Source organism: Hyperoodon ampullatus (genome assembly GCF_949752795.1).
Source record: "Hyperoodon ampullatus genome assembly, chromosome: 17".
NCBI lineage: Eukaryota > Metazoa > Chordata > Mammalia > Artiodactyla > Ziphiidae > Hyperoodon > Hyperoodon ampullatus.
In genome coordinates, this window is record NC_136930.1 from 29,713,163 (window position 1) to 30,289,878 (window position 576,716).

At 35.0% G+C, this 576,716-nt stretch overlaps 1 protein-coding gene across 1 annotated transcript; it reads right to left on the reverse strand.

Moving 5' to 3' along the window:
* Positions 1–132,204: 132,204 nt before the first annotated feature.
* On the reverse strand, positions 132,205–460,430 carry MMP16 (matrix metallopeptidase 16; the record flags this gene model as incomplete). The annotated part of the gene is made up of 10 exons (XM_079722437.1): positions 132,205–132,539; positions 138,984–139,099; positions 147,912–148,062; positions 185,261–185,399; positions 238,576–238,787; positions 240,724–240,885; positions 283,948–284,252; positions 304,216–304,338; positions 314,235–314,383; positions 460,299–460,430. The coding sequence occupies 10 exons, from the start codon at positions 460,428–460,430 to the stop codon at positions 132,205–132,207; spliced, it is 1,824 nt and encodes a 607-aa protein (XP_079578563.1).
* Between the last annotated feature and the right edge of the window lie 116,286 nt (positions 460,431–576,716).

Sequence of the window (576,716 nt, forward strand, 5' to 3'; positions counted from 1 at the left end):
AATCTCATATATTCTGGTATAATGTATAAGTCATATTTCTAATTATTACTTTAAAATGTATATTTCAGAGAAACTAAATTTCCTTGTCAATTGCATTATTATGAACTTTCATCAAATCTTTAACCATGGTCATTTTTAAGTCTTTTGTCATTTACAGACAGTTCTGGGTGTACTCTGATGCTTTTGCAAAAATATTCCTATAAGAAGTTTGCATCTTCAAGGAATTCATAGAAAAGACTCTGACAAGTACAGGTTTCTGGTAACTGACTAGACTGCTGAACTGAATGAATAAGCATTTTCAGAACTCTAATGGGAAACTGATGAATTCATAAAAGTGTTAACAAAAGATCAAGATAAAAAAAATAATTACATGGCACTGAGTGAACTGATGAAAATGGTCATAATTTTTGTGACTTTCTGTTTGAATTAAAAAAAAATCCCACAAGGACTCAGAGGTAAAATATATACAAATCAATTTTCACTGCAAAGTAAAGGAGCTGTTACAGTGGAGGATTAGTGGACTGAATGTCAATATTATGACATAGTATGAGTGTGTTTCATGTTTGGTAACTGCAGTCGTTGTTGCTTTTGTTGTGGTCATCCATTTACAATGCTTGGTGTCAGTTTACTTATCTCTTATAAAAATAAAATACAGTGTGTGTGTGAAAACACAAAAACATAACAATAACAACAAAAAAAGCAAACCACCCAATCAAAAAATGGGCAGACTTAAATAGACATCTCTCCAAGGAAGACATACAGATGGCCAACAGGCACATGAAAAGACGCTCAACATTGTTAATTATTAGAGAAATGCAAATCAAGATCACAATGGGGTATTGCCTCACACCTGTCAGAATGGCTATCCTCTAAAAGTCTATAAATAATAAATGTTGGAGAGGGTATGGAGAAAAGGAAACCTTCTTACACTGTTGGTGGGAATGTAAATTGGTGCATCCACTATGGAAAATAGTATGGAGGTTCCTTAAAAAACTAAACTAGAGGTACCATATGATCCAGGAAGCCCATCCCTGGGTATATACCCAGAAAAAATGAAAACTCTAATTTAGAAAGATACGCACATCTCAACGTTCATAGCAGCACTATTTACAATAGCCAAGGCATGGAAACAACCCAGGTGCCCATCAACAGACAATTGTTTTAAGAAGATGTAAGATTATATATATATATATATATATATATATATATATATATATATATATATATGCATATATATAAAGGAATATATATAATGGACTATTACTCAGCCATAAAAAGAATGAAATATTGCCATTTATAGAAACATGGATGGACCTAGAGAATATCATACTAAGTGAAGTAAGTTAGGCAGAGAAACACAAATATCATATGATATCACTTATATGTGGAATCTAAAAATTAATACAAATGAATCTATATACAGAAACAGACTCACAGACATGGAAAACAAACTTATGGTTACTGAAGGAGAGGGGGATAAATTAGGAGTGTGGGATTAGAAGACAGAAACTACTGTACATAAAATAGATAAGCAACAAGGATTTACTCTACAGCACAGGGAGCTATAATCAATATCTTATAATAACCTATAATGGAAAATAATTTGAAAAACTATATGTAACTGAATCACTTTGCTGTACACCTAAAGCTAACACAATATTGTAAATCAACTATATGTCAAAAATAAATAAAACATTTAAAAGGTTAAAAAGAAATTTTGTTAGCTCACTACACACTGTAGTCTGTTAAACTAAAGAATTTTGAACTGGACTTTGAAAGCTAAGTAGGAATTTACCAGACACACTATACAGTCTGTGATTGTTACCTGGCAGTTCTATGAAAAGAAAAAATAGCACTCACATTAGATATGTCTTCCACTCATCTTCCAAAAACATTACTTTTCAGGGTTGTTGTTTTTTTTAAAACTTATTTTTAATAGAAAAGAGGAAAATAATATAATTCTGCTTATGTCTTAGAAGGAGTATAGCCTTATGTGGAGGCTGAAATGGAAGAGGATAGTGCACTGGGGCCCCACATTATGACTTAGAAGCCTGATATAGTAGTGAGTTTCCTGATATTGGGATGATTTGCAGCATTAAGTATATTACAGGGGTTCACAGTCCTTTCACTGAAATGATCCTTTCAGCTCTTAAGAGGATACCTTAATTTCCTTTTTAAAGAAACATAGACATGGAAAAATAGTATATAAAATGATCGTGGTAAAAATCACAAGAGAATGCACTTCAATTTTTGTCATTTCTGTGCTGTTTTCTCTGATCAGACAGACTCCATATTTTCCTGCTTTGCTCCCTAATCTAAACTTAAAAAAAAAGTGCATAGAACACTTCCTTGACATCATCTGTTTAAAATGTATATTAGCTTTGTAAGATAAAACACCACAAATAATGTACCCATTTCTGTGCAAAACTGACTACATTCTACTATTGGATAGACATTTTTGTCCTAGCTTTTATCTTCCAGGAAACATCTATGCTTCAACTTTATGAAATTCTAACAGCAAAGAAATCTATAAAATAAAATAAAATCCAGAATCACAACAAGTTGTCATTTCCAAGAGGCTTGTTGAATCAATATTTCGGAATCATACTTGAATTTAAATCCTTGAAAGAATGTGATTTGAATCGAATCAAGCATAACATAGATATTCCAGCTGAAACTCATATTTAGTCAATACTTTAATATTCCTTTGCTTCATGTGAGTTACACTAAAAATCCTAGCAAAACTGCATCAGACAAAAAACACAACCTTCCTTCAACAAACTGCTTCTTCATTTCTCATACTAACAATAAAGAGGATATTCTAATTAGGTTTTTTAAAAAAACAATTAGAATTTCAGTTCCCAGAAATTACTGCCAATTTCTATATTCTACAGTAATGAACATTAATCTCTTGTTTTTTCATCTGTTAGTTTTGTTCACTGAGGATACATAGAAACTATAGCTGACCTTATGATTAACTGTAAAATTCTATTCAACATAGTGAATTCAAGCTTAAAAAGATACCAAAAATATTTTATAGATAAGTTTCTCAGTCAGTGCAACAGTACATTTAATATGGAAGCTCAGACTGCTATTCAGTGTTCACTACATTTTATTTTCAACTTGGGTCTTAGTCTGTGATTTATACCTTTTCAGTCCTGGCATATTTAGGCAATGAAAAATAGTATTCATTTTAGACAACTCTTCCATCCACTCTTCAACACCAATATTTTTTCATGGTGTTTCTCTCTTATTTCTAAGTAGAAAAGGTGAAAATCAATGGAAATGTGCGTGACAACTATTTTCCAAAAATACAGGATGCATCTGCAAAGGGAGGTCTGACTCAGTTCCATATCATGCTCACTCTCTTGAAGATCCCAGCATTGTGATAGTAAAATCCTATGTGGCAAGTTCACTGGAATTTCACATTGCGATTCTGTTCAGTCCGTAAATGTTATTTTGCTTGGTGCTTAATCTAGTTAAATAAAGAAGAAATTTCCACAAGAAATTTCCAAATTTCCACTGCATCCAAAACCAACTTTCTCATGTGAACATAAACATAGATCCAACAGCTCTAAAGGTCCTGAACTTCAGGGTGTGGGATGAAACTACTATGTGTGCTTGTATCTGCAGTTTGCTGTTTTTCAGTGTTTATGAAACAGACTCACCAGCAACCACATGACATGTTAAATAAGCAAAGTGTTAAGTTGAAGTCAAAATTTTAAAATTGTTTGAAAAAAATGTCATTTAAATTAAAAATAAGCTGGGCAAATACACGTGTGATCTCAGGTACATACACAAAGAGACTCCAGTACCAAATAAATGTCTACTACGGAGCTTAGTTTTTCTACTTTATATAAACAGCTTTTATTTCTAAATTCACTATGGTAATGATATGAGGTAACATATGCAGTCTACAAGGTCATGTTCTACCCATAATCCAACTGCTCTGGCGGCTCCATGGTGGCAAGCTGTACATTTTTTCTTTTTTTTAACTTAATGGTCACACATTATGCCATTTTGTGAGACTTGAGGTTCATTAGACCTTCTGTTCAAGTGCCTTAAGGCCACAATTTGTTCTGACTCTGCAATTACTGGTGACAATTTTTATATGCAACCAAATTTTTCAATCACAGTGGGAAGGTTTGCATAATTTGGGGCTTTTTGCTCTTCTCTCTGATAACCTCATGTTGGAAAAATATTAAAGATGCATTCTGAGAAAGCATTAATGCTTCATGTACCATTTTACTATTTTTCAAAATAATAGACTCTGGGGAAAGCAATGTAGGGAAATAAAATATATTAGCACATCTGGTTTTTTGTAAACAGATTGCGTTGGCTTGTGATACAGTATAAACTCCAAGAGGAAGAGATAGCTGGTAAACTTCTTTGTTGGATATATTAGGCAAAAGCATCATTTTTCAAAAATATTTAATCCTTTGAAATCTGTTCATGAGAATTTACACCTTTAGGTGAGTTTTCCTATAGTGCATTTCAAATTAATCTTGAAAACAACAAACAACCATGAGTTAGTGTCACTGAGCCTCTTCTATCAATTTCAAGGGTGCTGAGTGAAAGCCAGTCAGGCAAGAATTTAAATCACTTCTGGCCAAAAACTTGGAGTGAATCCATTACAAACGTGATGGTATGCAGAGACTAATTGGAAGACAAAGACAGACTATTCCTGCAAGATCCTGGGGGTTGATTTGTAGGTTATCAGTACATGCTGACCTAGACCAGATTTTACAAGACAGAAAGAGTCTGTGCCTTTAAGTAAACGAATATGAAATTGTGGCAACTGACCATTATTTTCAAAGATTAAAGGCTGAAACCAATTCATTTCAACACAAAAGCTCAAGAGAGATCATTTCTGCCCAGGAATCTTATTGATGTTTGGGTAGGTTAGAAGTACTTGAAGATCAGAGAAGAGTCTGGAAAAAATATGTTTAAACCAAAAAGACAGAAAGAGAGAGAGACCTAGCAATATGAAAGCAAGAGAGCAACAGTAAAAGCTTTCCTTGTGAACTGAATTTAAGTCTGAGCAAAACACACCCATCCTTTAACCTGGAGAAAGAACTGTGTGTTAATAGTACAGAATTCTCCTGTGTTACTGTGTGGACCTTCAAACCCATAGATAAACAGAACTGATTTATATTGCAAACAACATATTTGTCTTTACTTACAGTAGCAGTTGTGCAGTTGTGTTTCTCTAACACACACCAGAGACCTGGGTTCCAATCTCAGTCAGGCAAGTGACTAGATATAGCACTTAGGGTAAATCATTTTATCTTTGTGAACATCAGCTTCCTCAGCTATAAAATGTGGGTAATAACAGTGTGAAGGAATGATTAAATGGAGTCTGTAATGCCAACAGAACACTAAAATGGAGCCAGGAGGCCACTGGGGAAGTGGGGCCTTGGCACTTCTCCACCTAGATGGAGCATGAACTTTGAACTGGGCCACAACATCCTGAAAGAACACTTACACAGTGAACTTTTGCATAGTAACAACCCTAGCAACCAATCATGTATAGACAAGAATGGTTCTTCTCTGCCAGCACCAATCATAATTCTTGCAAAAGAATTTATGTAAGCTTCCTCCTTTTTCCTTTAAAAATCCTTCAGTTTTCAACCCTCTTCAGAGACCATTTGGGTTGCTACCCAGATCTGTGTCTCCCGAATTGCAATTCTTAAGACCCCAAATAAATGTTTCCGTTGCCTTACAGCACTGGTCTTATTTCTTGGTTGGCATTAGCTATTTAAAAAGTTTGTGAATAGGTTTAAACAGTATAACTTATGTAACTATTCAGGATTTGTAGTATATATTCACTATACATTTGTCAAATTTTTGTTAATTTTGGGTGGAAATGGACTTCTCTGCAGAGAAACAGCACTAACCAAAACTCTAGTAATCTTCAGTTCAATGGAGGAAACAAAATGGAAGAAGTTAGCTCACTAATAACAAACATCACCTGGAAGATAATAATTATCACTCTCTTCCCTGGCTTGGCAGTTTCCCCATCTCAACACTGGCTAGTGCTACAAATTCCTGGAATTGATTTAGTGCAGAAGTCCTTGTTTCCAAGACCCTAAATAATAGGATACCACTGGGACCTTTTAACACTTTATTTTTCTTTTATCAGTATACTATTCAACAGGAAGATCCTTTTATAAATTGGGACATAATATATTTCTTAACTTGACATGTAGCAATCTGTACGATCGAGTTGCATATAACCAGCTATGCTAAATTTAACAATGTTAAGCCTGTTAGATGATCATTGTTGGACACTTTAGACCTGTATTATTTAATAGTTTAACCTCTAATATAGTAGGCATAAAGCATTTCAATCTGTGCTGTAATCATTTCCTCAAACATCATCAATTAGTGAAAAAAAAAATGTGGTACAATAAGAAAATGTCCATGTAAAATCAGCATCATTTTCATGTATGTATGTTCCAAACATTTTAATTATGCTTCAAAAAAGAGATGTAATATTATCCATGTGGATTTATAATAAATACACTTTCCAGTTTTCTCTTGAATAATTATCTATGGGATATCCAGGTGTCACTTTCTGTGAAGGGAGAGAAAGTGGAGTGATCATTTTACTTGGCTGTTGAACAAGTGAGTTGCTCAGCAACAAGAACCACCGTTCAAAAGATTAGGTCAATAATATCCACTTGAATCCAATAACACTCAAAGAACATATCCTTGAGTGCCAGACTACAACCTGCTTCTCAGAGACAACCTGGATTCTAGAATTCAAATATGTGACCTTTATTGTGTGCTTTAAATAATATTAATTTTTTTGAGTTAAAACAAAAAGTCATGTCAAAATTACAAAACTAGAATAACTCATAGTAAATTCATTTCCACAGAACCTCAATGTTATGGACTTTCCTCAGTGTTTGGGCTCAGATTCACTTAGGTCTGGCCTACTTACTATTTTAGGAAAATAGGAGGAGGTGGTTCCAATCCCAACCCCCCATCCCACCCCCCACCCCCCCACAGTGAAAGCACTAATTAAATCTGTGTTCATGTTTGGTTTTACAAGCTATTTTTATGCTGCCACCAGTGGTCCCTTGATGCCTTTCTCTGACAGCCCCTCAGCCTCTGGGTTTCTGTGTGCCAAGTGTTTCAACTTTAGCTCAATTCCTCTGCCCCTCTTATCTAGGAACTCAGAAAGACCAAAGGCAATATAGCCGTATGTTGTGATTCTATATGATCCTAGGGGCAGGGGTGGGATCACACCCATCACTCCAAGAGGAGTTTTAGTACCATTTCTGCAAGAAAAGTCTCAAGTCCTAGAAAATGTGTCAACTGAACAACTTGCTGAAAAAATAAAAATAATAAAGATCTGAGGTTTAATGAACAGCTATTTGCTAAATAGCAAAGCTGAACATGACTTCGTCCTACAGAAAATGAGTCCCAGTGTTTGGGATGACCTTTTTTGGCATTCATTCATGATGTGATTTGAATACAGATTCAAAAAGAAGGAAACTTTTAAAATTAGTACACAGTGGAGATTCTAGTGGAACTTGTGCGCATTGTGTGAGGAAATCATTCAGCTATCTTTAAATTATACCTTTTCCCCTAATTCCACAACCTTCCCAAACTCACACACAAGCAAAAAGTCAATAGTCAACAAAGCAAGTAAGCTCATGAGGTTTTCTTACCTTATGAAGTGTTCAGGAATAAGGGACAGTTGGAAGAAATAGTCAAACCCTCTGATTTAGTAGAGGAGTATTCATTTCAAATAAATAAGATTGAATTGGTTCTAATAGTGAGTGGATTAGGAGATGGCAGGCTGAATTTATTGAAGCTTTTTTCCCCATGCCCTGGTAGTTTGATATTGAGTCCAGGGTGAAAAATTCAGCTATACTTCTCTATTTTTTCTCTTTTTCTCTGATTTAAAGAAAAAAAAAAGAAGGGCAAACCATTTGAAATGACCTTGACAGATAAACCATAATCACAAGTTACAACAGAGTTAAAAGCTCAGGTCCACATTAGCTACTGTACTGGTCACACTCCCCCAGTAGCCTGTCCCTGGGAACTCCGGGCACTGCTCTATGCCCTCTTCTGTTTCTCAGTAGTTCTTCTGCCCACAGCATATCATTTTTCTCCTACCCTCAGAAGCTGGACTAGGTCCCATAGGTCCCTTGAGTATCCACATTATAACCTTACCTCATAAATTGAGGCTAGAGTCAAACTTGAGGAACTGGGTCCTCCTGGATCTTTTCCTTATCTTTTTGCTCAGTCTCTTCAACTAACTTATTTTACTATCTCTCTCGCTTACAGCAGTTTTATATCACAAGTGTCCTAAACTATAATTAACAAGCCAAGCTCCCCAAAACAATTTAATCAAAGCAGCTTTCAGGGAAACACTATATCTAGTTTTCTATAACTCCACAACAATTGATATAAGCAGGGGAAATTAAAGATATGTGATTGATTTTGTATTGTTCTGTTTCTTTTTCTTTTTTTTGCAACAGGGTAGGTCAGACTTTCTATAACAAAATAAGCATTGTCCTTCAAGATGGTTGTATCCAGATGTTCAGTGTTTTTTTCCAACAAAGCTCCTATTATTCAAAATGTTCTTAGGAACTTCTGTTTTAAAATTACCTTGACTGCCAATTTACAAGAAGTATAAGGAATATCTCATTACTTTATGACTGTACCTCATAAAGGTCAGAATTTTCTTTAAGAAAATAAAATGTTGTGCTTTAGACATAGTTAAGGTTACAAGCCTCTGTGAGAGGTGATCCAGTATAACTATTCAAGACAAAGGCTGTGGAAATCTTAGACCAGAACTTCGAGTCAAAACAAAAATAAAGCAAGCTGTGCCTTGTATATATGCCTGAGGCTATGTCTACAAAAAATTTCCATTTAAGAGTAAGATGTTCAGCCAGTTAGTTTGTTATACACTGCCAAAAATCTGATTTGATCTGGTTGTTTATTTTATTTATTTATTTTTTATTTTATGACCAGTTGCTTAAAAGAATTGACCCAGTCAACTAGTTATAGTATCATCTACATGAACTCAGTTTCAGAAAGCTCCTTGCTCCAGGTTCAGGCTATAATTATTAAGCTAGTAACACAATCAAAACCCTTTCAAGCATCTTTTTGACTTAAACAAGATAATTATTCTAAAATAAATCCTTCATAATAATGATGGTTTATATCATCTCCCTACAAAGTTTACAATGAGTAATATGGCTTTAAACTTCAGATATTTCCACACCTAGTATAAGTAGAATTTCCTGCAACAGAGATTTATGTGAAAAAATGTTTTTTTTTTTTTTAATGTTTAATTGTTCAAGTGTTTGGGGTATAACAATATAAGTTATCATGTTCATCAAGAGGAGTTAAGATAAAATACTTTTTGTAGAAAAGCCAGAAGGATACAGAATTGAATGTCAAGGTCTAAGTTTTACATGAATGAAACAGAGCACTGTGTAGTGTAATGCCTTGAGGAATATGGGGCAGTAGTAAAAACGTCTCAATAGAAAAAGTGGCCCATTTGTTATCTGAATTTCAAGGTCATTGTGTTGTTTTATATGGCAAGTGTGAAATTAATTACCCTCTATGTCAGGTTTAACAATAAGAAGACAATAAAGCAGAAGTGGAGATACAGATTTGTAGTTCAGTAAATGAGGCCGTAATAAATTGAAACATGATCATGGGTGACTATAATATTAAAAATACAAGGATATAAATCCATATATACAGAACGTGCACATACAGTGTGTAATTTAGAACCTGTGAAATATATTTGTCATATTTCTTTAATAAATATTAACCAAAAACACCCTTAAAAGGTAAAATAATCCTTCAATATAGAAAAATATTCTTCCAAAATGGAAAGTTGGGATTCAGACATTTAAATAAAAATTAAACATTGAAATTGTAGTTAGGTCATACCAAAGTTTCCTGATGGTGATATATACAAAAATTTATGGGCTTCCCTGGTGGCGCAGTGGTTAAGAGTCTGCCTGCCGATGCAGGGGACACGGGTTCGTGCAACCGTCTGGGAAGATCCCACATGCTGCGGAGTGGCTGGGACCGTGAGCCGTGGCCGCTGAGCCTGCGTGTCCGGAGCCTGTGCTACGCAACGAGAGAGGCCACAACAGTGAGAGGCCTGCATACCACAAAAAAAAAAAAAAAAAAAAAAACAAATTATGGTGAACACTATAATTTTTCTTCTTGGGTAATGCATTATTATTATTAACATCACTGTTTTATCATCATTTATATATAGCATGATAGCAAATATCCTATTAAAATAAATTGAGTTTTAATTATTTACAAAGCATTTGAAAAACTTATTCTTTCAAAAGTGATGCTAATGAAGGTATGCTTTATTTATTTATTTATTTATTATCTTAATAATACTTTATTGACTTACACATTTTCTCCTTTTGTCTGTTTCCTCTTCCTTATACTCCCTGAGATCAAAATTTAAAAAAAAAATTAATATGTTGGTTTATGATAGAATGTATAAAAAATTCTTTACACACTGAAATGCAAATTATCTCTAAAATCATATTAATTTAAGGCTTGTGATACCCTTGCTTAACTTTCTGTGAAAAAGCTGAGTGAGTAGTCTTTCCGTAAATTATTTTTCTTGATAAGTCTCATCTGAAGGAGTCTCTGATTAATATATATATATATATATATATATATATATATATATATATATATAATTTGTGTCCCACCAATTCATATGCTGAAACCCTCACCCTCAATGTGATGGTATTTACAGGTGGGACATTTAGGACATAATTAGATTTAGATGAGGCCATGAAAGTGGAGCCCCCATGATGAGATTAGTGTTTTTATAAGAAGAAGAAGAGACACCAGAGTTTGCTGTCTCTCTCCACCTTGTGAAAACACAGTGAGAAGGTGGCCACCTGCAAGCAAGGAAAGAGTACTCATCTGGGTACCAAATGAGTTGTTATCTTGACCTTGGACTTCTTGGTCTCCGGAAATATGAGGAATAAATTCCTGTTGCTTAAGGCACCCAATCTATGGTATTTTGTTATGGTAACTTGAGCTGACTGAGAATATATATATATATATATATATATATATATATATATATATATATATATAATCTCTTCAGCTTTCATAATGACATGTATAATCCAAATGCCCAGTACAATTTTAGCCTCCTCAATTTAAGTCTTTTTCTACAACCCTTATCTTGCTGTTTAAAGGTTATTATGGTTTGTCCCTTCTTGTCACTGGAAAACTCCCCTTGTGTTAGCCACACAGAAGAGGGAAAGAATTTTGATTTTATTCCACAGTTAATGAGAAATCACTCTATATACTTGGACAGAGATTTTTTTAAAAAAATAAACAATATTAGTTTGGTTACTCTGTGTAGAATACCAAAGACACACCAGAGGTTAGAAACCCAGAGATTTATTAAAAATGTGAAGTTAAAAATGATGATGGCTAAAATAGTGTTGTGCTTATGGAAATACAAATGATTGTGTTGACACATTGGAGTTGAACATATCTTAGTTCTTGCTTCCCATTATCACTAGTGGTGTGGTATTCAGTAAGTCTCTTTACCTCTAAGTCTCAGGACCCTCTTCTTAAGATGGGATTACTAAAACTGACGTATTTCATGGATGGTGTGGGGATTTGAAGAACCAATAGTGACTAGAAATGATATTTGACAGCCAATTCCCAATGGCTGAAATGGATCTGGATCCAAACAGGCATGGAGATTGAATGAGTTGGGTGATGCTGGGTGTGAGCAAAGTGTGTAACACACAGTTCACACTGTAGTTGGTAGTTGTTCTTCATAGAAAAATTGGGGGAAGTAGGCTATCCTAATGTTGAAATTGGTTGGATATAAAGGATACGTGAAAAAAAGTTTAGAATATTTTACTTTTGAGATTTGGGTCCTAAATTTAATTTGAATATGTGGGTACTATTGAGGTTCTAGAATGTGTCAGCAGAAATGTAGAAAGAAGTGTAAAAGCTCATGCAGAGTATGCTTTTCCTTTTTGAGGAAATGTTCTTTATTACATTTATGATCCAGCTGATAATATTAATGTCACAGATAAAATTTAGGAATTTGGGGAAATTGTAATATTATGCCTTCTTGAAATAGAAATTAATAAAATTAGATTTGATATGTTATATTCCAGGTGACCAAGAGTATCAAGTATTAGCAGGACACACATGGAAATATCTAGCAGAAATTTAAAATATAAGAATATATACAAAGAAAAATGTTTAGAGTCTCTAGGCGATTTTTTTTTCTTTTTTCTACAGGAAAGTCTATGGTCGAGATGATTTGAAATTGGAGCAAAAAGGTTAGGGAAAATTTGTGCTTTGTATGAGCAGCTTTCTATTTCTTCTTGGATTAAATAATAGAAAACAGTAATCACACATTAAGTGATGTATCATTAAAAAGCATTATTTTCTCACACATTGCTTCTTAAGTCCCACAGTTAAATAAATTAAAAATTTAATAACAAAAAATTGTTAAAAAATCATAATAATAGTATTAATACATTGTCCCAGATATGTCTATTATAAAGTCATAATGCTTGATATGGGTTTCAAGCATCATTCATTCATTAATTTACTTTTTCTCTTATATTTAAGACATTTTATTAGGCTTTTTTGTGATACTACACAAACATAACGTCGTGCAAGGATCATCAATCTAATAGCACAAATTGAATGAGGAAAGGGAAATAAAACAGTAGACAATGGAAAATAATCTAAAGATGAAATTCACTTTCAGAATTCAAAAGAAATAATTTAACATTAAGTTTAAATATCTGAAAGGATCCGTAGTTTTAAATTAATGAAAGTGAAATATCATTATCTCATGAAAGAGTTGTCTTTCCTATATAGGAAATAAATTAACAAACAAAATTTAATTAGGTGGTAAAATTACAAATATATTTTCAGTTATGTATCATAAAAGAGTGGGTTTGGATATTTTGTATGAAATGAATCCACATTTTCCTTTGGAATATATAAATTCAGAACATTTAATAAATATTTTAAATGCTTGTGATAGAAATGTATTTTCCTTTAGTCTGCCCATGTTAATAATTAAATACTTGCATGTTGCTGATATCTATATTGGATACATGAGACTTGTCCTTTAACAATGGATGTGAAATTCTATAGACTACAGAACTTAATACACTGAGCAGAAGCATTCTAACTGAACAACCATGTTTTCACCAACCCAAGGTGAGGATTGATGTTTAGAAAACTAAAAAAATTCCTTCAAAAATTATTAATTCAGTAACCTCATTGATTTGTCTACCTGATGACCCATATGAAACAGATGCACAAAATAATTAACTTGGTTCACTGAGAAGTGACTTAATTAAATTTGCCAGTTGTTAGCACTCATACCCAACCCACATCTTATCCCATTGGTGAAAGAAGAGAGTCCCACAGCCCCTCAACTATTCATTAACTAGTCAAACAACTCTCCACAGAGGTTAGCCATTCCTGCTTTCCACTGCCCCTGCATCTATTGTAACATTGGTGCATTTTTCTTTGGTGGTTATGAGGAAAAATATTGGTCACAACCCTTCTGAACATTTCAGGTGTTTATAACCTATCCAACAGGAACACAGGCTTTTCATTCCTATTTTTTCATTCCTTATTTCTGTTGAGATGTTCACAATTCCTTTGCTACCTAGTGGCAAAGTTATCAAAGTTATTGACAGCTTTCACTTCCTTAGCTCCCACAGCCAGTTGTGGAATCCTCTCCATTCACCCACCTTATGAAGATGTTCAGATGTTCTCCCTCTGTTCAATTCCTTATTACCTTTCACCTGAGCTCCTGAGAGAATCTTCCATAAATATCCTACACAGAATGGTTTTTTTTTTTTTTTCTGGTTTCCTTTGGTTTTCATTATTTCATAGCATTCTATGATCCACCTGGAATCAATTTCTAAGTATAGTGTAAAGTAGAATTTAAAGTTTACTATTTTCCTTGGGGCTATCAGTTGGTCAGCACAACTGATTGAAAAGACTTTCCTTTTCCAATTAGATTGCTGTGTTATTATTGTAGAGAAATGGAAAGACTGTATAAGCACGAGTGTATTTCCAGAAGCACTCTCCTGTTCCATCAAACTATCTGTTAATCCTTATTTTAATACCAAAAATGTTGACAACAGAAATTTTAGTATTAAATCTTTGTATTCAGTCTTGAAGACAGGAAGTCCACCAACTGTTATTTTTCAAAATTGTTTTAGGTATTTTACGTCCTTGCCTTGTCCATATAACTTTTAAGATCGATTTGTCAATTTAATAGGTGTATATGTCAATAAAAACTGTATGATTTAGGGACTTCCCTGGGAGTCCAGTGGTTAATATTTCACTTTAATGCATAGGATGTGGGTTTGATACCTGGTTGGGGAGCTAAGATCCCACATGCCCTGTGGCCAAAAAACCAAAACATAGAACAGAAGCAAGATTGTAACAAATTCAATAAAGACTTTAAAAATGGTCCACATCAAAAAAATCTTTAAAAAACTGTATGCATTAAACATATGCAGTTTATAGTACACAATGATGTTTTAAAAATATTGTAGGCTTTCACTTCCAGGAAGATGGACTAGATATAGTTTTAAAACAACAGTAAAAGAACAAAAAAACAAAAAACAAATTAGAAAGTATGCAAAAAACGTGAAGAGACATTTCACCATAGAAGAGGATATGCAGATATGCAAACATGCACATGAAAAAATGTTCAGTATCACTAGCTGCTAGGGAAAAGGAAATTATAACCACCATGAGTTATTAGTACATATCTATCAAAATGGCTGAAATAAAAAGCAGTGACAACACCAAATGCTGGAAAGGATGTGGAAAAACAGGGTCACCCATTCATTTCTGGTGGGACTGTTAAATTATACAGCCAGTCTGGAAACCAGCTTGGCAGTTTCTTTAAAAACTAAATCTCTAACTACTATGTAACTTAGCAATTGCAATCCTGGGCATTTATCTCTGAGAATTGAAGATTTATGATCACTCAAAACCTGTACATGAATGATTATTCTAGCTTTATTTGTAATAGACCAAAACTGGAAACAACCCAGATGTCCTGCAGCAGGTGAATGGTTAAATAAACTGTGGTACATCCATGCCACTGACTACTACTTAGCAATAAAAAGGATCAAACTAGTGATACACACAACATTCTGCATGAAACTCCAAAGAATACTGAGTAAAAAAGCCGATCCCTAAAGATTACATACCATATGATTTCACTTGTAAACATTCTTGACATGACAAAATTTGAGAAATGAAGAACAGATTAATTGTTGCCAGGAGTTAAGGAGGGGATGGAGGTGGAGAAGTGGCTATAAAAGGAAAACATAAGGAGCTACCATGCTTATGATAATGCATTGCATTTCTGTTAGATGTTATCTTTGGGAGAAGTGAATAAAGTGTGCATGAAATCTCTCTGAATTATTTCTTAGCAACTGCATGTGAATCTACAAATATCTAAAAATAAAAGTTTGATTTTAATAAGTTAGGAATATCACACACAAAAATATTATAATAATGCATGTGAAATTTAGAAACCTTGCTGCTGGGACTTCCCTGGTTTCACAGTGGTTAAGAATCTGCCTGCCAATGCAGGGGATGCATATTCGAGCCCTGGTTCGGGAAGATCACACATGTCGTGGAGCAACTAAGCCTGTGCACCACAACTACTGAGCCTGTGATCTAGAACTCCACGAACCACAACTACTAAGCCCGCGTGCTACAGCTACTGAAGCCTGCTTGCCTAGAGCATGTGCTCCACAACAAGAGAAGCCACCACAATGAGAAGCCCACACACTGCAATGAAGAGTAGCCGCCACTCGCTGCAACTAGAGAAAGCCCGCACGCAACAACGAAGACATAACACAGCCAAAAACAAATAAATAAATCAATTTATAAAAACAAATAACAATAAAAAAGAAACTTTACTGCTACATAGGTCCTTTACTCTTGAAGCTGTCATATGAATCACATCTATAGACTTTACAAACCCCACAATACAATATTACATTTTTTACTTTAGTCATATATATTTTAAAGAACTTAAGAGGAAAACATTGACTTGTATATGTCCCCATATATTCACCATTTCCATGCTCTTTTTTTACTTCCTAAACATCTGAACATAATAACAGGAACTCACCCAGTCTCTTTCTTTTCTCTAAGAGTCAACAACGGTTCCAGCTTTTATTTATGCTGTATATTTTTTAGTTTGCTTTTCACATGTTGTTCTGAGTTTATATTTGTTATCTTTGGAATGCTTGGTCTGACAGACGTTCACCTGACCAGAAATAGAGCCTAGACCTTAACAAGTTTTAACCTTGAGTAACAACCCCCAGTTTCCTCATCTATAAAATGAAGTTTAGAGATAATGTACAAAACCTGGGAAATCAGGTGCTCAACAAATGTTAGTGTCCATTGTTATGATACATCCATAGAATCCCAGAAAATATGGATGGACCAATGTTTCCCCAAATTCTTCTTTTATCCTCTATTCCCTGTCTTAGGTTGTTTCCTTGCACCTACAATATCTATCCTCCTAACCATACTCCCATTTTTGCCTACTGTTCTTTTATTAAACAACTGTATTTTGAGCACTTCTCTGTTCCAGGGACTTATCATTTGGGTTACAGCAGTGAACAGGACAGACAGGTTCTGCCTTCCACACCCACTTCTCTTTAAATGTCACTTACCAAATGCAAATCTTACCCTTCCAAAAAAGTTTTCTTCAACCAGCTGTAACTGATTCCTCCAAATCTCCTTAAAATGTAATTCCATCTTGTACTACTGTTACTTTTTATACCCGTCATTCCTCCCGGTGCAAGCATGTACACGCACTTGCGTGAATGCACACACACAGAAAAGACTAATCTCCTCGAAGTAAGTGCAACGAGTTCATGATTGGACCTAGCCGAGGAGAACAGTGTCTTACTTATAGTAGACACTATAAATTAAGAAATTAAAATGAAACTGATTAACGTGTTTCATCTTTCTCATTTCCAACTAGATTATATAAATTTTCCCATTTTCCCCAATATATTTTTATTATCTCAGATTCACTCACTTCTTCTTCAAGATCAGAAACATGTGGAGTCTATAATAAAAATTAATACTCTATAATAAAGTCCTGATCTGATCTGAATATGCCAGGAGAGAGATGATTAAACTGTTGTGTATTATTGCTGCCATGCCATACTTCTATGTTCAAGTGCTTAAATATAAAAGCAATATCACATTGTTATGTTCAGTTTCTGGTTTATTCTGATCTTCAGATCTGCAAATCTTAGTCTGCATGGTTCTTGGGTTGCTATGTGTAAAAGGGTCTAAAATGTTGGATTAGCTTAAGTATATTTCTGTTCTGTTCTGTGGATATCCAAGTCAATGTTTGTTATCTAAAATTTAAATAGGTTTTGGTTATGATTTTGTACTTCCTATTATGTGTACTTTGCTGCTATTATTTGAAAATTATGGTGAATTTATGACTTAAAAATTAGCATATAGTCCTATTGAAATAGTACACCATATTAAGAAACTGAATTATAACTGAAGTAGATTGAAAGATGAGGCTTCTGCTGAGTATATATGTTTGTACAAATAAAATATACAAAGTGATTTTTTTTCTGAGTGAAAGGGCATAAATCTATAATCATTATTAATAAAATATGTCTTTATTTTATTATTTAAATGATGTACACTTCTGTGGTAGCAATATTAGGTAGCATTTTCTAGTAGTCAGTGGGTATGCACCCTAGTAATGTGGAAAGGACATTTATTGTGATGAGGAAAAGTGACATAAACATAAGATATATATAAATACATATATATATATATATATATATATATATATATATATATATTACTCTCAATCTTTTAAAACATCCTGAAATATTTAGCTAAGGATTTCTACAGCCTCAGAGGTTAAAATCAAGTGAAAGGAATAAAATATTTATTCCTTGACAAATTAAATTCCATTTAATGGGGCCATCAATAGCAAATATTCTCATTCCATCAAATATCTACCAAATGGAAGGATTAAAATGAAAGACATAAAGGATTCAATCATATGTTTGTATTAGAAATAAGATACTTAAGGGAAACTATATATACTTGTCCCTATGTCCCAGGCCAGTTTCATTACCGAAGATTTTGACCTCAGTAAGAAATATCCCAAAGAGGAAAACCAGATTTTTACATTTAATAGGAACCAGCTATAATAGTATGCACTCGTGCAGGGGTAACCTCAAGATATTTTCTGCCAATAAAAGAGCAACCAAATGAGTGGTACATAAGGAATCTGCTGTGCTTATTGTCATAATATTCCACTTAGCTACAAATCACCAGTGGATGGTGCCCAAGTGTGTCTTCCTTCAACACTGGATAGAGCCAAGCAAGTCAGGTAAATTATTTCTCCAGTTGGATGATAAAGAAACAATTAAAATTTGCAGACTATTGTGAAATTTTGCTGGCAAAGAGATGTCCCTGAAATGTCTGTGGAGATGTCTGTAAATTACATTTAAAAAAGTAACTTCCAACTTTAACTAAAGGAGCAGTCCTATATTTTAAATTACTCTGAGCAAGTAAAATTTAAAGTTTAAAAAATACGTTGGGAAGCTAGTAAACCCCCAGTAATCTGTTTTCCAATGTCTGTTTTAATTACTGTATATGGTTTGAAATGAGGTACACCTATGGTAGAAATTCCTAAAGTTGGAATTAGAAACGTTGTCTTGTCATTTTCCTTTGTGAGTCAGAAATTTAAGATTAACTCTATGAAGTGAAAATAAAACTGAACACAGTAAAATATGCTGAGAAAATCTCCTAAATCTTGAACTTAGTTTTTTAATAAACACGAAGTTTTTATTGAGATAAAATTCACATGATGTAAAATTTACCATTAAAGTGAACAATTCAGTGACATTTAGTACATTTACAATGTCATGCAACTATAAACCCTATCTAGTCCCAAAGCATTTCCATCACTCCAGAATTAAATTCCATACTTATTAAGTAGTTACTCTTACATTCCCTCTGCCCCATCAGATCCTGTTAACCACCCATCTGCTTTCTTTCTCATGGATCTACCTATTTGGGATATTTCATATAAATGGAATCATACAGTATGTGACCTTTCATGTCTGTCTTCCTTCACCTAGCATAATGCTTTTGAAATTCATCCATGTCACATCGTGTATCAGTACTTCATTCATTTTTGCTACTGAAAATATTTCATTGTATGTATATACCAACATTTGTTTATCAAGTCAACTGTCCATGGACATTTGGGCAGTTTCTACCTTCTGGCTATTGTGAATAATGCTGCTATGAACATTTGGTATCCGTTTTTTTCTTGTTAACTCTTTCCAATCCTTTTCAGTATATACCTAGGTGTGAAATTGCTGGATCATAAAGTAATTCTGCGTTTAACTTTTTGAGGAACTGCCAAACTGCATTCCACAATGGCTAAACAATCTACCTTCTCATCAAGAATGTACAAAGATTCCAATTTCTCCCCATGGTCATTGACATTTCTTTTCTATTTTTTTAGTCATACATACAAACTTTTGTTGTTTGAATTCAACAATGTGTAATGAAGAAATAAACTTATAGAATTATCATTGGTCATGTAAAACAGTAGTCTAAAATATTTCTATGTATAGTGATATTTGTTCTTTCTTAAAATAGAAAATAGAATTTAAACTTAAAAAAAAAAAGACAAGTGTTAATGAACTTGGGAAAATTACACAAAGAAGTTTCCTAATCTTCATGATTATCTATGAAGAGGGTTTATGATAGGTTCTCATATCCAGGCATAATGATGACTTGTAAAAATAGTATAAATTAAGGAGAATGCTTCCATCTTACAAAACACTAGAGTATAAAACACAAACAAATTGCCAAAGTTGACCTTTCAGAAGTACTCCTTGGAAACATTTTTACATTAATCAACATTATAATCCTCAATATCTACCATCATCTTTTCCTATACTCTGATTCAAGGTCTTTAAAGCATGTTGAGTACCATTTTCCTCCATGCCTTTGCCATCACAGGAAAATATAAATAATGAAATTATTTCAGCACAGATGATCATATCATAGAGGTAAAAGAATAGGAAATTCAGATTCAGAAATGCAAAGGATAAGAAACATAAAAGTGGAACGATTATCTTGCTTGAAACTGTCAAAGTGGATTTTTAGCATGGCACTATTAGTATTTTGACCTGGGCAGATCCTCTTATTAGTATCTCACTTAGACACTGGACTCATGACCATGTAAAGAATGTCATAAGTCCTATCAAATTATTTCTGATAATTTCTGTAGAGGGACTGTAGATCCTCATCTCCAACTCCAAACAGTACTCTTATAGAAGAATTGGGGTTACAAATTGGAAAGATATTTAGATATTTAGAAAACTATATTGCATTTGGAAAGATACATTATCACTATGCCATGTGGGTCCAGAAACTTTACATTATACATAAAGAAATGCATTTCTAATTAGACTATGTAGGCAATTTTGTAATTTTATTCATTATGATAGCTCTATATCTAAAATAATAGCTATTAAATATTCCTTTCTGTCCTCCCCAACACTCCTGTCTACCTCTTAAAATTGCTCCCTAGGCATTTACAATACTTCCTGACGTGTATTTCACATGCCTTGAGTCATGCATAATACTCAATGGTCACCTCAGGCCCTTCACGAAATCTGTTAAGTGATTCATGACTTCCTAAGAACAGGAGGCTCCCTATTACCTTTTTCTTTTGGTTGGAAAAACAGTAATAGTAAACTGGAGGGAGATTGTAGGTTAAAAGTCATGATAAGAAGATCTTTAGAGAAGCAAGAACTACAATCCTGCAGCCTGTGGAAAAAAAAAACACATTCACAGAAAGATAAACAAGATAAAAAGCCAGAGGGCTATGTACCAGATGAAGGAGCAAGATAAAACCACAAAAAAAAAAAAAAACTAGATAAAGTGGAGATAAGCAACCTTCCAGAAAAAGAATTCAGAATACTGATAGTGAAGATGATACAGGACCGCAGAAAAAAAAAATGAAGGCAAAGATCAAGAAGATGCAAGAACTTTTTAACAAAGACCTAGAATAATTAAAGAACAAACAAACAGAGATGAACAATACAATAACTGAAATGAAAACTATACTAGAAGGAATCAATAGCAGAATCACTGAGGTAGAAAAACGGATAAGTAACCTGGAAGACAAAATGGTGAAATTCACTGCTGCAGAACAGAATAAAGAAAATAGAATGAACAGAAATGAAGACAGCCTAAGAGACCTCTGGGACAATATTAAACACAACAACATTCATATTATAGGGGTCCCAGAAGGAGAAGAGAGAGAAAAATGACCAGAGAAAATATTTGAAGAGATTATAGTGGAAAAACTCCCTAACATGGGAAAGGAAATAGCCACACAAGTCCAGGAAGGCAGTGAGTCCCATACAGGATAAACTCAAAGAGAAACACACCGAGACACATAGTAATCAAATTGGCAAAAATTAAACACAGAGAAAAATTACTGAAAGCAGAAAGGGAAAAACGAAAAATAACACACAAGGGAACTCCCATAAGGTTAACAGCTGATTTCTCAGCAGAAACACTACAAGCCAGAAGGGAATGGCATGATATACTTAAAGTGATGAAATGGAAGAACCTACAACCAAGATTACTCTACCCAGCAAGGATCTCATTCAGATTTGACTGAGAAGTCAAAAGCTTTACCAACAAGCAAAAGCTAAGAGAATTCAGCAACACAAAACCAGCTCTACAACACATGCTAAAGGAACTTCTCTAAGTGGGAAACACAAGAGAAAAAAAGAACCTACAAAAACAAACCCAAAACAATTAAGAAAATGGTCACAGGAACATACATATTGATAATTACCTTAAACGTGAATGGATTAAATGCTCCAACCAAAAGAAACAGGCTTGTTGAATGGATACAAAAACAAGACCCATATATATGCTGTCTACAAGAGACCCACTTCAGACCTAGGGACACATACAGACTGAAAGTGAGGGGATGGAAAAAGATATTCCATGCAAATGGAAATCAAAAGAAAGCTGGAATATCTATACTCATATAAGATAAAATACACTTTAAAATAAAGAATGTTACAAGAGACAAGGAAGGACACTACATAATGATCAAGGAATCAATCCAAGAAGAAGATATAACAATTATAAATATATGTGCACCCAACATAAGAGCACCTCAGTACATAAGGCAACTGCTAACAGCTATAAAAGAGGAAATCGACAGTAACACAATAAGAGTGGGGGACTTTAACACCCCACTAACACTGATGGACAGATCATCCAAAATGAAAATAAATAAGGAAAGCATCTTGGGTCACAAATCAAACCTCAGTAAATTTAAGAAAATTGAAATCATTACAAGCATCTTTTCTGACCACAGCACTATGATATTAGAAATGAATTACAGGGAAAAAAATGTAAAAACCACAAACACATGAAGGTTAAACAATACGTTACTAAATAACCAAGAAATCACAGAAGAAATCAAAGAGGAAATCAAAAAATACCTAGAGACAAATGACAATAAAAACACCATGAAACAAAACCTATGGGATGCAGCAAAAGCAGTTCTAAGAGGGAAGTTTATAGCTATAAAAGCCTACATCAAGAAAAAAGAAAAAGCTCAAGTAAGCAGTCTAACCTTACACCTAAAGGATCTAGAGAAAGAAGAACAAAAAAAAAACCATAGTTAGCAGAAGGAAAGGAATCATAAACATCATAGCAGAAATTAATGAAATAGAAACAAAGAAAACAATAGCAAAGATCTATAAAACTAAAAGCTGGTTCTTTGAGGAGATAAACAAAATTGATAAACCATTAGCCAGACTCATCAAGAAAAAGTGGGAGAGGAGTCAAATCAATAAAATTAAAAATGAAAAAGGAGAAGTCACAAAAGAAACTGCAGAAATAGAAAGCAACCTAAGAGACTACTACAAGAAACACTGCCAATAAAGTGGACAACCTGGAAGAAATGGACAAATTGTAGAAATGTATTACCTTCTAAGACTGAACCAGGAAGAAACAGAAAATATGAACAGACCAATCACATGTAATGAAATTGAAACTGTGATTAAAAATATTCCAACAGACAAAACTCCAGGACCACATGGCTTCACAGGTGAATTCTATCAAACATCAAGAGAAGAGCTAACACCCATCCTTTTCAAACTCTTCCAAAAAATTGCAGAGGGAGTAGCACACCCAAATTCATTCTATGAGGCCCCCATCACCCTGATACCAAAACTAGACACATATACTAGAAAAAAAGAAAATTACAGACCAACATCCCTGATGAGTATGGATGTAAAAATCCTCAACAAAATCCTAGCAAACAGAATCCAACAACACATTAAAAGGACCATACACCATGATCAAGTGGGACTTATCCCAGAGATGCAAACAATCTTCAATATACCCAAATCAGTCAATGTGATACACCATATTAACAAATTGAAGGAGAAAAACCATATGATCATATCAATAGATGCAGAAAAAGCTTGTGAAAAATTTAAACACCCACTTAAAATAAAAACTCTCCAGAAAGTGGGCATAGAGAGACCCTACCTCAACATAATAAAGGCCATATAAGACAAACCCACAGCAAACATCATTCTCAATGGTGAAAAATTGAAAGCATTTCCTCTAACATGAGGAATGAGACAAGGATGTCCACTCTCACCACTACTATTCAACATAGCTTTGGAAGTCCTAGCCATGGCAATCAGAGAAGAAAAAGAAATAAAAGGAATACAAACTGGAAAAGAAGAAGTAAAACTGTCACTGTGCAGATGACATGATACTATACATAGAGAATCCTAAAAATGCCACCAGAAATCTACTAGAGCTAATCAATGAATTTGGTAAGGTTGCAAGATACAAAGTGAATGCACAGAAATATCATGCATTCCTATACACTAATGATGAAAAATCTGAAAGATAAATTATGGAAACACTCCCATTTACTGTTGCAACTAAAAGAATAAAATACCTAGGAATAAACCTACCTAGGGAGACAAAAGACCTGTATGCAGAAAACTATAAGACACTGATGAAAGAAATTAAAGATGATACCAACAGATGGAGAGATATACCATGTTCTTGGATTGGAAGAATCAATATTGTGAAAATGACTATACTACCCAAAGCAATCTACAGATACAATGCAATACCTCTCAAATTACCAATGACCTTTTTTATGGAACTAGAACAAATCATCTTAAAATTTGTATGGAGACACAAAAGATCCCGAATAACCAAAGCAGTCTTGAAGGAAAAAAAAAAAAAAAAATGCTGGAGGAATCAGACTCCCTGACTTCAGACAAACTACAAAGCTACAGTAATCAAGACAATATGGTACTGGCACAAAAACAGAAACATAGATCAATGGAATGAGATAGAAATCCTAGAGTTAAACCCACACACCTATGGTCAACTAATCTATGACAAAGGAGGCAAAGATATACAATGGAGAAAAGATAGTGTCTTCAATAAGTGGTGCAAGGAAAACTGGACAGCTACATGTAAAAGAATGAAATTCAAACCATACACAAAAATAAACTCAAAATTGGTTCGAGACCTAAATGTATGACCGGACACTATAAAACTCTTAGAGGAAAACATAGGAAGAACACTCTTTGACATAAATCACAGCAAGATCTTTTTTGATCCACCTCCAAAGTAATGGAAATAAAAACAAAAATAAACAAATGGGACCTAATGAAACTTCAAAGCTTTTGCCTAGCAAAGGAAACCATAAACAAGTCGAAAAGACAACCCTCAGAATGGGAGAAAATATTTACAAATGAATCAATGGACAAAGGATTAATCTCCAAAATATAAAAACAGCTCATGCAGCTCAATATTAAAGAAACAAACAACTCAATCCAAAAATAGGCAGAAGACCTAAATAGACATTTCTGTAAAGAAGACATACAGATGGCCAAGAAGCACATGAAAAACTGCTCAGTATCACTAATGATTAGAGAAATGCAAATCAAAACTACAATGAGGTATCACCTCACACCAGTTACAGTAGGCATCATCAGAAAATCTACAAACAACAAATGCTGGAGAGGGTGTGAAGAAAAGGGAACCCTGTTGCACTGTTGGTGGGAAGTTAAATTGATACAGCCACTATGGAGAACAGTATGGAGGTTCCTTAAAAAAAACTAAAAATAGAATTATCATACGATCCAGCAATCCCACTACTGGGCATATACCCTGAGAAAACCGTAATTCAAAAGACACATGCACCCCAAAGTTCATTGCAGCACTATTTACAATAGCCAGGTCATGGAAGCAACCTAAATGCCCATCAACAGACAAATGGATAAAGAAATTGTGGTACATACATACAATGGAATATTACTCAGCTATAAAAAAACGAAGTTGAGTCATTTTTTGAGACATGGATGTATCTAGAGGCTGTCATACAGAGTGAAGTAAGTCAGAAAGAGAAAACCAAATATCGTATATTAACACATGTATGTGGAACCTAGAAAAATGGTACAGATGAACCAGTTTGCAGGGCAGAAGTTGAGACAGAGATGTGGAGAACAAACATATGGACACCAACGGGGGAAAACTGTGGTGGGGTGGGGATGGTGGTGTGCTGAATTGGGCGATTGGGATTGACATGTATACACTGATGTGTATAAAATTGATGACTAATAAGAACCTGAACTATAGAAAAAGGAACAAACAAACAAACAGAAACAGCTAATAGTAAACTTTCTTTGGGTTATTTGTATGGAAATATGTTAATATAAATATTTCAGACATTCTATGAAATTTCTTAAAATCTCATATGTTCTGGTATAATGTTATAAGTCATAATTCTAGTTATTACTTTAAAATGTATATCTCAGAAATAACTAAATTTCCTTGTTAATTGCATTATTATGTACTTTCATCAAATCTTTAGCCTTCGTCATTTTTAAGTCCTTTGTCATTTACAGACAGTTCTGTGTGTACTCTGATGCTTTTGCAAAAATGTTCTTATAAAAGGGTTTCATCTTCAAGGAATTCATGGAAAAGACTCTGACAAGTACAGGTTTCTGGTAGCTGACTATACTGCTGAACTGAATGAATAAACATTTTCAGAACTCTAATGGGAAACTGATGAATTCATAAAGGTGCTAACAAAGGATTAAGATAAAAAAATTAATTACATGGTGCTGAGTAAACTGATGAAGATAATTATAATTTTTGTGACTTTCTGTTTGAAGAAAAAGAAATCCCACAAGGACTCAGAGACAAAAAAATATACAAATCAATTTTCACTGCAAAGTAAAGGAGCTGCTACAGTGGAGGATTACTGAACTGAATGTCAATATTATGACATAGTATGAGTGCATTTCGTGTTTGGTAATTGTAATAATTGTTGCTTTTGTTGTGGTCATCTATTTACAATGCTTGGTGTCAGTTTATTTATCTCTTGTAAAAATAAAATACAGTATGTGTGTGTGAAAAAAAAAGAAGATCTTTAGGAGAGGCTGAGTTAGGGGTTTTCACCTTCTTCATATTTTGTTTAAAGCTTTCCATAGCTGGTAGATGACATAATCTGTTTCTGCATGTGTTCTCATGAGGGTATATATCTAAATTATCTAAAAATATGGCAAGATTCTTATGTATGCTCTCTTCCAAACAACTCTGGTGGAGTCACCAGACATATGAGTATTTCTTCTCTCTCCAGTGGATTCAAGTAAGGAATTGAATTCTGAAAATGTCAGGTACCCTCCCAAGTCAACTAAAATCTCATATTGCAAACAGGTGTGAAAGTTAGTCCTGGATGATGGAAGTTACACTTTATTCCTTTTACTTTACTCTTCTCCAGATAGATGGCAATATGACTGTAAATAAAGAGTAAACACAGCATATCAAAAGTCTAAATCTATTTGAGACTTCAGTTATAAGAACTGAATTAAATTTACCTCTGCTATTTGTACAACAAAACCCCCTTTTTTCCCAAAAAAAACTGATACAAGGGAAAATACATGTATACAATCATGAAATAGTTCAAAAACAACATGTGATCAAAGGTTGTATAAATTTGACTTACTCTTTTAAAAGTAATACTTATGAGAAAATGATATATGATTTGAGTTGGCCTGCAGTGGTTCCATCAGCAATTTTTACATCATTTAGTTTGCTTGTTTTTCTATTTGTAGAGTAGAAAAAATTATCCTGTAAACATCTATGAATGTAGGAGGCTAGTGACTGCAAGGTTCATCAGCCATCGTATTTTGATAGTAGTACTGCTAAACCACTCTCATGAGATTTTGAAGGGGAAGAGGAAGGAGAAGAAGAAGGAGAGGAGGAGGAGGAGGAGAAGGAGAATGAGAAGAAGAAGAAGAAGAAGAAGAAGAAGAAGAAGAAGAAGAAGAAGAAGAAGAAGAAGAAGAAGAAGAAGAAGAAGAAGAAGAAGTAGAAGAAGAAGAAGAAGAAGAAGAAGAAGAAGGAGGAGGAGGGAAAGAAGAAGAAGGAAAAGGAGAAGGAGAAGGAGAAGAAGAAGAAGAAGGAAGAGGAGGAAGAGGGGGTAGAGGGGGAGGAGGAGGAGGAGAAGAAGAGGAAGAAGAAGGAGAAGAAGAAGAAGAAGAAGAAGAAGAAGAAGAAAGAAGAAGAAAGAAGAAGAAAAAGAAGGAGAAGAAGTCAATTTCTGAACCTAAAGATCCATGGCTACGTAGATACCTAGAGTACATACGTGGGTAAAACAATATCAAAAAAATCATATATTGACTCAAATTAATATGTCATCAAGTTAGTAAGAAGGACCTTTTAACAAATGAATAAATTATCTCCTGAGACAGTGAGTTCCCAAAACGTCCTTGGAATTTAAAGTACAGAGGTTTTCAATTTACCAACTCCCTAGACTTTTTATTCTGATGTGTTGAACTATGATATCTCAAAGGTTTCCAGCAACTTCAAGAGTCAGTGACTGTAGGCGTACATTACATTTGATGATTCTGGATGCTGGAAATACAATTTTTCCTGTTGAATTTTTCACCACTTTCTTAATCACATGAAGGCTGGATTCCATCCACATAGGTGTAGTGATACTGCTCTCTTGGCTGATACCAATGAACTTGTCTAAAATTCAGTAGTTACTGCTCTACTTCATCCTCCTTTACCTTTCTGCTACATTTGTTACTACTGGTGATCCATTCTTTTGAAACCCAATTCCCTAGACATCCCTATTAATACACTCTCCCTGTTCTCCTTCAATCCTCAACAACTCCTGAGTTTTTTCATTGATTCATTTTCTCATGCATCTCTCCAAGGTGTGTGTAGCCTAACAACATGCTCACCTTATATTAGTTTTTTTTTTCTCATTCATTCACACAGTTTCTACTCTGCTGATGTGTGATTGAATTCCAAAAGTTGTACCCTACCCTGAGTTATCCTATGAGTTCTGTTAATATATTTTGAGCTTCTTACTAAAAAACTCTACCAGGTTTTTCTTCCATGACATCAAATTTTACCTACCCTAATGAATTGTTGGTCAAATCACTTCCTTTTTCCCAACTTCCTTTTTCCAACAGTGGTACCACCACTTATCCAGTGACCTTGGATGTTTTTTGTCTCAAGTTCCTTCATGCCCTTCTGTCATGACTTTTCGTATTTAGTCTCTCAAATATTCTTCTTCCTCTTCATTTCCCACTCCCACAATTTTAATCAGCTCATTGTTTTCCAGAAAAGCCTCTCTGTTTTTTTGTCCACCCCATCACTGAGAGAATTTGTCCCCTTTCTATAGGCCCAATTCTCTTCACTTTTTCTAGCACCATTCCTGGTCTGAGACAGGAGATATATAAGTCTCTGAAGACTCTACTCAGAGATTCTATATATTGCATCATCTTAAGATGCAACTGAACATGGTTGATGACTTGCAGCCATATTGGGGAAGATAATTCTGACTGAGAAGTTTCAAGCTGGTAATTGAGACAGATTTAAAAGTGTGTAGCATTCTCCAGTATCAGATCAGGCAGTAGATAGGAAGCTGGGTATGGGCAGTAGATAAAACACATGAAACTCAAAGACTCCAAATCAGTTACCGTTAGTGTGGCTGAGCACCAGGTATCAGCTGCGTCTTCACAAGTATGATTCAGAGTAGGATTCCAATGTCTTGGTGGAAGAATGATGAACACAAGTCCAAGTCACAGTCCTGGGAAGTGATGCCAGTGAATGTGTGGTTACCAGGAAATAAAAAGTAAATAAGAAAGAAGAAAAATAGCTCAGGACAAAAGAGGGATCCAGAAAAAGGCCAAACGGAGACTTAGGAAATAAGCTGTACTCCAATATTTAGAAATGAGGGTAGAGAGGCTATAGCAGAGACTTGATGCTAAGCCAGTGCCTATTGGTTTGGAGAGGATAATAGCTGATGTTTATTAAACATTTACTCTACACTAGGTATCTTATGTGCATTATTTCATTTTATTTATAATCAAAACCCTATGAGTTAGATACTATTATTATCTCCATTAACAGGTTAGGAAATGAGTCTAGAATGTTTCAGATACTTTGCTTAAAGAGGCAAATAGTGAATTGGGACCATGGTCTTTCTGACTCCAAAGCCCAATCTCTTTTTTTTTTTTTTTAAGTTTTTTTGTTTTGTTTTGTTTTGTTTGTTTGTTCTTGTTTTTGTTTTGCTGTATGTGGGCCTCTCACTGTTGTGGCCTCTCCTGATGCAGAACACAGGCTCCAGACGCACAGGCCCAGCAGCCGTGGCTCACGGGCCCAGCCACTCTGCGGCATGTGGGATCCTCCCAGACCGGGGCACGAACCTGTGTCCCCTGCATCGGCAGGCAGACTCTCAACCCCTGTGCCACCAGAGAAGCCCAAAAGCCCAATCTCTTAACTACCATGCCACAAATGTTAAGGAATCTTCTCTCACAGGAAGTATTTTTGGGGATCCTGATGAATGGATGGGAGTATTTCATCATATCACCTCTTTTAGCAGACAAAGAGGGAACTGGATCTCAGAATTAGCCTGGCCTTGCTGCTCATCTCTCATAAACTTGGAATTCTAAGCCTATGTCTGAGAAGAAATAGGTCACAGATCAGGAAAGAATGTGGTGAATTGATAAGTTTTGTTAAGGCAGTAATACTCAGAGCAGAATTGTGTGGGTTTAATATTTAGATACACTTGCCTGACTCAAAGATTTTATATTTAATTACTGTTGAGGCAAGAATTCAAAGTAGAATAATGTTACATGTGAGCCAAGTCTTTGAAGCTGTTAAGTGGAGTGACCAGTAGTTGGGAAGAAACTGTTTGAAGTTATGCTTAATTTTTCATCAAACTGTATTTAAGCAACTCTTATGTGCAAGGCACTGGATTTCATAGATGAATAAGACACTACTCTCCATTAATATTTAAGAAGACAGACATGAGCATATAAATTGCAATGCAGTAAGGTAAGCATAAAGAATGGGTTGCAAAGTTAAATATGAAGACTTAGAAGGATATTATCTAACCAAAGCTGAGTGGGTATAAGAAATAAGGTACTCCAGCTAATATTTTTTGTGTAACAAACCACATCCAACTTAGTGGCATTAAATTAAATAACTACCATTGAATTATACTGATGGATTCTGCAGGTCAGAGATTTGGACAGTGTAGTGAGATGGTTTAATTTTCTTCCATGATCTCTTGTGCATGGTCTAGGAAGACTTGAACTATTGAGGATTAGAATCACTGAGTGTTCTTCCCTTACATATACACCAAGGATGGGACTGAAGGCTGATCTCAGTTGTGATTATTGACTGGAGCACCTATACTTGGTCTGGAGTTCTCACAGAATGGCTTCTCTGTTCTAAGGAGGTCTCAGTAGCTAGCATCCCAAGAGAACCAGGAGGAAGCTGCTTGGACTTGTATGATCTCACCTCAGAAGTCACGTGCTGTTACTTGCAACACTCTCTGTTGGTTGAAACAATCACAAACCCACATGGATTCAATGAGAAGGACACATACTCCATCTCTAAATAAGAAAAATGTCAGAATCTTTTAAAGCTGCCACAGTCTGTCCTTTGGCAATGTATAAAGTATACTCTTCCCTTCTTAAGCCCCCTAAAAGTCTCATCCCATTAACAACCTTCAGCTCAGGCTCAAGGTCCAGAACTTCGTCATCAGGTCTAGGCATGGGTGAAACTCTTTGGATATAGGTTCCTTTCAGTATGAAGACTAGTGGTATAAGAGACAAGTTATCTCTCACCCCTATTCCCCCCCCCACTCCACCCACAAAATATACAACAGTTGAAGAGTCCTGCAATAAACATTCCAATATGTGACCAGCTGCACAACTTATCAGTTTCAGTGCAAATAAGGCCCCTTATTCAAATATTACTAAGAATTTCATGAAGGTGACAAAAGAGAAGTAAACTAAACCTAGGATCCTCCTAACCAATAGGGCCCTTAGCAAATGCACAGTTCACACATCCATGAGACACCAGTGAGCCCTTCTCCCATTTTAAAAGTAGGAAAGGGAAGAGAAAAAAACAGTTACTGGTCTACAGCAATTCTGACATCCAACAGAGTCCATGTTCTTAATTCTTTATTTTGGGCTCAGAAAAACTGTGGGAGTTGTATTCCATAGCTCTTGGCTCTGCCCTCTGGTCTTCTATTTCTACCCTCTGAATCATTCTTCCTTTTCCATAAATGTATCTCTTGTTTGAGCAGTTTACAAAGTCTGATTATTTTCTGTGGTAAATAGTTTTTTCAGTTTAACTCTTATCTGCAGAAATTTGGGGTTCCAAAAGTCTCATTTCATTTTGTACTGCCTCTGTACCTTTTAGTCCAAGATAATAGAATTCCTTTAAAATCCTGTTTTGTTTTCTTTGTTTAACATATGAAGTTATATTACATTCCATTAAGCAAAAGTCACAACTGCAAATGTTTTTAAAATAAGTCTTTCTCTACTTTGGGTCCTTATGAGGTTGCTGAGGGACAATGCTTTAAGATTCTTAGAAACCTTATTACTCAGTGGAGAGGATATGCAAGGGTTGTCTTTAAGACTCTTAGAATGTGTTTTTTTTTTTTTCCTATCTTAAAGGGTCTATGAGTCACCAATTTAAATCTTTCTTAACTCACAACAAAAGATTTACAATCACACCTTTGACCTCATCCATGACTTTTCCAGCGGCCACATTTCCAGATGGCATCCTGGATTTCATCTTGGCCCTTAGGCCTTTTTTTTAGTGGAATATATTTCACTTGGGAGAGGGAGGATTTGAAGTAATTTTATTATCAAATTCAGCAAGTCTTGGATTCTTATATATTTTCTAATTTCTCTTTAAAAACTGAATATATCCTTCCTTGGCTCACCTTTCTTTACCTGTGGTTTAAGATCTGCAGCTAAAAGAAACTGGTTGACACTTTAAACACTCTGAAGAAAAACTTCCTTAGTCATCTCCATCAGTTCCTTAGGTATATTTACTATTTTCTACATTATAGTAGGTTACAGTTTCACTAAATTTCCTCTCAGTTTATAACAAAGTTATCCTTTGCTCCAATTTCCAGTAACACTTTTCTATTTGCCTTTAAGCCTCACCAACAGTCTCCTGGATATCCATCAGGCTTCTGCTAACCATATCCTCAGTGCCCTTACAGGTCCTCCCATTGCCTAGTCTGAAAGCTAATGCCATATATTTTAGAGTTTTTTTACAGTGACACCTCATTTCTGATAACAACTTCTGTATCAGTCTGGTTTCTACCAGAATCACTGTGAGTGGCATTGAATGAGACATCCAGTACAGGAAATAAACTTTACACAATTCTGGTTGTTGGTTGAAGTCTATACAAGACTTTTACCTCTGTTCTTAGTATCAGGTCTGACCTATTGACTTAGCTACAGTAGGTCAGCTAACTCACAATCTAGGAAAGAAAGATGGACGTCAGATGGGGAGAGCAATGACTAATTGGAACCCACAGAAAAAAAAATAGAATTCATGAGAACATACTGGACCCCATGGGGAGAAGTTGGAACCATTTCCAATCTCAGGGATGCAGGGGATATGCAGAAGAAGCTAGCAACTTTCACCACAGTAATGCACATGCCACGACTTAGAGAAGCTGAAGGAGGAAGGTTGGTGGGAGCTGGTAAAACTGTAGACCCAGGTGCCACCCATACCAACAGTTGAACCTGCAAGTCCATGGCAGGTATGGAGTTATCATGGAGCCTAGCACCACACTGACTTCAGAGCCTAAAAAAAGGCTCCTTCTTCACTTCCACCTTCCAATTCTCATGCAAACTTCTCTGTTCTCAACCCTAACTGGGTTACAGGTACAGGGAAGGGAATTCTGGAACCATAGTCTAGCTAGTTAAATTGACAGAGTTCAGTATCACCACCAAAGGCTTTTTGGAAGATGTGTTGTTTAAGTTGGATCTTTAGAAAATGAGAAGAATTTGGCCAAACGAAGGTGAGAAAGGCAAATAAGTTACCATAATCAAAGATATGGATTCAAGGAACAGGAGGAGATCAGAGAACAAAGGGCACTAGAATGGGGGTTGAACGGGAGCAGAGACTGGGACTGTTTAGCCACATGGTCTAGAGTGATATGATACACTTAGTAGGTGCTCTATAATTATTTTTGAATAAATGTGTTGATTGAACAAAAATGTGTGAGACAGAGAATAGCAGAATTTGACAAATTTGACTGATTCAATCAGGTAGGATTTTGTATGCGACTCAAAAAAAATTAAAATCTTAGACAAAGGAGTGGCCTGCTTATATCTACACTTAAGGGCCCCTCTGGCAGGAGGGTGAATCATGGGCTGACCTAAGAGTGGGTTAAAGCATGAGGTGCCTTTTTTATCAGCACAGACCAAAAAGGAAAAAAAAAAAAAAAAAAAAAAAAAAAAACATTAAACTGAAACAACAGAGGGAGACTTTGAAACTGGCTGGGAAAAGGGTGAGAAAGCTGTGGTTGAAGTGAAGTTTTAACAGAATGTTCCAAAGTGCCTTTAATAAAGAATTTTTCCTAGCAACTGTTCAAACATTTCTTGTCACATTTAATGGAAAAAAACCCAAATCATTTGGATCATTTATGTCTGCGAAAATTTGTTACATATAATGCTGACCACCACCAGTTAATATTAAACTTTTTTGTCCTACTTCTTATGGCTTTTTTTCTTCCAGCTCTCTTATTTGTAAAACAAAACAGATTCCTTTGTCAGTGAAGCATAGTATATAGGTAGTTTTTTCTTACACTTGAAATTCATCATTCCTTATGGGCAATCCAGCTGAATTATATTTCTATGCAGTTAAAGGGAAAAAATGACCAGTCACTGAGAAAGATAAAGACATTTTCCAGTCAACCATTAACATCAGGACACATATAGTTTGTTTTATTTGGCAATTGGCCTTTGCTTTTCAAACTCCAAAGTAATGCTAATTTAATCATACAAAAAACAGTCCAGTGACAAGAAAACTATTCTGCCCCACCAAAGCCCCTGCATAATTTAAAATCTCTTCAATTCTCAGTCAAGAAAGCCAGAAATCCCTTTGGTCACAAGAGGAAATGGTTTCTGGATCTTCCCTGGAAAAATACAGGAATTAAACTCTCTTATCATGTATTCATGAGAGCCCTGCTAAGCTCATTTAATAGGGTGTGTCAAAGGTTATCTTCAGCAGCAGTTTTCTCTGAGAACATGTGCAAAGAAAGATGCTCTCTGCATACTGTCACAGTTTGGGGCAGAAAAAAGTAATTGTGACATGCAATGAAGAGAAAGAAGAAAGAAGAAAAGAATTCCTCTCTTTTCTTGGTTTTCTTTGGTTACCATCAGTGTCTTTCTTCCTTTTATTAGACAAAATCAAGGTTCACATTTTAGGGTTCCTTGCTTCACCAAGCTACAGCAAACCAGCAGGTTTGTACAAGTACTGATCTCAACATTCGCCTTTTAGAAAGTTGGTACTGAATGTGATACCAGATCACAGACACTTAATGAATCAACACACCTTTATCAATGGATTGTTCTCTGGCACATTTTCCTTATTTAATTCCTTCTTTAAAACTGTACTCAAGACTTCCTCCATAAATTTGAATTCATCACTCATCCATTTATCCAATGAGGTCAGCTCTCCACCATTTCCATTCTTCCCCATTATAACCTTTATTTCTCTAAGAGTATCCCTAACCTCCTTTAAAAACATGTGTGTGTGTGTGTTTCTATTTGCAAACATAGACAGCCACTGCTCAGTGAAGTTAACATATATTTATGGACAATTTTTAAAGCACGGATAATGCTCTTATTTATACAGATGTATACATTCGCCATCACTGGAAGCTGCCAAGGAAAAATTGTGAAGATTTGAGAGCGGACAGAAATTGTCAGTGACTTTTTCAGCTCAAGATAAAGTAGAACAGCTAGAAGAGAGGAAGGGCTCTGGATTACAGCTGTTGGGAAACTCAGAATGTATTTTGCAATTGCCTTGCAATCTCACATCTTCAAGCTTCAGGCAGTGATTCATTCCTTAGCTGCTATCTGGATTTCGGCAGAGTATCAGAATGAGAGGATGTTTGGTACAGGCTCCTTTTCTCTAGCTTAAGAAAGCTCAGATATAGGATAGAAACTCATGTCTGCATGCCCCAGGTAATCATATGTGTCAAGGAAGGATTCTTGCAGAAAGTGAGAGAGCTTGGAGTCCTCAGGAAAACCTCTATATAATGAGCAAAGATTAAAAATCCTTATAATGTTCTCATTCATTTTTGTTCCACTTCCATGGGATAGGAAAGAAGCAAAATCAGAAATTAATTCTAAGATTATTTTCCACCAGTATCACTCACCAACCCTTTCAGCATTTAGAACATTCAGCAGTGCTACATAATATGTGTTTCCTATCCTCAGGGATCTCCTAGTATGTAATGAGATATACAAAGTAGAATGAAGATCACAATTAGAGGTGTGCAGTACACTGTAGGAGCGTGTAGGAAGGAGACATGGATTCTAGCTGAATTCTTCACTGAAAGAACAGAGAAGCCATCATGAGGAGGTGACATCTGAATTGAACACTGAAGCGTGGGTAATTGCCTGACTCATGGAGAATGGGAGAAAAGGCACTGGAGGCTGAATCTGAGCAAAAGTAAACGGCAAAAAACACTTGGTCTCCTCCATTAAGTGCAATTATCCTCAAAGTAAATGTCATGTCTTCTAATTACTTTTAACTTTCTTAAATATTCTGTATAGACACACTCAGTATCTTAGGCAAATAAACAGCTGACAGAAACTCATCACAACAGCATTACAGCCTGTCTCCATATCCTGAACTGAGTGATGACCTCTGGCCTCACACAAGATATGAAATTTCCTTGTACGAATGCCACCACACACACTTAAAACAATCATATCTACAGAGAAAACTGGTTCTTTAAATGCTAGAAATTTGGCCCTGTAGACTTCTTATCAAGTCTGATAAATGTTTCTCAGAAAAGTCAAATCTTGCTAACGTATAAACAGGCCCCAGTGAGTGCTCATACAATATCCCAGTGTTTGAAAATCTGGGCATGAAAGGAAGATTCTTTTGAACATTGCAACCAAGAAACATGAGTTTTCCTTTTATTGATTCCATGTTGGATCCTGTTGGAATTTACCATCCCTCAGCCTGACCAGTTGGAGATGGATGTGTTCTTTCACTCCATTCCTCAGTTATTATCATTACAACATTTGACTCATCACACACACATTCAGCTTAGGGAACAGGGCTCAATCTAAATAAGAATACAGTAGGACAATAGCCAGATACAAATGTCCAAATGTGCAATATTTGAAGATAACACATTGCCTAGTATGGATTTCTTTCTTGTAAGGGAAACTTTACCTTGTATTCCTCTATAAAACATGAACACAATGATGTGGGGAAAACAAAACAAAAATTACTTTTGTGTTTTACTTATGTATAAAATTTTCTTTATAATTTTCATTTTTGAAAAGACAAAGGAAAATTCAAGTATATTTTCAGAGTTTTCCTGTTTATCTTTGCTTCTTGATGCTTTAGAGAGATTTCTGCCTTTGCTCGAATACACTAGTGGCCATATCTATTTTTTAAATTACATATAAAGTCACACAAACCTGTTCTATATTAAAACAGGGAACTGATCTAAGAAGGATCTTGAAAACCATTTCCACATTCTACTTAACTGTCCGTTAGCATTGCTGGACAATTAATGCATTCTCCAAATAGAAATCTGAACTACACTGGGAACAGAGAAGGAACTTGAAGAGTTTGTTTTCATGCTTTAAAAAAAAAATACTTTTCAAGTTTAGTTTGGAGTATAAAACAGTCATGGAATATTGTTCATGTAGACAGATTTCTTAAAATAAACCTCAGAAGAAACGGAGCACCTCCCTAAGAATAATTTGAACTATTTTATTTGTTTTAGATGCTGACACCAAAAGGCAAAATGATGACCAGAGATAATAATTATTGCAGTATTTATTTTTAAAATAATTTTATACACAACATGCATTTAAACCATGATCTGTTGCTCCTATCTATTTATTCCTACAACATATTTATAACTTTGTGGTAATATGGGACAAATTTCCCTATCCAATGTGAGCAAAATAAGGCCTCCTCAATGAGAATGTGTTGTTCTTCGTACACTGGTGACAAGCTCTGCATTTCTTGATGGAATGTTCTATTTGACTTTGTTAATCTTTATCCAGTAAAAGAGTAATTTCTTTGAACCGAATTTACAAAACAGTCTGTCTGTTCCCTTCAGGGTCGCTGCATATGGTTGACATGTCGTTCCCTGGACAATAGGACCTGGTGACAGCAATGTAGGAGTGAAAATTTGATCTCCTCAGTGTTCACCAACCTTGCAGTCTAGCTCTGGGCTGGTCCCTCCATAGGAAATGAAGCTGATTTCTAATTCACCACATAGGCTAGAAGCAGCTCTGTGAGTATAAATACCAGTCCTTTTTTTGTTTGGTTTCTATTGACTTAAAAAAAAAACACAACAATTCTAACCAGGCTGTACATGTAGACACGAACAGAAACAATTGAGTTCAAGGATTAGTATTGTTTTCTACAGTTCCTTGAACCTTTTGAATTTTTCCCATCAGTCCAGGAATGTGGAATAATGCACATTTATGACTAGAGCAGGGTATTCTACAACATAGTACAGACAGCTGAGAAACAATTCTTAGCTTTTTAGTGTAGCCATTCTTTTATCAGGATAGCTAGAAATAACTTTACAGAGAAATGACCATAAACCAAACACATATCTTCCATTAAATCCAAATTAAATGTATCTTCAATTCAATCTCCCTTAACAGATTCTGTCTCACACTGCTGATGAGACAATCAATAATCACCAATTATCCAGACAATGTAATAGGAACAAAAAACACAACTCAAAAGCCTATTCCCAGCCTGTCCTCCAACTCATCCTCTGACCATTGCATCTAACCTTTCACCAATTGAACTGTTATTTCTGTCCTCCCCCAGATTATAGAGCCCTCTGACACCTCCCAGGACCTTTAGCCTGGATTTACTTAAGTTCTTCAGGTCCATTTTTTTCTCCTACATCTAAGGCATCTCAGGGTTTGGATCAGTCAATGATAATTTACCATCTGGTAAATAACTCGTTAAAAATTTTTTTTTATTCTTTAAGACCAAGTCCAAATGTCACTGTTTCTTTGAAGCTTTTATTGCAAAACAATTCATTATTTATTTTTATGGTTGATTTTGTTCACAGCATTTTTATTCCCATCACATCGTGAACTCTCCAGACCATTTTTGTTTTCTCTCCTCAGGGGAGATTCGGTTGCAAGGTCGCAAACAGCAGTACACTGAAGACTCTCTCTTTCTTGAATTGTAAATGGCATTAAGTGTAGATCACAAACTCAAATGTCTACATTAGCCTGGCAGGTAACTAAAAGAGTGAAGGAGCATCATTGTAGACTTCTAACTGACAAACATACACCCTAACTAAAGGAGACAACTCTAAACAATGGTTTTCATGTGGGAATGCCATATTTGCCAGACCATTTTTCAAAAGAAGTTAGAAATATGCATTTTAATGGGAAATCTACTGAAGTTTAAATAAAAATTCAATTATATACTGATCAAAACCAAACCTCTAGGCTTGGGTGGGTGAATTGCAGCCCATAATTCACCTATTTATAATCTTTTCCCTAAAGGCCCAGTAGAGAATTATACTAGAAAGAACTGGCCACTGTTAGTAGCAGTCGTGGAGGAACATTTATCTAATCTTAGAAAGAAATATGGATTGGTTACTCAACAGTTGAGATCTCCACTACACTTTCTGGAGTGGGGTGTATCAGGGTCCCAAACTTTTATGTTCCCAACCTTGACAAAATGGCCTGGAACACAAGCTTGGCTTAAAACCTCTATGCATTTCCTATTGCTGCTGTAACATAAAACCATAAACATAGTAGCTTAAAATAACACAAATTCTCTTATAATTCTGGAGGCTAGAAATCAGAAAAATTAGATTCATTGAGTTATAGCTAATGTGTTAGCAGGACTGGTTCTTTATGGAAGCTCTAGGAAAAATCCATTTTCTTGCCTTTCTAGCCTCTGGAGACTACCTGCATATTTCTTGGCTCATGACCTCTTCCCGAAATTACCTCAAAATCTTGCTTCCATTATCACATCTGCTACTTCCTCCTTTGACTTTCTTTCTGCCCTCTTATAAGGACCTTTGTGATTCCATTAAGGCCCATCTGGATAAAAGAGGATAATCTTTCCATCTCAAGATCTATCACTTAATCACATCTGCAAGTAACCTTTGCAATATAAGGTAACACTCACTGGTTCCAGCGATTAGGATGTGGGTACCTTTTGTGGGGCCATTTTTCAGACTGCCACAAACATCTAACTGCCAAATAAAGTATTATATGGGTTGAGACAATGATGAATAATACCTGTCTCATCTTTTTCATGTAACCAACGATCCTATTGAAGTCTTCTGTAAAGCCTAATGAAGGCACAAGCTACCTAACAACAAATGAGATAGGATTTTCCTTCAGTGCAGTGGGAGGAAGGCTTGAGAACATTTACCTTAATTTAAAGTGTGACATTTCTCTGCCTTTGTGGAGTAAGATTCATACCTACCACAGTAACCCTGACTTCCTCACATGGAGTTTTTCTTTCCTCTGTGTTTTTTAGAATTATCTCCATATTCTACATCCTCTACAGTGGAGCTTACTACGTTTACTAAAATTGTGTATTTATTTGTGTGTCTATGTTCTGGAGTAAAAGAGTTATTTACCTTTGTATTAACAACTCTTCCCCAGGGCCAAGCACATTAAATAAATTTTGAACTGAGTGAATAAGTAAATAAATAAGATGCAAGATAAGAATATTCCAAAAATGCTTTAAACATGTTATGTTTTTCTTTTATTGTAGTCCACTAAAGAATTAAGTGAAGAGAAAGATTGAAGCACAGAAAAAATCACTGGGAATCACTTATTTTTCACTTTCAAAACAACCTTCCAGGAGGATTATTTGAACTTTTATCGATAATAAAATTAAGGCTTAGAAACTAGGTAATTTTTCATTTAGAGACTAAGCAGTAAAGCTGTATTTAGAGTAACATTGTCTGATTCTTGAGACCATATTCCTTTGACATTGAAACCTTTCTTATTAATCAAAATATTATATTTATGCATAAGTTTTTCATCAGATTTTTTTCTAGATTCCTATCACTTGGTCAAATCATTGCTCTGTTTGCTGAAAATAATGCATGTTCTTTTTTCCCTTGTATTTTTTTTTTTCTTTACCCCCAACTCCCACTGTCCCTTCAGGCATAAAGCACAGTTACTTCCTGGGGCTGATCAGGATCCTGTGGTGCTTGAACACAGGAAAGAAGCTGTGCTTCTTCCTCTCCCCACTCCCTCCCCTGCATAAATCCCAGCAGCTCCAGAGAGTGTTTATTCAGGCGAGCTTTTCCACCCCACAGGGAAGAAAACCAGGCTCATTAAATCCTGAATAGTACTTATTATTGCTTGGATAAAAAAAATTTAAAAGAGGATTTATTCTTGAATATTAGAAAAAATGATGTATGTACTGGCAGATAAAATGATCTCCTCAGGGAACTGTTGAAATCCCTATAATTTGAGTTACAAATTTTAGGAAGCACACCAAACAAGTAGATGCTGGCTGAAGAATGAAGTACATCTATAAGTAAGGCCCATCTCCATTTCTCATGGTTTCATAATCTATCCCTAAAGTACATATTTCAGTAGTCTTCTCAACCAGACACTCTTGTCACAATTACAAGTACACTCTTGAATTTCCCTGCCTATTTTCCAATGTGAAGAGAGCAAGCTTCCTTGTCTTCACACAGAGATGAGACTGAACTCTCACTGAAATGTTGAATGGATATTGTTATAATTACTCCATTTCAAAATAATATGCTTTTTATTGTCTTGTAAATAACCACCATATCAAATGCAGCCCACTGGCTGTCATAGAGCTACACTGACAGAATAAGTGGACAAAATCAGCCTTGCAAAACTAAGAAATTCTTCACTTTTAAATATTGAAAAGAGTTGGCAGTCAGTAGTAACTATTTCAACTAAATTTTTATTAGATTTCTAATGTTTACAGTTTCAGATCTCTAAGAAATTTTCCTCTTAAAGCTTCCTTTAAAGTCTATATTTTAATTGTTTGTTTCATAAGAAAAAATATATTTTGAGGGGGACATTTCTTTCTCTAATATTTTCTTATTTTCTTTACATTTTATACACATCATTCTACCCAAATTAAAGATAACTTATTGTAGGTATACTCCATATAATTTTGGATTTTTTCTTCTTTGTGTAATATTTTATATGGTTTTAATTCATCTTCACAAGAAGTGAAGAATTATCAAACAGGACTTTTTACTGGAAAGACTTATATCCTAAATGAAATTAAATAACTAAAAATCAAAGACTGTGCTTAAATTTATTTTGTTCAGTATTATGAATGACAGTTATTCAAGGTGTAGTGACACATAGCTTATAAACAAACAATACTATAAATATTAAAATTATAACTTTTCTATTACTTTATCTCAAATTATTATTTAATATTTATAAACATGTGCTGGTTCAAAAATGTTTTTCATACAATTATTGAGCTAATAGACCCTCTTATGATAATTATATTAACTGTGAATGTTTTTCCCTCTTTATTTTGAAGTTTCTGCATAACTTTCTGTATATAAAGTTAAAAATTTTAACAATCTTGCAGTATTAAATATAATTTATATTTCATATGACTGATTGAATTCAACCATGAAAAGCACACACACAAAAGATTTTACTCCATATTACATTCAGAATGCTGACCAATATTTGAAAGTGAGTATTCAGACATTAAAAATGAATGTAAATGACATATATCATTCTTAATAGTAATGTCATTTTGCTTTTAGAAAAGTTGTTATCCTATGTAATCACTGTCAATGATAATACACAAATTCAAGGTTACAAGGAAAATATCATTGAAGTAGGCATTTGGTTACTTGACTTTACAAGACTGAAATTGCACTGGAAAAGCATATTTTGGCCACAGAGTAGATAGCATAATATTGAGCCAAATCAAGAATGTGGTATGTCCTAAGTAATTCTAGTTAGCCAACAAGATGGGGCAGTTAACAAAATTGAAGTTCTAATCTGTAAAACTATTGAAAATTTTAAATACCTCTAGTGCTAAACCTCAGAAATCCCCTTAAGCATGCCGACCACCAAATCAATCTTGGGTCTAATACTTCTTTCTACTTACTGTCCTGTTTAAGCTAGTTACCTCACCTTGATTCATCTTGGTTTTTCTAGCATAAAGTGAAAACAATTATAACCCATGTTGTAGATTTGCCATGAGGAGTTAAGATAAGAAAGTTCCTGACATACAGTATGTGCCCCTCCTCCAAAAAATAGCCAAATTTTGTTTTAGAGTCTAACACTAGAAAATCAATGAGCCAAAATTCATAGAGCCTTAGTTATATGCAGGCACTCTTTTAAACACTGGACATATGTCAAATAGTTCATTCCTAAAAATTGTCTTGTGAAGTACGTCTTATTATCATGATTTTTCAGACAAGGAAGCTGAGGCAGAGAGCTATTTAATTGTCCAAGGCTACTCAGCTATTGAGTGGAAGCACTGGGTTTTGAATACAGGTAGTTTCAGGATTTGTGTTGTTAAACTCTATGCTGTACTATTACACAAATGAAATTAGAACTCCTGCTTCTACCCTTTGCATCAATCATTTACCATCTTCATTTATTTATTGAAGAACTAGCATCAAGGCAAATAAAAGGATTTCATAATAATTTTTATATTTCATATAGTATCAGAAATTTGAATACTGTCACTTAAGATTCACTGAAATCTTTTAGCCTATCATTCTATTGGCTCAACTGACTGAACATCCAGATTGTCAGGATACTTTTCTAATAACATTTGTTTAAAACAAAAACAAAACAAAAACAAAACAAGACAAAAACCTCCATGTGGTAGTTAGCCTCTAAGATGACCCCAGTGATTCTCTACTTCTCATCCTCATACTCTACTGCAGTCTCCTCTCACAGGCTGACCTGTGTAACCACTAGGATGCTATGGAAATTGCAGTGTTTGAATTCCGAGCATAAGTCATTAAGAACACAGCTACTTCTGCCTCACTCTTTCTAGGACTGCTTGTTCTGAAGGAAAGCTATGATGTTGTGAGAACAGTTAGGCAGTCTTTTGAAGAGACCCATGTTCAAGAGGGATATACATGGCCAACTGCCAGCACCAATCACCTAGATATAGAAAAGTCATACTGGAAGTAGACCCTGCAATCCCAGTCAAATCCTTAATGACTGCAGCCCTGGAGGACATCTCGACTAGAACTTCATGAAGGATCCCAAGCAGGAACCATCATGGGAAGCCTCTCCCAAATTTGTGACCCACAGGAACTATGTGAGCTGATAAATGTTAGTTATTATAATAAGATGCTAAATTTTGGAGTTATGTGTTCTGCAACTGATATACTCCATTTGATAAAAAATAGTAATAATAACAAGGTCCAGATAATTTATTGGACCACCAAGAGCTAGCCCCTCAAAAAATAAAATAAATTGAGGATCAGGGCCTTCATAAAGTCCTTGTAAACTGTAACTGATAGCTAACTATTCACAATATCATTGTCTTGTTTTATTAACATTTTTTATTTGATGTCTATAATAATATGGCCTTGATGTAATAAAAACAGTGACTGTTTTTAATTGTAGAATAATAAAATATTTTACTGGCCTTATTAAGGATATGTTGTGGGGTTAGTGATGTCACAAGTTCAAAAAAGCTAAGATGAAATACAAATTATATAGGTCAAGTGGTCCCTCTATTTTGTACCATTTTTTTTATAATCCTCTTCAAATTCAAACTCCTTCCAAACATTTCCGTACCCATATCCCATAATAAACAATAAAGATTTATTAGAAGATTATGGAGAGGAGGAACAATTGGGTAACTATATTACCCAAATGTATATGTTGCCTACATAGAAGATTCTCTAGCAATTAAAAATGGCTGCTCAAGATGAAAGGTAAACTGAGACATCTATGTTTATGTAGTAGAACAAATTGGACTTCATAGCAGCTAGTATAAGAAAGAGTATATGTTATTTCTATCATGGATACAAGTGGTGTTCTGGAGTTGGCTCTTACTGACTAACAGGAGCTAATTCATACATTTCAGGAATTTTGTGAGAAGCTGTTGAACGATTGTTAACTTCAAATTAGCTTGGTGAGAATATTTTCACCATGGAAACTGGCAAATACTACTACAAATGAGGGCTTGTGTTTTGCTGTGGTGGTGATGTATGTTCTGCTTTGTTCTTTTCCTTTCCAGAAAGCCATTTTACCAGCACACTACTAGCTACAACCTGAATATTGAATTCAAACATTTGAAAAACTAGACAGAACCTTGATCTTGGATTCATATATTTTGATAATCTTATAAAAATAGATGACAATTTAGATTCTATGCTTTGTGTTTTTACATTCAAATTTGTTTTCTTTGACCCTCATGAGCAAAAGTCAGTAGCTTTTCTGCTGTCAAGTATGGATTTCATTAGATTGTCCATGGTATAACAGATGTGAAAAGTAATTTTTGATTTTAAAAAAGCACATTTTAATGCTCAATACAACAGATATTTTCAAAGACACCTTTCGAGCAGACATCAGTACTATCTGGATGACCTGTCACCATATGCAGACAGGAAATTTCCACTTAGTAATTTCTCTGAAAAGGGCAGTATAAAATATTATAGTATTTAAAATCAAGTGACCTTTCCATATCCAAAGTAGGAATCATTTTCATATGTTTCTCAATTCACTGATTATTATGATTTATTCCAAAAATTCTTTAAAAGAAAATAAAATTAAACTATTTTCTATAAACTCTCAAAGATTTGTTATTTCGTTGCTGAGATTTGCCATATAGTAACATATAATTTTATCTTTAAAGGAAATATGTAAAATGTGAATATATATGTCCAGAATAAACAGAACAAAAAAACACCCCATTGACACCTCTAATAATATTCTGTTTTTATTTAAACTGCCACGTAGTTTTCACAAAAATCTCCTGATCTGAGCACTGAAAATTGTGAAGAAAAAGATATTATTATTATTCGCAGTGAGAAAATTCTCTATTTCAATGTTCAACAGTCCATCTTACCACTTTTCACTCTTAATTTATTTTTCCTTTTACTGAAAAGTAAATTCCTAATGATGAGAGGAAATTTTAAAAACTGGAACAGCAAAGTATAACAGGATGTGCAGTAACAAATATACATAGGGTTGTCATCTAGATAGGTCTAAACTATGTATGGTACCTATCAATAAATCTATCAATTCTTATGCAACACCAACTCAGAAGGTTAAGAAAAATGAAAAATGGCCAACCTTAATTGTTTATACATGTGACTTATTATCCTAAATAAAGCTATTTTCAGAAAGTAGGCAATTACTTTGTTAGGAGTTTCCAAATAATTCTGAGTGTTCAAAAAAATCTAATCTCTGAATGTTTGTTCTCCTATTATATTAGCACAAGAAATGAAATGTAAGGCAGTTTAAAAGTGAATTTGGATACACTTTATAATATGTAATTAGTATGCAATCAATATGTATGTGTAATATATGTGATATGCAATGAATATGCATGCACATACATACAAAATAACAAAAGCACATACTTAATTTCCCTCTAAAATTTATAAACATTTGAGGGAAGATTCAGGATCTAGTGTACTCTCAAGCTCCTTTCCCCACCGACCCTCCCCAAAGTTTTGCACATAGGAGTCTTTCAATAATCATTCTATGAAAGAACGAAGCAATGAATAAACAGTGAATGAAAAGCTATTCAAGTTTCGATTTTTTTTCCATTAAGACACATACACAAACTATGTATTACAAATTCTCCGTAGTATTTCATGTTTTAAAATCCTTCTCTAACTCAAGGATAGCATCAATGGATGCATTCATAAACCTGAATAATAAAAAAGCAGTCTGTAGAAAGAAAATGATTCATTATGTTGTGCTTCAGTATTTGTACTTTGGACAGTATCTTACCAGGATTAGTTCCATTTACAAGCAAGCCATCTAAACTACAGTCTCTCAGTGCCCTGCCTTCTAACTCTTGTGAGAGGAGATGGGTAAACTTCTCTTTTGCTATAAAGTTTTATCCTCTGTGGGATGAAAGAAACCTTAGTGTTATAACTTGAACAGTGCTTTCTTGTAAAGCCTGTGAAAACACTTTATGTCCTGTAGGAACTGAGTCAAAATCTCCTTTTGAGGCCACAGGATGTCATTTTAGTGAACTACAGTGTCTCTTTCAGTGTATTATACACTATTTAACTAGTCTTCAGATGCACAAAGGAAGCTGTATGAATCAGAAAGTCCTTGTTTTCTCGTAAACAGATCCAACGGACTCTCTTCAACTGATGCTAGAAGGGTTTAAGCTAATCAGTTAGCATGTCAGTCTGTCAAAATATTTTTACCTTATATATAACTGGTGACTCTATTCAGACAAGAAAAATTAATCAAGAGATGCTGACTAATTTCAGAAGACTAAATTTAGGCTAGAGACTTACAAATTATATGAATAAAAAATTAGAGGTATTTGTTTATTTAAATTATATTTCAACAAAACTAATCTGCCTATGTTATTTATCTTCTAAATTCAAAATGCTTTTTCAAGCCTCTGAATGCTTAGGTGGGCTGTCCTCTCAACCTGAGAGGCTTTCTTCCCCTTTGTCTCTCTAGCATTCTGTCTACTAATGCTTCAAACCCCAGTTGAGATGTCATTTACTCTGACAAATCTTCACTGCTCAACTCATCCCTTAAGATATGATTATTTATTTATTCATAATTAATAATATATTATCATTCATATTATTCATAATTATCCAAAATTAATAAACTTTATTTTTTAGAGCAGTTTTAGATTCATGACAAAGTTGAGTGTAAAGTACAGAGAGTTCCCATATACACCCTGCCCTGTCATACACACTCCTTCTTCCACTATCAACATATTGCACCAGAGTGTTACGTTTGTTATAATCAGTAAACCTACATTGACACATCACAATCACCCAAAGTCCATAATTCATATTAGAGTTCACTCTTGGTGTTGTACATTCTAGAGATTTTGACAAATGTATAATGGCATGTATCCACCACTGCAGTTACGTGGAATAGTTTCGGTGTCCTAAAATTCCTTTGTGCTCTGCTTACTCACTACCCTCCTCCTCCTTAACCCCTGGAAACCATTGATATTTTTACTGTCTCCATAGTTTTACCTTTTCCAAAATGTCATATAGTTGGAATCACAATGTATGTAGCCTCTTCAGATTGCCTTCTTTCACTTAGTAATATGTATTTAAAGTTCCTCCCTGTCTTCTCATGGCTTAATAGCTCATTTTCTTTCAGCACTGAATAATATTCCACTATCTGGATGAACCGGTTTATTAATTGATTCACCTATGGAAGGACATCTTTGTGGCTTTGAAATTTTGGAAATTATGAATAAAGCTGCTATAAACATCTGTGTGTGGGTTTTTGTTGAATATTTATGGAATCAACACATATGTAATGAGTGCCTACACTCTGGAGAGCTCTGTGGTAGGTAATGATATACATGTGACATCTGCTATGACAGAGACATGACCTATGGGAAGATTATGAGAGGTATTATTAGGAATATACCTCTGCAGTGGAAGCTCAGAGACCTAACCATTGGACCACTAGGGAATACCCTGGGGACAGATTTTACCTAACCACATTTAGTTTCAATTTCGTCATCTGTCAAATAGGGGTAACAATAACGTTGACATCAGAAGGTCACTGGGTGGACTCATTGAATGTAGGATCTTGAAGTACAGGAACTTTGTTTACTGTTATATAGCCAGAGCCTAGAAGCATGCCGGCACATAGTAGGTGCTCAGTAAATATTTGAATGAATGAATAAGTGCATGTAAAACATTAAGCACAGTGTCTGGCAGTAAGTGCACAATATTATGATGTATTATGTTAATACACTCTACATATAAGGAAACTGAGGCAGAGAAGCAATTTTCTCCAGGGTTCAGAGCCCCTAAGTATCTGCTCTGTTGTGACTACTTGAGTTCCCTGGCTCCCTAGCTTCCAGGGGAGAAGTGAAAGCAAGGATTCTTATCAGCATGAAAGAACCATATATCCTCTTGATCTCTGGTTTGACCTCTGGTTTGATCTCTGGTCAGGGAACTAAGATTCCGCATGCTGCAAGGTGCGGCCAAAGGAAAAAAAAATCTGACCCTAGATCACACATGGTAAGCAGTTGAGCTGTGATTTGAACTTTGTACAGCCCATCCCCGGGCCGTGCAGTGCCCCTGAAAAAAGGAATTAATAGGAACAGCCTAGAGGGCTGTTTCAAGGCTAAAGAATGGAAAGCTGGTAAGGGCCTTAACTGCAGAGAGTCCCCTGGGAATTTGAGAATGTAAATAAAGGAGCTGAGAACACTTTCACCACTTTGTGGCTTGAGAACGGAGCTAAGGTTGGCTTGAAATCGTTGTCACTAATCCAGGGCAGGGGCAGCATGTCATTTCATACAAGTATCTGGTTTTGAGGGTCCCATGGACATATTTGGGGAATTCATGTGTGTAAGGGATACTACCCTTTCCTCCCTTTGGTGTTTTTACAGAATCCTACAATAAGAGGAAAACACTGGTGTTTGTAGAGAACAAGTCTAGAAACTATAAACAATGAAAGGGTGAGGGTCATTAACTTCTGTTTGCTCACAGCCCCCCGCACCCCACCACACACAAGTTGACTAAGGACCCTCCAGGTTGCCTCTGTTATTCTGCTATTCATTCCTTCTAGTGTAGTTTTCATTTCAGTTATTGTATTGTTCATCTCTGTTTGTTTGTTCTTTAATTCTTCTAGGTCTTTGTTAAACATTTCTTGCATCTTCTCGATCTTTGCCTCCATTCTTTTTCCAAGGTCCTGGGTCATCTTCACTATCATTATTCTGAATTCCTTTTCTGGAAGGTTGCTTATCTCCACTTCATTTAGTTGTTTTTCTGGGGTTTTATCTTGTTCCTTCATCTGTTACAAAGTCCTCTGCCTTTTCATTTTGTCTATCTTTCTGTGAATATGGTTTTCCTTCCACAAGCTGCAGAGTTGTAGTTCTTCTTGCTTCTGCTGTCTGCCCTCTGGTCTGGACTTTGTAACTGGAAGTTTATTGGTAAACTTAGGAAGAGTGTTTAAGTGGAGGGCTGGTAACAAAAGGCTGGCTGCAGCGGATTTATGAGTGAAATGAAAATGAAAACTATAGGAGGGTAAATGTCTTAAGAATCTCATAATACTATCATAACAATAAAAATAATAAGAGCAGAAAACATTTGTCAAATGCTTACTGTTTTCCAGGAACTGTTTGTCTGTGTCAGATATTATTCCAACCATTTTACATCTAACAGGTGATTTAATCCACACAATAAAACTATAGAGAAGTATTATCATTATCCCCAATTTACACATGAGAAAACAACACTGAAGTATATAGAGACTCAGTAATTTGCCCTACACTACACAATTAGTACCAGCTGAAACTAGGATATAAACTGACAGTTGGCTAAGAGCCTCACATTCATTTTGCTATACTACCTCTTAGCTTATGGTCACAAGCATTCCTAGTTGAAAATTGCTTATATCATTTCCAGGGCATCCAAGAAATCCAAGGGAGTCTTGATTTGAGCATAATTTTTCAACCCAATATAATACTTTTTCTCATCTTTTCCAGCAATCTCCATCTCCACCCAAGAATTTTCCAAAGCAATTCCATTCTAATTTATTTTAGGCTATTTCTCTGCACCATCTACATACTATGTAATCTGACAATATTGTTTCTAACTAGCACTATTATAATAGGTAGCACCACTTCTACTGAAATTGTAACAGACCTACAGCACAGTCCCTTTGGTGTTTTAAAAACAAATAGTCTATGGAAAGAATTCAAGTGGGCCTACTTTACAGTGAATGTCTCTCCATAACAAATTACTTTTATTTGAAACATGCTTTATAAATATAAAATTACATGGTGTAGTGGTTGGCACAGGCTTTGGAGTCAGAACAGCTCAATGCCACCACCTCCTGACTAGGAGATTTCAGGTAGACCTTAACCAGTTTGACAACTCTTATTTCTATTTTTTAAAATAACCCATACACACTTCATAATGAGGGCTGTAAATATCATAAAATGTAAATCAGCAAGAGCAGGGTTTGCAGCTTTTATACAGTATTCCACATATGTTAAATTGAATTATATTAAAAAGAGTTCTCCTGAGGACATTGTGGCTATTATCTCAATTAATCAATACAACAGACTGATAATTGGAGTCCCATTGTACAGATGAAGATATTGAAGTTCACAGAAAGTTAGGTGACTTGCTACAATTCAGAGAGCTGGTGAGTCAAGGGAGCTAGAGTCTAACCCTGAATGAACTCATATAGGGAACAATGGCAGAGTGGGGTTCAGATGTATTGGAAGTCTCTGAAACACACAGCAAAAAAAAAAAAAAAAGAAGCTATATATAAATAATTTTTCTATATAACTGCATTCTATGTCAACTCTAAAATTCCATTTAAAAATATCTGAATAGGGCTTCCCTGGTGGTGCAATGGTTGAGAGTCCACCTGCTGATGCAGGGGACACGGGTTCATGCCCCAGTCCGGGAAGATCCCACGTGCCACAGAGCGGCTAGGCCTGTGAGCCATGGCCACTGAACCTGCATGTCTGGAGCCTGTGATCCGCAATGGGAGATGTCACAACAGTGAGTACCGCAAAACAAAAAAACAAAACAAAAAAAATCTGAATAATTTAAACATTTTTCTGTAAATTACACTTCCCTAAATTGTACTTATAAAATATTTTGCAGAAGAAATAACCCAATTATTTTTCCCTTTTCTTGAATATTTATATCTTATAGTGTTTCTTACAATGTGTTGATCCTTCCATGTATTTTAAAATTAATATTAATAAAGCAGTCTCACATGTACTTTGCAACTCTACAGCCATAATTGTCAATTTGTCTTCACTTGAATACCCACAGAGGGTTTTTATTTAGCTTTAATGTTCATTACTGGCCACTGAAATAAAATAGATTTTCTTTTATTTAAATAAACAAGAATTCTGTGTTTTGAGGTTTTATATCATTTTATGATGCTCAAATCCTTAGTGGGTAATATATAATGTGTTTTTTGTTGTTTCTCATTATTTAGGAAAAGGGCTTTCATTGCTAAGATAGAGAAAATGTTTATATATATAATAAAAGTAACAATCATAATGCTGCCTTAAAGCAAAACAAACTCCACCCAAATATCTATAAATACTTCATTAATAATACAATTACGTGCAGTTCCAGAAAACCATCTAAATAAAGATGCAGTCATCTTAATTAGCAACACTATCAATTTGCATTAACCACATTAAAGTCTCATAAAGGGAACAAAATCTTTGCCTCATTTCTTGTGTAAATGGTTTAGAAATTACACCACATTTGTAGCAAAATAATAAACCCTGTAGAATTACTCCCTATTTTTTTTCACTTCATACCAACCTTATTTTTAAAGAGCTCTAATTTATTTATTTAATTGTTTGAACATCTTGAATTATCCAAATCACATCTTTTCTGCATTTCTGTTTTTCTGTGTTCTATGCATTTGAGAACTGTTTCATGGTCACTCTTACCAAAAATGTTAACTCAGCCCTGCTCTTTCTTAGCAGTGTTCTCCTCGGGATGGCTTGTTAGTGCTTATGCACGATTCCAAGCAGGACTTCAGGAGAGTACGTACTAGTTTCTTTTCCTAGGAGGGAACCTATTTAATCAGCAGGGTCATGATTAAAGTTTTAAAATTCTGTTTAATTATTAATATCTGGTTGACAGTGTTTGGCTGATTTTCATACTGAGCCTTGTAGCATCACAGTAGCATATAGTTCTGCTTTCAAGAGAGAATTCTGCATCATGGAAAGAATCACTGCTAGCCTTCATAAAAATAGAAAAAAGGAATTTCCTCTGGGAGAAAAAAGAGAAGGGAAGGAAGGAGGGAAGGAAGGAAGGGAGAAAGACCTGTCTCCTGTGGAGGAGAGAGAACAATTTACTGAACTCATAAGCCTGGCAGGTGAGTACATGTTGGACTTTGGTTCCACTCATCCCTCAGAGAGGTACCTTCACACAGTAGTGAAACTGAACAACTGTGCGTGAACTTTCAAAATCATATTACTTTGTTGCAAATGCTTTTCTCAAAACCAGGAGAGTGATAAATGTTGTTGTTCTAGAACACATAATGCTGATCCAGAGTACTTTTTCTCCTTTTTAAAACAGTTTCATTGTGGGCCATCCCTAATATATGATCACACTGTACTTTTAAATGTTACTTGTAAGGACACATTTTCCCACATAAACAATGTTGTGCACCATCATCAGGCTTATGGTTAATTCTGGGTACAATATTGCTCATTGTGCCACCCTGAGAAATTTCCTGTACATCTGTGATCTTCCATCTCCTGTAGGAATGAAATAATATTAACCACACAGGGTTATTGTGAAGGTTAAGTGAACAAGGCTGGTAAACTACCTAGCACAACATCTGATGTGTAAGGTAGAGACAACCAGGTTCTCATATCAGGAGGTTCACCTGAAGAGAGGGATTCCTGGAATCAACTTTCCCTTCACATCTGATGCTGATATCATTTTTTATCATTGTTGCCATAATCCTCATAGCAACTTAGTACAATTCTCCTTAATATGTGTTTTAGTATGTATCTTCTGAAGCTAGACTCTCAACAAATGGTCTTTATTATTAACAAGGAGGTGAAATTAAAAGAAAAAGAAGGAAAATAGGAAAAGAGAAGGCAAGAAAAAAGTGAGAAAATGTCCTCTTTATTTCTGGTAGTGTGGCCTGTTGTAGCCATTTTCGAACTATGTATCTCTGGAAGCCCTGATCTACTACATGCAAGACAAACAAACAAACAAACAAAAATGTAAATAGCATATTTTTCCTCTACTTGTCTTTAGGACCCTTTCTAACTTCCTTTATGCCCTTTTCCCTAACTCTCAAATAATTCAGAGTCCTGAAGCTACTTTACGTTTCCCACTACAGCTTCCCAAAGAAGCTTTACCCCAAATTCTTATCTGTCCCCTAATTCTTCAAAATTATCTCACCCTGATAAAAGCCCTCATTCTTTCAAAAGTTGGTTTCAACTAGGTATTACAAAGGAATTCATTTATTGAATTGATTTATGTGAATATATGAATGGCCATTAGCTCCTTCACCCTACTTGTGATTACACTGTAAAGAGAGGAAAGAGGTACACAAATATGTTTTTGATAGACTTTCAGAGACTTACACTACAACAAAGGGGAAAAACACATACAATGTCAGAGAAAAATCTTGCATGAGGGCAAGAAGCATCATCTTTAATCAGACCAGGAAATCTACCCCACTGCTCCAGGATCAGACCCTCCAATACTTTCCACTTTTCAAAATAAATCATCATCATCTATCTCCAAACCTGTGGCTTTTTTTTTTTTTCTACATCTCTGAGTATTTGGTTGTTTTGTATTTTACACATTGACTCCCACTGAGAAGTCCCAGGAGGCTCCCAAGATAAAAGGAAAGGAGCAAGGTCACAGCCATCTGTGTGCCTGTGTGGTTTGTAAAGTTGATGTTTATTTGCCAAGGAACCTTTCTCTGTTCAGAGGCTGTGTTCAATAGCAGCCTCAGAACTGATTATGCTGCATGAAGCAAAGGCATCATCTAATATCTCTGTGTCCATGGACTGTACGTAGTATTTCTTTAAGCTGCTTACTTATACATTTCTGACCTCTGGAAAACTTCATGATGTTCCTGCCCTCATTCCTAGACTCATGTAAATTGTTCACACAGGATTTTAGCAAGAAAAAAGAAACTAAATATCTTGCATATGATTCTCAATTAGTAGAGATGATTCATGAATTTGGTAAAGATATAAAAAAGAATAATTGACACTATAAAAATATGGTCAGTGGATGATTTTATTAGCCCACACTCAACTGGATTGGTAAACTGGCTTTCAATAGGGATCTCAACTAAAAAGGAAGCTGCCACGATTGAATATCTGCTTAGCAATTGCCTTCTTAATTTCTTTTCCCTGAAGGACAACTATGCCCAGTGAATTGTTGAAGTCCCATTAATTTGCTGGGTTAAATGTGCATTCTCAACCATCTAATCCAAATATAGTAAACTGGAGAAAGTGAAAGGACTTTTCACAGACTGACATTTTGAGCTGGTGTACAAAGGTGGATAGATTGCAGCAATTCATTTAAATTTCTTTGTTGCATGTGCATGTTCATGATGACTCAGAAGCACCCTCTGATACTCACAGTGTGTCAATCACTTTGAGATTCATTCACTCAGTTCCGCGATCAGGGCAGCTTGTCAAGACTGGGCCACTGAAGAGCGGAAGCTTTATGAGTGCCTGGACTCCTCTGCTGCCACTTGCTCTTCCTCTCCTTGGCTTTCACATAAGTTGCTTTGTTCCAGGGATGTTGGCACATGCTCGGTACCACTTAGGACAGGATTAATACTGTGAAGTGACATGTCTTTCCTGGATGTCTTTGTCTTCTCATTTCTCTAACACACTCCACTTACATCCTTTAACATCTAATATCACTGCTCACACAACAGGGAATAAAAGTCTCATATTCTGTCTTTAGGCAACACTTTAGCTGAAAATTCCACAATTACTGAAAATTTCATCACTTTTGAGATACATATAATAACTATGCAAGATGGACCTTAGAGGAAATTTAACAGTAAGATGGAAAGAAAATATCCTGAAGATCATAAGTCTATTTTTCCTGGCCCTGAATACTCACTCTATTTTACCACTCTGTAAAAGGCTAGATCCTTAATTTGGCAGATTGGACTTTTAATAAAATAAATATTTCATTTATGTAAACCTGTGGAAATTCAAGGTGAAATGTTATGCATAATGCAAGTGATTTGTGGGGTTTGACTAGAAATTACTCTTAGTTGGAAGGAACATATATTTCCTGTCTAGTTCTCCTTGGCTTACTACAAGTTCTCACTAGCAGAAGACACAGGTGTACAGATTTGAAAAACATATTTTTATTGATTCTCTACTAAAAAATGATATTTACAAATCAAAGAAACACAAACTGATACAGAGCTGATTGAAAAGAAATGATAAAGGCAAAATCTCTTAGTAATTTTGTCTTCAAATGGAGAAAATGGCAGGCGTTGGGCTCATTTTGGACACAGTCAACACTAACTCGGTTCAGAAGAACATGAAGGAAGAATGACTGCTTCATTGACAAATAACAGTAATTCACCAGCAGCCCTAGCTATTCAGGGGGAGCTTTAAAAAAAAGCTATACTTTGACACTCTCCCAGAAATTCAAATTTAATTGGAATGAGCTATCCTTTGGTGGGACTTACATATAAATAATTTGAAAACTGTCCCATAAGATGCTAATATGCATTTACGGTTGAGAATAAAGCTCTAGTCCATTCTTTGGACCCATATAGTCACTTTCAATATAATTGTTTCAATTGGTAGATACTCATTTGTGCAAAATTTCCCAATCAAACATTGGTGATAGATATGTGTTGAAAGAATGAATGAATGAAGAGGTATATAAAAGCAGTACTCAAGGGCTTCCCTGGTGGCGCAGTGGTTGGGAGTCCTCCTGCCGATGCCGGGGACATGTGTTCGTGCCCCGATCCGGGAAGATCCCACATGCCGCAGAGCGGCTAGGCCCGTGAGCCATGGCCGCTGAGCCTGCGCGTCCGGAGCCTGTGCTCCGCAATGGGAGAGAGGCCACAACAGTGAGAGGCCCGCGTACTGCAAAAAAAAAAAAAAAAAAAAAAAAAAAAGCAGTACTCAAGAAACTATTTTTCTGAGAAAATTAAGAATATATGCCATCCTTCTTAAGTTTGTTGCATAGATATGAGAGTATCCTCTGTGCAGGTGTAAGATAGCCAAGAATTTAGATCATTTGAATTTTCAGACATCTCAAAGATATTTCTCAGTGTTTAAGTCAAAGATAAAAATGAATGTTAGCTGTTGTACTACCCAGGAAATTGCCTTCTCAATCCTGTAATCCTTTTTTTGTTTGTTTTTGGTAAAAGGCCTTGATTACATTATCCTTTCCAAAACACCAGGTTTCCAATGCAATATTTCTAGCAGAATTGCTATTTAGGACAGTAGGTGTTCAATTCTGTCTCTTCCCAAGGGTTGAAATCCACAAGTTTCACTTATAATATAGGTTTCCAAACACCATTTTAACACATTTGTCATTGGACAGAAGTTTATCGGGCGTCAAGAACTAACCCCAAGAGGAAATATGTTCTAATCTATATGCAAGTTCCTAAATGTTACTTGCATTTTTCTGCACACACATCATCCTCACCTACTCTCCAACAGTAAAGTTTAAATTCATATATACTTTAAAACCATTATTTTTTACTAGTGCTGGCTATATATCTATGAACAACATAGACAGAGGTCTTGCCACCTGGAAGCTTACATACAACTGGGAGAGACAGATGATTAACAAGCTAACCACCAATAAATGAATACAAATAATCTAAAAATAACCTAATTTAAGACAATGGTGTCCCTTTCTCATTTGGAATGACAAATTATTGTATTTTCAACCTATACATTCACTTTACCATGATAATATACTACTTTAGTTAGGTAGTTAGGGTTGTTGGTTTGTTTATTTAATTTCAAGGAGCATATGTTATCTCATTACTCAAAGAGACTTTTTTGTTTGTTTGTCTTTGTTTTCTTCCCTCTGAAAAAAGTACAAGTTGAACAAAACTGGAACGTTGGCAAATCATGACAACTCTAAGAACCAACTTTTTTATTCCTCTCAGGATTGCTCACTGTCTATCTGAAATCGTGCACCTCAGACTGGGCCTTGAACCCCCATGCCAGGACTCGAACCCAGCCTAAACCCAGATTGGGACTTGAACCCATGTGGCCGGGACTCAAACCCGGCCAAAACCCACAGTCTTCCAATTGAGATCACACACCTGGTTTCAGGACTTAATGAAGCTCAGGTTCTTGATGTCTCATCACAGAAAGAATTCAGTGAGAGGCAAAGTGATAGGTAAGAAGTTAATTTATTTAGAGAGAAACACACTACACAGACAGCATGCCATCTCAGAAGGTGAGAAAGGCACCAGGGTATGGGGTTGTCAGTTTTTATAAGAGTGGGTAATTTCATAGGCTAGTGAGTGGGAGGAGTATTCCAGCTATTTTAGAAAGGGACAGGGATTTCCAGGAATTGGGCCACCACCCACTTTTTGATCCTTATGGTCTTGGAACTGTCACGGTGCCTATAGCTGTGTCATTTAGCTTGCTGATGTGAGTGTATATTGAGGCTCAAGGTCTAGTGCAAAAAGTGGACTTGTCCACCATCTTGGACCCATTTGGTTCTAATCAGTTTATGTCACGTCTTTGGGATATGTCATTCTTTCAAAGGTTGTGCCCTGCCTCCTTCCTTCCTGTTTCATATCTATCTATCTTTCTTTCTGTCTATCTCCTTTCTCCATGTCTGCCTCCACTCAAGACACCAGTTTATTTGCTTATATTCTAATTAATCCAATATAAATGTATTAGGTACATATTATGTGCAAAGCATTATACAATGCGCTAAACCAAGCAGATAGGGCCCCTGTCCACAGAGACCTGTCAGTTCAGGAGGAGAGACAAAAAATCATAAAAATAAACACATGCTGCCAAAATTTGAAAAATACTATAAAAGTTGCTATAAGGGTATATCAGGGAAAGCTAATTTAGACTGGGTAGTAAAGGAGCAACCATCTAAAGAAATGCCTGTTGAAAACTGAGGGTGGCTGAGTGGGAGGACACTCTGAAAATGGCCTTGACATAGAATGGAGCTTAGTAAATTTGAAGAAAGGAAAATTAGACAGTGAAAGTAAACCCCAGTGAGTGAGGGGGTGGTGGCATGAGGTGAGGTTTCAGTGGGGGCAGGGAAGAGATCAGGCATGCTTTATAGTCTGTGTCAAAGACTTTAGATTTTATTCTAGGCACAGTGGAAAACCTCTGAATCATTTTAGGCAAGCAAGTGATTTGGAACAATTTACATTTATAAAGATCATTCAGTTAACTTTGTGGAAATGGGTAAAAAGGAGGTAAAAGTAGGAATCAGAAACTACTTAGACTGTTGGAGGCTTTTGTTGTCCAGTTGAGAAAAGATGGGGAATTAGGTAAGCAGCTGGCAATAGATACGGAACAAAAGTAGTCAGACTTGAAATATATTTTGGAAGTAGGATTTACAGGGCTTGCTGATAGTTTAGATTCGGGAGTGAAGGAGAGGGAGGCTTCATGAATGACACCCAGGTTTCTCACTTGAGCACTCACACAAGTCTACAGTACAGAGAAGAAAAAGACCTTAAACAAGTCCTTATGATGAATGTAGCAAGGGCAAGTTCATTATGCTACAGGCAAGGAGATTTAACACAGTCTAAAGATAAAGGAAGGCCTCCCTGAGGAAGTCAAGTTTGTGCTGAAATTTGCATGACAAGAGTTTATTAGACATAGAAATGGTCTCTCTCTGCCATGATATTGCTTTTCAAATTCCTGTAGTTAAGTAGTTCATTTACTTCATATTTCTTCCTTCAAATTTTTCAAAGAGGAGACCTGACTGACCCGTTTTATCCTTTCCAACCCAGACCATACATACATCTAGGTCAATGGCCAGCCTATGTTTGGCTTTTCCTACATAATATGCCTACAGAAAGAGCCACAGTCAAGATTTCATTTAGAAAGGAAGATATGTGTTGGTTAGGGTCAGATGGACTGTTCCAGAAAAGGAGCTTTCTGGCTCCTTGTCCTATAACATTACTTAATGTCACAAGATAGCTTATTTCTATATTCTGCTTCTCAGTTGCCCAGATGGAAGGAACACTGATCTTTTTTTCTTTTTTTTCTCATGGTTACTAAGGGCCTGGAGGGAAGGTGTGGTCCTTTTCAAGTTGTTTCACATTTAAACTTCAGAGAGAAAAGAAACCATTAGTCATAGATGCATAGAGACCTCTGAGACTTAGCAAGTTCAGGGTGGTCAGAGAGTAACATTTTGAGTTATCACTCCCTTGAGAAGATGAGTGGATGGGTGGAGGCTCTGGGGCCTCATCGTCCTGTTTGCCAACCCATTTTTAGTATATTTCTTAACATCTGTGAATGGTTTAGTGTTCCAAACAAGGGGTCATTAAATCAGCTTTGTTTATGACTGACTCCAAGAATCTCTGATCCTGTATAAATTCAAAAGGCAACTAGAAATTTTCTCATGCTCTTAGCCCAAGGAGTTATATTAAATCGTTTTGCAACAGATTGCTTATCTACCTCTTGTTAATGTTAATAATATCATCTACTATGCTCTCTGGGCTTATTTTTTACATTAAGCCACTATAATGGAATTGTTCTAAATAATAGTTGCGATTCTAGTCCAGACCACCAGGCTGGTCTCCATGTGTAAGGACAGACAAAAATGACAACCAGAAATTTACTGGGATTAATTTCACATGGGGATTTATAAATTGAGCTAGGAATTTGGGATGACAGCACCAGAAATGAAGCACATGTAATGGAGCCAGTGCATGCAGATCCCTGGTGCTTTCTCTTTCCTACTTAGGCTCACTCCTGCTGGATCCTTTTAGGAACCCAAAGGAATTGAGGAGGATACCAGGTGAATGGAGGCTGGAGCTGCAAGCTGCCTTTACACCTTCTCAGGCTGAGGGCTTAGAGATGAGAGTCCATGTCCAATTACTATAAAAGGCAATTCTACTTGCCATTAGTTGCATAGCCTAGTTACTTCTGTGTTGTATTTCTTAAGGTTATACTATAGGGCATTCTCGAGGATTCAGTGAAGCAGGCTACCCATGACCTAAAACAATAAGACTCTGTATTGTTTAGGGCAGAATTTCCCAGTGTTTCTAAAGTCATGACATACTTAGAAAAGGGTTAAACAAAAAAGACTTTTTGGGAAGATGGTGACAAGTCTAAAAGTTCTAGCAGCTTCAGGTTCTACCCAGTCACCCCAAGGGTTGAGATCAATATCTTGGCAGCATGAAATCCATTTGTGGCACACCAGTATTTTGTGTTGCACTGCCCAATTAAATCATTTCAACAAGATAACAGCTTATTTCCCTTAGGGAACAAAATGATGGTCCAAGTCTTGTATGGCAGCCAGTAACTCAGGCAGTTCTAGCTTGTAGCTTCAGAATCCCCTGTCGATAAAAAATTAATCAGTCGATCTAAGAAAGAATTGGAAAATTTTACCTGAGCCATATTTGAGGATATAACCCAGGAAGAGCATCTCAGAAAGCTCTGAGAACTGTTCTGCCTGTTAGAAATCAAGGTACAGTTATATAAGTTTTTTGAGACAGAGCGCTGTTGACAGTTTACATAATCCAGATCCAGTGTCATCCTGGTGGGTCATGTGACCTCTTATAATATCAGGAAGGAATGTTACCTTTAAGGAGTTGTCTTATTGATGCTAAGAGAATGTTGCTCTTTATGTTTGAGCAGGGGGATGCCGATGGGGGAGGTTTGGTCGATGCATAATATAGGTACACAATGCACAGTAAGGGGTGAGAGGGGGCCAAAGGGAAGAGAAGAATTTTTATGCTTAAAATTTTCTTGTCTTGCCATAAAGCATGAATTTTATTTCACATCCCAAAGTAGTCTCTTTGTCCACATGAATCAAGTTAACTCATCACCAACTTCATGTTTCAGGAAGCTGGATGAGGGCATGGGGGAAGGAAGGTATGCACTTTCCTTTTAAGGGTATAACCTAAAAGTAACACATATCCCTTCTTCACACACCACTGCTAAACTTAGTGAAACAGACAAGCATAATTCAAGGGAACCTGGGGAATGTAGCCTTTGACTGATAAAATAATTTGATTTTTATAAAAAGTGATATTATGGAAGAGTAATTGGGTATTGGAAACTAATAGTCTTTCTACTGTCTGCCCTTTCATCACCTAACTATCTCTATGTGTATTTGGCGGTGGGGGGGAGTCCGGTGACTTCTAAATCAAAATAACAAGTTATTAAAATCTCCCCTCCCCCCACACGCAAATGACTTACATAAAACTTTGGAGTCAGAAAAAGATAATGTCACTACAAATTATATTTAGAAAAAGGGAAAATGGGAAATATACAGCAGCCCCATGTTCACTATAATTATCAAATCCCACTGGATAGAAACTGCAAATATGTTCCTGCCTTGGCAGTGAAGTAAGTTCCTTTCTTATTCCATCCCACAAATCCTGGGTCTCTTCTCTTGGAGGAATAGCCTTACACACTGTCCTTCATTCATCCCAGAGTTTTTCCCTGGAAGGTTCTTTCTGTTCATTATCTTCAGTGACCACATCTGAAGTGAACGATAGAGAATTGGCCCTTCTTGACAGCTGCACAGCTTTTACAGTCCTATTCCTGCGGTTGCACTTCTGAGGGCACAGGTATTGCTTAGGTCACATGCCCTTTGTCATTTCTTTATCAATACAGCCCTCTGGAAACTTATTAGATTTCCAGTATATTTACCTCCAACAAATTCCATGTGCAGGTGACAACTACCAAAAATCCCATTTATTTGTATTTTTTTAAGTCCAAAGACTTTATTGTTTTTATTCACTAGTCTCTCTTCTCACCCCTCTTTCTTAACCTAGTAGATACTACCTTAAAGCAATCTAAAGAATAGGTTTAGGTGATAAAGAGAAGTCCCTTACTATGGTTTCTGCCACCAAGATAGCTACCTTTCTCTGGCCTAAAAATCTTAAATTGGAAGTGTTTGAGAAGTACTTGGGGGTATATCTCTTGCTATCTTCAGAGCCACCTCATATAAATGTTTTAGCTTAAGGTACAAAAGCAGTTTTTGTATTTTGTTTTAACTTTCAGTGTTCCTAGTTACCAGCCACTCAGCCAACTTGGATTGGTGAATGCAGGCAAAGAGAATTCCCCTTATCGTCACTGTATATATTTAAATTTCTCCTTGAAAGATGGTTAGCAATAGCCTGAGTTCATTTTTCCTTTACAGAATTTGTTAAAACGTCACTACACACAAATGTATATTGGCATTAAAGACTTTTTTTTAAACTATTTTTTCTAGAGTTATAGTACTGGTCAGTACGTGGTCTGATGTTCAAGATATCATAAGCAACAATTTTACCAAATTCTTTTTAATAACATTCTAACTTTTCAGCCGGGAATATTTGTATATTGCTTCCCACCTCCTGACAATTTAGTCAATAAATATTACATATTTTAAGATGTGTCGAAACATCTCTTTCAGGTGCCAAATTATGTGGTAGTTAGAATATATTTCAACTGTTTAACAAAGCTGTTTGAGATTCAAAAGTACTTACATAAGACAGAATTTTATGTCTTTCTTAATAGCAATCTGGATATAGGCTATCCCAGGCTAATAAAGCAGATCTACTTTACAAGATCACCCAGAGATCTAGGATCTTTCCAGATTGTTGTTCCATCTTTCCTAGAGGATCTTCCTTAGGTGCCCACATGGTATAAGCTGGCTCAACACTGTATCCACATTTCAGAAAACATGAGGAAAGGAGAAAAAAGGAAGATGCATTCTTTTAAGATCATGACTGAGAAGGCATATTATTTCCTCATATAGACATCATTGGCCAAAATTTAGTAGCAAAGCCAGGACTACAAGGGATTCTGGGAAATGTAGTTTTTGGCTAGGAGCTTACATGCTCACCTTGGAATTCTATCATTATGGAAGAAGAGGAGAATCTAATTTGGATGGAAAGTATGTGTCTCTTTCACGAGTTCCTTTGTTTTTTAAAATTCCCTTACAAAAGAACAGTTAGTTTTGTTTCCTCTAGCTAAAAATTATATATACTTAGAGAATGCATGACCTTTAGAATTAAAATTTCTGAAAATAGAAAAATAAAGTTGAGAAAATTTCAGATTATGCTTTGTTTTGCCAATGATCATTAGTAGATGCTTGTTAGAAGCTTCAGTTACATGAACCATCCTTTGAAAGAAGGTCCTCTTTTATATTGCTTTTTAATATTGATTTATTTTTAATTATTGCTACCAAATATCTATTTGATCTTTTAACTTAATGGAAGTTGCAGGTTTGTTACATTTCTAAGACACACAAAAAAAGCTACCATTATATGTTGAGATTTTCCTAAAATTTTCTCAGAATATGAATTATATCAACTATTTTGGAAGCAGAAGAGAGAGCTTCAGTGAATGAGTTTTTCCAAATCTATACATATTTGTGTAACTTCTGATTTTGAAATCTGAAAAATTCTGCTATTACTCATCACATAGTAACTAACACTTAGATTATTTAACAAGAAAAGAGCAGCTCCTTGTACTGCTTTATAAAATATCATGCCATACTATTAAATGTCCCAGTTAATACTATTTTGTATATTACCAACAATGTTTATCAGCAAGCTAGGATCTAAAAATTGACTCTTCCCCAAAATCAAGCTTTTTTTTCTTTTTTTTTTTTGCGGTATGCTGGCCTCTCACTGTTGTGGCCTCTCCCGTTGCGGAGCACAGGCTCTGGATGCATAGGCTCAGCAGCCATGGCTCACGGGCCCAGCCGCTCTGCGGCATGTGGGATCTTCCCAGACCGGGGCACGAACCCGTATCCTCTGCATCGGCAGGCGGACTCTCAACCACTGCGCCACCAGGGAAGCCCTCCCCTTCCTTTTTCATGGGCTCAGTTGAAAAGATATTCTATTTTATCTATGAATTAAGTTTACATCTTCTAATTTGCCTTCAGTATTTTAAATTCTATGCCATGTGGAAAGAAGTAAGAATCACTTGCTTTAAAAATTGATAAACTCAAGGTAAAGATATATCTTTCAAAGGAAGTCTTTCTTGTTTAGTTGTAAAAATATTTCTCCCGAGACTTAAGAAAACCTGATTATTGTTAAATCAATTAACTATCAACAACAACATAGTTCATGAACTTTAATGAGGTTGCACCTTTGCAATTGCTCTAGAGGCTTTCTGATTCTGTGCTCCATGGAAAAAAATATCTAATGAATATAATATTTAAAATTTGAATCAATTGAGCAATGTAAAAAAAAAAATCTGAACCCACCTTTTTCTTTACTCTATAATGTAGACAAAACAACTGGTTAACTGATTGACTACGATTTTTCACTTTCCAACTGGTTGTTCCAGCTATGCATAGACAGTGCCTGTAACAAATTATATTACTAGTTGATATCCCCTTAGTTTCCTACACCAAAACCTAGGAGCTACAATCTTTTCTCTTAAAGATTTGTCTACTACTTATAAAGGATTGTGGTCATTTTCAGTTTGAATTTCCTTTCTTCTGCCAATGTTAATTACCATTCTCTCTTCTCAAATCTACCAGGTGCTGCCAATACAATGAATAAACAAATCAAATTTATAAGATATTTCAGAGATTTTCTTTAGCAAGATGTCCTCAGAATGCTGAGGCAGCAAATTGAACAAAGATATCCTCTTGCCTAATACAAATATCAGGCTCAAAATTTTAGAAACAAAATTAGGAGTGTTAAAGTAATTAAACAAGGAGGCCACTGGATTGTGGTAGTTCTAATGCCTTGGTAGCCTATGTAAGCAAACAAGGCAACCACTTAAACTAGAGCCAATCAAATAATGTTCTTGTTTTGCTTTCCATCTTCTTTATAAGAATATCTCCCCTTGCTCCTATCAATGCAGCCCGCCTAAGCACTTTACATTTGGTGCTGCCTGACTGCAATTGATCTTTGCTCAGACTCTCATAAGTTTTAATGTGCCTCAGTTTATCTTTTAACAGGGAAAAATGAATAATATTCATTGAGCTATATCAGCTAAAGAATTAATTTCATCATTTTAAAATCTGAAGAGAGAATTGATTTTTAATCCTGAACACTGCTGAAACTGTATCTTATAATAATGAAAATATTACCTAAAATTTGAACAATCATAAATAACTACTCCATCATGATAGGGAAAAATATATATGCCTGAAAATGTTCATTTTTACTTCATTTCATAACATCCTATGCACACATTTAGTACTGTATTTAGGGTGTTACATGTAAGTAACAAATATTAGTAAAAAGGATGAATTTACATTTAATCAAGGGATCTTAAAAGCTTTCTACACTTCATAAATCTAATGGCAACTAAATTAAGTTCTTGGTCTAATTGTAATGAGATATATGTTAATCTGCAGAGTTTTAGGCATAGTTTGTGTGCTTAAAATATTTTAAAGTGACAATAATTTAATTTTGTGTGTGTACCTAATTATTGAAAAGAACTTTGTTCCATATAAGAGTGGTAGACAAAAAGCTATACTTTGATTGTGTTTCAAGAACCTTCTCAAAAAAAACCCTCAAATAATCAATATACACTTATTTTAAAATAAGTTGGGGCTTTACACACATTTTCTCCTCCACTTTTCAGAGTAAAACTGATTAGCCTTCCCTTTCTTATTAACAAGGAAACTGTGAAAATAGAGTCTGGAATCCCTGAAGGGGGGGTGCTCTCAGCAGGTAACTCCTGAAGCCTACTTCACCAGCAGGAAGAAAGAAGATAAGAATTATTCTGAAAAGGGAGAACAGTTTTCACCTGAGAATGTTATCTCCTGCTATTAAGGAAGAAAAAAAACGGGGGGGGGAATCTCTCGCTACAGCAGTGACAATGTTCTAACCCTTATAGCCAATGACAAACAGCCACATCCTTGAGCTCTTACTCTCCAAAACCTTTTGGTCTCAACAACCCTCCCCAATTTCCTCCTGAGACCTAATAAAAAGATCATTCCTTTGTAGGATTTGCCTATAGTTCTCCATAACTGGCTTGATCTGAATTGCAATTCCTCGGCCATTCCCAAATAACTCAATTTTGTTTTTATAATTTGTCGATTATTTTTTTTAAAGTTGACAAAACTAAAACTGAAAACTTAAGTAAGTAGCACAAGATCTAGAACTCTAAAATGAGAGCACCATGGATGGAAGCTAGGGCTTTTTATCTCAGTCCATGCAAGGACTGTTTATCTGTGCCACATAAACTGCTATGGCCTTTTCCTGAGTGCATGACAGACATAACTAATCAATTTCAATACTCTTTTTCTCTTTGCTTCCATGTTGTCCCAGAATCCCTTTCTACCCAGCACTTCAAGAAGCCATTACCAATCAATTGGCATTGGGTACAACTTAAAACCTGCTTTCTTTCTCTGGTCCTTGCATTTTTCACTAGAGCAGGCTGCCTCGAGAAATGATTAAATAGTGGCTACTTCCCAGATGGTCTGAGGTTTAAAATGTAAAATCCCAGATCATCATGTGGTTGTTTAATGTTTTCAAAGTCTTCAGTGAGTGAATATTAAATAGATTCTATTCAGTGCATCAGCTACTCTGTGGAAGCATATTTTCCTCTTTGGAAATCTGCTTTGGGACAGTTCATTAACATGACATGATAAATTAGTAATTTTGCAAACTAAAGAGTCTTTAGTACATTTAAGTGCTCTATATGCAACAAAGGAATTGAAAACGATGTAGGAGCATGATTGCTAACTTATTTTAAGGCTTCAAGCAGGATGAGATTAGAAAACAAACAGTGCCTCTCAGTTTGAGTGTGTTGGTAGGGGCGGGTGAAGTACTGATCACATTCTGGCTTCAATGATTGTACTATGACTCTCTGGTTCTTAATGGTGCCAGTGACAGTGGCACTGATTGGGGGTGAGAGATCAGGTACAGGTGGGACATAGTGGAACACTCTTCTTCATAGGTGGATATGATTTAATTTAATGATTTGAATGCTTTTTGCTTTCACTGAAACATAGTTTTCCTTATAGAGCACAACCATGTTTTAGTTAGAGCTGATGTATGAATTGTTTTCATATTTTTTTTTCTAGGCTCCTAGATATGCTGTTCCTACTTTAGTCATATTGATAGTCGAAAGACTTCAAAAGAGGGAGGCTAAAAATATCCTCAAATAAGTGACTGCATATCCCGTAAGATCCAGATACTCTCTTAGACATATCTATAGAAAGAAATTGACTTAAAAAGTGTTATGAATTCCAAGATTTCTATTTAGATTGAGGTAGAAATAAACATCATTTTCTTATTCTTGTCCAGTTAGGGTGGATAGAGATTCCAGGAATTTCAATTAAAAATTAAAAATAAAAGAAATATCTGGGGTAACAGAAAAAAATTAAATTTTGAGTTCCATCCATCTAACTTTTGTTTCTTTGCATTTTTCCAATTGTGCTCTATTTTGACAGAGAAATTTTGCGGGTGCCCCCAGTTGTCCAAATGAAAAGTAGTCAGGTCTGTGTAAGCTAAGAATACTTTTCCTTTACAAAACGTGTAACAACGCATCTAACTGCCGGTCTCACTTCATACAAATGAACAAACTAGGCAGCTAAACGATTGACAGAACTGACAGCTGTCTCTGATCAAGTTTCATAGTGGAGACTCCTGGTTGTGACTGAATGTTGGGCTATCGCTGCTTGTTTGGCAGTTTCCTCTTTATAATCTTTGACAAAATGTGCCTTGAAGTTTGTGGGAGTTTTCTCTCCTTTTAAAAATTCGCAATACAATGACATGGCAAGAAATACAAAAGCAACGGGGACAAATGAGACAAGCACCACTGCAGAGCAATGTAAAGCAGCATGGAATATTTATAACAGTTGTCTTTGTGACTATCAGGAAACTTCAGCTGGGCATCTTTAGTATATACAAACAGCCCACTATTGATTTAATAAAAACTTAAATCATTTTCGAATGATGATTTTCATGCAAGACAAAAATAAATGGTCTCTTCAACTGTCCTTAACATTGTAAAGCTTAGTCTTTCCTTCAAACCATCAGGAAATGGACTGGTGAGGGGATGCCAGCATTCCACTGAGGAGAGACTAGTTCCTAACAAGTTATTTTGAGGATAGGAAAAACTATATATGACTAAGTACAAATGCTTGCATTTGTTTGATGTCTTATACCCTTTGCTTTCACTGCTTTTCTCTTTCTTCACAGACCTGCCTCTCTGCCTACAGATACCAGAGAAATAGATGTGCTCTCTTCATAGGCAAAGCATACAAGTTCTTTGTAAATTGTGGCCTTACCTAACAGTCAGTCTGTGCTTTTCTACATTCAAATAATCTACCAGTTAGCATTCTCCAGTCTAAATGCAGAATGCTATTCAAACTGAAAAATATTTCTGACTTCTTTTGTCAAACATAGAACTGCAGATATTTGGATCTCTCCTTTTCTTTAATTTGACCACTAAAATGATTTTGTCCTTTTGTTCAGAAAATGAACATAGTTTTAAAGAGGTTTAGATATACACATGTTCACAAAAGCCTGGATAAGGGTCAACTATAAAGAGCCAAACGTATGGGCTTCCCTGGTGGCGCAGTGGTTGAGAGTCCGCCTGCCAATGCAGGGGACACGGGTTCGTGCCCCGGTCCGGGAAGATCCCACATGCCGCGGAGCGGCTGGGCCCATGAGCCATGGCCGCTGAGCCTGTGCGTCCGGAGCCTGTGCTCCACAACGGGAGAGGCCACAAGAGTGAGAGGCCCGTGTACCGCAAAAAAAAAAAAAAAAAAAAAAGAACCAAACGTACACCGGCATGCACTAGTTCATAACTGTACACATTGTCTCAACTCTGCTACAAAAGTAAATCAGGAAGTGGTAAGATGATTTGAGACAATCACAGAAATGCCATTCTTCTCATTTGAATACACTTGCAATCCACAAAATAAGGGACTACTAAGCATTTTATGGTAACAGAAATCAACCACTACTGAATTTGATAGACCCCAGATGACTTTTCCTCCTCTCTAGATAGAGCACAAAGGTCTAGGGTTATTAAGCCCTTGCTCTGTGGCAGGCAATGACCTCAGTAGTTTTTCCCTCATTACATTTCATTCTATCATCACCCAGAGGAGATATGTATTATTATCCTTTCTTTTCCAAATGAGGAAGAGGACTAAAAACACATAGGTCGGGCTTCCCTGGTGGCACAGTGGTTAGGAATCCGCCTGCCAATGCAGGGGACGTGGGTTTGAGCCCTGGTCCAGGAAGATCCCACATGCCATAGAGCAACTGGGCCCGCGGGCCACAGCTACTGAGCCTGCGCTCTAGAGCCCGCATGCCTAGGGCCCGTGCTCCACAACAAGAGAAGACACTGCAATGAGAAGCCCTGGCACCACAAGGAAGAGTGCCCCCCCCGCCACAACTAGAGAAAGCCCGCCCACAGCAATGAAGACCCAACACAGCCAAAAATAAGTAAATAAAATAAAAATAAATTAAGAAAAACAAAACAAAACAAAAAAACCCACATAGGTAGACATATCTGGATTTGGAGACTTGTTTGTCTATTTTCAAAGCATACTCTTGAATATGGCATGGAGGTTGGGGGATGTTGCTCTAATTTATCTGATGTACTCACTCTTCTAAATATCCTAATTAAATCAATGGAGTTTACTCTCAGCTTGTGTTCAGAAATGACAGCTGCTGGGACCTGTTGTTAATATTTCTATTTAAACATATGGCATATTTTGATTTAATATAGTCTAGAAAATCTACATATGAACAAATGCATTTGAACACTAAGTATGTAATGGAAGGCAGACATGGAAGGAAGCAATCAAACTAAAATTGCTGGCCTACTGGTGGCCGTGTTATTAATTCCAATACATCTATCCTAAGATACGTATTCAAAAGAAGAAAAATGGTATAAACTACAAGTTTTTCTTTTTTTCTAAGACCAGGTGAAGGGCAGGGGAGGAGGAAAACAAACTATCAAGCAAAAGAGGATTGATCAAGTAAGTAAATCTCCCTTGACTTAATAAAATATTTCTGAGCTATTAAAATATGAAAGTTGAGAAGACTATGGAAATATGAGGTACTATTTAAAAATATAAATGAATTTGGACAAGGAAGGTATTTAAAATTATGTTGAAACAATAAAACCGTGAATGTATTATAGTGGTATGGAGTGGTAGGGTAAATTTTTTCTTTTTAAATTTAAATTTTTCTTAAAATTTTTAAATTAAATTTTTTTCTTAAAATTTTCCTTTTAAGCATTGTCAAAAAATTTTTAAAGTATTGTTTGAAAAAAAAGTTACTGGCACTGAGCCTTCCATACTGCAAATGCCATATGCAAAATGTAATATGATTTTGCATGTGCTTAAAATGTACATTTATTCCATGTAATCCTGAGTAAATAAGATATTCAAAAAACATGAGAGAATTGGTGGTAATGTCTCTTCTATACCATATTCTATCTACCATCTTGGAAGATGCACTAACCAAAAGCATTGCAAAGGGAGTTAAATGATGAGAGAGATCACTTGCTCACTTACCAACATGATCTACATTTCAGACAAAGAGACAAATATATGTATTCAAATAAACATATTCTCTGTTAAAAAAACTGCATTATGTAAACAATTTTGATATAATAGAGAATATCTAAATCAAATATTTTTCAAAAAACTGTCTTAAGTAAGGCTTATCCCTTGCTCCTATAGATATATAAAATCAGTTATTAACATATTCTACTTGTGATCGATACACAAAATCCCAAGAAACTCACTAAAATATCCACAAATTAAAGATACAACTGAATTCATTATAAAAGGATATTGAATTTTCCAGGGAAATCTAAAAGCCCAAATTCTTCCTCAGCATTCTCTATCAGTATTAAATATGAAAACTTGGAACTTTACAACTGGCCCTCATTTCTGCATTCAAATGTGGCCAACATGCACATATTTCTCCACAGTAGCTCATGCATTTGTGTCATCTGTGCAGGCTTTCTTCTTTTTCTTTCTCTACGTTCTACCCTGGTAGTCAATGATCCTCTAACACATCTCAGTAACCAGAAAGGTTTTAAAAGATAATCACTGGACCCATAGTAGGTTTTCTGAAACCTCAAGAAAACCCATTCTTTCAAATTTCAGAAATGTAAGTCCTGGGGATCTAGTCAAGTCCTTATAACAGCTTCCAGAAACTATTTTGGGTGTTTTCTCCAACTCTGGGTTATCAATACGGCCTATGAATCTGATATCTAGGGAGAAGTCTTCAATCTATATTTTTTTCAGGGATGTTCTGAAATCAAAGAGCCTACTCTTTGAGAGAAACTCCCTGGAGAGATTATGTATTTTCACAGCCTACTTAAAATTGACCACTGAACCTTAGATCCAAAACTTCACAGCCTAACAATTCAGGGACAGACCTGGGAACCTCTAGTGGTGGCCTCCTTCTCTAATTCCCAGTGTTTTTTCATCCATTCACTCTGTCTCATCATACTTAAGAAGTTATCTCTCTGCAACACAAGAGCTACTTCTTTTGCATCTTCCATGTTTCTGCTTAAAAGTCAGCTCCATAAAAAAAAAAAATCCATTCAATAGAGTTTGATGACAGTGACCCAGAAATACCTCTGACTGTCACACCACCTCTCATCAGGTAGATAGTGTGTGAGTTCAAGAACCCAAGAAAGCTTCAATCTATGGTTTCTCATCTAAAATACACTAATTAATAGGCATTAAGGCTGCTTGTAACTATCTCAGTTTATGCCGTTACAATGCATATAAAACCATGGTTGACCATCGAGTCCTCCCTAGCTGACCACCCATAACTGGACTTTGCAAATATTGCTAATTAAAATTTATTGAATGTGAGAGCATAAATAAAACAATTCAAGCTCAATTTAGAACTGATGCTGAGAATATTTAATTAAAAACTATCATTATTCATTAATTTGGACTTTTTCCTTTTATTGTTTGCATGTTCCCTAAAAATAGAAAACTTGCATTCTTGTTGTTTGATTTCATGGATCATAGCATAGTATCATTCTTTTCTCAAAAGTGGAACAAATATTCCTATAACAGTGACCATAACTTTACCGCAAAGACCCTCTAGCTATGCCTTTATTTCATGCCCACGTAAACATAAAAATTTGGATGTAAAAAATCATATGTGAATCAATTGATGAAATATCCTGTAATAGTTTGGGAGTTGAGATCTTTATGACCAAACAGTATCAACTAGGCAATAATATAATGGGCCATTTATATATTATAGCATAAGAATATGAAATGACTTGAAAATGTAAATATATGTGCACAGCATAGATTACATATTAATTTGTGCTTCTTTATGTATCCTTAAGACTCCACCAAGATTGTGATATACAGAAATATTACTAATACTTATGCAAGGAAAATAAGGAGATAGCTCCTGTGCAATAATTTTAAAAAGAGATAACCAATGTATGTGTATATACTGTATATAGTTGATCTTCATTAGTCACATATTCAGCATTTTTGAATTTGCCTATGCACTAAAATTTATTTGTTGCACAACCCTAAAATTAATATTTCTGGTGCTTTTTCAGTCTTTCATGGACATGTGCACAGCAGTGAAATATTTGAGTTGCCCAAAAGCACACATTCCCAGTTGAGGTCAAACAAGGTGAACTCTGCTTCCTTGTTACAGTCCTTATACTGTAAACAAATGTTTTTGCAGACACATTTTTAGCACTTTGTGTGTGTTTTTTTTTTATGATTTTGCTATTTAAGATGGCCCCCAAGTGTAGTGATAAAGTGCTGTCTAGTGCTCCTAAGTGCAAAAGGCTGTGATCTGCCTTTTGGACAAAATAAACGTGTTAGTAGTTTTTTTGTTCAGGCATGAGTTATAGTGCTGCTGGCCATGAGTTCAGTGTTAATGAATCGACGATAAATATTCAATAAGTAGTCTTTAACCAGAAACACACATAAAACAAATTTATATATTGCTCAGTTGATAAAAGTGCGACTGGTGGCTCAGAGGAACCTGACCTTTCATATCCCTTATGTGAAATGATTCAGTATTCACTAACTTAATCTTTTTGGTAACTTTATAGAACATAATTAATAATAATAATAACTGACTGTATATGCATATATGTTTTTAAATGTATATAAATACAGATGTATATGTTTGTATGAATATAAACTAGATTTATGTTTATATCTCTATTTCTATATGTATTAATCTATCTCTTCACTCTTCAAATCCACTTTTTCCTCCTCAATTCACAGAATTTCAGCTGTCTCTATACACTATATTTCTTGTATTGCTTTAAAATCTCTTGCTGTTTATTAGGTATTATTATTTCTTTTATACTTTGATCCCTAAAATTGTATTGGCATCAAGTTATGACAGTTAATCCAATATCACATCCATAAAATACTTAAACACATAGAGTTTTGGAGTCTTGGCAGTAGAACACTTTAAAAATAGGACAAGACCACTGTTATAGAATATCTGAATATTATATGGTGTCCATACAGTGGCTCAAAGGGTTAGTAAAGACAACCAGAGAACATTGGAGCATTATTGCTCTAGAAGCACACTCTTATGTTTCCCTAAGTGTCATATACGACCACAATTTTCTACAAGATTGTTTTGTATACTAGAATGTCAGATCCAGCTGATACAAAAATGAAGAATGCAACACATTTAATTTGTAGTGATATACTGCTCCTAATTATGTATTCTTTGTGATCTTGAAGCTACTTGTCTTCAGAACTTGTCATGTCACGATCACCCTTAATTTTTTAATCAGGTAAACCATTCCTCCTTCACTCTCCTGTCACTTTTATCTTGGTATCAGCCAGTTAGGATCGAGTTGTAGATACACCACGTGCAGATTTTTACCCCCATAATATAAGTCTATAGTCCCATCCTGAAGATAAATAATTAGATACATCTTTTCTTCTTTCTTCAAAGTACATGTTATCTTTGGTTCTCTTTGAGGCATTAATTATTCTGTTTATCTTCACAAGAATATAATGCTTTCAACTGGAATGGCCAAATTAGGATCAATGATCTCATTGCAGTCTCAAAGTAAGCCAACTGAATAAAATGAATTACAAACTAGGCTCTTCCATTCTAAAAGTACTCCATCAGGACACACTGAAATTCTTCTTTTCTTCTAAATAACATGACTATAGAAAATTTTAAAGGTCCACAACATATCTATAAGACTTACTGAAGGTAAATTCCAATACACTCATTGATTTTGGAAAAATCATAAGTCATGAACTAGGAACCTCGTCACAATACCTTGGAAAATTTTCTTTCAGAGTCTAATACATAGCTCACATTTCAAATGAAAAGAGCATAGCCAGGAACCATAAGAGACTATGTAGAAGCACAAAATCAACCCCTTTTTATTGTTTCCATTGTCTGTCCAGAAATAGCATCATCCTCTGGGTGATGGCCCACATGTGCTTGCTGCTGCACCACACTGACCTTCATTTATTTACCTTTGCCTTATGGCCAGACATCCAATAGTAGATGGAAAGTCTGATTTCCCAAGCAAAGCATTTACTTAGCATGACCCAGAAAGGGAGCATGTGATCCCCAGAAGTCTTTTTTTTTTTTTTTCGGTACGCAGGCCTCTCACTGTTGTGGCCTCTCCCATTGCAGAGCACAGGCTCCAGACGCTCAGGCTCAGTAGCCATGGCTCACGGGCCCAGCCGCTCTGCAGCATGTGGGATCCTCCCGGATCGGGGCACGAACCCACGTCCCCTGCATCGACAGGTGGACTCTCAACCACTGTGCTACCAGGGAAGCCCTCCCCAGAAGTCTTGATGGCAGGGACATAGGTAAGTGTTACTACCAGGTCATGTTATGGTTGAAGGATTTCTAGTCTTTGTTCATTCCAGATTAGTTGACATGAAGGGGTGGCTGTGAGGTAAGTGGTAAGGAGCAGTAAGGAATACAAGCCCCACACTATATTTTGAAATATTTTAATTTCTGTCTTATTTTGTGAAAGAAAGATGAACTTGATGACTCTCATACCCATTGCCTTTTCCATTTCTTTAATGAAAAGCTGCTTTTTCACTTATACTTTCACTGTATACTGTTTTTTCCTCACAGAGAGACATAATGCTATAAATGAAATTCAAAACAACTTTATATATTCCTTTTCATCTTTGTAAATCAATCTTCAAAAGAAATATTTAATTTTCCTCTATTTTCTAAAGGATAAAAAAGACCAATAAATGGCAACCTAAAAGGGAAATCACAACTTATACAAAGCCTAAAAATTTGTGAAAAAGAACAGACTTGAAGAAATTACTCCATTTCCTGATGGTGTTATCCATCCATAAGTGAAATGACAGCCAGTTTTGTGAGACACTCCAAGGTCAAGACCAACTTATATTAGCAGATAATTATGTGTCTTTCCTTATATGGGAGATTTTCCAAATGTGATGGTATGGGCTTTCTTTTTTCAGTTAATGATTAGATGCATCTATTAAGGTCTCATACGGAAACATTCAGTATATTAAAAAAAATTAAATACACATGTTTATACATGATAGACAATTATCCTACAGTAGAATGTTGCTAAACACTCTTAAGATCTATCCTTGACCATGAACATCTCATGGTGAATTGAATATAAAATAATTGTCAACGAAAAAATAGATTATGTCATGAGTATATATAAATGATAACTGAGTCCAATGGGAAAATATCATTTTTCCCAACCATAAACAATGTTTTCAAATCTCCTCTTTCCAGAAATAAAGCTCAGCCTTTGTCAAATAACATGCTGTGGGTTGAGCCAACTTTTCTATGTGAAGTGCATATTTAGGGGCACAGCAACATATAGTCACAACCTTTACTTAGTCTTCCTTTTGATTTTGTGTACCTCCACACAACTACACACTTGAAAGGGATGATGAAAAATTATTCCTCAAAATCAAGATAGTTTCACTTAATCCAGCTTAACTGACATATTTGAATTATTTTATGCCTTTCAAACTCAATAAATTCCCTGTTTGGAGCCACCTAATTCTTTTCCCAAATAAAACAAAGAAAGTGCTAATCTACTAACTGCATGTGCCTTGGGCTTCAAAGTTATAATTAAAAAAATAAGGTCCATTGTGGGCAGTACCAAACTTTGAACTTTCTGTGTAGTTATTTGAGATGATGTCTCATTCTATTTGTGCAATTCAAACAAATATATTTTTTTAATTTCAAACTTGTATTATTATAAATAAAGTATCCTGAGTTAGACAAATAAGTTCTCATTTTAGGACAATTTTTTAAGGTTAGATAACTGATTCTAAGCAAGGAATCACAATTTTTATGAAAGGTCTGAATTCATTGTTATAATTAGTGATCTCTAGGTTTTAATAGTAGAAATACATATTTAGATGGACTAACTAAAATGAGGAAATAATAAATATCTTCATAGCCCAGAATCACAATATCTCAGAACTAGAAGATAACGTGGCCCATTTTGAAAACTGTCATTTTACAGATGATGGAAGGCAAGAGACTATAATAGCTAGGAACAAAGATTCTGTGCTCAGACAGAGCTAACATCAAATCAGTTCTACTTTTCTCTTTCTGACTTACTTCAATCTAGAAAAATTGTTCAGATGAACCTATTTGCAGGGCAGGAATAGAGACTCAGAAATAGAGAACGGACTTGTAGACATGGGGAGGAGGGAAGAGGGGTGGGATGAATTGGGAGATTAGGATTGATATGTATACACTACCACGTGTAAAACAGATAGCTAGTGGGAACCAGCTGTATAGCACAGGGAACTCAGCTCGGTGCTCTGTGATGACCTAGATGGGTAGGATAGGAGGGGGTGTCCAAGAGGGAGGGGATACATGTATACATATAGCTGATTCACTTCGTTGTACAGCAGAAACTAACACAACCTTGTAAAGCAACTATACCCCAATTTAAAAAAAAAAATCGGGCTTCCCTGGTGGTGCAGTGGTTGAGAGTCCTCCTGCCGATGCAGGGGACACGGGTTCGTGCCTGGGTCCGGGAGGATCCCACATGCCATGGAGTGGCTGGGCCCATGAGCCATGGCCACTGAGCCTGCACGTCCGGAGCCTGTGCTCAGCAATGGGAGAGGCCACAACAGTGAGAGGCCCGCGTACCACAAAAAAAAAAAAAAAAAAAAAAGAAAAGAAAAATCAGCTCTGCCACTTCTGGGTCTTGGTCATATAAATTATTAAAGTTACTAATAGTATATACCTATATAACTAATATTTATTGAATAGTGACCATGTGCCAAACACCTTATATGCATACCCATTTAATTCTCACAACTATATGAAGTAGGTATTATCACCATGCCCATGTTATAGAAGAGGAAATTAGGCTTGGCAATTTTGAATATATTGCCTAAGTTGGTAGAAGCTCTGGTACTAAAATCATATTGGGTTGATGCTAAAGACTTCTATTATGTGCTACCGTATCCCTATCCTATACTGTTTTTTTTTTTTTTTAATGTTCCGAGCCTCAATTTTCTCAACTGTAATATTGTGCAACAATAACATTTTTGTGATAATTAAATAAATGAATATGTGAAAGTACCTGGAAATAGTAAACTCAAACTCTCAGTGATTAAAATTCCCATTTCTCAATATCTAACCCAGTGATTTATTCTTGCTGTTAAACAGAGTGTGTCATTTGAGCTTCATGTTTATTTCAAGCTAATTGGCATATAATGATAATGAATTTTATCTGTTAAAAGTGTATTGTTTCACTCTTCTACTTTACCTCATTTCTTAGGACACACAAATCTAGTCTAAAAACAATTTCATATTTTTTTAAGAAAATGAGATAATTTGAATTATTTAGAAAGCAAGGAAACAGTCAGCTTCTGTAAAGTGAGCAAGTTGGAGTTTAAGGGAATTACAGTGTTTTGAACAAAATGGGAAGAGTAACTTACTGGATCTGATTTGTCCATCTTATTTTGTGTTCTCAAATTGTAATGTGGAGTTTTTAGTTGGAATTCTCTGATAAAAGCTGGGAAATTAGAGCATACAAATCTTGTTATAGTAAAGGATTAAAGACTCCATAATCATACTCCTCAGTGGTATCCCATATATAACTGCACTTGGACTTGCTCTTCGCCCAGCTTTTCTCTAGATAATGATGCAGGGACTGATGAAGAGGCAATATGGCTCAATGGGTACTGTGGGCACGAAGGAATGAGCACTGCTTAGGGCATGGTTTAGAGTGGTTTAGTACAAGGCATTTAACATCTCTCAGTGAAATAATATATGGGAAAGTTGTAAAGTGCTATTCAGCTGAGACTCATTATGGCTAATGCTAATCCAAATCTATTTCTTCTGCTCTAAACTGAAGAGTAAGATTGGGAAGTACTTTGTAAACATAGTGACTTATGAATATATAATTATAAAGTAATGAATCCTGCATTTAAAATTTTCATTTCATAAATGCATTCAGCAAACATTTATTGAGTGCCTAAATGTATTATGAAATGAATATATTTCATTTACATGTCAAATTAAACATTTTAGAGAGAATAGGAATCACTGAGCATTTACCCAATGTTTTCCCAACTCTGGAATTTTGTCTTAATCTGGCCCTGGCCTCATGCCTCAATTCTCCCTTAGAATTCTCAGAAAGCAAAGAATTATTGCTACACAACTAGTCTCATACTGTGTTCTGCTTTCTACTGCCAATTGTTTCTCACAGACCTATTTTTGATTCATATTTAGAAATGGTTGACTAGATAGAGTTGGGAAAAGTATTTTTAAAATTACTCTCTATGAGATTAAAATATAGGAACCATTCAAATGAAACAGGTTTTGTACTAGAGAATGGACTTGAGGAAACGGGGAGGGGGAAGGTTATGCTGGGACAAAGTGAGAGAGTGGTAGTGTACATATGGACATATATACACTACCAAATGTAAAATAGATAGCTAGTGGGAAGCAGTTGCATAGCACAGGGAGATCAGCTCCGTGCTTTGTGACCAGCTAGAAGGGTGGGATAGGGAAGGTGGGAGGGAGGGAGACGCAAGAGGGAAGACATATAGGGATATATGTATATGTATAACTGATTCACTTTGTTATAAAGCAGAAACTAACACACCATTGTAAAGCAATTATACTCCAATAAAAATGTTAAAACATAAATAAATATATATATATTTTTAAGAAATTAAAAGAAGAACAAATAAAACAGGTTTTGAAATAAATTTTCTGAGCTAGTTAGGACCATTCCCTGATAAGTATCTAAGAATGGAAAGAAATGAAGGGAAAGTCTTCCAGTCTGCCTTGAATTTCATCTTGTTGCTTTCATATATCGAAACAAAAATTTCACGAGAGTTCTTTGACTATCTTTTTAAGTAGGCTATCAAAGTTTCCAAAACTTTTTTTTAAGTTTAGTACTAATCTCAGATACCCACAGTCTTTCCTTTTTGAATTTTCTTTTCATTGTCAGCCTTGAAAAGAATTGAAGTTTTGTTTAACTTCTTTGTGAAGTTATTATTAGCACATCCCATTAAAGCCTGGTGTTTACCTTCTTGGAGAGACTGAAGCAACAGGGTTGCCATGTTCACTTGATTTGAATTGAAAGATTGCAAACCAATTAGGACATAGTGTATTTTGTTGGAGTCTGAAGCATCTGAGCATTCTATATGATGGTCATTTGTAACTGAAATTAGAACCATTTCGCTGCAATGCTTTTTAGGGTCCATTACTGAAACTGTAACACTAATGTCAGTTTGTGAATAAGGCTTTGAAATACAGGATAGGAGAACCTGCTTCCTAACTGGCAGTTTCAGAGAGGAAGAACACCGACACATTCACATCCAGAGATGAAAAGAGCAACTGATTTATAATTTAGCGTTCTGCAATCCAAGAAAGTAATGTTTGCTGATAATGGACTCATTAGAACCTTTCTCCTACTGCCAACAGGCACAGGAAAAAAATGAAAGTTTTCTGGCAGTTCCCAATATTGATGGAAGAATCAAAGTGGCCTTCAATGGGCCTATGGTAAAGGAGAGCTTCGTTTTGTGTTCCAATAGGCCTAAAAAATGGTCACTTTGTAACTCAATAAATGTGTGTGTTCTAGGAAGTCAGAGGAGTTGTTTGTTAATACACTAGGCTCCAACAGAGGAACCTGAGTTAAATATGTCAGTAGAAAATTTATGATGCATGCAGGAGGCTTCCTGACTTTAGGTTCCCGAGAGAATCCATATTAAAAGAGAAAAATCAGAGGCAAAAGCTTTTCGTGTGAGCCACAAAATAGGATAATTCCATGAGCTTTAGAATTAATTTTGGGTGAATTTTCTCAAAATGAAATTTCTTTTTGAGATTGTGTCAGTGATTCAGTCAAGTAGATCTTGAAAAAAATGTGTAGGGGGCTTCCCTGGTGGCGCAGTGGTTGGGAGTCTGCCTGCTGATGCAGGGGACATGGGTTCGTACTCCGGTCTGGGAAAATCCCACATGCCGCAGAGCGGCTGGGCCCGTGAGCCATGGCCGCTAAGCCTGCGCGTCCAGAACCTGTGCTCTGCAACAGGAGAGGCCACAGTAGCGAGAGGCCCACGTACAAAAAAAAAAAAAAAAAAAAAAGTGTATATATACTTGTAAGCAATCTCATTATTAATACTTTCTGATAATTGAACTTGACTCCCTCTGCACTGGAGGAAGCTACATCTTCACTACTGCAGTACATATTTCTTCCATGGTGTCACAAAATATTACCCTGCAGTGTTTTCCAACACCCATCACTGTATATTTTAGTTCTGCTCCTTGTAATTAGAAGAGTTGTTGATGGTTCAAGAAACGTAGAGAAAAATCTATAACATCATAACATAGATGCCTTAGGTTGCTGAGACATACGAACTTTTCCCTCTGGGTAATCATTCACACATCTATATTGTTACAAGAAACATTGAAGGTTGTTTTGAATATTTCAAATAATGGTTAGAAAATTATTTGTTAAGGATTAAATTTATCAGTAGAATGCAAAGTGAAATTATTGCAAAGTCTGAAGATATTCATAAAATTTCAATGACTGTACTAATTTATAATAAGAATTAAAATTATTCATGTATAAATTTCCAGCACTGAAAAGCTGTATAACTGGTATTTTCAAGCACTTACCAGTAGGGGAATAAGAGATAAATTCAGATTAACAGTAATAACTCAAACATTGTCTTAACTGGGCTCACAAAGAACACTCCTGCTAGGTGCTGTCAACGCACTACTGGGTATCTTAAAGGTACAGACATATGTATCAGTCATCTTTGCCATATTTTTAACTCTAGGGTAGTCAAGACACCAAAGCTGCTCCATTTTCTACTGCAAAGTAAAGACTGACCCCTCCCCTTTATATGTTACTAAAATCAAGGGCTCCAAAGGCAGTGCTGCTTCTTACTCTGGATTTCAGTGAAACAGCTTTTTACAAAGATATATGTGACTATACATAGTTTAAAATAAACTTATTTTGTTTTCTCATTATACATCTTAATTCCTAAAATGGAGAATTTAAGGTGGTTTGTTTAAAACATTTTCAATACATTAAAGATTGTTTTTTTCTTCACAAATTTGTTGAAAACAATTTAAATATATTCAAAAACAGCTTCCTAATTTTCTGTTTAAAAACAAACATTATTTTCCCAACTTTTCCCCAGTAAAAGACAACTATACCCTTCTATTTTCTTGGGCCAGATCCTTGGAGTCACCCTTGACTCAAGTTTTTCTCTCATACCACATCCTAAATACCAGCAAATACGGTTGGCTCTATCCTCAGACTGATCTCGGAGAGACAGCAGTGAGCAGTCCTGAAGAGAGATCTTAGTTCCTTGCCCAGGAATTGAACCTGGGCAGCCTGGATGAAAAACCAGGAATCCTAGCCACTAGATCACCAGGCGTCAGAGGTTAGAAGTAAAGTGGCCCTAGCTCTTTCCCCTGTTTGAAAGCAAGAATGCTTCAAGGAGGCAAAAACTGTAAAAATAGGTACAAACTTTATTATTAGAGACACAGAACAATGTCTGGGAGAGCACACAGGGAAGCAGTTTGTTTATTTAAGACAGAAGCAAGGCAGAAATACACACCCAGGGGCTCCCTTGGTGGCACAGTGGTTGAGAGTCCGCCTGCCGATGCAGGGGACACGGGTTCTTGCCCGGTCTGGGAGGATCCCACATGCCTCGGAGTGGCTGGGCCCGTGAGCCATGGCCGCTGAGCCTGCGCGTCCAGAGCCTGTGCTCTGCAACGGGAGAGGCCACACAGTGAGAGGCCCGCGTACCACAAAAAATAAATAAATAAATAAATAAAATAAAATAAAATAAAATAATAAAAAAAATAAAAAAATAAAGAAATACACACCCAGAAAGAAAGGGTGCAGTCATCCTCCCTAATGAGGAGGAGCACAGTAAAAACGTGATTTAAATTGCTTATATAGGATAGTCCTTCAGGGTCTTTGTTTACCTTTGGCCAATTATCTTGTTTCTTTTTTCACACGGAACTGGTCCCAGGACCCTCCCCAACATGTGTGTGCAACCTTTGGCTAAGATGGATCCCACCCTAGAGACCTGTGGGTGCACGTCCACACTTATTATGGGGTGGCGCTCCCTTCTTTTTGACCCTTAAGGAAACTTCCTGAGCATGTGCGGACAGGGAAGTTTCCCTTGACCTCAGGAGTGGTCATCCTATCTCTTTACTTCAGCAGAGCTCAGCTTCTGCCTCTAGTTTTGTCCTTGGAGTGGCTGGGAGAGAACAAAGCTTCAGTTTTAATCCACTTGATAAACACCAGCTGTCCAGCCCAGGGACCCATCTATCTCTGTCTCCACAGCTAACACTCTTTCAAGCCATCATGATCACAGTGTGGATTATTGCAAGTCTCCCTTATGTTGTACTCTTGCTTCCATTCTGTGCCTCTAGAATCAGGAAGAAGGAGCAATCCTCTTAATACAGAAGTCAGACTTTGTCACTCCTTTAAAACTCGTCAATGGATTTGCATCACACTGAGACCAAATGCTAGGGGCTTTATTTACAGGGTCTCATCTCTCCTTTCCTCCTCCACAATGCATCTTCTGCTCCCCTCTTCCTCACTATCTCCACAGCACCCACTCTGGCCCTCTTTCTAGTTCTTGTAGGAGCCAAGGTGTCTGTTCAAATCATGTTGGCATTGAGCCTCTTCCTAACCACTCTACATTAATTAGCACACACACTCCCAAAAAACATTCTCTATCCCATTAACCTGTTTCATTTATTTTATTTGTTTATTATGTCATTCACCGAACACTCACTGTGCACCTGTCATGTTCCAGGAATTATTCTAGGTATCAGGGGCATAGCAGTCAACAAAAGTAGTCAAAAAGGCTGTTCTCATGTAGTTTACATGTTGGTGGCACTTACAATTTCCATAGCAGTTATCAAAATGTGACACACATTTTGGGATTTAGCTATTATTGTGTGTGTTTGTTTTTCCCCCATAAGAATAAATCTCCATGAGATCAAGGAGTTTGCTTTGTTCAATGCTAAGTCTTTAGAGCTTAGGTACTGCTTGTCACATGGTAGGCACTAAATAAATATTTTATGACTGCATAATAAATGAATGAATGGATAGATTTAAGCCAAAAATTAATTCTGCCATCGCTTTTTCTATAGATCAGGATTGGAAAGCAGCACCTTCAACCAACCTGCTTTCCAGATAACAGACAAGCTAGGATTCTCAACAATCATCTGTATTTGGGGATCAGAATTTAGTGCGTTTTCAATGGAAGATCAATATCCAAAATGTAAATTATAACAAAATTTTTATTCACAAAATTAGCTGATATACATATTAACAACCTTAATTAGAAAGAATGCCTTAAATTGGCACTCATGAAAGGTTGTTGGAAGAATGATTTGATATGAGCTTTCCAGAGATCAAGTTTGGCTTTGCACATTTGTTTCCCCAGAAATTCAGCACTTAAGAATATTTCCTAAGTAAATAATATGAGAATTTCACAAGTTATGCACAAAAGTCATTTTCTAGGTATTATTTATAGTAGTGAAAACTTTGAAGTAATATAGACATCCAACAGAAAGGATAATACAACAGAAAGTCTACATAAACTGTGGTCCATTCCTGTTGTTGAATACCATACAAATATTAAAATCATATGTTACAAGAATATTTAGTGATACTGAAAAATATTCATCATCCAAAGAAAGAGAAAAAAAGCACTATATAGAATTGTATAAGCAATATGATTTCAATGTTCTAATTATCTCATAGGACAAACACTAAAATATCATAGGATAGTAATTACATGTGGGTGGTAGAATAATGGATACATTTTATTTGGGATTTTATTTGATGGATCACTTTTAATATTCTTTTATGTTTTTTACACTTCTAAATATTCCTCAATGAGCACACATTATTTTCATAAGAAAAAGTATTATAAAACTACTGAATTCTTGAACAAACTGAGAAAAGTTTAAATGCCACCTCTTCAGATAAGTCATCCCTGACATCCCATAAAAATAGTACATATCCACCATCAGTCATTATGCCTATAACTATGTCTTGTTTCAAACATTTTTACATTTATTTCCTCCTGGAATATTATATGTCATTGTGAATTTGTATTTTGATTCTTTCCCAGCCCGTTCCCACTAAAATGTAAGTTTCCTCAGAGCAAGGATTTTGAATGTAACACCCAAGACACTGTTTGACACATAATAAGTACATAGTAAATATTTGTTGATTAGATACATCAATGAACGAATGACTTAATGAATGAATCACTTTCAGTTATGTGATGTTGGGCAAATCCCTTAAATCTGGGTCTCAATTTCCTTATACATAAAGCAAGGATAATACTAGTATCTATCTGTGAAAAGAAAAGAAATATACATATGCATATATATATATTGGTCTCTGCCTCCGATTTCTGGTACAGAGATCCTAATAAATTCCTAAGTAATCAGAGCACTAGGAGCATCTTTCCTTCTCTTGAGGCAACGCTGGGCGGGTTCCTGGATGGTTCCTGGATAGGTTGTCACCGGAAAAACCAAGTAATGATTGGAAGCTTGGAACTTTCAGCTCCACCCTGCTTCCTCCAGAGAGGGAGAGGAGCTGGAAGTGGAGTTAATAATTGATCACAACTACAAGAAGAAGCCTCCATAAAATCCCAGCAGTATGGGATTTAGAGCTTCTAGGTTGGTGAACAGTTCCACACCAGCACAACTCCATACACCCCAACTTCACAGGGATAAACTCCTGTGCTGGTAAATGTTAGTGTTTCTGTGAGTTCTGTGAGCTGGTCTAGCAAATTAATTGAACCCAAAGAGGGGGGTTATTGGAACCTCTGACATAGATGAAAAACAGGCCTTGAGACTGGCATCTGACATTGAGGGGGAGGGGAGGGCCGTCTTGTGGGTTAGTGTCAGAAGTGAGTTGAATTGTAGGACACCCAGCTGGTGTTGCAGAGAATCACTTGCTCTGGAGAAAAGTCTCCACACATTTGGTAACCAGCAGTGCCCTGTGTGAATGTGGTAGTAGTGCGATAGTAAAGGAGACACACAGGAAAGAAAGACACAGGAGGTGAAAAACTGGGTAGTTTTTTCTAATACTACACTATCTCATAAAAGTGTGAAGAAAAAAATAAACTGACCTAAAATGTAAGCTATGCTATTTATTCACTATGGTTTATTTATTATTATTTTTATGAGCTTATCTCCTGCATCCCCCCCAACCTCTCCTGGATCATGAATATCTTTGATGATCAGATGTTTCAGTTAATTTCACATTTTCTATTGTCCTTTACAGAGCTTTGCACAAAGTAGATACTATAGGCCTATTTATTATCATAAATATAAAATATTAATACATCAATTATCTGAATATTTAATTTCCCAATAATGATTTAGAATCTTACTGGATAATTATCTAAACACTTCAGTGCTTATGGTCACAGTAGTAGACTAAGTGATGGCCATTACAACACACACACACACACACACCTTACACACACATCACTATATAGACCATATTAAATGGTCAATTACTACTGTGGAGAAATGGTGAAAGTCTGCTTTTATAAGTCAGATGAGAGCTTCCAACTGTGATGCACTGTCTAGTCACCTCCCTATTCCAGGATGTCTATATTAGGAACAGATAATTTGGCAAATTTCAGCATGCTGTATAAAGGGATGAGAAAATAAATAAAGTTTGAAATTAAACATGCCAAGAAAAATAATGCAAGTTTTAGGGCTTAAAAGTACTACCTGGTAAGTTTACTTGGAGCCTATAAACGAGCTGAACATATACCTAGCTTTGAGAGTTGGCTGTCTGTATCCTGACTTGTGGATAACCAATGCCCTTGTCTTGCTGAGCTAACAAGAATCTCCAATTCTACACTTTCCAATTCCAGGGCTCTAACTATACACCATTTCCCTTCTTTAATGACAGTGCACTTGATTGTATGATTTGTGTAGGGGATGGTTCAACCTGCTGTTGTAATAAAAAGTAAAGGACTTTAATACCTCTGCTTGCATATAGCATTTAAATCATGGTATAGTTCACAAATGAGCTAGAATTAAGTGTCCTAGAATTAGATGTTTGTTTTACCATTAGTGACAATTTGATGATTCCATGGTTGGTTGCCTCCTCATTTAGAATTCAAAGAACCTGTTCAAAATCTCTTAATTTATGTCTCCTAAAGTAAAAAATGCTGGTTGTTTTCTTTTGTTTACATTTTGAGAGATATTTACAGTGAAGGAGACAAGGAAAGAGCACAAGTATCATATCTTCATTCTGTTGTGATTTTTCTTTCAATAGCTATTTTATTTTGTATAGTATATAGTTCTGTTGACATAACCAATTTTTATTATTTTCATTTACACTTTTGGCAAAGCTCATGAAAACACCAGGCTAAATTCTTTAGATATCATTCAAGTAAGGTTGTTTTTTAGCAGTTCTGTTTTACTTTTTCTTTCACTTTTTCAACTTTGTTGACAAAGTCCATTCCATCAAAACTAAAAATATGCCATTCAGTACCTGGATCTCTTATCTGTTCCTAGCATTATGAGAGAAATTTTAAACTAAATAACATGAAATAGCACTTTATTATATGAGGCCAGCTGTCAAACTAAACTATACATTCTACTGATGAAAAGTAAAATTTTTATCCAAAGCAAGAGCAGCTGGAACTAGTGCTGTTTTCTTTCTAATAAAGATAAAATCCTATTATAAACAACTCTGGAGGACACCTGAGTTGTTCTGTTGCAGAGGAATTTTAGTAAAAGTAATATGAGTCTATAAATCACATTCTAGTCTGCCCTAACAGAATATTAAAGCCACACACAGAACATGCTTCAAATCCATTAAGAAAGAAAGAGCCAACATACACTTACTCTACTCTTTTTTCCCTCTGAATATTTGCTTCTGTGACTTTTTATTTTTGTGGTGGTTTGGGAATTACTTAGACTTTAGTTTGCAGGAATATCTGAGTGAGGAGGAACTAGGTGGAGACAGTTGATACTTGACAGCAGAGGAAATGAAGAACAAAAGGCTTGACTATGAGAGACAGGCTCCCAGTCCTTTCCATTACTGAATGAAGCAATTTGGTTACAACAGGGATTATCATTTAGAGAGGAAATCAGATAAAGTTCAGACTATTCTTTGCAAGGAAACAATGTAATTAGTTTAATAAAATACTACTGTTTTCATGGGCAATCAGCCAGCATATAGGTCTAATTTGGCTGAATAAAAATATTTTGTGCTGACATTGTTGGACTGGTATTTTATCTGTAGTTTTTTTTGTTTTGCCTGAAAAACAATACTTTCTTATCTGCCCAGTGCCTTAAAAACAAAGAATGCAGATTCTTTGTCAAGTATGTTTACTTACCCAGGAAATGGTATCATTTGTGCTGATGCCCAGTTTCTTTTCACCACCTTATTCCACAGATGTCAGGGAGAAGAGGAAAGTAAACACCTGTCTGTCCTTTGCTCCTGAAACCAATGTGTTCATCTCTTTATCATTGTGCTTTTCAGCTTATGTGTAATGATTCGTCTTCTCTGAAATTGCACACCTGGAGAGCTGTGCCTAGCATAGTGCCTGGTGGGATGTTAATATATATTTATTTATTAAGAGAGAAGGTTTTTGTATCTGTATACCTGTCAGTTTTGTTGCCATATATTTCTCACATTGTTAGGCTGAATAGCCTAAAAGTGTTTGCTTAAAATGAAATTTGAGGAATGAATTTCTTGAGAGGAACATATCCCAAGGTTTGGGGATTTATTTCTGTTTTTTACCTACCATTTATTATGTACAAGATGGTCTTCATGCATGATCTCACTTAAACCCCACAAAACTCTATTGAAGTAAGGATTATTGTGCCCATTTTAGAAAGAGGAAAATTGAGGCTCAGAGAATTATGTGGCTTGCTTAAGGTCTCTCTATTGGTAAATGACCAAGTCAGGACTAATAGTATTGATAGAAGCCTCAGTTGGAATGTAGGGATAAAGACAGATAAGGGTATGCTTTCTTTCTGTGGGTACATAGTCCAAAATGGTGACTTCTCAGTATGTTTCAGGTCGTATATCAACAGGAAGTTTCTTAGGCCAGAGGAAAAGGTATATTAGAAGGTAGTATGAAATAAATTTTTGAAGAACTAAGGGCAGGAGATTTGGAGAATTAATGTAAGCTGGATCCTTTTTGTTATTTTGTTTTAATTTTCCTCCTCATTCATTAACTAGAGAATTGACTTGCTTACCCAACCAGTACCATATCAGATTAGAATCCAAATCTTTCTATTACAAAGCTCCCACTCTGATTTACTACATCATATTGCTTCCTTAATTTTCCATTTCAATTGAGATGTGTCCTTGAGGTTTACTTTTTTGTCTCGGTAGCCACTTGTGACCTCAGGATTTCTAATTTGAAGACTGTAATGGGAAGAAAGAGTGGATATCACTTACCTTCCTCCATACATAAGTTTTGAGAGGTACAGTAGGCTGAAAAATGGCCACCTAAAGATACCCTACATCCTGAACCCTGGATCTGTGAATATGTTGTCTTATATAGCAAAAAGATATTTACAAATGTGATCAAGTTAAGGATCTTTAGATGAAGGAGAATATCCTGAATTATCTCACTGCACCAGATAATCACAAGAGTTCTTATAAGAGGGAGGCAGTAGGTTTAGAGTCTGTGAAAGAGACCTGACCATGTTAAGATGCTGACTTTGACGATGGAGGAAGGGACATGAGCCAAAAACTGCAGGTGGCCTCCAGAAACATGCAAAAGCAGAGAAATGGATTCTGCCTTAGAGCCTCCAAAAGGAACTAGCCTTGCTGACACCTTGATTTTCAGACTTCTGACTTCCAGAACTGTAAAAGAAGAAATCTGTGTTTTTTAAGCTACTGTTTGTGGTAATCTGTTACAGTGTCAATAGGAAACTAATATAAGTGATTACTACAAACTAAGCCCTCCCTTCCCTCTCCTGTGAGCTGAGAAAGCGAGCGAGAACTTATCTCTTCACAGGTATCATATAATCCTAACAATTGTCAAAAGATCTGAAGTTTCTTGTGATCAATAGATGGAACATACTAAAAGTGGTTCAAGGACCTAGGTAGAAGTTAAGCTGTATGACTTTCTACTTTTCCCTGTTATTGGGATACTTGAGACCTTGAATTTTCTCTTTTATTTATCTCTCTGTAAATGAGGATAAAGTAATGGTCTTGCCCATCTCATAAAAAGGCTGTTTAGCTTCATTTGTTAAATCTTGTAAAATGCTGTGACGATAATAAACACTAATCTTTATTTAATCAACTAGTCAAGAAGACAATTAAATGAAAGACCAGGAGTATGCCTTGCAGCACAGTATCTGATAGAGTTTTTTAGTTCAAACCAATGGAGACCTCTATTTAAAATACAATTTCCATAATCTGTTCTACCGTAGTGATAAATTAAGGTTTAGAACTCCCATTTTCTTGTTTATCTGTCAGCTGCTTAAATTCAATTGCTTTAATTAAAATTGCACTGAGAATGCATTTTCCAATTTAGACTTTCAAAAGCCATTGGGGGTTTTATTCTATTATATCCATTTCATCTTACAATGTTTTAAGAATCATGACTTATTTTTCTTAACAGTAAAAAGAAATGTTCTTTCTTAAATTAATAGCTATTTTTTCAACTAATAAGTCATAAAGCAGGTCACAAAATTGGCAGTTTCTAGGTTAGTTGTGGGTAGAGACTTTTTATAACCATTTTAGCTCTGAAATATGCCTTTACCTTGCTGTTGAAATATATGGAGACATTATATTGCAACAAAAAGACACATTCCAATTCAATAAAGAAAGTAGCAAATAGTAAGTACACACCAACCAGATCAGTTTAGCACTTCCTTGGTGAACCAAAAAGTAACCTGTATTTTATTGTATTTTGAGGGTCATAAGTGAGGAATAAAACAGTAGCAGAGCACCACTAAATCTGGTAACTGACCCAACAGGAAGAGATTTGGATGATTGGTCATGCAAAAGTCCTGTCCATCCATTGCTTACCCCTTCATTCTAAACAGTGCAAACCACCAAGACAGAGAAAGCCTATTCTACCTCACGGTCATGGTCAACCTCCCTCCCCATCACCCCCGCCTTCCTTCTTTCCTTCCTTCCTTCCTTCCTTCCTCCCTCCCTCCCTCCCTCCCTCCCTTCTTTCATTCCTTCCTTCCTTCCCTTTATATTTTAATATAATTTCAGTAGATAATTTCAAGAATAATATAAGGAACTCTTATATACCCTTTGTCAAGATTCACAATTTTTTACATTTTGCCCCATTTGCTTTACCATCAATTCTTTCTCTGTTTTGCTTCTCTCTCTTTCTCTCTCTCTCTCTCTCTCACCCTTTTGAGAGTTAGGTGTAAGCATCATGCCCCTTTACTTCTAAGTGCTTCATTATATATTTCCTAAGTAAAATAATATTCTCTTGGACAAATTGTCAAAATCAGGAAATTTAATATTGATGCAAAATATTTCTCTAATCCATAGCTCATACTCAAATTTGTCAAATGCCCAAAAAATACTTTATAGCTGTTATTTTCTTAGTCCAGGATCAAGCATTGCAATTAGTTGTCATGTCTATTTAATCTCCTTTCATTGGAAATAATTCCTTAGATTTTGTTTTTATGCACCTCGACATTATTGAAGAGTACAGGTCAATTATTTTGTAAAGAATTCACCAGTTTGGGATTTTTTGGTGTTCCCTCATAATTAGTTTCAGGTTATATATTTCAGGGGACGAATACCATGATCTTCTTCTTCCTTAGTGCATCCTATTAGAAAGCATGTATTATGTTTCTGATTATGTTTCTGATGTTGGTAACTTTAGTACTTAGTTATTGTTGTACCTACCAAGTTTCTTCACACAAAAGTTACTTTTTCCATTTGTAATTAATAAGCAATTTGTGAGGTGATAATTTGAGACTACATAAATATTCTATACCTCATTAAACTTTAATCCACCAAGTTTTGCTCCATTGATGGTTTTCTAATTTCATCTTTCTTTCTATATTTTAGACTAACATCCTGCTATAACGAAGAGTGTTCCTTTCTCTTCCATTTATATTCATTTATATATGTGTAAACACATGGGTTTTTTAATCAGTGAGTTATAATCTATCACTATCATTTTTATATATTCAAATTGTTCCAGATTTGACTACTTTGATGACATGAAGTCCCTTCAAGATGATTCCTGTGTTCTTTTGAATTACTTCATCCCTCTTGAACACTTCCTTACTTTCTGGCATAACAAGATATTTCAGGTACTTCTTATACTTTCTCTTTTTCATCCCTTGAATCAGCCTTTTCTCTAAGAAGCCATGGTTAATTTTAATGGATAAATGTATTTAGAAACCAAGATTTGAGTGATTTACTTTTTCTCATTGCTACTAGTATGTCATTGTTTATAGGACCTCTTAGCTAACAGAGCTAGGGTAACATGTGTATGTATCCATATATACATACACATAGCCATATCTAAACATATTTTCATATCTGCCAATCTCTAAGTATATATTAAAAACCATGAATTCATACTGATGACTTAATCTAACCACCTATAGTACATTCTGCTCTTTCCAAAGTTACCCAGCTATTAAGTAAAATAACTTGAATTTGATCTCAGATTTCTCTGATTCTAAAAGTCCACATTCAAAAACCACTGAGGGGGCTTCCCTGGTGGCACAGTGGTTGAGAGTCCACCTGTCGATGCAGGGGACATGGGTTTGTGCCCAGGTCCAGGAAGATCCCACATACCGCGGAGCGGCTGGGCCCGTGAGCCATGGCCTCTTGAGCCTGTGCATCCGGAGCCTGTGCTCTGCAATGGGAGAGGCCACAACAGTGAGAAGCCCGTGTACCACAAACAACAACAACAACAACAACAACAACAACAACAAAAAAAAACACTGAGGTTAGAACTTATTGTCCAAGCCCCATCTACTCTACAGATACACCCTCTACTCATTACTCCTCAATCAGTTATGTTAATTGAATGCTCCATCACTATTCACTCTTTCTGTAGGTAAAAAAAAATGATTTAGACAAAAGTTACTTTTTGTCATATCTGACAGAAGATTGCAGTTCATGTTGCTTTCTAGGTCTAAAAAAATGGCTTGTGATACTTTTTTAAAATTTTGTTTCTTGGCCTTGATGAGAGGCACAGTGAACAGGTTCAGAAATGAATTTGCTCTCTATTCTACTTCCAGCAACTCTGAAGTGATTTCCAGAGTATCCCTTTCAGATATTAATTTGATAACTTCCCTCAATTTCTGTAAAAAATAAATATATTCTCCTCTAAAAAGTGAACTTTACACATCAGATAAATATATATCATATTGTTTCTCCTGCTTTTATTTCATTTGCAACACACCAGAATTTTTTTCACACCTGTTTCAATAAACTTTCACTGAACTAGTTGAATGAAGCAGCATTTGTGGTTTTCTGTTTCTTTAAATCCTAGAAAGGCTGAAAATCAGGAGTAAGCATAGAACAACATTCATCATAGCTTTTCTCTAATACATGAAAATTATTTTTAGAACTTCCAGAGATTTTCTAAGACTCCTGGAATCCTCCACTTGATATTGCCTTAATCATTCAAATGATAAACACAATTCTGCATTTACATTCAGATTTCTGAAGACTTCTGTGGCTATTAGCCTTACTTGCTTAGGAGCCTGTTACAAGTGTGTATTTGAGTATTTGATTCCAACACTGACAAAGCCTTCTAGGGGGATTCTGGAGAGATAAAGACTATGAGAAAATTCAAGTAGAAATTGATGAAGTTGCTAAAGGAAGAAACCAACAGGTTTTTTTCCCTGTCAGAAGCTAGAGCAATATAGAGAGAACAATTATTCTGATACTTCTAATATCAGATATCAAAAGTATGGACCCTCCTTGTTTTTAGCAAAGTCCATGGGAATGAAATATCAATAGCTTTTATTATTAACATTAATTATACTTACTATATAAAAATGACACTGTGAAAATACAAGCCAAAATAGTTTCTGCTTTACTAGTTTTTGTTTCTATAATTAAAAGTCTGCAAAATAAACCACCCTTTTTAAATACTAATTTGTTTCCTTTTTTCTCTTTTAATTGGTATTTTAAAATTATTTTAAAGAAATCTCATTTTAAAAATAAGAACAGTTTCTGACTGCGAGTAAGAGTTAGAGATCAGTATACTTTTCTTTTCTTTTTTAGAGATCAGTATACTTTTTCCTTAATTAGATGCTGGAAATATTCTGCTCTTCTATAGACTGTATTAATTATTTTTCCTTAAAAAGAAATATTTTTTGCCTTAGGCAGATGATATGTTCAGAGTCTTAAAAAAATTCATTAACATGAAATTAACAGTAGTGTTTAATTCATAAATATAACTCTCCTAAGTGGTCTTGGAATGGTTAAATTGCAAAACTCCAGAAAGAAAGAAGGGGGAAAAACATATGATTTTGAGATACAAAATTTAACAAACAATGATTTTGGCATGGAGGAGAATTTTGGTTGGCAGACAACATAGACATTGTTTTCTTCCAGTCCTAAAGCACTCTTATATAAACGCTTCCCACCACCACAATGAGCAACAGAGAGAAAAATTATTTTGATTGCTGACTTGCAACAAGCATTTTGCAGAGGTTATGAATCTGTATCTCAAGTATTCCATGATACTGTAGCATAGAAAACAGAAAAAGGAATAACTATAAACATATAAGTTATTTATGATTAAACTATAAACATTTGCAAAGAGAAAGAGAGAGATGCTAAAAATTCTAAGACATGGAAAAGACTATTCAGTTACATCCATTGTGGCCAAGGAAAAAACCAAAAAAAAAAAAAAAAAAAAAAAAAGGATCAGCAAACAACATAGAAACATAATAATGAAAGTGTAAGAGCATTCAAGTAGGGATGGAACTGAACAGTCCTTTAGCCCTAGCAGTCTGACTCCTAGACCTGGGCAATTGGGTCCCTCTCCTAAGCCTCTGTTTTTGAGCTCTTCTGGCTGTAGTCTTTTTCACAAGGTGTGGAGTCCATAAGACTGAGCAGATGTGCCCATCTGGAGGTGATGCACACACATGTTCTGGCACCTGAGCACCCGGAGTTCTCTGCTCAAATAACTCTGAAGCTGCTTCCAGAGCTTGTGTGGGTCTGTCTTTTTGAGAGTAGACCATAGCATCAGGATTGTAGGGAGCAACCGTCAGTTGTTGGGCTGGTGGAAGGAGTTTGGAGGTGTGGCTACTTGAGATGCAGGATCAAGCCAGGGATGGAAAGAGAAATGGGGCAGTCTTGGGCCGGGCCTGCATTCACATGTTGGTTCTACTCCACCCCAATCTGGGGCAGAAGTCTGAGATTTCTAATTTAAAGCCTAACTTTCAAGTTGTTAGGAAGGTCTATTTGTAAAGGTAGAAGAGTAGAATGCATTTTATCTTGGCTTGGCTTATAACGATTAATATCAATATTTAGATATTTGGTATGTGGGCCTCATTTTGTACTTTTGGCCTAAGCCCCATAAATGTTGGGTATAGGGCATGATTAGCCAATCTGAGTCTGAGTTTTATTAACTCAGTACAGAGAGGAGATATTTTAGTTAATACAGGGACAAACTAAAAATCATATATAATCCCATATATATATATCTATATATATATATATATATATATATATATATATATCTTTTTGTTTTGCTTTTGAGTATATGTTTGATTTGTATATCACTTAAGTAACTTTTCATTAACTCTATATGCTTTCTGGCAGAAAGTTCACTCTCAACTATTTTTTTTTTCATTTCATTATAAAGTCCTTTACATATTGTTGGATATGGATGCTAGACCCAAAGATATTCAAATGCCATCAAGACATTTCTCCAAAGAAGATATACAGACTGCCAACAAACACATGAAAGAATGCTCAACATCATTAATCATTAGAGAAATGCAAATCAAAACTACAATGAGATATCATCTCACGCCAGTCAGAATGGCCATTATCAAAAAATCTAGAAACAATAAATGCTTCAAAGGGTGTGGAGAAAAGGGAACACTCTTGCACTGCTGGTGGGAATGTGAATTGGTACAGTCACTATGGAGAACAGTATGGAGGTTCCTTAAAAAACTAAAAATAGAACTACCATATGACCCAGCAATCCCACGACTGGGCATATACCCTGAGAAAACAATAATTCAAAAGGAGTCATGTACCAAAATGTTCATTGCAGCTCTATTTACAATAGCCAGGAGATGGAAACAACCTAAGTGTCCATCATCAGATGAATGGATAAAGAAGATGTGACACATATATACAATGGAATATTACTCAGCCATAAAAAGAAACAAAATTGAGCTATTTGTAATGAGGTGGAAGGACCTAGAGTCTGTCATACAGAGTGAAGTAAGCCAGAAAGAGAAAGACAAATACCGTAGGCTAACACATATACGTGGAATTTAAGAAAAAAATAATGTCATGAAGAACCTAGGGGTAAGACAGGAATAAAGACACAGACTTACTAGAGAATGGACTTGAGGATATGGGGAGGGGGAAGAGTAAGCTGTGACAAAGCGAGAGAGTGGCATGGACATATATACACTACCAAACGTAAAATAGATAGCTAGTGGGAAACAGCTGCATAGCACAGGTTGATCAGCTGGGTGCTTTGTGACCACCTAGAGGGATGGGATAGGGAGGGAGATGCAAGAGGGAGGAGATATGGGAACATATGTATATGTATAACTGATTCACTTTGTTATAAAGCAGAAACTAACACACCATTGTAAAACAATTATACTCCAATAAAGATGTAAAAAAAAATGATTCTGATACCAGGTTATACTAAACAGTGCCCACATATGAACTAGAGATGTATAAGACCCAGTCCTGCATGACCATGGCCCATATGAGCCATGAAGAATCAATTTACATTCTTAAGACGCTGAAATTTTGGAGGTGGAAGTGACTTTGAATAATCTAGTTCAATAACTTTATTTTACAGGTTAGAGAACTGAGGCCCAGAAAGACATCATTTAACACCAACTGATAACCTCTCCTACACCAAAAGAAAAGTAATTTACTTGGCCTAAAAGATAGAAATCTCTGAGAGTTTTTAAACAGTGATTTCTAAACATTTTTAACTCCATGAGGTGTCCCAGTTTTGAGGCAGGATGTCTATTGATTTTCAAGGTCACTATCAAAATGTAGATACCTCTAGGAGGCATACAGGCTTATACATTTTAAGCTAAGCTACTTGATAGCTGAGATCTTTGAAACTGAACACAATCTAGAAGCTTACTGTTTGAAAGGCAGAAAATAAGAGTGGGTTAAGGAGGTGTGCTGACAAGTGAGCTGGGGGAGAGGCAAAAAAGCTTTGCCTACTAGTTGGTTTTGCTTAAGGTCAGTCCTAATATGTAGGGAGATGCTGACTAAAGAAAAAGTGATCCAGTTGTTGAAACTGCAGAAGAGAACTTGCTTTGTGGCAAACAGGAAGTGACAAAAATAACTACATTTCCAACACAAGCAGCAGACTTAAATGGTAGGCAATAAATTTTTTATCTATCAATTAGATTACAAACTAGAAAGTCATGGATAACATGGATGCCTCTGTGTGTCACTTCAGAGGACTGTTTAAAAATAGAAGACTGCAGGAAAACAGGAGAACCATAATCAATACTGTGATTAATGGCAGTAATTTCACACAAACATCTGAACAATTAAATATGCTCTTTAGAAGGTGTTTCGCTTCGTGACTAGTGCAGGAATGAATGAGTTTCAAATCGAACATCACTGTCAGTATATTGGATAATTCACAGTTACAAACAAATTCAAGTTGGAACATTTCCATCTGTCAAATATATTAAAAGTCTTTATTCAGCAGGAAATATACTCTGGATTGCCTCTTCAATCTTTGTTCATTAAATTAATTATATAATGACAATTATATACATACATACACAATACTACATCCTCAAACTTGAGCTAGGAATTATGGAAAATGATAGAACTCTGTCACATTCCCAGGAAAGGAAAGATTTCTGTTGGCTAAGCAAAGAATATTCTCAGGAAAGAATTAGCCAGAAATGTCAAATGACTATGTTCCCAAACCATAGCCAAACATCAAAAATATTTGAAGTGTTTGTTAAATTTAATTCAGCAAGGCTGAGATGGAACTCAGCAATCTGTATGGCCACTTAATGCATTAAAAGTTCTTGATAATTAGCCATCTTTGAGAAACACTGCAGTATTATATTAAAGGAAGTATGATATAAAATCAACATCTAAAATATATGATCCAGGAGATGGAACTCATAGCTCCAAAATGAACTATTATATTAACACCTTATCCACATTATCATATAAATGTTTGTTTCTTTAATGAAACCTTGTCATCTTAATAATCCTGTCCTTTCAATCACCTTTAGAATCCTGGAATAGAAAAGGACTAGTAAAACAAGGATGTTAATAGATAGAAAACAAAAACGTTATGGATATGATTTCCTTCATTCTCAAAATTTATTTAGTGATTCATTGGACTCCTATCCAGTTCTACTCACCACATTATACTAGCCCTCCTGGTGAAAGTGATACTATTAGTTAAAATATTTTAGAGGCTTTGCATCTAGTTTAAATACTTGGGTATCAGCTGACAATGTTACATCTCATATCTTTTGGGGAAAAAAAGTATGTTCTTACACCTAAAGTGTTATGATATTTTATAGCCAGGAAACTCAAACCACGAGCAATGCTATCAGTTAAATAGATCATGATTTTGGTTATGAGAAAGCATTGCTGTGAAAAGAGACTACTCTGTTTCTAAAAACTGAAACAATGAAGAAAATCCACTGGCAAATTGGTTACTGTGATTCCAGTCTTGTCCCCTCCAACTCCCAGATCATCCAGTAAAACTATTACCCACTATCTCTGCAGCAGAATAGACAGTTATTTCTGACTATCTCTCCTCCTGTGTAAAGTGAAGATTTATAACTTAAAGAATTTATTTTCCCTGCTTTCCTTCAGAGCCACTCCTGAGTTGAATTCTTGCACTGCAACAGTCCTCTTTGGTTGGTGTCAGCATTTCAAATAATCGATAAAACAGACTGGAAATGTTTCCTCCTCAGGCTATTGCTGTGCCTTGAGGAAGGCGTGACCTTGCAGGAGGTTCAGGTAATTGGTAATGGGTATTACCTTTTCATGCAAATTGTGTAATCAGGACCTGCTTGGGCCTCATCCAGTATATACAATTTCCACTTGATATTGGAGTCCTACTGGCATGCTTAATTTTCATTCAGTTCACAGAAAATGCTAGAATCTCGTGGTTGGTGATTCAATATCTAATAGGGCATAGTAGCAAGTCAAGAATTATTTTTCAAAATGAGAATAGTTACTTGATGTAAAGTGCATGATTCTCATTCCAGAGCTTTGAAAATTTCTCCTATTATGGGTTGTTGTATGTTGAATATGCTAAACGCACTTTGAGCATAAGTAAATACACGGAGTAATGATAGCCAAAAAGTAAATCCTTTAAACTATGGACACATACCTCTTTCTCTGAGTCCACTCAAATCAAGCAGTCTTAGATTACTGAGTGAATGAGTTGAAGAGCATATCCAAAATGGTACATGTAACTCTTTCTTGATAGTAGTGTCTATAAGCTAAAACAACTCATTAATAATTGTTAATTATTACTTTATATTATTAATTCAGAGACTATTCTAGCTTGCCCTAAATAATTAGACACGTAGAAATTTCTTTGGATTGGTCAAACCTCTTTCTTACATCTTTTTTCCATATGTTGACCTGAATGCATCTGCATCTCCTAGCTCATCTTATTCAGATTCTATCATCAGCATGCTGTCATCAGTGTAGATGGCAGAAAAGAATTCTATGTAAGGGTAAGAATGATTTATTTCATTTCAAACTAAATTATAACACAGATTTGACATAACATGGTACAATATGGCAAAGGTGTACTGCTATCCTTGGCAAGTGAGAAAATTCAATAACATATCCTGTACTAATTGGAATAAATTTTAAAAAAATCATTTGTCAGATCAAGCCAAGTGACAGAGAATGAACAATTTATTCCAGTAAGGAGGTCACATCTGAGATACTCATGACAATTTAAATCACCATCTGATTATCACCATGATGATCCATCATCATTCTACAAAACCCATTCATATTCTTAACTGGCTAAAGTGGGGAGTTAAATGGTGATGTAGTAACAATAACAATCTTTGAATTTTTAAAACCTTTTATGATGGCCCTAACTTTTTGTGTGCTTTATTCCAGGGATGTAGTTTTAATTTTTGTATGAAGAAGGAGACCTGGGAGATTCCTTTGGGTCCTACTTATTGCTATCACTCTTCACTTAGATGAATACTGAAGATAAAGACTCTACAAGATGTTAAATGTAATATTCCCAACTCATTAGGGAGATAACACTAGCACTTGTTAGGATCTTGTTGTGGCTGCCTTGAATCAAAAACTCTCTCCATAAAATACCTGCCTAGAAGACCAGAGTAGCTATTTAGGTTCTTAGGAATTAGAGTTAGTGCAAAGTCTGCGTTAAAATATCTCTAGAAATGAGACGGGGGAGTCAAGATGGTGGAGGAGTAGGAGAATGTAGAGTTCACCTTTCCCCTCAAAGGAATCAAGAATACATATACAAATGGAACAATTCCCACAGAGAACTGGATGAACACTAGCAGAGGACCTTGGACACCTAAAAGGACAAGAAAAATCACTGAGTAACCAGGTAGGACAAAAGAAAGAAGAAGGGAAAAGGAAGAGGAGAGGAAGTGGGTTGAGACCTGCACCCCTGGGGGTAACTGAAGGAGAAGAACAGTTCCCACATCCAGGGAAGCCCCTCACCAGTGGAGAGATCAGCTGGAACAGAAGGGGAGCTTCAGGGGCTCAGAGGAGCGTACAACACCAGTTTGCGGCAGGCAGGACAAAGTGAGAACTATACAGAGCGTCCGAGCCACAGCCCTGTGTGTCCCAGCCTGAGACGTGTCTGCTGGTGTGGACGGGGACTGGGTGGTGAAACATGGGGCTTGGAGAGCAGACCTTGCGAGAAGACTGCTGTTGGCTGTGAGGAGACAGACTGAGGGCAACAGGAGAGAGGAGCGATGCAAGCAGGAATGCTCCTGGAGGAAGCCCGAACCACCAGAGAAGTGAAGCACAATTGTTGAGTGACATGTAAAGGGCGGGGCCGCCATTGCAGCCTCTCTCCCCACACACCAGCCCCTTCCTCCCCAGGCACTAGGAAGGGCTCCTGCCAGGGCTGGCTCTCTCACACTGGCAGCCACCAGCTCCGCAGTGAGACTTGTCCCCACTGGGGTGGGCTCATGTGCTCTGGGGCAGTCTTGGGGGCAGACACTTGTGGGTGGAGCTAAAACCACAGCTGAGCCCCAGAGGCCATGCAAGGAAGAGCTGAAATCTCTCCTCACAGCTGGAATCACAGCCCCACAACTGGCTTTGTAAACTCAGTGCCTGCAGAACATCTGAATGGGTAAAAAGTGCTCCTGTAGTCAAGACAGGTCTAAGCTTTAGCAGCTGTGAACTTTATGGACACATACACACAGGTGATGGGCCAGGCGAGAGTCTGAGCTCCCCCATAGTGTCCACAGTGGGTCCAGATCCATGATTACTGCAATTGTAGAACCTGACTTTGGCAGATCTATACTGGTGGCCTGGTGAAAATAATGCCTGAGGACACTAAGGCCAATTGCTGTCAAACCCATGGTTAAGGTGGGGCCAAGAGCAGTGCCAACAACAGAGTAACCTGTGAGCTCACACAATGGGTGAAATGTGACACAACAGAGCATGCTCACAGGTGAACAGATCCAAAGGAGGAATATTCTTTGGCTTCTCTCCCAGTGGGAGTGCTCCAATCCTGCCTACCTCACACCACAGATCAGAAACTCAGCTAAGAAACAGATCTGGAAGCCTCTATTCCAACAGCTAGGGAGGAGATCCTGCCTCTGACAAGGCAGTGACAACCACAGAGCAAAGGGAAGGCCCCACTTAATATCCAGGGCAGGCTCTGGTCACCATAACATAATTCACACCTCCCATAAAGGGAATAACAGCTAGCATACACTGAGGACAGAGGTGGCAAACATCTATACTAAAAACAGCCTTTGTACCAAAAACAGAAAAAAAAAGAATATATATATTCTCTATGTAGCCCATGCAGGTTACATAGAGATATTTCCATATAAAAATAACCCTCCAAGACAGTTTGAGGGTCTGGGGTCAGGAGGAGAAACCCCCAGAGCATTTAGCCTTGAAAGTCAGCAGGACTTTGGGCAGGAGTTCCACAGGGTTGAAGGAAACACAGACTCCATTCTTGGAATGTGTACACAAGACCTCACATGCACTGGGACATAGTACAAAGCAGTACATCCATAAGAACCTGGGCTAGACCCAACTAGGGGTCTTGGAGTGTCTCCTGGGTAGGTGGGGGTTGGCTGTAGCTCACTGTGGAGGCAAGGACACAGATAGCAGAAGCCCCAGGGAATATTGATCAAAGTGAGCTCTCCCAGAGGTCCCCGTTTCATCACCAAGACCCAGCCCCACCAAACAGCCTGCAGGCTCCAGTTCTGGCCAAACAACAAACAAGACAGGAACAAAGCCCCACCAATTAGCAAACAGGATACCTAAAGTCATACTAAGCTCACAGACACTCCAAAACACACCACTTGACATGGGCCTCCCCACCAGAGGGACAAGACACAGTTCCACCCAACAGAGGGCAGGCACCAGCCCCCTCCACCAGGAAGGCTGCACAAGCCCCTGGACCAAACTCACCCATGAGGAGCAGACACCAGAGCAAGAGGAACTATGATTCTTTCAGCCTGTGGAAAGGAGACCACTAACACAGTAAGTTAGACAATATGAGATGATAGAGAATTATGTTGCAGATAAAGGAGCAAGATAAAAACGTCCAAGAACAACAAAATGAAGAGGAGATATGCAATCTACCTGAAAAACAATTCAGAGTAATGATAGCAAAGATGACCCAAAATCTCAGAAAAAGAATGGAGACACAGACCAAGAAGATACAAGAAAACCTCCTCCACAAGGAACTAGAAGATTTAAGAACAAACAAACAGTGATGAGCACCACAGTAACTGAAAGGAAAAATACACTAGAAGGAATCAGTAGAAAAATAATTGAGGCAGAAGAACGAATAAGTGAGCTGGAAGACAGAGTAGTGGAAATTAGTGTTACATAACAGAATAAAGAAAAAATAATGAAAAGAAATGTGGACAGTCTCAAAGACCACTGGGACAACATTAAATGAATAAAAATTTGCATAATAGAGGTCTCAGGAGGAGAAGGGAGAGAGAAAAGCCCTGAGAAAATATTCGAAGAGACAATAGCTGAAAACTTCCCTAACATGGGAAAGGAAACAGTCACCCAAATCCAGGAAATGCGGAGAGTTCCATATAGGATTAACCCAAGGAGGAACATGCCAAGACATATAGTAATCAAATTGATAAAAATTAAAGATAAAGAGAAACTATTAAAAGCAACAAGGGAAAAGAAACAAATAACATACAAGGAAATCCCTAAGTTGATCAGCTGAGTTTTCAGCAGAAACTCTGCAGGCGAGAAGGGAGTATCATGATATATTTAAAGTGATGAAAGGAAAAAAACCTATGATCACAAATACTCTACCAAACAAAGCTCTCATTCAGATTTGATGGAGAAATCAAAAGCTTTACAGACAAGCAAAAGCTAAGAGAATTCAATACCACCAAACCAGCTTTACAACAAATGATAAAGGAAATTCTCTAGGCAGGGGGGAAAAAAAGAGGCCACACTACAAAAAAAGAAAATCACAAATGGGAAAGCTCACTGGTAAAGGCAAATATACAGTAAAACTAGGAAATCATCCCCACACAAATGTGATATCAAAACCAGCAGCCATGAGTAGAAGAAGTACAAATTCAGGAAGTGGGAACTGCCTTTGAAATCAAGAGATCAACAACTTAAAACAAATTTTACATATTCAGAATGCTATATCAAATGTCATGGGAAATGCAAACAAAAAACCTGCAGTAGATACACACACAAAAAAGAAAAAGCAACCAAAACACAACATTAAAGATGGTCATCAAACCACAAGACAAGAGGACAAAAGAGAAAGGGAAGAAAAAAGACCTACAAAGACAAACCCAAAACAATTAAGAAAATGGTAATAGAAATATACATATTGATAATAACCTTGAATGTAAATGGATTAAATGCTCCAAACAAAAGTCACAGACTTGGGCTTCCCTGGTGGCGCAGTGGTTGAGAGTCCACCTGCTGATGCAGGGGACACAGGTTCATGCCCCAGTCTAGGAAGATCCCAAATGCCGCAGAGCAGCTGGGCCTCTGAGCCATGGCCACTGAGCCTGCGTGTCTGGAGCCTGTGCTCCACAACGGGAGAGGCCACAACAGTGAGAGGCCCGTGTACCAAAAGGAAAAAAAAAAGTCACAGTCTTGATGATTGGATACAAAAACAAGACGCATGATTGGATACAAAAACAAGACATATATATGCTGTCTACAAGAGACCCACTTCAGACCTAGGGACACATACAGACTGAAAATGAAGGGATGGAAAAAGATATTCCATGCAAATGGAAATCAAAAGAAAGCTGGACTAGCAATACTCATATTAGACAAAATAGACTTTAAAATAAAGACTGTTGCAAGAGACAAGGAAGGGCACTACATAATGATCAAGGGATCAATCCAGAAGATATAACAGCTGTAAGTATTTATGCACCCAACATAGGAACAACACAATACATAAGGCAAGTGCTAACGGCCATAAAAGGGGAAATTGACAGTAACACAATAATTGTGGGTGACTTTAATACTCCACTTACACCAATAGATAGATCATCCAGACAGAAAAGTAATAAGGAAACAAAAGCCTTAAATGACATATTAGACCAGATAGACTTAAATAATAACAGGACATACCATCTGAAATCAGCAGAAAACACTTTCTTCTCAAGTGAACATGGATCATTTTCCAGGATAGATCACATCTTGGCTCACAAATCAATCCTCAGTAAATTTAAGAAAATTTAAATCATATCAAACATCTTTTCTTTTTTTTTTAGATATTTTAACATTTTTTATTCTAATACAACTCTTACTACACCTCTACAACGTGCAAAATAATGTTACATCCTTTCTTACATGATTCTCATTGCAAAATGTGTCTGTTGCCTTATCATTAAATTTAGACTTAATGAAAACTCTAGAGATAGCCTACTCAGATACATTAGACTTTCTGAGTTCCTACCAACTGTGATATAATTATAGATGAATAATTTGTTCAATATATCAGTTATGAGACATAAGATTCAGCATTTTTCAGAAATTCTACAGGTGTTTCTGTTATATAGACAGACAGTTTAAGTACATTTGTGTAGACTGAAAGTAACACAAAACCAGAGTTGATAAATTGAAACCATATCAAACATCTTTTTTGACCACAACACTGTGAGATGAGAAATCAATTAGAGGAAAAAAATCTGTAAAAATCAGACACACATGGTGACTCAACAATATGTTACTAAACAACAAATGGGTCACTGAAGAAATCAAAGAGGAAAGCAAAAAATACCTAGAGACTAATGAAAATGAAAACATGATGATACAAAAGCTATGGGACACAGCAAAAGCAGATCTAAGAGGAAAGTTTCCAGCAATACAATCTTACCTAAGGAAACAAGAAAAATATCAAATAAACCACCTAACCTTACACCTAAAGCAACTAGAGAAAGAAGAACAAATAAAATCCAAAGTTAGTAGAAGGAAAGAAATCATAAAAATAAGGGCAGAAATTAATGAAATACAGCTGAAGAAAACAATAGCAAAGATCAATGAAACTAAAAGCTGGTTCTTTGGGAAGATAAACTAAATTAATAAACATTTAGCCAGACTCAACAAGAAAAAGAGGGAGATGACTCAAATCAATAAAATTAGAAATGAAAAAGGAGCAGTTACACCTGAAACCACAGAAATACAAAGGATCATGAGACTACTACAAGCAACTATATGCCAATGAAATGGACAACTTCGAGGAAATGTACAAATCCTTAGAAAGGCACAACCTTCCAAGACTGAACCAGGAAGAAATAGAAAATATGAACAGACTAATCACAAGTACTGAAATTGAAACTGTGATTAAAAATTTTCCAATAAACTAAAGTCCAGGACCAGATGGCTTCACAGGTGAATCCTTTCAAACATTTAGAGAAGAGCTAACACCTATCCTTCTCAAACTCTTCCAAAAAATTGCAGAGAAATGAATACTCCCAAGCTCATTCTATGAGGCCACCATCACCCCGCTACCAAAATCAGACAAAGATATCACAATAAAAGAATATTACAGGCCAATATCACTGATGAACATAGACATAGAAATACTCATCAAAATACTAGCAAACGAAATCCAACAACACGTTAAAAAGATCATACACCATGATAAAGTGAGATTTAATCCAGGGATTCAAGAAGTTATCAATATTTGCAAATCTATCAGTGTGATACACCACATGAACAAACTGAGGAATAAAAAGCATATGATCATCTCAATAGATGCAGAAAAGTTTTTGACAAAATTCAACACCCATTTATGATAAAAACTCTACAGAACATGGACATAGAGGGGACCTACAAGAACTTAATAAAGGCCATATACGACAAACTCACAGCAAACATCATTCTCAAAGGTGAAAAACTGAAAGCATCTCCTCTAAGATTGGTAACAAGGATGCACACTCTTGCCACTTCTATTCAACACAGTTTTGGAAGTCCTAGCCATGGCAATCAGAGAAGAAAAGTAAATAAAAGGAATACAAACTGGTAAATAAGAAGTACCAGAAGTGCTACCAGAACACTACCAAGCTCATCCATGAATTTGGTAAACTTGCAGATTACAAAATTAAGACACAGAACCTTTTGCATTCATATACACTAATGATGAAAAATCTGAAAGAGAAATTAAGGAAACACTCCCATTTACCATTGCAACAAAAAGAATAAAATACCTAGGATTAAACCTACTCAAGGAGACAAAAGACCTGTATGCAGATAATTCTAAGATATTGTTGAAAGAAATCAAGTATGACACAAACAGAGGGAGAGATATACTATGTTCTTGGTCTGGAAGAATCAATACTGTCAAAATGACTATACTACCCAAAGCAAACTACACATTCAATGCAATCCCTATCAAATTACCAATGTGATTTTTCACAGAATTTGAACAACAACAACAAAATTCACACTTCGTATGGAAAAACAAAAGACCCCAAATAGCCAAAGCAATCTTGAGAAAGAAAAATGGAGCTGGAGGAATCAGACTCCCTCACTTCAGACCATACCACAAAGCTACAGTAATCAAGACAGGATGGTACTTAGTGGCACAAAAACAGAAATATAGATCAATGGTACAGGATAGAAAGTCCAGAGATGAACCCATGCACCTATGGCCACCTAATCTATGACAAAGGAGGCAAGAATATACAATGGAGAAAAGACAGTCTCTTCAATAAGTGGTGCTGCAAAAACTGGACAGCTACATGTAAAAGAATGAAATTAGAACACTACCTAGCATCAGACACAAAAATAAACTCAAAATGAATTAAAGATCTAAATGTAAGTCCAGACACTATAAAACTCTTAGAGGAAAACATAGGCAGAACACTCTCTGACATAAATCACAGCAAGACCTTTTTTAATCCACCTTCTAAAGTGATGAAAATAAAAAAGAAAATAAACAAATGTGATCTAATTAAACTTAAATGCTTTTGCACAGCAAAGGAAACCATAAACAAGACTAAAATACAACTCACAGAATGGGAGAAAATATTTGCAAGTGAAGTGGCTGACAAGGGATTAATCTCCAAAATATAGAAACAGCTCATGCAGCTCAATATGAAAAAAATAAACAATTCAATCTAAAATGGATAGAAGACCTAAATAGACAGTTCTCCAAAGAAGACATATAGATGGCCAAAAAGCACATGAAAACATGCCCAACATCACTAATTATTAGAGAAATGCAAGTCAAAACTATAATGAGGTATCACCTCACACTGGTCAGATTGGCCATCATCAAAAAATCTACAAACAATAAATGCTGGAGAGGGTGTGAAGAAAAGGGACCCTTCCTACACTGTTAGTGGGAATGTAAATTGGTACAGCCATTATGGAGAATGGCTAAAAATCTAAAAATCTAAAAATAGAACTACCATAGGACCCAGCAATCCCAGTCCTGGGCATATATGTGGAGAAAACGATAATTTGAAAAGATACTTGCACCACAATATTCATTGCAGCTCTATTTACAATAGCCAGGATATGGAAGCACCCTAAATGTCCATTGACAGTGGATGGATGAAGAAGATGTGGTATATATATACTATGGAATATTAGCCATAAAAAAGAATGAAATAATGTCATTTGCAGCAACATGGATGGATGTAGAGATTGTTATACTGAGTGAAATATGTCAGACAGAGAAAAAAAATATCATATGATATCACTTATATGTGGAATCTAAAAAAATGTCATTAATGAACTTATTTACTGAACAGAAATAGAGTCACAGATGTAGAAAACAAACTTATGTTTGCAGAGAGGGAAGGAGGGGGATGGATAATTTGGGAGATTGGGATTTACATATACTATATATATAGTAGATAACTAACAAAAGGACCTAGTGTATAACACAGGGAACTCTTTTCAGTACTCTTTAATGACATATATGGGAAGAGAACCTAAAAAAGAGTGGATATATGTATATGTATAACTGATTCACTTTGCTGTATAGCAGAAACTAATGCAACATTTTAAATTCACTATATTCAAATAAAAATTTTGTTAAAAATCGCTAAAAATGTGGCTAATTACCTTACCCTAGAACATAATTACCCTGGCAATGGCCACAAATACTTTCAGGAAAGATTAGAGGAAAAATTCACTGTCACAACTGTGATAATATCTTCCTCAGATGTAACTAGATGTTTCTTTTATATTTCAGTGGATGCTGAGTCTATGAACTGATTCAGGTCTGAGATCTGATTCAGGTCAACTGACAACGCTCTAACTCTCTTATGAGCTGGCTTGAGTCAGGCCTCTTTTCACTAGATTTATTATTTTTATCAGTTCTGCAATTTAGATAGAACCTTGTGGGATGCTCTTCTATTTTGGTCTCAGTGGCTTTTATGATTAAGTAGTTACTTCCAAAGAACCACTAATTGTAATGGTAACCACACACTCCTTGCCTCTAGTGGTCAATTATTGTTACTTAGGTTTTTGCATTCTTGGAGTCTAACATTTAAATATTAATAGAATTCTCATTGAAACAGTAAGCGCTTTTCATCTGTAGTTTTTCTCACTAGCATCCCTGTTAGCAGAGAAAAACTACTAAAGTATTCTTTCAAAATAAATGATGCTTCTCTCTGCATCACATGGACTGCATTCTGGGACCTCATCTGGGAATCTGGTTGGGTATAGTTGAATGAGTTACGTGTGATACATTCCCTCCAACATTCCCTCTCACTAAGTGTTTGTATCCTTCTTCTTTATTATATCAAGGAATGTTTGGCATCTCATCTTCAATTTATGTGAACCAATGTTGATTCCAGTTTTACAATATTCCTTGCTGTTTCACCTAGCTCATTTGCTGCAGAATCTCTAGTAATTAAAGCTTACTGGTAAATTTGGACAATTAAGAAATATATTATTCCCTTTCTGGCCTAGTACCTTCAGAATCCTTCCTCCTACATATTTCCCAGGACATGGATGACATAAAGTAGCTAAATTTTGGTATGTAAGCTGTTTTCTCCAATATTTGACATTTTAATTAATTCCTCCTCAGGGCATGTTGAAATATGACTCTAGCTTTTATATCTGGAGACAGTTAAATGAGTTAACAATGAGGCAAGAATTTTATTAACTTCTCTCTTGCAAGATAACTCCATTGAAGAAGTTACCATGGGGTCTTCAAACAAAGCGGAAACAGTCTCATTAGTTTGGGGGAAAAGTGATACTTCAGCTCACAATTAATTGGAAATTTTAGAGTACTTTGAATCCTATAATTCCTCTCAAGTTAATGACTGTAGTTCTATTTTTTCCCAACTCAAACCCTATATTTAATGTAAGAGACCTAATGAGACTGTGCACTAATGGACATTGAAATTTGGCAACACACTGGATCAAATGAGGATTTTGTTTCAAGCTTGTTCAAACCTGAGGCTGCAAAAGTTAAGAAATTCTCAGAAAGTCCTAAATTTTCAGTAAATGCCTAAGCCAATAAAATATTCATTTAACTTTTTTCTTTAGGCTTTCATGTGTTATTAAAAATAATGCCTGCAGCCCATAGTTTTTGATGTTCCCATGTCTTTCTTAAAGATATGTAGCAGTAGCAACTGGACCCTTTAAAGTCTTCCTTCAATTGTACCTTATTCCAAGTAGTGAAGGTGATAATCTAATTGTCCTTTTTTTGGCCCCTTTGTGCCATTAGTTATTAAATATAAACCACCTTTAAAATAGACAAATTTTCACCATTCATTGCCTAACCAGGACAGATCATTCCTATTCTTAGTCCTCCTACTCTCCTAAGCTTCTACTGTCCCAAACCGCTTCAGTTGGGAGTCTTAATTACATGACAAAACAAACAACTCCAGAAAAATAGACAGCAATACAATAATAGTAATGGACTTTAATACACCACTTACATCAGTGTATAGATCATCCAGACCAGAAAAAATCAGTAAGGAAACATTGGCCTTAGACAACATGTTAGAACAGATGAATTTAACAGATATTTACAGAACAGTCTAATCAAGAACAACAGAATACACATTTTTCTCAAGTTCACAGGCAACATTTTCCAAGATACATCATATGTTAGGCCACAAAACAAGTCTTAATAAATCTATGAGAATTGAAATCATATCACACATTTTTTTCTGACCACAAAGGTATGAAATTAGAAATTAATTACACTAAGGAAACTGAAAAATTCACAAATATCTGGAGATTTACAACAAGCTACAGAATCATCAATGGATTTAAAAAATTAAAAGAGAGATCAAAAAAATACCTTGAGGGCTTCCCTGGTGGCACAGTGGTGAGAGTCTGCCTGCCGATGCAGGGGACATGGATTCGTGCCCTGGTCTGGGAGGATCCCACATGCCATGGAGCATCTGGGACCATGAGTCATGGCTGCTGGGCCTGCACGTCCAGAACCTGTGCTCCGCAACTGGAGAGGCCACAGCAGTGAGAGGCCCTCATACCGCCAAAAAAAAAAAAAAAAAATACCTTGAGACAAATGGAAATATAGCATACTAAAATTTATAGGATGCAGCAAAAGTAGTTCTAAGTGGGAAGTTCATAGTGATAAATGCCTACCTCAAGGAACAAGAAAAGTCTCAAATAAACAACCTGACTTTATTACTCAAGGAAAAAGAAAAAGAAAAACTAACAGAGGCCAAAATTTAAAAAGGAAGAAAATAACAAATTTTAGAGTAGAAGTGAATGAAATGGAGACTAAAAAGACAATAGAAAAGATCAATGAAACTAAGAGCTGGTTCTTTGAAAAGATAATCAAAATTGGTAAACCTTTAATTAGGTTCACCAAGGAAAAACAGAGGACACAAATAAAGTCAGCAATGAAAGAGAAGATATTACAATTGATACCACATAAATACAAAGGACCAAAAGAAACTGGTATGAACAGTTATACATCAACAAATTGGAGAATCTAAAAGAAATGGATAAACTCCTAAAAACACAGTCTACAAAGCTTGAATCATGATGAAATAGAAAATCTGAACAGACCAAATGCAAGCAAGAAGACTGAATCAGTAATCAAAAACCTCCCAACAAAGAAAAGTCCAGGACCAAACAGTTTCATGGGAGGGTTCTAGTAAATATTCAAAGAAGAATTAATACCAATTCTCAAACCCTTCCAAAAAAAAAGAACAGAAGAGGAAGGGAGTCCTTCCAAACACATTTTATGAGGTCAGCATTACCCTGATAAAAAAACCAAACAAGGATGCCACAAAAAAAAGAAAACTACAGGCTAATATCCCAGATGAACATAAATGCACAAATCCTCAACAAAATATTAGCAAACTGAACTCAGTAATATGTTAAAAAAAAAAGATCATACACAATGATTAAGTGGGATTTATTCCAGGGATGCAAAGGTAGTTCAACATCCACAGTTCAGTCAATGTGATACACCATGTTAACAAAAATGAAGGATAAAAATCATAAGATGACTTCAATAGATATAGAAAAAAGCATCTGACAAAATTCAACAGTGATCTATGATAAAAATTCTTAACAAAGCAGATATAGAGGGAATATAACTCAACATAATAAAGGCTGTATATGACAAGCCCACAGCTAATGTCATTCTCAATGGTGAAAAGTTGAAAGCTTTTCCTCTTAGATCAGGAAAAAGATAAGGATGGTGCACTCTCACAACTTTTATTCAACAAAGTATTGGAAGGCATAGTCAAAACAATTAGGGGAAAAAACAGTATAAAGAAAGAAAGGAAGAAAGAGAGAGAGAAAGGAAAAAGAAGGAGGAAGGAAGGAAGGAAAGAAGGAAGGAAGGAAGGAAAGGAGGGAGGCAAGGAGGGAGGGAGGAAGGAAGGAAGGAAAGAAGGAAGGAAGGGAGGGAGGAAGGAAGGGAGGGAGGAAGGGAGGGAGAAAAGGAAGGAAGAAAAGGAAGGAGGAAAGAAAGAAAAGGCTTCCAAATCAGAAAGGAAGTAGTAAAACTGTCACTATTTTCAGATGGCATGATATTGTATATAGAAAATCCTAAAGACTCCATCAAAAGATTTAAAACTTTTATACAAATTCAGTCAAGTTGCATGATACAAAATTAATATGCAAGAATCTATTGTGTTTCTTTACACTAATCATGAACTATCAGAAAGTGTTTAAGAAAATTCTATTTACAAATACATCAAAAAGAGTAATATACCTAGGAATAAATTTTTAAAAAATGGTTAAAGATTTGCACACTAAAAGCCATAAAACATTGTTGAAAGAAATTGAAGATGGTACAAGTAAATAAATATTCTGTGCTCATGGATTGGAAGGATTAATATTGTTAAAATGACCATACTACCTAAAGCAATATATGAATTCAATGCAATCCCTATTGGGGATTTTTACAGAAATAGAACAAACAATCCCACAATTACTGTGGAACTGAAAAGGTCCCCAGATACCTAGCACAATCTTGAGAAAAAAAGGCAAAGCTGGAGGCCTCATGCCTCTGGATTTCAAACTATATTACAAAGCTATAATAATCAAAACACTTATGATATGACATAAAACAGACATGCAGGTCAATGGAACAGAATGGATCCACGAAATAAATCCATGTGTGTATGGTCAATTAATATGACAAATATACAATGGGGGAAAGGCAGTCTTTTCAATAAATGGTGTTGGGAAAATTGGACAGCTGCTCACTAAAAAATGAAATGTGACCACTATCTTACACCATACACAAAAATTACCTCAAAATGAATTAAAAAGTTGAATGTAAGATCTGAAACCATAAAATTTCTAGAAGAAAGCAGAGGTGATCAACTTCTTGACATAGGTCTCGGTGATGAATTTTGGAATTCGATACCAAAAGAAAAAACAATGAAAGCAAAAATAAACAAGTGGGACTATATCAAACTAAAAGTCTTCTGAACAGGAAAGGAAACCATCAAAAAGATGAAAAGACAATCAATTGAATGAAAGAAAGTGATTGAAAATGATATATTTGATATCAGGCTAATAAACAAAATATACAAAGAATTCAAATGACTCAATAGCAAAAAAAGAAAAAAGTCCAATTAAAAAAATGGCAGATCTGAATAGATGCTTTTTTCCAAATAAGACATAAGAATGGTCAACAGACATATGAAACAATGCTTAACATCAGTAATATCAGGGAAATGCAAATCAAACTCACAGTGAGATATCACCTCACACCTGTTAGAATAGCTTCATCAAGGAGACAAGAAATCACAAGTGCTGGCAAGGATTTGGAGAAAAGAGAGCCCTCTCGTGCACTGTTGGTTGGAATGTAAATTGGTGCAAATACCATGGAAAACAGTATGACGCTTCCTCAACAAATTAAAAATATAACTACTGTATGACCCAGCAAATTCACTTCTGAGTGTTTATCTGAAGAAAATGAAGACACTAATTTTAAATGATATATGCATTTTCATGTTCATTGCAGCAGTATTTACAAGATATAGATACAACCTAGGTGTCTATTGTTGAAAAATGGATAAAGAAATGTTAATCAGCCATGAAAAAGAATAAACTCTTGCCATTTGGGACAAAATGGATGGACCTTGAGAGCATTATGCTAAGTGAAATTAGGCAGGGAAAGATAATTATCCTGTGATCTCTTTTATATTACATAGAATCTAAAACAAAAACAAAACCAAAAAATGAAACACAGGAAACAAGCTTATAGATATAGAGAACAGATTGGTGGTTGCAAGAGACGAGGGGCTGGGGAGAGTGGAAGAAATGGCTGACTTTATTGTTTCAGGTTAAAGAAATAGAATTAAAAAAAAAAAAACTCCACCTGACTTTATCAAAAAAAAAAAAAAAAAAAAACCTTAAAATGGTAAAGAGTACTTTCAGAATGACCAGGTGGGCTGAGCAAAAAAATTTAGAGGAATCAAATCCCTTCATGATCTAGCCCTTGCCAATATCTTTGAACTTGTCATTCACAGCTCTCCTTCCTGTACATTGGGCTTTGGTTGAAGAATAACTCATTTTCTTAAATTATGCTGTCCTCTGTCACACTTATATGTCTTTTTATAAGCTATACCTTTGGCCTAAAATTCTACTTTCCTGATGTTTACCAGTTAACTTTCCACTTAAAAAAAAAATGCATTACCTTCTTTAAAAATCTTCCCTGAAAATCCTAAATAGAGTTTAGCATCTGGATTCTCTCATGATCTGGTTGTACCTGTAATATTATAATATGTTATTTCTCACATTATATATCATTTTTTAATGTTATGTTACATTGTGTTATGCATCTTATATGATGTAATATATTAATTACAATGAGGTATAATAATTTAAGCAAATTTGACTCCACTACTTCAGTTTGAACATCCTATCCCTTGCCCTAGCTAATATTTAAAATGTAACAGAGATTCAATTAATATCAAAAGAACAGACAAATGAATCGATAATCATTTTTTTCAGAAATAATAATTCATAATTTCACTGTAACACCACTAAATTGGCATATAGCGTTAATATTACAAATATTTCTGTAATACACAAAGATTTCTCTGTCAGATCTTAAACCATACCTACTCCTTGAGGATTCTCACTTTCTTGTAGGGCAGATGACCTAGAGTTGGTTGACATCCTGCTCCAATTTAATATTACTGACTATTGCTTTCCCCAGTGACCTTTCCTTTGAAGAACATTTCTCAAACTTAAAAAAACTGAATGACATATCTTTCCTAAGTTGTCATCATCCAAAAACATTTGACCAAGTATCTCCCTAAGGCAAGGGTCAAGTGTCCTTGAAAATCAGTTGCCAAAATTTTCATGACTCCCTTTTCTTTCTGCCAAGTGAGGGACTACAAAGACTGAAAAAGAAGTGTGGAGAATGTAACAGGGATCAAAGACAAAGGAGGGATATGTTAGGAAGTGGGTGAAAAGAAAAAAAAGTGGTCCCTAATGAATATGATTAATGTCCCGTGGCAGAGGCAAAGCATGTGGAGTTATGGTCAGAGCATCCCTATGTTGAAGAAAATTGTGAACAAGCTGACCATAGATTTTCTTTTTGTGCTTTAATGTAAACTTTCTATATCAAATTAATATAGTTACATCATTTAAAACATCATACAATGCTAAAATAATACTATAACAAAATATAACCATTTCAAGCCCTATCCCCCATTCTCATAGTCCTCCCCAGAACCACTTTTGGTATTTTTGGGTGATTGTTTTTATTCCTGGAATTGAATGCTTCAGTATTTCTAAGTAATATACATGTACTTTTATCTTTATATCAATCAATTTTAGACATTATCTCTTGATTTCCTGCTATGTTAAAGATTAAGCTGTCTTCCTATGTCATCTCTGCTTCCCTTCCCCTATCCTCTAAATATATTTTATTACAATTTTTGATTAAAGAAAAAAATCGATTTTTACATTATTATGCCTATAACTATTCAGAACTGAGCACTGAATGGGACCTTTTTAATAATTTAAAATGTCTCTTAAATTAATTGCCTTGTTTTTACACTTGTTTTATCTTTATTTTATCTATTGCTAATTCTCCCTACACATTCCAAAAACCTCTAGGTACAATTTTCCACAAGTTTAATCACATCAAGCAATCTATTGGTTTCAATTTGTGCTTTCATGTGAATATAACTACATATATATATATGTATATATATATATACACATATATATACATATACATATGTATATATACATATATATATACATATATATATATATGTGTGTGTGTGTGTGTGTGTGTGTGTGTGTGTGTGTAGTTATGCTCCTAACCAATTATATACCTACTAGAGTCATCCATTCTCTTTCAGTTTGGATCAGCTGCTCTTTAGGCCTGTTATCCTAGGATTTATCTTTGCTGTTATTGTAGGAAATTTCTTTCTCAAGAAATAGAATCTCTGTTCCTCAGATCTTACATGTAGGTATTCTTCATTTATTTTCTTGTTTTGATAGAGCACATCCCACTTTAGCTTCATAGGTTAAAAAGCCTGGCACAGCAACAAAATTCATGAGCATGAAAGTCTTCAAAGTGCTAGTCTATTGGTCTTGCTGCTCCATTCTGAACTGCTTGTCTTTTATTCCTGGTGCACATTTGTAATCTTGAAAATGCCCATCACCATTGTTTTGGATAATCCCTTTACTTCTTTCTTCCTTTACTTGGAACTCCTGTTTTTCTGAATTTAGTGTCTCTTTCTTGAATTTCTCATAATTGACTGGAGCATATCCTCTAGCTGAGAAATGGAACATGGGAAGACATTTTTTTGAGACTTTGCCTATCCCTATTTTACTCAAAATTTAATTAATATTTGCTTATATATAGAATTCTATATTGAAAAATTTAATGCTGAATTTTGAATACATTACTCTATGATCTTCAAGTTTTCTGTGTTACTTTAGACAAATCTGAGGCCATTCTAATTCTTTGTGCTTTGTAATTTTCCACCTTGTCTCTGAAAGCTTGTAGAGTGTTTTCTTTGTCCCCTGTACTCTGAATTTTCACAGTGATACACCTTTTTGTATGTCTATTTTTATCCATTAAACAGGACATCTCTAGGCACATTCAGTGTGAAAACTCATGTCTCTAAATTCTGGGTAATTTTACTGAATTTTATGATAATCATTTCTCTCCTTTGTTTTTTTCCTCTCTCTCTCTCTCTCTCTTTCTCTTTTGTTTTTTTCCTGGAATTACAATTTTATGAATATTGTGGTTTCTGGACTTGTGGCCGTGTTCTCTAATTTTCTAATATTTCGGCCCAGTAATTTTTTCATATCTTTCTCATTTTGTTATATTCTCGAAAAGACTTAACTTTGTCTTCCAATCTATTGAGTTTTTAATTCTCAAACAAAAGATTAAAACATTTTTTTCTTCTGGTAAAAAAGATGTTTTATTAAGTTTTTTTTTTTTGTCTTTGTCTTTTTTTATTGTCTTCTCTCTTGTACTCCCTTTAAGTCTTTGAAAATAAAAGAAAATCGTTTTCTACAATTTTAATAGGGCTTTGGAGGGAGTGAAAGTATATGCCATCATTTGACCTGAAAGTGCCGAGGTAGCTTTGAGACACACATCACAAGCCAGGTAAAATCTTTAAAGGGTTCAAGGTGAAAGCTATTGAAAATGTAAAGGCCCACTGATAATTGTTCTAAGCAACAAATATATATTTTTTAAACTGTGTCTTTCCCTGCCCTTGAATTATTTATCTGTCCTCTTTTCTGTCCTTGACTGGGCTCTTTCCCTTTTGAATCTGTGTCACCAATCTCTTATTTACCTTGCAGGTTGAACACTATCTTGACATCCTGTTATAGTGACTCAATACTAGCTCCCAATACTAGCAAGAATTTGGACTGCATTTCCCTCTGAATAGGCAAAACGACTCTTGTTTGAAAGTTTTTTTCATGATTTCTCATTTGTAAGGTAATATGCCCTACCAATTCATAGTAAAAAAGCAAATAACTATTTCTTTCATGTTATGCACACATTTGAGAAAGTGAATTTGATTTTTTGAATATTTTAAATCAGATAACTGCTATACACTGGTGCCTCCAAAACACAGGTCTTCCCACTTCACTTAGCTACTGTTGCTAAAGAATTCTCTCTGGTTCAAAAGGTGATCATTTGAAGTAAAGGATGAATATTAAAAAAGATTAGCCTAAACTCGAGGTTTTCTTTATTATTTAATGAGAAATATTTAAAGAGCTTTGAAAAAAGTAAGATCTTGGAAAGAATCAAGGTCAACTGCTTAAAATATTGCATCTTGTAAACAGATGTTTTTAAATATCTTTATTGATAAGACTCAGAAAGTGTGTTCAAGAATATATAACAAAGTATAATAAAGCTTCTCTAATGCCAATTGCATTAAAAAATACAATTTACTTTAGTGCAACAAACATTTCTGGAGTTGATTCAAGGCACTGCATTAGATGCTGCAGTATTAGATGCTGCAATCCTCAGGAGCTTAGATAATGACAAGAAATAATAAAAACAAATTCACATAAAATTATAGGCATTGTCTAAAAAGTTGTACAAGAGTATGACCATTCAACTTATTGAACTGAGAGACCTCTGTAAAGGAAGGGGAACAATATTAACAATATCAATAGGATCATTCGAAACAAAACAAGATGCAAAAGGTAGTATGAGGTTTCAAAGTTGTGGAGTTTTATCTCTTCAGTGAAGTCAGGAAAGATAAAGAAGGGAAAGGTGGAATTCAAAGTGGAGAGAACAGCATGAGCCAAACTATGGGTAAGGGTTGGCAAGTATTTGGATGGTTTCAGCTATAAAAATATATACTGGTGAAAACTTGAAAATCAAGTTAAAAACAGATTTTGGCAGGTTTTCATGTAAAATCTTTGTCTTTATAGAGAAATGATACAATTCAAACTCTAATTTGAGAAGATCATTCTGTCATAGATAGTCTGAGAGAGGTTGCATTAGGAAAGATTGAGAAAGGAAGAACTAATGAACCCTAAATAGGACAAGAATGTTAAGGAAAAATCAGATGCCAGTAATTCTGCAGAAGTAGAACTCATAGACTTGGCAAATGTCTAACGGGGACATGTGAAGCAAAGGGAGAAGGAGAAGTCCAAGAACCCCTGGTGCTTTCTTGGATATGTAATCAAGAAAATTTAGTGCCATTAATAAATTAGATAATTTAGGATGAAGTATGTTTATTTTGATGGGAGAAAAATGATGGTGATGGGTTTTATATTTAGTAGAATGAATCTGGGAAGCTAAAGAAAAATCTAGATTAATTTGTCCAGCAAGTGGCTGGAAATTGTGAATCTGGATTTCATGAGATATCCCATCCACAAAGCCAAAGCCATGCTTATGGATATGGGTCCATGAGAAAGTGTAGAATAAAATAGGTTAAGAACATATAAGGGCTGAATCCAATGTTCATTTCTCAGTTCTCTTTTTTGTGGACCCATTAGTAACTATTACTATAGTTAATTACTTCATTTTGGGGGTTTTGTTTTTAGTCTTTAACAGCAGTTTTCCCTTGAGATAAGATTTACATAGAGTAAAATGCATACATCTTAAGTGTGCAGATCAATAATTTTAGCATATGTCTATACCCATCTAGTCATCACCCATATCATGAATGAGAACATTACTAACAGTACAGAAAGATGTTCAAAATGGGATCCTAATCCCCCCAGACCAGTTCTATTTGCAGGAAACAGCAACTCCATTCTTCCTGGCTCCCTCTTTCCCTCTCACCTCTCAGCTGTTCCACCACAGCCTGTTGGCTGGACCGGCAGAGTCCATCCCTACGGTAACCAGTTTTTGCCATCATCATTGCTTCCATCCTGTCCCAAGTCACCATCTGCTTTGCCTATTATTGACTGCAGTGGCTTCCTTCCTAATTGGTCTCCCTGCTTCCACCCTTGCCCCATTACACTCTTTTGCTTACAACCCTCCAGTGGCTTCCCATCTCATTGTACATCTTCGCTCCTTTCAGTACCCCTAAGGCTCCATAAGACCCGACCCAAATACTGCCTTCATGGACATATCCACCCCTCTCCTCCTTGCTCTTTCCACTGTAGCTGCAATGGCCCCCTTGCTGTTCCTTGAAACACACCATGCTTGTTCCTCCTCCGGGCCTTTGCACTGGCTCTTCCTTCAGATGTGCACATGGCCTACTCCCTCAATTTTTCTTGCCCCCACTCAGATGGCACCTGATTAGAAATACCCTACTGTTCCAAACATCCCTATCTTATCCCTGGACCCTGATTTCCTTCATCAAACCTATGATCTGACATACTATTTGTTGCTCATTGTCCTGAATGACGTTTTAGTCACTGATTCAGCCCTGACACCTACAATGCCTGGGATGTAGTCAGATCTCAATATCATTGAATGAACAAATGAATGGATTGTGGATGCATATATAGATGATGAAGGATATTTCTATCTTTCTACCGACTTTGTCAGTTCCATTAATTTTACACTGCACGAAAAGAAAAGAACATATAGGGGGAATTATATAAGCTCAAAAGAACCAGTTTAAAAAGTTAGATATGGTGGGGGGAAAACCTCTAAACTCTAATGTCTAGAAGCCAACATTTAACTGAGGGCCGACTATGAACTTGGTACTGTATCAGGCTCTGGGTGTGGAAGATAGGTGAGAAATAAATAGGTCCTACCCTCAAGGAGCTGTCTAGGAAAAGTATGAATAGCAGAGTAACTATCAGTATTAAATACTGCTAAGAAGCCAAGTAAGATAGAGAATTAGGAAGACTGGATTAAGTAATAAATATATCATTTACATTGAAGAAATTTTACATCAAGTGCATGGTGAGAAGTGCAAATAAATAATAAGAAGTAAAAAACTGAGTTAGGAAGATATGAAAGGAGTGACTTTATAAATTTTTCTTTCAAGGAATAGAGCAGTTAAAGGAGAGAGACAGACAAAGAGAGAGAGAGAGAGAGAGGAGGGCAGAGGGGGGGAGAAGGAGGAAGAAGTGGGAAGGAAGAGCTAATGATACACCATGTGGTAACTAAATTGAAGAAATGATGGTGTATGAAACTGGGGTTGAAGTTATGCCCATTCAATACTTTTTATAAAAGGTTTAAAGTATGCAAACACTGCTCAATGTAATAAATTATGTTTGTGTTTCTATAGTGTGCTAGGTGTGTTATTAGGTTCTCAATACCCCTATTTGGATTTTTATTTTTCTCCACAATATATTATTCTAATTTGGTCTTTGATTGTAAGATAAGTGATATAATAGTGTATTTTAATATTATATAAATTAATGATTCAGATATAAAAAACAATTCTACTAGGTGAGATTAATTGTTATAGCTTTTTTTCTCTTTGATAATAAAAACAAGGGAGATTCATTCTTGGATTCAACCTGATATTTATGGTCACACATCCTTAATAGCCTTATAAAAATAAAGGCTATCTTTTATTTAAAAGCTTCTACAAATAAAAATAAACTATATTGTTAGTTGACTAAATCTTGTAGGTTTTTGTATGCTGACATGTTCCAAAAGTACAACTCTTATCTGAGTATTTCTTTAAACTCTTTGATAAAGATCTCCAAATTTCCAGAGATTCAGCCTAGATGCAGATTTCAAAGACTCAATACAAACAATCCTCTGTCCTTCTAGTCTGTTTATTGCTTCAGACAATTAAATTTCTGTGATTACCTTAGTTACTCTGCTTCAGAGCTCCTCTTTTCTGTGTGTATTAAAGTTTATAATATTAACTTATTCGTGCACAGATGCACCTTAATTTTTGCGTGAGAGAACACATTTTCTTTTATTCCCAATATGCTTTCCTAATTCTTCTTAAAATTCAGATGACCTTTTAGAACTATTGATACATATTAGATTTGCTTTCTAGGAAACACTTGTTCAAGCACTTGGTTACATGTACCTATTTGATATTCTAAGAAAATAATTTATTAAAAATATTAAGTATGAAAATGTTTATCCTTACTCTTGTTTTCTCTCTGTGAGTCAGTTCTCTATTCATGCCACCCTTTACTATAGTCCTTTCATTTAAAGAAAAATAAGGAGGAAATAAATCCTTAAATAGGATTCTGCCAAAGACTTTTGATATCAATATTAACTCCTTTGATTAAATTTAGGATTTTAATCAATAAATTATACTCACTTATCCAAAATGTAATTTTTATTTCTGTCAAGTGGTAATGAAATCTTAACATATCCTATGTTCATGGGTACTTGCCTGAAATATATTTGATATAGTAATACTTCCTGCTTCTGTCCTTGGTCACAGTCATAGGCATCTAGGTAGCAGTTAAACAATCTCTAGTTGACGTGGCCATTTTAATATACTTACTATTTCAGGCAAACACACAGAGGAGATTTGGGCCTAAATTACTTTAGATATTTTAATTTATGTTTTATATCAATTAGGAAGACATAGATAGCAAAGCCTACTGCTATGTATCCCCATAAATGTATATATATCATCATTGAGTAAACCACAATGTCTATGAACCATTTTTCTGTTCTCTTATTTATTGACAGTTTTTTTTTAATTACAACACAATGAATTGATGGTAAGTACAGAAGATGCAATAGTATAAAAAGCCATTTAACCCTTCCCTAGGTTAAGACACTTACAGCAGAAAAAAACTGCCCCACCCAAATTCCCCTTCTTGAATGAAAATGAAATAAATATAAATTAATAAATATAAAACAAATCACTGCACAGCCCTTAACTCTTTGATTGCCATGGCAAGAACCATGCTGATGATTCTAGCTTGTGACATTTGTGTAGTTAAAGGTTGCCGTAGCAGTCAAAGGGTTATAGCATTGTAAACATAAGTACTTTGTGGAAAAGTTCAGTCATGTTAATGGTCTACAGCGATGAGATTAATATTATGATCCCTTGACCTTTATTGATGAAACATTATAAGGAGTTAAAGAGATAGTAGCTTGGTGAGCTGTTACATATACTAGTCAACCATTTTATTTAACAATGTGCTATGAGGCCTTGATTTACCAATAAAGGACAACTTGTGAATAATAAACACTGTTCAATGCATTGATCAATAAATCAATGAAAAAATTAATTTAAGCACCACAAAATTTTGCCTGATTATATCTGACAGTCATAATACACTTTAGCACCATTTATTTAGCCTTATATTTGTACACAAACAAGCTTTGTGTTTGTCAATAGAAGCTATCTGAAACAAACAAGCAAACAAAATATATAGAGATATATATGTGTGTGTGTATATATATATATATATATATATATATATATATATATATATGCCAGATTTAAGATGGTATAAATGTATAGAATCCTGTGTAGGCAAAAAAATCTCTAACAACTTGCAAACCTTAGAACTCATTCAGCAAATGAATGTGTTATTTTTTTCTTTCCTTGCACACAGAAGACTACATATTATCAAAAACTTAATGAAATAGTGTTGAGTGTAATGTGAACAATCCAGTCACTTAAAGTTAGAATTTAACACTCTCTGCATAACTGAAAATATCAATGGGAATGAAAATAAAGGTAAAGTATTGTCGTAAACCAAAAGATAACAGCCTAAATATTTCATTTCCTAGTGTTTCTCTCTGCTTCATAGTTTAATGCTATTTAAATAAAGTCTGCATTAATTTTATGCATTAAATCCTTTTAATTTCCCATAACTACAATATAGAAAAAAATGATTTTCATAAGAAGCTATAAAATGTGTATTGTTTACCCAAGAGACAACTTTTCTTTGCAATTGCTTGTATCTAATTCTGACTCTGAAAGATAAATGTCTGTGCAATTTTTTAAAATATATATGGTATTTACTTGACAAACTAAATTTATGGGCACTTACCTCCCTTAATCTACCTAGTAAATATATATATACATATATATTTACTAAATATACTATATATTTCCAAATCTATATTACCAGATAGCTCATATGGATGGCATAAATTGCATTCATTATCATACTGATCCACTGTTAGAATCAAGATAATGTTAATATAGGTTACAAGTTTTAAAATATCTTGAAGATAGGTTGCTACACTGACAAAGCAGGCAATTTTCTCTATGTCAATTATTGATTCTTTTAAAAAACCATCAGTAGACTATGGACTGGTTAGATTTTGTTTTATTAAAAAATTAAGCTCATTAAAAGTTATATTAGCACAAAATTGAACTAGTAAACTCCATTTATTTCCTCCTATAATATAAAAACAAGATATATTGGTTTAAAATTATATATCTAAAAAAAATATTTCAAGACTTTTAAGCCTGAAGCAAATTTTTATGGGTGAGTCTCTAAAACCCCTGAAAATAGAGGTCCACAATAGAAATGCTGATGCAGTCAAAACAAAGACAGCAAAAAGCTGCCACTATAACACCCTTTAATATCTTATTCTCTCACTCTTTTTAATATATATGTAATTTACACATAAAGGGAAATAGACCAAAGAATTGAGGTTTTAGGCATTCATGTACTCCTGGTGTACCTTAAACGAAACACTGTATTATGGTATTTACTTTCCAGTATAATTATTTAAGATACTTTCACCAAAAGCAAAGTCCCTTCACTGGCTTATCAATAGACAACAGCCTTCATACTCAGCATTTCACTTTTCTCAGGGGTATAGCTCTAGAAAAGTTAGAATCCAATGTAAGAGATTGTGAGGTGCGTGAAGTTTATTGTAACTAAATCTTTGCATGAAACTTGTTAAGGAAAAAAACTGAAGGACAAACATATTTTCAGGACAACGCATACGATATTCAATTCTGTTCAATTCTGGTTTTCACGAAAGGAAGGGAAAAACAAATCTGTAAAAAAAAAAAAAAAGAAAAGGTGGGGGCAAGGTAGAAATCGAAAGGAATACAAATATAGGCACAGACTGCACAGAACAACACAAAATAATATAACCCTCCCAACCATCTGTATTTTGGGGTGACAAACAGAACACAAACAAATAATTTCAGAACTGAAGGAAGAGAAAAATAAGGCACACAGAGCATACTTGTTTGGAAATCATGTTTGTTTGGAAGTAAAAAAATAACTGAATTGTGAAATTTTGCATTCATGAATATATAAAGGAATAATGGATTCCACTTCAGGTACAAAAGAAGTGACAAAAAGAACTAAAAACCTAATTTTACACAAGCAATAGTATATACTAAAGAGCTGTGAGAAGATAGTAAAAATGTGGCCTCTGTGATATTTCAGTGGTAGCAAAACTATGACATTGAAGGATTGAATCATTCATTTAAGTAGAGTAATTTTACATTTGCAACTGGGTTATCAGTATATAGAGTCGGAAAAAGATCAAATTGGCATTACATAAGAGCAAATGAAACATGTTCTAGTAACTTGTCAAATGGACAGCTCACACCAGGCTTTATTCATCTATATCTTGGCAAGGCAGGCCAACGTAGAAACATACATTCAAATAAAGATGGCAAGTACAAGCAGCACCATATCCTATCCTAGGAAAAAGCATCCTAACATGCAGTCACATCTCACTGAAGCTTCATCATGTATGAGGCATGGATAAAAAGGCCTGTGTCCAAAAGTATTTTTCCTGGGATCCAATCTAGCTACAGACCAAGTGCCATAGAAATGTTTATATTGTGAGTGATATTTGTTCATGGATAAAAACAAGTGGATAAGATACTCAAGAAATGTCTTTGTAAGTCAAAAAGTTAATAATTTCATTCATGTTCACCATTTTCTCTTTCTGGCTTTTCTATAAGATATAAGAGTTAATAACATCTTGCTTTGAATCTAAGTGGCCTAACATAATGCAATTTTCATATTTATATTTAATTGATTTTCTTCCTTCTTAATGGCATATAAATCCAGGTCTATAGCAGAGCACATGACAAAGTTATGTGAATCAGCAAAACATTCTAGTTTATGATGTGTTTTTCCTACACTGTCCAGTGTGATCTTGAACATAAGGATTCGTTGAGTGCAAACTTGAACATTATTCCCAGTCCAATGTTAGTATAAGACACATTTTAAGACATGCTGCTCTTTAAATTGAAAAAGCATAGAATCGTCATAAATCTTCAGAATTATCTCCCATACATTTTAATACTTATTATGCACTAACCATGAGTTACTGGTTATGCCTTCATTTTCCTTAAGAGCTTTAGTTATGAGTGCGTGAGGTGCTGCATTACAGCACTCATGATCTTATACACTTACTTAGTATAAATAATTAGCATTGTTCTAAAAAATAATGCATGACATGTCCAGTTATAAGCTCACAGTAGTGTTTAAAAATTGAAGGCTGATACTTCAGTATTCTACCCGGAAATTGACATATATTTTGCAATATCACATCTGTTTTTCACTCAATTTCTGTGAATTTGTCAAATCAGTGTTCATTTTTAGGCTTTATATACTATTGGTTTAAATTTAAAAGTAGATGTATGTATAAAATGTTGGAAGATATATTTGCAATTGGATGTTATTAATCTGACCTGGAAAATTATCAGAATCATTTCAAAATTACACCAAAGTAAACAAATGAAAAATGATTTGAGTAGTACATGAAAGACAACAGTTACAATTAGGTGAGACTAAAACACTAAGGCAACTTCTTTGCTACTCTGCCAAGTGTTTTGTGTTACATGATTATTGAGGTAAATTTCTATCCTAGTGACATGGCTTTTCTCAGGAGATTCTAACGTTATATAGATCTTTCCAACTGAGGTTACTGAATATCTAACTTTGACATTTTTAGCCTAGAAGGCAATGCATGAGTATCAGATGTGTTTATGCAGGGTAACAGCTAATGACCACTGTCTAATTATATACATTGATATATCACATACTCATCACAAGTGTGAAGAGCCTGAAGTTGCATTGTTCTACTATTTTTATACTTGCTAAAGTAAATTTTCCAATTGTATTAAGGAGTGCTATATGATGTTTTTATATTTTACAAAAGACTCATATTTCCTCTTCTTTAATTTTCATAATATATGATAAATTTAACACTTAACATTCATATTTATCATGTGGTGCTATGCCTGGTTGCTACATTCTTTATTATGAAGTTTTTCTGATATTTAGGAAGTTCTATTTTTTTTAAATATAACTTCTCTGATGTAGCTATGGTTCCCTACTAGGCAACATAGACTCTATAACATAGATACATATGTTCTGGCAGTTATAAACTGTGATCACAATAAATTAATCAGGAAGGTGCATGAGATGCAATGAAATGGTTAGATTTTCTAGTATTATTGACATGAATCCTTTTGTGATATCATAAGATTGTACTCATGACTACTTATAATGGCTTATCTGAATTTAACATTTTTGGTTTAGATGGCATGTTCCGTTTAACATCTGATATTTTGGAAGGCGTTCTTGAGAGAATCAAAAATTCAATGAACTCTCTGTTGTGTTTGCTGAAAAAGATTTCACCACCAGCCATGAGGTTGTTTCAGTATATGTTACAGTCTCACAAACTCAATACTATCAGTAAACCACTGCCTTTATTAGTTTTTGGAAATAATTCCAAAACTTAAAAAGAAAAAGATTATTTTAATGACTTTTGTGTTAACTCAGTCTATTTGATTATAATATCCATTCCTTTTCAGGTAGCACACTGAATTTAGTCAATATGGCCACATTGCTTATTCTACTATAAGATCCACAAAGTGTGAGTGTGTATTTGTAACATACTAGAGATAACAGCATAATATGTAGAAGTATTATATTAGTTTCCCTAGGATCCCATATATACACATCATCCATGTATTGGAAATACCAGTGAAGTTGGGCAATGTTCTCATCTACCACATTGTGTTTTTTAAATCACCCACAGAAAGTGAATAAAAACAAGTTTCTAGTATATGAAACAAACAAATATGCCAATAGAAAAAGATTACAAGCAATCTGAATAGTAAAAGTAACATTTGCTTGTTTCAGTAAATCAGTCTCTATTCTTTATTACTCAGTAATTATTTTTTTGTAAATTATTACTTAGTAATTTATTACATCTGATTCAGAAAAGTCTTGCCCTCTGATTTATAACAGAAGTTGTCTTTGCTAGTATCATATAATGTTCTCTAATTTATGCACGTTACCTTTGCAATTGTAAAGAACATCTGTATTCACCTGTTCTGATGCCATGTCAGAAGACACTTTGTTCTGAAACAAGTCAGTAGTTAAATTCACAACCTCTTCCACAGATCTGATGTGGCTTAACTGCTTTATAGAGAACACAGACTGACTGGCTGTTTAATACTTCATTCGGTCCAGTTAATAATATATAGAAAAATAATATTTGGCTAAAATTATGATATAGTTAATTTATGTAAGAAGCATTACCTTGTTTACATTTATGTTTATATTAAAATAATGAGAAATAATGAAACAGGAGGTGAATTATTTTTTGTCATTGTGAATGCGTTTTCATTTCAATTTAGGAAACCCTAGGTCTGAACTTTCCATGTTATCAGTGATAGAATGTTGAAAAATATTTGATATGTTGTATATCTCTATTGATACTGAATGTGTACATTATATTGTTTTATTTATTATTCACATTGTTTCTGAATCACTATTCTTATGTGCTAGACCAATTAGTCACTCTCCCTTTCACTATTCCTTTAGAATTAACATTTTTTCCCCAAACCCCAAGTGGAAGAGAAGTAGCAACCATACAAAGTGCCTGGCATAAAATAGGCAAATAGAATCCCAATGTTTGTGATTATGCTGTACTTAATATTTTCTTATCTCTTGTAGTCTCACAACCTGAAAATTTAAATGTTCTAATAAACAGAGAAGCCATATATGCCTTTTCTTATCACATAAATCTCATCTCATATTGAGGAAAATATGACCCAATACTTATCTATGACATTTCCATAATTCAAGCATAATGATAGAGTCTTTCCCTTCTTAATGCTATGGTTATTTTCTAGCCCTTATATATTTATAGTCTTCTGATGAGTCAGGATATTGTGACAAATGAGTAAAGAGGCAAAAGATTGCTTCTTTAGTTTCTTTCTCATTTTAGAGGAAAAAAATCAATTTTCAATGCAGGTTGATGGAATTCCTCAATGATTTACATATGTCCCCAAATGACATAGTTACTCATTTCAATCTACAGCAAAATACAATTTCTAGCCTTTTTTTTTTTCTTGGCATCAGGCCCTAAAAAGATTAAACCCTCCCACAGGCAAACATTGTATAAATGAGCTTATGTATATAGTTCTTTCTCCATGCTCAGTAGAAGCGACTCTTTATAATACCAGCATTGTCTAGAATGGAAGCACTGAAATAAAGCTACAGGGCTAATTCTTGTCCTCTCCCCTTTCTTTCTTGGTCTTAACACACATAATCTCCAAGATCTTGTCAAACTACAGTCTGCATTGCATAATGTTTTGCTGTAAAGCCATTAGCCATTACATTTTTTAACTATCCTTTTTTCTTAGCCTTACTTTATGTTCAGGTTGTAAGAAATACCAATCTGCAAGGCTTTGCAACATGCCGTCCATGATTACAAAATATTTTCCCCAACCAAAACATAAACATGTAGTTTAACTGAGAGGCATTCTAATTTTCATGCTATGTTGAGTATAAATACAAATTCAAGGCAGCCAAACCATCCATTTCCAAATAAGAATGTACACCTACACTCATTAAAATCATCTGGAAATGTGTATTATTAGCAAATGAGTAAGAAATTTTCACTAGTATAAAATTCCTGCTTTATATAAAAGCCACATTGGCCTTTCAAGTATTTTGAGTTTTTTTCCCCCCATAGATCTATATTTGTACTAAAATGATGAATTTAGACTTGAAATTATATTAAAGGAAAATTAAAAGTCACTTCTACCTATAGGACATTTTTAAAGTGTGCGTGTAAAGAGCAAAGTGTTCATCTGCAGATCCACCGTCAACACTCCTTCTCTCTCCACTCTAAGGAAACAGCTCATGCCTACTAGGTTTTTAGAGAACAATTAACACTCCAATGGAGAAGCAACACAAGATTTCCTGTTTGTGCCAGTTTGCAAGTTAAAGGTCAAAGGGCAAAGACATAGAACAGGACTCTTCAAGGAAAATTTTCACAGAAGATAATGTTTAAGTTTTTGTTAATGACAGTCAACAGATCAATAATCAACTTCAAGGCAAGCTGTTCATTGTTTCAAAAGCTAATCCCCTCAAAAGCTGGCTTTCACACAAAGCCAATGTCTGACTCATGGGGTGCATTCGTTCTGACCATCTCTAATAAGTTCACAGCCCAGTGGCTGTAAAGCCTTTCACTGCAAGAAGCAGCGCCTAAAAATCAATTAAGAGGTCTGTCAGTTGCTGACTTTTCTCTAGGAAAAAAATATTGATACAAACCTGCTCTGCAGGTCACCTGAAAATGACAATACTGCTGTTAGGACAAATTACACTCAACAATGAAATGCTTTGGTGGTCTCTTGGCTCTGTCAGCTATCAAATGGATGGCTAAATGCCAGAAGCCACACTAACCCTTTGAGAACTATGGTTGACATGCGATAGATAGCTAATACACTGGAGGATATTCATGCAATCTCAGAGTCATCATTTTAATTCATTCTTTAGATGGCGATGCTAACGGCATCTTCCACGGCAAATTGAGTTTTCATGCAATGGATTTTAAAACATAAATTGTGTTGTGTGTTGTGCCTAACAACAACAACAACAAAGACAGGCTGTTATAATCAGTTGTTCAAATAAAATTTCACCCTTACAAGATATTTAATAAGATACCTTTTTATTTGCCTGAAAAACTTTGGCAAGTAACATCATTTCTGTTTGTTATAAATGCATTTATGTAGTAGTGTGAATCACTTAAAAATTACATGGGGTTATAGGATATCTGTTTTAAAAACCTGAACTTCTTGAACCTGTGCCTGTTTTTAACCATTGACCAGTTCAATAATTTACCAGATCCTAAGACTCTGAAAGCTGATTTGATAGTTCTCAAAGGGTTACACCAACGTATTACTAGTGTCACATATCCTTATAATGTAACTGTCACTTTAAACCACTTTAAAGACATACTGCTTTTTGCTCCACTTATAATGAATATTCCTGACAGACCCATGGAAGGCCTGGGGCAGTGGCCTAATACAACTTGGGGAGATTTTCACAATGATGTAGGGGTAAGGTGGCAGGAAGGGGTTTAGAATCCCTTCAAAACAATGAAAAGGTCCCATTTGAAGATAGCTGTGAATATAAATGTGATGAAACATTAAGAACATAGCTGAGAACAGCTGTATAAAAAGAAAAATGGATGTAGTATTAAGGCTGTTACAATATTGCAGATATTTTGGCCCCTTGTTTGTTGGAAAATGGCTGTCCCAACAGTCTAAAGTCCTGCATGTGTATTACAGGTCTCCCACCTGACAAAAACGAAGCATAGGAGACTGTCCATAGCAGTCAGAGAGCTATCTTCTTTGGAGACAAAGCTGTTTTGGGTCTTCACACTTTCCTGAACGTTCAATTGTGAGTATTTTGTTTAACCTTTTCTTTTTTCCTTGCTGTAAAGCAAAAATTTTGGGGTTTTCCCTTTTGCTTTTTTCCCCCAGAAATGGGCTCAGACATCAGAAAAAAAACATATTAGAAACCTTTAAGAAGAATCTTTTCTTCTTTTTTCTCTTTAGATAATCCTGAAAATTTACTGGGCATTGAGCGTGCAGAGGAAAGGCCTAGAACTGAATGACAAAAAAAGACAAAGGACTGAAGAACGGCAGGTACTGTGCATCATGGAAGCTTCCCCATGAGTGCGTTTCCATTCATGTGCAGGACCAGCAACCCTCTGGGTTTGAAAGGACAGCCCCAAATCAGGCTGCCACAAGCCTGCTCCTAGCTAGGAAACAGCATAACAGCTCTTGTCTTGAATCTCAAGTTATCACAAACTCCTAGAAAAGAAAGAAAGGAAAAAACCCTACATCACACCCACTCTTGCATAGAGCGTTTACAGTACAGTATGTGGCGGGGTGTTCCTTTCCTCTTGAACTGGAACACAGTGTAAACCAATACAAGGAGGCATAAGGCCAAGATGCAGGGAATGACAATAGCTATGGCTTTCACAGTGCTGGCTGTGTTGTCCAGTTTGATGACAATGTCTACATCATCTGGTGGGCTGTGTCCTTCTTTATCTCTGTCTGTTGGTCCGTCACAGCCCATAAAATCCTTGAGGATGGATCTGGGATATCCAGGTTCTACCTTGAGTATCTGGTTGTTGAATTTCCAATACTCCTTTCCTTTGTAGAAATACGTAAAGCCTGGTGGGGGGGAAACACACACACAGGAACCACTTATTTGTAAAAGTGTATATGTATAGAAATTTAATTAAATAGGCAACTTAAAAGATGTATGTTAAAGCCACTCAATTTTTGTAGGAAGAAAACACTATTCCCAGATCAGCTGTCTATTGAAATTGATCTGACTCTTGTGCTCCAGAATCTGTGCCCTCAAATGCCTAGGGAAAGCTCAGCTGAAAGAGAGAAATAATATTTGCACAGAGTTGTTGAAAGACCATGCTTTATACATCTACTCTTAGTCTACACTGCAAAGAGAACTTCATCCTGTTGCTCGCTTACAGTATTGTTGGTACAGAATTACACATTAGTGTGAGAGTATCAATCTGTATTGAAAGATGCTGAAACAGCCTTATAAACAGAAGCCCTGTTTGCCCTCATGCAGCTATTGAGGACATTGCACAATACATAATAAGGAAGCGTCTCCATGAAACACCTCAAAGGAAATTTCTAATCATCTTAGCATCAGGAATAGTTGTACTCCTCCTAAGGAACAAGTTTGTTTTTGTCATTTGGAAAAGAAATCACAAGAAATCATAAATCACGAAACTAGATGTGATTTCCTTTGTATGCTAGGAATTTTAATAATTAAATAGGTATTTATTGTATTTTGTGCAGTAACCTTTTTCAGCTCTAGGCCATGCCCATTTTATCTCTTCTTTTGTCCTCATTATTATGTCCTCATAACATTATCTTATGTTAAATTTTTATCATCTAGTTACATTTTACAGAACTTCTAAAGTTATTATTAATCCTTTTAAAGGATGAATAAAGTATAAATAAATCTATAATTCTATCTTTAATACTTCCAACTAACATATATTTCATGGGGGAGGAGGTAGTATGTAGAAGTCTCAAGTAACTTAGCAACACATATGATTTATGTTCTAAAACATTATGGATGCAGATAATAGATTTGTAAACTTGTGACAATTAAACTACAAATATGTGTCTTTCTTAGGACTATTCTCTTAACTTTTGTTTTTTTTCCTGGGAACAAGCCCAGGTTTTTCTTTCTGTCCATATCTCTTTCATGTCAAGTTTCTTTGTGACTTTGAGATAAAATTCAGGAAAATAAGAAATGTTTTAATGTTATAATCACTTAAAAACTATATTTTGGGAGATGTCTAATTTTGAATAATATGCTTACTTTTGAGTTAATAATCAATAATGAGGGTTTTCCCCCTTCATTATTGAGCACTTATTATGGAAGAATCACTGTGTTAAAAACTTAGTAAATGACATCTTTTAATCCTCATAAACACTCTGTCAGGTAGAATTAGCTACCTATATTTTTCAGGCAAAGACACAGAAGCTCAGATAAAATGATATGCCCTAGTCCTGTTGAAAAAAGAATTTAAATCTTGGTCTAGCTTTAGAGCCTGAATCTTAATGATTTTTCTAAAGCTAGGTCCTTTAGAGATTTTTGTCTTTTCACAAATACTCCTTGGTTCAAAATCACAGGTGGTGATAGCACCCCTAAATCAATAACAACAAAAAACTCTGACATCTCTCAAAAATTTTCAGCTAGGATAGACCGTCACTTCAGGTCACTTCATTCTAGAAATGATTCTGTTCAATGCCATGAAAATCAGCCATTGCTTTTAGTTTTGAAGGGCAGTTTTGCAACCAGAACAAATTGCCAAGTGAAAACAGGTGTATGTAGATTCAAATTTTTCTGCAGGGAGCTGGCATTTGATCACGCTAATAAACTCTAACATAATTATTCAACAAGTTTGGATAAAGAAATGTCGAGGGCCTGCCAAATAAAGTGCATTAGATGATTATAGTTGAATAATGACATTGATCTAGAATGAAACAGACCTTCCAGACAGGTGAATGTACTTCTTATATTTGTAAACTGGAAACCAACAGCTGGAAGTGTCCTCATCTTTAATTTTTAGTCAAAGCTAATTACTATGAAACTACTGGGTATCATATAAAAATTCAGAAGTTTCCATTTTCATATTTATCATGTCTGCAGGCCAAGTTTTATACTAACACACTCCATATACAGTAGAATTGTAGTAGGCTGAATACACTTGTTAGAGGTAAGAAGTCTAGTCATCAGGAGTTAAGAGAATAAAAGTAATTGAAAAGAAGTAGCCTAAAATCTTGATAATAGAAATCTGTCAAATGTTGATCCTGAAAAATTCATCTCATTCAATATTTTTTTAACGGATTATGAAATATCAGTGGGTTGAAGAAACGTTTATATACTCTTTTTTTTCTATTGTGAGTAGCTTTGATGTTATAATCTTATAGATGTTATGCTTACTAAGAGTAGAAACTTCAGATGAACTCTTACCTGAAGTATCATTTTTGAGAAATTCTGAGGTAGAAGTCAGTTAGGCTGTAATGAATTATGTGATGACTTTTTTTTTCCTTGTATTTGATTGGTTTTCACTGGTGACTGTTCTATTGTTTAGTCCTAAAATGTAAGGAAAAATTGTCTACCATAGCTGTTGTGTTATAACTTCATAGAAGATCCTACATAGCAGTGCCTGTGTGTTCTCTCTGTTTTCCACTATTGTATATGTATTAGTAAAATGTTAATTAATGTTTAACAAATGTGAATGAATAACCTGGGTCTTGTGAAAATATTTGTTTGAATCCCACGTGTAGATTTTAACACAGCATAAGGGTCGGGGTAGAGAATTAATACACCAACAGAATCAAGAGTCAAACTATTTTAACAGGCTAAAAATGGAGCTATAATCAGTAAAAATAAAATGCAGCAGTGTTAAGCAGAATCTTGTATTAACCTTAAAATTTCATTTTCTAAGGAGAGAATATAGAATACCTAGGAGGCAGGGCCTGACAGCAAGTAACTTAGAGATTTGAAGGCGGGTAAATGCAGCGATTATTTACTACAATTTTAGTATAAGTTAAAAACTCATGTTGTTGCTTAAAACACTGTCAAAATCAAGAAGAAATAATTCATATATATATATATATATATATATGGCATAAGTCATATCATTTGCATTATTGTAGCTATTTTCAGGGGCTAAAAATAAAGAGGAAAATAAGAAAATTGTTAAATTAAGATGGTTACAGGTGAAAACTGGAATGATGATGGATTAGGAAGCTACATTCTGAGAAAGCCTAAGGTATATCTAATATGACAAAATGAAAAATCTGGCCAGACATGACAGATTGTCAATTACCTTAATGATATAATGTAGGAAAAGATGTTTTAATTTTTCCTCTTTGGAGAGAGTGCCTTAGAGCAATTCAGTGGAGCTAGAATGGTCTAGTTTCAAACCGTAGACAAAATATCACCACTTTCATGATCATGAGTAAGTTAATTAAACTAGCTGATGCTGTTTTCCTCATTCATAAATAATTATAAATTAGGTAAAGAGGTATTTGTGTTGGACTATTAAATTAGATAACAGATTTATGTAGCACAACTGATAGATGGTGGGAAGTCAGTAAATCGCACCACACATTCACATTTCATTGGCCAAGGTGACAGAAATAATATCAATAGGTATTATAGGAAGGCATATTCCACCTTAATATGAAAACATCCTTCAAAAATCTATAGCTCAATTTTAAGCTTCTGGGATTTTTTTTTTTTTTGAAAACTATCATAAGGAGAAGATCCCTAAGAAGAAATTCCTACCTTGGTGGAAGGATGAGGAATTAGAGAAAACATTTCATTGCTCTATCATCTCTGATTTTATGACCATCAAGTATCATGTGCATGGACTTTTATCCTTATACGGAATTGCTTTGAGTATATAAATTTATTTATATCTGTATAAATATGTGTGTTTACTCAATAAATTGAACTTGCTCTTCTCTAAAAAAACATAAGGGAAGAGGTTATGTATAATTTGAGTTCAAGGTAAAAAAAAACACAAGCATGAGATTTGAATAGAGAATTAAAAATGGAGAATTTGCTATTGGTAGACTATCTAGACTAAGACGTTCCAGATTGATTAATATCACTTCCCTACAGAACAAGGTTTTCAAACAAATAGGTGATCTTCTTCACTGCAGGGAGTGAAGGTCTAGAGTAATGGAAGGGATAAAATTAATTTCAACAACTAATGTTTATTGAATGGTTACTATGTAACTGCATTTGAAGAGCTTACACTAAAGGGGATAACAAACAGGCATATAAATTGATTGTTGTAATATGAAATTTTGAGTGCAAAATCTTTTGGTGTACCAAAAAGGATATTCAAGGATTCCTGAAAGATCAAAAGTGAGCTCAATGTTGAAGGATATCAAAGAAAGGGCTGGACCAGAAGACATAGATATGTTGAAGTTTCATCTGTAGCTTTTTGTCATTTGTAAGCACTGGTTTTTCCAACATGTTTTGGGTTTTTTTGCCAGCATTTTACAAAGTTATTCTTTGCCATGTGAAAAGAAAATATTAAATTCTGAATGTAAGGAAACCATTTATACTAAACAAATATTATTTTAAGATGGACAAGAATATGAAAAAGCATGGGGCAAGATGCAGCCAGAAGATTTTTTTATCTTTATATAATTATGATTTATTTCCAGAGAACCTGAATCAAATCTCAAATTTTAATGGACTTGCAAATAGAAACACGGAAAAAAAAAAACAGTTAATATGCTAAGGAATTAAGGTTATGTGTACTTTTTCAATCTTTTGAAATAATTATTACTTATTTTAAAAGTTATTTTTATTATAAAAGTTATATTCATTTTAGAATATTAATAAAGGAAAGAAATTGAAAAACATTTTATCAAACTTGCTATATTTAATCACTGGTAAGATCTTGGCTTAATTTTCTTTGCATATATTTGTGTATAGTGTGTGATAACTTTTATTGAGGGCAGTCTAGAGCAGTGGTTGAACTTCTGTAAATGTAAGCTAGAGTTGGTTTTATCTGGGCTGAAACAACCCCCTTTAATCTAACCTCAAGAAATCTCTCCCCCTTAGATTCTTGGTGACAGCTCTAATTTTAGGGGATCATCTCAGTTTTCTACTTTCCATGTGATTACGTTTCACGTTTTTTCACTTCTTTGTCTTCTGCATCTGCATAGTTTGTGTAGTTTTTTGCCATATATTGATATGGTTTTACTGCCTCCAATTTGACTGCATTGTAACTTTATTTTCTTATTGATTTCCTTTTTATCTCAGATAGATATGTTTCATCTTAATCTGTCCTCTCCTGTGGATTTCTGCTTTTGTCACATACAGGCTATATCTTAACTTGGTCCTTTAATTCTCTGAACCAATAGAATACACAAAAAACTAAAATTCCAATAAGTGCTATAATCAGGGCTTCAAGGTTCTTTTTGACTTAGCATACAGTGTTTTACTTGTGGGATATCATTACAAAGAATGTAGTATAAATTACATATAACAATGGTCAAAACACAGTTTGTGTTTGATTTTTCTGATTGGTATCATCCTGTTCCTTCAAGCTTGTACTCAGTGTAAAGCTTTCTTAAACTCTGGAAATTTGCTGATGATCAGCCATTATTTTCAGTGAGTCGTGTCGATTTTTCATTTTCCCCTGTTTCTTCATTAATTTTTTTTGATATTCCTCTCCCAGATGCATTTAATTTTCCTCTTGCAAGTGATGTTATTTTGTTCTTGTTGCATATATGTTATAGACTTTTCATGCTATTTAGGACCCACATAATGTATTATTTTCTTCTCTTTCCTATTATAAATCATCTGAGAGGGTATTTTCTTTTTCTCTGTAGTTCAGTTTGATGTCCCTTTCCTTTGTTCTGGAATATTGTGTATAAATTTTATTTTGAATTATTATTATTATGGTTTATTTCTACTTAGTAATCCCTGAATGCAGAGAGAAATGTTCAAACTTTACCAACAGATACAGGAGTATTGATTACCCATTGCTTGGCTAACTTCCCTTAGGATCTGGTTGAATCCTGAATCCTGAGATGGAGAGCAAAGCAGCTCTGTGATCTGTTTCTGTTATTAAGCAATCATACATCTACTCTAGCCTTACTGTATTGAACTGGGATCTTTCTTGTTTGCTGACACTATAGGCCAAAGGCACACATGAAAAATTATAATCCTCAATATGCTGTAGAATCCTCAGCTCACTTTTATAACATATCTTCTTTGTGACCAGCTCCTGTCCCACATATTTCTGTTATTATTATCTTTACATGAATTTTAGTAGAAAATAAGTGAGGTTACTTCAAAGGAATTAACACTCTTCATTTTTAAAAATTACTTTTTTTTAATAAACTAAAATATGTTGAGGTTAAAAAAACGTCTTGAGCATAATATTAAATATAAATCTATGAAGGAAATTTTATATAAGTATAATATGAGATAGCCCTAGTATGTTACTTTCTAACCATTTAACATAGTGAACAAGTAGGATAGATTATTCAAATACTTAGTAAGCTCATGAAATATATAATGCACATGTTGCATACCATTTTCTTTGTGCACAAAGGCTCCCTGAGGAGATTCGGGGATACCTTTCCAGACTGTGATTGGTTTGGGATAGCCAGGATCCATGGTTTTCATTTCTTCACTATATCTCCAATACCTGAAAAGGATAAATAAACAACAACAACACATGCATAGGAAAGACAATTATGTATACAAACAATAACAGCTAGCTAGCATTCATTAAATCCTTGCTGCATGCTACCTATGTACTTGTTAGTGATTTACAGAACTGATTTAAATCATGCAAGGACAGTGTACACAATTTATTCTGTTTCCTTTTTAGAATATGCTGAAAATGGATATGTTATTTTATATTTCTTCAGTCTGCTAAAAATTAATTTTAAAATTCTAGCTAAGCATAGTTACAATTCAAAAGGGTATCACCAACCTATGTAGAAATCAGAGGTTTTCATGATTTTAAAAAAAATCTTACTTAGGCACCAGAATACGTCATTTGAAATAAGCATAATCTTGATCCATTTACCCATTCGTTTATTTAACAAATATTTATTGAGAACCTACTGTGTTTCTAGAATTATTGTAGGTGCCAGCGATAAAACCTTGGACAAAAGAGACATGCCCAGCTCTTATCAATTTTACATTTTAGGATATGTAGAGATTACAGGCAAAAAATAAAAATTGTAAATAAGTGTATACTATCATAGGAGGTGGTAAGATCTATTAAGAGAACAAAGCAGAAAAAGTTATCTAAGAATATGTGTCAGCCATTTTAAAGTACTGGATAGCAAAGTCTTTGATAAGCTGTTGTTTGAGCAGAGAGCAGAAAGAAGTGAGAAACAACATTCTGTAGTTTTGAGGAGCATAACATTCCAGGTGGAGTAACTAATTATCAAAAGTTTCTGTGGCAGGCATAAGCCTGGAGCACTTGAGCATCCACAGTGAGGCTAGAATGACTAGAATTGAGTTAGCAAAAGGGAGACAAGGTCAGAGTGGGAACCAGCACCTGTGATTAGATAGACCCTTAAGCTATAGCAAAACCTTTTGTTTTCCTCTAAGAGAGATGTGAAGGCACTGAAGAGTTTGAGCAGAAGACCTTCAAGATACGGCTTATTTTTGAAAGGAACACACTGTTGCTATGAGTTAAACAGATTGAAGGAAGTAAAGTAGAAGAGATACCAGTTAAGATGTCATTTCAGTAATCCTTGGGCTAGAATGTGTACTGGAGAACTGATGATAATTCAAGGGATTGGGATGTTATTTTTAAGAAAAATCCCAAAGAGCTTACTAATGGATTGAATGCAGTATGTGAGAGAATGAAGTTGAGCATAACTCAAGAATTTGGGGCCTGAACAACCAGAAGAATAATGTTGCCATTCAGTGAGATATGGAAGCATGGAAAGGTAAGTTAAGGAGGTTTGAGGAATTGTGAGTTTGACTTTAAGCGTGTTAAAATCAGATGTCTGTTAAACATCAAAATAGTTGTTGTTGAAGCAATTGGGTATATGACTGTAGACTTTAGGGCAAGTCTTGACTAGAGTCCTTGGTGTATAGATGGATAAACAGATAAAAGCAAAACTTGCTAAGAGTCAGAACTCTCAGAACTCTCATCCCTTCACAGGGTGGCCATTGGGCCACTTTCACAGACCCACTAGATATCTAAGGAACAAATTGTGAACCTCCCTACTTTAGATCACTCATTATTGCCTATATGTTCTAAGAGTCAAAAATTTTATGTCTGAATGTTCAAAAGGATTGACAATACTGGGGTGAAACCATTGGGAGTTCACAGTGATATTGCCTATTTTAGGGCAGGCATAATGCTCTACACATTATATCAAATGTTTATTCACTATAAACTCATGAGAGAATTGTCATTGTCTCCGTTTGAGAGAGGAGAATTCTTGGAGGACAATGACTTATAACCAGTCTATTCCATTTCAAAAGTCACTATTCTTTCTTCTACACATACCAAATATGTTTGACAACATTTTCTCCCTCACACCACTAAACATCTCTTAACATATGCTAAAGGTAGCATTTCACCAACAGATTTGTGAAGTAACACACAATGCATTATCTTGGGATTAGGCATTTAGCTTAAATCAGAAAAAGAAAAAAAAATCCAGTCTTTTCTGTATATTCTCTTGTTTCAGGTCTATGGAGAATCCTTCATCTACAGAGCTGTGGAATCTTATAAAGAATGTTTTTCTATAGATTCCCAGATACCTCAGATAAGTAACATGTGGAATATTAGCACTTCCTTCATCTTCAGTGTTCACATGGAAAAGAAAAAAAAATTGTTTCAGGATGTATCCCAATAATAAGCCATAAGGCAGATTTTATCCAGACAGGAAAACACACTGTAGAGGTGTTTGTCATAGATTCTTATCACATAGAAGATAAGGGCAGATTTGATAGAGAGATCAGGAAAAGCTTCAGGGAGAAACACTGAGCTGAAATAATGGTAGTCAGGCCTATCTTTCTGAAGAAGACAAGTAGGGAGCGCAAAGTTCTACCAAAACTAATGTATATTTTCTTTCATGGAAACATCTGCTTTTAAGTTATTTTTGAATATTCCTCTATCACAGAACAGGCTGCGATGAATATAGCATGGTTAATGGGGTTGAGATTGCACTCAGAATTTCCAGATCTCTTCTCTCAAGTAAATATTTCAATGGGATTTACAATAGTCATATATATTAACTATTTCCTGAAGTTGATCATAAAAAAAACTTCTCACAGAGAAACCATCAAATACCTTATTTCACGGATTCTAAGATACATATTTTTTCACATTTCACATCTCAATACTATGTCAGAGTATACTGGGCAGAGTTTTCCCCTCAATGATAGATTAAATTATGATGTATCTTACAATAAAAGGCATTTTTAGATGACATAAACCATAACTTAAAGCAAGTTTTAAAATTTTGCTAACCCAGGAATAATTAAAAATCCTAGGGACAATGGGGTCATACTCTACATATGATTGAAGGAAGATTGCTACATATTCAGAAACCAGGTTTGTTCTCCAAGATGTAGTTATAACAATGTTCATGTAACAATACCTATTCTTCATGTAGTGCTTTGTAGCTATAAAGTAAATTTATATATATATAATATTTTAATCTTATTTCACTAAAATCCCTCAAATATCTTTTATATTGCATATTAAAACATACTTATGCTGAGGTCCTAACATAGATATAGTATATATGGTCACGCAATTCAGTCAATGACAAAGCATTGGGCATCATATTATTCAAAAGTAATGTCTTAGTCACATTTGCTCTTCTTGAATGTTACAGAGTTGAAACTCAACTAATGCTCTTTGATTCATAGTTTAGTACAATTTTCTACCACAGTAATGCTAGTGTTTCCCTTGACATAGCATTCTTACATTAATCTCCCTGTCATCTTACCCTCTTGGGGTCCTCACTCAAATTCTTAATGTTCATTGTGTCAATATAATTTTCCTTCATCCCTCGCTCTATTTGCTTATAGATCCATTTGCCTACCAACACTTTTTTGAGCACTTATGTGAAAGAATTATTGAGATCACATTTCAAGAAAATATTTATGGAATGTGAATTTTATTGTACCCTCTAGTAGGAACATAATCCTGGTATGATTTTTTCAGGATAAAAGCAATTTTTCCCTCTTTCTGTTAGTAGATAATGCAAAACTGTAACTTGGCATCATTTCACCATCTTTGAAAAACTCAACATAAGATCGGACCCTCAGATTACCTGCTGTGTCAGCTTTGATATATGTCCAGGAAACTTCAATGTGATTAGAATCATCTAACTATATTCAATCATAATATTATTCAGTCTGTTATATTATTATATATACACATTATATCCAGCTGCCTTATAAAAATGGTGAAGCTTATTCATAAATATAGGTTTGCATTTTAATTTCTAACATATTTGAACATATTTCAACATGAACAAAAAAGCTCATCCCACTGATATTTTCCTCCCTGAAAAATAGGCTTATGGGTTCATTGAGAAGTATATTAGCATATTCACCTGGAACATTATGTAAATAAACCACTTGGAGGGGTTTACGATTTAGATATTATAATGGAAAAAAATTTGGAATTTTGTGCAGTAAGGTCAGCAAATGATAGTAGCTATTATAAATAAAGCTTATAGTTTTTTTCTTCTGATAGATCAATAATCTCTGCAGTAGAATTATGACTTTAAATTGCTGATTCTTTGAGAAAAGCATTGTAAATCAATCCTTTAAAATAAATTATGAATGGAAATGGGCTATATTCATCATTTTTTAGATTTGATCATGAGTCATAACCATAAGACAAAACAGTTGTCTATGTAATAGTATATAACAATTTCTTAAATTCCTTCTGTGTGAACAAATAAATGATATAGAAAATTCTGAAATGACATACTTTAATGTTTCTAGATACTGAACTCAAACTGAACAGAAAGTGACTCCAAGGTTGATTTCATATGAACCGGTCATTTCTTCATCCACTTTGTCTCATTTTCTTACTCTAGAGTCAGACTACTTGCCTCTGTTATCACAAAACCCAGGGCCACTTTTTTTCACACCCAAATAATCATACAAAATCTCTTTCTTCAGAAGCCTTATTAAAAATGCAACAGAATTGAAAATATCAATTTGTACTCTGTTGGATAATTTTAAAAACACAGAAAGGAATTACTTCATAAACACACACCTTAAGCTATAGGAAATAAATGTATTTTTCTGTTTGGCTATTAGTAGTAATAATAATAAAACAAACCAAAATAGATCTAAATTTTGTCTTCTTTCTTTGAAAATGTCTTAAAATCCTCAACGGTTCAGCCTAGAATGAAGTATGACAAGAGAGTCTTGGGTATATTTGTGAGAAGATGCTGAGATGATTTAGGAACATAGCATTTTAGAGCTAAATGCTATGAAGATCAAAATGTATCCGAGTATAAAATTATAGTATATTAAGAAAAGGGCAAGTAGGAGTCTGAGGGACTGAGTTCCATGCTATATGTGAAACAGTGAAATTGGACATTTTAATCTGAATTTACAGATCTGTTTAAAGAACCATCATTTCATCGACACTTCTTTAGCTATCTTTATACTTATGAGATTTCATGTCCGCCCTTACTTTCAATACAATTTATATGAAATTACTCTCAGATCTGTGCCTCCAACCCACCTTTCCTTGTGAACTGTTACTACCTGCTTGATTTCTCCAATTGGTGTGTAAGCAGGTATCTCAAACCGAAAATGAACATTTCAAACTCTTTCTTTGCTACATCTTCAGAAATGGCACCATCTATTCAATTAGTTAGGCAATAAACCTAGATGTTGTCTTTGATTTGCTTTTCTCACCCCTAAAATCCAAGCCATAAGAAAAACTTGTTATGATTACATACAGAATGTAAACTGTACTTTTTGCTCCATCTCCACTGCTACCATTGTGTCCCCCTGTACTATTTCAACAGCCTACCAATTAATCTCCTTGCTTCCACTTTTGAAGTCCATTCTTCACACGGAGGCCATAACGATGTTTTTGAATACACATCAGAACACACACTTTCCTGTTGAAAACCCTCCAATGTTTTCCATTGTACTTAAAATTAAAAAATCCAGTCTTTGCCATGTTCAACAGGGCCTCGTTATCTGGTCCCTGCTTACATGTGTGACCTCCTTGATCACTTACCCACTATGCTGTAGCCACAATATTTTTTTTCCACTTTGAACATTCTAACATTTTTGCTTTTGTACTGCTGTTTCAGGTACTTACAACACACTGTTCTGAATAACTTCGTGTGGTTGAAATTTCTCCCCACTAAAGTCCTTGCATCAGTGTCCCCTTCACAATTTAGGCCTTTCTTGACCTCCACACTAATTTCTCAACCACTTCTTCCCACCCAAGGGCCTCTATCACATCATCACCTATTATATTTCTTGTAGTGTTTCTCAGTGTTAACATATCAGGGTCATTTATTCCTTCTCTGTTTACATCTATCTCCCCTAATAGAATCTAAGGACCATGGGAGCAGAATACTTGTGGTCTTTTTTACTACTATATCTTCATTACCTAGTACATGTCACATAGTATGTGCTCAAAAAATGTTTTAACTAAATGAGTGAGGGATATGTCAAGATGAGTACAGAAATCTTATGCAAGCAAGAATTAGAGCTATTGAGAATGGAATGGGCTGTCTCATATTTATGCTGTCACCACAGATAGTCAGGTACAGAAGGATGAATACCTATGGAATGTAACTGAGGCAGTCTAGACTTTGGTAGGAAGTGAATATGATGTAGGACTGACATATGGCAGCACTTGAACCAAATATAATTTAAAGGTGTGCTTTGTTTGTCTAGCAAATTATATAAATGATTCTGATTTTGAATGCTTTTCTAGAATATTTGTACTTTCCAGCTCATCACAGTACCTATCACTCCCTATTGCCATATATATTACTCCTGTACCCAGCACTGTATACATTATTTGTCTGATCCCTTAAAGCAATTGAGTTTTTTACACCTGAACTAGGTTATCTCTAAAATCCTTTTCTGATCTTAACCTTAGAGAAATAGAAATCTGTTTTACATTTTTTAAAACAGAAAAATGTCAATGAAATAAGAGGAAGAAATAAATAAAGATAAATGTTTTCAATGTTTTCTCTCAAAATATACATGGAAAATATATATATAAAGTTAGAATTGATAAGTATTATAAATATATAATGCTTATAAGGAAGAAAAACTCACTGAATTCTCATATAAAAGTGATAAGCAAATTGTTGTTTTTATGTTTGACTTAGATAGTTTAATGTCTTTTCCATCTACTTTTAATCTAGAATGAATGTATTTATAAATTGTGTGACTTTGGAATTAAGCAATTATACAAATATGAAGTCATCTGTTTATAAAACATCTATGACTCATGAACTAGTATATAAGATCACACACATGAAAATTAATTGGGATCCTGCTTTAAATATCTATAAAACCTATAAAAAGCAGTTATTTAAGCAGAACTTAAAATCAAAGTATTTCTAAATATTTGTTATATTTTGCATGAAGCTTGTTAAGTCAGAAATAAATTAACTAAAACTCCTTTTCTCATTTATTATATCTTTATTCCATTATAAATTTGGTATGTAAATTTCATTGATTTCACTGACTTGAGATGGCCCACATTTAATTTCTAAACTTAATTTTTTCAAGAAGTGCTAAGTTTTTAGAATGGAAACATTTTTAAAAGTATGGCTAACTGATAATAAAATGGCAGTTTTTATTGTCATCTATGAAACCCTCATTAAAGCTGTTATATGAAAGTTAAGCTTTCATGTTTTGTCCTGTAGAAGTTAATTTCTCCATGGTGTCTTCTCAGCCTTTTGTTTCTACCCCTTTCTGGGGGTGGGGGTGGGGTGGGGACAATACAGGATTGTATTGAACCTATTCTTGAAAGAGTACATTCAAGCAATTAAAACCAGCTGAGGAATTAAACTCTAACAACCTGAGGGTTGTTATTTTAAAGAATATAAGTCCATAGATTTATTTTGATTGGGGGACACCATGCTGTGGCAATTTCTTCATTCTTCTCTTTTCATACTCTAACTACACATATCTTACTGAGAGTCATATACTTTTTGTGATGATAAGCAGTATCTTCTACATTAATAGAGTTTTTGTTTGATGAATCTTTTTTGTTTTGTGATTTAGTAAGAAACATTCAACAAAACCTTAGTTTCATGATAGTGAATTTAAAAGCTATGAATATTTTGCCATAGAAATATATACAAATTGAATGTATAAAAAGCTTGTAACAGAATAAAAGTATACATTTTTATCCATGGACACAAATGATAGGATCTTTTTGTTCACAGATAAAGCTCAATGTTCTATGTCACTTGTTATCAAAAATTACAAAGTGTAAAATAAACAAGGTTTATATTCTTATTTTTCTCATGAAGTTGGAGACATTTTATAGGGTTACATTATGCTAAGATTATAAGGCAAACTCAATACTAGCTTGTTGCTCATTAAAACCTGTTGTTTTTATGTGTGTTCATGCATGTGTGTGCTTTAAAATTACTTGTAAAATAACATACTTGAATTTTACCTGACAATGAAGGTTATTTATGGGTGTCACATTTTGACCCAACTAGTAATAGTGTAACTAAAATTTGATTTTTCATCTTTATTTTTACCCTAATATTAATTTAAAATAATAAAAATATAACCTTCATCTTATATTTTATATGTAATATCTGTCAAAAAGTAGGCAGGGGGTGAAGTTAGTATGCCTAGTGGCTACTGTATGTCATAAATTAATAGTTCACTTTGTTTTACAAACCCTGTTAGTAATGTCATAAAAGGAAAAGAAATGACAGAAAATAGCAAGAGATATTATACTTCAAGCTAAAAGTGTTTATTTAGTCCAGTGATAGTTTGGTTAGTTCATCGCACCTATCTGCTGGTACCTAAATAAATAGTGCCCTAAGAAATAGAATTCATGACTAAACTGAAAGTATTTGAAAATGTTCAAAATTAACTGCGTGCAAAGTGTAAAAATTTAACTTTAAATATAAAAGCAAAAAAAAAAAGCCACTCTTAAAAAGTACTTTTTAAGTAAAGTAAGTAAAGTTATAAGAAAATGCATTGTAAGGATAAAATACACTACCTATGCAGCTTTATAGGAATGTTAAGACTATACAGAAGAGAAAGAATATATACTGTATATATACATTCATAAGAAAGTCACATTACTTGGGTATATTAGAGGAAGATTTATCTTAAATATTATTTTAAAATGTATAAAAATGGTTGCAATTCTATTAATTCCTGTGCTTATATCTACACAGATTCTTTCCTCAAATGTACATGCCTATTATAGAATAGATATATTGACTTCTCTAAACATTAGTTAACTGTTTTCCTCATGTTAAGTGTGTACTGACCTGTCCCCCTTGAAGAAATAGGTTTTCCCAACGTCCTCCCACCAAATGGCTGAATCAATACCATGAGGGGGAATTCCGCTTCCAAGAGTAATCAAGTCATGAGGGTAACCAGGTTGAAGAGTCGTGTCCTTGAACACCCAATATTTGTTACCTGTATGAAATAAGTGCAAATGCAGAATACACTAATTTAATGTCAGAAATTAGAATATATCTACTAACACAATGCATTTAAAATTATTTTACATGAAATCCATGAACTAACTTAGTAGCAGTCACACCTGGAATACTGACGTTATTTTTGAAACATGTTATTTTCAAAAGTGGACATAATGAAAACTTACTTAATAATGTAATCAGAAATTGTGTGTTAATTTAAGAAATAAAAAAGATCTACAACTTGCTATATTGAAACAGTTTTGAATCAAGGGTGAAGGATTCTTCCTCTAGGAATTAGAGGCCTTATTTTCATTCAAGACTAAATCATTCCTGTGTTTTGAGCATTCTATATGCCCTCAGATTGCTGTACTGATTACAAACTCTACTCTGTTAAAACACTTCTTCTGGGCTAATCCTTTTCTTTTAATATATAAACATTCACAAGTCCATCTAGTTTAATAAAGGCATCCTCTTTTGACCTGATACTCTCTTCTAGCTGTTACACTATCCTTCTCTGTAAGAATGGTGACTGAAGGTAGCAAAATTTTAACCCTAAACTTGTTCAAAATTGCCAGAGTATGGCAATACTAAAAAAAAAAAGATGAACTTCAGTCAGCTTTATTACTGTTTTGAAATTATCTACAGACAACACACTTCCTCATGCCCTACACCACTGGCAGACTATGTATACCACTCCCCTCTTCAGTATGACTCTCAAGTAGTCTGCAACTATTTCTCACTCCACTGAAAGTTGACTTAATACCCATTGTCTACTGAAACCTTTTGTCCTTGAGTCGCCAATGCCTACAATTTTCCACGCTTATCTATTGACACAGTTGTCCACTTAAAGAAATTTTCTCCCTGAGCTGCTAGAAAACCATTTTGTTGTTGTTATGGCTCTTTCTTCCCTAGCTGCTTCTCTCTGAGATTCATTTATTTTACTCAGTCCTTGAATGTTGACATTTCCCAAGGCTCTGTTCTCTGCTCTCTTCTCTTTTTATTTTAAATTGTACAGGGACAGAGTGGTGTCACAAACTCAAATACTTATAAGGGCCAGCTAGAGATGACAGGAGTGGAGTGACAGAGGTATTCAAATATTGAGACACATCCTGGATCTTTCTATACTCAAGCAACTTCTTGAGTAACTAACTCCTCTTGAGGTTAATATCTGGCAAAGTAAAACAGTATCTTAATATCTGACAAAGTATCCTGTGTCCTTTCTACTAGATGTAAGGCCTTCCTCATTGTTAAAATGTTTCAATACTATCTGTATCTGAGGACTATGATAAACTGTAGCATTCATGTTATACCTAAAGGAATTTAAAAAAAAGTTAAAACCACTTACTAGTCTAAATCAACACAATACAAATGAACCAAAAAAACACATCTTCAGGCTAGATTTAGGTAGGAGTCTCTAGCTTGTAACCAGGGTAATCTTATTTACCCTAAGAGTTTCTACTACCATTTTTTATCATTTTAAATTAAAACAATATTTGTTGAGTACCTCCAGTATCCCAAGTATCATGTTAGGTACCAAGGATACTAAAGAGAACAAGACAGACCTGATCACTACTCTGATCATCCCACATTCAAGTGAATTCAGCAGATGAAAAACAAAAACACAAAAATGTAATTATAGTAATTGAAAAATTATTGAATGATATAAAGGAAACACATCAGGGGTTGAGAAAAAGAAAACATAAGGGGAACATACTTCAAATAAGGAGATCAGGAAAGCATCTCTGAAGAAGTAACACTTAAGCTAAATTTAAAGAAAGAGAAGAAGGTGATACCTATGCAAAGAATGCTGGAAAGAGTGTTCCAAGAAAAGGAGAGTTTTATATGATCAAAATTGAAAGAAGATCAATTGAATGTAATAAGCAAGAGGATAGTAGCACTGAAAACCTATATGATGGGCTTGGATCTTAGTTTGAGTACACTGGTAAGCCATCAAAGAGATTAAATTAACACAGGGATATGGTCTGTTTCCTATTTTCAGAAGATGATCTTTGCTCTTTTGTTGAAAATGGATCTTAGAGAGAAGAGTGGAAATGAGAAGGTCTATCAAAGATCTTTTGCCAGGGAAGAACCCTCAAGATGGAGGAGGAGTAAGACGTGGAGCTCACCTTCTCCCCACAGACACATTATAAATACATTTACACAAGAAATGACTCCCGCAGAACATCTACTGAACGCTGGCAGAAGACCTCAGACTTCCAAAAGGGCAAGAAAATCTCCATGTAACTGGGTAGGGCAAAAGAAAAAAGAAAAAAAAAAAGAAAAGGACAAAGGAATCAGGACAGGACTTGCACCTCTGGGAGGGAGCTGTGAAGGAGGATAAGTTTCCTCACACTAGGAAGCCCCCTCACTGGCAGGGACTGGGGGGAGCTTCAGAGCCTCAGAGGAGAACACAGCAACAGGTGTGTGGAGGGCAAAGCAGAGAGAGTCCTGCACAGAGGGTCCCAGAACTCCGTAGCCTGAGACATTTGTCTGCTCACCCACCAGAGCAGGTGGGGGCTGGGTTCAGAGACTCGGGTTTCAGAGGTCAGACCCTAGGGAGAGGACTGGGTTTGGCTGCATGAAGACAGCCCGAGTGGCTAGTGTTCCACAAATGAGGGAGTCTGGGAAGAAGCCTTGGCCTGCAAGAGAGACAAGGAACCATTGTTGGGGGTGCTTGAGGAGAGGGGCGGGCCCGCCATAGGAGCTTCTTCCGCTCACAGGCAGAGGACACAGTGTACATGAGCTTTAAGGATGGGTGCGAGCTGCAGCTGCTATCTCAGACCCTAGAGGCAGGAGCTGACTGCTACTGCTGCCACCACTGCTGCCAAGGGTCCTGTGAGCAAGCACAGCTCACTGCCCACAACTTCCCAGTGACTTGTGCAGCCTGCCACTGTTGAGGGGCCCATGATCCAGGGACAACTTCCCCAGGAGAGTGAAGATTGTGCCCCAGGCTACTGCAACTTCCTGCTGGCCTCTGCCACCACAGGCACTCCCCTCACATCTCAAGTGTGGCTGCCATATCCATCCCTCTCCCCGGCCTGAGTGAATAAGTGTGCCCTAGTTAGCCACTGCTTCTGCCCCCTCTCACCTGGGCAGGTAAGTGATGGGGCCAAAAGCAAAGCTGAACTGCAGGGGTGGTGTGAGCAAAGAAGAGGAATGGAAATCTCTCCATGCAGCTGCAGGAACCGTAGATTAAATCCTGGCAATTGCCTTGGTAAACCCTACATCTGTGGAATATCAGAATAGATGAGTGTCCCCACAGTTGAGGTTGGTCTAGCTTTAACAACTGTGGACTTTGGGGGCAAGTATATGCAGGAATTGGGCAGGTCAAATTTTGAGCTGGGCTCACAGTGCCCATGTCAGGTCCAGAGACCTACTTAGAGGTATTAGAGGACTTCCTGTGTAGGCAGGGATTGGCTATGGCTCACTGTGGGGTCAAGGACAATGACAGCTGAGGCTACAGGAAAATAATAATTATTATTACTATTTTTTATTGTTTTGCTTATTCTGTTCTTTTTTATTATTCTTTTGTTTTAATTTTTATTTATTTTTTTCTTTTCTTTTTTATGCTTTTATTTTTAATGTTTTTCTTTTTTCTATTTTTACTTTTTTTGTAATACTGTATTTTTTCCTGTTTTTTTCCTTTGTTTTGTTTTGTTCTTATATTTTTAACTATATTTTAAAAAATTTTTAGTTTACTTTTTTGTCGTTCATTTATTCCATTTGTTTTTTCTTTCTTTTTTCATCATTTTTGTGCATTTGTTTTATACTTTCTTTGACTTTTTTAGTTTGCTTTCTGCTTATGATTTGGGGTTTTTTTTTGTTAGTTTAATTTTTATTGTTTGTTTTCAATTTTGGTTTCATTTATTTGTTTGTTTGCTCTCTTCTGTTTTGTTTTCTCTGGTTTTTTTTTTGTTTGTTTGTTTCTGTGTGTATGTGTATTTCTTTGTGTGATTTTCTGTTTGATTTTGCTATAACCATTTGTCTTGGGGTTTTTCTTTGTCAGTTTGTTTTCTTTATTTTTTTTTCTTCCATGTTATGCAGATTGCAAGGTCTTGGTTCTCTGACCAGGGGTTGGCGTGAGCCTCTGAGGTGGGAGAGCTGAGTCCAGGACACTGGATCACCAGAGAACTACTGGGCCCAGGGAATATTAATTGGTGAGAGCTCTCCCAGAAGTCTCCATCTCAACAAGAAGACCTGGCTCCACCCAACAGCCAGCAAGTGCCACTGCTGGACACCTCAAGCCAAATAACTAGTAAGACAGGAATACACTCCCACACATTAGCAGACAGGCTGCCTAAAGTCATATTAAACTCATAGACACCCCAAAATACAACATCTGACATGGTCCTGCTCATCAGAGGGAAAAGATACAGCTCCACCCACCAGAATGCAGGCACCAGTCACCCCCCCACCTCACACACACACCAGGAAGCCTACACAAGCCACTGGACCAACCTCAAACACTGGAGGCAAACACCAAAAGACTGAAGAAATGCAACCTTGCAGCCATTCAGCCTGCAGAAAGAAGACCCCAAACACAGTAAGTTAAACAAAATGAGAAGACAGAGAATATGTTGCAGACAAGGGAGCAAGGTAAAAACACACAAAACCAAATAAGTGAAGAGGAAATAGGCAGTCTACCTGAGAAAGAATTCAGAGTAATGATCATAAAGATGATACAAATCTCAGAAATAGAATCGAGAAAATACAGAAACATTTAACAAGGACCTAGAAGAACTAAAGAACAAACAGTGATAAACAACACAGTAACTGAAATAAAAAAATACTCTAGAAAGAATAGATAGCAGAATAACTGAGGAAGAGGAAAGGATAAATGAGCTGTAAGATAGAATTATGGAAGTAACTGTCATGGAACAGAATAAAAAAAAAGAATGAATAGAATTAAGGACAGTCTCAGAAACCTCTGGGACAATATTAAGTGCACCGACATTCAAATTATAAGGGTCCTAGGAGAAGAAGACAAGGAGAAAAGGTTCTGAGAAAATATTTGAAGACATTATAGTCAAAAACTTCACTAACATGGAAAAGGAAATAGTCAATCAAGTCCAGGAAGTGCAGAGAGTCCCATACAGGGCAAAGCCAAGAAGAAACATGCCAACACACATATTAATCACACTAACAAAAAGTAAATACAAAGAAAAAATATTAAAAACAGCAAGGGAAAAGCAACAAAAAATATACAAGGGAAACCCCATAAGGTTATAAGCTGATTTTTCAGCAGAAACTCTGAAGGCCAGAATGGAGTGGCAGGATATATTTAAAGTGATGAAAGGGGAACCTACTACCAAATTACACTATGCAACAAGGATCTCATTGATAGAGAAATCAAAAGCTTTACAGAAAAACAAAAGTTAAGAGAATTTAGCACCACCAAACTAGCTCTACAAAAAATGCTAAATAAATTCTCTAAGCAGGAGACACAAGAGACAAAAAAGATCTACAAAAACAAATCCAAAACAATTAAGAAAATGGTAGTAGGAACATATATATAAATAATTACCTTAAATGTGAATAGATTAAATGCTCCAAACAAAAGACACAGTCTGGCTGAATGGATACAAAATCAAGACCCATATATATGCTGCCTATAAGAGACCCACTTCAGACCTATGGACACATACAGACTGAAAGTGAGGGGATGGAAAAAGATATTCCATGTAAATGGAAATCAAAAGATAACTGGAGTAGCAATACTCATATCAGATAAAATAGACTTTAAAATAAAGATTGTTACAATAGAAAAGGAAGGACACTATATAATGATAAGGGATCAATCCAAGAAGAAGATATAACAATTATAAATATATATACACTGAACATAGGAGAACCTTAATGCATAAGACAAATGGTAACAGCCCTAAAAGGGGAAGTCGACAGTAACACAATAATAGTAGTGGACTTTTTAACACCCCATTTTCACCAATGGACAGATCATCGAAAATGAAAATAAATAAGGAAACACAAGCTTTAAATGATGGACTTGACTGATATTTATAGGATATTCCATTCAAAAACAACAGAATAGGGACTTCCCTGGTGGTGCAGTGGTTAAGAATCTGCCTGCCAATGCAGGTGACATGGGTTTGATACCTGGACTGAGAAGATCCCACATAATGTGGAGCAACTAAGCCCATGAACCACAACTAGTGAGCCTGCGCTCTAGAGCCCTTGAACCACAACTACTAAGCCTGGGAGCCACAACTACTGAGCACATGTGCCACAACTACTGAAGCCCGCACACTTAGAGCCCATGCTCTGCAACAAGAGAAGCCACAGAAATGAGAAGCCCACACAGTGCAACAAAGAGTAGCCCCCGCTCGCCACAACTAGAGAAAGCCCACACATGGCAATGAAGACTCAAGAAAGCCACAAATAAAATAAATAAATAAATAATTTTTAAAAAAACAAACAGAATACACTTTCTTCTCAAGTTCACATGAAACATTCTCCAGGATAGATCACAACTTGGGTCACAAATCAAGCCTCAGTAAATTTAAGAAAATTGAAATCATATCAAGCATCTTTTCTGAGCACAATGTTATGAGATTAGAAATAAATTACAGGAAAAAAGTGTAAAAAAATCACAAACACATAGAGGCTAAACAATACACTACTAAATAACTGAGACATCACTGAAGAAATCAAAGAGGAAGTCAAAAAATACCTAGAGACAAATGACAAAGAGAACACACTGACCCAAAACCTATGGGATGCAGCAAGAGCAGTTCTAAAAGGGAAGGTTATATCAATAAAATCCTACCACAAGAAACAAAAAAAAACTCAAGTAAACAATCTAACCTTACACCTAAGTAACTAGAGAAAGAAGAACAAGAAACCCACAAAGTTAGTAGAAGAAAAGAAATCATGAAGAAAAGAAATCATAAAGAAAAGAACAGAAATAAATTAAATAGAAACAATGAAAACAATAGCAAAGATCAATAAAACTAAAATCTGATTTTTTGAGAAGATAATCAAAATTGAAAAACTTTTAGCCAGACTCATCAAGAAGAGGAGAGAGTGGACTAAATTAAATAAAATTAGAAATGAAAAAGAAGTTACAAGGGACACCTCAGAAAGACAAAAGATCATAAGAGACTACTACAAGCAATTATTTGCCAATAAAATGGACAACCTGGAGGAAATGGACAAATTCTTAGAAAGGTATAACCTTCCAAGACTGAACCAGGATGAAATAGAAAATATAAACACACCAATCACAGGTAATGAAATTGAAACTGTGATTAAAAATCTTCCAACAAACAAAAGTCCAGGATGAGATGGCTTTACAAGCAAATTCTATCAAACATTTAGGGAAGAACTAAGACCCACAAATTCTATCAAACATTTAGAGAAGAGCTAACACCCATCCTTCTCAAACTCTTCCAAAAATTACAGAGGAAGGAACACTCACAAGCTCACTCAATGAGGTCACCATCACCCTGATACCTAAACCAGACAAAGATATCACAAAAAAGAAAATTAAAGACCAATATCACTGATGAATATAGACTCAAAAATTCTCAACAAAATACTAGCAAACAGAACCCAACAGCACATTAAAAGGATCATACATCATGATCAAGTGGGACTTATCCCAGGGATGCAAGGATTCTTAAATATACACAAATCAGTCAATGTGATAGAGGGAGACCATTAAGATGGCAGAGTAAGAGGTAGAGATCACCATCCTCCCCACAAAAACATCAGAAATACACCTACAACAACTCAAACTGAACACATAATGAAAAATGGCAGAAGAACTCAGACTTCCCAAAAGGCAAGAAACTCCCCACGTACCTGGGTAGGGTCAAAGAAAAAAAGAAAAACAGAGACAAAAGAATAGGGATGGGACCTGCACCGCTGGGAGGGAGCTGTGAAGGAGGAAATGTTTCCACACACAAGGAAGCCACTTCACTGGCAGAGACGGGGGGTGGCAGGCGGAAAACTTCGGAGCCACAGAGGAGAGAACAGCAACAGGGCAGTGGAGGGCAAAGCAGAGAGATTCCCACACAGAGGATCAGTGCCAACCAGCACTCACCTGCCAGAGAGGCTTGTCTGCTCACCTGCCAGGGTGGGTGGGGGCTGGGAACTGAGGCTCAGGCTTCAGAGGTCAGATCCCAGGGAGAGGACTAGGATTGGCTGCGTAAACACAGCCTGAAGGGGGTGAGTGTGCCACAGCTAACCAGAAGGGAGTTTGGGAAAATGTCTGGAACTGCCTAGAGGCAAGAGACAATTGTTTTGAGGTGCGCAAGGAGAGGGGATTCAGAGCACCACCTAAATGAGCTCCAGAGATGGGCACGAGCCACAGCTATCAGCATGGACACCACAGACGGGCATGAAATGCTAAGGCTGCTGCTGCAGCCACCAAAAAACCTGTGTGCAAGCACAGGTCACTATCCACACCTCCCATCCTGGGAACCTGTGCAGCCCACAAGTGCCATGGTCCCGTGATCCAGGGTCAACTTCCCCAGGAGAACAAATGGCATGCCTCAGGCTGTTGCAATATCACGTTGGCCTCTACCACCACAGGCTTGCCCCACATTCCATATCCCTCCCTCCCCAGAGTCTGAGTGAGCCAGAGCCCCCTAATCAGCTGCTACTTTAACTCCATCCTGTCTGAGCAAAGAACAGACACGCTCAGGTGACCTACAGACAGAGGTGGGGCCAAATACAAAGCTGAAACCGAGGAGCTGTGCAAACAAAGAAGATAAAGGGAAATCTCTCCCAGCAGCCTCAGAAGCAGTGGATTAAATCCCCACAATCAAATTGATGTACCCTACATCTGTGGAAAACCTGAATAGACAACAAATCATCCCAAAACTGAGACGGTGGACTTTGGGAGCAACAGTACACTTGGGGTTTGCTTTCTTCATTCAATTTCTTTTCTGGTTTTATGTTTATCTTAGTTTAGTATTTAGAGTTTATTATCATTGGTAAATTTGTTTATTGATTTGGTTGTTCTCTTCCTACTTTTTTCTTTATATATATATATATATATATATATATATATATATGTATATATATATATTCTTTTTCTCTTTGTGTGAGTGTGTATGTGTATGCTTCTTTGTATGACTTTGTCTGTATAGCTTTGTTTTACCATTTGTCCTAGGGTTCTCTCTGTCTGGGTTTTTTCTGCTTGTTTATTTATTTTTTGTTTTTTTCTTTCTTTTAGTATAGCTGTTAGTGTTTGTTATAACTGTTGGATTTGTTTTTTTGGTTTGGTTGCTCTCTTCTTTCTTTCTTCCTTGTTTTTTCCTTTTTCAATTGATTTTGTATTTTTATATTTTTAATAATTATTTTATAGTTTTTATTTTAATAAATTTATTTTATTCTTTCTTTCTACCTTTCCTTCTGAGCCATGTGACTGACAGGATACTGCTGCTCTGGCCGGATATGAGGCCTGTGTCTTGGAGGTGGGAGAGTCAAGTACAGGAATTGGTCCACCAAAAACCTCCCACCTCCACATAATATCAGATGGTGGAAGCTCTCCCAGATATCTCCATCTCAATGCTAAGACACAGCTCCACTCAACAACCAGAAAACTACAGTGCTGGACAACCTATGCAAAACAACTAGCAACACAGGAACATAATGCCACCCATTAGCAGAGAGGTTGCCTAAAATCATAATAAGGTCACGGACACCCTAAAACACACCACAGGATGTGGACCTCCCCACCAGAAAGACAAGATGCAGTCTCATCCACCAGAACAGAGACACTAGTCTCATCCACCAGGAAGCCTACAAAAGCCACTGAACCAACATTATCAACTGGGGGCAGACACCAAAAACAACGGAAAATATGAACCAGCAGCCTGCAAAAAAGGAGACCCCAAACACAATAAGTTAAGCAAAATGAGAAGACAAACACACAACAGATGAAGGAGCAAGGTAAAAACCCACTAGACCTAACAAATGAAGAAGAAATAGGCAGTTTACCTAAAAAAGAATTCAGAGTAGTGATAGTAAAGATGATCCAAAATCTTGGAAATAGAATGCAGAAAATACAAGAAACTTTTAACAAGGACCTAGAAGAAATAAAGAGCAAACAAACAATGATGAACAGCACAATAAATGAAAATAAAAATTCTCTAGAAAGAATCAATAGCAGAATAACTGAAGAAGAATAACGGATAACTGATCTGAAAGATAAAAGAGTGTAAATAACTATTGCCGAGCAGAATAAAGAATAAAAGAATGAAAATAATTGAGGACAGTCTTAGAGACTGCTGGGAAAACATTAAACACACCAACATTTGAATTATAAGGGTCCCAGAAGAAGAAGAGAAAAAGAAAGGGAGTGAGAAAATATTTGAAGAGATTATCGTTGAAAACTTCCCTAATATGGGAAAGGAAATAGTCAATCAGGACCAGAAAGCACAGAGAGTCCCATACAGGATAAATCCAAGGAGAAACACACAAAGACATATATTAATCAAAGTATCAACAATTAAATACAAAGAAAAAAATTTTAAAGCAGCAAGGGAAAAACAACAAATAACAAACAAGGGAATCCCCATAAGGTTAACAGCTGACCTTTCAGCAGAAACACTGAAAGCAAGAAGGGAGTGGCAAGACATATTTAAACTGATGAAAGGGAAAAATTACAACCAAGATTACTCTATCCAGCAAGGATATCATTCAGATTCAATGGATAAATTAAAACCTTTACAGACAAGCAAAAGCTAAGAGAATTCAGCATCACCAAACCAGCTTTACAACAAATGCTAAAGGAACTTCTCTAGGCAAGAAACACAAGAGAAGGAAAAGACCTACAATAACAAACCCAAAACAATTTAAAAAACGGTAATAGGAACATACATATTGTTAATTACCTTAAATGTAAATGGATTAAATGCTCCAACCAAAAGACATAGACTGGCTCAATGGATACAAAAAGGAGACCTGTATATAGGCTGTCTACAAGAGACACACTTCAGAACAAAGGACACATACAAACAAAGTGAGGGGATGGAAAAAGTTATTCCATGCAAATGGAAATCAAAAGAAAGCTGGAGTAGCAATTCTCATCTAAGACAAAATGGACTTTAAAATAAAGACTATTACAAGAGACAAAGAAGAAGACTACATAATGATCAAGGGATCAATCCAAGAAAAAGATATAACAATTGTAAACATTTATGCACTCAACATAGGAGCACTTCAATACATAAGACAAATGGTAACAGTCCTAAAAGGGGAAGTCAACAGTAACACAATCATAGTAGGGGACTATAACACCCCACTTTCACCAATGGACAGATCATCCAAAATGAAAATAAATAAAGAAACACAAGCTGTAAATGATACATTCAACAAGATGGACTTAATTGATATTTATAGGACATTCCATCCAAAAACAACAGAATATACTTTCTTCTCAAGTGCTCATGGAATATTCTCCAGGATAGACCATACCTTGAGTGACAAATCAAGCCTTGGTAAATTTAAGAAAATTGAAATCATATCTAGTATCTTTTCTGACAACAATGTTATGAGACTAGATAAGAATTACAGGAAAAAAACCTGTAAAAAATACAGACACATGGAGGCTAAACAATACACTACTAAATAACCAAGATGTCACTGAAGAAATCAAAGAGGAAATCAAAAAATACCTAGAGACAAATGACAATGAAAGCATAATGACCCAAAGCTATGGTATGCAGTAAAAGCATTCTAAGAGGGAAGATTATTGCAATGCAATCCTACCTCAAGAAACAAGAAGCATCTCAAATAAACAACTTAAAATTACACCTAGAGCAATTAGAGAAAGAAACAAACAAACAAACAAACAAGCCCAAGGTAACCAGAAGGAAAGAAATCATAAAGATCAGATCAGACATAAATGAAAAAGAAATGAAGAAAGCAATAGCAAAAATCAATATAACTAAAAACTGGTTCTTTGAGAAGATAAACAAAATTGATAAACCATTAGCCAGACTGATCAAGAAAAAAGAGAGAAGAATCAAATCAACAGAATTAGAACAGAAAAAGGAGAAGTAACAACTGACACTAAGCAACTATATGCCAATAAAATGGACAACCTGGAAGAAATGGACAAATTCTTAGCAAAGCACAACCTTCTGAGATTGAACCAGGAAGAAATAGAAAATGTAAACAGACCAATCACAGGCACTGAAATTGAAACTGTGATTAAAAATCTTCCAATAAACAAAAGCCCAGGACCAGATGGCTTCACAGGTGAATTCTATCAAACATTTAGAGAAGAGCTAACACCTATGCTTCTCAAACTCTTCCAAAATATATCAGAGAAAAGCACACTCTCAAACTCATTCTACGAGGCCACCATCACTCTTATACCAAAACCAGACAAAAATGTTACAAGGAAAGAAAACTACAGGGCCATATCACTGATGAACAAGGATGCAAAAATCCTCAACAAAATAAACAGAATCCAACAGAACATGAAAATGGTCATACACTGAGATCCAGTGGGGTTTATCCCAGCAATGCAAGGATTCTTCAATACATGCAAATCAATAAATGAGATAAACCATATTAACAAACTGAAGGAGAAAACCATATGATCATCTCAACAGATGCAGAAAAAGCTTTCAACACCCATTTATGATAAAAACTCTCCAGAGAGTAGGCATAGAGGGAACTTACCTCAACATAATAAAGACCATATATGACAAACCCACAGCCAACATCATTCTCCATGGTGAAAAACTGAAGCCATTTCCACTAAGATCAGAAACAAGACAAGGTTGTCCACTTTCACCCTTATTATTCAACATAGATTTGGAAGTTTTAGCCATAGCAATCAGAGAAGAAAAGGAAATAAAATGAATCCAAATTGGAAAAGAAGAAGTAAAAGTGTCACTACTTGCAGGTGACATGACACTATACATAGAGAATCCTAAAGATGCTACCAGAAAACTACTAAAGCTAATCAATGAATTTGGTAAATTAGAATGATACAAAATTAAGGAAGATAGATTTTTTTGCATTCCTATACACTAATGATGAAAAATCTGAAAGAGAAATTAAGGAAACAGTATCTTTTACCATTGCAAAGATAAGAATAAAATACCTAGGAATAAACCTACCTAAGGAGACAAAAGGCCTGTATGCAGAAAATTATAAGACACTGTTGAAAGCAATTAAAGATGATACAAAGAGCTGGAGAGATATACCATGTTCTTGGATTTGAAGAACCAAAACTGTGAAAATGACTATACTGCCCAAAGCAATCTATAGAATCAATGCAATCCCTATCAAATTACCAGTGCCATTTTTCACAGAACTAGAACAAAAAACTTCACAGTTTGTCTGGAAATAAAAAAGACCCTGAATAGTCAAAGCAATCTTGAGAAAGAAAACTGGAACTGGAGGAATCAAGCTCCCAGACTTCACAGATAAATAGAGATCAATGGAACAGGATAGAAAGCCCAGAGATAAAACCATGCACATATAGTCACCTTATTTTTGATAAAGGAGGCAAGAACATACAATGGAGAAAAACAGCCCTTTCAATAAGTGGTGCTGGGGAAACTGGACAGCTACATGTAAAGAATGAAATTAGGACACTCCCTAACACCATATACAAAAAAAACTCAAAATGAAGTGAAGACCTAAACATAAGGCCAGACACCATCAAACTCTTAGAGTAAAACATAGGTAGAACACTCTATGACATAAATCACAGCAAGATCCTTTTTGACCCACCTCCTAGGGAAATGGAAATCAAAACAAAAATAAACAGTTGGGACCTAATGAAACTTAAAAGCATTTGCACAGAAAAGGAAACGAAAAACAAGATGAAAAGAAAACCATCAGAATGGGAGAAAATATTTGCAAATGAAGCAACTGACAAAAGATTTATCTCCAAAATTTATAAGCAGCTCATGCTACTCAATATCAAAAAACAAATAACCCAATCCAAAAATGGACAGAAGACCTAAACAGACATTTCTCCAAAGAAGATATAGAGATTGCCAAGAAACACATGAAAGAATGCTCAACATCGCTAATCATTAGAGAAATCCCAATTGAAATGAGGTATCACCTCACACCAGTCAGAATGGCCATCATCAAAAAATCTACAAACAATAAATGCTGGAAAGCATGTGGAGAAAAGGGAACACTCTTGCCCTGTTGGTGGGAATATAAATTGATACAGCCACTATGGAGAACAGTATGGAGGTTCCTTAAAATCTAAAAATAGAACTACCATATGACCCAACAATCCCACTACTGGGCATATACCCTGAAGATACCATAATTCAAAAGAGTCAAGTACCGCAATGTTCATTGCAGCTGTATTTACAATAGCCAGGACATGGAAGCAACCTAAGTGCCCATCAACAGATGAATGGATAAAGAAGATGTGGCACATATATACAATGAAATATTACTCAGCCTTAAATGGAAAAGAAATTGAGTTATTTGTAGTGAGGTGGATGGACCTAGAGTCTCTCATCCAGAGTGAAGTAAGTCAGAAAGAGAAAAAAATAAAACACTGTATGCCAAGACAAATATATGGAATCTAAAAAAAAAAAAAAAAAAAAAAACCCCAAAACCAAAAAAACAAAAGGCTCTGAAAAACCTAAGAGCAAGACAGGAATAAAGACATTGACGTAGAGAATGGACTTGAGGACACGGGGAGGGGGAAGTGTAGGCTGGGACAAAGTGAGAGGGTGGCATGGACTTATATATACTGCAAATGTAAAATAGATAGCTAGTGGGAAGCAGTCCCATAGCACAGAGAGATCAGCTTGGTGCTTTGTGACCACATAGAGGGGTGGGATAGGGCGGGTGGGAGGGAGACATAAGAGGGAGGAGATATGGGGATATATGTATATGTATAGCAGATTCACTTTGTCCTAAAGCAGAAACTAACACCACATGGTAAAGTAATTATACTCCAATAAAGATGTTAAAAGAAAATCAGTATGATGCACCATATTAACAAATTGAAGAATAAAAATCATATGATCATCTCAGTAGATGCAGAAAAATCTTTTGACATAATTCAACACTCATTTTTGATAAAAACTCTCCAGAATGTGGTCCTAGAGGCAACTTGCCTTAACATAATAAAGGCCATATATGACAAACCCACAACAACCATCATTCTCAGTGCTGAAAAACTGAAACCATTTCCACTAAGCTCAGGAAAAATACAATGATGTCCACTCTTGCCACTATTATTCAACATAGTTTTTGCAAGTGCTAGTCATGATAATCAGAGCAGGAAAAGATATAAAATGAATCCAAATTGGAAAAGAAGTAAAAGTGTCACAGTTGACAGATGACATGCTATTCTGCATAAAAAATCCTAACGATGCCACCTAAAACTACTAGAGCTCATGAATGAATTTGGGAAAGTTGCAGGATACAATATTAATGCATAAAAATCTCTTGCATTCCTATATACTAACAATGAAAGTCAGAAAAAGGATACAATCCCATTTACCATTGCAACAAAAAGAATAAAATACCTAGGAATAAACCTACCTAAGGAGGTAAAAGACCTGCACTTTAAAAGTTATAACACACTGATGAAAGAAATCAAAGATGACACAAATAGATGGAAAGATATACCATGTCCTTGGTTTGGAAAAATCAATATTGTCACAATGACTATACTGCCCAAAGCAATCTACAGATTCAATGCAATCCCTATCAAATTACCAATGACATTTCTCAGAGGACTAGAACAAAAAATCTTAAAATCTGTATGGAGACACAAAAGACTCTGAATAGCCAAAGCAGTCTTGAGGAAGAAAAATGGAGCTAGAGGAATCAGGCTCCCTGGCTTCAGACTATACTACAAAACTACAGTAATTAAGACAGTATGGTACTGGTACTAAAACAGAAATATAGATCAATGGAACAGGATAGAAAGCATAGAGTTAAACCCATGCACATATGGTCACCTTACCTTTTACAAAGGAGGCAAGAATAGACAATGGAGATAAGATAGCCTCTTCAATAAGTGGTGCTGGGAAAACTGGACAGTTACATGTAAAATAATAAAATTAGAACACTCTCTAATACCATACACAAAAAATAACTGAAATGGATTAAAGACCTGAATGTAAGACCAGACAGTGTAATACTCTTAGAGGAAAACATAGGAAGAGCCCTCTTTGACATAAATCACAGCAAGATCTTTTTTGACCCAACTCCTAGAGTAATGAAAGTAAAAAGAAAACTAATCAAATGGACCTAATGAAGCTTAAAACTTTTGCATCGCAAAGAAACCATAAACAAGATGAAAAGACAACACTCCAAATGGGAGAAAATGTTTGCAAATGAAGCAACAGGTAAGGGATTAATCTCCAATATATACAAACAGCTTGTATGCTCAATATCAAAAAACAAAACAAAACAGCCCAATCCAAAAATGGGCGGAAGACCTAAATAGACACTTCTCCATGGAAGACATACAGATGGCCAAGAGGCACATGAAAAGATGCTTAACATCACTAATTATCAGAGACATGCAAATCAAAACTAAAATGAGGTATCATATCACACTGCTCAGAATGGCCATCATAAAAAAATCTACAAACATTAAGTGCTGGAAAGGGTGTACAGAAAAGGTTACTCCCCTACACTGTTGGTGGGAATGTAAATTGATACATCCACTATATAGAACAGTATGGAGGTGCTTTAAAAAGTAAAAATAGAATTACATTATGACTCAGAAATCCCACTACTGGGCATATACCTTGAGAAAACCATAATTTAAAAAGACACATGTACCCCAATGTTCATTGCAGCACTGTTTATAGCAGCCATGTCTTGGAATCAACCTAAATGTCCATCAACAGAGGAATGGATAAAGAAGATGTGGAATATATATACAATGGAATATTACTTAGCCATAAAAAGGAATGAAATTGGGTCTTTTCTAGAGTTGTTGATGGATCTTAAGAGACTGACATACAGAATGAAGTAAGTCAGAAAGAGAAAAACAAATATCGTATAGTAATGCATCTGGAAAAATGGTACAGATGAACCTGTTTGCAGGGGAGAAATAGAAACACAGACCTAGAGAACCAACTTATGGACACCAAGGGGGGAAACGGGGGTTGGGATGAATTGGGAGATTGGTATTGACATATACACTAATATTTATAAAATAGATAACTAATGAGAACCTGCTCTATAGCACAGGGTACTCTACTCAGTGTTCTGTGGTGACCTAAATGGAAGGAAATCCAAAAAAGAGGGGGTATATGTAAACATATAGCTGGTTCACTTTGCTGTACAGCAGAAAGTAACACAACATTGTAAAGCAACTATACCCCAATAAAAAGAAAAATAAACTTGCCATGTAAGAGGCTGTCCATACATCTTAGACAAAGAAAAAAATGATCTTTTGCTAGAATTAATTAATTGAATTATTAATCAACAACTTAGTATGCATACCAGGCAATGCTTTAGGCACTAGAGATATGGGAGTGAACAAGAAGGGCAACATCTTGGGCTTCCCTGGTGGCGCAGTGGTTGAGAGCCTGCCTGCCGATGCAGGGGGCACGGGTTCGTGCCCCGGTCCAGGAAGATCCCACATGCCGCGGAGCGGCTAGGCCCATGAGCCATGGCCGCTGAGCCTGCAGGTCCAGAGCCTGTGTTCCACAACGGGAGAGGCCACAACAGTGAGAGGCCCGTGTACGGAAAAAAAAAAAAAAAAAAGAAGGGCAACATCTCTACTCATGGAGATTAGATCACAGTGAATGGGTATGGGGAAAACTGACCTTAAATAAGAAAAAGAATGAAGATAATTTCAAAAAGAAAAGTGCTATAAAACAGAAAAAAAAAAAACACTGATATAAAAATGTTGTGGTGGATGGGGGGCTTCTTTGTATTGGAGATAGGAAAGATCCCTTTATTTGGGTGACAGATGAATTGTGACTCACATAATTCAAAAGAGCCAACCCATTGAAGATGGTTTGAGGGGGAGGAAATACCAAGAACAAATGTCTCAATGGGAAAAATCTTAGATAGCTAGAACACAACATTGTAGGAGTATATAATAAGGATAGATGTGAGGACCTCTATTTCCATGGCCTTGTCAAAATTTAAACTTTATTGTAAGTGAAATAGGAAGCCATTGAATAATTCAGTTAAAAAGGTTTTTTATTATTTATTTGTTTGTTTGTTTATTTACTTATTTATATGTAGTCTGGAATAAGATGGCAGCAATAGAGTTGGAAAGGAATCATGACATATTTTGGAGATGATATTTATATGCATTGCCGATGGGTTGGCTGTGGGGAATGAGGAAAAGATTGTATTATGGAAAATCCTGACGTTCTGACTTTTGTAAATGAGAGAATAATATTGTTACATAAATAGACAAAGATGACTGGGGTGGATGGGCTGTTGGGAGTTCAATTCAAAAGTTTGAGAAGTCATTTAGATATCTAAATCAAGAAGTCAAATAGACAATTGGATGTGTGTTTGAAGATAATAGATTTTAAGTCACAAGCATAAATATGGCATTTACTAATTTATGATTTCATGAGATAATACAGGGAAATATATAGAGCATGAAGAGAAACCAGGACTGGATTTCTAGAAACATGTGACCCCCAAAAATATCATATAAGGGATGAGGGAAGAGTAGGCAAATAAGAAGGAGTTGGAGGAGACAAGGAAGGAAGACTAAAGTAAAAACAAAAAAACAAAAAATCCCAAGAATCCAAAAAAGAGAGTGGTCGTAAATGGCTGTCTATAGTCCAAATATGTCTTGAAAGCCAAAAATATATGTAGTTACCTACAGGGATTTTCTACAAAGTTGACCCACATGCTCAAATTTGAACTCATCAAAAGACCTTTCTTCTTGTTTTCCCCTGTTTGGCATGCTAGTTACTCAGTGGCTCATATCTGAAACCTCCCTGTTCATAGTTTTTCATATCTATTAGATCATTATATTCAACTGGTTTGATTTTGTAATCTTTCCTTGAACCTGCCCCCTGCAGATCATTCTTCTTGACCCAGGTACTAGGTATGCTTTTCCATCATCCCTTTATAGTCAACTGTCTTGTCCACAAGCTCTAAGGTAGGTCTCATTGTTCTCCATAGCCTCCTTGTATATTACCACTCCAAACCTAGAGCCAGTTAAAATTCTGCAGAGTTATGGAGATATGGGTTAGGCAGATCAGAAGAGATGAGCAGAGCAATTCATGTCTCTTTCTTGTCAATATGACCCAGGGAATATTGAGAGACTTTCCCACCCAGCAGGGAGAACTGAATAGTCATCACGCATTAGGAGGCCTGCGAAGCCATGATTCCCTAGGCAAGCATACATTATGAGGAGGAAGAAATTGAGTAATCAGAGAGGTAGACTGAAAGAGAAAAAATAATGGGGTAAATGCAAAGAACAAATAGAAGAGAAACAAGGAGGCCTATTAGAGAGATGGCATGTGTAGCCACTTTCTGAGTTATGTGACTTCCTGTCACACACACTCCTAAGCTCTATTAACCTGGTTGGGTTTATTTTTCTTTTTACTGAATGAGACTGTTCAGTATAACTTTTTGACCACCCAAACATAACACAGATATTAGGTGTATAAGCCCAAGTCTGTTGGCCAAATTCCTGGCTTTTAGCCACTGTATCATATGCCTTCCAGGCTTGTGACTTAAGAGCAACCCTTTTATTTTATAGCTTGTATTAGTCCAGAAGCCTCCTTCCTTTTTTCCCTGCCTCCAGTCTGCTTCTCTTTTATCTATCTTCTACAAGGTCATTAAAGATATCTCCCTAGAATGTATGCCTGATTTTATCTCTTTTGTTCACATTTTAAAGTGGTTTCCCATTGCATCTACAATAAAACTCAAACCCAACTATAAGTCATTTCAAGATTCTTCTTAGTATGGGTCTCTTATTACACATTACATTACATTTTGTTTAGTTCCCTTTCTGGAAAACTGGTATGGCTCGTTCAAGACTTAGCTTGACATCATGTCTCTGGAAAGCAGTTCCTAGCTGAGTAAGGTGGGCCTCTTACTTTGCCAGAGTGCTCAGTCTTCACTTTTATCATTTTACTTTGTACTCTGCACTTTAATGAATCACAGGCCCACCACCCATTGTAGACTGTGTACAGCTTGAGAACAAACATATCCGATTCCATTTTCCTGTAGCACCTTGTATATAATGCCTGGAAAGTAACAGGTGCTTTATAAATGGTTATTGATTCAAAGAACCATGTTTAATATTACACAAATAATTGAATACAAAATCCAAAAATTTCACATAAAGGGACAATAAAGATTACATAAACAATATCTTAGACTTCAGTCTTGTGTCTTGCTGATAGAAGGAAAATTAATTTTATAACTATCAGTAAGTCTAAGAAAATTTAAATGCATGACCCAGTACTGTGTGATTATATTTAATTGTATGTTGAGAAATATTATCATAAAAATATACACCTCTCCTGAGCCATTGTTTAATCTGAATACTTTATAAAGAAAAGAACTACACCCAAAAGGCCCAGGTCACTTCCTTGCCAGAGTTAGTGAGATGGAAAATCCATAGAGCTGTTTCCCAGCTTGCTCTATATTTTAGTCATCTCTGTGGCATTTAAAATAGAAAGCCTTACAATAATAGAAGAAAGAGAAAAAAAGTCCTGTTCTGTTAGCCTGTATCTCAGTGACTTATTACATCCATTCCTTTCATCTCAGCTTTAATTACGAAACAGTATATAGTTTCAATGCCTCCCATGCTGGCTATGTAAGAGTAAAGCTTTTACCAGCTCAACTCTTTTCTTTCAAGCAGAAGCACTCTAGTATGCTTTAGAGCACTTCTGTTTGCAGTTCCTAAACTCAATCCTTTCCATGAAAATTTCTTCACACTCTTTCTAGGCCTTCTAGTGATGTTGCTAAGCTCAAGGGTACCCAGGATATCCTGGTGCATACAACATGAGAAAATATTCACAGAAGCACAGTTTATGTGTTGTCCAGTGTGTCTCAGGAGAGGACAATGTGTGAAGAAAGACAAAGACTTACAGTTCTTCCTGGAAAGTCTTGTTATTATATAAAAGTATTATTCTGAGGAGAGGGAATTGTAATGTGTTTTGGAAATACTCCCCAATACAGTTGGTCAAAAGTTTTCCATCAATAAAAGAGAAACTATCTGCCCTTCACTTTTAGTGATCAAGGCCTTTGTCTAAAAAGGTCTCAATTAACTTTAATTCTTTTTTCTTTTGGGAACAAACACTAGGGGATTTTTTTAAATGTATTCATTTCTCTTTAAAACACAAAACAAAAAAGAAAACTCATCAGTAAACATTTGCTGTAAGGTTGCATGATGAGATTCCAGCAGTTACGTACAAAACCATTTAAAATGAACAAAATCTTTCCTGCTGAGTATTTGTGGCATGGAACTCAAGAAAATAATGCAACAATGATTGTGAGCCATACAGTTAATTCTCCAAGTGCTTATTAAGGAAATACAATTATACAATTCCTTTTGTATCTTGATGAGGTAAGATTTTCACATGATAAAATTGAAGTGACTTTGTTCCTATTTTTTAGATTTTGAGTAAATATGTAAGATTCATATTCAACTTTTTTTTTTTAATAGGAGAAGTGGATTTTTAAACTACCTTACCATCAGACGGTCTGGTTCTCTAGGAAAATATTGCCTCTTTGGCAGAAAGAAGGTATTTACTGCATTTCATATGAGGTTGATTTCTGGAATAAGTGGAAAAAACTGGTCCTTACTGACATTGTACTTGGCAGAATGCAGAAAAAAATATCAACAAGTCTTAGTTAAAGACAGAGAAGCTTTATAAATAAAACAAATAACCTCAATGAATGTTTGGGGTTTGAAGGGACTTTATAGATCATCTATTCCAATAATTTTTCAATGAGATTCACCAAGCAATGCATCCATCCAGCCATCCAGCCATCCAATGTATATTTGTTAAGAGCCTATTACAGCCAGTCACTGAACTAGGAGCTGTAGATACAATAACAAAGGAAACACACTAGGGTCTTGCTTTTGTGGAGCTGAGAGAACAGCACAAGAAAGAGACACTAAGCAAACAATACCAAAAATAATTTTTAAATTGCATGCTTATTCCTACAAGAAAAAGTATAATGTCTAATTACTTTTAAGAATTTTTATCAAAAGGACAGTGCCTACTCTGGAGGCTGAGACTATTATCTATTCTCCTAACACCCTTGAACTGAGCCACTGTTACTGAGAGGAGTGAGTGCACTGTATTGTTCACGTGTACTGGATCAGAAAAAAACATTGAGAATTCAGCCTAACACATTTATTTTACAAGTCAAAAAAGTTATGTGCTTGAAATCACACAAACAATTGCTAATAGATTTGTACTACAGTCCAGGTCTCTTAATTCAGTGCTTAACTTAATTCCAAATTGACTTTCAAAACAGAACATGTATACACTCTGTCTGGCTTTCAGAATTGCTGATAATTTCCTGCTTCCTTTCCCCTTTATCAACTAATCATTCACACCTTTATTTTTGGAAGTGTTTATTAATTAATCCACTGTATTATGCTCATGCCTTGCTCATTGTATCCCCATGAATTAGATACCCTTTTAAAATTACTAAGTTTTTAAAACAATCAACTGTATTTTTGTCTCCTCAGAGTCTACAAAACTCTACTTATACATTTATATTTTGTATCTTCTATTACAACAGTGGTCAGTAAACTAGGGCCACCAGTTGCTGCCTGTTTTTGTAAATAAAATTTTATCTGACCACAGACACACCAATTAATTCACATATTGTTTAATCTGCTTTCATCATGCAACAAGAGCATTTAGTAATTATGATAGAGACCTTATGATCTGCAAAGTCAAAAGTATTTACTATGTGACCTTTTACATAAAAGATTAGAACATAATTTCATATTGGCTGGTTTTCTTCATATAAAATGAGCCTGTACGTGGATTATCCACTAAATTTTGTTTGGCTAATTACTGTTCAACACTGATACATTCTTTGAGAACACTATAATTTTTTTTAAAAATTATCATAAATAATATATTCTTTATTAGTCTCTGTGGTTTAGTGGAACATTCAACATCTTTGAAATCAGAATTAGGGGATGATTGCTCTACCAATTATTAGCTGTGAGATGTCGGGCAAGTCACTAAATCTGAGGCTTCCTTTCCTAATTTATACATAAAATACTAACACCTCTCATAAAAAGTTCCGGAAATAATTATAGATCAAATGTGTAATATACCCAAACTGTATTTGGCTCATAGTACCCAATAAATGGTACTTCTTATATAACAGAATATTTGGCTGAACAAATTTGCCTTCTACCTACTCAAAAAAATAATGTCAATAATCAATGATTAAGGACACTGACTAACATCAGTGCCCATTATTTGGATTATCTTTTTTATTTTCATTCTTCTTTATTATTTTTTTAAAATATTTTTTTAAATTAAAAAAATTTAACATCTTTACTGGAGTATAATTGCTTTACATTGTTGTGTTAGTTTCTGCTATATAACAAAGTGAATCAGCTATATGTATACTTATATCCCCATATTCTTTCCCTCTACCATCTCTCTCCCACCCTCCATATCCCACCCGTCTAGGTGGTCACAAAGCACCGAGCTGATCACCCTGAGCTATGGGACTAATTCCCACTAGCTATCTATTTTACATTTGGTAGTGTATATATGTCAATGCCACTCTCTCACTTCGTCCCAGCTTACCCTTCCCCCTCCCTGTGTCCTTAAGACGATTCCCTACATCTGTGTCTTATTCCTGTCCCCTAGGTTCTTCTGAACCATTGTTTTTTTTATTAGATTCCATATATATGTGCTAGCATATGGTATTTGTTTTTCTCTTTCTGACTTACTTTACTGTGTAGGACAGTCTCTAGGTCCATCCATCTTACTATAAATAACTCAATTTCATTTCATTTTATGGCTGAGTAATATTCCATTGTATATACGTGCCACATCTTCTTTATCTATTCATCTGTTGATGGACACTTAGGTTGCTTCCATGTCCTGGCTATTGTAAATAGAGCTGCAATGAACATTGTGGTACATGACTCTTTTTGAATTATGGTATTCTCAGGGCATATGCCCAGTGGTGGGATTGCTGGGTAATTTGGTAGTTCTATTTTTAGGTTTTTAAGGAACCTCCATACTGTTCCTCATAGTGGTTGTATCAATTTACATTCCCACCAACAGTGCAGGAGGTTTCCCTTTTCTCCACACCCTCTCTAGCATTTATTGGTTGTAGATTTTTTGATGGTGGCCATTCTGACCAGTGTGAGGTGATACCACATTGTAGTGTTGATTTGCATTTCTCTAATGATTATGATTAGTGATGTTGAGCATCTTTTCATGTGCCTCTTGGCCATCTCTATATCTTCTTTGGAGAAATGTCTATTTAGGTCTTCTGCCCATTTTTGGATTGGGTTGTTTGGTTTTTTTGATATTGAGCTACATGTGCTGCTTGTATACTTTGGAGAGTAATCTTTGTCAGTTGCTTCATTTGCAAATATTTTCTCCCATTCTGAGGGTTTTCTTTTCATCTTGTTTATGGTTTCCTTTGCTGTGCAAAAGCTTTTAAGTTTCATTAGGTCCCATTTGTTTATTTTTGTTTTTATTTCCATTTATCTAGGAGGTGGGTCAAAAAGTATCTTGCTGTGATTTATGTCATAGACTGTTCTGCCTTGTTTCCCTCTAAGAATTTTACAGTGTCTGGCCTTACATCTAGGTCTTTAATCCACTTTGAGTTTATTTTTGTGTATGGTGTTAGGGAGTTTTCTACTTTCATTCTTTTACATATAGCTGTCGAGTTTTCCCAGCATCACTTATAGAAGAGGCTGTCTTTTCTCCATTGTATATTCTTGCCTCCTTTATCAAAGATAAGGTGATCATATGTGCATGGGTTTATTTCTGGGCTTTCTATCCTGTTCCATTGACCTATGTTCCTGTTTTTGTGCCAGTACCATACTGTCTTGATTACTGTAGCTTTGTAGTAGAGTCTGAAGTCAGGGAGCCTGATTCCTCCAGCTCTGTTTTGTTTTGTTTTTTTTTCTCAAGATTGCTTTGGCTATTCAGGGTCTTTTGTGTTTCCATATAAATTGTGAAAATTTTTGTTCTAGTTCTGTGAAAAATGTCATTGGTAGTTTGATAGGGATTGCATTGAACCTGTAGATGGCTTTGGGTAGTATAGTCATTTTCACAATATTGATTCTTCCAATCCAAGAACATAGTATATCCCTCCAACTGTTTGTATCATCTTTAATTTCTTTCATCAGTGTCTTATAGTTTTCTGCATACAAGTCTTTTGTGTCCTTAAGTAGGTTTATTCCTAGGTATTTTATTCTTTTGGTTGCAGTGGTAAATGGGAGTGTTTCCTGACAACCCCACAGTCAACATCATTACCAATGGTGAAAATCTTAAAACATTTCCACTAAGATCAGGAACAAGACAAGGTTGCCCACTCTCACTACTATTATTCAACATAGTTTTGGAAGTTTTAGCCACAACAATCAGAGAAGAAAAAGAGATAAAAGGAATACAAATTGGAAAAGAAGTAAAACTGTCACTGTTTGCAGATTATATAATACCATACATAGAGAATCCTAAAGATGCTACCAGGAAACTACTAGAGCTAATCAATGAATTTTGTAAAGTAGCAGGATACAAAATTAAAGAAAAGAAATCTCCTGCATTCCTATACACTAATGATGAAATATCTGAAAGAGAAATTATGGATTACTTTTTAATTTCTATATTGTTTATAGGTAGGTTACTCAAGAAATTTGAATACATACCCAATTTTGGAGGTCATGTGACTTTTCATTACTAGCATTTATTATCAAGTATGCAGAGAAGTTATCCAGATAATATTTGAATACTTATCCAAATGTGGCAGATACTGAGGTGAGTGGCTTAGATCTCCCTTGAAAAAAGAACTGGCCATTCAGCTGAATGCCTTTGGATCTGTTAGTTAGGCTAAGCAGTCAGCTGCGTACCTTTTGTCAGGCCATGCTCTGTTTGGGCAGCTTCCAGCTTCCTGACTGAGCACAGCAGGTACTAGATTCTGGCTATTTCTGCCCTACCTGGGACTTCTCTAGTGGGCAATCTTTGCCCTGGAGTTCCTTGTTGGGCTTGCCAAGACTCTGTGCCAGTCCTGCTTCTGCCCTCTTTATCTTTCACAAGTTTACTTCCCTCCCTGTAACTTTATCATAGTGTTTGCTTCCTAACGAACTCAAACTCAAACACAAGAAATAAAAGGATGTGACAAAAGTTTTTGAAAATGAGGAACATTTCAACACACAAGTACTATTGATGAAAAAATATTGCAGTTTGAAGTATAAATAAAAACAGCCATAAGAAAAGCATACATTAGATTTTCTGAATAATTATAAATACATAGAGGTAAAATACCAAGCGAGATTTTCAAATATTCAATGTTTGGCCCCTTGGTTTAGATGGTCACTTCATGTCAATATAAAATATAAACATTAATATTAAAATTTTCTGAATACTTTTAATTCAAAAAATAGCACAGTTTACATGTTATAAATCTATTATTGTGTACACCAAGGCCACTGAATGTAAATTTCTTAATTTAATGTAACTTTTTAAGCATCAATTTTCCATTATTTCCTATACAGAAATAAGTAATCCTTATATTCATCTATTTATATTAAAAGGTCTTTTAGATTATCCATTTTACTATGTAAGAAGCAATGTATTTCTACATTAAATGAACTTCATTAGCATTTCCTAAATCTTTCAAAAGCGATGATTTGTAAGCAGCATAAATAAATTGCAGTTTATGAGCATTTGAAATAAAGTAGTAATGCAAGTCACATAAACCATTTCTTAAGCAAAAGTTCTCTTTTTTCTGTCATCTTCTGGTACCACATATTTTAGACAACTTTTCTCTTTTGATATGCATCTTTTGTATACCTTTTTTATTCCCAAATTTTATTACCCTCCTCTATTCTGCCTCAGATATTTTGGTTCCTATTCTATAAGAGATTTTTGCCTCTTGAAATGAAAATGTCAAATAGGTTAAGTCCGGCTTAAAAGTTATTGAGTGATAGCAAAAATACGAGACAACTTTTGAGACAACTTTTCAACTACTTAATTTTGACTACTACTGATTTGGACAACCCTAAAGGTGTTTTTTAAATTTACATCCAACTCTTGAAGGACTTTACACCAGCTCAATTTCTAACATAGATTTTTGATATTATTAACTCATAACCATTCAGCCTGAACATGACTAGTAATCGAGAATATAAACACCTGGCTTGATTGTGCTTATAAAACATTATTATACAGGATTTACCTGAGTGATATTCAGACAGCTGACTAGCACAAAGTGTGTAGTACATTAAGTTGCTGGAGAAAAGCATATTACTTCCCTGAAGTGCAATACATTTTCTGTTTCTGGGGTTTTCTCACTAAATAAACCAACTTTTGAACATAAATAGAAGAGACTGACGCATTTCACTGATAAATATCAAGTAGAGGAATGAGGGGGTCTGTTTAGACATCATTATTCTAAACAATGCCAGGTATACCTTGTGTCACATATACCAAACAAAGAGACTGGCTAGCATGGAGGAGAAAGGCCCGCAGTTTATACAACCAGCCTTACACTCAAATATACACAGCTATACTGAGTAGCATCTTGACCAGTGAAGGGAGATATTAAGAACTGGCTTCTTAAGGAAAAACAAAAACAAAAACTATAGATGTGAGGTTGAAAAGAAAATTCCTTAAGATATTTAACTACTTACTTATACCTTGTTTCATTATGCAAAAATGTGATAAAATGGTAAAATATAAACAAAAATAAGACTAGGGAAATTAGAATAGAGAGCAAGAAATAGAACATAGATAAGTAATATAAAATAACAAATATGGAATTATTCAAAATGTGGGCATCAAAATATGTTATATAGTCATTTCCAATATGAACACTTATTTGAAAATATAATCATTGTAAGTTGTAACACCTAAATTAAATTGAGATTATATAATTTTAAATATGATATCTGCAGTAAATGGGTTAATTCTATATTAATATTTAGTTAATGTCTCATGTTACTGTTCTCAATAGCACAAGAACTTTAACCAAGAAGAGAGGTTGCTGGGGAATGAGGCATCTCTGCTATATGGGGACACCCTGCTTGATTATCACTGGGCTTAAGTAAGTGACTGAACCAGAACAGTATTAATTTGGATGCTCATAATTAATATGCTGTGGAACAATGAAGGAATAAAATTTTACTACCCATGATCACCAATATATTTAAATTTATGAAATACTTAAACTATTCCAACATAAACTGATGTGACAAGCAATAAACAGCACATGTTTACAATATGTAATTGGTTTCAACATATGTATATATCTGCCAGCATATCCAGCGGATCTATATAATCAAAATAATGAACATGTTCATCATCCTGAAATGTTTTCTTATGTCTCTCTGTATTCCATATTGCCCAATCTATCTCACTTGTCCTCAGACAAACACTGAGGTACTTTGTATCACTATAGATTAGTTTGCACTTTCTAGAATTTTATATTAATATAACAGTACAGCATGTACTCGGTTTTTGTCTGAATTTTTTAACTCAGCATAATTATTTAAGCTTCATTCATTTAAAGTTCAAATCAGTACTTCATCCTTTTTATTGCTGAGTAGTATTCCATTATATGAATATTCCATAGTTTGTTTAGCTATTCACCTATTGAGGATATATGAATAGTTTTCAGTTTTTGTTTATCACAAATATGTCTGCTTTGAATATTTGTGTAGATGTCTTTGCACAAGTGTTTTCATTTCACTTGGGGAAATGCCTGAGTGCAATGGTGTCTTAATATTTAACTTTTAAACAAATTGTCATCTTGGCATGGTTGCTTTGGCATGGTCTGTCTTTTTAAATTTAGCCACTCTAACAAATATGCATCTTATAGTGGTTTTAATTTACATTCCCCTAATGACTAATATTGCTTAGTATCTTTTCATGTGCTTACATGGCATCCGTAAATTATCCTTGTTGATATTTCTGTTCAAACCCTTTGCTTACTTACTTTATTTATTTATTTATTTTTTCATGGTACGTGGGCCTTTCACTGTTGTGGCCTCTCCCGTTGCAGAGCACAGGCTCCGGATGGGCAGGCTCAGCAGCCATGGCTCACGGGCCCAGCCACTCCATGGCATGTGGAATCTTCCCGGACCGGGGCACGAACCCGTGTCCCCTGCATCAGCAGGTGGACACTCAACCACTGTGCCACCAGGGAAGACCCCTTTGCTTATTTTTGAGCTGCTTGCTTTCTTTTTATTGAGTTTTGAGTATTCTTTACATATTCTGGTTACAAAACCTTTTTTATACCTGTGTTTGCAAATATTTTCTCTTAGTTAATGGCATGTCTTTTTATTCTCTTAGTGTCTTTGAAGAGTAAATTTAAAAAATTTTGATGTCCAATTTACCATTTTCTTTTATGAATTGTGATTTTGGCATTAAATATAAGAAATTTTGGTTTAAGCCATAGTCTCATATATTTTTATCCTAATTTTTTCTAGCTGTTTTACAGTTATATGTCTTACATTTAGGTTTGGACCACTTAGAATTCATTTTTATAAATGGTGCAAGGTGTGGATTAGAATTTATTTTTTTTGCATATGAACATCCTATATTTTCAGCACCATTTGTTGAAAAATTATCTTTTCTCCACTAAGTTTTCCCTGTATTATTGTCAGAAGTTACTTGTTCATATATATTTTTAGTCTATTTCTGGACTCTCTATTTTGTTTCACTGATCTAGTTTTTCTATCTTTACACCTATGACACACTGTCTTGGTTACTGTCTTGATTAATGTAGCTTTAAAATAAGACTTGAGGTAATCCCCTGGTGGTCCAGTGGTTAGGAATACAAGCTCCCACTGCAGAGAGTCCAGGTTTGATCCCTATTGGAGGAGCTAAGATCCCACAAGCTGCACGGCAAGGCCAAAAAATAAAAAAAAATAAAAAAAATAAATAAGACTTGAAATCAAGTAATGTTTTCAAACAGGTTTTTTCTATACTAGGTCTTTTGAATTTGCATACAAATTTTAGAATCAGCTTAACAGTTACTACAAAAAAGCCTGCTGAGATTTTTATTGGGATTGTACTGAATCTATAGATAAATTTGGCAGGAATTGACACTGTAATAATATCAAGTTCTTGAAGCCATGAATAAGGCATATTTGTCCATTTGTCTTTACTTTCATTTAGCAAATTTTTGTAGTTTTCAGTGTCTAGGTCATACACATTTTATTTGGATTGATCCCTAAATATTTGATATTTTTGATGTCATTTTAAATTTTTTTTAAAAAATTCAATTATTGATTATTCTTTGCTAGTATGTGACAGGAGAAAATTCTCCCTAGGTCACTTGCTTCTCAGCATGTCTCATGAGCAGAGGCACTGATAATGCCTTTCTTTTGGAATTTATTTCCAAAGATGTTTGTATATCAACAATCTTAGGTTATAGAGAAAGCATCTCCCTCCATAATAAAGGGAGGGTTTGTTTACTCTTTAATTAAATAAATAAAAGGCCCCCTCTGGGGAAAAGTTAAGCAGCTTACTGCTTATTGATGAAGTGAGAGAGTGGCATTAACATATATACTCTACCAAGTGTAAAGTTGATAGCTAGTGGGAAACAACTGCATAGCACAGGGAGATCAACTCAGTGCTTTGTGACTACCTAGAGGAGTGGGATAAGGAGGGTGGGAGGGAGACGCAAGAGGGAGGGGATATGGGGATATATGTATACATATAGCTGATTTACTTTGTTATTCATCAGAAACTAACACAACATTGTAAAGCAATTATACTCCAATAAATGTGTTAAAAAAAATTTTAGGTTCTCTAAGCTTGTGGCTCCTCTCCTGCACGTAACTGATTACAAGTATAGGTGTTAACAGGCCCAGTTCATGTCACCATTTGATAACTGGGGCTCAGGGAACTCATACAAATGGCTACTGCTTTTGAGTCTTTCTTTTTCTCTGAGTCAGGAATCTCATGTCTTCTGCTAACATTCACGAAAGTGTGGCAGGCTAACTTGCTAGTTTACAAATAAGGTAAAGTCTTAGACCCTTCACAGTCTTGAAAACATATAGAAATACAATTAATTTTTGTATTATGGTCTTATATCTTGAAATTTTCCTAAACTCACTGATCAATTATAGATAATTAGTTGATGGCATCCAATTTTCTACATAGACAGTCATGTTGTCTGTGAACATATTGACAGTTTTACTTTATGTTTATTACACTAGATAAAACCTCCAGTAAAATGTTGAATTGAATTGATAAGCGTGGACACCCTTGTCTTGTTCCTGATCTTATGGGGAAAGTCAGACATTGTGAATTTTGCCTGGGTGGGTGAATATTTTTATATCCCTATAATTATTCTTGAGCTTTGTTCTAGGACTGTTACTTAGAAACAATTTGATTACTTCAGGTGTTTTAAGATTTGTTAGGTAGGACTGAAACAGTGCTCCTTCTGGGATAATTATTCCCCACTACTGAGGCAAGACTCTTCTCAGTACTCTATCCAGTGCCCATGGACAACCCGTGACTGGTAGGAACAAGTACTGTTAGCCCTATGTGAAGGTCAGGCATTGTTTCTTTTATATCTATCACAAGGTTCTTTCTCCACACTTTAGTTGCATCCTTACACACATATGCTGACCATTTCTCTCTCCCATCCCTTAGGAGTTTTCTTTGCTAATCTCTGGGTCTTCACTCTGTGCAGCTCTTTCCTCTGCATTACTTTGTCTTGTGAACTGTAGTCACCTTATTCTCACTTGACTCTCAGCTCTATCTCCTCAACTAAGAGAATCTTCTGAGCTCTGCTTAGATTTCTGTATGTTGGGGCACAGCCTGGAAATTCTTTCAAGGCAGGAAACTGGGTCAGTTTCTTGGCTTATTTCTCTTTGTTTTTAACTCTCAAGATTCACTGCCTTTATTTCTTGATGTTCAATGTCGTGAAAATCATCACTTTATATAATTTGTCTAATTTTTGGTGGTTTTAGGTGGAAGGATAAATCTGATGCCTATTATTACATCTTGGCTGGAAGCAGAGACCACCCTTATACTACACTTTTACATATCAAAAAGCAAGAGAATTCTATTAAGAATATAAAATTGATCACATCTATAGAAGGCAAGCAATATATGTTTTTATAATTGTGTACGGACAACTCCCACTGCATATAACGTACAAACACATACAATTTTGCCCAAAGTTCAAAAATTATAGAAATTATGCCAAATTATGAAGTTTTAATTGTATCTAGCAGCTTCCTATTGTTAGGATATTTATTAAAGTTCACTTGAATATAACATATGCTTTATTTATATTACTAAGACAGTATTTATATTTTATAACTAAAATTATAATATTAGTTTATAGTTATATTCAAATCCACACCTTCAAATTCTTATGTAAGATGAAAGCAAGGCTAACACTAAGTACATTTAGGAAGTATATGATTAAATAACTTTGTGTACCAACATGGGCATCAGGTAAACAGAAGGAATAAGAGACTAAGCTAGTTAAGTACAAGTACTGCTGTATAGTACAGATTAGAAAAGAAAAACATAAAGGAGAAAGAAATAAAAGGGAAAGAGGGCCAAAGAAAAGAACAACTGGGAGAAGAATAATGCTTAAATACATTGGTAACAGTTATCCAGGATGGCTGGTATAGGCTGAGACCAACGTGTATAGAACTGTGAATACAAATACAGATTGGGACTTGAATTTTATTCTTCATTCATTCAATAATTATTTGTTTAGTGTTTACTACATTCCAGTCATTGTTTAAAACAGAGTTCAGCAAACTAGGACAAACGACCTGTTTTCATACAGCCCATGATCTAAGAAGACTTTTTACATTTTTGGAGGTTAAAAAAAATAAAAGGATATGTAATAGAGATGGTATGGGCTTCAAAGGCTAAAATATTTCCTATTTGGTCATTACAGAAAAAGTCTGTCAACTCCTGGTTTAAGACCTTGGGGATACAACAGTATTTATTTATTTGTTTGCTTGTTTGTTTGTTTGTTTTTTACTTAGAAAATGTTTATTTTATGGTTTAAGAGGCTTGCTTTCCCTGCCCGTCAGTTGAAAGATGTTCAGTGACACTTAATAAGTACTCAATAAGATTTGTTCTAAAGCTCTCAATATGCTATAATTTTATGCCCCCTTTGCCCATTATTTATTTTTTTGTTTGCTTGTTTGTTTATTTTTTAACATCTTTATTGGAGTATAATTTCTTTACAATGGTGTGTTAATTTCTGCTGTATAACAAAGTGAATCAGTTATGCATATACATATATCCCCATATCTTCTCCCTCTTGTGTCTCCCTCCTACCCTCCCTATCCCACCCCTCTAGTTGGACACAAGGCACCGAGCTGATCTCCCTGTGCTATGTGGCTGCTTCCCACTAACTATCTATTTTACATTTGGTAGTGTATATATGTCCATGCCACTCTCTAACTTCGTCCCAGTTTACCCTTCCCCTTCTCCGTGTCCTCAAGTCCATTCTCTACGTCTGTATCTTTATTCCTGTCCTGCCCCTAGGTTCTTCTGAACCATTTTTTTAAATTCCATATATATGTGTTAGCATATAGTATTTGTTTTTCTCTTTCTGACTTACTTCACTCTGTATGACAGTCTCTAAGTCCATCCACCTCATTACAAATAACTCAATTTCATTTCTTTTTATGGCTGAGTAATATTCCATTGTATATATGTGCTACATCTTCTTTATCCATTCATCTGTTGGTGAGCACTTAGGTTGTTTCCATGTCCTGGCTATTGTAAATAGTGCTGCATTGAATATTGTGGTACATGACTCTTTATGAATTATGGTTTTCTCAGGGTATATGCACAGTAGTGGCATTGCTGGGTCATATGGTAGTTCTATTTTTAGATTTTTAAGGAACCTCCACACTGTTGTCCATAGTGGCTGTATCAATTTACATTCCCACCAACAGGGCAAGAGGGTTCCCTTTACTCCACACCCTCTCCAACATTTATTTTTTGTAGATTTTCTGATGATGGCCATTCTGACTGGTGTGAGGTGATACCTCATTATGGTTTTGATTTGCATTTCTCTAATGATTAATGATGTTTAGCGTCCTTTCATGTGTTTGTTGCCAATCTGTATATCTTCTTTGGAGAAATGTCTATTTAGGTCTTCTGTCCATTTTTGGATTGGGTTGTTTGTGTTTTTGATATTGAGCTGCATGAACTGCTTGTATATTTTGGAGATTACTCCTTTGTTAGTGCAACAGTATTAAAAAAAAAAACTAGAGAAAACCTTGACCTTATGAACTGATATTCTAATAAGAGGGATACAGATGAGCAATAAATAAGTGAAACATATAGTTTTCTGGATGATATGTAGAAACTTAAACAGGGAGGGAAATTGGACTGCTAGAGATGAGGTGGTCTCAAGGTCCATAGAGCAAGGTGGGGATGATGGTCTTGGGATGAGAGTTAATCTGATTATCTAGACTTTGAGGTGATAAAGGCCATAAAGATATTGTGGCAAACTGAGACACTCATTTTGATTGTGACTGTTGTGAGATGAGTAGGAAAGGGAGTGGTGTGTCACCCAAATCTCAGGGTTCTAGGACTCTTAACTCTCCTGCCAATAATGAGATAGATACCAGGGAAGGGAGTGGTCTTATTGGAAACACCCAGAGCTTGTGGCTCCCTCTGGATAAGCAATGATGTTTGGAATAAGGGAGCTGATGTTCATAGCTGGGTTTGGAGAAGGTTTATTTGAAGGCAATGTGGAGAGTAAACTGGAGGAAGGAAACATCACAGCAGGGTCCTTGGAGTGACAAAGTTCTAAGATTAGACATTTCCTGATACAGACAATATATTAAGAAGACACCACTAACAAGCTAAACTTTCTAAAAGTTTAATATATATGTGACAAGAGACAGAGTTTTTCCTGCTGTTAACATCATGACATAAGAAATATCTCATTGAGTCAAATCAATATTTAACCATATTGTTTTTATTAAAATGTTTGTTAAGCACCTACTATGCAACCAACACTGTTCTGGGAACTGAAAATACAGTGGTATGCAGGAAAGTATAAACAAGCTCCATGTCTCATGAAATTTACATTTGAATTCTGTAGATAATTTCAAATTTTTACAAGAGCTATGCAAGTTGGAAGATACTGCTTGAAATGGAGTGGGCAGGGTGGGCACTCTGTGGAGGTCCCTTTTATGCCAGCTGTTAAAAGATGAAAATGAGCTAGCCATTCCAGAGAAGTGAGTGAGGAGAGACAACATGAAAAAAGTGAGAAGGCTCTGAGGCAATAAAGAACTGTAGGAACACTGATTTATGACTGTGGCAGGTTCTCCTCAGGCAGTTTTGTCAGAGAGCACTATTGATCCTGTGATGAGACAGGGCCCCATGGGACAGCCCTCAAACCATAGCCTGCCTAGGGTTTATTCTTCACATTTTCTGCTGCTACCGAGCACAGGACCAAAGAAGAGTGTATGGGAGGTAATTTTTCTCCAAATATCATGCCCCTAAGATTCAGAACATTTAGATGTATCCTTTCTTTGTCCACAATGGTACAGTACATGTACATTGTCCACAATGGTACAGTACCTGGGTGGTTTGGACTTCACTTAAAATATCACAAGAGTCTCCCAAACCCTGTGTTTTCATTACTCTCCTCACTACTATGAATTCTTCTAGCTTGATCCTGAGAATAATTGCTTTTTTTTGGTTACTTCCTTTATACACTTATTATAGATTGCAGGAGGGCAGGACTATTAATAGTAATCAGACCAGCGGCAGTAATAGTTGGCATTTATTGAGGGCTCACGTGTACCAAGCACTTCACAAGTAGTCATTAATTTAGTCTTTAAACTAATTTTGAGATGGGGAGCACTACTAATCCCATTTTCCAGGTGGAGAAACTGAGGTAAAGGGAACTGAGTATCTGTTCAGTTCTTACAGCTAGCAAGTGCTCAAAATTGGCAGAATGAATGCAGGATCATCATGTTCTTATAATTAATATACTATACCCCTCTTTCTCAAGTTACAATTTGTAAAGATAAATTCTGAGTATACACTTTCACTTTACATGGGTGGTTTGGGCTTCACTTAAAATATCACAAGTGTCTCTCAAAGCCTCTGTTTTCATTACTCTCATCACTGCTATGAATTCTTCTAGTTTGATCCTGAGAATAATTGCCTTTTTCTTTTTGGTTAAGATCCCTTTTCTTTCCCCTCAATCTCAATCCTTATTTAAGCTTATTCTCAGTCCTTTAGGCTCTTGGCCAATCCATTCAATCATATTCATTCTGCACTCTAGTTTTTCTCAAATCATGTTCTCTTCACAATTCTCTCAGTCCTACAACTCAGTCAGTCTGTGTACCCTGCCCCCCCAATAGACTTAAGATTTATTGTTTCGAATATTAGTAAGTTTAGAAGATGGAGTACCAGTCACTTGACTTAAGTTCACTTTACCAGATAATTTCACTTTTGCATGTTAGACATTAGTATTTGTGCAATTGATTTTTTTCACTCAGATAAATAACAAATAATAAATTTTATTGGGTAAAATGATTGGGTGAATATTTTCTATTCATAAGCTTTCCTTGCCTTTATGAGCAATTTCCTAGTTTATTGAAAACTATTTAACATAAACTGACTAAATCAAGTAAAGTTTAAGAGATTATATATGAAAATAAGAAGTGAAATGGATTTCATTGCATAAAAACAGCAAGCAACTCCAAATGCTCTTAAAAAAAAATCCTTTAGTTAATAGAAAAATGGTGTTTAATTCATTCATTAATCCATTCACTTATTTGTGTATTTATTTTTCTGGTGCTTTTAGGCCAAATCTAAAAATTTTAAGTGATCACAATGCCTCCTAAATTTGACTTACAAATGAGGATACCATATGAGAAAATATGTTAGAGAATTAAAAATTATCTTTGATTTTACTTCATTTATATTTGTAGCAAACATATGTGGTTCATTTTATAAAATGAATTAGCTACCTAACCTCACTCAACAGGTTTTACTTATTCATCTCTATATCTGTAACAAGGCCCTGGGCAAAATGGCCAAGATACAGCAGAGCAATACATGGGAAACATTCCTTACCTTTAAAGAAGACAAAATTCCCATCACTGTTTTCATAAACTGCATCGATACTAGGAGGCAAGCCCCGCCAGAAGTAAGTAATTTGCATGGGGTATCCATCCATCACCCTGTTGTTTCTCACTCGCCAAAACCACTGGTCCTACAAACCAAACACAAGCATCTTTCAACAAAGGTGAGGCCTCCGGGAATTTCCCTGTGCGATGGTTTAATGCTTTCACAGCTAAGCTAGTGCTGTTATCACTGGCCTGTATCAAAACAGTCAAAGAAACAGCTACCTTGCCCAGAATGATCACAAACGTTCTGTAGTAAACTACCCAATGTCTAATCCATATATTGTGGTTAAAAAGATAATGTAAAAATACTTAATATTGACAGTTTACATTATCTCCAGGGCTTTCTAGATTGAAAAACAGAGGTAGCACAGACAAGTCCCTGTCAGATTTGTGGATTAAGTGAGCTTTCCAAAATATAAGAGCAGCATACGAACACATATGAACCTTTGCACTTATAGACATATGCAAGATCTCCACCTGAAGTGTTGGGATGAAATAGGGAGGCCATGACTCCTGGTATGCCCATGTTACAACTACTTTCCCATGTAATTATAAGTAGAGTCCTCTTTCACTTTCAAATGTGTCCTGGTTTGGATGATAAATTATATTGTCACCTTAAATGACCAAAGTAATCTTGAAGGAAGGTCATCAGAGTGGATTCCAATCTGGGTCAATTGCCTCTCCTATTCGCTCTCATAATAACCTGTGCTTCACTCAGTCATAGAACAGGCCGTTTTATATTAAATGTGTTTACTCTTATCTCTAGTGAGTAATATATATGACTTGCTACATAGCAGGTATTCATAAATATTGTTGACTTAATAATTAGACTACACACAATATTTTTCACCATAAATTCTCACTAAGGGCAAAAACTCTCCCCAAAATGTATATCTGATGACATTAAATTGTTTTCTATTGAAACTTTTGGAGTAATTTAGAAACTATCCAAAGTGCTTTAATATTAGAAAAACTAGGTATATTTTAAAAAATTAGTTTCCAGTAAATTAAAATTTACTATTACATTTTATTTCAGTATTTACAAACAGAATTTTACATGCAAGTTTTACATTTGTACTATTTAGATAAGTGCATATCACAAAAATATTTCCATTTCAATTGTTCTCTGCTCTCTTCCCCCAGCATAGATATGAGTAAGTGATTTATTATAGAGCTTTCCCAAGCTTTTGGCTAAGAATAGGTTAGCCTGACTAGATTTCCTAGAATTTGTCAGTTATTCATATATTCACTCATGCACACACACACAATCTACTAAGGATTCTTCGATTTCAGGTGATATGATAAAAAGGAGATTTCTTCCTATCTAAATCAATCCAAAATATTAAAATTTTCTTAGTAATCTTTGAATAATTGGACTTTGCTCTAGTTATAATGGGCTGTCTTCTTTACTTTTTTTGCTATTTATAGGTAAAGGAGGAAGTAGCTTAATTAATGACTGAGTTCACATTCTATTCTTGTTCTGTTCTTTAATAACTGTGTCACCTTGGTTGAGGTGCTAGTCACTGAGTTATTACCAATAACTGACTCAGTATGATTACTATATTAAATGTAAAGGACTTTCTGAGGATCTGGCACATGGTAGCATTAAAACTCTTGGTGGTTACTGTTAAAATTATATTGAAACTAGGTACCCTGGTTTTCCTGTGTATAGTTCTGTTTACAATTTTGTCTTGTTCCTTATTTCTTCTTCAAATTTTAGTCATATTTTGGCTCTAGACATGCATCTCCTTCCCACAACATCTCCTTATGTTATTGACCTTATGTTGATAATTTCAATAGTACCAGGTATCCTGAATTAATATATGTTTTGATCCACGTGCAGGAGATACATTAAGCTGATTTTAAATTACAAAGTTATTTCATGAAAAGATCGATCTAAGAAAATATGTATGAGCATTAAGATCCAAACTTTAATGTCAGTAGTATGTGAGCAGATGATATTCTGATAATTTAAAACAAAAACAGCATCTTGGTCTAGCTGCAGCAGGGGTTTTTAACTGGGTGTTAAAGTCATTCCAATAAATATTTTAAATTATTATAATATATATCCTAAAATAAATAAAAATGGCTAAAAACCTACTGGATTCTGACAAAGAAATAAATGGCCATGATTATTTATGGAACAATTAAGCAAAAAGCTCTCTAAGATGAAGAATAGGAAGAAATTGGATGAAAACCCTGGAAATATATTCCAATTTTTCTCAGAGAAATTCTTCACATTGATAGAATCTCCCCCATACTGAGACAGGGCCAGTGGCTCTTTGGGACAAATAGGCTGCAGTCAGAAGATAGAAGTACAATCCCAAAATGCCACTAATGAAGTAAGAAATGAAATTACTCCCTCAAGATAAGCAGAGTTAATTTGCAAATCTTCTCAAGGTAATGTGGAAGCATAGGTGAATTCATGATTATTTCTCATTGATAGTAGCCTTGGCAGAGAGTCATATAAATTGTAGATGCTCAGGTTGTGATTCTATTCAATTTATTCACAACTCCTCTATTTAGCAGCATTCAATGGTACAAATAATTTAGCAAGTATTCTGTCACAGATGATGTAAACACATACCACAGTCACTATAGATGGCCACTTCAGAAAAAGTGCTTGTGACTAATTTGCAGAGAGAGGATATTTAAAGTAATATTGAGGTCTCAGTGCAAATTATCCTTCCAAATGAAACTTTCTCTGACCACCTTATCTAAAATTGAAGCCCCTCACTCCACCCACCCATACTTGCTTTTACTCTCCCCCTTCCTCTGCTTTTTCACCATCGATTACATTTACCACTGTTTTACACAATACATGTTTTACTTATTTTTTGCCCATTCTCTCTCCACAAGAACATCAGCTCAATGATGGCAAATGGGTCTGTCTTTTGTTTTCTTATGGCTTCCTATTTCCAGGAAAATGCCTTGCACATTGTAGAAGCTCAGTAAGTATTTCTTGAAAGAAAACAAAAGTTAGGAGGAAAGAGCAAAGTTAAAGTAAGTGAGTTTTATTTTTTAGAAGCCAAAAGCTCTATGGGAGTCACAAGAGCACAAAAGTGCTATGAATGGAAAGATGATTAGTACATATTTCATTTTCTGCAAGGGTAAGATATATAAAGGACTTTGAACCATGGGTGGATGAAAAACATAAATGTTTTCACCTTTCCAAACAATGTATGTTTTGTTTCCCTATGATGTAAAGGAAAGAATGAGGAATCACCTCTACAGCCCCCTAAAAATATTGTTTGTATCTTGCCTCTGACCTCTTTTTGGCTACACCTCTTATAGAAAAGGGTGGGAAGGGATAGGATACACTAAAAATAATCACAGCTAGCACATATGCAAAGTCAACTTGTGAAAAAGCATCGTGCTTAAAAATTACCAAATAGGAATTCTTACTTAAACACCAATATTTCACTTCAGATACGAACACTTTGGAGTTTACACATAGATTTTTCTTTCCATGTAGTACGGGACACAGACAGACCATTTTGTTCACAAAGATAACAAATCCATGGTATATATCACAAAGCAGTAACATAAAAGAGAAATACAGTTTGCTTTTCTTCTGTTCCCTTTAAAATTCTGGTTTATAATCTAATCTGCACATTGTTTGCTGACAACTGTACAGAAAAATTGTCCTCCTGCTGTCTGCATATGAAAATGATGATGTTACTGATGTACTTGCAGTAGAGAATACTGTTTTCAGGCCTCTTTATAAAAAACTCATTAGTAGAACTGACTTACTTTTACTTCTCTTCTAAAATATAATATTTGTTTATTTAACCAACAACTTGATGTAAATCTATGAATGGCTCACATGTCTCAACATGAACGTTTCCAGAAGGCATTCACTGTTCTCTCAGCCCCCTCCTGCTGTGCCACCTCAGGCTTCCTCTAGTCTTTCCCACTTCTAAAATAGCATCTCAAATCTCTTGATTTCTCATCATCATCACTGTCACCATGCTACTCAGGCTGCCATTGTATTTCACTCAGATGACTGCAATGCCAACTGAAAGCCACTGGTTTCCCTCCTACTGTATCTGAAGCAGAATTCAAACTCAGCCCTGCCCCCAGCTGCTGTGCAGCCCCTTACGGAGTTCTTCTGTGTTCATGTTCCAGTTACATGGGATTCCTTCTGGTTTCTCAATAGAGTCAAGCTTTTTTCTTCCTCAAGACTTCTCCTATGCAGTTTGCTGCACTTTGAATGTTCTTTCCCTTCCTCATAATTTTCACTGATTGTGAATCATCTATTAGTTCTCAGTTAAATATCCTTTCCACAAAAAGGCCTTAGTTGTTCCCTGATTGAAATTAGGTGACTCTACTATACTGTTTCAGAGTAGTCTGTAATTTTATAGTACTTACACAGTCAGTTGCTATATAATTGTTTTTGTGTCTTGAAGTCTTCCCTCTGTTCCACTGTGTTATGTGCCCCAGAACAGTGGGTTGGCAGGGATACCAAATTACCAGCTTTGAGCACTGTGTCTTGCAAAGTGTAGGAGCCCTAAACATATTTAATGGACATATCTCTTTATTTTTTTAATCAAACCACATATGTTGAATAACAAATATACCCAAGGTTGCTTAAATCAAGGTAACTGCTTAATGTGGGTGCCAAACTATTTATTAAAATGACATTCTAATCAAATCAAGGGAACTCACCAGTTATGAAAAAATTAGAAAAATATTTATGACTATAATACAGATTTATTTATAAGCAATCTTTTTTTTTTTTTTTTTGAGGGCTTAATATATGGCTTGGAGAGTGTTTGGGAATCTGGTGTTCAAAATTAATCTGGTTCTTAAGAAAACAAAATCGGACATGTAATAATAGTGGAAGAAAGCCCAAATCATGGCAGCTATATGCATAATAAGGGGGAAAGCAATCTGAATGAATGCTTAAAATTAGAGGAAGAAATGTTGACCTTCTACTCTGTGGTAGGCCTGTATTTGCTTCTACTGCTTCTTAGGCAGAACGACACCTCTGAGACCCCCAGTTCCACCCTGGAACCACCCTTGGAAGCCAGAATCATCAAGTTATCTCACAGGTAACTGGAGTTAGGGAGCCAGCAGTGCATGGGTAACTACGTAAATCTGGGCAGGAAATGGAGCCAGCAAGGACTTCTAAGCCTAAGAGAAACATCCTTAGAGATGCATCCTAAGAGAGCATCTGTCCCAGGCCACTGTTTTTTTGAAAGATCAAGAGGAATAAAAGGGGAATTTGAAGACAAGATTACCGATGGCCATGTTTGCAGTTAAAAGAAAAAAAAATATGCTTTGGTGCTAACACTTTCCCCATTTAGACTGACTCATGGTCTTACACATTCTTCAAATGCACAGAGTAAAAACAAATGATCAGAATTTCTTATAAAATTTAGTGTTCAAACACTGTTTAATCATACCATATGCTAGGTCCTATATCTCTCAATCATGTGCATAATTACTGAGCCTACTGAAATACAATTGATATTAATGAATAACAATTATTAGGCTAAATCTATTCATTTTAGTAATACGTATTACTAAATCCAACACATATATTACCTACAAGTTTTAAAAAATATTTTTATATTGAAATAACTATAGAGTCACATTATAGTTTTAAGAAAAAAACAGAGATTCCTTTTACTCTCTCCCGTTTCCTCCAGTGATACCTCTTACATAACAAAAGTACAATATCAAGACTAGAAACTTAAGATTGATACACTCCACTGACCTGCTTAAAATTTTACATGCACTTGAGTGTACATGTGTGTGTTTATGTTAATTTTAATATTGAAAGTACACCTTTATGATGCAGAGATATGTCAGTTGCCACCTTAACCTACTGATCAAGCTTTGCATCAGTCACAGTAACTTGATATTATACACCACCTAACGTGATAAAACATAGAATACCTAGACATTTGAAGGTCACAGGATCATCTATGAAGTACAACCATGTAGAAGCCAAACATGTTTAAAGTAGAATTTCGTTGAGCCTTTAGGCTTAACTTCTTCCAGTTTATAGGAAAAAGGAATAAGTTAAATGACACTAACAGTCAAACACATTTCAGAATGTGAGATGGTATATAAGAGAGAACTGGCCTAGTCTCAGCAAGAAAGAAGAAGAAAAGAAAAAGAAAAGAAAAAAAAAGGCAGGGAGAAAAAAGCTGGAGAGAATAATCAGTTAAAAGATCTAAATAGACATAACAGCAATATGCAATGCATGGATAGTCACCAGATCCTGTATTTGGAAGTGGAGTTTCATAATATCCACAGCTTTCTTTCAAATGTTTCACCAAACACGTGGGCATGTGTTTTGCACATGCACACATACGTATGTAAAGAAAATAGAGACCAACACTAACCATTCTTAAATCTATATATTAGATGTGCACATGCTCATTCTTCCAACTGTACTTTTGAAGATCCCGCACGTAGCAACGAAGATCCCGCATGCCACCAACTAAGACCCAGAACAGCCAAATAAATAAATAAGTAAATAGTGAATTGTGAAAGGTACTGGGATATTTAAAGAGAGAAAGACCATTTACATATAATTAGCTATATTTCTTTTTCAACATTGGAAAAGAAAAAGTAAAATCATAACTTTGAGAAAAAAAAAACTATGAAAAGATGCTTAAAAGATGTATCTAGTAAAGGTAATACCATTCTGGGAAGCTTTCATTATCTTATCACAAGAGCTGACACAAACTGGTTTTTGATATATAAACCTTAGGAGAAAACCTGTTCAAAGTAACCATTAAAAGATACTTTCTCATCAAGACAGTCATGAATGTCTGCAATGATCTTGCAGGCACAATTTTCAGGGCTCATCAATCAAAGATTAACCAGATGTCATTCCAGGAGAAATGATACAGCAGTACATCTCAATAGGTCAAATAAGTCTGGATATTGTCTGTAGTTTTTGAAAAATGCTTAAAACACAGACTCACTATAATGGAGGAAGGAAGTAACATATTAACAAGTGATTCTTCTAAATCAATTTCAAAAGTCACAATGATGGAATCTCCCTTAATGTCTTTAACTATTTTCAAGAAAGAATCTATTATAGTTACCATCTGGATTTAGAAATGTAAATTATTTTAAGAAATAAAATGTATATTTTTGTTTCAAAGGAAAGAAGAGTTAGTATTTTCAGAATAATTTGTTTACTGTGTGTGCTAAATTTATGTGATACTTTCTATAGTCTCCAAATGTAAAAAAAAAGAAAAGAATTTTTTTTCAATCAACTTATATTGAAAAATCTACACACTAAAATGTTAAGTGTTATGTCAGATATGGATCACTTGTTAATTAGTATTTATAAAATCTTAACAAAAAATACTAATTTTTAAAACTGAAAAATTAATAATTATCCATACATAATGTAATAACATAAATATTTATTTTTATTCCATTTATATATGCAAGTAATGAATGGTTATGTAGTATTTCTATACGAAGTGTAGTTAAGCCCTGCAATAGAAAGATCTGAGGAACACATGAAAGATGGATGTGTGTTGACACTGTTTTCTTTTTAGGTCCTTATATCATTTTTTTTTTCCTGTTTCTTTTTGCATCTACTCTTGTTCAGAACCACTTTGCAATGATTGTGATGGAGAAAAGAACAGTTTACTAAAAAATGCTTCATCGATACACTGCCTTTAGGGAAAGGAGTCTCAAACGGTAGATATGATTGTGCCACACAGTACTATGACATTTTGCTTTCCCCCCACTCCTATGAGGATCATGAATATTGGCAGGGTGATCTAAGTTTCAATTCACATATCATGTAATTTAGTTGAAAAAAAAAGAAAAGATTTCATTCCTCCCACTGAACTAGCAGTTCTGGATTCCAAAAATATGAACTCTTTAAGAATGTACATTCATTATAGAGGGGAAAAGAGGCAAACAACTAATTTCAAAGTCTGTGTGAAATGCTATTATTGCTGCCTCTGTAAAATGGGGACTACCATTTAGTGAATATAACGAGCTGGGAAACAGCTGTGTCATTAGTACACCTACCAAGAATTACCATCTCTTTATTTTTGACCTGAAGAAAGATGTCTCATTTACAATAAAAAAATATGTTCCTGCTGAATAAAGTATAGGCTATTTTTTACTCATGGTAGTTGAGAGGGCAATGTATTCAATTTAGTTTTTTAGCCACAAAATCTAAAATTGTCTCCTCAATTTTTTCTATCAGCTCATCATGTTTTATTTTCTTCAAAATATCTATCGTTCTCTGAAATTATCTTGTTTATTTGCTCACCTGTCTCTCATCATAGTATACACCTCATCTATCTTATTAAAACACTGCACTTCTCAGTTCTGGAACAATACCCAACACTGTGTGTTAAATAAGTGTCCAAAGACAGAGAAAAACAGACAGTGAAAGTGAGACACATGAGCAAATCTTTTCCTTGGCCTGGATGTAGGGGTCCTGGTTTGTCAATATTTAACTTAAGTGTTCCCACAGAAATTCTTCCCCAGTCTCTCTTTACAGCCCATACAGCACCCCATATCTACAAAAGTACTTAGATCACTATATGAAAATTATCCATTTGCCAGCCTGTTTCTACATGTTCTAAATGAGCATCATTATCATTTGCTTTCTCCCTTCCTCCTTCCGTCCCTTCCTTCCTTCTTTTTTTTTTTTTTTTTTTTTAATGACTCAATTCAGACTTCACAACCTCCAGGGACATTCACTTAAAACTATGCCTATATTCCCCAAGAGCCCTTCCTGCCCTGTAGTTGACCCTTCTGTTTTTCCTATTACATCCTGCCATGGTGCCATGACAAGGTCATGATGTAGAGAAGGGGAAAGAGAGATATTTAATGAGAAAGGGATGTTTCATAATGTGACATCAGAAGAATCAAGGGTTGAGCTAGAGCTATGGAGTATTATTTTTATGGCTTCCTCTTCAACCTGTCATATTCTTTTCCCCCAGTCCTAACCATATTAAATGGAGGAAACTCATTGAGCTGAAAGAATGTGGAAAGCAGAGCAGACAATCAGTGATAAGAAATATATCCTGGACAGAAATAAAGAGTCATCAATAGACTCTATGCAAAATCTCTGAGCAAGTGCAGAAGCCTAAGGGGGAAGGGAGGAAAGCAGGCTAGATGCCCAGAAGGGAATGTGTTGGAGGGAAACTTTTTCTTTCTTTCAAAGGGATACAAAGTTACTTGTCAACAAATTAGGTGTTAAATGTCTATGTTGAATTAGAGGTTTGCTCCTAAGAGATAAGGGTAGATTGAGTGGAAAATTCCCAAGAAATTACAAAGCAAAAAACCGTGAAAGATTCTTAAGGGACTTTGTTCAGAGTTCAGGTGCAGTTGTTGCCATAACAGGAGAGACTAATCCTCACTACCTTTACGTAATTACTTTATGCTAATATACTCTTGAAAACATGCCTTCTGTTGCTACTGTTTTGTTTTGGTTTATTTACTTAACTAGGGAGTTCAAAAGGTAATTGCCCTTCCTTAAGCTCAAAGAAAGTCCTCAACAAACAACTTGATGTGCAATAAAATAGTAATGAACTTCTAAATTTGTCCTGAGGGAAGTCAGATTATCACAATCATTAGCAAATGTAAAGCACTTGTGCTATTGGTTCACAATCTAGTGAAACTAATATGAGTAAGCAATTTTTGCTTATTGTTGAATAAAAAAAAAAAAAGGAGGAACATCTCCAAAATAAATATAAGTTAATAAGTTTCCTAATATTTCAGCTAAATAATGGAGCCTTGGACAATGATTGATGTGATTGAATATTTTTAAAAATTATTCTAAGCAAGAAGGAATCTAATGACAGAAGATTAAATAAAATTGATAGATAAGATTTGATGATTTGTGAAATTATAGAAGCTTAAGATGGTAATATTTTTCAATAAAACAAATGGTATGTCTCTTCCACTTGGCTGAAAGATTCATAAATTAAGAGGAATTTCAGAAGCCTTTGAAGGTGAGGAAGATGATGTTGACTGGACTTTCATAGGTCCTTTCATAGGAGTACTATAGAAAAGGAAGTAACACACATCATACCAAAGGAAGGTACAAAATAATCTATGTTGCACAGGTTGAGAGTAATGGTGGGTAAGAGAACACATATCCTTTATGAAGAAGGGGAAATGAGATTTGAAAACCAGAGGTTTAAGTGGTTTGTGGTGGGGATGAGCTCTAGGGAGGGTGGAGCGGTCACAAGAGATAAATGACAGTTCTAGAAGCAACTGCACACAAATGCTATATGAAATGAAAACAGTATCTTGATGAGATATCCAATGCCAGATCAATAAAATAGAATATATAAGAAAGCAGGTATAGAGATGAAGGATTATAATGAGGAAGAAATAAAATAAAAACAAATGTAGAATTAGAAGGGTCTGACAAAATCTGTGCAGCATTGTGCTCTAGCTATGGGGCAGATGCTTACTTGGGTTTAGAAAAGAAAACATTGGGGATTTCAGGAGGCAAGAACATTACTGTAACGACTGGAAAGAAGAAGACATTTGTTTTAGGTAAAGTATCAATAGTAAAATGCTAAATAATGGAACATACACACACTAGAGTGAGGATGCGAAGTAAATAAAACACCACTGCAGATAATAAACAGTAACCCAAATTAGTCTCCAAGTGTTAAAAAAAAGACAAGGTGAGTTTATGAAAAGCATTTAAATAGGTGGGAATATTCCTCCTTGCTCAATCACATGTATTTCAACTGCTCATTTATGCTATGCTTATTTACAACTTACATGTTGGGGATATAGTTGAAAGTTCAAGTATAATTGAGAATATGTTACCCTACCTGTGTTTCTTCATGAAGATTCAAATTGACATGAAAGTGAACAAAGAAGACCAATTTATTTAGTTGAGCAATTTAATTTTTTTCTCTGTCTTCTGAAGACAAAAATAAATCCTCATTTATTGTTTTTGCAAGATTTCATCGCATTTCAAGTTTTTTTGATTTGTACTGTGTGGTTAAAAAATAATTTGCAAATCTAGCCTTGGTAAATTTAAGAAAATTGAAATTGTATCAAGTATCTTTTCGGACCACAATGCTATGAGACTAGATATCAATTAGGAAAAGATCTGTAAAAAATACAAACACATGGAGGCTAAACAATATACTACTTAATAATGAAGTGATCACTGAAGAAATCAAAGAGGAAATCAAAAAATACCTAGAAAAATATGACAATGGAGACACGACAACCCAAAACCTATGGGATGCAGCAAAAGCAGTTCTAAGAGGGAAGTTTATAGCAATACAATTTACCTTAAGAAACAGGAAACATATCAAATAAACAGCCTAACCTTCAACCTAAAGCAATTAGAGAAAGAAGAACAAAAATAAACAAAATTTAGCGGAAGGAAACAAATAATAAAGATCAGATCAGAAATAAATGAAAAAATAATGAAGGAAATGATAGCAAAGATCAATAAAACTAAAAGCTGATTCTTTGAGAAGGTAAACAAAATTAATACACCATTAGCCAGAGTCATCAAGAAACAGAGAGAGAAACCTCAAATCAATAGAGATAGAAATGAAAAAGGAGAAGTAACAACTGACACTGCAGAAATACAAAGGATCATGAGAGATTACTACAAGCAACCCTATGCCAATAAAACGGACAACCTGGAAGAAATGAATAAATTCTTAGAAATGCACAACCTGCTGAGACTGAACCAGCAAAAAATAGAAAATATGAACAGACAAATCGCAAGTAATGAAATTGAAACTGTGATTAAAAATCTTCCAACAAACAAAAGCCCAGGACCAGATGGCTTCACAGGTGAAATCTATGAAACACTTAGAGAAGAGCTAACACCTATCCTTCTCAAACTCTTCCAAAATATAGCAGAGGGAGGAACACTCCCAAACTCATTCTAAGAGGCCACCATCATCCTGATACCAAAACCAGACAAAGATGTAACAAAGAAAGAAAACTACAGGCCAATATCACTGATGAACATAGATGCAAAAATCCTCAACAAAATACTAGCAAACAGAATCCAACAGCACATTAAAAGGAGCATACACCATGATCAAGTGGGGTTTATTCCATGAATGCAAGGATTCTTCAATATATGCAAATCAATCAACTTGATACACTGTATTTAAAAAATTGAAGAATAAAAACCATATGATCATCTCAATAGATGCAGAGAAAGCTTTCAACAAAATTCAACACCCATTTATGATAAAACACTGCAGAAAGTAGTCATAGAGGGAACTATCCTCAACATAATAAAGGACATATATGACAAACCCGTAGCCACACATTGTCCTCAATGGTGAAAAACTGAAACCATTTCCACTAAGATCAGGAACAAGACAAGGTTGTCCACTCTCACCACTATTATTAAACATAGTTTTGGAAGTTTTAGCCACAGCAATCAGAGAAGAAAAAGAAATAAAAGGAATCCAAATCGGAAAAGAAGAAGTAAAGTTGTCATTGTCTGCACATGACAGGATACAATATATAGAGTATCCTAAAGATGCTACCAGAAAACTACTAGAGCTAATCAATTAATTTGGTAAAGTAGCAGGATACAAAATCAATGCACAGAACTCTCTGGCATTCTTATACACTAGTGATTAAAAATCAGATAGTGAAATTAAGAAAACACACCCATTTACCACTGCAACAAAAACAATAAAATATCTATGAATAATCCTACCTAAGGAGAAAAAAGGCCTGTATGCAGAAAATTATAAGACACTGATGAAACAAATTAAATATGATATACAAATAGATGGAGAGATATACCATGTTCTTGGATTGGAAGAATCAATATTGTGAAAATGACTCTACTACCCAAAGCAATCTATAGATTCAATGCAATCCCTATCAAATTACAAATGTCATTTTTCACATAAGTAGAACAAAAATTTTCACAATTTGTATGGAAACACAAAAACCCCGAATAGCCAAAGCAATCTTGAGAACGAAAAGTGGAGCTGGAGGAATCAGGCTCCTTGACTTCAGACTCTACTACAAAGCTACAGTAATCAAGACAGTATGGTACTGGCACAAAAACAGAAACATAGGTCAATGGAACAGGATAGAAAGCCCAGAGATAAACTCACGCACATATGGTCAACTTATCTTTGATAAAGGAGGCAAGAATATATAGTGGAGGAAAGACAGAGTCCTCATTAAGTGGTGCTGGGAAAACTGGACAGGTGCATAGAACACTCCCTAACACCATACACAAAAATAAACACAAAATGGATTAAAGACCTAAATGTAAGGCCAGCACTATCAAACTCTTTGAGGAAAACATAAGCAGAACACTCTATGGTGTAAATCACAGTATGATCCTTTCTGACCCACATCCTAGAGAAATGGATATAAAAACAAAAATAAACAAATGGGACCTAATGAAACTTCAAAGCTTTTGCACAACAAAGGAAACCATAAACAAGACCAAAAGACAACCCTCAGAATGAGAGAAAATTTTTAAAAATGAAGCAACAGACAAAGGATTAATATCAAAAATTTACAAGCAGCTCATGCAGCTCAATAACATACAACCCAATTGAAAAATGGGCAGAAGACCTGAATAGACATTTCTCCAAAGAAGATAAACATATTGCCAAAAAACACATGAAAGAATGCTCAACACCATTAATCATTAGAGACATGAAAATCAAAACTACAATGAGATATCATCTCACACTGGTCAGAATGGCCATCATCAAAAAATCTAGAAACAATAAATGCTGGAGAGGGTGTGGAGAAAAGGGAACACTTTTGCACTGTTGGGGGGAATGCAAATTGATACAGCCACTATGGACAACAATGTGGAGGTTCCTTTAAAAACTACAAATAGAACTACCATACGACCCAGAAATCCCACTACTGGGCATATACCCTGAGAAAACCATAATTCAAGAAGAGTCATGTATCAAAATGTTCATTTCAACTCTATTTACAACAGCCAGGACATGGAAGCAACCTAAGTGTCCATCAACAGATGAATGAATAAAGAAGATGTGGCACATATAGACAACGGAATATTACTCAATTTTAAAAAGAAACGAAATTGAGTTATTTTTAGTGAGGTGGATGGACCTAGAGTCTGTCATACGGAGTGATGTAAGTCAGAAAGAGAAAAACAAATACCGTATGCTAACACATATATATGGAATCTAAGGAAAAAAAATTAAAAAGGGTCATGAAGAACCTAGGAGTAAGACGGGAATAAAGACACAGGCCTACTAGAGCATGGACTTGAGGATATGGGAGGGGGAAGGGTAATCTGTGCCAAAGTGAGAGAGTGGCATGGAAATATATACACTACCAAACATAAAATAGATAGCTAGTGGGAAGTAGCTGCATAGCACAGGGAGATCAACTTGGTGGTTTTTGACCACCTAGAGGGGTGGGATAGGGAGGGTGGGAAGGAGGGAGATGCATGAGGGAAGAGATATGGGAACATTATATATATATATGTATATATGTATATATGTATTATATATATATATGTATGTATGTATAACTGATTCACTTTGTTATAAAGCAGAAAATAACACACCATTTAAAGCAATTATACTCCAATAAAGATATAAAAAATAGAATTTGCATTTGTAATTCGTTTAATAGACATTATAAATATAGATAAATCTCACTTGATGCCATACATCCATTCCTGAAAAATTGGTTATTGATTATTGTGTGAAGCAAATGCTATTTTAATTGTATGCAAATGAATTAATATTTAAAAGGATGATGTTAAAGAAAATCACTTTACTTGATTTTATAAGTGCTCTTTCTATTCAAGATTAAATAAAAACAATATAAAAATTATTTTGTATTAATATTTCTTATTGTTTGGTATTTATGGTTCAAATTTTTTTGATTCAGTCTACATTTAGACCATTATTTTCTAAAAGGAAAACTGAGTTAGTGAGTTATCTTATGCATATAGTGAGTTGGTAGTATATTGTTTAGCTCAACCATTCTCTGTTGTTCAAACCTATTAGAAAAATGGGCAATTATTTGAAAATTAAAAAAAAATACTTGTATATTACTAGTTATAAGTAAAATTGTGTCTATATCATATTTTAAATAGAACTTTACACATATGCATTGTTCCATTCATTTCCAATCCTGAAGACTAAAAATAAATAAATAAATACATAAATAAAAATTTAAAAAAAGATGGTCTTGCATAATATTGAAATAGTTTTAGTGATTGAAATATGCCTCATGTGATCCAATTTATACAAAACTAACATTGTTACCAAATATTATACTGAAGCAAATATGTTTTATTTCATCTGCCAAGCTAGGCTTACAAAAATAATCAATATTGTGTCTGGAAAATCTTGGAAATTGGAAAGTCTTTTCTTCCTCTTTCCTATTAATCTTCCAAAATTCTTTTTTTTTAAATCTTCCAGTAACTTCTTTCCAGGGCTTAGAGAACATTATGCACTTTCATAACTGATTTCTACAGGTGTGTTTTTTTCTTTAAGATTAACAGCAAGAAATCATCATAATTAAACAAAATAGCCATTTGTATGATTTTAAAAATCACATTTTTTCTATTATCAATGACCAATAAAAAATAGATAAATTATAACTTTGCAATATTTCTATTGCAAATATAGATATTTCTATGTTATCATTCATTCCTGTTAAAATATTTCTTTGGATGGTAGGATACACCACAAAAATAATACCTATTTTTTTCCCTGAAGATCCTTATGGATTTTTTTTTCCTTACTCAGTTTCTGTTACTACTATTTCTTACTAGTCAGAAACACTGGAAATTATGACTGAACACAAAACACATCAAGGGAACAGAGGCTAATTCTCTTCAATTTAATAGCTTCTTGTATACTGTTCTGGTTCAATTCTTCCCTGTGTTGAGTGTTTCACAATTACCTCTAAAACCACAGAAAGGAGAAAACTATATTTCAGTCTGTGTCAGAGAAAAAGCAAGTGAGAAAGTTGTAAAAGCAGCAAGATGACCACATGACTAATTAATTATAAATATACTGTGTTTAAGATATCCTCTTAATCAATGTATTAACCAATGTATTTACATTTAAATTAATTAAATATAACTTCAAAAATCAGCTCCTCTGTTGCACCAGTCACATTTCAGGTGCTCAACAGCCACATGTGACAGGTGGCTGCCTTACTGAACAGCACATATACAGCACATATAGAGCACTTTCATCATCACAAGTTTTATTGAACAGTGCTACCTTAGTCCTTGATGGATGGTAGGATTTTTTTCCCCATCCTGATTTCTTTTAAAACTCCTGTATTTTTAATAAAATAAATTCATAAGTAGTGCAGTAGTGGCAGAAGGCTATGGGAAAATGTTGACTGAGATCATCCTAAACTTTATGTTTTTAGAGCCAGTCTGATCAGAAACTTGGAATATTCCCACAATCCCACTGGTGATGTCAGTTGAAATGCTAATTGTGGTAGCACAGGTGGAGGTCCCATGACCACAACTTTCAGAAATTTTGCTGTTGTTGTTTAGAACCTGAGCAAAAACATAATGTTATTTAGCTGTGGGTATAACTGCAATGTCCTTTCCTCGTATTTTTGCCTTGTTGGCTCCTTTTGCTACTGAAACCTCAGCTAAAATGCCACTTCTTCAGAAAGACTCTTCTTGACCACCCAAACTATAGTAGCTATCTTCCCACCTGTCTCAACCATTAACTCCTATTACATTACTGTGTTTCACTTTAACCACTGCATTTATTGATGCCTTATACACTTATGTATATTTATTTGATTTTTCACGGTTTCTTCCTCTACACAAATACAGTTCATTGTAGGAGAAGGAATTTGGGGTGCTCACTGCAATAACCTCATGTCCAAGAAGCTTCCAGGCAAAGACAGACACCTTATAAATATTTATCACAGGAACATATCAATGAATCTTTTGGGCAAGAAATGGAGACTCAAGTTACTCATGGTGTAAGTATGCTTTGTAGAAATATAAAAGCATTCTTTAAAGTAAAAAATATGTTTATATTTCTATTCCAATTTGATCTTTGCCATTAATATTTTCCAAACTTTATATTGGAAATGTAGTAACTTCAAACTTACATTTTATACACATAATTTACTTCTATGAAAGTTAAATAAGAAGTTAGCCTATAATAAACAGATTGCCGTATGTAGCAATAACTCACTCAAAAGATGATAAGTATCTCTTCAGGAGGCTAGGGATGCATGCAAATCTATTGAATAATGTCAAAGGTATGTAAGTCTCAGATCCTAAATATTCTAAAGAAATCCTGTATAAGTGGAAGTTTTGAAAATGGGCAATTTAGTCGGCACATAGTCAAGAAAAGGGGGTAAAAAGAGACAGGTTTTGGTCAAGGGGACTTCAATACTACCTAGGGGAGTGTGTGTCCTGAAATCTTATCACATAACTGTGTACAATTTCAACCATGTGCTGGCAGTAACACTGGCAGTATCAAGCTATTAAAAAATGATGGCTCCAGGACACCATTAAGGTTGTCCAACTGCTTCAGAAGGAGCTTTCTGATTATAATATGGCTTATAATACAGACTTTTTTTGAGAATAAATAATACACACTTTTCATGGTGATAATTATAATTTTCACTGTAAATAGATAAGTTGTCATTTTAGCTCATACATCAGGCAGTCTTTGGTGTCTTTACTTTGTTAATTGAGTTGTTTACAGCTTGAACCATTGAGGCAGCCTGTCTCAAACCCAAGGACTGGATATTGAAACACTGTGACTTTCACCACTGAATGATATCTGGCCTCCTTCTTGGCCATTTATAACATCTCAAAATACAAGCAATTCGGACTTACACTACCTTATTTTTTTTTTCTGCATCCAGATATTGGTAGTTCTCTGCATTTCTTACAAATTAAATTTTTTTAAAAAGTTTTTAGAAAAGTTAAGATAATAACAACACAAATAATTGATTTTTAAATAATCCCCAAATGACATTTTTAAAAGCAAAAGAGACATCATTTTAGGCTTTACCTGGATACGCAGATTACAAATAATGAAGTGTTATAACTTCTTTTAAGGATGTCTGGGTTACAGCTGAACACAAAACATAATCTTAAGTGGCATTTTCCCTTTAATTTTCATGTTTACACTAGCAATTTCAATGATGCAATAAATGTTTTATGTTTGAAATGCATAATTAAGACCTTTAAGAAAAAAATTTCTACATACTATATCAGAGTTTGCCCAAAACACACAATGAATTCTCACTTTAATATGAAGTACCATAACATTTATTTAGTGATAGCCTCATCCACCAGAGGGCAGAGAGCAGAAGCAAGAAGAACTACAAGCCTGCAGCCTGTGGAACAAAAACCACATTCACAGAAAGATAGACAAGATGAAAAGGCAGAGTGTTATGTACCAGATGAAGGAACAAGATAAAATCCCAGAAAAACAACTAAATGAAGTGGAGATAGGCAAACTTCCAGAAAAATTATTCAGAATAATGATAGTGAAGATGATCCAGGACCTCAGAAAAGAAAGGAGGCAAAGATCGAGAAGATGCAAGAAATGTTTAACAAAGACCTAGAAGAATTAAAGAACAAACAAACAGAGATGAACAATACAAAAACTAAAATGAAAATGAAACTAGAAGGAATCAATAGCAGGATAACTGAGGCAGAAGAATGGATAAGTGACATGGAAGTCAGAATGCTGGAATTCACTGCTGCAGAATAGAATAAAGAAAAAAGAATAAAAAGAAATGAAGACTGCCTAATAAACCTCTGGGAAAACATTAAAGGCACCAACATTTGCATTATAGGGGTCCCAGAAGGAGAAGAGAGACAGAAAGAACCTGAGAAAAATATTTGAAAAGATTATAGTATAAAATTTCCCTAACATGGGAAAGGAAATAGCCACCCAAGTCCAGGAAGCACAGTGAGTCCCATACAGGATAAGCCCAAGGAAAAAAACGACAAGACACATAGTAATCAAATTGGCAAAAATTAAAGACAAAGAAAAATTACTGACACAGCAAGGGAAAAATGAAAAATAACATACAAGGGAACTCCCATAAGGTTAACCACTGATTTCTCAGCAGAAACTCTACAAACTAGAAGGGAGTGGCATGATATACTTAAAGTGATGAAAGGGAAGAAACTACAACCAAGATTACTCTACCCAGCAAGGATCTGATTCAGATTCGACGGAGAAATCAAAAGCTTTACAGACAAGCAAAAGCTAAGAGAATTCAGCACCACCAAACCAGCTCTACAATAAACGCTAAAAGAACTTCTCTAAGTGGGAAACACAAGAGAAGAAAAACACCTACAAAAACAAACCCAAAACAATTATGAAAATTGTCACAAGAACATACATATCAATAATTACTTTAAACATGAATGGATTAAATGCTCCAACCAAAAGACACAGGCTTGCTGAATGGATACAAAAACAAGACCCATATATATGCTGTCTACAAGAGACCCACTTCAGACCTAGGGACACATACAGATTAAAAGTAAGGGGATGGAAAAAGATATTCCATGCAAATGGAAATCAAAAGAAAGCTGGAGTAGCAATACTCATATCAGATAAAGTAGACTTTAAAATAAAGAATGTTACAAGAGACAAGGAAGGACACTACATAATGATCAAAGGATCAATCCAAGAGGAAGATATAACGATTATAAATATATATGGACCCAACTTAGGAGCACCTCAATACATAAGGCAACTGCTAACAGCTATAAAAGAGGAAATCAACAGTAACACAATAATAGTAGGGTACTTTAACACCTCACTTACTTCAATGGACAGATCATCGAAAATGAAAATAAATAAGGAAACAGAAGATTTAAGTGACACAATAGACCAGATAGATTTAATTGATATTTATAGGACATTCCATCCAAAAACAGCAGATTACACTTTCTTCTCAAGTGCACATGAAACATTCTCCAGGATAGATTACATCTTGGGTCACAAAACAATCCTCAGTAAATTTCAGAAAATTGAAATCATATCAAGAATCTTTTCTGACCACAACACTATGGGATTAGAAATGAATTACAGGGAAAAAAATGTAAAAACCCCAAACACATGAAGGCTAAACAATACGTTACTAAATAACCAGGAGATCATGGAAGAAACCAAAGAGGAAATAAAAAAATACCTAGAGACAAATGACAATGAAAACACGATGACCCCAAACCTATGGGATGCAGCAAAAGCAGTTCTAAGAGGGAAGTTTATAGCTATACAAGCCTACCTCAAGAAATAAGAAAAATCTCAAGTAAACAATCTAACCTTACACCTAAAGGAAGAAGAGAAAGAAGAACAAACAAAACCCAAAGTTAGCAGAAGGAAAGAAATCATAAAGACCAGAGCAGAAATACAAAGAAAACAATAGCAAAGATCAATAAAACTAAAAGCTGGTTCTTTGAGAAGATAAACAAAATTAATACACCATTAGCCAGACTCATCAAGAAAAAGAGGGAGAGGACTCAAATCAATAAAATTAGAAATGAAAAAGGTGATGTTACAACAGACATTGCAGAAATACAAAGCATCCTAAGAGACTACTACGAGCAACTCTATGCAAATAAAATAGACAACCTGGAAGAAATGGAAAAATTCTTAGAAAGGTATAACCTTCCAAGACTGAACCAGGAAGAAATAGAAAATATGAACAGACCAATCACAAGTAATGACATTGAAACTGTGATGAAAAATCTTCCAAAAAACAAAAGTCCAGGATCAAATGGCTTCACAGGTGAATTCTATCAAATATTTAGAAAAGAGCTAACACTCATCCTTCACAAACTAATCCAAAAAATTGCAGAGGAAGGAACACTCCCAAACTCATTCTATGAGGCCACCATCACCCTGATACAAAAACCAGACAAAGTTACTACAAAAAAAGAAAACTACAGGCCAATATCAGTGATGAATATAGATGCAAAAATCCTCAACAAAATATTAGCAAACATAATCCAACAACTCATTAAAAGGATCATACACCATGATCAAGTGGGATTTATCCCAGTGATACATGGATTCTTCAATATACGCAAATCAAACAATGTGATACACCATATTAACAATTTGAAGAATAAAAACCGTATGATCATCTCAATAGATGCAGAAAAAGCTTTTCAAAAAATTCAACACCCATTTATAATAAAAACTCTCCAAAAAGTGGGTATAGAGGGAAACTACCTCAACATAATAAAGGCCATATATGACAAACCCACAGCAAACATCATTCTCAATGGTGAAAAACTGAAAGCTTTTCCTCTAAGATGAGGAATGAGACAAGGATATCCAATCTCACCACTATTATTCAACAGAGTTTTGGAAGTCCTAGCCACAGCAATCAGAGAAAAAAAAGAAATAAAAGGAATAAAAATTAGAAAAGAAGAAGTAAAACTGTCACTGTTCACAGATGACATAACACTCTACATAGAGAATCCTAAAAATGCCACCAGAAAACTACTAGAGCTAGTCAATGAATTTGGTAAAGTTGCAGGATACAAAATTAATGCACAGAAATCACTTGCATTCCTATACACTACTGACAAAAATCTGAAAGATAAATTACGGAAACACTCCCATTTACCATTGCAACAAAAATTATAAAATACCTAGGAATAAACCTACCTGGGGAGACAAAAGACCTGTATTCAGAAAACTATAAGACACTGATGAAAGAAATTAAAGATGATACAAACAGATGGAGAGATATATCCTTTTCTTGGATTGGAAGAATCAATATTGTGAAAATGACTATACATCCAAAGCAATCTACAGATTCAATGCAATCCCTATCAAATTACCAATGGCATTTTTAATGGAGCTAGGACAAATCATCTTAAAATTTGTATGGAGGCACAAAAGACCCTGAACAGCCAAAGCAGTCTTCAAGGAAAAAAACGGAGCTGGAGGAATCAGACTCCCTGACTTCAGACTATACTACACAGCTACAGTAATCAAGACAATATGGTACTGGCACAAAAACAGCAATATAGATTAATAGAAAACGATAGAAAACCCAGAGTGAATCCCATGCACCTATGGTCAACTAATCTATGACAATGGAGGCAAAGATATACAATGGAGAAAAGACAGTCTCTTCAATAAGTGGTGCTGGGAAAACTGGACAGCTACACGTAAAAGAATGAAATTCGAACACTCCCTAACACCATACACAAAAATAAACTCAAAATGGATTCAAGACCTAAATGTAAGACTGGACACTATAAAACTCTTTGAGGAAAACATAGGAAGAACACTCTTTGACATAAATCACAGCAATATCTTTTTTGATCCACCTCCTAGAGTAATGGAAATGAAAACAAAAATAAACAAATGGGACCTAATGAAACTTCAAAGCTTTTGCACAGCAAAGGAAACCATAAACAAAACGAAAAGACAACCCTCAGAATGGGAGAAAATATTTGCAAACAAATCAACGGACAAAAGATTAATCTCCAAAATATATAAATAGCTCATGCAGCTCAATATTAAAGAAACAAACAACCCAATCCAAAAATGGGCAGAAAACTAAAATAGACATTTCTCCAAAGAAGACATACAGATATCGAAGACGTACATGAAAAGCTGCTCAACATCACTAATTATTAGAGAAATGCAAATCAAAACTACAATGAAGTATCATCTCACACCGGTCAGAATGGCCATCATTAGAAAATCTACAAAAAATAAATGCTGGAGAGGGTGTGGAGAAAAGGGTACACTCTTGCACTGTTGGGGGTAATGTAAATTGATACAGCCACTATGGAGAACAGTATGGAGGTTCCTTAAAATCTAAAAATAGAACTACCTTGTGATCCAGTAATCCCACTACTGGGCTATACCCAGAGAAATCCATAATTCAAAAAGACACATGGGGGCTTCCCTGGTGACGCAGTGGTTGAGAGTCCGCCTGCTGATGTAGGGTGCACGGGTTCATGCCCTGGTCGGTGAGATCCCACATGCTGTGGAGCGGCTAGTTCCGTTAGCCATGGACGCTGAGCCTGTGCGTCCAGAGCCTGTGCTCCGCAACAGGAGAGGCCACAACAGTGAGAGGCCCACATACCGCAAAAAAAAAAAAAGACACATGCACCCCAATTTTCATTGCAGCACTATTTACAGTAACTAGGTCATGGAAGCAATGTAAATGCCCATTGACTGAAGAATGGATAAAGAAGATATGGTACATACATACAATATAATATTACTCAGCCATAAAATGGAATGAAATTGAGTCATTTGTTGAGACAGGGATGGATCTAAAGACTGTCATACAGAGTGAAGTAAGTCAGAAAGAGAAAAAACAAATATCATATATTAATGCATGTATGTGGAACCTAGAAAAATGGTACAGATGAACCAGTTTGCAGGGCAGAAGTTGAAACACAGATGTAGAGAACAAATGTATGGACACCAAGATGGGAAAACAGCGGTGGGGTGGGGATGATGGTGTGCTGAATTTGATGATTGGGATTGACATGTATATACTGATGTGTATAAAATTGATGACTAATAAGAACCTGTAGTATAAACAAACAAACAAACAAAAACAGCTAATACTAAAAAAAAATAAAAAACCTTTATTTAGTATAAGGCAGGTCTGTCTTGGGCCTGGACCAAGGTGGAGTATATTACTGTAAATAACAGAAAGAACTCTTTATTTCATGTATAACATAACTGCATATTTTGGGGTTTTGTGGCATCACAATAGCATATTTTTCATTTTCATGTAGGATAGTTATATTTATTTCTTTTCCACACACATACTTTAGCTCTTAAATAACTATTCTATGGTGGTTTCTTCTACATAACCCAACAAAGTCCTTGCAAGTAACAGATACATGCTAGACAACTAGATTCTACTGACAAAGAGAATTACTACCAAAATAATTTATTAAGATTAGATTGTGCTATTATTAATTTGTAGACTAATTTAGTAAAAATGAATTATGATTATCTGAAATTATTGATAGTAATCAGAAGGATAAAACATAACAATAACTAATGATATTGTTAACTGCTTTCCTAATTAATATTATTTTATTTTAAGATGGGCCATGGTATTATTTTCAATGTTGTTTATTGACCCAAATTGTAAAACATGAGGTAACCAAAAGGAAAAGTACATTTCTTCCCCTTACTATGTTCTGGCTATTCTTAAGTTTATATAGCACAGATCCAGTGTTTAAAAAGATTACTTCATTTTTGTAATTTATAAAATATCTTTATAATATTTATGACATTGCAATACACAGCTCTCAAGGAAATGAAAGAGGTAGATACTGACCAGCAATACATCCCAAAAGAAGTCATGTGTTTGTTTTTTTATCCAACACTTGAAAAACATAACTTCAAACTGAAATGTCAGCAGTAGGAAAGTTTTTCCATTTTCCTTCCAGGTCTCATGAAAAACGGTTAGTGCCTTGTACTGCAGCAGCAGTTATAGGTTTTACTTGGTGTGTTATGCAAAGCCTCTCTGTGAACCAACATGAAAAAGGCCTTTTAAAGGAATGTCAGCAGCTTCAGAAACTGCTTGTCAAAAGGATTTCAGTTTTCCTTCTTTGGCCTTCCTAACCACTTTCAATGGCTTATTTCATTTCTGGTAGTTTCCATCTTATTAATGCATATAGCTTGCCACTGTAATTCAGGGTGGGGCCACGTGGTTACAAAATTATACACGGGCTTGATTAGGTACAAAAATAAAAGGCAGAGCTCCACAGATTTTACAATAAATTAATATTTTACTACTGGCAATGGTTAGTGGTATGGCAGAAAAGAAGGCAATAATTTGCTGAAAGTCATTAAAAGGGAAAAGCTCTATTAATTATGCCTTGAAAATTGCCTTCATTTTTTTGTAAGTTTATTGCAATTATTATAATTATAAATAGACTGAAACATCCAGAGGATTTTTTTTTCTTTTTGCCTCTAGCAACATAAAACAAAACTGCATGCGAGGGAGAATTGACTAAGAGTCTTGGATTCTTGTTTGACTGTAGCCTCTGACTTTGGTCTTCTGTGCAAGTCTCTTATCTCTGTGGCCTTAGTTCCACATCCATACCACTGAGGAAGGTTATTTGAATGCCTCTTGCAGTTTCAATGTCAAGTTGTAAGGGAAACGGGGGAAGTTTACAAGTTTCCAGCTCTGCTGAAACTTACAAGAAAATTCACAGCAGCAGCTATTCTATTTACAGGTATTTGAAAGGTCAACAACAATGCTCTTGAGTATTATTTGTAAGGTGATTTTCTGCTGTCATAAAAATCACTTCAAAATTGAGTACATTGCTTTATCCTGAATCTATGCTTGATTATCTAATGATTCTATGAAAAAGTAAGGGTGTCCTTAACAGAATCTTTTTGAATGACATTGTCAAGTTAGTAGCTGAGCATTCAATAGACTTCCTAAATCAGTGAGTAAAAGGAAGTCATTTAATAACGATGCATTTTTTCACCTCCAAAAGCTAGGTGCTATGGTAAGCATTGGAAATAGAGTTGTAAATAAGAGAATGGAATAGAAAAGCCAGTTATAACTTGTTAAATTTTAAGCTCACAAAACTTTTTTACTATTTGTACCTTATAAGAATTTGAAACATAAACAATGTTACTCCTAAAATTTTCCTAAAGGAAAAAATAACCAAAATGTTATTTGTTCACATTGTTGGACAACATTCACTGTATAGGTCTCTAATCTCTCATCCACAATCCTAAAATTCAGACAGATTGAAAACTCATTCAGCATAGAATCTGATTTGAACTGATATGAGGATTTTTAGAGATGCTTTACCATGGTTATTGAGATAATTTATGTTTCAGTAAAGAAATATTAATGGGTTTGATTACGGGTTGCTTTCCTAGATTCTCTTGGGGTATTATGGAAGTAATGTTTCTTATGCTGAATTAGTAATGAAAACAATTTAAAAAAATACTTGGCCATATTGTATTAAATGGCATAATGAAAGAAGCACTTCAGTGCTCTTATTTCAAATGCAAATACCATTGGCAATGGTATTTTGAGCAAAACTGAGAATTTAATTTTCTGTTTTCTTCTTTCTACTTTCTTCAGAGGATCACTGCCATTTTTGTTTTTTTGTCTTCTGGTATTTTTAAAATAAACAAGATACATAGAGCTATCACAAAGAAACAGGCAATTTAAGTTCTTGGTCTTTGCATGAGGCCTTAGACATATAATTTACTGCCAGACTGAGACAACTCCTGTCAAAAAGATGATTAGAAACCATCCCATCAGGCAATGTGGAGGCTGATAGAATCCAAAAAATTTGCATCCCTCACATGAAAGTCACACCGTCTTCTAACAAGCACTATCTAAATATAGAGCTGTGTGGAGGGCTGTCCAAAATGGCAGAATAGGAAAACCCAGAGCTTAATCCTTCCCAAAGGCATAACAAAATTACAACTGTTTACAGAGCAACTATCAATGAGAACATGAAGATTACCAGGAAAGATTTTCAACAACTAAAGTGATAAAGAGGAAACCACAAGGTGAGTAAGAGAGCTGGAGATGTGGTATAGTCAAAACCCAAACACCTGGGCAGGTGACTCAAAAACAAGAGGTTAATCGAAATTGCAGAGGTTCTCCTCAAGAAGCAAGGGATACAAGCACCATACCAGGCTCCCCAGTCCAGGGGTGTTGCAGCAGGAGGATGAGCCCTCAGAATGTCTGGTTTTGAAGACCAGTGAGGCTTGTGTACAGGAGAGCTGGAAGGCTGTAGGAAACAGAGACTCTGCTGGCAGAAGCCATTATGGGGAGCTCCTTCTACCATGAAGACACTGGTGTTGGCAAATGAAATTTTGCAGTCCTCTCAAGAAGCATATTAGATCTGGGGGCTTACCTGCCACCAGCTGGGTCAGCATCACTACTAAACTTTCCAGGGTGCACAGCCAGGCATGTACCCAGGCCAATCCACCAGCAAGCTGGAACCAGCTACAGGAAAACACAGGCCCTGCAGCCAGTTGTTCCAGAACCTGGCCTCCCCACCAACAGGCCAACAGTCTCTACAAGAGGTGGGGTCTGGCAGACAACTGGACCATGGGCCATCCCTGCCTACATGTGTGCCCACATTAGTGAGACATACCACAACACAGAGCTTACACAGCCCATATAGAAGCTACCCATAGAGCATGTAACTTTGGTGACCAGAAAAGGGTGTGCTGCTGGTCCCCACAGGATGTCTCCAACACAGGGCCAATTCTTCAAGATTGAGAAATGTAACCCAACTACTTAACACACAGAAATAAAAATAGAGAATTAGACAAAATGATGCAACAGAGAAATATGTTCCAAATGAAGGAACAAGATAAAAATCTAAAAGAACTAAGTGAAGTAGAGATAAACAATGTACTCAATAAAGAGTTTGAGGTAATGACCATAATGATACTCAACAAACTCCAGAGAAAGAAGTTTAACAAATAGTTAGAAAATATAAAGAAGAAAAATAACAGAGTTGAAGAATACAATGATTGAAATAAAAAATAGACTTGAATCAATCAATAGTAGATTAGATGACACAAAAGAACAAATGAGCAAACTGGAAGTCAGATTAGTAGAAATCACTAAAGATAAATAGGAAAAAGACAAAAACAGTTTTAAAAAGTGAGGCTAGTTTAAACGACCTATGGGCAACACCAAGCATGCTGACATTTGCATTATAGGGGTCCCAGAAGGACAAGAGACAGAAAGAGGCAGAGAACTTAGTTGTTGAAATAACAACTGAAAGTATTTCTAATCTGGGAAAGGAAACAGACATTCAGGTCCAGGAATCATGAAGAGTCCAAAAAAGATCAACCCAAAGAGACATGACACACTGTAATGAAAAATGGCAAAAAATAAAGATAAAGAAAGAATTGTAAAAGCAGGAAGGGAAAAGCAACTAGAGTTGAACCTTGAACAAAATGGGCTTGAACTTCACAAACCAACATACATGTGGATTTTTTTCAATAGTAAATACTACAGTGCTGCACAAACTACAATTAGTAGAATCCACAGATGAAGAAACATAGATATGGAAAAATTGTGGTTATGGAGAAACTGTGGATGCAAACAGCCAACTCTAAGTTATACACAGACTTTTGACTGTACAGGTCGGCAACATTAGCTATGTACAAGGAAGCTACCATAAGACTATCAAGTGACAGTTCAGGAGAAACTTTGCAGCCAAAATAAAAGTGGCATAATATATTCACAGTGATGAAAGGAAATAAATGACAAACAAGAATACTCTACCAGACAAGGCTATAATTCAATTTTGAAGGTGAGATAAAATTTTCACAGACAGGCAAAAATTAAATGAGTTCAACAACAATTAACCAGTTTTACAAGATATGTCAGAATGATGTTTCTAAGTAGAAAAGACCACAATGATAAATACAAAAATTATATAAAATGAAAAATCCCATTAGTAAAGGCACATATACAATAAAGGTAGTAGAGCAACCATTAATAAAGATGGTAGGAAGGATAAAAAGCAAAAGTAGTAAAATCCTCTATATCCAGAAAAGGTGGTTAAGGGATACCCAAAACAAAAATATGTGAAATATAATGTCAAAAACATTAAAAATAGTGAGAGGAGTAAAAGAACAAGGTTGTTATATTACATTCAAACATAAAGAGATCATCAACTTAACATATGTGTATGTTGTTATATATACACATAAAGATAACCACAAACCAGAAATCTATAACATATACAAGCATACACAAAAAAAGAGAAAGGAATCCACACATAACACTAAAGAGAGTCATCAAATCAAAGGAAAAAGAGCTAAAGAAGAAAGAAACAAAAAAACTATAAAAACAACCCCCTAACAATTAACAAAATGGCAATAAGTACATATAAATCAATAATTACTTTAAGTGTAAATGGACTTTTGCAGATGACATGATACTATATATAGAAAATCCTAAAGTCACCACTAGGAAATTATTAAAAAGCACAAATGAATTCAGTAAATTTATAGGAACAAAATTAATATACACAAATCTGTGGCATTTCTAAAAACTAACAACAGTCAGTAAGAGAATTTAAGAAAACAGTTTACTTTTACAATTGCATCAAAAATAACAACATGCCTCAGAATAAATCTAGCTAAAGAGGTAAAAGACTTTTACTCAGAAAATTATAAGACACTGATAAAATAAATTGATTTTGACATAAACTCATGGAAAGATATACTGTGTTCATGGATTGAAAGAATTAATGTTGTTAAAATGACCATACCACCCAAGGCAATCTACAGATTCAATACATAACCTACAAACATTCCAATGATATTTTCTACAGAAGTAGAATAAATAATTCCAAAATTTGTATGGAAACACAAAAGATCTTGAGAAAGAAGAACAAAGTTAGAGGTATCTAGTTCCCTGATTTCAAACTACACTACAAAGCTACAGTAATCAAAACAGTATGGTATTGGCACCAAAAAAAACATAGATCAATGAAACAGAATAGAGAGCCCAGAAATAAACACTCATTTACATAGGCAATTAATCTATGACCCAAAAGGCAAGAATATACAATGGGAAAAACACCTTCTTCAATAAATGATGCTGGGAAAACTAGAAAGCTACATGCTACATACAAAATGTAAAACTGGATGACCTTCTCTTACCATATACAAAAGTAAACTCAAAATAGATGACAGACTTAAATGTAACACCCGAAACTATAAAACTCCTAGAAGGAAACATAGGAAGCATCTTCTTTGACATTAGTCTTAGCAATATTTTTATGGATATGTCTCATCATGCAAGGACAAAAAAAAGTGAAAATAAAGAAGTGGACTACATCAAATTCAAAAGCTTTTGCACAGCGAAGAAAACTACTAACAAAATGAAAAGAGAGGGATGGGAGAACATATTTGCAAATGATATATCTGATAAAGAATTAATATCCAAAATAACAAAGAGCTCATACAACTCAACAACAAAAAAGACCAAACAACTTGATTAAAAAATGGGCAGAAGACCTGAATAGATATTTTTCCAAAGAAGAAATGCAGATAACCAACAGACACATGAAAAGATGCTCAACATCACTAAAAATCAGGGAAATGCAAATGAAATCTTCAATGAGATATCAACTCACATCTGTCAGAATATCTATTATCAAAGAGACAACATATAGCAAGTGTTGGTGAGGATATGGAGAAAAGGAAATCCTTGTGCACTGTTGGGAGGAATGTAAATTAGTGAAGCCACTATGGAAAACAGTATGGAAGTTCCTTAAAAAATTAAAAATAGAAATAACATGCAGTTCAGCATTTCCATTCCTGGGTATTTTCCCAAAGAAGACAAAAACACTAATTCAAAAAGATACATGCACCCATATATTCATCACAACATTATTTATAATAGTCAAAATATGGAAGCAACTTATGTGTCCATAAATAGATGAATGAATAAAAAAAAGTTGTATATCTATACAGTGAACTATTACTCATCCATTAGAAAGAATGAAATCTTGCGATTTTTGTCAACATGGGTAGACATAAAACTACTCTAAAGAAATCAAGTTTTAATAAAAAAGATAGATGGCTAAATAAATAGCTATGTGAGTGTATATATTTGTTTTAATTTCCTAGCAGATTCATTCATCATCAGAAAAATGAGGTTAGAAACATCCTAACATTATAAGTTTGAAAAACTGAAAGAGACCATATTTATTGTGTTCAGTAGAGTAAACTTAAATCTCTGAATTTTGAGCATGTCTCTGCAGTGACAATTTCAGTATGAAAGGAGACATCACTGAGGCAAAATCTGCCTTCCTGATGTTTTACCTCTGCACATACACAGAATAGACTCCCTCATATTGCAGTGTTTATGTATTTGAGGTCACCTGACATAACTCTTTTAGTGCTCTCTATTGAGAAGTCAGCTCTTTTAAATTTTCCTAAGGTGAGTTTTGATATCAGGGAAAATGTCTTATAATTTTAGTTTAAATGTTTACTATTTGAAAGGAAGTAATAACTTTTTTTTTTTTTTTTTTTTGTGGTATGTGGGCCTCTCTCACTGTTGTGGCCTCTCTCGTTGCAGAGCACAGGTTCTGGATGTGCAGGCTCAGCAGCCATGGCTCACGGGCCTAGCCACTCCACGGCATGTGGGATCTTCCCAGACCGTGTCCTCTGCATCAGCAGGCAGATTCTCAACCACTGAGCAACGAGGGAAGCCCAAGAAATAAATTTTTAAAAGTTAAATCACAATATGAACTATAATGATCCTCAGTAAATAAGTTGTGAAGGAATTTTTCTATATATGATTAGTGCTACTCAAACTTTCTATTCAAACTATAGGAACAAGAAAAGACTGGGATTTAGGATATGGTAAACCCCATTCTTCCATCCTGAAAGTGAGAATTAATTATAAGGAAATCTACAAATTAGTTTGTTAAAGGATTACAAAACTATGCTCTGATTCAAGGAGGCATTACTAACAGGTGATACACTACAAGTTATTTAATTTTTAAAAATTAATTTTAACTGAAAAATGTGGAGTTATCTCTGAGTTTAAGAAATTTGGGAAATTTAGCTATTGTCAAATTCCTGGAGTTAGCCAAACTGTGAAGTATAGGACACAAGTCCTCCAGATGGTGTAGTCTGCCAAGACTACTGATCCCAACTACCAGGATGTAGCGTCCAACTACAAAATTAGAGGGAAGAGTCCACACAAGATCACTCTCATTTCTGACACCAACTGCAAGTTCAGGGGGTCCCCCAAACCACTCTTAGATTCACAGGACTCAAAGAACTCCACTGAAAACTATTAAACTTAATGGTTATGGTTTATTACTGGGAAAGAATACAGATTAAAAAATGAGCCAAATGAAGAGATTTAGAAAAGAATGTTCCATTGCCCTCAGAATATATTATCATCCTGGTATCAAAGTATGACAGTACCCATGAGGTACTGCCAAGCAGGGAAGCACACCTGAGCTTAAGTGTCCAGAGGTTTTTTTTTTTTTTTTTTATGGCTTCATTTGGAAAGCATGCTTGCTTGCTTGCCTATAGCGTTGGACTCAGTATCTAGGTCAACTGATATTGCACAACCCAAAGTCCCTCCCTAAATCACATGATTGGTCCCAATCCTAACCAAGACACTTCTATTAGGTATGACATAGATTATGTCCACAAAGCAAGGGCAAAGGCCAGACGTCTTTTTGAACTAGGCCAGTTCTTCATAACACAGTAATTATTTGTTTTAAGGGTCAAATATGTAATTATAGCTTAAAAAATAACTGAAACTAAATACTTCAATCAAAATGTTTAACACTACATTGAATTTTAAGAAAAAGAATGCAGAGTAGAAAACAGCTTTAGAGCTCAGTATTAACATGACCCAGCTCTAGTTTGACACATTTAAAAGCAAAACCAAGTAAAATATTATGAAAATTAATCAATATAAAAAGGAAAACTAAAATAAACCAACAAGTATCTAAATTTGTAAAGAAAATTACAGCTAAACTTGGGAAAAATTTTAGATGTTGATGGAATTATATGACCATTATTTTGTTCTCATTCTAATGAGAGCTAATATGTGGATTAAATTAATATTAAATATGTGGATTCTTTAAAATAAATTACTTAACTTAATCACTATAATTAAATAAATTTTTGTATGTTATATTTTTCTTAGAAATGCTCAGGTAAGTAATATATCCATAATTAATTGTTTTCACAAAATCTAACTTATGGAATGGTTCACAATATCAAATCTCTACATACATATTCTGAAAAGAATATAAGAATCAATTTTTTCACTAGGGGGAGACAATTCTTTAATTGAAAGCCAGAGAGGATGAGGAAAATGGGCAGTATTTAACTAAAACTTTACTTCTTAATCTCAATTTAAATTTGTCATGTTTTTCAGGTTTCATATTACTTCTGCTATTAATTTGACTATTCTACTGTCTAGAAATATCTAGTATTTAAGATACCTGAAGCTTCCAATATAACATATACTGACAATAAAATTTTAAACTGTAGAAATGACATTTTGGCATCAATATGAAAAAATCAATCAATAAGAAAAAAATTCATCCTAAAATTTGGTCAATGATTGAAATGTCTCACATTAGTGCAGCTCTTTAAACAGTCAAATTCGTTTTGCATATCTTATCTCATTCTGAGATGAGTTACCCAGCTACTATTATTTGCTTTATTTGACACACATGAAATTTATAGTACAAAAATGGAAATTCTCATCATGTCTATAATACCCGGGCACTAAGATCCATGTCTCTTGACTTTTAATCTAGATTTCTTTTCAACAGAATATGTAGCTCTTCTTACAACAAACAAGGGATAGCTCTGTCAGTTCAATTATCTCTTCCTCAGAAAAGACTTCCCTGATATTACTGATCAAGTTTTAAGAACTAAAACAAAACAATCATGTATATATTTTTATTGCAATATATACCTTCTTTTCTTCGTACTTACTACAGGTATAGTTTTACATGTCTTCTTCTGATTTGGTGATTATTGTCTATTTCCCACTCTGAACTGTAATCTCTTTGAAGGCAGTGGCAATGAGGTAATTGCAAAGACTCTCACCTTATAGAGGAAACTCGGGCTCAGTGGTGGAATCCTGGTCATACAGGTGTTCAAAGCCTGGCTTTTCCACTTTTACCATAACCTAGTATATTTTCTTAAATACAACAGGTATTCAACACATATTCATCAAATAAGTTAATTAAAATATTACTATATATAAGTAACCATTTCTCCTATTTTCCTACATAAACCATTTGCCACTTATATTAATTCAAGGAAAAGAATCTCCCATAAGAGAGGTGTAGGGGAATTGTCCTTACATGTTTTTTTAGTAAACTATAATTTTTTTCAACAGTCTTCAGAATTCTAATCATATATTTTTTTAAATGAAGTATAGTTGATTTACAATATTGTGTTAGTTTCAGGTGTACAGCAACATGATTCAGTCATATAACTTAGTTTTGATCCTCTATTGATCTTCTGTTTATGAGAACAATAAGAAAACTAGGTATACACAATCAATATATTTTAACAAATATTGTGGAAAATTTCAGGAATCAACAAGAAGCTTCAGCATTTCTCCTTCTGATGATAGTAACTGCAAATGCAGTGAACAACTTGGAAAATGTCTCTATTTCGAAGAACTTCAGAATTATGAACAAAGCAGTGTATGTGTCAGCAGTATACAAATGGCCAGCTTTTGACATCAGCTCCTTGGAGCTTCAGATCAAGGATATAAACAGTCTTTTCTTAATGTTCTGACCAGTAGCTGTTACAAATAACTGGACTTTATAAGTAAAGCAGTGCTGAGCAATGAACGCAGAGACTCAGCAACTGTTCTAGGTGAAATGAAAAAAAAACAGTGGTTTAACAATAGACACACTTAGTTCTCAATATAAATGCCTCCTGCCCTGTGATAGGGCATTTTAAGAATATGATGTAAATCATACCAATGTTTTCATAGGTCAATCTCCCTAGGCAATAGAAATAAAAGAGAAAATAAACAAATGGGACCTAATCAAACTTACAAGCTTTTGTACAGCAAAGGAAACCATAAATGAAATGTAAAGACAACTATGGCCTGGGAGAAAATATTTGCAAATTATGCTACGGACAAGGACTTAATTTCCAAAATATACACACAGCTCATACTACTCAACAATGACAACAACAAAGAACCCGAACAACCCAATTGAAAACCGGGCAGAAGACCTAAATAAACATTTCTCAAAAGAAGATGTACAGATGGCCAACAGGCACATGAAAAGATGCTCAACATTGCTAATTATTAGAGAAATGCAAATCAAGACCACAAAGAGGTACCACCTCACACCAGTCAGATGGCCATCATTAACAAATCTACAGGGACTTCCCTGGTAGCACAGTGGGTAAGACTCCAAACTCCCAATGCAGGGGGGCCCAGTTTTGATCCCTGGTCAGGGAACTAGATCCCACACGTGTCTCACAAGTAAGAGTTCGCATGCCACAACTAAGGAGCCGGTGAGCCGCAACTAAGGAGCAGGCGAGCCGCAACTAACAGCCAGTGCAACCAAATAAATAAATAAATAAATAAGAAAAGGCTTTAAAAAAAATCTACAAATAACAAATGCTGGAGAGTGTGTGCAGAAAAGGGGACCCTCCTACACTTTTGGTGGGAATGTAAATTGATGCAGCCACTATAGAAAACGGTATGGAGTTTCCTCAAAAAACTAAAAATTGAGTTGACATATGATCCAGCAATCTTACCCCTGGGCATATATCTGGACAAACCTATAACTCAAAGAGATACATGCACCCCTATGTTCATAGCAGCACTATTCACAATAACCAAGACAAGAAAAAAACCTATACGTCCATCAACAGATGAATGGATAAAGAAGATGTGACACCTATATACAATGGAATACTACTCAGTCATAAAAAAGAATGAAATAATGCCATTTGCAGCAACATGGATGGACCTGGAGATTATCATACTAAGTGATGATTATCATCATCACTTAGTATACTTAGTATGATGATTATCATACTAAGTCAGAAAGAGAAAGGCAAATACCATATGATATCATTTATGTGGACTCAAATGAAATTATCCATGAAACAGACTCACAGACTTGTGGTTGCCAAGGTGGGGGTGGAGGAGGGATGGATTGGGAGTTTGGGATAGCAGATACAAACTATTATATATAGCAGTGGTCCCCAACCTTTTTGGCACCAGGGACTGGTTTCGTGGAAGACAATTTTTCCACAGACCAGGGAGGGGGGATTGTTCAGGTGGTAATGGGAGCAATGGGGAGCAGCAGATGAAGATTTGCCCGCTAGCCCACCACTCAACTCTGACTGTTTGGCCCAGTCCCTAACAGGCCGTGGACCGCTGATACACGGTCCAGAGGTTGGGGACCCCTGGTATATAGAATGGATAGACAACAAGGTCGTTGTTGAATATAGGACAGGCAACTATATTCAATATCCTGATAAACCATAATGCAAAAGAATATGACTAAAAATGTATAACTATGTATAACTGGATCAATTTGCTGTACAGCAGAAATTAACACAACACTGTAAATCAACTATACTTCAATAAAATAAATTTTAAAAAAATTAAAAAGAATATATTCTACCTTTTTAAAAAAATAAAGTTTCAGTAAATAATACTTTTACAGAGAAAGAGAAACATTGTAACTTCTTTTTACAGAAATCTCCATATTCTGGTACTTGAAAGATCTGGTACTTCTCATCCAATTCCAGGTAGGACATCTTGTCGTCTGACATTCTGATTCTCTTCATAATTTCAGCTCCATGACATTTAGAGGCAAGTGGTATCTTTTAAAAAAATTCAGTCCTGGCCCTCTGTGATTCAGTGACCAACCACCTATTCCTAGTTTTGCAATTCTTAAAACTGCTCTTTTGCCCTGGTCATCAAATCCCTGTTTTGCTAGTTATCTTCAATACCACCTATTATTAATGGGGCTCAGTCTTGCTCTTACCAGTTCTTCTCTCAGGAGCTAACATTGGCTTAACATTTCTCATTAGCTCTGTCCCCTACATTATTTTCCTACCTAGTCACTCCTAGTCAATTCTTCTGGGCAGTTAACCTAGCCTGAAGAACAAAGCCTCAAGTTCTCAACATGGCATTAATGACCCTTTAGGAAGTAGTCCCAATTATATCTATCATCAAATTTCATTAGCTGCCCACAGCATCATACACCTTCTTACCTCCAAGCTTGGCTAAGTTTACATTAGTCAAACAGATGCAGATTAGATATCTTCTACAAGAAACCCTTCCTTTTTGTGGCCCTCCTATGTGCTCCCACTGCACTTTGTGCATTAACCTATTAGAGTATATCACAAGGCATTGTGATCATCAAGTTACTGATATCTCCTCTGCTAGACTATTATCTTCCTGAAGGAAAGAAAAGGGAGGGGCTTGGACATCATTTCATTCCCAATGTCTAGCTATTATATGGTAGTCGTTCAAAACTTTAAAAAATAAAAAAATAATGAATAAATGAGTACAATAGTTAGATTTTTAAGAGCAAAGAGTGTTGTCATAGACTCCTATGCAATCTCTTTAAGGTCAACCATAGTGCTTTGCACAACACTAATAGTAATAATAATAATAATAGCAACAACACCATCAACTACTATTGCAACATTAATAGCGGTTGCTGAAATTACTGGAGCATTTGCTATGTACCAGTCTTTGTGGTAAGTGACTTACACAGCTTACAATTCAATTTATCAGTGATGGGCTGACAAACTTGCTATATGACAGCTCTCACATTGCATAAATTAACAACACTCTCTGGATTAAATGCCAAATACCTTGTCACTTTTAATGATTTAAAAGTACTTCTATAGTAAACTGAATCAATTCTCACCATGGTGCCTACAAAATGGCAAAACTGTAAGCAAAATATTTAGTAAGCTTGATTTTCTAGAGACTATTCTTACTCAAAGTTAATGCATACTGGGCAAGATCCTCATCTAATTGTACATCTTTGCTAGCCAGGTTAAATCACTTTATCAAAAGTTATCACTGTAATTTTGAACATACTCATTTTCACAGTCTAAGGAAAAATTCAAATGAATACTTAATTTTTAATTTTTTAACTTAAATAAAATGATAGGTTTGCAGGTAGTATTTTCTTAGTACCCACTCAAACTATTTTTAAATTGAAGTAGAACTCACTGACACTATACTAACTCCAAGCTCAACATAGTGATTCAATATTTCTATACATTACAAAATGATCACCCTGATAAGTCTAGTTATGACCTGTCACCATACAAATATATTATGATATTATTGACTATATTCCCCATGCTGTACATTTTATCCCCATGATTTATTTATTTTGTAGCTAGAAGTTTATACCTCTTAATCTCCCTCACTTATTTCATTCATTCTCCCACCCTCAGCCCATCTGGCAACCACCTGTTTCACCTCTTTTCAACGACTCTGTTTCTGTTTTGTTATGTTTGTTCATTAGTTATGCTTTTTAGATTCCACATATAAGTGAAATCATGCCATATTTGCCTTTCTCAGTATGACCTATTTCACTTGGCAAAATATCCATTAGGTCCACCCATGTTGTCTCAAATGGCAACATCTCATTCTTTTTAACAGCTATGTAATATATTACATCATCTATTATATATATATATATGTATATATATATATATATATATACATATATACATATATGTATATATATGTATATGACATCTTTATCCATTAATCTATTGATGAGCACTTAGGTTGTTTTCATATCTTGACTATTTTAAATAATGCTACAGTGAACATAGGGGTGCATACGTCTTTTTGAATTAGTGTTTTTGTTTTCTTCAGATAAATACCCAGCAGTAAAATGCTGAATCACATGGTAGTTCTATTTTTAATTTTTTAAAGAACCTCTATACTATTTTCCATATTGGCTGCACCAATTTACATTCCTCCAAACAGTGCATAAATATTGCCTTTTCTGCACAACCTCACCAACACTTATTTGTTGTCCTTTTGATAACCGCCATTCTGATAGGTGAGATGTAAGGTGATATCTCACTGAGGTTTTGGTTTGCGTTTCCCTAATGAGTAATGATGTTGAACATACTTCCCTGTGTCTATTGACCATCTGTGTTTCTTCTTTGGAAAAATGTCTATTCTGTCCCTCTGTTCATTTTTTAATCAGCTTGTTTGTTTTCTGATGTTGTATAAGTTCATTGAATATTTGGATATTAACCCCTTACCAGATATATCATTTGCAAATATCTTCTCCCATTCAGTAGGCTGCCTTTTCTTAGTGTTTATAGTATCCTTTGCTCTGGAAAAGCTTTTTAGTTTGATGTAGTTCCATTTGTCTATTTTTGCTTTTGTTGCCCTTGCATGAGGAGATACAATTGGTAGAATTCACTTGTAAAGCTTTCTGGTCCTAAACTTTTTTTTTCAGGTCTGGTTCAGTTTAATTACTTATAATTGGTCTGTTCATATTCTCTATTTCTTCCAGACTTAGTCTTAGGATATTATACATTTCTAGGATTTTATTCATATCAATCAGGTTGTCCATCTTATTGGCATATAACTATTTGTAGTAATCTCTTATGATCCTTTGTATTTCTGTGGTGTCAGCTGAAAATTCTCTTTCATTTCTGATTTCATTTATTTTGGGACCTATCTCACTTTTTCCTTCGACAGGTCTGCCAAAATTTACTAAAATGTTTATCTTTTCAAAGAACCAGTTCTTAGTTTCATTGATTTTTTTTCTGTTGTTGTTTTTTTGTTTGTTTGTTTCTGTTTTATTTATTCCTGCTTTGATGTCTATTATTTCTTTCCTTCTACTAAATTTGAGTTTGTTTGTTCATCTTTTTCTAGTTCTTTGATTAGGTTGTTTATGTGAGATTTTTCTTGTTTCCTGAGATGGGCTTTTATCACTATAAAGTTCCCTTTTAGAAATGATTTTGCTGAGTCCCATAGTTTTTGGATGGTTGTGTTACCATTTTCATTTGTCTCCAGATAATATTTGATATCCCTTGGTTTTTTCAGTGACCCATTGTTTGTTTAGTGGCATATTGTTTAGCCTTCATGTGTTTGTGTTTCTTTGCATTTTTTCCTCTATAGTTGATTTCTAGTCTCATAGCATTGTGGTCAGAAAAGATGCTTGATATCATTTCTATCTTCTAAAATTTATTAAGATTTATTTTGTGGCCTAGCATGTGATCTATCCTGGAGAATATTCCTGGTGCACTTGATAAGAATGTATTCTGCAACTTTGGAATGGAATGTTCTTCATATATCTATTAAGTACATGTATTAAGTACATCTAGTCTAATATGTCACTTAAGGCCCTTGTTTCCTTATTGATTTTCTGTCTACATGACCCATCCATTGATATAAGTGGGGTAGTAAAGTCCTCTACTATTATTGTGTTACTGTAAATTTCTCCATTTATGCTTACTAGTATTTTCTGCATGTATTTATGTGCTCCTATATTGGGTACCTTTATATTTACAATTCTTATATCTTCTGCTTGATCTGTTCATTATTATATAATATTCTTCTTTGTCTCTTGTTACAGAATTTGTTGTAAAGTCTATTTTACCTGATATAAATATTGCTACCCCAGCTTTCTTTTCATTTCCATTTGTACGGTACAGTTTTTTTCCATTCCTTCACTTATGGTCTGTGTTAGAATTGAAGTGAGTCCCTTATAGCAAAATATATTATATAATATATATATATATATATATATATATATATATGTATATATATATGTATATATATGTGTATATATATATATACATACATATATCTATATATATACACACACACATATATATATATACATATATATATGTATATATATATATGGGTGTTGCTTTTTTTTTTAATCCATTCAGCCACTCTTTTGATTGGAACATTCACTTCATTTATATTTACAGTAATTATTTATTGGTATGTTAATCTCTTTCTTGTTGTTTAGCTCTTTTCCCTTTGATTTGATGACTCTCTTTAGTGTTATGTGTGGATTCCTTTCTCTTTTTTTGTGTTTGCATATATTATATAGTTGTGGTTTGTGCTTACTATGAGGTGTGTATATAACAATGTGTACATTACATGATTAAGTTAATGATCTTTTTAAGTTTTAATTCAATGTAACAATCTTTCATTTTCACTCCCTGCAACTGGTTTAATGTTTTTGACCTTATATTTTACAACGTTTTGTTTTGTGTATTCCTTAACTACTTATTGTGAATATAGATTATTTTACTAACTTTTTCTTTTAAACTTCCTACTAGCTTTACAGGTGGGTTTGGTCTACTCCCTTTCCTGAATATTTGCCTTTAGTCATGGGATTTTTCTTTTCTAATTTTCATATTTCTAGTGGTCATCTTTTCTTTTCCACCTTGAGAAGTCCACTTAATATTTCTTGTAAAATCATTTTAGTGGTGCTAAACTCTTTCATTTTCTGTTTGTCTTTAAAACCCTTAATTTCTTCTTCAAATCTGAGTGATAGCATTTCTGAGTAGATAATTCTTGGTTGTAGGCTTTTTCCTCTTATTACTTTAAATATATTGTACCACACTTCCTGGCCTGCAAAGTCTCTGCTGAAATGTCAGCTGATTGTCTTATGGGAGTTCTCTTGTATGTAACTAATTGCTTTTCCTTGTTGCTTTTAAGATTCACTCTTTGTCTGCATTTTTTGCCATTTTTAGTATAATGTGTTTATTGTGGACCTCTTTTGAGTTGATCTTGTTAGGGAATCTCTGTGCTTCCTCAACCTGGATGACTCTGCCCTCTCCCAGGTTAGGGAAGTTTTCAGCTGTTATGTCTTCATATAAGTTTTCTGCTCCTTTTTGTCTCTCTTCTCCTTTTGGGAGCTCTATAATGTGAATATTAGTTACACTTGATATTGTACCCAGGGTCCCTTAAAACATCTTAATTAAATTTTTAATTTATTTTTTTTCTGTTCAACATGGGTGATTTCCACCACTCTGTTTTCCAGTTCACTGATCCATTCCTCTGTATATCATTGAATCTACTTGGCTCCTTCAAGGGTATTTATTTCAGTTATTGTATTCTTCAGCAGTTTGGTTCTTGTATATATTTTCTAACTCTGTTAAGCTTCTGTATGTCTGTGTTCATCCAGTCTTCTCATTCAGCATCTTTATGATCATTATCTTAAACTCCTTATTGGGTAGAATTTTAGCTCCATTTTCCCTAGCTCTTCTTTGTTTTATCTTGTTCTTTTGTTTGGAGCATTTTCTTCTGTTGTCTCATTTTGCCTAATTTTCTGTTTTTATTTCTATGTACTAGGTAGTTTGTTAATATTTCCTGATCTTGGAAAAATAGCCCTATGTTGGAGATGCTATGGGGCCCAACAGTACACTCCTCTCTGGTCACCAGAGCTATATACTCTAGGGGTGCCCCTATGTGGGCTTCATTGGCCCTTCTGTTGTAGTGGGGACAAGTACTGTGGCTCATTAGTAGGTAGAGCTGCCCTCTAACATATTTGGCTATCAGGCTCTGCTTCATACTGAAGCTGTCAGCAACTGGTACCCTGTGCAGCTGGCTGCCTGGCCTGAGGCATCTCAGGGCTGGTGCCTGTCCACTGGTGGGTGGTGTTGTGTCCTGGTAGTGGGGGCCCAGGTGGTGGGGCCCAGGACTGGAGTCAGCCTGCTAGTGGGTGGGGCTGAGTCCTTGGCTCACTATTAGTTAGGGCTTGTTCCTTACACTGTTGTTGCTCAGCTCAGGAGATCCTGGGACTTGTGCCAACTGGCAGGTGGGTAGGTGAGCCCTGAATGCTTATAAGCTACAGGGAGGATTCCAAAATTGTGCTTGTCAGCACCAGTGTGCTCGTGGTAGAATGGGCTCCCTAAATGGTTGCAGCCTGCATCTATATTACCAGCGGGAATCCCAGTTGTCACCTGCCCCTAAGGGAGACTCTCTAAGATCAACACTTGGGTCTGCCCTAGGCTTTTTTCTAATTACTGTCTCTACACTCGTCGTCAGAGTGTGTGAGATTTTGTGGGCATCCTTTAAGTGCATAGCCTCTGTTTCTTACAGCCATTTTCCTCTCTCATACACAAGCCACATTTACCTTTAAAGTCAGATATACTGGGGGCTCATCTTTCCATTGAAGGACCCCCCAGGCTGTGGAGACCAATGTGGGGATCAGACACTGCTCCTTGGTAGAGAACCCTTGAAATTGTGATTATTCTTCCATTTGGGGGTTGCCTACCTGGAGCTGTAGGTCTTGACTCTATTGCATCTCCACCCATTATACCCATCTGGTTGTGGTTTCTTCCTTAAAGCTTTAGTTGCTGAAAATCTTTTCTTCAGGTTTTTCTCATTGATAGTTGCTCTGTAAATAGTTGTAATTTTGGTATGCTCATGGGATAAGGTGAGCTCAGAGTTTTCATACTCTATCATCTTACCAACACCTCCCACTGTATACTTTAATAACTTTTGACTACCTATATATTTTGAAAATAATATGGCTTCCCCATTATTTAATGTACTCCAGCCTTCACAGATATCTAGATTTTGTTGTGCAACGCTATTTTTAACTATTATATGTGTATGCAACATTATCACAATAGTACACATTTAAAAAACCACTCACAATTCCATCATTTAAGATTTGTCTAACATCACTTTTCTATAATTTCTATGGCTTATCAACACACATTTCAAATGCTGCAATTCATGATACATAAAATTTTATGTTTTATAATTTTATTTGTGTTTACATTATAATCATGTCTCATTGTTTCATATATCCTCTTTAATTCACCCTTCAAGTCAGTGCATTACATTCCACTGAGTTGATGTACTATTATTTGCTACACCACTACCATATTACTGAATAATTTTGGTTGCTTCAAACATTTTTTCCTATTGGCAAGAAAACTGTAATAAATACCATTGTTCACTTTAGACTTACTTCATTATTTCAGGATGAATTGCCATGCATGGGATTAATAATTTGAAATCTATAAACATTTCCTATTTATTGTAAGAGATATTAATGTTCTAGCTTAAACCTGAAATCTTTTTTTTCCAATCTTACTCATAATTATGTAAATAAACACAATGCACTGAAACTTTAAAGTATCATAAGAAGCACATATAGAAGAATGAACAAAACAGTCAAGAACCTCCCACATAAAAGTTAAATGCAGACAAGACAGGGTTAAAAGTAAAAGCACTAATCATTTAATAAATATGTGTGGGCCAGATACTGCTAATTAATTTTAATCCTATGAGTTACTTTTTTATGTCAAGAAAATTATTTTTCAATTATATTCTAAGTGGTTATTAGAAAGGTTATATTTCAATTTTTTACTGTGGTTCAGAATATCTTTCTTAACATTGTTAGTAGTTGTAATTTTTTCCTGTTCATTTTCATGTAAGTTTTCAAGTAGATTGTTACATAGTTTACAAATAATGAGAGCTTTGCACTCTACTTTGTTTTAGATATTTATACATCTTAAGACTGTCTTGCAAAAGATAAAATAAACAGGTGTTTTAAGAAATTTTGAAGTGCTGACTCAATGTTTAAATTACTTCACATAACCCACAAAGTAAACTGATAATCACAATACTGCTAACTGAAAGTTTAAAAAGGGAATGGAAAGAATAAAGTTTCATTTTTGCTTTACAGAAATATGAGGTCAAAAGTTGTATAGTCACAAATGCCAAATATGAAGAAAAAAATTGGGAGAAGTGTTGTTTTCATAACTTCTAAAATTAAAAATAAACCCAACCTTCATGTGCAGTATAAATCTTGAACTAAACTTACATTAAGGTTAAAGTGATTTGAACCATGTATGGTGAATATGAGAACTTTCTTTGTAAAACTCTCAATATAAAGATATAGATTATGACAAACATGGAACAAGAAAATATATATCTTTGAAACTGAAAATATTTAGATTAATAATTGTAGAATAGGTAGAGTCATGTTGCTATGGAGTGAAATGGTTTTTCAATTAGCTTACAATATACTTTCAAAAAACATTTTTGCATGACTATATAGGATCCCCCTAATCATACTATAAATTAATAACAAAATAAAATGTACATGATAAAACATATTTTAGTCTCCAAAATATGCACTATATATTTTTTAAGTGTTCTGTTTTATATTATTAATAAAAATAGTTTTATTGAATCTAAAACAAGTATCCATATATGTGCTTAAAATGTTTATGGTTACCCCAAATAAAGTGCCTAGAGAAGAAATGGGAAACTCAGGTGACTATGAATCCATTCTACTGAATTCTTATATGTGTGCTACAACAGTTTAAGCAGTCAGAAATGTCAATAAAAATATTTAAATGTTTCAAGGAGTAAATTTTAAATTATAATTAAATACAGGTATTTTGAAAAAAATAATAATATTGACATTAAAATGCAGTATTAAACATAATTCCAATTGCTGCCTAAAATGTTTACCTAAAATATTTGAAATACTATGATTTTTTGGTGCAAGGAAATTTTACTTAATTCTCTGCCTATACTGTGTTGGCAATTTCTCACTTTGTTCTAATGTGAGTCTAGCCCCAGTTACAAAGTACTATTAATATTATCAGGTAATACTTCCTGGCAGTACAGAATTAAGCTCTGACTCAGAGTAATTTTACATTATTTTGTTCTGTGCAATTTCTCTAAGTATTTTTGTTTCTTTGTTTGTAAAATACTTTTTGAATACTCTGCTAACAAAATATTTTTAATCATTTTATGGAGTCATATGATATAAACAACAACAATAAAAAAATCTTCCATTCCTTTCCCTTATATCTTAAGAATTAGAGCCATTTTTTGTGATCTTTATTCAGCTAAAAGTTACTTTTTAAGATAATTTCAAATAACATGGGAATTTGAGTTAATGAATATAATGAGTAATTCAAAATGCCAAGTCTGTCTTGCTACATAATAGCTACCATTTCCTGAACTTACTACATACCTATGGTGGAATTCATTAGCCATTATAGAATGTAAGTTATTTAACAAATATTTATTGTCTACTATGTTCAGAGCACAGTGCAATTCAGCAGTAAATAGAGGAGTAGATACAGTTCTTCCTTGAAGCCTATGACAAGAAGGATCTGACTCTAAGTTTATCTCTAACGTCTAGAGATAGGAGTTTAAGTATTATCTTATACTGATGTAAACAATGACACACCACTGTGCAGTGGGAATGAGTGAATCATTAAGATGAGAGCTGGGAGAGAATTCATCCAACTGTAAAAGACAAATCAATTATTTGGGGTCACAAAAATGGCACAAAATTTATATAACTCACAATAAACATTTCTGAATTTCTACAAATATTGTTCCCTTTCATATATCTAGCCCCATGTGGACCTATGTAACAACAGACAGTTTGGACAGTACTAGAGGTTGGAGATAGTCTTCTGACTTTTACAAATAGCAGCAAAAATCTAGAAGATAATGTGAATATTTGGTATTTGATAGGCAAAGACCTACAAAGACAAGAAAGCCTGGCAAGTTCAAGGAACAGAGGGGAGACAAGTGTGCCTGGAATTGAGTGAGTAAAAGTGATTGGAGTAAGAAAATGGAGGGATATCAGAGGGGAGAGTGAAAGGGGCTGATCATGGAGCCTTGTGGGCAACTGAAAGAAATTTGTTTTTTTCCCTCAACTTTATTTTGGTACTATTGACAAATAAAATTTGTATATATTTAAAGTGCACAACTTGATGATTTGATATAAGTATACATTATGAAATGATTACCTACAATCAAACTAATACGCATATCCATCACCTCACATAGTTATCAATCTGTGTGTGTGTGTGTGTGTGTTTGTGGTGAGAACACTTGAGATCTACCCTCTTAGCTAATTTCAAGTAAATGATACATTATTAACTATAGTCACCATGCTACTCCATCTTATAACTGAAATACATCTTACAAATGAAAGTTTACCTTTTGACAAACATTCCTCATTTCTCCACCCCATCAGCCCCTGGTAACAACCATTCTACTCTCTGTTACTATGAGTCTAACTTTTTCACATTCTACATATAAGCAAGGTAATGAAATATTTGTCTTTTTGTGTCTGGCTTATTTCCCTAAGCATAATTTTCTCTAGATTCATCCATAGCCTCACAAATGGCAGGACTTCCTTCTTCTTTTAAGGTGAATAATATACCTATATATATATATATATATATATATATATATATATATATATATATATATATGTATATGAATACGTCACAGTTTCTTTATCTACTCATCTTGTTGACATTTAGCTTGTTTCCATACCTTGACTACTGTGAATAATGCTGTAATGAACATGAGAGTGCAGATACATCTTTGAGATAGTGTTCCCCACCCCGTTTGGATATATACCAAGAAGTGGGATTGTTTGATAGGAACCTTAGCAGACATTGAAGGGTTTTAGACAGTGTGGTTATATGATCTGATGCATGATTTTACAGGATCATTCTGCATGCAGAGCTGACAATAGGCTGGAAGGATGGGGAAAGGGAGGAAACAAGGGAATGAATGTGGAGGATATTCCAATATGAAGGTGATATGTGATGGTACCTTTGGCTAGGACTGTAGCAGTTGAAGGGGAGAAAAGTGGGTGCCAACAGGATTTGGCTTTATCCTTAGGTTTTATTTACTAAATAAATGGGACAATGAAGTTGCCCTTATTTTGAATGGAAAATGAGAAGCAGAGGAGTAGGTTCATGAAGGAAGATAAGTAGCTCAAGTTTAAGTATGTTGAATTTGGCATCTGAGTGGAGAGGTGAAGTAGGAACCTTAATATGCAACTCTCAAATGCTTCCTCACCTCACTTCTCTGAGCCTATAGGTCTGTATGTTTGATATTTAAAAGCTGACCAAAGATATTCAGTGATTTTGACATTTGGGTTTTCTTCTTATTCTGGATCACACTGCTTATTGGTAAGTTACCACCTGGACTCCACAGTTATTTCTATTATTCCCAGGCTTAAACCTATATTCTCTTAAATGTAAAGGGCCATTATTGTTCTCTGTTTTGTGGGCTTCAATTTAAAGGAACCATTTCTGATTGGTAATTACATGTTGTCCTTTCCCTGACAAAATTAATCATTTTAAAGGAAAAATCATATTTTCAATTTTTAATTCCCAAAGTTCAATGGCATACATACAGAAAAGGCAAATATACACTTGAAAAATTGAACAAATATTCTGTGTGAGTAATGTGATATAGTTATACAAGTGATGTGAGAAAGGCACAGTTCCAGATTTCAAGGACAATAAAGTTGAAACAGAGGAATATTCAGCAAAGGAAGAAAAATTTTAAAATAAAATAAAAATGAATGAAAGGAGCAAATATTGCTCCATGAGAGATGTGTAGCATAGAATAAGAAACAAATTGACATTAAATACCAAGAGATTATAAGCTACTGAATAGAAGAGTCACAAAGTTCAATTCTGATCAATTAAAAGGAGTTTAGTCAGAAATCAACATTATGGAAATATAATTTATCTCTTTGAACAAGTATCTTTCTTCTCACTCTCTCATATAACATCTCTTCTTTTATGAAACAAAACTATGTTGCAAGTGAAATTGGATCATACTTTGTACTTACTAGACTTGGTTAAATATACTTTCAAGGAAAGTTAACTAGTGTTAATAAATCTGTTTCTATGGAAATAATAATAACTATGATTCATCAATAGGTGGTTGTAAGTGAAGCTGGTCATATTTAAGAACAAATCATTTTGTGACAAATGAACAGACAAAAATTTGACAAAGTAAAAGGAACCAAATGACTTCTGTTTCTTTTTCCTTTCCTTTTCTTTTTTCTTTTTTTTTTTTTTTGAAAAATGATGAAATGCTTTCTTTACTCAGAGCTGTGAGCTTGGCTTTCTATATTAATTGGGAAGACCCTTTACTGTACTTCCTTGAATGCTCTTCCATACAGCTTTCACCTTTGCCTCTTAACACTATCCTTTCTAGCTCTAGTTTAAGGCACTGACCTTTGCTTTTTCCCTTTGATGTAAAGAACTAGTCAGTAGTCCAATGGAATCATCCTTTTTCTTTTTTTTTTTTCTGAGCTCTAAGAACTTTAGGTGTTGTATATAGTTTTTCTTACTGTCCTCAGCTTTAGGAAGAATATATATATATATATATATATATATATATATATATATATATATATACACACACACCACTGCATTCTTCCATATGTAAGAATATACAGTGTACTGAAACATATCCTCTACAAGGTAGACTAATTCTGCTTTCCATTCTCTTTCATACCACAATAACTAAATATTCAATGTTTTTATCTTGTCCAAAGGAACTTTGAGAGTATTCATTTGAACAATCAGATTTTGTTATTGTTGTGAACCTGGTCACAACAGCAGCTTACACTCTTCAGGGAACACTCTTAAAATTCACCTTCTATAAAGTAAGGGCAGAGCTTCTTTTGTTATTGCTAATTTGTTTCTCCGTTCCTTGGCACTTTGTTTTGATTTTCATTTTCTCTCTTTAGGTTTTTACTTTCCACAAAGATTATGAAGCTGCATGGAAAGCTTAACTTTCTCATGCATAAATAAATAATAAATAATATATGAAAATTGTGTTTATAATAATATATTATATTAAAATATACATTTATATATAATATATAAAATATATTGTATATATATATATATAATTTATTTATATTCCCATAGAGAAAGTATATCCAGGTGAACTCACTATAAATAAATGAGTGCCTGGGAAGCTCAATGTATATCAAATCCCCTAAGAAGAAGATTGCTACCCAAAGATTTATGCTGAAACTCCTATTTAAAAAAAAGTCTCCCTCTAATTAGAAAACAAAATTACCTGATGATATTACCTTTTATTTATATCTATAATTTCTTATTTTTTTACTTAAAAATCATACATATAGAATTGAAGTAAATAATACTCATGGAGATCTTGGGCAAGGAATAATGAACTACCAGAATGAAATACTTTCAGTAATGTCCTATCAGTTGATTACTGTTGTATAAACATGGTATAGCTATAGTTTCATTAAATGCATATTACACTGAGATCCATTTTCATTTGCTCGAGCACCACAAAGTCCATACAAACCAATCCCTACTCTGAAGTTTATAATCTAGTGAAGAAGCACATTACAATGAGAAATAGAGAATATAGAAATAAAAAGCATGCTAATTGGATGTAGAGAATAAATATAAAAATCACTAGAAAGAGATTTTGGGTTGAAGAATAGTTAGAGAGTTTGGGACATGTGGAAGATGTTGAGAATGGAAGTTATGGATAAACAGAGGCTGGCAGAGAGGCCTGAGGTAGTAAAACTAATGTGAAATGAGTGCTGGTGGTTAAGGGTTGAGGAGATAAAGAGGTTTCCAATTTGCATAAAGAATTAGCAATGAAGAAAAGTAGAAAATTGTTACATTATTAAAAGTGTGATCAAAGAGTGGGTGATCTTAAAATGTACTTGAAGGGATATTCAAAAAGGAAAAAAAAACTATGAAAACTAATGATGAGCATATTGAAGGAAAATTTAAAAAGTAGGTGTGCACAAGACAGAATGACAGAGAGTAACTTCAGTCAGGAAGATCAGGTATGGGGAAAGTGATGTTAATTTAGAGGTGAAGGTAGTCTAGACCATGTAGGTATAGAGAGAGAAGTTAAAAGGCCAGCGGTCATTAACAGAGAAAAACAAGATTTGGGGGGCTCAATCAATGTGGATGCTCCCCCACATCCTTCCATGGCAGGTGTAGAACCCCTGTGTGAAGCACTCTCACCCACACGTCCACTCTGAAAACTTAGAATGTAAGCTCCAAGAAACTAAGGTCTAGCCTGTAGTTTGTGTGTGTGTGTGTGTGTGTGTGTGTGTGTTAACTGCTACACTGCCAGTGCCTAAAACAGAGAATCACAACATGAGTTTAATAAATATTTCTTGAATATTTACTATTTTAAAATATATCTTAAAGTCCACCTTTCTTTTGAAGCTTTCCCTAACTCTTTCAGTTAGTAAAACTTAAGTTGGAAAACATAGATTTTTGGAATCAAGTAGACCTGTATTCAACTATTGACTACTTAACTTTTCTGATTTTCAATTTTCTCATTTGTAAAACAGAGAATACTATTCATACTGCAGTGTTATTTTAAGGTTTAGAGATTATCAGTGTAAAGTGCCTAGCTTACGTTCAAGTACATATTAGTTACCCAATCCACGTACCTATTAACCAGGAGCAGGTGTCACTCAATCATGCTCTTTTCCCTTTGATCAAATCTTGTATATTTCTGATTTATAACATTTATCACTTTGCACTAGAGTTAATATGTCTATCTTCTCTCCCACAGTACATCAACTTTTTAGTATGTCAAATACCAATCTATTTAATGTGCCTAAGAAGTGTCTCTCTCAAAATTCAGCATAAGCCTTTTCTCAGTCAAGTTGTTTTGACCTACTCAACCGGACTTCAGTTCTTTCTCTTCATATCGTTTCCTCCTGTATCTTAAAAGTACTTAGGTTTATGTTTGTCTTCACTCCTGGAGTATGAGCTCCATAAAGACTGGGGTGTTACTTCCTATTCATACATCCTGGGGACTTGGTAAACTACCCTGGGCATACATACTCATTATATGAAGTAGGAGATGAGTACAAAAATTATAAAGAAGATATCTTCTACAGAACTTATTCTCAGAAAGAGAGGAGGGGCTAGTGAAACAAAGAAATTAAATGCAGACAGAGTTTAGGAACTCTGTCCTGCAGAGAGTTTTGATTAAGGAATCCAAGGTACCATGAGAGTTTGGAGAAGTAGGCCATACTCATGTTTCTTTATACACTTGCTTTGACATTGAAAATAGTGGCCACTCCATTTTATTTGAGAATTGGTCTGTGTGCTTTTTACTCATCCCTGATTCCAAGAACCAGCCATCACAGGATCTCATTTTGTCAATTAGAGCACTCACTAATCTCCCACAATGTGCAGAGCAAAAAGTTGGTAAAAATGATCATTAGACATGAAGATACTGGTCTCTTCTGAGATTGGCAATCTAATTAGACAGACAAGAAGAATGAAATGAATGTACCCAAAGTCAATTTCATATCTTATTCTCAGATAAAGTTGACACCACTTTGGTGATATCAGCATATCAAGCTATAAAGCTTGGATGTGGAAATTCAGCCAAAACAGTGAAAAACAAATCTTTCAGTTTTCATTTGGTGTCTTGTAGAATAAACAAATTAATGCATTTTGTGTTCATTTCAACTAGTTGCTGTGGGCTTAGCCACAATGAGTATGAGTATATGTGTATATCTATATCTATGTATATAGATATAGATATACACATATATAGAGTAAGCTTTTTTTCTTTACTCCTTGAATCTAAACTTATTAATCTACTTAAATTAAAGGGGAGATATCTGGGGCTTCCCTGGTGGCGCAGTGGTTCAGAGTCTGCCTGCCGATGCAGGGGACACGGGTTCGTGCCTTGGTCCAGGAAGGATCCCACATGCCATGGAGCGGCTGGGTCCGTGAGCCATGGCCACTGGGCCTGCGCATCTGGAGCCTGTTCCCCGCAATGGGAGAGGCCACAAAAGTGAGAGGCCCGCATACCAAAAAAAAAAAAAAAAAAAAAAATGGGGGGGCAGATATCTAACAAAGCATTGCAGGGCATTTATAAAATTCAAAAATCTATTCATGTGTTTGAAGAAAATCATTGATTTTTTTCCAGGAAAGTATGATGCTCTTGTGCATATTATATTAAATCCAAATCTTAATTTCCAATATAGGGAATAAAGTACTTTGCCTATTAAAAATTATATAATATCTACATTTTTAAAGTATGGCCTCTGGTAGATAGGATAAGTAGGGCAATATTTCAATATTTATTGATCCATGTCCACTGAAAAAGAGAGCACATTATTTTATTTTTAAATGGATGGTATTGGTAAAATGTAGCTATTTTAGTGCCCTAATACCAACATAAATCTTACAGTTTTCATTAATCTTTAAGCCTGGTTTACAAACATTGAGGGGAAAATATTTTTCAGTATTACATTACATTCACTTTTTAGTATTATGTAATTTATATTGATACACTGTTTTTTAGTGTTATTGCTGCAGAACACAACGTCACTGAAAAGCACATTTAGCAAAATGTAAAATTAGTTTTAGCTTGTAACCTTTTAAAAAACAATGTAAATTAGGTAGCTATAAATGCATGCCTAAAGAAAACGACAACATATATATGTAAAATCAAAGTGATGGTCTCATAGAGGAGATTTAACGTAAATGGCTACCAGTAGACCCTGAACAAAATGATCAATACTCCTCTTAAAAAACAATGCTTTAACTGTCTAGTGAGATTATAAGGATCTCATAAAGATGTGCAAACCAAAGATAGAGTAGCTGCAGTACGCCTGGAAGTGGCTAAGCTCCCAAGCAAATCATCCCTATTAGCTCCTATTCATGATTTAAATTATGCTTTTTTATCTGTTCATAACATGCAGCACTTTTTAGCCTCACATTTCTAGGCATTTTAGCTTTTGCTGACATAAATGCATTCCCCAAATAGAATGTTACAACAATTTTCTGCTAGACATTTAAGCCCATTTGTGCATTTTATTTTAAGATACTTTTTTTGAAACTTCTAACTGTGAGAGGTCTGGGAAGGTGGTGTTAGAATGAATGAGAACTTGTTTTCTAAAGCGACACTGTAGACACTTGATCTACCGTTAAAAAAAAAAAAATCACAGCTTCCTACCTTGAAAACAAACATCTCACGGCGAAGAATAGCTAGAGTGTTAAAGTTCCCATCACAGATGTTGGGTTTGGCTCCAGGATAGGAAGGTCTGCCAGTGGGAGGCCGGGGAGGTTTGGGCCGGTCATTCTTCCTTGGGTCAGCTGGAGGATTAGAGCGGTGTGGGGGCACTGTCGGTAGAGGTCTTGTTGGTGGAGGAATCTTGTCAGGTGGACCTTTTGAAAATATGAGGACAGCACTTGGCTCACTTAAAACTGGAATAGTGCTGGAAAATATGCTACAGAGGACAATCACTCACCAGTGGAGAGTTCAGATTAAGCAAACTAAGAGGTCTTTAAGATTGTTTACTACCTGAAAAAACAAACTATCTTACCCAACAAACCATTGCCAAGTCTATTGGAAACTGTCTTTATTGTGCTGAATTCTGGATCCAAGTAACTAGGCCTTCTTTGTTAATTTTTAATGATTTTTATAATAGCTTCACCACAGCCCTTATTAGAAAGTCTGCTTTCAAATCTTTTTTTGGAAGTAGGTGGTGTATTAATCATAAATAAATTAAAATGAATACTGCAACCATGCATGCAAGCTCCACCAAAGTTAATCCTAGATTTTGATAGACAATTCTATGCAAATATTTCTAATATTGTTAATAGTTCATTAACAAATCAAAGTTTATTCTATCCTTATGTACCTAACTATATTTTATCAACTTTTCCTGACTTTCATTATTTTCTTCTAATGAAATGTTTTGACAAATTGCTAGAAGAGTGTTTCATTTGATTACTGAATCTAAAACACCTATTGATTAAAACACCACTAGTAAAATATTAAAGAAGTATTTCTAAAAGGAGGTTTCTAAATCAAGCCAAAGTTTATAGATGTAATTCGGTACAGATGTAAAGCATCATTCCTCAAGGGATTTATGTTTTTTAAAAAGAAATACAGGGCTGTTTACACTTATTATTTAGATATGGAAAGAATACTCTTTTGCAGACCTTCAGTCTAGACTACTAATTCATGAGGTCATGAGAAAGAGCCTCCTTTCAGTTAACTACTTTGGCAGAATTTCTGATGACACACACATAGGCATTGGCTAGCTCATTCAACATATGAGCTATTTAGTTTTGACTCCCAGATATTTCTCTTTTCTCAGTATCCCCCCAAATAAAGAGCAGCACAAAAGTTGACCTTTTTTCCAAAACTTATTTTAACCTTGAGAAAATGGTCACCACTGAGACATTGAACTTGAAAAATTCATGAATGCAAAACAGATTAGTGAACTTAAACTATGATATTTAAAAATGCAAATGACATCTTCTGAGTACTGAATATTACAGACAGCACACACTTGTTTTTGTATTGTAAAATGAAAGCTTCACTTCATTAATTTAGTAAAGCATATTCTCTATATGTAAATAATAAATGTCAAGTTCTTAACAATTTTGTGTGAAATAAATGTCTTTATAAAAGTCAATGGTCCTATTGAGGGAGTTAGGATTATAGTAAATATGTGTAATAATGTTTCTTCCTTTTGTCTTACCTTGCATTCATTGACTGAACCCCATAAATTAAAATTGTTTTACTCTACTAGAAATTTATTGTGAATTATGTGTTAGTAAACTTAGCCATTTGTTATCTTTTACCTCTTAGTCAATAATTACATGCTTTTGAGTTCATTTTGTTACACCCATCACACAAGAGAATTTTCAGCATTTTCCAAAGTGATTTGTCTAGCATCTATCTACCATCAAATATCATAAACTGAGAATCAATCTGTCAGCTTTCACCAAAGCCTCAGTATGTTATGACTTCTATGACTCATTGTTTTTATTGGTTATATTCATTTATTACATTTTTATCAGAATTTTAAATACTAAATCTTATCTGGCCTTTACTATAATTTCAGGTTTCAATTAAACTCAGTAAGAAAAGTTTATCAGTGCCTAGACTTTCCCATTATCTGCATATTAAGATATCTGGGATTGTTGCCAACCAAATTTGATTGATAGAAGGCTTTTGTTAGTAGACCAGATTTTTTTTTCAGTATTTATCTCTCTAATATACTTAGAGCATCTATCTCAACAAAGAAAACAGAGCAGAAATTCTGCACTTCACTATAGGGTTAACCAAATAGAATCAGTGGTAACCTACCATATATTTTCTGGATGCCCTGCAAATCATCATTAGGTAGTTTGAAGTTGTCAGTTTCCATGTACTGGTAAAATGGAGCCATGATGGCAGTAGGGTCATTGGAATGCTCCAGTCCCAGAGCATGTCCCAGTTCATGAACCGCTACAAGAAATAAGTCATTTCCTGTGCAAATGAGAAGAAAAGACACTATTATAACTAATATCCAAGTATATAATTGACAAGGACAATTGGTGTTATCAAAATTTTACCCAAGAAAAATAAGGGGAACTTTTTATTTCAACTATCTGTGTGATTTTATCATTGGATTACCTATGGGCAAAATCCAATATGTGATTTTAAAAAGGGGGGTTGGTGGTGGGGAGGTGATGATAGTGAAGTCACAGAAATTTAGAAACTGAAAGAAAAGATAAAGAATAAAAGTTGAAGAAAGAACATTAGCATCAGAAATTGCTACTACTGCTGTTGAAATATTCTTCCAATTAGAAAACCTGTAATATACTATATCTCACTTATGTAACCTTCATAGTGAACATAATTCTAACAATTCAGCAAAAAATATAGGGTAGTTACAATCCCTACTTTTACACAGATGAGTAAATTATGGCATAGAAGTGACAAATCTTGTCAAGAATAGCAAATCTTTGTATTTACAGAGCTGTGACAAGAACTTAGGTTATTATAACTCCTAGACTAAGGCTTCTCTTTCTTAGTGGCCTAAAATAATGTAAAATAAAAGTCATAGGCTAGCAGTCATAAAAATTAGGAATCTAGTCTTAGCTCTGTAAATACAAATTCTAATCAATTCATACATAATCTGAGCAAAACATATTTATCTTAGAGGGTCTGTTTCTCACTGAAAAAAAAAAATCTCTTCCACTAGTAGTAAACGTGCACAGTGAATCTATTTAATGCAAACTCTTAGAGATACTTTGTCTGACTTTTCTCAGTCAAAACCCCTGCTAATGGCCTCTACATGTTGTCCACTCCTGGATCATCATAACTCAGCACCTGAGGAAAAGAACCAGTCCTCCATGGATATTTGTAAATTCCAAAAATTTAGTCGAACCATATGAGCATCAGTGAGTTGGGGCTGTTATTCTTCTGTGGTGACAGATACAAACAGAAGAAAGGGCCTAAAATTAAAACTCATGATCCCAAGATATAAAATATAAGAGATTATTATTACCTTAAGAATGCATTTAAAGGAATTAAAGAACATGACTTAAGGACAAAACAGGGAGTGAAATTATAGGGTGCATATAGGGAAAGATGTATAGTGGGAGAAAGGACAACTTCTGGTAACTGTCTTTGCTTAAATTTTTGTTATTTTTCTACTGCCTACAAGATATTTCCACATTTTGCATTGTTGGGAAATGCAGAACAAGTTTGTTTTTAGAGGAGGAATTATAATGATTGGAGGAAGTAAGGACAGAGAGTGGAATTTCACAGCGTCAGACAGTGGAGAATAAAAAGGCACAGGAGGACTTCCCTGCTGACGCAGTGGTTGAGAGTTCCCCTGCCGATGCAGGGGATGCAGGTTCGTGCCCCGGTCTGGGAAGATCCCACGTGCCGCAGAGCGGCTGGGCCCGTGAGCCATGGCTGCTGGGCCTGCGCGTCCGGAGCCTGTGCTCCTCAACGGGAGAGGCCGTGACGGTGCGAGGACCGTGTACCGCAAAAAAAAAAAAAAAAAAAAAAAAAAAAAAAGGTACAGGAGTTCAGAGATACTGGAGAACAGGATTTTTTTTTAAGATGCCACTTTGAGTTAAAAAAAAAAATGCTATCAGGGATCATCTAGTGAGCATGTGCTAGTCACAGGCATAGATAAAAAACAGAAGGAAGGAGAGAGTCATTTAATAAGAGATGTAGGAACTGTGAGAGTGTTTGTGAGTATGTAAAATAGGGAAAAGACTTCAGGTTGTGTCTTATAGGATACTCACAGGTGAGAGGAAGGTAGGGAGAAGATGAGTCACAGACATTTTTATATGTCAGACATCTAACACCAACTCTGGAATGAACACCTCTGTGATTTCATATCAGAGACATCTTTGTTAAGATACAAATTTGATATAGATGAGCCACTGCAACTGCAAATAAGGTGCAAAGTGGTAGGACACATGTATGCTCACCTTCTGGGCATACCCACTCCCAGAAAATACATGTAAAGTTTGGCTGGAATAGACTATCAGTGGGATGAAAGTGAAATACATTTTTTATCAAAAACAGACCTAATGACAAAACAACGATCCATCAAGCAGCCAAAGGACCAACGAAAAACAAGGCAGTGGAACCAACAGCAGAAGACTCAAGGGTTGGCATTCAAGTTTCCCAGGAAGCTATGGTGACACCTAAGCTCAGCAAGACCATAGCGCTGGTTTGTAAAATACCTCTAGACTCTCCTGGCCTTCTTTTATCAAAACAGATACAACTTCTTTGTCAGAAAGTCCCAATGTGGCCTTACAGGGATTATGGCTTGTCTTTATTCTTCAAAAGGAAAAGAGTCCAATCTTCATAACTTCCTCCTGTGTATCACGTCCCCTTCCCTAGGAGAAAAGTATCCTGAACTTTGTTCGTAAACATGTAGGAACTCATTCTCTCACTCTTGGTCAGATAAATATTGCTGTTAATTATCCATCAACATTTTGGACTGTGTTGAATTAACAAGCATTTCAAATCTCTTACAGGAAAATAGTGCTTTAGTCACTTTTTTTTTTTTTTGGCTAGTAAGAGAAATAAAAAAAAAAAGTAAATCAAAATGATAACAGCAAAAGTCATTACATTTCATGTTCACTTCAGATCAGTCAAGTTTTTCTAAGCATGTTTTCCAAGGGTGGAGTGATTCCTCATCTAAGGAATAAAGTAAGGCTTTAGAAGAAAATTAATAGGCTCAGGACATGAACCTATGACCTACTGAGTTTGCCATAACACTTTTAATCAGAAATACTGGCCAAAAGTTCCAAGTAATTACCATTCTTCAGATGATTGGCAATAATATAATTAAACCATACTTGCAGTTTCACAATAGTTTAAAAGGATAAGTTGTTAAATGAAGTATCACCCTGTGATTTGAATGCCACTTGGAACAAAAGTTGTTGGCACATGATAAGTTTTAGACAATTAAAATCCACCAGATCTCTTTCCTAATGGTGAAAATAATAACTGCTCCTGTAACTTATCATTAATTCACATGATTCAAGATTCTCAATTGTAATATGCCTTGATCTTATCATCATGCAGGCAGTAAAGGAGAAATCAGCTTCCTGGTTCTTAATACAGAAATAGTACTTGGTTCTTTTGCAAGATTCTGAGTTTTGAGTTTGTCACTTTCAATTGAATCTCTAATCTTCTTTCATTTGTATACTCCAATATAATTTCAGGATACTGAACTGTATATTATGAAATATAATGCATTATTTATAATTTCCTTGTCATAATTATGTCTTTATATTTTATTCTAAGCTCGTTCACCCCTCCATGCATTTTCATATGCTGTTCCCTCTGCTGACAACATACACTGAATATCAAAAATGACTATACAATATTTCATATGTAAAAATTGTTATACATAATTCTGACATCTATAATCCTATAAACCTATTCAAACACTAGCACTATTGAATCTATCTTTGGTTTCTCCCTTACTTTTGGCTTTCTCAGTCCCTCCAGAGACAATCACTTACCTGAGTTTGAATTTCTCAATTCTTTACTTATATTTAATCAAATATGTGTGTTTAAATAAATTATATCTTTATAAATATAGTATCATTCTGTATGTTATCTTCTGAAACTTGCTGAAACTCTGCATTTGTTTTTCTAATGTTTATCTTCTTGTTTACCTCTTTGTCAGTCTTACAAAATCTTATTAACTTTTTAAAACAAAAATCAGAAACACCTCCTCTGTGAATCGTTCTTCAACTCCCCAGGTAAATTTAGTTCCTCTGTCTCTGTGTATCCTTGGCTTTTTGTACATAACTTGATGGTAACACATATCGTAATTGCCCTGACAGCTTCTGATTCATAGAAACTCTTAATTTTTACTTGTAGGTTAAATGATTGAGAACAAATTTGAGAATATTCATAATTTTAAATACTTAAATATATAAATTTAAAATACTTAAATCCATGTCTAGAAATAAAATTCAGAAATCATCAAAAAATCTTTGATTAGTGATAGTTACCTCATTGAATTCTAAATAGGATGGGCCTAAATAGGATAGGCCTCTTAAACCTCTGTCCTCTCACACTATCCACACATTGGTTTGGGTAGTTGAGAAGTTAAAGAAATATATGTGAGTCAGCCTCCAAGATGGCTCAAATAATTCCCACCTCCTGGTATTTCATTGTTTCTGCTTGCTAGAGCAGAATACTGCAGAAGTGAAGGTACCTGATTTCCAAAGTTAGGTCATAATATACATCATGACTTCCTTCTTGGTTATTTCTCTCTCTCTCTCATTACTCACTCTGGAGAATCCAGCTCCCATGTTGTATAAATAGCTCTATATAGAGGGGAGAGACACATGTGGAAAAGTGAGGCCTCCTGCCAACAGCTGTATGAGTGAGCTTAGAAGTAGATTCTCCAGCCCTTTCAAATAATTGAGCCTCAGCCAATAATTTCACTGCACATTCATGATGTACCTTGAGTCAAAACCACCCAGCTAAGCTGCTCCTGGATTCTTGACCCTCAGAACTGTGTGAGATAATAAATGTTTGTTGTTTTAAGTTGCTAAGTTTTCAGGTGATTTTTTTATGCAGCAACAGATAAGTAATATGGGACGTTTTAGCACTCTAATTCCTCACCATTTGGTTAGGATTAGGAATAGGAAAGAAAAGCTGAAAGAAGAAAAGAACTGAGTAGAAAAGGAAGCTACTCTGAAGCATCTGAGTATTTGTAAAATAATCCTGAGATAAAAAATTGTATTAAATATTGTCCAGTCCAATTATCTCTACATAAACTGAAAGGTTTGGCAAAAATTCTAAGTCTGAGGGAAAGTCTGTGACTAAAAACTTCCAAAGATAAAAATATCAGCTATTTTCCTGTCTCATATGTTCTTTCAAATGTGTAAAACCTTATACCTTGGTTGCACCTTTATTTCTATTCTCTTTGCACTTCATTGAAGAAAGGGTCTCTTTCTTGGTGAACAGTAAAGCCTGTGGTCCCTGCTGGAGAGCCAGAAAAGTCTTGTAGACATGTGAAAAAAGAACAAGAATAAAATACTATGTATTGAACATTTATTATGAACCAGAATTATGTCACTGAATTTTTCATTGAAACTTCATGACCCATACTTTCTCACTCCTTTTCACTTGCTCAGTCAGGCTCTCCATGCAAAGGAGAGTTGGGCTCTAAACCACATCCTGGTTGCCCAGCTCCACACAAGAGTTAGATCACTGCTGTGTTCTGCAAGATAGAAGGGGATAGAAGCTGATCTTGGGTAAGAATTTCTTAAGTCTCTTATTTCCACTTCTACCCTTTCATCAAGGGTCTAGTGCCCTTCTCTTGCCTTCTTCCTGCCCACTCTTCCTTATCTTCAACACATCACCTGATCCCCAAGGGCCTCAAGCTTCAGAATGATTCCTTGGCTCCTCCTCTAGATGCTTCTTCTCAATTGAGTCATAGCTTAACTATGAAAAAAGCTTATTATTACAATAATTTATTAGTTGCTTACCATGTATGAGCTAATATAATGCAATAAAGTTACAATTTTGAATAGCATTTACATGTGTGTCAGATAAATTTTATTGAGTTTTGTTCAATGACAAATCTAATTTTCTTTCACATACGCTCAAACTTTTAAAGGATTTTGTTGTATATAGTACTGTTAATGATGTCCCAAGACTAGAATTAAAGGAAACAAAAAGTTCTTATAAAGTGTTATAAAAGCAACACGAAGAACATTAGTTAATATTCACATGTACTATGTCTTACCATATTAGTTAAATTTTGTTATTATCACCATTTTACAGATCAGGAAATGAAGACTTTCATAGGTTGTGTGATTTGGCCAAAGTTACCTAGTAACAGGTGGAACTGATTTAAGCCCTGTTATAGTCTAGGCCCACAACCAAAAAAATGTCCGCTGAGGAAGTGGATTTCTCTACTTTGTCCTCAGCCCTAAACATCTGCTCAAGGCTTCAGAGTTTGCATCCAGGAGACAAGGGCCACACTATCAAGCCACCTGTTTGAAGCTCACAGCTGCTGCACAGTTGTTGCATAAGAGCTCTTTCTAAAAATCTGTAACAATAGTTTCTATTTTTTTTTCTCCACTAAATAAATGCTGAAATTAATATTTTAAAACATACTTCCTCAGTACAATTCTGGCTGCTCAAAAAGTTTTAATCATTTTCATTGCTTCTAATTTTCAAGTCTTAAAGCCTTGTAACAATGAAAATATTTTCAAAAGAAAAGGAAATAGTACTGCTACAATTAGGATAAGGTTCAGCACAAGGACTTCCATTTTCAAATTATATTTCAAAACATTTCTTCAGCAATTGAGGAGGGTTTCTGGGATTGTTTGCCTGTTTGGATGCAGTTAGGTTTTGAGCATGCCACTAGTCTACAATAATAAGGCATAATTAAAAACCAGGCCATTAAAATATAAGGAAAACAAATAGCTATCTAATAGGTCCTCCAAAAATCAGTAAAGGTATTTTCAAAGATATGCTACCACCAAACATTTATAGCTTTAAATTTAGTAAGGACTTTAGAGTAAATCAATATAATTAAAATAACTGGTCTATTTTAGCCAGGTAAATTGGAACCCTAGGAAAATAGTGAGATAATCAAGTCCATGGTAAATGTTTTATTCATTTAGGCTATAGTTTGGATATGAAGTCTGTTTTTTTTTTTAGTAAATTAGGCATGTCCTCACGACATTCAAAATAGTCCTTCTAAAAAAATAAATCAAGATTGGATGTGGGTAACTGCACTATGATATTAAATAGTTTTTTCCCTCCCTTGTTGAGCCTAATTAGGAGTCTAAGAACATTCTCATTTATGTCCCATGTCATTTATTCATGTGTGGTTTATATGTGCTATACTTTCCCCCTGGACAGTTCAATTTAATGGTCAAGATGATTCTGGAGGTTTACATTCCTCTCTCTGTAGCCAGTGCAAAAGAGGTCAATTTTAGTGACTACCTAAACAAAAGTAATTGTATAATACATGCAAATCCACTTTTCAGCAACTGATTTTAATTATATGCCTTTTTACTGTATGTGAACTGTAAGTACTATTTATTCAGTCATAATTCTAAGTATGCCTAGTATAACAAACCTGGCATTAAGTGCTACAATTTTCCAGATCAACAGCAACTATGTGACATATATTTTTGAATAATTACTAATCATCCACTATGTGCAAGGAACTATTTATAGACTCATTGATAAACAATTTATCCTAACATGCAATTGATTTTTCTACTGTGCGCCAGACAATATGAAGTACCAGGGTCTTAAAAGATAAATCTCCCAAGTCCATTGTTCTTAATTAAGGAACTGCGAGTTTAGCTCAATGATTCCGAGCTTTTGGGGGCTCACAAGCTCCTCAGAGAATCTGAGAAACTATGGAATTTCTCCCAAGAAAAATGAAGGCATTAGCACAATATTGCTTGTGATTTTGAAGTTAGTTTTACTCCACTTAAGTCCTTTAAGACAGATCAGATTTAAAACCCTTACTCAGCTATTGTCTGTAAAATATTAGTCAATTATAAATCTCTCTGTGATTCAGTTTCTTTATTTGTAAAGTAGGTCTAAAATAACCTACTTATAGGCCTGTTGGTGGATTCAATAATGTAGTGTATATAAAATATTTTGTGAAGTACCTAAACATAGGTTACTGCTTAAAGACTGGTAGTTAACAGCTACTACTATGTTACTACTACTATTATTACTCCTATTCTGACTACTGCTATTACTACTACTGCTGCTGTTGCTGCTGCTGCTGCTATTATTATTATTATTACTCCTATTCCTATTATTAGTAGACTTTACAAAGTTTTGATTTAAAAGTTCACCATTTTACATGACAAGAAATTGAAACTTCAGTACATTGGATGACCCAGGGTCAGAAATCTGTTAAGTATCAGAACTAGAATTTAAATATCAGTTTTGACTTTACCAAAACTAGTGCACTAACTGGTTAAACATGGGATTGATACAAAAATATATGAGTGACATGTTGGAAAGTATGCTAAGATCAAGTTTTGAAGAGTTCTGAATGCTAGGTTTAAGAGTTAGATCATTATGTAGGAGGCAACAAATACCATGAAAAATTAATATAAAAATGATATTGCTGTAGGGTAAGTTAGCATCAGTGTGCAGGTATGATTGCAGTGGGAAATGACTGAAGGCAAAGGCAGGAGTTAGAAGACTGATTTAATAGCCATAATTATTAGGTGATGAGGACCTAAACTAAGGCAGTGATGAAGGGAACAGAAAACTAGAAAGGAAAATAATTGAGTGATAGAATGATTGAAATAATTTCTTGAGTTATGGTATTTTCCATCAAGTTAAAGTTGATCATAATCCCTTAAACACCAAAATCCACATAAAAAATTGCTTCATATTTTACTATCATTACTTCTAAAGACAGAAAAATTGAACCTAGAGTTTTATTTTAATTTTCAAAGTATACCATTTAGTATACTAAATGGTTATTATCTTAAAAGTTATCAATTTAAGATCCTTTTATAAATATTTTGCATTATTTTCACATAGCATCTAAAATTGACTCCATGCTGCCATTTTTGAGCTCAACTGGATAATGAATAATTAGCAAGAAATGGTAAAACAAAATTATAAAATGTTTCATTCACTTGCTTGTACCAGCATATCTAGATTGTGATTCCTACATGTGTTTGACTATATCTGTTTCTTCACTGACATAAGCTTATCCTACAGCAGAAGTGCTTGAAAGGTTTACTGTAACAGCATTGATATGCTACTTCTAATAAACAGGACTGGGTCAAAACAAGGAGATAGGTTGGGTCTTTTTGAGTAAAAGCATTGGGCTTACTATGATGCAAAGATGCAGAATTAGAACAAGCAAGCCCTCTGTAAATAGCATACACAGCTGCAAGCTCAAGGTCAGTCTGTGCATGCAGCTTGCCTCTGTTCCTATCAGCCTATCTATCAAAACTTTCATAATGCTGGAATCCAATTCATACTTTCATATGAGAAGATTAATTTGCAAAATAATTAATACTTTTTGTTCATAAAATTCCTGCTTTTTTAGCCTACATGTTTGGACACCAGAAATGCTTTTTTATTTTACTTTGGAGAACCTCCCCTAACACTTATTAAGCCAATCATGAGTATGTACAGAATCCTTAGGAAAATGTTGGGAAAGTAATTTTAGGATGGGGAAAGAAGAAGCCTAAGGAGTTAGGATGGAGGTGGGGCTTATTTGGGCACCTGGATAAACTCAGGTATTTAGCTGGTTTATTTTTACCTCCTAACGGAAAATGAAAATTATAGAACAGTAAGATTAAAATTACCAGCTCTTGAGGTCTATAATACAGTCCCTCACAGAAAGAGCATATAAACTGCAATGTGAGGGATGTAGCAAGGAGGAATTAACAGGAAAGCAAGTGAAAGGATATTACAGAAAGACCTGAATAGATTTAGTCTATCAAATTATAAACAAATTTGTTTTTATAAAACATTAATAAATAAATCAAACAACCATGACTATAGTAAAGAAGCCATAATATATTAATGATTCATTCAGAACTCCTGATTTTTTTCCTTTTTTCCCTAACAGAAGCATTTTCCCAGAGGAACGTATTTTGGCTCAAAAAGGTGAGCCAAAGGTGATTAATATTAATTATTATTAATTATAATTATTAACATAAATTAATTAATATTAATATATTCTAATTTTATACTAATTTATTTTAATTAATAATTGTAATTATTAATATAAATTATTAATATTAATTTTAAAAGGAGGTGTTTCTTTTTTGTTTTTCTCTAAAGCAATCCTCCTTTCTACATTACCTAGCCTGCCTTATTTTTTTTTTTTAGTAAAAGCCAACCGAATGTGAAAAATATAAAAACAATGATAAGCTTAACACCTTAACATAATCATGTATTTTTACAGCAAGCTTCCTATTATATACATATATATTTATTTATTTATTTGTAACTATTTACAGCTATTGATACCAATGGTGAAAGATAAATGTGTTTGACTTCCTTCAATACTCATTTTAGAACAGTGATCTGAATTCATATTTGTGTTCTAAGAGTGATAAGATAAATGTATAAGTTTATTTGAGCAATTATCATTCATATGTGAAGAAAAAATTAAAATGCAGAATCACAAATTTTATACTTATTTGTGTAGTCAACAATAGTGAGGATTAAGTGAACTAGTTCTTCAAAAATATTTTAGTAAAGTAGTGAACTTAAAATATATACATTTAAATGGCACATATGAAGAAACTCAGAAGCTTCATGCTTGGCCTGGTATTCATAGAAAGTTTTGAAAAAATGTTTCTGAATCTTGCAAAAGGATGTGATGTCACCTAAGTGTCTTCCTTATCTAATTTCTTCAAGTTTGCTTTTAAAGTGATGAAACCAAAATAGAAGATGAAAATGAAAGCAAAAATAAAAAAGACATTTCTTTTTTTTTTTTTTTTTTTTTTGTGGTACGCGGGCCTCTCACTGTTGTGGCCTCTCCCGTTGCGGAGCACAGGCTCCGGACGCACAGGCTCAGCGACCATGGCTCACGGGCCCAGCCACTCCGCGGCATGTGGGATCTTCCCAGACTGGGGCACGAACCCGTGTCCCCTGCATCGGCAGGCGGACTCTCAACCACTGCGCCACCAGGGAAGCCCAACATTTCTTTTTTAATAATAGAAATGTTTTTCATCTGGCTGTGATTTATTCAACATATTGTGTAAAAAAAGCTCTCATATTTTAATTACTGCAGCAGAGGTGTAGCAGAAGAGCTTTTCTCAATTTTATTTAGCAAACAAATATTTGAAAGCCTCGGGTTTTAGCTTAGGAATTGGCAGAATATTCTATTGGCAATGTGCTTATGAATTTCACATGTTCTGAAAAATGTTTTCTTTCTAGGATACATGAGTTGGAAGGAAACCATAACCTAAATGTCTTGACAAATTTGTGTGTGTGTCTGTATGTTTTGTAAGTAAAGCAATGAATACGACACCTATGTTTTGTGATTTTTCAGACCCTATGAAAATAAATTCATATAATAACTTCAGTGTAGTCTTGGAAATTTCTTCAGCAAACAGGAAGACTTAAAAATGTATTACAAATATTGACTTAAAAAAAGGCAAGGCACGCAAACTCCTGATGTTGAGATTTCTTTTGCTACTAATTACCTTTTAATTGCAAAAGGCCTAATTAACTGGAAAGTAGTTTCCTCATTTACTAAAAGGGAATGAAAATTTATATCCACAGAGTACCCACAATGGTCCAGAATGTTAATCCTTCAACAACCCCTTCAAGTAGGTATAATTACCCTCAAATCACAGCTGAAGAAAGGAAGATATGGAGTAAATAACTTTAAAGCTGATTAAGTGGCACAGGCAAGTTTGTACTTAGTTCTGTTTGAACCCAAAGTCTTTTCCCTGTGCTGAATATGACTTTCAATTGATTTATTATCACAAACGCACACACACAAAACTTGCCTTGAATAAACGTCATCACCTAAACCAACATAAAAGACATTTATGTAACCTTATGACACAAATGAAAAAGAAGAGAAACAATGCTGACACCAAAAGGAATATCATTTCCTTTAATGTTTGCTCATGAACTGTTAGTTTCCATACACACGGTAAGAATTTATTGTCCACTGTGTGCTGAATCAGGAACAGATGCCATCCATAAGAGATACAAAAGTCTCTGAGGAACTTAACTATACTCCACTAGAGAACACCTACCATCCTGTGCTGTATGAAGGGATGTGTTTATAAAACATCACTATCATCACATTACTCCATTGCTCAAAATCCTAAAATGATGTCTAAGTAACTACAGTTCAAATAACCCATTATAAACTAACCCCCATAATCTGGTTCAACCTTTCTTACCCAGTCCATCTGCCACTGTTCATCAATACATAGCTTAACTTTTAAAAGGCCCCCAATAAACTATATTAATTTTTACCTCTCTCAGTTTCTTCATGCTAATACCCTATGTATAAATCCTATAAATCATTTACTCCTCTTTTAGCATTGTTTAAAGTTTTAGTATCTGCTTTACTGTGATCACACCACCTTAAGCAGTCAATGTTAAGAAATGAGAATTGAACTGTATATTAATGATTCTATTTATTCCATCACTAATGCTGTTTAATTAGTTATCCTAACAAAGTAATATTTACCAAAAGCTATTTTTAGCTGTGTAGAAGAAGATTTTGTATATTCCACTAAATTATTAATATATCCTTAGTAAAAAAAAAAGGAGAAAATTAAAGATTTTGTGTGTAAGTTTTAACACTTGAAAAGTCTTGGGAAAAATCCTTAAAATATGATTTTTCAGTCACTCTTTGTAAATAACTTCAATAATGATAATATTGTTTTAGTTTTTCATTGCTATGTAACAAATGATCAGTTTAAAATAAAAGTCATTTATTATCTCACAAACCCTGTGGCTCAGGAAACTGAGAGTAGTTTAACTGGGTTTTTCTGGCTCAAAATCTCTCATCACAGTTGTAAAAGGAAAGCTGTTGGCTGGGCTGTCAAAAGTCATGACTAGGGGCAGTTCTGTAGGCCATGGCTTCTGTTAGCTCTTGGATAGACATGCTGTTCTCATTGCATGGGCTTTCCATATGTTGCTTAAGTATCCCCGTGATATGTTGTCTGACTTAGTCCTCAGTGACTGTAAGAGAGAGACAGAAGGACTGTCTGAGATGGAACCTGCAGTCATTTACAACGTAATCTTGGAAGTGATTTATCATAATTTCTTCCATATTCTATTCATTAAATGTGAGTCACATTGTCCAGCTCACATATATGAACAGAGGGAGGGTATTACATAAGAGTACAATTACCAAAAAGTGAATCATTGGCAGCCACTTGGAGTCTGGGTCCTCCAACATTAATAATAATAGTGAATGCTACCATTTTGGAGTAATTTCTAGGTTTCAGACATTGTACTAGGTATTTGCATTCATTATAATAATTATGCAAGGGAGATTCTTCTGTCTATGTTTTCCTTATGAGGAAACTGCATAGCTAGTATTGTTAAATAAATAACAAGGAATATTACTGGTAATTGGCAGAATCAGGATTCAAATTCAGGTCGATTTGTCTTCAAGGTCAACAATTTTTCTCCCTTTCAATACTTTGCCTTCTTTATTTTCTACAGTATCAATGATAAATAATCTAGATTATGATGGATTTTATTCCACACAATGTTTTAAGAATTCATGTTGCTTTAGCTTAGAGGAAATAAGAATCTGATCAAATTACCCTGCTGTTAACTTTAATAAATTGGTTTTAGGCAAAAATTACAAACTTCAAAATCTGCTACTTTTCAACATGACTCAAATAGATACAGAAATATTATAGAACAGACCCAACTTGCTAAATTCTGATGAAATGTTTGTGCTCAGAACTGCTCTCCCAAGAATTTTGCAGAAATATAGGAGCTTCTTCATCTTTCGCTGCATACTGGGAGTTTTCATGAGCCTCCTCAGTCACTGTTCTTCCACACTGGCTGGAGAACAGGGAATAAGTGATAAAAAGGAACCAGTGGAGGCTAAAATGAACTTTACTGAACGAGTTATAATATTTGTTGATTAATGAAGAATACACTTTCCATTTAATTCTGCTAAGGTAGTACCATCTCCACATGTTATAATAATGAGTAATCTAGAGTCTTCCCTTTGTATCTTTGGCAAGGAGATTATGTAGATATATTTTCAGATTAGTAACTCAAGTTTCGGTAGCCAAAATTTTGGGCAAACAAAACTAGAGCTGAAAATACAATGCAGAATTAAATGCAACACTTGTAACTTGCATTAACAATGTGACAAATATCATTACAAAAGTTAACATAAAAATTTCAGTATGTTTTTCTCTAATCATCATAGTTCCTATCATGATAACCATCATATCATCATCTATCATGTTAATTATATTCACTTTTTGTCATTTTGTATCCTTCTGGCCTCCATCTTGTGATATCTTCAGGTCAACTATGTAAAAAATAAAGGGAGAGAAGTGGATTGTAATTCATCATCACCATGCAGATCATTAAGCACAGTTGTCTGTTACATACAAAATGGAAAGCAAAAAAAAAAAAAAGGAAAGATAAATCAGAACCTCTTTTAGGATCAAAGGCTTGAAAAAGCAAGACACTACCAAATAGAAATGTAAAACACCTGTGGAAAATGTAGATAAAAATATATAATTTTAAATTATTTTATAACATATGCTTCTTACTCAGCTAATTAGAAATTTCCAACAATATGTTACCAATTCTAAAAAAAATGCTAACCATATACAATTGCTTTCAAAACTCCAGTCTCCTTTGGCTGCTAAGCTATTAAAGACACATAGCACCTAGATTAGTAAAAGCACCTTTCTTCACACTAACACAAGTAAAGAACTTTGGTCTTTATTCTTTTATATTTGAATATTCAATATCCAAACTTCACACTTAAAGCTGTTCACATTTCTCTAAATTATACATCTAGAGCCAATCTTCCCAAAAAGCTTTATTTTTACCCAGAGAAGTACCTGTGTTTTCCACACATCTCATTTTCTGTTTCTAAGACAACTTCCTTTTCAGGATAAAGTGGGTCCATCTACTATCTTAATTTGATAGGAGTCACCTGTTTTATGGTCTTTGCTATTGACTTGTCACATTTTTGAAAATCTAACTAATTTAAATCCACATATTTCTTATAGTTTCTTAAGTATCTTCTCAACACATCCCAATTAATTAGTAGGGATAACTCTTCCTAGAAACAATATTGTTGTTCCCCTAATAACTTATTTAATACAATTGTACTTTGTACCCACAGTTTATTATTTGCAGTTTTTATTAATTTCTACCAAATTGCTTGGCTATATATGTGACCTGCTAGTCTATTTTTCTGCCCACACTATTAAACACCTGGATCTGATACCACTGATACATGTATGCTTATGTGGTGACTTGTCCTGAAATATCAATCTGTTCATTTCTGGAAAATTATGTGAATAGAATTTTCCCCAACAAGGTTTTCTATCATAAAAAGATAACAATATAACTACCTATGATTATTCCATAATAAATTCACTACTTATCTCACAATTATTCCACTGATTCTTTATGCATTATCTTCCTTTCAACAATTGTAAAGCTTTTTTATTTATCTTTTAGTACCTTACAAGTGTCTAATCAAAGTTCATTTCAGCCAAACTTAATTCCATTACATGCATTTATTCATTAAGCAAACAGTTATTGAGGGTCAGATCAAGTGCACAGACCTTACTCTCAACTAGTTTAGCCTGATGGGGGAGACTGATAAATAAACAGAAAAATACAAACAGCTAAAATCACAGAGACATAAATTCATTCAATGACCATATGCTTAGCATCTAAAACATTGCCAGCATAGTGGATTAAGAGACCAATAAGATAAAGTCCCAGTCTCAGTCTATGATTGTCAGATGGACGTTTAAACAAGTACAAGGAAGTTTTGTGAGTGTTCTAGGTGCTAAAATAAAAGTATGTATAGGCTATTGAAATTTAAGATGATAAAATGAACAGTTCCATTATAATTTTGTTGTAGGACTGAGTCTTGGGGTTTGAAACTGGAGTTTGGGCAACCAGTTGTGTTCTAATCAAAATACATATAGAAGAAACAATGAGAATCTGAAACAAGGCAGCAGTGGCATAGATGGCAAGGGTAATATGGCCTAACAGAGTTAAATAACAGAATCAATGTGACCAAGTTAATGTGGAGAGTAGTTGACATAAAGGGCAAAGAAACAAACATAGACAAAAAAATTCAGGATGACATCAAGTTTCTGCTTTAGATGACTAGATAGGTGCTGATACATTAACAAAGGTATAGAATATAAAAACTGCAGCAGATCTGAGGATATAATAAGATAACTTTTAAATGTATTCATTTGAGATTCCTATGGTGCAGTTAAATTTGGGTTTGGAGTGCAGAAGGAAAAGTGACTTAATATTATACTTCTCCAAGTCTTTATTATATAGGTAGTTTAACCCACGGTAGTGAATAAAGAGAAAGACAAAGGGTGTAGAAAGAAAAAAAACCCACTAAAACAAAATAAAATCCATGGTTAGTATTTAGAAGGTAGAAGAGAAGGAAATCATGAAGAAGAGTAACTTAGAGTAGTTCAAACAGAAGAACATAGAGTAAGTAGCCAATAGGAAGTTTAAAAGGGCTGAAAGTTTTACGAGAACATAGATTAAGTACAAGTAGTTACCAAGAGAGGAATGAGCTAAAAGGGTTAATGGATTTGGCAACTAAGAAGTGATAATGATTTCTGAGAGATTGAAGGCGGATTTAAGTGGGAAAAGTGAAGGAGAAATAAAGCAGTAGAGATATTATGCACTCTAGAATGTTGGCTGTAAAGTAGAGATCACTGCCATATTTTGTGGGTTCCCATGTCTTCCTCAGTTCAGTTACATTAAGTTTTTTAGAGTAAACTTTTTCAGTAATGTAAAATATTCATATTAAAAAATTGCACATATCCTAATTGTACAGCTTAATTGATCTTCACAAATTGAAAATCCATGTAATCAACGTTTAGATCAAGAAATAGTACACTACTAGCAATCCATTCTCTTGTGATTCCTTCCTGGTCACTACATCTCCAAACTAACTGTTATTAATATTCTTACAATCAAAGATTAGTTTGGAACTCTACATTAAAGAAACAAAATTGTATAAATCTATTCTGTGAAAGGCTTTTTATAGGTAAGCATATAGTGAGATTCATCCATGGTTTTGCACATTGTTCATTCTCAATACTATAAAATATTCTGGTGAATACATAACACCATATATTATCTATCATGTTGTTGATAAATATTAAAGTTGTTCTAGATTGAGGTTCTTAAAAACTATATGTCTTTTTTGTACACACCACACCATACATGTACATGCACATACAATGAAATGCCCATTCACTGGGCATACATACCTTCAGCTCAAATAGTGAAAAATAGTTTTCCAAAATGTAAGTAGCAATTTTTCACTACCTTCAGCACTGTATGGGGCTCTGATTGTTTCACAGTCTCATGAACAATTGCTAGAGTCAATCTTTCTATTAGCTCTTCTGCAGGATGAGTGCTATATCATTGTGTTTTTAATTTATGCTTCCCAGAAGACTAATGATGTTGAACAATTTTCACATGCTTATTCATATATTCCTTTTTGTGAATTACTCCTTCATGTATTTTGCCTATTTTTATATTAGCTTACCTATTTTTGATTTGTTGACGTTCTTTATGTACATCAAGGGCTGTGAAGGATCTGAGATTTTGTCCTATTTGAGAAGTAAGAAGTTAGCCTGACACCATTTCAGGCTGAAAGAAGACAAAAGATGCCTGGGTCAGAGACAGAGGATCTTATTACTCATGGTAAATCAAGCATCATGAACATCAGTACATTTTTATTAGCTTCCCGTTACCCCAAGTTCTATGGGGGTTATTTTGGCCCATTCAGTGTGATGTATTAAAGAGGAAGAAATCTGAGATTAGAGTACCAAAATCTTTTATAATGGGCACTAAGCATGCCTGCTCTTTATTCTAGAGAAAGATATGCTTATTATACTGGGCAGTAAGCATGACTGCTCTTTGCTTCAGAGTGGTGCACTATCTGTATCTTTCAAGGCTGTCTGCTATACAGTTTGGAAAGATAGCCCAGAAAAATATGTAGTTACTACCTCACATGTAAGATGTACAGAAATGCAAGAAATCTATGAAGAATTCTATTATAAAAATATATTCTGAATATAGGAATTACAAATATCTACTCCAAATAAACACCTTGTCTTTTCATACTCTTAATGGTGTTTTCTCTTAAACGAACAAATGTTCTTAATGATAATGAAGTCTAACTTATGGTCAATGCTTTTTAAATGTGTCTTGCATACAATATTTTCTGGACACAGTTATGAAGATATTTTCCTATGTTATATTTTGGAAACTACATGGTTTTACCTTTCACATTAAAGTATATAGTGTGAGGTTATCTGTCAATGTTCATATTTTTCTATCCATATGGATATCCAGTCAGATTAGAACTATTGATCATAAAGGCCACTTTTCCTTACTATATTGCTATATAATGACTGTCATTAAACAGTGGAATATATATGAATTTATTTCTGGATTTTAGACTGTTTCACTAATAAATTTTTCTTATTTGTGATGTTATATATCACTCTGATCTTTATGCTAGCTTTATTAACAGTCTTGATATCTGGTAGTATAAGTCCTCCATTGAGGCTTTTCCTTCTTTAAGGCTATCCTTAGACTTCTGCATATCCATCTGCCTGAAATCATTTAGGACTTATTCTAGTGTGGATCTGCTTTATCTTGGATTTTATTTGTCTGGAAATCAGAGTTTTAGGTCAGTCATTATTTTCTTTAAACATGTTAAAGAGGTCATCCTATTGTCTTTGACTCTCATATTAATGTTGAGAAGTCAGATGTCATGGCTACTGTTTCCCTCTTAAGTAAATTTGACTCTTCCCCTCTTTCTTCGCCACTTCTCACTGTTTTAAGATTTTCTCCTTAGACTTTAACAGTTTTACTATGATGTATCTCTTTTTTTAAAACATCTTTATTGGAGTATAATTGCTTTACAATGGTGTGTTAGTTTCTGCTGCATAACAAAGTGAATCAGCTATACATATACATATATGCTCATATCTCCTCCCTCTTGCGTCTCCCTCCCACCCTCCCTATCCCACCCCTCTGAGTAGTCACAAAGCACCAATCTGAGCTCCCTGTGCTATGTGGCTGCTTCCTACGAGCTATCTATTTTACATTTGGTAGGGTAAATACGTCCATACCACTCTCTCACTTCATCCTAGCTTACCCTTCCCCCTCCCCATGTCCTAAAGTCCATTCGCTATGTCTGCATCTTTATTCCTGTCCTGCCCCTAGGTTCATCAGAACCTTTTTTTTTTTTTTAGATTTCATATCTATGTGTTAGCATATGGCATTTGTTTTTCTCTTTGTGACTTACTTCACTCTGTATGACAGTCTCTAAGTCCATCCACCTCACTACAAATAACACAATTTCATTTCTTTTTATACCTGACTAATATTCCATTGTATATACGTGCCACATCTTCTTTATCCATTCATCTGTCGATGGACACTTAGGTTGCATCCAGCTATTGGTTGGTCCTAGCTATTGTAAATAGTGCTTCATTGAATATTGTGGTACATGACTCTTTATGAATTATGGTTTTCTCAGGGTATATGCCCATTGCTGGGCATATGGTAATTCTAGTTTTAGTTTTTTAAGGAACCTCCATACTGTTCTCCATAGGGGCTGTATCAATTTACATTCCCAACAACAGTGTAAGAGGGTTCACTTTTCTCCACACCCTCTCCAACATTTATTGTTTGTAGACTTTGTGTTGATGGCCATTCTGATTAGTGTGAGGTGATACCTCATTGTAGTTTTGATTTACATTTCTCTAATGATTAGTGGTGTGAAGCATCCATTCATGTGTTTGTTGGTAATCTGTATATCTTCTTTGAAGAAATGTCTGTTTAGGTTTTCTGCACATTTTTGTGTTGGGTTGTTTGTTTTTTTGATATTGAGCTGCATGAGCTGTTTGTAAATATTGGAGATTAATCCTTTGTCAGTTGCTTTATTTGTAAATATTTTCTTTAATTCTGAGGGTTGTCTTTTCATCTTGTTTATGGTTAACTTTGTTGTGCAAAAGCTTTTAAGTTTCATTAGGTCCTTTTGTTTATTTTTGTTTTGATTTCCATTTCTCTAGGAGGTGGGTCAAAAAGGATCTTGCTGTGATTTATGTCATAGAATGTTCTGCCTATGTTTTCCTCTAAGAGTTTTATAATGTCTGGCCTTACATTTAGGTCTGTAATCCATTTTGAGTTTATTTTTGTGTATGGTGTTAATGAGTGTTCTAATTGCATTCTTTTACGTGTAGCTGTCTGGTTTTCCCAGCACCACTTATTGAAGAGGCTGTCTTTTCTCCATTGTATTTCTTGCCTCCTTTGTCAAAAATAAGATGACCGTATGTGTGTGGGTATATCTCTGGGCTTTCTGTCCTGTTCCATTTATCTATATGTCTGTTTTTGTATATATACCATACTGTCTTGATTACAGGAGCTTTATAGTATATTCTGAAGTCAGGGAACCTGATTTCTCCAGCTCCGTTTTTCTTTCTCAAGATTGCTTTGGCTATTCGGGTCTTTTGTGTTTCCATACAAATTGTGAAAAATTTTGTTCTAGTTCTGTGAAAAATGCCATTGGTAATTTCATAGAGAGTGTACTGAATCTGTAGATTGCTTTGGGTAGTAGAGTCATTTACACAATGTTGATTCTTCTAATCCAAGAGCATGGTATATCTCTCCAACTGTTTGTACCATCTTTCATTTCTTTCATCAGTGTCTTATAGTTTTCTGCATACAGGGCTTTTGTCTCCTTAAGTAGGTTTATTCCTAAGTATTTTATTCTTTCTGTTGCAATGGTAAATGGGAGTGTTTCTTAATTTCTCTTTCAGATTTTCATCATTAGTGTATTGTAATGCAAGAGATTTCTGTGCATTAATTTTGTACACTGTTACTTAACCAAATTCATTGATTAGCTCTAGTAGTTTTCTGGCAGAGTCTTTAGGATTCTCTATGTATACTATCATGTCCTCTGCAGACAGTGACAGCTTTACTTCTTCTTTTTCAATTTGGATTCCTTTTATTTCTTTTTCTTCTCTGATTGCTGTGGCTAAAACTTCCCAAACTATGTTGAATAATAGTGGTGAGAGTGGACAGCCTTGTCTTGTTCCTGATTTTAAGGGAAATGGTTTCAATTTTTCACCATTGAGAACAATGTTGGCTGTGGGTTAGTCATTTATGGCCTTTATTATGCTGAGATAAGTTCCCTCTATGTCTACTTTCTGGAGAGTTTTTATTATAAATGAGCATTGAATTTTGTTGAAAGCTTTTTCTGCATCTGTTGAGATGATCATATGGTTTTTGTCCTTCAGTTGTTAATATGGTTTATCACATGGATTGATTTGTGTATATTGAAGAATCCTTGTGTTCCTGGGATAAACCCCACTTGATCATGGTGTATGATCCTTTTAATGTGCTGTTGGATTCTGTTTGCTAGTATTTTGTTGAGGATTTTTGCATCTATGTTCATCAGTGATATTAACACATAGTTTTGATTTTGTTTATGACATCTTTGTCTGGTTTTTGTATCAAGGTGATGGTGGCCTCTTAGAATGAGTTTGGGAGTGTTCCTCTCTCTGCTATACCTTGGAGGAGTTTGAGAAGGATAGGTGTTGCTTTTCTCTAAATGCTTAATAGAATTTGCCTGTGAAGCCATCGGGTTCTGGGCTTTTGTTTGTTGGAAGATTTTTAGTCACAGTTTCAATTTCACTTCTTGTGATTGGTCTGTTTATATTTTCTATTTCTTCTTGGTTCATTCTTGGAAGGTTGTGCTTTTCTAAGAATTTGTCCATTTCTTCTAGGTTGTCCATTTTATTGTCATATAGTTGTTTGTAGTAATCTCTCATGATCTGTTGTATTTCTGCAGTGTTAGTTGTTACTTCCTTTTTGTTTCTAATTCTATTGATTTGAGTCTTCTCCCTTTTTTTCTTGATGAGTCTGACTAATGGTTTATCAATTTTCTGTATCTTCTCAAAGAACTAGCTTTTAGTTTTATTGATCTTTGATATTGTTTCCTTCATTTCTTTTTCATTTATTTCTGGTTTGATCTTTATGATTTATTTCCTTCTGCTAACTTTGGGGTTTTTTTTTTTGTTGTTGTTGTTGTTCTTCTTCTTCTTTCTCTAATTGCTTTAGGTGTAAAGTTAGGTTTTTTATTTGAGATGTTTCTTGAAGTAGGATTGTATTGCTATAAACTTCCCTCTTAGAACTGCTTTTGCTGCATCCCATAGGTTTTGTGTCATCATGCTTTCATTGTCATTTGTTTCTAGGTACTTTTTGATTTCCTCTTTGATTTCTTCAGTGATCTCTTGGTTATTTAATAGTGTATTGTTTAGCCTCTATGTGTTTGTATTTTTTACAGATTTTAAGATGTATGTTTGGGTAATTTTCTCTGTGTTTAATCTTGCTGAAGTTTAACAGTTCTTTAATCTGTGGTGTGACATTTATATTTGTCTTGGAAATTTTCCTTCCATTTTCTCTTTAAATATTGGTTTTTACTGTTTTTCTCTATTTTCTCCTTTTCCATTATCTGAATTTCCATGTTATATATTTTTCCTTGTGTCTTATTTGCATATCTCAGCTCTTGTCTCTCTTTTTAGATTCTTTGATTTCTGTATACCTCAGCCTGGATATTTTTGTTGATCTATCTTTACATTTGTTAAGCATGTCTTCTACTGTGCCACTCTTCTATTAAATATACCTAAGTTACTCCTTCCACTTGTTTAATTTTTTTCAGTTCAAATGTTTCTATTTGAGTCTTTGTAATGGATTTAATTTAACTGTTGAAACCTCCTCATCTTCTAATCTATTTCTTGGACATATTCACCATATTTATTTTAAAGTCTATGAATGATAATTCCAATATCTGGATCATATGTGTGTGTGGGGTGGGTAGGTATGTTTGAGTGTATGTTCAATTTTTTCTCTATGTCCAGTTCTTTGGGTTACCTAGTAATTTTTTACTGAATGCCAGGCATTGTGTATAAAATAATCAGAGTTCCTAGATGATGATATTTTCATCCAGATAATATTCAGTCCTGAAATTTGGACAGATCACCCTAATCTTGTCAGAGACTGAATGGGATCTGGTTTACATTCCTTTTAAGATCCTGCTCCTTAGGCATAACTCTCTAGATGTCCCAATTGGAACATGTGGTGTTTACCAGAGTCTACCACCACTGACATGTCTTATATTCTAATTTTTGTATCCTTACTGCCATAAGCCAACTGAAAACTCTGTTCTGTGCTTCAGTGGCTTTTTTCTTGTGTCTTAGAATTTTATCCTGTTCATTTTATAAATTTGTCAGAAGCCTGAAGGGTATAAGAAAGTATTGGGGTTTACTTCTTGCTGTTTCCCTGTTCTCAGAAATCTTGGCCTCTCAATCATGGCTTCCTTCATATCCTCAAACTCCAATTTTTTGTTTTTCAATATCTGTAAGATTCATAAAATTTCTCATGATTTCTCTTCAGGCTAACAACAATTCTCTAAAGTTTCAGAATTTTCCAAATGCCCAATTATTACCTAGTATATAGGCTCCCCTTTCTCTTTTTGGTTCTTTTTTCACCAGGATCTTTTCTTCTCAAGTCCTAGATCTCCTGACAGCTTTCTGATATCTTTAAACACACACACACACACACACACACACACACACACACACACACACACATTATTTTATCTGTCCTTTAACTCAATGAGAACATTTGTCTACCAGAATATCAACCATTATAGCCAAGGCCTTTATATTTTTAAATATCTTTTGATTTTTTCCAGTGAGAAATAAAGATATTTTAAAACACTTCTGATAATTTAAATTCTAAGCATACTCTTTTGGGCATAACTGTTTTCCTAAATTAAGTCACGGCTATTCTGACTCCATATAATAAGTTCTTCACTTATAGCTGATTGTTCAGATTCTAACTTTTTGTATATCTCACAAGTTATTTTTCTCTGGATAAATTCCTATACATTCTTTAGTAAGCAAATCTTCCAATTTTATGTCTAGTCATATCTCTGTGAGTTCTTTTATAGCTTTTCAGAATTATCTCAGTATTTTTCTTCTTGATTGGGTTTAGGGCCCTTAAAATGTAACATGCTTCTCAATGCATTTTCTTCTTCAAATAATTTATGAAATCATGGTCATAGAACTTATTCTAGGGTACCCCATTATTAATCATTCCCTTGTCATATGTGTAGCTATTTCTATATATTCTCCATATTTCCTATAGGTCATTCTATTTAAATTCACAGTAGTTCACACTTGTGTATTACACAAAGACTCTAGTAAAATTCTTTAGAAACAAAACTTGCATCTTTATATATTTAGGCATCTTTTCTATTCTTTGTCCACATACTTATTTAATTTCCTTCTAAAAAACATGAGAAAAGCAGGGAATATGGCCAGTTCTCTACCCTCTTCTTTAATTGTTGATGTAAGCAGAAGAATCAAAGTTAATAGCATTCCATTGCTTTATATACTCATCAATTAATGACTGAAAGTAAGGTTAAGACTATTAGACAACTGCCCATATTTCAATTAGTAATTTGTATATGTATATTCCCTTATGTTTCATTTATTTATTATCTACAAAATATTGCTATATTTCTTTGCCTTGAATTTTCTTGGTAATTTTCTAAATATCCTTCTTTGCCTTTGTACACAGCTGTTTCAGTTATTTTATGCCACATTATGGATCTCCTCCAAAAGCAATGTGTTTAAACAACAATAACCCTTTATCATCTCTCATGGACTTTGTGTACCAGACATTTGTAAGAAACTTAGCTCCCAGTTGTGTCAATGTCTCTCATGAGGCTTCAGTTAGATACTGGCTGGATCTGCATTCTTCTGAAAGGTTGACTGGACCTGGAGGTCCACTTCTGAAGTGGCACACTCTCATAACTTGCAAATTGGTGTTGGTTATTGGTGGAGGTCCTTCTCCACCTGGGTCTCTCCACATGGACTGGGTTTCTGTTAAACATGGTGATTGGGCTCTAAAGGCAAATATCTTGAGAAGGAATGAGGGAAGAAAGAGAGAGAGAGAAAGAGATATCTCACTAGCTCCAAGCAGAAGCTATATGCTTTTTAGCACATAGTCTCAGAACACATAATCACATAGCATCACTTTCACCACATTCTATTCATTAGAAGTGATTCACTTAGGGGCCCATATTCATTGGTAGAGAAATGAAACTCCATGTTTCAAAGGGACAAGTGTCAAAGAATTTAAAAGCACCACAACAGCAAAATGTGTTTTAGTTAAAGTCAAATTGTAATTTATTCAATTATGGGAATTTGAAAGATAAAATTAATCTGGTTTCCACTGTTGTTATGAATTCTATGGAATTAAATTTTTGTAAGATACTGAATATATAATTAAGTTCTTTATAATGTTTTTATATTTTTTTCAAAAGTCTTAATAAGACTTACTGTGTGAATTTTGTAACATGTTGATTAGAAAACACTGCTGCCTATGAACTCAGAAAACCAACTATTTCACATCAAAAAATTAAAAAAAGAAAATGGATATAATACTGTCTGTTAAACCACATTCTATACTCGAAGAAATTAAGAAATATATTTTGCATATTATTATAGGGGGAAATTTTAAACAATGAAAATACAAAAGAATATATCATTTGCAAAATCATCAATGTTGAAATATAATTGATATCAAATAGTAATACCAGCCTTTCCCAACTTTTCAATAAAATGTTTGGATGAAACTGAAAAAAATGTAATGCAACACTGGGAAAATAACCTATGCCTGTCAATCTGGTACCCAAATAAAGAAAGGATACTCCCCATAGGCAAGCCAAATAGAGGGAGCCCCTTAATTCTTCCTCATGAAATAAGGTAGTTTTGCTCTCTCCCACTTCCTGAAAATGATGAAGTGGGAGCAAATCAGGTAAACTGCCAATATGCTTTCTATTTAAAGGTTTTTACAAATTAATGAAATAACTCAATAGAATGGTCCAATCAGAACAAAGGTGAGAAATAGCTAATGAACATTCACAAAACACATACAGTTGAATAATATGTACAAAACTATGTGCCACAATAGAATGGTCCAATCTGAACAAAGGTGAGAAATAGCTAATGGACATTCACAAAACACATACAGTTGAATAATATGTACAAAAATATGTGCCATCTAGTATTAACAAAAATTATAAATGAGTGAAATTACACTTTTACCTATTCAACTTGTTCAAGGTGAGAAATTAGGTGTTACTCGAGTTAAACTCAGGTGGGTAGCTTTGGGTGGTTTAAATTGCATGTTGTTCAGCTATTCTATATGGGTAGATGACCTGCATCCCCACTCACAAACTATGACCTTGGACTCAGTACTTAACACTTTGCACTTTACTTTCCTCATCTGTAATTTTTGGATAATAACAGACTATACATAATAGAGTTGCAGTGAAATGAAAATTCATCTATGGCATCTAACAGTGCTTAAAGTCCAGTATATAGTATTATTTTATTTTTATTATCTTTATCATTATATCATATTTATTGTTATGCTCATGGTCAATAAATTGTACACTCTTATATACTGCTGGTAGTAGTGTTAAATGGTTCTTCATTTTTGAAAAATAACATAATAACAGATATAAACTCCCAGGGTCCTGAATAGAAATGGACAGAACAGTCAACTTGAGGGAAGGGTATGATGATAATGATCTCCTTCCTGCTGTCATTGCCCCAACTCCACCAGCTTGAACTGAAGAGATAACATTTGGGAAAGAATATGGTCAGGGTTGAAAATAAATCAGGGTGAGTCAGGTTAGTTTGACGTAAATTATATAAGTTGATAATAAACCCAGGTAGTGGGAACTATTTCCCAATGTTTCTTCAATGATTCTTTTACTTTCTCCTGGTGACTTGCACCAGCTGACCTCAGGCTAAAGTGTGAAGCGTTCTACTTGAAGTTCTCTTATTACCTGATTAAAATGATTATTTTAAATATGTTGAGAAGATAAAAAATATGATCTATTATGTCTGGAAATGCATGTTGTAAGATATCTCTTCTCTGGTTTGGTTTCATTTATTATATAAGAATTCATTATGTTCTTAAGATACTAAAGTAAACGTGCTGTATATATTTGTGGATCACAAAGTTACAAGTAAAAGAGTTAATGATTAAGACAAAGTTTGGTAGTCTGATTAGATAAAGGCAGGGTCTTGAGGGCTGAGTAGATCTTTATGATGGAAGGGGTGATGGGCATAAAACACATGCATTTTTTCCCAAAGGCAGGAATTCATGAGGAAACAATGAGTGAAAGTCAAAGATGAGGCAGAAAAGATCTGTGAATATAATTACATAAACTGATTTCAATTTAAGATGCATGGTTATCTGTTAAGGCCAGGGAATTAGGTTGAAAGTTCAGGTAAATTTAAAAGTTTAAATTGCAACTAATTTATTTTTTCTGGATCTCCTTGCTGAGAAATAAACTGCAAATCAGAAATGAACATTTCCACAGCGTGTTTCTATTAGGTAAAAAACATTAATACCACTCATCCAGCTAAAATTTTTGTAGATTCACTCCTACAAAAAGAGCTCTAAATGAAAAGTTTAATTAGGTAGAAAACTTTTATTTTAAGCCAGGGTTTTTTTTTGTCACTGGTTTAATACGTAAATATAAAAATGTGTCTAATATACCATAAAATATATATTTTATTGTTAGTATTTCCTTCTTTGACACTGCTATAGAATGAGTAAATCTGCTAGAACTAAATTAATATCAGCTTTCTTGATCTTATTTTTTATCCAATATTCATCTTTTAAAAATAAAATTAAAGGGATCAGGTGGCTACAAAAAAATGTAAATCTTGGCAAGTGAAAGGAAAGTTCTAACAAAGCACCAATTTTGCTCTAAGGAAACCTGAATGCACTATACACACATACATATATACATATGTACATTAGGAAAACTTACAATATGAAATAGAAGAAAATGGTAAATTTTGGTTTTGGTTTAAAAAGTGAAGATAAAATCAGAGAAAGGAGAATTTAGATTGAATAATTTGTATATATTACAGATTAATATAATATGGAATAATCTTAGAGTGAAATTCCATTTCATGTATGTAAAAATAAGTTTAAGTAAATAGGAAATAGGTTGTGATTCTGCAAATCATTATATAATAATAATATACTGCTTGAGACAAATTTTCCAACTCTCAAATTGAATACCTTGGTATTCAGAAACTAGTATTTACTTTTATGCATGAGCAAATTTAGAACTAAATATATCCAAAACACAACCTGAGATTCTGATCAGAATTTTTAAAAAAACTGTAAATAGTGGGTTTGATAAATTTAAACTAGAATTGCCACAGAGAAGTAATCAAAGGTTCTTGCTCTTGGGTAGGGTGGATTCACCAGAATGTTCACATTTGAATAAGTCAAATTTTATTGTTAAAAAATAAATTATTTCTTACATATGCTTATATGTTTTATTTTGTACAATAATCTCATTTTAATAAAATCCACTATTGCCTGTAGAGTGTTTTCAAATGCTATTCCTTTTTTATTACTCTGTAATTCTCTAGTATATATTTTGAATTAAATGATGGTATAGGAGATAATATTCAACAGAAGTCACACAATTTAAATAGAGAAATTAGCCCTGAAGAGATTCATACTCAACTCTTCATATTTTCCTCCTTATGAGATAGCTTATATCCTGCAACCTGAATAAAATGTTCTAAACCATAGGTGTGCTCATTTTATTCTCTTGTTAAATCGAGTTTGGTGGATTCCAATAGGCCATAATAGAAATCGACTTCATCAACCTGTCACTAAATAATTTCAACAAATTAAATAAAACTGAACTTCATAGTTTTAGCTTATTACTAATGGTCACTATTAATTATCCCATTTTCTAGACCAGGGGTTTCAACTGAGGAATATTTTGCACACTCCTTCCCCTAGTGGACAGTTGGGAAAGACTGGAGACAGTTTTGGCTGGAAGACAATTTTGGTTATTTACAATTGAGGCTGCTACTAGCATCCCACCCCTCTGGGTGGTCACAAAGCACTGAGCTGATCTCCCTGTGTAATGCAGTTGCTTCCCATTAGCTATCTATTTTACATTTGGTAGGGTATATCTGTCAGTGCTACTCATTAACTTCTTCCCAGCTTAACCTTCCCCCTCCCCATATCCTCAAGTCCATTCTCTAGTTCTGTGCCTTTATTCCTGTTCTACCCCTAGATTCATCAGAAACCTTTTTTTTTTTTTACATTCCATTTATATGTGTTAGCATACGATATTTGTTTCTCTCTTTCTGACTTTCTTCACTCTGTATGACAGACTCTAAGTCCATCCACCTCACTACAAGTAACTCAATTTGTTTCTTTTCATGGCTGAGTAATATTCCATTGTATATATGTGCCACATCTTCTTTATCCATTCATCTGTTGATGGACACTTATGTAGATTCCATGTCCTGGCTATTGTAAATAGTGCTGCAATGAACATTGTGATACATGGCTCTTTTGAATTATGGTTTTCTCAGGGTATATGCCCAGTAGTGGGATTGCTGGGTCATACGGTGGTTCTATTTTTAGTTTTTTAAGGAACCTCCATACTATTCTCCATAGTGGTTGTATGAATTTACATTCCCACCAACAGTGTCAGAGAATTCCCTTTTCTCCACACCCACTCCAGCATTTATTGTTTGTAGATATTCTGATGATGGCCACTCTGACCGGTGTGAGTTGATACCTCATTGTAGTTTTGATTTGCATTTCCCTAATGATTACTGATGTTGAGCATCCTTTCATGTGTTTGATGACAATCTGTATATCTTCTTTGGATAAATGTCTATTTTGGGCTTCTGCCCATTTTTGGATTGGGTTGTTTGTTTTTTTTGATATTGAGCTGCATGAACTGCTTGTAAATTTTGGGGATTAATCCTTTGTCAGTTGCTTCATTTGCAAATATTATCTCCCATTCTGAGGGTTGTCTTTTCATCTGTTTATGTTTCCTTTGTTGTGCAAAATCATTTAAGTTTCATTAGGTCCCTTTTTTTTTTTTCCACTTCTCTAGGAGGTGGTTCAAAAAGAATCTTGCTGTGATTTATTCCATAGACTGTTCTGCCTATGTTTACCTCTAAGACTTTGGTAGTGTCGGGTCTTACATTTAGGTCTTTAATCCATTTTGAGTTTATTTTTGTATACAGTGTTAGGGAGTGTTCTAATTTCATTCTTTTACTTGGAGCTGTCCAGTTTTCCCAGCACCACTTATTGAAGAGGCTGTCTATTCTTCATTGTATATCTTTGCCTCCTTTATCAAAAATAAGGTGACCATATGCACGTGGGTTTATCTCTGTGTTTTCCATCCTGCTCCATTGATCTATATTTCTGTTTTAGTGCCAGTACCATACTGTCTTGATTACTGTAGCTTTGTAGTACAGTCCAAAGCCAGGGATCCTGATCCCTCCAGCTCCATTTTTCTTTCTCAAGATTGCTTTGGGTATTCAGGGTCTTTTGTGTTTCCACACAAATTGTGAAATTTTTTGTTCTAGTTCTGTGAGAAATGCCATTGGAAATTTGATAGGGATTGCATTGAATCTGTAGATTGCTTTTAGTAGTATGATCATTTTCATAATTTTGATTCTTCCAATCCAAAAATATGGTATATCTCTCCATCTGTTTGTATCATCTTTAATTTCTTTCATCAGTATCTTATAGTTTTCTGCATACAGGTCTTTTGTCTCCTTAGGTAGGTTTACTCCTAGGTATTTTATCCTTTTTGTTGCAATGGTAGATGGGAGTGTTTCCTTAATTTCTCTTTCAGATTTTCATCGTTAGTGTATAGGAATGCAAGAGATTTCTGTGCATTAATTTTGTACACTTCCACTTAACCAAATGCATTGATTAGCTCTAGTAATTTTCTGGTAGCATCTTTAGGACTCTCTATGTATAATATCAAGTCACCTGCAAACAGTGACAGTTTTACTTCTTCTTTTCTGATTTTGATTCCTTTTATTTCTTTTTCTTCTCTGATTGCTGTGGCTAAAACTTCCAAATCTATGTTGAATAATAGTGGTGAGAGTGGGCACCCTTGTCTTTTTCCTGATCTTAGAGGAAATTATGTCAGTTTCACACCACTGAGAACAATTTTGGCTCGGGGTGTCATATATCTCCTTTATTATGTTGAGGTAGCTTCCTTCTATGCCTGCTCTCTGAAGAGTTTATCATAAATGGCTGTTGAATTTTGTCAAAAGTTTTTCAGCACCTATCGAGATTATCATATGACTTTTATTCCTTAATGTGTTAATATGGTGTATCACATTGATTGATTTGCATATATTGAAGAATCCTTGCATTCCTGGGTTAAACCCCACTTGATCATGGTATAAGATCCTTTTTATGTGCTGTTGAATTCTGTCTGCTAGTATTTTTTCGAGGATTTCAGCATGTATGTTCATCATTGACATTGGCTTGTAATTTTCTTTCTTTGTGTGACATCTTTGTCTGGTTTTGGTGTCAGGGTGATGGTGGTCTCTTAGAATGAGTTTGGGCATGTTCCTCCCTCTGCTATATTTTGGAAGAGTTTGAGAAGGATAGGTGTTACCTGTTCTCTAAGTATCTGATAGAATTTGCCTGTGAAGCCATCTGGTCCTGGACTTTTGTTTGTTGGAAGATTTTTTTTTTTTTTTTTTTTTTTTTTGCAGTACGCAGGCCTCTCACTGTTGTGGCCTATCCCGTTGCGGAGCACAGGCTCTGGACGCGCAGGCTCAGCGGCCATGGCTCACGGGCCCAGCCGCTCCGTGGCATGTGGGATCTTCCCGGACCGGGGCACGAACCCGTGTCCCCTGCATCGGCAGGCGGACTCTCAACCACTGCGCCACCAGGGAAGCCCTGTTGGAAGATTTTTAATCACAGTTGCAATTTCACTTCTTGTGATTGGTCTGTTTATATTTTCTATTTCTTACTGGTTCAATCTCAGATGGTTGTGCTTTAAGAAGAATTTGTCCATTTCCTCCAGGTTGTCCATTTTATTGGCATATAGTTACTTAGTCTCAGTTGTTACTTCTTTTCATTTCTAATTCTGTTGATTTGAGTCTTCTCCTTTTTTTCCTTGATGAGTCTGGCTAATGGTTTATCAATTTTGTTTATCTTCTCAAAGAACCATCTTTTAGTTTTATTGATCTTTGCTATTGCTTTCTTCATTTCTTTCTGTTCTGATCTTTATGATTTCTTTCCTTCTGATAACTTTTTTGTTTTTGTATGTTTGTTTGTTTGTTTGTTTTTGTTCTTCTTTCTCTAATTGCTTTACCTGTAATATTTGGTTCTTTGAGATTTTTCTTGTTTTTTGAGGTACAATTGTATTGCTATAAACTTCACTTTACTATCTTTACTATCTTTACTGTGAATTTCTTTTTGGGTAGACTGCCTATTTCTTCTTTATTTGCTTGGTCTGGTGGGTTTTTACCTTGCTCCTTCATCTGCTGCATATTTTTCTGTCTTCTCATTTTGTTTAACTTCCTGTTTTGGGGTCTCCTTTTTACCACTGTGTTGGGGTCTCCTTTTGCAGGTTTGTAGCTCCTGTTTTGGTGTCTACGTATATGTTGGAAGTTATGCACTGCTTAAAGTTTTTTTTTTTTTAATTTATATTTAGTTATTTATTTATGTATTTATTTTTTATTGTTTGCTGTTGACAATTTATTATGCTTGTTTACCAGAATATAAAATTAATTCCTTAACCTTATTGTTAAACTATATAAGAATCTTAGAGTATTTCAATATTGATTTCTCCTTGCCTGGTTTTCATGTAGTTATTTTTCAGTAAGCTTCTTCTGTCTCTTTTTAGTTGTACAGATTACACATTACTATTATTTCATACATGTAATATTTATTAATTTCTTTGATCAAAATTATTTCTTTTACCTAAGATTGTTATAGGGTTATTTTGTCAAGTGTTAGAAAGTCTTTTAAAGTTATTAACTGAATTGCAATTTGTCTAAATTTTTATCCTTTTTAAATTTTCTATTTCATCCTAACTTCTGAAAGATAGTTTTTGTTGGATAATTCTAGGCTGATAGTTATTTTTTCTGAGCATTTCAAAAGATTTCATTGTTACTGGAGATCCTTATTGTCTGGGGAATTTCCTGGCTAGTTATAGGTGAAGTGTGCTTCCCATCTATTTGTTCTGAAAATCTTTCCTTTGTCTTTGGTAACTTGCATTTACTCTAAGGTGTGTGTGTGTGTGTGTGTTTGTGTGTGTGAATTTATGCTGTTTTGAATAAATTGGGATTACATCTGTGTATTTATACTTTTATTTCTAGGTAATTATCAATTAGTAATTTTTTTTTTTTTTGTAATTCTCTCTTTCTGGGATTCCAATTATATTTATATTAGATCTTTTGTTCTATTTTCCTTATCTCTTAATCTTTCATATGCTTCATCCTTTTTACCCTCCATACTATTATTTGTGGATTTATTTATATCTATCTTATTATTCACTATCTTCAGCTAATTTTAGTCTGCTCTGTAACCTACCCTACCTTACTATTACTATTACTATTAGTCTGCTCTTTAACCTACCTTACTATTACATTTTTAGGTTTTATTTTTCATCTCTTCTTCAACTTTTCTAATAATATCTTGTTTCCTGTTCATTTCTGTGATTCCATCTCTCCTTTTTAGAGCTATCACACCCTGATATTGTATGTATTTTAAATTTATAATTTCAGTAACTTAAATTCCTGGGGAATAATCTCTTTTTTAAAGCAGACTCTCATTCATTTTTCTTGATTTACTTTTATGTTTAGGGATCTTTACATTTACATTACATCTATCTATGAAAAAATTCTGAGAGCCTAAATCCAGTATGCTTTCTGATAGAGAGAACATGTATTCACTTATACTGGGATCTGAGTATGTATGTAGGTGTGGGTGATATTATGAATCTTGGATCATATTGTCTATATCCAAGTGCTGGTATTTTAATACAGAATCTTCAGATTCACTTTGTCCCTGACCTAAACCTTGGTCTCTGCTTTGCAAATATGCAGGTTACTCAAAACTCTAGTTTCAGTTCATTTTTTTCCTGATATTTTGAAGATACTATTTGCTGAATGTGATGCCATCTACTCAGTTAAAAGTATGCTTCATTGGGCTTCCCTGGTGGTGCAGTGGTTGAGAGTCCGCCTGCCGATGCAGGGGACATGGGTTTGTGCCCCGGTCTGGGAAGATCCCACATGCCGCAGAGCAGCTAAGCCCGTGAGCCATGACCACTGAGCCTGTGCATCCGGAGCCTGTGCTCTGCAACGGGAGAGGCCACAACAGTGAGAGACCCGCATACCACAAAAAAAAAAAACAAAAAAAAAACAACTTCATTGATTAGTTATTTATTAATAAGAAGTATCTTTGAAATATCTACTCATCCAGAAGCAGACATTTCAAGAGTGTTCTTTTAAAACCACTATTATGATACTTGTCACAGTCAATATTATAAATAATTGTATTATGTCTCTATCCTAGATTGTAAAAAATCTTCTTTAAAAATGGTATGTATTATTAATATTTTTATTGGTATTTTATGTAATGTTTAGTCTTTCACTTGGGTTCCTACTATATGAAGTAGAGGTTTCTACCATATTACTAATGTCCTAATGATCAATGAAATGTTTGTTGAAGGGAGATTGTATGGAAAATAGAGTAATATTAGTAGACCTCTATGCTAATGTTATATTTTATATAAATGCTGAATATTTACTCCACAGTTTCCTTCTACCTTTACATTATTACCAAATCATAAGGAACTATCACTCAGAACACATATGATTTCTAAAACAAAGATCATTCATATAGAAATATTTTAAATCCACAGATGAAGTTTAATATTAAAAAGAGCAAGGAAGCTATTAGAATATAAAATAATATTATATATAATTTCTTCCATCATTTTTAGCAATTAGCATAGCAAAGGTTAAAAAACACACTAAATAATTAGCCTTGTATTTTGGCCTCTGAGAAGAACCTGTATTTTTTTTTTCTGCCTTTTGGTTAATGGGATCTTGTTTTTACTTGTACGATGTATTTATTTATGGATCTAATTTGGTAATTTTGCAATGACTCCTTTTGAATTGCATACTACTGTCATACTTTAGAAGACTTTTCTGCTATGCATTTGCTTACTTATTTTGCTTTAATTTTTTACTCTTCCTTCTTTTGGAAAAATCTTACTTCTTACACTGGAGTTATCTATAGGTATTCTAATATCTATCCTTGAATTTCACATCATTTTATCTTATTATGTTTTTCTGAAAATGCTCACCAAGATTTTCTTCCACATGACAGATTAAGTTTTTAAAGCAATAATAGGTTTTATTTTCCTGTTCCATAGAGAGCCTTTATGGATATTTTGAGTTGTTTTCAATACTGATTTTCTGGTTCACTCGATAAAATATTTTCAGCAATCGGCTTTTCTCCTGAGTCTTCCAGTATTTTTTTTCAGTATCATTTTAATGATATAATTTTTTTGTAACTAACTAGGTAAACTTAAGCAAGTTACCAAACTTTCTGTGCCTTGATTTCCTTTCAGAGTGGAAATAATTACACTATCTTCCTTATTAATTTGTGTGAAGAATAAATGAGTTAAATATATAAGCTGAATTTTAAATAATTTCAATTAAATTTGGCTTCTATTAGCATTTATTTTTCACTGTTTTCTTCTTTATGCAACTTTGAATGAGACTGACAATAACCAGCAGAGAGAGTTTTTAAATTATTTCTTGATTTCCCTACCTTTCTTCATATTGGCCAAATAACCATTTCAATTGAAACCTGGAGAAATGCTGATATTCTATAGTCATAGGTCAGTTTCCATTGTTCAAGGTAAATGCATTTAGCATAGCCTTGCCTAACAGAGGTAGAACATTCCCCTCTTGGTCTCTTGTAGACCCACTCTCTTGTTCTCTGATGTATCCAGTCAATGGCAAAGTATAATTTCCACTGTTAATTGCAACATGGGTTATTTCTGCTACTGCTTTGATACCTCATCAACAGAGTGTGGAGGAGGTAAGTCGTGGCAATATTTGATTAAAAACGAAGAAGTGAGTTATAAATTAAATGTGAGAACAATTAGTTGATAGTTTCATTGTGTTTAAACTATTAGGAAATTACTAAAATTGTAGAATGCCAGGTTTTGTAATGGTATGGCTGTAACACTGCAAAAAACAATTACACAAAACTAAGGTAGAAATTCATTAATGGTCTTGATAATTTAGTCAATAAAAAACTATCAAATTATTAACTCCAACCAACTGGATTTTTTTCAAAAACTTAAAGACATTATTTTTCTATTTTGATAAACTAGCTAATGGTTAAATTTGAAAATTGCACTCATTGTGCTTGGTTGTCTACCTAGATTTAAGGATAGATACTCTATAAGAAGATGGATTAGAAAGATAATTCCTACACATGCTATATAAGAAGAGGAATGACAGAAGCTAAATAATGATGAATAGGTTAAAATCTGCATTAAGGCAAATTATGGTTAAGCAGCTTACTCACAGATGCAGAGTAGTATATCTAATATCAATCTAGCATTGTTTTTATCTCAGAACTTATTGGTGTGGCAGACACTGACTAGTTGCTCATCAAACCTGGGCATATATCTGGAGAAAACCATAATTCAAAAAGATACATGCACCCCAAATTTCATTGCAGCTCTATTTACAATAGCCAGGTCATGGAAGCAACCTAAATGTCCATCGAAAGAGGAATGGATAAAGAAGATGTGGTACATATATACAAGGGAGTATTGCTCAGCCATAAAAAGAAGCAAAATTTTGTGATTTGCAGAGACGTGGATGGACCTAGAGACTGTCATAGAGAGTGAAGTCAGAAAGAGAAAAATAAATATCGTATATTAACATATACTTGTGGAATCTAGAAAAATAGTATAGATGAACTTATTTGCAAGGCAGAAATACAAACATAGATGTAGAAAATAAATGTATGGATACCAAGGGGGAAGAAGGGGTGGGATGAACTGGGAGATTGGGATTGACATAAATACACTACTATGTACAAAACAGATGACTAATGAGAACCTACTGTATAGCACAGGGAACTCTACTTGGTGCTCTGTGGTGACCTAAAAGGGAAGAAAATCCAAAAAAGAGGGAATATATATATGTGTATGTGTATATATATATATGGCTGATTCACTTTGCTGTACAACAGAAACTAACACAACAGTGTAAAGAAACTAAATTCCAATAAAATAAATAAATAAATAAATAAATAAATAAATAAATAAATAAATATTTTACAAGATGTGGTACATATGTACAATGGAATATTAGCCAAAAAAATAATGAAATAATGCCTTTTGCAGCAACATGGATGGACCTAGAGATTGTCATACTGAATGAAGTAAGTCAGACAAAGACAAATATCATATGATATCGCTTATATGTGGAATCTACAAAAAAGGTACAAATGAACTTATCTACGAAACAAATAGAATTACAGATGTAGAAAACAAACTTATGGTCATCAGGGGTAAGTGGGGGGAGAGATAAATTGGGAGATTGGGACTGACATATACACACTATTATATATAAAATAGATAACTAATAAGGACTTATGGTATAGCACAGGGAATTCTACTTAATATTCTGTAATAGCCTATATGGGAAACGAATCTAAAAAAGAGTGAATATATGTATACGTATAACTGATTCACTTTGTTGCACACGTGAAACTAACAAAACATTATAAATCAACTATACTGCAATACAAAAAAATAAGCCTTCTCTAGCTTTCTTTATGATTAGATATGGCCATAGGATTGAATTCTAGTTAGTAGAACTTGGAGAGGAATAATATTTACTGCTTGTAAGTCTGGCACATAAGCAAATGAGCAAAAGTACCTTGGTTTGCTCAGCTGCTGTCTGGATGTTTATGCCTTAGGAAACTCTGAAAATTATGTCTTGATGATGGCTAGGCCTCCATTATTCTGGGTCTCTGGCTGAGTGAGTGGACAGTCCCTCTGCACCACCACATGAGCAAGAAATAAAATTCTATTGTGTTAAGCCATTGAAATATCTGGCTCTATCTGTTTCTGCTCTATGTTACATGTATTTTAATGTACATGATCCATCTATATACTTTAATAAAACTGATATAATGAAATAATATTTTGAGTGTGATGACATCAATTCATCTTCTATTCTCTAATTGGACACAAAGATCTAAAAATAAATAACCAAGTAGAGGGCTTCCCTGGTGGCACAGTGGTTGAGAGCCCGCCTGCCAATGCATGGGGCACGGGTTCGTGCCCCGGTCTGGGAAGATCCCACGTGCCACGGAGCGGCTGGGCCCGTGAGCCATGGCCACTGAGCCTGCACGTCTGGAGCCTGTGTTTCGCAGCGGGAGAGGCCACAACAGTGAGAGACCAGCCTACCGCAAAAATAAAATTAAAAAAAAAACAAAAACACCAAGTAGAGCCTGCTAGTAATCATATGAAACAACATAATTGAGAGGTTTTGAAAAAGTAAAGACTATCAAACTTTAGGTCACTAGTCTAGTGAAATGAAATAAACTCAGTGAAATGAAGTTCATTCCAGGAAGGAAGGAAGGAAAGTTTTTAAAAATAAACAAAAAATTTCTATCATAGTTTTCAAATCCAAATTAGTTTAGAAAGTTTTGGTAAAGCATCGTAAGGTAATAACTGTGTGGCAGACAGCTAATATTTTTACAGTTTAAAATCTCAATAAATACTCTGGTTTTAAGGATGGGTTAAAGTCCTTGACTGTCTTGTCATATCAAGTCCTTCCCGTATTTTCAAAAAGCGCAAGGCAGATTGATACAGACAATATTCCCACAGGCTGCAGCACTTCTAGGACTCTTGGTAATATCTGTTTGGCAACTAACCCTTTCTGTTCTCAAAGATCAAAGTCCAAAACCTGCAGGCATCTGAAAAATATTATATAGCAGATACAGCTGCAAAATGAGCATAAAAATTTGGGAGGTGACAGACAGCTTGCTAAGCCCTAGGTGTGCCTCTTGGTAAACTTGTATTTGCACACCAATGACAAAATCTCTCTTACAGAAAGTTAACTCTCCCTGGTTTGCATAAATCATGTCCATTGACTCAAGCTCTATATCATGAAGACATTTAACTTAAACTTGGTCTATTCAAAGAATTTGTGGGCTTGGATGTAGAATTTGACCGTTTCACATTTAATGATTATATTAGTTTGCATTCTCCAGAGAAATACAATCAGTAGGATATATATGGCTATATTAGAGTAGATTTATTATAGGAATTGGCTCATGAGGCTATGGAGGCTAAGAAGTCCTGCTACCTGCTGTCAGCAAATTGAAGAACTAGGAAACCTGATGGTATAATTCAGTTTGAGTCCAAAGGCCCAAGAACCAGTAGTTCTGAAGTACAAAGTCAAGTAAAGATGCAGGTGCCATATCAAGAAGAGAGACAGAATTCACCCTTTCTCTTTTGTTCTATACTGGCCCTCAATGGATTGGATCATGCCTGCCCACATGGGTGAAGGAAGGTCTTCTTTACTCAGTCTACCAAATCAAATGCTAATCTCTCCCAGAAACACCCCACAGGCAAATCCAGAAAAAATATTTTACCAGCTATCTGGGCATCCCTTAGACCAATCAACTTGACACATAAAATTAACTATCATAATGATGCAAAAGATTTAAGGATTTTGATGTCTCATGAAATTTTCATTATCATCGCTCTCTCCTTAGTTTTTGGATAGACTGCCACAACAGCTCTGAGCACCTCATGATCACCTTCTGACTTTAGGCATTGACCTTTACACCAACAAACAGAGCCAAGGCAATGCATTCTTTTTTGTTAATAGAATAGTTAGTAGAACTACATAGTAAAATAAGATATGCATCTGGATATTTCTCTTGTCATAGTTTTATATGTTATTTTAATAGATAAGTTTTTGTTTGGAGATTATCAATTTGGAATCCTCTGACTGTGGTAGATTACTTGTCTAATTAGAGAGAATCTTTGTGGTAAGTTCGTGTTTACATTGACATTACCATTTAAACTTTATGTAGTAGCCAAGGAAACAATATGATAATGATGCTCAAAATGAATCTTAACATTTTGCTAGATTTAAATATTAAATATTTAAATATAACACACATTCGGGCAATGTATACTTTTCAAAAACCATATCACATTAACATTTTCTGTTTAGAATTACTATGCAGATGTTTTGCTTATCCACTCCTTAAAGAAAAAAAAAAACATCTTGGAGCAAAAAAAGGCATTCTATTTACTATGTGTGTGTGGGTGTGTGTGGTATGTACTTATTTATTTATTTTAATGTAAGTATTGTGTAATTTCCTTAATGAGTATTAGCTTAAGCTTTCAAAATGTATCATGACTATAAGCAAATTGATAGGAAAGTGGATAAAAATGAATTAATGATTAATGGCAGACTAAGACACTGTTTTATCTCTTTTGAGGTAGACAGAATTCAAATTGCCTTCATTAGCTGAGCAATATGATGTGGAAAATGAGCTGGGTACTTATCAAGAGGCTCTATCATTTGCATTTTTGCTAAACTTTCAAGCTTCTCTGTTTTCTAGATGCTTAATAACTCTAAGTAGTACAGAAAGAAAAGTTTTCAGGGAAGTAAGCCAGGGGGCATTGGAGGACTAGATTAAAGAAACAAAAAGGTTTATCAATGAAGATGTCAGAATTGTGCCTGTATATTTGTGGTACAAAAAGACAGTCTTACAGAAAAGATCTAGGATGTACAAATGCATTAATTCTCCACACATTCAACCGTACCACAACAAAGCTAGAGGCTTTTCCTTTGATAAACGATCAGTACTTCATATGACATTACCATAGCTGACCTGTTGCTAGTTAAAAGTCTGAATTTCAATTAAGCAGTAAATCTTTATGGTATTACATCTTGAACAGTTAACTTTTCCTTTAATCTCCTACAATTCTGAACACTGTTATTTTGCAGAATCATTTTCTTTATGCTCACTCAAAAGGAAAAATGTTCTTATTGGACCAGTAAAGAAATATTTTCATCCAAATGAAAATCTAAATATTAAATAATTTTTGTTTAGGTTTTTAATAAATGCATATGTAAAAATTATTATACTTCTACAGTATAAGTTAAAAGGCAATCAAATGTATTAATACACAATCTGAGTTAAAAGTCCATCAACTTGATTGTACACATTTAGCTCCTATGTCCCATTTCTGAATTCTTTCCCACATATATATTACTTGAAAGATTTCTTAAATCACAACAAAACAAATAAACATTAATAATACATATAATATTCAAACCCGTGGAAAAATTCTCATTTCTTATGTCACTTCAAATGTCCCTATAGATATTTTTAAAACTTATATTTTAAAAGTATTGGTTAATGCCTAAAAAAGTACAGCTAATAGAGGATACATTTAAAGGATTTGTGCAGCTTTCTTGATGATTTTAATATTTTAAGAGAAAATATAGGCCATTTAATAGGCACCATCTCCTTCATATAGAATTTTAAAACACTTTTAAATTTATGAGTCCACAAAGCCAAATTAACACAACTTCAAAGCTACGCATTTAGAGTATCTTTAACTGTTAGACCCATTATTGGAATAAAATACAATTTTCTCTGTTCAGAAGTTTAGAAGAAAATCTTTCCCTTGGAAGCAAATGCAGTTATGCCTATGTCAGCAAAATTCTACCATTATAAGTGCTACTTTTCTCAATTAGTTAGAATGCAAATTTTTTCCATTATTTAAAACAATTTTAGCAATTGACTTGAAGAAGTCAGAACTACTTCATTTGAATTCCTGTGTGATATTGAGGAAAATAAACACATTTAATTTTAAATGAATTATGTATCAAACAAGTATGGGCCAACTATCAGGTTGCAGATATTTTATTATTAGATGCTCAGCTATACAGTAAGTTAAACATGCCTGAATAGAAAGCACTTCTCCTTACAATGTTCCCAGCGCTGCAATACAAGGTAAAGAATGAAATCAAGTATACAGTATGTTAGAAGGTTCTTGAGCTACTGAACATTTAGCCAGGAATGTACGTCTGTTTGACTCCAAAGTATCTGGCTTTCATTCCACTATAGTGAATCCCCCCAACATAGTTGCCATTAGTCTCCAAACCAGTTCTTAAAAATGATATCATAATTTTATATTATAGCAAATACACCTATTAATAACAATACAAAAGATCATTTTGTTCAATACTAGATATTTTATTTCCTTTTGGAAAACATGAACAGTTATTTATTATAGTTTTCTCTTTGAAAATTAATGTTATTTCAAGTTTAACTCAACTAATTCATTCTATCCATAATGTGTTTGAACCCTACATGTTCTAAAAATGCAAGACTATTACACTAATCCAGCTAACTAAACCTTCTAAGGAACTAACAAAGCTTAATTTGATGGCTGGGCTTAACTCATCAAGGAGGAATTAAGAGTTTTATTAGCTGATTAGTTGTCATTAAACAATGCACACTTGCATTTTCAACATTGTACTGTGGTGAAAAAGTAAAATATTTAAGTATTGATTACAAGAATTATGGGAGATGGAGACTTAAGGATCTTATAACTCTAGAATCCTATAATTCTGTGAATACTTTTTAAACACAAAATTGTTCCCTAGGAAGAAACACATGCTTCTTATATCAAGTAATGATAATTTTAGCTGTTGGGTTTTTAATTTTTACATTATTTTTGTATATCAGAATAACTATAAGGATTAGAAAACTGATAGATATGTTGGAATAGATTTGCAAGAATCTGGTTTCTATAAAGATATAATACAAGAATATGTCAGATTGGGAGACCAAGGAAATGATGAGACAAAAGAAAAGGAGAAAAATTTTACAGATTAGAAAGGTTATAATGGAAAAAGGTAAACAGAAAAGATATGGTAGAAGTTACACCACCAATGTCAATCAGGGTTAAGTTTGAATTGGAAACACTAGAATTAAGTGTAAAAATATAGCATAATTTACTTAATGCATGTCCCATGACTTGAATACTATAGAAACTTTTAAATGACTCTTTATAGAAAACAAAATTAACTTTAAAACATTTATAGAATACACTGTAAAGTTCTAATCTTTAATCAAAAGCCACATGAAAAACTCTTATTGTCTAATGACTTGTACAAATTCTTGTTCTAAAATGTTATAAAAAGCCTCATATATTTTTCGGTAATTTTAAAAACAAATTATTTGTTTAGTTTAAGTTTATAACTTAGTAAATCACTTGGGCATCCAGAAATAAAAATAGAAGTATTTACAATGAAAAAAAAAAAAAAAAAACTATGCACTTACCATCATGATTAGGATTTCCTAGTGTCCATGGCTCATCTGAGTCAAAATGAGTATCTCCCCCAATTCCTGGTCCAGGGAAATAGGCATGTGCCAAAAACCCTCCCTCTCCATCAAAGGGAGAACTGTCTCCATGAAAGCCAGATGCAAAAATGATGGTTATATCCACATCACGTTTGCCATTTTCTAATTCACTGTAGGGAACTTCTTCAAACGTCAGAGGAGTTACATTCTGCCACACGTCAAAGGCACGACGAATAGCTTTACGGGTTTCAGGGTCTCCTACTTTTGGAGTTACGTTCTTTATACTGAAATTTAGAAAAAAAGGATAAAAAATTAGAAAAAAGTCTGATATTAAGTAGGAAAGAAATTAATTCCTTCTGTCTCTATAGCTAGATTTCCCTGTGCTGGGTCATTTAATTCTCAGCAATATAGTACTCATCTACCAAGGCTATAAATGAGAAGATCTTCTCTGCAGAATGGTTAACACTGGGGTAATTAGATCAACCAGTCACTTTGTCTCCTGAACAACAATAGAAAGGCAGCTTTGCCAAATGATCAAACAGGTCAGCAGTTTCAAGCTGAAATAAAAAATTCAATTTCTGTCTGGTAATAATTACTTTTAGGGGCACAGTATTTTATGTACACATGCTACTTTCAGACAATGTCTTTATGCTCTTTACCATGAACAACAAATCAGTGGACAGAAAGTTATTTCTCAGTTTTTAAAGAAAATGTCATTTAATTACAGTTCCTGATATTTGATTGTTTTATTATATACTTAATTATTTCTAGTAAAAATAAAACGAGAGTGAATAGCTTTTTAATACAAATATTTAACAGTTATATGAATTTAAAGAAGTAACTTGGACATTATTAGCTTATTTGTCTTGAGGTTAATAACAAATGGAAAAAGATATAATTATTTTTTCTCTAGCACTGGTCAGATATTTCTCTTTTATCACTTATTTTTCTATTTTTTCTAAATAGAACATAAATGAAACAAATTTATATATATGTAAGTATTTTATATTGTGGTAGTATAAGTTCATACCATCTTTGTGAAAAGTAATGAGTAAATTTCATAGGAGTTATAACTAAGTTTCAGACCACTTCAATCAATAATCTTATACCCGTGAATCCATGAATTTCACTAAGGGACTGTCTTACTGCATAGGAGGGTATAATATTCAGGTGAATATTATTATTTTATTATTGCAATGCATTTTTTATTATTGCAGTGCAATAATGAAAGGGAATTGGAGGCTAGATGATATACAAATCATGGTGTCTCTATTGCATGCCATAATATACACAGGATTTGAAATTTGAAAGAGCAAAATTTGATTTTGCTGTTTTAAAGCTATTTAGCTTAAGATAGCTTAACATATATCTTAGCTTAACTATATCTTAGCTTAAGATATAATTTCCGGTGCAAAAATAGTTTGCAGATTATATTTTTCACACAATTGTAACTATGTCAGGATAATTACAAACATTAGGCAGGAATCATACTGACATAATAATAGTGGAATTAATTAATTACTATGAGCCAGGCAAGCATTTCACAATATCTTATATACCCCCTGAGTAACCCAGTGAGATGGACATGTATACCTATTCTACAAAGCAAGAAGTTGAGATTTAGAGGAATTTAAAGAAAATTTAGAAGGGCAGACCTAGTGTTTCATCCCAAACATTCTCACTCAAGAATCAGTTATATTAAATTCTAAGCTAGGCCACACATCTAAAACAAGGTTTTCATTATTTTCTAATACATATCATAGACCAGACTTACAATGACTATTTGATGATAAGTATCATTTACTATACATAAAGAAAATGAGGAAGTGAACCAAGTGAAATGGAGTTGGGGTAGGGAGTGTTCCAGGAAGAAGAAATGGCAAGTGAAAATCCCTGAGGTGGAGACATGATTGGCAAGTTAGAAGAATGGCAAGGTGGCTGGTATAGTTTGAGCAGAGACAGAGGGCAAGTGCCAAGATAGGAGGTCAGAAAGGCAACAGAGAATCAAATGAGATAGGTGCTTGTTAACCTCTGTAAGGAGTTTGGCTTTTGCTCCAATTGAAAGGAAAAAACTGGAGCATCATGAGAAGAAAAGTGACATTTGACTTATGCTTTAAAGAAATGATTAAGCTTTATGTGGAAAATATATTGAAGTGGAGCAGGAGTTGGAGTAGCGAGACCCACTGGGAAATCTTGTAAATCTTCAGGTGAGAAATGATACTGCTTTGGGCCAGGGGAGTACCAGTGGAGATATTGAGAAATAGCTGGATTTTGGATATATTTTAAAGGTACACCTGCCAAGATGTACTGATGGTTGGACATGAGTTCTGAGGGAAAAGGAAGGGTCAAGGAAGACACCATTATTATTATTTTTTTTTACCTGAGCCAAAGGATGGATAGAGTAAAAGAATTCATGCCTGCTCAGGGAGAAAGTTATGAAATCTTTTGTTGTTTTAGTGTTTTGTTTGTTTGTTTTAACTTTGTATCCCATTTAGTGTGATGCTTTGAACTCTCTTTTGAAAAAGAGTAAACTATATTGGGACATCAACAACTTTGTTTAGCTTGTTAGTCTCTAAATTACTGGTTTTGTTTTCTTTTGTAAAAAAAATTACTTTTTTGAAGTATAGTGATTTACAATTTTGTGTTAGTTTCTGGTGTACAGCAAGGCAATTCAGTTATATATATATATATATATATATATATATATATATATATATATATATATATATATATATATATATATAAAATAGTCTGTGTTTGCTAATTCCAAACTCCAAATCCATCCCTCCTCCACTCCCCCTTCCCCTTGGCAACCATAGGTCTGTTTGCTAAATAATTTTTATATGGATTTTTATTTTTTAATTTATTTTTATTATGGTATAGTTGATTTACATTGTTGTGTTAGTTTCAGGTGTACAGCAACGTGAATCTGTTATACATATACATATATCCACTCTTTTTTAAGAGTCTTTTTTCACATAGGCCATTACAGAATGTTCAGTAGAGTTCCCTGTGCTATACAGTAGGTACTTATGTTATCTATTTTATATACAATAGTGTGTATATGTTAATCCCGATCTCCCAGTTTACCCCCTCCCCCACTTATACTCTGGTAACCATAAGTTTGTCTTCTACATCTGCAACTCTACTTCTGTTTTGTAAATAAGTTCATTTGTACCCTGTTTTTCAGATTTCACATATAAGCAATATCATACATTTGTCTTTCTCTGTCTGACTTACTTCACTCAGTATGACAATCTCTAGGTGCATCCATGTTGTTGTAAATGGCATTATTTCATTCTTTTTAAGGCTGAGTAATAATCCGTTGTATATATATGTATAACATATTCTTTATCCTTTCCTCTGTTGATGGACATTTAGGTTGTTTCCATGTCCTGGCTATTGTAAATAGTGTTGCAAAGAACACTGGGTTGCATGTAACTTTTCAAGTTATGGTTTTCCCACATATATGCCTAGGAGTGGGATTGCTGGATAATATGGTAGCTCTATTTTTAGTTTTTTAAGGAACTTCCATACTGTTCTCCATAGTGGCTGTACCAATTTACATTCCCACCAACAGTGTAAGAGGGTTCCCTTTTCTCCAACATTTATTGTTTGTAGACTTTCTGATGATGGCCAGTCTGACTGGTGTGAAGTGATGACGCATTGTCATTTTGATTTGCATTTCTCTAATAATTAATGATGCAGAACGTCTTTTCATGTGCTTTTTGGCCATCTATATGTCTTTGGCAAAATGTCTATGTAGATCTTCCACCCATTTTTTGATTGGGTTTTTTGTTTTTTTGATATTGAGCTGCATGAGCTGTTTATATATTTTGGAGATTAATCCCTTGTTAGTTGCTTCATTTGCAAATATTTTCTCCCATTCTGAGGGTTGTCTTTTTACTTTGTTTATGCTTTCCTTTTCTATATTACCTATTTGATGGCTGATGAGGCATGCAGATTAATGTTGTAACTTTGAATTTTGTCTAAATTAATTTCCCTTGTAGTCTTTTATTTTCTTTCCACCTTATTGGATCACAGAAGCCCATCATTAGTGGGCAAGTATTTTTATGACACAGCATTTGAAAGAATGTACTACATAATAGGTACTGCTTTAGGTGCTAGACATAAAACTGTGAATAAGACTCTGATATTGTAGAACTTATATATTTTAGTGGTAAGAGATAAACAATAAAAAATATAATTATAGATGGTTATAAATGAGGGGTGAGGAGGTGAGATAAGTGGATTATAAATGGAATTTCAATGGCAAAAGGAGCCATGCATGCCTAGCACTGAGTTTCCAGCCAGCAGGAATAGTGAGCAGTGCAAACAAACTTGGCCAGTTCAAAGAATGGGACTGCTTTGTGAACTAGTGCAAAATGAATGCTCAGAACAGTGGTATGAGATGAAAGAGAATTGGCAGGGAGTGGGTTATATTCTGTGAAAGGAAACCACTGTAGAATTTTAAGCAGAGACGTATCCTGGTATTTTTCCAGTTTACAAAGATCGCTGCTTCTGATGAAAAATGACTAGGGGGATAAGATTGGAACCAATAAAACATTTTGGAAGTTTGAGCAAGAGAAATTAGAGAAATGTACTAGAGTAGCTGTCATGGAGATATGAGGAATTAGACAAATTCAGTATACGTTCTGAGGACATTGTTAATAGGAATTAGTGTTGGATTCAATGTGTAATGGAGAAATTATTTTATATTCAAATAAAGGGTAACCTTACAGCAAAGAAAAATGAAATCATGTTAGTATAATATGTATATAGGTACACAGTTGTTCTGAGAAAAGTGAAGTAATATAATATAATAAAGAATAATAAATGTGGAGTACCATTTTGACTTGAAAACACATCACTGTGTTTTTCAAAGTTATGTACTGATGAATTTCCAAAATGTGCTTAACTACAATATTTGTGATGTCATTAATAAATACAAGACATAAGTATATTTTCAAATTACAGTTTTCTCCCGATATAGGCCCAGAAGTGGGATTGCTGGATCATATGGTAGTTTTATACTTAGTTTTCTAAGGAACCTCTGTACTGTTCTCCATAGTGGTTGTACCAATTTACATTCCCACTTACATGCACTCCAGTGTTCATTGCAGAACTATTTACAATAGCTAAGACATGGAAGCAACCAAAATGTCCATTGACAGAAGAATTGATAAAGAAGATATGGTATATATATACAATGGAATATTACTCAGCTATAAAAAAAGAATGAAATAATGTCATTTGCAGCAACATGGATGGACCTGGAGATTATCATACTAAGTGAAGTAAGTAAGAGAAAGACAAATATATGTGGAATATAATAAAAAATAATACAAAGAAACATACTTACAGAATAGAAACAGACTCAGAGACCTCAAAGTCAAAATTGTGGTTACCAGAGGAGAAACGTGGGGGGAAGTGATAGATTGGGAGATTGGGACTGTCATATACACACTGATATGTATAAAATACATAACTAATAGGGACCTACTGTATAGCATAGGGAACTCTACTCAGTATCCTGTGGTGACCTATGTGGGAAAATAATCTGAAAAAGAACAGATATACATATATATATATATATATATATATATATATATATATATATATATATATATATATATATGGCTGATTCACATCGCTGTACACCTGAAACTAACACAACATTGTAAATCAACTATACTCCCATAAAACTTTTTTAAAAAAATACAAGATACATTAGTGTACTTCAGAGTTAGAGCTGGAATTCTGAATTCATAAAGAAATTTTATGCCATTGAGAGATGTTTTATATTTACTAATAACTGAAATAATAAAGAGCACAGAGACATCATATGATGTTAAGAGTAAACACTGTTATTCTTAATATTCTAATACATAATACACAAAATTGTTAATATATACTTGTAAAACAAAGACAATACTATAAAATAAATAAATGAAGGTTATATTTGAAAAACAAACTAATTTAATTTTAAAGTGCTTTTACTTTGTCTTTTTTTGTGGAAATAGAGTGGTTATAATGAACATATTTTCCATTTTAATAAGACAATTGTTTTCATTTTTTGAATTCTTTATTGGGTTTTTTTCATTATGTTATTTCACTGATTCTTTTAAACCTTCAGTTTGGTAAATTTTGTAACATTTACCTAAAAATATAATAATTATTATCTTTAACAATCATGTCTTATACAACCCTGCATAATAAAATTGATGAAGTGGGAAATTCAAGACATCATTGTTCATCAGAATAATTGGTACTGAAGGCAAAGTATGTTAATTTATTTTTAAGGTTACCGTGTAAGGTCAGGATTCTCTAGGTTTAATTTCATTGAATTGCTACAAATTCATGTAATTAAAAAAATGTGTACTAATAATGGAGTATTTCCCTTTCAAAATTTTAATAGAGTGATGACTGTTTTCCAAAATTAGAGTATTAATTTATCTCTAACATGAAAGTAAGAAAAAAACTAAATATTTTGGTGTTTGGTATTACATATTCAAAGTTAAAAGAAGCTTGAACTCTGCTTTACAGTTCTCAATAGCAACACATAAATTTCTCCATGATAAGTGAGATATTAAGTTTACTTCACTATTTCTAGGGTAATTTTAAAAAGTGTGAGAATTTGACACTTAGAGAAACAATCAATCTGGGGAGAAAGAGGCTTATTAACAAAACTCTAACAAAATATGTATGTGTTTTCTTTACTCATGGAACTCTAGGAATTATTTTGCTTCATTAGCTCTGTAAAATAAATTAATATGAAATGTACAATTATCAAATATTTGTTCATTTGAATAGAAGTTATGGGAAATGTGTAACAAGGACATTGCCAAAGGTTTCATCATTTTCAAATCAAGTAAACTCTGTTTAGGTATTCAGGAGACAGTACATATTACCCAATGCCTAAAATTACTATATAAAGTCAGAATTCTCTAGTTTCAATATCATTGGATGCATACCAATTTCTTCAATAAAAATTCTACATACTAATAATGACTCTTTCCCCCTATAATTTTGATACAGTGATAAATCTTTTTCAAATTTTGGGTACTGTTTTTTCTCTAATTTTCAAAGTAAGAAAAAATAAAACTGAATACTTTGGTATTTCATTAAGATACAGAAGTTATATGATATACTTATGTCAAGATATTTTGGTATGACCAGGGTTAAATACCATTTACTCAATTCAATAAACAAAAATAGTTGTTCAGAAAAGCATACTAACATTTTATTAAAAATGATTAACAACTAAATGGAATTTATAACTAGGAAAGTAGACAATTTCTAAGAATATAAAAGAGTAAAAATAATAAACTACATATTTAAATTATTAGCAGATCCTTATTCAGAACGTATTAAAATGTTCTATCAGAGGAGAACTAAATAGACTAACTTACTTTTACCCATATTATGTTTGTATAGTTGATGTGACTTCACTTTTTTTTTAAATACAAGAAATCATCAGAGTGGAGATTGACTATGGAGTCTCTCTAGGAAAGCTAACATTAAATATTTGACTATTTCCAAAGATGCTAGCTTTCCAGGTAGGGCAGACCTAGGTACATATTACTTTGGGTCTTATTTAAATAGCTTCTGTTTCTCAGCTTGCTGTGTATCCTCTGGATACACAAGTTTGTCAATAGGATAATCAAGTTCAGTGAGCTCATTGGGTTTAGAGAGAATGGTGAGAAATGTTTCCGGGGAGGAACTTCTTATTCTTTAGCAATTTCTAGCTTTCTTTTCTCTGCATATATTGTTAAAGTAAAATAATAACTTCTAGGGTTGTATCCTTAGTAGTCACAGACGCATGGATTTAAAATCAAGGTTAGCTAAAGGAAGAATTTACTAGGAAAATCAATACTAATTAATTTAATATAATATAACGTAATATCAGATCCACTAGTATATTATGAATACTCATTAATATACTATAATTTTTAAAATAGATGCATCTGGCAGTTGATTACCTATCCCATTGGTCATTTATTATATAAATTATTATTTTGCAGTTTATATTTTATTGAGAAAATGAACTTAGGCTAAATTTACTTTATATAATATTCAGTAAACCTGATAAATAAATATCTACTTGATAAAAAATGGTGTTACTCATTAAGATCCTATTAATATTTTGAATAAAGTTTAACCAAAGCCTACTAAAAATTCATTAATTTATTCAACAACTAGTTTTTGAGGACCTAATACACAGCAGACACTCTACTAGGTGCTGGGGAGCATAAAATGGATATGTTCTCTGATGAAATGAATCTCCTGTATGGTCTTGAAGTAACATACAATATACTATTTTACAATTATTCACTTACATACCTGTCTCCCATACTAGACTACATTCTTCATGGGAGCAGGGGCCTTACCTAACTCATCTGTCTATTGACAGTTCTGCCACATAATGCCTAACTCATCTGTCTATTGACAGTTCTGCCACATAATGTTGTTCAATAATCATTTATTGAATAAAAGACACCTAATTATCCAAGAAGCAAAATTTGTCAAAAGGAAATTGATCATAAAAATTCAAATAAGAGATGAATGGTCACCAGTACTTGTATTACAGTTATAACCAGCATGTATATTATGCATCAGCCAAAGTTATATATATCCCTGAGAATACGTAAATGATACAACCTCAGAAGTTCCCATTTCTAGGCATCAAACACTGAGGTCATTTAAGTGGGAGGCATAGGGACCTAGACATTCCCTTTAAATTGACTGATTTTAGAAAGTTCCTTCCAATCCCACATTTTAAAGATAGGAAGAGATCTTAAAGTTATGCAATCGAACTTTCCAACCTTTCCACAAATGTTCTCTAATTTCCCTGGCAAGTGAATAAATTTCCTGGTTTATATGTTTCCAATGATGAAAAAAGAATTGTAGGATGGATGGTTTAATTTTCTGATAGCTCAAAATATTAGATTTCTCTTAAAGTCTTTAAGTATTTGAAAATAGGGCTTTCCTGGTGGCACAGTGGTTAAGAATCTGCCTGCCAATGCAGGGGACATGGGCTCGAGCTCTGGTCTGGGAAGATCTCACATGCTGCGGAGCAAATAAGCCCGTGTACCACAACTACTTGTGCTTGCACTCTAGAGCCCACGAGCCACAACTACTGAGCCTGTGTACCACAACTATTGAAGCCCACATGCCTAGAGCCCATGCTCCACAACAAGAGAAGCCACAACAAGAGAAGCCACCGCAATGAGAAGCCCATGCGTCACAACGAAGAATAGCCCCCGCTCACTGAAACTAGAGAAAGCTGTGCAGCGAGGAAGACCCAATGCAGCCAAAAATAAATAAATTTTTTAAAAAAGATATTTAATATTTGAAAATAACAGGAAATTTCTCCCTTAAATATTCTTTCCATCATGTTAAGAATACTTGGCTCTAATCTTGAGCTCTTCCTCATGAAAACTGCATTCAAGGTCTCTTAGTATTTTGATTTCTTTTTAGAGGTGTACATTAATTTGCCAAGAAGCAGCAGAAAATGTGATGGCCCAAAGAGAAAAGGATGCATCAGGTAAGGCATGGTCAACAAGGCAAAGAGATAAAATTAGCATCTCCACTGCTTTGAACACTTTGCTTTCTATAAATCTACTATGGACATTCTAGATTTTCTTTTTGAGCCACATTATACTCATAATGAGTTTGCAATCAAATAAAACCTAGATTCTACCACCCCCATTCCAACTCCTGTCTTTATTCTGTAATGGCACATTCTGTAATCATTTTGAGCTCGAATGTCATATTCTGTATTTATTTTCCTAAATATAGTACAAAAAAAGAAAAAAAAAGGAGTAACAAATGATACTATTTACTACCTATTTTATACAAGGCAACTTCTTAACACCTTATATATATTAACTTTAGAAGGTAATATCTTTAGCTCTCACTCCTAACTTTCTCTTATTCTGTCATAATATTCTCAACAATGTATGGGATTTGTCTGATAAATTAAAGGAGTTAAGATAATCGGCATTTATTAAGCACTGTGTTTCAAGCACTATGCTGTTTTTGTTTTTGTTTTTGTTTTTCCCTACTATCTGACTTAATTGTCTCCTAAGCTTTGTGAGGCAGGTATTGTTACAATTCTCACTTTACACACAGGGAAAATGAGGCTTGGAAAAATAAGTAACTTGATCCTGGTTTTACAGGTAGCAAGTATCAGAGCCAAAATGAAAATCCAGACTTTTCTTACTCCAAAATTATGTGCATATCAATAATCAAACATTAAAGAATAATCTGGAAGTTTACAGGGATAAACACCTAATTATTTGAAAATTCAAAACTAGCTGAGACAATTGTCAGTATAGGGATACAACATAAATGGAATTATGATCACTTCTGAATCTAATGGCTCTTAGTTTCTCTCTTTCTTTATTTTAAAATTGAATGGTATAGGTAGTACCTAAGGATGCAGAGACACTAAAGAGGGTACACTGTCAAGAGTTTGGAAATCAGGTCAGAAAAATAATAATATCTGAAATGGAAAAAAATAAATATCAATATACATAGTTGTGTAAGTTTTATAGGTCTAAAATTGATTATACTTTAATCCAGCTAGTATTTGTTGATTTTTCTATGGTATGAGTTAAGAATCTAATTTCATTGTTTTCCATAGAGATAACCAATTATCACAGAATAAGTTAATATGTAAAATAGCCCATCCTTTCCCCACTGATCTACAAGGACTGCTCTGTCATAAATAAATTTTTTAATACATGAATGGTGTATTTCTGTGATCACTTGTCAACACTGTTGCACTATTTGTCTATCTCTGTTCTAACACCACATATTGCCTTAATGTGTATTGATTTAAAGAAAGTCTTCATATCTAGTAAGTGGGAACATTTTGATTAATATTGGACCTTCACTAATCCTCAGAGATTTTTGAGTCAGTTTGTTAAATTATACAAAAAAAATATTACTGGGAATTTTGTTAAAATTGCATTGAATTTGTAGAAGATCTGAACTTTAATTATATTGAGCCTTTCTATTAAGAGCAAATTATATCCCTACATTTATTATTGGTCTTTTTATGTCTTTCAATAAAAGTTCCTAATTTTCTTCTTAAAGGGCTTACACATCTTTTGTAGATTTATTCTTCACTCGTACTTTTGTGTCTATTTTAAATGTCATTTTTGTAAAGATTATATTCTATGTTTGTGCCTGTTTACTTTGTATATTGATCTTGTAAAAAGTTTCCAGTTTCCGCTCTGACATGTAAAGAGCTTGGAAGCTGTCACTCCCAACCTCACAATAAGACAAAAAAGCTGAGCAAACAAAAACTAAACAAAACTTCTTAGCTCCATCAGAGAATTGCAGTTACAGGGCAAACTTCCACCCCCAAAACTGGAGACACAGAAAAGTATGAAGAATCAGAAACAAAAGTCCCTGAATCATTCCTGTCTGATATAGTAGAAGAAAAGAAGTAAAAGGCTACAGTAATATTCTGGGTGTAAGATCCCCAAAAGTCAAGCCCACCTAAAACACTGAGATTTAATCACAGGATTATAGACTGCTTCCTCACCCCAATACTTTAAACCACACCAACAAGGCTCAGTATAATAACAGTGGATTACAAATTAGAAAGCTGCAAGACACAAAGTCTATTTAAGAAAGAGCTTCTAGGATATTCAGAGACAACATGGGAGACAAAACTAGCCCACTAGAAGAAAATGAAGTGTCCAACACCTACAGCTACAAGAAAAAATAAACAGCCAAACTCCTAAGCAGATGAATATGAAACTTCACACTAAAGGCTTATTACCTCAGTTTCATGACCCAATACATCATGTCTGGCTTTCAAAAAAAAAATTAATAACATGCTAAAAGTCAAGAGAACACACAGACTGAAGAGACAATAGAAGCATTAGAACCAGACTGTTTATGGCAGAGATTTTGAATTATCAGACCAGAAATTTGAATTAAATATGATCAATATCCTAAGGGCTTTAATGGAAAAAGTGGACAACAAGAAGAAAAAAAAAAACACGTGAATAATATAAGCAGAAAGATGGAAACTACAAGAAAGAATTAAAAGGAAATGCTAACAATAAAAAATATATGTATTAACAAAAATGTCTCTGATAGGTTCATCATGAGACTATATATAACCAAGGGAAGAATCAGTGAACTTGAAGATAACTCAGTTGAAACTTCCCAAATTGAAAAACAAAGGGGGAAAAAAAAGAAAAGAAAAGGCTGGAAAACAGAATGGAACATCCAAGAACTATGGGACATTTAAGTGTTACAGAACATAATGAGAATACTGGAAGGAGAAGAGAGATATGAACAGAGACATATTTCAAATAATGTCACACACCAAACCACAGATCCAGGACTTTCAGAGAACAAAATCTACATGCAGACATATTATATTCAAACTGCAGAAAACCAAAGACAAAGATAAAACCTTGAAAGAAGTCAGATGGGGGAAAAACACCTTATCTACAGAGGAATGAAGATACCAATTCAATTGGCTTCTCCTCAAAAACCATCTAAGCAAGAAGAATATAATCCAAGGAAGAAGAATATTCATATGCTAATAGAAAATGGTAATGTATACAATGCTCAATATGACCAGAAAAGGTAGAAAAAGAGGAAATACAAAAACAAAAGCAAAACAAGATCCACAAAACAAAGAACAACAGCAATGGGCAGCAAAAAGTTACAAATATAGTAGATATCGATTTAACTATATAAATAACTTCTTGGAATGTGAATACCCTAAATATACCAATGAAAAGATAAAGACGATAAGAGTGGATTTAAAAAAAAAAAAGCCCCAATTATATGTTGTCTCCAAGAAACTCACCTTAACTATGTAGATTTTGATGGTTAAAAATAGGAGGATAAAAAATATACCACACTACACTAATCAAAAGAAAACCATAATAGCTATATTATTTTCAGACAAAGTCTTCCTCAGAGCAAAGTAAATTATCAGAGATAAAGAGGGGCATTACATAATGATAAAGGTGTCAATTTTTCCAAGGTGTAAGAAACCTTAATATATATATTTTTAACAACAGAGAAACAAAATAAATGAAGCAAAAACTGATAGAACTTCAAGAAGAAAAAGGCAAGTGTACCATTTGTTGGAGACTTTAACACCACTCTATCAGTAATTGACAGACCCTGCTGATAGAAAGCAGTAAGGATATAGTTGAACTGAACAGCATCATTAATCAACTGTATCTAATCAACACGTATATAACACTTCATCCAAAACCAGCAGAATACTCATTACTCTCAATCTCACATGGAACATTCATCAAGAATACTAGGGAAAATCTCAAAATGCTTGGAGATACAGCAGCATAATTATCAATAACATGTGAGTCAAAGGACGAAAATCTCAAGGAAATTTTAATATTACTTGAATTAAATTAAAATGACAATACAACTTATCAAAATTTGTGGGATTCAGCAAAAACAGTGCTTAAAATATAATATATAGCATTAAATGCATATTAGGAGGCAAAGAAAGATAAAAGTAATTAATCTAAACTTCCATCTTAGGAAATAAGAAAAAAAAAAAGCACACAGAAGAAAAATAAAGTTGGAACAGAAATCAATGAAACTGAAAACAGGAAAACAATACAGAAAAAAAAATTAAAGCCATATCTCTGAAAAGATTAATATAATTAATAAACATCTAGCCAGGCTAAATAAGAAAAAAAGAAGACACAAATTACTATCAGTTATGAAAGAAGGCACATCACTACTGATACCATGAATATTAAAAGGATAATAAAAGAATACTATGAACAAGTGTATGTCCATAAATGTGATAACTTAGATGATGTCATGGGCTGAATTGTGTACCTCCAAATTCATATATTAAAGCCCTAACTCTCAGTGTAACTGTATTCAGAGATAGGGACTTTAAGGAGGTACTTGATACTAAATAAAGTCACAAGGTTGGACCCTAATTCAGTAGGTCTGGTGTCCTTATAAGAAGAGAAGAAGACACCAGAAATCTCTTTCTCTCCACCCACACACAGAGGAAAGGCCAGATAAGGACACAGTGAGAAGGTGGCCATCTAAAAGCCAGGAAAAGAGGCCTTACCAGAAAAGGACACTGACAGCACCTCAATCTTAGACTTCTAAGCTCCAAAACTGTGAGAAATTAAATTCCTGATGTCTAAGCCACCAAGGTTTTTGTTAAGGCAGCCTATAAAGGCTATTACTGATTTAACTGAACAACTCCTTTAAAAGACACAATCTATAAAAACTTCTACAAAGAGAAATAGGTAATCTGAACAGTCCTATATCAATTAAATAAATTGAATCAGAAATTAATAACCTTCTATAAAAAAAAAGAACTAGGTCTAAATGGTTACACTGGTGAAGTCTACTAAACACTTCAGGAAGAAATCATGCCAATTCTGTATAATTTCTTCTAGAAAATAGAATTCTTAACCCATTGTATGAAACTAACATTACCCTACTACCAAAACCAGATAAAGACATTACAAGAAAGGAAAACTGCTTATCAATATTACTCATGAACATAGATGTAGAAATCCTAAACAAAAATTAGCAAATCAAACTCTACAATGTAAATAAAGAATTATTCACCATGACAAAGTGGGATTTAGCCCAGGCATGAGAGTCTCATTCCGTTTTTGAAAATTAATTAAGGTAATCAATCACATTAAAAAGCTAAAGAAGAAAAATCATACAATCATAGCATAGATACAGAAAAAGCATTTGATAAAAGACAACTCCCACTCATACTAAAAATATTCAGCAAACTAGGAATGGGAGAACTTCCTCAACTTGATTAAACATCTAACAAAAAGCCTGTAGCTTATATTATACTTCATGGTGAGGAATTACATGCTTTTCCCTTAAAGACTGGGAGAAAGGCAATGATGTCTGCTCCCAGCACTCCTATTCAACATTGAAAGCAGTAGCTAATGCAATAAAATAAGCAAAGGAAATAAAAGCAATACAGATTGGGAATTAAATAAAAACAACAAGTATCCTTGTTTTCAGATGACATGACTTTCTATGTAGAAAACATAAATGAACTGACCAAAAAAAAATCCTGAACTAATGAGTGATTTATAACAAAATTCTAGGCTACAAGGTTAATATACAAAAGTCAATTGCTATCTTATATATCAGTAATAAACATTTAGAATTTGAAATTTAAAACACAATACAACTTATAGTACAAAACAATGTTTAAAGAAATCCTTAGAAATAAATCTATCCAAAATATGTGAGTATGGTTTGAATATTTGTCCCCATAAAATTCATATGTTAAAATCCTAACCCACAAAGATGATAATATTAGGAGATGGGACCTTTGGGAAGTCCTTAGGTCATGAAGATGGAACCTTCATAAATGGAATTAGTGTCCCACAAATATCTCTAGCCCTTCTGCTATGTATGTGAGGATCCAAGAAGTTTGTGACCTAGAAGAGGGCACCAACTATGCTGGCACCTTGATCTCAGACTCCCAGCCTCCAGAATTGTGAGAAATAAATTTCTGCTGTTTATAAGCCACTCGTGGTATTTTGTTATAGAAGTCTAAATGGACTAAGATATATACAAAAGATTTATAAGATTAAAATTATAAAATTCTCAGGAAAGAAATCAAAAACCTAAACAAATAGGAAAATATTCATGTTCATTAATGGTAACAATCAATATTAAGATGTCAGTTCTCCCCAGAATCATCTGTATATTCAAGGCGATCACAATAAAAGTCCTGCTAAATTATTTCATGGGTGGCGGCATACCCTGTTTTATTGTGCTTTGCTTTATTGTGCCTCACAGATATTGTGTTATTTATAAACTGAAGTTTTGTGGCAATCCTATGTTGAGGAAGTCTATTGGCACCATTTTTCAAAAAGCATTTGCTCACTGTGTCTCTGTGTCACATTTTGGTAATTCTCACAATATTTCAAACTTTTAAATTATATTATATTTGTTATGGTGATCTGTGATCAGTGACCTTTGATGTTACTACTGTAATTGTTTTGGGGTAACATGAACCACTCCCACATAAAACAGCAAACTTATGAAATGTTGTCTGTGTTCTGACTGCTCCACTGACCTGACATTCCACTATTGCTCTCTCTCTCACTGGGCCTCCCTATTTCCTGAGGCCCAACAATATTGAAATTAGACCAATTAATTACCTAACAACGGCCTCTAAGTATTCAAGTGAGGGGAAAAATCACACATCTCTCACTTTAAGTAAAAGCAATAAATGATTAAGTTTAGAAGGCATGTCAAAAATTGAGACAGGACAAAAGCTAGACATCTGTCCCAAATGGTTAGCCAAGCTATGAAAGAAAATGAAAAGTTCTTGAGGGAAATTAAAAGTGCTACTCCAGTGAACACACAAATAATAAGAAAGCAAAACAGCTTTATTGCTTATATGGAGAAAGTTTTAATGGTCTACATAGATCAAACCAGCCACAACCTTCCTTTAAGCCAAAGCCTAATTGAGAGAAAGGCCCTAACTCTCTTCAATTCCGTGAGGGCTGAGACAAGTGAGGAAGCTGCAGAAGAAAAGTTTGAAGCTAACAGAGGTAGGTATATGAGGTTTAAGGAAAGAAAGAAAGAAGCTATCTCCATAACATAAAAGCACATGGTGAAGCAACAAGTGCTGATACAGAAGCTGCAGCAAGTTATCCAGAAGATTTAGCCAAGATAATTAATAAAGATTGCTGCATTAAACATTAAATTTTCAATGTAGATGATACAGCTGTATTATATTAGAAGAAGATGCTATCTAGGACATTCATAGCTAGAAAAGAGAACTTAATACCTGACTTCAAAGCTTGAAAGGATAAGCTGATTCTCTTGTTAGTGGGTAATGCAGCTGGTGACTTTAAGTTGAAACCAATGTTCGTTCATTTGCTATTTCAAAAATCCTCGGCCCCTTAAAATTATGCTAAAACTATTCTGCCTGTGCTCTATAGGTAAAACAGCAAAGTCTGGATGATAATACATCTGTTTACAACATGGTTTACTGAATACTGTAAGCCCACTGTTGAGACCTAGTGCTCAGAAAAAAGATTTCTTTCAAAATATTACTGCTCATTAACAATGCACCTGGTCACCCAAGACCTGTGGTGGAGATATACAAGATTCATGTTGTTTTCATGCCTACTAACACAACATCTGTTCGGAAGCCCTTGGAACAAGGAGTGATTTCAACTTTCAAGTCTTATTATTTAAGAAATCCATTTTGTAAGGCTATAGCTGCCATAGATAGTGATTCCTCTGAAGGATTTGGGTAAAGTAAACTGAAAATCCTTTGGAAAGGATTCACCAGTCTTTATGCCATTAAGAACATTTGTGATTCATGGAAAGAGATAAAATGTTAATATTTACAGGAGTTTGGAAGAAATTGATTCCAATCCTCATGGATGATTTTGAGTGGTTCAAGACTTCAGTGGAGGAAGTAACTGCAGATGTGGTGGAAATAACAAAAGAATTAAAATGAAACATGAGCCTAAAGATGTGACTGAATTGCTGCAATCCCGTGATAAAACTTTAAATGATGAGAAGTTGGTTCTTACTGATGAGCAAAGAAAGTGATTTCTTGAAATGGAATCTACTCTTGGTGAAGATGCTATGACGATTGTTGACATAACAAATAAAACAGCATTCAGAATATGACATAAACTTGGTTGTTAAAAGAGTGGCAGGGTTTGAGAGAGTTGACTCCAATTTTAAAAGTGCTACTGTGGGTAAATTCTACAAACAGTGCTGCACGTTAGAGAGAAATTATTCATACAAGGAAGAGTCAATCAATGGGGCAAAATTCATTGTTATCTTCTTTTAAGAACTTGCCTCAGCCACCTTGACTTTCACCAACTACCACCCTTAGCAATCAGGAGCTATCAGCAGCTGAAAGTTAGCAATTTTTATCAATAAAGTACTTTTAACTACTTTTAAGGCATGCTCATTGTGCTTTTGGGCATAATGCTACTGCACGCTTAATAAACTGTAGTATAGTGTAAAAAATTTTATATGCACTGGGAAGCCAAAAAATTCAAGACATCGCTTGATTGCTATATGAGCTTGATTGCTATATCTCTTTATTTTGTTGATCTAGAACTGAACACAGAATATCTCTGAGGAACGCCTGTAATGGCAAACTGATTCTAAAGTTTATGTGGGAAGGCAAGAGACTCTGAAAACACAACATAATACTGAAGAAGAAGAATAAAATCAGAAAACTGACACTATCTGATATCAAGACTTACTCTAAACCACAGTAATCAAGCAAGTGTGAAGTTGGTTTATGAATAGACACATAGATCAATGAAGCAGAATAAAGAGCACAGAAATTTACACACACACATAGGCAACTATCTTTGACAAAAGATCAAAGGTAGTGGAGAAAGGATGGTCTTCCCAACCAGTGGTGCTGGAACAACTGAACATCCACATGTAAACAACTGAATGTAGATTTTACACCTTTCCCAAAAACAAACTCAAAATGGATCATTGACCTAAATGTAAATGCCAAACTATTAAAATTTTAGAAGTTAACATAGGAGAAATTCTAAGTGACCTTCTGTTTGGCAATTATTTTTTTTTATATATATAAAACCAAAAGCACAATACAGAAAAGAAAATAAATGATAAATTCTAGCTTATTAAAATTAAGACTTCTGTTCTGCAAAATACACTGAAAAGAGAATGGAATGTCAAGCCACAGACTGAGACAACATATTTGAAAACATATCTGATAAAAGGCTTGTAATCCAAAATATACAAAGAACCTTTAAAATAGCAACTCAATTAAAAGTTGGTGCAAAGATCTAAACAGTCATCTCACAAAAGAAGATGTACAGATGGCAAATAAGCATATGAAAATATGCTCAGCTTCACATAGCATTAGGGAATTGCAAGTTAAAAAATTGAGAAACCACGTATTAGAATGGTTACATCCAGAACTCTGACAACACCAAATCCTGACAAAGTTGTAGAGGAACAGTAACTTTCATTCATTGTTGGTGGTAATGCAAAATGTTTTAGCCACTTTGAAGATAATTTGGTAGTTTCTTAAAAAGCTAACCTTAGTCTTACCTTATGATCAGCAAAATTATACTCCCAGGTATTTAGCCAAATAAGTTAAAAATTAATGTCCACACAAAAACCAGCCCACACATGTTTATACTAGCTTTACTCATAATTGCCAAAAACTGGAAGCAACCAAGAAGTCTTGAATAGGTGAACAGGTAAGCAAACTGTGACACATCCATACAATGAATATTGCTCAGTAATAAAAAGAAATGAGCTATCAAGTCATGAAAAGACATGGAGGAAATAAATGCATATTATTAAATGAAGGAAAGCAGTCTGAAATGGCTACAAACAGTGTTTCAAACCATATAACATTCTAGAAAAGGCAAAACTATAGAGACATTAAAACCATCAGTAGTTTCCTAAGGATAAGAGGGATGAATAGGTGCAACAAAGGATTTTCAGAACAGTGAAACTAATTCTGTATGATACTGTAATACTATATGATATTATGCATTTGTCAAAATCCATAAAACTACAACACAAAGAGTGAACTCTGGTGTAAACTATCGATTTTATTCAGTAATAGAGCAATACTGGCTCAACAATTGTAACAAATATTTAATACTAATTAAGATCTTAATAATGGGAGAAACTATGTGTGTGTGTATACTGGGAGGAAGGGGGGCAGTGAGAACTACCCATACTATCTGCTCAACTTTTCTGTAAACCTAAAATTGCTCTAAAAATAAAATCTAAAAATAAAATCTAAAAATCCATTTGCATTGTTGCTAAAAAGATAAAAAGTTAAATGGTTGTTCTGATACCAAAAGTTAATTAATAATTCAAAGATATATTGTTTAAATTGCAATTATTTATATACTTTATTATTTTATAATTTTTTAGATTATGAATACTTGATAAAGAATGTTGTGTGTTAGAATACTCATCTGAAAGTCTTTCAGAATATTAGCATTCATTCAAGAAGCTGGAAGATCTAGTTTACAAAAGTGTTTCAAGGAATGTCTGTCTACAGGGTCCCCAAATGGAAAATTTATTCTCTTCTCAATTGCAATGTTTGTTTTTTTATGTTAACATTACATCACTATGTGTTACCATGTAGTCAATGTGCATTAGATCTCAAACAAAATGTCGAAATACATAGTTGTGAAAAATTGAAAAGAAACAGTAATTCATCATTAGCTATTATACCTGTAAGTGATGTGTTTGTGCTGCCACTTCTGTCCTGTTAACGCATACCGCTTTCGACGAATATTAAATTTGGAGCTACCTCTTGTCTGGTCAGGTACACCACATCGAGGCTTCTTCATCCAGCTGCAAAAAGCAATATTTTCCTGTTATTTACCAACAACTCTAATCATTAATTTCAAAAAGAAATCCATCGAGAAGTTATGGCAGTGGTGATAAAAATGGGAAAACATAAAGGAGAATTTTGTCAGTTTTCTTGCAATTTGAATCTAAGTATTGTAGAAAGCATATTTTTTTCTGGAATGATCAAGAATCACTAGTTTATAACTCATATCATTTAGATAATTTTTCTCTCTAATTCATTTTGAGCTAACTGTAAACTAAGATATTCTGATGCTTCTAACTAGAATCTGCTGTTAACAGATACATGACCTTGGGAAAGTCTCATTCAGAAAATGAGACTTTTTAAAATAAATTATCACTAAGGTCTCTTTCAGCTTTAGCATTCAACAATTTTAAAAATCTATTACATGGACTAAACTCCAGGAATCAAGGAGATATATGCTACTCTCTTCTGGCTTAAATAGAAGGAAATTGTCGTTTAGAATAACATTTGCCTTTCTCCACATTTTTCTTCTTTACACTTTAAGCATTACCCCAATTTTCAAATAACAGTCATTCTCTTTGAACGTTTAATAGTAACTGAATTCACTGCTTAAGAAATTTTTTTCTCAATATAATGTTTAGTATGACACCAATAAATTTTAAATATTAACATTGGGAAAATAAAATGCTGGTTTTGATTTATTGATTTTTAATACTTATATAGATACAGTTGTCTAATTTATTTTCTAGAGAGTCTCATTTGACCATTGTCATGTTTTCTATGTAGCCTTGCTTCTTGTCTAAGGAGAAAGATTGACATGATTTTTATTAGTTTTTCTTTAGAGACTCAAAATGGCTTTATCATCCATTAGGCCATTTAATTTAACAATTACAGAACTGAAGCAGAATCTTCGTGGCATTACATGTTTCAGAAAGTGGAAATGAGCAAAAGAATCAATTTTTGTTATATTTCATCAAATAATTTCTATACTCTTTAAATGGAAAATAATTGACTGCAGAGATGACTGTCTAAAGATGTCCATTTTGTGAAAATGACTGAAATAGTTTACATGTTACATGGATAAATCAGCTAACTAGATTTTATAAACATAAGAATAACATCATGCAACAATGAAAGCATGACTTTTACTTTATAAGAAAGAAAACACTTTTCTGATAAGCATTATAAGTTTCTCCTTTTTTATTCTGCTACCAGTAAAAATGTAGACATGGCAGTTAACAGACTTAACAAACTCCATCCTAGTTTATGATGCATTGTAGAGTTACTTCAGGAAATCACTCTTGCCCTTATTAAAGTCTCCAAACCAAATGAGATGTCTTATAAATGCTAATGCCTAGAAAGCTATACAGACCTATGGAACTGAAGTCTCTGGAGCCAAGAATTGAGACCTTTTACTTTTAACAAAAACTCCCAGACCACTCTGAATTAGCGGTCCCCGATCTTTTGTGGCACCAGGGACCGGTTTCACGGAAGACAATTTTTCCACGGCGGGAGGTATGGTTCAGGTGGTAATGCAAGTGATAGGGAGGAATGGGGAGCGGCAGATGAAGCTTCGCTCGATAGCCACCGCTCACCTCCTGCTGTGTGGCTCTGTTCCTAACAGTCTGTGGCCTGTGGGGTTGGGGACCCCTGCTCTAAATCACTAAATTTGAGATATATTTCACTAGAGTGTAAAACACTCAAGGGCAGGGGATCTACATACTCCCTGTACCTGTACAACCCCTAGAATTTAAAAGAGGTTTAATAAATAGGTGGATAGGGATATTTTTTAATGAAAACATATTTTTATTATATTCTGTAAAATCTAGATACATATTCAACTAACAAATACTAAGCATTAATGGTTAATATTAATTAATTAATGATAATTTAAGTGGTTTTTATCAATGGGTATTTCATTAATCATACCCTCAACAAAAATTATTATATTTCTTAACCAAGTACTTATTCTGACATCTCCCTGAAAGTGCTGTGAGAATAAATAATTATTAAATATGAATAAATTTACTTAATGTGGATGTGATTACACTTACATTTAGCTAAAGAAAATATTGAAGTAAACACTCTAGGGAAAGAAATAATTTTGAAATGGATAGTGGGATAAAATTTGACAATTTATATTTATCCTGATACATTATCAGATGAAATATGTTTTCAATGAGGATATATTATCTAAAATTACTTTAACAATACATAAAGTTAAAAGATGAAGATAGCCATTGAAACATATAAATTTACTAATGTAAATTTCCATTTTAAGTTGTGCATATGTTTGACTTAGTAAAAGTTTTCTCAATGAAACATTGCATCTTCCAAAGGACAGGGGTTTTAGGGATGAGTATTAGATTCCTATGATGAAACATATCTCTGCTAAATTCCTTATGTATTTCTTCAGCTTTTGTCCATTTCATATAATTTTCTTATGTTCCAACTATTTGTTTATATATTTACTCATTATATCCTGATCCATTTATCTTACACTATTTTAAGCTTTTATAATACGCTAAGAGATATATGAAAAAAAAGTGTGTATGAAAAGATAAGGCAAGGGGTTCTTGCTGAGCTCCCAGGCTAAGGCAAGTCATTCATGATAAAAAACAAAACAAACAAAAAAAGAACAAAAAAACAATATAATTAGTTAAATGTTCTCACATCTCCATCTAGCTATCTTGTCATCATTTCTAATTTTACATGTAATTTAAAATTATGATTTTTCAGCTCCAAACTTGCACTAATTCTGCTGATACCTTATCTCAGCCCGAAGTCTTTCTAATGCCTAAGCCAGGTAACATCTTCCACTTATCTCTCCACACATTCAATCAATCATGATGTAGTCTCTTCTGTCTCTAAAACTTCTCTGTATCTCTCACTCTCACCAGTGCCTTCTCACTCCTAAAGATAAGTCTTTTCAAAACACTGAAGTATTTACTACATGTTCTAAGTATGAAATGCTTTTATAGACAGAATCTTATTCAGGCATACTTAGCAAGGATGCCCTCCATCTCCCTGCTTCCCAAGATCCACACAAGTTCCTACAGAAACAAACCTCTTTCTGCCTTTGTATACAGTGAACTCTGTCTGGAATACTTTTGCCTCCTTATTTAAAATGACAATCCTAATCCTCCTCATTTTTCAACTCCCACAGGTACAGTTTACCATCTCAACACAGCATGTATTATAGTGTATATTACAATGTGTACATCTCTGTCTCTGTCTTCTACTAACCTGAGAGTCAAGCCAGAGAGTCCTGTATGGGACTGGTGCCCAGGGAAGCTTCCAGTGAAGAACATGAAGCAAATAAACTGTCTTCATATATATATTTTGCACATACCAATCTCCCCCACTATCCTATATGTTTCTGGAGGACTTTGTAACTCTTACAGCTATGTGCCTTGAACAAATGCTTACTATGCAGAGAGATGTCGTGTGAAACTTTATATAAAATTAAATCATAATGTAGATGACTTAAGTGTAAGAAATAAACATAAGAATAGGCATAATGTAATATAAACTAGTAATTTAATTCAAAGAACACTTAATGAGGGTTGGTCAAGATAACTCTATGTTAACTTCACCAGTATATGTACCCAAATATTCTGGCACAGAGATATTATCAGGCATTAATTATCAAAATATGTAAAATCCCAAAAATATGATCAGAGCGCATTGTGACACTGAATATGACACACAGTATCTGAGCTAAATCTGTCCTTGGGATTTTTATGTGATTCCAAAGTTTGTTCTTTAATTTTATAAGCATTTGTTTCTTTCTCTTACAATTTTTAAAGTTCTCAGTGATATCAAGAATGGTCAGTGCTTACTAGAACTCATTAATGAATTAAATGCTGTCTAATACTAAATGTAAAATTGGCATGTTAATTTTGTTATTCAGGTAGAGTCTGGCAGTTCATTTCTAGTTATCATGCATCAAAATGTTAGTTCTATTCATATATCAATTTGATAAATCCCGTATTTACCTATACAAAAGAGTGCAGAAGTAAAGAGTGCAATTTTACTTTTGCATGCAAAATTAAAATTGATTGTCTCACCCAAGGTAATAACTACATCATATGAAAAGGAAAGGTGTTGAAGTGTATGTGTGTGTGTGTGTGTGTGTGTGTGTGTGATATTTCCAAGTCGTACTTTTTTTGTGAAAGTATCATTGCTAAAACACTTATTTTTTTCAGTATGTCAACACACACTCATATACCTGTGCTTCTTTACTGACTCATTTGCTAAGAATTTTAAGTTGACATTCCAAAGCAAACAAAGACATGGGGAATGAGCACTGGGCTGGGGGGTGGGGGGTGGGCAGTGAGCTACAAGAGAGACATTTTGTAATTTCAAGTTGTAAGTCACGGCACCACCCCAATTTTCATAAATATAATACTGATATTCATTATTGGTTTAACTGTTTAGAATATAGAGCATTTTTAAACTAGTTTGGTGGATCATTAATGTCTTTATTTAAATTAACTCAAATTAAAAATGAAAAATATCTAAAAATCAGTTATCTTGTGAGAAGTTACATTATAAAAGTTGGAAGCAGGGATCCAAGAGCCAGACTGCCAGTGTTCCCATCCAGCTTCACTGACTCACAAGCCCTGTGTTATTATTCAGTCTACTGTTTCTTTCTATTCCTTAGTTTCCTCTTCTATAAAATGAAATTATGTACTATTATTGAGTTAATGTGAGGATTAAATTAGTTAAATCATGTGAAATACTTAGAACAGGTCCTGGCAGATAGTAACTGCTATTATTATTAACTTATAAGTATAATACTTAATATTATTTTTAAAATATCAGGAAATAGTTATACTAGTAGTAGTAGAAGCAGCATCAGCAGCATACAGATATCTATGTTTCTACATTTTTCAGTTCACTTTGACTTGTATGTTGACATAAAGCACTTTGTTATTCAAGAAAAGGATATTCCTAGTATTCTGATAACAAATATGCCAACAGACACATTATCTTCTGTTTTATGTAAATAAAGTAACCATAATCTTCTAAGCAAGTTTACAGTAATGTTAAAAGCCACCATATAGGAAACAGTATCCATTAGCTTCAGTTAAAAAAGAAATTAATTAGTTGGGCATTCATGTCAAACATATAGGGCTACACATTGCATGACTCCAAGAAGTTCCTTCAAGCTGTAGTCCATGCCCCTGATGCCCCTATAGTGGGGCTGCAGGTAGGCAGCTCCTCAATAGAATAAGATGGGAATGCCACCCTTTGGGGTTGGGGCTGTGCCACACAGTGGACCTGTGTACATATATCTACCTTTACCAAGGGAAAAAACACTCAAAAATATATATTGTGTGCCTTATGCATTAGTAATCTTAGAAAAATATTCATCAGCATAATATATTAAACAGGTTTCTATCCTCCAAACTTTTCCAAGTTCTAATGAAAGGTAAGAGTAATACCTATGATTATAGTTGTCCCAAGAAATATTTCTAGAAATTTTAAAATATGCTTATATTTATTACATTAAAATCCTTAGGCTTTGCTTGTATTCAAGTTCAATAATCATGAAGAAGATTTTTCCAAAGAAAATTAACTTAGGGTTCAAAATGCAGATAGGCTGATAGCTCACTCTGATCCAGTTTCTTTTTTCTATCAACTCATTAGCAGCCTGCGTGGACCCACATGTCATTCTCAAAGCTGAAACTGCAAAGTTAAAGTACTTAAAAACCCAAGCACAGAGAATAAGTGTATTAAACCTCCATAATCTACAATGTGAACAAAAGCTCTGTTAGAGTGTCACCTCTTTCTTAGGCTTTCACCTCTCACATTTTACCTTTTGGAACGGGGCTCTAAGGAACCTGCTCATTTAGCTGTTAACCAACCCTCTGCAGCTACCAAAATGTGGATTGACCTATGCTATAATGTTATAGCTTTGAGTACCACTGTTATGTTAAAAAATAAGAAAGAAAAAACTTTACTGATTGATCTATCTTTTATATCCAAATTGAAAATGAAGAGTCTTAACTTGATAATTTAGACAAAAGAAAAAAAATCATGGAACACCTGGATAAGTAAACTAAAAAGCTTGTAGTTCTTGATATATCTAAATAAATACTTGAATTCCAAAATCAGGAGTTCAAATATCACTACAGTTTCATAATAATTCTTTGAATAAAGCTACTTATTCAGTTTGAAAATAATTTTTAATTAAGACAAATTTCTGGGCAAGATTTAAATAAATTAAACAGAATTACTAAGATCATTCAGTATATATGTATAAATGTATATATGTTTGTATGTGTACACACACATACACACACACACACTCACACACACACACATATATATATATATATATATATATATATATATATATATATGGAGAGAGAGAAAGAGATAGAGATAAAAACAAAAAGAAAGATCACTTTACAAATCCCATCAAGTATGCTTCAGGGCATAACATTGTGCACACAAAAAAAGATAAACTAAAATTTTAAAATACTTATTATTAATATTATAAAAACATATTAGGCTCATTCTTATTATTGCCTTGCTATCCTTTTCCATCCTTGCAAAACACTGCATTTTTATGCATAACATAGATTAATTCACTTATTAAGGAATTTAAGTGAGCTTGCTTACTAAAATTAGCTAAGTAACCAATAATTTAAAAGAACCATTGCAACATATGATAATTAGCTCATTTTGGGTGGGGATGGTATAAGTATTTACCACTACTATCTCTCCAATACCAATGTTAATTAATTCAAAAGCTATATAATATGCCACTTAAGGTAATAACCAAATTTGTTTCTTGAAAATGGTTAATTTCTTCAATGTAATATAGGGATTATTATAATTGGCATCATTAATTTTAATTACCCAAGAATTATAGATTGAATCCATCAAATGTATGTCTGCCAAAAAAGAATATAATCACTTAATTTAAAAACAATTGATTTCAACAAGACTCTAAAATTAGATAAATGTTTATGGCATCTGAAAATGAATCCTAAGACATTATTTTAATACTGATGAATAATTCTAGGTCTCTCATTTTACTACATATTTTATGTAATAAGACTTAGATGAAAAAATTTATACATTATAATTTGACTATGTAAAATAATAGAAGGCAATTTCAGCATGGATTGTTACCACACATTCATTTAATATTACAGAAGCACAGAAAATTGCTTAAGTAGCATGATTATAGGGATTATACTTACAAAAATGGTACATAATTTGAGCTGAGTACCCTGAGCAACAATACCCCAAGACTGGGGATACATCAGTGGAAAAAACAGACAGGAAGCAAATGAAACTGCTTCTAGTATGAAGCAGGGTTTCTAGTATGAGTGACAATGAGAATGACACAGAAGACAGAGGAGGCATCACAGTCTAGGAAGGGAAAGAATGAGGATTCAACAAGGATTTAATGGGTTCACCTAGAAATAGCTACCAAGTGTAACACTCTCTTTAAAGAGGAAGATAAGTTTTTAATTTCAAAATAACTGAGTTAGAACAAAACTCTTTTAAAGAAAAAAAAAACAAGCAGAAAAACTGGTTGGTTTTAAATTTAAGGCTGCTTATCTAGTTGATCTTTTCTTTATAATGCTATAGCTCACAGAAATGTTACTTTAACACCTACACACTGACACATTCCTTTCTCTTGGTCTGGAATCTGAGCCACTGTGTGCCAGGAATGGATCCGTGTCTTTCTCTGCACCTCTGCATTTTTTACTTCATACTGCTGTTCAGACCCTTTTCCACGTGAATGGTCCAAATAAATCCTGCACACATTCATCTTCCGTTATCTCCTGATAAAGACCTTTTTCTAGCTATTTTAGGGAATCAAACTTACCCATCCTGAGTCTTTTCAATGATTAGCAAGGGCTTTCAAAAGTGGGGGGAAACCCAAATGACAGCTTTTATAGGTCTCCACTCTCTCAATTTTAGTATCTAGTAATAAACATATTAAAATAATTTATTTCCCAAGTCACCATTTATTGTATTTTTAAAAACTGTGTCATAATTTCCAAAAAAGTGAATTAGAAGGTATCAGCTCTGTGTTAGGGAACAAGAAAGCTTGTCCAGAGCACTTTTTAAATTATTGGGATAAAGAGTGTAATATAAATGGAGTTCTGTATTGTACACAGCAACGAAACACAGGGCTTGCTGGAGGTTTTGTTTATTAATTTAACACTATATTTATCTTGGATAAGAGGTATGTTATGACTTAAAATGAACTTTTGATAGTATACTATTAAGAGAGAATTGCAATGATTACAGGGCAGTAGATCCAAAATATCAAAATTGTATTCCCAATATTAATAACAGGTTTCTCATTCTCACAGAATGCATTATATTAATTCTTCATTCTGTTTTCACAGACTCAAATCAAATTCAATATTTAAGTATATATTAAAAATGTTAGGAGAGGTAATGTATTTATTTATTTAATTTTTAATATCTTTATTGGAGTATAATTACTTTACAATGGTGTGTTAGTTTCTTCTTTACAACAAAGAAAATCAGTTATACGTATACATATGTCCACATATCTCTTCCCTCATGCATCTCCTTCCCTCCCACCCTCCTTATCCTAATTTATTTTTTCAAACTGCTTGAAAACTGTTTAATCTTCAAGCCATTGTTTTATGTTTTTTCTGTTTTGATGAAATAGAAATAGTATGACTAACATCATACTTTAAGTATTAGAAGGCAAAATACAATTTTAAAATTATATATTAAATTAATTTAACATGTAAGAATTAATTATATACGCCTGAGTCCGGGCACTTCAGTTATTTAAGAAAAATGTGTCATTTCTCAAAGGTACACAGCATGGTATAGTGGAAACTTCCCCAAGTAAGTGTCAAAAAATCTGGACTCTAAGCTAATCTGGACTTCAACTAGCCTTTGACTTTCAGTTTTCTACTTGAAAAAGTAGAGACAAAAATGTATTCTTATCTTCCCTATTGTGTAGGTTTAATGTGTGTTGCTCATTATAAATGCTGAAGTAGATTTACTTTTGAGTATCAAAGACTCAATGAACACAAATAATTCTTCCCTGCACTAAAAGAATTAATAATTTCCTCCTTTGCTGTCTAGAAACAATAATGCTGTTTCATAGTGTATTTGTCGTAAAACAATTTATGACTGTGTCTAGCTATACAGTTAACTTGAAGTTCCTTTGAAGAAGAGACTATGTCTTTTGAATCTGCATATACCTCTTTCACAGATAAAACGCCCAGTAAAGAGTGACTGGTTGAATAAATAAATGAACAAATGATTGATAAAACGATAAATAAAATAGCAAATATTATTCAAGAGTAGAAATATGCCCTTTGTTACTAAAAGATTGAAAGCACAGACTTTTCAGTGAAAATTCTTCCCTTGATTTAACTAGTATGAGAATTGTCACTAGCAGAAAGATAGTAAGCTATTAACTGGCTATCTGATTCCCTCCCCCTCAAAAACAGAGCCCTGATTTGCAGTTTCCTATTTTCCTCGGTTTCAATATTTTGACTTTGGCCAGTTTCAAGCTACTGCTGTGATATCATTTAGGGAAAGAGATGTGCACACACTACTCCCTCCAGACATACAATCCAGCTCCAGCACATCACTGATCACCACTCTTCCAGTAGTGGCTTCAGCTGTACATCTACTTTGACTCCCATTGTTGGTATTTTCTTTCCTATTTTGAAAATGTATTCCTAAAGTCCAGGTGAATAAACTTAATTTTGTGTTTTAATTTTTTATGAAATCTCAGGGGAGTGGATTTAACATAGGTTAAGTTCCAAAGAAACGTTCATGAGACAAATCATTCCATTTGTGGTTGGTGGAGTTCACTAAGGGATTTTCAGACCACTTAGTTTGGCTCAAGAGCTGAGAAAGAAAGAGTGCAGATGCCATTACTTACTCAATTGTGTTTCGGTCCACTTTTCCTGTCATGTTAATGCCGTAGAACTGCTGCATCGCAGCTAAAGCAGACTGCATGGTCTCTGCAGAGCGCAGCACCGACATTCTGGGGTCAGTCGGTGGAAGGTAGCCGTACTTCTGTAACCAAACCTGCAATAACAAGTACACCTCCTTTTAGATCAACTTCACAATTTAACAATAATTTTATGGTAATTAATTTCTGTCTATAGTTGATTTTTAAACTTTATTTCCTCTTCTAAGGGCATATATTATTTAATTTTGTCTCTTTTTAACACATATTATGTAGTTTAGGTTATTTTAGTATAATTTCAGTGGTTGTTACAGATCTTTCTAACATACACAAAAACCCTAATTGTAAAGAAAAAGATTAATCATTTGTCTCAAGCTTACACTGTATAGAGTACTATAGTAAATACTGGATAAAATCACAAATAAGATCATCCCTGCCCTCTAGGAACTCAACTTCCCAAAATGAAGATATTTTTTCAAAAATGTGACCCCACTGAGACATCTATGCTGGAAGGGGAAGTTAATGTGCATATGCCACATCTGAAATGTCATTTTCCTGAATAATTAACCACTGACTACAGCTGTTACTAGTAACATCATCACATGTAGACCAATTATTCTATAATGACATTTGGGGTATGAATTCTATGCAACTGGTCTATCCAATTGTAGCTAGATATCTTCAAGGACAGGGAACAGTTTGTCATGTAAAGGATATACTTTCATTTATTTACAGTGATTCACTTCAAACCAAATCATGTAAGTGACCAAACTTTTCACATACAGATAAAATCAGACTACTTAGTTGAGAATATTTGGCCCTCTCCTTAAGGATATCATGATTTTAATTCTGGTCTTCGCTAGGGAACAGATATTTGGGAGGATAGTGAAAGGAAGATATTGATGTTGAGCTCACACCCAGTCGTGATTACAGCCAAAATCAGTCATTTAAGGTTAGATTTAAAAAATAACCAAAACTTGGGTTATCTGGGGAGGATCTCTACCAGAGAGTGGATGTTTTCTAGTTTTACAATTCTATGCATTCATTTTAAATGCACAATCATATGTCCAGCTCATATTACATCCTGCTGTCCCTTACTTCAATCTTTCATAAGGCTCTAAAATTTCTTGAAGTGCAGTGAACTACCTGTCAAATTGAGAAAGGCCAGGTAATTCTGCCTTTGGCACAGAATAAAAGCTGTGCTATTTAATGGAAGGTATTCACCAGTATGTGTTTCCCCTCCCACTTGAGTCTATTCGTCATATAATGATCCTGTGAAGTTGTAGCTTTCTCCCAATACCTGATACACTTCTATTATGACCTTACAATTAAAACACAAAAGAGTTATTTTCTCATTGAAAATAAACAGCAATTATAGAAGTTAAATTTCACCAAAAGAAACATATTAAATATATCAGCTTCTTAACATGTAAAACACAGGTGGAATCTTTTGTGGTATTTCTAAGAAATTGACCCCCCAAAAGTGCAGCACAACCCCTTGAAAATAAGATAAAACATTTGTTCTAAAACTGTTTAAGGGATTAGCAAATGCATCACTGTCAGGAAGGTTTACTGTTGAAATTCCATCTAGTAAACTCATCTACCACATAGTGAAAACATGCCCAGACACTCTCCTCATCTAATCTATAATGAATAGGCTGCTAGAGAAGACATATATTCAGTAACCTAGTCAAAAGTGGTACAGTCTGAAATAGACCTTTTTTTTTTTTTTTTCCTGAATGAAGGAGACAAAATTTCACTGGCAATATATTATTTACTAGGAAATTCAATACCTATTGTCAACCAATTTCACCCAAATTAGATTTCATCGTGATTTTTAATAGTATACATGCACAAATATTCTGAAACTGAACTCTTTTTTTCCCCATAACACTTTGTTTGCATCCATTTCTCACTTGCTATAGAGTAAGAAATCTTGTTGCTAGGTTACTCAGGGGTGCTAAGCTACTGTCAATCATGTTTGTGAGAACAGCAAAGAAAAAATTGTTAATAAGCCCTATGATTTACATACAAATAAAAACTATAAAATATATGAATTTTAAGTGCATAATGAAAAAATAGAATGATCTAAAAAATATGTATTTGATTTATGCCTTAGCCTTTCAAACAAATAAGTTAGAATTACATAAAAAATAAATGGTGATTCTTCTCCAAATTCTTTTTTATATTATGTCATTCATCATGAAAGGCTGTTCTTCCAAATGAATAAGAAGTGAATAACTATTTTTAATTGTAAAATATCAGAAAGGCTAAGGGATCTCCCATTTTATGATCAAAGTCTGTTTCTTGGCCAATAAATCAATGTCAATAAGATTATGGGTCACTTTGAGTTGTCCATTCTTCATAACATTGTTCTTTGTTAATCAAGAAATCTTTTCTGACATCATCAATAATTGATCAGGAATAATTCTCAATTAAAATTTGTAATGCATCTTTCAACAAAACAGTGGAAGATCAAACATGACTATATTGGTGTCACATTATAATATGAAATCAGCAAGCCCTCAATAACATTTCTTATTGAAGCAAAGCCTGTTGTAGACAACCTTACTCTAAGTCAAGGTAAAAAGCAAGTGACTATACCTACAATGCTTTCAAGTAGTAATTTTATCTTCAGTGCTTCTATATATATATAATATCCAATGTATAAAATACAGATGAAAACAAATATCTGCTTAAATAATTTTTTAATCACCAAGGGGATATCCTCTCTTGAGTTTGCTTTTGTTTTCTATTATTTCATTTACGTTGTTGAGACCATAGAATTCTGAGCGTCCAATCATTTTTGGTAAGATAGGAAAAAGTCTGTACCAAACAGCTCTAAATAATAAGATGCTAATGCTCTTTGTCTGAGAATAATTTGGTCAACATGGTGATGTAAAACTAGCCAAATACAAGCCGTACTGTACACTCAGCATCAAGGGTAGAAAACCACTCTGGCCGAAATTCATAGTGCTTTGTAAACACTGACATTTAAGTTTCCAATGAATTAAGATCAGGTTCAAAAAGTGAAGATCAGGAATAAACACTGGCTCAAAATCATCAAAGAAGTATAGGAGTCTCTGGTATAAGCAACCTTATTCTACTCTATAGAATAAAATGTTTGTTGTACAAACAGAGCAAGATAGGTGGCTTAGCATTCCATCATTCTATAGTAGTGAACAATAAGAAGTTTGGGAAATTGGGATATGATAGAAGTGACATAGAAGAAACCTTTCTTTATAACTTTTTTGTTTTCTACTAAATTATAATATCTTATTTGATAAAAAATTAAATCTACAAAGTAAAATTTGAAGGTACACCTTATCCCTTAAAGACTATGCCATAGACATCCATCCTCATACATTGTTGTATGAAATATATCCCTATTTTGTGCCTTGATGTTTTTTCAATGTTTTCAAATGCACATAATGGATAATTAAGGAAAATTTTCTTTATGTGTGCATTTGGGGGAAATGATATTGAATGTGTAGGGTCCATGTGAGGCTTGAGAATATATAAAGCCACCAGCATAATTCTTGTTCAGTAAGTCATATTATTATTTTATGCTTACTAATTGTTCTGAGTTCTTGAAATTGTTCCTACTGAAGTTAAGATTTGTCCTTGGAATGGGCAAGACTGAAAATGCAGGTGAGATTTAGGTAGTCAGAACTGTGATGAAAGAGAAACTAAAGAATCACATATTGCTTGAAAATTCCCCAAGTCCCAAAACAAAAAGGAGAAATGTAAAAAAAATTGGCAAATTAGTCTTTATTTTGTTTTCTTTGCTTTGTTTTATTTTGCTCACTGGATTGACGTGCATTTGAGAGCACAGAAAAAATATTAGGAGGGGGCTTCCCTGGTGGTGCAGTGGTTGAGAGTCCGCCTGCCGATGCAGGGGACACGGGTTCGTGCCCCGGTCCGGGAGGATCCCACATGCCGTGGAGCGGCTGGGCCCGTGAGCCATGGCCGCTGAGCCTGCGTGTCCGGAGCCTGTGCTCCGCAACGGGAGAGGCCACAACAGTGAGAGGCCCGCGTACTGCAAAAAAAAAAAAAAAAAAAAAAAAAAAAAAAAAAAAAAAAAAAAATACTAGGAGGCAAAAAGTTTTCTTTGAGGGAAAACTTGACTCCTTTTACTGTCTAGGATTCAGCCCATCTTATTATCACTAAAACAGGCAACTACAGAACCTCAAATGGTGCAACAAAATCTAACCTTGAATTACATTCTCTGTGTTACTAATGTATTCAAATACCTTGTTGTCTTGTGGACAAAACTAATTTCCTACACTTAGTGATTACGTAAATGGAGGAAAAACCAGAAGAGTTCTTTTCTCTGCAGAGCAAGAAGATGTATCAGGCAATAAAAGGCAAACACTTAAATATTAAATTCTGTGCTAATAGATATTGCCTTTACTAGATTCTAATGATAATAAATAATAATAAATAATAAATAATAACTAAGGAGTAGCAGGCACACAAATTTCAGTAAACTCATCAAGAAAGTGTCCTTGTCGCAAACATTTCATGTAACCATATAGTGAAACCTGTATTAATTGACTTAGCTCTCCATATCCATATATCAGGGTGGTATCCTGAAATATGGCTTTCAACAACAATAACAACAAGGAGGAGACATTAATAGTTCTTATGCCTAATGGCAAATGTAAGCAGAACATTTTTAGAATATATATTCTTATTTAATCTCTCAGGCCAGTACTGAAATCAAGAGAAGTAAATTTTCTTCCTGCTGTTGAGGCTAATAAGTTTATCAGTACCTTAATATAAAATTAAGATATTACTACTCACTTACTCAAGTGAATCACAAAGGCAAAAACCCTAAATCTCCCTCACTGACAGGACCCAACACATTTAAATGAGAGAACACAATGAAATGAAGCACAGACATCCTTCCCCCTGAAAAAAAAATTAAATGATTAAAATAATAAATTTATTAGGGCATGAAGGGATGTATTTTAGATATTATAGAAATTATTGGAGAGGAAGAAAAGGGAAGTAGGGTTTGGAATTTTATTTAACCTGAAAAATCACTTTGCCAGTCCACATTCCTATTTGTGACTGAGCCAGTTATTTCAGGCACAGTTCCATTTCAGCTAATGTTTGGTAAGACCAAATGCAAGTTTCATATACCCAGTGATTATATGATCCAAACGATAGTACTCAGTATGGAAGAACAAAGAAACGGATGATAAGTATATTTTTATGATAACAATCACTTCCATTTATATAATTATGCATTTTTATTATATTGGGACATACATTTTAAAAATTATTGGCTTCATGTTAAATTGAACATATTTACTAACAAAAATATTTAAATCTATTCTGATATAATTAACTGAGTTTCTTAATAAAATACAACTGGAAGAATGCATTTTAATAGTTAAGTTCTCATTGTTATCAATTTATTTTCCATTTTCAATATGAAACTTCTAAACATACTTGTAAAATTCTGTTATTAACCAAAATAAACAACTAAAACCTGATCATCCCTAGTTTTGTGGTACCATCAGCAAAGTTAGCAAAAGCTTGAGGACATCTTTCACTGACATTCCATGTATTCACTGGTTATAAAGAGTGGCAGAATTTAGGACCTAAATTTCCTAGTCTGAAAAGTGGCTATAAATATGAATTATAACTACCTATTAACCAAAAAACGTATGTGGGAGCAGTCATTCAGAATTGGTCAAATTGAAAATTCATAGGATAAGTTAATGAGGCAAAAATTAGCCTTTCTGTTCATTCAAAAATCTAAAGGAGTTCTAAATCACCATCCCATCCCCACCATGAATGAATCAGTGTTTGAAATTTCATATATAGTATGCAATTTCTTTAGAATTATACTGTCACTTAAATGGCTTCTTAAATGAAAATGAAACAGTGGAAGGACCAAAAGATACTCCACTGAGCATCTTACCAATCAAGAGACACTGTCAACTGGACAAAAAGGTGGAAAATAGCTGGGGTCATTAGTAAAAGTTATAATGATCATCATGACCATATTTTTTACCTTAACATGAGATTCTCTAATTTATGATAGAAACTAAAAACTTAGGATGTAAAGGTTAAGGAGACTTTTATCATTCTGCATAAAAGTGAAGATGCAAGATGGAGGGGTTATGGGGATATATGTATACGTATAGCTGAATCACTTTGTTATTCAGCAGAAACTAACACAACATTGTAAAGCAATTATACTCCAATAAAGATGCTTAAAAAAAAACGTGAATTGTACTTTGTATTTAGCAACTGTGGGAGTGAAGGCCCTCAAACAGTAATGGCTGAACTCTAGTGATTGAAACAAACAAATAAACAAACAAACAAAAAGACAACAGCCCTTAATGGGATTCCATTATATGTTAGTTATTGTGCTGGAAAGAGTACTGCGATACATTGTCTCCTTATCTGTCTTTACTGTGAATTTTCTAAAAGACATTACTTGAGCCTAAGTCATTTAGATGATGGACTGAACTTGTCTTTATTGGGCTGGGGTGGGGGTGGGGTGCAGATTTAGCTTTTTCAAGGTAGAGGTACAAAATGTCTTTGAAACTTAGGCACAGAATACCAGAGCATTGTATTTAATACACACATCCACACATTTATGCATGAACTCTCCTATCTATAAAATAAGAAAAAATAAACTTCACTTTTATTTAATGCACAGATTGATTCTGGTTCCCTCACTTGGACAGACTTCATACCTTCGTCACCTGTGTTCAAGCAGGTGTCCTGAGGGAGGAGCTGGAGTTCCACAGTACAAACAGGTTTAGTGTGTCACCTTCAATAGTTAGCTCAATTCCAGCACATTGCGAAATACAGCTATTTTTAAATGGATTTATGGATTAGTCATTTTAAAAAGAAGAAATTTTATAATGCCTTGTGATGTGATGGAGAATGACCAAGAAAATATTTTGTACCACATAGATGTTTCCTGCTTATCTCAGGGCAAAGTACTTAAAAAGTTGTCACACTTACATAAATTTTGCATTTCTTTTACAAAGACACAAAAGTACTGTCCTTTTCTATAAAGACAAGAGGTTGCAAATACAGTTGACTTTTGAACAATGTGGGGGTTGGGGAGGTGACCCCCTACGCAGTCAAAAATCTGAGTATAACTTTTAACTCCCCCCAAATGTAACTACTAATAGCCTACTGTTGACCAGAAGCCTTACCGACAACATAAACAGTTGAATAACATAATTTGTAAGTATGTGTATATCTACATATATTTTATACATTCGTGACATGCCTTTTGCTTATGTTTTTCGGTATTTCTAGGCTATGTTGTTCATCTGCAAGGTTTTTTCAAATTGCCGTAAATTGCTAAAAAATTTTCTAATACATTTATTGAAAACTTTGCATGTAAGCAGACCTGCACAGTTCAAACATGTGTTGTTCAAGGGTCAACTGCAATATACTACTCAATAGCTACATTGGGAGTATGAATAAAAAGAACATATCCGTCCCATCAAGATAAAAGTGATGTTTTAGCAATTAGGAGAAAAAATATGTCCCACATAGAGAGTATTGTTTTAAAGATGCATGTTTGGAAATGTTTCCATTATCACATGAATTTGTACTGAAAAGATATAAATACATCACCTATTAAAACTGCCTCAGAATTTCCTACTTTAAAATCCCAGAAACAGAATTTTCCACCTATAAAATAACCTGCCAAAAGAATAATTTCAGTAGGTTGTAAGTCCATTTAGTAAAAATATGAGAATGAAACACCTTTCGATTTGTTTTTAAGAACAATTGATATACATGAGGGAAGATGAGAATTTACCACCTGAATTTTTCTGAAAAACCTTTGCATAACTGATGAATAAGATTATAGAGTGAGCCTAGTGACTTGTAGTTATCTAATGACATAGATTTTCTGTTGCATTTACATATCTTTATGAGGTATCTTTTTGTCCATGGCAATTTTTAAGATTACAAATATATGGATCTTATGCTTAGTGAAGTAAGGCAGACAGAGAAAGACAAATACTGCATATTTTCACTTATATGTGGAATCCAAAAATAAAGACAAATGAACAAATATAGCAAAACAGAAACAGACTCATAGATACAGACAACAAACTAGTGGCTACCAGAGAGGAGAGGAGTAGGAGGAGGAGCAAGATTGGTGAAGGGGATTAAGAGGTACAAACAATTGATATATGTATAAAAAAATAAGTTGCAAGGATGTAATGTACAGTACAAGGAATATAGTAAATATTTTATAATAACTTTATATGGTGTATAATCTATAAAAATACTGAATCATTATGTTGTACACCTGAAACTAATATAATATTGTAAGTTGACTATACTCAAATAAAAAAAGAAATAAACAAATCTTGAAAATGCCATATTTTAAAGTATTAAATCAATATTTTCAAAATAATGAAGCATAGTCAGCCAAAGAACTCTCCATGAAAAAATAGTTCTAATAAGAGCAAAACAATATAAATGAAATCATTATGTAAAATACAAAGATTATTATTTAATTTTGTCATCCTTAACTCATCTTACTATTTCCATTTTGAGTATGTTTTTTAACATGTATAATGTTTAGTTAGTCAGTTCAAAGATATAATGGTAAATAAGATTGTGAAAGTTAAAAAAAAATGACTGATGGAGGAATGCAATAGAAAATGCAGAGATCAATGATCTGATAGAAAGAAGCTATTCTATGTTTTAAAGTGAAGCTAATTCCTTAAATTCTCTCCATGACATAATTACTTACTCTCCCTAAGGGATGAGAACACAATCTATCAATATCTATATAATATATTCTGGCTGTGACAATTCCAAAGCTTTTCCTTTCTGTCAGGCACTATTGAAGCTACTGAAGTCCTGTAGAGTAAACTCCCTAGAATAACTTCCAAGACATCCATAATTTGGTCTCCAAGTATGCCTTTGTTACTTTGTTGTATAGAGTGCATTTTTTGGTCACACTGAAATTTCAGTTCCACCCCCAACAGACCTCCATAATAATAATAACTGCTGCCAGTCCTTTACTGTCCACTAGGTACTAGGCAATTTACATGCATTATCTTTTAGCAATTCTGCAAGTTAAGCATTATTATCTCTATTATCTCTATTTTATAAATGACAGAATAAAACCCCAGAAAGATTAACTAACTTACCCAGGGACACACCAATACGAGAGGAGTAATCAGTATTCAAATAGAGATCTGACTACACCCAAGGTCGACTTTCTTCTTCAAGGCTGCCTCTTAGACATGGAAGAGACCCAGCTGCCTATCTATATCCTAGGAAATGCTAGGAGACCTTATTCACATTTCAAAATTAGAAGGAAGACCATCTGAAAACATATCTACAATAACTGTGAGTTTTTGTAATTTTTATACAAACAAAATGTTCCATTTTACATCATGAAAGGAGCTGTTGTTGCCTATGTTCTGGATATAACACTATCTCCTACTTCTGAGGGCTTCTCTAATTGACAATGCAAACAGCCTTGCACTGTCCAATTTGCCTAGCTCAACTAATATTCTTATTTCCATGCCAGAATACTTATGGCCATTTCTGTTTTGTAGTTTAAAAAAACACTACAACCATCTTTGCCAGAGAATTATCCTTTCTTCTCACTCCATTAATTACTTCCCAGCACTTTCTACAATAATAAGACTACAATAAGTCTCAGTGTTTCTGGTCAACTGTATCTACAGTTTCCTCGGTTATCTCTTCTAAAATTAATCCTTCAAATCCCATATACATGTTGATGGCACACCAATTTAACCCTTTAATCCTGACCTCACCCTAATGCACAGACTCTGCTATCACACTGCTGTTTAACACAAAAATATAGGAATCATCCTTAATTCTCCTTTTTCTCACCATTCATACTCAATCCATCATCATGCCTTAATTCCAATTTTACATTGAATGGAAACTCTTATTTCTGCTGTCACTCCTTTGTCCGGGGCACCCCCCAGAAATTACAAGATTCTCCAACTGGCCTCTGTGTTTTACATATTGCTACTATTCTCTCTCCTTCCCCAACTAATATGAAGTGTTTTTTGTTTAACTACAATAAAATATATGTAACTTAAAATTTACCGTTTTAACCATTTTCAACAGTAAAATTTGGTGGCATTAAGTACATTGTTAAGCACCCATCACCACCGTCCATCCCCAGAGCTATTTCATAATTACAAACTGAAATTCTGTATCCATTAAATAATAACTCCCCATTCTCCTCTTCTACTATTCCTTGGTAACCACTGTTCTACTTTCTGTCTATGAATTTGACTACTCTATGTACCTCGCATTACTGGTACATACAGTATTTGTCCTTCTGTGTCTGGCTTATTTCATTCAGGATGTGTTCAACGTTCATCTGTGTTACAACATGTGATATTACAAATGTAATTTTTAAAGCTGAATACTATTGCATTGAATGTATACACCACATTTTATTTATCCATTGATCCATTGATGAACATTTGTGTTGTGTCCATCTTTTGGATATTATAAATAATACTGTTATAAACACTGGTGTACAAATATCTATTTTAGTCACAGCTTTCAGTTTTTTGGGGTTATATCTAGAAGTGGAATTACTGGATTATATGGCAATTCTAAGTAAAATTTTTTGAGGAATTCTCATACTGTTTTCCTCAGAAGCCTCACTATTTTACATTCCCACCAGTAATGCACAAGGGGTTCTATTTCTCCACATCTTCTCCAACACTTTTTTTTTCTGTTTATTATTGTTTTTATAATAGTAACCCTAATGTGTGTGAAGTGGCATGAGCTGTCTTTTTAAGTAGAACAACCTATATCATTTATTTGATTATAAACCTTTAGGAGTTACCCACCAACTGAATATAAAATTCAAACTCCTTACTGTGGCCTACGAGTACATGCACAGTCATGGTTAACCCTTTAACTTTTCTTTTCTTTTTTGGAACTAGTGGAGCTAAAGGGAAATTAATATTTATTGAGCTTGTTATGTATCAGACACAAAACTTATCTCTTAGTCTTTTATTCTTTTATGATATTTCTAATATATATATATATATAATTTTTTATTGGGGTGTAGTGGTTTTACCATGCTGTGTTAGTTGCTACTGTACAGCAAAGTGGAGTTCCCTGTGCTATACAGCAGGTTCTTATTAGTTATCTATTTTATACATATTAGTGTATATAGTTCAATCACAATCTCCCAATTCATCGAACCCTCCACTTCCCCACCTTGGTGTCGATGCATTTGTGCTGTACATCTGTGTCTCTATTTCTGCCTTGCAAACTGTTTCATCAGTACCATTTTTCTAGGTTCCACATATATGCATTAATATACGATATTTGTTTTTCTATTTCTGAATTACTTCACTCTGTATGACAGTCTTTAGATCCATCCACATTTCTACAAATGACCTAATTTCATTCCTTTTTATGGCTGCGTAATATTCCACTGTATATATGTACCACATCTTCTTTATCTATTCATTTGTTGATGGGAGTTTAGGTTATTTCCATGACCTAGCTATTGTAAGTAATGCAGCAATGAACATTGGGGTGCATGTGTCTTTTTCTATTATGGTTTCTCTGCCCAGTAGTGGGATTGCTGGGTCATATGGTGATTCTATTTTTAGATTTTTAAGGAACCTACATACTGTTCTCCATAGTGGTTGTATCAGTTTACATTCCCACCAAGAGTGCAAGAGGGTTCCCTTTTCTCCACACCCTCTCCAGCATTTATTGTTTGTAGATTTTCTGATGATGCCCATTCTAACAGGTGTGAGGTGATACCTCATTGTAGTTTTAATTTGCATTTCTCTAATAATTAGTGATGTTGAGCAGATTTTCATGTGCCTCTTGGTCATCTGTATGTCTCTTTGGAGAAATGTTTATTTAGGTCTCATGCCCATTCTTTGATTGGGTTGCTTTTTTTTTGATATTAAGATGCATGATCTGTTTATATATTTTGGAGATTAATCTGTTGTCCTTTGATATGTTGGAAAATATTTTCTCCCATTCTGAGGGGTGTCCTTCCATCTTGTTTATAGTTTCCTTTGCTTTGCAAAAGCTTTTAAGTTTCATTAGGTCCCATTTGTTTATTTTTGTTTTTATTTCCATTATTCTAGAAGGTGGGTCAGACACAATCTTGCTGTGATTTATATCAAAGAGTGTTCTTCCTATGTTTTCCTCTAAGGGTTTTATAGTGTCTAGTCTTACATTAGGTGTTTAATCCATTTAAAGTTTATTTTTGTATATGGTGTTAGGGAGTGTTCTAATTTCATTCTTTCACATATAGCTAACCAGTTTTCCCAGCACCACTTATTGAAGAGATTGCCTTTTCCCCATTGTATATCCTTGCCTTTTGTCATAGATTAGTTGACCATAGATGCATGGGTTTATCTCTGAGTTTTCTATCATGCTCCATTGATCTATATTTCTGTTTTAGTGCCAGTACCATATTGTCTTGAGTACTGTACCTTTGTAGTATAGTCTGAAGTCAGGGAGTCTGATTCCTCCAGCACAGTTTTTTTTTTTTTTTATTCTCAAGATTGCTTTGGCTATTTGGGGTCTAGTGTGTCTCCATACGAATTTTAAGATTTTTGTTCTAGTTCTGTAAAAAATGCCATTGGTAATTTGATAGGGATTGCACTGGTTATGTAGATCACTTTGGGTAATATAGTCATTTTCACAATATTGATTCTTACAATCCTAGAACATTGTATATCTCTCCATCTGCTTTTGTCATCCTTTATTTTTTTCCTCAGTGCCTTATAGTTTTCTGAGTACTGGTCTTTTACCTCCTTAAGTAGGTTTATTCTAAGGTATTTTATTCTTTTTATTGCAATGGTGAATGGGATTATTTCCTGAATTTCTCTTTCTGATCTTTTGTTGTAAGTGTATAGGAATGCAAGAGATTTTTGTGCATTAATTCTGTATCCTGAAACTTTACCAAATTCATTGATTAGCTCTAGTAGTTTTCTGGTGGCATTTTGAGGATTCTCTATGTATAGTATCATGTCATCTGCAAACAGTGACAGTTTTCCTTCTTCTTTTCCAATTCATACTACATTTATTTATTTTTCTCCTCTGACTGCCATAGGTAAAACTTATAAAACTATGTTGAATAATAGTGGCAAGAGTGCACATCCTTGTTTTGTTGCTTATCTTAGAGGAAATGCTTTCAGTTTTTCACCTTTGAGAATGATGTTTGCTGTGGGTTTGTCATACATGGCCTTTATTATGTTGAGATAGTTTCCCTCTATGGCCGTTTATGGAGAGTTTTTATCCTAAATGAGTGTTGAATTTTGTCAAAAGCTTTTTCTGCATCTATTGAGTTGATCATATGGTTTTTATTCTTCAGTTTGTTAGTACGTTGTATCACATTGATTCATTTGCATATATTGAAGAATCCTTGCATCCCTGGGATAAATCCCACTGGATCATGGTGTATGATCCATTTAATGTGTTGCTGCATTCTGTTTGCTAGTATTTTGTTGAGGATTTTTGCATCTATATTCATCAGTGATATTGGTGTGTAATTTTCTTTTTTTGTAGTATCTTTGGTTTTGGTATCAGGCTGATGGTGACCTCATAGAATGTGTTTGGGAGTGTTCCTTCCTCTGCAATTTTTTGGAATAGTTTGAGAAGGATAGGTGTTAGCTCTTCTCTAAATGTTTGATTGAATTTGCCTGTGAAGCCGTCTAGTCCTGGGCTTCTGTTTGTTTGAAGAATTTTAATTACAGTTTCAATTTCATTACTGTGATTGGTCTGTTCAAATTTTCTATTTCGTCCTGGTTCAGTCTTGGAAGGCTATACCTTTCTAAGAATTTGTCCATTTCTTCGATGTTGTCCATTTTATTGGCATAGAATTTCTTGTAGTAGTCTCAGGATGGTTTGTATTTCTGCAGTGTCTGTTGTAAATTCTCCTTTTTAATTTCTATTTTTTTTTTAATTTGATTCCTCTCCCTCTTTTACTTGATGAGTCTGGCTAAAGGTTTATCAATTTTGTTTATCTTCCCAAAGAACCAGCTTTTAGTTTTATTGATCTTTGCTATTGTTTTCTTTGTTTCTCTTTCATTTATTTCTGCTCTGATCTTTATGATTTCTTTCCTTCTACTAACTTTGGGTTTTGTTTGTTCTTCTTTCTATGGTTCCTTTAGGTGTAAGGTTAGATTGTTTATTTGAAATTTTTCCTGCTTATTGAAGTAGGAATGTATTGCTATAAACTTCCCTCTTTGAACTGCTTTTGCTGCATCTCATAGGTTTTGGATCATCATGTTTTCATTGTCATTTGTCTCAAGGTATTTTTTGATTTCCTCTTTAATTTCTCAGTGACCTCTTGGTTATTTAGTAACGTATTGTTTAGCCTCCAGGTGTTTGTGTTTTTTACTTTTTTTTCTCTGTAATTTATTTCTAATCTCATAGCATTGTGGTCAGAAAAGATGCTTGATACAATTTCAATTTTCTTAAATTTACTGAGGCTTGATTTGTGACCCAAGATGTGATCTATCCTGGAGAATGTTCCCTGTGCACTTGAGAAGATAGTGTAATCTGCTGTTTTTTGATAGAATGTCCTTTAAATATCAATTAAATCTTTCTGGTCTATTGTGTCAATTAAAGCTTGTGTTTTCTTATTAATCTTCTGTCTGGATGATCTGTTCATTGGTTTAAGTGAGGTTTTAAATTCCCCCCTATTATTGTGTTACTGTTGATTTCCCCTTTTACACCTCTTAGCATTTTTTTTATGTATTGAGGTGCTCCTTTTTTGGTTGCATATATATTTATCATTGTTATATCTTCTCCTTGGTCTGATCCCATGATCATTATGTAGTGTCCTTTCTTGTCTCTTTTAACATTCTTTATTTTAAAGTATATTTTATCTGATATGAGTATTGCTACTCTAGCTTTCTTCTGATTTCCATTTGCATGAAATATCTTTTTCCATCCCCTCACTTTTGGTCTGTATGTGTCCCTAGGTCTGAAGTGGATCTCTTGTAGAAAGCATATATATGGTTCTTCATTTTTTATCCATTCAGCCAGTCTGTGCCTTTTGGTTGGAGCATTTAATCCATTCACATTTAAAGTAATTATCGATATACATGTTCCTATTACCATTTTCTTAATTGTTTTGGGTTTGTTACTGTAGGTCCTTTTCTTCACTTGTGTTAACCGCTTAGAGTTCCTTGAGCATTTGTTGTAGAGCTTGTTTGGTGGTGCTGAATTCTCTTAGCTTTTGCTTGTCTGTAAAGCATTTTTTTTCTCCATTGAATCTGAATGAGATCCTTGCTGGGTAGAGTATTCTTGGTTGTAGGTTCTTCCCTTTCATCACTTTATCTTACCACTCCCTTCTGGCTTGCAAAGTTTCTGCTGAGAAATCAGCTGTTAACCTTATGGGAGTTCCCTTGTATGTTATTTGTTGTTTTTCCCTTGTTGCTTTCAATAATTTTCTTGGTCTTTATTTTTTGTTAATTTGTTTACTATGTGTCTTGGTGATTTTCTCCTTGGGTTTATCCTGTATGGGACTCTGTGCACTTCCTGGAATTGGGTGACTATTTTCTTTCCCATGTGCAGGAAGTTTTCGACTATAATCTTTTCAAATATTTTCTTGGCTCTTTTCTCTCTTCTCCTTCTGGGATCCTTATAATGCGAATGTTGGTGTGTTTAATGTTGTCCCAGAGATCTCTTAGGCTGTCTTCATCTCTTTTCATTCTTTTTTCCTTTCTTTTCCATAGCAGTGAGTTCCAGCATTCTGTATTCCAGATCACTTATCTGTTCTTCTGCATCAGTTATTCTGCTATTGATTCCTTCTAGTGTATTTTTCGTTTCAGTTACTGTATTGTTCATCTCTATTTGTTTGTTCTTTAATTCTTCTAAGTCTTTGTTAATCATTTCTTGCATCCTCTCGATCTTTGCCTCCATTATTTTTCCACGGTCCTGGATCATCTTCACTATCATTATTCTGAATTCATTTTCTGGAATGTTGCCTATCTCCACTTCATTTAGTTGTTTTTCTGGGGTTTTATCTCGTTACTTCATCTGGGACATAGTCCTCTGCCTTTTCATCTTGTCTGTCTTTCTTTGAATGTGTTTTTTGTTCCACAGGCTGAAGGACTGTAGTTCTTCTTGCTTCTGCTGTCTGCCCTCAGGTGGATTAGGCTATCTAAGAGGCTTGTGCAAGCTTCCTAATGGGAGGGACTAGTTGTGGGTAGAGCTATGTGTTGCTCCGTGGGCAGAACTTATTAAAACTTTAATCCACTTGTCTGCTGATGGATGGGGCTGTGTTCCCTCCCTGTTGGTTGTTCAGCCTGAGACAATGCAGCAATTGAGCCTACAGGCTCTTTGGTGGGGCTAATGATGGACTCTAGGAGGCGTCATGTCAATGAGTACTGCCCAGAACTTCTGCTGCCAGTGTCCTTTTTCCGTGGTGAGCCACAGCTGTCCCCTGCCTCTGCAGGAGACCCTCTGACACTAACAAGTAGGTCTGGTTCACCCTCCTATGGGGTCACTGCACCTTCCCTTTTGGTCCTGGTTTGCACACTACTTTGTGTGTGCCCTCCAAGCGTGAAGTCTCTGTTTCCCCCAGTCCTGTCAAAGTCCTGCAATCAAATCCCACTGGCCTTCAAAGTCCAATTCTCTCCTCCCATTGCCAGATCCCCAGGTTTGGAAGCCTGACCTGAGGCTCAGAACCTTCACTCCAGTGGGTGAACTTCCATGGTATAATTGTACTCCAGTTTGTGAGTCACCCAACCAGCGGTTATGGGATTTGATTTTATCATGATTGTGCCCCTCCTACCATCTCATTGCAGCTTCTCCTTTGTCTGTTAATGTAGGGTATCTTTTTTGGTGAATTCCAGTGTCTTTCTGTTGATGATTGTTCAGCAGTTAGTTGTGGTTTGGTGCTCTCGAAAGAGGGAGTGAGTACACATCCCTTTAACTTCTTTTCCTAGTACCTTCTCTTAACATTTCAAGAACATGGTCTTTTTTTTTTTTTTTTTTTTTTCCTGTTCCTGGAGCAAGCTAAATTATTTTCTGCCTTAGGGCACTGCATTAATTTTTCCTATGTATGAAATACAAAAATACATTTTTCTTCATATTTATAAATGTAGTTCAAATTAGACTTCTTCATAGAAATCTTCCCTGACTCCATTTTACCACTACTACCAACAGCACGTAGCATCCCATTTAAGTCTTTCACTGCATTTATCATAATTGTTACATGGGAGCTTTCTTTTTTACATGTTTGTTCTTTATCCTTCTGTTCTCATTTAACAGGATAGGCACAACACCTAAAACAGTTTCTGGTATTTTCTGAGCTCGGGTATTTCTGGGTAATAGAATTATGAGGATATCTAGGTGAGGAACCCATACATTAATGCCCAATTGATATCACAGTTGAAACCTTACAAATGGTCTTTTGCTGTTTGCTGTTTCCTGCTCATTGAGTTAACTACCCAATTATTCATCCACTCCCCACCCTGACACACACAACTAGGTCCCAAATGAGAGTCCTCAAACTCACATTAAGTGCCTCAAACATAATAACAAACCTCAGTTTATGAGATTCATAGCAAAAGTTAGTAACTTCCAGGCACCTCTAGATAAGCTCTAGGAAATACAGAACAAAGTAAAATATGAGTGACAACTTGGGTCACTGTTGGAAAAGAACACAGCTGTTTTAGGTTTTTCTTTGGCTGTTCAGATTCTACCTTCCCTCCCCATACCTGGAGATAAACATCAATGGGGACTTCTTTTTACTACTTGAAAATTGCTATTAGGAAAACACTGATATTCAGTGTAAACAACACACCAAACACTAACATTTATTAATTCAGGCACTGTGTTAATCTCTCTACTATATTAGGCTATTCAAGCTTGTGAGGTTGGTATTATTATCTTCACCTTACAGGTGAGCAAATAGATTGATAAGTGTTAATCAACTTGCTCAGGGCAACCTCAGAGCAGGTAGGTGATATCCAGGAATACAAGTCTCAGTGTGGATATAAAATGGCTCTGGATCTTAACTGACAAAAAGGCAAGAAGAGCGAGTCTTTGGCAAACCTAGCCTTTATAAGATTAAGGGTGAGCTACACAGGTCATTCTAGGTCACAAATCAGCTGTCTTGTTTCACACAGCTGAATCCCATCAGTGGGAAGATGGGCCATTTCACTGTAAAAAACAAAACACAAACAAAAACAAATGATAATCACATATAAGCATTACCTATCTGCCCATCAGAACCCATATGCTATCAGTTATCAAAGAGAAAGTGTGAACAGCTCTCAGAAGGCTAGAAATTATCATGATTCCCTCAAAGTAAAAGTTTGAAAGTAAAATTAAATTCTCTAAAAGTAAAAGTTTCTCTTCAAAACAGCATAGTCCTCTGAAGGCAAAAGAGAGGTGTCTCCCATCTCTTTCTGATCTCTGCCAAATGGTAAGAAAAGAGGTTTCATATTGCCAATCCATTCATATATTGTACTTTTGGAAGCACTAAACATAAAGTTAATTTGATGCAGGGAGGTGAGTTAATGAGGATAGATTCTCCTGATATAACTCCAGATGATACAGGGAACAGTGAAATAATACTTAAAAAACAACAAAAACACATGTATTCCATTTTCAGTACTGGGTGCTCTTGCAAAACAGCTTTCTTTCTCCCGGGACAATCTTGTGCTTCAAAATCTTGAAACATCCTTTGTCCCTGAGGGTATATTGTTCTTGGAAATGTAAAACTTGCTTTTTTTTGTTTGTTTTTTGTTTTGTTTTTTTAGGGGAATAGCATAGCATTGAGGGTTGAAAGAGTTTAACATTTACTATAACTAAGAAAATTAAAAGGTTGAATGCTTTGTGACATTAAGAACATTTTTTTTCAAAATAAGGTTACCTGTATTCTAAAAATACATATGCTTTATTGTTAATAAGTTAATTGAAGTTTCTCAAGGGTAAGAAGCCCTATTCCAAGTTCCTCTAAAGAATAAAAGTCTTAAAAACAAGCAAACCTCTTCCATTGTACATTAATAAACAAATATTTACTGAAAAACTATAATGTACAGGTTCTTGACTAGGCTTTTCAGTCATATCAGTGAATAATACATGAGTAATATTTGGTCTTATGGAATTGACAGACTGATGGCTGGCAATACAAGTATTAAGTAAATATGTCATTTCAGATGGTAATGAGTACTTTAAAAGAACATGGAGTGTTGTGGAAGTCTAAAGGACCTAATTTAGATGTAGAGGATAAGAAGGCACATGTAGTAAGCTGATAGTTCAACTGAAACTTGAAGTATAAAAGTTAGAAAAGAAAAGAAAGAGAAGTTCATTTTAAGGTGACAGATAGGCAAGTACAAATGCCCAGAGCCATGGATAGTGGTTTTAAAAGATTTAATTTTTTTTGACATTTGTCCCATCGAAAGAGGTCTAAATTCCCCTCCACTTGGTTATGGGTTAGTCCTTGTACTTGCTTTTGATTAACAGAGTATGATGGATATGATGCTGCCCAACTTTTGAGGCTATGTTAGAAAAGGTGATACAGCTTCTGCCTGGTTCTCTCTCTTTCGGGAGGCTTACCCTGGGAACAAGCCACATGTAAAAGCCACATATAGGTGTTACCACTGACAGCCTCATCTAAAGCCTCAGCCAATTAGCATCAATTGTCAAACAAGTGAATAACATGCTTTCAGGTGATTCCAGCTCCTAACATGTGAGTAGTACTCTCAGAGACAAGCTCCCTTTGCTGAGCCTTGCCCAAATTACAGATTCGTGGGCAAAATCAATGTTGTTGTTTTAAACCATTAAGTTTTGGGGCAGGTTGTTTCATTGCAATAGATAACGAGCATCATGAGAGAGCTCTGAGTTTTCAAGAAACTAAAAGAAAGCTACTCTGGTTGAGAGGGAATGAATCTAGAAAAGAGAGTTATATGACAAGATCATGCAACAACTTGTAGGGTTTTAATTTGAAAGCAGAAAATGGTTTTAAGCCTTTAAGTGATACAATAAAATCTGTACTAGAAAAATATCATTCTGGCTGCTGTATAGGCAATGAATTAAAGGGAATATACGTGCAAGTGGAGCAGTTAGTAAATGCAATTCTGGAAGTAGCTGGGGAGATGGGTAAGTAGATGAATTCATGATATCTTTCAAAGGTAGACACAACTCTGCAAGCTGTAAAGTATGTTACAGGTATTATTATTATTATTACTATCCTATTTAAGCTTGGTGCATATTCACTATTTTTTTTTTTTTGTACAGAATGCTAGGCACTAGAATAGAAAGAAATAGCAAACTGTTTGCCATCAAGGAGCTTCATAGTTGAATCATCAGAGAAACAAGCAGATATTCTGTTAGAATCTTGTATGGACACTATAGGGGTACATGGATAGGGCTCCTAAACCTCACTGGGTAATGGTAATAGTATTTAAACACAATTTTGAAAGCATTTTAAAGTTGTTATAAAAAGGCTCCTCTGTCCCCTTTCAATCTTCAAGGTCACTTCCCTAGGCCAGGCTTAATAATGTGACATTTCCTAATTGCCTAATTCATTTCCCGGCTCCATTTCTTTCCATTTTGATTTATCCTACTTAGTATTGAAAGATTAGTTATCCTAAAATATTGTTTTCTTTTTTTAACTTTCCTGTTAAAGACAGTATGATTGCTATCATTTATTTCCTATACTGGTTTAAAATTTATCCTTGCATTTAATAAACTCTAAAAGTTCATACATATCTGCTTCTGCAAACTCAACTCTGTCTAAAAACCTATATATTCCCTGGATATTATCCAAACTGGTCTATTTATGGGCCATAGAACGTGTTTCCCAGGCTCTGCCTATGTTTATACTAGCCCCATACCACTATTTACCTGCATATAGCGAAGTGCCTTGACTGATCGAGTCCCCATCTTCTTTGAAGTCTTTATCTTTCCTTATCTCCCTCTCTAGCCACTCATAGCATTTAGTTTGCATGCAGCTCATTGGGCACTTAAGTCATCACTGATAAGTAACATATGTTGTAGGTATGGGCATAGTCTTTGAGTCTGTAGGACACAGGTTCAAGCCTGGATCAGATACCTACAACTTATGATCTTGAGCAAAGTAAGTGGCCTTTGTAAGTCTCAGTTTGTACATCTGTAATGGAGATAATACTATCACTAATTCATAGGATTGTGGTGTGGGTTAAATAAAAAAAAATCCCTACAAGAGTGCTTAGCACAGGGTATAGCACAAAATATTATAGTTCAACAATAATAGATTAAAAATCACATTTGTACATGTTATAATTATTTATATAACATAATTATATTCCCAAAATATCTGAAGAATACATGATAACTTTAGGTAACAGATATATTTCTTGACAAAAGTATCTGTGATGTCTACACCCATTAAGAAGAAACCACAAAACAAATAAAATCATTCCTTTGCTACCATGTGCCATTACTGATGAACATCTCATGAGCCTCTGTGGGATCTCCTCCTCTTAAGTAGAAGCCGTATCCACTCTCTACCATAAATTCTGTTTTCTAATTGCTGGATTCCTCTCGCCTCCTGCCATGTCTTGTAATTTATGTTTACAATACTTTTAAGACACTAGTTTAAAATCTGCAACAGACATCAATGATAGTTTATCATCTGTTCTTCTGAGGACATGTCCCTAATTGCATATATCTATACAACTTGCTGCCTTTCCTTCATTTTACAATCCATGGATAGTTCTTCTAATGGATCAAGTGTTACTTACACACATCAACTGTGTCTGCATTCCTTCACCCTTAATTGACTTCTCTATTGTAATGTGGCAGGTAAGCTACATATTTGTCATCATACACTCCCTGGCAATGTGAACACTGATATAACAAAAATAACAAAATTATAATGGCTGTGAATTTTGAGGGCAATAGTGGGACAGAGAAAGGGAACTAAGAAGTAGGACACAGAGAGAGAGAGAACACAAAAAAGAAGGATGAAACACCAACACTTTAGGGGCACCAATGGAAAGACACCAACAAAAGTGGCAGTGGAGATACCAGGAAGTAGGAAGAATCAGAGTGTCACTGAAGTTGAGAGGGAATTATCTTAGGTCATATCCCTTAAGAGTAATATAACTTAAGAAAAAAATAACATTACAAAGTACTGGCAAATTGTCGAAAAATAGGCCTTCTTCCATACTGCTAATGGGAATGTAAATATACACAATATGCTGGGAAATAATTTGGAATATATTAAAGTATATATAAATATCTATGACTGTGCAAATTTACTTCTGGGTATGTGCCTTAGAGAAATTCTTGCACATGTATACCAAGAGACCTGTGCACAAATGTTTATAACAGTATTTTTCTAATAGAGAAAAAAGAAAACTTCTAACTAGAGAAGGCAATGAATAAATAAATTGTGGTATAATATGTCAGTGGAATACTATGTAACAGTGTGGAAAAGAGACTTTGACCTCTTGGTGTCTGGTTGCTTCTGTTCAGTATTCCAGGTCTCAGCTCAAATGGCACCTCCTCAGAGAGAAGACTTTCCAAATCATCCTAAATAAATACATCTCTTCTATTACTTTATATTTGCATAACCTATTTCATTCCTCTAAAGTAAATTCCAAAATAGATATTTAATTTACTTTTTTGTCTCTCACATTATGGACTCTTAGGCTCCATCAGGGCAGATAACATGAATATCCTATTAAACTGCATATAGAAAAGTCCCTGGTATGGATTAGGTACTCAATAAATATTGAATGAGTGGACAGATTATTATAACAGAATATTATATACTCATAAAGAAGAATCAAACGGACCCATATGAACAGATAGGATGAGGTGAATGCAATTAGTGACAACACATTTATATACATATCTATATGTTATACTTGCATGTGCATTTTAAATTTTTACATGTGTCTAAAAAATCATTCAACTTTCAATTCAACATTCAAAAATCATTCAATCAATCATTCATTTACTTCTTATGAGTGGAAACTGTGGGTAACGAGTTGAAACAGAAGACTTCATTTCTGTAGTATTTAACTTTTATGTGATTATAATTTAAAAAGACCTAGTAAATATATGAAAATTCAGAGGCACACTCTGGTTAAAAGCAATTCTTTTAGTGTATAACATATGATATCCCACATAATTCTTGAAGATTGCTTAAAACAATATATTTTAAATGAATATCAGGGGTTGTATTGTACTGATTAAACATAATGAGTTCTGTACTTCTGTAGCAATATCATTAGAGCACTTATCCAGTAAACATTATATTAAGATCTTCCACACTGACTCTCATATGTCATTCATTTTAGTTTAATTAAAATGTTATTTTGACTTGATAAATACTGAAAATTAAAATATGAAATGGGTCGATCCTGCAAACCCAAATGGTTTGAGGATTAGGAAAACTGCTCTGTGAAGCAGAATTACATGGTTACATTTGTATTCATTTAAAAAATATTCTACCTCATTCGATATTTAATATTGCTCACAGAAATATATTGAATAGGAGTAAAATAGAAAACATTGACATTTAGGGATAAAAGAGTTGACATTGAGATAATGCCAGTGATGAAATTAATATAGATTATGTATACTCTAATATCTTGTATAGGTGCCATACACCCAACTCATCTGGATTTCCTAAAATTCAGAGCAAAGACAGAAAAAAAAATGTTCAATTATAAGATCAATTACAACGGTCACAAGATTGCTTTAGAAAGACCTTATTTTTTTTTCCTAGTCCTAATCCTGCTTGTTGTTTTTCTCATGAACTTTGTGACCATATGACCCTGAGACTATGTACTTAGCCTCATTATTACAGACCAAAGAAAAGCAGTTTAAAAAAAAATCACTTAGAATAGTTAATATCAACAATATATATCAAATTGGAAAAAAAATCAGATTTTCTATTTGCTGATGTTTCTTCCTTCCCACTACTCCTTCACCCCTATAAAAATCTGACTTCTGAATTTCTCTACACTTAGAGAATTCATCATCTCCTAAGGAAACAAGTTACTGAACTTCTCTGATTTTACGAAGCTCCTGACATATTGTGGTTTTTCAACATATGAAGGCTGTTAATAATAACAAAAACAATAATAATAATAATGTATTAACCCATAACTAAATGCTGATGACTCCTTTATCTGTAACCTCAGTTGAGCTCTCCCTCCAGAGCTCCAGAAATGTATTTCACATTTTCTCACAAACAGCTGCATTTAGATGTCTCCATAGCACATCAGTCACCATGTTTAAAACTGAACCTTTCATCACTGCTCATGTGCCTCCCAGTGCAAGGAAAACACTGCCCAGCCTTATGTTAATTATTGAGGTAAATGATACCATCCAGTCAACCAAACTCCAAATTTGGGAGTTATCTCAACATCTTTTTTTTCTTATCTCTTTCAACCAATCAGCCAGTCTACACATCTGACTGATTGTGCACAGTGAATACATCTCAGACTCATTTTCATCTCTCCATCCTTAGCCTTAGATTGTGAGCTCAAACTTTTAAAACTGAAAAATGATAATGACCTCTTAAAGTGTCTCCCTGATTCTACTCTTTTTTTTTTTTTTTTTTTTTTTGTGGTATGTGGGCCCCTCACTGTTGTGGCCTTTCCCGTTGCGGAGCACAGGCTCCGGACGCGCAGGCTCAGCGGCCATTGCTCACGGGCCCAGCCGCTCCGCGGCACGTGGGATCCTCCCAGACCGGGGCACAAACCCGCGTCCCCTGCATCGGCAGGCGGACTCTCAACCTCTGCGCCACCAGGGAAGCCCCCTGATTCTACTCTTGATTCAACTTCCTGTCTATTATTAGTGTGATAATCTTTAGTCAACAATCTTCCAAACACTTGAAGAAGAGACCATAGAATAAGTGGGAAGAATTCATTTGGACACATTCAATGAGTGAACTATCATTCTAATACTTAAATCTGAAAAGAAACACAGAGAGAAAATTAGAGACAATTTCATGACTGAACAGATAGAAAACTTTAAAGTAAATAATAGCAACTGAACTAAAATCATTTCTAAAAAATACTATATGGTTTATTTTTCATTTGCCTCTCTACAACCCATTTTCTATCTCCCTTTGACCTGTACCTTGGAGGCTGACTTCCATGGACTGCACCACTGAGGCTCCCTTGCCATTTGATTTCCAGTTGGATTGTGCAAAAGGAGACTCTAAATGTGGAGAACAGAGGACCAATGAAAGGGGAAGTTGAGATATCCATGCCCCTTCCACTACCCTCAATGCCTTTCTTTATGGTCACACATCTGTTGAACAGTGATTCTTCCATGACTGCAGCTTTCACCAGGCTCTGAAAATTGAATCACATCCATTTGTCCTCCTAATCCTAAAAATAGTAACAACTGCCTGCTGTTGCTAATCTCAGGGTCCCTCACTGTATCCTGTAGGTTCCCTTAACCCTCCCTAAATCTCAAAAAATGGTCCCCTAATGTAATTCTTTTGGGTTATTGTGCCACTTTTTTCCTGCCAGGATCCTGACTGACATATATGACTAATACATATACCCAGTTGAGTTTATTCCGTGAATAGAAAAAAGCAGCAATATAGAATATATCGAATAGAACAGAATATATATTCCATCTTGACTGCCTTTAAAAAAACTACATAATGCCCATGCATGTACATAAGTATTTGTTATGTCACACACATCTGTGCAACCTGAGGCCAATTTCCTAGAACCATTTTCCTAAAATAGTGAGTACATATTTTATCACAAAAGACTATATGTAATCCAGAGCAATGCTCTGCAAAGTGTGGTCCACACACTGGCACAGATCTGAAGTCATGACTGCTTCTGACTGATCTATTACAAGGGAAAGTACAAACATTAGTAGTAAGCTTTTAAAAGCTATTATAACACTTTGACATTATATAATATTTTTACTGCATTTTACAGAAATATTGATCCATGATAGATTAAGAATTTAAAATCCACTTATTAAATTTTGAAATAATCATAAACTTGTAAAATTTTCAGAGACAATATAGAACTTTTATTTTTCTGAAACATTGAGAAGTCGTTGCCAGTGACATAATAAAACATTACCCTGAATATTGTATTTATTATAAATATGAAAAATTTCCTAACATAGCTAAATATAATCATCAATGTCAGGAAATTAACATCAATATACTATTATCATTTAATCATCAGACCCCGTTCAAAGGTATCCAGTTGTCTCAATAATGTTTTTGTTTTTATTGAAGTATACTTGATTTACAATATTATAGTAGTTTCAGCATAGTGATTCAGAATTTTTATAGTTTATACTTCATTAAAAATTATTACAAGGTAATGACTAAAATTCCCTGTGCTATACAATATATCTTTGTTGCTTATTTATTTATTTTGTCTTTTATTTATTTTTTATTTATTTTTTTGGAATTTTTGAATTTTATTTATATTTTTATACAGCAAGTTCTTACTAGTTATCCCTTTTACACATATTAGTGTATATACGTCAATCCCAATCTCCCAATTCATCACACCACCCCCACCCCCATTGCTGCCTTACCCCCTTGGTGTCCATATGTTTGTTCTCTACATCTGTGTCTCAACTTCTGCCCTGCAAACTTGTTCATCTGTACCGTTTTTCTAGGTTCCACATATATGTGTTAATATATGATATTTGTTTTTATCTTTCTGACTTACTTCACTCTGTATGACAGTCTTTAGATTCATACACGTCTCTACAAATGACCCAATTTCGTTCCTTTTTATGGCTGAGTAATATTCCATTGTATATATGTACAACATATTCTTTACCCATTCGTCTGTCGATGGGAATTTATGTTGTTTCCATGACGTGCATATTGTAAATAGTGCTTCAATGAATATTGGGGTGCATATGTCTTTTTGAATTATGGTTTTCTCTGGGTATATGCCCAGTAGTGAGATTGCTGGGTTATATGGTAATTCTAGTTTTAGATTTTAAGGAACCTCCATACTGTTCTCCATAGTGGCTGTATCAATTTACATTCCCACCAACAGTGCAACAGTATTCCCTTTTCTCCATGCCCTCTCCAGCATTTGTTGTTTGTAGATTTTCTGATGATGCCCATTCTAACTGGTGTGAGGTGATACCTCATTGTAGTTTGGATTTATATTTCTCTAGTAATGAGTGATGTTGAGCAGCTTTTCATGTGCTTCTTGGCCATCTGTATGTCTTCTTTGGAGAAATGTCTATTTAGGTCTTCTGCCCATTTTGGATTGAGTTGTTTGTTTCTTTAATATTGAGCTGCATGAGCTGTTTATATATTTTGAACATTAATCCTTTGTCCATTGATTCATTTGCAAATATTTTCTCCCATTCTGAGGGTTATCTTATTGTCTTGTTTGTGGTTTCCTTCACTTTGCAAAAGCTTTTAAGTTTCCTTAAGTCCAATTTGTTTATTTTTGCCTTTATTTCCATTACTCTAGGAGGTGGATCACAAAAGATATTGCTGTGATAATGTACTTCCTATGTTTTCATCTAAGAGCTTTATAGTGTCTGGTCTTACATTTAGGTCTCTAATTCATGTTGAGTTTCTTTTTGTGTATGGTGTTAGGGAGTGTTCTAATTTCATTCTTTACATGTAGCTGTCCAGTTTACCCAGCACCGCTTATTGAAGAGACTGTCTTTTCTCCATTGTATATGCTTCCCTCCTTTGTCATAGATAAGTTGAGCACAGGTGCATGGGTTTATCTCTGGGCTTTCTTTTCTGTTCCATTGATCTATATTTTTGTTTTTCTGCTACTACCATATTGTCTTTTGTTTTGTTTTGTTTTGTTTTGTTTTTTTTGTGGTACGCAGGCCTCTTACTGTTGTGGCCTTTCCTGTTGTAGAGCACAGGCTCCAAACGCGCAGGCTCAGCGGCCATGGCCCATGGGCCCAGCCGCTCCGCGGCACGTGGGATCTTCCCAGACCGGGGCATGAACCTGTGTCCCTTGCATCAGCAGGTGGACTCCCAACAACTGTGCCACCAGGGAAGCCCTACCATATTGCCTTGATTACTGTAGCTTTGTAGTATAGACTGAAGTCAGGAAGTCTGATTCCTCCAGCTCCGTTTTTTTCCCTCAAGACTGTGTTGGCTATTCAGGGTCTTTTGTGTCTCCATACAAATTTTAATATATTTTGTTCCAGTTCCGTAAAAAATGCCATTGGTAATTTGATAGGGATTGCATTGAACCTGTAGATTGCTTTGGATAGTATAGTCATTTACACAATATTGATTCTTACAATACAAGAACATGATATATCTCTCATCTGTTGGTATCATTTTTAATTAATTCATCAGTGTCTTATAGTTTATTGCATACAGGTCTTTTGTTTCCCTAGGTAGGTTTATTCCTAGGTATTTTATTCTTTTTGTTGCAGTGATAAATGGGAGTGTTTCCTTAATTTCTCTTTCAGATTTTTCATCATTAGTGTATAGGAATGAAAGAGATTTCTGTGCATTAATTTTTTATCCTGCAACTTTACCAAATTCATTGATTAGCTCTAGTAGTTTTCTGGTGGCATCTTTAGGATTCTCTGTGTATAGTGTCATGTCATCTGCAAACCATGACAGTTTTACTTCTTCTTTTCCAATATTTATTCCTTTTATTTCTTTTTCTTCTCTGATTGCCATGGTGAGGACTTCCAAAACTATGTTGAATAATAGTGGTGAGATGGACATCCTTGTCTTGTCCCTGATCTTAGAGGAAATGCTTTCAGGTTTTCGCCATTGAGAATGATGTTTGTTGTGGGTTCGTCATATATGGCCTTTATTATGCTGAGGTAGGTTTCCTCTATGCCTACTTTCTGGAGAGTTTTTAACAAAAAATGGTGTTGAATTTTGTCAAAACTTTTTTTCTGCATCTATTGAGATGATCATATGGTTTTTATCCTTCAATTTGTTAATATGGTGTATCATATTAATTGATTTTGTATATTGAAGAATCCTTGCATCCCTGGGATAAATCCCACTGGATCATGGTGTATGATCCTTCTAATGTGTTGTTGGATTCTGTTTGCTAATATTTTTTTGAGGATTTTTGCACCGGTATTCATCAGTGATATTGGTGTGTAATTTTCTTTTTTTGTAGTATCTTTGTCTGGTTTTGATATCAGGCTGATGGTGGCATCATAGAATGCGTTTGGGAGTGTTCCTTCCTCTGCAATTTTTGGAATAGTTTGAGAGGGATGGGTGTTAAGTCTTCTCTAAATGTTTGATAGCATTCGCCTGTGAAGCCATCTGGTCCAGGGCTTTTGTTTGTCAGAATATTTTTAATCAGTTTCAATTTCATTACTTGTGGTTGGCCTGTTCATATTTTCTCTTTCTTCCTGGTTCAGTCTTGGGAGGTTATACCTTTTGAAGAATTTGTCCATTTCTTCCAGGTAGTCCATTTTATTGCATAAAGTTGCTTGTAGTAGTCTCTTAGGATGTTTTGTATTTCTGCAGTGTCTGTTGTAACTTCTTTTTAATGTCTAATTTTATTGATTTGAGTCTCTCCCTCTTTTGCTTAATGAGTTTGGCTAATGGTTTATCAATTCTGTTTATCTTCCCAAAGAACCAGCTTTTAGTTTTATTCATCTTTGCTATTGTTTTCTTTTTTTTCTATTTCATTTATTTCTGCTCTGATCTTTATGATTTCTTTCCTTCTCCTAACTTAGGGTTTTGCTTGTTCTTCTTTCTTTAGTTCCTTTACGTGTAAGGTTAGATTGTTTTTTTGACATTTTTTTTTTTGTTTGTTTCTTGAGATAGGCTTGTTTTGCTATAAAATTCCCTATTAGAACTGCTTTTGCTGCATCCCATAGGTTTTGGATGGTCGTGTTTTCATAGTCATTTGTCTCTATGTATTTTTTGTTTTCCTCTTTGATTTCTTCTGTGATCTCTTGGTTATTTAGTAACGTATTGTTTATCCTCCATGTGTTTGTGTTTTTTTACGTGTTTTTCCTGTAATTTATTTCTAATCTCATAGCATTGTGGTCAGAAAATATGCTTGATATGATTTCATTTTTTTAAAATTTACTGAGGATTGATTTTTGACCCAAGATGTGATCTATCCTGGAGAATGTTCCATGCACACTTGAGAAGAAAGTGTAATCTGCTTTTTTTGGATGGAATGTCCTATAAATATCAATTAATTCTATCTGGTCTCTTGTGTCATTTAAAGCTTGTGTTGCTTATTAATTTTCTGTTTGGTTTATTTGTCCATTGGTGTAAGTGAGGTGTTAAAGTCCCCCACTATTATTGTGTTACTGTCGATTTCTCTTTTAGAGCTGTTAGCAGTTGTCTTATATATTGAGGTGCTCCTATGTTGGGTGCATATATATTTATAATTGTTATATCTTCTTCGTGGATTGATCCCTTGATCATTATGTAGTGTCTTCCTTGTCTCTTGTAACATTCTTTATTTTAAAGTCTATTTCATCTGATATGAGTAATGCTACTCCAGCTTTCTTTTGATTTCCGTTTGCATGCAATATCTTTTTCCATCCCCTCACTTTCAGTCTGTATGTGTCCCTAGGTCTGAAGTGGGTCTCTTGTAGACAGCATGTATATGGGTCTCCTTTTTGTATCCACTCAGAGAGCCTGTGTCTTTTGGTTGGAGCATTAATCCATTCACATTTAAGGTAATTATCGATATGTATGTTCCTATTACCGTTTTTTAAATTGTTGTGGCTTTCTTTTTGTAGGTCCTTTTCTTCTCTTGTGTTTCCCACTTAGAGAAGTTCCTTTAGCATTTGTTGTAGAGCTGATTTGGTGGTGTTGAATTCTCTTAGCTTTTGATTTTCTGTAAAGCTTTTGATTTCTCCATCAAATCTGAATGAGATCCTTGTCATGTAGAGAAATGTTGGTTGTAGGTTCTTCTCTTTCATCACTTTAAATATGTCATGCCACTCCCTTCTGGCTTGTAGGGTTTCTGCTGAGAAATCAGCTCTTATCCTTTTGGGAGTCCCTTTGTATATTATTTCTCGTATTTCCCTTGCTGCTTTCAATAATTTTTCTTTGTCTTTAATTTTTGCCAATTTGATTACTTTGCATCTTGGCATGTTTATCCTTGGTTTTATCCTGTATAGGACTTTCTGTGCTTCCTGGACTTGCAGGGCTATTTACTTTCCCATGTGAGGGAAGTTTTTGACTATTATCTCTTCAAATATTTTCTCGGGTCCTTTCTCTCTCTCTCTCTTCTCCTTCTGGGATCCCTATAATGTGAATGTTGGTGCATTTAATTTTGTCCCAGAGGTCTCCTGGGCTGTCTTCATTTATTTTCATTCTTTTTTCTTTATTCTGTTCTGCAGCAATGAATGCAACCATTCTCTCTTTCATATCACTTATCCATTCTTCTGCCTCAGTTATTCTGCTATTGATTCCTTCTAGTGTATTTTTTTTTTGCGATATGCGGGCCTGTCACTTTCACGACCTGTCCTGTTGTGGAGCACAGTTTCCAGACGTGCAGGCTCAGTGGCCATGGCTCACGGGCCCAGCCGCTCCGTGGCATGTGGGATCCTCCTGGACTGGGCCATGAACCTCCTTCCCCTGCATCGGCAGGCAGACCCTCAACCATTGCACCACCAGGGAAGCCCCCTTCTAGTGTATCTTTCATTTCATTTACTGTATTGTTCATCTCTATTTGTTTGTTCTTTAATTCTTCTAAGTCTTTGTTAATCATTTCTTGCATCCTCTTGATCTTTGCCTACATTCTTTTTCCAAGGTCCTGGATCATCTTCACTATCATTTTTCTGAATTCTATTTCTGGAAGGTTGCCTATCTCCACTTCATTTAGTTGTTTTTTCTGAGGTTTTATCTTGTTCCTTTATCTGGTACATAACCCTCTGCCTTTTCATCTTGTCTATTTTTCTGTGTATGTGGTTTTTGTTCCACAGGCTGCAGGATTGTAGGTCTTGCTTCTGCTGTCTGCCCTCTAGTGGATTAGGCTATCTAAGAGCTGTGTGCAAGTTTCCTTATGGGAGGGACTGGTGTTGGGTAGACCTGGCTGTTGCTCTGGTGGGCAGAGCTCAGTAAAACTTTAATCCGCTTGTCTGTTGATGGGTGGGGCTGGGTTCCCTGCATGTTATTTGTTTGGCTTGAGGTGACCCAACACTGTAGCCTGCCTGGGCTCTTTGGTGCAGCTAATGGTGGACTCTGGGAGGCCTCATGACAATGAGTACTTCTCAAAATTTCTGCTGCCAGTGTCCTTGTCCTCAAGGTGAGACACAGCCTCCCACCGCCTCTGCAGGAGACCCTCCAACACTAGCAGGCACGTCTGGTTCAGTCTCCTATGGGATCACTGCTCCTTCCCCTGGATCCCTATGTGCACACTATTTTCCATGTGCCTTCCAAGAGCAGAGTCTCTGTTTCCCCCAGTCCTGTTGAAGTCCTGTAATCAAATCTTGCTAGCCTTCAAAGTCTGATTCTCTAGGAATTCGTCCTCCTGTTGCCAACCTTTATGTTGGGAAGCCTGACGTGGGACTCAGAACCTTCACTCCAGTGGGTGGACTTCTGAAGTATAAGTGTTCTCCAGTTTGTGAGTCACCCACCCAGCAGATATGGGATTTGATCTTATTGTGATTGTGCTCCTCTTACCGTCTCATTGTGACTTCTCCTTTGTCTTTAGATGTGGGGTATCTTTTCTGGTCAGTTCCAGTGTCTTCCTGTCTGTGATTATTCAGCAGTTAGTTGTGATTCTGGTGCTCTTGTAAGAGAGAGTGAGAACACGTACCCCTACTCTGCCATCTTGAACCAATCTCTTATTTATTTTATACATAGTAGTCTGTATATCTTAATTGCATACCCCTAATGTGTCCCTCCCCCTTCTCTCTCCTCACTGGTAAACACTAGTTCATTTTCTGTATCTGTGAGTCTGTTTCTCTTTTGCTATTTACACTTGTTTGTATTACTTTTTTAGATTCCACATATAAGTTATATTATACAGTATTTGCCTTTCTCTGACTTATTTCACAAAACACAATACCCTCTAGGTCCATCCATGTTGTAGCAAACAACAAAATTTCATTCATTTGTATAGCATATATATATATATATATATATATATATATATGACTCACATCTTCTTTATCCATTCTTCTGTTGATGGACAGTTGTGTTGCGTTGCTTCCATATCTTGGCTATTGTAAACAGTGATGCTATAAACATAGGGGTGCATGTATCTTTTCTAATTAGTGGTTTTATTTTTTGGATATATACCTAGGACTGGAATTGTTGTGTCATATGGTGCTTTTATTTACAGATATTTCAATAAGGTTTTTAATAGCAAAAGTATCCAGTTCAAAAGCCTGGGGTACCTGTTGATGTCACTGTAGTCTCCTTAGTCTGGAATATTTCGTCACTCATTTCTTCACTTTCATGATCTTGACATTTTGGGAGACTAATAGCCAGGTATTTTGGAGAGTATCCATTAACTATGGTTTGCCCAATATTGTCTCATAATTAGATTTGGCTATGTATACTTTGGCAGGAATATCTCAATGTGATTCTGTGTGCATCCATCAAGTGGTACATTATTTAAATTTGTCCCATTAATGATGACGTTTACTTGGATCACTTGATTAGGTCATGTCTGCCAGGTTCCTCCACTATAAATTAATGGTATATTCTGAAACTATGTAAATATCCAGTTCCTCATGAAATTTCAAACTATTTACTTATGAATTTACATCTGTATGGACTCATGATTTACTATTTTATTCAATGGATTTTAACATGTTACTATTATTACTTACTTTAATGTTAGACTAGTAGGAGGGCCTTAAAACTATGATTTGTGTCTTTTTGACATGTTCCCACAATTGGTTAAGCACTTTCTTTTATTCTGGTGAAAAAAGATGTTCAATGGTCTTCTTATACTTTCCCAGCCTCTGCCCTGGAATCAGTCATTTTCTAAAGAGTTGCAGTTGCTTTTATTAGTGAATAATATTTAGAAGGTAATATCTGAGGAAAAGATTGTTATTGGGTTGCCTCTAATCTCAGTTCTCTCAACGTATAAAACCAGGGAATATATGTATGTATACGCACATATGTGTTTGTGTATACATACATATTCACATACACACATATGTTTACACTAATATTTATTACTATGTTGCTCTCTTACATACTCACATAGATTTAAATCTATATCTCTCTAAATCTATATACATATGTGTTTAAAACCATTCCTTAACACAGTTGTCAGTAATATTAATCCACCACAGAGTGTCAAAGTTTTTTTTTCTCTTTCTGCATTTCTAACACCCTTCTTTGCCAATATGAAAACTAGATTCCATCACCCTTAACATATTCAGTTATGATCAATCCCTCTCTACATAACCAATCTCATATCTCCATCAGCACCAATCCTACCTCCTACTCCCGTGCCACAGATAATTTGATCTAGAGGCATTATATTAAAATCAAAAAAAAAAAAAAAGAATCTCTACTTTCATCATTTTCAGTTAATTCATATAAGGCAAAAAATAAAAATAAAAATGAAAATATGAGTAAGAAAAAAGTAGAAAAATAACATTTTTTTGCAAATTACATAATTGTTTATGGGAAAATTCAAAAAAATATCAGCTGGCTGACCCAGTTAGATACTTGAAGTATCTCCTTCACGGGGAATGCCTGTGTCAATGTGAACTGGTCTTTCCATCTTCTGTCCCCCAACCCCTGCCCTGACCTTGGTTTTCAAATATGCATGACAAAGCATTGAGAGAAGATAGAAGATTGGCAATACCATTTATTTTTATTGTTTAGTTTATTCAGAAGACTGGCAATACCATTTATTTTTATTGTTACCATTTATTTTTATTGTTTAGTTTATTCACGTTTTTTATGGTCCATACTATAATTCAAAAAATCTTACAATCTTCTACTCTTATTACCTGGCTAGTTTTAGTAAGAAAAACATCTCTAAGGAAAAAAAATGAGGGGGGTGTTATATACACATCTCCTTTAGGAGTAAAGGCTTGAATATTAATATTTAAGACACAGTACATCCTTATTTGTTAGCTTACTACTGGGTAAGTATGGAACAAAAACACTGTTGATGCAAATATGCATCAATCTATGATGAACAGGAAGTAAGGAGATCTCAATAACCTAAATTAGGACAATTTAAATCCCAAGCAAGAATGTCATCAATTGAGAATCCTCACTAAACCTAGAAAACATTCATGGTAGCCGGATGTCAAGTATCCATCCAGAAAATTGATAGAATGTCCTTGTGGCTTCACACGTGCTTAGGAGGTGCATTGCACATCAGTCAAACTTCATAATATGATGTTGCATTGACATCCTAAGTAAAATGCAGAAAAGAACCAATAATAGTTTATGATTGCTACATTTTAGAAACCCTTAAAGATTATCTAAGTTATATAGTTTGTAGCCCATAATTGCTAGATCATTTAAATCAAATCTGTAAGCATTTATGGAGTACCAAATACAGCGAGTCGCTCTGGCATTAGAGCAGACCATAAAAGGGAGAAAAATCTTGGCCCTCATATGGTTCTCATTCTGATGAGGTGATAAAAATAACAAACAAACAGTAAATATGATGACAAAACATAAATATATATAATATTGTATAGAGATAAGAGTCACAGGAAAAAAAAATAAGCAAGAAAGGAGGATAGGGGAGGGCAATGCCCAATTAGTGGCAGGATAGGAAAGCACAACCTCAGTAAGAAAATGACATTTTGAGTAAAGACTGGAGGAAGGTGAAGAAATGAGTTATGCAGATCCAGGCAGAGGCAATAATTAACAGTTGTTGTCAAGGATGCAGGCAAGAGTAGGTATTTAGAATTGGAATAGACTAAGAAAAGGCAACGCAATAGGACATAAAGTCAAAAAAAAATTTCCAGAGAACCAAGAAATGTTAGAACATGCAGTCTGTTTTAAGGACTTTGGCTTTTCCTCTGTATAAGATCATGGACCACTAGAGAGTGATGAGTATTGAAGTAATATTGACACATAATAAGAAGGCAAGACTATGACTTTATTCACCCATAAGAACTTTTGTTAAAGTAGCCTTTCAGGATCAGAGTCTCATTCATTTTTTTTTTTTTTTTTTTTTTTCTGTGGTACACGGGCCTCTCACTGTTGTGGCCTCTCCCATTGTGGAGCACAGGCTCCGGACGCGCAGGCTCAGCGGCCATGGCTCATGGGCCCAGCCACTCCACGGCATGTGGGATCTTCCCGGACCGGGGCATGAACCCGTGTCCCCTGCATCGGCAGGCAGACTCTCAACCACTGAGCCACCAGGGAAGCCCTCTCATTCATTTTAATAATTTGTAGAGCCAGCTCTCTGGTACACTAAAAACACAGAGACACACTAAGCTATGGGACAAATAGCTATTTAATAGAATATTTTATACAATGACAATGTTCACTGGATTAAAATAATAATAAAACACACCCTTACAATATTCCAGGGTTATTTATTTCAATAACCTGGTAAGTATGCATATCTCAGTGCAGATATAGTAGCTTAATATGCAGAGCTTTGTGTTACAAATTGTAGGCTAGCATCCTTACTGCCATTTTCTTGTTTTGAATTAGAAGAGCTTTGAATTCTGAGTTGAATTTTTCAGAAGCAGATACATGCATTTTTTTGAAAGGAGTAAAAACAGACTTGACTTTTTTTTTTCTTTTTTACTTCAAACGAGACAAAAGTGGAGAGAATGGTAAATGTATTTAATATACACATACCATCTTCAACAATTATCAGTATATTCCCGATCTTGTTTCATCTCTACCCCTACCTACTCCTCCCCCAGAATATGGTAAAACAAATCCAAGACATCACAAGGCATGATATCATTTCACTAATAATTTACTTCAGTACCTACTTTTAAGAATCACATTACCATTAAAACATTCACCATAATTTAATATCTTCAAATATCCAGTCAGCTTCCATATTTCCCTGTTTTGTAATTTATTTTTATAGTTTGCTTTTACTAGAATCTAGATAGGTTCTGTACATTGTGATTTTTAAGTCTTTTAGGTTATTATAGTTTATAAGATCCCCAAGTTCACCTTTTTATTTTCTTCCAATTATTTGTCAAAGAAACCAGATTGTTTTATAGAGATTCTTTCAAACTATATGCCTAGATTCCACTGATTGCACCTTCGTGTTGTCATTTATCACAGTCCCAAGTCAATTCATGTGTATCTTGTAAGTTGGTAGAGGACTGTTCACATTCAGATTGTGTGTATATAATATTTTTTTCAGCTAGAATCATCCATTGATAATCATTACCTAGGTTTACTTATTTGTTAGGAGTTGCAAGATCTTTATTTCTTAGAGGAATAATTATCTGCACTGTGAGAATAAAAAAAAAGTGATATCACAAAAGGAAGAAAATCATTTCGGAGAGGTAAATATGAGGAGGATGTTATGGGCCAATTTGCTTTTAGTGCTATAACATATCAAAATTTTGTACAATAACTTAAAATACTAACTTTTTACATATGTACAAGTGACATATTTATGATTTCCGGCAGGTTGAGTCATATGCATTTATATTGCCCCCTCCTGAAACTCTACTAAATAAGAAAACAACCTCATAAAATATTGTCTAAAAGTTGTAAAAGGATCAGTCAGGTTCTCAAGAATCCAATCTGGGTCATCTGTGCACCCAGATAACTATCCTGCAACTAGATGAGATTAGTTTCTAAGAAAATTTAAGCAAAACACCTCAGAACTGAGGGATGGGAGGCATGGTAGAAGTTGGGGGTGAAGCACAAAGATTAGGCACTGGAATGGCTACTGGGGGGAGGGTTGGTTGAGTGACAGTTTGCACACAAAATGGTGAGACTTTCTGTCCTCCCCACCTGGGTCCCAGGCTGACAGGCTGGTTTATTTTCCTTAGTCAGGAACAGTTTTCTAGAGAAATCAAATGCTAAAAGAAAATTCTATAAATAATGAAAGCCTAGAGGCCAGATCACTACACAACTGTATACAGTGAGACCCCCAATTGGCAAGCCTGTACTTGATATTCAACAAGCATTTTAGTGCCTATGTCTGACACAGGTACAGATAGCTGAAGATTGCTAAATAATTAAAGAAAACCTCCAAACTGAGAATTGGCAAAAAGCATATAACACAACATTAAAAAAAAAAGAATTAAAGAGAAAGCAAAACACAAAAAACTGTCAGACACACAAAAACAGTCAAAAAACAAACCAAAACAAAATACTTATAATTAATACCCTCAAAGAAAAGAGAATTCTTATGAAAAAAAAAAAAGTAGGAAGCAAAAAATAAAATCCCTGGAAAAGTAAAGAATATATGTATTACTGCCAAACTACAATAAAATATAATCAGTAGATAGGATGAATTGAAATAATCTTTAAAAAATAAAAATGAATTCAAAATAGTAGAGAATATTAATATACCAGGGGAGTAAATAAAAAAAGTTCTAACAATGGTTAAAAAAATCCAGAAAGTAAGTCAAGAAAAGAGTAGTTTTACTCGTGTTTTACAATCCTATCCAATGTGTCACTGAGATTTATATGAAATTAAAGGCCTGTAAACAGATAATTATTTTAAACAAGTACAAATCAGATTATGTTTTCTTTTCCATCAAGGCTTTAGGAAGATTTTGGCTTGTTGTATTACAAAACATCCATCTTTTTATGTGGTTTTTTTTTTTTTTTTTGATTAAAGGAGAAAATCATGCTCTTGTTTCATGATTTTTAAATCTTGATAAAATAGTTGATAAATCTATGCATACTGAAATAGCATTTTATTACTAGGATAGAGTAATTATAGACTGCAAGCAGGTATATCATTCTCACCTCAACAGATCTTTCCAGATCTGTCCCCTCCACACGATACCAGATACTGTAGAGGATACCCATGTGTAGATGACATGGAACTTCCTTTTAAAGAGCTTACAATTGAGTGGAGGTGAGACCTTTAAAAATTTATTAATAGTAACCTGCATAAGAAAGAAATTAATTAAGTCTAAGATAATCAGAAAATGTTTACCAGGCAGAAAGCATTTGATAGGGACCTAGAAACCACAGATTTTAATAGTCCAAAAGATGTGGCAATAAGCATGAGGGACATGACAGAGGACATGAGGTCCAAGATGCATAGATTGTGAAAGGGAAAGTCATTAGAGAAACTAATTAGAGTGGTAGTAAATCAAAAGGATAAAAACATGAATTAGGCTTCTGGAGGATTTGGAGGAAAGTACTATTATTATCTGAATGTTAAAAAATGTTTCAAAACTTTAAAATGCTAGTATTGGTCCTTTGTGTCTAATGGTAGATTTTACTAAGAAGGAAATTGGTCTGTTCTCATTCTATGCATCCACATTAGGCTTTAAAAAAATTGAGTTCCACTTTTATCTTTAGTTTCTCTTTAATAATATATTATAGGATTCTGGACACTATCTAATATGAACCATATGCCTGACTAGAATATATGTAATCATCTAGGAGTGCCTCAAAATATAGCAAAAATAGCTACATATACCATAAACAGATTTGGGGGGGTTAATTTTTCTCTATCAATAAGTTTCTTTCCCTAATATACATATGTTTATTGCCTGTGAAAAGATTTTTATTTAGGCAGTTTATAAAAATTATCAACTATGACATTTGTATATCAAGTTCTTAGAAATAATTTTTTATGACTTTACCTCAAACTATTTACTACTATATTTTGTTCTTGTTTTGAGGATGATCTGAATGAATCAGCCATGCAAGACTGTTGGAAACAGCTATTTTGACCTAAAAGTAAATCTGTTACTATGCTTGAACTGAAGAATTTAGCACACTATTTCTCAAATTATAGAATTCTACTTTCATGACACATTAATGGGCAATCCATGAAAAAAACAAAAAATAATCCCACAGTCAAATTTATGTGGTAAATATTGAATTAAACAAAGCTAAATAGCTTTTTTTCTGTTGGATCTCAGAGAGCTAATATGAACAGAAAATCAACAAGAGAGGATTATAATAGACAGCATTCCCTAAGCTTATTTGACCACACAACTTTTAATTTATGTATTTTTTTTCCAGAATACCCATTAACATCTCTGAACAGAATTTGAGAGTCCCTGGCTTAAAGGATTAGATTAACCTCTGATCTTTTCTGCTATGTTTCCTGAGTGAGGCGTTAAATAAATACTAACACTTCAAATCATTTATGAACAAGCACCACCTGTTCAAATATTTCAAATACTAACTTTCATTTTACATTGAAGCATAAAGGATCTCTTTCAAATCAAAAATACATTCTGAAACGATATAATTTCTATTTAAATAGCTTATGGATAAAATGGATAAAAATGCACTGAGAGAAAACAGAATAGCTCACACTAAAATTATTTAGTTCAAATTAAAACTTCACACTTCACATGAAATATTTCCATAGCATAGTAAAAATGTATACAAATTGTTGCTTTTCCATGTTTTTGCTCTTACAATTCATCCAGATTGTTTTATCCAAGTAGAATTTATTACCAAAATTTTTTGAATTGGGGGGTTATTTATAATCCTAAGAGATACTTCATTATAGTTATGAAAAATATTTTTGTTTTAATTCATTGTGATAATCTTTCTCTAAGTATAATGGGATACATTAATTCTCACATGAAAATACATTTATTGGAGAAAAAATATTATTAATAAAATTAATCCTGCCTATTCAACTATAACTATGATGATCACTTCAATGTTTTGGCTTTGAATTCTTTCATCTCTGAGTATTTGTTCACACATGAACACACTCATAAATACTGATACAGATCTACAAATCAATGCACACACCCCAAACACACAAACACATCTCCAAATTCCCACTATCGCCCAAACCCACAAACATATCACTTAAATACATACTAAACCTCATACGCTACCATATACTCTCACACCAAAATACATAAACACACACCCCACCCTTCCCCAAACACAAACACATACAAATATGCACACCTAATTGTGCATTGGGCTCATGCTCAATATAGACTTGTTTTCATCCTTCCAATCTATCTCATGAATATTTTTCTGTTTCACGTGAAGTGTAGTGGTTTCATTGGATTATTATGCATAAGTTTACCATCAATCAAGCCATCCCTACTTCCCTAGTGCTGGAAATTTAAGTTGTTTGAAATTAGTCATTATCAGAATAAGCTTTTAGAAAGCTTTTTGTGTAATTCTGATTTTTCTCCTGTGAAAATTCCTAGAAGTGCTAAAGTAGAATCAACATGAATAAACATTTTAAAGCTTGATACTGTCATATTGCCCTCTAGAGAAGTCGCACTGTTTTTCACTTCTCTCATAACCCAAGTTTGGGACCACACATTTCTCCACTTTCTTGATAACACTCTGATTATAATTGTTTCTGTTAATTTCATAAGAAAAATGTATCTTATTCTTTCCATTTATATTTATTAGATTATTAGCAAAACTGGACTCTGAGTGTGTGTGTGTGACTTGCAGATTCATACTCTGTCCATTTTTCCAATTGGTGTGTCCCCTATTTTCTTATGTAATTTTTATATTAAAGTTGGAAAACTTTTTATGAAAATTAAAAATATTTTCTTAGTTAGAGTTTTGCTTCCTGAAACATATTAAAGCAAGAGATACTCAAAGGGCCTACTATTATTTTTTTTCATAGAAATAAGTAGACAAAAATATTTAAGAACAGTAAAACAAATAGAGATTCAATTCAGTTTGTTCTGCTCTATTCCCTCTTCCTCCTACCTATAAATATATAAAAGTAATCTAGAAAGAATAAACAAATCAGTCAAATATATTTTTAAGGAAAATGTCCTATAAAGTAGATGGACAAGAAAATTAAAATGAATGCTATTTAGGTGTAGCCAGTCAGATCACAATTTGTCTCATGTAGATAGTTAAGTACCTCCACTTTCAGACAATTGGTTAAATCACAGGAAAAGGAAAATAATTTAAATTAATACAATATACATATAGCATAATTAATTACAAGAGATTGTAAAACATAAAATTATATTTTTGTAAAGAGATGCTTATTTAATAATTCATAAGGGAGGATAGAAAATTACCACAGAAATAATGATATTTTTATATCATCAAATTTATAACTCCAAAGCCTAAAAAAAAGGTATAGAAAATTACAAACATAAAGAAATTTTGTGAAGCCAAAATAACCCTGTTAGGAAAATTTGACAAAGATGTATCAGTCTTAATTGGGTATGTGTCTTGATTCTACTCATTTCCCTGTTTCTTAAGGTCAGGTGATAGAAATCTTACCCACATTATAAATCAGCTTTCTAAGTGGCTGCCTCCTTTCTCAGTCTTGCCCCAACTCTAGTATACTTTCCCCAGGATCTATGTTTGTTGTTCCCAATATATAAATCTGGTTGTGTTTTCCACTCTTGATCAAAGGAATTAAAAGTCTCTGCAATATCTATAGAATAAAGTATGATTTCTGATCTGTGGTCTACAAGGGCTTCATAAGCAGACTCTTCATTTCTGAAGTACAGTAATCAATCTGTTTAAGTTAACTTTGAAGAGAAAACTCTCTAAAATATGTAAGAACTTAAAAATAGTTGTCATATTATTTTATAAAATGACTTAATTGACAAAGTTTCAATATCATTAACATCAAATGGAAAACTATAAAACAACAATTAAGAAATTGGTAATGACTACATACAGAAAATTCCTAGGATACAAATGACTAATGAACCTGAAAACATTCAAACATGACTAGTCAAAAAAATGCAAATAAAAACAAAATGCTGTTTTCCCTTATAAACTCAGTAATGATTAAAATATTATCATCTTCAATCCTAAAAAGGGAGCACTGAATCAAGCAATATCATGCCCTGCTAATATCAATAATATAAATTGGCAAACCATTCTGGAAATTTTGGCAAGATATTTCAAGAGCTTTAATTTATGATTATACCCTGTGATGCACTTTTAGGAAATTATTAAGAAAATTAGATTAGAAAGATATATTTGTACAAAATTATTCCTGACAAAACATTTTAATAGACATATCAAAATAATCATAGTGATTAAAATGATTAAATACTGATACACTTTAAATGAAATATTACACAGCCATTAAAATGATTTTTATGACCTCTAATGACATGACAAAATGCTTATGTTAAATATTAAAAATATCAAGTAAAATATTTATGGTACAAATTACATATAAAAAATGATTGCCAAAGAAAGGATTGTAAGAATTTTATTAAAATATAATGTGTAGTTCCTCCTAAGTGACACACTACAAGTGGTTTTTACTTATGTATTTATAACATTAAGTGGAATAACTTCATTTCTGAGAATCAACCTTAATACCAAAAATACAGGGAAATTGGAGACATACAAAGATATTTTTTAGGCCAATATTTATAAAAGCTACCCCTACCCCCATGAATATAGCCTGAAATAGCCTGAATTTTAATTCACAAGGTACATATTAGATAAACTATGGAACATTCCTGCTAAGCTATTGTGGAGTTAATAAAATTATTTTTAAAAGCAAAATTTAATAGCCTAAATATTTTTATGGTAAGCACTACACAAAACTGCATACTTCAAGAAAATGAGAAGACAAGGCACACACTGGGAGAAAATATTTGTAAAGAACACATCTGATAAAGGGATATTATCCAAAATATACAAAGAACTCTTAAAATAAATTAAAAAAAGAAAACATCCCAGTGAAAATATGGGCCAAAGACCTCAAAAGACACTTCACCAAAGAAGATATACAGATGGCAAATAAGCATATGAAAAGTTGCTTCACATAATATGTCTTCAGGAAAATGTAAATTAAAACAACAATGAGATAGTATATACCTATTAGAATGGTTAAAATCCAGAACACTGACAACGTCAAATGCTGGTAAGTATGTGGAGCAACAGGAACTCTCATTCATTGCTGGTGGGAATGCAACATGGTACAGCCACTTTGGAAGACATTTTTGTGGTTTCTTATAAAACTAAACAGACTCTTACTATATGATCCAGCAATCATGTTCTTTGATATTTATCCAGAGGAGCCAAAAACTTATGCTCACACAAAAAAACTGCAGATATATGTTTATAGCATCTTTCTTCTTAATTACCAAAACTCAGAAGCAACCAAAATGTCCCTCAGTAAGTAAATGGTTAAACTGTGGTACATCCAGACAATGGAATATTATTAACACTAAAAAGAAATGAGCTAGCAAGCCATGAAAAGACATGGAGGGAACTTAAATGCATAGTACTAAGTGAAAGAAACAAGTTGAAAAGTCTAAATGCTATATGATTCAAACTATATGATTTCCTAGAAAAGACAAATTTATGGAGACAGTAAAAAGAATTGTGGTTGCCAGGGGTTGAGGTGAGAGGAGATGCACAAGTGGAGCACAGAGGATTTTTAGGGTAGTAAAAATGCACTGATACTGTAATGAGGGATATATGTCATTATGTTTTTGTCAAAACCCATAGCATGTATAATACCAAGAGTGAACCATAATGTAAGCTATGGACTTTGGGTGATTATGATGTACCAATGTAGGTTCATCAAATGTAATGAATGTGCCACTCTAGAGGGGGATGTTGATAATAAGGAGACTATGCATGTGTAGGGGCGGGGGTTATATAGAAAATCTCTGTATCTTCCCATTGATTTTGCTGTGAACTTAAAAATGCTCTAAAAATTGTTTAGAAAAAAAATACACAATAATGTTACAATGATGAGAATATACAAAAGAAGAGGATAAATAATAGAATCACCCATATAAAAGTGGTAAGAATGAAGTGACATGAGATTATTGCTACTTATGTTCTGTACATTTTTTATATATTCTGAGTTTTCCAGAATACATATTTTAAAAATGGGGAAAAAACTGGTCATAGGATACAAATTTTCGGTTATAAGATGAATAAATTCTGGGAATCTAATATACAGCATGGTAACTATAGTTAACAGTATTATATTAAATATTGTGAATTTTCTGAAAGAGTAGATCTTAGTGTCCTCCCACACACACAAAAAAAAAGGTAACTGTGAGGTGATGGAGGTGTTAATTGGCTTGATTGTGGTAATCACTTCTCAGTATTCAACATATCAAATCACCATGTTGTATACATTAAATATATGTATTTTTTTTGTCAGTTGCATCTCAATAAAGCTGAAAAAATGTGAATGAGTTTAACAGTTCTAACAGATGACCACATTCTATGAGAACACATATTCTAGAGTAAATTAAAGCATGAGGAAAAAATGTCAAGACAGGAAATTAAAAAAAATAAATAGAGTATGCTCTCAAATCTCAATCTGACTAGAAAACATGCAGGGGGAGAGGGGAGGTAGATCAGAAAAGCCTGGTTATAACTAGATTACAGAGAAGTTTTAGTAAGAATAAGACATTTGACTTTTATGAGGTAAGCAAGAGTTTGTTATATTTAGTTTGTTTTTTTACTTACAGATGAACTACAGTATCAGCGTAGTATTTTAGTGACTTTATCTGTACAAATTATATTAGATTAAAAAATACTATAGGCACCTGATCAGTTAAGGGGACAGAGCCATTACCTAATGACGTGGTGAGTGTGGGAAGAAAGAGAACGGACTTGAGTAAACTCTGAAGGTAAAATTGCTGAATTTACAGACCAATCGATGTGGGTAACAAGGGAGATGAAAGCAAGTCTTGAATATGTGTGTTCAAGTCTATATGAGTTTGAGAAGAAATAATTTGGCATTTAAAAAATATAGGAACAAAGGAAGGAGAAGATGGCAGAGTAGTAAGACCCTGACTTTACATCCTCCCATGGACACACCAAAATTACAACTATTTACAGAGTAGCTATCAATGAGAATGACTTGAAGACTAGTAGGAAAGTTCTACAACTAAAGATATAAAGAAGAAATCAAAACAAGATGGCTAGGAAGAGTAGAGACACAATATAGTAAAGAACCACATCCTCAGGAAGGCTACCCACAAACATAAGAATAATTACAATTACAGAAGTTCTCCCCAAGGAGTGAAAGGTCCAAGCCCCACACTGAGCTCCTGAGGCCGAGGATCCTGCAATGGGAAGACAAGCCCTCAGAATGTGTGGCTTTGAAGGCCAGTGGTGCTTACTTTTGGGAGGGCTAGAGGGCTGTGGTGAAGAGAGAGACTCTACTCCTAAAAAGGCATACTCAAAATCTAACATACCTGGGACCAAGGGCAGAAACAGTAATTTGAAAGGAGCTTGGGTCAGACCCATTTGCTGATCTTGGAGAGCCTCCTGGAGAGGCAGAAAACAATTGGGACTCACGTTAAGGACATCAGACACTGATAGCAGCCATATCTGGGAGCTCAACCTACCACAGGGAAACTGGTCCTGGTAAGATCAATTTTGACATCCTCCCTCTAGCTTATTAGTGCCAGGACATGACCCTACCCACCAGCCAGACTGCATCAGTCCTGGGACTTCCCAGGCTAAGCAGCTAGCTGAGCAGAGGCACAGCCCCTTTTGCCAGCAGGCCCACTGTTCTAGCACCCCCTGATCCTCCAGCAAGCTGGAAATGTGGTCCTGCCCATCAGAGATCAAAGGACCTGGCACCACCCATCAATGGGCCAGCTCTAGACCCAGAATACCACTTCACCTACTTGTGGGAGGGGGACCAGCCCTGGGGCCCCCTGACGCATGGCACCACCCACCAGTGGGCTAACACCAGTCCCTGGACTTCTGTGGCCCCACAGGTAACCATGTCAAGACCTAGTCCACCCACCAGCAGCCTGGCACCACCCCAGGACTCCCTGGGCCCTGGCCCTGCCAAACACCAAACCAACAGCAGTTCCAGGAAAACTTGAACATCTCAGCTAGCCATTCTGGAATCCATCCTCACTTATCAGTGAGAGGTCACCAGCTGCAGGTCACCCTGGTCCCTGCAGCTAACCGTATCAGGAACCAGCCACACCGACATGAAGGCCACACTATCTCCAAGATTGCCAACCCCACAGCTAGCAACCCCAGGACTGAGCTCTACCTACCATTGGCCAGTACTAGCCTCAAGACTTCCTGGGGATCCACAGACACCCACCTTATGACCCAGCCCCAAACACCAGTGCCCAGTACGCTCTGCACAAGGCAGTGTCTGGAAACAACCATAATGGGGGCCAGTCACACTTACAAGACCACCTGTAGTAGTCAGCACACCACAACAGAAGAACCTAGGCAGCCCACATAGAGGATAACCCTAGCACATATAGCTCTGGTGGCCACAGGGGAGATGTCCTGTTGGGCCCCATAGGCCACTTCTCTAAGATTGGGAAACATAACCTACCTACCAAACACAAAGAAATAAAAACAGTGAGGTAGCCAAAATAAGTTGACAGAGGAATATATTCCAAAAGAAGAAACAAGTTGAAACCCCAGAAGAAGAACTAAGTGGAGTGAAGATAAGCAACCTACCTAGTAAAGTTTAGGGTAATGATCATAAAGATTTTCAAAGAACTCAACTCAGGGGAAGAATAAATGAACAGTGTGAAAAGTTAGGGGTTTTTAACAAAGAGTTAGAAAATTTACAGAAGAACGAAACAGCTGAAAGATACAATAACTGAAATAAAGAGTATAGTAGAAGAAAACAACAGCAGATAAGATCATCCAGAGGAACAGATCAGTGAGCTGGAAGATGGGTAATGGAAATCACTCAAGCTAAACAGAAAAGAGATTTTTAAAAATGAGAACAGTTTAAGAGACCTCTAGGACAATATCAATCATAATAATAGTCATTTTACAGGGGTCCCAGAAGGAGAAGAAAGAGAGAAAGAGTCAGAGAACATATGTGAAGACACACTAGCTGAAAAACTCCTTAACCTTGGAAAAGAAACAGACACCCAGGCCCAGGAAGCACAGAGAGTCTCAATCAAGATCAACCCAAAGAGGACCACACCAGGACACAGTGTAATTAAAATGGCAAAAATTAAAGATAAAGAGAGAATATTAAAAGCATCAAGGGAGAAGCAACTAGTTACGTACAAGCGAATTCCCATAAGGCTGTAAACAGACTTTTCAGCAGAAAATCTGCAGGACAAAAGGGAATGGCATGATATATTTAAAGTGATGAATGGGAAAAACCTACAAACAAGAATATGGGTATGTATGTGTATATATATATATATATATATATATATATATATATATATATATACACACATATATATATAATGTAATATTACTCAGCCATAAAAAAGAATAAACTTTTGCCATTTGTGAAAACACAGATGGATCTAGAGGTATTATGCTAAGTAAAATAAGTATGACAGAGAAAGAAAAATACTGTATGATTTCACTTATATGTGGAATCTAAAAATCAAAAATGAACAAACATAACTAATCAGAAACAGAGTCATAGTTACAGAGAACATACAAGTGGTGGCCAGAGAGAAGTGTGGTGGAGGGAAGAGAAAAATAGGTGATGGAGATTAAGAGGTACATTCTTCCAGTTACAAAATATTTGAGTCACAGGTATGAAATGTACAGCATGGGGAATATAGTCCGTAACAATGCAATATCTCTATATAGTGACAGATGACAGTTGGACTTATCATAGTGATCATTTTGAAATAGAAATATCACATCACTTTGTTGTATGTACCAGGAACTAACATGGTGTTGTAGATCAATTATACTTCAAAAACTAACAAATTCATAGAAAAAGTTTAGATTTCTGGTTACCAGAGTTGAGGGATGGGTCGGGGGTGGGGGGTTGGATGAAGATAGTCAAAAGGTACAAACTTCCAGTTATAAGATAAATAAGTACTAGGTATGTCATGTACAACATGGTAAATATAATTTGCATTGCTGTACATTTTATATGAGAATTGTTAAGAGAGTAAATCCTGAGTTCTCATCACAAAGAATTTTTTTTCTATTTTTTTTGTTGTTGTATCTGTATGAGATAATGGCTGTTCACGAAATTTATAGTGGCATTCATTTCATGATATATGTAAGTCAAATCATTATGCTCTACACCTTAAAATTATACAGTGCTGTATGTGAATTATATCTCAATAAAACTGGGAGAAAATAACAAACAAACAAAAACAAAATTAAAACAAACAAAGAATACAGGAACACAGGGTGGTGGAAATGATATATTTAAGAGTTGGTTAGAATATTCAATATAGTTTAATTTTTTGTCTTACATCTCCCTTTTTGACAGAGTAGTTCTGTCTTTTCATCCTTGTACAAAATTATCCTGGTAAAATACACATCCCTTTCTCAATAGAAGTAAATAAATACAGGTATTCCCCACTTTTCTAAACTACACTTTATGCCACTTCATTTTTACAAAAGACCTACATTAGTATCTGTTCTTGCTAAACAAAAGAAATCCAAACAGGAATTTTGCCTTTATGAAAAAAGCCAAAAAGCAAAAATGGTGTTCAATATTTGTTTTGAATGGAGCTATAGAGGCAGCATGCACCAGAGCAGCAAGAGTGGCATCACCAAGCTCCTTCCCTGGAACTACACTCAGCAGCTCAGCATCAAGCTGGCACAGCTTTGAACTATGTCTTGTGAGCATCTGTGTTTTACGTCCATTTATTTTGTGCATCGTTAGCAAGATGTATCTTAAGGTAATTGTTTCTTTGCTTTACACCGCTTCAGCTTTCAAAAGGTTTCAGAGGAATGCTCTACTTTCCCATAGTAGGGAAAACTTATATTCAGAAATAAAATGTAATCAACAATCAGACAATTTACAAAGAAACAGAAACTGAGTGTCACACACCTCGGAATTACCTATTTGTAATATTCATCATTTTGGCATATCTCTAGGACACAGGTTCTCAAACTTTAGAGTGCCTTAAAGTCATCCAGAAGGTTTCTTGAAAACACAGATTGCTGATCTCTACCCCCAAGATCTGATTTAGGAGGTTGGGGTGGGGCCAGGAATTTGCAATTACAACAAGACCCCTTGTGATGTTGATGCTGCTGGTCTGGGGACTGCAGTTGTAGAACCACTGCCCTAGAACCACATTACCCTAGGAACAGTAAAGAGAAACTATTTTAAGTAACTGAGGTTAAATGAGATATAGTCAAGGGCTAATGTCTCAAAATATAACCCTGGAACAGTCTGCACACACAACCTTTAATGGGAAGAAAAAAATGGCAGTTTGAACATGTGATGTTTCATTGTTTAGTCATCAAAAACTGAGGTCCAGAGAACCTAGACTGCTATTTCACACTGAATCTAAATACTTACCACTAGATAGTCACTGGATCAAATTATTTTTTAGTGACAGATAGAAATGAAAGCAGTAGGAAAATAATAATTAAATTTTCCCTTTACTATATTGATTCTCAATACGTAATGAGCCAGTTTATGGGGTGAAGGCTAGAAAGTCAGACAATATGTGATCTACTTAGAGTTTGTATTTTTCAATAATAATATCAATAATACAAAGCAACATTAATGTCTTCTAAAAAATGTGATCATGATTTATAAGATTACTATGCCATTTTATAAATATTGGATAAAAAACCTACACAGTTTTTCTTATTCTCAAATTTGCCACCTGATGTAAATTATCCATGATTACTCTGGGAGTTACATGAAGTTGCATAAATTACATAAATTATATAAATTACAAAATCCTAGAACTCAGAAATCAAGTCACTCCAAGTTATCTAGTAAAAGACCTCTGGCATTTACTACCTGTGCAGAAATAGGAAGTCATATAACCTTTCCAGGTCTCAGTATACTTATTGATAAAATGGGGATTAAAACTTCCATCTTCCAAATATTGCTGAATTGAAAGATGATATATATGTCAGTGCTCAACATAAAGAAGGTCCTCAATAAATATTATCTAGATATGTTACCTGAAATATCTATGATACCATCTTGAAAACAGTTACAAAATTTCCTTTTTGATCCTTTTTTGCATCCACAGTAGACTTGAGACAAGAAAGTGGAATCAACAGACCAGAAAGAGTGGATAGATTCTATAATGATTCAATGAAATAACAGGGGTGTATCCAACTCAAAACTGAGCCATTACTTAACCCAATATAGGCATTAAGTTATTAATTCTTTAGTCATTATGAGATTTCCAGTGTGTGCTGCAGTTCATTTGATAAAGTAGAATATAAAATCATCCAGCTTCTCCTTACCTAAAATCCTTGGGCAGAAACTGTTAGCACAGGAAAGTGCTTAAAGAACACACATTCTACCAAGTCCAGAAATGAAAGTCCAGTGGTAACAGAAAGCAAAACAATCATTATACATGCCATATTTAAACCATGCAGCTCTTTTCTCTAACTAAAGCTCATGAGAGCCATAAAAGGTCACTGGGAGGTTACCCAGGTAACCGGCTTGTAAGTGTTAAAGGTTCTCAAGTCTTATACAGCTTAAATAACACCTGTGAAAATAACTGGCTGGTTCTCTCTTTCCTCTATCTAAAAATATTAACTTCACTAAAATGATTCTAACTTCCTTATTTTCAAATATGCTAAAGTTAAAACAAGTTCTGTATTAGGATGTGGCCATTTAAAAAACATTTTCTCCAAAATATCTTAATGTGATAAACATATATACATAGTTCTAGATTATAACTTTGAAAATGTCATATTCTGATTCATCTTCTTATCTAAAATGTGTTAAAACATTCCAGATTCTAACATGAAACAGTGCTAAGGATTCTTCCTGAGTCAAGACATTTAAAAATTCTGGGTTTATTTTTCTGCACAGATATCAAACCGTAAAAAGAGTGATTGGAGTGGGGAGGAAACCTAGAGGTTAGCACTCATTTACTTCTCCAGACTCTGATCTATGAGGGTCAAATTTCACATATGGGCAAGCAAAGAAGTGGTCCCCATGATCAATTTAAGCCTTGATGGATATTCAATGTCAATTTGAACTTCTGAAATAGATTTCATTTAAGGTTTCAAAGTGCTTTTTATAAGAAACTATGTTATATTTCTTTAATTGCATTGACTTAAACATAGACTACACAGAAAACCATTTTACAGATGAGAAAACTGAAGCAACCTTCCAATGAATCAGGGACGCAGAAAAAAAGACACTTCTTAGTATGTAAAACTGGCCAAATACTTTCCAAATTCCACAGAACTATTGATACATTTACTACATATTGAATGGACTATATATTTGTGAGTACTCATTACTACATATCAGATCATTTCTCATAACTTTCTCAACAGAAATGCCACAGGGCCACTTAAAAAAACGGATTACAGACTGAGTGATCCACACATGGTTCTGTGATTTGAGACTCTTCACAGATACACACAGTCACAGTATATACTGAAGTTTTCTATATATTTTCAGTCTTAAGAGGATGCACTCAAGGCCCCTACACATCTGATTTAAAGTTGGGGGAGGTCATCAAGAGATCACCAGTTGAAACTGTGTGCTGGACCTGGGCAATTCGAGGCTCCCCATGTTCTCCTCTGTCCTAGGAATGTGCCTTCTGTATTCTCAGAAGTTGCTCCAAGGACACAGCCTTGAGATAGACACGTGATGTTGAGACTATCCAGACTGCGTGTGTGACTGAATCTAGTTAAGGCCTCTACACAAACTTTTAAGATTCTGATGATGAAGATACACTGTCTGGAAATGAGATTTATTGTCTTGAGGGCACCAATGGCAAGCCTCATAATTAAGTTCCCTTACTCATTAAAACTGCTACCTACCAATCTGGAGTGGTCTGCCTCTTTCCTTGGTCTCTCTCTGTCCTCTGTGTATGAGGGCCAGTTTACAAACTAATAGTTAAATATATGATTACTGTGCAAGCATACTTTCTCTGGCAATGGAGCCAATGCAGGTCAGCAATAACTATCTCACACGGTGAAATTAATAAAATACTACCAATATAAATAGCAAACAGACTTTCAGTATAAGTGGAGATTTTTTTTTTTTTTTTTTTGCGGTACGCAGGCCTCTCACTGCCATGGCCTCTCCCGCTGCAGAGCACAGGCTCTAGACACACAGGCTCAGCGGCCATGGCTCACGGGCCCAGCCGCTCCACGGCATGTGGGATCTTCCCGGACCGGGGCACGAACCCGTGTCCCCTGCATTTGCAGGCAGACTCTCAACCACTGCACCACCAGGGAAACCCGGACAATTTCTTTTTGAGCAACAACTTTATTTAGCATCCAGTTAAGGCTGTGTGGCATAGGCTTGATAGTAAGAGAGGTAATTCTTGTTTTCAGTAAATTTAGAATCTACGTAAAGAAATGAAGCATTTACATACGCAAAACAACTTGAGAAAAAACCGTGATTAATACAGGCCAGTAATGTATAACCAGTAAATATTTTGGATCATACGGATTAAAGGTGTCATCTAAGTGTACTCTAGTTAAAAGAGAAGATCCTTCCTCTGGAAACAGTAACATCTGGGCCAAGTTCCCTGCTTTGAGCTTTGCACTGATGTTAAGGCCCATTCCATGCATTTCTGGTAGTAGTACCTTGATTTTGTGTCTCATTACTTTTTTCACAGTCCCTAGTTTCTTCTCTCTATGACCTAAGCTATACAGTGTTTCTAGAATTATCTTCCTAAGGTCTAAGTCAAATCATGGTATAGTAAATAAGAGAGTTAGACCCTGGAGTCAAGGGGATCCAGGTTTGAACCCTGGCTCTGCCATTTATTATAAGTGACTTTGGACAACTAACAATGTCTCTATGACACAGATTATCACCTATTAAATAGGAAAAAATAACACACCTACTTTTAAAATTTCCATAGGATTAAATAAAATATGAAAATGTCTAGCCAGAACACTCAGTACCTAGTAAATGATCAGTAAATGTGAGATATTATTTTAATTCTACCCCTATCCCTTACACCTTAAAATTGCCTATCAAAATAAATTGTGAGCTTCTAAGCCAGAAATTCAAGCCCTTTTACTTTATGGCACAGCTGCTTTTCTAGATTTCTGTCATTACACTTTTCCTATTGGCAATCCATGTTGCAGCCAGACCAGATGGTATGCCCTTTTCTGCATTATCCCCAGATCTCTCCGCCGTTAAGTAGTTTCTTTGATCAGCCTCAAATGCCCTTCTCATCCCACTTTTCCCTTATCAGTTTCATTTCCTTGATGGTCAAATCCAAGTACTAATTCTCATATGATACAAGTATGATTCCTTTTAATTCCAAGAGTACATTCCATCTGGGCAGATGAGCACCTTCCACTACCAAAGTTGAGCTCTTCCGTGCCAGAGATGGGGCTTTTCTCTCCTTTAAATGACAGAGCTGCCAGCATATTGCCTGCACATATTGAAATAAATGCTGAATAATGATGAATGAGGAGACTTGTTGGGACACAGCCTGCCCCTATCATGGAAACTTCTCATACAGCAAAGTTTATTCACATTGAACCAATATTTAATGTACAGGATACAAAAGCACTGGACTTTCCAATATTATTCAATTGCTTTCCTTAAATGGTCCCCAAAGTGGGTGTCAAGTCTAGTTATTTCACAGTAATGATTCTATTTTATGGCCAAACGTGCAAACTGACATATATTATGTACAACTTCAAGAAGTTAAGTCTAGCTTCTGGAGAACAGTATTATTCAGTTAAAGATTTTTTTTTCTTTTTTAACCTAGCAACGAATGGTTAAATCAATGTTTCATTGAACGGATGCTTTAATAAATAAAATCTATTTATGCTCAGTTTTTAGAGATGGAAAAATCCTCAAATCACTTATCCTTAATAAAACATCATAAAGTGGAGTTGTGCTCATATTACCAAATAGCAGATGGATTACTTAGAAACTCATTTAATTAACCAAATATGTTTATTCATATTTGAGTCTGTCATCTTGAAGCACTGATTTCATCTGAAATGTAAACTAGAATTTTAGCTGTACCACAGATCTAAAATGTGGTATTCATGTTTTCCTGGGAGTTTAATAAATTTAAAGTATTTCAGCAAGAGTATGATATAATCCAAACGAAGTGTACACAATCACTTTTCTTACCCACCCACTTCAGGAATAGTTTTGGCCTTGGGACTTATGTATGCAAGCTCTTTCTGATTTAATGGCTCAGGGTTCCATGGGTCTCCCCAGCAGTGGTCTTTAAATTAATAACTGCTTTCTGATTTAATCATTTAACTAACTTTTCTTCCTTGACCCTTTTTTAACTGCAGCAGATCATTTGTTTCTTTCAAAAGCTATTAGAACAAATATAGAAAATTCAGGGTTAGGCTCTGACCTGTACTTACAGACACAATTAGAGCTAGGCCCTTTTAACTCTGGTAACTCAGTAAAGCAGACTTGCTCGAAAGAAGGGCAGTAAGGGAAGGTCAAAGACTAATGGAGGAAAGGAGTTGGTTGCCTTTTAAAACCCCAAAGTATATATTGCCTTTTATTCCATTTACTCATTCTTTGTTTAAATGTCTTTCAGAAGTTAATATAATAAGATTATAGCATTATTAAAGTTACTATGTGTGGATAAATAAAGCTTCAACCATGGATCAGGTGTTCTTAACCTGTGGCCATAGGAAAGGCTTCAGGCAGTCCCACTTTTCATGAAGTGTGTTGATATACATTTCTTTCTTTCCTTTGGGATGGAAATTTATAGGCTCAACTTCTTGAAGGATTCTGTATCACCCCCAAATTTAAGAATCACTGATAAAAAATAATAACTTATGTGTTAAAATCCATATTGAGTTACATCCAAATGACTTTTTAAAGAAGTTTTACATGTTTTATTTTCAAAACCCATAACATCCAAGTCAGGCAACTGGCACATGGGCTTAGGTGTCTTCAGTCAAATAACTGGATTTCTTAGCAGGAACACACAAGCAGTAAACTAAACCACCAACTTTTCACCTTGAAACTGATGATTTATTGGAAAAGTAAGGGTTTCATAAAGTAAAAATTCTGTGCATAGGGATGGAAATTAGAAGTAGAAAGCATACAAAGAGCGGGTAAACAGAGGAAACAGAACAGAGAAATTAGGAGGTAGTGCAGTGGAATGGTTGAGAGCACATACTCTGGAATCAAACAAGCTGAAATGGAATCCAAATCTGCCATTTTATAGTTAGTGGTGTGACCCCAAAATATGTATTCCATTTAATTTTTGTGAGGATTAAATGTAATGCATTTAGAACAGTGCCTGGCATACAATAAGCACTCCTCAACTGTTAATTGTTGATGACATTAGTTGCTGGTGATGATAATTGTGATGGAAGAATGTCCTGCCTAACATGAACATAAACAATCAAAACTGACCCCAGGACTGAGACTGTTGTCTTCTCTCTCCTTGCTGACTCACTTTTCAGATCTGGGCCACCACTGATCTCACCTTCTCTAACACTTACTCCCAGCTATCTCTTTCAAGATTTCTCACACTATATAGTACTTAAGGCAGAATTAGTATTAATAGTAATTAAAAAAATCATACATTGATATAATACTTTACAGCTCCTGTGATATAGACAAGTCAGTCCAGGGTATAAATATCTCCATTTTCAGAGATGAAAGATTTATTTCAAAGACTGCTCAAAGCCTTATATAAATTAATTTTAAACGAGCCTATAAGCATCAGATTGTTTGGTAATTAATAATCCTCCTAAATCTTATCATCTCCATTTTACTGACAAGACCATCTCCCATAAGATTTTCCATAAAAATTCTGACAAGAGTTTTGGAGGTAGAAAGACCTTAAACTCTTTTAGTCCAACAGTCTTATTTTATGGATGAAGAAACGAAAACATGGACATATGCATTTTTGTTCAAAGGCATCTGGCTAATAACAGGGCTGATTTAAATTCACATTACTGAATTCAGCTTTTCTTAATTGTATCTTGCCTACTACAGGGACATGGAATGAAGCGTTTGCTAAAGAGGATGAAGCTGTTATTGATTACCTCTGTTTGTGTGTACATTTGCTTGTTCTCAAAGACTGAAAATGTATGTCTTGGTACCATAGGCATATTACTCTATCATTATGATTAATCTTTTATCTTGGAAATGATTTCATCTACTTAGTGTCTCTATTAGTTACTATAAGTAACATAGCACATGAAACAGTATGCCATTCACTCTCTCAGAGAAAACTGAGGCAGGCAGGAAGAACTTCAAAGTAACATGCATTCCCTCCAGCCCTGTAAAAAGGAATTAATTATAGTGTGATGAATTGTTTAGAGACATGAGCCCATCACAGGAGGGCCATCCTGCCTGTCTCCTCACCATATTCTGGATTATACACACAATGATCTAGATCATCACTGCCACTTGTAAAGGGAAAACTCACATATCAAAGGAGACCACGTATAAGGCTTTTACTTTTTACCTTCTATCCATCAGTATTTTTCATACCATATGTATGTATAACTTTTGTAATATTTTGAAGTATGTTTAAAAGTTTATGCCATTTCTTTAGCCAATGAGAAAATACTGTGATAGAAGAAATGAAATTTTCAAAAAAGATTAAAAATCTTCATTTTCTTTTTGATTGGTTTATTTACTTTTTAAAAAAAGGTCAGCTTCAAGTTTTAATTTTTATCATTGCTGTATTCTGCTAAAATAAATATTAATTATGTTTACCTCACATTACTGTAAAAAAAGTTTTGAGGTACACTGGTAAAAATACAGCCTATTATCTCAGTATCTAGCATTTGTTCACTGAAAACAGTAGAGTGTTAAAAGAAAAAAGAAAGGACAGAAAGAAAAGGAAGAAAGAAAAGAAGGAATGAAGAAAGGGAGGGGGGAAGAAAGAAGGAAAGATAAAAGGAAGGGAGGAAGGAAGGAAGAAAAGAAAAAGTAGGTAGATCACTAAAGAGAAACAAAAGACATTTCTTCCACAGATGTAAACAGCACATTTACATGATTATTAAAATACTAAGAATTTCTTCTAAAGTGCCTATTGCTTTTCAAATATAGTCTTTCTGACGAAGAGGACAAATCAGATGATGACATAGCAGAAATCCTTCATTAAAACTATCTTAACTATAAAAACTTACACCACTGTTGCATATTTTTGGGTTTTTTTTTTTTTTGCTTTTTTTCATTCAGTTGGAAAAATGTAAAAAAATTAACACTGAGCAGAATAGATTACAATTTTTCACTCAAAACTCATATAGAAATTATACATTGAATAACATAAAAAATGGTCTTTTCTACTTTTATGTATTTTTTAAAGCATGGGTAAAAAATGTTTAGGATTTATTAAGAAATTCCTTACTTTGCAAATTTAACTTAGGTGATCTACATACAAACTCTCCATCTTTTTGTACTACATGCCTGGAGATTATATTCACAGAGCTGCACAGGGCCCTCACTGTTGCTAGGCACACAACCTCCTTCACCTAGTGGCAAAAACAACTGTTGAAAGGTGTCCATTATGCAACAATGAATGAGGAGTATGGGAAGTGAACAGAAGTGACCTCCAACCTGTATCCTGGGGATCTAAAGGTCAACTTATCACTAACCAGTTGTGAGGGTTGATTTTATGTGTCAATTTGGCTAGGTCACAGTACCCAGATATTTGGTCAAACACTAGTCTAGATGTTGCTGTGAAGGTATTTTTTAGATAAGATTAACATTTAAATCAATAAACTTTAAACAGATTTACTCTTCATAATGTAGATAGATCTCATCCAATCAGTTGGAGGTCTTAAGAGGAAAAAAAGAGTCCTCTCCTGAGGAAGACAAAAGTCTGCTTCTAGACTGCCTTTAGACTCTAGATGCCAAATTGACTCTTCTCTGGGTCTTCAGTGGCCTGCCGATTTTGAACTTGTCAACCTCCACAATTGCTTGAACAGATTCCTTAAAATCTCTCTCTCTCTTTTTGTGCATTTTCAGTTTGCTACTATAAGAAATAGGGTGATAATATATACTTCCACATTTTTTTTTTTTTTTTTTTTGCGGTATGCGGGCCTCTCACTGTTGTGGCCTCTCCCGTTGCAGAGCACAGGCTCCGGACGTGCAGGCTCAGCGGCCATGGCTCAAGGGCCCAGCCACTCCGTGGCATGTGGGATCTTCCCTGACTGGGGCACGAACCCGTGTCCCCTGCATCAGCAGGCAGACTCTCAACAACTGCACCACAAGGGAAGCCCTATACTTCCACATTTTTAAATGATTATATGGGATGATGTATATATAGTGCTTTATAAATTAAATATTAGTTATTAACACAGCCTCATTGAGAAGGTGACCCTTTTCTTTATCTTCACATTATTAACTTCAATATAGGGGTAGTGTCTAGGAAAGAGTGAGTGATAAGGAAAAATATATTGTGAAGAATATCAAAACTTATAATTATGGGTGCCACCATTAATCTTCACTAACTGAGCACATAGTATGCACTGGGCAGTATGATAGAGCATTAATATGTATTTCTCATTTAATATCCCAACAATCACAGAAAATTTGAAGAAATTACAATTTCTCATTTTTAGATGTGGTCACTGAGTTTTGAAGAGGAAGCTGTTAAATAATTCAACCATGATCCAAAAAATAAGAATATGAGAAAGAAGAACTTCAAATCCAGATTTTTCTGATTATATTTTTAATCACTGCACAATACTACATTCTAGAAATAAAATAGTTTAAATGATGGGAGATAAGAAATACATCAAAAACAATACATCAAAACAATTCAGTTTAAAAAGTTAGAATTACAGCTAAAGCAGCTTCCATTATTGGAGAACTAAATCTAGGAATCAATTGCCAATTACTAAGAATTGTCAGTTACCTAAAAACGAGGCAATATTGTCATATTTCCTTTTTTCTGGATTCCCTTTCAATTTCTCCTCCATACTTCTATTTTTAACATTCTGAATTCTTTGTATTTAAAGCTCTATCAAAGATGCCTGAACTGGCCCTTCTTGCAGGCATGATAAGCTGACATCTTAGAGATTGGTAGCACTGCCCTATAAATTGTCTCTCTCAGCCAAGCCCCAATGCCTGACATTAAAATATTTTTTGTTTGCAATTGGAGTAAGTTTGTACAAGTCTCTATGTCTACTGTAAAAAAAGATTATATCTATATGAAAATTCTAACATCTTTGTGAACATTCTTTATTTGGATGACTCTCTCTCCTTCCTCAAACCAGTCCAAAAACACTGGCAGAGAGGCATTTTCTAGAAGAGTGCATTGAAAAGGAAAGTACAATGAAGAACTTTTGTTTTCATTCTCTTCCCAATTATTCTGTGGACTAGCACTACTTTAAAAAAATGGAGAGAGAGAGATGTATCCCTACATAGACAGATGCATTTTAAGCCAATTAAACTCAAAAGTAAGAAAAAAGAAAGATGCAGTATATCCTTACTTAAGATCACTAAATTTATGGTTAAGACTTAACATCAGAAAAAAATGATGATATTAAACATAATACATATACAAAAATAATAGATTACTTTGTCATACCTCCTTTATCTAACAGTCATAAGAGTAAAATGACAGATTAATCTAAAAGGAATATTTTTTTCATGCAAAGGCAAAGTGATTATACAGTTTTCTTTTCCACACTGTCTTTAGGAGGTTTTAACTATAGTTTTAGAAGATTTCCAATGCAGAAGTTAAACATACAGTTTTATAGTTATTATAATTTTTAAAATAGAGATAGCAAGTAGTGATTCTACCAATATTCAAGCATCTCTTTAGTCTTCCTTGTAGCCAAAAAGCATGCCAATGGTTACAGGCAATTTTCAGACCTCTATATTATAATACACAAATGTCTACTAATTTGAAAATATCTAGAATAAATAGTTTTACACTTGTTTCTCTATTTTCAACCTTAGTATTTGGTGGTTCCTTTCCCCCAATCCGTGCAGACTTTATTACTACTAATATGTCTGTGGAGAGGTAAGTCACAGACAAATGGTTAAAACCTTGTGTAAATCCATCAACAAGGAATATATAAATTCTGTTTCATCCATCTGATAGAGTACTATTCAGCAATAAAAAATAATGAAGTATTGATACACACAACATGGATAAATCTTAAAATAGTATGCTGAATGTAAGAAGCCAGACACAAAATAGTTTATACAGAATGACTCCTTTTTTTTTTTTTTTTTTTTTTTTTGTGGTACGCAGGCCTCTCACTGTTGTGGCCTCTCCCGTTGCAGAGCACAGGCTCTGGATGCGCAGGCTCCGCGACCATGGCTCGCGGGCTCAGCGGCCATGGCTCACGGGCCCAGCAGCTTCGCGGCATGTGGGATCCTCCCGGACCGGGGCACGAACCCGCTTCCCCTGCATCAGCAGGCAGACTCTCAACCACTGCGCCACCAGGGAAGCCCCAGAATGACTCCTTTTATATAAAACTCAATAAAATGATAACTAATCCATACTAACAGAAAGTAGGCCAGTGGTTGCTTTGGAACTAGGGGGACAGGCAGGAAGAAATGCTTACAAAATGAGCTTATACATACATCAAAACTTGTCAAAGTGTACACTTTATATATATGCAGTTTATTGTATGTTATTTATATATCGATAAAGCCATTTTAAAAAGCTCTGTGTAAAATAAATAAATTGCAGTCTACTTTTAACCATCTTCATTCATTCAAGTATCCTTTAATTTGTTCAAAAGTGCTAACTGGAAAACATAGGCATGACGGGAATTAAAAGATTCCTTAAGGCATCCACAGTCAAAGCTGGGCAAGTGACATGAAATAAAACAACAAATTATAATGAAGTTGTTCTAAATAAAAATTTAAAAGCCCTGAGGAAGGAATAATTATTATTATTTTTTCTGGAAGTATTAGAGAAGACTCTCAAATCATCATTCAAATAAACTTCCCAGTGAAGTTTTTCCTCTCCATACTCTCTAAAAGTACATCTCTATTTTTCTCTACAGCACTTATCACCATTCAACAGCACTTCACTCATTTATTTTGTTTGGTATCCATACATCCCCATACACAAAGATACAATTAAACTCCACAAGGGCAGCAACTTTGTCTGTTTTATTCATTGCTGAGTTGCCATAATCTAGGGGGGCAAAGTCCATAAAAATACACAATAAACAATTTTTTTCCTGAATGAATGAGTGAGTGGACTGAAAATTTACAATGGGGCAGATTTTAGACTGGCACTGGGAATTAAAGCAGTCAATTCAACAGACATGATTCTTGCCATTATGAAATGTATATGTACATGTAATGAATAATAAAAAATAAATAAAATATAATCACACCTAAATGGGATTGAACTTGTCAAAGAAAAGCGCAGAATAATGGGAAAGGTTGTACTAGTGCAACTTAATCTGGGATTATGGAATATGGGAAGCTCTCATGAAGGGAGTAACATTTAGCTGATATCTGAAAGCTAAGTAAGAATTATTCAAGAGAATGTGGTGAAAAAATATGCCGTTTTGGAGAGAATAGGCTGGGTGGAGGGCCTGAGATAGAAAGGAACTCAGCACATTTTAGGAACAGAGGCAGAGGAAAACAATGTGGTAGGAGAGCAGTAAGCAAGGACAGAGCAGAAATGGATGAAAATGGAGAGGTGGAAGGAAGATGATGTCTCTTGCAGGAAACATCGAGGATTTTATACTTTACCCTTAGACTAGCAAAAAATCATTTTTGGCTTATACTGAAGCAGAAGAGTAGCATGATTAGATTTCCTTGTAAACTGATCACTTTACTGTGTGGATAATGAACTGAGCGGACTTACGAACCAAGTCCAGAGGACTGATTTTGAGGCCACTGCAGTGATCTACAAATTGTTCCAGTCCATCTTTCTGAGCTTACTGGCATGAAGTTGTTCATAATATTCTCTTATTAGTGATTCAATCTCTGTAGTAATAAAAATTACATCTCTACTTCCAGTGTAATTGTGTAATTCCTTTTTTAATTTATTAATCCTACCGGAGTTTTGTCTATTTTTATTAGCCTTTCTAAGATGAATAAGTCTTTGTGGATCCCCTCTCTTCTATGTTTATTATATCATATGCTTATTTTTTTCTACTTCATTAATTTATGAATTACCTTCACTATTTCCTTCTTCCTAAAATCTTTGGATATACTTAGGTATTATTTTCTAAGATGAATGCTTAGCTAATGAATTTTTAACTTTTATTCTTTCTAATGTAGTATTTGGGCTATAAATTTATTTTTCTAAAGCACTACTTCAGCTGTAACCCACATGGAATGACAGGTAGTAAGTGTTTTCATTCAGTTCATATTTTATCATTTCCATAATGATATATTTTAAATCTCTGAGTTGTTTAGAAACATGATTTTAAATGTTCAAACATGTTTTTTTCTTTATTTGTTTTACTTCAAACTTACTGCATTGTCAAAAAATGGTTTCTGCGTGAAACGTTGTTTAATATGCTGAAGTTAACTTTATAGTCCACCAATAGGCATGTTTAGTGTTCCATATATTCTTGATAAACATGTGCATTTCCCTTGGGAGTGAATGAAATCACCTAGGTGGAGAGTTTAATATAAAAAGCAGAAGAAGACATTCCACCCATTCTACCACATAAATGTTTGCTATATAATAGAGAATTCCTGACTTACATACCAGCCATAGCCACAACTATTCACTATGTCTATTTTACTTCTCCATACTTTCACAGATTCTCTTTGCTCTTCTTGTACACCTGCCATCACTGTTCCAGAACAACCATGTTTTTTATATAGCCAGTATGGAGCTGTCTCTTCAAAAATCATCTGACTCACCAACTCCTACAGAAAACTCTAGGATTTCCTGGTTTGGTTTTGATGCCTTGCCTACATGCTCCCCATGCTTGAGCACTTAACTCACTAACCACAGTTATTCCCTCCCCTACTAGACTTTGAACATCTGCGGACAGAGACATCTGAGTCATTGCATTTCTTGGCCTCAGTATAATGACTCACATATTGTAGGTGTTCAACAATGTCTCAATTCATGAATGGATAAATGAATCAATGAGTTTTGTTTAAGCCCCCAAAGGAAACACATTAGCAGAAGACTAATGAATTCTACAACTTGAATGCATTATGAGAAACATGATAGTATCACTTAAAATTAATTTTGTTATAAGAAGAAAAAAGTTTATATTATCAAGTTGATTGTAAGATTAATAAATTCTTTAATGAAGAGAGAATTCCCTATACAAAAAAGTTCAATTAAATAGTGATTATAATAAAGATATTTTCTAATATTGAACAAAAATATCACCAAGAGGAATTTTTTTTCAAAAAAATGAAGGAACAGTTTCCAGAATTTTCTATGTTTTCCATTATAGGTGGGAACAGTGATGTACCCCTTAACTTGAAATAAGGAAAAACACAACTGTATTCAGCATAGAAACATCATCCACATTTCTATTGTGGAGAGCCAATGGTTAGCTTGGATCAGTTTTACTCTATTCATTCATTCAGTCAGTCAGTCAGGCATCCATTCATGCATATGTGAACTGTGAACCAAAATACTGCCTGCTATATCTGTAAACAAAGGATGTTGCAGCCATCAAGCCATCACATTACAGCCTCCTGGACAGTGAGCCCTGAGGGAAATTCAGGATGGAGACAAAGGGGCTGCCCACTGCCAAGCCCATCTGGCAGTCAGTCACTGCAGCCACCCCTCACGGTGCACCCAGTGGAAACTCAGGATGATAAAACACAGGATACTGGCCCCAGATATCTGAGATGCATGTCAAAGGAATGATTTCAGTGAGGCCAGACTTATGTATCTTTCCATACATAGAAAAGCACTAAATTCCTTAACTTGAGATATCTGGTTTAATTTTATTAACAGTAATCTTTTGATGTTCCAACCATCTGCTTTTGTTGCCAAAAGTCCTGTATATCCTGGCTCCCCCCACTTCCTCTTCAGAACAGTTTCTCATCATTATCTGAGATGTTGCATCCTAGGCCTAACTTCTCAGGTTTGCCCACTGAACAAAACATGTCTTAACTTTTAGGTTGTGCATTTTTTTCAGTCGAAAAACTAACATACTTAATGAAGATCTACAATGTGTCAGTCACTATTGACCAGTCACCAATCTGACTCTCATTAAGTGAAGAAATCACACAAAATCCCTGCTTGCACAGATGTTATATTAATTACTGCATATTAACAAATCTGAAGTAAATATTTATTAACATAAGGATTTTCCCAGCAAGGAAATTGTTCATATGTTTGAACAACAGTCACCAGGGGAGAAGATGTAAGATTGTGGGGACACAATTTTATCATTAGAGAAGTGTACGGTGCTAGGCTGAAAAATATTTCACCAGGAATCATTTTAACCTAGAAGAAATATGCCTAAGGAAAAGCTACCCTTCTTTACAACATTTCTATGCTGATGAAACAACTTATGAGAACTAATTCTGCTTCCCAATTCCCAACCAGGTAATGTAACTGAGCAAGACCCTTCCCAGGACAGACCCCTCTCCCGTTTCCTCTACTTTAGCTCCGCTCTAAAGTACCTAGGTAATAGTATCTGATGCACATTTCCAGAGTCATTTTACAGATGCTAAAGCCCCCAGGAAATGGAAGATGTTAACTACTTGATGACCATGAGCATATAGCCCCCAGACCTACTGGAGCCTAAGAATCAGTAATGTTAACCCCTATGACACTGTCCTGTTACCTCACCATCAGCCAGTCAGAGAATTGTGCATGAACTGAGTACATACCCTGTAATCCCCCCGCCACCCCTCACCTGGCCTTTAAAAATGTTTTCATGAAACCTATCCAAGAGTTCCGGTATTTGGAGTACTAGCTGCTCTGGACTCTTCGCTTGGTGCCCTGCAATAAATCCTGCACTTTCCCTCACCACAACCAGGTGTCGGTAGATTGGCTTTACTGCGTGCAGGTGAGCAGACCCAAGTTTGGTTCAGTAATAGTACTTTTTTTCTCATTAAAAAAACTGATTTCAAAGAAATATATTAAAAAAGTATACTGCCCTTCAGAAAATGGAAATGTAATCAAAGCCCACCACTGAAAGTCTAGTGAATTATGGGACCCTCTTCCAAGCTAATGACCAACCATGGTAAGGTTTCCATTGGGTATACAGATGACATCCTTTTTCAGTGGCATAGCAAAGCACCAGATATTTCCTTCAAAAAATCAACATATTAAAAAATAAAACTTTGTAAAAATACTTTGTATTTCATAAATACTTGATATAAGAAAAATTATAAACTGTAAGCAAAATATGGTTGAATAATATCACCTCAGATATAATATTCAACTTATTTTCAGAAGAAAACATGTTTACCAAAAATTAACAACAGGCATGCTTATCTTTAATTGTAATTTATATTGTGACTTAAGGAGATGATTTTAAATATACAGAGAAAAATTTGTTACTAAGTACTCTTTTTAGCTAAAATGGATATGCAAAGATACTAAGGGAAATATGATTTACATATTATATTATAGGTAAGTATCTCAAAAACAATATTTTAGAATACCTGTTTTTGCTGTGGCAAAACATAAGAACTTAAGAATTAATCTAAATTTTACTTGAACAACTGGAAGTATATAACCTTTTCAGTTTAAATGAGGTTTTAAGAGGCAGGACCAAGATAGTGACATAGGAGGCTCCTAAATTTCCCTTCTCTCACATATGCACTGAATGCACACAGCTACACCTGGAGCAATTCACTGAGAGAAATCCAGAAACCAGCTGACTGACTCCTTCACATAGGTGAATAAGAAAATCACACACCTAAATCCATAGGGAAGGCTGAGACACACTCTGACTATAAACCCCACCCCTAGCACAGTGCCATACAATCAGAAGGGAACCCCCAACTCCCAGCTTCTCTCTGGGAGTGAAGGGTTTGGACCACACATATGGTGCCCCAACTTTTGAAGCTCCCACCTGAGGGACAGGCTCCCAAGACAACTGGCTCTGAAAGTCAACAGGACTTGCATTCATGAGTCCCACACTATTATAGCAAACAAAGAAGCAATTCTTAAAAGAACACAACCACTTGCCACAGCTCTTCCCCCAAGACTCAGCACAGAGGGAGCAGGCAAACACTATTGTCTCCCAGTCTTTCCCTAGAAGGGGTTTGACTGCAACATTACAAGCTGCTGCTAGCTTTTTTTGGCTGTCCAGCTATTTTTATTTATTTATTTATTTTTTGCAGTACGCGGGCCTCTCACTGTTGTGGCCTCTCCCGTTGTGGAGCACAGGCTCCAGATGTGCAGGCTCCGGACGTGCAGACTCAGCGGCCATGGCTCATGGGCCCAGCCACTCCGTGGCATGTGGGATCTTCCCGGACCGGGGCACGAACCCGTGTACCCTACATCGGCAGGCAGACTCTAAACCACTGCGCCACCAGGGAAGCCCAGAGGGTCCAGCTTTTAATGGGCATGTTTCTTCATACTGTACTGGATGTGATCCCCCTTAGAGACCAGGAGAGTGGGTGGGCACTTTCCTGTCTTCTCCCTCAAGCTCATTCCAACAATAAAACCAAGTTACCAGTACCTCGGGAAAATACCTCAGTATATCAGGAAAGAAATTGTATACATACAGGATCCAACTTTTACAGCTACCATTCAAGGAATGGGCTCCCAAATAATTTATCTCTGATAGCCAGTGGGGCTTGCATTCATAACCACACAGAATTATGACAAGGAAGGAGTTGTTAATGGGCATGTGAGCACTTGACACAGCTATACCACAAAGACTCAGTACAGAGGGAGTGGGCAAAATGCTCTTCTCCTAGTTTCTGCCTGGAAGGGCTGTGTAGTCAACTGCACATGTGCCCAGCTACTGCCTGAGGGTCTGGCTTCTAATCAGCCTGCATCTAGATGCTGCTGCTATCCTCCCCTTTGGGACACTGAAAAGTCTTGAGGTGTCTTGGGACACCCTCAACTACTGGCAGCCACTAAGAACAAGGACCATGGCTTGAACAATTACAAAGGTTTGAGCAGCAACTAGGAGCCTCGGCTAGCTTACTGACAAGGTTCATCTCCTGTGCAAACCAGTCTATAAAGACTGGAAGAAGTGACTCTTTGAGCCATTGTGCAGAAACTAACACAGAGCATCAAGGAAAATCAAGAAACAAAGAAATATATTGGGCTGGCCAAAAGTTTGTTTGGGTTTTTCCACACTATCTTATGGAAAAATCTGAATGAATTTTTTTGCCAACCAAATATTTCAAACAAAAGAACAAGATAAATCTCCAGAAACCATTATTAATAAAGTAGAGATAAGTGATTTATCAAAAAGAGAGTTCAATTTAACAGTCATAAACATGCTCACCAAGGTCAGGAGTGCAAGTACTGAACATGAGAATTTCAATAGAGAGAAAAGTATAAACAGAAATCATAGTGCTGAAGAGTACAATAAGTGAACTGACAAATTCAGTAGAGGCACAGCTAGAACAATCAGAAGAAAGGATCAGAAAATTCAAAGACACTGCTATGGAATTCATCCAATCAAAGGGGAAAAAAGAAAAAAGAATGAAAAAGAGTAAAGATAACTCAAGGGGCTTATGGGACTATATATATATATATATATATATATATATATATATTACAAGAGTCTCAAAAGGAAAAGAGAGAAAGGAGTAGAAAACTTGTACAAAGAAATAATGGCTGAAAAATTGCCTAACCTGGGAAAAGAAGTAGACATCCTGGTCCAGGAAGCCTAAGCAATGCCAAATAGGATGACTCTAAACAGACCCACAACAAGATACATTATAATTAAACTGGCAAAAGTTAAGGTCAAAGAGAGAATCTCAAACACAGCAAAAAACAAACAAACAAACAAAAAAACCCCAAAAACTTGTTATATAGAAAATAACACCCTTAAGACTATGAGCAGATTTTTCAGCAGAAACCTTGCAGGCTTAAAAGCAGTGGGATGATATTTTCAAAGTGCTGGAAAAAACCAAAGACTCAACAAGAATACTCTACCCATGAAAGCTGTCCTTCAGAAATGAAAGAGAGATAAAGATTCTTCTAGAAAAACAAAAGCTGAAGATCACTTAACTGACCTTACAAGAAACATTAAAGGGGGTTCTTTAAGCTGAAATAAAAGAATACTAATTTGTAACATGAAAACATATAAAAGTATAAAACTCACTGGTAAAAGTAAGTATATAGGGGCTTCCCTAGTGGCGCTGTGGTTGAGAGTCCACCTGCTGATGCAGGGGTCACGGGTTCATGCTGCGGTCTGGGAGGATCTCACATGCTGTGGAGCAGCTGGGCCTGTGAGCCATGGCCACTGGGCCTGCGTGTTCAGAGCCTGTGCTCCACAATTGGAGAGGCCGCAACCGTGAGAGGCCCGTGTAGCACACACACACACATACACACAAAGTAAGTATACAGTTTAATTCAGGATACTCTAATATTACAATGGTGGTAGGTAAATAACTTAAAAGTGTGGTGTAAAGGTTAAAAGACAAAAGGACTCAAAATAACTCTAACAAAATAACTTGTTAATGGGTATACAGTATAAATACATGTGAATATGATATCAAAAACATAAAATTTGGGCTTCCCTGGTGGCGCAGTGGTTGAGAGTCCGCTTGCCGATGCAGGGGAAGCGGGTTCGTGCCCCGGTCTGGGAAGATCCCACATGCCGCGGAGCGGCTGGGCCCGTGAGCCATGGCCGCTGGGCCTGTGCGTCCGGAGCCTGTGCTCCGCAACGGGAGAGGCCACGACAGTGAGAGGCCCACATACCACAAAAAAAAAAAAAAAAAAAAAAAACATAAAATTTGAGGGGACATGTAAAAATGTAGAGCTTTTTTATGCATTTGAAGTTATCAGCTTAAGGTATACTGTTATTACTATAAGTTGTTTTTTGTATCATGGAAGCCACAGAGTAAAAACCTACACTAAATACACAAAAAATATAGAGAAAGGAATCAAAGCATGACACTACAAAAAATCATCAAATCACAAAGGAACAGAGCAATAGAAGAAGAAAAGAATAAAGGAACTTCAAAAGAGACAGAAAACAATTAACAGGATCTTACAGTAAGTCCATACCTATTTTAAATGTAAATAAACTAAATTCTCCAATCAAAAGACACAGATTCATTGAATGGATTAAAATACAATACTCAATTACATGCTGCATACAAGAGACTCACTTCTGTTTTAAGGACATGCTTAACTTAAAATAAAAGAATGGGAAAGGATATTCCATGCAAAAGTAAACCAAAACAGGCAGAAATAGCTGTATTTGTATCAGACAAAATAGAATTTAAGCATATAACTGTAATAAGAGACAAAAGACATATAATTATAAAGGAGTCAATTCATCAAGAACATATAATCAAATATAAATATGTATGCACCCAACATCAGAGCAACTAAATATATAAAGTAAGTATTAACAGACCTGAATGGAGAAATAGCAATACCATTTTAGTACAGGACTTTAATACTCAATTTTCAATGATAGCTAGATAATCCAGACAGAAAATAAATTTAAAAATTGGTCTTAAAATACATGTTAGACTAGATAGATCTAACAAATGTATATAGAACATTCCATCCAACAGGAGCAGAATTCACATTCTTTTCAAGAATACATGGAACATTCTCCAGTTTAAATCATGTGTTAGGCTGCAAAACAAGTCTTAATAAATTTAGGAAAATTGAAACAATATCAAGTGTATTTTCCAACCACAATGGTATGAAACTAGAAATCAATTACAAAAAGGAAACTGGAAAATTCAGAAATATGTGAGGGTTAAACTATATGCTACTAAACAATCAATGGGTCATAGAAGAAATCGAAAGGGTAATCAAAAAATATCTTGAGACCAATGAAAATGGAAATACAACATACCAAATCTTATTGAATGCAGCAAAAGTCGATCTAAGTGGAAAGTCATAGTGATAAATGCCTACATTAATGAAAAAGAGAGATCTCAATGAGACAACTGAAATTTACACCTAAAAGTATTAGAAAAAGAAGAACAAAGTAAGCCCAAAGTTAGTAGAAAAATGAAAGTAGCAAAGATCAGAGTGGGAAAAAATTAAATAGTGACTAGAAAGAAAATAGAAAATATTAATGAAACTAAGAGCTGATTTTTTTTGGAAAGATAAACAAAATTGTCAAATCTTTGACTATACTGAGTAAAAAAAGAGAAAAAATATTTAAATAAAGTCAGAAAAGAAAGAAGAGACATTACAAATGATAACAAAAAATACTAAGGATTATTGAAACCATTATGAATAGTTATATGCCAACATATTAGATAACCTAGAAGAAATAAATTCATAGAAACATACAACCTACCAAGACTGAATCAAGGAAACAGAAAATCTGAACAAACAAATTACTAGTAAGGAGATTGAACCAGTAATCAAAACCTCCTAACAAAGACTAGGTTTTACTGGTGAATTCTACCAAATATTTGAAGAACTAATCCTATTCCTTCTCAAACTCTTCCCAAAATTAGAAAAGGAGGGAACACTTCCAAACTCACTGTATGCCATTGCATTACCCTGATATCAAAGCTAGAAATGGACACTGCAAGAAAAAAAAAATTACAGATCAATTCCCCTGATGAAAACAGATGCAAAAAACCTCAACAAAATATTAGCAAACCAAATTCAAAAGCATGATACAAGGATCATACACCATGATCAAATGGAATTTATTCCAGTGATTCAAAGATGAATCAAAATATGCAAATCAAAAATGTGATACATTACATTGACAAAATGAAGAATAAAAATCATATGATCATCTCAATAGATGCAGAAAAGCCATTTGACAAAATTAAACATCCTTTCATGATAAAAAGTCTCAACAAATTGAGTATACAAGAAATGTACCTAAAAATAATAAAGGTTATGTATGACAAGATCAGTGTTAACATAATTTTTATCATTGAAAAGTTGAAAGCCTTTCTTCTAAGATCAAGAACATGACAAGGATGTGCACTCTCAAATCTTTTATGCAACATTGTACAGGAAGTTTTAGCCAGAGCAATTAGGCAAGGAAAAGAAATGAAAGACACACAAAACAGAAAGGAAGAAGCAAAATAGTCACTCTTTTCAGATGACATAATATTATACATAGAAAACCCTAAAAAATCCACAAAAATACTGTTGTAACTAATAAATGAATTCAGTAAGTTTGCAGGATTTACAATTACAATACTCAGTTATGTTTCTATATAACAAGAACAAATTATCCAAAATAGAAATTAAGAAAACATCCCAATTACAATAGCATCAAAAAGATTAAAGTACTTAGAAATAAATTTAATCAAGGCAGTGAAATAGCTGTACACTGAAAACTATAAAACTTTGATGAAGGAAATTTAAGAAGACACAAATAAGTGTAAAGATAATCTGTTCATGGACTGGAAAAATGAATACTGTTAAGATGTCCAAACTACCCAAAGCCATCTACAGATTCAATGCAACACCTATCAAAATTCCAATGACAATGTTCACAGAAGATATTTTTAAAATCCTAAAATTCATTTGGAACCACAAAAGACCCCAAATGGTCAAAGCAATATTTAGAAAGAAGAACAAAGCTTGAGGCAAGATGCTTCCTGATTTCAAACTATATTACAAACGTATGGTAATCAAAGTAGTATGGTATTGGCATAAAAACAGACACATAGACCAATAGAATAGAATAGATAGCCCAGAAATAAACCTATGTGTATACAGTCAATTATTTTTTGACAAAGGAACCAAGAATATACAATGGGGTAAGTATAGTCCCTTCAATAAATGATGCTGGGAAAACTGGATATACACACTCAAAAGAATTAAACTGAATGCTTATTTTGCACCATACACAAATATCAACCCAAAATGAATTAAAGGCTTAAATATAAGACCTGAAACCATAAAACTTCTAGAAGAAAAACGACGGCGAGGTCTTTGACTTTTTTTTTTTTTTGAAGTATAGTTGCTGTACGGTATTATATGTTACAGGTGTAAAATATAGTGATTCACAACTTTTTTTTTTTGACATTTTCAATCAATTTTATATCACAATCCAAGATCCAACATTTTACTTTATGGGGAAACACTAGAGGGTTTCCAACAAAAGCCAAGAATAATATAAGGATGTCCCCTATCAGCATCTGTGTTAGACATAGTACTGAAGATATTAACCAATGCAAGTAGAAAAAAATAATTAGGGGCCAAAGAGTGGAAAGTAAGAGGTAAAACTAGCATTGCTAGCAGACGATAGTATATAATTGAATTCTTTCAAAATCCAAGACAATCTATGAAAAAAAGCAGTAAAATCCGTGAGAATTTAGTAAAGAAGAAAGGTATAAAATTAGTATACATAAATTAGTGATTCACAGCTTTAACATGTTAAACTACATGTGTATTTATAATGAAATGTTGGTTATATTCCCTGTGTTGTACAGTATATCATTGTAGCTTATTTTTGTACCTCCTAATCCTCTGACCCTATATTGTTCCACCCCTTCTTCATTCTCCACTAGCATATTCTCTATAACTGTGAGATTATTCATTTTTTGTTATATTCACTAGTTTGTTGTATTTTTTATATTCACTAGTTTGTGGATTTTTTTAGATTCCACACATAAGTGATATCATATCGTATTTATCTTTCTCTATCTGACTTATTTCACTTAGCATAATGCTCTCCAAGTCCATCCATGTTGCTGGAAATGGAAAAATTTCATTCTTCATTTTCATTCTTTTTTTATGACTGAGTAGTATTCCTGTGTGTGTGTGTGTGTGTGTGTGTGTGTGTGTGTGTGTGTGTGTGTGTGATCTTTATCTATTCGTCTGTTGATCAACATTAAGTTTGCTTCCATATCTTGGAAGTTGTAAATAATGCATGTATCTTTTCAAATTAGTGTTTTTGTTTTTTTTCAGATATATACCCAGGAATGGAATTGCTGGGTCATATGGTACTTCTATTTTTAGTTTTTTGATGAACCTGGAAGTTTCCCACTGCTTTACACAGTGGCTGCAACAATTTAGATTCCCAGCAATAGTGTACCAGGGTTCCCTTTTCTTCTCATTCTTGCCAACATTTGTTATTTATGTTCTTTTGATGATAACAAGATGTGAGGTGCTATCTCACCTGATTTTGATTTGCATTTCCCTGATGATTTGTGATGTTGAGCAGTTTTTCATGTGCCTGTTAGCCATCTGCATTTCTTCTTTGGAAAAATGTCTATTCAGGTCTTTGGCCCATTTTTTAATTGGGTTGTTTATTGATTTTTGAAGTTGAGTTGTATGAGCTGTGTACATATTTTAGATAGTGACCCCTTATCAGTCATATCATTAGAAAATGTTTTCTCCAATTCAGTAGGTTATCTTTTATTTTTGATGGTTTCCTTTTCTTTGCAAAAGCTTTTATGTTTAATTAGATCCCTTTTTAAATTTTTATTTATTTATTTATTTATTTATTTATTTTGCGGTACGCGGGCCTCTCACTGTTGTGGCCTCTCCCATTGCAGAGCACGGGCTCCGGACGCGCAGGCTCAGTGGCCATGGCTCATGGGCACAGCCGCTCCGCAGCATGTGGGATCTTCCCGGACCGGGGCACGAACCCGTGTCCCCTGCATCAGCAGGCGGACTCCCAACCACTGAGCCACCAGGGAAGCCCAGATCCATTTTTTTATTTTGGCTTTTATTTCCTTTCTTTTAGGAGACAGATTCAAAAAAATATATTGCTATGATTTATGTCAAAGTATGTTCTGCCCATGTTTTCCTCCAGGAATTTTATAGTATCCAGTCTTACATTTAGGTCTTTAACCCATTTTTTTATTCTTTTTTTTTTTTATTTTATTTTTTTTGCGGTACGTGGGCCTCTCACTGTTGTGGCCTCTCCCGTTGCGGAGCACAGGCTCCGGACGCGCAGGCTCAGTGGCCATGGCTCACGGGCCCAGCCTCTCCGCGGCATGTGAGATACTCCCGGACCAGGGCTCGAACCCCTGTCCCCTGCATCGGCAGGCGGACTCTCAACCACTGCGCCACCAGGGAAGCCCCTTTAACCCATTTTGAGTTTATTTTTTTAAAATATGGTGTTAGAGAATGTTCAAATTTCATTCTTTTACATGTAGCTGTCCAGTTTCCCCAGCACCACTTATTGAAGGGACTGTCTTTTCTTCATTGTTTATTGTTCCCTCTTTTGTCATACATTAATTGACCATGAGTGTGTCAGTTTATCTCTGGACTCTTTATTCTGTTCTATTGATCTATGTATCTGTTTTTGTGCCAGTACCATACTCTTTTGATTACTGTAGCTTTGTATTATAGTCTGAAGTCAAGGAGCATGATTCCTCCAGCTCTGTTCTTTCTCAAGATTGTTTTGGCTATTTGGGGTCTTTTGTGTTTTCATACAAATTTTAAGATTATTTGTTCTAATTCTGTGAAAAATGCCATTGGTATTTTGATAGGGATTGCATTGAATCTGTAGATTGCCTTGGATAGTATGGTCATTTTAACAATATTATTTCTTCTAATCCAAGAACACTGGATATCTTTACATCCGTTTGTGTTGTCTTCAATTTCTTTCATCAGTGTCTTACAGTTGTCCAAGTATAAGTCTTTTACCTCCTTAGGTAGTTTTATTCACAGGTATTTTGTTCTTTTTGACATTGTTTTTAGCATCAATTATTTTGGATTTGACAGCAAAAGCAAAGACAATGAAAGCAAAAATAAATGAGTAGGACTATATCAAACTAAAAATCTTCTGCACAGCAAAGGAAACCATCAACAAAATGAAAAGGCAACATACAGAATGGGAAAAAAATATTTACAAACTACATATCTGATAAGTGTTTAATACCCACAATATATGAGGAACTCATACAATTCAACAGCAAAAATAAATAAATAATCCCACTAAAAATAAATAAAGGACCTGAATAGCATATTTTTTTTCCCAAGGAAGACATTCAAATGGTCAACAGGTATATGAAAAGGTGATTAATATCACTAATCATTAGGGAAATGCAAATAAAAACCACAATGAGATGCCACCTCAAGCCTGTTCAGATATCTATTATCAAAATGACTAGAGATAACAAATGTTGATGAGGTTTCAGAGAAAAGGGAACCCTGGTACACTGTGGTGAGAATGTAAACTAATATATCCACTATGGAAAACGTTATCAAGGTTACTCATGAAATTAAATATAGAACCACAATATGATCCAGCAATCCCACTTCTGGGTATATATCTAAAGGAAATGAAATAATAATCTCAAAAAGATATCTGTGCCCTCATACTCATTGCATTATTATTCACAATAGACAAGGTATGGAAACAATCTAAGTGTGATGAGAATGAAGGAATAAAGAAAATGTGATATATATATATATATATATATATATATATATATATATATATATAATGGCTTATTATTCAGCCTTAAATAGAAGGAAATCCTGACGTTTAGAACCTGAATGAACCTGAAGTATATTATGTTAAGTGAAATAAGCTAGACTGAGAAATACAAATATTACATGGCATCACTTGTACGTAGAATCTCAAAAATAGAAAGTCAAATTCATAGAAAGAGTCAGAATGCTGGCTGCCAAGGGTTAGGGGTGGGAGAAATTGGGAGAGGTTGGTAAAAAGAGTACAAATTTTCAGCTATGAGATGAATAAGATATTTTGTTCTCATACATAACATAGTGACTATAATTGATAATACTATTTTGTATAACTGAAATTTGCTAGGAGAGTAGAACTTAGGTGCTCTCATCAAAAAGAAAAAAGATAAACATCTGATGTGATGGATGTGCTAATTACTTCGACTGTAGGAATATTTTCACAATGTATATGTATATCGAATTATCACATTTTATGTTTTAAATATATTGTAATTTTGTGTGTCATTTATACATGAATAAAGGAGAAAAAATGACATATTAGAAAACACACAATATTTATTCAAGCCAGATAACATATATAATATTTTAGATGTAGATAGAAAAGAAAACTTGAAACTAGTTCCTGTTAAATCTTGAAATAAGGAAATAAAACAGACATAATTTTCTCTCTTAATGGTGACAGGAATAGAGCACACAGTTGTAGTTAGTAGTATTTAAACATGAAAAAACTGCACTTATCACTTTTTTTCTATTTTAATTTTGTTCCCAACATTTGTGTCTTACATTTTGTAGTAAAAAATCTAGGCAAGATTTCTAGGTGAGTTGTCATATGGTTAGACATTTACCCTGCCTAATCAACAATATCATTTTTGGGCACTTCCAGACAAAGATTGGAGTGGAAGAGGAGATATTTTAAGCCAAATGATACTTTACAATAAAGTTAAGTATATTTCCCTCATGCAGACATAGCAATACAAAGAATTGTGCCCCAATGGAAGACTTAAAACCAAGCTCTCCTAAATTGTAGAGGGTGCAGTACCACAGAAATGCACTGTTATTGAGTTGTCCACATAACTTCCACTCAGGCATGGTGAACTCCTAGTCTGAGTGCTGCATGCACTCTGAAAATGATGGTTTAAGTCCATTCTAAAGTAAAAACAGTATTCTGAAATTGTAAATATAGAAGAACTCTATCATGGCCAACACAAGTCATGATAATAAAGGACTTGGATATTCACAATTTAAATATTATGATAAGAAAAAATTGACCTTTAGCTTTCCTTAGGTTAGCCAGCAGATAGTAGTTAATCCTCATATCCTTATATCAGTGAAAAAAATGAGTTAGAGAAGAATGTTATTTGTTAACATATTTCACCCAAGTATCTTTTTTTTTTTTTAATGGCCTTAGGTTACCTAGATAGTAATTTAGTTGTAGTGATGGTAAACCTATACACCTTTAACATATCTGAAAGCATGATATGATCTCATAAGCCAAAATTAAATATATTTGCAAGCATGTTTTACTGGACCTTACATTCTCAAGAATGTGAGTGCTCAGTCATTTTAATAAGCTATCATCTTCTTCCCAACCTCAACTTCAGGTTTAAAGAATGGTGTCCCAAAATGAAAGTTGCAGTTGTCAATCAGTTTTAGAGTAGAAAGATAAAAATATTTCCAAGTTCATATATGTTTGTTGAGGCTTAGTTTCTGGATTAGATGGCATTTGGAATCATTCTCTGTGGCATGATTTAAGAAGGCAGAGATAGATTTTGCTCATACTTCCATCAGCACAAACTATAGGGAAGCTAGATGAAAAGACTCATCAGAGAGTTGATGCACTAGGCAAAGGCCAACCAACACCTGGTTCTCAGCAGCATCCAAGGCTCCATATGTAATTATGGGTGACAGCATCCCTGGCCATTCTTGAGACTAAAGGCATTTAATTTCTGTCACCTATGTCTTCCTAATTTTATTTCTAGTCATCATGTTATCACTTGAGAAATGCAGCAGTAGAATCTGGAGAAAGATAGAATAAGACTGTAAAGCTTAAAAAGTGGTATTTAGGACAAGTATCCTCAAATTTATTGTGGAGTTACATTAAACATTTGTTTTCTGCTTATGTAGGTAAAGTATTTTGTTTTGTTTTGTTTTGTTTTCACATTAATAGTTGGAAGAAGATCCAAGCTTTTCCTGAGCTCAGAATTGTTTAGTAAGCAGGGATCTTTTGTGCTGCATGTTAATATAATGTATGACACCATTGTTTCATTTGGGCAACTGCTCAAAAGAGATGAATAATGAGCTTCTTTCTAGGTAATAATCCTTGGGTTGCCTGTTGAAGATAATGTAAAGCTCAGGTTTCTAGAATTTATTCTTAAAGCCATTCATTTGAGCCAAAGTATTAACCAAGAGGGAAGTACAAAAGCAAAAGACAGCTGTAATGTAGTATTTTACGAAAGTAACTAGAATTTTTTTTTATTAAAGGTAAAAATAAAGGGTATTTTTATTTACCCAGTGAAAAATCCTAATAAAGAACCTTAAAAATTAAGTTGATGACATTTCCCATGCTCAAGGCAACAGCTGATTACCACTCGAATCATAAATGTTTCTTTGTCCTGTGCCAGCACTATATTCTATCAAATCACAGGTTCATAAATGCAAACTTCTAGGCAGATTCACTTTTCTAATCTGTAGCGTATATCTGCCTTATCTATTTGAAAGAAAAAAACTTATAAATTGGGAAACAGATAAGTGTAAGAAATGTCTATTATTTTGTGAATTTACAAAAAATACATGTAATACAGGATCTTAAATATGACCTGAAATGGGCCTGAAAATAAAAGCCTTATCAAACTCTGAGAGTGAGTTCTGAAAACTACTTAGGGATGAGTAGTTCATGGCTAGATGAAAAAAACAGGTCAAATTCCCCTTTCTTTTATAACATTATAATTATTATATATATATATATATATATATATATATACACACACACACCTATAGATGGCTGCCGTCACTCATTCTTGCTGTGTAAGAGTTGTTTTTAATTCCTGTTCTGTTTTTCAGATCCAATGGGCACATCTAAAATGGCATCATAGTTGGGTTGTACTTTTCCATATTTCTGTATCACTCTAGTTCACATTGAAAAATTGACTGATTGTAAAGGGAGAGTCTATAAAAGTTTGGTATGTAAAAAGATAATGCAAATTAGATAACTTGATTTATCTGGCTCAAATTGAAAAAAGCATGTGCTAACTAGGTAGTAGATTTGAAAAATAAGTGAGCACATCTCTGTGAACTAGTTCAGAACACTTGGTAACAGTGGAAATGAAAATTCTGATAGAACAATTATTTAGGAAGACTGCTGTTTCTTTAATTAAAGTTGTATTTTCTTTCTCTTCATCTCTTCCCTCAACTTTAAAATTTAGTTGTCAATTACTTGCAGAGATGCTGGTTAACAGCACATCTAGCATGTATTTGACACTCTTACTATGATGATTATCATTAATAATATTTATTTAAATAATACTATATATTTTCCAAGTCTTTTATATACACTTAGTTTTATATATATTTATATGTATTTAGTTGTCACAATCTCTCTCATAAAATAGTTATTCTCCTGGAGGTAGAATATAATTCCACCCTTCTTAAATGTGGGCCATGCATAGTTATTTCTCTCCAAAGAGTACAATATGGAAAAGAGAGAAAAAGAGTAATCTTATAGTGCAGAACCACAGTCAAATGATCAAAATTAACAACAGTGATATGTTGATAGCATGTACTCTTGATATGGTGTGATGAACATGGTACTTTTCCACTGTAGTCTTCCTCTTAAAACCCATAATACTAGACTAATCATGAGAAAAACATTAGGCAAATATCAATTAGGGACATTCTATAAAAGCATCTGACTGTTATTCCTCAAAACTGTCAAGGTCATCAAGAACAAGGCAAATCTAAGAAACTGTCATCACAGCAGAGATGAGCATAAGGAGATATGACAACTAAATGGAATGTGGTGTCCTGAATGGGATCTTGGAACAAAAAATGGACAAGAGATAAACTAAATAAATCTAAATAAAGTGTGGACTTTAGTTAATAATAGGGTATAGGTCTTGAACCATTAATTGTGACAAATGTACCATACTAATGTAAGATGTTAATAATAGGGTAAGCTTGTTCTGGAGAGTATGGGAACTGTCTGTATTATCATCATGACTTCTCTGTAAATCTAAATTTACTCTAAAATAAAATAAAAAAAAAACAGGGAAATAATTCACACACACACACACACACACACACACACACACACACACACACATCCTAAGTTACAGTTAGAATACAGAGCTTCTCCGAGATCCTGGATCACTAGTAGAGGCTGACTTTGAACTAATAAAGGGTTTTCAAACCTAAAAGCAAAGCTTTCCTCTAATAAAACAGAGTTGCCTTGAACAGCATTCATTGTAAATAAAGACTTGACACACTTGAGTTAAAAATAACACATACTTATTTGCCAAAAGATGAGCAGAAAAGAGAAGGCTTAATTTTTAAAAATATTTTTATATACATGCATCAAACACAGAACACTCCCACACTCATACACACTAATGAATAGTTGAGCAAGAGTCTAATTTTTCCACCAGTAAAGCATAGAACATGGGCAGCCCATTTTTGAATATGGTGGAATCCAATCATTTAGATCCCCATTTCAGTAGTCATAGCTTTAAGGAACTTCTCAGCAGATGCTAGTTTCATTTTCTCCTACTCTATCTTTTCATTTATCCAGAGGTCATTCTTATCTCTCCACTTGGTTGAACCTCAAGGTTGTCCCGGCTTATCTTTGTAATGTCTCTGCACCTGGTTTCCCTGATCTTATTAAAACAGCTCATCTCCGTTTTCAGCTTGTGATTTTTCTGGGCAGTATTTTTAACCCATTTATTCTTCCTTCACCAATTCTATCTTGCATAGTTAAATATTTTCTAAGCCAAACTTATAATCAATAATGTTCTAAATACTTAAAAATAAGAACAACATTCTAATATAATTTCTTCATCAAAGACAGGACCTAACAATGTTATTATGTTTGTATTTGTAAAAACAATTTTATTAACTTACCAATTAGCCTGTGTCTAACAAGAATCAATCTTTTCACCTAAATAAATGAACTAATATTATTTCTTTCCAAAATCAAAATTTGAATGGTCAAATACATTTTCCATAACAAAATCTAATGTTAAATAATTTACATATGTGGTCATGTAAACTAATGCTTTGTTTTCTCTTTTAAATGAAGCTTTATCTGGGGTAGGATTCTGACCTATTTCCCACTCTAGGAAGAGAAGTTCCAAGACTCTTAGAATATAATAAACTTGTTCCTGAATCTAACCCACACTCACAATTCTAAATATTGGCCACTAACCAGAACCACCACACAGAAATAGAAGCCAAAATATGCTGCTGTTGTTACTACTAAATATCCTCAGTGCCCAGCAGCGATCTTTGCCCTCACAAGTCCCCCCTGACAGTGAGCTATATTAGTCACTGTCCCTGATGCCCATGGCCATCCAATATAGCAACTGCTCTATGGACAAGAGTTCAACATCTGAAGAAGCAGTTTCAGGAGCCCCTGAGGTAGAGATGTAGGAGCAGAGTACAGGAGCAGGGCTCTAGGCATAAGTGTGAAAAGGTCTTGATGCAAGGGAAAAATTCTTCTGAGGGCTACCAGTGCCTGGGAAAGTGGGAAGACACTTCCAGATATATCAATGTATGCACTGACCCAGAGGAATATGGTTCCTTGATTTCTGAGTTTTGAATTCCCAACCCTACCTTTACCTTCTCACTTATGTCAAAGAAGAAACAGATTTGGAGAGTAGTTAAAGCAGTAAAACAATTTTTTCAGGACTCTTACAATAGGAAAAAGAGAACTTGATTCCAAATGCAGCATAGGTAAGTGAGAATTTATAGCCAAGGAGTAGGGTGGTGGGGGTGGGGGGGGTTATTCAGTAAATGAAAAATTACAAATAGACAGCATCAAGGGTAAGGGGGTTCTGAGCTAAACTGACCTAATAGAATTCTTGCTGAAGACACGCCAGGGTGATCAAACAAAGAATCTTTGTCAGTCCCATTTCTTGTTCAATGGAAGAAGGGACATTCTTCTTTCTTTTGAACATTATAGGTCCATTTCTCATCAGGTTATCTTTCATTCATTAAGGATCAGTTGAATCATCTGTTGGGAACTGATAGTAGAGAGAATTTGCTAGATGGTGCTAGCAGCCAGGCATTTAATGAGGGGAGTTTCCATGAAAATAAAGGAAAAACTGAGATTAATAGTTAAAAATCCAGTTTCTGAACTCAGTGGGCAGAAAGTCAGGAAGATTTCTAGATGATGAACTTGAAGTATCATTAGATGGTGGAGTAAGGGCAGCACTGGCAATCCAGTGGAATTCCTGGTTTGCAGTTTGAATGCCTCTAGTTTTGGCATGGGGTGTTCCAGTGAACCTTCTGAACTCACACAGAAGCAGGCATGAGATTGCCCCCACATGATCTGTTATGTTGATTTCCTTAAAGTTTATATCAAGTCATCCAGCTTCAGCTTGCAGGGCTTTGGGAAAAGATAATTTTAGTTCTCAATGATTCGAAGTCAGAAGGGAGAAAAATTAGAAACATTAATTTGGATAGTTGTAGCCAGATATTAGAGGCAACTAGAAAAATTCATGATCCAGTCCAGTTTGTGGGATAAATAACGAAGCCTTAATGACAATGAACAGGACTAGAATTTAATATCCACTAGAGTGTGCTATAGTTTTCCACTGAAACAATTTTTCTCTCTACAATCACCACCATTTCTATCAAAGACAGTCAAAGTAAGGTCAATTTGTTTGCAAAATAAGTCTATATTCATTAAAATTGGCCTGGTTATTTACATAAGTGCAGCAAGAATAGAGATTGACAACATGGGTCTTCTGAATTTGTTCTGCTGGAAATTTTCATAAGCAATCTCAGATTAGACTTTTAAAAGCCTCTTGAGAGTAGGAAGCCAAGCCAAAGACTCATCATCAGAGTTCGCCTGCAATACCTGTATGTTTGAGTGAATTCCTTCCTTCTCCAAGTCCCCAAAATATCCTGAGGTTCCTGGTCCTAAAAAAAAGTGACTTTCCTTACTAACCTAAAAAGCCAGGAAACCTAGAAGAAAAACTCCAGATTTTTTTTTTTTTTTGAAGGGAGACTTTATTGACTCCATAAAATCAACCATAGGTCCTTAAAGCTGTCACCTTGGATTATACACACACCTTTCTCAAATATGATATTCCAGTCAAAGTCTTGGGAAAATCATCAATGTTTCCAGTTGTGAGCTGTTCACAACGTTTCCAATTGTGAATCTGTTCAAGAGAACAGAGTCTTTCTTTTCTTTTCTTTTTTTTTTTTTTTTTGCTGTACACGGGCCTCTCACTGTTGTGGCCTCTCCCATCGTGGAGCACAGGCTCTGGATGTGCAGTCTCAGCAGCCATGGCTCACGGGCCCAGCTGCTTCACAGCATGTGGGATCTTCCAGGACCGGGGTACAAACCCGCATCCCCTGAATTGGCAGGTGGACTCTCAACCACTGCACCACCAGGGAAGCCCAAGAGAACAGATTCTTACTGAACTTACATAAAAAATGTATTTCCTTGAAAATAAGAATACTCATTAAAAGTTGCTAAATTCTGGAGGGATCAGATAAGGAGAAAAAGATAAATTGTTTAAGTTCTGTTTACAAAGGTATAATTTACCAAATTGCTATCAGTTATAGATAGCTTAAGAGAAGAAAATAAAAAGTTTTCTTAAATCTGGAAAAATATCAAGAAACAGCAATATTTCAAATAAAGAGCCATAAAATTATAATCATCCTCATCGGTTTATTTAGTTCCATGTTTATTTGATACCTAGTTTGCTTGATCTTGGGATGACAGTTCTATTAATCCAGTACTTCCATTAGAGTTCTGGAAATTTTTATTCCATTCAGTAGTATTATTAGAAAGCTGTACTTGTTATAGTTCTTTGCATGAGTCTCTTCTTAAGTAAAGCACTTTTGCAAAAGCATCAGAGTAAAACAATAACTCTAACACAGCTTCTGTTCCTTCTAGAGAATAACCTCTTACAAATGGAGAAGCCTAAGAATCTAATCCAGCCTCTGTTTATCTGGGATTCTAACCCAGCTTTTAGTGTACACTTAGAATCTTAAATATCAAAATCTGTCTCTACCAGCTCCAACAGATGTTTGTCTGGAGCACTAGTTTAGGAGTCAGACTCACCAATTGATCCCCGATCAATCAGTCAGCAGTAAAAACAAAGGCTTCAAAGGTGCACACTTAGGGTCCTGGGTGAGTGGTCTGGGGGTCCAATGATGAATCTGATCCTATTCAAGTTGCAGCACCATAACTGTCAAAGGAAAACCAGAACTGGACAGTAGTTAAAGTGGTTAAAATCAAATTTTATTCAGGACTATTGCAATAAGGGGTAAGAGACTTTAGTATAGAACTGGGCTCAATTCCAAATACACCATGGGCAAGTGGCAAGAGCCAAGAAGCAGAGTACGAGTCAATGGACAGAAAATTGCTAAGAGAAACCATCAAGGGTAAGGGGCAGAGGGGTTCTGGCTAAACCAACCTAACAGGATTCTTACTGAAGACAAGCCAGAGTGATCAGACATTACTTGAAAGATGGTAAAGATAGGTGACCTGATCGGATATGGTGGCAGGGGGTGAAGTTCTGATTAAACTGACTTAGCAAGGTTCATGCCAAAACTAAATTGTACAAGGAAGTGACATTTGGGCCCAGGAGAAGGTTCAGGAGACTGACTAAAGTTTGGTCAATAAATAACCTTTTTCACTTACCCCATAATTTTAAAATAATCTCTTTTTGTGAAAAACTCCGCAGGTACTTAAATATTCCCCCAGGGTGGGCACATGGCTTAAGCATCTACTTATTCCCGGGGCATAATAGAGTTTCAGCAAGTAGTAGAACTTCCATAAATGTTTGTCGAATTATTGACCTCTTTCAGGATCAGAACTAAAACTAAAATTTGAAGACCATCCCAGAGAGTGAGTACATAAAAGAACTACATTTTGGTTTTGTCTTAGTTTGTGTTATTACTTTTAATAACTTGAAAATAACTTGTGAGATTCAAGAACAGAATAAAACTTAAAGAAGATATTGTTATGAAGCTCATTCTAAAGAATGTTTTTCCTTGAATAATGCTAGGCTGTTAAAAGATTATAGAAGGCTGGAGTTATTGAAAACAGCTAAGTCTAAAGTTAAAATTTAAAGAACACGTAATCAAGCATAAAAAGGGCCTTTGAAATAAAGTTGATAATCCTTGGGGAAAGCTATATTTAACTATCATTATTGTGGTTTCACTGTTATTGTTGAAATCAAATACATAAATAGAGCTTTCATGCTGTTTAACAAATTTCAAATCAGTATCCTTTCCTTTCTGATGTCAAGCCTGCCCCTAAAGTGACAGAGATAATAATGCACATTTCTCTTCAAATAATAAATGAAGACAAGTAGTGCAATGAGAATAACATGCCTAAAGAACAGCATCTTCCCATTTTTCTGACCAAATTCAGGTTTTCCTCTGTTGCTACACTGCTGCTTCCCTGAGGTTCCTATAATAACAAAGAAACACAAAGATTTACTGTTGGTGAACAGTTGTCTTGACTCGTGCTGTGTCCTTAAAAGTTTGCAAAAAGTTTCTGGAGTCAAGTCTATCATGATTCAGAGTTATTTTGAGACAGCAAAAAGTCCCTGGAAGAGGCCATCCATTCACTGAACTGGTTTAGGAGTTGTAGGTTGCAGAAATTGGGTCAGTTTCTTCCATTTGGCCACAGTCTTAGTTTTACTTTCAGAGAAATCCTTTGCAAAATTTCTGCCAATAATATTTAACATTTATTTAGTATTCTCAAAAGACTTGTCTATGGTTACTCTAATGGAACTAGTATTTTAGAGCTCAAAAGACCTAGATGTCAACTATTCTAGCTCAAAAAACTCTCATTTCACAGACAAGAAAACTGTGTTGTGCCCATTGTTATACAGCTAAAGAACCTAAGATATGAACCTAGGTCTCTTGATTGTAAGACAAGTGTTATTTTTATTATGATGTTCTTCTACCCAATAAACATTTTTGCGTAGAATAACAACAACAACAAAAAAAACTGTTTAAAGGACGAAAAAGCCTTAAAGCATAATTTGCTTTCCTCCTTAACTGAAGGAGTCAAAGTATTTGTGATTAATTAGGATCAATCATCTTTTAAAATATACACAAAGAACTTGGCAAGTCTTTCCCAAAATTAACAGTGGTTGGTCCATGGAAAACTTTCCTCCCAACATATGAATTCCTTTTTGTGGAAACATGATTAATAGACCAATTGTGAAAGCTTTCTACTTGTAGGAAAACATCTTAGATGTCAATCATAACATAATAGACTTTGGAAGCAACCACATTTTGAACACGTTACTCTAGCATATAAATGAAAAGAACCACATTTTGTCAATTAATGAAAAATATTATTTTTTAACTTTAGTAAAATATAACATATTAGATAATATCTAGATAAATACAAAGAGTTTGAACACCTTTTTATTCTATCAAAACCGCTCTGAGCTGCTTTCTTTTTTGTTCTGAATACTGAAGCCATTCAGTATTCTAGGGCTTTGGAGCCTTTATTGGCTTCTCCCACACCAGCAGGAAATCATACTTACTGAAACCAGGGCTGGATTCAACCAGCACAAGGTCATGCCGCACTGCTGGCCTCAATCCCCCTTCTCCTCTACCCTGTATACATATCTGAGGGCTTGATTTCCTGTCTGGGACTAAGCACCAACTTACACTCAGAAAAGAAACAGGCAAAGTTTCTTTTATAGCTAATTCTTATGGCTTTTTCTGAGAAGAAACACCAACTACTGAAGTAAGCATGTATGCATCACTTTATCATCATCTTGCTTTCTTCCTTTCTCCTTTCCCACTCCATCCTTCCATAATCACCCCATCACACACACACACACACACACACACACACATATCATCTCTTCTCCATCAGAAGGGCGGCAACACACACTCCTAACTTGGGGTCACCAGCATATAACCTCCCTAGCAGAAATAAAAAATGTCGAAGTATTATGACTTGCTTTTCTTGCAAGAAGTTTATGTTAGGTCAGCATAGCTAAGTGTATTTTTCTACCTTTGTTTCAGAACCTATTTAAGCAATTCTGAACATAATAATATGACAGTTTTCAAAACAAGAACCATAGATTCATTACAATTCTGCTGAATTTCTTTTGTTCTATCCCAAGTAAGAATAGTCACTGCTTTCATTGTAATGTCTTTTTTCACCTTATTTTACTTTAAATTCAATAATTTAATTTTCTTAAATTTTACAACTAGTTGTCACCTTGCATCCTCTTAATAGCACTTCTTGAAACACTTAATGAAGATGAATTTGATTTTATTTCAATTGATCCAGTTAATCTACTCTTAGAAAAGTTGGTTTCATTTAAACTTAAGGACCTACATTCATTCAACAAACACACAAATAGTCCTTCATCTTAAATAGTCCAGAATGTCTTAGGAAGATACCCATGTATATCTAATAGTAAATACCTGTGGACAATGCTCACTAGAAACCTGCATAAGGAAGAGAACAGAGGAAGGAGCCACTTTCCAGCAGTAAAGAAGAGTTACTATAGGTCATGTTTGTGCAGAATTTTGAGTTACTATAGGTCATGTCTGTGCAGAATTTTGATGTACGTGCAAAAAGTGCAGCTAACAGGGAAACAGAAATACAAACAAATGAAAAGTTAAGCATATTTTATGATTACTTTTGACTGACATTGACATATTTCATTCACCTAGTAAATACTGAATATTTTTAGATGGATTAATGCCCTCTAAGGGATCTACCATTTATGGGGCTTAATATATCTTACAGTAAAGCTTGTTCTAATTTTATTTATAATTTATTGCTATGAATTGCACTAAAACATAAACTCCATGAGATCAGGAGTTGTTTCTTCAACCATGAACACATAACAAATATTAAGAACAATGCTTGACTCATAACATGCATTGAATAAATATTTGTTAAACTGACTAAATGAATAAATACCCTGCCATTTAATTTTTATAAATATTTACACACTGCACTCCCTTTAGGACACACTGAGTCTCTCTCTCTTATTACAGGTGATACAAAAAGAAACAACACGTGAATTTTGTCGTAATAAAATTTACATTTAAATAGAATACTATATTGGCATCTGTAAAGGTACTTCTCAGCTCTCTGAAAGAAACATATTTTCTAGGAATAGAAGCATAGGCTGATGGTGAGGAAGAGTAAAGCACATTGGAAGAGGACCTAACTTCACTGCCTGTATCTAGGTGACTCGCAGTTCAATGATGTCTCTCTTGCTCAGGACTTACTTCACATCTTCCTCCACATTGCTCTGTCCAAGCTGCCTGTGCTAACACCTCTGCTAGGGTAGTATATAATTTCCTTTCTTGCCTGCCTTTATGAATGATGATTGCCTATACTTAAAATCAGTAGCTAAAATAGGTTTTCAATTTCAAAAATTATGACTAGCTTACCAAAGTGAGTTTCCAGTGAGTCAGCTATAAGGCATACTAATTCCTGTCTAACACATCAGGCCTCTCCCCAACTTAAAAGATTACTCTTTGCCTAAGCCCTCATTCCCTTTTCCTAAGTCTCCCCTTCCTTAGTAGCCTTTTGCTCTAAAACAAAGGAAATCACTAAAAAAAAAAAAGCAAGACTAAATAGGACCTTATTTGTGAAAAGTATGCCTTCTGAGCAAAATTTTATCCTATGATTTCCACACCACCTGGTACACAGTAAGTGTTCAATAACTGTTTACAATAAGAGAAAAGAGTAAAGGCTTATAACTCCAAAAGTGTTCTTTAATTTCTGAACTGGGCAAAATGAATCATGTTACCATTGTTCTCCTATCTCAACAACTTAGAAACTTGTCATTTCCTTTTATAGAGAGGAGGCATAGGATAAAAGTTGTAATACTGCAGAAAAAGAAAAAAAATAGAAAACTGCTACTGATAGAAAATAATTTGAAGTCAAAAGATTTGATTGAGTTACATCTAACATATAAATTGCATAGGCATGATTCAGAGAATTCATTTCCCATTTAGAACAATATGAGGATTTTAGAACCACCATAAAATTCCAAAGAACTTCATGTGGTGACAGCATGCAGAAGCATGCCTCCTACCTCCCTCCCTTACTTTCCTCCTTTCACCAGTCATCATCTCCATGCTACAGATGAAGAAAATGAAGTCTCTGTGACACAAAGAGATGAGTGCCTTGTCTAGTAGGTGAATTGTTTCAATCCATGTCTGTCTAACTCCAGAGGCAGGACCTTTAGGGAACCAGAGATGGATGCTATCTACATTATAACATCTCTGTAACTACCTGGATACTTTATGCCAAACCAAAACTACAGCTTTAAGGAAAAAATAGTTTAAGCTAGGAAACTGGATGAGTTTTCATCAGAAATGTCTCATAGAGAATAGAGTATATTAGACCAAATATTAATGGGAGTATTATATTAGAAAAATGAAAATGATAACATTTGTATACAGTAATGATGTAGTTTGTATACAACTTAAGGCATTTTATACTGCTACATCCCTATCCCTATATTGCTACACCCCTACTGATAGTAAAATCTACCACAATCTAAAATAATAATAGTATTTTGCAGAATGAATCCTCCAAATCCTAGACAAATAATTAAAAATTGCAGAAAAAATTAAGTGTACAGAGAGATCCTAACAATTAGGATTATAGTTATGTTAAAATGTAACATTGATTGCATTAAAAACTATGCAGACAAGAAAAATACTGATTATTAAGAAGACTATTTTAGCAAGAGGTACAAATGCTCGCGGTCCATGTTGATCCTATCCTTCAGCTCCAGCTACTAATGATCATCCCACTTTCCCCATCATTATTTGTCAGTGAGACCAGAAACAATCTGACTAGAAGCTGGATTCCTTAAGAGTTCAGTCATTCTGGTAAACTGATGTGAATAAGTCATAATCTCATAAGTAGCTAAATTGTTGGCTCCTTGCTCTGCATCCAAAAAATAAAAAAAAATAAAAATCTTTACTTGCTACTACTGAAGGTAGACAGCATTAGTTTAACTTAGTTGACCAAGTGAAGTGAAAAGCTATGGATGGAAAAAAGTCTATACTATTAGGGAGTAGAAAAAAACAGGCCCACAATTATATCATTGAAAAAAACAACAACAGACCATTAAGAATACTGGAAGTGATAAAAATTATGTTTTATTTTTTCACCTTTGTTCTACTTTTCTATATTTCTATAATATTGTTCTATTGCTTTTCATAAAAAAGAGTACAATTTCTTATCTCTATGCTCATAGGAAATATTTCACAAAACACTAATAATTAATGAATGTATGTTTGTTTTTGCAAAATAAAATAACAAATTAAAACATAATGAAGGTAAAAGACCTATTTTCCTTGACTGTCTTAGACATCATCAAATGATCTTACTTTTTCACCAAAAGGTCTGTATTTTTTCTGATTTCTAGAGTTAGTTATTGAACCTCTGAATAGGTAGCTAAAATAAGTATATGTTTAATTTTTCTACTGTATACAACTCCAACAGAGCATTCAGGATATCATCTCTCCATAGTCTAACATCTTAAATGACTTAATCCATTTACAAATAATATCCAAAAGACAGATCTCTTCTACTTCTGCCAAGAAGGAAAGCCAATTAAACAAGACCAAACTATTAGCGAAAATAAAAAAAAAAAAACATTTCAAACAATGACAGTCACATGAGATTTAGCAACTTTAGTATAGATTAAAAATTAGGAAAAAACATATATAAAGCATATACAAAGCATATATAAAGTATAAATATAACTATAAAACCAAACAATCCTCATGTTTCATTAATGAATTCTGTCATGTTCCTCAGTTATCAGGTACCTTAACAATTGGCTATCAGACTTCAGTATATAAGTGCCTTAAGAGTAAATTATTCCCATTTGAAGGGAATAATTGTTTTAAGTCATATATAGCTTCCCAATATTAAATGGCTAATTTTTACATTAGTGATCTCAGATAATGAATGCACTTTAAGAAGCACCTCGTACTCAAAAACTCTAACAGCTCATTTCAGTCCAGACTGTCATAGGAAACTGCTGACAGCATTTAACCCTTTTTGTTGAAATATGCCTCAAACATAGTACAAATTTCCCAGCTTTATTAAGCAGAACATACTGGTCCCAATTTAATCATTCCCCTATGTGTCAAGGGCAACACTACAAACAATTGTTTTACCATGATCTAGTGTTAGGTAGTTACTCACAATGGGTTGGATCTTTCCTAACTTTGGTATTTAGTTTATCAAGATTAGAAAGCAGTTAGCAGACAAATATGCCATCTTTGATTCAAATATTATTTCACATGGATAGTCATAATATCCATCCCATAGAGAAAACATTTTATTATATATTCAACAGCCCAGTTTTATGAGGGGAAAAAAAAAAAAAAAAAAAAACCTCTGCAATTTAAAACTGTACTATATCTCTAAAGTACAATCCCCTGAACTCCTGTCCTACCACTCACTTTTCACTGCTGTACTTGATAATATAATCAATACTTCTCACTCTACTTCACCAGTCAGGATATATTTTCCATTCAGCCATTCAATTAAGACTCTTTCTCCAATTCAGACTCTCTACCAATCATCGGTCAAAAATATATCACGCAAAGGAGATCATGAATCATCACCCATCTCTAATACTAGAGAAGTACCTCAAAGCACTTTCCATTATATATATATATATATATATATATATATATATACCATATATATATATATGCCATATAATATTCCACAATGGAAGAAGAATAACAATATTTACTGAGTGTATCCTATGCACTGAATATGACACCTAGCATGATACACACATTATATTATTTAATCCCCTAAGCAAATCTATCAGGTTAAAAATAACTGAAGATTCAGAAAGTAACCTGGTCAAGACTACTTAGGTAGTAAGTAAGTAACCTCTAAGGACTGAGACCCTTAAGACAAAGGACTATGTCTTCTTTTTGTGTATCCCAGTGCCTAGCACAGGGACAAAACAAGAGTGATTCAATGGTAAAGAATAAGTGATAGTTGAATTCTGGTCAACTGAAACTAAAGCTCCACTATCACCAAAAATCAGAAACAAACAAATGAAATTATAAAACATAAACACTCAGGACTATGCACAGCAGTGAGATGTATTGTTATAAAAAAAAAAAGGTAGGCATGGGAAACATAAAAACTATAAACTTCTTAGTAAATAGTAAAATTTGCTTGAATTTAGCTCTAAAGAAGACTGCCAGACATTTTTCAGTGTGGAGCCACATGACAGGCTTGACTAAAGAAACAAAACTATGTCCACACTTATTAAAGGTAGAAAAGATAAGTATTTTTTAAAATATTTCTTTTTGCAGACTGTGCTTGAATTTTATTTGATTCTCAAGGTTTTCTATGACCTTGGCATGGTAATATAGACTGTCTACCAATATTACACTTCATAAAATTCTAAAGCATTTTTCTGGAACTACAGCAGATACAGAGGTTGATCCACCCACTTTTTCTCTACTGTTTCTGAATCCATTAGGCAGAAAGTACACACCTTGAGGCTCTTTGCTGGAATAAGAACTGCTTACTACTCAGCAGAATCTGCATGTTCAGACTTGTTGGTTTCCATCAATATAGTGCCAGTAATATAGGCCATTGGTTGTTTCCTTTATAGATTTCTGAGTTTCTTTGGGCTTTGCAAGCATTTTAAACTCCTTGTTTTTAAAACCTTCTTTTAGGTAATTGGCAATTTTGGAGTAAGCTGAAGTTTTTTAATTCAAGAGGAGTGCTTATACACCATTATCTTTGTTACCACACTTCTACATAAATTACAAATATAAGAAATCAATTGTGAGAATCAAGACTCTCTGCTTTGAGGGAGGAAAACTACTAAACTCATTCTAGGAGCCAACCATCACCCTGATACCAAAACCAGACAAAGATGTCACAAAGAAAGAAAACTACAGGCCAGTATCACTGATGAACATAGATGCAAAACCTCAACAAAATACTAGCAAACAGAATCCAACAGCACAATAAAAGGATCATACACCATGATCAAGTGGGGTTTATTCCAGGAATGCAAGGATTCTTCAATATATGCAAATCAATCAATGTGATACAACATATTAACAAATTGAAGACTAAAAACCATATGATCATGTCAAGAGATACAGAAAAAGCTTTCAACAAAATTCAACACCCATTTATGATAAAAACCCTGCAGAAAGTAGGCATAAAGGGAATTTACCTGAACATAATAAAGGCCATATATGACAAACCCACAGCCAACATCGTCCTCAATGGTGAAAAACTGAAACCATTTCCAATAAGATCAGGAAAAGATAAGGTTGCCCACTCTCACCACTATTATTCAACATAGTTTTGGAAGTTTTAGCCACAGCAATAATAAAAGAAAAAGAAATAAAAGGAATCCATATCAGAAAAAAAGAAGTAAAGCTGTCACAGTTTGCAGATGACATGATACTATACACAGAGAATCCTAAAGATGCTACCAGAAAACTACTAGAGCTAATCAATGAATTTGGTGAAGCAGCAGGATACAAAATTAATGCACATAAATATCTTACATTCCTATACACTAATGATGAACAATCTGAAGGAGAAATTAAGGAAACACTTCCATTTACCATTACAACAAAAAGAATAAAATACTTAGGAATAAAGCTACCTAAGGAGACAAAAGACCTGTATGCAGAAAACTATGAGATATTGATGAAAGAAATTAAAGATGAAACAAATAGATGGAGAACTATATCCTGTTCTTGGATTGGAAGAATCAACATTGTGAAAATGACTATACTACCCAAAGCAATCTACAGATTCAATGCAATCCCTACCAAATTACCACTGGCATTTTTCACAGAACTAGAACAAAAAATTTCAAAATTTGTATGGAAACATAAAAGACCCTGAATAGCCAAAGCAATCTTGAGAAAGAAAAATGGAGCTGGAGGAATCAGGCTCTCAGATTTCAGACTATACTACAAAGCTACAGTAATCAAGACAGTATGGTATTGGCACAGAAATAGAAATATAGATCAATGGAACAGGATAGAAAGCCCAGAGATAAACCCACACACATATGGTCACCTTATCTTTGATAAAGGAGGCAAGAATATACAATGCAGAAAAGACAGCCTCTTCAATAAGTGGTGCTTGGAAAAGTGGACAGCTATAAGTAAAAGAACGAAATTACAACACTCACTAACACCATACACAAAAATAAACTCAGAATGGATTAAAGACCTAAATGTAAGGCCAGACACTATAAAACTCTTAGAGGAAAACATAGACAGAACAGTCTATGACATAAATCACAGCAAGATCTTTTTTGACCCACCTCCTAGAGAAATGGAAATAAAAACAAAATAAACAAATGGGACCTAATGAAACTTAAAAGCTTTTGCACAGCAAAAGGATCCATAAAGAAGACAAAAGGACAACCCTCAGAATGGAAGAAAATATTTGCAAATGAAGCAACTGACAAAGGATTAATCTCCAGAATTTAAAAGCAGCTCATGCAGCTCAATATCAAAAATACAAGCAACCCAATCCAAAAATGGGCAGAAGACCTAAATAGACATTTCTCCAAAGAAGATATATAGAGTGCCAACAAACACACGAAAGAATGTGCAACATCATTAATCATTAGAGAAATGCAAATCAAAACTACAATGAGATATCATCTCACACCAGTCAGAATGTCCATCATCAAAAAATCTACAAACAATAAATTCTGGAGAGGGTGTGGAGAAAAGGGAAGCCTCTTGCACTGTTGGTGGGAATGTAAATTGATATAGCCCCTATGGAGAACAGTATGGAGGTTCCTTAAAAAACTAAAAATAGAACTACTGTATGACCCAGCAATCCCACTACTGGGCATATAACCTGAGAAAACCATAATACAAAAAGAGTCATGTACCACAATGTTCATTGCAGCTCTATTTACAATAGCCAGGACATGGAAGCAACCTAAGTGTCCATCGACAGATGAATGGATAAAGAAGATGTGACACATATATACAATGGAATATTACTCAGCCATAACAAGAAACGAAATTGAGTTATCTGAATTGAGGTGGATGGATGTAGAGTCTGTCGTACAGAGTGAAGTAAGTCAGAAAGAGAAAAACAAATACCGAATGCTAACACATATATATGGAATCTAAAAAATAATTTAAAAAAATATATGGTCATGAAGAACCTAGGGGCAGGACGGGAATAAAGACGCAAACCTACTGGAGAATGGACTTGAGGACACAGGGAGGCAGAAGGGTAAGCTGGGCCAAAGTGAGAGAGTGGCATGGTCATATAAACACTACCAAATGTAAAACCGATAGCTAGTACAAAGCAGCCGCATAGCACAGGGAGATCAGCTCGGTGCTTTGTGACCACCTAGAGGGGTTGGATAAGGAGAGTGGGAGGGAGGGAGACACAAGAGGGAAGAGATATGGGGATATATGTATATGTATCGCTGATTCACCTTGTTATAAAGCAGAAACTAACACACCATTGTAAAGCACTTATACTCCAATAAAGATGTTTAAAAAAGACTCTGCTTTATGCATTATCATAATGTCATTTTCCATTGTCTCAAAAGATATATTCAAAAACAAATAGAAGGCAAAAAAATATGTAATTTCCTTATAAAAGCAATTCAATTGGTCTTTTCTTTTTGGATATTTAGCTATACTGACTTCAGTTTTCCAAAGGCATTTTATTCTTTCAAATGTATCACAGCATATATAAACTGTTTTGGCATATTACTTAAAGCAAGGCTTAAATTATAGGAAAACCATGGCAGAGAGGGGTTCTGTGAGTACAAATTCTCACCCACCCTGCATACTAGTATGCTCGTGCTGAAGTAACAAAATACCACAGGCTGAGTGGCTTAAACACCTGAAATATATTGTGTATAGTTCTGGAGGCTAGAAGTCCAAAACCAAGGTGTTGGCAGGGCTATTTCCTTCAGAGGGCTGAGGGAAGAGTCTGTTGCAGACCTTTTTCCTTAGTTTGTACATGCCAGCTTCTCCCTATATCTCTTCGTATAATTTCACCTCTATGCATGTCTCTGTGTTCAGATTTCCCCTATTTATAAGGATACCTGTTATACTGGATTAGGTCCCACTTTAATGATTTCACTATAACTTAATTATCTCTGTAAAAACTCTATCTCCATATGAGGTCACATTCTGAGGAAATGGGGGTTAAGACTTCAAAATATAAATTTTTCAGGGACACAATCCAACCCATAGCACCACCTATTTAGGGGTTGGTGCTTACAAATCCTCTACAAAATGTGTAATGTGCATGACTGATATAATTTTCTCCTACAAACTCCCTACAAAACTATATAGTTATATATGTGTCATATATGTATTTGTGTGTGTGTGTATATATATATATATATCACTTTAGGTCAGTGCTAGCCACAGGAAAGCAGCCAATAGCTATTTATCAGAAATAAGTCCATATTTTTGATAATGTAGAAATATTTTGCATGTTTTAAATATTAGAAACCTAGAGTAAACACTAGGAAGAATCATGATAAACTGAGTATCTCAGTATCAGGCATATGTAGGAGATTATCTCAATTTTCACAACAACCCTTTGGGATATGATTCAGGCCATCACCAGGCGTGTCATGCTCAGAATCTCCTGGGCCTTGGACACAGCAGTCATATAATTGCCATGCCAGTGATTAGTCATTATTACACAGAAGTGGTAATATGGCTCTTCTGTGATTGCTAAGCATTATATAACATGGGGTTATTATAATATTGTATATTGCAAAAATAGTGCCCCCAAACTAAATCATAGATAGTTTATACAGACATATAAAGAAATCATGCTACACTTTCAGATACCAGGGCAAGGAAGCCCTAAGAGGTTTTGATGACTTGGCAGGACATTACCTAGTATTACCCCTCCCCAAGTATGTCTACCATGATGGAATTAGAGACCTGTAAACTAAACAAACATTCCCTATCTGATGCTACCTAAGTTGCTTGCTGTAAGTAGTACCCTTCAACTTTACTGCAGAAAAGTTTAATTTGAATATAACCAAAGTGCCTGAGCATTCATTCTTACCAGTCCTCAAACTCAGTTCTCTGGTAGACAAAGTCAGGGTAGAAATTATCATTTCCATTTTTCAGAAAAAGACACTGAGTCATGAAGAGATCAAGTAGCTCTACAAGCTCATAGACTAGTAATTTAGCTGGGACATGCTCTTCATTGTGGTATTTTGACTCCAAATCCATTCTGGGTTTCCAACTTAAGGTTTCAAGCATTCAAGATATTATGAAAGCCAGAAACTGCATAACGCACTGACAATTCTATTGTGAATAAGGCATATCATCTCATCTTTGTTCTCTGAGACTGTAATATTTGGCTAATCCATGACTACAGGGAGATTTATGCTTTGGAAGAAAGTAATATAACCAGAGCCAAAAGCTGACAAATGACATTATATTTTAGACAACTTTTTTGTAATCCAAAAAGTTTGGTGGTGAAGTTTTCCAAAGCAGATGGAAAACAAATCTATGCTGACAAGAGGGGCTTTAGGAATTCAAAGAAATGGAGTTGTATAACCTGGTGGTCAGAGGAATCCTGGGTCTGTCACAAATTTGCTCAGTGTTCAGGACCATTATCTTTCACTTAGAATTGTCTTCTCATTTATAAAATGAGAGCTTGCTTTACTGGTATTTTTCAATAGAGCATCGTTGGTATTATGTAAAAGAAAATTCTTCATCATGTAGGACAATTCCAAACATTGTAAGACTTTAGCATCACTGTCTCCCAAAATGCTAGAGGTGTCCCTATTACTATGAAAAACAAAAACACCCTTACCCACTTCCAAACTCCCTCCCCAAACCTCTGGCTAAAACCTAGTTGACTATATAAAGTCTTAATTTCCCTCCAATTCTCTGATTCTGTGATAGATAGATGTGTTTATATCCATCAGCCTAATAGCATCTAGTTATTACCGAATATGCTATTCTTCAACATAACTTTCTTCAGCTGGAAAAAAAAAGTGAAATTCAAGTTGAGATTCCATAACTTTTTATAATATCACAGTGCTGTTAGCAGTTTTAAATATTAACTAGTATACATTTATAATTTTATAGATCAGATGATTCAGTGAAATTGTTATATAATTACATAAGAAACAGGTTTCCTGCCACCTTATCCAGGATTCATTTTGTGGCATCATATTTCCACCCGTCTGACACCCAATTCTCCCAAGTTCCCTCCTACTCTGGAAAAATGGGTATTTCACAACTTTGAGGAAATTTTTCATAGTAGTATAATTCCACTTAATGCTAAGAGATGATCTACTTAGTAGTTTGTAGAAACATAAAAAGAAGTGTGCCTACCTGAGGTGAGCAACTGTTTGGTTTTTTAATGGGAGGCCCTAGAGTATGAATAAGGTAACATATTGCAGTCTTTTTCTAACCAATTGTATCATTTGGACTTCAGTCATGCTGAATCAGTGCAATTACCTTCAAATAGCTATTTCATGACTCCTGAAAATCTTTGCTTTATACATTTCCTTACAGAACCTGGCCACATTAGTTGAGAATCTAGTAACTATTCTAAAATAGGCCCCAAAGCAGGAAGAACATAGAAAATGAATTTGTATACAGAGAGAAGATGCTTATATGATGAGTGCTAATTTATATGGTACTTGTGGGAAACTAAGATATCATTCTTAGTTATTCCACATTTTGCTACCTGACACCTGCCTAGAAACCTCATGAACTTGCATTTTCTTTTACACAGGAGGGCCTAGAGGGAGAGAGCCCTTAAAATTTCTATAGAATTTTATGAATTACAAAACACTTTATAAAGCATGGTCATTTAATTCTTATAAAACTTTTGAGGTGATCCATTGTCATTTTACAGCTGAGAAAACTAAAAGTAGTCTAAAAGGTTAAGTAACTTGCCCAAGACACTACTGGTAGCAGTGGTCAAGTATTAAATTTAAGTCTTTTCACTTCAGATTTCAAGTACTTTCTTCTAGCCAAGACTTTCTCCAGTGAACTGTGATTTCTCTGCGGACATAACACACTTGCACTTATTAATTTTCCTACCTCTTCACAGCAGACTGTTAGCTTTTGTAGGCTAAGAACCACACCTACCCTACTTTTATATAGCCAACACAACACCTAGTGCATAGCAGGCACTTAATAAATGAATGCATAAAAAAGAATGCCATCTCAGAGTTAGTTGTGAATTTTCCTTTCTATGTTAAAAATTAAGGGTTGTAGAATTATAATATACAGCACATAGTGAAATGATGTTATTCCTAAACCCTGAAAGGAAAATTCATGAGGGAATTTAGGTTGTACTATATTTGGTAGAATCAAATTTGTGTAAACTCATCATAGTTTATTAAAAAATAAATAAAAAGTGGAAAATGCAGAAATTAAGGAGGAAATATTTAAGGAAATTCTATAACTGGTTCTAAAATTCACACCACATTCCTATTCAGTGACATTGAAAACTACATTATCATTATATATTAATGTGAATGAAAAAGTTAAAGGAAAGGAACTGCAGTTCTTAATATGGTACTTGTAGGAAAAGGTAGATTTAACTAAGTCTTTCTCTTATTAAATGGAAAAATCCTGGCAAATATACTAGAATCTCCAACAAACAACAGATTTTCCACCAAAATTAATTCATTCATCTATTCAACAAACATGCCTACGAACACAAGGAAGAACTTCAAGGAGTGTGTAGTCTAGTTCTATGTTTTGCATTCCATTTTTTCCAGACAATTCTTTTTTTCTCCCTCAAATAAAAACTGAATAGCAAGTCTAGTACATAAAAGAGATAAAACAGAGGCTCCTCTGGTTTAAAGGTCTGGGGGTGGGGGCCGGAACCACAATAACTCAACTTCCCTTATTCTTTGTAAGCCAATTTCTCTACAGAAGTCAGTTAGAAGATCATTGGTCTAGCCATCCAAGCAACTGGATTTTAAGCAAAGGTTTAGATTTTCCTTCTTGTCCATCTGATGAACATTGATGCAAATGCATTGTTTGTGTTCATCATGTCAATAGGTATTTTTCTATTTCTTCCAAAATTCCCCACTTTTCATTGCTCTTTTTTTCTTAATATTTCCACCTACTATTCTTCCATTCTTTCCATCCCCACTGTGAAAAAACTGAACACCTACTAAGGTTCTTAGCCGCATCCCCTATACAAAGGCAGGCTGAGTTTCTTACAGTAACTTGAGATGGGGAATCTATGCAGAGTTCCTCAAGTGTAAGAAGCTAAGACACTAGGTTGTAACAGAAACCACTGCATTTGCTGATAAGGGAGAGACACAGAGTTCGCAAGAACACACCACAAGTAGGGTGGGGTATACTGGTAATGCCCCAAGGTGTTTCAACATTAGCATTTCACTGCCTTTAAAACATTTTTCATGGAAAATAATACTAATCAGTTATTAGTTCATCGTAATAAAATTTAAAATCACTCAGATCTTTCTGTCAGGTCCCTGAGAAGATTTGACCAATATTTGATGTAACAGTGCAACTCACTGACAGAGTGGTCATTCAGGCTTTATCTGCAGCCATCAAAAGGGCTTGATCTATGGCATTTAAGCCCAAACAACAATGTTCCTGTTATAAAAAACACTACTTGTCTTTCACTGTGAATGTCCTAAATATCAAAAGGAGCAAAACAGCAAATATGGTCGCTATAATAAAACACTTCATAAGGCAACCAGCATGAGTCATGATAAAAGTAGACAAGGACCTAGCACCCAGCTCAGTAATGAAATAGAGAAACAGGAAGAGAGATGATAGAAATGCATATTTACTCAGAAACACACAAAAATTGATCAAGAAAAACAAAACAAGACTGAGACCAGGGTGGACCTCCTGGCTTGTGACTCAGCTCTTGGAATTGCACCCACACTACTGGTCAGTGCTAAGCTCAATAACCTATTAAAACATTTTAGTATTCTCTTGCGAGACCCATTTGAAATAGAACAGTTTTTAGGTGGAATTCAAAGGAAAACTAGACATAATACCAGGAGTTTATTTCACAAGCTATTCTTTTAAAATGCATATGTTTCACATGTTCACTGACACTAGAATAACTATTAGACACAGACATAAAAATTTTTTACCTCTTGTTTCTTTTATGTAGTTAGAATCAAGTATATAGCATCTTTACCACTGCTGTTGTGGAATTAAATTGACAGGTTCATGTTCACATTCAAGCACATCAACCCTTTGGGGATGGCACTGCCTTCAAAACCAGTTTCTTAATGCAAAGGACAGTACCATATACTCAGAATCCAATATGGTGACCCATAGAAGGTCTTAATAAATATGTGTTGAATAAATGCATAACAGGATTATTAAAATGACATAAATCTTAAGTAGGAAACTGAAAACCAGACTTGAGTAATGCAGTCAATAAAGCACTTTTAATGAATTTGGGACATCTAATGTTATAATTCCACTTTCAAATTTCCTACAGAGTTTATCAGATCACTTGTCTAAATATCAGGGAGAAAAATAAAGAAGAGTGGGTAATCTGTGCAGGAACTGGAGAACAGGGTCTGCAATTACTGTATGCCCACTGCAACCCATACAGTGTCTTACATATAATTAGAAGCATAAGAAGAGAAATTATCTTAAAGTCAATGTATAGTTTACAAAAACATTTACAGATACCTCATTGAATATTTACAATATATTATGCACATTTTATAGATATAAACACTGAGAATCAGAAAAACTCCTTGCAGTCAGAAATAGAGATAGGGATGAAATGGTTATTGAATTAATATATGCCTGGCCTAAGCCTATAAAAAAGTCCTTGGCACAAAATAAACATCTAAAGGCAACACATATACATTTCACCGGGTGTCAGACCAATTGTCATTTCCTTCAGAATGTTTCCTTAAAAGCCTAGGTAAGCTAAAGCTATTTTGTGCCTTCAAAGTCTGCTGGTATCTCTTTTAACACTCATAGAACCTTATTATTCTTACATAATTAATTATTTTCCCAGCAGAGTTCCTAGAAAGAGTTGGCTTACTCGAATCAGAATCCAAACAAGTTCCAGACATTCCAGCAACTATCTGAAAGATGAATAAGTAAGGACATCTCCCTTATTTACCTCTCTGTATATACAGGACCTGGTAGAGTACCTGACATTTGTTAGATGTATGAATACAAAACAAATGAGACTAAAGTAAAGTAGGCACACTTGAATTGGACTTAGGATATCATTTAAGTTCCAAGAGAACTTAACATAAGATGAACGAGGAAAAATACAGTATTCTATGGAGGAGTATACCAAGACTATCAAATCAGATGAAGAAATAAGTGATAATTTATGGATTACAAAACTGACATAAAAGAGACCTATGAGGAACTTCAACTACTTCTGACCTACTAGAATTCTATTTTACTATGGAAGAACACTGACGGACTCCTGATTCTTGATGTACTTTGTGCCATTCTTCCATGACTTGGATTAGGGAAGCAATTAAATGTGTTCATCTCTATATGTGACTCTAACCAAAAAATGTTTTAGTGAACTGCATACAGGGGGAATCTTGATAGAAACTTATTTAATTATGAGCTAATGAATGGCACATCAGTCATTATCAGTCATGGACTCAGACCTTAGAAAACTTGATTCTCAAAGTTCCAGATAAAAATTTTTATTAAGACCACATATACCGCTAAAATGGAAATTACCTGAAAATTGAGAATCACAGACAAAAAAATGTTGAAATATTAAAAGTGAAGTGGTAAGAAGGACAGACACAAAACAAATACAAAGGGACTAGCTAGATAATAAAAGTTTGTTTAAATATGTAAAATTTGTATCTGTATGTTGCACTATGGTTATAAACATGGCTTTGGGTCTACAGAAGGCTGGATATGAACACTAGCTCAGCAACTTAAGAGGTATTTAAAGCTCTCAATTTGTCCATCTATAAAATGGGGATAATACCTACCTCATAAAGCTTTTATGGAAACTAAATGAGAGAGTGTATATATTAGGAGTAATATTATCATCGTTATCATCATAAGGGCTGTCATATTAGGGGTAGCATTATCATTATTTATAGCATCACACCATCATCACCAAGATCATAACCATTAATCCCCAATAATCTTCTGAATCTCACAAAAGGAGAACATGCTATTAAGTCATGCCAGAATAAGAAAAATAAAAAAGAAGATATAGCTTAGTGCTTGAAACATATGTGCAATATCAAAACGACTTAAATTCTATTTTGTTTCTACTTCTCTATGAAGAAAAAAACACTGTAAACAGTGAAAGAACAAACATGACTAAGAGAGATAGAAAAGTGAGACTAAGAACTCACTTTTAAACTCACAGTTATCTTTAAATCCAAACAAATTATATTCTGGGGAATATAATAATTAATATTGTATAATATTATATATCTATAATTCTATGCCTATATCTATATCTAATAAATGGAATAACTTGCAGGTAAATGTGATCACATAACTATGATGGATATCTGTGTTGTCACAAAAAGCAGGAAAGCAGCCTAAACCTAGAGGCATACAATTGTGAAACCTATGTAGAAAAGGTTGGCAGGAGATGAATTTTCAAAAATGTAGACCAGTGAGCATTGATTGCTAGTGAAATTCTAGCAGAGATGTTTTGTAAGCACGCAGTAAGGGGAGCAATGATCACCAAAAGTGAACACGTCAGGAATGTTAAAGGGAAGCCTAGACTATCTGACCTCGAGATTTCACAGAGACTAAGAAACAAAATCCTATGATTCCACACTTTTAGACAAATCAAATGAAATAAAACTATAATGGAATTCCAGAGCTCAATCTCTTCTACAAGTCTGGCTTCAAATAAATCATTCCAGAAAAAAAGGTGTCTTTCTTGCTTTGAATAGCTAAATAGTAAAGAACCTGGCTTTGATGAGAGACTGGGTCCTAAATCCTGTGAACTCCTGAAGCCCAGGGATCACTGCTATGCTTGCATTTCTCATTGAACTGTGAGTGTGAACCTTCAACCTGCTTTTACCAACAGAAGGGGAAAACTCCTCCGCGAAAGAGGCTCTGTCTTATTTAGATTTATATCTCGAGTACCCACTACTGTTCCTGGCATAAAGTAGATGCCAAAAAAAATGTGTTGAATAAATGTATGGAAATGAAACAATGGACAACATGCAAATTCACTTGAAAACAGATTCCATCAGGCACACTGCCCAGATGTAGAAGATTCTATCTGTAATAATTAAATGTTAATCCTGTGAAAGGTAAATGAGTCTGACCAGACTCCTTCTCTTGTGATCTTGAAGAAAGGAAGGAAATTGATATTTGCTGCATCTCTGAGTGCTCCATGTCAGAGAGTCATACCAAAAAAATATTTGCACATAAAGCCATATTTTTTCATCATTTCCCAATTCTCTGATCTATCCTTACAAAAAAAAAGTATTGTCTTCTAGAAAAAGAGTCACATTAAGGTGAAAACAATAAAAGTCACTATAGTTAAAGCAATGATTAGCTAGGCAAGATATCTGAGAGGAAGTTAAACAACTACAACAGATAAGAATATAAATAATTTAGCCTTATAGTGCCATTTCTGAAAAGGAATTACGACAATTGAAACTGTAGGTCAATCTTCTCATTATTTTCTGTGAACCTAGATAAGGATCCAAAGGAACCACAGCTAACAATTAAAATAAAAAAAATAAAATAAAAAGTTATGATGGATATGCTAAACAAATATGAGATTATCTGGAATAAAAATATTATGTATTAATTAATGAATAATTGTAGAATATGGCTAAGTAGTTATGGAATGCCATTCCTTAATATCTTTAAGACTAAGATAGATTACCCCTGGTTATTGATAACCTTTTTTAGTTCCAATATAGATTAACCATCTTGTTCAGAATCCCTCTGGTCCTATTCAGTCCTTGCCATACATTACTTAATATTAAAATATGAGAATTGGGTCTAATAAACTGTATCAAGAGTCCTTTTATTCATGCTCATAGTTGCAATAATAATCCCAGAGAACACTGCTCACCAACATTATAAATAATGTCATTGTCAACATTTGAAAAATACATAGCAGTGTTCATTTTCTTCTTAGGTAAGATAGGAATCTAACCTCATATTCTTGTAAGCTATGAATCTGATGTCCTCATGTCTGACCTTCATAAAATCAACTAACAGCCCTACCAATCCTTTTACAAACAGTAGGATTGTAATGATGCCATAGATATTCCCGTTTTCTAGTTGTCAATTTCAAATCATGTTTCTAAAATCCAGTGCACACAACTTTTTTAAAGGCTGGTATAACTCAGATCATGTAATATTTCAATTAAACCATGTAAAAAATTAAAATTTTAAGCAAATAAATTTTAAATAATTTAGAAGTGAATACAGAGAATCAAGCCATGAAAATTATCTTAAGAAATAATGGCAACAGTGAGGTACCCACGTGTGACGCAGACACAACAAAGGTACAGCTTATATTGCAAGAGTTTATGTAGCTTCTTATACCTCTAAAAGTATAAATGTGTGTGTCTGTATGTGTTTAAATGTGTGCTAAAATGTGTTTATATATGCATGTGCATGTATATGTGTTTTAATATTCAGCCAATATTCTATGGTCTGCTGCATCTTTGGTCTCGAGTGTTACTCATTTCCCTTGAGGATAATTCTACTGTCTCTACAAAAGCTTAAATAAGATATGAAAGTAATTCTCTGCTTCCTGCGTTCAAATGCATTGCTTTATATTTATGCAAATGTTCCATTCAATCTCTTGGAAAATTCCAGGGAAGAGCTATCCTAAATAACTGAAGACAAAATTTAGTTACCTGTGATTTCAAAGAAAATATTTTTAAGTTTTCCTTTAAATAGGATTTACAATACTTGCTTCTAGTCCGTGAAGTCCGTGTCTTATATCATGAAGGAAAATATATAAAATAGTCATTTTGATTCATATTATTTTACCCAATACTACTTAGGGGTTGGTAATTTCCTGTCACTGAAGAGGTTACCACTCCCCATCTCTAAATTATAAATATGACAATCCCTGTAAGTTTCATTTATCATTCTACATTGGTTCAATGAATTCAATGTTAATTAGGTCAAGTCTCATTCTTTCTGCTTCCATGTTTAAGAAAAAGAATAATAAATAATGATTCAGTTGAATGTATTAAATCACATATATTCAATAGTAATGCACTAAACTAAAGCAGTTATCTTTATGGTTGGCTAAACATTTTTTCACTTTATAAGATTTTCACCATAATAGATTATTTTCTGTTTATTGAATATTAGTAAAGTTAAAACATCTTAATTACATTACACAGTTTAAAAGAATAGTGAAATAAATCTGCTTTAGGCAAAAGAACATATGCAATACATAGTAACTAACTATCCTTAAGCCACCAAAATAAAACTAAAGATGTTCAACTTTTACATTTTTAATTTTTTATTCCCACTTCAAAACATTTGGAATTTTGAATATGAGCAAAAGCAGTGAAAAGCTCAGCTGCTCATTATTAATTACTGTGGATGTATCTCTGCTATATATTTAATTTGTCACTAAGATTAACAATATTTTCTTCAAATCCCTTTAATTATGAATATTCTATTCAGGCTATTCAGACAAAGTCCCAGAGCCTTCAGATATACATCTACACCCGGGTGTGCTATTAGGAAGAAATTCTTCTAAGTTTTAGGAAGATTCTAATCAAGGGATTCACAGATTTCTTCCAGAGATAGCATACTGGAAACAAACATGTATCATCCTTCTCTTTCCTGATCTACCAGGGATGAAATTGTGTGCCAGGCAGATGAATTGGTTACTTGAGAACTAATATTTATCCAGCCTGGAAAGCAACATTGTAAACCGTAAGGGTGATCATGTTTGCTTAACTATTACTAAGGGATATGTTATAAAATTGGCTACACTTTAGATGGTAGATTTGACATGGAATGAATTTATGATCCACTATCAGGACCGTACTATGTGTATGACCAACAACACAAACAATAATTTTCAACACATTTATTTTTCAACTATAAGAATAGCTTTATGTCATCAATATCAGGCCCAGTGCATTCTCAGAATGATACTTTTGCTTTTGTTTTGAGAAGTTAAGAAGACAGTTTTATCCTTACTCTCTGGTAGGCAGTCACTCACACAGTGATATTTGGTGTGCTGTTATCTTAAGGGTATTTATAAGATGTTTCCCAGCACAATTGATTGCATTGAAATCCCTCAAATTTATTAAACATCTTCATTGAGTAAGATGCTAATGCTGGTTACATGTACCTAGTTACATGTACATGGCAGGTAAAATGCCTAAAAATATTTGAAAGAAACGCCCAGAAAGGACAAATACAAATAGTTATCACTGATCCCTAAAATCTGCTCTTCCTCCTGGTCTCATAGTTTTTAGTCCATCACCACTCAAGATAAAATCCTGAAGCCTATAATTTTGGCTCTTTTGATACCCTTGTTTACCCTGATCCCCTCAGGTGACACTAAGTCCCACTACGTGGGTCTAAAATATAAGATTTGTAATGGGTTGTGAGAACACATCTACCACGTGGGAAATGCCACTGTACAGTGATTGGGTCCTAAACTGCTGCAGTGGACATGTTTGGTCCTGAGACCTGGGTATATTGCAACATTGGTGCTACAGTATCTTCATGCAGGTTGCTAATTCCTTAGGACTGTGATGTGATGGGAAGTATAAGAGACATATGGTTAAGGGTTTTCAGTCTTAGAAGTACTTGTAGAAGTTATATAAATTACTGTTGGAACATATGCCAAGGTTATAGCTGAAGAAATGACTCAGGCTCCAAAAGGTACATAAGTGAAACTCTTCTAGATGGCTCAGAATATTTTAAAACTGGGAGCATGAAGGGACTTTCCTGGCAGTCCAGTGGTTAAGACTTTGTGCTTCCACTGCAGGTGGCATGGGTTTGATCCCTGGTGGGGGAACTAAGATCCCACATGCCAGGAGGCATAGCCAAACATTTTTTTAAAGTTTTTTTTTTTTTTTTAATGAGAACATGAAGAGACTTTAGTATAAATTGTGAAATTTCACTGTTTGACCTAAAATGGGAGAATAATGCAAGAATCATGTCTGTGATTTGGTAGAAACAAATGATTGCCTTGGAGTGGGGGAGTTTTCACATTTTAGAAAGCAATTTTAGAAGATTTTATAAGATTCTACTTGGAATAGCATTGCTTTATTATCTGGGGGACATCATGTAATCCAAACTGGCGTATTTGCATGGATAACATAGCTACATATAATTAAAGAAGGGAAATACATACAGGGTGAATTATTGGTCTAATGCTCACTGTCCATTACATGTGACACAGGTAATAGAAACATGTAGCTATTTAGAATTTGCAGTGTGTCTAGTACTACATTTTAAAATTGAAAAACTGAAGCAATGGACAAAAATGAAACTATCTCATTAATAATATTTTATTGATTATATGTTGAAATGATAATATTTTGGGTATACTGCATTAAAGAAAATATATTATTTAAATAGATTCAATCTGTTTATTTTTACATTTTTAACATGGCTACCAGAATGTCTAAAATTACCTGTGAAGCTTGCATTATATTTCGATTGGACAGAACTGGTCTAGTATTAAGTAAGGACAGTATTCCATGGCAAGGTAACATCCTTCTGAAAACATTTCAGAGGTTTTAGGACAACATCAAAGAACATTGTATGAAAGTTTTGAGAGTTTGGATCACCCACTGCATTGTTCTCATGTAGGAGTAGATACAGAAAGGTTTGTAAAAACAACCTCACAAAGTTGTGGGCAGGAGTTTCCTTGGACATCACTAATTACAGCTGCAAAAGGGGCAACCACCACTTCACCATAAAAGTGGCCATTGCATTTGGTAATCAAGAGGAAAAAACAAAAAATGGAGACCTGTTTGCCACACATTCTTACTATTAGAAGGTAGAAGGTACCATCTAAAAAGAATTATAATAAGCAACAAAGTCTTCAGTTAAACACGATGAGGCATTAGTGAGCTATGGTACTTGTAGGTAAGAAGTATAAAACTGCCTGGACTGAAGTGTAATGCCCAGAAGATGGAAGGTTAGTGGCAGCAGAAATTAACAGGAGGTCCCCAGGGGTAGGTGAACCTCAGTGGTTCAGAATTCAGTGGTCTCCCCAACACTCCCCACACCTCTGCCACATCTCTCATTACCAAGCAGAGTCTCCATCCATGTATAATCTTGAAGAATCTGCCTGTGCTTTTACACAACAGTCAGTTAATAAAAAGCCAAACTTCATCTGTTTTAAGAAGCACAATTTGTACACATATGGTTTGCTCTGTTTTCTTTCTACTTGTCTCATAATTTAAGAAAGATATCCTGAAATTAGTACTGAAATCTGGCTGTGTTCACTTAATTCATGCATTTTTTTTCTCCATATAGAGGATTGCCATGTTTCTGAAAAGTATTCTAAAGCTGAAACCACATCAGCAAAACTTATTTTTCTGTGTATTGACACGAAAAAAGGAAACATATTTATCTATAGAACAAAGACAGCCCTACCCATGCATGCTGCTATAATCAAGTAAAAAAAATGGCTAAAGGCTAAAACTACCAAAATACTGCCTCTATATGTTTTTTTTTAAAAAAGAGATTCAGGTTTATGTCTTAAGATGTGAGTTCACACAAACATAGAAATCAAACATATGGTTACCAAAGGGGAAAGAGGAGGATAAGTTAGGAGTTTGGGATTAGCAGATACAAACTACTATATACGAGATAGATAAACAACTAGGTCCTACTGTATAGCTCAGGGAACTATATTCAATATCCTGTAATAAACCATAATGGAAAATAATATGAAAATGTATATGTGTGTGTGTGTGTGTATATATATATATATATATATATATATATATATATATATATATATATATATATCTGAATCACTTTGCTGTACACCAGAGAGTAACACAACATTGTAAATTAACTATACTTCAATTAAGAAAAAAAAGATGTGAGTTCAGTGGACAATAGAATATTTCATTTTAGTTAGACACAGAGAGATGACAGATAAATAGAAAATACTTTTGTCGGATTTTTTTGAGGAAAAATCCTACTGAAATTCAGACTTAAAATGGAATTTGGAAATTTGATGTAATAAGATATTGGTCTATAATAGAAACTTTATTCATCACAGGAAATGTGGAAGATAATCTACCAGGGAGATGGAATAAAATATTAGAACTTCTTTCTTTACTGATTTATTAAATATCATTCGTTTTTACTTCTATTTTGGGTATGCTTCAGTCAATGAATATAATTTATCAATAACCAAGTAAAATAAAATAAAAATTGAGCCATGCTCAAAAAATTTAATCCTTAAAATACTTGATCAAAAATTTTGAAGATCACTACAATTATTAACTAGAGTTAATATTAATATATCATTTAATAATAAACAAATTTCAGTCTGTACTAAACCAATTTTTACAGCTTTATTGAAATCTGTACACTAATAATTAAAAATTGAACATTTAAATTATTTAAGTTATGGAGATCATTACATTTTCTTAAAATTTACTTTCTGCTTTTCTGAATCCCTAGAGTCTTATGATATTTTGCCCAGTATTTTAACATATCAGCAATTCACTGTTCTCTTTAACCAACTTCACATGAAATCAGAAGAACACAAAGTAATAAAGATGAAATTTCACTCCAAAGCAGGAATTGAAAGTCATAAATACGGCAAGGCCAAAGAGTGCAAGCCTTGGATCAAAGGATACGTCTTTAGAATTTCAAATTTTAACTTAATTCCTCTGGTTATCTATTCAGATAGAATTATAAATCATTCTCCTTTCAATACATTTTAAGGATGATTGAAAGAAAAAGCAAAACAAATTATACAGTTTTAACTAAGAATTTATTTATACTATGTTAGGATCCATCTTAAACTCATCTAAAAAGTCAAAAAGGAATATAAAAATACTTTATTGGCCCACAGGAAAGAGTAGACAGTCAGCACAAGGCTTAAGAGAGAGCTCTCAAGGGTAAGAGAGCATCCTAATCTGCTTCTTTGCCAAAACACCTGTGGAAGGCTCAGAGGAAGGTGAAAAACATTTTCAAACTGATCCTAAAGCAAACTTGATATGACAAAGGAGTAACAATGCTTTGGCTGCCTTGAGAAGGATACTGAGACCATTGAAGCTTGTAGTATCACAATCAAATTAGAATCCTAGCCAACTGACCCCCAGGCTGGTGATCCTTCCAGTCAATAGCTCTTAACCAGGAAGCCTGTAGCAGTCACATGTGGGCCTTTAATCAATGCATTTGCCTAGACCTAGAGTTCAGAGATCTGACTCTGTATAACACAGAGAACCTGACCTGAGCCTTTTGAGCAGCACTGTGGAAGGATGCCCATCATAGGATGGACAGCCAGTACTTTTCCAGACTTGGTTTTCTTAAACCTATCCATGTTACACTATCAATCTAGGAATCCTTCTTTGTCTCAAAAATGTCTACTCATTTGCTCTGGAAATTTCTGAGAGTATCTCCTAAATATTCCCCTGTCCAGACCACCACACATCCACAAGTTTGTTTACGTCCTATGGAAGGGTTTTTGCATTTTGTACAAATAATTCCTGCCTGTTCTTTGGTAATAAAAATATACGCATTTTGTTTTAAAGAACTATTAATAGATATCAGTAAGGAATTATTATTAAAACACTCAGAGTTTTTCCACATGCAAACAGTGAGTTAAAAAATATAACAAAGAGAAAACTATAAATATTCATTCAATGGAATCAATGACAATGTTGAATACGTCATAAGTTTTTTTCTAATGTGTATGTGCTTCTTTCTTCCTCTTTCCTAATACACTGACTGGAGCTTCTATGACAATATTAACAACAGTGAACATGATCCCTTTTCAGTTATTTTCCCCTGAATTAACTAAAAATGTTTCAATTAAAACATTATTTTTCTTGAGGCTGGTAAATAAATGGGTTATTAAGTAGGTAGTCATGTAATTGAATTCAACTAAGGTTTTTTTTTTATTGTTTTCTAAAAATAAACAGTTGTGGAAGTTACTTTGCCAAAATCTTGGCATTCTTTGAAAAGACCATACAGTCTTTCTCTGTAATCTATTATTACAGTGTATGATACTAATAAATATCTTAATTTTAAAACATCCTTTACATTACTGGATTGAATGTTTTATGTGGTATCTACATGGAATTCTGATATAGAGGCATTTATTCATCACCTTTAACTACTAAGCATCTCTTATGCATAGTATTCTGTCCCCAGCTCAAATGGCAATAGATTCTGGGTATACTGAAGTAGATCATTTAATAAACACTATAAGTCCTCTTCAATGGAGTTCCACTGGTTCTGTTTCACTGTGGGAGTTGAAAGATAACAGGGGTTAAGATTATATTGGATTCGATTATAATTGTGGCCAAATTTTATTATACACAGAAACATTGTACTCATATCCCTCCTTTGCTTATCTTTCTTTCCTTCTTTATTATTATTTTTTATTTTACTTTAACAGTACTAAAGCAGAGTGTTATAATTATTTTTCAAAGCATGTAATGGTACTAATAATTTTGTACTTGAGCACTAAATAAATGTTGAAGTGATCACTGTTAACAATAAATGCACGGATTTCATAAATAGTTTATCCCAAAGTATCATCCCCTTTTGTCCACAAGCAGTATTTCTAAGAAAAATTACTTGATGGCACCACTAAGATACTTTTTTCATCTGTTTTAGTGAAGGTAACATGAAATGACAACAGGCACTGGCTCTATGTTATCCAGGGCAGCCCAGTACTGTTAACCCTCAAAATACACAAAGCAGTGTTTTATCACACCAATCTAACAGCTTTTACAAATAATGCTGCTTATGTATCACAGACATAGGTAAACAGCTCTTGAATAATTTCTGTCAATACTTGGCTTTTACTATCAATGTGGTACATACTGCATATGTGCATATCTAGCCTATTATAAAAATAACAATAAAAATAATGAAGAACTGTTTAGTTAGAAGTATCTGAAAGATCATATAACTTAATTCCTCCCATTTACAATGATGATATTGACTTTAAGACAGAAGTTAAATAACTTGCCCAAGGCCTTGTAAGCAATGAATGATAGAGACAGTACTAGATGTAGGTCTGAAGATTCCTAATTCAGTGCTCTTTTCAATACAACTTGTTGTTTCCTTAAAGCCAACTGAAGACAAGCACTGTGGTCTGTAAACACTGGGAAGTGCTTCTGAGAAGTAGATGACAGACAGTGGATATGGCCAGAATGCTGCAGAGTGCCGTTACTCACCATGTGCCTCTCCGTACAGATCAAGTTTTTGCATCAAGTCTTCCTAAAATAATTCCACTCCTGCCAACTAAACACTGCTTTAATTCCTTTCTCGAACGTTTCAAACTCCCACCTTTTCCTAAGGCTACTTCCTTTTTTCTATTTTTTTTTTTTTAATTTCTGTGTCAGAAACACTCTTCCTTGTCCTGGTTTCCCCTAACTAATTCCTACTTAGCCATGAGGCTGCAAGTTAAATGTTATTTGCTCCAGGTGAACTTTGCTCATTCTTGATAGTCTCTACTATGCCTCTGTTAATAGGCTCCCATAACTGGTTTATTTTCTCTACAACAGCATTTAGCATATGTTATTGTTATTTCTTTTTTAACTGTCTGTCTCCCTGACAAACTATAAATTCTAGGAAGGACAAGGACTATTTTTTTATCTTTCTTACCATCTTACTTTATCCCCAAGGCTTTTTAGACAATACAATCCAAACTACTCCACGAAAAGTCGTTCATTATCTCACTTATGAAAGATGAACTATTTCTGCTTCCGAAGGGAAATCTCTCTAAGCATGTTAGTCCCAACTCCTTGCTGCCTTATTTGGAAACAAAACTTTTGATTATCTCTTTTTTTTATTGTATATTTCACCTCTGCCTTTCAGTTGGAGCCTTCCAATGCCTGTTTTTCTTTTTTAAAAATTTTATTGTCGTGGTAAAATATGCATACCATACAATTTACCATTTTAACTATTTTTAAGTGTACAATTCAGTGTCATTTACACTGTCACACAACCATCACCACTGTCCATCTCTAGAACTTTTTCCAATGGCTTTTAAACATACTTAAGCATCTGCCACTTAAAAAAATGTAGAACTGTCATCTCATCCTCCTCCAGTGATAACCTTTCTTTCTCTTCAAAGCCAACTTCCTATTTCTATGGTATCTATTTTCTCAACAACTGCTTACTCCTAACTTACTCCAGTCAGGATTAGAGCACCACCATCATTCTTCCAAGATAATTTCAATTAGTGAGCAATAGTGGTCCATACTGAAGAATTCAATGAGCTCTTTCCACTTCTCAACAGCATGTCTAAATGTTACCCACTTCTTCCTCCTCAGTAAACTTCTCTCCTTACTCCCCCAGCTCCGTACATTCCTTGCTTTCTTCTTGTCCCTCCAGCTGCTTATTTTCTATAGCCTTTGTATATTCTTTGCTACACAAAGCCAATCACTGTAAGACCCCTGAATGCTCCTCTCTAGGTCTTCTCCTGTCTTCCTAATATACTTTCCCCTTCCCTTAAGGGGTAAGCTTCACCATGCCTTTGACTCTGGTTACTACCTATGCGTTTCAAACTCACATATTTATATGTGACAGTCCAGCCAAAACTTTTTGTCAAGATTAAATAAGTATTACAAATTGCTTTCTTATTCCCTTCAAATGCCCCAAACTCCACATTCCAAATCAAGCTCCTAATTTTCCTCTAAGATCATTCTCTTCCAGTGTTTTCTACCTCACTAAGAAGCTCACAGATCTAAGAAAGAGTCAGACAAAAAACAGGACAATTTCAACTTGTAGGTAGAGAAAAGGTAGGGCCCTTCATGCATACAGTGGGGAGTGGGGACAAAGAGGTTCAAGCTGATACCTGACAAGTATGCGCTAGTCACACAACTGGGAGACAGGCATAGGGGAGAACATTCCAATCAGATTTTATAGCTTGGAGAGAGAAACACATTGGATGGATGAATAAGAGTGATAAGGGATCACAGAGAAAAAAGAATATAAGGAAAATATAGGTCATAGGAACATGGATCACTTTTGTTTTCTTCTTCATATGTTTTCATATATCTAAAATTTATACATTGTTCATCAAGGAAAAGAAAATGTTAAAGCTATTACAAAAGCTAGCAAAATAGAAAATGGTTGTAATAGCACACATAGTTGACCCATAAAGCACATCATCAAAACAATTCTCACATCAGATGACTGTTGTCAGGAAGAAAATTTTATAAAAAAGGAAGAAAATAAAAGAACAATAGATTTCAAAAGCTTGAAGAAATAAAATACATATATATCACACACGCACACATGCACACACACACACACATAGGAAGTGTTTTTTGCAATAGTGCTAGTCATTTCACACTAAACATTTTCTTTTAGATCTTACTTAAAAACTAGTCCTTTCTAATTATTTGCAATAGTTTGTGCTCTGAAAAGTCACTGTAAACACTAGCAAATGTTGAAAAATGACTCCAAGAGGAAATACACATATACATACACATCTCAGTGATTATAATCTTAAATTTTGACCTCAAGTCTATGTCTAATGAAGATATTTCCATCTCTAAATATTTTCTACCTCAAGGGTTTTATGACCTTGTAGACATGTATTAAATTTAATTATCTAAAAATAGTTCAAAAGTCCCATCTGACTTGTGAGGGACAATATGAAATCACAACACTCTAAGGCAAAAAACAGTGAGAGAGGAATGAGAATTCCTGATTCATTTCATATTGAATTTAAACATCAATCCCAAATTAATAAAGAAAGAACAGTGTTCACCAAATCATGACACCTTACTTGTTTACCACCTTCTGGATATAGAAGTAACCATAACCTATGCTGGATATCCATTTTTACTCACATTTTGCTTACATAAGTAGAATAGGAAAAATTCCCTTAAATATTCAAGAACTGAAGAGATTATCCGATTCCAATGAATAAAACCTTGTTTAACTTGACGTGTGAAGTCAGTTCAAAAATAAGGTCAAATTTTAAAGAAAATAGGGACATAAGCATATATTCTACTATGGATGTGGCTAAAATATTTTAAAGTCCTCCTCAATCTAGCAGTATTGCTGTATGCCAAAACCAATAGCTACTGGAAGCTACAATAATAGACTATAATGAGAGAAGTAAACTAGAAAGATCTTTCTTTCTGTAGAAGGATTTAACGTCTTGGACAGGCACTTCAGGGCTTTGGTCTAAGGGTCTTTTTCACTCTCTGCTTTCACCAGAGGCCAGAAAGTAAATTTAGTGTCTTAGAGTGAGGAGGCAGGGAGGCACGAACTTTTCCAGACTGGGGTAGAGGCAAACTAAAGCTCTCTCTCTCTTTAATTAACTAGAAAAATATACTTGGAATGAACAAATTAATAAAAGCTGAAGGTGAGAATAAAAAGTCCAAGGGGGGTTTCCCTGGTGGCGCAGTGGTTGAGAGTCCGCCTGCCGATGCAGGGGACACGGGTTCGTGCCCCGGTCCGGGAAGATCCCACATGCCACGGAGCGGCTGGGCCCGTGAGCCATGGCTGCTGAGCCTGCATGTCCGAAGCCTGTGCTCCGCAACGGGAGAGGCCACAACAGTGAGAGGCCCGCGTACCGCAAAAAAAAAAAAAAAAAAAAAAAAAAAAAAGTCCAAGGGAAGGCCAAGCCTAGATTTTTAGAGAATAATCATTAGTAACATTTTTTATTTCAAATTAATATTCCAGGTAAATTGATTAAAAACAGAAATGTGAGAGAAAATTAAAAACATAAAATTGTATTTTCAATAGATAGCAGTTTTTAAAATATAAGAAACAATTAGCATTTTTAGAGAACTTAATGTTTACCATATGCTTTATAAATAATATCTTTACTTCTCCAACTAACAGTCCTAGGTAAGAGTTACTGTCTTAGTTTATACATGAAGACACAGACTCAGAAATGTTAAACAATTTCCCTAAAGTTATACACAGTTAGTATTTTGAGGAGGTGTTATTTTTAACTTAGGTCTACCTCGATATGAAGTCCATTCTCATTCCATTGCACAATGGATACTGCCTCCTGAAAATAGTACCTTGAAAACCAAAATCAATAGTTATTAAGTAAGAATTATTCTAAAATAATTACCTGCTTTGTTGAAAATATTAACATTTAATAAGAAATTATATTTGTAAATTAGAAGTTAACAAAATCCTTTAAACCTCTTTTAATTTGTTACTATATATATATATTTTTTTCATATTAGTTCACAGTCTTAGTAGTTTTAACTATTAGTTGTTGGGGGGGTCTTATGGACTCCCTTGAGAATTTGAAGAAAAGATATTAAGAAAATACTAATGTTCAAATACTGCATTTGACTTCATAGAGTTCACAGTGCCCTGATGTCTACATACCTAATTCTCTAAGGTGCTGTGAACACCAGGTGAGGAACCATCAGCATTACGTACGAGTACTATCTTAGCTAAAGCAGTCGTGACATAATACTGATTATTATGTACTTAAATTGCCAGTAAGCAAAAAGGTTTTTAAAAATCAATAAATATTAGAAAGTTAAATATATAACAGAAATCATATGATTGGGAAAAGTAAAGCTGTAAGTCATAAAAGATTGTTCTCTGAGGTCTTCACAAAACAGGTTTTATTTATCATCTAGATTACTAAACAATTTTTCCTTCACTGGTATTCATAAAAGCCCAAATGTGGAAATCCATAAACATTATTTACTTCAATCACCAACATCAAATATGCATAGAAACACTTTGTGGAAAATATTAGCATTTAATTAGAAATTATGTTTATATATTAAAAATTAACAAAAAACTATAAACCTCTTTTACTTTAATCTAAATATTATTATTTTCTTTTTATATTAACACACAGTGACAGTAGTTTTTACTCTTAGTTGATGGTGGTTTTGGATTTCTTTGAGAATCTGAAGAAAGAACCTCTGGAATATACACATATAAAAACACTACATACGACCTCAGGGAGTTCACAGTGCCCTGATGTCTATCTACTTCACTCTCTAGAATTCCATGAACACCAGGTAGTGAACACTCAGCTATGAAAACTACAAATAGAAGACTTTAAAAGTAAATTAAATACCACAACTACAATTTTGGTTATATCATAAGATATGCCATAGATGATTTTAAGTAGATTAAGAAAATAGTTAAAACAACTAACACTAAAAGTTTTCTAGGTCCTGAGAATTCATGTCTTACTACTTGCTCTCTCTTCACTGTGTCCCCTCACTATTTATTTAACTGATGTTGATCTAAACTAATCCCCTTCCCAAAATGACCTACTTTTTAAAAAAGACAACTCTAAAAGTTGGTGATTGATGAAAGTTTAAAGTAGCTTTGGTGACCACCTAGAGGGGTGGGATAAGGAGGGTGGGAGGGAGGGAGACGCAAGAGGGAAGAGATATGGGAACATATGTATATGTATAACTGATTCACTTTGGTATAAAGCAGAAACTAACACACCACTGTAAAGCAATTATACTCCAATAAAGATGTTAAAAATAATAACAATAAATAAATAAAGTAGCTTTGAAATGGAAGTGAGCCCCTATCTAATCAAACCCATTATCAATTAAAAACACCTTAGAGTAACAAAATCCAATTTAATTAGCTATTGTTCTTTCTTCAAAATATCATGATTTAAATGACAATAAGAATAAACACTTTTTAAAAATTTTAATCCATTCCTTTTAAAGTGAGCATCACCCATGTTCTTTGAACTTGAAGGACATATAAATAAAGGTATACTGGACATATTTTAAAGTGTACACTGTATATTTTTAAATCTCATTTAATTCTCAAAACTTTATGAGATAGGCACTATTATCCTATTCTCTATAGAATAGGTAACTTAGCAAAGCAAAATAAGTTTCAGTGTTTAAGCAATTTATCCAAAACTACATAATATAAGTAAACTTGGGATTTAAATTCAGGCCAGTGGATGCCCCCTCTTCAACCCCCCTCTTTATATAAAGCATCCCTAGCTATTCCAAGTTCTGTTTGCTGATGTTTGATGAGCAACTATTATGTGATAGACACTTTTCTAGGCATTCTATATTTTGATAAGGAAGAAAGAAACGGAAAAATAAAAAGAAGCCTGAGGACCATGCTAAAACACTTCAAAACTAGACCAACCATCAGTCCACTTGTTATTAACAGTCATTCAAGCCAGCATAAATGGAAAGTTATTGAAACTTGATATATGAAGATATTTGTGTTTTTAATTGACTTTTCATAAAGTGGTTTTATAAATCCTAACATTTCATTAACTAAGGAAACCTTATTGTCATATTTATATATACACATGTGCATGCATGCACATACAATAAGCATTCTTGACAATCCATCTGGGCTTGGGTTACAGTTTCCTAAGGCAACATCTGGCATTGAAATCCATACCAACTATGAAACTGCAGGAATTGATGATTAAGCTGTGTGTGTGTGTGTCAGTGTTTTGATTTGTGTTTCTTTTTGTTGGACCTAACATTTTCACTATTAGTAATGAAATACAGGAGGGAAACATCCACTTAGGTCTCAATTCCTATTTTCAAGGGATTAGTGTTGTAAGTATCTCCTTCATCTTACAAAATACTGTGAATCCTTTGGGATATGGCTTGAAGGATGTAGGAATTAAACCTCATTCTAATTCACAGATGTGACTAGTAATTAATAAGGGCACACATTGCTTTCACATTTCCTCCTGGATTTAAAATTAGTCTCCACTTATTTGGAAGTTATGTTCCTCATTGAATTCCAATTTTCCATCAATAACCAAATACTTGATTGCTTACCCCTGGAATCCAGAATGTAGGCTCTCCAAGGATTCAGGAAGGAAAATAACAGCTGAGCAAAACCCAACAATGTCAAGTGCTATTACTGCTATTGGTGGCAGTAATCCACAACATAAGAAGTTGAAGAAGATAAAATGGAATAGAAAAAAATGTGATATATACCTATAGATAGGGTAGATCCTGATAAATTTTGTATTCATAGACTCTTTCAGAGAAAACTTTACATAATAGAGAACATATCTTATACCATAAAAGAGCAATTTAAGTTATGTGTGCTTTCAGTGATGGTCTCAATTTTCCAAAGTGGCTGAGTCTATCAAAGAAAGATATTTTTAAATGCCTTTGTTTTTATTACTGCTCAAACCTAATAAACATGGTGGTTTCTGGAAAGAATTCAGAAATGTTTTCCAACCCTTAATCTACTTTCATAAAACACATGTTGGTTAAAGAAATAAGGTAATTCTGGAAATTGGGTAGTAATTTCTCTGGAAATTATAAGTGAAGCACAGATGGTAATACATTGCTTTTGCAAGATATATTTTCATATGCAGATTATATTATCATGAACCTTGTACTGTACCATTTTTCTCTAACAAGACATAAAACAACACCATAAATGTGCATGAGTGAAAAAAGCAGAAAAATCAAAATTTCAGACATAATATTTTTCTAGATTGAATTAAAAAGTTTCATAATATAAATATATATATATTTATATTAATTGTATATTAATCCCAATTACTAATATACTCATCTGAATAAAATACCAAGAATATGTTTATAAACCAATATTTTATCCCACCTCAAATTTCCTCAGTCTCCGTCATTCAGCAATCATTTATTTAGCTTTTACTAATTGCCAGGCATGATGCTGGGATAAAAAGGTGAATAAGAATATTACTCTACATTCAAGAATTCTAAAAGATGTATGAAATGAAGGGAATGATTATTTAAACCGGTGGCTTCAGCCACATTTATTCCTAACAATATAGTTGGTATCATTTTTCTTTTAATATAGAGTAAGTTCAAAATAAGTTACTATCTATGACTAGGAATCCTAAAATTATTATTTTCAAAGTAAAAAGAAGTTTCCAGTATGTTTATTGTAAAGAAATAGTATATTATGTTATTAAAACTTGGAATTTCAATAGTTATAATCTTTAATCCTTCTATTTTAACAGGTTGGCTAAGATATGACTTTGTCCAAAGGATTAGCTCCACAAAGCTAGACACATGTGCCAGACACTCTACTGTGTTCTCATCTGAAAAAATGACCTCCCAAGAGCAGTTTGTTGAAGGCCATATAGTGAGTATGAGTATTTCCATCACCTGTGTTATTAACAGAAGAAAAATTTTAGAGTACTCTAAGGATGAAATGTCAATATCTGGAAAAGGAGCCCTATAGAAGTGCTTCTCCCAAATTCATACAACTTCTCTGTAATAACCAAAAAGGTCTCTGAGACCTGAGAACAGTCCCTTATGGGTGCTGGAGAGAATAAAGCTGCATGAATCATTTTGATTAACTGCAGAGATGATCTCTCTGAATGTGGTCCACACCAAAGCTCAGGATGAATCACCAAAGGTTTAAGGCCTTGCCTATTAGAGAAAAGAAATGATGGTGTGTCTCTCTTAAAGACTCCCTGGTGCTCTGATGGCAAGGGACTTGGAACAATCGGGAACGGAAAGTCTACCCGAGCTTACATATTGTAAGTGCTCTGTAGTAGGTGCCTGAGTGTGCTCTAGAGTTACACTGTCTGGAATTGATTCCCATCTTTCACACTTACTAGTTGCATGATTTTACTTAGGCAAGCTTCTCAACTTCTCTGTGACCTCAGTTTTCTTGTTTGTAAAATGAATATGGTAAAATGATAGTTGGTATCATTTTTCTTTTAAAATATCTAAATAATTATAAAACATTTAATAATTTAAAATGTTAATATTTTAAACATTAATATTTAATAACTGAAATATTAATATTTAATAATAATTTTAAATATTAATATTTTATATACCTCAGAAAGTTAAAAATGGAATAAGGTAATACACAAAACATTTAGCACAATATCTGACACATTTACAAATGCTCAATAAATCTTGGCTAATCTTCAAGGCAAAGAAGCCAAGTCTATGTAGATGACAATTGGAGAAAAGGTGTTCAACACAACCAAACTTATAATTCTACCATATGCAAGTGAATTCAGTAAGTTCAGTTGTACAAAAAGCAAAGATCTAGACTTAACAATAGGTAGAGAAAAAAATTAAGTAAGAAAGGTAGCTAAATCATACCTTTGCCTGTTCAAAGTGATTAGAAGGTAAAGAGAAAAGGGGAGAAAGCCAATGACAGATCACCGCTGGAAAACAAAAGAAAAAAATGCAGCAGGAACATTTTGAATACAGTCAGTTAAAACTCATAATAGCCTTAAAACATTTCACCTCCTCTTCCCTAAACACTCCATGTTAGGAATAGTGTAAGAGAGTAGATCCATCTAAGTATCAAAGTGTAGACTGGGAGGTAAAAATGTACTGCTTGTAATTGCCAAATTTATGTGTGGGACAAGAAGCGAAGCAGAGAATTACAGGCCAATAAACCTGAATTCAATTTAGGGAAAGAAATGGAAAACACGTGGAACTGTGGAACTGCTCAGATAACAATCCTTGAGGAATTTCTATAACTGTACTTCTAAAAGCCAGATCAATAGTTTGGCAACATTAAAATCAGTTTGGGGGAGGGGAAACATTTTTCAAAATGTAGAATCTGAAGTTCTACATCAGACATCCTGAAATAGACCTTCTGGAGGAGCCAAGGAATCATCACTTTAGACAAGCTCCTCCAGATGACTCATCTACACATTGAAGTTTGAGACCCACAGCTCAAAAGAAGTGACAGCAAGAGATGATGAACAAAAAATTTAAATACTGATGGCATCTTTTCAATTCAGTGCTACTTACTCTATGATTGCCTATATAAATGTTATCTATATTGTTTTTTCAGTGGTATCTTACTTCAAGTACATGTGTTACATGGTAAGAGTACACAGTTTGAAAAAGCAAATTAAATTTCAAAACATGATTATAATTAATTTTAAATGGATCCACTGAATTTTTTAAACATGGACAGCCTATATGTAAAATTGTCTTAGCTCATTTTTAACATTATATTTGTAGGTTATAACTTGCTTAATACAAATCAATTTTTTTTCTTTTTAAGCTTATCCTTTTAAAACCACATAGTATCGGGGAAATGGGGTGGAGATGACCTTCCTTGGGAGCAAAGGTACAATGGACAGAGGAATAAAGTTGAACTTATTCAGTGAAAGGTTCAGTCTTGTTTACCTACACTCTGTGGCTACATATGCATCTGTTCCCAATTTGAAAAGAATATATTGCAAACAGATTAGTTCATTTTTTTCATGGCTGACCTCTTCTGTTCAGAAAGTAAATGTATAAATTCCTGTCTCATGCTTTATGTTATTAATTTGCATCAATATGATGTTTAAATAAAAAGGTAAAAAATAAAAGTCCTCCTAACTTCAAATTCCTCAATTAATGCTAACACCATGTCTCTTGATTCCCTAGCTGGTTCCCACCTGGAAGTAGTAAGCAAACAAGGGAAGGATCCTGGAGTTTAGGTCCCATTTTCCATCACCCACTTCTTCCTCATCCTCAAATAACACTTAGACAAAAGCACCATCATAGATATTCATACAATACAAACGTAAAAGTGAATGATTCTTCCTCTCAATTTTGAAGCTATCCAAATATTTACCAAAACTTCTTGCCACCTAAGATCTGAACTGTCATTATGTCATCAACTGTCAGTTTGAGGAGATTTGTAATAGTATTGTTATACTGCCTGGAATATATCCTGTTTTTTTTCGACCTGGAAAAAAAACTGTCCATTGTTTCTCATAAAACAGATAAAAGCCCTTCTTACAAAGTCATTCCTCTCTAATCTTGAATAAAAGAGTCTATAAGGGAGTCCATCAATGACAGCTCATATTAGAAACATCAGAACTTGGAAACACATGGCCTATTCTATATTCTTTCCATGGCTGCATCCCTTGTCTCTCCAGACTACATGGACAGCAGAGGGCTTAACGTCTATTCTTTGTGTGTGCTAGATACTAGACACAAACTAATATACATATTTATCCTTAGGTTTATATTTATTTCCTATTAAAGTGAATATAAATGTCTGCCATGTTGGGAAATGTGAAAAACATTTACATTAAAAATGTAAAAGCTATGTAGACCATATGAAAGTGGTCTCTCTGGAAAAGAGTGGCCAGTACCTTTATAGTATCAACTACTAAACTTAAAATACATTCTATCATGAAGACTGTGATGTGAATTCTATTTTACTCCACCCTTCTATCTCTTAAATTGTGAATTCAAACTTTCCTTATTAAAATATTATCCAATAATTTTTTGATATAAATAATATACTTACTCCCTCAAGCCCTCACTGAAGAAAGAGAGAATGAGAGAGAATGGGAAAATACATAAGCCTTAGAATCCTCTAAGACTCAAAAAAAAAAAAAAAAAACCCAGAAAAACTGTACATGAAGTGCTTATTCTTCAAGAGTCTGGAAGTGGAGTAACTCTTCTACCAGCTAATGAAATGCCATCAGCCACAAGCACAAAAATGACTTTGAAACAGGTAGATGGGAAAAACAAGAAGAATCACAAAGTTTACTACTTTCTATGTGTGAGTTTAAAGATGGGGAGAAACAGGAAGTTGAAAGATTAACACGAGAGGAGGTATCATTTAAATCTTTATTTTTGCCTTATAATAACACATTAAAATTTAATCAAGCATTTATCTTGCCATAAAAACAGCATCATCCTTTATTTTAAACCTAGCTCAATAAAAGACTAGGGTTACCTCTCATAGAGCTCCATTCACTAATTCTGGATCAAAGGACAAATATTCATTTTTGCAATGCTAGTTCTTCTAGGGATAATGTGCATTGGGAGAAAAAAAGTCCTTTCTCAGCCTTCTCTTGTTCCACCAATATTTCACCTTCTCAGCTTCTCTCTATTTAATATCTGCAATAAGTCTTATATATGAGACCTAAGAAAGAACTCTTGGAGCGTAAGTGTCTTATCCTCTTCTGGAAGCAGGAAAACAGTTATCTCCTTTTAATATCACCCTGACTTATTTGTTACAAAGTTTTAAAATAAGATGAAAGTCTCTAGATGTATATAAAAAGCTATTTTCCCAAATCACTCAGAAAGCTCTCTTTCAATATATGCATTCATATTTATGTTGCATTCCATACCTTTCCTTTAAGAACATATATATATATATATGCATGAATATGGTATTATGTGTATATAGTTAGAAATGTGTTTAATTGTAACATTACAGATAAATTTTAAAAAAAGGTGAAACAAAGGCATTTATTTAATAGTGCCTAGAACATGTGAACATCTTTGCTATTGAGGAAGAAATCATATCTCAAGTAAAATTATTTCAGACAAAATGAATTTGTCAAAATCTGAATTTAGAAGGCATTTGGTAATGGCCTAATATTTTCTTTCTGTTCTTTTGCCCTATTGAAACTGGTTTTTAGGAAATACATAAATAATAAATTAATACATCAATATTCAAATGGCTAAAACATTTTATTTTTTCACAAGGTATTTTTGTCAACAGAGGGCCAGAATCCAAATAAAAATAAAATAACATTTATCCAATACATATAACAGTGGTAATTTCTGTAATTTGGTTGTTAATAGAATAGCAGAATGCCCATTTTTCAATAATAGCACAATTCCTCATAAATCCTCTCAAGAACACTGGAGACTGAAGCCCTGTTTTCTACTCTGGTTTCTGCAATGAACTTTCAGTGAAGCCTGAGGTGAAGTCATGTCTACAACCATGTCCTCATACTCGGCATCCAGAAAAGCATTGATCTAGATTATGGTTAAAGTCCCAGCATGAAAAATATAGACTTGTGGGGGAGGGGCAATGGGCAAAGAGCAACAGACTCATCACTTTGCTGTCACCTCTCAAATAAAATCAGTCAAAGAAGTTTCTGGAGAAAAAAGTTATTTATTTATCAACTCTGAGTACAAATATTCAGTGTACATCCAAAATTTAACCTAAGGCTTAAACCCAACCTTAAGCCTCTTGGCTTTGTGTTTTCTCAATCACACTAGCTCAAAATCTACTTCATTTATTCTAATTTCTGTTTTTGTTATACAGAGAAATCTGTGCATGATGACTATTCTTACTCCTTTTCCACTGAAACTTCACTCCAAATAGGTAACAATGCTACAGCATAAGGCATATCTTAATCCTAACTTTTCCAGAGAAATGGAGGGAAGATGGATGACAGTGAAAAGAAAAGGGAAGTGAAAGATAGTCAAGAAGGTAAATGCATGTGTGTTGGGGATGGGCAGCTGGGAATAAAGGAAGGGAGGGGAAGACAGATAAAAGGGAAGAGCAGAAAGAAAAGAAAAAGGATAAATCAGTTCACCTGTTTTAGACCTCTATTGCTGAAGTTCTGTCCAACATGCCTTCTCAGTTTTCTGTGGAAAGTGCTATTCCTCCACTATCCAATTGTACTGTGAGCTGTCATTCATGGACCCCACAAACTACCTCCAGCTACATACAGGAATAGCCATATGATTCAAACTGGGCTAATCAGAAAACTTCTTTAGTGTTTTTCATAGTTGAGCTGGAAGTGTATGCATATGGACAGAGGGAAGTTATTTTCTCCCAGAAAGGTGATAAAGAAAAATGGTTTCCAGCTGATAGAAAACCCACACCACATGGAGAAAACTAATCTGCAGCAAGAGAGAATAAAGCCAACCAAGAAAGAGAAGCAGAGATGTGGGTAAGAGAGAAAGCTCTTCACAGGTCTCAGCTTTAAGATATCTGCAACTGCCCCAGGCTGGCTTGGTCAGCCCTTCCCCACAATTTGTGAACTCTGCTAGTATTTTCCAATAAACCTCCTCTATCACTCAGGTAGTTCAAATTGGCTTCCTTTGCATGAACTAAAGTCCAGAATAAAAGTCTAGAATAAAATGCCCAAATTCCATCACAAAATTAATCAATCAATCCATTTGTTGTTTTCAGAAAATGATTTTTGTCTACCCAACCACTGTAATATTCATGGAAATACTACAATAAATAAGTCAGAGAGTCAAACTTTCAAGGAAACTATAGGAAATATTAAAAGAAAAATCATACTAAAATCAAATAAAGGGTGAAGAATCTTAATAATAAGACCAAATTTCAATTTCTTGTCATGCTAAACGTGCTGTGTACTCACCATCAATCTTAATCTAAAGGCAATATACAGAGGTTCTAGAAGTAACTATCCTGGAAAGAGTGACTAGGATTTTAATTATTTTAAAGGCTAATGATTGACAATTGAAAACAAATGGGTCTTCGTTTCCCCTAAAGTCAGAATAAAGACAATGTGTCTAGTATCACAATAATTACTTAATACTGCTCTGGAAGTCAATTACCCAAAAGAATGAATTAAAGAAAAAATTGAGGAGGTAAAATTATCTTTAAGTATAAATGGCATGACCATGTACCCAGACACCTCAAGAGATTCTACAGAAGAATTATGTGATACAATATGATGATTTAACAAGGTGGTTATTTGAAATTAATATATAAAAAATCATTAGCTTTTCTTTAAATAAAAATCATTTGGTAAATATAGTAGAAGTTCCCATTCTGAATAGCAACAACAAAAAAAGGAAAAATAAATTAACTACATGCCTATGGAAAGTTGCAAAACATTACTGAAGGGAATAAGCAAAATAGCTTGGTATTTTCCCAGGAAAATTTAAATAAATCAGTGGAAAAAACTGTGTTCAGAAATAGGCTAAGATATATGTAAAAATTAGTATATAATAAAGGCAGCATTTAAATCAGTAAAAATGTCATAGGTTGAATTACTAGTCCCAATTCTTCACTCCTCCTACATCCACACCCTTGCCCTGGCCTCATCAGCGGCAATGTGCACATCTGATCTCCTTGACCTTGGGCCTTGTCAAGAAACCAACTTGCTTTAGGTAAAAGAATTTGGTCAGAAAAGACCATGTGCTAGTTACGAGGATAAGAACTGATGTGGTTGCTTGTTCTCCAGCACCTTTGCCAACACCAAGGGAACATGTTTCCATATGCCTCTGGTTCCAAGAGCATGTGTGGCATATACAGCACAGCTGCCCTCGCCAAGCTATATGAAAACAAGATGTCTTCAGCCTTTGGATCCATCAAACTTAATCAAATTTGTCTTAAGCCACTGTATTTTATAGTTATTAGTTCTCAACAAAACCTATGTGATATACAGGAAAAGACTACTACTCAGTCTATACTGCCGAAGCACCTATTAATCAATTTTGGGGAAATCATGAGTTATATTCTAATTTTAGTTCCTGTACCAAAAGTATTTTATGCAAATCAAAGATTTAAACAGAAAAAAAAAAAAAAAAAGACAGAAAGAAACAATTGTTTTTAAAAACAGATTTGAGGGCCTCCCTGGTGGCGCAGTGGTTGAGAGTCCGCCTGCCGATGCAGGGGATACGGGTTCGTGCCCCGGTCTGGGAGGATCCCATATGCCGTGGAGCGGCTGGGCCCGTGAGCCATGGCTGCTGAGCCTGCGCATCCGGAGCCTGTGCTCCGCAACGGGAGAGGCCACAACAGTGAGAGGCCCGCGTACCACAAAAAAAAAAAAAAAAAAAAAAAAAAAACAGATTTGAAATGCTGGAGACTTTTTGAAGCATGATACAAAACTAAAAGCCATAATATATATGACTAATTAACCTGAAAAAATAAATTAGCAAACCCAAAACATATTAACAAATTCATTTTATTATGTATGACAGAGAAAGGGTCAATTTTCTTAATAAATATGTATAAAGCTTTTTAAATCAGTAAGAAAAGAAGACAAAGAATGGTAGGGAAACATTTCTTAAAAAAAAAAAATATATATATATATATATATATATATATATATATATTTTTTTTTTTTTTTTTTTTTTTTTTTTTTTGCAGTACGCTGGCCTCTCACTGCTGTGGCCTCTCCCACCGTGGAGCACAGGCTCCAGACGTGCAGGCTCAGCGGCCATGGCTCACGGGCCCAGTCGCTCCACAGCATGTGGGATCTCCCCAGGCCGGGGCACAAACCCGTGTCCCCTGCAGCGGCAGGAGGACTCTTAACCACTGTGCCAACAGGGGAGCCCTAATTAAAATATTTTTAAGTGCCAAATGTTTTTATTAGTTTAAATTTGTACAAAAATTATTTTTTCACCCATCAGATTTGGAAAAAAATTTAAAAGTACTGGTAGGTGTGTGTGGAATCAATAATGCTAAAGCATTCTTGATAAAGATTAAACTGATGTATTTTGGGGGTCACAATTTGGCAAAATACACCAAAATTATAAATAAATATAGTCATTAATGCAGCAATTCCACTTCCAGAAATTTTATTTGTTAAACTCACACAAGCTTAGGTAAGCATACTGTATTACTGTTTATAATAGAATTAACCTTGAAAATGACCTAATTATCCAGCAATAGGCAATAATTCAATAAATTACCATATATGTAAGTTATAAATTAAGTATGAGGTTGTTCTTTATGTACTGATAAGAAAAATTCACCAAAGTGTATTGTTATGTTAAAATGTATAGAATATTTTAAGTAATGTATTTCCATAAGAAGGGAAGAAAGAAGGAATGCAGGAAAGAATGCATTATGTGTGTATGTGTGTCTAGAAGTTTTCTGGAAATTACTCGAGTAACACAGAGAAAAGAAAACCAGGTTTTCAAAAAAAATAAATGCAACTGAAAACACTTAGGCAGATGGCTGTCTTCAACTAATAGAAAGTTTGCCATTCCTAATATGATGCTATAATAGAAGACTCATTTTTCTTTTTAAGTGCAAAAGTAAGTAAATAATGGACTGTTTCATATTCAGAAGACTATATTTCCTCTCCTCCTAAGGAAGATGTAATCCAGACAGACAGTACATGTATCAATGAAAGACTGAAGAAAGTCTTGTGTTTTTCCTGTTCTTATCCTGCCAATCAACAATATGCAGGGGTTCAGCAAGAGAAAATCCATCAAATTTTAACATCTCTTGAGTCAGTTCTTCGTGTGTCTTCAATATTGTGCTTGTTAGAATACTAAAGATGATCTAATTTTAATGTTAGTTATTTAAGAGAAATTCAAATTATTATCTGATTATTCATTCTTAGGTTTTACATGCTAATAGATGCAAAAGTTGACAGCATATCAATTTATTTCTCATCCATGTAGCTAAAAGAGGTATTGAAATTATTTAAGATGTTCCATGAAATACAAGTAAAATTGTTTTTGCTCTTAATATTCTTTTGGGGAAGTTGCCATTTATTAATAGTAGTAACTACAACTGGAGTCACTGAACCAGAACAAGGTTATTTTCCTTTTATATTTTCCCTACATGTTCTGATACACCCCTCTGAAAACAAAGACCAATTTTACATTTTTTTTTTGATGCTAAGCCAATAGGTATTTATAGAAATGTTCTATCAGTGGAATAAGATAAAAAACACTTATTTATACCAGAAACACTGATGCAATGTAATGATGATAACTAGAAAAAATTCCAGGGGTCCAGTCTACTCACTAGTTAACCATTAATCACTAAGATAAATATGGCATTTTATTATTAGAAGTTAAATATATTGAATAAAGTAACTAAAGTAAATGTAAGATATACACACCATATTTTCACCTAGTATGGACAAAATGAGTTAAAGGAACAGATAACTATTGAAATGGATCATAAGATGTCAGATAAACTATAAAATTAACACCTATGAATAGGGATGATGTAACCCATTCATTCCTCCATCACATATCTGCTGAGCTCTCAACTTTTTGCATGGCAGCATTAGGCTTATGGCATACAGTAGTGGTGACCAAGGCAGATATACTCTGTCTCATAAAGTTATAATTTACCATGAGAGATATTAATTTATTACACACAAACCATTTACAACAGATTATTTGTACATGGATTTAATGTAATACAGCAAATTTAACCATATGCTCCAGGCAAAAAGAGAGAAAAATTACTTAATTCAAGTCTCCTTAAATTTCTCCCCCAGAAAACATGAGTTTGGCCTATATGATTCCAAAGACAGGAAGACCAAAATTCAAAGGTGCTGAGAAACAGAAGTTGATACTTGGCTTCTGCATGTCCATGTGTCAAGTCTTAGCAATTAATAAGCCATTTAAAGGATTTTCAACAGTAATTTAAGGGTGAGCTTTTTGTCTAAAATAAATATATCAGTATCTAACTTTGAGGGAAGGTAAATCACTCTCTATAATTATGAAAGGTACTTTGAAGAATAAGAAAAGTTTTTATAAATGCATAATGGGCTCATCTTCTCATGGGGGTAAAGATGGGAATTAGGGAAGATCAGATAATGTTTGCTGTGCACTGAAGAATCTGTAGAAGGGTGGGAAATAAATGAAAGAGTTAAGCATTTTGATGAAGACTCCAAGGAAGACGGATCTTGGTATCTAGGAGGAAAAGAGATTAACAGTATAGCTGCTGATACAGTGGTTCTCAAAGTTTGATCCAGGAACTTCTGTGGGTCCTAAAACTCTTGCAGGAGTCAGCTAGGTCAATAATATTTTTACAGGATATTATTTGCCTTTTCATTCTCATTAACTTGCAATTGACAGTAGTGTTAACCAGGGCTACATGATTTATAATTTTGCAAGTGTGAATGCATAAACAAATATGAGAGTAATATTCCATTTTGTGTGTGCGTTTATTTTTTCTTCCTTATCCACTCATCTGTCGATCGACATTTAGGTTGCTTCCATGTCTGGCTATTGTAAATAGTTCTGTCATGAACACTGGGGTACACGTATCTTTTTGAATCGGAGTTTTCTCCAAATATATGCCCAGGAGTCAGATTGCTGGATCTTGTGGTAACTTTATTTTTAGTCTTTTTAATGAATCTTCAAACTGTTCTACATATTGGCTACACCAATTTACATTCTCACCAACAGTGTTGGAAGGTTCCTTTTTCTCCACATCCTCTCGAGAGTTTATTATTTGTAGACTTTTTAATGATGGCCACTCTGACTGGTGTGAGGTGAGACCTCATTGTAGTTTTGATTTGCATTTCTCTAATAAATAGCAATAATGAGCATCTTTTCATGTGCCTGTTGGCCATCTGTATGTCTTCTGGTGAGAAATGTCTGCTTAGGTCTTCTGTCCATTTTTTGATTGGGTTGTTTTTTTGATATTGAGCTGCATGAACTGTCTGTATATTTTGGAAATTAATCCCTTGTCGGTAGCAACATTTGCAAATATGTTCTTCTAGTCTATAGGTTGTCTTTTTGTTTTGTTTATGATTACCTTTGCTATGCAAAAGCTTTTAAGTTTAATTAGTTCCCATTTGTTTATTTTTGTTTTTATTTCCATTACTCTAGGAGATGGATCCAAAAAAAAAATATTGTTTCAATTTATGTCAGTGTTCTGCCTATGTTTATCTCTAGGAGTTTTATAGTATCTGGTCTTACATTTAGGTCTTTAATCCATTTTGAGTTTATTTTTGTATATGGTGTTAGAGAATGTTCTAATTCCATTCTTTTACATGTAGCTGTCCAGTTCTCCCAGCACCACTTATTGAAGAAACTGTCTTTTCTCCATTGTATAGTCTTGCCCCCTTTGTCATAGATTACTTGACCATAAGTGTGTTGATTTATTTCTGGGCTTTCTATCCTGTTCCATTGATCTATATGTCTATTTTGTGCCAGTACCATACTGTTTTGATTACTGTAGCTTTGTAGTATAGTCTGAAGCCTCAGCTCTGTTCTTCTTTCTCAAGATTGTTTTGGTTCTTTGGGGCCTTTTGTATTTCCATGAAATTTTTAAATTTTTTTGTTCTCAGCCACAAGAAAGAATGCCATTTGCAGCAACATGGATGGACCTAGAGATTATCATACTAAGTGAAGTAAGTCAGACAGAGAAAGAAAAATATCATATGATATCACTTATATGTGGAATCTAAAAAATGATACAAATGAACTTATTTACAAAACAGAAGTAGACTCACGGACAAAGAAAACAAACTTATGGTTACCAAAGAGGATAGCTTAAGAGTAGAGGGAGAGATATATTAGGAGCTTGGGATTAACATACACACACTACTATATAAAAAATAAACAACAAGGACCTACTGTATACTATAGGGAACTATATTCAATACCTTGTAATAACCTATAATTGAAAATAATCTGTAAAATAATTATATACATATATATATATATATATATATATATATGACTGAATCAATTTTCTGTACAGCTGAAACTAACAGAGCAGTTTGTAAATTAACTATACTTCAATTTAAAAATGGTTAAAATAAAAGAAACAAATATGAGAATCCAGCTATCTTTTGTTAATCCAGATATTAAAGGTATTTGGAGAAAAGTAAAACAATATCTTTTTTTCTTACTATTGCTCTTTTGTAAAATGTGCTTTTCATAAAAATGTGTTATCTATGTTAATATATTAAGTTAATTATTATTGTTTTACACGAATTTCTAAATAAATATTTTTAAACTTTCTCAGGTTTATTTGTCTAGAACTATAAACATAGACAGATAAAAATCACACAATAAAAACATTTGGGGGTTTTCAATAATTTTAGGCCTGTACAGGGATCTTTAGTTTGAGTGCTGTGCTAAATCACAGGACTCAGTAGATAAACTTTGAGCTATGAGGCTAGAAAGAGGGGTGGGGTCTGATCATGAGAGGTTGTACAGACCATGGGATAATACAGTATGTCCAGACTGGATATAGAGGCTCAAAGTAGGGCTGTAGCCAAGTACATATGAGAAATGAACAGACCAAAGATGCATGTTATAGGGAAAAAAAAAAAAAAGACAACTGATTAAAAGTAACGAGTGAGGGGCAGGAAGTTGGGGGATTGGTGCCCACTTTTCTCGCATGAACACACATGTTGTAGGTGGTGCCAAGTGATGGAAATCATTGAAGGAGGAAAGTTTAGACAGGTTGATATTTCTCCTCTTTATGTATTGTGTCTTCCTGCTTTTTTGTGTGCTTGGTAATTTTTTTATTATTGGATGTCAGACACTGTGAATGTTAACTTGTTGAGTGCTGGATTTTTGTATTCCCATATGTCTTATTGAGTTTTGTTGTGAAAAACAGTTTAGTCACTTAGAAAAAGTTTGATCCTTCAAGGTCTTGCTTTTAAGACTTTTTAAGCAGAACTAGAGCAGTTTTCAGTCCAGGGACTTTTTTTTCCCACTACTGAAGCAAGATGCTTCTGAGTACTCTACCCAACACCCTGTAAATGATGAGGTTTTCCAGTGTGGCTGGTGAGAATGGGCACTGTTCCCAGCCCTGTGTGATCTCCAGGCATGGTCCCCTCTGATCCTGTTGGTTGATTCTTTCTCTGGCCTCCACTAGTTACTTCACAGGAATGTGCAGATCACTTCTTAATTGAATAATCAAGGGAAATGCTCTTCAGATCTCCAGTACTCTCTCTCTCTCTGCAGAATTCTCCTTTCTGGTATTCTGACCTGTGAATTCTAAACTCCTTGGTTTCTCCATACTCCCAGCTTCATCTCCTTAACTCAAGGAGCCTGTGTGGCTCAACCTGGTTCTGCCTTCCCTGTACTATCACCTGGAAACCCTCTCTATGAACTAAATTGATATAATCATAGGGCTCATCTTGTTTGTTTCCCATCTTTCGGGGATGACTGTCCTTCACTACCTGATGTCCGGTGATTTAAAAACCACTGTTTCATATGTTTGTCTTTTGTTTGTTTGTTTGTTTATTTCAGCAGGGGATAGTAAATCAGAAGGCTATTACTTATCTTGACCCATTATCCTTCACCTCTTTAATCTCAGAACAACCCTTGAGTTGAGTATTATTACCTCTATTTTACACATGAGGAAATAAATAGTAACTTGGCTCACTCAAGTTCACAGAGCTTTGGTGACACAGCTAAGATTTTTAAGCATTCCTTCCAAAGTTCTTGCGTATAGCCATTATGATATACTGCCTATAGAGAAAGTGAGAGATACATGAATGGATACTTAACACTGAGAATGTTTTATAAAGTCACCTTTGTAAATTGGTTTAGAAATAGTCTTTCCTTAAAAGGTTAATAAATGAACTAAGGGAGCCTTGAAAGCTATATACAGCAACAATCTTAAGGACTGAAGAATTTTTAAAACATCCTTAGGTCAACCACCAAGATGAAGTTTCCATTGCCTCTACAATAAAGACAATAACCAGATAGCAGGCCTATTCTCAAACAGCGAGTTCTGAGGCACCTCATCCACCTCTGAAATGATCTACCTCTGAGTAAGTTCTCTTTTACATTAAAATAAAGAAGTATATTAGAAACGATCAAATTTATCTGTTTCCTTGTAGCTTCTACCCAATCAAAGCAATATATAAAAATAACAAACACCAGAACTCATGCCAGTCAGCAGCCATATACATACATATTCTTCCCCAGCAGGGCACTGGAACACAGATCTAACAGGTTTTCCTTTACATGTTCTACTCTTTTCATCTTGGAATGTAATCAAATCTTCCTAAAACCTTTGTAAATCACATTTAATGTGACAACATGCAACATGACAAATAGCTGAGGAATGAGATATTATGATTAATTTAATGTTACATATAATTAAGATTATGCCACATTTAGTATTATATGCAATTTAACATAGGTTACCAATTTTCTATAAGTAAAAAATCATAAAGGGTATTAAACAGTAAATTTATATTGAGCACCAAATAATCACTCTTGAATCAACAAATCAAATCAACAACAGTCTGTTAAGTTTTTACTCCAGGTAAGTCTCTATACTAGGATAGACCTAGCATTTTCTTTATGCATGTCAATTATTTCTTTCCAGTTTGGAATATAAAAGATGTGAGCAATGGAACTGGACTACTCTGTCCCTACTGGGAACCTGGGAGTTATTTCTTGCCTGTATTTACTTGGTTAGGGCCCTGGGCTCCATAGCCAACCTGCTTGCTTTGATTCTGGGCTATTCCACTTCAGGAAAATTCAGGGGTAGGTGGCCTTGGCAAGTTCCTCAACCTCTCCTTGCCTCAGATTCCTCATCTGTGAAAGAGAAATAGTAGTGCTATCTCACAAGATTGTAATAAAATTTAAATGAGTTAAAATATATGAAGCACTTAGGACACTATCAGGCACATAGCAAATGCTCAACCAGTGATAATTAACTCTGTTTTTCTTATCATTAAAATAAGGTGTTCAGTGAAATCAATTCCAGGTATTTCTATTCTACTGGTTATTTGGACCTTGTCTAATTAGAATATAATGCTGGCACATAATTGTTTCTATATTCCCGGTTATCTGCAGGAATGAAAAAAAAAAAAAACTGAGATATACCCTTTTTTTACCTAAGAAAGAGATTGCTTGGGATTGTCTCAATGCCGTCATTACAAAACCTGTGCTATAGACAAGCAATAAAGATCACAAATCCATTTTATGAATGGTCAAAATAAGGCAAAGACTGTTCTAGTAATTTGCTTGATTCATCCACGGGACTAACAAACGATTTCACTCCATCTACATACAGGAGGAAGTTAGCAAGTTCTATGAAGAGAGCTGTTGTAATATTAAAACACACAGATGTCCAAAAGAGTTTTATCTGTAACTGGGAGTGAGTTTTTGTAAGTTGGTTATCAATTTCATATAAATCATTGAGTGTACATTTGACTCTGGAAGTTCTTTGAATTTATTCTGCCTTATTCAAAATGAAAGAGGGAAGAGTAAAAAATGTGGCTTCTTGTAAAATTTTACCCAATTTCCAAGCTTGGTGTCCTGTAATATATCTAGAATAAAAAGTCCCTCAAGACTCCAACTAGAAGAAAAAGTAGGACCACAAGAAGGAACTGGCTTGCAATTGTTTAAAGGGAGAATGAATACACAGACATTAGAAACCTAAAACAAATTCAAATTTCTAATTGCTATAAACAATGAGAAACTATTAACACATGATATGAATTCAAGAGTGAAAATTTCCCATGGAAAAAATTCTTCCACTGATGTCACTTAGGGTCTGACTGCATCAGGACATGCAGAGGCACAGGCCTGTATGCCACTGACATTACCTCAGGTGCATGCAATTTGGGGACATGAAATAAAGTTCATAAAAGTATCCAGCTTCCTTAAAACAATGGCAGTTTATTCCCCCATAACTTAAGCATGACTAAAACAAATACTGTAAAATTCCATCCCATTGAGTAGTTTATTTGGTCATTTGAATACATCACTCTAAGGACTATCTCTCTTGAGAATATCTGTCTGTGGGGCCACGGTTTACTTCGTATATCCATATTTCACTTAATTGACTAAATTAAAGACTTTAAAAAATCTGAATAATGCTTGTAAGTGGATTATAATATCTTAATTAAATGTCGGCATTCCCCAATACATTAGTGACTGCCCCCTTTTTAATCCCCACTAATCTGGTCAACTGAAAACATATTTGAGGCTCCTATTAAATGTAAAGCACTATTTGACACTTTTGTGGCTTATTTCTTACATATTTTTAAAAGATAAAGAGGTAAAACCTATATTTTAAAATATGCTTTCATCAAAAAATATTTATTCAATAAATTCCCCTGGTAAACATTAAAAAATAAAATAACAGCCTGACAAGCATTTAAAAGTGGATTTTTGCTATATATCTAAAAGGCATAATCAAATTAGATTTATCCCACCTCTAATCTGTAAGACTACAATTATTTCATTTTCATTTTAGTTAAAATGAGAATACCAAAAGCATCTACAGTTACTACGATGTATAGTGTCTGACCTATTCTACACTTAAAAGGGAGATATAAAGCCGTCCTACATTGTAACAATCTTTGTCATATTGTCATGCCCAGAACTCCTCCCAAACTCCCCCAGAAGTGTTCATTTCCTTCTTAGTTCATCAAATATGTAATAACCGGTACCAAGTGGCTATTAGTAAACCTAAGTCACACATTAAATTGTGAATAGTTCATTGATTTCCTTAAGCTCTCTATGATTGGCTATGATTCATTTTAAGACATTTAATTGCACCTACTGGCCTTGATTTTTAAACCAAGTTCTACCATTGGAATCTTTAAACGGCTCAATAGCTCCCTCTAGCCTCCTTTTATATACTACACCCACAAGTCACAATCAAAGATTAGGAGCCTATAGTGGGATTACTCTTACTTTCTTGCCTAAACTTGTTATGTGGCTCATCAAGATATTCCACTGATCCAAACCCAAGGATGCACAATGCCAAATGGTAGTGGTGAGACACTAAGACAAAGAACATCTATTCAGAGTGCTAAATGATAGGAAGCAACAATCAAACATGATTACATGAATAACCTCAAAATCTATAAATGACTTTCCCAAGGAAAGAAGGCAAAAGAAAACAAGTTGAGTGTCACATATTTTAATTTAGTAGTTTATCCTTTTAACCTGGAATATTTTTGCTGTTTGCATAGCTGCATATTTCATAAAACAAATGCAGTCTGATTTTTCACGTTCAAAATCAAATGTGTTGTGAAGAACAAAAATAACCCTCAAAGAGCCAGGCGCCAAAATTATTTTCCACGGTGGGCAAAAGGGACATACAGTATAAGTACTTCATTTCACTATAAAATGTGTGTATATTTTTTATATATAGATATAGATGGATTTGAATTTTGAGACCCTCCCCCCAAAAACTTTTGATTTCATTCCAACTTGCCTTTTTATGATTGAAGTACAATTTGTAGATGACACATATTTTTCAAAATAACATCAAGCCATGTTTTTAACATTAAATTTTTAAAGTTTGCTACCTTGGCAAAAAATTGATTTTAAAATTACATATAATTTGCTGCCAGTGTTTTTACTACTCAGCAGAAGGCTAGGATAGTTTCCAAAATGGAACACCCTGTGTCACTACAGAAGATAACAAATGTTAGATTTAAGTTGTACATTCTGTATTTCTTCATGATAGGCACTTCAGAAAGAAAAAAACTGAACATTTGTTAGCCAGTTGCCCCAAAATTTACAGGACAAATATGTACATTTTCTCCTTTTGGCTATATAAATTAAAGCTTGGAGGTTCATACGATAGAACTTCAAATTTGGAAATGGCCTTAGTGACAGGTTAGTTCAATTGTCATTTTGCCAAAGATCAAGGCTATGTTAGTATAAGAATCAAAGTTAAAGGCCACGTCCCTTGACCCTCTGTCCTAGGGCTACATTATACTATATTGCTAGCTATCTTCTATTCCCAATGTTACGTGCACAAGTTATTTTATTTTAAATTTCTTTGTCATTGAATAAACCACTTTAATATCATTTTCTGCCCATCCTCCTCCTTCCCTTATTAACTAAAAGAAAAAAATACCTATTTTATGGTCTGAATTTGGGGTATAACATAGAGCTGGTCTAAATTATATATCAAATCCTACTCCTAATGTGAATAGGAAGCATTTGGGCATTGAGCCAGTTAAAATAAACAGGCTCATTGAATCATAAAGGCCTATTTCTTTTCCATGGTATTAGAAGAAAAGATAAACAGATTTCAGCAAATTCAGTCTTATAAAAGAAGGTGTGAGCTGAACTTGACATTCTATGATAGTAACAGATGATGAGACAAAATGTGAAAATCACATTCCTGAACTAAACTAAGGAAAACCCACAGGAAGAAAATGTACTGACGTTAGCTTGGTTGACTTTCAGTGTATTACATTTTGTAAAAATTAAAAAGTATTAAAATAAAATCTTCCTAGACCAGCTGGTATATCCTAACGTGATAGACTTTCTGTAATTAGATGCTATCATACCTTTGAATCAGCATTTATTTTTACTAACAATATAGTATGGAGTATTTAACTATGAGAAGGCATGTTCCTGTCTGTCCACTATCTATCTACCTAATATGATATACATGTATTCATTTAATCAGCAGAACAACCCCTATGATACAAGTACTGTTAGTATCTCCATTTTACAGATATGTACACTGAGGCTCACAGAGGTTATCTTGCCTGTTATTGACTTAACAATTAACTTGCAAGTAAAAGGGCTGGGATTAAAATCCAGGCAATCTGGTGACAAAATATGAGCTCTTTTTTTTTTTTTTTTAATTTAAGTATAGTTGATTTACAATGTTGTATTAGTTTCTGGTCTACAGCAAAGTGATTCAATTTTATATGTATATATATATATATATATATATATATATATATATATATATATATATATATATATTCCATTTCGGATTCTTTTCCCTTATAGGTTATTACAAGATATCAAATATAGTTCCCTGTGCTATACAGTAGGTCCTTGTTGTTTATCTATCTTATATATGGTAGTATCTATTATTATCAGACTCCTAACTTATCCCTCCCCCTTCCTTTCCCTTTTGGTAATGATAAATTGAATTTCTATGTCTGTGAGTCTGTTTCTGTTTTGTAAATAAGTTCATTTGTATCATTTTTTAGATTCCATATATAAGTGATACCATATGATATTTGTCTTTCTCTGTGATTTGCTTCACTTAGTATAATAATTTCTAGGTCCATCCATGTTGCTGCAAATGGCATTATTTCATTCTTTTTTATGGATGAGTAATCAGAATTCATGCTCTTAAACACTATACTATACCACAATAAAAAAATTATTTGATGAATATAATTACATTCACAGATATTTAAAATGAATTGTGATGGAAAGTAACATGAAAAATGACTTTCTCAATTTGAAATATATGTGCTGAAGGGTCAGAAAGCTCCTGAAGATGCACAATGAAATCAGTCTTTCTCTTTTGACACTGAACAAATTTAACTAATTGACTTAAATGTTCAATGTCCTTTTTTGGTCCAGAAATAATTTCAGTTCGTCATTTACCAAATATTATGAACAGGTACATTTTGAGTAGTACTTTGATGTAGGTCAGGCAGAAAAATAAATTTACATAAAATAATTGATTAATCCAACTTAAGAGAAAATAATTATACCACTGAACAAGTGCATTATTTTTTTCTTATGTTAATCACCTGAAATAGCATGAATAAGAAAAAGTATAAACTTTAAATCTATCACTTGTAACCTGACTCTAGAGATTAAAAATCTGTTATTGAACCCAACTCTATTCTTACTTGATAGGGATGAAGAGACTGAAAGTGAAAACCCAGCTGTACAAAGGGATGGACTTGGATGGTTATTCTCTGTGGCTTTCTCAGGGGTAGTATGAGACAATCTACCTCACTGGTATAGGCTCATTAGTAAGGACTTCATGAATAACCCTAGATTTGGACAGCCTGACCAAGCAATTCTGAACAGAGAAATGCACAGTTAAGATGGAACACACAGGAAAAGCTGAAGAACCTGAGGACTAGTGAGTCTTCTGGCCCCTTGGTCAGAGTTCTTGGCTCTTATGATATTCTGAATGGCCAGCAAACTTGGGATTCCAAAGCATGGAATGTTGCTGCAGTTTAAAAACGTTTGTGAATCAGTTATGCAGCCCCTGCTATTGACCAGTATAAAATTGCTACAATGGAGAATTATAGGATGTAGTCAGAGTCCCTTACTCAAGGAGACGGAATCCCTTACTCAAGGTCAATAGCCCCTGCTATTGATCAGTATATAATTACTACAATGGAAAATTATGGAATGTAGTCAGAATCCCTTACTCAAGGAGACTGACCAGATCACGTTGTCACCATCCTTCCATGAGCAAATACATTAATGCATTTGATTATTTAAGCAAGTAGAAAATAAGAGATATGAGAAAAGATCCCAACATCTGACATTTTAAAATCTGTAAAATATAATTTTTTATCTCTGAAATGTCTCACCACTAATTCCTGCTAAGATGATATGCAGTACAAAGCTAATCCAAGGAAACTCTGAACTTTTAGGTAGATTCAGATAAACCTGACAAAGGTGAACAAATACTAAATCAGTTAAACACTGCAAGAAAAATGTAGGAGGGTTGCACTCACAATTCATAGTATTTGTCATAAAACAGCCTTCTGAAACCTAGAATCTCTCTTCTTTCTTTAACAAAGAAATGAACAAAATCAATTTTTGTTTTATCAAGTTCTTTTTGTCACCAAAATTCATCTTCTCATGCTTTGATGTGTGCATCATTCAGAGTATCACATGCTTTTATTTTACCATTAAATTGGCTTAAAATATTTTTCTCACTAGAAATGTGTGCTATTCTTTAAAAAATTAAAGAATATGTTCCCATAAATATTTAACACTTGACAAACTATGAAAGTTGATGATGAAAGTTATTGATTATGAACTATATTCTATCTTAATTTCGTGACAAAAGTGTTTGCAGTGTTAAAAAAAAAAAATAAAGGAGTCTCAGGATCATGAGAATCCCCACTACAACAAGAAACTTATTTTAGAGACAAAATGACTTTTTAGAGTATACAGATTAAATCATGATTCTTTGCTAACAATTTAGCCTCTTCTGACCAATGAACACGTCTGATTCAGACTGTTGTCCAATGACAGCAGTGTTTGAGTTTTAGTTAATATTAGCAATGTACCTCCTTTGCATCATGCTAATGATTACATACTGAAAGGCGTACTCCAAAAAATGGATCCAGTGATATACAAAAATCTTTAAACAAATGTATAGTGAAATTTTAGCATTAAACAGTGTTCTACCAGAAATATATAAGGAGGGGAATTTATTGAATCCCTTCCATAGTACTGCTTCTGGTAGTGTCTTACCCTTCTTCTTAGCTGTAAGAGATGTTCCTTTTTGCTTCTTAAATACAAAAGCAAACAAACAAAATGCACTCCTTCTCTGTAATAGGCTTTCATCAGCATATTAACAAATATCTCCTGCTCTAATAATTAAAATTTTCAAATATTTATACTTTCAAATTCAGACAGGAAAGAGTTAACATGAATACCTCTACCCAACTCCCTCCCACCTAGGTGGGGAGGGAACATAGGTTTTTAAACCTTAAATTGTAGAAATGAAAAGTATAGGGGTCCCACCAATTGTGAAGCTCAGCGAGGAATAAAGCATTGTAATCTCAGTTGTCAGCATAAAAAGCATCTCTTAGAAGCTTCATTCCAACTATAATAACTTAGTGCGCTTTCTAGAAAAAAAAATTATGATCATATGAGCTTCATGCATGATTGATACCATTACTGTTTATTTTAAGACTGTCTTTAAGAATCAGTCAAATAAAGCAGTCTCAGTTTATGTTTTGCAATCAGAATGTGCAACACAATATAAATGCCTTTTCTGAAGATGTGATGGACTATTCTTCCCATTAGTGATTCCTACCAAAAAGAAGCATCTAATAAAAGTGAATCAGGCAGAAATTCATGTCACAAAATATCCTGTCATCCTTGTTCTTTATAGTATGCTGAATTACCTAGCAGCTATTTTTATGATTTTAAAAAAAGGAGGTTATCATTACACACCAATAAGTATATAAACACAACTAAGGATATGTTCAAATGCTTAAAAAAATGCTATTTGGGAATAATACAAAGTCTGAAACATAATCTACTTTAAATAATTAGAAAATCTCCTTTGTATCAAATACCCTTTTTAAGGTCTCAGATGGCACACGCCTCTTATCTTTCATAATCAAATCTTTGCACTGTGTAATAAATATGGATGGAATAAGTTAAATACTCTAAAAATGGAAGAAAAAACCCTCTCTTTTCCATGGACAATTTTTAACATGTATCTTGAAGAAAGAGAAGAAATTACAGAAATTCAAAATACAATATTTTTTAGCAAAATCATAACTTTTTCTCCCATAATAATATCTTATTGAACTGATTGAAGGATTCAAACTATGAAGAAACACACACACATTTTATTTAGGCTCAAAAAGGAAAGCTAATGATCATCAATACACTTATGTTATCCCAATAATCTCTGAAAGCAAATCTAAGACTTTCCCAAAGCAGGTGGCCATGAATCCAGGCTCTCCCTCCCTCTTCAGATTGAGCAAGATAAAAACTGGCCCCTACTTTTAACACCTCCCCCACACCCCACATCACCACCATCACCACCACGACCAATCTGAAGCAATAGGCCCTTCTGTTTATAACCTTATAAATAACAGCTTGCCACTTTCATTCCTCTAGTCTATGAACTGCTTACTTTTTTTTTCATTTCCACATTAAATTATCTCTTGATTTAAACGTTAGAAACAAAAATCCATCCGTGGCGTACAATTCCAACAGTTCAAATTTGCAACCAAGAAAAGTCTGGACTAACCAGACTTACCTATCCATCTCTTTTATTCAGAAAAACAAAGTTGTATTTTTCAAAGGGTTAAACAGTTTTGGTTTGAATTAGGGTTTTGGTGTAATATAATCATACTTAATATCTATAAACTTAACTCTTGATAATGGTTCTTACTTTTTCAAATACTTTGTTTCTCTATTAACCATCACTTATTACATGTAGTACTAAGAACAGTTTATACAGAGAAGTATATTCAGAATATGCCCTCACATATGGCATTTATTATGCACACTTTGTATATAAATCTGTTACATGAAACACGTTCAAATACTGTGCAACAGGTTCTGCTGTTGTGTAAACACACACACCCAACAAAATGAAAATAAGCTTTAAAGAATCAACAATATAGGGGAAAAATATCACATTATTCTTCAGAGACTTAATCATAATTCTTTTGAGGTGACAGAAGATCTAACCAAAAGGAATATATTTTACTAAGACCCTCTTATTGTCTTTGTATTCCACCGTGTAGGTGATAAACTGGTTAGAGCCCAGGTGTATACAAGCTTCCATTGATTTATTGCATGTTACTGGCTTTAGTGCTGAGTTGATGACAGGAAAAGTACTTTGGCAAAGGTCTGACAAGTCGTTATCCTTAAGTTCCCTTTTGCTTTGTGTCTGTCTGTTCCCAAAGCTATCAAAGTAAAGCAAATGACAGTCTAAATCCTCTACGTTTTGCCATGAGAGTGTGAAATCAAATTGTAAGACACACCTCAGAACTATTACATTGGGCCACATTTATTTTCAATTGGCGGGGGAGGGGAAGCGAAAACACTTCAAGAGATGGATTTCATGTCCTCTGTGTAGCCAGATCTAGTTACAGTGTATTAAGTTATGTCTAAATGAGAAAAAGACTCTGTCTAGTCAAGTGTTTTATCACAAAGTAATGTTATTAAAGATATCAAGTATTCCCACGCTCTCCTCTAGATTCTTTGATTTTTAACCTCCTTTGTTAGGCACAAAACACAGGGAAAAAGATTTCAGGAACAATACCAAGGCAGCACATTATGCCAAGCAATGAATTCTGTGTTTCCCGAGCAGTTTATTTATTATAAACTCAAACTGCTTTTATGAAACTACACGTTTGCTATATGTAGGTCTTCTAGGTCTTCGCCTCTTTCCTTGATAAGAAGCATGGATCGGCTACAATTGTGTCTTTGAGCGCGCAGCACGGTGCTTTGTGCTGCTGGGGATAACGGATTCTCAGTCTCACGCGCATCCATCACCTAAGACAGGGAAACTCAACACGGGTCTTGGCGGCTGGAAGGGAAACAATGTGTTGAGACCCTGGCTGCTGTGAGCTACAAGGATCTGACGAGTGAACGATATATTTCAGGGAGCAGCCCAGGCAAGGGGGAAGGAAGAAAGCCCTCGTATTCTTACCTCCACATTGAAATACTGCTCCGTTCCGCAGACGGTAGCACATAAAATCCAAAGCAAGGTTTGCAAGTAAAATACCCCCGAATGATGCACGAAATCCAACCGTCTTCCAGTGCTGAATGTGAGTAAGATCATAGTGAACTGTGCTTCAATGGATGGACGAGATCCCCTTCGTTTTCTCCCTCTCTCCCTTTCCCTCCCTCCCTGGTTTCCTTTCAAAAGTCCTCCGGGTGGGTAAGGATCCTGCAGGTTCACCCACAGCCCGGCAAGGGGAGGAGACAGAGGCCCCCCGCGCTCGACAGCCCCAGAGAAGCAGCGGCTGAGGTAGAGTCAGCAGCAGCTCGCATTCACCATCCTCGTGGGCCCGCGGCCGGGAACGTGGCGCCCAAGTTCACCGGCGGTTCCGGCTCAAAGAACCGAGTCGCAGCCGCAGCAGCCGCCGCCGCCTCCAGAGGGTGCGTCCTCCTCCTCCTCCACCGCCCACTCCTCCGCCGCCGCTACCGCCTCCTGCTTCTGCGGGAAGGGCCTCGGCCGCTCCTCGCTCTCTCGCCTCTGCTTCTCCTTCCCTCCTCTCCTCGCTCCCCTCCAGAACGTTCATCCGTAATCTACATAACTCCTCCTTCCCGGGGTCTGCCTGACTCTTGCGCCCTCGGCGCGCGCGCGCGCGCGCGCGCACACACACAGACACACACACAAACACACACACACACATCTGCACACGAACACACTCACACAACCCGACTCGCACGCGCACGCTTCTTAAAGGAGACGGCTGGTAAAGGGGAACGGCCTCTGTACCGCGCACTGAAAGTAGACAGCCCGGGAGAAGGGCCCTGAATTGAGACGTGGTCTTTAACATGCCACCCACCCCTTATCCTCGAGACAGGCACGCAAGAACCTGGGCGGCTCCATTCTTTCGTCTCGCCCACCTTCCGCCGAGCACCTAGAAACAAGTGCGCCCCTCCCCTGCCGGGGACTGGCTGGGGCTCAGGCTGCGGACTTCGGTATGGGCTGGGGAGCTGCCCAGGCCTTGTCCCGGTGGGCGACCGTCGTCCGTAGTCGAACAGACGCTGGGAATCTGAGGGAGCGCCCGGGTCACTGTGCGCTGCTTGGGGGCTCGGGTCTGTTGCCAGCAGGCCAAGTTTAAAAAGCCTGAGCTGGCAAGTCCTGAGCGTCCAAAACTTTTCTGAGGCCCACCAACCAAGCATGTGGCCTGTTTTCTCCCTGAATTCTCTCTTCCATCATTACATCCCGCCTTTTGGGCTCGCGGGGAAGGCAAAGGGTGGGGGCGTGAGGGAAATCTAGTCAAATACAAAGCACGAAGAAAATGCTCACTTCCCAAAGATGTTCTGTCTGGTGGAAACAGGTACACACTGGGACCCCGGAGAGGTGGTCCGGGTGTTAACAAAACACCGGGCCAGAGAGGGCGGGGGCGCCTGAAAGAACCGCGCTGTGGGAGCTTGGAGAAGGGCTGGGGAGGAAAGGAGAGGGAGCAGCCTGAAGAAAGGCGAGTAAAGCAGCTGGCTAGGGCGGGAGGAAGAGGCTGTGCGCAGACCAAGCGGGGGAGAGGCTGGCGGGAGCGAGGAGATCTGCAGTCAAGAGGGGGAGGCTGCTGGCAGGGGAACTTCGGTAGAGGCTGCCAAAAAGGACTCGAGCCGCAGCAGTGTGAGGCAGTGGACTGGGGTGGCAGCAACCACCAGCCCTTGGCAGGTGATGGTTTGGCTGAAAGAGAAAGGGGGAAGGGAGACAGGCAGGCATCTGTTTGGGGGCCGTGCCAATAAACGTGCTTCTCCTTGGCAACCAGCAGAGGGGAAGAGGAGCCCACGGGAAAGAAATGTAGGCAAGGCTGAGAATAAAGACTGTTCCAGGTATGGCAGCTACCTCGGTGAGGTGGAAGAGAGAGTTGACATAGCAAATTTCATGGGTGAATTGGTAAAGCAAGAAGTAGAACTACAAGAGGTCATGCAGATGGAAAATGTTGAAACACATCTTGCCAAAAATTGCATTGGACTGTAATAAAGCTGAGGAATGGGACTTTTTGACTAATGCTTTAAAAACTGTAGGAAACATGACCCACCCGATTTGACTCAAGTCTCTCAGGGAGATTTTCCTGACAGTCTGTTCTGCGCACAGCATGTCCTGTTCACAAGAATTTTGAAGACATAAGAAATACCTTATAGTGTATAGCATATTATAGTTTGCAGAATGTTTCCACACATAGTATCTCATTTAATTTTCACAAACATCCCTGAGGATTTTGTTTTCATCTCACAGGTGGATAAAACGATGGTAATAAAAGATAACTTTCCAGCAGATCACTCAAGTGGCAGAATTAAGACCTGAGTTTTCTGACTCCCACTTCAGTGCATTTCCCAATACACTCCACTGACTTTCCATATAGAAATCTGTTTCTGCTCTTAACAGTTGTATAACCCGTAGATTGAGTTGATTTACGTACATGAAACAATTAGAAGGCAACATTAAAGCAAGATCATTATATAGAAGGTACAAGGTGTTATATGTCAATATAGAGTAACAAAATGCAGTGGGAAATATTTGTTAATAAATTAAGAATTATTTTTATGTATACATTATATCTAGCAAAGTACAAAATTTTAGAGGGAAGAGATACAGGGGAAAAAAAATATGTTGTTTTCCTCATCCTGGAGATAGCATTGAGGGGAGGGAGGTAAAACAAACTTACACAAGATTTACATGAGAAAACCGTTCTAAATGGTGAAGTCCTTGCTAAATGAGCCAGAATATTAGAAGACTTTATCAAGGAAGTGGAATTCAAGTTAAATGCTGCTGGCCTATCAACAAGGAGGGATTTCTCACTGCAAGCAACCTGTTTGTCAAAGAAAATACCTGAGCTCAGAACAGAGAGATACATTAACAGGGTATTTATGGAAGACAAGATATGGGGAAGGGCCTGCAATGAAATATTCAGTTAATATTCGGTTAAATAGGTGAACAAGGATTGCTAAAACATTTTATATAACAATAAGTATCTACTGAAGATTATCTTCAAAATTATGCATAGAATTGGCCATGCAGAAGACTGGGCTCAAAGAGATGACAGTTAAAACAGTGTTTAAGTCCAGCTGTGAAACTGTAAGGGCCTGTAATAGTGAGGTGTCCTTGGAGACCCATCGTAAGGGAAATGAAAGTAGGGAATCCTAAATTCAAAAGATAATCTCAAATTAGTGATTAGTAATCATAACATTTTTAAAAAAACTTTAAAAAATTCATTAGTGAGCATTCAATGAGCAATGAATATATAAATGAATATACTAAAATGAATGAATATTCAAAGTACCAGAATACAGAAATAAAATACTGAGACAGACATATAATAATTATAACAATGTTGTAAGGACTCAGGTAATTATGTATGCAAGATGATATAGAACAAGGTGGAAGAAATAGTTGATTTTCCCTGAGGTCCTTGGACAATACATCACAAAAGTAGTGGTTCTCAAAGGGTATCTTGAAGAAAGAGTAAAAAATTAATAGACAGGTAAAAGAAAGAAGGATATTTCAGACCTGTGTGCAATGGAGGTATAAACATAAGATCTGGAGAACTACAAATGGTTTGTCAAGGCTGGAGGCCAAGGTGTTATAAAAGAAGGTCAAGGTCAGAAGTTGCATGGATATACAGAGGTCAGATCAGAAAAAGTCTTGAGTACGTTTCAGGCTGTAGACTTTATCTTAAAAAAATTCTTAGGAGGAGATGATTGAATTTTCACTACCTTTTTGTACACTTGCTAATTCTGTGGAAATAGTCACCATCTAGAAGTTCTTATATTTTTTCCTTCATATGTTCCATTAAGCATTTAATATCTATGATCTTTGTAGACCTTGTATCTGTGCTAGTACCATATGTCTGATGCAACAATTCTCCATGTGGACTCAGCTGGGTACCTATGGAAATGTGATCACTTTCTTTATCAGGTGAATTTGTTATTCCACTTCTCATCTGTTAAACAGGTTTGTCTTTTAAAGGGTAGAGTTATGAAGAAGTTTCTATTCTCATATCTTACTAGTGTTAGCTTCTTAGTTGGTGATCTTCTTGGAGAAGGACTTGTTTCCCTATCCACAGTAAGTCAAGATATAGAATATCACCATTCCTTTTAATGAAATTTTTCCTCCCAACTCTTGGCTCTCACTGTGCTTTCTCTCAAATTCTTTCTTCTCACAATTTCACAAAACTAATGAACAATCTCGGAATTACATGTGAATGGAGAACAGAGAATCCAAAAGAGACTGAAAAATGAATAAGGAAGTCAGAAGAAAGGAATAATTGCCCCTGGTGAAGGTTAATAGCAATTCAATAGAGTATTACATAGCAGAGAAAAAGTCTGAGGAAGCAAATGATATAGCTCCCAAGAAGCAAATGACAGATACTTAAAAGTGAGCAGCTGAGTGGTATGCTGGGATGTGTGAATAATTATAACTACCTACAATAATATTGGAGGTAAATAATATATTACAACCATCATTGAACTTAATAAACTAGAGCCTTAGAAAGGAGTTTATAGCTGTGGAAACTTACATAAACTTGTTCATTCTTCTATCATATCAATTAATGTGTTTTCTCCCCTACTTCCATCAGTTGAATCTGCAGTGTTTGTTTGTTTGATTTTAATTCAGAGAATATTGAATTAGTGCTGAGCTATGGGCATTTTCTCATGCATTTTTTATTTGCAGGGGCATGCATGTATAGAACAATCATCTAAAGCCTTGTTACCTAAGGTATGCTCCCTGGTGGAAACTTAAGGTCTGAGATTCCCCAAGATTCCCCATGATTCATACACAGGGTAAAATTGAGAAGTTCCTAGCTCTTACCAGTCTGTGAAGAAAGTATGATTTTTTTTCCATTTTCTTCATTGACTTACGCTCTCTTTTCACCTCCATAACTATGAGTGTTCCTCAAATATTTGGTTTTCTACTCATTTATTTGTTCATTCATTCCTCTTCATTAACCACTATTAAAAACCAAGCAATTGAGGATGTAAAAAGGTAAAAGTGAAATGAGTTAAAATAGACCACCTCAGCTGGTTAAGGTCTAAGACAGATGAAAATGAAGTCTTAGACTTTAAATTTGTTTTCATGTGGATTTACTATCAACAGAAGGAAATAGCTAGCAGTGCAAAACTTAGAGACAAGATTTTGATATAAGTGGGTGAGTGGAAATAGCCTCCAGTGCCTCCCTATTATTTCTTCATCATGGAGTATCTGAAGTTTGGAGGTCCAAATGAATGGGAAGTATGAGGAACACACCAGGTGAAAGAAGAAAATAAATAGTGGGTATACAGCCTTTTATACCATTAGGTTATGAGGGGTGCTTTGTCTGTGCCCACAGTTGTGTCCATCACCTTATGAGGCCATTCCTCCAACAATACAATTATATTCTTCCCAGATACCTTGATATGCTACAACACATACCAAGATTTGCAGAAGCTCAGAGTCTAATGTTGCTCTTCTCTCACTCTACCATCTCCCTCAGAAAGTTTTGTCTGTTACTTCTACTCTGGTGATTTTCACATCTCCAGCCTTAAGCTCAACCCCATGGTCTAGAATTCATATCATCACTTTCACCTAAAACTCAGCGTGTTCCCATACAAGTTCACCACATTTTCCTTAGAGGATGTACCCCCCTTAGTTTCCCCATTTCAATCTAGACCAACTTTTCCACTAAATCTTGAACACACCTTTAACTCTAATACTAATTTATGCTCCATGCTGAATAAGTCACCAGTAGCTGTCATGTCTTTCTGTCCAATACTACTGTGATTCATTCCTTCACCTGCACCCGTAGTTTATTACTGTTCCTTATAAATTCATACCCTTGTCATTTCATGACTAACCACTGCAGTAGCCTCCAATATGTGTGCATACCTATGTTCTTTTTTGGTCACTTCATGCCAGTCCATTGAAACCTCCCCCTTTTACTATGCTTATATATCATTTTCAACCTAGAAATGGCATTTATAAATTGGAAGGAAATTTTTAAAGTTCTGTTCTTCAAATTCCTCATTATACAGAAGAGGAGGTTGAGGGTCAGTGATGTTAAATAAGTCATGTGCCTAGTAGACAAAGGTAAAAAACATGTATTCTGACTGATTCACAGCTCATTGCACTTTTTAAAGAAAAAGATTCATTATAAACTAGTTAGACATGCAAGAAAACACTGAGAACAAACAACTCAGTTTAAGAAATAGTTTTGTTGCTGTTTCACTCATGCCATATAAATAATTATAGCAGAATAAAATTGAATAATACTCTGTGGATCATCAGACTTATAGCTTGATGAGTGGTGAGATATTTAAATGTTTAAATGCTAAACAACATAAGGTATCATTACAGCATGTGACTGTTGCAGGTTATACACATGCAAGCAGGCAGCAAAGACTCATTTGGGACTCCAGTTAACAAAAGAAGTTAAAAAAGAAAACAGAGTTAGAAATGTTCAGAGTGAGGACACTATGAGAACATTTATAATAGTTTGTATTGAAGAGGAACAAGTACTGTGTATTTTACTGGTATTAACAGAAATGATAAAGGTTTTCATTTTTTAGCAAAAGAAAAGGAGCTATAGAATGGCAGTCTTTAACATTGTTATCAAAATACAATTAATCACTTTTGAACTATTACACAGTATACTAAATGCACTTTTTATTAGTTCATGGGCAAAGAAAAGGAAATGGAAAATAGAATGGAAATTAGATTGGCATCCATAAAGCTGTAAGATCACAATAAAAATGTATGACATAGAAGTGACTATTTTAGATTAGAGGCATTGACCCAGTATATAAACTTACAGAGTTCAGAAAACATTTTATAAGCTAATTTCCAACAGTAATGAGAAACTAAACATCTAAGTTGAAATGTCATTTTTCTACATATAAGACCAAAAACAAAAGTGAATTAACCCATAACAGTATAGTTATAATTAGAGGAAAGACAGTAATAGAAATATAAGAAAATATGTAAAATAATCTTAGTTCTATAGTATCTAGTTCTTCAATTGTGTGTTTCTTCATTTTGAAATGATTTAACCTCACTTATCTTGAATTCCCTGAATGCTGGAGTAGGCAGAATAATTCATATACTGCTTACTGTTATTAAGAAACTTAATATTCTATTGAACTTGAATGTCCACTACATCTTTCATTCTCTGACTCACTTTCAACCCTCTGTTGAAGGGGAGGACATTTCAATCGTCAAGTTAGTCTAATAGGCAGTTAGTATCCATACATATGTATAAAATCCCTCCAAAACATTCACTTTCCCTATCATATATGTTAAATGTTGTCATTGTTTTATTAATATCACTAAGATGTATCACTCTGCATTGGAATGGTTGTGTTTTTATGTCATTCACAAGGTCAAAAATAAGTGACTCATTCACTGTAAATTATAAAGTAATCAATGTTGGGAATATGGAGACTTACAAGAATTCATTTCTTCCTTGAAAAAATAGCTACAGTCATTTCAAATGAGCTAAGACTAAAACCGAATTTTTGTTTATATAATCAAAATGTAAGCAGTGTGATTTCAATACAAGAGTATTAGTCAGTGTATGTAAATTGTAATTTGACACTATAGTTAATACTTATTTATTTTCTTGGTAAAATATGTGATTATTTTCAGTAAGACTAAAACTTATCTAAAAAGTTCTTAAAAATGAATTAGAAAAAATTATCTAAATTTTTATATCCAAGATTTTCTTCAACATCAGGTATCATCATATATGTCTAAGTAAAATCATCATCTTATTAACCCAAAAAGTCAGAAAAATATTTTATGCCTTGCTTTAGATTCTTATAGTTTCTATAGGACAACCAAATATACTACCCACAAATACAATTTAAATGTTACAGTAAATAATTCTAGAGCAGGAATATATATATATATATATATATATATATATATATATATATATATATATATTCATAATAAAGCTTTTGGGATTTTGTTTATATCAATGTTACATCTGCACTTACTCGTTTTTAATTACTTTTCCTTTAAAAAATAATTCTTAGTGTAGAGGACAAACAGTTTTTGAGGGCAGGAGCCCACTGTCTCCCCCTTTGCCTGGCAAAGTAATAGAGCTATCTTTTTCTATTTCACCCAAAACTCTGTCTCCTGAGATTCGATTTGGCACTGGTGTACAGAGAGGCCAAGCTTTCGGTAACAATTTTGGTGATCACCAAGGAACAACCTCGGGGACAGTCTGGTGAGGAGTGGCTGTCCCTACAGGCCAGATCACCTGGGACCGTTGCCTGGAGGCCGAGTCACCAGTCATACCCCATCTGCCATCCTGGCAGCTGGAACTCTGAGGTGGGAATAGACAGAGGAAGAGGGACCACACAAGCAACTGCCGAGGCCCTTTTTGCCTTGAGGACTTCTCTCTCTTCCTCCTGCCTGGACTGCCCTGGAGTTCCTACTCCTAGGAATTGTTTCGGGGAAGCAGAAAAGATAGTGTCTGATGTCACGACACCTCTGCCAGAATCTGGCCATGTGGATGAAAGGCTCTTGGTGCTGCAGCCAGGAGTCAGTGCTGTGCCTCTGAGGTTAGAGAGAAAAATTCAGGACACTGGTCCACAAGACACCTCACAGCTCCACATAATATCAAATGGCCAAGACCTCCCAGAGATCTCCGTCTCAACACAAGCACCCAGCTTCACTCAACGACCAGCAAGTTACAGTGCTGGACACCTTATGCCAAACAACTAGCAACACAGGAACACAACACCACTCATTAGCAGAGAGGCTGCCTAAAATCATAATAAGTCCACAGACACCCAAAAACACACCAACAGACGTGGACCTGTCCACCAGAAAGACAAGATCCAGACTCATCCATCAGAACACAGGAACTAGTCCCCTCCACCAGGAAGCCTACACAACCCACTGAACCAACCTTAGCCAATGGGGACAGAGACCAAAAACAATGGGAACCATGAACCTGCAGCCTGCAAAAAGGAGACCACAAACACAGTAAGATAAGCAAAATGAGAACACAGAAAAACACACAGCAGGTGAAGGAGCAAGATAAAAACCCACCAGACCTAACAAAAGAAGAGGAAATAGGCAGTCTACCTGAAAAAGAATTCAGAATAATGATAATAAAGATGATCCAAAATCTGGGAAGTAGAATGGAGAAAATGCAAGAAACATTTAACAAGGACATAGAAGAACTAAAGATGAAACAAGCAATGATGAACAACACAATAAATGAAATTAAAAATACTCTAGATGGGATCAGTAGCAGAATAACTGAAGCAAAAGAACGTATAAGTGATGTGGAAGATAAAATAGTGGAAATAACTGATGCAGAGCAGAATAAAGAAAAAAGAATGAAAAGAACTGTGGACAGTCTCTGAGACCTCTGGGACAACATTAAATGCACCAACATTCAAATTATAGGGGTTCCAGAAGAAGAAGGGAAAAAGAAAGGGACGGAGAAAATATTTGAAAAGATTATAGTAGAAAACTTCCCTAATATGTGAAAGGAAATAGTTAATCAAGTCCAGGAGGCATAGAGAGTCCCAAACAGAATAAATCCAAGGAGAAATACATGAAAACACATATTAATCAAACTGTCAAAAATTAAATACAAAGAAAACATATTAAAAGCAGCAAGGGAAAAACAACAAATAACACACAAGGGAATCCCCATAAGGTTAACAGCTGAACTTTCAGCAGAAACTCTGCAAGCCAGAAGGGAGTGCCAGGACATATTTAAAGTGATAAAGGAGAAAAACCTTCAACCAAGATTACTCTACCCAGCAAGGATCTCATTCAGATTTGATGGAGAAATTAAAATCTTTACAGACAAGCAAAAGCTGAGAGAGTTCAACACCACCAAACCAGCTTTACAACAAATTCTAAAGGAACTTCTCTAGGCAAGAAACACAACAGAAGGAAAATACTGACAATAACGAACCCAAAACAATTAAGAAAATGGGAATAGGAACATACATATCAATAATTACCTTAAATGTAAATGGACTAAATGCTCCCACCAAAAGACACAGATTGGCTGAATGGATACAACCACATGACCCATATATATGCTGTCTACAAGAGACCCACTTCAGACCTAGAGACACATACAGACTGAAAGTAACGGGATGGAAAAAGATATTCCTTGCAAATGGAAATTAAGAGAAAGCTGGAGTAGCAATTCTCATATCAGACAAAATAGACTTTAAAATAAAGACTATTAGAAGAGACAAAGAAGGACACTACATAATGACAAAGGGATCGATCCAAGAAGAAGATATATCAATTGTAAATATTTATGCACCCAACATAGGAGCACCTCAATACATAAGGCAAATACTAACAGCCATAAAAGGGGAAATCAACAGTAACACATTCATAGTAGGGGACTCTAACACCCCACTTTCACCAATGGACAGACCATCACAAATGAAAATAAATAAGGAAACACAAAGTTTAAATTATACATTAAACAAGGTGGACTTAATTGATATTTATAGGAGATTCCATCCAAAAACAACAGAATACACCTTTTTCTCAAGTGCTCATGGAACATTCTCCAGGATAGATCATATCCTGGGTCACAAATCAAGCCTTGATAAATTAAAGAAAATTGAATTTGTATCAAGTAACTTTTCCAACCACAACACAATGAAACTAGATATCAATTACAGGAAAAGACCTATAAAAATTACAAACACATGGAGGCTAAACAATACACTACATAATAACGAAGTGATCACTGAAGAAATCAAAGAGGAAATAAAAAAAAAATACCTAGAAACAAATGACAATGGAGATATGACGACCCAAAACCTATGGGATACAGCAAAAGCCATTCTAAGAGGGAGGTTTATAGCAATGCAATCCCACCTTAAGGAACAGGAAACATCTCGAGTAAACAACCTAACCTTGCACCTAAAGTAATTAGAGAAAGAAGAACAAAAAAACCCCAAAGTTAGCAGAAGGAAGGAAATCATAAAAATCAGATCAGAAATAAATGAAAAAGAAATGAAGGAAACAATAGCAAAGATCAATAAAACTAAAAACTGGTTCTCTGAGAAGATAAACAAAATTGATAAACCATTAGCCAGAATCATTATGAAGAAAAGGGAGAAGACTCAATAGAATTAGAAATGAAAAAGGAGAAGTAACAACTGACACTACAGAAATACAAAAGATCATGAGAGGTTACTACAAGCAACTCTATGCCAATAAAATGGACAACCTGGAAGAAATGGACACATTCTTAGAAATGCACAACCTGCCAAGACAGAATTAGGAGGAAATAGAAAATATGAACAGACCAATCACAAGCACTGAAATTGAAACTGTGATTAAAAATCTTCCAATAAACAAAAGCCCACGACCAGATGGCTTCAGAGGTGAATTCTATCAAATATTTAGAGAAGAGCTAACACCTATCGTTCTCAAACTCTTCCAAAATATAGCAGAGGAAGGAACACTCCCAAACTCATTCTACGAGGCCACCATCACCTTGATACCAAAACCAGACAAGGGTGTGACAGAGAAAAAAAACTACAGGCCAATATCATTGATGAATATAGATGCAAAAATCCTCAACAAAATACTAGCAAACACAATCCAACAGCACATTGAAAGGATCATAAACCATGATCAACTGCGGTTTATTCCAGGAATGCAAGGATTCTTCAATATACGCAAATCAATCAACGTGATAAACTATATTAACAAAATGAGGGAGAAAAAAATTATGATTATCTCAGCAGAGGCAGAGAAAGCTTTTGACAAAATTCAACACCCATTTATGATAAAAACCCTGCAGAAAGTAGGCATAGAGGGAACTTTCCTCAACATAATAAAGGCCATATATGACAAACCCACAGCAAATATTGTCCTCAATGGTGAAAAACTGAAATCATTTCCACTAAGATCAGGAACAAGACAAGGTTGCCCACTCTCATCACTCTTATTTAATATAGTTTTGAAGTTTTAGCCACAGCAATCAGAGAAGAAAAGGAAATAAAAGAAATTCAAGTTGGAAAAGAAGAAGTGAAGCTGTCACTGTTTGCAGATCACATGATACTATACATGGAGAATCCTAAAGATGCTACGAGAAAACTACTAGAGCTAATCAATGAATTTGGTAAAGTAGCAGGATACAAAATTAATGCACAGAAATCTCTGGCATTCCTTTACATTAATGATGAAAAATCTGAAAGTGAAATCAAGAAAACACTCCCATTTTCCATTGCAACAAATAGAATAATATATCTAGGAATAAACCTACCTAAGGAGACAAAAGACCGGTATGCAGAAAATTATAAGACACTGATGAAAGAAATTAAAGATGATATGAATAGATGGAGAAATACACCATGTCCCTGGATTGGAAGAATCAACGTTGTGAAAACGACTCTACTACCCAAAGTTATCTACAGATTCAATGCAATCCCTATCAAACTACCACTGGCATTTTTCACAGAACTAGAACAAAAAATTTCACAATTTGTGTGGAAAGAGAAAAGACCCCGAAGAGCCAAAGCAATCTTGAGAACGGAAAATGGAGTTGTAGGAATCAGGCTCCCTGACTTCAGACTCTACTACAAAGCTACAGTAATCAAGACAGTATGGTACTGGCACAGAAACAGTAAGGTAGATCAATAGAACAGGATAGAAAGTCCAGAGATAAACCCATGAACATATGGTCACCTTATCTTTGATAAAGGAGGCAGGAATGTACAGTGGAGAAAAGACAGCCTCTTCAGTAGGTGGTGCTGGAAATCTGGACAGCTCCATGTAAAAAAAATGAAATTAAAACACTCCCTAACACCATATACAAAAATAAGCTCAAAATGGATTAAAGACCTAAATGTAAGACCAGACACTATCAAACTCTTAGAGGAAAACATAGGCAGAACACTCTATGACATAAATCACAGCAAGATCCTTTTGGACCCACCTCCTAGAGAAATGGAAATAAAACCAAAAATAAACAAATGGGACCTAATGAAACTTCAAAGCTTTTGCACAACAAAGGAAACCATAAAAAAGACCAAAAGACAACCCTGAGAATGGGAGAAAATATTTGCAAATGAATCAACTGACAAAGGATTAATCTCCAAAATTTATAAGCAGCTCATGCAGCTGAATAGCAAAAAAACAAACAACCCAATCCAAAAATAGGCAGAAGACCTAAATAGACATTTCTCCAAAGAAGATGTAGAGACTGCCAAGAAACACATGAAAGAATGCTGAACATCATTAATCATTATAGAAATGCAAATCAAAAGTACAATGAGATATCATGTCACACCAGTAAGAATGACCATCATTAAAAAATCTAGAAACAATAAATGCTGGAGAGGGTGTGGAGAAAAGGGAACACTCTTGCACTCCTTATGGGAATGTGAATTGGTACAGCCACTATGGAGAACAGTATGGAGGTTCCTTAAAAAAACTAAAAATAGAACTACCATACGACCCAGTAATCCCACTACTGGACATATACCCTGCCAAATCTGTAATTCAAAACGAGTCATGTACCAAAATATTCATTGCAGCTCTCTTTACAATAGACCAGAAATGGAAACAACCTAACTGTCCATCATCCGATGAATGTGTAAAGAAGATGTGGCACACATATACAACGGAGTATTACTCAGCCATAAAAAGAAACGAAATTGAGCTTTTGTAATGAGGTGGTTAGACCTAGAGTCTGTCATACAGAGTGAAGTAAGTCAGAAAGAGAAAGAAAAATACCGTATGCTAACACATATATATGGAATTTAAGAAAAAAATGTCATGAGGAACCTAGGGGTAAAACAGGAATAAAGACACAGACCTGAATGTCTATGTGTATGCTTCTGTGTGAGATTTTCTCTGTATAGCTTTGCTTCCACCATATGTCCCAGGGTTCTATCTGTCCGTTTTTTTTAAAATAATTACTATTTAATTTTAATAATGCTACTATATTTTAGACTTTATTCTATTTTACTTTACCTGCTCTTTCTTTTTTTCCTACCTTCCCTTCCTCCCTCCCTCCATCCACCCCTCTTTCCTTCTTTCTCTATTTCTTTCCTTCCTCCCTCCCTCCCACCCTTCTTCCTTTCACTCTTTATTTTTCTTTCCTTCCTCCCTCCCTCCCTCCTGTCTTTCTTCCTTTCTTTCTTTCTTTCTGTCCTTCCTACCTCCCTCCCCCCTTTCTTTCTTTCTTTCTTTCTTCCTTCCTTCCTTCCTTTCTTACTCTCTCTCTTTCTTTCTTCTACTAATTCTTTCTTTCTACTTTTTCTCCCTTTTATTCTGAGCCAGGTAGATGAAAGGCTCTTGGTGCTGCAGCCAGGAGTCAGTGCTGTGCTTCTGAAGTGGGAGAGCCAACGTCAGGACATGGGTCCACAAGAGACCTCCCAGCTCCACATAATATCAAGTGGCAAAAATCTCCCAGAGATCTCCATCACAACACCAGCACCGAGCTTCAGTCAATGACCAGCAAGCTACAGTGCTGGTCACCCTATGCCAAGCAACTAGCAAGGCAGGAACACAACCCCACCCATTAGCAGAGAGGCTGCCTAAAAACATAATAAGACCACAGGCAGCCCGAAACACACCACCTAACGTGGACTTGCCACCAGAAAGACAATATCGAGCCTCAACCACCAGAACACAGGCATTAGTGCCCCCCACCAGGAAGCCTACACAACCAACTGAAACAACCTTAGCCACTGGGGACAGACACCAAAAACAACGGGAACTACGAATCTTCAGCCTGCAAAAAAGGAGACCCAAATCACAGTAAGATAAGCAAAATGAGAAGACAGAAAAACACACAGCAGGTGAAGGAGCAAGATAAAAACCTACCAGACCTAACAAATGAAGAGGTAATAGGCAGTCTACCTGAAAAAGAATTCAGAATAATGATAGTAAAGATGATCCAAGATTCTATTTCCAAGATCCAAAATCTTGGAAATAGAATAGACAAAATGCAAGAAACAGTTAACAAGTATCTAGAAGAACTAAAGATGAATCAAGCATCGATTAAAAACACAATAAATGAAATGAAAAATACTCTAGATGGGATCAATAGCAGAATAACTGACGCAGAAGAATGGATAAGTGAGGTGGAAGATAAAATAGTGGAAATAACTGATGCAGAGCAAAATAAGGAAAAAAGAATGAAAAGAACAGAGGACAGTCTCAGAGACCTCTGGGACAACATTAAATGCACCAACATTCCAATTATAGGGGTTCCAGAAGAAGAAGAGAAAAAGAAAGGGACTGAGAAAATATTTGAAGAGATTATAGTTGAAAACTTCCCTAATATGGGAAAGGAAATAGTTAATCAAGTCCAGGAGGCATACAGAGTCCCATACAGAATAAATCCAAGGAGAAACATGCCAAGACACATATTAATCAAACTGTCAAAAATTAAACACAAAGAAATCATATTAAAAGCAGCAAGGGATAAAAAACAAATAACACACAAGGGAATCCCCATCAGGTTAACAGCTGAACTTTCAGCAGAAACTCTACAAGCCAGAAGGGAGTGGCAGGACATACTTAAAGTGATGAAGGACAGAAACCTGCAACCAATATTACTCTACCCAGCAAGGATCTCATTCAGATTTGATGGAGAAATTAAAACGTTTACGGAGAAGCAAAAGCTGAGAGAGTTCAGCACCACCAAACCAGCTTTACAACAAATGCTAAAGGAACTTCTCTAGGCAAGAAACACAACAGAAGGAAAATACCTACAATAATGAACCCAAAGCAATTAAGGAAATGGGAATAGGATCATACATATCAATAATTACCTTAAATGTAAATGGACTAAATGCTCCCACCAAAAGACACAGATTGGCTGAATGGATACAAAAACAAGACCCATATATATGCTGTCTACAAGAGACCCACTTCAGACCTAGAGACACATACAGATTGAAAGTAAGGGGATGGAAAAAGATATTCCATGCAAATGGAAATCAAAATAAAGTGGGAGTAGCAATTCTTATATCAGACAAAATAGACTTTAAAATAAAGACTATTAGAAGAGACAAAGAAGGACACTACATAATGATAAAGGGATCGATCCAAGAAGAAGATATAACAATTGTAAATATTTATGCACCCAACATAGGAGCACGTCAATACATAAGGCAAATACTAACAGCCATAAAAGGGGAAATCAACAGTAACACACTCACAGTAGGGGACTTTAACACCCCACATTCACCAATGGACAGATCTTCCAAAATGAAAATAAATAAGGAAACACAAGCTTTAAATGATACATTAAACAAGATGGACTTAACTGATATTTATAGGACATTCCATCCAAAAACAACAGAATACACATTTTTCTCAAGTGCTCATGGAACATTCTCCAGGATAGATCATATCTTGGGTCACAAATCAAGCCTTGGTAAATTTAAGAAAATTGAAATTCTATCAAGTATCTTTTCCGACAACAATGCTATGAGACTAGACATCAATTACAGGAAAAGATCTGTAAAAAATACAAACACATGGAGGCTAAACAATACACTACTCAATAACGAAGTGATCACTGAAGAAATCAAAGAGGAAATTAAAAAATACCTAGAAACAAATGACAATGGAGACACGATGACCCAAATCCTATGGGACGCAGCAAAAGCAGTTCTCAGGGGAAAGTTTATAGCAATAAAATCCCACCTTAAGAAACAGGAAACATCTCGAGTAAACAACCTGACCCTGCACCTAAAGCAATTAGAGAAAGAAGAACAAAAAACCCCCAAAGTTAGCAGAAGGAAAGAAATCATAAAGATCAGATCAGAAATAAATGAAAAAGAAATGAAGGCAACGAGAGCAAAGAACAATAAAACTAAAAGCTGCTTCCTTGAGAAGATAAACAAAATAGACAAACCATTAGCCAGACTCATCAAGAAAAAAAGGGAGAAGACTCGAATCAATAGAATTAGAAATGAAACTGGAGAAGCAACAACTGACAATGCAGAAATACAAAAGATCATGAGTGATTACTACAAGCACCTCTATGCCAATAAAATGGACAACCTGGAAGAAATGGACACCTTCTGAGAAATGCACAACCTGCCAAGACTGAATCGGGAAGAAATAGAAAATATGAACAGACCCATCACAAGCACTGAAATTGAAAATGTGATTAAAAATCTTCCAACAAACAAAAGCCCAGGACCAGATGGCTTCACAGGCGAATTCTATCAAACATTTAGAGAAGAGCTAACACCCATCCTTCTCAAATTCTTCCAAACAATTTCAGAGGAAGGAACACTCCCAAACTCATTCTATGAGGCCACCATCACCTTGATACCAAAACCAGGCAAGGATGTCACAAAGAAAGAAAACTACAGGCCAATATCACTGATGAACATAGATGCAAAAATCCTCAACAAAATACTAGCAAACAGAATCCAACAGCACATTAAAAGGATCATACACCATGATCAAGTGGGGTTTATTCCAGGAATGCAAGGATTCTTCAATATACGCAAATCAATCAATGTGATACACCATATTAACAAGTTGAAGAAGAAAAACCATATGGTCATCTCAATAGATGCAGAGAAAGCTTTTGACAAAATTCAACACCCATTTATGATAAAAACCCTGCAGAAAGTAGGCATAGAGGGAAATTTCCTCAACATAATAAAGGCCATATATGACAAACCCACGTCCAACATTGTCCTCAATCGTGAAAAACTGAACCCATTTCCCCTAAGATCAGGAAGAAGACAAGGCTGCCCACTCTCACCACTCTTATTCAACCTAGTTTTGGAAGTTTTAGCCACAGCAATCATAGAAGAAAAGGAAATAAAAGGAATCCAAATTGGAAAAGAAGAAGTAAAGCTGTCACTGTTTGCAGATCACATGATACTATGCATAGAGAATCCTAAAGATGCTACCAGAAAACTACTAGAGCTAATCAATGAATTTGGTAAAGTAGCAAGATACAAAATTAATGCACAGAAATCTCTGGCATTCCTGTACACTAATGATGAAAAATCTGAAAATGAAATCAAGACAACACTCCCATTTACCATTGCAACAAAAAGAATAATATATCTAGGAATAAACCCACCTAAGGAGACAAAAGACCTGTATGCAGAAAATTATAAGACACTGATGAAAGAAATTAAGGATGATACAAATAGATGGAGAGATATACCATGCTCCTGGATTGGAAGAATCAATATTGTGAAAATGACTCTACTACCCAAAGCAATCTACAGATTCAATGCAATCCCTATCAAACTACCACTGGCATTTTTCACAGAACTAGAACAAAAAATTTCAAAATTTGTTTGGAGAAACAAAAGACCCTGAATAGCCAAAGCAATCTTGAGAACGAAAAACGGAGCTGGAGGAATCAGGCTCCCTGACTTCAGACTATACTACAAAGCTACAGTAATCAAGACAGTGTGGTACAGGCACAAAAACAGAAAGATAGATCAATGGAACAGGATCGAAAGCCCAGAGATAAACCCATGAGCATATGGTCAACTTATCTTTGATAAAGAGGCAGGAATGTACAGTGGAAAAAGGACAGCCTCTTCAATAATTGGTGCTGGGAAAACTGGACAGGGACATGTAAAAGTATGAGATTAGATCACTCCCTAACACCATACACAAAAATAAGCTCAAAATGTATTAAAGACCTAAATGTAAGGCCAGACACTATCAAACTCTTAGAGGAAAACATAGGCAGAACACTCTATGACATAAATCACAGCAAGATCCTTTTGGACCCACAACCTAGAGAAATGGAAATAAAAACAAAGATAAACAAATGGGACCTAATGAAACTTCAAAGCTTTTGCACAGCAAAGGAAACCATAAACAAGACCAAAAGACAGCCCTCAGAATGGGAGAAAATATTTGCAAATGAAGCAACTGACAAAGGATTAATCTCCAAAATTTATAAACAGCTCATGCAGCTCAATAGCAAAAAAACAAAAAAAAAACAATCCAAAAATGGGCAGAAGACTTAAATAGGCATTTCTCCAAAGAAGATATACAGACTGCCAACAAACACATGAAAGAATGCTCAACATCATTAATCATTAGAGAAATGCAAATCAAAACTACAATGAGATATCATCTCACACCAGTCAGAATGGCCATCATCAAAAAATCTAGAAACAATAAATGCTGGAGAGGGTGTGGAGAAAAGGGAACACTCTTGCACTGCTGGTGGGAATGTGAATTGGTACAGCTCTTATGGAGAACAATATGGAGGTTCCTTCAAAAACTACAAATAGAACTACCATATGACCCAGCAATCCCACTACTAAGTATGTACCCTGAGAAGACCATAATTCAAAAAGAGTCATGTACCACAATGTTCATTGCAGCTCTATTTACAATAGCCAGGAGATGGAAACAACCAAAGTGTCCATCATCAGATGAAAGGATAAAGAAGATGTGGCACATATATACAATGGAATATTACTCAGCCATATAAAGAAACAAAACTTAGCTATTTGCAATGAGGTGGATAGACCTAGAGTCTGTCATACAGAGTGAAGTAAGTCAGAAAGAGAAAGACAAATACCGAATGCTAACACATATATATGTAATTAAAAATAAATATTTCATGAAGAACCTAGGTGTATAACGGGAATAAAGACACAGACTTACTTGAGAATGGACTTGAGGATATGGGGACGGGGAAGGGTAAGCTGTGACAAAGCGAAGGAGAGGCATGGACGTATATACACTACCAAATGTAAGGTAGATAGATAGTGGGAAGCAGCTGCATAGCACAGGGAGATCAGCTCGGTGCTTTGTGACCGCCTGGAGGGGTGGGATGGGGAGGGTGTGAGGGAGGGAGATGCATGAGGGAAGGGATGTGGGAACAGATGTATATTTATGACTGATTCACTTTTTTATAAAGCAGAAACTAAAAAAAAAAAAAATCAGATCTACTTGTGAATGGACTTGAGGATATGGGGAGGGGGAAGGGTAAGCTGTGACAAAGTGAGAGAGAGTCATGGACATATATCCACTACCAAACGTAAGGTAGATAGCTAGTGGGAAGCAGCCGCATAGCACAGGAATATCAGCTTGGTGGTTTGTGACCATCTGGAGGGTGGGAGGGAGGGAGACACAAGAGGGAAGGGATATGGGAACAGATGTATATGTATAACTGATTCACTTTGTTATAAAGCAGAAACTAATACACTATTGTGAAGCAATTATACTCCAATAAAGTTGTAAAATAAATAAATAAATAATTAAATAAAAATTAAATAAAAATCTTAGTGCAGTTAATTTAAAGATAACTTTTGAGGTGGGGAGTCAAGATGGCAGAATAGGTGGATGTGGATTTTGTCACTCTTCACAAGTTTTTCTAAAACACATCTACAAATGGAATAGTTCTCAGAGAGCTCCTGCTGAATGGTAGCAGTAGACTTTGGACACCTAAAAGAATAAAAGAAAGAGGAAAAAAGAAAAGAGGAATAAAAAAAATGACCAGCAACCCTGGTGGGAAGCTGCAGGTGAGGAGTGATACCCACATTAAGAAAGACTCCCTGGGCTTCCCTAGCGGTGCAGTGGTTGAGAGTCCGCCTGCTGATGCAGGGGACACGGGTTCGTAACCCAGTCCAGGAAGATCCCACATTCCGCGGAGCGGATTGGTCCGTGAGCCATGGCCGCTGAGCCTGCGCTCCGCAACCGGAGAGGCCACAACAGTGAGAGGCCCACGTACTGCAAAAAAAAAAAAATAATAATAAAAAATAAAGACTCCCTCACGGAGGGGAAATCAGCTGGGACAGAAAAGGAATTTGGGGGATCAAAGGAGAATTCAGCAGACGGTCTGTGGAAGGCCATCCAAAGTAAGGACCACATGCATGATCAACACTGAAACTCTGTGCATTCCAGCCTGAATCATGAGTTGCCTGTTGCAAAGGGGAGCTGGGTGCCAGAAGGAGGGATTTGGAGTGCAGATCCAAGGAGAGGACACCTCGACTGTGAAAAGACAGTCTGAAGGGACAGGAGCAAGGGGCACCACAACTGGGAAGGTCTGTGGAAAAGCCTTAGACACCATAGCAAGGCATCATTGTTAAGCAGTGTGCAAGGGGTGGAGCCACCATATAACCACCTTAGGTGGCTTCTTCAGTCTCTGCAGGCATTGGGAAGGGCTCCCACATGAGCAGACCCACCCAGCCCTTGGACTGGGGTTGCCTCTGCCTGTGTAGCCTCTAGGTGCCTGAGCACTGCCCACCCCAAAACTTCCTTGGGAATCGGCCCTGATGCCCTTGCCTGGGAGGAGAGTCACTGAAGATGGCATGGTTGGATGGCTAAAGCATGGGGTCAGAAGAACAGACCCAGGGAAAGAAATGCAGTTGGCTGCATGTATACAATAGAAGGTATGAGAGTGAGGGGACACATGGGCAGGAATGCCCAAGAGGAAGAGTGGTCTGTTTGGAAAGTGAGGCACCACTGTTGAGAGGTGCTGTGGGGGGTGGGGCCAACAACGTTCCCATACGCCAGCTCCTGCCACTGCAGCTACTGGCAGTATCCAACTGTGCTCCAAGCAGCCATGGCTTTCACTCCCACTCACCTGGACAAGGATCAGACACCAGAAGGTGCACACATGCAGAGGTTGGGTTAAAACCAAAGCTGAGCCCAAGGGGTGGTGCAACTAAAGAAGAGAAACAGATTTTTCTATGCAGTAGTGCAAGCTGTGAATTAAATCTCCAAGATCAGCTGAGTAAATCCTGCATTTGCATAATACCTGAATAGACAATGAGTGTTTGAACATCTTAAAACAGTCTAACCTTCACAGCATGGGACTTTGGGGGCAAATACACTCAAGAATGGAGCCAGATAAGAGTCTGAGCTGGCCCAATGTGTCCACAGCAGGTCCAGAGACCTACTTAGAGGTATTGGAAGGCCTCCTGGAGAGGCAGCCCCAGGAAAATATTCTTATTACTATTATTCTTTGTTGGTTTGTTTCATTTCATTCAGTTGTTGGTGTTGTTGCTTTTATTATTTTTTATCTTTCATTTTGATTTTCTACTTTTATTTTTTAATTGTTTAATATTGTGTTATTTTCTTAATATATATAAAGTGTTTATTTTTATATTTTTCCTTTACATTTTTGTTGCTCTGTGGCTTTTCTCTTATTTTTGTTCTTGATTTTTTATATATATATTTTTTATCTTTCTCTTTTTTTCATGTCTTGTTAGTTGTATATTCTATGTTTTATTTGCTTTTTTATTGTTGTTTGCTTGCCCCTGTTTCTGTTTTATTTTTCATTCTTTGTTTTCATTAGTATAATCCTTATCAACTGTTCTCATAGTACAATTCTCTTGTTTGGTTGTCTGTTCTCTTGGTTATTTTTTTTTCTTTTCCTGTGTGTGTGTGTGTGTGTGAGAGAGAGAGAGAGAGTGTGTGTGTTGTGTTGCTGTTGCTGCTATTTGTTTGCTGCTGTTCTTGCTATTTGCCCTGAGCTTTGTTTCTCTGTTTTCTTTTCTGTTTGTTTGCTTGGTTTTTATTTTGTTTTTCTTTTTTCTTTTCTTTTCTCTATTTTTTATTGGGCTGCACTGTGCAGCTTACAGCTTCCTGGTTCCCCAACCATGGGTCGGGCCTGGGCCTCTGGGGAGGGAAAATAGAGTCCATTATGCTGGAACACCAGAGAATTCCTGAGCCCAGTGAATATTAATTGTCACCTTCCTGAAGGTATCCATATCAACACAAGGACCCAACCCCACGAAACTGCTTGCAGGCTACAGTGCTAAACACCTCATACCAAACAACCAGCAAGACAGGGACACAGACTCATCATCAGTAAACAAGCTACCTAAAGTCATACTAAGCTCACTGACACCCCCAAAACACACCACCTGATGCAGCCCTGCCCATCAGATGGAAGAGACTCAGCTCCACCCACCAGAGTGCAGACACCAGGCCCTCCCACGAGGAAGTCTGCACAAGCCCCTCGACCAAACTCACTCAACAGTGGTCAGTGAAAAGACACAAGAGGAACTACGACCCTGCAGCCTGTGAAAAGAAGACCATAACACAGTAGGTTAGAGAAAATGAAATGACAGAGAAATACAGTGCAGACAAAGGAGCAACATAAAATCCCACAAGACCAAGTAAATAAAGAAAACATAGGCAAGCTATCAGAAAATAATTCAGAGTAATGATAATAAAGATGATCCAAGGTCTAGGAAATAGAATAGAGAAAATACAAGAAATGTTTAACAAGGACCTAAAGAACTATAGAAAAAATGATCAGTTATGAACGACAAAATAACTGAAATAGAAAAATACACAAGAAGGAATCAACAGCAGAATAACTGATGCAGAAGAAAGAATAAGTGAGCTGGAAAGTAGAAAGGTAGAAACAACTGCCAAGGAACAGAATAAAGAAAAAAGAATGAAAAGAATTGAGGACAGTATGAGAGACCTCTGGGACAATATCAAATGCACCAACATTCGAATTATAGGGATCCGAGAAGAAGAAGAGAAAGGAAAAGGACCTGAGAAAATAGCTGAAGAGATTATAGTCAAAAACTTCCCTAACATGGGAAAAGAAATAGTCAATCAAGTCCAGGAAGTGCAGAGATTTCCATACAGGATAAACCCAAGGAGAAACATGCCAAGACACATATTAATCAAACTAACAAAAATTAAATACAAAGAAAAAATATTAAAAGCAACAAGGGAACTGCAACAAATGACCTACAAGGGAATCCCCATAAGTTTATCAGCTGATTTTTCAGCAGAAACTTTGCAGGACAGAAGGGAATGGTAGAACATATTTAAAGCGATAAAAGGGAAAAACCTACAACCAAGATTTCTCTACCTAGTGTGGATCTAATTCATAATTGACAGAAAAATCAAAAGCTTTACAGAGAAGCAAAAGCTAAGAGAATTCAGCACCACCAATCCAGCACTACAACAAATGCTAAAGGAACTTCTGTATGTGGGAAACACAAGAAAAAAAAAAACCTACAAGAACAAACCCAAAGCAATTAAGATAATAGTAATAGGAATGGACATATCTATAATTACCTTAAATGTAAATGGATTAAATGCTCCAACCAAAAGACACGGACTAGCTGAATGCATGCAAAAATAAGACCTGTATATATGCTGTCTACAAGAGACCCACTTCAGACCAAGAGACACATACAGAATGAAAGTGAGGGGTTGGAAAAAGATATTCCATGCAAATAGGAATCAAAAGAAAGCTGGAGTAGTAATACTAGTATCAGACGAGATAGACTTTAAAATAAAGACTATTACAAGAGACAAGGAAGAACACTACATAATGATCAAAGGATCAATCCAAGAAGAAGATATAACAATTGTAAATATTGATGCACCCAACATAGGAGCACCTCAATACATAAGACAAATGCTAACAGCCATAAAAGGAGAAGTCATCAGTAACACAAAAATAGTGGGGCACTTTAACACCCCAGTTACACCAATGAACAGATCAACCAAACAGAAAATAAATAAGGAAACACAAGCTTACAATGACACAATAGATATAAATAACATTTAAGTGGATATTTATAGGACATTCCACCTGAAAGTGGTAGAAAGCATTTTCTTCTCAAGTGTTCATGGAACATTTTCCAAGATGGATCACAACTTCAGTCACAAGTCAAGCCTTGGTAAATTTAAGAAAACTGAAATTGTATCAAGTATCTTTTCTGACCCCAATGCTATGAGATTAGAAAGCAATTATAGGAAAATACTGTAAAAAATACAAACACATGGAGGCTAAACAATATGCTACTAAATAATCAAGATATCACTGAAGAAATTCAAAAGGAAATTTAAAAATACCTGGAAACAAGTGACAATGAAAACAAGATGACCCAAAATCTATGGGACACTGCAAAAGCCGTTCTAAGAGGGAAGTTTATAGCAATACAATCCTACCTCAAGAAACAAGAAAAATCTCAAACAAAGAACCTAACCTTACACTTAAAGCAACTATTGAAAGAAGAAGAAACAAAACGCAAATTTAGTAGAAGGAAAGAAATCATAAATATCAGAGCAGAAATAAATGAAATATAAATGAAGAAAACAGTAGCAAAGATCAATAAAACTAAAAGCTGGTTCTTTGAGAAGGTAAACAAAATTTATAAACCTTTCACCAGAGTCATCAAGAAAAGGAGAGGACTCAAATCAGTAAAATTTAGAAACAAAAAAGGAGAAGTTACAACTGGCACGATAGAAATACAAACGATCATATGAGAGTACTACAAGCAACTATATGCCAATAAAATGGACAACCTGGATGAAACGGACAAATTCTTACAAAAGTACAATCTTCCAAGACTGAACCAAGAAGAAATAGAAAATATAAACAGACCAATCACAAATACTGAAATTGAAACTCTGATTAGAAATCTTCCAACAAACAAAAGTCCAGGACCAGATGGCTTCACAGGTGAATTCTATCAAACATTTAGAGAAAATTTAACACCTACCCTTCTGAAGCTATTCCAAAAAATGGCAGACCTTGGAACACTCCGAAACTCATTCTACGAGGCTACCATCACCGTGATGACAAAACCAAAGATATCATGAAAAAAGAAAATTACAGGACAATATCACTGATGGACTTAGATGCAAAAATCCTCAGAATACTAGCAAACAGAATACAACAACACATTAAAAAGATCGTAAACCATGATCAAGTGGGATTTATTCCAGAGATGCAAGGATTCTTTAATATATGGAAATCAATGTGATACACAACATAAATTAATTAAAGAATAAAAACCATACGATCATCTCAATAGAAACAGAAAATGCTTTCAACCAAATTCAACACCTATTTATGAGAAAAATTCTCCAGAAAGTGGACACAGAGGGAAACAACCTCAACATAATAAAGGCTATATATGACAAACCCACAGCAAACATTATTCTCAATGGTGAAAAAGTGAAAACATTTCCTATAAGATCAGGAACAAGACAAGGATGCCCACTCCCATCACTAGTATTTAACATAGTTTTGGAGGTCCTAGCCACAACAATCAAAGAAAAATAAATAAAAGGAACCCAAATTGGAAAATAAGTAAAACTGTTACTGTTTTCAGGTGACATGACATTATACCTAGAAAATCCTAAAGATGTCACCAGAAAACTACTAGAGCTCATCAATGAATTTGGTAAAGCTGCAGTATAGAAAATTAATGCACAGAAATCTCTTGCATTCCTATACACTAACAACAAAAGGGCAGAAAGAGAAATTAAGGAAACAATTTCATTTACCACTGCAACAGAAAGAATAAAATATCTAGGAATAAACTTACTGAAGGAGGCAAAAGACCTGTACTCAGAAAACTGTAAAACACTTATGAAAGAAATCAAAGATGACATAAACAGATGGAGAGATAGACAATGTTCCTGGATTGGAAGAATCAATATTGTGAAAATGACTATGCTACCAAGCAATATACAGATTCAATACAATCCGTATCAAATTACCAATGGCATTTTTCACATTACTAGATAAAAAAATTTTACAATTTGTATGGAAACATAAAAGACCCTGAATAGCCAAAGCAATCTTGAAATGAAAAGTGGAGCTAGAGGAATCAGGCTCCCTGACTTCAGACCATACTACAAAGCTACAGTAATAAAGACAGTATGGTACTTGTGCAAAAACAGAAATATAGGCCAATGGAAAAGGATAGAAAGCCCAGAGATAAACCCATACATCTAAGGTCACCTAATCTATGGCAAAGGAGGTAAAAATAAACATTTGAGAAAAGACAGCCTCTTCAATAAGTGGTGTTGGGAAAACGGACAGCTCCATGTAAAAAAAAAATGAGATTAAAACACTCCCTAACACCATACACAAAAATAAACTCAAAATGGATTAAAGACCTAAATGTAAGGCCAGATATTATAAAACTCTTAGAGGAAAACATAGGCAGAGCACTCTTTGACATAAACCACAGCAACATCTTTTTTGACCCACCTCCTAGAGTAATGAAAATTAAAACAAAAATAAACAAATGGGACCTAATGGAACTTAAAAGCTTTTGCACAGCAAAGGAAACCATAAGCAAGAAGAAAAGAGAATGCACAGAATGGGAGAAAATATTTGCAAATGAAGCAGCTGACAAAGGATTAATCTCCAAAATATACAAACAGCTCATGCAGCTCAATATCAAAAACAAAAAAAAAAAACCCAATCCAAAACTGGGTGCAAGACCTAAATAGACATTTCTCCAAAGAAGACATACAGATGGCCAACAAATATATGAAAAGATGCTCAACATCATTAGTTATTAGAGAAATGCAAATCAAAGCTATTATGCGGTATCACCTCACACTGATCAGAATGGCCATCATCAAAATATCCACAAAGAATAACTGTTAGAGAGGGTGTGGAGAAAAGGAACCCTCTTGCACTGTTGGCGGGAATGTAAATTGATATAGCCACTATGGAAAACAATATGGAGGTTCCCTAAAAAACTAAAAATAGAAGTACCATATGACCCAGCAATCCCACTACTGGGCATATACCCAGAGAAAACCATAATTCAAAAAAACACACGCACCCCAATGTTCATTGCAACACTATTTACAATAGCCAGAACATGGAAACAACCTAAATGTCCATTGAGAGATGAATGGATAAAGAAGATATGGTATATATATAAAATGGAATATTACTTAGCAATAAAAAGGAATGAAACTGAGTCATTTGTAGAAACATGGATGGACCTAGAGAGTGTCATACAGAGTGAAGTCAGAAAGAGAAAAGCAAATATTGTATAATAACGTATATATGTGGAATCTAGAAAAATGGTATAGATGATCTTATTTGCAAAGCAGAAACATAGACATTGAGAACAAATGTATGGAGATCAAGGGGGAAAGGGGTGGAGTGGGAGGAATTGGGAAACTGGGATTGACACATATACATTATTGATACTATGTATAAAATAGACAACTGATGGGAACATACTATATAGCACCGGGAACTCTACCTAATGCACAGTGGTAACCTAAATGGAAGGGAAGTCCAAACGTGAAGGGATATCTCTATGTGCATGGTTGATCCATTTCGTTGTTCAGTGGAGGCTAACACAACATTTTAAAGCAACCATACTCCAATAGTAATTAATAAAAATTAGTGAAAAAAATAACTTTTATTTTCTATCTTTAGAGAATCTTACTCAGATGATTCTTAAGCCTTGGAAATAAGACAATGAAGTTAAATATTGGATATTGTTTACATGAAATTTTTATTAATTTTTCATTTTCATTTAAATTGCATTGGGAGTAAACTCCATAGGACAGTGAGGACTGAACTGTTAATACAAAATTTATAGAGACACTTCATTAAGTGTAAAGGGAGGGGATGTTCTCACCCAAAGAAAAAATTAATTTAGCTATTCTTTTTTTTTTTGTTTGGTATGTGGGCCTCTCACTGTTGTGGCCTCTCCCGTTGCAGAGCAGAGGCTCTGGATGCACTGGCTCAGCGGCCATGGCTCACGGGCCCAGCCGCTCTGCAGCATGTGGGATCTTCCTGGACCGGGGCATGAACCCATGTCCCCTGCATCGGCAGGCAGACTCTCAACCACTGCGCCACTAGGGAAGCCCTAGCTATTCTTAATAGGTAGTCATTCAAGTACTTCTTGAAGACAACCAGGAATGGGAGTTTTACTACAAAGCAAAATATTCAGTGAAGCTTCCAAGTGCATATGACCTTTGTCATTTTGATCAAATTTCCAAACTAAAATTATGTAGTTTTTCATAGCTAAAATAATTTTTGAATCATTAATATATATATATATATATATATATATATATATATATATACACATATATATATATATATATATATAAACACCCTATCAGAAGCCATTCAAGTACCTCCATTTAAAAGTGAAATTAAAAATATGAAAACTCTGGGCTTCCCTGTTGGCACAGTGGTTGAGAGTCTGCCTGCCGATGCAGGGGACATGGGTTCGTGCCCCGCTCCGAGAAGATCCCACATGCCGTGGAGCGGCTGGGCCCGTGAGCCATGGCTGCTGAGCCTGTGCATCCAGAGCCTGTGCTCTGCAACGGGAGAGGCCACAACAGTGAGAGGCCCGTGTATCACACACACACACACACACACACACACAAAATATATATATATGAAAACTCATGATATGGGATACTGACCAAGAACAGAAAAATGTATTTGAAATCTGCTTATGAACCTACAATTCGTTTAAACAAAATAATCCATAAATACAGTTCCCATAAATTGTTAAATTTCAAGGTTTCTGGGGACTTTGAAGAGCATAGGTAATTCATTTTCTTATCTATGATTTGAATCTTCTATAAAATATCCCCTTTTTTTTAATTTTAAAAACTCCATTATTACATAATAATTATTTAAATATGTTGAGCTTTTACTAAAATGTCATAGTAAAATTGAATGTAAACTGTTCTCTATTCAAATGAAATCTATATTTTCAGATTATTGTTATATTTCTTGACATAATGGCTTAAGGTTATTAAATTCAATTTTAATAATTTCCCCAATTGTATTTGTCATTGATATGTATACATAGCTATATCTTAACCTTAATCAGAATATAAGACTTTATTTCCTGCCACTTAGGGTATGAATATACTCTGTAGAAAATATGATTAATACCTTCCTTCAGGAAAGGTATAGACTTTCTTTAATGAATATTAGGTCCCTATACAAAACCACAGGGTTCTGCTCTTTTTTTCCTCTTATAGTAAATATGGTGAACTGTTAATTAGGAGGCATTGGTGGATATTAGAAACTGCACTGAGATGGTAGTATTAGAGAATTTTCTTAGTTCTAGCTTTGTCAATAAATAGCTGATGGAATTTAAGCAAGCCTGCCAATCATTCTCTGCTCAATATATTTTAATTGTCAAATGAAGAATTTGAATTAGATAATTTCTGAAGTATTCTAAATTTATCAGCTTCTGTGCATGTATAAATTGATGTCAAAGTCATAATCAATACCTGTATTGTTAAGAAGTCAAAAATTAAAATTGTGTTACTATGTACTAGATACAAATGTAATTTAATCTATTTTTTGTTAGCTTAGTAAGTTTCATAATCTGCCTATACTAATTATATTAAATTATATTTTATATTACCCTGAATTAAATTCAGAAGAACACATGGATTGATGTAATAGTAAGGTGAGTTTTTATACCTACATGAGGCTTCTTGATTAAAAGTTATTCTATGCCTGTGTGTCTGGGTGTGTCTGCGTATGCTGGCACATTTGCTTGGCTTTACCACTAGAGGTCATCATAATGTGCATGTCTGAGAGGAGAAGGAAGGCTTTGAAGCCTGTCAATGATTTTTTTTTCTTTTTTTTTTTTCGTAGGTGCAGCAACGCACGATGATCACTTTTCTTTATGGATTATATAATTTAAAAGAGGGCTTCTATTTAAAAATAGCCTTTTATGTTGACATACATGTGAAATTGTTCTACCATAAGAAATACTTTTATAGAAAGAGAAAAAAAAATCATGTTTCCCATCCCCACTTAAGTTCCTTCTGATTTAACATTTGCTTCTCATTGCAAACTTCCTTATTTAGTTTTTTTTCTGTATTATCTGCTGCTCAAGGACATCAATAAATTTCTAAGTGTTTTAGAATAAGTCAGTATATTGATTCAGTATAAGGTGGCTATTTACCTATTTGTAAATAAATGTCTCTGTTTTTAATTCCAATAAAATGAATTAGAGATAAGTTATAATAAATAATACAAAAATATATTCAATTATTATAAAAGTGAAAATAGGTAGTTTTATTTGACAGGTATTATACATGTCATAAAGAATTTTGTCATGTTATATTTGGCAATTTCTAATTTTCCTGATGTATATGTTGTTTACATCTCCCTGGTGGACAACTGACATAGCTTTAATGTTCAAAATTATAAAATGATTTTTAACACTGCTTGATTAAAAAACTCATTTATCAGGACTGTAAGAAATACTTAGGTTAAGATTGCCAAATTTAGCAAATAAAAAAACAGTTAAATGTGAATTTCAGATAAACAACAGATAATTTTTAGTATAACTATATCCCATGCAATATTTGGAACATATACGAAAGAATTATCTGTTGTTTATTTAAAATTCAAATTTGACTAGATATTTTATATGGCTAATGTCCTTAGTGTATAAATATGTACAATACAACTGAGTAAAGTAATTTCTGAACTCTATATACATATAAATTATATACATGATATATTTGAAATAGAGTTTCATCTCAGTTATTTAGAAGTTGAACTTTAGACTTCCTTAAGGCTAAAGAAAAAAGTACAATCAGAATTATAGGAGACAAGAAGGGGCAAAGAAGGAAGACTGGGAGGGAGGGAGGAAGGGAGAGAAGAAGAGTAAGAAAGTAAAAGGGAAGGAAGTAGAAACTAACAAAATGTTCATGGCTCTGTAAAAGTGACCTGTGAACATCTAGCAACTGAAGATAACCAAGCATAACATAAGAAAAATGATTATGCTTAATGCTTCAGAAATCGTTATACTTCCTACCAGGTGAATAAAAACACTCACATTGGCAAGCAATTGCACACACACACAAAAAATGAGAATTATATGGAAGAGAGACTGGAACAGTCAAAAGAACAAAAGATAAATGATAGAGAAAAGTTAAAAGTGAGTTACAAAGAGCCTAAGTAGTGTCAATAAAAGTGGAAATCTTAACAGTAATGGAGAGCCAGTGACTTAAATCAGCTCTCGCCTTTGTGAAGATATAATGGAGTAGGCCAGTCTTTCATTCTTAGGAACTAGCATGAGCATGAGTGTACCACATTAAAGCCATATTATTATTTGGCCAATCCTTTAGCATGTTAAATTAGAAAGGTGTAGAAATTAGAAAGGTGATGGCAAAAACATTTTTAGTTCAGGTGTCTTGCCACAAATTTGCAAATTTCATTGGTATGAGAAAAGATATGTAGTTTGCCTAAAGTCACACAGCAAGTAAAGGAGTAGAGTCAGGATTTAACCCCATGTTTTGCAACAAAAGAACCATATTTGTTTCACTTAGTAAAATTCTCATGACAACCAACATATTTATTTGACCAGGAGAGAGTCACTCTGGCAGAAATTAGTTAAAACATAACACAGTGGAGGTGTTTGACTTGCATGGTGTTTATTCATGGAAAGTAAACTCAAGTTAACTATGTTTTAGAATCCAACAAATGAAAAGATTAAAGAATATCCTTAACATCATAATGGAACAGACATTAATGTTTTATATGTAAATACTTAAGAGTCATATACAAAGAGATACAAGGAAACTTTGGGATGAATTAGATATGTCTGTTACATTGATAGTTATATTATTACAGGTGTTTGAACACATATTGCATATGTTCAAACTCATCAAATTGTACACATTAAATATGTGCATTTCTTTGTATATCAATTATATTTCAATAAAGCTATTAAAAATGAATGCACAATTGAAATATTTCCATTAAGATATACAACAAAATCAGTTATCAATATTTAAGCAAAACAACAACAACAAAAAGTAAGGTTAGTTTTAAATGGTGAGAAATGACTACAACACATGAAATTGTAGAATTATGGCCAGTTTATCCCTAGAAGAGTTTGGGAGCAACTGAATACAGAATGTACAAAATATTGATGAATTATTGACCATTTGTACATGTACCAATGCTGCAATTAGTATCTTCAGCATACTGGTCACCTATTCAGAGAATCCTTTACTAAATAGTTATCTGAAAGATCTCTCAACCTGCCAGTCACCATGATAAATTATCGTTTTATCTCCGCCCCCCTCCTCCAATTTCCAGCCAAAAAAACGTAAGCTCTATGGGATCAGGGACCTCCTCTAAATTGTTTGCTGCTGAATCACCAAGGCCTAGCATAACGGGTGCTTCAGAAAGGAAGAATGTTAAATCTTTATTGAATGAATGAATGAATGATACTTATATAAACCAATCCAATGCATGTAAGAAATATGATATTTATTTTATGCTCTGAATTTTACCATAGAGCAGTTGTTTCAAAATGCAATCATGGCCCCTATATTCCCTCATTTCTATTGGTTAAAAAAAGTCTAACCACTGCTTTTGAACTTGAATAGTAAGTTGAGCTGGTATAAAAATAAGAGATCACTATTTCTACCAAATAATGAAACTCATTGGAGATTTCTAGGGCTAATCATGTAAGTATGTATTTTATTTCATTTGGTTTGGATTTTGGAAGCCTGTTGACTGTTTTGTTTTTTTTTTTTCTTTTTTAATCAATTTCCCAAGAATGTGTTATATCTGCTTAATCTGGTAAAATTCAGTGCTATCATTATTCTAATAAATTTCCTTCTGTCATATCTTTTAGTATTTTTGTTCATTTATTTTGTTCTCTATTCAGAAATATCTGCATGATGGATCTCCTTTTTTCCATATATAATAATTTTCCTTTAATCATTCTAAAGCATTTGTTTCTTTCCATTTTATTTTCCTACTTTTCAAGTCTTTCATCCATACCATTATGATAGTTTTTTTTTTTTTTTTTGTGGTACACAGGCCTCTCACTGCCGCGGCCTCTCCTGTTGTGAAGCACAGGCTCCGGACGCACAGGCCCAGCGGCCATGGCCCACGGGCCCAGCCGCTCCACAGCACGCGGGATCCTCCCGGACTGGGGCACGAACCCATGTCCCCTGCATCAGCAGGCGTACTCCCAACCACTGCGCCACCAGGGAAGCCCAGTCTTTCTTTTTTATATGCTCCTAATAAAGCGTTTGTTGATAATAGAATCATTTTTATTTTTAATTAAACTTATTAATTAAATTTATTTTGAAAGAATCATTTAAACTATTAATCCCTAAATAATCTATGAAACATAGTTGTGTGGGTCCTCAGAAATTCATCAAGATTTTCCATGTTTTAAAACTATTTTCACACTTATTACCAGTTAAAATGTCTAGTATCTCAATGTTCTACACTGTTACATCAAGTAGAAAACTGATGAGAGGTACAAATTTTCATTAAATAAAAATCTTATACATTGATGAGAAAAATACCATTATGTTTCATAAACTTTCTCATCATCAGCAAATGCTCCTTCTTTTAGTGTCAACAAGATATACCAAGTTTCTCTTGACACTGTGCAGCTCACATGCACTCCCCCATGAATTGTTTCAATCCTTTCTTGTTCAACAAACATCTTAGCACTGTTTCTGAGAACACAGAGTTACTCTGCAACTATGATAGTACTAATTAATCTGCCGAATCGAAAAAAGTATTTGAACTTCAATAAAATGTATACACAATATTTAATGAACACTTAGTGTGTACAGATTTTTCACTAGGCTCAGAGGATCATAATGAATAAACCATGATCTTTATCCTCAATGCATTACAAAAACTATTCAAAAGATGAGTCATCCAGAAAGAGCAATGTTATTTCACTTAATTTTTTATTTGGTAGTGGTGTGACTTACTGCATAGAAAATAGATTTGATATAAAATAAATGGCAAAGACATCTGGCTCCTCCATTTACTTGCTAATATATTTCAAGATCTTTGTTTGCAGAACTGGGCCAATAAAAGCTTAGCTCATTAAGGATTTGTATTAGTATAGTCCTTGGGAAGAACTAAACAGTCGATCAAAATCTGTTCCCCCTTTCCTTATTTGGAAAGTTGCAATGATCAATTGGACCAGTAATTGTCACCATACCATGTGGTCCATGTCTCAAGGGCACTCACAATTGAAGGTGGTGTGCTATCTTCCAATGTTTCTCCAGTCTAAAGGCCAAGATGTTTTGAGTGATGAACAAGATGTCTTAGGTAATGTCTTTGATCATGACTCTGGACTCATTATAACTCCTAATAATTGCAATGTTATCTATAGAAAGGAAGTACAACTGGTTGGTTAGAAGGTAGATATAACCATCAATCTAATTTGCCCACACATTTCTTAATCCAAAAAGCTCATTTCACAACCTAGAAAATTAACACCAGATAGTTTAAGTGAATTGCTCAAGGTTAAACCAGCTGCTCTCTTAACTCTTACTTCATTACTTTTTTCAGTAAATCATTTGCATATTACATTTAAAAACTATAGATTCAAAGATTTGGGGATATAGAATACATGAATATATGTAAAGAGATTACTCTTGCTAACTATTCAACCACCATGGATTTTCTTCCCTCTTGCTTTTTAGATTGAAATAGTTCTTCAGCTTAGAGAAGGTAGAAGCAATATGTAATTTGAGTAACAAACTTTGTCTCTATTGATATATGGCTTAAACTAAAATCACCCCTAAATAGTATGACTATTTCTATCTATCCTAGGATTTCTCTTGCTTTGAACTTAGATTTAAAAATCTCAACTCGTTTTTTTTATTACTATTTTAGAGTTTGTTTAATGTAACCACATTGTGAGCTTTGTTATTCAGACACCATTATTCCTTTTTATGTTATATTAACATATAGATACATTAACATATTAAAATACTTCTTTCATTATATGCTTATATGCTAAGAATACAGCTGTAAAAATAATTAGAAGTTTATGAAATGTTTGTGTTACTAATTAAATCACTACAATAAATCAGAATTTACTATCCAAATTGTGTAAAAAATTGTAGATTATAGCTAACAAGAGGTAAATTACTATAAAGTGCCACCTTTGAGAAAAAAAAGTACAGTTCCATTCCCTCCAAAATTGTGTTTTAATGTGTAGTTTTTGTGAAACAACTCTACATACGGATGCCATTAAGTCACTACTCAATTAAATATAAACAGATGTTACCAAATACAACACTTGCTAGCTTTCTTATCTAAAGCATGTTATTACATGGTAAACATGCATTAATCTTTTTCAGACTAGAATTTAAGGCACTCTGAGTGTCAACAATGCCTCCTTCTTTCAGTATCAGCAAGATATATCAAGCAGGCGCTCGCCAGCTTCTCTTGACCCTGTCCAGCTCACATACAATCCCCCATGAATTGTTTCCATCCTTTCTTCTTCAACAAACATCTTAGCACTATTTCTGAGAACACATAGTTGTTGTGCAACCATGATAATTCTAGCTAATCTGGGGAAAGGAAATAGATATTTGAATTTCAATAAAATATATACATATTGAGGGTTGATTGTATCATACCAATGCATAAATTACAAGAGATAGTCATCCATTCACTTTATAGATCTTCCTCGATTCATGATGGGATTACTTCCAGATAAACCCATCATAAGTTGAAAGATCATAATCAAAATACATTTAATACACCTAATTTACCAAACATCATAACTTAGCCTACCCTACCTTAAATGTTCTCAGAACATGTACATTCGCTTACTGTTGGGCAAAATCACCTAATGCAAAGCCTATTTTATAATAGTGTTGACTGTCTCATGTACTTTATTGAATTAGTACTGAAATTGAAAAACAAGTGTACCAGTTGTTTACCCTGTTATCAAATGATTGACTAGAGCTGTGGCGTGCTGCCACCGCCAGCATCACATAAAGTACCGTACTACATATTGCTAGACCAGGAAAAGATCAAAATTCAAAATATTGTTTCTACTGAATGCTTATGGCTTTCTCACCACCATAAAGTTGAAAAATTGTAGGTCGAGCCATCTTAAATAACGGACTGTGTGTAATTCTATAGATAATAGCACCAAATTTATATGGGAAGTATTTGTTCATTAGGAAAGATATTCTTAATTCCAATTCCCTCCCTAAAAGAGTCAATGAAATTTTTATCAAAATTGTGAGTTATGTTTAGTGATAATTTCACATTATTGTTATTGTTAGGAGACGATTTTCAGTGGCTCTCATGTGTCTACATGTCTCATGCGTGAGTCACTAACTGCCCTTTGTTCTGGTATCTCTTTTCAAAGATGTTTGCATAGTGGTCAGACTAAGAAGATAGTGTCTCTGAAACAAAGAGTAACCTTGCTTGCTGTTTAACATAATGAGACAATGATTCCTATAGAAGCAAAGGGCAAACATGCTTACTTCCTATTATAAAATACTCAAGTTCCTGAAACCCACTATGTTTGCATAGGTCATTTGGCCCTCTTCATCCTGGGAGAATTGAAATTCATGTAATATATGCAAAAATTTGGATACTCTTGCTACTATTACTGTCATGAAAAATAAAGTCCTTTGTCTCTGACACAGGAGACTCGTGTCTTCTCCCAGCATCCACAAAACTGTCTCTGTTTTGTGGCAGTCTAACTTATTACCTTGCAAATTAGGTAAAAATCTCAGACCTTTTGCAGTTCTAGAAAGATGTTTTGGCAGTGAAGATGGGATGCTGATAGAGATAAGAATTTCTGGAAGAGGAAGAATGAAAGCCATGCAGCCTAATAGAATTTATGGGAAATCCATGGAAATTGGTAATAAGCATGTTGATCAAATTGTATGGTCAACCAGGAAATAAATGGTTCTCAACTTTATTGCCTGTTAATTAGAAAAACAATTGGGTAGTAGTTGCATTCTGACAACTTGAAAGTAGATTCAAAGACAGCTATCTGAACAGTGTGCTATAATTGTTAATTCTCCCATAGATGGGGACAGGGATGGAGGGAGAGGGAGGGTGGATGGAAGGGGGAGTTTCTTGCCAATATGTTGAGCAGCCTTAGGTCCATCCATTATAACACCTAGTGCTAAGATTCATCCTGGAAGGACAGAAGTAGTTCTACTTACTTTCAAACAGCAGTTACAGAAATGGCCACCTAAATAGCATGGAAGGAGGAGAATTCACAAGAGGTATAGGCAGAAGTAAGGTGAATCAAAAAAAAAAAATGGCTACTTCATTTCAGAAACAGGGAAAGGGCATGCAATGCTCTTTGAGGAACACTGGAAATAACTGGGCTGCCTTATAGCTTAACCCCTCTTGCAGTCTATTATGCCTATCTTAGATCCATTTGAAGATGACAGTTGGAGATCTGAGGTGTTTTATTTTGTTTTGTGTTGTTTTTAACGGGTTCTGGATGCTATAAGAGAGCTTTGATCATCTAGGGAAGAATTCCCTGAAACAAACAAACAAACAAAAAACTCTTATGGGAAATCATAGATTAGGCATTGACTAAAATTGAGGCTTTTGTTGATCCAGATCGTTTACAATGATGACAAAAGTGACCCACTGGAGAATTAGAAATGACCTTCAATATTTAAATTCTTGTGAGACAAACATAGATAAATTTTTGAGGTCAGAAATTCAGCACCTCTTGTAACCAAAGTAAATGTACCTTGTTTATTGGTGTGTAGCATTCTCTCCCTTTATCCTCACTGATTCCTGCTTTAGCCCAATGTCAACTTCAGCTACTTTAATAAGAAAGCTTATTAAGAGTGGGATGCAGTTCTTATTGTCTCCAAGAAAATCCAAAAGCTATATTCCAAGTATGTTGGGGAATTTTGGGGAGGGGAGAATTACAAAATTTATGATTCTGTTGGGTAGAGTCCTCCCAAGTCACCATCATATCTGGTTCCATGGGAGGAAGGGGTACCCAAGTTCAACATATAAGTTTTAGGCAGAGTTTATAATGGGGAAGGAAAACTAAGTGACCTTGTTGGTGGGATCCACTGAGCCAGTTCAATGTACTGTTGTTGTGGCTTCTAAACTATTGAATGTATAATTAATTGTATCGATGTTTTACCTGCTGAATGTTCATAAATGCCAGAGGAACTCCCCTAATTGGGAAAAGTCTCTGGTACCAAAAACCAATGCTCCTACTTGGAGTCACACAACCCTAATATTCCATTTGAGCTACAAGTGCTGAGGATTTTGGCTTTGGAGGCTCTGACAATGAAAAGCAGCCTCTACACCATGGTACCTCTTAAGGTTTGGCAGTCATGTCTCCTCTGACATGATGACCAAATATACTCCTTTTGTAAAGCAGCTATTGACTTCTCACTAGAGCACTTATTAAATGAAATACCTGAAACATAGAAGTGTGTGACTTTCCATTTTGATATTCCCATTTTGAGGTGGATCAGCTCAAACTCAACAAACAATGTGGGAAGAGCCAAAATCCCTCCCTTATTAAATAGAATTTGTATATCCAAGAATGCACTAGGCTACACGCCAGCAGCATTGCAGCTTTATATGAAAAAATGGCTGCTATAATTTTGGGAGAATGTTTATGTCCCCTCTGCCTCTGAAAGTAAAACTGGCTTGATAAGGGGCCTTGATTCACAAGGTCCCCTTGAATTCCTGGGTCTATGTCACTAATATTTTGAGTGAGCTCAACTTTGATGGTGCCTTGGACTGAAATATTGGCTAAAACTGATGGTGTCTACTGAACTATTTAGCCTTAGCACCAACTGTGCTGAACTGAAAATGGACAGGTGATCTTCTCTTGATGGGCAGAACTCAAGGATGTTTTCATAACTCTAGCCAATACTCTGCTTCAGGAATCTTATTACAATTTTACTGCCTTTTGGACTTTTGCCAATGGACTAGAATTTTGGCCTGCCACACAAGTCATGGTTACTGATCGAATTTACTGGATCACACCTGTAGGTGTTCATGGTAAGCGCCCTTTCCCTGATGAGTCCAACTAAAATCCAGCTGTTGCATGAGACTGCACTGCCCAGATTTCCAACCTTGTTACCTAAATTCATTGTTGTCCTGGACATAGCAATGCATCCTCCATCATAAACTGACTGGAACTTGGAGGACTCTGTGCTTCTAAAGTTGGACATTTTAATCAACAAATAAAAGAAAACACCATCATGTATGATGAGCAGTAGGGAAGAATTTTATTTAAAGTTTAGAATGAATATTTCTCCTAACAAGAGCAAGGAAGTATATAAAGTCCTGGTATTGCACTGATGAAAGTCACTTTGCAGAGATTTTGCAGATTGTAGAAGATGAAGTTTGAATCCTTGATTTGCCATTTACTAGTTATATTTCCCTAAGCAAATAAAAAATTCCTAGAGATTCAGCATTATTATTTTTACTTTTTAATTTAATTTTATTTATTTTTTATACAACAGGTTCTTATTAGTTATCCATTTTATACATATTAGTGTATATAAGTCAATCCCAATCTCCCAGTTGATCACACCACTACCACCAGCGCCCTGCCACTTTCCCCCCTTGGTGTCCATACGCTTGTTCTCTACATCTGTGTCTCAATTTCTGCCCTGCAAACCAGCTCATCTGTACCATTTTTCTAGGTTCCACATATATGTGTTAATATACGATATTTGTTGTTCTATTTCTGACTTACTTCACTCTGTATGACAGTTTCTAGATCCATCCGTGTCTCTACAAATGACCCAATTTCGTTCCTTTCTATGGCTGAGTAATATTCCATTGTATGTATATATATATATATATATATATATATACCACATCTTCTTTATCCATTCGTCTGTCGATGGACATTTAGGTTGCTTCCATGTCCTGGCTATTGTAAATAGTACTGCAATGAACACTGGGGTGTATGTGTCTTTTTGAATTATGGTTTCCTCTGGTTATATGCCCAGTAGTGGCATTGCTGGGTCATGTGGTAATTCCCTTTTTAGTTTTTTAAGGAACCTACATACTGTTCCCCATAGTGGCTCTATCAATTTACATTCACACCAACAGTGTAAGAAGGTTCTCTTTTCTCCACCCCCTCTCCAGCATTTGTTGTTTGTAGATTTTCTGATGATGCGCATTCCAACTGGTGTGAGGTGATACCTCATTGTAGTTTTGATTTATAATTATCTAATAATTAGTGATGTTGAGCAGCTTTTCATGTGCTTCTTGGCCATCTGTATGTCCTCTTTGGAGAAATATCTATTTAGGTCTTCTGTCCATTTTTGGATTGAGTTGTTTGTTTCTTTAATATTGAGCTGCATGAGCTGTTTATATATTTTGGAGATTAATCCTTTGTCCATTGATTCCTTTGCAAATATTTTCTCCCATTCTGAAGGTTCTCTTTTCGGCTTGTTTGTAGTTTCCTTTGCTGTGCAAAAACTTTTAAGTCTCATTAGGTCCCACGTGTTAATTTTTGGTTTTATTTCCATTACTCTAGGAGGTGGATCAAAAAAGATATTGCTGTGATTTATGTCAAAGAGTGTTCTTCCTATGTTTTCCTCTAAGAGTTTTATAGTGTCTAGTCTTACATTAGATCTTTAATCCATTTTAAGTCTATTTTTGTGTATGGTGTTAGGGAGTGTTCTAATTTCATTCTTTTACATGCAGCTGTCCAGTTCTCCCAACACCACTTATTGAAGAGACTGTCTTTTCTCCACTGTATATCCTTGCCTACTACATCATAGATTATTTGACCATAGGCGCGTGAGTTTATCTCTGAGCTTTCTATCCTGTTCCCTTGATCTGTATTTCTGTTTTTGTGCCAGTACCATATTGTTTTGATTACTGTAGCTTTGTAATACTGCCTGAAGTCAGGGAGCCTGATTCCTCCAGCTCCGTTTTTTCCCTCAAGACTGCTTTTGCTATTCAGGGTCCTTTTTGTCTCCATACAAATTTTAAGATTTTTTTTTGTTCTAATTCTGTAAAAAATGCCAATGTTAAATTGAAAGGAATTTCATTGAATCTGTAGATTGCTTTGGGTAGTAGAGTCATTTTCACAATATTGATTCCTCCAATCCAACAACATGGTATACTCTCCATCTCTCTGAATCATCTTTAATTACTTTCATCAGTGTCTTATAATTTTCTGCATACAGGTCTTTTTTCTCCCTAGATAGGTTTATTCCTAGGTATTTTATTCTTTTTGTTGCAATGGTAAATGGAAGTCTTTCCTTAATTTCTTTTACAGACTTTTCATCATTATTGTTTAGGAATGCAAGAGATTTCTGTGCATTAATGTTGTAACTTACAACTTTACCAAATTCATTGATTAGCTCTAGAAGTTTTCTGGTGGCATCTTTAGGATTCCCTATGTGTAGTATCATGTCATCTGCAAACCGTGGCAATTTTACTTCTTCTTTTCCAATTTGTATTCCTTTTATTTCTTTTTCTTCTCTGATTGCCATGGCTAGGACTTCCAAAACTATGTTGAATAATAGTGGTGATAGTGGACATCCTTGTATTGTTCCTGATCTTAGAGGAAATGCTTTCAGTTTTTCACCATTGAGAATGATGTTTGCTGTGGGTTTGTCATATATGGCCTTTATTATGTTGAGGTAGGTTCCCTCTATGCCCACTTTCTGGAGAGTTTTTATCATAAATGGGTGTTGAATTTTGTCCAAAGCTTTTTCTGTATCTATTGAGATGATCATATGTTTTTTTGCCTTCAATTTGTTAATATGTTGTATAACATTGATTGATTTGTGTATATTGAAGAATTGTGGCATCCCTGGAATAAATCCCACTTGATCATGGCGTCTGATCCTTTTAATGTGCTGTTGGATTCTGTTTGCTAGTTTTTTGCTGAGGATGTTTGCATCAATATTCATCAGTGATATTGGCCTACAATTTTCTTTTTTTGTAGTATCTTTGTCTGGTTTTGGTATCATGGTGATGGTAGCCTCATACAGTGTGTTTGGGAATGTTCCTTCCTCTGCAATTTTTGGAAGAATTTGAGAAGGATGGGTGTTAGTTCTTCTCTAAATGTTTGATAGAATTCACCTGTGAAGCCATCTGGTCCTGGACTTTTGTTTGTTGGAACATTTTTAATCACAGTTTCAACTTCATTACTTGTGGCTTATCTGTTCATATCTTCTATTTCTTCCTGGTTCAGTCTTAGGAAGTTATACCTTTCTAAGAATTTGTCCATTTCTTCCAGGTTGTCCATTTTATTGGCATAGAGTTGCTTGCAGGAGTCTCTTAAGATGCTTTGCATTTCTGTAGTGTCTGTTGTAAATTCTCCCTCATTTCTAATTTTTTTTTATTTGATCCCTCTCCTTCTTTTACTTGATGAGTCTGGCTAAAAGTTTATCCATTTTGTTTATCTTCTCAAACAATCAGTTTTTTGTTTTATTGATCTTTGCTATTGTTTACTTCATTTCTATTTCATTTATTTCTGCTCTGATCTTTATGATTTCTTTCCTTCTACTAAATTTGGGTTTTGTTTTTTCTTCTCTCTCTAGTTCCTTTAAGTGTAGGTTTAGATTGTTTATTTGAAATATTTGTTGTTTCTTGAGGTAGGATTGTATGCTATAAACTTCCCTCTTAGAACTGCTGTTGCTGTATCCCATAGGTTTTGGATCATCGTGTTTTCATTGTCATTTGTCTCGAGGTATTTTTTGATTTCCTCTTTGATTTCTTCAGTTATCTCTTGGTTATTTAGTACTGTATTGTTTAGCCTCCATGTGTTTGTGTTTTTCAATTTTTTTTCCCTGTAATTGATTTCTACTCTCATAGCATTGTGGTCAGAAAAGATGCTTGATATGATTTCAATTTTATTAAATTTAATGAGACTTGATTTGTGACCCAAGATGTGATCTATCCTAGAGAATGTTCCATGCGCACTTGAGAAGAAAGTGTAATCTGCTGTTTTTGGATGGACTGTCTATAAATATTAATGAAATCTATCTGGTCTATTTTGTCATTTAAAGCTTCTATTTCCTTATTTATTTTCATTTTGGATGATCTGTCCATTGATGTAAGCGCAGTGTTAAAGTCCCCCACTATTATTGTGTTACTGTCAATTTCCCCTTTTATAGTTGTTAGCAGTTGCCTTATGTATTGTGGTGCTCCTATGTTGGATGCATATATATTTATAATTGTTATTTCTTCTTCTTGGGTTGATCCCTTGATCATTATGTAGTGTCTTTCCTTGTCTCTTGTAACGTTCTTTATTTAAAGTCTGTTCTATCTGATATGAGTGTTGCTACTCCAGCTTTCCTTTGATTTCCATTTGCATGGAATATCTTTTTCCATCCCTTCATTTTCAGTCTGTATGTGTCCCTAGGTCTGAAGTGGGTCTCTTGTAGACAGCATATATATGGGTCTTGCTTTTGTATCCAATCAGCAACCCTGTGTCTTTTGGTTGCAGCATTTAATCCATTGATGTTTAAGGCAATTATTGATATGTATGTTCCTATGATCATTTTCTTAATTGTTTTGGGTTTTTTACTGTAGGTCCTTTTCTTCTTTTGTGTTTCCCGCCTAGAGAAGTTCTTTTGCATTTGTTGTAGAGCTGGTTTGGTGGTGCTGAATTCTTTTAGCTTTTCTTTCACTGTAAAGCTTTTGATTTCTCTATCAAATCTGAATGGGGTCCTTGCCAGCTAGAGTAATCTTGGCAGTAGTTTCTTCTGTTTCATCACTTTAAATATGTCATTCCACTCTCTTTTGGTTTGTAGAGTTTCTACTGATAAATCATCTGTTAACCTTATGGGAGTTCCCTTGTATGCTATTTGTCATTTTTCCCTTGGTGCTTTCAATAATTTTTCTTTATCTTTAATTTTTGCCAATTTGATTACTATGTGTCTTGGCATGTTTCTCCTGTATGGGACTCTCTGTACTTCCTGGACTTGAGTGGCTATTTCCTTTCCCATGTTAGGGAAGTGTTTAACTATAATCTCTTCAAATATTTTCCTGGGTTCTTTCTCTCTCTCTTCTCCCTCTGGTACCCCTATAATGCCAATGTTGTTGCGTTTAATGTTGTCCCATAGGTCTCATATGCTGTCTTCATTTCTTTTCATTCTTTTTTCTTTATTCTCGTTCTGCAGCAGTGAATTTCACCATTCTGTCTTCCAGGTCACTTATCTGTTCTTCTGCATCAGTTCTTCTGTTATTGATTCCTTCTAGTGTATTTTTCATTTCAGTTATCACATTGTTCATCTCTGTTTGTTGGTTCTTTAATTATTCTACATCTTTTTAAATCATTTCTTCTCAGTCTTTGCCTCCACTCTTTTACCAAGATCCTGGATCATCTTCACTGTCATTATTCTGAATTCTTTTCCTGAAAGGTTGCCTATCTCCATTTCATTTAGCTGTTTTTCTGAGGTTTTATATTGCTGCTTCCTCTGGTATATAGTTCTCTGCCTTTTCATCTTGTCTGTCTTTCTGTGAATGTGGGTTTCCTTCCACAGGCTGCAGGATTGTAGTCCTTCTTGCTTCTGCTCTCTGCCTTCTGCTGTTGAGGCTATCTAAGTGGCTTGTGTGAGCCTCCTGTTGGGGGGAACTGGTGGTGGGTAGAGCTGGGTGTTGCTCTGGTGGGCAGAGTTCAGTAAAACTTTAATCTGCTTGTCTGCTAATGGGTGGGGCTTATTTTCTTCCCTTTTGTTTGTTTGGCTGTGGCAACCCAACTCTGGAGCCTACCCAGGCTCTTTTGTGGGGCTAATGGTGGACTCTGGGAGGGCTCATTCCAATGAGTACTTCTCAGAACTTCTGCTGTCAGTGTCCTTGTCCTCAAGGTGAGCCACAGCTACAGCTTGCCTCTACAGGAGACCCTCCAACACTAGCAGGTAGGTCTGGTTCAGTCTCCTATGTGGTCACTGCTCTTTCCCCCGGTTCCTGATGCACACACTACTTTGTTTGTGCCCTCCAAGAGTGGAGTTTTTGTTTCCTCCTGTCCTGTTGAAGTCCTGCAATCAAATCCCACTAGTCTTCAAAGTCTGATTCTCTAGGAATTCTTCCTCCCTTTGCTGGACCTCCAGGTTGGGAAGCCTGATGTTGGGCTCAGAACCTTCACTCCAGTTGGTGGACTTCTGTGTTATAAGTGTTCTCCAGTTTGTGAGTCACCCACCCAGCAGCTATGGGATTTGAATTTATTGTGATTGTGCCCCTCCTACCATCTCACTGTGACTTCTCCTTTGTCTTTGGATGTGGGGTATATTTTTGGTGAGTTCCAGTGTCTTCCTGTTAATGATTGTTCAGCAGTTAGTTGTGATTCCAGTGCTCTCACAAGAGGGAGTGAGAGCATGTCCTTCTACTCCACCATCTTGAACAAATCTCTCCATGTTTCAGCTTTTTTTTTTTTAAAAAGGGAGGAAATGGGGTAGTTTTAAAATATCAAAGAAAGAACACCGGTGAAAGTGCTTTCTAAGTGCAAAAGCACTCTATAAATATTAGTTGTTTTTCTACTATTTCTGTACATTTATGCTGTAAAAATAGAAACCAAGCAGTAGAAATACATTAAAGTTAAATAAAAATTACAGAAAATAGACCTTGATTTGAAAGCATTTGACACATTAGCTATAATACAATGCCATAACCAGTGCACTTGACTAAGCAGAGAAAGGGAACTTGGGGGAAGTACACAACAGCCTGGGCGGAAGAAAGATTAAAGAGGAAGAGAATGGAAAACAGAAAGACAATGAAATGTACTTTACACCAAGACCACCCAGTTGTTGTCTATATATTACACTACTTGTAGCTTGAGTTATTCATTTTTATACCAGCACTTAACATTTAATAAAATACCCTTGGTTTTTTAGACAATGTGGATCCAAACACTTCAACTAATTATCAAATATACTCTTATGTCAAAAGAATTCTTTAAATATTGGGTAAACAAACAAAAAATAAATGACCTGAATATTTTTCAGTTTAGTGGAGGTTGCTAATCATCACCCCAATTTCCCTACTTGGAAAAGCAAGTAAAGAGTGTTTGCATATTTCATTGTAATTCACTTAGCCTGGTATCCTTTTTTTCTTTTGAAACTATAGCAATGACATATGTAATTTGTAACCCATGATGCCTTCAGCTTTTCCTTAGGTCTTTGCACAAAGCTAAGCATGGCTTATTTGTATTTATGCAAAATGTTCTGTCTTCTTAACCTAATTACCTTCTCTTTATCCTTATGGGATTTCATCTTGATTGTATACACTTTATACCTGCTTACTTCAGAAAGTATATTTGACCTTCTATTTTTGTTTATATCTGCAACTTTAATTAAGTTAAAAAATAATAACCCTGGACTTTGATTCAAAAGGTCTAACCTTTAAAATTTCATTGCATCCTCAAAATTCATAAGTTAAACTTCCACTCATTTCTCATTAGACAAAATGTATATCTATTTAATGAATGGCATTTTGCTACAGTATGCAAGTCAAAGTACTCTTTTGTAAGGGATCACAAGTTAATATAAAATAGGTAAAGTATAATTCCAAAAAGTTACAAGTATACAAATGTATAAAACAGAAGAGAACATACTACATGTTCACAAAAATGGCACAATGGACTATATGGATTGAGGTAAAGAACACAAAAGAGTTAAAGTGTTACCCAGTTTAACATGAAAATATAAAAATAATAGGTATAATAGAAGAGGTAAAAGAAGAACAAAATAAAGGGAAAAAGGAAAAAGAGGAGGAGCAGAGAGCTAATATTTATAGAATATTTACTATAAGTTAAGCATGTGATTACCACATTAAATCCTTATAGTATTGTCTTTGATGAATACTACATTTTACAAATGAGAAAATTGAATTTTATTATAGAAAAATAGTAAATAATAACTTAGGAAATATATATTGGGATCCATACACAGGGGATTTTGAAACAGGAAAAAAGGTAAAAAGCAGCATCTTCTTGAAATGTAAGTGGATTTTATGGCTAAAATAATTACTACTACAAATTTCCTGAAGTTGAATTTCAGCACCCCTATTCTCTGAGACCTTGGTCACGTTATTTAATCTCTCATTATATCAATCTGATACAGCTTCCTGTGACACAACTTCAAAAATAAAATTCTCTATAATTTTATTATTGTTACAATATTCTTTTTCAATGACCTCATTTTTGATCAAGAGAATGACATGGTGAGAACTGCCTTTTACAGAAATTAATTTAACAATATAGAATCCAAATTTAAAAGGAGGAAGCAATAAAAGTATGGATGCCAATTAAGAACAGAAAAATAATTCACGTGATACCTGTTGTCCAATATTTGAAAGCTATTTTTCACATATTTTGTTTAGTTTATTGATCTAGCAGAGCAGTTTCTGTTGCAGTTCAGCTTTCATGAATGTAGTGGAAGACCAATATACTATTTCAAAGTCAATCTCCTACAAACTCTATGCACTCCTTTACATCCCCACTGACATTTTCCTTTTTGGTCTCCAGCTCTATTCAACTAAACACCACAGGAACTTTCAGCCTCATCCTTATTCTAATCACCCTTACATTACCACCAGTATTATCTTTCCAGTATGAAAATTCAGAGGTTTACTTATCTTTTCCAACTACCTGTCACTGAGCTCTTTGAGGGCAAGGATGATATCTTGACATTTATCAGTTGTGTGTTGGTAAATCAGCTTACCTGGTGGTAAAAAAGCCGAAACTCCAGCTATCTAACATTTGCCCATTATGATGTTGTAAATACTCCACCATGGCCACTTTCAAACTGCTGATGTAATGTCATATGTAATGCAGACATGTGAAGGGGTGCACAATCAGCTTTCATGAGGCAGTACAATTCAGTGTCAGCACATTTTCATGTGACAGTACAACTCAGCTTCAGGTCCACTGTAGGTGTTAGATAAGCATTTCTCAAATGAAATATTATTTAATTATTTGTGCTAAAGTTTAAGAACATAAAGAATACTGAGGACAACTAACTACATAGTTAATGCAGGCTCCAAAAGCTATCATCAACAAGATGCATTCATCTAGTTAATTAGGGGAAAATGATCTTAGATAGGAATATGCATGTATTAATAATTTGGTGTTTAAATACTGATCTTAGCATGGAAATTAAGTAAGACCTTGCTGAGAACCTGAAAAGTAAAAGTTAGTTGAATTACTTTATGATAATTATTCTGCACTGTCAGTGAGAATTGTGGGGCAGTAGGTAAGCTTTGTAAAATAAATCGAATGAGATCAAGCATGTATAAAATTGTACTTTCCTGGATATGGCAATTTTAGTAACTAGAAGGCATTCAAATCACACAACATTAAGTCTGAGAACAATAAACTCTAACCAGTAAACACATAATAAAGAAGAAATGTTGGGAGATCACCTGCATTAAGAATGTAAGATAAGCAAAGTTAGAATTTTTTTTGGAAAGTTCTAATTGCAAGATAATGAGAAGGTATATGAATTGGCAAATTATTCCCACCCACAAATCTTTAGAAGTCGGATTGTCCACCTGTATACCTCCACTTCACCTCACTCACTCAATGCCAATGTGTGCTAAATAGAAGATTGTTTCTTTAAGTGTGTAGGGACAGAGAATGTCTAAGAAATGTACATATTTTATGATATATTATACTGTGTTGCTATCTCCATATGTAGAAATTATTCTTGATCAGGCAAGTAGATCCTACTCAAACTGTCAAAAAAAGGTAGACAGGAAGTAGCTTTGAGATAGAGCTGGGGGAATTGGGAGTGGGGGAGGACATTCTGTGGGGTGGAATAGGAGACAATAGGGACCCAATCCAACATCCACTTAGGTGGACTTTGGCCACATGACCTAAAAGAGAGAATACAATTGGCCAAAGTTCAGGTAAATTCCTAACAATATTATTTGTCTCTTCTAGGTACTTCCTTTTAGTCTTCTATTGATGAAAACTGTGTTTATGAAACTAGGTGTATTTTATGCTTACTTTTCATAATAGTACAGAAGCAAGGAAATGGTAGGAGAAAATAAATAATATCTGGCACATAGTATTAATCATTATTACTATCATTTTAAAATATGAATGTTATTTCTTTTAAACTTGTCCCCAGAAGGCAGCCATTACAAGTTATATTGGGCATAAAGCAAACACTACATTATCAACTCATTTATCACTTAGCTCTCCTAATTTCTCTCTCATCTAAGAGAAATAAAAGAAATACATTGAATATGTTGCTTTATTTGAAGAATTATAGAAAAACTACTAGCATTCTGGAAAGGGGAATGAGGAAGAATGTGGTGAAAGAAATATGTTTAACAGTTTTCCTAGGGTCAAACAGAGTAAAAATCCTGGAATATCAGGAGCATATGACCAGATGAGAGTGTAAATGTATGTTAACAAATAGGGAAGGGGGATCATTATATTTACACGTAATTTAACTTATTTTAATTACCTCAACTATAATATATTTTATTTTAAAAGAATAGGGTGGTTGAAGTACAGCTCCCCTCTGATATAAGATAGACATAGTCAGCAGAGTTTGAAAATTAAGTCTCATGGGTGGCCTACAGAGCCAGGACCAGGGCCTGGTATGTGCCTCTTTTTCATGTATTCTTCTTATTTAATAAACATACACATATCCTCAATCCAATTCTCCTAGTCTCTCACGATTAATGTTTTCACTGTTCTAATTTTGTCAGATTCAAATATTTTACTCCATCTTGACGTTTCTCAAAATTTGATCTTCCTACCTCCTACCTAAATCAAATGTTTATTCAAAATGCAAATTCCAAACCCCATCAAAGAACACTGAAATCAGTTGCTCGGAAAGGGTCCAAATATTTGCTCTTCTAACAAGTACGTACTGTGATTCTTATGTACTTTTGAGTTTTATAATCACTACTACTTGTCTTTGGATGAGGCAGCCATTAACAATTACAACAACATTCTACACTATATGAGTTAGCATTGGCCTGGGCAAAAACTAATATAATAGCAAGAAAGGAGGAAAAAAATAAATAAAAATAAAAAGAGAGTTGGAGGATGAATTAGAATTTGCTCAAAATGAATTGCTGTATAGTCTGGCAGACCTCCTGGTTCCCAAATGTTAAAGATCACCCCTCATCTTTGAATAAAGTATAAAGCAAGAAACACAGGTTATGACACACATGTTTTTCCTTAAATGTGATCAAGACATTTTATAAATTTAACAGAAATTGTGTTTAGGTAAATGCTATGAATTGTCTGAAATTTCCCAAAGTTCACTGATTTTTTTTACTTTTATAAATGATAACTGAAACAAATTGGAAAGCAGATTGTGTCCTTTCAACTACAGTAATTGCCTGAAAAGAGAGACCTATAAAAAGGGAACAAGGAAGGAAGGGAGAAAGATAGGAAGGAAAGGAAGAAGGAAGGAAGAGAAGGAAAAAAAATGGGAAAATTTCACATTCATAAAATGAAATTTCTTTCTTTCAAATGTTATCTCATTAGTTTTTCCTTACAGTGAATGGACCCTTCTTTCACCAGATTTCATTGTTTTTATCTTGAAAGAAACATTTCTTATACTACACAGTATTTTGGAACATTAATTGCAATGATGAGTTTCAGTAATTACTCAATTACAAACTGAGAAACAAATAAGCCCACATTTACCTAAAAATACAATCTGCATAATTTCTATAAAAAAGCCAAATGTAAAAACTATTATTTCTGTCAAAGAAAAATTTTATCAAAGTTAAGCAGGCAAGGAATAATTTATTCAAGACTACTGAAATAAGAGAGAGAGAGATTAAATTCAACTCTGTTGAAATGAAAGGTAGTAGAGTTTTAGTGCTGAATTGAGCTAGTGGAACATCACTGGAGGACATTAGGGAGGAGGCCAACAATATGATTAGATCATCAGTGTTTGCTGGTTGGGATTTGAAGAAGTTAGACTTCTACCTTCCCCCAGAGACTAGGAGAGATAGGGGCACTATTTTCTCAGTGATTACATTTCAAAGGGATGGCTCCCAGTTCCATGGGAAAGATATTCCTTGCTTGTAAAACTGGCTATAGGCTAAGAGAAAACTTAAATCTTAGAGTCTGGGGAAGAAATTTACAATTAAAAGTTTTCTAAAGTAAATGTTCTAAGAAAAGTTAGGGGCCTATAGTCAGGAAGAAACTTGTCTAAAATTCTGTCATTCTGAGAAGAATGTTAAGACCACCTTGGTCAGTTCCCTTTGTTTAAGGTTTTAGATGATGGAGTTTTCACATGTATTAATTCACTTGCTGAAGTTATTTATTAGACATTAAGTTACATTAGCCCAAACTTTAGTTAATTTAAAGCTAAAGGACATAGGCTAATTGCTTAATTCTAAGGCTGATCTGTCATATTTAATTACAGATTCTTTTGAGCTATATCAAAACTCTTGTTGAGCACCTAAATTGCCTTCTTGTTCATTGATTTAAGCAGAAATTGTCTTTTTAAAGAAGATTTTAGTTTATGATTTTTGGTTAAGAATAACATTTGACAAGCAGCCCCTCTAATACAGTCTCTCCTACTCTTTCATGAAAATTCCTAAGGAGACACTGAAAAAACCCCACAATATCTCCAAGTCCAGCTAAGGACAGGGAAATAGAAACCATCCATTGACAGAATCTGGCAGGAATTGGAAAAAAAACAATACTCTTACCTTGTGTCACTTCATTGAAACCACAACTGAGAGAGAGGAGTAAAAGTCACCTGACCCTATCCTCATTAACTGTCCCCAGGTCGAAAATCCCAGGGTCGGTAAAAAAAAAAAAAAAAAAATCTATAATCCAGGGAAAGTACTGCTTTTTGAGATAGTGAGAACATTGTTTCCTTATTCCACTCCATCACCTCACACATAGTCATTTGGATCTCCAAAGTTCAAAAAGTCACTGGGCATGAAATAAGGGTAATAGCTTACAGCACTTTTCATTTTAGGTGCTGTGGCCCCAAGCCCTGCAGAGTGAAGGTAATTTGGTGCTAGTGCATAAACCCCTAAATCAATCAGATGACAACAATACAACTTGAAATGGAAACTGTGCATGAGTGAGTTTTAACAACTAGTTCATTTCTCAACATCTGGAACATATTTGTTTTGTTCTGATGATCTCAAGCAGAATCATCTCTTACCCACAAGGATTGGTTTCTGACGTTTCATACAGATGAAGTTAACGATAAATCTACAACTGAGAACACACAATACATTAAGGTGACAGTGTTGAATTTACCTTAGTGAATGCTGTGATCCTGAAAAACAAAGATGGTTAAAGAGATCTTTCCCCACTCCCAACCCTTTGTGCTTCAGAAACATCTTTTTTTTTTTAATTGAAGTCCAAAACTATGTGGAATAAAAGTAGCTAGAATGGACATCCTTGACTTGTTCCTGATCTTAGGGGAAATGCTTTCAGCTTGTCATCATTGAGTATGATGTTATCCGTGGGTTGGTCATATTTGACATTTATTATGTTGAGGTATGTTCCCTCTATGCCCACTTTCTGGAGAGTTTTTATCATAAATAGGTGTTGAATTTTGTCAAAAGATTTTTCTGCATCTATTGAGATGATCATATGGTTTTTAGTCTTCAATCTGTTAATGTGGTTTATCACACTGATTGATTGGCAGATATTGAAAAATTCTTGTATCCCTGGAATCCCACTTGATCATAGTGTATAATTGGTGTAATGTATTATTGGATTTGGTTTGCTAGTATTTTGTTCATGATTTTTGCATCTATGTTCATCAGCAATATTGGCCTATAATTTACTTTATGTGTGTTATCTTTGTCTGGTTTTGGTATCAGGGTGATGGTGGCCTCAAAGAATGAGTTTGGGAGTGTTCCTTCCTCTATAATTTTTTGAATAGTTTCAGAAGTGTAGGTGTAAACTCTTCTCTAAATGTTTGATAGAATTGGCCTGTGAAGCCATTTAGTCCTGGACTTTTGTTTGTTGGGAGTTTTAAATCAGTTTCCATTTCAGTACTTGTGATTATCTATTCATATTTTCTATTTCTTCCTGGTTCAGTCTTGGGAGATTGTATCTTTCTAAGAATTTGTCCATTTCTTCTAGGTTGTCGATTTTATTGACATGTAGTTGCTTGTAGTAGTCTCTCATTATCCTTTGTATTTTTGTAGAGTCAGTTGCAACTTCTCCTTTTTCATTTCTAATTTTATTGATTTCATCCCTCTCCCTTTTTTTCTTGATGAGTCTGGCTAAAGGTTTATCAATTTTGTTTATCTTCTCAAATAACTATCTTTTAGTTTTATTGATCTCTTCTATTGTTTTCTTCATCTCAATTTCATTTATTTCTGCTCTGCTTTTTATGATTTCTTTCCTTCTATTAACTTCGGGTTTTATTTGTTCTTCTTTTCCTAGTTGGTTTAGGTGTAAGGTTAAGTTGTTTCCTTGAGATTTTTCTTGTTTCCTGAGGTACAACTATATTCCTATAAACTTCCCTCTTAGAAACGCTCTTGCTGTGTCCCATAGGATTTGGATCATTGTGCTTTTATTTTTATTTGTCTCTAGGTATTTTTTGATATCCTCTTTGATGTCCTTAGTAATCCATTTGTTGTTTAGTAGCATATGGTTTAGCATCCTGTGTTTTTGTTTTTTGCAGTTTTTTTCTTGTAGTTGATTTCTAATCTCATAGTGTTGTGGTTGGAAAAGTTACTTGATATAATTTCAATTTTGAAAAATTTATTGAGGCTTGCTTTGTGGTACATCACATCATCTATCCTGGAGAATGTTCCATGTGCACTTGAAAAGAATGTGTATTCTGCTGCTTTCAGATGGTACACTCTACAAATACCAATTAAATCCATCTGGTCTAATGTGTTATTTAAGGCCTGAGTTTCATTATTGATTTTCTGTCTAGATAATTGGTCCATTGATGTAAGTAGGGTGTTAAAGTACACCACTATTATTGGGTTACTGTCAATTTTTCCTTTTATGTCTGTTAATGTTTGCCCTATATATTCTGAAGTGCTCCTCTGTTAGGTGCATATATATTTACAATTGTTATATCTTCTTGGATTGATACATTGATCATTATATAGTGTCCTTCTTTGTCTTTTCTAACAGTCTTTATTTTAAAGTTTTCTTTTCTGATATGAGTATTGCTAAGCCAGCTTTCCTTTGTCTTCCATTTGCATGAAATAACTTTTTCCGTCCTCTCACTTTCATTCTGCATGTCTCTAGATCTGAAGTGGGTGTCTTGTAGACAACATGTATATGGGTCTTGTTTAGTATCCATTCAGCCAGTGTATGCCATTTGGTTAAAGCATTTAATCCTTTTACATTTAGGGTAATTATCAATATGTATGTTCTTATTGTCATTTTGCTAATTGTTTTGGATTGGTTTTTGTAGGTTTATTTTCTTCCTTTTCTCTTTTGTTCTCTCCTCTTGTGAGTTGATGACTATTTTTAGTGTTGTGTTTGGATCCCTTTTTCTCTTTTGTGTGTATATCTATTTTAGATTTTTGGTTTTCAGTTACCATAAGGTTTTGATATAGCAGTCCATATACATATAAGATTGTTTTAATTTGCTAATCTCTTAATTTCAAAAGCATTTCAAATATCCTGAACCTGTACTCTCCTACTGTCACAGTTACTGGTTTTGATATCATATATTTGTTTGTGGATGGTTTCTTACCTTACTGTATGTTTGCCTTTACTGGTGAGGTTTTCCATTTCATACATTGTTTCTAGTTGTGGCATTTCCTTTTCCACCTAGAGAAGTTCCTTTAGCATTTGTTGTAAAGCTGGTTTGGTGGTGTTGAATTCTTTTAGCTTTTGCTTCTCTGTAAAACTTCTTTGTAAATCATTCTCCATTAAATCCAAATGAGAGCCTTGTTGGGTAGAGTGTTCTTGGTTGTAGGTTTTTCCCTTTCATCACTTTAAATATATCATGCCACTCCTTTCTGGTCTGCAGAGTTTCTGCTGAAAAATCAGCTGATAACTTTATGGGGATTCTCTCGTATGTTATTTGTTTTTTTCCCTTGTTACTTTTAATATTTTTTTCTTTGTCTTTAATTTTTGTCAATTTGATTACTATGTGTCTTGGTGTGTTCCTCCTTGGGTTTATCCTGTATGGGACTCTCTGTGCTTCTTGGACTTGAAATACTGTTTCCTGTCCCATGTTAGGGAACTTTTCAGCTATTGTCTCTTCAAATATTTTCTGACGCCCTTTTTCTCCCTCTTCTCCTTCTGGGACTCTTATAAGGCAAATGTTTGACATTGTTCCAGAGATCACTTAAACTGTACTCATTTGTTTTCATCCTTTTTTCTTTATTCCGTCCTGTGGCTCTGATTTCCATTCAGAAATTCAATGGAATTTCCATTTCCATTCTGTCTTCCAGCTCACTGATCCATTCTTCTGCCTCAGTTATTCTATTGATTGCTTCTAGTATATATTTCATTTTAGTTATTGTATTCTTCAACCCTGCTTGTTATTTTTTATATTTTCTAACTCATTGCTAAAAACTTATTGCAATTTCCTGTTCTGTGCATCCATTGTTTTCCCAAGTTCTTGGATCATCTTTACCATCATTACTCTGAGCTCCTTCTCAGGTAGATTGGCTATCTCCACTTCACTTAGTTGTTCTTCTGGGGTTTTATCTTGTTCCTTCATCTGGAACATATCCCTTTGCCGTCTCATTTTGTTTAAATTTCTATTGTGTTTTTATGTATGTAGTAGCTATGCTTTGTTTCTCAACCTTGAAGAAGCAGCCTTCTGTAAGGGATGTCCTATGTGTACCAGAAGTACATTCCCCTATTGTCACCCAAGGGCCAGGGACCAGCTGGTCCCTGGGTAAGTTCTGACCTGTGTATGTGTTAGTTCTGCAGGCTGAAGGACCATAGTTTCCTTGCTTCTGATGTCTGCCCCCTGGTGGATTAGGCTGATCTAGAGGCTTCCTGGAGGGAAGGGTCATTGTCTGCCCACTGGTGAGTGGATCTGGGTCCTGGCCCTCTGATTGGCAGGGGTGTGTGAAGGAGCATGTCTAGAGATAGCTGTGGGCTCAGGAAGTCTTTAGGCAGCCTGTCTGCTGATGGATGAGACTTTGTTCCTACCCTGTTGATTATTTGGCCTGAGGCATCCCAGTACTGGGGCCTACAGCTCTTGAGTGTGACCAGGTCTTTGTGCTAAGTCTCAAGCAAGATGTCTGACTCAAGGAGAGTTCATGCAGTTGAATACTACCCAGTATTTCCAACAGCAGTGTCTATGTCCCCAGGGTGAGCCACAGCTGTCCCCATCTCCCCAGGAGACCCTGCAAGACCAGCAGGTAGGTCTGCCCATGCTCCTATGGAGTCACTGCTTTTGCCCTGGGTTGTGGTGTGCACAACACCATGTGTGTGCCCTCCAAGAGTGGAGTCTCTATTTACCCTAGTCTTATGGAGCTCCTGCAATCTAGCCCTGCTGGCCTTCAATGCCAAATGTTCTGGGGGCTCCTGCTCTGGAGGCCAGACCCTTAGGCTGGGAAGTCTGGTGTGGGGCTCAGAGCTCTCACTCTTGTAGAAGTTCTGTGATATAATTATTCTCCATTTTGTGGGTCACCCATCTGGCTGGTACGAGATTTGATTACATCACATGTGCACCTCTCCTACTGGTTCATGGTTTCTTCATGTTTTTGGTTGTAAAATACTTTTTTTTTCTTTTTTGGTAGATTCCAGTCTTTTTTATCAATAGTTATTCAGCAGTTAGTTGTTATTTTGGTGTGCTCATGAGAGTAGGTGAGTTCAAGGTCCTCCTACTCTGCCATCTTGTCTCTTCCTCATAAACATCTTAAAGCATGGAACCACTCTTCCTCTATGACTTACATAAGGTTCAAGAATGTCTCACTTTTTTACCTATGACAAGGTCAGACAAAGAAGCTCCTAATTCCATTCTTTGTTCATAAATGATTAACTGAACTGCTTGCTCCCTGATCAATGTGGACAAAATGCTTATTATCAAATATTGCCTAAGCTTCTTTACTTCTCCTGGGACCGTGAACTCTGACTGATCATTGACCTGGGCTAGCATTGCAGTACTTCCTTAAGGCCTCCCTGGAGTACAGGCTAGTGTCAAGGTAAAACAGTGTCTGATCTACTCCAATCATGCCACACTTTCATCTCTCTTCCCCATACTTGGTTCTCTCCAGTCTTGTTTACTTCTCCTTATAAAAGAAAACCTATTTTGCTTAACCTTTGAGAACCTTGAATAGCTCATGGTACCAATGTTCTCCCTTTTGCAGTGATAATCTCCCCTTTGCCAGAGTCCCATTCCTGTCCTCTTTAATTAAAAATATCAAATAAAATCCCTCTTATTAAAAAAAAAAAACATAAAGTCTGGACTTGTTTTTTTATCTGACAAAGGATTCTTCTAAATTCCATTCATTTATTGTCTCTGTTTTCTTTTGGAAATTATATTTCTTTCACAACTATGCATATGCTTTTCTTTCCAATGCATATCTCCTTATATTGCCTAGCATAAATAACACTCCATACATCCTTTTAGATATATTGCTTCCTTCAGGAAAACTTCCCTGACCTCCTAAGCCCTATGTTCCCATGAGACATCATGTTCTAAATTCTGTCTAATTGTTTTACTTTCACACCAAACTATAAGTTCTTTGAGAGGACATTGTCTTATTCTCCCAACACCTAATATTGAGACAAGCATATGGTAGATGTTCAAGAGATGTTTCTTGAATTCATAATTTAAAAAATATATATATATATCAGAAGGCAATTTTCCTTAGCTATGCCTTATTTTCACCCTAATTAATAATTGATGAGTTGAGGAGTAGTCTCAAAACCAACATTGATATTTTCCAGGTATGACTGTGTCCCAATTAGTTAAGAAAATGCATTCCTGTACCAAGAGGAAGATAGGGAGAGAAGCAGAGGGTCTTTTGATTTTCAACCAGACTGGCAGTTGTGTACCTAATACTCATGGGAAACTCAAATAAGTTTTTCAATTCAATTCCATCTGTGTTATAAATGGTGAAAATTTATCCAACTCTGGAATAGCATACAAATCATTCCTAAGTTTTTGGTGTTGTTGATAGTTTCCATATTTGTTCTGTGTTTTCTGAGTATTTCAGTGGTAAGTTAGGAGGGATTTTGTAAAGACCACTAGCAAGAGGACATTTTTAACCACAAAAATAACTAGAGAAAATTTACCTGCCAGACTTTGGAGTTAACCTTCAGAGTAAGAATTCTTTTTCTCCCTCACTCCACCCTGGGTTTGATTCTCTTGCCAGCCTCCTCTATCCTCAACACAAATTTTTGCAATAAGAAGGTATGCCAGGAAAGGAAATATATGCAGTCACAGTTACACTTAGAAAGTGCCTAATATTTTTGAAATGATGTAAAGTCATAATACATTAACTCTGAAAAATTAGTATTAGTATTTGGACCAGTTAGGGTCCCAGAAGAAAATATATTGCACAAATTAGGATAATTTGGTTAACAATTTATAAAGCCACAGCATAGGAAACCATAAAGGCAGTGCATAAGGCCAGGGTTGGTAATGCTGGAATCTCCTTAATACACCTAAACATGAAGAAACAAATGAAAGGAATAGTTAATGGAACATAGAAAGAGAGAGAGCTGTGTGTTGAAGGCTGCCTGACAAGAACTAAAACCTTCAGGTAGAAGGTTGCAGCCTTAAAACCTTCAGTTAAGGTATACAAACAACCTGCAATAATCCCACAGAGAGGGGTCAGCAACAAGGGGATAAATACCCCAAACTCATTCTTCTCCCTTCCACCAATCCTGTGGCAGTACTACCATTGACAACCCCAATCAGAAGTCAGTGGGCAAGAAAGCCTTTTGATATAGTCCAAATTGACCAGATCAGCAAACCATGGCCCATGGACCAAATGCAGCTTGCCACCTGTTTGTGTATGGACCTTAAGCTAAAAATTATTTATTTAATTCAAGTGCATACTCATCTTGTCATACTTTTAAGATTATAGTATATTTTATTATAGAATTAGTTGACAAATATTGTGTTTATTATTCAACTATAATTGTATGAAAAGAATATAATATACATTGATGACAATATAAGCACTTATGACAATATTCTTAACTTACAGAAAAGTGACAAAAGGTAGACAATTTTAAATGGGAGATTTAATAATGTCAGAATTTCTTCACAAAAATAAAAACTAAAAATGAGGCTGGAACTAAAATAGGTTTCTGAATGGCTCATTCATAAACCATACAAGTAATGCCATTTAATTAAATTGTGTCTGATTGCAGTGATCAAAGTACCCAGAAAAAATAAACTTGGTTAGGACTAATAGCTTTTGAGTGAGAACATTTTTTTGTTTGAGATTTGAGAACTTGAGTAAAATTGCAATATTGATACTGCTCAGATGTTATTTGAGGAGTCAATGCCAAGTTTGAAGTAGTTAAAAAAATCTACTTATGTGAATACTCTCTGTGGACAGAAAGAATACTTTCAAAGAAGTTGAGTAAATATGAATTCAGTAAAATCTGAAGAAGAATCTGGTAAGATATATTACAAGAGATGATGATAAAAATGCATGTGTAGTAGAAATAGGAAAAGTTGGACAAATTTTAAAAACTTGTGAAACTGTAGTGTGGTTAAAGCCTATGGACATTCATTGTAATATTCATTCAGGTATTTTGTGGAAAACATTTGACCTCTATCATTTGTTATTGTAAATATGAGCTTCATTTGCTCTTATGATTTAACTCTTATCAGTCGCGTTAAATTTTGTTAGAAATAGAAGCTAAAGAATCTGACCTGACCTACTTCACAGAAGTTTGATGGTTTGGCAGTGATAAAATTTCACTGAGGTTTTTTGTTTGTTTGTTTTGAGCACAGGACCAAAAACAATTTTTTTTTTCTGAATGAAAAGAATTGCTTTAACCACTATTAATTATAGACATGATAATATTTCTTAATGAATCAAACTAAAAGTAAAAGGCAGAATAGTGCTTATATGTGCAGTGTATACAGGGGAATAGTCATTTCAACAACTGATGTTGTTTGAGTCACAAGTAATGTTAAGCTCCTTTAAACACTTCCCAGGCTGTAACAAGTTAAAACAAAAAGTGAGATCTCTTTTCCCATGCAAATTTGTGGTGGATATATTTCTTGAGCTAAAACTACCGATCCAGATTTTCTTTTTTGGACCTTGATGCAAGTGTAAAAGAAATTTTCACATTTGAAAATCCATTCAACTGTACATTTGAGGAGCTTCCACCTAAACTTCAAATAGAAGTGATTAATCCTCAGTATAATGACATACTAAAAGGTGCATATCAAGAGAAGAATCTAATAGAATTCTGTAAATAACTCTCAAATGATGAATACATTCAATTGAAGTTATAAGCTTGTGGATTAATCTCAGTATTTAATAGTACTAACTTGTGTGGAAAAGCACAAGATGAAATATGTAAAATCTAATTGCATAGTAGCACTAAACACTAAATTTCAACCTCCATTAAGCAAAATGTTACACAGAATTGCTGAGACCAAAGTTTATTTTTCATTTGAAATGTAATTTCTGATGTTTCCATGGACTTCTGATTGTTTTCTCTCCATTTTTTGAGCTCTGTACCTTTATCTTTTCCTTTGGATTTTACAAATTTCTATTTTGATATCAGTTCTATCATACCTCCTATTTGTTTCTTAAAGTCCTCTCCTGTGACTGCCAGCCATTTTTCCTCCTTGTCTAATTTGAATTTTTGCCCCTAGCCTTGTAGTACAGTTGTCATAGAGGACCCTAAGAGAAGTTGAATCTCTCTATCTTTTCCCCTCCCCATAAGCTATGACCACCAGTTGTTTTTCTAAGACTCTAATTCAGTAAATTCCTAAAATAGGGTTCAAGGGAGATGACATTTAAGGTCCTGAAAATGTCTTTGTTTCTCTACATTTGATGAAATTTTTGGCTAGGTATAAAAAGACTAGAATTTTTTATTACTCTCATGGTTTTCTCCACAACCTTTTAGTATAACTAACAAGTTTGTTGTCATTCAATTCTCATTTATTAATGGATACCTTATCATGATTTATTTTCAATCTGGAGTACTTCACAACTTTTAAATACTTTGAAGGCTGACATTTTACACTCATAGATCTAGGTATGTGTCTCTTCATTCTATTCAGAACACTCTAGGTCCTGTTCTTGACAAAAACTCTGGCTTCTTTGTCTCCACTAATTTTTAAATATAGTCAAATATAGGACATCCTACATTGATCCTGACTGTCTTTGATTTCTATTTTCAAAAATTATATTTACCAGCTATTTGTCTTTGTTTTTTATATTTTTGGAGAGGCCTTCAAAATAATTTTCCTTTTCTTGTAGCTTTATTTTCAAATTTGAAGTTATACGTTTACTTTCTTAGAGTTCTTTGTCTCCAATAATTCCAATTAAATATCTCTAAGAATACTAATGCAAGTGTTGATTAATTGTTAATATTTTCTAATATATTTTTGGGTCCCTCTAGGACATTCTTTTCTACCTGTCTTTTTTTTATGTTAATTGTTGAGCAATGTATCATTTATTCATATTTTAAATTAAGGCAGTAAAGAAGACCTCTATGGGGCTTCCCTGGTGGTGCAGTGGTTGAGAGTCCTTCTTCTGATGCAGGGAACACGGGTTCGTGCCCCAATCTGGGAGGATCCCACATGTTGTGGAGCAGCTAGGCCCGTGAGCCATGGCCGCTGGGCCTGTGCAAACAGAGCTTGTGCTCCGCAATGGGAGAGGACCGTGTACCAAAAAAAAAAAAAAAAAAAAAAGACCTTTATGTACTTAGGTAAGTAAATATAGTCAGCCATCTTTTGCTTTAAGGTATTGGATGAGGTCCTACCTATTACCCTGGAAAATTCCTAAATGCCAAAAAGAATAAAATTTTAATCTGGTGTGATAAAACAAAGTATCAGCTTTAACTTTACAGATTTTTTTAAATAATTTCCATAGAGAATAAAGTTCTGATATTTTTACCTAGGCTTAAGTGACTAGCTGAAAGCTTTCTGTATCCACATAGAGTAGAGAGGAGAGGAATAAGTAAATCAAGAGTTCTATATATAAAACTTCAATTAGTTCCTCTGCTTCCAACTATGTACATATCTCTGCCTCTCCCTTTGCTGAACTTGTTGCTTACCTTGGCTCCCTCCCTGGATGCAGCTGCATTAGTGTATATTCTAGACTGTGGCTTCCTCTGCTCTCTCTAATCAATCTGTAATAGTGATTTCCTTTTGGTTCATTAAACATTGTTGAAAAATGTATTCAGTAATGGAACATCCTCATGTTCTTTTTGTTTAATTTCTTCCATATATTTTAATGGGGTATTGAGAAAAAAGAGAGAAAATGAGACATGTGTCTCAGTCTGCCGTATTAAAATGGAAACACTCAAAAATTTATTGAACTCCTACTGTGTGGCACCACTTTGCCATATTTATTTGAACAAGACAAAAATGTTTTTTAACCTTATAAGTTTTGTATTCTGATGGCACAAGAGTTGATAAGTAAGCAGTTACAATATAATTTAAAATTAAAGTAAGTAACATGAAGAGAAAGGACAGTATCCCTCGAGAAGGAATGCCAGAAGAGACCAACTCTAGATATGATGGTCAGGAAACAAAAAGTGTAGAAAATAATTATGTCCAGCCTTAAAAGATAAACAAGAGACAGACATACAAAGAGAAAGTGGGTGGAGTATTATAAGCAAAAATATCCCTATTTGGAAAAATCTTTAGGTAGTAGGAATGAGTGACTGAAATCAAGGCAAGGAGTCTGTTAGTCAAAGGATAGTAAACCAAGAAAAGTTTAGAGACAGAAGCAGAGGCTGTATTGTTCAGGGCATTGTAAACCATAGAAGAGTATAGATTTTATGTACTTTGAAATGTTTTATTCAGAGGTATGAAATAATTTAATTTATGTTTTAAGAAGATCATTTTGCTTTTCCAAGGAAAGGTGGAAGGTAAGGCTAGATGTCAGGAGCTTATCTCAGTAATTCAGGTGAGAGAAAATGAGCTGAGTAGTAGAAGAGAAAAGAAAGAGAATAGATTCTATGTGGTGTGAAATATTAAATTACTGAGACTTACTGATGGATTGGTTATGAAGGGTGAAAAAAAGAGAAGAATCTAGAAGACTTGAGTTATTTACTACAAAACTTATTGTTTTGTAGAATTTTATTGAGATGGGGAAGACTGAAGAAGAAAGGAAGGAAGAATTTAATTTTAGACTCATTAAACTTAAGACGCCAGTAGAACATTCAAATGGAAATGCCAAGACAAGAAGGCTACACTGAGAATTTAAATTTTGTTTTATTAGTACATATGTGATAATGAAAACCATGTGACTGGATAAGAAGATCTCAGGAGAAAGAAGCAGGAGGGAAGGGAACCTAGTTCTTAAGTCAGATAGAGGCAGAGGAGTCAGCAGTGGAGACTGAGAAATAATATAATCAGGAAGGCACAGGAAAAAAGCCAGGAAATTCTGAAATCAATCATGAAAGTCAAATCATGAAAGTGAAGAAGAAATAGAGTTCAAAGAAGGAAGCTTTCAAATTAAAGGCAAAGAAAAATGCATTAGATTTGTTGATTTTGACAATGGCAGTTTCAGAGAAGGCAAGTTGATTAGAGTATTTTGAAGAGTAAGAGAGAGATAAGGAAATGGTTGGGAAAAGTATGTGCAGAAAATTATTGTAAGAATTTTAGATATAAAGGAGACCAGAAAGGAGCTGAATAGGCCATATGGGGTAAAGGAAGGTTTTGTTTATTTGCTTGATTATAAGATTAAAGACATTTCATCTTTTATGTAAATCTTCCTACATAAGTGCTCAGGTCCACAGTTGTGCCTGTAATGCTCCAGATGGTCTAGGAAATGAGGAGATACTTGCCTCAGTACTTGGGCAGTCTAACCAGTTTTCTCCAGTGTGATTTAACATTATTATAACTTTATATGTGTGTCATGATGTGAAACATGTTGTGAAGGAATGATTTCTGGCATATGAAAGCCATCTAGGGGAAAGAGAGGCAGACAGACAGAGAGCATAAGGATGAAAGAAGAGAGAAAATAACAAAAGAGGTAAAGTCATAAAGAAGAAGCAGAGTGACCATTGCCAAGAGAAAGAAAATTTCCCCCATTTCTTCAGTAAAAAAGGAAATAAGTTACTGGCAGATGCAGGTGAGTTATAAATTTGATCATGGGATGGTCAGACATCTTTTGGAATGATTTTCATTCTCTGTGTAAAATATAAAGCCAGATGATAATAAGTAAAGAGAAAAAATATAGGGCATTGAAAAATCAAGGAAGAGATGTGACATATTTATTGCAAATAGAAAAAGACTATATTACTTGATAAGACGCTACTTTTTGCTGGATTATTCTGATCAAATAAGATGCAACATACCTAAATATAGTTATAAAGCTATTTGTTCATATTGGTTAAGCCTAGAATGTAAACTCCTGGAGGCCAGGGGTGTTTATCTCCCTTAGGGCTTCATCACTGACACTCTCTGTGAAGTAAGCACACTATACATATTTTTTGAATGAATGAACAACAACCTTGACTCCTACAAAAGGATTTTATGGGACCAGGAGATTGATAAATGGATTGCAACATTGTTTTTGGAGAGAAAAGTCACCTTTTGTCCAATTGTTTTTCTTCCTCCATCTTTTCCTTCTCTAATTTTTTCTCTCATCCAAATAAAATAAAACATTGGTGCCATCATTTCCAGCCAAACCCTTTTAAAAATATTGCTCCCTAATGTAAAGGTTGACTTTCAGCCAAAATTTCTCTAACTGATTTAATTGGACAAATATTAGGACAAATTAAAATTTTCATTATAAATAATCCAAGTAAGAATTATCTTTCTAGCATATTTCAACCCTGGATTGTCTTTTCACATAGAATGCCAAAGTCAGCACTTTTCCATGAATCCTTTGATATCAGATTTAAGCCATATCTTTAACTTGATTGATCACTTTCTTTTCTGCTTCAAGGAAACCTGTTGCCTCTGTTGGCATATTTACTGCTGCCCTTGCAAATATGTGAACTATCCCAAGAATAACATGACCACAGATGGTAGAAAACTCACTTTAATCAAACCCTTGCTGTGTTCCTGGAACTGCCACTGGCAGATCCCACTTCATGGCTGATTGTCAGTGCCCAGCCTCTGCACACTGGTTGTGTGAAACACTAATCATTTTAATTTTAATAGAGCACATTGTAGCACTTTATCTTGCAGTTTTTTTTTATTAGTTTCTGCTTTATAACAAAGTGAATCAGTCATACATATACATCTTTTCCCATATCCCTTCCCTATTGCGCCCCCCTCCCTCCCACCCTCCCCATCCCACCCCTCCAGGCGGTCACAAAGCACCGAGCTGATCTCCCTGTGCTCTGCGGCTGCTTCCCACTATCTATCTACCTTACGTTTGGTAGTGTATATATGTCCATGCCTCTCTTTCGCTTTGTCACAGCTTACCCTTCACCCTCCCCATATCCTCAAGTCCGTTCTCAAGTAGGTCTGTGTCTTTATTCCCGTTTTACCCCTAGGTTCTTCATGACTTTTTTTTTTTTTTAAATTCCATATATATGTGTTAGCATACAGTATTTGTCTTTCTCTTTCTGACTTACTTCACTCTGTATGACAGACTCTAGGTCTATCCACCTCATTACAAATAGCTCAGTTTCGTTCCTTTTTATGGCTGAGTAATATTCCATTGTATATATGTGCCACATCTTCTTTATCCATTCATCCGATGATGGACACTTAGGTTGTTTCCAGCTCCGGGTTATTGTGAATAGAGCTGCAATGAACATTTTGGTACATGTCTCTTTTTGAATTATAGTTTTCTCAGGGTATATGCCTAGTAGTGGGATTGCTGGGTCATATGGTAGTTCTATTTGTAGTTTTTTAAGGAACCTCCATACTGTTCTCCATAGTGGCTGTACCAATTCACATTCCCACCAGCAGTGCAAGAGTGTTCCCTTTTCTCCACACCCTCTCCAGCATTTATTGTTTCTAGATTTCTTGATGATGGCCATTCTGACTGGTGTGAGATGATATCTCATTGTAGTTTTGATTTGCATTTCTCTAATGATTAATGATGTTGAGCATTCTTTCATGTGTTTGTTGGCAGTCTGTATATCTTCTTTGGAGAAATGCCTATTTAAGTCTTCTGCCCATTTTTGGATTGGGTTGTTTGTTTTTTTGCTATTGAGCTGCATGAGCTGTTTATAAATTTTGGAGATTAGTCCTTTGTCAGTTGCTTCATTTGCAAATATTTTCTCCCATTCTGAGGGTTGTCTTTTGGTCTTGTTTATGGTTTCCTTTGCTGTGCAAAAGCTTTGAAGTTTCATTAGGTCCCATTTGTTTATCTTTGTTTTTAGTTCCATTTCTCTAGGAGGTGGGTCCAAAAGGATCTTGCTGTGATTTATGTCATAGAGTGTTCTACATAAGTTTTCCTCTAAGAGTTTGATAGTTTCTGGCCTTACATTTAGGTCTTTAATCCATTTTGAGCTTATTTTTGTGTGTGGTGTTAGGGAATGATCTAATCTCATACTTTTACATGTCCCTGTCCAGTTTTCCCAGCACCACTTATTGAAGAGGCTGTCCTTTCTCCACTGTATATTCCTGCCTCCTTTATCAAAGATAAGTTGGCCATATGTGCGTGGGTATATCTCTGGGCTCTCTATCCTGATCCACTGATCTATCTTTCTGTTTTTATGCCAGTACCACACTGTCTTAATTACTGTAGCTTTGTAGTATAGTCTGAAGACAGGGAGCCTGATTCCTCCAGCTCCATTTTTCGTTCTCAAGATTGCTTTGGCTATTCGGGGTCTTTTGTTTTTCCAAACAAATTTTGAAATTTTTTGTTCTAGTTCTGTGAAAAATGCCAGTGGTAGTTTGATAGGGATTGCATTGAATCTGTAGATTGCTTTGGGTAGTAGAGTCATTTTCACAATATTGATTCTTCCAATCCAGGAGCATGGTATATCTCTCCATCTATTTGTATCATCTTTAATTTCTTTCATCAGTGTCTTATAATTTTCTGCATACAGGTCTTTTGTCTCCTTAGGTAGGTTTATTCCTAGATATTTTATTCTTTTTGTTGCAATGGTAAATGGGAGTGTTGTCTTGATTTCATTTTCAGATTTTTCATCGTTAGTGTACAGGAATGCCAGAGATTTCTGTGCATTAATTTTGTATCCTGCTACTTTACCAAATTCATTGATTAGCTCTAGTAGTTTTTCGGTAGCATCTTTGGGATTCTCTATGTATAGTATCATGTCATCTGCAAGCAGTGACAGCTTTACTTCTTCTTTTCCAATTTGGATTCCTTTTATTTCCTTTTCTTCTCTGATTGCTGTGGCTAAAACTTCCAAAACTAGGTTGAATAAGAGTGGTGAGAGTGGGCAGCCTTGTCTTCTTCCTGATCTTAGTGGAAATGGGTTCAGTTTTTCACGATTGAGGACAATGTTGGACGTAGGTTTGTCATATATGGCCTTTATTATGTTGAGGAAATTTCCCTCTATGCCTACTTTCTGCAGGGTTTTTATCATAAATGGGTGTTGAATTTTGTCAAAAGCTTTCTCTGCATCTATTGAGATGACCATATGGTTTTTCTTCTTCAACTTGTTAATATGGTGTATCACATTGATTGATTTGCGTATATTGAGGAATCCTTGCATTCCTGGAATAAACCCCACTTGATCATGGTGTATGATCGTTTTAATGTGCTGTTGGATTCTGTTTGCTAGTATTTTGTTGAGGATTTTTGCATTTATGTTCATCAGTGATATTGGCCTGTAGTTTTCTTTCTTTGTGACATCCTTGCCTGGTTTTGGTATCAAGGTGATGTTGACTTCGTAGAATGAGTTTGGGAGTGTTCCTTCCTCTGAAATTGTTTGGAAGAGTTTGAGAAGGATGGGTGTTAGCTCTTCTCTAAATGTTTGATAGAATTCGCCTGTGAAGCCATCTGGTCCTGGGCTTTTGTTTAATGGAAGATTTTTAATCACAGTTTCAATTTCAGTGCTTGTTATTGGTCTATTCGTATTTTGTATTTCTTCCTGATTCAGTCTTGGCAGGTTGTGCATTTCTAAGAATTTGTCCATTTCTTCCAGGTTGTCCATTTTATTGGCATAGAGTTGCTTGTAGTAATCTCTCATGATCTTTTGTATTTCTGCAGTGTCAGTTGTTACTTCTCCTTTTTCATTTCTAATTCTATTGATTTGAGTCTTCTCCCTTCTTTTCTTGATGAGTCTGGCTAATGGTTTGTCAATTTTGTTTATCTTCTCAAAGAATCAGCTTTTAGTTTGGTTGATCTTTGCTATTGTTTCCTTCATTTCTTTTTCATTTATTTCTGATCTGATCTTTATGATTTCTTTCCTTCTGCTAACTTTGGGGGTTTTTTGTTCTTCTTTCTCTAACTGCTTTAGGTGCAGGGTCAGGTTGTTTACTCGAAATGTTTCCTGTTTCTTAAGGTGGGATTCTATTGCTATAAACTTCCCCCTTAGAACTGCTTTTGCTGCGTCCCATAGGTTTTGGGTCGTCGTGACCCCATTGTCATTTGTTTCTAGGTATTTTTTAATTTCCTCTTTGATTTCTTCAGTGATCACTTCGTTATTGAGTAGTGTATTGATTAGCCTCCATGTGTTTGTATGTTTTACAGATCTTTTCCTGTAATTGATGTCTAGTCTCATAGCATTGTGGTCGGAAAAGATACTTGACACAATTTCAATTTTCTTGAATTTACCAAGGCTTGAATTGTGACCCAAGATATGATCTATCCTGGAGAATGTTCCATGAGCACTTGAGAAAAATGTGTATTCTGTTGTTTTTGGATGGAATGTCCTATAAATATCAACTAAGTCCATCTTGTTTAATGTATCATTTAAAGCTTGTGTTTCCTTATTTATTTTCATTTTGGATGATCTGTCCATTGGTGAAAGTGGGGTGTTAAAGTGCCCTACTATGATTGTGTTACTGTCGATTTCTCCTTTTATGGCTGTTAGTATTTGCCTTATGTATTGAGGTGCTCCTATGTTGGGTGCATAAATATTTACAATTGTTATATCTTCTTCTTGGATCGATCCCTTTATCATTATGTAGTGTCCTTCTTTGTCTCTTCTAATAGTCTTTATTTTAAAGTCTATTTTGTCTGATATAAGAATTGCTACTCCCGCTTTATTTTGATTTCCATTTGCATGGAATATCTTTTTCCATCCCCTTACTTTCAATCTGTATGTGTCTCTAGGTCTGAAGTGGGTCTCTTGGAGACAGCATATATATGGGTCTTGTTTCTGTATCCATTCAGCCACTCTGTGTCTTTTGGTGGGAGCATTTAGTCCATTTACATTTAAGGTAATTATTGATATGTATGTTTCTATTCCCATTTCCTTAATGGCTTTGGGTTCGTTATTATAGGTATATTCCTTCTGTTGTGTTTCTTGCCTAGAGAACTTCCTTTAGCATTTGTTGTAAAGCTGGTTTGGTGGTGCTGAACTCTCTCAGCTTTTGCTTGTCTGTAAACGTTTTAATTTCTCCATCAAATCTGAATGAGATCCTTGCTGGGTAGAGTAATCTTGGTTGCAGGTTTCTCTCCTTCATCACTTTAATTATGTCCTGCCACTCCCTTCTGGCTTGTAGAGATTCTGCTGAGAGATCAGTTGTTAACCTGATGGGGATTCCCTTGTGTGTTATTTGTTGTTTTTCCCTTGATGCTTTTAATATGATTTCTTTGTGTTTTATTTTTGACAGTTTGATTAATATGTGTCTTGGCATATTTCTCCTTGAATTTATTCTGTATTGGACTCTCTATGCCTCCTGGACTTGATTAACTATTTCCTTTCCCATATTAGGGAAGTTTTCAACTATAATCTCTTCAAATATATTCTCAGTCCTTTTCTTTTTCTCTTCTTCTTCTGGAACCCCTATAATTCGAATGTTGGTGCATTTAATGTTGTCCCAGAGGTCTCTGAGACTGTCCTCTATTCCTTTCATTCTTTTTTCTTTATTTTGCTCTGCATCAGTTATTTCCACTATTTTATCTTCCACCTCACTTATCCGTTCTTCTGCCTCAGTTATTCTGCTATTGATCCCATCTAGAGTATTTTTCATTTCATTTATTGTGTTTTTAATCGATGCTTGATTCATCTTTAGTTCTTCTAGGTCCTTGTTAACTGTTTCTTGCATTTTGTCTATCCTATTTCCAAGATTTTGGATCATCTTTACTATCATTATTCTGAATTCTTTTTCAGGTAGACTGCCTATTACCTCTTCATTTGTTAGGTCTGGTAGGTTTTTATCTTGCTCCTTCACCTGCTGTGTGTTTTTCTGTCTTCTCATTTTCCTTATGTTACTATGTTTGGGGTCTCCTTTTTGCAGGCTGCAGATTCGTAGTTCCCGTTGTTTTGGTATCTGTCCCCCGTGGCTAAGGTTGTTTCAGTAGGTTGTGTAGGCTTCCTGGTGGGGGGGACTAATGCCTGTGTTCTGGTGGCTGAGGCTCGATCTTGTCTTTCTGGTGGACAGGTCCACGTCTGGTGGTGTGTTTTGGGGTGCCTGTGGCCTTGTTATGTTTTTAGGTTGCCTCTCTGCTAATGGGTGGGGTTGTGTTCCTGCCTTGCTAGTTGCTTGGCATAGGGTGACCAGCATTGTAGCTTGCTGGTCGTTGACTGAAACTGGGTGCTGCTGTTGAGATGGAGATCCCTGGGAGATTTTCGCTGCCTGGTATTATGTGGAGCTGGGAGGTCTCTTATGGACCCGTGTCCTGAGGTTGGCTCTCCCACTTCAGAGGCACAGCACTGACTCCTGGCTACAGCACCAAGAGCCTTTCATCCACCCGGCTCAGAATAACAGTGAGAAAAAGTAGAAAGAAATAATTAGTAGAAGAAAGAAAGAGAGAGGGAAAGAAAGGAAGAAGGGAAGAAAGGAAGGAAGGAAGGAACAAAGAAAGAAAGGAGGGAGGGAGGGAGGAAGGTTGGAAAGAAAGAAGGAAAGAAAGGAGGGTGGGAGGGAGGAATGAAAGCAAAAGGAAGAGTGAATGGAAGAAGGGAGGGAGGGAGGGAGGAAGGAAAGAAATAAAGAAAGACAGGAGGAAGGGAGGGAGGAAGGAAAGAAAATGAAAGTGGAAAGAAGAAGGGTGGGAGGGAGGGAGGGAGGAAAGAAAAAGAAAGAAGGAAAGGAGGAGCGGAGGGAGGGAGGGAGGAAGGGAAGGTAGGAAAAAAAGAAAGAGCAGGTAAAGTAAAATAGAATAAAGTATGAAATATAGTAGCGTTATTAAAATTAAAAAGTAATTATTGAAAAAAAAAAACACGGACCGATAGAACCCTGGGACATATGGTGGAAGCAAAGCTATAAAGAGAGAATCTTACATAGAAGATTACACATACACATTCACAAAAAGAGAGCAGGGGGAAAAATCAAAAATCTTGCTCTCCAATTCCACCTCCTCGATTTGGGATAATTCGTTGTAAAAAGAGTTAAAGGGCTTGAAGTCTGAAATCTTGCTAAGTCCACTTCCTTAATTTGGGATAATTCGTTGTAAAAAGGGGGGAAAGTCTTAAATATTGTCCTCAAAGTCCACTTCCTCAATTTGGGATGATTCGCTGTCCATTCATGCACTCCACAGACGCAGGGCACATCAAATGGACCGTGGAGCTTTAATCCACTGCCTCCGAGGCTGCACAGAGAGATTTCCCTGTCTCTGCACTCACAACTCCCGGGTCTCAGCCTTGGACCTGGCCCCGCCTCTGCGCGTAGGTCTCCGGAGGGCGTCCGTTCTTCGCTCAGACAGGAGGGGTTTAAAGGAGCCGCTGATTCGGGGGCTCTGGCTCACTCAGGCAGAGGGGAGGGAGGGGAATGCCCTCTCCTCGCGCACCAGGCAACAAAAGGGAAAAAAGTCTCTTGCCTCTCCAGTAGCTCCAGACCCTTTCTCCGGACTCCCTCCGGGCTAGCACTAAACCCTTCAGGCTCTCTTCCTGCCGCCAGCCCCAGTCCTCTCCCTGCGCTCCGACTGAAAGCCGATACCCGAGCCTCAGCTCCCAGCCCCGCCCGACCTGGCGGCCGAGCAGACAAGTCTCTCGGGCTGGTGTGTGCCTGAGGGCACCGATCCTCTGTGCCAAAATCTCTCTGCTTTGCCCTCCACACCCCTGTTTCTGTGCTCTCCTCCGCTACTCCGAAGCTTTCCCCCTCCGCCACCTGCAGTCTCCGCCCACGAAGGGGCTTGTAGTGTGTAGAAACCTTCCCTCCTTCACGGCTCCCTCCCACTGGTGCAGGTCCCGTCCATATCCTATTGTCTCTGTTTATTCTTTTTTTCTTTTGACCTACCCAGGTATGTGGGGAGTTTCTTGCCTTTTGGGGGGTCTGAGGTCTTCTGTCAGCGTTCAGTAGGTGTTCTGTTGGAGTTGTTCCACGTGTAGATGAATTTCTGATGTATCTGTGGGGAGGAAGGTGATCTCCGCGTCTTACTCTTCCGCCATCTTCCTCCCGGGCTCCTATCTTGCAATTTTTAAGAGAGTAAATATTTATCTTCTACTACTCTCCAGCTACTTCAAGGATGACTACTTGGTCTGAACTAGGAGATTTCAGTATACTGAAACTTTCTGTTTAAAACAAATGGGCAGATGATCTGAAATGTTTTTATCTACCCCAAGTGACTATAAACTCATTTCAAGTAATCTTTTGCTTACTCTGACTAATAGAAAAGGGGCATGGCTTGTTATATTAACCAAATGGATATCATCGTTTGATTCTGGGGAAACCAAACTCGAGGTTTGTTTGCCAGTATCAAGTAGGAAGTCCTCTATGATTGTCTGGTTCAGATTTTAGTGGAGAAGGCTGTCTTTCATCTTTGTGAAATAGAACTGCAGTCTTGGAAGAGATTTTATCCTCAATCAGCTGCAGGGAAAATGTAGCATTTCTAGCTGCTCTTAAGTCCTTGGGGAGAATATCAGGAAAGTAGAGGAAATGCAGTACAAAACATGGCCAAAAGAGTAATCTGATTAGATTGAATATGCTTCACGTACTTCGGTAAATCACAGAGGCAGAGTTAAAAATTGTCTTGGGTTGTTGCACAACTCTAGAACAATGAAAATTATAAATATTATTTACAAATAAGAAAAATTAGATCTTATCTTATTCAAATATAGTAAGTGTACACATTCTTCTCTTCTGTCAAATGAATAAAGAATTCTGAAATATAATCTACAAATATATTAACTGAAAAATCCTCTGTAAGAGATTCTTTCTACTTATCAAAAATCTTTTCATAATATAAAAGTTCAAGAAATAGACTTAACAGTTTCCAAATGCTGACTTAATTTATCCTCTGTTCAAATTTAATTTCACAAGTTTTACTATTGTTTTATGATTTTTGCCAATTAATGGAATGAAAATAATGTCTAAAAAATCCAGAAAACTTAAGAAACTTAACATTTTTTTTCACTTGGATATTCAGATATCATATAACATTATGAGAATAAATATTCAAAGGTCAAAATTTCAACAGGTTAAAATATCCTTTCTACCATCGGATTTTAGGGTTCATAGCCACACTGGAGGTTATAGCTTCATCATGTGTCAAACAGTAACACTACAAAAAAACATAGAAATGCTCTATCGTATTAACACAAAGCGTTCATTATTAGAATTCTTATGCATTTATAGCTAGATTTTTGCAGAAAGCTGGGTTATACTTGAGATTGATTAATTAATTAATGTATCAATATTCTTATTGAGAAATAAAGAAAAATCATCCAAATAACTAAAACGCAAGGTAATATAATGCTGATTATATGTCATACTTAGAACATGTCTAGACATAATTATACATCTAATATATAATCTTTATTGCTATGTACCTATTAATTCTAATTTTGTCATATTTCAGATGCCACTAATAAATGTGTACTTTGTAGAATTTTCAGATGTCACTATCAAAGTTTCTTTTTTTACAGTGTAAATCTATGTGTTAATTTATAACTTGTGTAAAAAGAATGACCACATATCTGCTTATTATTATACTTTGAAACAGACATGTAGTCCAACCACTGTGTTTGAATTTTCATGGTTCTTAGACCTCAAAGCTTTTTTGTCATATTATCCATCACTAGGCTAAGAAATAGCATTTACACATATTTTTAGCATCACAATTAGAAACTTTATTTAAAAACATTAAGATTCTCATTAAATACATAGGAGAAAAAAAACATAAACATTCATTATGAAAATAAAACCAAATGGACATTATTAGTTGCCTTCCCTGCATCTATCCCTGACTTTCCCCCTCCCCCAAAGTTCCCTGATTTTAGTTTCAGATTTCTATCTCTGATCTATTTGTTACAATATTCTAAGCCTAAGTTGATCAGTCTATGACATTTCTCTAGCCATCAAGAGTAATTCACATATGAGCAAGTTTACTCAGTTCAGGCCAAAAAGTTGCATGGAATATTTGCTGGGCTTATCTAAAGAGAAAAGACATCTTCCTTCTTTCTCTGAACATTGTTGTATGAAAGCCTGTGGTGTAGATTACAAAAGACTTTTTCCCAATAATCCGCCACCTGATAAAACTAAATAAGAGAGGAGAGTTGGGAAAATCCCATAGAAATAGCACAAAAGGTATTGGATTTAGCCAGTCCCAAAGATTACCCTTTCCTTGGGTCAATACATTTACTTAGAGTTTAATCTAGTTTAGACTTTATGTTATTTGTAAATGAAAGTTTTATAACTGTTACATATGACTGTTCTGACTATTGATTGATTTCAGTATTGTAAAAAGGGTGCCAAATATGTTCTATGTGTTATCTCACCTGATATAACAATGTGAAGTAAGTATTATAATAAGTTAAATATTAAAGATACAGCCCAGAATCACATGATTGCTAAGTGGTACAGCCAGGATTTGAACTAAAATCTGTTTGACCTAAAACTCTTCAAAGTTACTTTGTCTCAACACTATTGAATGATCACTTTATTAGCAACTTTGGAGGAAATACAGAGGGAGTGTCTATGTGAATATTTTTTTGCTTGTGGAAAACATGAACTGTAATTGCAGGGACACCTCAGTCCATCTTGTCTGGAAGAGAAAAGAACATTTTACTAATTTTATTTGATATTAAAATCTAATTCTGTTGCTCAGAACAACACAGCACTTTCTATCACATGATGCCAAGGTAGCCACATTTATTCAGAGCCCTTTTAGCTGGAGTATTTATGTAACCCATATTACTGAGACAGTTGGAGTAACTTAGGCATAGGGAAAAATGCCAAGAAGAGAATCAAGATTTCTCTCTTATTGATAAATCAACTCTTACTTTAATTTTTTTAATTTTTTTATTAGTTTCTGCTTTATAACAAAGTGAATCAGTCATACATATACATCTGTTCCCACATCCCTTCCCTCATACATCTCCCTCCCTCCCACCCTCCCCATCCCAACACTCCAGGCGGTCACAAAGCACCGAGCTGATCTCCCTGTGCTATGCGGCTGCTTCCCACTATCTATCTACCTTACGTTTGGTAGTGTATATATGTCCATGCCTCTCTTTCGCTTTGTCACAGCTTACTCTTCCCCCTCCCCATATCCTCAAGTCCATTTTCAAGTAGGTCTGTGTCTTTATTCCCGTTTTACCCCTAGGTTCTTCATGACATTTTTTTTTAATTCCATATATATGTGTTAGCATATGGTTCTTGTCTTTCTCTTTCTGACTTACTTCACTCTGTATGACAGACTCTAGGTCTATCCACCTCATTACAAATAGCTCAGTTTCGTTTCTTTTTATGGCTGAGTAATATTCCATTGTATATATGTGCCACATCTTCTTTATCCATTCATCAAATGATGGACACTTAGCTTGTTTAAAACTCCGGGCTACTGTGAATAGAGCTGCAATGAACATTTTGGTACATGTCTCTTTTTGAATTATGGTTTTCTCAGGGTATATGCCTAGTAGTGGGATTGCTGGGTCATATGGTAGTTCTATTTGTAGTTTTTTAAGGAACCTCCATACTGTTCTCCATACTGGCTGTACCAATTCACATTCCCACCTGCAGTGCAAGAGTGTTCCCTTTTCTCCACACCCTCTCCAGCATTTATTGTTTCTAGATTTCTTGATGATGGCCATTCTGACTGGTGTGAGATGATATCTCATTGTAGTTTTGATTTGCATTTCTCTAATGATTAATGATGTTGAGCATTCTTTCATGTGTTTGTTGGCAGTCTGTATATCTTCTTTGGAGAAATGCCTATTTAAGTCTTCTGCCCATTTTTGGATTGGGTTGTTTGTTTTTTTGCTATTGAGCTGCATGAGCTGTTTATAAATTTTGGAGATTAGTCCTTTGTCAGTTGCTTCATTTGCAAATATTTACTCCCATTCTGAGGGTTGTCTTTTGGTCTTGTTTATGGTTTCCTTTGCTGTGCAAAAGCTTTGAAGTTTCATTAGGTCCCATTTGTTTATCTTTGTTTTTATTTCCATTTCTCTAGGACGTGGGTCCAAAAGGATCTTGCTGTGATTTATGTCATAGAGTGCTCTGCCTATGTTTTCCTCTTAGAGTTTGATAGTTTCTGGCCTTACATTTAGGTCTTTAATACATTTTGAGCTTATTTTTGTGTATGGTGTTAGGGAATGATCTAATCTCATACTTTTACATGTCCCTGTCCAGTTTTCCCAGCACCAATTATTGAACAGGCTGTCTTTTCTCCACTGTTCATTCGTGCCTCCTTTATCAAAGATAAGTTGACCATATGTTCATGGGTTTATCTCTGGGCTTTCGATCCTGTTCCATTGATCTATCTTTCTGCTTTTGTGCCTGTACCACACTGTCTTGATTACTGTAGCTTTGTAGTATAGTCTGAAGTCAGGGAGCCTGATTCCTCCAGCTCCATTTTTCGTTCTCAAGATTGCTTTGGCTATTCAGGGTCTTTTGTTTCTCCAAACAAATTTTGAAATTTTTTGTTCTAGTTCTGTGAAAAATGCCAGTGGTAGTTTGATAGGGATTGCATTGAATCTGTAGATTGCTTTGGGTAGTAGAGTCATTTTCACAATATTGATTCTTCCAATCCAGGAGCATGGTATATCTCTCCATCTATTTGTATCATCTTTAATTTCTTTCATCAGTGTCTTATAATTTTCTGCATATAGGTCTTTTGTCTCCTTAGGTAGGTTTATTCCTACATATTTTATTCTTTTTGTTGCAATGGTAAATGGGAGTGTTGTCTTGATTTCATTTTCAGATTTTTCATCATTAGTGTACAGGAATGCCAGAGATTTCTGTGCATTAATTTTGTATCCTGCTACTTTACCAAATTCATTGATTAGCCCTAGTAGTTTTCTGGTAGCATCTTTAGGATTCTCTATGTATAGTATCATGTCATCTGCAAACAGTGACAGCTTTACTTCTTCTTTTCCAATTTGGATTCCTTTTATTTCCTTTTCTTCTCTGATTGCTGTGGCTAAAACTTCCAAAACTAGGTTGAATAAGAGTGGTGAGAGTGGGCAGCCTTGTCTTCTTCCTGATCTTAGTGGAAATGGGTTCAGTTTTTCACCATTGAGGACAATGTTGGCTGTGGGTTTGTCATATATGGCCTTTATTATGTTGAGGAAAGTTCCCTCTATGCCTACTTTCTGCAGGGTTTTTATCATAAATGGGTGTTGAATTTTGTTGAAAGCTTTCTCTGCATCTATTGTGATGATCATATGGTTTTTCTCCTTCAACTTGTTAATATGGTGTATCACATTGATTGATTTGCGTATATTGAAGAATCCTTGTATTCCTGGAATAAACCCCACTTGATCATGTTGCATGACCCTTTTAATGTGCTGTTGGATTCTGTTTGCTAGTATTTTGTTGAGGATTTTTGCATCTATGTTCATCAGTGATATTGGCCTGTAGTTTCTTTCTTTGTGACATCCTTGCCTGGTTTTGGTATCAAGGTGATGGTGGCCTCATAGAATGAGTTTGGGAGTGTTCCTTCCTCTGAAATTGTTTGGAAGAGTTTGAGAAGGATGGGTGTTAGCTCTTCTCTAAATGTTTGATAGAATTCGCCTGTGAAGCCATCTGGTCCTGGGCTTTTGTTTGTTGGAAGATTTTTAATCACAGTTTCAATTTCAGTGCTTGTTTTTGGTCTCTTCATATTTTCTATTTCTTCCTGATTCAGTCTTGGTAGGTTGTGCATTTCTAAGAATTTGTCCATTTCTTCCAGGTTGTCCATTTTATTGGCATAGAGTTGCTTGTAGTAATCTCTCATGATCTTTTGTATTTCTGCAGTGTCAGTTGTTACTTCTCCTTTTTCATTTCTAATTCTATTGATTTGAGTCTTCTCCCTTTTTTTCTTGATGAGTCTGGCTAATGGTTTGTCAATTTTGTTTATCTTCTCAAAGAACCAGCTTTTAGTTTTATTGATCTTTGCTATCGTTTCTTTCATTTCTTTTTCATTTATTTCTGATCTGATCTTTATGATTTCTTTCCTTCTGCTAGCTTTGGGGGTTTTTTGTTCTTCTTTCTCTAATTGCTTTAGGTGCAGTGTCAGGATGTTTTCTCGAGATGTTTCCTGTTTCTTAAGGTGGGATTGTATTGCTATAAACTTCCCCCTTAAAATTGCTTTTGCTGCGTCCTATAGGTTTTGGGTGGTTGTGTCTCCATTGTCATTTGTTTCTAAGTATTTTTTAATTTCCTCTTTGATTTCTTCAGTGATCACTTCGTTATTGAGTAGTGTATTGATTAGCCTCCATGTGTTTGTATTTTTTACAGATCTTTTCCTGTAATTGATGTCTAGTCTCATAGCATTGTGGTCGGAAAAGGTACTTGATACAATTTCAAATTTCTTAAATTTACCAAGGCTTGATTTGTGACCCAGGATATGATCTATCCTGGAGAATGTTCCATGAGCACTTGAGAAAAATGTGTATTCTGTTGTTTTTGGATGGAATGTCCTATAAATATCAGTTAAGTCCATCTTTTTTAATGTATCATTTAAAGCTTGTGTTTCCTTATTTATTTTCATTTTGGATGATCTGTCCACTGGTGAAAGTGGGGTGTTAAAGTCCCCTACTATGATTGTGTTACTGTCAATTTCCCCTTTTATGGCTGTTAGCATTTGCCTTATGTATTGACGTGCTCCTATGTTGGGTGCATAAATATTTACAATTGTTATATCTTCTTCTTGGATCGATCCCTTTATCATTATGTAGTGTCCTTCTTTGTCTCTTGTAATAGTCTTTATTTTAAAGTCTATTTTGTCTGATATAAGAATTGCTACTCCCGCTTTATTTTGATTTCCATTTGCATGGAATATCTTTTTCCATCCCCTTACTTTCAATCTGTATGTGTCTCTAGGTCTGAAGTGGGTCTCTTGTAGACAGCATATATATGGGTCTTGTTTTTGTATCCATTCAGCCAATCTGTGTCTTTTGGTGGGAGCATTTAGTCCATTTACATTTAAGGTAATTATTGATATGTATGATCCTATTCCCATTTCCTTAATTGCTTTGGGTTCATTATTGTAGGTATTTTCCTTCTGTTGTGTTTCTTGCCTAGAGAAGTTCCTTTAGCATTTGTTGTAAAGCTGGTTTGGTGGTGCTGAACTCTCTCAGCTTTTGCTTCTCCGTAAACGTTTTAATTTCTCCATCAAATCTGAATGAGATCCTTGCTGGGTAGAGTAATATTGGTTGCAGGTTTCTGTCCTTCATCACTTTAAGTATGTCCTGCTACTCCCTTCTGGCTTGTAGAGTTTCTGCTGAAAGTTCAGCTGTTAACCTGATGGGGATTCCCTTGTGTGTTATTTGTTTTTTATCCCTTGCTGCTTTTAATATGATTTCTTTGTGTTTAATTTTTGACAGTTTGATTAATATGTGTCTTGGCATGTTTCTCCTTGGATTTATTCTGTATGGGACTCTGTATGCCTCCTGGACTTGATTAACTATTTCCTTTCCCATATTAGGGAAGTTTTCAACTATAATCTCTTCAAATATTTTCTCAGTCCCTTTCTTTTTCTCTTCTTCTTCTGGAACCCCTATAATTGGAATGTTGGTGCATTTAATGTTGTCCCAGAGGTCTCTGAGACTGTCCTCTATTCTTTTCATTCTTTTTTCCTTATTTTGCTCTGCATCAGTTATTTCCACTATTTTATCTTCCACCTCACTTATCCGTTCTTCTGCCTCAGTTATTCTGCTATTGATCCCATCTAGAGTATTTTTCATTTCATTTATTGTGTTTTTAATCGATGCTTGATTCATCTTTAGTTCTTCTAGGTCCTTGTTAACTGTTTCTTGCATTTTGTCTATTCTATTTCCAAGATTTTGGATCTTGGAAATAGAATCTTGGATCATCTTTACTATCATTATTCTGAATTATTTTTCAGGCAGACTGCCTATTACCTCTTCATTTGTTAGGTCTGGTAGGTTTTTATCTTGCTTCTTCACCTGCTGTGTGTTTTTCTGTCTTCTCATTTTGCTTATGTTACTGTGTTTGGGGTCTCCTTTTTGCAGGCCACAGATTCGTAGTTCCTGTTGTTTTTGGTGCCTGTCCCCAGTGGCTAAGGTTGTTTCAGTAGGTTGTGTAGTCTTCCTAGTGGGGGGGACTAGTGCCTGTGTTCTGGTGGTTGAGGCTCGATCTTGTCTTTCTGGTGGACAGGTCCACGTCTGGTGGTGTATTTTGGGGTTCCTGTTGCCTTATTATGTTTTTAGGCTGCCTCTCTGTTAATGGGTGTGGTTGTGTTCCTGCCTTGCTAGTTGCTTGGCATAGGGTGACCAGCACTGTAGCTTGCTGGTCGTTGACTGAAGCTGGGTGCTGGTGTTGAGATGGAGATCTCTGGGAGATTTTCGCTGCTTGATATTATGTGGAGCTGGGAGGTCTCTTGTGGACCCGTATCCTGAATTTGGCTCTCCCACTTCAGAGGCACAGCACTGACTCCTGGCTGCAGCACCAAGAGCCTTTCATCTATCCGGCTCAGAATAAAAGGGAGAAAAAGTAGAAAGAAAGAATTAGTAGAATAAAGAAAGAGAGAGAAGGAAAGGAAGAAGGAAAGAAAGGAAGGAAGGAAGAAAGGAGGGAGGGAGGAAGGATGGAAAGTAGGAAAGAAAGGAGGGAGAGAGGGAGGAATGAAAGAAAAAGGAAGAGTGAATGGAAGAAGGGAGGGAGGGAGGGAGGGAGGAAGGAAAGAATGAAAGACAGGAGGGAGGGAGGGAGGAAGGAAAGAAAAAGAGTGAAAGGAAGAGGGGTGGGAGGGAGGGAGGAAGGAAAGAAAGACAGGAGGGAGGGAGGTAGGGAGGAAGGAAAGAAAAAGAAAGAGTGAAAGGAAGAAGGGAGGGAGGGAGGGAAGAAGGAAAGAAAGAGAGAATGAAGGAAAGGAGGGGCGGAGGGAGGGAGGGAGGAAGGGAAGGTAGGAAAAAACGAAATAGCAGGTAAAGTAAAATAGAATAAAGTATGAAATATAGTAGCGCTATTAAAATTAAAAAGTAATTATTGAAAAAAGACGGACAGATAGAACCCTGGGACATATGGTGGAAGCAAAGCTATACAGAGAGACTCTTACACAGAAGAATACACATACACATTCACAAAAAGAGAGCAGGGGGAGAAATCAAAAATCTTGCTCTCCAAGTCCACCTCCTCAATTTGGGATACTTTGTTGTAAAAAGAGGAAAAGGGTGAGAAGTCTGAAATCTTGCTAAGTCCACCTCCTTAATTTGGGATAATTCGTTGTGAAAAGAGGAAAAGGTGGGAAAGTCTTAAATCTTGTCCTCAAAGTCCACTTCCTCAATTTGGGATGATTCGCTGTCCATTCATGCACTCCACAGACGCAGGGCACATCAAGTGGACCGTGGAGCTTTAATCTGCTGCCTCCGAGGCTGCACAGAGAGATCTCCCTGTCTCTTCCCTGCTCTCACAGCTCCCGGGTCTCAGCCTTGGACCTGGCCCCGCCTCTGCGCGTAGGTCGCCGGAGGGCGTCCGTTCTTCGCTCAGACAGGAGGGGTTTAAAGGAGCCGCTGATTCGGGGGCTCTGGCTCACTCAGGCAGAGGGGAGGGAGGGGCGCGCAGTGTGGGGCGGGCCTGCGGCGGCAGAGGCTGGCGTGACGTTGCACCAGACCGAGGCGCTCCGTGCGCTTTCCCGGGAAAGCCGTCCCCAGGTTCCCGGACCCCGGCAGTGGCGGGGTGCACAGGCCCCCCGGAAGGCGGGGCGGACAGTGACCCGCGCTCGCACACAGGCCCCGCGGCGGCGGCAGCAGCAGCAGCCCCAGCGTCCCTCGCTCGTCTCCGGGGTCCGCGCCTTTAGCCGCGGCTCTCGCCCATCTCCGGCGCTTCCCAAAGCAGCCCTCTTAATGCCCTCTCCTCGCGCACCAGGAAACAAAAGGGAAAAATGTCTCTTGCGTCTTCAGCAGCTCCAGACCCTTTCCCCGGACTCCCTCCGGGCTAGCCGTGGTGCACTAACCCCTTCAGGCTCTCTTCCTGCCGCCAGCCCCAGTCCTCTCCCTGCGCTCCGACTGAAAGCCGATACCCGAGCCTCAGCTCCCAGCCCCGCCCGACCCGGCGGCCGAGCAGACAAGCCTCTCGGGCTGGTGTGTGCCTGAGGGCACCGATCCTCTGTGCCAAAATCTCTCCGCTTTGCCCTCCACACCCCTGTTGTTGTGCTCTCCTCCGCTACTCCGAAGCTTTCCCCCTCCGCCACCTGCAGTCTCCGCCCGCGAAGGGGCTTCTAGTGTGTGGAAACCTTTCCTCCTTCACGGCTCCCTCCCACTGGTGCAGGTCCAGTCCCTATCCTTTTGTCTCTGTTTATTCTTTTTTCTTTTGCCCTATCCAGGTATGTGGGGAGTTTCTTGCCTTTTGGGGTTTCTGAGGTCTTCTGTCAGCGTTCAGTAAGTGTTCTGTAGGAGTTGTTCCACGTGTAGATGAATTTCTGATGTATCTGTGGGGAGGAAGGTGATCTCCGCGTCTTACTTTTCCGCCATCTTCCCAGGTTCCGCAACTCTTACTTTGATAAACAGAGAATAAAGAGAAACACATAATTTATATAAAATTAAACCATGCAGAAAGCATGAAATATTATCCTTTAGTTGTGTACAAGAATGAACAGGGTACCAATGAAATGAGACTGTTGTAGGTAGCTGAGGTTGCATTACTTCCATTGGGAAGATTAAGGAATTCTCTCTGGAAGAAATCTATCCTTTATATTTTATCATTTATATAATTAAGTAAGCTTTTCAACTGTATCTGGTAGAATTGGTACCATTACTTCTATCATTGCATCTTATGAAATGCTGAGTGTATCCAGAATGCAGAAACATTCTTCCTCTCCAGAAATGGTAAATGTCCAGTCAGAACAAAGCAATAACCAAGATCCTGGTTGCTATGATTTTCTCTAATGAGAGTTGTATAAGGAACCATGATTCCTGAAAATATCCCACTTAGCAGGAAAAAGAACAAGGAATATATTTTACTCATGAATAGTAGTGGTGAAATTCAGAAAGTGTAGGGGTTAAGAACTTGGGCCTTGGAACTATACTGTCAGGGTTTTAATTCTGTGTGTGCTCTGCCACTTACTAGCTTGGTGACCTTATTAAAATCACTTTACTTCTTTGTGTATCATTTCTTTTTTTTATAAAATATTAACTAAATACACTTTGGTAAGATTTCAAGGAACTTATATATTAAAAATTTTAACTATGGCATGATAGGTGATAAGTACTCAAATATTGTCTAGTAGTAGTAGTGATGTAGATAATCATAGGAAAAAATATGAAAACGTTGCTGTACAATATTCCAGGCAATAAATGTATTTGATGCTTTACAAATATTACCTTATTTAATCATCAAAATCACTTTAATTAAAGAGAGAAAGATTACCTTTATTTTCAGATCAAGACATTAAGAAACAGTAATTAAGAAACGTTCCCAAGTTCAGATAGCCTGTGAATTCTGAGTTGTAAACTCAGATCTACCTGGTGTTAAGACTAGGCTGTTAACCACTACTCCAGGGTATTTTCTTTGATTGGTCTTATTTGAACTAGAATAGATCACTGAGTCACATATAACGAGTCATAATTCTCATTTATTCATATACAGCTATTCTATATCTTTGAACACAATATATTCCTGAAATAGAACTTGCTCGTTGAAGAAGTGAATTAATGACAGCATCATTTTTAGAAATTGCTATTGCTATTGCCATTGCTATGATTTAAATGGTGTCAGGAAAAATGACAGGCATTATCAGTCTATGCCAACAGCTTGCAAACATATGGCTACAAGGATGGGTAAGTGCAGTGAGGCAAACTTATTCCTATGCTTTTGCACCATTTAAGTGCAAGGACCAAAAAAAAATAACATCTTGCTGGATAACAAAGCAGATAAAATTGCCAAAATTTGTACTTAAAATATTATCGACAAGGATAGTGTGTTATAAAAAAAGTAAAGATTATAATGTATTTTTTTGATTGTTAGCTCTTTAAAGGCAGGGATTTTTTTCATCCATATTTCCCCACACTACATTACTGACGTTCTAGCCTTCTACCTCTGAACAAGACATGGACCAGTTCCAACAGCCTACCCACTTTTTTTTTTTTTTTTTTTGTGGTACGCGGGCCTCTCACTGTTGTGGCCTCTCCCGTTGCGGAGCACAGGCTCCGGACGCGCAGGCTCAGCAGCCATGGCTCACGGGCCCAGCCGCTCTGCCAGCCTACCCACTTTTATCCCATATAATTTTTGTTATGATAGGAGAGGAGTTCCTGGTCCCATTTAAAGTCAGTCCCTCCATCTGTGCCCTGAATTTCATTCCCATTAATTTTTCTGAAGGACATTTCTTCTGCAATTGCTTTTTTCTCTCCTGAAATAGCAAGTTTTTTTTTTTCTTTCTCTGATGTAACAAGACTTAATACAATTATTCTTTTAAAAAAATCATTACATATTCTCACACTTTTTCCAGTCACTGCCCAATTTTTCTATTTCTCTTTCATGCAAAACTTCCTTAAAAGATTCATTTATTTTATTGTTCTTTCCCTTTTCTTACATTTCACTCTCACTGTAACCTACTCCAATGAGGATTTTCCCCTTGAAACTCCAATAAAAACACTCTTTTCAAGATTATAAATGACCAGAACTAGTGGTCAAGTCACTGTAATTATACTTGACTTTTAGCAGCATTTGACATAAGTGATCACAGTTCTTTCTTGAAACACACTATCCTCATCTTCAAGGATACATACCTAAGATGCCTGATTTTCTTCCTACTTCATGAATGTCTTTTTAAAGTCCATTTTTATGGTTCCTCTTCTACCAGACATGTAAACATTATAGTGCTCCAGATGTTTTCCTCTTCTAAGCATCCTCTAGATAATCTTATCAAGACTTATGAGTTTCATTACAACCAATGCATAGATGACATTCAAATTAATCTTTTTTCCTGGAAGCCACTACTGAGTTCTAGACTTTTCAGATTTAAAATAGCCAAAACGATTTTGCCAAGCCTTCCTCATACCAATAAATATAGCATTCTATCTTGAACCATTTGTTTATTCCCAAAATCTAGCTCACTGTTGATTCCTCGCTTACCCTCATATGACACACTCAATCCATCAGTAAATCTCCTTCTCTCTACCTCCAAAATACTTCTGCAATCCAACAACTTCTCTCTCTTTTTTTTTAACATCTTTATTGGAGTATAATTGCTTTACAATGGTGTTAGTTTCTGCTTTATAACAAAGTGAATCAGTTATACATATACATATGTTCCCATATCTCTTCCATCTTGTGTCTCCCTCCCTCCCACCACTCTAGGTGGTAACAAACCACATAGCTGATCTCCCTGTGCTATGCAGCTGCTTCCCACTAGCTATTTATTTTACGTTTGGTAGTGTATACATGTCCAAGACACTCTCTCACTTTGTCTCAGCTTACCCTTCCCTCTCCCCATATCCTCAAGTCCATGATCAAGTAGGTCTGTGTCTTTATTCCCATTTTACTCCTAGGTACTTCATGACTTTTTTTTTCTTAGATTCCATATATATATATTAGCATATGGTATTTGTTTTTCTCTTTCTGGCTTACTTCACTCTGTATGACAGAATCTAGGTCCACCTACCTCACTACAAATAACTCAATTTCGTGTCTTTTTATGGCTGAGTAATATTCCATTGTATATATGTACCTCATCTTCTTTATCCATGCATCTGCTGATGGACACTTAGGTTGCTTCCATGTCCTGGCTATTGTAAACAGAGCTGCAATGAACATTTTGGTACCTGATTGTTTTTGAATTATGGTTTTCTCAGGGTATATGACCAGTAGTGGGATTGCTGGATCATATGGTAGTTCTATTTTTAGTTTTTTTAAGGAACCTCCATACTGTTCTCAGTAGTGGCTGTATCAATTTACATTCCCACCAACAGAAACTGTGATTAAAAATCTTCCAACAAACAAAAGCCCAGGACCAGATGGCTTCACAGGCGAATTCTGTCAAACATTTAGAGAAGAGTTAACACCTACCCTTCTCAAACTCTTCCAAAATATAGCAGAGGGAGGAACACTCCCAAACTCATTCTACAAAGCTACCATCACCCTGACACCAAATCTAGACAAAGATGTCACAAAGAAAGAAAAGTACAGGCCAATATCACTGATGAACATAGATGCACAAATCCTCAACAAAATACTAGCAAACAGAATCCAACAGCACATTAAAAGGATCATACACCATGATCAAGTGGGGTTTATTCCAGGAATGCAAGGATTCTTCAATATACGCAAATCAATCAATGTGATACACCATATTAACAAATTGAAGGAGAAAAACCATATGATCATCTCAATAGATGCAGAGAAAGCGTTCGACAAAATTCAACACCAATTTATGATAAAAACCCTGCAGAAAGTAGGCATAAAGGGAACTTTCTTCAACATAATAAAGGCCATATATGACAAACCCACAGCCAACATCATCCTCAATGGTGAAAAACTTAAAGCATTTCCACTAAGATCAGGAGCAAGACATGGTTGCCCACTCTCACCACTCTTATTCAACCTAGTTTTGGAAGTTTTAGCCACAGCAATCAGAGAAGAAAAAGAAATAAAAGAAATCCATATCGGAAAATAATAAGTAAATCTATCACTGTTTGCAGATGACATGATACTATATATATAGAATCCTAAATATGCTACCAGAAAACTACTAGAGCTAATCAATGAATTTGGTAAAGTAGCAGGATACAAAATTAATGCACAGAAATATCTGGTATTCTTATACACTAATGATGAAAACTCTGAAAATGAAATTAAGAAAACACTCCCATTTACCATTGCAACAAAAAGAATAAAATATCTAGGAATAAACTTACCTAAGGAGGCAAAAGACCTCTATGCAGAAAATTATAAGACACTAATGAAAGAAATTCAAGATGATACAAATAGATGGAGAGATATACCATGTTCTTGGATTGGAAGAATCAACATTGTGAAAATGACTCTACTACCCAAAGCAATCTACAGATTCAATGCAATCCCTATCAAACTACCACTGGCATTTTTCACAGAACTAAAACCAAAAATTTCACAATTTCTATGGAAACACAAAACAACCACTTCTCTTTTAAACCCAAACTCACAACACCATCCTCTTTCACCTAGACTATTGCTGTAGTATCCTAACTGTAACTTCACCTTCATTCCTACCTCATTATGTTTCACCTTTTACACAGCAGCCAGACTCTTCTTTCAAAAGCATAAATCAGATTATGTCACTCCACTGCTGAAACTCTCCAATGGCTATGCCTTATCCTTGAAAAATAATTGAAAACTCTCTATTGTGTGTTCTTTAAGACCACATGTGATCTAGCACCTGGTTATCTTTTAGACCAGTCTTGGAAACATTTACTCACTCTGTTCTAGTCACTTTGGCTTTCTTCACACACACACACACACACACAAGCTCATCTCCAATTTAGGGTGTATTTTATTCCTGAAATTCCATTTTCCATTCCTTTAAATGATTAACTTTTTCAAGTAATTCATTCCTCTGAGCATATTACCTATTCAGAATCTTTTCCAGATGCTGTATTCTAAAGTAGTTTACCCCATCGCTTTCAATGATGTCATTTTATTTCATTTTGTTCTTAGCATTTATCACTATCTGCAAGTAGTCTCTATGCCTACTTATCCATTTATTTATGTGTGTATTTACTTATCATCTGTATCATCCTGATCACAAGCCACTGGAATATAAGACTCATGACAGTGAAGATCTTGTTTCATTTATTCATCACTACTGAGTGGACAACTCCTGATTCTTTGCAAACCTTGGGGTAGAAAGTTAGTAAAGGGGGAGATTAGGAAAGGTAAAATAAAGATAGACCATCACTTCCACTGAGAACAATAATAGCCATGTAATTACATTAAGCTTAAAACTCTAGGATGTTTGCATACAATTTTTTTCCCACAAAGGATGTTATTCATCATCCAAATCTATCATTCCTGGGTCACTATGAGGAGATTCAGCAACCTTTAAATATAAAAAGAAAGTTACTGGGAGAAAGGGATTGCCAGAAGCAAAGTATAAAGCATAGAGAAGATAGATGGACCACAGAAATAGTCTCCTCTTTGCCTTTGTCTTTCTCCTTTAGAAAATAATTTTCTGACAGCATGTGACTGTACTATATATATATTTTTTTTTCAAGCTTTTTAGGCTTCAGTCATTATTGCCTTCATCATCATCCACAGAGGAGGTAAAACTCATTGAACTCTTATAACTTTAAAATTCCACTTATTGGTATACTTAGCTTACCATTATACTCTTGCTAATTAACAAAAACCTTAGGACATCATACCTATCAAAATATTTTAGAAACTTTGTTTAACACTTCATTGTGCTGTCTCCTTAATCCTCATAAAACCAATACAACTTAGATTTTATTGCTTTTTTTTTTTACTGAGTTTAATATGGCAAGGAAATGGAAACATAGAGAAGTTAATTTGCCCAATAAAAATTACATGCTTGTAAATAAAATGCCTGGGACTCCAACCAAGTACCAATTCTAGTGATTTTGGTGATTCTAGTAACTAATGTTTTTAATCACTTAGTCAAATAATTCCCAAATTTTAGAGTACAAAGGAATCATCTGGATTATTTCTTTTGAGAATTTCTGGTTCTCAACTCATATATTCCATTCAGAAGTTCTCAAGAGGTCAATGGATATATACTCTGGACAATATTACAGTGATTCCATTGTTGGAGGGAAGAGAACCACTATTTGAGGAAAAATGTAATAACTCACACTATCCCATTTGATTAAGACATATTTTAGGCATTTAATAATACTTATTAAATAGAAAATAATTAATTTGGAAGAATGGAGTCTTTTCACATAAAGTCACTTTTATTTAATTTTTTTGACGTTTTAAAGACTTTATTTTTAAAGAAGTTTTAGGTTTATAATAAAATTGAAATGAAGGTACAGTGATTTCCTATATACCACCTGCCCCCACACATGCATAGCTGCTCTCACTATTAACATTTCTCACCATAGTGGTACATTTTTTTTTACCAAGGATGAAGCTACATGGACACATCATAATCACCCAAAATCCATAGTTTTCCTGAGGGTTCACTCTTGGTGCTATACTTTCTATGGGCTTTGACAAATACTTAATGGCATATATTATCCATCATTATAATATCATATAAAGTATTTCCACTCCCTTAAAAATCCTCTCTTCTCTGTTTATTCGCCTCTTCATCCCGCACCCTGGCAACCACTGATATTTTGTTGTCTCCATAGTTTTGCCTTTTCCAGAATGTCATATAGTTGGAATCAAACAGTATGGAGTGTTCTCAGATTGGCATCTTTTTACTTAGTGATGTATTTAAAGTCCCTCCATGTCTTTTCGTGTCTTGATAGCTAATTTTTTTTAAGTCCTAATTGGAATATAATTGATTTACAATGCTGTGTTAGTTTCTGCTGTAAAACAGACTGAACCAGCTATGTGTTTATATATATATATATATATATATATATATATATATACATATATATATATATATGCCCATATCCCCTCCCTCTTGGGCTTCCCTCCCACCCTCCCTATCCCACCCTTCTAGGTGGTCACTAAGCACTGAGCTAATCTCCCTGTTCTATGCAGCTGCTTCCCACTAGCCATCTATCTTACAGTTGGTAGTGTATATATGTCAATGCTACTCTCTCAATTCATCCCAGCTTCACTTTCTTACCCCTGTGTCCTCAGGTCCATTGTCTATGTCTGCATCTTTATTCCTGTCCTTCCCCTAGGTTCATCAGAACCGTTTTTTTTTTTTTTTTTTTTTTACATTGCATATATATGTGTTAGAATATGGTATTTGTTTTTCTCTTTCTAACTTACTTCATTCTGTATCACAGACTCTAGGTCTATCCACCTCACTACAAATAACTCATTTTTTATGGCTAATTAATGTTCCATTGTATATATGTTCCTCATCTTCTTTATCCATTCATCTGTTGATGGACACTTAAGTTGCTTCCATGTCCTGGCCATTGTAAATAGTGCTACAATGAACATTGTCGTACATGTCTCTTTTTGAATTATGGATTTCTCAGTGTATATGCCCAGTAGTGGGATTGTTTACTCATATGGTAGTTCTGTTCTTCGTTTTTTAAGGAACCTCCATACTGATCTCCATAGAAGCTGGATCAATTTATGTTCCCAGCAACAGTGCAAGAGGGTTCCCTTTCCTCCACACCCTCTCCAGCATTTATTGTTTGTCGATTTTTTCATGATGGTCATTCTGACTGGTGTGAGGTGATACCTCATTGTGGTTTGGATTTGCATTTCTCTGACGATTAGTGATGTTTCATGTGTTTGTTGGCAATTTGCATACCTTCTTTGGAGAAATGTCTATTTAGGTCTTCTGCCCATTTTTGATTGGGTTGTTTGTTTGTTGTTGTTTTTTTTTTTTGATATTGAGCTGCATGAGCTGCTTGTATATTTTGGAGGTTAATCTTCTGTCAGTTGCTTCATTTGCAAATATTTTCTCCCATTCTGAGGGTTGGTTTTTCATCTTGTTTCTGGTTTCCTTTGCTGTGCAAAAGCTTTAGTTTCTTTAGGTCCTATTTGCTTATTTTTGTTTTCACTTCCATTAATCTAGGAGGTGAGTCAAAAAGGATCTTGCTGTGATTTATGTCATAGAGTGTCCTGCTTAGGTTTTCCTCTAAGAGCTTTATAGTGTCTGACCTTACATTGAGGTCTTTAATCCATTTTGAGTTTATTTTTGTGTATGGTGTTAGGAAGTGTTCTAATTTCATTCTTTTACATGGAGCTGTCCAGTCTTCCCAGCACCACTTATTTAAAGGCTGTCTTTTCTCCACTGTATATTCTTCCTTAATTTGTAAAGATAAGGTGACCATAAGTGCATGAGTTTATCTCTGGGCTTTCTATCCTGTTCCATTGACCTATATTTCTATTTCTGTGCAAGTACCATACTGTCTTGATTATTGTAGCTTTGTAGTATAGTCTGAAATCTGGGACCCTGATTCCTCCAGCTCCATTTTTCTTTCTCAAGATTGTTTGACTACATGGGGTCTTTTGTGTTTCCATACAAATTGTGAAACTTTTTGTTCTAGTTCTATGAAAAATGCCCTTGGTAGTTTGATAGGGATTGCATTAAGTCTGTAGATTTCTTTGGGTAGTATAGTCATTTTCACAATGTTCATTCTTCGAATCCAAGAACATGGTATATCTCTCCATCTGTTTGTGTTATCTTTGATTTCTTTTGTCAGTCTCTTGTAGTTTTCTGCATAAAGGTCTTTTGTCTCCTTAGGTAAGTTTATTCCTAGGTATTTTATTTTTTCATTGCAATGGTAAATGGGAGTGTTTCCTTAATTTCTTTTTCAGACTTTTTGTTGTTAGTGTATAGGACTGCAAGATATTTCTGTGCATTAATTTTGTATCTTGCTACTTTACCAAATTCATTGATTACCTTTAGTAGTTTTCTGGTAGGATCTTTAGGATTCTTTATGTATAATATCATGTCATTTGCAAACAGTGACAAACTTACTTCTTTTTCCAATTTGGATTCCTTTTATTTCTTTTTCATCTCTCATTGCCATGGTTAAAACTTCCAAAACTATGTTGAATAATAGTGGTGAGAGTGGACATCCTTGTCTTGTTCCTGATCTTAGAGGAAATGCTTTCAATTTTTCACCATTGAGAATGATGTTGGCTGTGGGTTTGTAATATATAGCCTTTATTATGTTCAGATAGGTTACCTCAATGCCCACTTTCTGGAGAGTTTTTATCATAAGTGTGTGTTGAATTTTGTCAAGAGATTGTTCTGTGTCTATTGAGATAATTACATGGTTTTTATTCTTCAGTTTGTTAATGTGATGTATCACATTGATTTAGTTACATATGTTGAAGAATCCTTGAATCCCTGGGATAACTCCCACTTGATCATGGTGTATGATCCTTTTAATGTGCTCTTGGATTCTGTTTGCTAGTGTTTTGTTGAGGATATTTGCATCTACATTCATCAGTGATATTGGCCTGTAGATTTCTTTCTTTGTTTCATCTTTGTCTGGTTTTGGTATCAGGGTGATGGTGGCCTCATAGAATGAGTTTGGGAGTGTTCTGACCTCTGCTATATTTTGGAAGAGTTTGAGAAGGATAAGTGTTAATTCTTCTCTAAATGTTTGATAGAATTTGCCTCTGAAGTCACCTGGTCCTGGGCTTTTGTTTGTTGGAAGACTTTTTTTTTTTTTTTTTTTTTTTTTTGTGGTACACGGGCCTCTCACTTTTATGGCCTCTCCCATTGTGGAGCACAGGCTCCAGATGCACAGGCCCAGTGGCCACGGCTCACGGTACCTGCCGCTCCATGGCATGTGGTATCTTCCTGGACCAGGGCACGAACCCGTGTCCCCTGCATTGGCAGGTGGACTCTTAACCAGTGTGCCACTGGGGAAGCCCTGTTGGAAGATTTTTAATCACAGTTTCAATTTCAGTGTTTGTGATTGGTCTTTTCATATTTTCTGTTTCTTGCTGGTTCAGTCTTGGAAGGTTGTACCTTTCTAAGAATTTGTCCATTTCTTCCAGATTGTCCATTTTTTTTGGCATATACTTGCTTGTAGTAGTCTCTCATTATCCTTTGTGCTTCTACAGTGTCAGTTGTTAATTCTTTCTCATTTCTAATTCTGTTGATTTGAGTCTTCTCCCTTTTTTTCTTGATGAGTCTGGCTAATGGTTTATCAATTTTGTTTATCTTCTCAAAGAACCAGCTTTTAATTTTACTGATCTTTGCTATTGTTTTCTTCATTTCTTTTTCATTTATTTTTAGTTGGATCTTTATGATTTCTTTCTTCTGCCGACTTTTGGGGTTTTTTTGGTATTTTTCTCTAACTGCTTTAGGTGTAAAAGCAGATTGTTTATTTGAGATTTTTCTTGTTTCTTCGTGTAGGATTTTGTTGCTATAAATTTCCCTCTTAGAACTGCTTTTGCTGCATCCCATAGGTTTTGGGTTTTCTTGTTTTCATTGTCCTTTGTTTCTTGGTATTTTTTGATATCCTCTTTGATTTCTTCTGTGATCTCTTGGTTATTTATTAGCATATTATTTTGTCTTCATGTGTTTGGGGTTTTTTTTACATTTTTTTCCCTGTGATTGATATCTAGTCTCATAGCATTGTGGTTGGAAAAGATACTTGATATGATTTCAGTTTTCTTAAATTTACTGAGGCTTGATTTCTAACCCAAGATATGATCTATCCTGGAGAATGTTCCATATGTACTTGAGAAGAACGTGTTTTCTTTTGTTTTCTGATGGAATTCCTGTAAATATCTATTAAGTCCATCTGGTCTAATGTGTCACATAAAGCTTGTGTTTCCTTCTTTATTTTCATTTTGGACAACCTGTCCATTGGTGAACGTAGGTTGTTAAATTCCCTACTATTATTGTGTTACTATCAATTTCCCCTTTTATGGCTGTTAGCATTTGCCTTATATATTGAGGTGCTCCTATGTTGGGTGAATAAATATTTAAAAGTATTATATCTTCTTCTTAGATTGGTCTCTTCATCATTACGTATGTCCTTCTTTCTCTCTTATTATGGTCTTTATTTTAAAGTGTATTTTGTCTGATATGAGAATTGCTACTCCAGCTTTCTTTAGATTTCAGTTTGCATGGAATATCTTTTTCCATCCCTTGACTTTCAGTCTGTATGTGTCCGTAGGTCTGAAGTGAGTCTCTTGTAGACAGCATATATATGGGTCTTATTTTTGTATCCACTCAGCGAGACTGTGCTTTTTGGTTGGAGCATTTAATCCATTTACATTTAAGATAAATATCAACTTGTATGTTCCTAGGAACATTTTCTTAATTGTTTTGGTTTGTTTCTGTAGGTCTTTTCTTTCTCTTGTGTTTCCCACCTAGAGAAGTTCCTTTAGCATTTGTTGTAAAGCTGGTTTCGTGGTGCTGAATTCCCTTAACTTTTGTTTCTCTGTAAAGATTTTCATTTCTCCAGTGAATCTGAATGAGATCCTTGCTGGGCAGAGTAATCTTGGTTGTAGGTTTTTCCATTTCATCAATTTAAATATATCCTGCCACTCCGTTCTGGATGAAAAATCAACTGTTAACATTATGAGGTTTCCCCTGTATGTTGTTTTTCCCTTGCTCCTTTTAATAATTTTTCTTTGTATTTAATATTTGATAGTTTGATTAATATGTGTCTTGGCGTGTTTCTCCATGGATTTATCCTGTACGGGACTCTCTGTTCTTCCTAGACTTGATTAACTATTTCTTTTCCAATGTTAGGGAAGTTTTCAACTGTAATCTCATTAAATATTTTCTCAGACCCTTTCTTTTTTCTCTTCTTCTTCTGGGATCCCTGTAATTCTAATGTTGGTGCATTTAATTTTGTCCCAGATGTCTCTGAGACTGTCCTCAATTCTTTGCATTCTTTTTTTCTTTATTCTGCTCTGTGGCAGTTATTTCCACTATTCTATCTTCCAGCTTACTTATCCGTCCTTCTGCCTCAGTTACTCTGCTATTGATCACTTCTAGAGTATTTTTCGGGCTTCCCTGGTTGTGCAGTGTTTGTGAGTCCGCCTGTCAATGCAGGGGACATGGGTTCATGCCCCGGTACGGGAAGATCCCACATGCCACGGAGTGGCTAAGCCCGTGAGCCATGGCCTCTGATCCTGCGTGTCTGGAGCCTGTGCTCTGCAATGGAAGAGGCCACAACAGTGAGAGGCCCGCATACCGCAAATAAATAAATAAATTAATTAATTAATTAAATAAACTATGATAAACATAAAACCGAAAACAAATCAAATGCAGAAAGCAAACCTCAAGTCCACAGTTGGCCCCAAAGTTCACCACCTCAATTTTGGGAACACTCATTGTCTATTCATGTGTCCCGTACATTCAGTGTTTACCAAGCTGATTGTGGGGATTTTGTCCCCTGCTCCTGAGGCTGCATGGAGAGATTTCCCTTTCTCTTCTTTGTTCACACAGCTTCTGGGGTTCAGCTTTGAACCTGGCCCTGCCTCTGTGTGTAGGCTGCCCTTAGTTATCTGTTCCCCACACAGACAGGAACTGGTTAAAGCAGTGGCTGATCAGTGTACTCTTGCTCACTCAGGCAGGGGAGAGGGTGGAGTACAGTAGTCACAATTGGAATGTGGGGCATGCTTGTGGTGGCAGAGGCTGGGGCATGATGTTACAACAGCCTGAGGTGTGCTATGTGTCCTCACAGGAAATTTGGCCTTGGATCACGGGACCCTGAAATGGCGTGATGCATAGGGTCCCAGGAAGGTGTGGGTAGTTACCTGTGTTTTCACACAGGATCCTTGGTGGCAGCGACAACAGCAGTAGTGGTCCATGCCCACCTCTGAGTTCCAAGGTGATAGCCATAGCTCAAGCCTATCTCTGGAGCTCACTTAGGCGTTGCTCTGCCATCTGTGGCACTTGGAGCAGGAAGCCTGTCTCCTTGTACACCCCAAAACAATGGTGTCTTGCCTCTCTGGCAGGTCCAGACATTTTCCCATAATCCCTCCCAGCTAGCTGTGGCACACTAGCCCCATTCAGGCTGTTTTCACACTGCCATCCCCACTCCTCTCCCTGGGATGTCACCTCTGAAGCCTGAGCCTCAGCTGCCAGCCACCACCCTGACCCTGGTTGGTAATCAGACAAGTGTCTCAGGTTTGTTTGTGCTGGTCGGCACTGATCCTCTGTGCAGGGGTCTCTCTACTTTGCTTTGCTTTGCCCTTTCCATCCCTTGTTTCTGTGCTCTCCTCTGTGGCTCTGAAGCTCCCCCTCCACTTCCGCCAGTGCTTCCTAGTGTGTGGAAACATTACCTCCTTCGCAGCTACCTCCCAGAGGTGCATGTCCCATCCTTATTCTTTTGTCTCTCTCTCTTTTATTTTTTTTCTTTTTTCTTTTGCCCTACCTGGGTACATGAGGATTTCTTGACTCTTTGGAAGTCTGTGGTCTTCTGTCAGCTTTCAGTAGGTGTTCTGTAGGTGTTGTTCCACACGTAGATGTATTTTTGATGTATTTGTAGGGGTGATCTCCATGTTTTACTCCTCCGCCATCTTGAAGGTCTCTCCATTTTACATTTTTTATAAAGACTTTTCCTACCCCAAGATTTAAAAATTTTTTCACCATTATTTTCTACTAAGCATTTTGAAGTTTATTTATTTATTTATTTAAGTCCTTAATCTATCTGAAGTTGGGTTTGTATTTGGTATGAGATAGGAATCCAAATTCATCCTTTTGCATTTGCTTAACTATTTATTCCATATCAATTTATTGAACAATTCCTCCTTTCCCTTTAATTTGACATGCTAACTTGTCTTCTACTAAAGTTGCATTGGCCTGTTTCTGGGCTCTCTATTACACTCCATTTTACTAATGCTGCACAAATACAACACTCTTCGTTGTTATATATTTATTACAAATCCCAATAACCAATAGGGCAAGAGCACCACTGCTCTTAAGTGTTTTGGGTTTTCTTGGAACTTTGTTCTTATGAAATATTCTCATAATTTGCTGCATAACAAACTACTCCAAAAGTTAGAAGCTTAAAACAAAAATGTTATTTGTTTTGCTCATGAGTTTATGAATTGGAAGAGTAGTGGAGTAACAGCTATTCTCAGCTCATTGGTGTCACCTAATATAGCATGAAAATTGAATCTGGAATTATCTGAAGGCTTGTTCACTCATATGTCTTGCAGGTTATTTTTTAACTGTTGGCTGGAACTTTGGCTATGCTGTCAATGAGAATACTATACATGGCCTCTCCATGTGGCCTAAGCTTTCTCATTACATGGTGGATAGGCTCCCAGGAAAAGTGTCTTGACAGAAAGAGAGAGAGAAAGTGAAGCTATATTGCCAGAGTGAATCTATATTGTCTTTTATCACTTAGACTCAGAAAAAAATGCACTGTCACTTATGCTGCATTCTATTTATTGAAACAAACATAAAAGCCTATGAGCTTTTAAGGGGAGAGGAAATAATCTTCATAACTTGATGAGGCAGTGGAAGGTTCTGTAAAGCATATGGAAATATAAATAGTGCAATGTAATTTTGGAAAAAAATATATTCTTCCACATAAAATTTTATATGAAACCTTTTAGATTTCCCTTGGATTCAAGTAACAATTTAGGGAAAATTGATATCACTGAAATATTGTATTCTTATGCATAAACAGAATTTACTTTATTTAGTTTTTGTAAAGTAGCTGTTAATGAAGTTTACACATTTAACTGTAGAGATATTGTATATCTTTGTTAGATTTATTCCTATTCTGAGATGCTATGGTAAATTGAAGTTTTCCTTTAAGTTATTTATTTATTTTTTCTAATGTTTAGTCATAACTGACTTTTGGATATTGGTCTTATATCCAGTTACAATTATAAACTGTCACATTATTGCTAAAATTGTCTATAGATTTTCTTGAAAGTACTTTTTTAATTAAGTAAAATGCACATATTTTGATTTCAGTTTGGTGAGTTTTGGCAAATATATACCTCATGGAAACCATAATTACAACAAAGATACAAAATAATTTCATCACCTCAAAGAGTTCCTTTATGCCTCTGTCCAGTCAATCCTGTGCACTCAAGTACAATTAGTATTTTGATTTCTCTAGTAGTAAACAAGTTTTGCCTATATAGAGCATTATATAAATAGAATTATGCAGCATGTCCTTTTTTGTATATGGTTTATTTTTTTTTGACATAGTGTATTTGCATTTATATTTGGTGTTTGTCACTTTTGTTATGGAGTAGAAATTATATCAATAAACTATAATTTGTTTATCCATTCTCCTATTGATGGACTGAAATAATCTGGGTCCAATAAAGAGATAGAAACCACATAGTAATTTGAACAGAGAATACTTAATGTTAAGAATGATTGGGGCTTCCCTGGTGGCACAGTGGTTGAGAGTCTGCTTGTGGATGCAGGGGACACGGGTTCGTGACCCGGTCCGGGGAGATCCCACATGCTGTGGAGTGGCTGGGCCCGTGAGCCATGGCCACTGAGCCTGCGCGTCCGGAGCCTGTGCTCCACAACGGGAGAGGCCATAACAGTGAGAGGCCCATGTACTGCAAAAAAGAATCATTCTTTTTTTTTTTTTTTTTTTTTTTTTTTGCGGTATGTGGGCCTCTCACTGTTGTGGCCTCTCCCGTTGTGGAGCACAGGCTCCGGACACGCAGGCTCAGCGGCCATGGCTCACGGGCCCAGCCGCTCAGCAGCATGTGGGATCTTCCCGGACCGGGTCACGAACCTGTGTCCCCTGCATCGGCAGGCGGACTCTCAACCACTGTGCCACCAGGGAAGCCCTAAGAATGATTAATTCTTCATGATGGATGTTAACTAAACTCATTGTGGTAATCATTTTACTATATATATATATATATATATATATATATATATATATATATATATATATGTGTCAATTTGTTATGCTGTACGTTTTAAGCTTACAGTGTTGTATGTCAATCATATTCAATCAAACTAAAAAAATGATTAACTTTAAGAGAAAATTAGACTAGCAAAGGATTGACTAGTAAGAAGTAAAGGAAAATGTAAAGAATATAGAAGCAGCAGTTATAAGGAACAGCCACTACCCTTAGGGTTGTGACAAAGTGCCGAAGGAAGATACTACCCTTGGGTTTATATCCAGACCTTGTTGGAGAAAGCGTGGCCATGCATTACAAAATGACAGGAAAGCCATAGTGCCAACCACCCGAACTTGCTAGAAATATATCTTAAAAATCTTACTGGAAATCTGACCTCTAGGATGCTGATGAAGGCTGTACACAGGGAGATATGTCACCAGTATTACTCTGCTACAAAGCTATCCAAGGTGGGTGCTGGGGGAAGCTGAGTGCTGCTGGCTGATGAGTGATTCCTGAGCTGTGCACTGGAGAAACCACACACACAGCAGTGGCCAACTGAGTAAATCCACTGGAACTAGGAATTAAAACTTTTTTTTTTCTTCTGCAATATCTCTCCAGTGCATTCTGTTGAGCAAACTTCAGTGCTAGCTGGAACAAACAAAAATATTTAAAGTACCCAGGTCCTTTTTCACAGATTAGTCTAAAAGGGTGAATTTGAAGGCAGGAGACAATAAATAGATAACTAACATTTGAAACTTTGGTTATTTGGTGATAAAGCTGCAATAAATGTATTTTAAATTTATTTGTGGAGATACGTGTTATTTTCTCTTGAACAAAGACCCAAAGGTAGAATTGCTGGATCACAGAGTAGATATATGTTTAACTTTATGATAGATTGCTAAAAGTGTGAATCAGTTTGTAATTTCTACAAATAAGCCGATATAGACTTTAACTGGAATTACACTGAAACTATCAAAATCAAGAGATTTGACATCTTAATAATATTGAGTCGTCTAATCCATAAATATGATATACTTCTCTAGTTATTAAGATCTTCTTTACTGTCTCCAATAATGTTTAATGTTTTTCAGGATAAGGTCTTGTACAAATTTTATTCATTTATTCCTGAATAGTCTATATTTTAAGTGTTACCTGTAGACCTCTGCCTGCGCTGGACCTGGGCAATCAGAGTTTTCTCACTCCCATTCTGTGTCCTTGGAATGTCCATTCAGTCAACTGTTCCCACAGCCAGTGCTGTTTTCTAGGGTGCAGGCTTGAGAGAGTAATATGTTGTTGAGGTCATCTAGGCAATATACCTAACTGAACCCTGTTAAGACCTCTGTGTAAACTTTTAAGATTCTGATGGGCAGGTTATGAGTTAGACTGATTTACAGTCACCAAAGGCAAGCCTCATAATTAAGTTCCTTTGACTATTAAACCTGCCACCTACAAACTACAATGGCCTGCCTCTTTCTTCTATCTCTCCTTGCCTTCCACATATAGGGCTAGTTTCAGATTTCACCCGGGAAGCTCCTGAGATTTCAAACCAACAGTATTTCAACTACTATACTTTTCATATCTGGTATTTCAATTTTACTTGTGGTTTCTCAGTCATATTTTTTATTGATTAGTATCTTCTATTATCTCTTTTATTATGTCTTTAAAGCTAATTTAAAATTCTTGTTTAAAATTTATGCTTTAATATTTATATCTCTGACAGAATCTATAAATCTTTAGTGTGCATTGTTTTGATAAAATTGTGCTCTTCAACGATCTTGTTTATTGAGCTTTTGAGCTCATATTTCTCCTCAGGGGATCAGCTCCTTTGATGGGACTGTGGAATAGTGAAGGTTGGTCCAAGTTAGCCCCAAAGAGTTCAGAGGATAAGGCAATGGATGTTCAAGTGTCCTTGGCTCCAGAAAGTCACAGTCAGTTGCTTTTAACCTTACCAAACAAGTCCACGGGTGAGGGCTTCATGCTTTCTAACATATTCTTTATAATACTCCTTAACCTCAGTATTAGAAGAATATAACCCTACATATTAATTCACCAGTCATGGTCATTTAGAGGGCAAGAAGGGGGAAGCAACCACTGAAATTAAGTTAGTCACCATCTGTTTTCCTCAAGTCCTCTCAAGCACAGAGTTTCTGTGTTGTTCTAATTTTTTTCCTGAGGACATTTGAGCAAGAGCTTTGAGTACCTTTTTTTGTCTCAAGGCAATCGGTAGGGGAAAGACATGACATGAAGTTCAAAAATGTATTTCCTATATTATACTCATGCAACCATGCTGTGTTTTCTCCTCCCTAAGGCCAAAGTCAGTGTTCACAAAGAGGTTCAAAGACCTGTCATCCAAGAGTTTCTTAATTTTCTATCTTGGTTTCCAACCATTTTAAGATGGGACTTTGGCCAGGGAGTCAGTTAAGGCATACATTTTATGAATTGAGCCTTCTAATTTGAATTTGGATATTGAAAACATTAAGGAAATTCTTATCTTGGGTTCATATGTATTTGATCTTACAGACCGGAAATATTCAAACACCATTGATATCTGTAAAACACAATTTAAATAAATATTATAATACTACAAATATTAAATTTTGTCAGCTAAAATTGCCAGAATAGTATGAAAATTATTTTGTGCATTATTATATTTTATTTGTTTTAAATCATTCTACTTTTTATGGGAACATTTTCAGAGATTTCTTATTCAAATTTGGAATGGGAGTGAGTTGTGTTTTCAAAAGCATTTTACATGAATGTAATTTGTGGTATTTAAAAAGGCAATACAGAAAAAGAAAGTACAGAGCCCATGTTAACCAATTAGTCAACCACTATGTAAGCTAGAGAACAAAGCAGGGGTTTGGCTGGTATGTTAGTATTACATGATTTTAAAAAGTCACAAAGTCTTTAATGCCAACTGACAATCCTTGCCTGAGTTAATATACATCTAAAATGGGACTTGATACAGAAGCCTGGGAGACACAGATTCAAGAGCAATTGAATTGTATTTCCCTGACCTACATAATGGGGGAGGCTTATAAACAGAAAAAAATATATAAGGTTACAGTTAATTACATGAATTGTTTATCAAGAATTATAATAGGAACTTGCAAGAAGTAAGGGTCCTTGTTAAATAAGGATTTGTTGGGGTCTAAAATGGTTGCACAGTTACAAAGGGAGAACTTGAGACCATAACGCTGCAGCTCGCGGGTGTTGTTCTGAATACGGCTGTTGGTGTCCTTGGGTCTGGTACATTTCAAAGGAAGTTTAAGTTCTCAGTGGTGCTTAGATATGTCTGAGACCAGATCCTCAATGGCCAACTGACTCCATTTTTGTATGCCTGAACTGTGATTACCCCATTATGATTTCAATTTTTTATCAATACCTTGCTTTTTTTTTTTTTGCAAGTTTATTTATACACTTAACTGTCTTCAGCATTTTTAGGTGGTGTTATGGCTGTGCTTTCAAGCCCTTCATACCTGCCAAATTGCTGGAAGTAGAATTCTTCTAAATTTTAAAATTTGGAAATCATAATTTTTGATTCAGAAAGTTTATTTTTTCCCCCTTGATTCCCTGAGATTCTTATTACTTAAACTAACTTTTGATTCTTTCATTGGATTACCATGCTAGGAGCCAATAATTCTAATTACTCATCTTGATCTTTTTTTTTCCCTCAGTTTACTGAGTCTCCTGAAGTACGCTATAATTCATTGGTAGTCATCCATGGTTTGGTATTTCTAGAGCATCATTAAAAGTCAGGATTTCTTGACAAAGCCAAATCATAACATTAAGGATGACCTGGACAATTTTAATGATTTTGGTCTGTAGCAAATGAGCTAGTAAACTATTATTTTATCACTGAAGTGTGAGGAGGAGAGATCTGTCAGTAATTACCTATGGATAGTCCTTTCCAACTACATGAATCAGAAGCAATTCTCTTTAGGATGTAATGTCCCCATTGGCTCACCATAAATCTGTGAGGTGTTATAGTGAGAAGAAACTACACTCAATGAACAGACATGGGTATCACTTTCCTTGGCTCATGCCTAGAACCACAGGGAATGGTATTTTTTCCTCAAATCCTAGAGCTCTCAATTGAACATTTGAGTCTCAAATATAAATTTGAGCAGGTGCTCTTGGGTAGAGTGAAAGTTGGAAATGAGGTTCAGCAAGTCATGACTATATTGCCATCCTCAGAGAACAGCTCTTCTAAGCCATATACTTTGATTTCCAAAGAGCTAATTCTGGATGATTATATTTTCCATTGTGACATGTATAATTGGCATCTCCAACCATCAGAAACCTAGTTGAGAGAATTTTAAAAATTGGTTAATTTAATCTGAATCCTCTTTGGGAAGTAAAAAGAAACAAAGATGAAACCTAAAAATATTTTGGGTAAAGATCCAAAGAAAATGGATTGTATATAATAATGCTACAATCTCTGATCCTTTTCATTTTCCACTATTAAAAGCTTAAATACAGGTGCAAGTGCAGATCTAAAATACAGCTGATAACTTTTCCCTGTAATATAGTTCTGAGACTGATTAAAATTTAAGTTAAAGTTTTATTCTAGCCAACCTGTTTTTACTTATTAATATATCAACAAACTTTACATCATTATGTCTCTTATAAGGACTGTTACTGGATTCCCAGGTCAAGACTAAAGTGATCTTAACATTAATGAATTCATCAGAGTCACAAAATATTATCACTTGATATTGGATTTTTATGTTATTGATAAGAAAGGCAAAATGGTATAGAACAAAGGCAAAAACTTGAAATTTAAAAAGCTATAATTCTATTCCTAAGTCTGAAAGTAAAATTATAAGTGAGATTAAACAAGATACCCTCTCTATTGGCCCTAGACCCATAATGGCTAAAAGGATACAGTAGAACTAGGTTAATCATCAGGTCAGCTTCAATTTCAAAGTTTCACAATCAAGTCCAAGATATATGTTATTTTATGTCTATCCCTAGATACAGATTCCCACATAATGTGTACTTTGGGGAATTAGAAGCTTTCCTGGCACCCTTGAAATCACAACATATGTTTAGTCACTTTCTCCCCCAGGAAGTAATTCATAAACAAGATTTTTCAGAACTAAACAATACCCTTTATTACGTAAAACATGATAAAAGGAAATGGAAAATTCTTCAGAATCAATATGTGTATGTTCTGTGTATATGAATCCTTATTAATAACTGTTTTAACTCAGATAAATCATTTAATCCAGCTGAGACTCAATTTTCTCATCTGTAAAATGGAGATGATTCTGTATATATCACAAAACCAAACCTAAAACATTAAAAAGATGGATACACTTTACATTTCAAAAGTGTGCATATGCCAACTTTATGCCTTTTTACATGATCAGTTAGCAAAATAAAAGTACCTAGCTACTTTCAAATTTTGATTTTTTTCCAGCTTGGTTTTCAGGAGTGTTTATTTCTCCAGGATGCTCATTTTTCAATTGAGAGTGCAAGATATAATTTAATATATCATATCATCTCAAAGAGCCTATTTGAAGTTGCTGTGTACTTTTGGCACAACTGCACAGAGCTCTGCACTATAAATGTCACCTATGATAGATACTATTGGCTATCAGGCCACTGGCATCTTTGGTCCATCGAGTAGGTCAGCAGGCAATTTTACAGAGTGTCTGAGCAATCTACAGGAAGAACTTACTCAGCAGCAATACCAATTGCTTTTACTTAAAATTTAATTTGTATGATGAGTGCTTAAAGCAAGTTTTTACTTTTACCATCACATCAATATCTTCCAAAAGAAACTTCAGAGGCATAAACAAAAGGTAGATGAAGCAGCGGAAACAGACAGTTTGGTTGTGAAAGGCCCGTTTCTTCTTTAACTTCCGTGACTGTCTGTACAAGTTTGACTATGGCAGTGAATATGTCATAGGTTCTTTTTCCTTTTTTTTTCTTTTAGAACTACATTCTTTGTTTAAAAGTGACAAGAGATACTCTCTCTGATACTGAAAACATGAAGAATATAGAACAAAGGCGCCAAGTTTAGAGACTAATACAACTACTAAATCTATGAATCAGAAGGTTCTTTTGTGTAATCGTCACAGGGAATTATATGTGCTGTTTACTTAAAACTTTAAAAGATGTAACTGAGCAGTGTAAAATCTTTAGAAGGACAACTCTGGAGTACTGGAAAGGATAAAAGGAGTAATAATTGACTGAGGAATGAAGCAAGTTATTGAAAGTGAGGTTGTCAATGAAAGTGTCTACTTTGTGTTCTTGTCTAAATTTTTAAAGTGTAGTTCATAAGCACCATGATGGGTTTTGACAGTCAAGCATGTCTGATTTTTTTGTTTATTTTTTTGTTCTGTTTGTTTTTAGTTTATTTTGACACTACAGGATATTAATTTATGGTTAAAGGGCTGGAAATGACATATTTTTATAAGAATTTTTCAGTAATATTTACTCCATTTTCTCATAACCATGCCCAGCAAGTGGAGAGCTCTGTTGATAATTCAAGTGTTAACATTTAGATTAGGTAGATTGACATACATTAAAATACACAGTTTTAATTAATTCCCTAGGTCACTTTTTAAACCCAAGATTTTACACTGCTTTGTTGAATCCAGGATTTATATTCTAAAACAGGGAACTGGTTTCATAAACCCAGTGGATATATTATATCTATCCCAATGTTTTAAAGAGACAGAGGTATTTAATAAGTGTCTGTTAAACTCATCATTGATCTTACAATATATTTCTGTTAAAAATGGTGGAAAATATTTTGCCTTTAATTTAGCATATAAGCTGAAAATTATTTAATTCTTTTAAATAAGGACTATTATGTGTGGTGATCATTTAGGTTTAATGTTCAGGAAAAAATGATTTATTTTTAAATTATTTTTTTTTAGTTTTTATTTAAGATTTTGGCTTAAGACAAGCACTATGTTTTTTGGATTTTAGGGTTTTGTTTTTCTTTTTATTTCTTAAAAAAAACCAAGCCTCATATTTTGAATATGTAGTCAATAAGGTAAAAATTACCCCATTTAGAGTGCATATTTTTAGTTTTTGCATATTTAAATTTATTAATACCTATTATCTATCCTTAACATAAGCTTCACAGTGCATATCTGAATTAATGCTGACTCTGCTTGTAGTGCAAGATATTACATGGGTTTTCTAAACTTTTTTAAAAATTAGTCTAATAAGTTATTAAATTACAACCTGTTGGAACTGATTCATGACTTGAAACATAATCCCTATATTATTTTCATATTACTACATCAATTATGATTAGCTGAATAGCAGAGGGAACAGAGAGTATAACAGATAAGCCAGAAAAACACTTTGATTTTAATCTGTTATTTAAAAAATTCTTAAATATAGTCTAGTTCCTGGTTTTAGACAATGCTTTAAATGAAATGAAAGTAATATATTTCTTCAATTCTTAGTGACTTGGATGCTTTTTTTTTCTCTCTGGATATCACTGATCATACTGTAAAATAATACTAAAATTGTAGAAGATAGGATAATTATACTGAATGCATATTGACCCCAAGAATCTGTTTCAAAAATATTTTATTACTGATAGAAACAAATTGTTCTATTTGAAGCTGAGCCCTTAACCACAGTCTCATTAATCACACAGAGACCTGGGTGGTTGAGTGATAGCAGGCTGGAGGCAGGTGATTATCGTGGTGAAATTCAGGTTTACAGGTTCAGAAAAGTGATGAGATGAGAGTTGTTTGATTGTCCAAGGGTGCTCCAACAAAGGAAATCAGAAGTTGATAAGCAAAAGTCTGGAAAAAAATTTCTACTCCTACTTGTCAGAATAGTAGAAAAGATGGTTAGTTTTTTGCTCTGTTTGCTCCCAAGAAGTGAGCCCACTAATTTGAACACTTGGAAACCTTCATTTGATCCCTTCCCCAGAAAGGGATGAAAATTCTTCTTCATTATCAGAGATTCTGTCACAGTTAGGACAGGAAATACTTATTCAATGTTTTAGGAAGATAATTGCTGATTTTGACATAAAGTCATTGTTATGGATTTGAGATACAGTGACTTGTAGCAATCTGTTAAGTGACTCAAGTTATCCACACCTTTTACTTTTGAAAAAATATTTTCATATTTGCACTTACTTCATTAACGACCTGTATTCATTTTTTAAGGCCTGTCTGTCTGTCTTCTTCAGACCTGGCTTCATGATGCCAGGAGCTATCTTTGTTGGTTTTGTCTTCCTTTCTTCTTAGTTTCTAGCATAATGCTCAGCTTTTAAAGTTACTTATTAAATGCTATTGATGACAGACAGACTGACTCCAAGTGGCTTCCCTGCTGTTAGATTTGGTGTTGGAGTTGTTAGTACATATTACTGAATCCCTAAAAGATCATGTCCAGAGCATGGATTCCCTTAGTTTCAGATTCCTGTAGCAGAAAGTATAAAATATTTTCCTTTTATTAGCTTATTTCAGGAAGAGTGAATTGTAGATTAAAACAAAATGCCATTTATTCAGTTGGATTCTGATTAATTGAAGTTTATTAAATTGCTGTAGTCATATATTTAAACAATATGCTAAAATTAAGTGACTGAATTAATTATTCATACTTGTTGAATACTCTTACTTTTAGACACTCAGAATATTTTACATACATTATCTCATTTAAATGGGCCACATTAATACATTTACAATTTGACATATGAGACAAGTGGGTGATAAAAAATGAAAATAATTATATCACTCTTCAGTTGGTTCACATTGCCTGGGAGGCTGTGCATGTATGTAGGTCATTATGAGAGATAAAACAGTGTTATTTAAGCACTGATGATGATCATATGTGCATCCAAAATGTGATGCAAAATATTTCCTGCTCTTCCATCAAATCATATTTTTCTCCATAGAATTCTCCTTGGAAGTTTATCTAGGAATCTCTTTTATTGTCTCAATTCCTATTTCACTACTGCCACATTCACCTGTCTTTTCCTTCACTCTGTATTTTCCCCACCCTTCCTCAATCCTAGATATAGCATTTTCTTTCTGGAAAGAAACAAATATTGAATAAATTTGGCAAAGCAAGATGAGATGAAGCTCAGAGTGTCAAAGTCATTTTCCTAGAGCAAGGCAATTCCTGTTGTTTGTATTGTTGACAGTAATTCTTTTTTGATGCATTACTATACCAAAATCTTCTCCCTAACATTCTACCAAAGAACTCCTTGTCAGGAGGATGAAAAAAGAAAGAAAAGAAAATGATGGCAAAATAGAAAAATGTACCTATCCTAACATACCCATTATGTAATTCTTAAAGGAATCATAAGAGTGGATTAAACCCTAGAAATTTGAAATGTATTTTAATAAGCTTCATGATTATTCTTAACAAAAGCATTGCTACATCTGGAAAAACAGACTCAACATGAAATGCATGTTTGTGAAGTAAATTAGCTCACACACAGTCAGTTTGTGAGGAATAATGTCAATAACATGTGTAGTTGCATGTGATCATTTGTGATCCCCCCCCGCCGTGCTTTTTGTGGTTTATTCATCAAATAACAGCACTGAATACAAAGCACACGAATTTCAGAGAAACATGGTGTTGTGCAGTCTACCCACTTACCAGAACTTCTTCCCCTCAGCTTATATTAGAAATTACCCCCTAAAACTTAGTGTCTTAAAACAACAAACTTTTTTTTTAATAGCTTCTTTGGGTCAGGCATATGGAACTTCTAATCTGGGGTCTCAGGCTAAGGATTTCTCACAGGGCTACAATCATCTCAAGTCTCGACTGGGAGAAAATTCATTTCTAAGCACTTTCCTATGTGTGGTTGTTAGCAGGCTTCATTTCTTCATGGGCTTTTGGGCTGAGAACCCCAGTTCTTCCCTGGTTGATGATCCAAGATATTTTGCCAAGTGGACAGCTCAGAATTTAGCAGTGAGCAACTGAAAGAACGAGAGAAGTAAGAAAGAAGCTAATCTCAGAAATAATACCCCATTACTTTTGTTGTATTCTCTTTATTAAAAGCTAGTCACTAAGTCTCACTAAATTTACAGGGCATTGATATCAGGAAGCTGAGACATAGGGAGTCATTTAGAGGCTGCCTACTTACCAGGCATTTGTATAGTTTGCCATTGACTCCATAATTTAACAATCTGAATTACTTTCTTATTTTATTGCCATCTAGCAATTTCACTTCTTTTTTACTTTGAAAGGTGAAATCCTTTATATAGTGTAGTACAGTGATTCACTAGCCTTAAATTTTGTTGTAGTCACCTGGAGGGCTTGATAAAACACAGATTGCTCAGCACTGCCCCAGAATTTTTGATTCAGTAGGCTAGGGATTCAGTGGGCCTGAGAATGTACATTTCTAAAAGTGTACATTCTAAATGTATATTTCTAAAAACTTTCCAGGTGATGTTGGTACCGCTGGACAACTGCTTTATTTATTAAGAATCTATCATGTCTTCTGAATTGTGTTACTATTTAAATTAATACTTATTTTTATTTGGGTTCTGATTGCAAAGTTATATAGGTTTTGAATGATCTACACAAGTCTATTTTCCCATAAGCTCTGATATATTGTGTCTAATTTTTCAAAAAGTAAGGTTTTTTCTCAAGAATATATACACATCATGACAGCACTATCATTTGTATCAGGAGAGTGATACAAAAAAATCTATTTTATGGATGATGAGTAGGCATATGGCAATAAAAACCATGATTTTATTTCCAGTTGTGTGAGAATAAAATGATTAATTCAGGGAATGTCTATACCTGTCATAATGATTATATCAATTACTTTTTTTGCCACTCAAGTAAACAAAAACTGAGATGTACTGATTGTTGACTTCCCACTTCTCACAGACTTACAACTGTGATCACTTTGGAAAATGAAAAGACTTTAAAATTTTAAGCGTTTCATTTCCTCTTATTTTGTTATCTTGTGTTATGTACAAGGTATTTAAAATTATTATTCCTTAATATTCTTTGAAAATATATTCTTAGAATCTAACATTGTATATACAAGTGTAAAATTTGAAACTAATATTTTCTAGTTCTTTGTATGTAATATCCTCAAGTTATACTGACCCAGGCTTTTACTTATAGGTGTCCTTCCATAATAGCTAAATCACTAGAATGGGAACAAGTCCTGCATTCATGTCTCAGCTCACTTTTTAAAAATTTGTTTTGAGAGCCTGTCTTAGTCTGTTTGGGCTCCTACCAAAAAAGGTCACAGATTGGGTAGCTTATAAATAATAGAAATCTATTTCTCACAGTTATGGAGGCTGGAAGTCCAAGATCAGGGTACCAAAACGTTTGGGTGAGAGCCCTTTTCCAGGTCAAAGACTTCTCATTGTACCTTCACATAGTGAAAGGGCTGGGAGCTCTGTGGTGTCTTTTGCTAAAAGGGCATTAATTTTATTTATGAGGGTTCCATCCTCTTGACATAATCACCTCCCAAAGGTCTCACCTACTAATACTAATGAAAGATCCCACCTTTAAGAGTTACAATTTCAACATAGGAATTTGGGGGCGGTGGGGAGAAACACAAACATTAAGACTACAGCAGACCCTATAAAGTTATCTGACTTCACCAAGACTTCTTTTGTATTTCTGTGAAAGAGACTAATAAAATAGTCCCTTTTGTCTTGACTATCTATCTTATTAACCCATAAAAAGTCGATAGTAGACATGGTATATTAATCAAACAAGACTTTTTTTTCTTTCTTTCTGTGAAGACATTTGAGCTTGCCAGGCACAAAAGAAGCTGAGAAGAGGAAATCATCATTTTATAGTGCACTAATGTTACATAGTTATCATTTGTGTGGCTGAGCTAGCAAATTATGAAATTTCTCTTTGTGTGACATTAGATGACTTCTAGTTTGCTGAGAATCATTGGAACAAGAAATTTGGAACAAGAAATTTAGAGTATTATGAAAAATAACCTTGCTTTGACTAGTAGCATACATTAGAATGTAACCAATAGCCACTAAGATATTTATTTCTATAAACATAATTTGAATTTTTTGTGAAATACCTTTAAGATTGATAATTTTCACATGTATCTGTCGTACATCAGTCAATTTTAGATTTGTCTCTTATGGGTCACTTCTGAAGAAGTTGCTTTATATGGTGTCTAGGAGGGTCAAATGCAGGTCATTCTAAAATAATTGAACATTTCAAAAAATTATTACATATGAAACTAAATGTGAATATTAGTATGTACTAAATTATAAAGCTACAAATATATTTCTTAACTATGTTTGTTGGAGTTGCTGAACTTAGTTTTGCAACTCAGTAAAAAGATTATTACTTTTTTCTTAAGATCATCTTATGAACAACAAAAGAAAGAAAAAAACCTCCTGCACATTGAACGTCATTTACCATTGGTACACAGAAATGAATCAGAAAGAATGCCTCTGAAAAAGACCAAGCATAGGATATTAAACGTCTCTGAGGGAGCTGTGAATCAAATTTGCATCACCATTCAGAGAGGACACAGAAAAACCTACAAGAAATGCATACTGTGGGCTGGGCATCCCTCAGCCCACTGTCTGGTATACTCTCCTAAGTGGTTGAAGGGGACACCTTATGGACAGCACCTATGGCAGGCCTTGGCAGAGTCAGAAAGGAAGAAAGGATGATTCCACTAAAATTTTCATAATTAAATAGAAGATAAAAATACTTTTGGGGAATAAAAGCAAAAATAAACAAATGAAACCTAATGAGACTTAAAAGGTTTTGCACAGAAAAGGAAACCATCGACAAAACAAAAAGACAATCTACTGAATGGGAGAAAATATTTCCTAATGACATGAGTAATCAAGGGTGAGCTCAACATTAAAAAAAAACAAACAACCTGATTAAAAACTGACCAGAAAACCTGAATTGATATTTTTTTTTCAAAGAAGATATACAGATGGTCAACAGGCACATGATAAAAATGCTCAACATCATTAATCATCAGAGAAATGCAAATCAAAACCACAATGAGATATCACTTCACACCAATCAGAATGGCTATCATCAAAAAGACCATAAATAACAAATGTTGGTGAGGATGTGGAGAAAAGGGAATGCACCCTTGAGGGGAACGTAAATTGGTGTAGCCACTGTGGAAAACAGATGGTGGTTTCTCAAAAAACTAAAAATAGAACTACCATATAACCCAACAATTCCACTACTGGGTATATATTCAAAAAAAACCAAAAACATTATTTCGAAGACATACATGCACTCCAACTTCCATAGCAGCATTATTTACAATAGTCAAGATATGGAAGCAATTGAAGTGTTCATCAACAGATGAAGGGATAAAGAAGCTGTAGTATACATGTGCGATTGAATACTACTCATCCATAAAAACGAATGAAATTTTGACATTTGCAACAACATGCATGGACTTAGAGGGTATTATGCTAAGTGAAATAAGTCAGACAGAGAAAGAAAAATTACTCTATGACATCACTTTTATGTGAAATCTAAAGAATAAAAAAAACTAGTAAATATAACAAAAAGGAAATAGACTCACAGATATAGAGAACAAACTAATGGTTACCAGTAGGGAGAAGGAAGGGAGGAGGGACAAGATAGGTGTAGCAAATTAAGAGCTACAATCTATTATGTATGAAATAAATAAGCTACAAGGATATATTGTAAAACACAGGGAATATAGCCAATATTTTATAATAACTATACAGGTAGTATAACATTTAAAAATTGTGAATCTCTATGTTGTACAGCTGTAACATATAATATTGTACATAAACTATATCTCAATAAAAAAATTACTTTTAAGGTCACATCCTATTCAGTTACCAGATTACATTGCTTTAATGCAGAAGTCACTTATCATCATGTCACTTTATGGGGAAAAGAAAAGTAATCTGTGTCTGAACAAGTTAGGGATTCAACACTGGAGTCTTAGGACTATACATCCCTCTGTGTACCATGATAACCAGAATCATGTATCTAGATTAAAAAAAATAGTTTTTCTCGTGTTACAGGATGTCACAAACTATTTCCCAGGAGATTAAGGCTCTGCTTCAATTCCTTACAGTGTGGAGGTTTCTAATGAACTTTCAAGGGTGCAAGATGGGGCACTCAGTGTAAAATTTTGCCTTATCTGGAGCAGAGTCCAACTGTATGTCCAGATACCATGTCATGGAAGTTAATACAATGGGATGTGATTAGAATTTTATACCATAGCTTCCACATAGTTTTCAGACAATGAAAAAAATGAATCATAGCTGTCATTTCTAAGACAGACAGTGATGTGCAACAAGTAGACTGGGACAAATTACAGATTGATGAGAGTCATGTGACCTTAGGACTACATTTTGAGCATTTGAATATTATAAAAGTAATGGTGATACTTGCTTTACAAATTGATTTTCACTACATGTTCTTACATGAGCCAGTTACTCTGTAACATAATTATGTATATGTGTGTATGTACTATGCTTTTGTATTGCAATTAAGTATTATTATTGCTTACTAAAAGTTTTAGAAGATGGCAAAGATAACGTTGACTTTAATTTGCTCAATAAATGATCAATATTTAGCTATCTGACTTCAGCAAAAATGTTTCTCATTCTCCTTTTGCCTTCCAGGTTTGCCTGTTCTCTTCTGTTAATAATAGCTTTTACCAAACTTCTAAATGTGGAAAATCATCAAACTTCAATCTTTGGATCTTTGCTATTTTTCCTCCAAATTCTCTCCCAATCCAGTTATATGGTTTTAAACTCTATGTAGATGACTTCAATATTTTTAACTCAGTATTCCTCTGCTGACATCCAGCACATGTCTGTTACATTCTTTCTACAACTTAGTATGTGGATATTTCCCTATTACCTCACATTCAAAATATCTGGAATGAATTTATTAGTGTCAATTCAAAATCTGCTATTTCTCCTGATGTATCTCCTCTTTCCCCATCCACTCAGACCTGAAATATCATATATCATTTTTAGTATTCTAATTTCATCACTAATTCTTTCTTAAAAATTGCATTTGCAAAGTGTTTTGGGATCTGTCAAGCTTGTGGATGCCTCCCCAGTCTGGGCTAGATTATGATTACATTTAGTAATAAGATAAAAAATTCATTACACCAAGTGGCAGAGCTCTCAAGGTTTTTCAGATGCCCATTAATGCAAATAAAGGTTAATATCCATCAAGGTCTAGGTGTTGCTCCCACTCTTCTCATCCCTCTGTCTGAGAAGGACACTTCATTGTTCAAAGGGACCCAGGCCATAGAATTAGAATTGCTCCCACTGTAATTGGTGTAGACTAAAGAGAGGTGGCTTAAAACTTATAGGTGATCTTCAGCAAAGAAGAAATTATTTAGTTCTTATTATTATTATGCTCAGAGTAAACATTTTGAATTATGGTGGAGTTTATTTCAAATTAATTTTGCATCACAGGGATAAAAAGGAAATTTTTTTTCCTAATCTATTTTTGGGAACTTACATGTCCAAAGATAAAGAAGGGAAGTTACCTGAACAAAGGAATTAATAACTGTTTCTCAATAATCCTAACTAAAGATTTGCAGTGTTTCTCTCAGGCAAAGGCTTCAGAGGACAACAATTATTATCTATGAGTATCCTCTTTACTTATGAAATTTAAAAAAAAACTTTAAGTGGCCAGTGTCTGAGGTTGCAGGTCACCTTTGGATATTTTCCAAATTATCTTCAGTAACATAATGTAATGATGTTTCTCCTTTCTTTCCACTCTGTTTACTACTACAATCTGTAAATCTGTAGTTTCCAAATGTTCTTGGTGCTCCCCTTTTTCACAGTTTTACTACACCAATGTTTCCAAATTGTATTTTCAAAATGCCAATTCTAGCCTCAAAATTATTTAGTACCTGTAACCTTCCTGCATTCTTTGACAACCATAATCCTCTATATTGTAACCCTCTCTTTCTCGAAATCTTATTTGTATTTTTCTAAACTTTTAGTGTTTACCAGTGTAGCCAGTTCTCTTTTCCTACATACTCGTATCTCTGATGTTACACATATATTTGCTTCAAAAAAACATTCCTTCCCCTTCCTGTTTTTTAAAACTTTTGTTGGATTATAGTTGATTTACAATGTTGTGTTAGTATCAGGTGTATTGCAAAGTGAATCAGTTTACATATACATAATCCACTCTTTTTTAGATTCATTTCCCATAGAGGCCATTATAGAGTACTGAGTACAGTTTCCTGTACTATACAGTAGGTTCTTATGAAATAGTTATGAATTTTATATATTGTAGTGTGTATAGGTCAATAACAAGCTCCCATTTTTATCCCTCACCCCTGCTTACCCACCGGGAACCATAAGTTTCTTTCCTACATCTGTAACTCTATTTCTGTTTCATAGGTAAGTTCATTTGTACCCACTTTTAGACTCCACATATAAACAATATAGGATATTTGTCTTTCTCTCTTTAACTTACTTCACTCAGTAGGACAAACTCTAGGTCCATCCATGTGGCTACAAATAACATTATTTCATTTATTTTTATGGCTGAGTAATATTCCATTGTATATATGTATCACATCTTCTTTATCCATTCCTCTGTTGATGGACATTTAGGTTGCTTCCATGTCTTAGCTACTGTAAATAAGGCTGCAATGAACATTGAGGTGCATGTATCTTTTTGAATTATGGTTTTCTTCATAAATATGTCCAGGAGTGGGATTACTGGACGATACTGTAGCTCTACTGATAGTTTTTTAAGGAACCTCCATACTGTTCTCCATATTGGCTGTACCAATTTACATTCCCACCAACAGCATACGAGGGTTCCCTTTTCTCCACATCCTCTCCAGCATTTATTGTTTATAGATTTTTTGATGATGGCAATTCTGACAAGGATGAGGTAATACCTCATTGTAGTTTTGATTTGCATTTCTATAATTAGTGCTGTTGAGCATATTTTCACGTGTTTTTTAGCCATCTGTATGTCTCATTTGGAGAAATGTCTATTTAGATCTTCTGCACACACACCTATGGGCACCTAGTTTATGACAAAGGAGGTAAGAATACACAATGGAGAAAACACAGTCTCTTCAATTAATGATGCTGTGAAAACTGGACAGCTACATGTGAATGAATGAAATTAGAACACTTCCTAACACCATACACA